The sequence below is a fragment of the Pan paniscus genome, chromosome 11 (assembly GCF_029289425.2).
Source record: "Pan paniscus chromosome 11, NHGRI_mPanPan1-v2.0_pri, whole genome shotgun sequence".
NCBI classification, from domain to species: domain Eukaryota; kingdom Metazoa; phylum Chordata; class Mammalia; order Primates; family Hominidae; genus Pan; species Pan paniscus.
The window spans coordinates 117926379-118503094 of NC_073260.2; the positions used below are offsets into that span (position 1 = coordinate 117926379).

At 40.8% G+C, this 576716-nt stretch overlaps 5 protein-coding genes, 1 long non-coding RNA gene and 1 pseudogene across 12 annotated transcripts; 2 read left to right on the forward strand and 5 right to left on the reverse strand.

Moving 5' to 3' along the window:
* Positions 1 to 9334: 9334 nt before the first annotated feature.
* Positions 9335 to 118919, forward strand: GLDC (glycine decarboxylase). 2 transcript variants are annotated; one of them, XM_055092174.2, is made up of 26 exons: positions 9361 to 9820; positions 10373 to 10451; positions 35032 to 35167; positions 45076 to 45240; positions 48778 to 48855; positions 50159 to 50306; positions 50653 to 50849; positions 53246 to 53342; positions 60326 to 60431; positions 62498 to 62637; positions 63265 to 63345; positions 66189 to 66286; positions 66779 to 66863; positions 67039 to 67080; positions 68192 to 68334; positions 85229 to 85304; positions 91949 to 92074; positions 94328 to 94477; positions 95858 to 95970; positions 97143 to 97284; positions 99728 to 99839; positions 110525 to 110620; positions 114437 to 114609; positions 115885 to 115965; positions 116479 to 116591; positions 117504 to 117646. In XM_055092174.2, the coding sequence occupies exons 1-26, from the start codon at positions 9566 to 9568 to the stop codon at positions 117511 to 117513; spliced, it is 3042 nt and encodes a 1013-aa protein (XP_054948149.1). In that variant the 5' UTR covers positions 9361 to 9565; the 3' UTR covers positions 117514 to 117646. The 2 variants fall into 2 exon arrangements, with proteins under 2 accessions (XP_003846146.2, XP_054948149.1); XM_003846098.6 differs by lacking the exon at positions 116479 to 116591 and having other exon boundaries at positions 9335 to 9820; positions 117504 to 118919.
* On the reverse strand, positions 15440 to 19825 carry LOC106635097 (large ribosomal subunit protein uL23). The gene is given in 2 exon segments (XM_024930129.4): positions 15440 to 15854; positions 15856 to 19825. Coding segments are annotated over 2 exon segments (498 nt in total). The 5' UTR covers positions 15988 to 19825; the 3' UTR covers positions 15440 to 15488.
* A 24324-nt stretch (positions 118920 to 143243) lies between the features above and the next one.
* UHRF2 (ubiquitin like with PHD and ring finger domains 2) lies at positions 143244 to 236671 on the reverse strand. 2 transcript variants are annotated; one of them, XM_003823388.5, is made up of 16 exons: positions 236165 to 236671; positions 228958 to 229188; positions 215965 to 216224; positions 189390 to 189608; positions 174661 to 174770; positions 172344 to 172530; positions 168390 to 168513; positions 168057 to 168164; positions 163315 to 163419; positions 156366 to 156472; positions 152941 to 153103; positions 152144 to 152284; positions 150373 to 150469; positions 149595 to 149752; positions 145627 to 145725; positions 143244 to 144268 (listed from the first exon to the last, which is right to left on the reverse strand). In XM_003823388.5, exons 1-16 carry the CDS (start codon positions 236315 to 236317, stop codon positions 144122 to 144124), a joined length of 2409 nt encoding a protein of 802 aa, XP_003823436.3. In that variant the 5' UTR covers positions 236318 to 236671; the 3' UTR covers positions 143244 to 144121. The 2 variants fall into 2 exon arrangements, with proteins under 2 accessions (XP_003823436.3, XP_054948150.1); XM_055092175.2 differs by lacking the exon at positions 189390 to 189608.
* Positions 236672 to 236810: 139 nt separating this feature from the next.
* Positions 236811 to 431201, forward strand: LOC134728586 (uncharacterized). Its single transcript, XR_010109169.1, has 4 exons — positions 236811 to 237953; positions 241057 to 241314; positions 363206 to 363289; positions 425610 to 431201. It is a non-coding gene; the product is annotated as an uncharacterized LOC134728586 (long non-coding RNA).
* On the reverse strand, positions 322717 to 325259 carry TPD52L3 (TPD52 like 3). Its single transcript, XM_057298772.1, has one exon. The coding sequence runs from the start codon at positions 325039 to 325041 to the stop codon at positions 324619 to 324621; it is 423 nt and encodes a 140-aa protein (XP_057154755.1). The 5' UTR covers positions 325042 to 325259; the 3' UTR covers positions 322717 to 324618.
* LOC100977613 (thioredoxin reductase-like selenoprotein T) lies at positions 374915 to 375673 on the reverse strand (annotated as a pseudogene).
* IL33 (interleukin 33) lies at positions 395948 to 437984 on the reverse strand. 5 transcript variants are annotated; one of them, XM_055092176.1, is made up of 10 exons: positions 437837 to 437851; positions 426835 to 426905; positions 426261 to 426332; positions 412115 to 412216; positions 403309 to 403434; positions 402642 to 402767; positions 400941 to 401066; positions 400330 to 400380; positions 399379 to 399470; positions 395948 to 397959 (listed from the first exon to the last, which is right to left on the reverse strand). In XM_055092176.1, the coding sequence occupies exons 4-10, from the start codon at positions 412203 to 412205 to the stop codon at positions 397759 to 397761; spliced, it is 813 nt and encodes a 270-aa protein (XP_054948151.1). In that variant the 5' UTR covers positions 412206 to 412216; positions 426261 to 426332; positions 426835 to 426905; positions 437837 to 437851; the 3' UTR covers positions 395948 to 397758. The 5 variants fall into 5 exon arrangements, with proteins under 5 accessions (XP_054948151.1, XP_034823008.1, XP_034823011.1 ...); XM_034967117.3 differs by lacking the exon at positions 426835 to 426905 and having other exon boundaries at positions 437837 to 437907; XM_034967120.3 differs by lacking the exons at positions 426261 to 426332; positions 426835 to 426905 and having other exon boundaries at positions 400941 to 401048; positions 437837 to 437984.
* Between the last annotated feature and the right edge of the window lie 138732 nt (positions 437985 to 576716).

Consider the following 576716-nt stretch of genomic DNA (forward strand, 5'->3'; position numbering starts at 1 on the left):
CTTCACAATTGTTTTTCCAGTGATACAGTTCCTTTCTCTTCTGTCCTGTATTCTCTGGCTGCAGAGTCGCTGGTTGATTTCCTCTAAGCCCTGACCCCTGTTTATTCTGTTTTCTTTTATTTTTCCTTCATTATGTAAGACAAGAAGACCGGAGGAGGCTAGAGTAGGAGGCATTCCATTCCTCAGCTGGGATAAAGCTCTGGCACAGTCCCTTCCTTTGGAGAGTAAGCTTTTGCTATGAAGCAAGCTCTGGACATCCCCCTCAAACCTGTCCACACTCAGCCTTCCTTAATTTATCAAAAATATTACAATTTACATGTTCCTACCTAATGTGTCAAAAAAATTTATTGATTTTCAATTTGTTCATTTTTTTTTTTTTTTTTGGAGATGGAGTCTTGTTCTGTTGCCCAGGCTGGAGTGCAGTGGTGTGATCTCAGCTCACTGCAACCTCCACCTAGTAGCTTGGAGAGATTCTCGTGCCTCAGCCTCCTGAGTAGCTGGGACTACAGGCACATGCCACCATTCTCGACTAATTTTTGTATTTTTAGTAGAGATGGGGTTTAGCCATATTGGCCAGGCTGGTCTTGAACTCCTGACCTCAAGTGATCCACCCACCTTGGCCTCCCAAAGTGCTGGGATTACATGCGTGAGCCTAGCCTTTATTTTTATTTATTTATTTTTAAGACAGGGTCTTGCTCTGTCACCCAAGCTGGAGTGCATTGTCAAAATCATAGCTCAATGAAGCCTCAAAATCCTGGGCTGAAGTGCTCCTCCTGCCTCAGTTTCCTATGTCCAGCCCAGAGTGGTTTTAGATATGTAGGGTTTACCATTATCTTAGGTTCTAGTAACCTAAGATGCCTGGGTATTTTTGTGTCCTCAGTAAATGGCCACAGGTATCTTTGGGGGAGTTCAGGAGGAAGATTTATAATATATTCTCATAGCCGGGTAAGATCTTTTTTCAAGAGTCCTTTTTCAACCTCCCCTTCATCTGGGTCTGTGAACTCTCTGAAGTCAGGGAATTGGTTGAAAAGCTGGGTCTCTCAATTTTGGAGACTTATATCAAGTTTTTGTTCACCAGATCAAGTTACATCTTTAGTAGTCTGCCCATCAATTTGTGAACACCAAAGATCCCTGTGGATCAACTGACGGGTTACCCCTCTGATCCACTGCCCATTATGACAACGTTGCTCATCTTTCTCCATTGACCAGTGCTGCCACTTGGCTTCTACCACTCCAGGATTCCATCATTAACATTAGAATCAAGGAGCCCATCTCAACAGTTCCATTGTGTACCACCATCTTATACCTGTAGAGGACCGCAGCCACAGGACTTTTCAAAAACACTGGTGCTGCTCTTACCAATGGACTTCTCAATACTCTGGTGAAGGGATTGTCCTCTGGTTTCTTCTGAGGGATACACTGAAAGGGTGGAAGAGTGTGTTACTCATGACAAATCTACTTCAACATTCCTTTCTCACCAAGACTTAGATCCTTCTCTATTATTCCAAGGACGTTCTAGGATTTCTTTTTTTTTTTGAGACAGGTTTTTTTTTTTTTGGAGACATGTCACCGAGGCTGGAGTGCAGTGGCACAATCATGACGCATTGCAGCCTCAACCTCCCAGACTCAAGCAATCCTCCTGCCTCAGCCCCCAGAATAGCTGGGACCACAGAGGCATGCGACCACACCCAGCTAATTTTTATATTTTTTGTAGAGACAGGAGTCTCATCATGTTGCTCAGGCTGGTCTAGAACTCCTGGGTTCAAGTGATCTACCCTCCCCAGCCTCCCAAAGTGCTGGGATTACAGGTGCAAGCCACTGTGCCCGGACAGAAGTCCTAGTATCTTAACCTAATTTAATGAAGGCACTGTTAAGTATGGTTTCATCAATCAACTCAGCAAACTAAAAAGCCACTCCTGGCTGATTGAGCTAACACACTGAATCCAGAATCTCTCGTACTACAAATAAATCAATAATTTCAATTTTATATTCCTTTTTGTCTGGTTTAGAATCCACTCCCATAGAAATCCTGTGGTGATAATATATATTAGCAACATTTTGCAATTCTTTCCTTGTGTAAGCTTCTCCTCTGATGTCAAATGTTCTACTCATCTTCTTGGGGTATGGTAAGATCTGATTCTGGTTGTGGATCTGAAAGCAAAGAAGCATTGACATTCCATTGCAAGGTTAGTGCCTTTAGCGAAGTCATTACAGGATCTTCATGCAAGGTATTGCCAGTTTATGAAAGAGGGCAGGAGGAATGGGTTTACCTATCAAAGGAGACTCAGTGGGATTTGGGGTTTCAAGATAATAAAATTCATTCCAAGCTACAAACATGTTCCCATTCCAAGTTCGAAGATTTCTTTCTTTCTTTCTTTCTTTGTCTTTTTTGTTTGTTTGTTTTTTCCTTTTTGTGGAGAATGGGGTCTCGCTATACTGCCCAGGCAGGTCTGGAACTCCTGGGCTCAAGCTATCCTCCCTCCTCTGCCTCTCTGAGAGCTGGGATCACAGGCGTGAGCCACCGTGCCCAGCCCTTTCTTTTCTTTTTTTGAAACGGAGTCTTGCTCTGTCGCCCAGGCTGGAGTGCAGTGTCTCAATCTTGGCTGACTGCAACCTCCACCTCCTGGGTTCAAGTAATTCTCCCGCCTCAGCCTCCTGAGTAGCTGGGATTACAGGCGCCTGCCACCATGCCTGGCTAATGTTTATATTTTTAGTAGAGATGGGTTTCACCATGCTGCCCAGGCTGGTCTTGAACTCCTGACCTCAAGAGGTCCACCCACCTCGGCCTCCCTAAGTGTTGGGATTACATGCGTGAGCCACTGCACCTGGCGATTTCTTTCTCATTTAAGAGATGGAGTCTTGCTGTTGCCCAAGATGGAATGCAGTGGTGTGATTATAGCTAGGACCACAGGTATGTGTCACAACACCGGCTTTTTTTTTTTTTGAGATGGATTCCCACTCTGTCACCCAGACTGGAGTGCAGTGGCGCAATCTGGGCTCACCGCAACCTCCACCTCCCAAGTTCAAGTGATTCTCCTGCCTCAGCCTCCCGAGTAGCTGGGATTACAGGTGCCCGCCACCACGCCTGGCTAATTTTTGTATTTTTAGTAGAGATGAGGTTTCACCATGTTGGCCAGGCTGGTCTCAAACTCCTGACCTCAGGTGATCCACCCACCTTGGCCTCCCAAAGTGCTGTGATTACAGGCATGAGCCACCATGCCCAGCCCTGGCTAATTTTTAAATTTTTTGTAGAGACAGCCAGGCTATGCTGCCCAGGCTGGTCTCAAACTCCTGGTCTCAAGCAATGCTCCTTCCTCAGCCTCCTGAAGTGCTGAGATTATAGGCCTGAGCCACCATGCCAAGCCTTTTTTTTTTTTTTTTTTAATTTTTAAATAGCTGGGACTCCTGGAGCAGTACCCCCAAGACCTCGTGGATACGAAGGGTTTCCAATTAATTCCAAAATTTCACATATGGTCCAGTTTCATCATAGTGCCTAAGAAGAAGTTCATCTGAATTTATGCCATATTATCCATAGCCAGAATTCAGAGCAATTCTGGAATCAGACAATTTGACACCTATAAACTGTTCAAGTCTAGGGTCTGCATCAACACCCCCCAACTTTTTTGAGATGGGGTCTTTCTGGGCTCCCCAGGCTGATCTAGAACTCCTGGGTCCTGGCTAGGACTACAGGCATGTGCCATCATGCTCAGCCCCATAAACAACTTCTATATGTATAGCTCTGCGTAAAAAGACCATTGTCAACTGCACATATATAAGTTCATTTATTTATTTATTTATTTTTGAGACAGAGTCTCACTCTGTCACCCAGGCTGGAGTGCAGTGGTGAACTCGGCTCACCGCAACCTCCACCTCCCAGGTTCCAGCGATTCTCTGCCTCAGCCTCCCAAGTAGCTGAGACTACAGATGTGTGCCACCGCACCTGGATAATTTTTGTATTTTTTGGTAGAGATGGGGTTTCACCACGTTGGCCAGGTTGGTCTCGAACTCTTGACCTCAGGTGATCCACCCACTTTGGCCTCCCAAAGTGCTAGGATTACAGGTGTGAGCCACCGTGCCTGGCCCCTTTATTCATTTCAAGGGCTATGGTTCCCGAAATGTCACCAAGTTTGTTACATTATTGTCCACCAGATTCTAACAACATCAAATTGGGTTTCTTCATCCTCTTCTCTTTTTTTCTTCTCTTTGCTTTTTTCTTCTTATTTTTAAGTCTTCTTTCTTTTAGACTTTACATAACAATATTCTGATGAATGCCAGTTGTGGTGGCTCATGCCTGTAATCCCAGCACTTTGGGAGGGTGAGGCAGGCCAATCACAAGCTTAGGAGTTCGAGACCAGCCTGGCCAACATGGTGAAACCCCATCTCTACTAAAAATACAAACAGTAGCTGGGAATGGTGGCAGGTGCCTATAATCCCAGCTACTCAGGAGGCTGAGGCAAGAGAATTGTTTGAACCCGGGAGGCGGAGGTTACAGTGAGCTGAGACTGCGCCATTGCACTCCAGCCTGGGCAACAGAGTGGGACTCTGTGTCAAAAAAAAAAAGAAAAGTATTCTGATGAGACTTCTGAATAAGAGGTGGAAGCTGGCTCAGGACAAAATATTTGTGCTAGAGCAGAACGGGCAGGGGAGGAACAAAAGTGGAGGCAGGCCAGGTGCGGTGGCTCACGCCTGTAATCCCAGCACTTTGGGAGGCTGAGACGGGCGGATCACCTGAAGTCAGGAGTTTGAGACCAGCCTGACCAACATGGAGAAACCCCGTCTCTACTAAAAATATGAAAAAATTAGCTGGGCGTGGTGACGCATGCCTGTAATCCCAGCTACTCGGGAGGCTGAGGCAGAAGAATCGCTTGAACCTGGGAGGCGGAGGTTGTAGTCAGCCGAGATCGGGCCATTGCACTCCAGCCTGGGCAACAAGAGCAAAACTCAAAAAAAAAAAAAAAAAAAAAAAGGGGAGGCAAAGGAAAAAACTCCCTGAAAGCTCATACAATGGCAGGGAGTGAATGTGTCTCTCAGGAATCTCTTGCCTTTTTCACTCAAACATTAAGCCCTCCTCAATCTGCTTTTGGCTTCCATTATAGCCTTTGTTTGGGTTTATTCAGGAAAACTAACTGTTTTGAAAAAGCACTATAACTGTGCTTCCTCTGGTCTCACACCACACTACAACAATCAACACAGAAGATTTCCATGGTCTGGCTGGGCGTGGTGGCTCATGCCTGTAATCCCAACACTTTTGGAGGCCAGGGTGGGCGGATCACTTGAGGTCAGGAGTTTGAGACCAGCCTGGCCAACATGGGGAAACTCCATCTCTACTAAAAAAAAAAATACAAAAATTAGTGCGTGTGGTGGCATATGCCTGTAGTCCCTGCTACTCTGGAGGCTGAGGCAGGAGAATTGCTTGAAACTGTGAGGTCAAGGTCACAGTGAGCCGAGATCGCACCACTGCACTCCAGCCTGGGCAACAGACCAAGGCTCTGTCTCAATGGAAAAACAGAAAGAAGATGACTTCCATGATCCCGAAATATATGGGGATTTCTCCCCACCAACAAGCAAGCAGTCGGTTCTGAGGCAGACACCAGCTGGGTGCACTCCACTTCAATTCTGACACTCTATCTAGGGATACCGCCAGATCCCAAGGATTGAGGGCTCAGTCCCCAAGACACCAGTTGCAATTCTAGGCCTCCAGAACTTCTGACGGATCAGCTTCAAGCTGGGGTTTCCATGATCCCTTCTTTGGGTTTGATTAATGTGATAGAATAGCTCACAGAACTCAGGGAAACACTTATGTCTACTGATTTTTTATAAAGGATATTACAAGTAACACAGATGAAGAGATGCGCAGGGCGAGGTAGGTATGGGAGAAGGGGTAAGGACCTTCCATGGCCTCTCCCCATGTGCCACTTTGTGTGTATTCAGCTATCCAGAAGCTCTCTGAAACCTGTCCTCTTGGGTTTTTGTGTGTGTGTTATTTTTGTTTTTTTTTTTGAGACCAAGTCTTCCTCTGTTGCCCAGGCTGGAGTGCAGTGGCATGATCTTGGCTCACTGCAACCTCCACCTCCCAGATTCAAGTGATTCTCCTGACTCAGCCTCTTGAGTAGCTGGGACTACAGGTGCCCGCCACCATGCCCGGCTAATTTTTTGTATTTTTAGTAGAGATGGGGTTTCACGGTGTTAGCCAGGATGGTCTCGATCTCCTGGCCTCGTGATCTGCCTGCCTGGGCCTCCCAAAGTGCTGGGATTACAGGCGTGAGCCACTGCGCCCGGCCAATTTTTGTATTTTTAGTAGAGATGGGATTTCACCCTGTTGGCCAGGGTGGTCTCAAACTCCTGACATCAAGTGATCCGCCAGCCTTGGCCTCCCAAAGTGCTAGGATTACAGGCATGAGCCACCACGTCCGGCTCTTTATTAGGAAGGCATGATTGATTAAGCGTTGATCATTGACCCTCTGTCCTACTGAGAAGTTGAGGGTGGGGCTGAAAGTCTCAACTCCCATTATGTCTTTGTCTTTCCAGTGACCAGCCCTATTCTGAAGCTGTTAGTCACATTAGCATACAAAAAGGCAGGAGTCTGGAGATTCCCAAGACTTTAGGAGTTGCAGGCCAGGAAATGGGATGAATACCAGATATGTATTTCACAACATCACACACACAAATAAACAAAAAACACTCAATGCATTTCAAGCAGAGGAGAATTAAATGTCAGGAATGGGTGCATACAAAACCACTGGAAGAACTGGAAGAGCAAAAACCAGGGAATACCAACGCTATCTTCAGGTCAACCACTGAAGCTCTAGTCTAGTACACAGAAATTCCTGCAGGGGAACTGCAGGACATTCCCATTGGTGGATACAGCTTCCCAGCTACCTCAAGGTGGGGTGCTGGTAAGGAAGCATGTCATGTCCGCAGCGGTCCATGCATCTGTCTGCTGCAGTCAGAAAATAAGAAAACAGTTTTTACCTTTGTTCCATTTCCCAATTCTCTCTCTCTCTCTCTCTTTTTTTTTTTTTTTTTTTAGGCAGAGTCTTGCTCTATCACCCAGGCTGGAGTGCAGTGCTGCGCTCTCCGCTCACTGCAACCTCTGTTTCCCAGGTTCAAGTGATTCTCATGCCTTAGCCTCCTGAGTAGCTAGGACTACAAGCACGCCCACCAAACTTGGCTAAATTTTTTTTCATATTTGTAGTAGAGATTGAGTTTCGCCATCTTGGCCAAGCTGGTCTTGAACTCCTGTCCTCAAGTGACCTGCCCGCCTCGGCCTCCCAAAGTGCTGGGATTACAGGAGTGAGCCACCGCACCCGGCCCCAATTCTCATATACATATATGTGTGTATATATACATTTTTTTTTTTTTTGGCAGAAGGCAAATAACATCCATCACCACGGAGCCAAAGGGATCTGGGAATTATTGTTCCCTGGCTTCCAGTCCCTCTGATACATAGAAACAACACAGACAGGAACTGGAATAAATGCAGATTACCTCCTCCCTCCAATCCTTCCCCACAACCCCCGCCATCTGGCACTGAGGAGATCTCCCAACTTTTATGAAGGTTGTAATTTCAATTTCAAATGGCCGAAAAACTTTTCGGAGACATTCAGCCCAGCCCTCCTAGCTCACCACCCGCCTCCGCCTGCCATACAGACATTTTACCTACTGTTCTTTGTGGTGTATTTTCCTGCCCTCTTTTCCATCTCTACTTTCCTGCCTCTCTGGATAGTCTGTGTCTCCTGGGTACGGAGCCCAGAATCTGTTAAGGGTGATTGGAGGAGGAAACTTAGCGGATAAGCAAGAAAGAGAACAGGTTCTATTTTCCCCTAGTCTAAGTACAAGTAATGTTCTGATTACTTCTGTCCTCTCTTCCCCATATTAGAACAACTGGAATTTTAAAAGTTCATTCTCTTGCTAAAACTGTCATGAGACAGCTGGAGATGGTACATTTACAAAAAATCCAGTTCTAGATGGCTAACTTTCAAAGTAAGACGACAGTGAAAAATGTCTATCTTAATATCCTTTGTACTTTTGCTGGGCGCAGTGGCTCACGCCTGTAATGACGGATCACGAGGTCAGGAGATCGAGACCATCCCGCCTAAAACGGTGAAACCCCGTCTCTACTAAAAATAAAAATAAAAAATGGCCGGCCGTGGTGGCACGTGCCTGTAGTCCCAGCTACTCAGGAGCCTGAGGCAGGACAATCGCTTGAACCCGGGAGGTGGAGGTTGCAGTAAGCCAAGATCGCGCCACTGCACTCCAGCCAGGGCGACAGAGCGAGATTCCGTCTCAAAAACGACAACAAAATATCCTTTGTAGTTTTACACACACACGTATATGTATATACAGTACATATATTTTAAAAAACCATATATACACACACACAGTTCTTTTTTTTTTTTTTTTTCCTGAGTCTCGTTCTGTGGCCCACGCTGGAGTGCAGTGGTGCGATCACATCTCACTGCAGCCTGAAACTCCCTGACTCAAGCAATCCTCCCACCTCAGCCTCCAGAGTAGCTGGGACTTCAGAAGCACGCAACCACGCCCCACTAATTTTTGTATTTTTTGTAGAGACAGGGTTTCACAATGTTGCCCAAGCTGGTCTCGAACTCCTGGGCTCAAGCTATCCTACCGCGTCGGTTTCCGAAAGTGTTGCGATTACAGGCGTGAGCCATAGCGTTACATGTGGTGGGGGGGAAGAGAGAAAGAGAGAGAGTGAGAAGAAGGAGGAGGAGGAGGAGGAGAAGGAGGAGAAAGAAGGAAGAAGAAAGAAAAGAAATATAGAGAGGGTGTTCAAATCTACTGTTCAAGTGCTTTCCATGTACATATAATCTCTTTTTAAAATCCCATCCAGCTCTGTTGAGATGAGAAAACTGAAGCTCTGAGAGGCTGAGTAACTTTATCACGCTCCCGCAAAGATAAAAGAACCGCCATCTGCCCATATTAATTTCCCTGAGATGAAATGTGACAGGGAAAGATACCTCAAAAATTAAGGAAATGGAGAGCTTCGAGAATCATCTTCCATCTCCGCCGAGTCCCCCAGGAACTTGGCCCGGAGTCTTTGGGCTGTCCCACCTGATCTTGCCCCAGTGCGGCTCCACACCCTGGCGGGCGGCGTACGGAGTGTCCCGGCCCCCGGCACCAGCCAGCGTCGGAGTGGGTAGGACTGGAGATGGCAGCCTCCGGTCCAGGGGAAGCGGGACTCTACGGAAGGGCTGGGAAGAGGCTAGGAAGAGGGGGCGGGGGCGGGAACTGTTCCGCCCCCTCCCCCTCTGTCTACTTTCATTGGCCAAGGGCTTCCTGGCCCCAACCCACCTCCCGCCTCCAGGGCGCCGCTTAAAGTGTGCGGAGCAGGTGCCTTGGGTGGAGCCACAACTTTGCGCGAGTGTCTTGGTTGAGCGCAGCGCCCATTCATTGCCCGCGAGCGTCCATCCATCTGTCCGGCCGACTGTCCAGCGAAAGGGGCTCCAGGCCGGGCGCAGCCGCCACCCGGGGGACCGAGGCCAGGAGAGGGGCCAAGAGCGCGGCTGACCCTTGCGGGCCGGGGCAGGGGACGGTGGCCGCGGCCATGCAGTCCTGTGCCAGGGCGTGGGGGCTGCGCCTGGGCCGCGGGGTCGGGGGCGGCCGCCGCCTGGCTGGGGGATCGGGGCCGTGCTGGGCGCCGCGGGGCCGGGACAGCAGCAGTGGCGGCGGGGACAGCGCCGCGGCTGGGGCCTCGCGCCTCCTGGAGCGCCTTCTGCCCAGACACGACGACTTCGCTCGGAGGCACATCGGCCCTGGGGACAAAGACCAGAGACAGATGCTGCAGACCTTGGGGCTGGCGGTAAGGACCTCCACCCGGCCCTCCGCGGCCTCCCCTCCGCCCTGCCCGGGTTCTGCCTGCGCGGCCTCCCGGCTCCTACCCTGAGCTCTGCTGCGCTCCGCGTGGTCCCCGCACCCTGGGTCCCGGGCCGTGGCGTGGAAGCAAATTCGTGCCTTTGGTCCTCTTGCCTTCTTACTTCTTAACTGCTTACTTTCTGCTGCACCCAGTCTTCGTGCCTCAAAAGTGTACATTTTTAAACCGCCCGCAGCCCAAGTGGCCCTGTGGATGGACCCAGACTTTGCAAGAGGAGGAAGACCCCCTGATTAAGAGTGGGCATACCGGTTAGCTCCGGTTGCAACTGAAATCCAACCCCGAGTGGCGGAGTCTCCACCCCACTTCACGATTTTCTTTCCTCCAAATCATTCTGGCTTGCTCAGAGTTTTCCTTTTCTTTTAAAAAGAACCCTAATTAGGCGATTTAAATGAGGTTCCCACAAGGCTTTGTAGTCGCAAAACACAGAGGTGACTCTTTTAACTCAGAGGCACTTTCCTCTGCCTTGCGTTTTAATTTTAGAGCATTGATGAATTGATCGAGAAGACGGTCCCTGCCAACATCCGTTTGAAAAGACCCTTGAAAATGGAAGACCCTGTTTGTAAGTGGCCGGGAGGGCTCCCTTGGACTTAGATTATTCTGGCCTATTTGTCTTTTGTGGTTCCCTGAAAATCGAGCTCTGGGGTTAGGATTGCTCAGGACTGGGAATGTGTGGATTAAAATAAAACAGTGGCGGGTACCTCCGGAGCCGCGGGAAGGTGGGATATTTGGTTCTCGGAGCAGACAGTTTTGTATTAGGAGAGAGTCGATGTTGTGCGGTTCTTGGTCTTTATCCTAGGGCCCCCGCGAGCTTCCCCTGCGTTTTGTAGCAGATTCCCCACTTCCCAGGCACCCTCTCACCGGCCAGGGTGCTCTCATACTTTGGGTTGAGAGGTGTCATTACCTGCGCAGACCCGGATAGACTCAAAGGATCTAGGAATTGCCTAAGGTCGTGCAACTGGGGAAGTGACCAGACATCTCGCCTCCCTCCCCCACGCTTCTTTAGATCGCAGTATTTTCCAATTGTTTTCTTACCTCACGTCCAAATTTTATTATTTACCAACTGAAAGACACCAGTACTTTTCGAGTCCGAATGGTTTTTCTTTTCTTTTTTTTTTTTTTTTTTTTTGAGACAGAGTCTCTGTCGCCCAGGCTGGAGTGCTGTGGCTTGATCTCGGCTCACTGCAACCTCCGCCTCCCTGGTTCAAGCAATTCTCCTGCCTCAGCCTCTTGACTAGCTGGGATTACGGGGGCGCACCACCACACCAGGCTCATTTTTATATTTTTATTAGAGACAGGGTTTCTTCATGTTGGCCAGGCTGGTGTCGAACTCCTGACCTCAGGCAATCCGTCTGCCTCGGCCTCCCAAAATGCTGGGATTACAGGCACGAGTCACTGTGCCCTACCCCGAATGGTTTTTGTAGAAAAACACACAAATAAGATTTACATTTGTTTAAGAAAGGTCAGTTTACTCATAGACTTTCTTAGAATTTTATTTTAGGTTTAAAATATTTTTAATGGTCCAAGATTGCTTTTCAGGGGTATTTCTATGTGGGTATTTGACTTCTATGGGGTGGGGGGACAATCCATAAGTCAAGGGCACTGGCTGAGCTCTTAAAAAAAACTCATCTGGTTATCTCACTTTCAATCATGGAGATACTTATCTCTTTTTCTTCTAGAGTCAAATGGAGAGAGAGCAGCTGTTTTATTTTGTTGCTATGATAGAAAGGATCTAGTGTGCAGATGGCAAGCTTTATTTTGTTTGAAGGTGGACATTTGAGGTATGGAGCCTATCTGCTTCAGGTTGGCTGCTCAGGCTATGCTGAGGGCTGCTGCCTTTGTTGGTTTCAAATCTGATCGTTGTTGAAAACCTGCATGTTTTGCTGAATTGAACTAATTGAGATTTAGGGATGGTTGGAGGGAAGCCTTATCTATTTCCATTTTAGAAAATCAGAATCCTGGCTGGGCACGGTGGCAAATGCCTATAATCTCAGCATTTTGGGAGGTCTAGGCAGGTGGATCGCTCGAGGCCAGCAGTTTGAGACCAGCTTGGGCAATATGGCGAGACCCCATCTCTACAAAAAATACAAAAATTAGCCGGGTTTGGTGGTGTGCGCCTGTAGTCCCAGCTACTCCGGAGGCTAATGTGGCAGAAACACTTGAGCTGGGCAGTGGAGGTTGCAGCGAGCCAAGATGGCTCCACTGCACTTCCGCCTGAGTAACAGAGTGAGACCCTGTCTAAAAAAAAAAAAAGAAAGGAAGAAAAGAAAAGAAAATCAGAATCCTAATTCATTTGATGTGTGAAGAGTGAAGAGTTGTGTATCTTTAAAGCAGGGTATTTTAGGTGAATATTTGAACAAGTGAATCCCTTCCTGAGACTTTCAAAGTCAGGGAATGTTTAGGTTAGCTATTTTTATAATATATATACTCTAAAATAAAGTGTTCTTTTCAGAGCATTAGAGCCTGGGAAACATGGCAAAGTTGTGTAACCTTTTTTAGTTTAGTTCTTGGTTCCAGCTGAATAATTTGAACATTAAGGGATTCTGATTCTTCACTGTGGAAGTGTGCTCCTGAAAAGTAATTTGCAACTTGAATATAAACTTAATTTTTTTATTTTTTATTTTTATTTTTGAAATGGATTCTTGTTCTGTTCCCCAGGCTGGAGTGCAGTGGCATGATCTCTACTCACTACAACCTCTGCCTCCCCAGTTCAAGCCATTCTCCTGCCTCAGCCTCCTGAGTAGCTGGGATTACAGACGTGCACCACCATGCCCGGCTAATTTTTTGTATTTTTAGTAGAGATGGGGTTTCTCCATGTTGGCCAGGCTGGTCTTGAACTCCTGACCTCAGGTGATCCACCCACCTTAGCCTCCCAAAGTGCTGGGATTACAGGCATGAGACACCATGCCCATGCCAGATAAATTTTAAACCTAGCAGCTTCTGTGACATTTTGAGCTTGTTCCATCTAGTTTGGGATGATTCACACAGAAAATATTGCACAATCAGAAGTCCCCCCATTCCCTGAAATGGACCAGTTCTCCAACAAAGCTTGTTTCTTGGAATAGTGAGCTGGGGGTGTTGGGAGAGTGGAGGAGGATGCACCTGCAAAGGATGAATTTTGACTCTGAGGTGTGCACGTGTCATGGTGAATGAATACTCTCCAGGTGGGGAGAGCAAATTGGTGCATGTAAGCTCTGGTAGTAGCATTTCCATTTAATAGTGGAGCACCATTACTCAAACTTGGTTTCATGTGAATGCCTGTGTTCTAGTGTAGTCAGAAAGGAATTCTGGATTAAATATTTGTTTGCCATGTACAGAGAAAACTGTAGTGAGAGCTAGTTATAGGAGTGTTAAATGTCCTCATTGCAGAGTAAAGATTGTGATCAGTTTGGAAATACTTGGGTTACTTATTACACATAACTCAGTAATCTCAGACATTTATGTAGTGCTTACCATGTACTGGACACTCTTTAACGTGCTTTCGTGTATTAATGTATATTACAACCCTATGAGGAAAATACCATTAATACTTCTGTTTTAAAAATGAAGAAACCATGATATTCAGATGATGCATGACTTGCCCAAGGTCATAGCTGGTAAGTGGTGGAGGCAGAATTCAAACCCAGGCAGCCCAGCTCCACTGTCCACACTCCATCCACTACTTTGCTCTCTCTTCATTTTGTCCTTTGCAAGGTCGTGGGTGTACAAAGTGGAAAACTTCTGTCCTGAATCACCTGGAATATCCAGTTTACAGATGTGCACAAACCCAGTTGCACTAGAATCACCCTGCCATATGCCAACTGCTCCAGCGGAAACGCAGCAGCTTCCTGGCAGCACAGACGTGGGAACATTCAGGCCTGCTGCTAGGGCAAGAGAAGGGGTCACGGAAGTGCAATACTGAAGAATGAGCAGTGATGCTCTGCTAGATAAATCTGGGGGAGGCTGCTGGAGGTAGTGGGATTAACATGTATAGGACAGAATGGCCGGACAGAACCAGGGGAGGACGGGTGGTTCATCAGTCACTAAGGATGCTCCCCCTCTTCTTGGACAATTCAGAAAGTGCCTTGAAAAAATACTTTGGTCATGAACTGGCTGCTAAGTAAGTTATTATTCAGAGAAACAAGCAAAGCTATTCAGTTCAAAATCCTGTCCTGTTCAAGTGAATCCTGCATTCCCCATCCACACGCACTCAACAACAACAAAAGGACTAGAAGGATATGTGTCACTGGCAACACTGATTTCTCTGAATGGTGCCCTTATTAGTGGTTTTAGCTTTCCTTTAATTACTTTGCAGTTTTGGAATTTTCTGCAGTGTAGGTATTCATTTTATAATTAATTCAAAGTTAAAAATTATTTTATGACCAAAGCCAGTTACTTTTAGCTATGGTATGCCTCGCTGTGTAGTCTTTTCAGTGAATTCATCTCAAGGCAACTAGACTGAACTAGACTGAACTAATCGTAGATAAACTGCAGGGATTAAAGTTTACACAAAATTGCACATTGCTTGTGGAAGAGAGAGGAGAAACTAAACCCTCCAATGTTCACATTATTCAACTAGAACTGAGGAGATGAGTTGTCAGAATGATGGACTTGTGCCAGCTGAATGTTCCAGAGTGATTTCTACTAAATGGTTAATGGAGGGCAGTGAGCGGAGGGAGGGAGCATTGTGTAATGCAGCTGCAGGTGTTGGCTTTGTCACCCTAGTTGGGTTGCGCGCTCTCCTGAACTGACCCCAGGGGCAACTAGGCCATGGCAGCTGTTCCCCAGGCCGAGGCCACGACTTGTCTTTAGCCAGATGATGCCCATTGCCAGGTCCTGCCTGTAGGCCCCGCAGTCTGTGACAAGGCTTTCCTTTGGCCATTCCCGACTCATTCAATTCCCAGCTTATAGGAATTATTATTTCTTCTTTAGGATGATTCCAATAAATTTCCATTAAATGACTGTAACAGTAAAGATTAGCTAAATGAGAGAAACAAAGGCTGTAATGAGCTTGCTGTAGCAAGGGAGTCAGACTTGCATTTTGACAGAGGAGAGGAAAGCTTTATTGTGGAAAAAAGGGAAGCCTTTAGGTATGTTCTGATTGGAGGTTGTTTACAAGGGAAGCTGTCTGAGGATTTACTAGAAGTCGGGCAACTGATGTGATTGGTTATGGGTACATGTTTGGCTTAGCCTGGTTGGTCCTATGTTGGAAGTGGGACAAAAATTAGGGAAGCTATCAGTTATTAATCAAGTTCTGGCCATTTGGGGCCAATTGTTAGGGAAGTTGTTGTTCGGTTTCCTGGATTGTCACTAGAGATAGCAATCTGGCTTTCTCTGTAAGTCTAACTTGTAGCAGGCTGGCTTCCTTGATTGTTTATTCTAAGTAAGCGGGTTAGTTTCCTGGACAGGTGTGGGTGACAGTTCTATTTTTAAATATGGTCTGGTAATTGTCTATTTGTATATGTAGTCCCTCACAGCAGAATCTGTTTTGTCCATATATATATATATATATATATACACATATATATATATACACATATATATATATATATACACATATATATATTTTTTTATGGTGAAAAGATATATATATATTTAGAATTAGGCAGCTGGACTCAGTTTAGATGATCCCAATTTTGTTGGCAACATCCAAAGCATCATAATCAGGAGCCAGTCGAACATATACCTTCTTCTCTCCATCAGGCCGAATCAGGGTGTTGCCCTTGGCCACATCAATGTCATAGAGCTTCTTCACAGCCTGTTTAATCTGGTGCTTGTTGACTTTAACATCCACAATGAACACAAGTGTGTTGTTGTCTTCCATCTTCTTCATGGCAGACTCATTGGTCAGCGTAAACTTGATGATAGCATAGTGGTCAAGCTTGTTTCTCCTGGGGGCGCTCTTCCGAGGATATTTGGGCTGTCTCTGGAGTCGCAGGGTCTTGGACCGCCGGAAGGTGGGTGATGTGCGGATCTTCTTTTTTTTTGTGGCTGTGGACACCTTTCAACACTGCCTTCTTGGCCTTTAAAGCCTTCGCTTTGGCTTCGGCTTTAGGAGGGGCAGGAGCTTCCTTTTTCGCTTTCGGCGCCATCTTGTGAAAAAGCTCTGTTTTTGTCATTAATCCGCTTTCGGCGCCATCTTGTGAAAAAGCTCTGTTTTTGTCATTAATTCTCAATAGGCAGATTGGACTGTCACCTTGTTGCCTAATTGTTAAATGTTTACTGACTACTATTGAAAGACACTCTGAGGATATACTTTTTTTTTTTTTCTGAGACAGAGTCTCGCTCTGTTGCCCAGGCTAGAGTGCAGTGGCACAGTCTTGGCTCACCACAACCTCTGCCTCCTGGGTTCAAGCGATTCTCCTGCCTGAGCCTCCCGAGTAGCTGAGACTACAGGCACGCACCACCATGCCCAGCTAATTTTTATATTTTTAGTAGAGACGGGGTTTCACTATGTTGGTCAGGCTGGTCTCAAACTCCTGACCTCGTGATCTGCCTGCCTTGGCCTCCCAAAGTGCTGGGATTATAGGCGGGAGCCATCGTGCCCAGTGAGGATATACATTTGAATAAACATAGTCACTATCTCCAAGGGGCTTACATCTTACCTTCTTAATATAAATAGATCAGACAGACACTTAAAAAGTTCTAGGTGCCATGAAAGCTGTGGGTAAAATGTAATGAGCGTTCAGAAATGATGTGAAATGGGATGGAAAGACAGAGTTAAGAGTTGGAATATATCTTCTCAATGTAAAGAAGCAAAGATGAAGCTGGGAGCAGTGACTCACGCCTATAATCCCAGCACTTTGGGAGGGCGAGGCGGGTGGATCATCTGAGGTCCGGAGTTCAAGACCAGCCTGACCAACATGGTGAATCCCCGTCTCTACTGAAAATACAGAAATTACCTGGGCGTGGTGGCGCATGCCTGTAATCCCAGCTACTTGGGACGCTGAGGCCGAGGCAGAAGAATTGCTTGAACCCGGGAGGTGGAGGTTGCAGTGAGCTAAGTCGCGCCATTGCACTCCAGCCTGGGCGACAGTGAGACTCTGTCTCAAAAAAAAAACAACAACAAACAACAAATAAACAAACAAACAAAAACTCAAGCAAAGGCAGTACCTTCACTGAGAAAAAGGAAATGGAAAAATGCAATGTGCAAGACATAATTCGGCAAGCACTTGAATATTGTTGCAGGATCATCCCTGATGGAATCTTAAATAATTATGCTATCAATTATTTGGGGGATATTCAGATAAATGTCGAAGTATATCATGGTAAAAGTGGAGGGGTGAAAATATTTGTTTTAAAAGTGATGAGATTACAGGCTGACACCTGTAAACTCAGCACTTTGGGAGGTTAAGGTGGGTGGATTGCTTGAGCCGAGTAGTTCAAGACCAGCCTGGGCAACATCCTGTCTCTTTAAAAAAAAAAAAAGTAAAAAAAAATTTTTAATGTGTTGAGTCCTAAAATAAATTATGATCAGTTTTTCCTTTCTTATTAAAATTAGAATCCCAAACTAGAAATCTCAGTCTTGGCTGGGCACAGTGGCTCATGCCTGTAATCCTAGCACTTTGGGAGGCTGAGGCGGATGGATCACTTGAGGCCAGGAGTTCAGCATCAGCCTGGGCAACGTGGCAAAACCCTGTCTCTACTAAAAATACAAAAATTAGCTGGCTGTGACTTCATCTCAAAAAACAAGACAAAACAAAATTTAAAAACCCTCAATCTTGATAAAGTATCTTTTTTTTTTTTTTTTTGAGAGAAGTCTCGCTCTTATCCCCCAGGTTTGAGTGCAATGGCTCGATTCTCAGCTCACTGCAACCTCTGCCTCCGGGGTTCAAATGATTCTCCTGCCTCTGCCTCCCAGGTAGCTGGTATTAAGTCACCTGCCACCACGCCTGTCTAATTTTTGTATATTTTAGTAGAGACGGGGTTTCACCATGTTGGCCAGGCTGGTTTCGAACTCCTGACCTCAAGTGATCCGCCTGCCTCGGCCTTCCAAAGTGCTGGGATTTTCCAAACTGCTGGGATTACAGGCGTGAGCCATTGTGCCCGGACTTTTTTTAAAAAAAAAAAACAAAGAAAACCAGTTCTGCTCTGTCACCCAGGCTGGAGAGCAATGGCACGATCTCGGCTCACTGCAACCTCCGCCTCCTGGGTTCAAGCAATTCTTCTGCCTCAGCCTCCCGAGTAGCTGGGATTACAGGCGCCCACCACCACAGCCAGCTAATTTTTGTATTTTTAGTTGAGATGGGCTTTCACCGTGTTGGTCAGGCTGGTCTTGAACTCCTGACCTCAAGTGATCTGCCCGCCTCAGCCTCCCAAAGTGCTGGGATTACAGTCGTGAGCCACTGCGCCCGGCCTATTTTGGGTTTTTTAATTTTATTTTTGAGATGGGGTCTCACTCTGTTGCCCAGGCTGGAGTGCAGTGGTGTGATTACAGCTCACTGCAGCCTCGACCTCCTGGGTTCAAGTGATCTCGCACTTCAGCCTCCTGAGCAGCTGGGACTACAGGCACATGCCACCATGCCCGGCTAATTTTTGTATTTTTTCTAGAGACAATCTTACTGTGTTGCCCATGCTGGTCTCGAATTCCTGGGCTCAGGAAGAAATCCTTCCGACTCTGCCTCCCAAAATACTAGGATCATAGGCGTGAGCCACCTTGCCCGACCAACTTTATTTTTTAGAGCAGTTTTAGGTTCATGGCAAAACTGAGTGAAAGCTACAAAGATTTCCCATTAAACCCACTGCCTCCACACAAGCATAGAGTCTCCCATTATCAGCATTGCCTACCAGAGCATTTGCTACAATTGAACCTACATTAATGCATCATTATCACCCAAAGTGTTTTTTTTTTTTTTTTTTGAGATGGAGTCTCACTATGTCACCCAGGCTGGAGTACAGTGGCACGATCTCAGATCACTGCAACCTCCGCCTCCTGGGTTCAAGCGATTCTCCTGCCTCAGCTTCCTGAGTAGGCGAGACTACAGGCATGAACTACCACGCCTGGCTAATTTTTGTATTTTTAGTAGAGACGGGGGTTTCACCATGTTAGCCAGGCTGGTCTTGAACTCCTGACCTCAGATGATCTACCCACCTTGGCCTCCCATAATGCTGGGATTATAGGTGAGCCCCTGCGCCTGGCCTCACCCAAAGTGAAGATTGTTTACGTTAGGATTCAGTCTTGGTGTTGCACATTCTAGGGGTTTAGACAACTGTAGTATAACATCTGTTCATTATTATCATTTTTATTTTAAAACATTTTATTTTTATTTAATTTTATTTATTTTATTTGAGACAGTATCTTGCTATGTCAGCCAGGCTTGACTACAGTGGAATGATCACAGCTCTGTGCAACCTCGACCTCCCCGGCTCAGGCAATCCTGTCACCTCAGCCTTCCAAGTAGCTTAGACCACAAGGAGGACCACCGCACCTGGCTAATTTTTTTAATTTTTTTGTAGACATGGGGGTCTCAATATGTTGCCCAGGCTGGTCTCAAGCTTCTGGGCTTAAATGATTCTCTCATTTTGGTGTGCCAACATGCTGGGGTTATAAGTGTGAGCCACCACACCCAGATCCTATTATTATTATTATTTAGAGACAGGGTCTTGCGCTGTCACCCAGACTAGAGTGCAGCGGTATGACTATAACTCACTCTAACCTCAAAACATATTCAGTGCTATCAAACTGAAATCAATTATACTGTATTATAAATATAGGGCTATTCTTGAGGGCTATAATGGTACATAGGACCATTTGCCCATACATAAAGTGCCCTAGACTGCTCAGCTTTTGGTTTTTGGATTGGTGTTTGCTATCACCTTTGTTATCAGTGGGTTATTAAGGTACTATTGCCAAATCTCCTTCTACAGCTTCCTCCATCTGCTTCCATTCTGCACTTATTGAGAGTCAGATGTAGAAGATAAGATACTGCTTTAGGCACTTGGTGTACAAAAGTCAGGAGGTAAAAGATGATAAAGATATCCCCAGCTATAGATTATAACTTATAAGGAAATAGATATTGAATAGTTTGATGGGTCTGCAAATAGGATGGAGACTTCGTCTGAAGTTATGGCATGAGCAGAGGCATGGAAGTGTGGAAATACGTGGTTATTTGAGGGATGGTGAATAGACCATGTGGTTAGAATGTTAGATTGCAGAGGGACATGAAAAACAAGGTATGGGGCCACAATATGGAGGGCTCAGAGCCAAAAGGGATTTATTTTCCCCCCTCTAAGTGATGGGTAGACAGGAAAAGTTACTATAGAGGGAAGTGGAAGGATTGATCCTGTGTTTTGCAGAGTGCCTCTGAGATCAGAGGAGAGGGAGGGGGAGAAGCGGGAGAGGGAAGGGGAGCCTCCAAACTATTGCAGGTCTAACTTTGGTGGAAGGGGAGAGAAGCAGAATGAAGACTGGGTAGGAAGAGTCTTACAGTACAGAACAGATCTAAGAGCGTTTCCATCAGGCCCACATGGAGTCCTGGAGCTACAGCTGCCCATGGGAGGAGTCTTATATCTCCAGAGAATGAATAAGTCTGCATTAGTTTTCCGGCAGAGCTTAGTCACTGGCTTCGGGCAGCCCAGGAGAAGCATGGCGGGGTTTTGTTTGTTTGTTTGTTTGTTTTTTTGAGACACGGTCTGGTTATGTCACCTAGGCTCAAGTGCGGTGGTGCGATCTCAGTTCACTGCAACCTCTGCCTCCCAGGCTCAAGCGATCCTCCCTCCTCAGCCTCCCTAGTAGCTGGGACTGCTGGCGTGAGCTACCATGCCCGGCTAAATTTTGTATTTTTTGTAGAGATGGAGTTTCGCCATGTTGCCCAGGCTGGTCTTGAACTCCAAGCTCAAGCAACCTGCCTGCCTTGGCCTCTCAAAGTGCTGGAATTAGAGGCATGAGACTCATGGTTTTGGGTTTGTTTGTTTTTCTCTTTTTGAGACAGAGTCTTACTCTGTTGCCCAGGCTGGAGTACAGTGGTGCAATCCTGGCTTACCACAGCCTCCACCTCCCAGATTCAAGATTCTCCGGCCTCTGCCGGGCGTGGTGGCTCACACCTGTAATCCCAGCACTTTGGGAGGCTGAGGCGGGTGGATCACAAGATCAGGAGATCGAGACCATCCTGGCTAACACGGTGAAACCCCATCTCTACTAAAAATACAAAAAAATTAGCCGGGCGTGGTGGCGGGCGCCTGTAGTCCCAGCTACTCGGGAGGCTGAGGCAGGAGAATGGCGTGAACCCGGAAGGCACAGCTTCCAGTGAGCTGAGATTGTGCCACTGGACTCCAGCCTAGGCGACAGAGTGAGACTCCGTCTCAAAAAAAAAAAAAAAAAACACCATTCTCCTGCCTCAGCCTCCCAAGTAGCTGGGATTACACGCCTAGCTCATTTTTGTATTTTTAGTAGAGATGGAGTTTTGCTGTGTTGGCCAGGCTGGTCTCGAGCTCCTGACCTCAGGTGATCCACCCTCCTCGGCCTTCCAAGTGCTGGGATTATAGTTGTGAGCCACTGTGCCTGGCCAGAAGCATGGTTTTTGTACAGACGTGGTGGTTGATCCAGAGAGGCAGGAGATGAGGCTGTCAGTCAGTTTCTAGATGGGGTAGTGATGTTGATGTCATTGATTAACAGAGGGGGAACAGGGAGAAGTGGAAGAAGAGATTGGGTCTTGCTTGAGCAGAATTGGGTTTGAGGTATTCGTGGAATATGCATTTGGAAAAGTTGAAGCAAAAGTTGCAAAGTAGAGTCTAGAGATCCAGAGAGAGAAGAGATGGAGTTGCAGATTTAGTGAGTTTTCCGAACAAATTCATGAGAATTAGTGAAATTTCCCAGGGATGGAGTGTGGGGAAGAAAGAAAAGTCAGGATATAAGGAAATAAAACATGCAGAAGGAGAGAGGCAGGGCAGTCTGAGATGAAGTCATCAGAGGCAGGAGGATATATTTTCAGTCAGGGAGTTATGGACCCCTGTGTCGTATTCTCAACCTTTCTTAGGCAGAAGAGGGAAGAAAGTCTGCATAAAGACATAAGGATCCTCCGAGGTGGGAGGAGTTGAGGGGCTGCATTTCTGACGATCTCTCTGCATGAGAGACAGGAAGGCTGAGACTGAGTACTAGGGAAAAGTGAATTTCAGAAGAGCTATTGTGTGCATCTGGGTGGCGAGGACCCTTGATCAGCCTGCAGACAGGGTCTGCTGAGAGCATCTGGGTGGCGAGGACCCTCGATCGGCCTGCAGGGAGGGTCTGCTGAGAGCATCTGGGTGGCTAGAACCCTTAATTGGCCTGCAGGCAGGGTCTGCTGAGACAATCTGGGTGGCGAGGACCCTTGATCGGTCTGCAGATAGGGTGTGCTGAGAGCATCTGGGTGGCGAGGACCCTCAATCGGCCTGCAGGGAGGGTCTGCTGAGATTGAATAGCGGGAATTTGTAAGGCCTGTTTGAGTGTCCTCCACCCCACCATCAGTCAGTGACTTGGAAGCAGGAACAGAGAAATGTGGTGACTGAGTTCAGCCGAGGGGAGGACTTCAAGGTCCACTAGTCAGCTCAGTGAGGTTGAGAGAGAGGTGGGGCAGCCCCACCCACATTCTGCCTGCAAGCTCAGTGACCCGCATCAGGAGGCTGGGAGTGAGGGCCCGGGCTGCACCGGGGAGGGTGCTAGAGAATAGGGATGTGAGTCGCTGTGGGCGAATCTGTGTTGTGACTTCTATTCTTCATGTCCTCTTCCCCACTCCATCAAATAGCACTGTGCCTTGCTTAAACAAGTCTCAGTTGTACGATGTATGGATAACTTTGATCTCATTTTGACTCAAGTTTGCTTTACTTTTTGTAAGTCCAGAGTATTCATACAAAAATGCAAACTGAGAATTTTAGTAAGAATTCTCAATGCCTGTATCATCAACATACTAACTGACTGAACAATGAAGAAATAAAATTTTGGGAAGTCTGAAATTATTGTAGACACTGCATTATTTTATACAACTTTCTTAATAGCTGCAGGTTTCCACTGATAAATGTTTCTCTGAGGCTCACACATTTTGGGATGTAGTTGAACCAAATGTGAGAACAATTTATGCATTGATTCATCATCATGAGTCTGTGATGGGTGAGTTCCTGGGCTAGCCATACGTGAAAGTTTAGGTGAATTTTCATTGCAACACATTGATTCACCTGTATTTTCTGAGCATTTACTAAAAGAGATTACAATTTACTTGGTGTGATTCTGGGTTGGACTGCAAATTTCTCCATATGACTTTTTTTTGAGGTAGGGTCTCACTCTGTCACTCAGGTTGGACTGCAGTGGCATGATCATGGCTCACTGCAGCCTCAACCTCCTGGGCCAAACAGATCCTCCCACTACTGCAGCTTCCTGAGTATCTGGACTACAGGCATGTGCTACCACATGGACTAATTTATTTCATTTTGTAGAGACGGGGTCTTGCTGTGTTGCCTAGGCTGGTCTCAAACTCCTGGGTTCAAAACATCCTCCTCCCTTAGCCTCCCAAATTGCTGGGATTACAGGCATGAGCCACTGTGCCCAGCCCATATGCCTTTGATCTATAAAAAATTATCTTTTTCTCAAGCATGATACACTGTTTGAGTTGGACTCTTAGGACACAGTCTTCCCTTCTTGTTCTTGCTCTGTAGGCCATGACAATGTACCTTTGGGGCAGCAAAGAGGGAAAACAAATCCTCTGGGACCTGCACTGATTCTCATTTCAAACTCAGCATTTGGCCTGAATACATAGGTCAGCTGGTATTCCAGATAAATACTATGAATTGCAATGTTTCTCTGTACATTTCTTAACATTTATAGATTAAATGAAAAGGGGCCTCCCACAGGAAGGAGTATGATCCAAGTTCAAGGAGTAAAATAACAAGACATATCATCCCTTGTCCCACTCCCCACAGTGAATGTTGTTTTGGTTTTGCTACAGCTGGTAGGGTCTTGAAGCTATGCATCTCTCGGGTGATCAGGAAGAGCTGCAGAGACTGCTCACTCATACGGAGACAAGGGACCAAGGAGTCATCAGAAACATAGATGGGACATGCCTCAGCTCCTTTTGAGTGGAGGTGTCCTGAGGAGGGCGGTAACCCCTGAGGGTCATGAAGGACTGAATGAGGCGTGGTATTAATTGGCTGAGCAAGAAGACAGGGAAGAGCCTGGCAGGCTTAGAGCAAGGAGACTCAGAGCCCCAGGTTGGGCCTGCGTGCTGCTGCCCTGACCACATCCTTACACATGGCACAGCTCTGCTGGTCTGCAAGGGTTTTAGGTTCAGTTTCCTCTGTACACTGTGCAGAGCGTAGCGTATAGATTGGCTTGGCTTTCTGGAACGATTCAACGCATTCCGTGATTCAGCTGACTTGGCTAGTGAAACCCTCCTCTGCCCAGGGAGGAAACTTGACAAGTAACAGGGAGTTGGGTCTATGGACTGGGTAAGTGGGCTTGATCCAGGTGGCTATAGGGGAGAGAAAGGAGTGCTATAAATGACTGGGTGATGTTGGGGAAAGGATCAGCATGCAGATGGAATTTGCTTCCAAATTCTGACTTCCCTTCAGAAAGATGAGAAAGTCCTGCCATGCTGTCATTCATGGTCTGTTTATCTTGATTGACACCCCAGCCCCACCCCATGGTTCCCTCTCAGCTTCACAGCTGAGGATTAGGATCTTGGCAAGAACAATCTGCCCAGGCAGTCTCTGTCCTCACATTCTGGCCCCAGCTTTCCCCTTACCCTCTAGCAGAGAAAGGCCTGTCTCAAACTGGTGACATTGGGCAAATTCAAATATGAGTGTGTTGGTTTTCAGTCCTGATGATTTCCTTGGAGACCTTTTCCTAGTGTCTTGCCAAGCACATGGAGGGCGAAGAGTGAGGGAGGCTCTGACGCGGTTAGTGGCTGCTGTGTGTGAGGCGCTGCTGGCTGGGCTCCCCAGAACATGGTCTGTGGAAGGCCTACTGATGCCTAGGACCGATGGGATGTACACCCATGTATTTTACAAGGAGGATTTCACTCTACATGCAACATTTTAATTTTATTTATTTATTTTTTTTCTGAGACAGAGTCTCGCTTTGTCACCCAGGCTGGGGTGCAGTGGCGTGATCTCGGCTCACTGCAAGCTCCGCCCCCTGGGTTCACGCCATTCTCCTGCCTCAGCCTCCCAACATTTTAATTACAAATACACAATATAGGCACATTGTTCAAAACTCAAAAGCACAAAAATATATACAGGGAGACCAGGTGGGGTGGCTCATGCCTGTAATCCCAGCACTTTGGGAGGCTGAGACTGGAAGATTGCTTGAGTTCAGGAGTTTGAAACCAGCCTGGGAAACATAGTGAGACCTTGTCTCTCTTAAAAAAAAAAAAAAAAAAAAAAAAAAAAAAATATATATATATATATATATATATATATATAGTGAAAAGCAAGCCTCATCTATTATCTTGCATTTATTATCAATTTCTTGTGAAACATCACAAAGATGTTCTGCTAATATATAAACAGATGCACATATAGTTATTTTTAAAATATAAATGATAACATAATATTGTGGGTATATATATATATATATATATATGGTGTAAAACTTTAGGTATAGCATTTTTAGATTGTCAAAGAAGCAAAAAGCAAAACCTGAATACATTTTCCCTTATAATTGAGGCCAAAAGAAATTGTAGGGTTATGTTTGGGGTAATGGGTTAAGGATGGGAAACAATGTGTGCATGTGTGTGTGTGTGTTTAGTTGTAGCAGGTATCTTGACTCATACAGATTGCCTGTCCATTTTAATGACATTTTTCCAGTTCTTGTGGAAATTCACATAAACAGGATATTAAAACCTAGTCCTAGTAATGTATTGAAAATTTAACAGCTACTTGGGGGCCGAGGCAGGCAGATCACCTGAGGTCAGGAGTTCAAGACCAGCCTGTCCAATATGGTGAAACCCTGTCTCCACCAAAAATACAAAAATTAGCCGGGCATGGTGGCAGGTGCCTCTAATCCCAGCTACTCGGGAGGCTGAGGCAGGAGAATCGCTTGAACCCAGGAGGCGGAGGTTGCAGTGAGCCGAGATCGCACCATTGCACTCCAACCTGGGCAACAGAAGACTCCACCTCAAAAAAAAAAAAAAATGAATATTTAACAGCAAAATCATCTTATTGCTATTGGAAAGTATTTATTTGATGCAGTGGTTAGTGCAAAACTGTTGCTATTTTAGGCGCAGTGGCAAAGGAGTTGCTATAGAAGGGCTCTTATGTGGAATGATGTAAAGAGGAAGCATTCATTCTAAATTCTGAGAAGCAGAATTTAGCAAGCAGAAGCAGCGCAAGTTCTTACCTGCAGATTCTTAGGAAGTGATGCCTAGAGGCCACTGAACTCTGTTCTTGGTACATTAGGACCAGGAGATTATGCAATGCTCTGAGGCAGAAGAATAAACAAGGTCAGAAGCAGGCATTTATTCTGCAAGAAAAGAATTTACTGTGTAGGTTCCTGAAGGATTGCCTGAATTCCTTCATGGCTGAGAGTGCAAAATAATGCACAGCTGCTGGCTGCCCTGCATAGCTGTAGGCAAGGATCCGGAAGATGCCATCTTGTCTCCAAGTGTTTCTTTTTCTTTAGGCAGGGTCTCACTCTGTCACCCAGGTGGGAGTGCATTGGTGCAATCACTGCTCACTGCAGCCTCCACCTCCCGGGCTCAAGCAATCCTCCTGTCTCATTCTTTGACTTTTTTTTTGTAGAGACGAGGTCTCACTATGTTGGTCAGGCTCGAACTCCTGGGCTCAAACAATCCTTCTGCCTCGGCCTCCCAAAGTGCTGGGATTAACAGGCGTGAGCCACTGCCCCCAGCCTTCAAGCGTTTCTTAATGGATTCCCCCTTTTCTCATTTGGTCTCTTTCCCCCTGGTTAGTTTCATTGTAGTTCATGTTCAGGAATTAGGCTTGTGCACAGGAGCAAGCTGGTTTTGTCCAGTTGAAAGGAAAAGTGTGAGGAATGTGCTCTGCTGTGAGCTTTGCTCTGGGGGGAAAATCTAGTTTTCTTTTTCCCTTTTCCCATTTGCTTTCCAAGGTTTGGATGGCACAATCACCTTCTCAGAATGCTTCTTTTACTACTCAGGAGGAAAAGGCTGCCACTTTGGGATTTAAGGACCCCATACTGTTTCCTCTAGAAAGGTAGCTCTTTTCCACGGGAGAAGAGGTGTACAGTGGTAGGAATTGTGTCCTTAGTTAGGATTTGGGGTTTTATTTAGACATCATCATGTCCCTTAACTTGGACTTAGACACTGGATTCTGTGAAGTTCAGTTTCAGGTTGGTTCAGCAGGTAGATCTCTGATCATGGACTTTTCTGTCTTCTCTCCTTTTCTCTGCATCTATTGCTATCTTGACACCAAAGTTACTCAAACTCTGGGCTTCTAGGTACACTGGGTTTGTTCTCCTGCAGATCTGGCCAAAGTGATATTTCATGAGTGGGTCTGAGAAATGGCAACCAGTGAACAAACATTTGTAACAATTCAGACACTCACTGGGCTGTATGTTTGGGGAATTCTTTTTATTATGTGTGGGTGTGGAAGCCTGAGGTCTTAGATTTTATCACAGTAAGAAGCAGCTTACCCCTCTGTTCATCAAGTCACAGACTGTCTTGGCTTCTAGCTGGGAAGTTTTTGTTGGGAAGTTTTATAGTGTTGGGCAATGGATGAGTGAATGGAAAGAAGCGTGACTAGGGACCTACCCTTAATGGCTCAAAAATGTCCATTAACTTGTTGTATAGGGGACAGCTCATTCTATTAACTCACTTTGTTCTCAACAGAAGGTAAAATTGGGCATAACTACCAAGCTATCATGAGAACCAATCCAGGAAAACTCATTAGTCCCAAGCTGGATAGGGGCAGAGTCCACAGGTGCTTGAGAAGTTTGGCTGGTCCTATAGAGACTAGAGTATATATTTATCACCTTAGAAACTTCTTTGTCTCATGTTTGACAGTTTTTATACTTCTGGGTCTTACAGATAATTAATATTTTGTTCTTTATTTAAGCTAGTTTGCCTTTTTTTTTTTGTTTTTTTTTTTTTTGAGATGGAGTCTCGTTCTGTCGCCCAGGCTGGAGTGCAGTGGCGTGATCTCGGCTCACTGCAAGCTCTGCCTCCTGGGTTCACGCCATGCTCCTGCCTCAGCCTCCCAAGTAGGTGGGACTACAGGTGCCCGCCAACACACCTGGCTAATTTTTTTGTATTTTTAGTAGAGACGGGGTTTCACCGTGTTAGCCAGGATGGTCTCGATCTCCTGACCTTGTGATCCACCCGCCTCAGCCTCTCAAAGTGCTGGGATTACAGGCATGAGCCACCACGCCCGGCCCACTAGTTTGCCTTTTAAAAATTTCAGGTATTTGATTAAAGTGTGTAAGACATCAGTGGCTGCTCTGCAGGATGCTGATTAGTATCTGGAGACCCACAACTGATGAATTGGGCCAGTGGGCTCCTGGCTGGTCTAATGTGGCATCTTCTCTTCCTTACTGTTTGAGGACACGGGGCAGGGTATGACCAGTGCCTGAGTGGCAGGTGGTGACTGAAGGGAGGGAGATGGGAACTGGGCTGTAGTCAGGGCTCTCTCGCAAGGGGCTTGACCTTTACCTATTACCTCCTGGACACCTGTGCGGAGAGGTATGAGAGAATGGGTTTTCTTGTGAAAGGAAAATTCAAATCTCTCTTCTACTTGAGAGTCTAGGGACTTCAGACATCACCATCCCCCATAGTAGCTCTGACTTTCACATTTGAATGAAACACTTGAAATTTTTAAAAGGACAATTAGTATAAATGAAGAACAAAATAATTAATTATAAAGACCCATATAAGTGGTCAGTCTTGAAACACAGTGGCAGGCACCATCTTAGTTCTTGTGTTTCTTCTTCTGTCAAGTGAAAAAATAAACTACCATTTTTATCTTCCGCAATACTCCCATTCAATTGAGCTGCTTCTTTTTATTTTTTATCTTTTTATTTCAATCCTGCTCCTTCTGTAGTCAACTGAGCTTCTTGACTGGTCTCCTGGAGCTAATTGTCAGGACTGGGGTGGTGCCCCACCCCCTTCCTGGGATCCTAGCCTCCTCCTTCCTTTGGGTGAGATCCTATCTACTCCTTCCCAGGAGGTGGCCTCTGCTGCAGACCCATAAAACTTTAACCCTACCTTTCCTATCAGTGAGAATTAACATAACAGCTAGGGCTACTATCACAGGAGTGGAAAATAAACCATAGTAAAGAGACCTTCCAAAAGTGCAAGCAAAATCTAAACACATTTGAGCACCTCTCTATGGGGCGAGAGCATAGATTTTTGCTGAAGGCAGGCAGAGGGGTGGCATTTTGTGTTCTCAGAGGGAAGCGATCTGGAGTTTGATTTAGTTCAGGATTCTTCTCAGCTTCTAGCCCCGAGCTCCAGGGCTTCTATCACCTCCATGACTTTCCTGAATCTGAGTCCTTGAAGTGCATTTTTCAGAAAACTTGCGTCCTACTCTTCCCCTTCCTTTGGGTGAGAGCCTATTTACTCCTTCCCAGGAGGTGGCCTCTGCTGCAGACCCATAAAACGTTAACCCCACCTTTCCTATCAGTGGGAATGAACATAACAGCTAGGGCTACTATCATAGGAGTGGAAAATAAAACCATAGTAAAGAGACCTTCCAAAAGTCTACAAGCAAAATCAAAACAACACATTTGAGCACCTCTATATGCAGCGGGAGCTAGATTTTTGCTACAGTATCTAGTGAGGGACTGTAATTGTGGCTCTTGGCACAATAGCCAAATTCCTATCCCTCTAATCCTATTTTGTCTCCTGGGGCTGGGTATGAGGAAGGAGAGTCCTGCACTGGAAGAATTACCTTAGCAGTTTCACTTACTATGAGGACTGTTGGTTTCAGTAATCCTTTTGGCTCCCATCAATGTCCATTTAGCTATTTCTAATTATTTCAACTACTATAATATTATTTTTCTCCAGGCATGCAGCCAAATAAAGTCAGCCATTGAGTTGGTTCTCTCAGCCATGCTGCTTGTGGAACAACGTGACTGCAAGCCCATATTGCTTTCCTTTCCCATGCCAGGCTGTGTGAGTGAGAGAGCAATCAGTGCAAATCTTTGGGCTGGATAACTGGCGGTGCTGGTTTGACCTCCGGCCGGGTCAGTGAGGGATTGTTGGGGAGGCTGCTGTACCCCTCTGCACAGACTTCCAACACATCCCAGAACCATAGCACCAGCTCTCTTAAGCCAGAGGATAATGTTAGTTAGTAAAGAGAATGATGCTATTGGGGTCGATTACTTCCACTAGTAGAATCTTAATGATATGTGGGAAACCATGTCTCTGGCAAAGTGCTGGAGTTCACCTGAGCCTTTTTTTTTTTTCTGGAGACAGTGTCTCGCTCTGTTGCCCCGGTTGGAGTGCAGTGGCGTGATCTCAGCTCACTGCAACCTCCGCCTCCCTGGTTCAAGCGATTCTCCTGTGTCAGCCTCCCAAGTAGCTGGGATTACAGGCACATGCCACCAGGCCCAGCTAATTTTTGTGTTTTTAGTAGAGACAGGGTTTCACCATGTTGGCCAGGCTGGTCTTGAACTCCTGACCTCAAGTGATCCTCCTGCCTCGGCCTCCCAAAGTGCTGGGATTACAGGTGTAAGCCACCGTGCCCCACCAACCTGAGCCTTTTTTAACTGGCCAGCTGGGCCCAAGAGTATTATCGTGTCTCCTAAAAATGACTGATAGAGTTTTTTAAATTAGTTTCCTATGGCTGCCATGTAATATAGTACCACAAACTAGGTGGCTTAAAACAACAGGAACGTGTTCACTCCCAGTTCCGTAGTCAGAAATCAAGATGTTGGCAGGGTTGGCTCATTTCTGGAAGCTCTGAAGGAGGATCAGTTCCCTGCCTCTCTCCCAGGTTCTGGGGGTTGCTAGCAGTCCGTGGCACTCCTTGGCCTGTGGATACATTGCTCCAGTCTCTGCTGCCATCATCACATGGCATTCTTCTTGCATGTGTGTCTGTGTGTCCCAATTTTGCTCTTCTTATAAGGACACCAATCGTTGGATTACGGCTGACCCTAATCCAGCATGATCTCATTTTAACTTGGTTACATCAGTGGAGACCCTATTTTCAAGTAAGGTTATATTCAGAGGTACCATGGGGTTAGGATTTCAAAGCATCATTTTTGGGAACACAATTCAACTTGTAACACTCCTCTTATCCATCTCCCTCCTGAACTATAGTGCTGGCCTCTTACTGTATCTCCCTGGGCTGGGGTCTCCCCTCAGTGACCTTTCCACACCATCAGTAGAATTATCTTACTGTATTGTAAAAAGAATCATATTATCCAGCTTGATTTCCAAAGGCTAAACTCAGTTTGACAGACAGAGCCCTTCACAGGCTGTTGTCATTGGAGAGCTGGACCAATGCAGAACAGGGACCTGTCACCCCTGCACAGGATCATAATTGAAGCCGGACTCGCCTACAAGGCACTGCTAATTAATCTTTCCTCCTACTGGGCGTCTGAATCATTCTGCCCCTAAGAAGATTATTTGGGAGGTGATTAGACTTTTTGCATGATTGTTCCTAGGGATGTTGTCCTTGCCTATCTTCTCAGATGTAGGTTTATTGCATTTTTACTTATTTCCTAAACTTTCAATGGAAGAAGGCAAGATCATCTTCCATAAGGTAGTTAGATTATATTACTCATTAAACTAATACCTTCAAGACTCTCTTTCCTTACTCTACTGTGGCAAAGTACCATATCTCTCTCTCTTTTTTTTTTTTTTTTTAATTGATCATTCTTGGGTGTTTCTCTCAGAGGGGGATTTGGCAGGGTCATAGGACAATAGTGGAGGGAAGGTCAGCAGATAAACAAGTGAACAAAGGTCTCTGGTTTTCCTAGGCAGAGGACCCTGCGGGCCTTCCGCAGTGTTTGTGTCCCTGGGTACTTGAGATTAAGGAGTGGTGATGACTCTCAACGAGCATGCTGCCTTCAAGCATCTGTTTAACAAAGCACATCTTGCACCGCCCTTGATCCATTTAACCCTGAGTGGACACAGCACATGTTTCAGAGAGCACAGGGTTGGGGGTAAGGTCACAGATCAACAGCATCCCAAGGCAGAAGAATTTTTCTTAGTACAGAACAAAATGAAAAGTCTCCCATGTCTACTTCTTTCTACACAGACACGGCAACCATCCGATTTCTCGATCTTTTCCCCACCTTTCCCCCTTTTCTATTCCACAAAACCGCCATTGTCATCATGGCCCGTTCTCAATGAGCTGTTGGGTACACCTCCCAAACGGGGTGGTGGCCGGGCAGAGGGGCTCCTCACATCCCAGTAGGGGCGGCCAGGCAGAGGCGCCCCTCACCTCCCAGACAGCGCGGCTGGCCGGGCGGGGGTGACCCCCCCCACCTCCCTCCCAGACGGGGTGGCTGCCGGGCGGAGACGTTCCTCACCTCCCAGACGGGGTCGCAGCCGGGTAGAGGCGCTCCTCACATCTCAGACGATGGGCGGCCGGGCAGAGACGCTCCTCACTTCCTAGATGGGATGGCGGCCGGAAGGAGGCGCTCCTCACTTCCTAGATGGGATGGCGGCCGGAAAGAGGCGCTCCTCACTTCCTAGATGGGATGGCGGCCGGAAAGAGGCGCTCCTCACTTCCTAGATGGGATGGCGGCCGGAAAGAGGCGCTCCTCACTTCCTAGATGGGATGGCGGCCGGGAAGACGCGCTCCTCACTTCCTAGGTGGGATGGCGGCCGGGCAGAGACGCTCCTCACTTTCCAGACTGGGCAGCCAGGCAGAGGGGCTCCTCACATCCCAGACCATGGGCGGCCAGGCAGAGACGCTCCTCACTTCCCAGACGGGGTGGCGGCGGGGCAGAGGCTGCAATCTCGGCACTTTGGGAGGCCAGGGCAGGTGGCTGGGAGGTGGAGGTTGTAGCGAGCCGAGATCACGCCACTGCCCTCCAGCCTGGGCACCATTGAGCACTGAGTGAACGAGACTCCGTCTGCAATCCCGGCACCTCGGGAGGCCGAGGCTGGCGGATCACTCGCGGTTAGGAGCTGGAGACCAGCCCGGCCAACACAGCGAAACCCCATCTCCACCAAAAAAAAATACGAAAACCAGTCAGGCGTGGCGGCGCGCGCCTGCAATCGCAGGCACTCGGCAGGCTGAGGCAGGAGAATCAGGCAGGGAGGTTGCAGTGAGCCGAGATGGCAGCAGTACCGTCCAGCTTCGGCCCGTGGAAAGAGGGAGAGGGAGACGGTGGGGAGAGGGGGAGGGGGAGGGGGACCATATCTCTTGTGAATTTATTTCCTGGGAAAGCATGTGGAGTGCGGAGTGTGTGTGTGTGTGTGTGTGTGTGTCTGTGTGTGTGTGGTGGAGGGTGAAAGTATTTTACTTGAGGATAAAGATTGATGCAAATAATATTCAGATAGAGTTCAATAGGGTTAAAACAATGTGAAGTGTCTTCCTTGCCAGTTTGCTGTCTTAGGTTTTGCTTTACCTATGTTTTTCTCTGATAGAGGAAAAATAAAATAATCAATTCCCAGGGTTAAGTGACTGAGTCCCCAAGAAGATCTTAAAGAAGACAGCCATTTGCCTAAGTAGTGAAATCCCAGTTAAATTTTAGTAGCATGATCTATCTCTATGCAGAGAGGTAAAGAAAGAACCAAATGATGTCATTTGTATCTAAAAAGTACCCTTCAGTGGCAGGGCGCGGTGGCTCACGCCTGTAATCCCAGCACTTTGGGAGGCTGAGGTGGGCGGATCACGAGGTCAGAAGTTCGAGACCAGCCTAGCCAATATGGTGAAACCCCATCTCTACTAAAAATACAAAAATTAGCCGGGTGTGGTGATGTGCGACTGTAGTCCCAGCTACTCAGGAGGCTGAGGCAGAAGAATCGCTTGAACCTGGGAGGTGGAGGTTGCAGTGAGCCAAGATCGAGCCACTGCACTCCAGCCTGGGTGACAGAGCAAGACTCTCTCTCAAAAAAACAAAAAAGGACCCTTCAGTATAAGAGCTGTCCATGTAGCAGCTCTCAACTTAGTCCAGTGAGTTAAAGTGTGAGACTGGATTAGTAATCCTTTAATTTAAAGTCGTGTGACCTCAGCCAAGTGACCGTCTTCAATCCTCAGTACCCTAGGCTGCGCGAAAAGCATATGGTACAATTCCTGGCGGAATAATGTTCAATAAATATCAAATGCTATTATTATTTTGTGATTATATGAATGACCCGAGAAAGGGTCCCACCTGCATCCAAGTACATTTATACTTCTTAATAACCAAAGTGCCTTCATGAGAATGCTGGTAGAAACTGCATGAGGGTGTGTTTTTTTGCTTTTGTTTTTGTTTGAGATGGGGGTCTCACTCTGTCACTCAGGTTTGAGTGCAGCGGCGCCATCTTAGCTCACTACAATCTCTGCCTTCCAGGCTCATGTGATCCTGCCACCTCAGCCTCCCAAGAATCTGGGACCACAGGTGTGAACCACCATGCCTGGCTAATTTTTTGCCTTTTTTGGTAGAGACGGGGTTTCACCGCCTTGCCCAGGCTTGTCTTGAACTCCTGACCTCAGGTGATCCGCCCACCTCAGCCTCTCAAAGTGCTGGGATTGCAGGTGTGAGCCACTGTTCACAGCCCTGCATGAGGGTCTTTGATTACAACTGATATATTTTCTATTGTTGAGTGATGGCCTTTTTATAAGTTGTCCTTTCAGTGACACAAAGGAGGAATGTGCAACTGAGTAGAACAATTTTAGAGAAAATGTAGATTATGTGTTAATTAGACTGAAGCCGTGCCTACTTCCAGAGAGTATGAGGCAGTTTAGAAGGTAAAACACAGTATTTTACTGGGAGTAAGACAGAATTTTTATTTAGCGTATATACAGCAGAAATACAAAGGGAACAGAAAAAGCCTGGAATGAGGCAAGTGTTAAAATGGGCAGTTCTAGCAAACAGAACCAAATAAGGAACAGTGAAAACAGTGATGGGGCGGCCAACCTTGAGGAGAAATTGAGTGTTGTTTGGGGACTTTTTTTTTTGAGATGTCGCATACAGTACTTAGTGTTGGTTGGATGGATGACTCTTACATTTTCCATATAGTTATTCTGTCATAAATACTCAAACAAAATGAGGGATTTAAACTGTAATTAGAGCTCTTTTCTGAGACATCTGTCTGTAACATTTCTCTTTTTCCCACAATCAGGTGAAAATGAAATCCTTGCAACTCTGCATGCCATTTCAAGCAAAAACCAGATCTGGAGATCGTATATTGGCATGGGCTATTATAACTGCTCAGTGCCACAGACGATTTTGCGGAACTTACTGGAGAACTCAGGATGGTAATGTATTTCTCGGTTCAGGAACAGGATGACTGTGATTTGCATAATTCTTTCCATCCTCCATCTGTCCCCTTGCAGTCTCAGAGCCTCCACACTGACACCCACCTCCTAGTGCTGTCTCCAACGTCCGGGAACCTACCGGGTTTCTCTGGATCGATAAATGTTCTTGCTCAAATGTTGAGGAAATAGAAGTTTCTTCCCACTTCCAGTCCCATAAAATCTACTAGGATGCTAAATTGTGTGTGGATCTGGTCATCTCTTCCTCTTCTGCAGCTTAATTTCTGTGCTGTATTTGAGTAAGATGTGAAACCTGCAGGTGGGCAGATTCAGGCCTTTACTCCTCCTTGGAGACCCTGGGACATAGGCTACTTCTGAGCTATCTCATTGAGTCAGTGGTGTAGTCTGGGAGAGAGTCTTGGTCCACTGTCTTCTCTCAGGATTGCCCCCCGACCACCCTACCCAGACGGAGTCTTGCTGTGTATCCCAGTCTGGAGTGCAGTGGTGTGATCTTGGCTCACTGCAACCTCTGCCTCCCAGGTTGAAGCAATTCTTCTGCCTCAGCCTCCCAAGTAGCTGGGATTACAGGCACCCACAACCACCCCCGGCTAATTTTTGTATTTTTAGTAGAGATGGGGTTTCACCCTGTTGGCCAGGCTGGTCTCGAACTCCTGACCTCAGGTGATCCGCCCACTTCAGCCTCCCAAAGTGCTGGGATTACAGGCATGAGCCACTGCGCCTGGCCCTTCTGTCAGGACTTTTAAGGGGGACAGATAATTGTGTTCCCTTCCCTTCTCACCCCCAAAATTTTTGATTCACAACTGACTGACAAAAAGACATGGTGTTGGAGATCATAATATCAGCTTTATTGCTAGCACTTTCCAGAGAAAGAGAACATGTGCATTCTGTAGACAGGCTCTTCTAGAAAAGATATGAGAGAGGCCTGAGCTATGCATACTCAGTTACTTATTCCAGTCTTACTTCAACAGTTAGATAAGTCACTCCTACTTCTTCTTCTTTTTTTTTTTTTTTTTTTTTTTTTTGCCTGAGACAGAGTCTCACTCTGTTGCCGAGGCTGGAGTGCAGTGGGATGATCTTGGCTCACTGCAACCTCTGCCCTTCGAGTTCAAGTGATTCTCCTGCCTCAGCCTCCCGAGTAGCTGGGATTACAGGTGCCTGCCACTGCGCCTGGCTAATTTTTTGCATTTTTAGTAGAGACGGGGTTTCACCATCTTGGCCAGGCTGGTCTTGAACTCCTGACCTCATGATCCACCCGCCTTGGCCTCCCAGAGGGCTGGGATTACAGGCGTGAGCCACCGCGCCCAGCCAAGTCACTCCTGCTTCTAGGGGGGTGTGTGTGTGTCCATCTGTGTCTGTCTCCTGTCCACTCCGGTCCTCACTGATTGTGTGGTGTGTGTGTGTGTGTGTGTGTGTGTGTGTGTGTGTCTGTCCATCCATGTCTGTGTCTCCTGCCCACTCCGGTCCTCGCTGATAGAACAACACTGAAAGCATTTCTCCTGCATTTGAGAAAATACTTCTAGTCCACTTCCATGCTATTTTGTTGTTTTCCATTGCTGTTTGCTGTATGATGTAAAGAACCAAAAAGGCCAGGCACGGTGGCTCACACCTGTAATCCCAGCACTTTGGGAGGTTGAGGCGGGTGGATCATCTGAGATTGGGAGTTTGAGACCAGCCTGACCAACATGGAAAAACCCTGTCTCTACTAAAAATACAAAATTAGCTGGGCGTGGTGGTGCATGCCTGTAATCGCAGCTAGTTGGGAAGCTGAGGCAGGAGAATTGCTTGAACGTGGGAGGCGGAGGTTGTGGTGAGCCAAGATCGCAGCATTGCACTCCAGCCTGGGCAGTTAAGGACATGTGCCTCTGCTGTTCATTGGGAAATAATGTCTAACTGGAGGAGGAAAGGTGGGGACTCCTAGGCTCTTTTTTCCCATCTTTTTGGATTGGTGCCATTTTATACACCAGAAACACTGAGTTGAAATTTTATTTCAAATGATGAATTAGTCTTAAAAGGAAGACATCTTATTTGAAAATATAGGTGTCCACTTTTCATTTCCAGCATGGAAACAAATCAGACATAGATGGAGTATGGTGATAATTCCTAGGTGATTTTTTAAAAGTTAGTTTGTGGAAGAGGTAACTTTAATTTCTAGCAGGATCATCATGACATGAGGACAGAGTAAGTTGTTGCCTCTGCAATTTAAAGTATTCCTAGCAAGGGGCACAGATTGGCTTTTAGATTAACATATGTAAAAACCAACTTTACTTAAGGGAATGCAGGCTTCACTAAGTGGGAAATCATAAGTTGTACCAACAGGAGCTTTTGAAATACCCAAGTACATGCTCCCAATCAATGAGTGTTAACAATTTGATAAACACTTTGCATCTTTGTCTGCTTTTCCATCATTGCAAATGTAATCCTGGTGGGTGCATGTGCTTTGTCGTAGATGGAATTATTTTTATCATATCATTATAGGAGCCAGATCTCTCAGCACAATCATTCCTGTATTGCTGTCCCTGTACATAACTCTTAGTTTCAATATGCTCCACTTTATTAATAAGGGGACAGGAAAATCAAAGAACTAGTTTCTCTGTAGCGTCTGTGAATGCGTTTGCATTGATGAAGGCTTCTTTTTCATTGTGGTATTGGTAAAAATTTGAATGGTAAACTCCAAGGTTAATTTCAAAAGAAAATGGCCTGTTTCTCTTCCCCCTTAAGAAAAGCCTCAAAAGTACATGAACGGGCTGCAGCGTTCCAGCCGTCTGAATACTGGCCAGCAGCCTTTGCTCTTGGTGGCCATAAAGAATATTCACCATATTGCTTTCTGGCTGTGGGCGGATGTTAATTTACCGTAGGAGCAGCCAGTGTTTTGAGAAGGAGATGATGTTGTCCTGTACTTTTCATTTACTTTTCGGGTGCATTTTAAATACTATTTCTTTCTATTCTCTGAAAGCTGATCTGAACCAGAGAGTGATATTACACCCCACCAGCGCTGATAGGGAGGGCTGTGCACATGTGGGTGGTAGATTTCACATTATCATCCTTCTGAATGGTTTCCATAGAGATGGAACCAACAAATTCCGGAGACGTGAGGGGAAAATAAATGGATGACATAGCCTCGAAAGAAAACAAACATTTGGGCTCTTGAAAGAAAATTTACATCAGGTCTAGAATTTATTTTATGGGTTTCACTATTCCAAATTTTCAACTACTGATAACATCAGAACATTTACATTTTCCTTGTAGCTATTTCTGTTTGGTATATTTTTGTCAGCAGGATTAAAATGAGAGAATCTCAGGAGTGTTTGTCCTGCAAACCCCCATAACCCCCTTTCCCAATTCCAAAAGAATGTCACAGCCAAAATGATAGAGAACACTAATTATTTTGGGTTAAATATTAATGCCATGTTGAATATATCAAGCATCCTATTTGAGCTGAACTAAATGCCTTCTTGGATGTGCAGATACCTTTTTATATGTTAAAATATATTTAGGAACAAACCAGTTGAATTAGTCATTTGGAACATAGACATTATAGATCACAGGCACGTTTTCTTAATCACTATGTTTTACCTAATTGAGTCAAACTCTTGTAAACATGATGGCAGGCCTTTTGATAGCATTTTTCTCCTGAAATGAGGGTTATTTATCATCTCTCAGATCCAAGGCTCACTGTCCTTTAATAGATCATTGTTAAGAGCATTAACACCTGTTTAATTTCAGTAGTGCCAAAAACCTCTAGACTAATACAAGAAGTTTACATGTAAAAGGAGTGAGATTACATATTAGGCATATTTGCAAGACAACAATTTTAAAGGTCTCTACCTTTAGCAATGCTAAATAACATTAACCTCACCTTGGACTTATGAAAGGATTGAGAGAGAAATATTACATAAGGGACAGAAAAGATGTAACTAATTTGAATAAATAGTTTTTAAGTGGAAATATGTCATAATATCTAAACAGAATTCTGCAGAAGTGCTTTTAGGAAAGGTCTATCAGCATATGCTTTAAAAACTTTTTTAAAGATGAAAACGAAAAAAACTCCAACTTTTCAAGAGCCAATGGGTCATTGAAAATACTGATCCTAAGCCAGGCATGGTGGCTTGTGCCTGTGGTCCCAGCTCCTTGGGAGGCTGAGGCAGGAAGATCATGTGAGTCCAGAAGTTTGAGGCTGTTTTAGTGCCCAATAATCGCACAGGTGAACAGCCACTGCACTCCAGCCTGGGTAGCATAGCACAAGCCTGTATACAAACAACAGAAAAGAAAATCCTGATTAGGCCAGGTGCGGTGGCTCACGCCTGTATCCCAGCACTTTGGGAGGCCGAGGTGGGCAGATCACTTGAGGTCAGGTGTTCAAGACCAGCCTGGCCAACATGGCAAAACCCTATCTCTACAAAAAATACAAAAAAAATTAGCCAGGCCTAGTGATAGGCACCTGTAATCTCAGATATTTGGGAGGCTGAAGCAGGAGAATCACTTGAACCCAGGAAGAGAAGACTGCAGTGAGTGGAGATTGCACCACTGCACTCCAGCCTGGGTGACAGTGAGACTCCGTTTCAATAAAAAAGAAAATACTGGTTATATACTAGGTCTTTTTTTTTTTTTTTTTTTAAGACAGGGTCTCCGTCTGTCACCTGGACTAGCGTACAGTGGTGCTCTAATAGCTCACTGTAAACTGGAACTCCTTGGCTCACGTAATCCTCCTGCCTCAGCCTCCTGAGTAGGTGGGACTTACAGGCCCCTCGCCAGGCTAATTTTTTTTTTTTTAATTTTTAGTAGAGACAAGGTTTCTCTGTGTTGCCCAGGCTGATCTTGAACTACTTGCCCCAAGAGATTTTCCTCCCTAAGTGCTGACAGGTGTGAGCCACCACACCTGGCCTGTATACTGAGTCTTAAAACATTCACAGACACATATAGACAGAAAGCTAGGGATTTTAAAAGTTTTTGAATGTCTTATGAATTCAAAATATCTTACAGATGCTTATTTACAGTTGCTATTATTCACTTGAATAACCTTTGGACAGTACATTAGTCTGATTTGAGCATTAAGAAAAATCTCTCATATAGGTGATGTTATTTCCGTTGAGAGGCAAGAGATATTGGCTAGTTTAGTTATTTATCCCAGTTCACAAGTACACTCATGCCCTGCGTAGTGATATTTTGGTCAGTGACAGATTGTGTATATGACAGTGGTCCCATAAAATTGTAATTCTGTATTTTTACTGTACCTTTTCTGTATTTAGAAACACAAATACTTAACCATTGTTTTACAATTGCCTATAGTATTCAGTACAGTAACATGCTGTACATGTTGGTAGCCTGGGAGTGATAGGCTATATCACATAGCCTAGGTGTGTAGTAGGCTATACCTTCTAAGTACATGTAAGTACACTCTATGAGGTTCACACAACAATGACTAAATCACCTAATGATGTATTTCTCAGAGCATATTTCTGTTAAGCCATGCATGACTGTAGAAAATTAATAAGATTAAGGCTTGGCACAGTGGCTCACTCCTGTTATCCCAGCAATTTGTGAAGCTGAGGTGGAAGGATCACTTGAGCCCAGGAATTTGAGACCAGCCTGGACAACATAGTGAAACCCTGTCCCTACAAAAAAAAAAAAAAAAAAAAAAAGATTGAAACCCAGGGCTTCAGCTGGGCATGGTGGCTCACGCCTGTATTCCCAACATTTTGGGAGGCTGAGGTGGGTGGGTCGTTGACCCCAGGAGTTTGAGACCAGCCTGGCCAACATGGTGAAACTCCATCCCTACAAAAAAATATAAAAATTAGCTGGGCGTGGTGGTGCATGCCTGTAGTCCCAGCCACTCGGGAGGTTGAGGTGGGAGGATTGCTTGAGCCCAGGAGGTGGAGGTTGCAGTGAGCCAAGATCAGGCCACTGCACTCCAGTCTGTGTGACAGAGCAAGACTCTGTCTCAAAAAACAAAACAAAAACCAAAACCCAGTGCTTCTTAATACGTAGTAGTTTTGAAGATGCAAGGATATCTGTGAATCACTGTAGTGTTTAAGAGAATGCAGACAGATATGCTCTTTCTGGAGAGGAACATGGTACTATGCGCTGGGAGCCTTAGAACTCATTATCAGGCTGGGCGTGATAATTACACATGACTCACGCCTGTAATCCCAGCACTTTGGGAGGCCAGGGTGGGCAGATCACCTGAGGTCAGGAGTTCGAGACCAGCCTGGCCAACATGGTGAAACCCTATCTCAACTAAAAATACAAAATTTAGCTGGGTGTGGTGTCACGCACCTATAATCCCAGCTACTCAGGAGGCTGAGGCAGGAGAATGGCTTGAACCCAAGAGGTGGAGGTTGCACTGGGCCGAGATCGTGCCACTGCACTCCAGCCTGGGTGACAGAGCAAGACTCTATCTAAAAAAAAATAAAAACCCCAAAAAACGAGTTATCATATATAATTTGGAATTCTACTTCTAAGAATGTATCCTTAGACAAAGATAAAGATCTTAACTATTATGCTATTTCTAATATTTGAAATCAAAAGTATTCAACTGGAAGGAACTCGTTAAATAAATTAAGATTTACATGAAGAAATTATAACTTAAATAATTTATTTCATAAGTTATTTAATACCATAGAGCAGTTAAAATCATGTTTTTGAATAGTATTTAAAGATGTTATGTTAGACATTGTTCATGGAATAATGTTAACTGAAAAAAGTTAAGATACAAAAACTTCTTTTATTTTTAGTAGAGACAGAGTCTCGCTATGTTGCCCAGGCTGGTCTCGAACTCCTGGTGCAAGTGATCCTCCCACCTTGGCCTCCCAAAGTGTTGGTATTACAGATGTAAGCCTCCACGCCTGGCCAGTACTACTTTTAGTATAAATAGATTATGATGTAGAAAAGAGATTGGAAAAAATGCACCTGAATGTTAACTGTAGTTATGTTAAAGTTTGGAAATTAAGTGATTTTATTTTCTCAATAGTTATCTGAATTTTCCAACTTGTTACAAAGAACATGTATAACATAATCATAAAAAAGGTGGTAAATGTGTTCCTGACCCATAAGAGATGGTTAATAAATGGTAGCTGGTTTCTTTAACATTTGGAACATACAATAAAAAGAAAATTTAGTGTTAATCATCTTACCTCCCAGAGAAAACCAGCTTACATTTCGGTTCATCTACTTGTTTTTACAAACTTATAAAAATGAGAACGTTTTGTATTTTATGTATTTATTTTCTGAGACAGAGTCTCACTCCTGTCACCCATGCGGGAGTGCAGAGGCATGATCATGGCTCATTGCAGCCTCAACCTATCCTCCAGCCTCATGGTTATTTTTTGATTTTTGAGATGGAGTCTCGCTCTGTCACCCAGGCTGGAGTGCAGTGGCATGATCTTGGCTCACTGCAACCTCCGCCTTCTGGTTTCAAGCGATTCTTCTGCCTCAGCCTCCCAAGTAGCTGGGACTACAAGCACGTGCCAGCACACCCAGCTAATTTTTGTATTCTTAGTAGAGACGGGGTTTCACCATATTGGCCAGGCTCGTCTCGAACTCCTGACCTCGTGATCCGCCTCCTCAGCCTCCCAGCGTGCTGGGATTACTTACAGGCATGAGCCACTGTGCCTGGCCTGATTTTTTTGTAGAGGTGAGGTCTCATATGTTGCCCAGGCTAGTCTCAAATTCCTGGGCTCGAGTGATTGCCCACCTCAGCCTCCCAGAGTGCAAGGGTTACAGGTGTGAGCCACCATGCCCAGCCTCCATCTACTTTTCTTTCATCTACTTTTCTTTCTTTCTTTTTTGAAAGCTTTGAAACCAACATCTTCTTATCTTTGACCGGGAGTGTGGTGGGGAGGTTGCCTTTCCAAGCAGTACAATATCGAGACTTTGAAATAATTTCCTGAGACTTGTATTGGGGTGTTGGTGTGCGGCTATGTGTATGTGTGTGTGTGTGTATGTGTGTGAGAGAGAGAGAGAGAAAGAGTGTGTGTGAGAGAGAGTGTGTGTTTGTGTGTGTGTGAGAGAGTGAGTGTGTGTGTGTGTAGACAACAGAATGGATTTTTGCTTGAACAGACTGGCTTAGCAACTGTAAATTAGTTTGCCTGATTCTAAGTGGGTGGTGAACTGGAATGAATGAGGCACACAATACATGGTGTAGGCAAATAGAAAGGGAAATCTGAACAGAAATGGGGTCATACAAAAGGCATAGACAACAGGCAGGCAGTTGTGATCTTGAATCATACAAGATCTACACACATGGCTTGACACCGTGAAGACAGATGTGGCACTACTCCAGCCAAGTGCTTAGATTGCTTGGGTAATAAAAAACTTTCATTTTACTCGGAATCATTATTTGTCGTGTAGAAACACATACACATGCAGGAATACACACATACAAGCTAGTCCGTCTGATAAATAGGAAAGACTTAGTATATCCATAAAGACAGACAGAGGATATACAACAGGAAGAGAGAGAATAATGTTCCAAAGAATTCATCACAGCACAGAAAACAACAGAAAAATCAAGCAGTGTCTGCTAAAAAGGAAATGATAATTAGACAATGTGAATATAATACTATGCATTCATTGAAAATGATGCTGTAAAAAATATTTGCTGATGTGGGAGATGTTCATGATGTACTAATTTTTTTTTTTTTTTTTGAGACGGAGTCTTGCTCTGTTGCCCAGGCTGGAGTACAGTGGCGTGATCTCAGCTCACTGCAACCTCCGCCCCACGGGTTTAAGCGATTCTCCTGCCTCAGCCTCCCGAGTAGCTGGGACTACAGGCACGTGCCACCACGCCTGGCTAATTTTTTGTAATTTTAGTAGAGACGGGTTTCACCATGTTAGCCAGGATGGTCTCGATTTCCTGACCTTGTGATCTGCCTGCCTTGACCTCCCAAGTAAAATAGGTGAGGTGTGGTAGCTCTCGCCTGTAAGGATGAAGGAACTAAATTGGCTAACTCACATATCCAAAGCCACATTCTTGGCTAATAATTGAAGGAGATAAAGTTAGAATCCATGTTTACGTTGCCTTCTAAACATTTCCATCCTGGAATTTCAATAGCCATAAGAGTTAACTGCCGTGGACTCTTAGTAACTGGATAATGAGAATTCTTAAGTAGACCTCTATTAATTTCTTAGCATGTAGAACTTCTCCTGGTTAACATAAAACAAATATCCAAATAAATAAATAAAATGTTTGAGTATTACATGTTAGATTCTTGGATGCTTTCCTATTGTAAAATGTGAATGAGGTCTTTTATCTAGGAGAAAGATAATAGCAAATGAAATTTCTGTTTATGATATTATAGGTAGCATCAAGTGCAGTGGCTCATGCCTATAATCCCAGCATGTTGGCAGGCCGAGGCAGGTGGATTGCTTGAGCTCAGGAGTTCAAGACCAGCTTGGGCAACATGACAAAACCCTGGCTGTACAAAGAATACAAAAATTAGCCGAGCGTGATGGCATGTGCTTGTTGTCCCAGCCACTTTGGAGACTTAGGCCAGAGGATCTCTTGAGCCTTGTACATTGAGGCTCAGTGAGTCGTGATCATGCTATTGCACTCCAGCCTGGGTGACAGAGCGAGACCCTGTCTCAAAAACAAACAAACAAACAAACAAGCGAGACCCTGTCTCAAAAACAAACAAACAAAAAACAAAAAAACAAGAACACCAGAGAGATAGAAAAATAAGTACTGCTTATCCCCAAACAAAGAGTAATATTGTTACTATGATTTTATTCTAAGCTTCTTTACAAAGGCCAAAAAGAAGCTTACTGATGTGTTATGTAATTCTCCTCAAGATAGGCAAATTATTTTCAGGTACTGAATTCTGAAATGATAGCATTTTGTGTGCTTCTCTAAACAGCAGAGTCAGTTTGGACAAGACCTTTTGTTTCCCTTGCAGGATCACCCAGTATACTCCATACCAGCCTGAGGTGTCTCAGGGGAGGCTGGAGAGTTTACTCAACTACCAGACCATGGTGTGTGACATCACAGGCCTGGACATGGCCAATGCATCCCTGCTGGATGAGGGGACTGCAGCTGCAGAGGCACTGCAGCTGTGCTACAGGTGAGAGGCCTCTCAAAGTGCTGGAATTCCAGGTGTGGGCCACCTCGCCTGGCCTTGTTTTCTTTCTATAGTATATTGTGAGTATTACTTTAGTCAGCTTTCTAGAGTATGACTTTTCAAAGAAACTGAAAAACTCAAGAGGTTCAAAAACCTAGAGGTTGGATATTCCCTCTCAGGGTCCTTCTTGGTGTCTCCACCCGGATTTTGGTTGCGGTTGGGGAAGATCAGACGGGAGGGCTGAGGTTGGCAGGCAAGGGGTAAAGACATGTGCATATTTGGTGAGGGGACTATTTTTGGGAGGAAGGACAGGGAGCCGGTGCCAGGTCCCCCACTGGGAAGTGCTGGCATGGGGAAGCAGCCAAGCGCAGGCCTGGGGGCTGCGAGGGTGGCTCCAGGGGCCAGCAGGGTTGTTCAGGGGACAGGGTGAGGTCTCTCAAGGCAGGGCAGTGAGGCTAGGGTGGCAACGTGACCTTAAACAGCTGACTCGGCACCTAGCTTTGTGAGGGCAGAGGGCGGGAGCAGGGGAGGGGGAAGCTCAATTAGTAGTGGACTTTGGATAGATGTGGCTGGGGGTGGGGGTGAGGGTGTTTCGAGGGCAGGTGTGGGTCAGACATGAGGATCCCCCCATAACACACACACATGACTGAGCGCCCGGGAGCCTCTCCGTTGTTCCAAACCTTGGCAGCATAGCTGAGTGTAAAGGCATGAGGGTCTCTGTTTGGTGGGGTTGTAAGAGGGTAGTGACAAAGGTCCTGGCACTGTGGTCAAGGGTGGATTCTCAGGCCCATAGAGTAGGACTTCTATTATCTCCACGGCACTTAATGGAAGTGCCATAATTTATTTAATCTCTCGTCTATTACACATATAGTTTATTTCCGTCTCTTACTGTTATTAATAGTACTTCATGTGCATCCTTATAATAAATCTTTGTCAAAACTTCTGATTATTTCCTGAAGAGCCATTTCTAGAAGTGGACTTACTGAATCAGGATGGTTCTCCAGTTCTTCTCCTTCCCTTATTTGCCTTGCCAGTACTTAGGAGTGTACCTTCCTGGTAGAATTCTCATGTTAGATGGTCATCTGGTTGGGAAAGATGCACACATGCTTGCTGTGTCTTAGGTTTTGCGCCCCTAGCCCTGAATGCCCATGTAAGCCTCTTTTTTGGCTTATGCAGAGTTGGGGTGGGGAGTGAGCTCCATACTTGCTCAGCAGGTTTAGAGGCCTCTGATGCATTCCAGCCATAGGCCTTTCTGATTCCTGAGCAGCCGTTGGGGGTGGGTTCAGGTTCTCCCTTCTGTCAGGGACACACAGCAACAAAAGAGTGCCATCCACCCACCTCTCTGGTTATTATTCTCAGCTTTTCGCTAATTTTCACCTTCCCTCTTTTTTAAAAAAGTTGCTTTTTATCTTATTTCATTTATTTATTTATTATTAATTAATTAATTTATTTATTTGAGACGGAGTCTCGCTGTTTCGCCTGGGCTGCAGTACAGTGGCGTGATCTCTGCTCACTGCAAGCTCCGCCTCCCGGGTTCACGCCATTCCCCTGCCTCAGCCTTCCAAGTAGCTGGGACCACAGGTGCCTGCCACCACGCCCGGCTAATTTTTTTTTTTTTTTGTATTTTTAGTAGAGATGGGGTTTCACCGTGTTAGCCAGGAGGGTCTCGATCTCCTGACCTCGTGATCCGCCCACCTCGGCCTCCCAAATTGCTGGGATTATAGGCGTGAGCCACCGCGCCCGGCCGAGTTAATTTATTTGTTTTAATTATTTTTTTTTATGAAACAGAGTATTGCTCTGTCGCCCAGGCTGGAGTGCAGTGGCGCTATCTCGGCTCACTGCAAGCTCCACCTCCTGGGTTCACGTCATTCTCCTGCCTCAGCCTCCCGAGTAGCTGGGACTACAGGTGTCTGCCATCACGCCCGGCTAAGGGTTTTTTTTTTTTTTTTTTTGTATTTTTAGTAGAGATGGGGTTTCACCGTGTTAGCCAGGAGGGTCTCGATCTCCTGACCTCGTGATCTGCCCACCTCGGCCCCCCAAAGTGCTGGGATTACAGGCGTGAAGCACCCCGCCCGGCCCTCAATTGTTTTTTTGAGGCAGGGTTTGACTTTGTCCCCCAGGCTGGTGTGCACGATCTCAGCTCACTGTAGCCTTGACTTCCCCAGTTCAAGTAATCCTCTTGCCTCATCCCCCCAAGCAGCTGGGACTATAGGCCCATGCCACCATGCCCAGCTAATTTTTGTATTTTTTGTAGAGATAGGGTTTTGCCATGTTGCCCAGGCTGGTCTTGAACGCCTGAGCTCGAGCAATCCACCCACCTCAGCCTCCCAAAGTATAAGGATTACAGGCGTGAGCCACCATGACCGGCCAATTTTATTTTTTTAATACAAAAATTGGCTGGGCATGGTGGCACATGCCCGTAGTCCCAACTATGTGTGGGCGGGGTGCTGAGGTGGAAGGAGCACTTGAACCCGGGAGGTCGAGGTTGCAGTGAGCTGTGATGGTGCTACTGCACTCCAGCCTGAGCGATAGACCGAGACCCTGTTCTCCCCCCAACAAAAATAAAATAAAAATAAATAAACTATTTTATTTATTAATTTATGTATGTATGTATGTATGTATTTATTTAAGACAGAATCTCGCTCTGTGGCCTGGACTGGAGTGCAGTGAGGCGATCTTGGCTCACTGCAACCTCTGCCTCCCGGGTTCAAGCAATTCTCCTGCCTCATCCTCCCGAGTAGTGGGATTACAGGCGTGCACCACCATGCCTGGCTAAGTTTTGTAGTTTTAGTAGAGCTGGGGTTTTGCTGTGTTGGCCAGGCTGGTCTTGAACTCCTGACCTCAGGTGATCCACGCACCTCGGACTCCTGTAGTGCTGGGATTACAGGTGTGAGCCACCGCACCTGTCCAGTTTACACTTGTATCTAATCACTGTCCTTTGGTTTATTTTCTTTTTCCTCATGGTATATTGAAACATTTTGAACCATTTTTAAAAAATTGTTATTGAATAAACGTAGAAATTGAACCATCTTAAGACTGACTTTCTAAATGGGGTTAGAATGGGAATTGGATCTATGAGGAATGCTAATCAGTAAATGCCATTAGTTACTGATGACTCAATTTAAAAAAAATTTTTTTTTTTTGAGACAGAGTTTTGCTCTTCTTACGCAGGATGGAGTGCAGCAGTGGTGCAATCTTGGCTCACTGCAACCTCAGCCTCCCTGGTTCAAGCGATTCTTTGGCCTCACCCTCCCAAGTAGCCGGGATTACAGGCATGCACCGGCTAATTTTGTATTTTTAGTAGAGACGAGGTTTTATCACGTTGGCCAGGCTGGTCTTGAACTCCTGACCTCAGGTAATCTGCCCGCCTCGGCCTCCCAAAGTGCTGGGATTATAGGCATGAGCCACTGCACCCGGCCTACTCAGTATTTTTTATACTGTGCTTAGACTTCCCCTCGGTACTATGTTTGCTTTGCATTCTTAGAAGATAGTCCTATTTATTTAATGTTCATGTTGGAATGTGCTTTTTCTTTTCAACAGACACAACAAGAGGAGGAAATTTTTTGTTGACCCCCGTTGCCACCCACAGACAATAGCTGTTGTCCAGACTCGAGCCAAGTAATTAATTTGATTCGTGTTTTAAACTCAGTATAATGTCATGTTCATCTCTGCTGTTTCTTTCTCTTTCTCACTTCCAAACTGATTGGAGGTGAATCTGAAACAGGGTTTTTTGCTGTTTAAATTGGGGTTGCTGAGTTTTGCCTTACCTCTCACTTTCTTCTGGGGATCTCTCTGGTAAGTAAACTGTGTCAGAATTGAGTGGGGAAATACACAATTGCCATTGCTTTATAGTAAGTTGTGTTTTGTTTTCTTCTTCTTTTTTTTTTTTTTTTTGAGACGGAGTCTCGGTCTGTCGTCCAGGCTGGAGTGCAGTTGAGGGAACCTAGGCTCACTGCAAGCTCCGCCTCCCGAGTTCACGCCATTCTCCTGCCTCAGCCTCCCGAGTTGCTGGGACTACAGGTGCCCGCCACCATGCCTGGCTAATTTTTTTTTGTATTTTTAGTAGAGACGGAGTTTCACCGTGTTAGCCAGGATGGTCTTGATCTCCTGACCTCGTGATCCGCCCACCTCTGCCTCCCAAAGTCCTGGGATTACAGGCTTAAGCCACTGCGCCCGGCCCGTTTTGTTTTCTTTTTGTAGAAAGAATAAAAATATTGTTTTGATCAGGTTTTGGAACGTTTGAAAAACAGAGAAAAATGGGACTCACATACAACTGTTAAGATTTTGTGTGTATTCCTTGCAAACGTAGTTTACAGAGGGTGTGCAGAGTCCCTAGGTGAGATGCTATGTAGTTTAAAGTGTAGTACTTTTCTTTCGTGCCGTAATCAGGTAAAACAATCCTCGCAACAACCACTATTGGTAGATATTTGCTTTCCCTTTGTAAAAGTTAAGCATTCTTCCCCCTACGCATACCACTATCCCTTCAGAGGGGGGGTTTCTGACATATAATTGGCATTAGTTCAGGAATCTAAGGAAGTTCTTCCTCCTTGTCTTACTTATGGTTTTCCATTCGCTTAAGGGTAATCCCAGTGAGGTGCTGGCTCTGTTGTTACAAATATTGGCTCATTAGCCCTAGGAAGCAATGCTCTTGGGCCTCTCTCAGGAGTAGATTGTGACAGGAAAGGGCAAAGGGGAGTCAGAGGATAGAAGAGAGGAACAGAAGCAGAGCTGTTGGATGCGCTTGAGTTGCTGTGATGTAGTTACCACTGAAGTGCCTGGTGTGGGATGGGATGTGGGCAGGGGTGGGAGGCCACTGTGGGAGGGCACAGAAAATGAATGCTGTCTTACTGGAAAAGAAATGTTAATTAATTTTCCCTTATAAACCAAAAGCACGATTGTTCTTTGTTGTCTGTCTTTCCAGATATACTGGAGTCCTCACTGAGCTGAAGTTACCCTGTGAAATGGACTTCAGTGGAAAAGATGTCAGCGGAGTGTTGTTCCAGTACCCAGACACGGAGGGGAAGGTGGAAGACTTTACGGAACTCGTGGAGAGAGCTCATCAGAGTGGGGTAGGTATACCTTTCTTGTGGGGGGTCCGTGGAGGCGTATCCCAACTTGTATCTGTCTACCTATCTCTCTCTCTGTCTTTTCATGTGCCTTAATTTCTTTACCATTATCACATGGAATGGTAAAACTCTCCTTCCTGAGTCCTTGCTGCTACTTTTTTCTGTTCCTGGATTCCTGGCACATGGTGGGCACTCAGTATGTATTTACTGAATGAATGAATGAGCAATGGAGTTCACAGGATGTGAACACACTCTGCCCGTCTTCCTGTAGTTAAGATAATTTGCTACTCTCCCACTACTCTCAGGGAAAGGTAGCAACCTTGTTCCTTTTCTCTCACTTCCTTTCTAGAGCCTGGCCTGCTGTGCTACTGACCTTTTAGCTTTGTGCATCTTGAGGCCACCTGGAGAATTTGGGGTAGACATCGCCCTGGGCAGCTCCCAGAGATTTGGAGTGCCACTGGGCTATGGGGGACCCCACGCAGCATTTTTTGCTGTCCGAGAAAGCTTGGTGAGAATGATGCCTGGAAGAATGGTGGGGGTAACAAGGTAAAGGGGCTCATGTTTCTCTACTTTTATTGTGATTATGATTTCCCTGATTTCTTCTGATCACAAATGTTGATTTCTATCTGAATTCAACTGGGCCATGTTGAGTCAGTTAAGGAAATGTACAACATAGATTCAGAAGAACAATTCTGTTTGGGATATGAGCTAGTACTTCTCAAATACTATAAATTTGTAAATTTTTGAAAAATTTTGTGTATAATTTACAAAGTATCGAAGTCATATAACGCATTTGCTTAGACTGATGGACGCCTCGAAAGACTAAATATTTTAGGCATGTTTTGTGTCTCGACAGTTTCGTTCTCAAAAGCATTATGCCACATGGCTCTGTAAAGACAAATGCACTGAGACTGCAAAGCACACACTGACTTTGCTTCGCGTTCCTTCCTAGAGGCTTCCGCCACGTGGCCATTTGAGTAATTTCCAAATTTCCAAATGTACTTTCCTGACTGCTTCTCATTGGTGAAACTTCTCAGATTAAAAACGTAGATGTTCAGAAGTAGTCTTTGTTCCTTAAAAAAAAAAAAAGAAAAGAAAAGAAAAGAAAAAAAAGGGCTTGGTGCGGTGGCTCACATCTGTAATCCCAGCATTCTGGGAGGCTGAGTCAGGCAGATCACAAGGTCAGGAGTCCCAGACCAGCCTGGCCAATATGGTGAAACCCTGTCTTTACTAAAAATACAAAAATTAGGTGGGCGTGGTGGTGGGCGCCTGTAGTCCCAGCTACTTGGGAGGCTGAGGCAGGAGAATCACTTGAACCACGGAGGTGGAGGTTGCAGTGAGCCGAGATCGTGCTGCTGCACTCCAGTTTGGGTGCAGAGCGAGACTCCCTCTCAAAAAAAAAAAAAAGGAAAAAAAAGGAGCGGGGGACCTAGATGCATTCCAGGATTATTACTGGGGAAATTTAGAAAAAAGAAATTATGTTTTTGACCTTTGATGAAAGCTGGACTTTAATATAAGTGAGTAGGCTGAATTAGTGAATGATGTGATGATAATGTGAAGTGTGTTTTTTTTTAATTTTATTTATTTATTTATTTATTTATTTATTTTGAGACCAAGTCTCACTCCATCACCCAGGCTGGAGTGCAGTGGTGTAAACATGGCCACTGTGTCCAACTAATTTTTTAAATTTTTTTGTAAAAACAGGGTTTCACCATATTGCTCAGGCTGGTCTTAGGGCTCAAGTGATCTGCCCACCCCAGCCTCCCAAAATGCTGGGATTACCAGGTGTAAGCCACTGTGCCTGGCCCCTGTATACTTTAAATCATCTTATTAACACCTAATGTTATGCAATAGTTGTTACACTGTATTGTTTTTAAAAATTTGTGTGATTTGTTTTTTTTTTTTTTTTTTTTTTTTTTGAGACGGAGTCTCACTCTGTCACCCAGGTTGGAGTGCAGTGGTACGATCTTGGCTCACTGCAACCTCTGTCTCCCAGGTTCAAGTGATTCTTGAGCCTCAGCCTCCCAAGTAACTGGGATTACAGGTGCCTGTCACCATGTCTGGCTAATTTTTGTGTTTTTAGTAGAGACGGGGTTTCACCATGTTGGCCAGGCTGGTCTCAAACTCTGGACCTCAGGTGATCCGCCCACCTTGGCCCCCCAAAGTGCTGGGATTATAGACATGAGCCACCATGCCCGGCTCATAAAATTTGTGTGATTTTTAATTGTTGTATTATTTTTTATTTTTTTGAATGTTTTCAGTCCGTGATTGGTGGAATCTGTGGTGTAGAATCCACAGAGAGCCAAGTCTTTTCAATTTTGTCAGATATTTCCACTTTTCCTGTGTCTCCTAAGAAGTTCAGAGTGAAACTTAATCCTCCCAGTCACCATTATTGTATTTGTCTGGGAAATTCCTGCAAAATTTTCTTTCAAAATTCCTAGACTTATTGTATATATCTTGGTGTCTCAGAGTACAGTCTAAAAATCAGTAATCCTGCTGGGCACAGTGGCTCATGCCTGTAATCCCAGCACTTTTGGGAGGCCAAGGCAGGCGGATCACCTGAGGCCAGGAGTTCAAGACCAGCCTGGCCAACATGGTGAAATCCCATCTTTACTAAAAATACAAAAATTAGCTGGGCGTGGTGTCAGGAGGCTGATGCAGTAGAATCGTTTGAAACCAGAAGGCAGAGGTTGCAGTGAGCCGAGATTGCGCCATTGCACTCCAGCCTGGGCGAACGAGCGAAAATCCGTCTCAAAAAAAAAAAAAAAAATCAGTAATCATGTTTAGATGAGGAACGTTTAGAAATTGTTTCTTTATGAACTTGCACCCAAGTGCATTTGCTGAATTCACTTCAAGCTGGGAAGGAAAGAAGTAATTCTATTTATAGCATCCCCCAGTGCTGTGATTATCTGTGCTAACTGGATGCCTTATTCTTGGTGTAGAGACGCCACTGGGAAAGAAGTGTATCGTCTTACTCTTCAAACCAGGGAGCAACACATTCGGAGAGACAAGGCTACCAGCAACATCTGTACAGCTCAGGTAAATCACACGTCTGACCTGACTACTGAATGCCTTACGATATACAGAAATGAGCTACTCATTCATTCATTCATTTGTTCATTTATTCACCACCTCCTGAGCAGTGAGCACACCAGAAATGGCAAGATCTTATTGGTGTAGAAGGCTCATTGTCTTATGAGAACCAAAATACAGTATTGGCTGGGTGCGGTGGCTCATGCCTGTAATCCCAGCACCTTGTGAGGCCAAGGCAGGCAGATTGCTGGAGCCCAGGAGTTGGAAACCTGCATGGGCGACATGGCGAAACACCATCTCTATGAAAAATAAAATAAAATAAATTAGCCGGCAGTGGTGGTATGCTCCTGTAGTCCCAGGTGCTAGGGAGGCTCAGGTGGGAGGATCACCAGAATCTGGGAGGTTGAGGCTGCAGTGAGCCATGATTATGCCACTGCACTCCAGCCTGAGTGACAGAGGGAGACTCTGTCCCCAACTCCTGCCCCCACAAAAAAAGTTAAAAAAAAAAGACACTATGTTTTACTGGTGTTCTTTATATGCACACCCTTTGCCTATGCTTTCTCTTCACCATACATGTTTTAATATTAAAAAAAAAAAAGCATTATTTGTTTCATTTTACCCATAATCACATCTTCAGATCCTGAACAGGCAAAGCGTAAGAAAGGACAAAAAAGGCCAGTCTTCACTTTTATATACACACTTAAAATATATGTAAATAGAAAGGTGGATGTCAGGGTCTCTAGTATTCTTGGCATTGGGCCAGGTTTGTTATGGGTGGCAGTTGAGACACCCTCTCTTAGGACTGAGAAGGAGCCTCTCCAGGAATGGGTTGAGGAAGGCAAAGCAAGGGCATTTGAGATGACTGTGCTTGAGGGGATGGTGGTAGTCATGAGGCACTCTTACTGGGAGATTATGACTGGCATTCTTTTTTTTTTTTTTTCGAGACAGAGTCTTACTCTGTCGCCCAGGCTGGAGTGCAGCGGCGCAATCTCAGCTCACTGCAACCTCTGCTGCCCGGTTTCAAGCAATTCTCCTGCCTCAGCCTCCTGAGTAACTGGGATTACAGTCGCCTGCCACAGCGCCAGGCTAGTTTTTGCATTTTTAGTAGAGACGGGGTTTCACCATCTTGGCCAGGTTGATCTTGAACTCCTGACCTCATGATCCACCCACCTCAGCCTCCCAAAGTGTTGGGATTACAAGCATGAGCCACTGCACCTGGCCATGTCTGGCATTCTTTAAAAGGATGGGATAAAACAGGAAGAGCTTCCTGGGTTCTGACCAGGGTTCTGGGTTCTGCTCCTTGAAGTTGCTCCAGGGCTTAGGTCGAAGTGTTTGTGAAACCCAGCCAAACCCTAGGATCAGTTGGAGGCCCACTCCTGAGCACAGGATCCATTCTAAGTGCATCTCTTTTTTTTTTTCTCTTCTTCTTTTTTTTTCTTCTTTGAGATAGAGTCCTGTTCCTGCGTCACCCAGGTTGGAATGGGGTGGCGCAATCTTGGCTCACTGCGACCTCTGCCTCCTGGGTTCAAGTGATTCTTGTGCCTCAGCCTCCTAAAGAGCTGGAATTACAGGCCACCACACCCAGATAATTTTTGTATTTTTAGTAGAGGCAGGTTTCATCATGTTGGCCAGGCTGGTCTCAAACGCCTGACCTCAAGTGATGGTCCTGCCTGGGCCTCCCAAAATTTTGGGATTGTAGGTGTGAGCCATGACACCTGGCTTCTTTTTTTTTTTTTTTCTTGAGACAGATTCTTGCTCTGTTGTCCATTCTGGAGTGCAGTGGCATGGCCATAGCTCACTGCAGCCTCAACCTTCAACCTCCAGGGCTCAAATTATTCTCCGGTCTCAGCCTCCTAAGTAGCTGGGACTATGGGTACATTCCACCACGCCCAGCTAATTTTCAAAAAAATGTTTTGTAGAGACGAGGTCTCACTTTGTTGCTCAGGTTGGTCTCAAACTCCTGAGCTCAAGTGATCCTATCTTGGCCTCCCATAGTGATAGGATTATAGGCATGAGCTACCGTGCCTGGCCATTGTAATTGCATCTCTTCCATGAAGTGTCAGAGAGAGATATCACAGGTGCTTCAGTGGGAGGTAGAGTGCTCTTTCGTCTCAGGGCTTTGGCGTCTAGAACCACCTCTGAAAAGCTTCTCCAGGAAGGCAGTGGGCAATAAGATCTTCTTAGAGTTGGTTCTGCAGGCACGGGTCTTTGGAGCCATTTCCTCAGTTGGTCCTTTTGTATTATGTTTTGCCTCAGGAAGGTGCCACCTCTTTTCAAATATGAGCTCTTCCAGTATGATAGGAAGGAAAGCTGGTTGGCACAGGCTTTTCCTCTGTTGAACAGCAAGCTGATCTTTATTTATTTATTTGTTTGATTTTATTTGTTTGTTTGTTTTTTGAGATGGAGTCTTGCTCTGTCACCCAGGCTGGCGTGCAGCGGCCCAATCTCAGCTCACTGCAACCTCCGCCTTCCAGTTTCCAGCGATTCTCTTGCCTCAGCCTCCTGAGTAGCTGGGATTACAGGCGCCTGCCACCATGCCCAGCTAATTTTTCTATTTTTAGTAGAGACAGGGTTTCACCATGTTGGTCAGGCTGGTCTCGAACTCCTGACCTCATGATCTCCCCACCTCGGCCTCCCAAAGTGCTGGGATTACAGGCATAAGCCGCCGTGCCTGGCCACATGGTGATCTTTATATGATGGCCTCACTTTCTGTAGTTTACCCTCCATTTGTTGAATTCTCTGCTTACGTTTTCCCTTTTGGTGCAGCTGACTGCTCGTCTTGCTGTTTCTCCTCAGGTTCCTCCAGGTTTCCCTCTGATCATAAGTCCATTCAGGGCCTCAGTTTTCTGCCTCTAGGTTCATTTTCCAGGTGAACTTGGGCTGTCTGCAGTGAACCAGTTATATTCCTGTTTCTTTTTTTTTTTTGAGACGGAGTCTTTCTCTTATTGCCCAGGCTGGAGTGCAATGGTGTGATGTCGGCTCACTGCAACCTCCGCCTTCCGGGTTCAAGCGATTCTCCTGCCTCAGCCTCCTGAGTAGCTGGGATTACAGGCACCCACGACCATGCCTGGCTAATATTTTTTGTATTTTTAGTAGAGATGGGGTTTCACCATGCTGGCCAGGCTGGTCTCGAACTCCTGACCTCAGGTGATCCGCCCGCCTTGGCCTCCCAAAGTGCTGGGATTACAGGCATGAGCCATTGTGCCCGGCCTTATGTTCCTGTTGCTTAATTTCTTCCAGTTCATGTATAGCTGATAATTTATTATTTAACTTGGGTTGAAAGGTCTGTATCATTTCCAGCAATTGTTAAAATGTTTGCCCTGGAGATGGCTGTACTCCAGCGTGTCTGATTTTCATCCTCTTATTCTGATGATCTTCTAACTCTTCACTGTCTATTTCACTGCATATGTGCCTTTTCATAGTTGATTGCATAAAAGAATTACTCATAACTCCAGTTTCACTCTTTGTGAGCATGCAAGTCTCCCTGTTTTGTTAGGAGATGACTGCTGTCTTTTGAGTTGTTCCTTTTGTGCTGTAGGTCTTTGACCCCCGCCTTCTGTTGTAGCAGCTGTTCCACATTCTTCTCACTCTTGCTCTTCTCTCTTGTCACTGGGGCGGGTGGGGGAGTCCACTCTTAGTTTCTCATCGTGGATGGGGCATGACTCTTTTTTAATCTCTGAAAGTGTGTTAATGATTCTTTTTTAAATAAATTTTTCTATAGGGAGTCTCTCTGAGCCTATTCTGGCTCAGCAGGCCCCATTCTAAAACAAAACTGAAAAAACAGGGTGCGGTGGCTCACACCTGTAATCTCAACACTTTAGGAGGCCAAGGCAGGAGGATTGCTTGAGTTCAGCAGTTTAAATCCATCCCAGGCAACATAGTGAGACTCCTGTCTGTATAAAAAAGTACAAAAATTAGCCAGGTGTTGTGGTACACACCAGTATCCCAGCTACTCAGGAGACTGAGGTGGTAGGAGTGCTTGAGCCTGGGAGGTCCAGGCTGCAGTGAGCTGCAATCACACCACTGCACTCCAACCTGGGTGACAGAATCAGACCCCACCTCTACAAAACAAAAAGGAAAAGAAACAATTTTTTCTATAAATTTGTGGCATTACTACAGATGTCTGAATTTTCATTATGTTCTGTTCTTTATATTCTCTTATTTCTTTTTTTTTTTGGAGACGAGTCTCGCTCCATCGCCCAGGCTGGAGTGCAGTGGCGCCATCTCGCTCACTGAAGCTCTGCCTCCCAGATTCACGCCATTCTCCTGCCTCAGCCTCCTGTGTAGCTGGCACTACAGGTGTCTGCTACCATGCCTGGCTAATTTATTGTATTTTTAGTAGATACAGGGTTTCACCGTGTTAGCCAGGATGGTCTCGATCTCCTGACCTCGTGATCCACCTGCCTCAGCCTCCCAAAGTGCTGGGATTACAGGCGTGAGCCACCGTGCCCGGCCATATATTCTCTTATTTCTTAGCTTCTACCACAATGAGCAGCTCTTTCATTGGCTTTTCTTATTTTTAATATAAAAATCTTTTTAAAATAGAGATGGGAGTCTTACTTTGTTGCCCAGGCTTGTCTTGATCTCCAGGCCTCAAGCGATGCTCCTGCCTCAGCCTCCCAAAGTGTTGGGATCACTGGTGTGAGCCACTGCATCCAGCCTTGTTGGCTTTTCTAAAGTCAGGTGTAGTAAGGAATAATTTACACTTTATTAGTTTTTTTTATTGAGATGTAACTCACCATAAGTTTCACCAATTGGAAGTATACAGCTCAATGGTTTTTACTCTATTTACAAGGTTGTGCAACTATCACCAGTATTTAATTTCAGAATATTTTTATTACCTCAAAAAGAAATTCTATTCCTATGAAGTAGTCACTCCTCATCCCTCTCCCCTTCCTATAGCCCCTGGCAACTACTATTCTACTTTCTGTCTCCCTGGATTTGCCTATTCTGAATATTTCATATAAATGGGATCATACAATGTGTGGCCTTTTGTACCTGGCTTCTTTGCATAAGGTTTTCAAGGTTCATCCATATTGTAGGATGAATGTGTACTTAATTCTTTTCTATGGCTGGGTAATATCCCATTGTTTGGACATGCTACATTTTGTTTATCCATTCATCAATTGGTAAACATTTGGGGTGTTTCAAATAAGCCTGCTGTGAACACTTCTGTGTAAATTTTTGTGTGGATGTAATGTTTTCAGTTCTTTTGGGTATATTCCTAGCAGTGAAATTGCTGGGTCATATAACTCTACATTTAACATTTTGAGGAACTTCCAGACATTTTTCAAAGTGGCTGCATTATTTTACTTTCCTACCAGCAGCATATGAATATTCTAATTTCTCCGTATTTTCACCAATGCTTGTTACTTCCTATCCTTTGGTTATAGCCATCCTATTGGATGTCAAGTGATAATCTCATTGTGGTTTTGTTTTGTATTTCCCTAATAACTAATGATTTTGAGCATTCATTAGCTTTTGATGCTTTTAAGTACCTTAATTGTGTTATTGTTATTTTATGTATTTATTTTAGAGATGGGGTCTTGTTATGTTCTTCTTGCTGGTCTTTAACTCCTGGGCTAAAGCAATCCTCCCACCTTAGCCTCCCAAAGTCTTGGGATTACAGGCGTGAGCCACCGATTCAAGCCCATTGTATTTTTAAGTTTGTTCAATTTGTGAAATAAATTGTCATTTTCTTGGTCTCTATTTTAATTTTTTGGTTCTTCTTTTGATATTCTAATGCCCTTTGAAGTTTTTGAAAAGTGGTTTTATACTTCTCATCAATTTGTTGTTCAGCCGTGTGATATAGCCTCCTGATTATGGAAGGAATCATCTCTAAATTAAAAAGGGACATGAACCAACCTCTACAATATTGTGGTGGAGGCTGCCAGGGCATTCTGTGAATGTCAGGCCTGGGTTTCTGTTTCCAGCAACACAGCCATGAGCATTTGGGCACAGTGTGTCACAGATTCTTTACCTCAGCCTCGCCTTTTCCACAGCTGTAAAGTGCTGTGGAGTTTCTGTATTTATTTCTGATTGTTGTAAGGAGTCCATAAGAGTGTTTACACTTTGTCTAGGACTTTTAGTACAAGAATCTCTATTTCCATGTTTTCTGATGTCTCTTTCTCCTCATTTACTTCCTTGTTTGCTGACTTCACCTTTGGAAACTGTTTCTTATTTTGCATTGGCTCCATAGAGACTTCCTCTAGTAGTCTAGCAGAAAAAAAGATGTACCTAACAAAATGGACCCAGTATTGAACATCAACTGTATTTTGCAGAGACAGGGTTTTGTATTGTCCACCGGGCTGGAGTCCAGTGGCACAATCCTAGGTCACTGTAACCTCGAAATCCTGGGTTCAAGTGATCCATCTCGGCTTCTGGAGTCACTGGGACTGCAGTTGCACACCACCCCGCTCCCAGCTGAAGTGCGCATTTCCATTTTTGCCAGTCCTTTGCCACAAATTCTCTATTCAACTCTTGGTTGGCAGAAGTTCAGCCTCTAGTGTTTTATTTAAGTTCTTAGGAGAATTTTATTCCTGAAGTTCTTGAATGTTTGAAAATTGCTTGTTTCTTTTTATTCTTGAAGAATTGCCTGGTTGATTGTAAAATTCTCAGATCTCACTTTTTCTCCCTGAGGTCTTTATTGCTTCACTGTCTTCCGACATTAAATATTGCTTCTCAATGTCTGATGGTAGTGTGATCTTTGCCCTTAAGGGTGACATGATTTTGTTGCATGGAAGAAGCCCTTTGTAATGGTCAAATGTGAAGGTTTAGTATAGTAATAACTCCAGGGTGTCTTGGATGATGGTTCCTTTCAGGTAGTCAGGCAGGTTATATATTAATTGTCCCCAACTATCAAAGAATGTAGGAAATCTGATCATTTTGTTTTGTCCCTGTCTTCAGTTTTGACATCCCAAGTCAAGTAGTTACGCCCTCCCACTAATTGTCCTCCATCACTTGATTCTTTAAATGTTCTTATCTTTTAGGCCCTCTTGGCGAATATGGCTGCCATGTTTGCAATCTACCATGGTTCCCATGGGCTGGAGCATATTGCTAGGAGGGTACATAATGCTACTTTGATTTTGTCAGAAGGTGAGTTGGTAATCTGTCTAAAACATTTGGGCATAATAAAATTGGTAAAGTTGAGTAAAATTGAAAATATTGCATGTCCAATACTATATGTAAAATTAAAAGTCAAGTGAGAAACCAGGAAAAATACTTTCAACATCTATGATTATTTTGTTGTTTTGCTTTCTTTCTTTCTCTTTCTTTTTCTTTCTTTCTTTCTTTCTTTTCTTTCCTTTTTCTTGCTTTCTTTCTTTTTTTCTTGCTTGCTTGCTCTCTTGCTTGCTTGCTTGCTTGCTTGCTTGCTTGCTTGCTTTCTTGCTTTCTTGTTTTCTTGCTTTCTTTCTTTCTTGCTTGCTTGCTTGCTTGCTTGATGGAGTCTTGCTCTGTCTGTCTCCCAGGCTGGAGTGCAGTGGCACGATCTCAGCTCACTGTAACCTCCACTTCCCGGATTCATGTGATTGTCCTGCCTCAGCCTCTCAGGTAACTGGTATTAAGGTACACGCCACCACGTCTGGCTAATTTTTGTATTTTTGGTAGAGACAGGGCTTTGCCATGTTTTCCAGGCTGGTCTCGAATTCCTGACCTCAAGTAATCCGTCCACTTCGGCCTCTCAAAGTGCTGGGATTACAGGCATGAGCCACCATGCCTGGCCTAGACTGAGTGTTAATATTTTTTTCTCTTTTACTCCTGGCAAGCTGTGATATTTTTAATATGTAGAACTCTTACTTTCCTACTGGCCCCAAACATAAGAAGGATGAACACCCTAATAGAAAAATAGGCAAAAGACATTAAATGTAATTTTAAAAGAAATAAGTATACAAATAAATGGCCAGTAGACATAGAATTTTAGCCTCATTATTAATGAAAGAGATACAAAATAAAGCAGTAAACTAGTATTTATCCTATTACATTGGCAATCAGAAGAATGCTGCTATGTAGTGAGCTAGACATGGTTACTCGTGTATGTAATGTCAGCTACTCTGGAGGCTGAGCCAGGAGGATTGCTTGAGGCCAGGAGTTCAAGACCAGTGTGGGCAAGAGCGAGACCACATCTCTATAAAAAAATAAAAATAGGCCAAGCACAGTGGCTCATGCCTGTAATCCTAGCACTTTGGGAGGCTGAGGCGGGTGGATCACTTGAGGTCAGGAGTTCAAGACCAGCCTGGCCAACATGGTGAAACCCTGTCTCTACTAAAAATACAAAAATCAGCTGGGAGTGGTGGCATACTCCTGTAGTCCCAGCTACTCGGGAGGCTGAGGCAGGAGAATTGCTTGAACTTAGGAGGCGGAGGTTGCAGTGTGCCAAGATTGCTCCACTGTACTCCATCCTGGGCAACAGAGTGAGACTCCATCTCTCAAAAAAAAAAAAAAAAGTGATTAAATCATGGTTCATCCATATGTTTGACTATTGTACAGCCATTAAATATGATTTAAAATAGTGATCTATAGGAAAGCATAGATGAGACCAGGTGTGGTGGTTCACACCTATAATCCCATTGTTTTGGGAGGCTGAGGTGGGAGAATTGCTTGAGTCCCAGAGTTCAAGGCCAGCCTGGGCAACATGGCAAGATCACTGTCTTCAAAAAATTTAAAAAATTATTAGCCAGGTGTGCTGGCATGAGCCCTTGATCCCAGTTACTTGGGAGGCTGAGGCAAGGGGATTGCATGAGCTTGAGCCCAGGAGTTTGAGGATGCAATCAGCTATGATCATGCCACTGCATTCCAGCCTGGACAACAGAGTGAGACTGTATCTCTTAAAAAAAAAAAGGTATAATTTTATATATATATATATATATACATATATATATATTTCTGATATTACCTACTCCTCCATTTCTTGAGAAATAATACACCAAAATATACGCAGTAATGCAATTGTATGGTGATTTTCCTTACTCTTTTATATGTATTTCATAATTTTCTACAGCATAATAATAAACACGTTTAGTTTTTTAAAAAGCAATCACCAAAGCACTCCCCAGGACCAACAAGAGTCTAGTAGAATTTCTCTCTTTATTATTCTGTGACATGTCAATGGCTGAGAAGCGTGTTTGTATATGAGACTTTCGGGGCTGTCCTATCTTGTGTAGGTCTCAAGCGAGCAGGGCATCAACTCCAGCATGACCTGTTCTTTGATACCTTGAAGATTCAGTGTGGCTGCTCAGTGAAGGAGGTCTTGGGCAGGGCCGCTCAGCGGCAGATCAATTTTCGGCTTTTTGAGGATGGCACAGTAAGTCAAATTTTCAGTATTTTTACCGGTTTTTCAAATTTTCACATCCTTTCTCATTAAAAGTTTTTCTCTTTGTTTTTAAAAAATCAAAAGGAAAACTTTAGGCACAGTCCTATTTTTTCATAAACAAGTGTTATTTACATTATGCAATACTGTGGTCTTTTCAGTAAAGGATCATTCACCCTTTGCTTTCTTTTAGACTTAGTGTTTTCATATGTGGGACTGAAATGCACATATTTTGTTCATAATACTCCTCTCTTCACAGTATGACTGACTTTAAGATAAAGGCTCTGATAACTGATATGCAGGTTAAGGGAAGAAAATCTCCCCAATCTCTGATAAGTGGGTTAAGGGAAGAAAAAGATAAGCATGTCTAGCTTCAAAAGGAGTGTCCTGCAGCCATGGAATGTTAGAGTTCAGAGGTGGCTGGCAAAACTCGAAGCCTTGTGAAACCTGGGACTGGTCTAGCCACCTTCCTCTAAGCCTTAGCGTGGATATAATTGTACCCTGATATTTTGGAATGATGGGATTTTGTTTAGCACCATCTCCCCTTTGACCTCTCTTGGGATTCCTCCAGTGATCTGGAGTTTAGAGTTGATGTTTTCCATTTTGTTTTTGTTTCTGTAGCTTGGTATTTCTCTTGATGAAACAGTCAATGAAAAAGATCTGGACGATTTGTTGTGGATCTTTGGTTGTGAGTCATCTGCAGTAAGTAAAATAAAAACATGCATTCCTCATCATAACTATTGGAGGTGGTAGCAAAAGTAGCTCCTGAGTGTGAGGGAGAAGGGGCCCAAGTGTGACACTGGTAGCTTGTTGTTAAAATCATTCCGCTGACTGTCCTTTGCTAGTCACTGCTGGCAGCTGGAGGTCACTGCTGTAGGGCTCCAGCCAGTATTATGCGCCCAGGCTAGTTGGAAAGATTGTTAATGGTGTTTCATTGAAAGTGCCTCTAGGCTGGGGATGGTGGCTCATGCCTGTAATCCCAGCAGTTTGGGAGGTTGGGGGGGTGGGGGGGCAGATCACCTGAGGTCAGGAGTTCAAGATCAGCCTGACCAACATGGAGAAACCCCGTCTCCACTAAAAATACAAAATTAGCCAGGCATGGTGGCGCATACCTGTAATCCCAGTTACTCAGGAGGCTGAGGTGGGAGAATTGCTTCGACCCGGGAGGCGGCAGTTGCAGCGAGCTGAGATTGCGCCATTGCACTCTAGCCTGGGCAGCAAGAGCAAAACTCCATCTCAAAAAAAGAAAAAAGAAAGAAACTGCCTCTACTACAAAGATGCAAGACATTTGTATCTTGGTTATGTCATTCATTGGAAAATTATGATATTCATTTAATACATATTTATTGAGCACCCAATATGTGTCAGGTGCTATGCTAGGCCCTGAAGACACAGTGGTGAATTAGACATGCTTCTTGTCCTCATGGTGCTTACAGTTTATTAGGGATTCAGATAAACAAGCTTAAGATTAGAATCCAGGTGACTGATGTGTGAAGATGTTCTGGGAGCTCACAGGATGAGCTACTTACCAAGAAGATAAGCAGGAGTTATCTAGACCAAGATGGCACAAGAGGGAAAGGAAGATGGGTCCGAGTATTCTAGACACTGAAGAAAGCAGTCACAAAGGCTGGGAGAGGGAGTACATGAAAGCTATAAGCAGTTCAGTGTAATGAGTTGCTTTCTAAAATAATGAAGTAGTGGGGAAAAGCAAGAGAAAAGTTACCATTCCATGGGATGAGAGTGAAAGAGAGCAGACAGTAGCTACCTAGACCTGTGGCAAGGTGTTAATCACAACAACCTACACTGCCTGGTGTGTATTAATCACTAAGTAAATATTTGTTAAATGGATAGATGAAAGGAAGTAGAAATACCTTCCAGAGTGCTGAGTGGTGCTGTCTTGCTTATCTGTGCCCTCTTTGAGAGAGGACTTCAAAGGGTTATAGCAGATAACATTCATAAATGATCAAAGAAGCATCACAGTATTCTCTTTTAAACCTCAATTAATAAACAGGACTGAGTTAGCTCCTTCTCTGTAGAACTCTGCACTAAATTTAATCACAGATATTTGGTTCATGCATTTGAGAAATGTTTCTGGAGCATCACTAAGGGGTCAAGAGGGCCATTATTTTAGTTCATTTGCATTGGAGTACCTGAGGCTAAATAATTTATAAATAAAAGAGGTTTATTTGGCTCATGTTCCTGCAGGCTGTGCTGTGCAAGAAGCGTTTGCTTCTGGTGAGGGTTTCAGGAAGCTTCCTCTCATGAAGGAAGGGGAAGAGGAGCAGGCATCACATGGCAAAAGAAAAAGGAAGAGAGAGAGAGGAGGGAGGTGCCAGGCTCTTTTTAACAACCACTTCTCATCAGTTCTCTTGGGAACTAGTAGAGTGAGAACTCACTCATTACTGTGAAGACAGCGCCAAGCCCATCTTCAACACTGGGGATCACATTTCACCCTGAGATCTGGAGGGGACAAGTATTCAATCTGTATTAGTCATATTATTAGCCTGGCAAGGAATGAGGATCAAGCCATGTATTGATTATATATTCTGGATATGAAATCCTTATCAGATATATGACTTATATATATTTTCTTCCATTCTGTGGGTAGTCAGTCTCTTAACTTTCTTGATAATGTTCTTTGATGCACACACATTTCAAATTTTATAGAAATTTAATTTATCTAATTTTTCTATATGTTTATTATTTATTCCTTTGGTGTCACATTTAAGAAACCATCGCCAGATCCAAGGTCATGCAGATTAGCCCCTATATTTTCTTTTTTTTTTTTTAAGATGGAGTCTTGCTCTGTCGCCCAGGGTGGCGTGCAGTGGCATGATCTCAGCTCACTGCAAACTCCACCTCCCGGGTTCACGCCATTCTCCTGCCTCAGCCTCCCGAGTAGCTGCAACTACAGGCACCCGCCAACACGACTGGCTAATTTTGTATTTTTTAGTAGAGACGGGGTTTCACCATGTGAGCCAGGATGGTCTCGATCTCCTGACCTTGTGATCCACCCACCTCGGCCTCCCAAAGTGCTGGGATTACAGGTGTGAGCCACCGCGCCTGGCCTATTTTCTTCTAAGCTTTAGTAGTTTTAGCTTTTAAATTTACATCTTTGGCCAGGCACAGTGGCCCATGACTGTAATCCCAGCACTTTGGGAAGCCAAGGCAGGCAGATTGCTTGAGCCCAGGAGTTTGTGACCAGCCTGGGCAGCATGGTGAAACCTCGTCTCTAGAAAAATACAAAAATCAGCCAGGTGTGGTGGCGTGCACCTGTAGCCCCAGCTACTCAGGAGACTGAGGTAGGAGGATTGATCCCAGTAGGGCCAAGGCTACAGTGAGTTGAGATCGTGCCACTGCACTCTAGCCTGGGTGCTAGAGAAAGACCCTGCCTCAAAAAATATTAAATAAATAAATAAATAAATTAGTAAAATTATATATTTGATCCATTTTGAGTGCTTTGTGGCCCAGCCACCCAGAAGCCTGGATGTCCACATGTGGCTCCAGGCACAGTTCTGGCCCTATCATCTCTGTTTCTCCTTCAGGAACTGGTTGCTGAAAGCATGGGAGAGGAGTGCAGAGGTATTCCAGGGTCTGTGTTCAAGAGGACCAGCCCGTTCCTCACCCATCAAGTGTTCAACAGGTTTGTGTGTCTTGTGTGACTTCTGCGTTTTGTGCTTTGGTAATCAGGTAGGGAGCTAGGCAGAGTGCTGCTGCTGATTACGCCTGCTGTGGCCTGGTTATTGTGGCTCAGCCGTGGCTCCCAAGTATTTCATCCTCATAACGATCCCGTTCCTGACTTGGGAAAAGCACACTTTGTTTCCTGGTGGCTCTGCTCCCTTGGCAGTTAGGAAGCAGGGATGAATAATCGCCAGGCTGAAGTTCACTCCCAAGAGCCCTGTATCCTCTTCTTCCCAAACTTCAACTCATACCCACAGTCAGCTTCTTGTCCAAGACATCCTCTGAGGTTTGTGGGGGTCTGTGCCCTTCTCTCTGAGTGTAGTTGACATATTGTCCATGGCCAAAATTGATCTGCATTTTGAAAGTAGATTTCGGTGTGTCTTATATTTCAGGAGGATGTGCATGGACTCATATCTACTTTTGGGGCCCCTAATTCTGTGTTTTGTGTTCACAGCTACCACTCTGAAACAAACATTGTCCGGTACATGAAGAAACTGGAAAATAAAGACATTTCCCTTGTTCACAGCATGATTCCACTGGTAGTTATTTGTGGCCTTTTTTCTCATTTCCAAGCTACCCCAATCCCACCTCTCTTGGTCCTACCTAATATGCTCCAAGAGCATCAAAGGGGTGGCCATGCTGGGAGAATGGAGGGTTGATTGATGGACTATAGAAAATCACTAATGTGATACATTTTGGATGTTCTTCTTAAAGGGATCCTGCACCATGAAACTGAACAGTTCGTCTGAACTCGCAGTAAGTAGCTCACTTCTATAAGTGGATACTCAGCAAGGGGCAGTGTTCTAGCTTCCACCTAAGCCCAGAACTAGTGAAATCTACTGGGACTGTGATTCTGTGATTGAAGAACTATTTTAATAATTCTTTACCTTGCTATTCACCAATCTTGGGAGTAACCCTGTATTTCTCACGACTTCATCATTTAAATGTATGGGTAAACTTATTATTTTTTAATAAAATTAATTAAATGTATATGGTATTTATGCCTTTCTATCCTATCCCTCCCCCACCCCCTTTTAAACCTGTCATATTGAAAGCTTTTTTTAAAAAAATTGTTTATAGTTCTAAATCTCAGATAGAATTACGAACCTTAAGCCTTCTTTCTAGAAATCATTCCTGTATCAGAAAGATAGAGATTCAAGTCAACAGAAGATTTGTGCAACTCGCTGTTGTGGTTGGCAAGTATCTCTACTAGGCCAGGATCCATTTTAGCAAAGCTTTTTTTTTCTTTCTTTCATTTCTTACGTTTATTCTGACGTGACATACCATATCAGACAAAAGAAATCATTTTATATCATGATAAGAAGATTTCCCTCTCTATTTTTTTAAAAAATAGAGTCAAGATCTTGCTGTGTTTGCCAGTCTGATCTCAGACTCCTGGCCTCAAGCAGTCCTCCCACCTCAGCCTCCCAGAGTTCTGGAATTATAGGTGTGAACCACTGTACCTGGCCTTCCCATTTACTTTTGTGTTTGTTTCTTGCTCCACTTAGTGAAGAAAGAGAACAATCTATTGCTATATAAGAGTTTATGCCAAGCATACCTGAAGCAACTCATTGTGTTTCATGGAAAGAAATCTGTTTTGGGGGCTTTTCTTCCCTGAAAAGTTAGCAAAACATTGTATTTTTGTATAAGTTCCCTTTTTGGACAACTATGTCCCACTTTTAAATGAAGACAGTAATGGTACTTACCTTATAAGGTTGTGGTGGAACTTAAATAAATTAACATATGTATAGCGCTTAGAACAGTGCCTGGCACATAGCTTTTCTCATCATCGTCATTATTATTAAAGTTATGATTGCTATTGCTATTATAATATGTATATATGCATTTTTGTTTTCTTTCTTTTCAGCCTATCACATGGAAAGAATTTGCAAACATCCACCCCTTTGTGCCTCTGGATCAAGCTCAAGGATATCAGCAGCTTTTCCGAGAGCTTGAGAAGGATTTGTGTGAACTCACAGGTTATGACCAGGTCTGTTTCCAGCCAAACAGGTAAGGGCATTTCTTTTCTTGTTGTTTCAGCAATCTATTCTTGTATAGCATACACCACAAAACTTAAAGGCTTAGAACAACAACTTATTTGTGTTATTCTGTGACTTGCTAGACAGTTCCACTCCAATGGGGAGAGCATGGCTAGAAGGTGCATCATGTTCTCCCTCACGTAGCTGGTGAGGAGCTGTGGTCTGGGAGTGCATTTGAGGATGTTCACTAGGGCCATAGTTTTTCTCCATATGGGGCTTTCCTTGTAGTTCCTTGAGCTTTCTTGTTCCTTACAGCACAATGTCGGGGTTCAGAATGCGTGTTCCCAAATGAAGCATGGAGAAGCTGCAAATCTCTAATGGCCCAACCTCCTAAGTTACACTGCATCCCTTCCAGATTAGTCTATCTGTTAAAGCAAGTCACGAGGCAGGCCCAGATTGAATCGGGGAGGGGACAACACCTGGGTGTGAATTTTGGTAGATGTCGTTCATTGCGGGCTGTCTTTGGAAGCTAGCTTACTACACCTGTCAGTGACACAGCATAAGAAGGATCAAGCACACATGCTGAATTCCAACAAGTGTCTCAGTTTAGCAGGGCCAGGAGAACCTGGATCCTGCTTTGGTAATGTCACTAACTTTGAAAGGTCCCTTCTCCTCTTCCAGCCTTAATTTCTTTGTAAAGGAAAAACTTTGAAGAAGAACAGTGATTTTCAAAAACAACAGCCTCCAGCAAAATCTCCTGGGCACTTGTTAAAAATACAAACTCCAGGCCCCACTCCAGACGTACTGATCATAACCTCCAGGGGTTGAGACTAAGACTCTTTATTTTTATTTTTATTTATTTATTTATTTTTTTTAGATGGAGTTTTGCTCTTGTTGCCCAGGCTGGAGTGCAATGGCGTGATCTCGGCTCACCGCAACCTCTGCCTCCTGCATTCAAGAGATTCTCCTGCCTCAGCCTCCCGAGTAGCTGGGATTACAGGCATGTGCCACCACACCTGGCTAATTTTGTATTTTTAGTAGAGATGGGGTTTCTCCATGTTGGTCAGGCTGGTCTCTAACTCCTGACCTCAGGTGATCCGCCTGGCTCGGCCTCCTAAAGTGCTGGGATTACAGGTGTGAGCCACCATGCCCGGCCTAGAAACTTTATTTTTAAGACAAAACCAAGTGATTCTAATATACAGTCAATTTGGAATCCCCTGGATTTGTGGTCTCTCTGCCTTCATGATGATAGATGACAGATGGACAGATGATAGATAGATAGATAGATACATACATACATACATACATACATACATACATGAATGATAGATGGGCAGGAATCATGTTATCAGTGTGTGAGTTTACATTTTAGAATATCTTTAGAAAATGAGTTATGGTATCTGCCCCTAGGTTCTCCACCTCCGGCTGCTCAAAGTATAGTTCTCTACCAGCAGCCTCAGAGTTGACCCCTCTGGGAGCTGGTTAGTAATGCAAAATTTCTGTTTCAAGATGCCCTACCTTCTGTTTTGTAACATAGACTACACAGCAAAGCCATTTACTTTGTAAAAACAATACACCCTATAAAATACAAACCCTTTGGGAAGAGGGTATGTGGCAATGGAAGGACACAGTGCTCTCAATTGGGTCTTAAAGTCTCACTTCATAAATAGGTAGGAGCTGATAGCATGAAAGTCAAGCTTTAGTATACCTTCTTTAGAACTTCATTACTTATTTTTGTTTTGTTTTAAGAGACAAACCTCAGTGAATTCTTAACCTTGAGTCTATGATAGTTATTAAATGTTGAAAATTAAGAAATTTCGCCCTCTAGTGACGGAATATAATCACATCTTCACTGTCATATTGGAGAGTGATTTTTCAAGACTATTTTAATTCTGGTTATTAGCTCTTGCGGTAAATTGTATTCCCAGCCAGGATCCCAGAAGACTGACCTAAGAATCAGGAAATTTGTCTTCTTAAAGCAGTGGTTTACAGCCTTGGCTAGGAGTTAGATCCCATGGTGACTTTATAACATTCCTGATGCCCACATCACAATCCCAGATTGAATCATAATCTCAGTGGAGAATGACTGGGGTGAGGGAAGGGACCCAGGCGTGAGTATTTCTTTAAAGTTCCCTACATGATTCCACCTTGCAGCCAAGGTTGAGAACCAGTGTCTTAGACATTTCTCCGCTGCTTTTCCCTACATGCCTGGTGTTCTTTCTTTGTCCTAATTTTTCTCATTCATGTGATGGACAGTGAGACTCCACACCCTATCCCAATCTTGCAGAGGGTAAGAGATCTTCATCACGATGTCGTTCCTGGCAATGATGTCTTCTCCAGTTCCTGAGATTCCCAGCTATACCATCCATTTCCAAGAGCTGATTTGAGCATGGCAGGGGCTTTGCACAATGTTTAGGCTTAGATAAAGGAATGAAGGATGTTTCTGGTCATGAGCAGAAGCTGCTGTGACAGGTGGGAAAATGCCTTATTCTTTGTTGAGAAAGTACAAGGGCCACGCTTCTGGTGAGTGAAGCAATTTGATGTCTTAATTCGCAGAAAAAAGGAAGGGATACACCACATATTCCATATATAAGTGATTTTTTTAACCTTGTTTCAATCCTATTTTGGCTTATTTGTGCTAATCTCAGATTCTCCCAGTCATGCTCCCACTGCCCCCAACAGAGGACTGACAGCTTGCAGACTGGTTCTCCTGCTGAAGATGTTGCAACAACCTGAACTCAGCCCTAAGGGTGAATGGAGCCATAGCCAGCAAAGGGAAAATTTTAGCTGCACACCTCACTGGACCCAGCAACAGAGAGGAAGCATAGGGAGAGTGCTCAGAACAGGTTGCCCGGGCAGCCAGCGTTATAGGCACTGGCGTGAGGCAAAGTCAACTAGTTATAGCAATACAACTTTGTTCTCAGAGCTGGCTGACATTCAGTATTAAGTAAAAAGGACATTCTGCAACTAAAACCATGAGTTTTAATTTTAAACAATCAGGACTGGGCACGGTGGCTCACAGTCCCAGCACTTTGGGAGGCTGAGATAGGATGATCACGTAAGGCCAGGAGTTTGAGAACAGCCTGGGTGACATAGTAAGACCCCATCTACAAAAAAAAAAAAAATAAAATTATCAAATAAATAATCAGGGTGGGATACTCTTGAAAACAAAATTAGTGACTTGGAAAGGTACTTGGAGGAAATATTCCAAAACAAAAACCCAAAATATACAGATTAAGGCTGTGAGGGAAAAGTTAAGCAACTCAGAAGACAGATTCAGAAGACTCAGCATTTGGGGATGAGAACATGGAAGAGTTAATTAATATTCATCTGAGGAAGTGAAAAAAAATTGTATAACCAAAATGATGGTAAAAAATGAAATGATTAAAGATAAAAGCTAGAATGAATGACCTAGAAGATAAAATAGTCACAAGGATTAATAAATACAAAAACTGATTATTTGAAAGATCCAGTGAAATCAGTTAACTTTTTTCTTGCCTAAGGAAAAAAATATATACACAAATAAGAAATGAGAAAGAACATACCCAGATATAGATAAGATCAAAAGAATTATAAAGGAATAGTATATGCTACCCTGTGTCAACAAATTTAAAAACATAGAGAAATAAATGATTTCTTAACAAACATTTAGGAACATAAGGGCATGTTGAAAACAGATTAACAGAGGCTGATCACATGGAGTGAAACTAGAAATAATAGAAAGATGAGCAAAATTCACAAATATGTGGAAATTAAATAACACCCTTATAAATAACCAGTGGAACAAAGAGGAATCGCAAGGAAAACTGGAAAGTACTTTGAAGCCAGGTGCAGTCATGCTTGTAATTGCAGTACTTTGGGAGGCTGAGGCAGGAGGATCACTTGATCCCAGGAGTTCAAGACTAGCCTGGGCAACATAGCAAGACCTCATCTCTCCAAAAAAATTAGCCTAGCATGGTGGCAAGCACCTGTGGTCCCAGCTACTCTGGGGGCTGAGGTGGGAGGATCACTTGAGTCCAGGAGGTTGAGGCTGCAGTGAGCCATGTTCACACCATTGCACCCCAGCCTGTGACAGAGCAAGATCCTGTCTCGAAAAAAAAAGAAGCCTGGACCAGATAGTGAGACTTAGTCTCTACAAAAAATTTAAAAAGTAGCTGGGCACGGTGGCGTGTTTCTGTAGTCCCAGCTACTCGAGAGGCCGAGGCCAGAGGATTGCTTGAGCCCAGGAGGTTGAGACTGCAGTGAACTGTGATGGTGCCGCTGCACTCCAGCCTGGTTGACCCTGTTTTAAAAAAGAAAAAAGAAGAAAGATCTTAAACCAACTTAATCTTCCACCCTAAAACAACAGAGAAAGAAGTACATTAAGCTCAAAGCAAGCAGAAGGAAGGAAAGAATCAGGATTCGAGCAAAAAAAAAAAATCAATAACGTAGAGATGGGGAGCAAGAGAGGAGGGGAATTATAAGAAAATAAAATATAGTGAAATAAAATTTAGAACAACAGATGTTAGCTGCGTAAAACTGCGTGTGTGTGTGTGCACAGGGGCATAGGTGGAAAGATGTATGAAAGGATGGAACTCAAACTGTTGTCTCTAGGTGGTAGAATATCAGGTGATTTTACTTTTTGTCCTTATGTTTTTAGATTATTTAAAATTTTTAAAGCCTTGATCATATGTTATTTAGTCAATTCAAAAAAGATATTTTTATGGTGGAGAACATGCGTATTGTGAAACAACTAAATGCATAGTAAGTTGCTTATAGGTTCATTTGCACCTGGTTCTCCTGATCTCAGAGGGTTCCTCCATCAGCTGATGAATATGGGATAAGGTTGGCTTTGAAGCTTGCCCTGGGGCTGGAGGCAAAACATACCACCTCCATCTGCCTTAGCAGCACCTCCATCCTAATAAATACAGTGAGGTAGTCTCCCAAGGCACCCAGTTCAAACTGTGCAGAATAGGATAATATTTAACATCAAGTGGACTCAGAATACAACTCTCTGGTTCTCAAATGACCAAGTAGCAGAATGAAATGTAACTTTCAGGCCTGCATCTGGATTTCTCTGCGTGTGGCGCTGCTGGCTCAGCCTCATCCTTGCTGCTGTGCCTTTCCGCGCTGTCTTCTCATCCAGGGCATTTCTGTGTTATGCGCACAGAAGGCTTTTGTTCTTTCTGCAGTCATTCCCTGCCCACATATATGCTGCAGCAGGGACCTTTCTCTTTGGTGAATTTTCTTTCTAAGAGAGAATTCATCAGCTCAAGGGAAAGGTTAGGATCTAGAAAATGTGAGGTTTTTAAGGCTCTGTTATGTGGCTTCCTACCAAGTCATGTTGTAGGTTTCTCTAGCAACAGAAAAGTGAATGAGATTTAATTCAGGAATAGATAGTCAATATGGATCATAAAAAGGTTTTATAAGTGCTATAGATTGAATGTTTGCATTCCTTCAAAATTCACCTGTTGAAATCCTAACTCCAGGCCAGACGCGGTGGTTCACGCCTATAATCCCAGCACTTTGGGAGACCGAGGCAGGCGGATCACCTGAGATCAGGAGTTTGAGACCAGCCTGGCCAACGTAGTGAAACTCCATCCCTGCTGCAAATACAAAAATTAGCCAGGTGTGGTGGCAGGGGCCTGTAATCCCAGCTACTCGGGAGGCTGAGGCAGGACAATTGCTTGAACCTGGGAGGCAGAGGTTGCAGTGAGCCAAGATCGCACCACTGCACCCCAGCCTGGGCGACAAGAGTGAAACCCCATCTCAAAAAAAATAATAAGAAGAAAAAAATAAATTATAACTCCAAGGTGACGGCATTAGGAGGTGGGAGCTTTGGCAGGTAATTAGGTCATGAGGGTTGTACAATCCTGAATGGGATTAGTGCCATTGTTTTAAGAAAGACCCCAGAGAGCTCTTTACCCCTTCCACCATGTGAGGACACAGCAAGACCACAGCTATCTATGAACCAGGAAGTGCGCCCTCACTAGACACTAAGTCTGCTGGCTTCTAGGATCTTGGACATGTCAGCCTCTAAAATAATGGGAAATAGCTTTCTGTTGTTTATAAGCCACCCAGTTTTTGGCATTTTGTTATAGCACCTGGATGGATTAAGACAATAACCGTAAATTTTGTCAAGATAACTTTGCTTGATGTAGCCAAGCCTTCACTGGTCTTCCTAGTTCCTTAGGACATTTTGATCCCAAGGGTGTTTGAAGGGCCTGAAAGAAAAAATGTCAAGAAGCTTATCCCTATTTTCTCCTATTTATTTGTTCAACCCATAAACCCCGGGGAGGGTTTCCAGCTTGGTGTAGAAAACAGCCAAATAGTATTTAATTACCTTTTCATTTCCCACTGAGCCCAGCGGGGCTTGCTTCAGCTTTTTCTCCATAACACTTTGCCACTCTTCAAATCATTCAGCAGCTCATAAGTACATTCTAGGAATTGCTAGTTTAGAATTATGATGTGATGTTTAAGGCAGACAGAGTAATTAACACCTCCCATGGATATGTAAAGTGAAAGACAAGTTGGAATTATTATTAGCTCACTTGGCTTAAAAAATTGAGGAAGTTGTTTTTGTCCTTAAAAACTGCAAACTGTGATTGTTAATGTAGACGGAGGTGGCCATTGCTTTTCCCAGAATCTCCTTCATGGGAAGATTCTTAAATTGAGGTGTGAACAGGGCTCTCAATGGCTGTCAGAATTAATTGTGCATGAGAATCACCTGGAGGGCTTGTGCAATTACTAAGCCTCACCCTACAGAGTTTCTGATTCAGTAAGTCTGGAGTAGGGCCCCAGAATTTGCATTTTTAACAAATCCCCAGGTGATGTTGAGGCAGCTCGTTTGGCCACCAGCCTCTGAAAACCACTAGGTTTACCAGAGGTTCTTGGACCTGGCTGCATGTTAGAATTACCTGGGGAGACTTTGAAGAACACAGATGCCCTACGTACTGAACAAACCAGTTACATCAGAATCTTCGCTGGGGGTGGAGCCCATATGGGAGAGTTTTGGGTTTTTTTTTTTTTTTGCTTGTTTTGAGATGGAGTCTCACTCTGTCGCCCAGGCCGGAGTGCAGTGGCATGATCTTGGCTCACTGCAATCTCTGACTCCCGAATTCAAGCGATTTTCCTGCCTCAGCCTCCCAAGTAGTTAACCGATGCTACAGGTGCCTGCCACCACACCTGGCTAAGAAGTGGGAGAGTTTTTAAGCAAAAAACTCTCTAATTCTAATGTGCATCACTGGGTTGGAGAGCAATTTGGCCTGGAGGAACACCAAAGAGAAAGGTTTAGCAAGATGGATGTGGCTATCATATGCATATCACAAATAATTTAGTGCAGGGAGGGTCAAAAGCCCACTATTTGCCGTCTCCCTCCCCTCTCTTCCTGAGCTCATGGTTGACGTCACTGATCATTTCTGGTAAGTTTTCCACCTAGCCTAGTGCAGCTTCAGAAACAGAGTACTCTGGGGGCCAAATATGAGAGACCTGTAAGCCCTCTCTGATTTCCCAAAGAAACAGTCAGAATGCCAGGAAAAAAGCAGGGTGAGGGATGAGGAGAGCCGTCTTTGGGCAAATGTAAAGCAGTGAGAAGGAACTCCTCTTTCCCAATTTCCTTAACTCTCAAGAGTATATTTTGATTTTTGAAGTTTGTTAGACTTTAGGGCAGTGGTTCTAACATTGGACTGCACCCCAGAATTTCTGATTCAGTATTCATGGAGTGGAGCCTATGAATTTGCATTTCTTTTCTTTTTTTTTTTTCTTTTCTTTTTTTTTTTTTTTGAGACGGAGTCTTGCTGTGTCGCCCAGGCTGGAGTGCAGTGGCATAATCTCAGCTCACTGCAACCTCCACCTCCCAGGTTCAAGCCATCCTTCTCCCTTGGCCTCCCAAATAGCTGGAATTACAGGCGCCTGCCACCACGCCCAGCTAATTTTTGAGTTTTAGTAGAGATGGGGTTTCACTTTGTTGGCCAGGCTGGTCTTGAACTCCTGACCTCAGGTGATCTGCCTCCCAAAGTTCTGGCCTGAATTTGCATTTCTAACAAGTTCCCAGGTGATGTTGATGCTTTCTATTGTCTGGGAACTAGACTGAGCGTGAGAACCACTGCTCAGAGGCGCTCTTCTGATACCAGCTGATTTATCTGCGTTTTTTGACTAGATAGCAAAGGTTAATTATGGAACTAAACTTATGTCAAATTGATACAGATTGGTAAGAACATTACAGGGTGTTGTGTTGAGGGGTTTTGATTTTAAATCTATAGAGATAGAGACCTGGCTAACGTTAGGGTACTTGAGACATGCAATACATGGAGTTTCACTGGTTAAAATCATACTGTTTGCAAGGTATTTGTACTGTTAAATTGTTAGTCACCTGTTTTTTCCACCTGGTAGATAGGAATCTGCACCCATTTTTCCCTTCTTTTCTTGAGAGTGGTCCTCTGAAGGTGCCATGAACTGAAGTGGGTCATTTCGACAGTGGTTGTTAGGATCACTTTACTGCCATCATTTTTACCGTATCGGTTTCTTAGCTGATGTTTCACTTGCATCGTTTTTGTTTCTCAGAGTAAAGGAGAGTTTGGATGAGGGGAGTCTGACATCAAAGATATCCAACACCAAACCCTTACGTATCACAAGCAACTGTGAAGTGTTTCCTTCTGGGGGGTGACACTGGGCAGGATGGATGGGGGTTGCTTTTTTCTTCTTCTTCTTTTGCTTTATAACCCTTCTGCACTGATGATGGATTTTTTTTTTTAATCACATAAATGTATTCTTTTATTTATTTATTTTTTAAGATAGAGTCTTGCTCTTTTGCCCAGGCTGGAGTACAGTGGCACGATCTCAGCTCACTGCAATGTCTACCTGCCGGGCTCAAGCGATTCTTGTGTCTCAGCTTCCCAAGTAGCTGGGATTACAGGTGTGTGCCACCACACCTGGCTAGTTTTTGTATTTTTATTAGAGACAGGGTTCCTCCATGTTGGCCAGGCTGATCTTGAACTCCTGACCTCAGGTGATCCACCTGCCTCCACCTGCCTCAGCCTCCCAAAGTGCTGGGATTACAGCAATTCTTGTGTCTCAGCCTCCCTAATAGCTGGGATTACAGGCGTGAGCCACCATGCTTGGCCCACATAAATGTATTCTATCATAAAGATTTTAAGTTCACCTATGAAATAGATAGCATTATGTCCACGTGACAGATGGGATCCAGAGGAATAATTTGCTTGGAGCCAGACAGCTTTGAAAAGGGCAGCAAATAAAAAACAACTTTGATATTAGAGGTGAGAGAAACTCCCGGGTGGCTGCAGGAAATACCTGTTTGTGAGATCTGCCTGGGAATGAGTGACTTTAACATGATCTTGTTGTAGGAAACATTTAACAGTATGTGCCACCTAAGGGCTCCTGTTTGCAAACAACAGAAAATGGCTTGCATTAACTTCAGCAGAAAAATAATTTACAGGGAAGTTATTGGGCAGTTCACAGAGTTGATGGAAAAGCTGGAGAATTAGACTTCAGCAGTGAGTAAGACCCAAGAAAGGCTGGCAGCAGAGAAGAAAATGGAGTCTCACCATGCGAAGAGTCCCCATCTTCACTGTGGGAAATATGGAACTGTCCCATTCCTTTGGTCCGTCCATCCAGATTCATAATGTCCTGGCTGGAGTATTGCGCAGGATGTTTCACACCTCCATGTCTTATTAGTGTTTAGTGACTGGGAATGTCTAATCCTTTTTGCTTTCATAGGGGAGTGTAGGACCCTGTCTCTCCCATAGAGTCACACAGAAGAGGGAATTCCCCCAGATAATAAAGCCACTGAAAGGCTCTGCATTCCCACACACACCTCTAAACTCAGCACCAACGAAAACCCAGTTGATTTTCAACATCCTAATGTAACCCTCCTTCGTACTTTTAAGCACATTGACAGCGTGTCCACATGTCATTTTCCCAGCATCATTTTCTGAATTGCATTTGTCCTTACTGCTCGTTGGCTATGGTAGTTTGCAGATACTTTCTCCCGTTCTGTAGCTTGTCCTTGTATCCCTAATGGGAGCAAAAGTTTTTAATTATGATGGAGTTCAGTTTATCAATTTTTTTCTTTTATGAATTGTGCTTTGGGTTTCAAATCTACCCTAGATCCCAACAATTTTTATTCTGTTTTTTGTTTTTCCCAGAAATTTCATAGTTTTATATTTTACATTTAAGTCCATGATCCATTTACAGGTGATTTTTATATAAGCTGTGAGACTTAGATTGTGCCTATGGATGTCTAAGTGTTTCAGTTCCATTTATTGAAAAGGCGATCTTTTCTCCGTTGAATCACTTTTGCAACTTTGTCAAAAATAGTTGGGTATATTTGTGTGGATCTATTTCTGGATTCTATATTCTATTCCATTGATCTCTGTGTGATCTCTGTGTACATAGGCTTGATTCTTGTAGCTATATATGATAGTCCCCACTTATTTGCAGTTTCAGTTACCCGTGGTCAACTGGCTCAAAAATATTAAATGGAAAATTCGAGAAATAAGCAATTCATCCTAAGTTTTAAATTGTGCACCATTCTGAATAGTGTGATGAAACCCCGCAGCATCTTGTTCCATCCCACCTGGGATGTGAATCAGCCCTTTGTCCATATCCACTGTGTATATGCTACCCACCCATCAGTCACTTAGTAGCTGCCTTGGTTACCAGATCAACTGCCATGTTATCACAGTGCTTTCAAGGAACAGTGAAATCGTACAGTGGCACGATCTCACTGCAATGTCTCATTGCAAGGAACCCTTATTTTATTTAGTAGTGTACCCAAAGCACAAGAGTAGTGATACTGGTATGGTGTTGTAATTGTTCTATTTATTCTTAGTTATTGTTGTTAATCTCTAACTGTGCCTAATGTATAAGTTAGATTTTATCATAGGGATGTATGTATAGGAAAAATCATAGTACACCTGGGGTTGGGTGCCATCCATGGTTTCAGGCACCCACTGGGTGTCCCGGAAGATATTTCCTGCAGATAAGAGGGGGCTACTGTTAATAAGCCTTGCCATCAGATGAACTGATTTGTGCCAGTTTCTTTCTTTCTTTTTTTTTTTAAAAAGTAGCTATTCCAGTTACTGTGCCTTTACATATGCATTTTAGAATAATCTTGCTTATGTCTACAAGAAAATCATTATTTTGGGGGAGGATGATGTATATTTTAGCTTCTAAATGTTACATTTTGTACAAAGGGCTGTAAGCTAGATGCTATAGATATTATAGGTAGTTGAAGGGAACAAATTCACCTCATATTTAAACATAATTTATCACTCATAAAATAAATATTTTTCATGAAAAGGTATCATTTTATATGTAATAAAATATTTTTTTAAAAACATACCCTGAGAAACTTTTTTTTTTTTTTTTTTTTGAGACAGAGTTTTGCTCTTGTTGCGCAGGCTGGAGTGCAGTGGTGCGATCTCAGCTCACTGGAACCTCCACCTGCTGGGTTCAAGTGATTCTCTTGTCTCACCCTCCTGAGTAGCTAGGATTACAGGCACCTGCCACCACGCCCAGCTAATTTTTGTAGTTTTAGTAGAGATGAAGTTTCGCCATGTTGGCCAGGTTGGTCTCGAACTCCTGACCTCAGGTGATCTGCCCGCCTCGGCCTCCCAAAGTGCTGGGATTACAGGCATGAGCCACCATGCCTGGTCAAGAAACTTCTTAAGAAGTTCAAATATAAGAAGTAAAATAGGTCCACTACCTATAAATAACTTCAATGGGAACTTCACTGAAATCACACACTAAAGGTGGCCATCCGTGCACAAACTATAACGGTGTGTTAAAAACTATAAAACGATTTTCAGAATATTTAGGGAAAATTAAAACAAAAATAGATATGGTCAATCTAGATATTTAGTAATTCAAAAATATATAAATCTTAATTTCTTGGTACTATAATTTTTAAAACTTTAGAATCCACAGCGTCGTCTTTTCTTATGGCACATTTTTAACATCTTTTGACTTGTATAAAAATACAACATTCTATTTGAGAACACAAATACTGTTTTCTCCATATAATTACAATGTGATTCAGTGGGAGTTTTGGTGACTGCTGGTGTTCACCATAAATTATTACTTTAGTGCATTCCGCAATCTTGCAAAATGGGTTTCATGTTACTTTTTGCATATATAAAAAGCATGCAGCTACAGTGACCCATCTCCAAATATTCCAAAGCAGTCACCATCTGAGAAATTGCTTATGGTGTCTATAAAGTTAGCCACGATGTTTTTTCTCCCCCCCGCCATGAGACTGAGTCTCAGTCTGTGGCCCAGGCTGGAGTGCAGTGGCGCGATCTTAGATCACTGCAGCCTCCATCTCCTTGCTTTAAGCGGTTCTCCTGCCTCAGCCTCCCAAGTAGCTGGGATTACAGATGCACACCACCACACCTGGCTAATTTTTGTATTTTTAGTAGAGACAGCGTTTTGCCATGTTGGCCAGGCTGGTCTCGATCTTCTAACTGCAGGTAATCCGCTCGCCTCAGCCTCCCAAGTAGCTGGGATTACAGATGCACACCACCACACCTGGCTAATTTTTGTATTTTTAGTAGAGACAGCGTTTTGCCATGTTGGCCAGGCTGGTCTCGATCTTCTAACTGCAGGTAATCCGCTCGCCTCAGCCTCCCAACGTGCTGCGATTACAGGCATGCAGGCATGAGCCACTATGCCTGGCCTGCAACATCCATTTCTTTTTGTTTGTTTTTGTGATGGAGTCTCACTCTGTTGCCCAGCCTAGAGTGCAGTGGTGCGATCTCAGCTCGCTGCAACCTCCGCCTCCCGGGTTCAAGCAATTCTCCCGCCTCAGCTCCCTGAGTAGCTGGGACTACAGGTGCCCACCACCACACCCAGCTAATTTTTGTACTTTTAGTAGAGATGGGGTTTCACCATATTATCCAGGCTGGTCTCGAACTCCTGACCTTGTGATCCACCCACCTCAGCCTCCCAAAGTGCTGGGATTACAGGCATGAGCCACCACGCCCGGCACAACATCCATTTCTAATTCTCAGTATGTTTGGCTAGGGTTCTTAGTAAAGGGAAAGATAAATTAATTTTTAAAATCTTTAAAATTTGTTTTTTCTTTGAACTCCTGTTCTAACCTTGGCAAAAGAACTTTTAGCTCTTCTGAACTATCACCCTCACCCTATCTCTGCCATGTCATCTACAAATTCTTTTTTTTTTTTTTAAGTTTACATTGAGTATTGCTCCTGAACTTGCACACCTGTGATGATACACTGATACTGAAAGGGCCTGGGTTATAGTCATCACAATACTGTTGAATTCCATCAACTCCAACTATTTTCACCTTGTGGGCTCTTATACCTGTTATTCAGTTGTTCTACTTTTTCTAGTCTATTGAATTTCTTGTGGATTCTTTGTAGAATGAATCTGAGTTTTGGAAGAAGTTGTCTGCTCAATTTCCCCATTCTGCATTAAGCAGCAGCTCCTTAATCAGCCTGAGTAAATGCCATACACTGGAGGGTCTTGTTTTTCTTTTCTTCTTTTTTTTCTTGAGGTGGAGTCTCACTCTGTGGCCCAGGCTGGAGTGCAGTGGTGTGATCTCGGATCACTGCAACCTCCACCTCCCAGGTTCAAGTGATTCTCCCACTTCAGCCTCCCAAGTAGTCTGGATTACAGGCATGCACCACCACGCCCGGCTAATTTTTTGTATGTTTAGTAGAAACGGGGTTTCACCATGTTGGCCAGGCTGGTCTCGAACTCCTGATCTCAGGTGATCCGCCCACCTTGGCCTCCCAGTGTTAGGATTACAGGTGTGAGCCACCACGCCCGGCATGGAGGGCCTTGTTTTTCTAAGACAGTTTAAGCTGTGCTCACATAAACTTGGTGTTTCTGAGGCTCCCCATTCACTGGCCAGCCCTGCAGCTCCAGACCATTCACTACCTCATTTTAAACAGATGTCAGAAAAGCACTGACCTAGCCTGTCCTCCATATATAATAGTTTGTTGATGGTTGCTTAGTCTGGGTTATGTGGATAAGCAATTATTTTTCATAAGACTTTTCTACCAACAGGTGGCACTAACAGTTTGTTTTACTAATACCCCAGTAGTAATCCTTGTGTCACATTTGAATATATCATTTGCACTTTTTGAGTTGAAACATAGCTGATTTTATAGATGTTTAAGGCCAGAGAGAGAGACAGAGAGAGAGAAATCCAGCATTTCTGATCAAGTCTTTAGCATGATGTCTTTCTCCTACACTACTGGCTCATAGCCAGTAATCTGCCTCTTCCTTCATTCCTAGTCTACACCTTGATTGGCCTTTCAAGAAAGTCAGATGAATAGAATTCATGAGAAAAACATAGGGGTAAATATAAAATGTTTTTCTTGAGGTTCCTTACTGTAGGGGAAAGGATGACATTCATATTGATTGCCTGTGCTGGAGGAATTCAATTTTTAAAATATTTACTAAATACTTATTGCAGAACTACTACATGCAGAGTACTGTTCTATATATTCCCTGTTGAAGAATATACAGAACTCTGAGAATTAGACCCTACTTTCAGAGCTTATGATCTAATTGAGATAAAACAGGCATACAAAGTAAATGTGAAATCGGTAATAATTTTCTATGTCCAGTACATGTATAGGATATTAATGTCAGATAAGACTGTAGAGTAAAATGCTATGACAATTTGGAGGAGGTAGAGGATTATTTCTTTAATCAATCTATCAAATATTTTTTATGTCAGTGTTCTTGGAATAGAGAATACAATTGTGAACAAGGTTGACAAAATTCTTGCCTTCGGGGAAGGCCTCTCTGAGGAAGTGACAGAGCTGTATTGGTGGCTTTAGGGAAGGCTTTGCAGAGAGTTGTAGCCAGTTGAAGAATGGGCAGGATTTGGCTGAGAAGTATTTGACCTTGATGATCTCACTACTCATCACATCTGCCCTGTGTGATGGGTACTGTTACTGTCCCCATTTTACGCATCTCTCAGGCACATAGGCACAGGGAGATGAAGTTACTTGTGATGTGAGTGGTTTCCTGAAGCACGGCATATTCATTTTCTTGTCCTCAAAATGAAAAAACCTCAAATAGGCTAGGACTTGTTTTTCAGAAGCCAGGAAAACAGAAGAGCAGTCTTTGCCTTTCTTCTTGGAAGAGAGCGGAGATAGCTGCAGCTGACTCAGTGCGGGTGACGAGGAACGGGGTGACTCAGGTCTTGTAAGACAGGCTTTCTTTCTTCTTTTCTTTCTTTTTTTTTTTATTTTTTATTTTAGCTAAACCCCCCAGTTCTATCAATCAGACAAGACTTCTGCTATGAAAGAAAATCAGCATTTGCTCCCACAACTCTCCGTCCTTGGAGAGCACAGTGTGCTCAGAAGAGCAGCACTGCTTGCAAAGGGAGCCCATAGCTCTGGGAGGCAGGCTGACTCCACACCCAAGTCTTCATCTGTCACTGTTGGCCATTTGGCATGTAGCACTCAGACCTCAGTTTCTTTGTGTGCAAAGTGGGGGTGATGGCATGGAGAACATACACATTTTTTGAAATTCTTACCTATTTTCTGTGGGTAACATTAAAAAAAGTTATTTTATTTTTAAATTTTCATTTGTTTAAAGTTTAAATTTTTGTTTTTTTTTTAGTATTTAATTTTTGCCTTCAGCTTCTGCAGACATACACATTTTGAATGGGACTGATACATCTATTACTCATTTCCCTTCCCTTCCTGCACGGGGTACTGGGAACATGAAAGAACAGTCTACGATTGAGTCAGCATTGCTCACCGGAATGTTAGTCATTGCATATACCCTGAAAGTGGCGCCTTCCAGGACCGTTGAGATGAGGATGGCCAGCCCCTAACAGCCATCTGCATCCGGGGCCTGGGAGAGCCGAACCTGAGACTGCCAGGAATGGTGTCACATTAAAAGTGCCTCATTCTTTTGGGGCTGATCAGGCCCTTGACTCGATATTTGGTGATACTAAGAAATTATAGAGTGATGATTTGTTTTCACCTCATAGGTGTGCCTTCCTTAAACCTTGTTAAGATGTTGACACATTACCCATTTGAAGGGGGAAAGAAAAGGGAAAAAAAAGGAAAAAACTGAAGTTCATTGTTCTAGGTGTGACAATTGTGTTTGTAGTTATTTATTTATTTTTTGAGACGGGATCTCACTCTGTCACCCAGGTTGGAGTGCAGTGGCACCATCTCGGCTTACTGCAGTCTCCGCCTCACAGACTCAAGTGATCCTTCCATGTCAGCCTGCCCAGTAGCTGGTACTACAGATGCATGTTATCACAGGCTAAGTTTTTGTACTTTTAGTGGAGACACTGTTCCGCCATGTTGCCCAGGCTGATCTCGAACTTCTGAGCTCGGATGATCTGCCCACATCGGCCTCCCAAAGTGCTAGGATTACAGGCATGAGCCATCGCACCCGGCCTGTAGTTATATTTTTAAAAACAATACTTATCTTTGAAGGCTGCATATTGACATTTGAACTGATGATAGGATGTTTGAAGTTTGCTTCAAAATATATAGTTCAGCATGAAAGTGGTTAGTGAGAAATATAATAGGAAATAAGATTGACCGTAAACCATGTTGTTACAGCTGGCTGACACACACGTGGTAGTTCCTTTTGTTCTTCACTGTATTTTGGTATAGTTTTGAAATTTTTCATAATAACAAAAGGCTATTTTCAATGCGTGGTCCTGAGCAAGTGTATAGAAAGCTCCATCTTTGGGTAGGAGTGGTTGAGCTGTAGTGCACAAACTGGATGCTGTTGCTTTGATTGTTTTGATTGTTCAAGACCTTTTGACTCCAGCGGAGCTCCTTGATGAGCTTCTCTCAGCATCTGGACAGTGACTATGTGTCACGTGCTGGTGAACCCCTGGCCAGGGCCCAATAAATATTGAATGAGTAAATGAAAGCCAGAAGACCTAACCGTGATCCTTTTCTTCTTGTCTTTGCAAGCGGAGCCCAGGGAGAATATGCTGGACTGGCCACTATCCGAGCCTACTTAAACCAGAAAGGAGAGGGGCACAGAACGGTGAGTATGGCAGGAGGTGGCGCTTGCTCACCATGGGGCACAGAGGTCCTGGCTCTCAGGGTCCCTTCTGTGGGACACTCCCTCCAAGCCTTCTTGGAAGCAGATGAGGGAACATATAGTCAAGAAACAAATTTCTGTGAACTAGCCATTATGATCCTTGCTTCCAAGACATCCCACTTGACCATTTTGAGGAAAAACATTCAGAGATAAAAGACTTGCTCAAACCCAGAATGCAAACGTCAGCCAGTTGGCTGTGGAACTGCTCTCTAGGGAGCAGAGGGAGGAAGAGGGCAGGAATGTTGCCATTGCAAGCATCCTCTCCTTGGCTCAGCCCCGGCCCTGGGCCTGGATGAAGGGCAGAGACCATGCTTTAATTCTTCAGTAACCCCTGTTGTGCTGAAGCCCAGTTCTGGTCATAGTATGCTCAAAAAATATTTGTTGAATAAATAAATTCTCCATTAGATGATTCTCAACTTCAAGCACCAAAAAAGGCATAAAGCAGAGTTCACGGTCCTGCTTCATTGTTTGCTTTGGATATGAGAACCTGGTCTCCAGGATCCCAATCGCCTCTTGGGGACCACTGTGGGGACCAGCAGGTACTAATGGACACCACTCGCCCCCCCCAGGGGCAGTGCCTGTAGCAGTGACCTAACTCAGGCCTCAGCTTGTGCCAGAGGAGGCCTGTGTTCCTGGTTCCTTCATTTTGATGGCCAGTGCTATGCTAGAGTTTGTACTGAGCTGTGGAGCGGAAGTCCTTAATAGGAGCATCGCCTAGGAGCCGAGAGCAGGGCAAAAGCATCTGCTGATACCAGAGAGTTGCAGACAAAGGGGATAGGGTGGTGCTGGCTGGCTAAGTAAGTAGGGTGGAGTGGTAGTGGCCCGATCTTAGTCCATTTCTGGTTTTATTACCACTGGAAGGTTACTTATGGCTAGTTGCCTGGAATTTGCAATAAAAAAAGCTGAAAGTGTTTCACTTCCCTTTCATAACAGGGGAAACGAAGGAACATTTTTTTCCCTCCTTCCCTTGCGTAGGTCATCCTGATTCCACAGGTGTGTCTTTCCAGGCTTTCATCTTGGTTGGGGAATAGAATTTTTTTTTTTTTTTTGAGATGGAGTCTCGCCCTGTTCCCCAGGCTGGAGTGCAATGGCCCAATCTCGGCTCACTGCAACCTCTGCCTCCTGGGTTTAAGCGATTCTCGTGCCTCAGCCTCCTGAGTAGCTGGGATTACAGGCATGCGCCACCACGCCCGGCTAATTTTTGTATTTTTAGTAGAAACAGAGTTTCACCATGTTGATCAGGCTAGTCTCGAACTCCTGACCTCAGGTGATCCACCCGCCCCTCGATCTCTCAAAGTGCTGGGATTATAGGTGTGAGCCACTGCGCCCGGCCCTTTTTTTTTTTTTTTCTCTCTTCATTGCCCACTGCAGCCTTGAACTCCTGGGCTCAAGGAAGCCTCCCAAAGTGCTAGGGAGACCAGGATTACAGGCATGACCCTCTGCACCTGGCCCTAGAATTCATGTCTAAAGATCTTTGAAAAACAGGCCATTCGTGAATTGAATAAATGATTAAACCCTGGTCAAGGACTGCTTGCCAGTCCAGAGAGAAGTGAAGTGGTCAACCAGACAGACACAGACCCTGAAATTCCCCCACAGTTTGTTCATTCGTGGTTCTGAATTCTCAGCTTTCTAAGGAATGATTAGTTTAGAACTATAATTGCTCTTGGGACCTGAGAGTCTTGGCACTTTCACAGAATCAGAAAGGAAACTTTGGAGCTCCAGGTGTCCAGCCAGTAAAACAATGCCAGATTCTCTCCTGTCTGTTTTTCCCTCATGGCTTCCATGTTCTGAGGTCGTCTCTGGAGTTCCTCTTCATTAGTATCTTTCCCCACGAGGTGCCCAGGAGCCTGGGGATGCTGGAAAGGGGCAGGCTGTCCTGTGTGACATCTCCACCCCACTCCTCCACTGCTTGGCGGAGAGGCCGCAGAAAGCAGTGTTTGCAGAAAGCAGGTGACTAGCAAATGGCAAAGGGCCAGCTAAAATCCAGATTCTTTCCACGCAGTAATGCTTCCCACCCCTCGCCATTTCCCAAATTCCCCAATCTGATACCAGGAAGTAGCTGTGAATGTCCAGCAGCTGGGGACCAAACTGGAAAGGCCGAGGAGAAAGAATGAAAGGCCTTTGGGTTTGGCCTGGGCAGGGTTCTTCCGTGACTCGTGGATTCTTTCTGGTTCCTGTCCCCTCTCTTTGTGTTTTCCTGTCCTCCTTCCCTTCTTCACCCACTGTGTGTGATGTTTCTCTTGGCCCCATTGCCCATCCTGCCGTCACTGAAGTGTCATGAGAGGCCATTTCACTCTGCAGGAGGGAGAGGGGCTGGGTGCTGCGCTTCAGGGAGAGGGGGAAAGGGAGAGGCAGGGAAGCCCTCCAGCCACTGAGCTGGTAGAAATACACAGCTCATTAGCCTGGAAATGTTGGCATCCTTCTGGATCAGAAATTTTAATTAGCTTGGGCATGGTGGCTCATGCCTGTAATCCCAGCACATTGGGAGGCTGAGGCAGGCAGATCACCTAAGGTCAGGAGTTCAAGACCAGCCTGGCCAACATAGCAAAACCCTGTCTCTACTAAAAACACAAAAATTAGCCAGGCATGGTGGTGCACGCCTGTAATCCCAGCTACTGAGGGAGGCTGAGGCAGGAGAATCACTTGAATCCAGGAGGCAGAGGTTGCAGTGAGCTGAGATCGCACCACTGCACTCCAGCCTGGGCAACAGAGCGAGACTCCCTCTCAAAAAAAAATTTTTTTTAATTAAAGCCAACTTTCTTAGTTAGAGAAGAAAATGATTTAGTATTCACTAATCAGGGAAGATTTTTTCACATCACTGATGTCTGAGGCAGCTGCTCCCACACAATAGATTCTAATGGAATCCAGCAAAATATATCCTTCTTTTTTGAAAGGGAGTGTGGGGAAATCATGTGCTACAGAAGTGCCTGGGCTCCTGATGGGTCTTTTCTTTCAAGCTGCTTTTTGAAGTTATTTTCACATTTTCTCTTAGGTTAAATTTCAGAGGTTCCTAAAATGGAATGCCTAACTTCTTGATTTATGAGTTTACTTTGGGAGAATACGAATTTATTTAACAAACACTTATATGGCAATTACCATGTACCAGGCATGGCCTTTAACACTTTATAATTAATATTTCAATTTGTTAGTCAAATCCTGACTTACTCAGCAGACCTCCAGATCTTACGAAAAAATTAAAACTCTAAAGAAAAACAATTAAGTTTGCTGTTCAGAGTCTGAGTTTCCTATACAAAGGGAAAACATTGACCAAAGGAAACAAATTATGTTATATGTAAATCAACAAAGAAAGCTCAAAACCTGTATGGGAATATTTTTTTCTTCCCAACTGCCTGAGACAAAGTAGTGGCCTTTGGTTGTTAGATTTTACCAGTGGTAAGACATTAGTTTCCGTTCACAGGAGATCTCCTTAACCCTTCACTCATTCAGGAAGTCTAAAGATGACCTTATGCTATTCTATGCCACGCGGCACCCTGGGGAGTTTAGAAAACATAGTACCCCCCTAAATGGGCATCAATGCACCAAATGCTGGATTTGCTTTGGATAAACCAAAACTTCAAATCTGGGTCCTGTTACTTCCATATCCCTCACAACAATACAATTTTTTTCCCCCAAGAGAGACTCTCACTCTGTCACCCAGGCTGGAGTGCAATGGCATGATCTTGGCTTATGGCAACCTCCGCCTCCCGGGTTCAAGTGATTCTCATGCCTCAGCCTCCCAAGTAGCTGGGACTGTAGGCGGGCACCACCATGCCTGGCTATTTTTTGTATTTTTATTAGAGACAGGGTTTCACCATGTTGGCCAGGCTGATCTTGAACTCCTGGCCTTAAGTGAACCGCCTGCCTCAGCCTCCCAAAGTGCTGGGATTACAGGCATGAGCAACCTCGCCCGGCTAACACTACAATTTTAAACTGAGGAAAAACTTAACATTATAAAGAATAATTAAAGTCCTCTAAATCCTCATAGAAAACCAGCAATGTCTGACAGCAACATATAAATGAGTGCTTCACAAAGCCACTGTGACTTCTCTTTCCATCGCTCCTTGTACCAGGATGTGTATTAGTTTCCTATGGCTGCTATGATAAATTTCTACAGGCTTAGTAGCTTAAAACAACACACATTAATTTTCTTATAGTTGCAGAGGCCAGGTGTCAGAAATTGGTTTCACTGGGCTAAAGTCAAAGTGTTGGTAGAGCTGATTCCTTCTGGGGGAGACGGGAGAATCTGTTTCCTTACCTTTCTTGGCATCTGCAGGCCTCCTGCGTTCCTTGGCTCGAGCTTCCTGCTTCAGTCAGCACATCTCCCGCTCCCTCTATGGTCCCATCTCCCTCTGCTTCCCTCTGATGAGGACACTTAAGAATATATTTAGGGCCCAGCCCAAAATCCAGAATAACTTTTCCGTCTCAAGATCTTTCTTTACCTTAATCCCATCTGCAAGTCCCCCTTGCCATATAAAGAAACACCCACAGGTTCCGAGGATTAGGACAGGGATGTCTTTGGGAGCCGGTTATTCAGTGTACCACAGGGTGGTTGACGTTTTTACATGTTTGTGTTTTAACAGAACTCACCTGGTATGAATTCTTCATTTTGGCGTTCTATGAATATTTTATATTTATTTTTAATATTCCCCTTTCTCCTTCTTATCAATATTCTGCTCTGAAGGGATCCTTTCATCCAACGATCCTTTTGTAGACTAGCAATACCTGTGAGAGAGGACAGTGCCTCCAGCTTGGGTCCTGAGAAAATAAAGAAAAAAATTAACTACAAAAGGGAAGCATTCAAACAAGAAAACGGATTTGAGGACAACGTGACATAACCAGTATGAGACCAACAGCCGTTCTAAAGGGACACAAACCTTCTGACAGTAGAAGAGTGCAAAGTAGTTCATGTTTGCCTTTGGCTAATGTTTTCTTTTTGTACACGTTTATTTTTCTTAAGTAGACTCCTTTGCTGTTTTTGAGGAAAGAGCTGTAAGCTAAGATTTAACTTCATAGCCTATTTTCAGTAATGCCCATCCATCTCTCTGTGGGATAAAAAATAGGAGGATGATTTTCAGGGTAATCATGGCTTCTCCTTGATGCTTTTTGTTGGGGAAAACCTTGTGACTTACTTTCCCACTGGGACACATCATCAGTTCTACAAGAGCCTGTGTCCACATGGTTGTTTGGAGGAAGTGAAGGATGATTTGAGTCTGAGAATTTTAGCATTGCACCTACTGTCCAGCTTCCATAAAAATTCAGTGCAGCTGTAAGCTCTAACTTAGGCTCAGCTCTTGAGGCACTTTCCCTTGATTTCCTTAACCTGAAGCTACATCCCCTTCTCCATGTTTCTGCTGCATCTCTGGACTCTAGACAGTCATTCACAGGCCACCACTGTTAGTGAGTGAGTTGTGTGAACCCGGGGTAGGGGTTGATCATTTTTATTTTTATCTTTTTTTTTTTTTTTTGAGACGGAGTCTTGCTCTGTTGCCTAGGCTGGAGTGCAATGGCGCGATCTCGGCTTGCTGCAACATCCACCTCCCGGATTCAAGCGAATCTTCTGTCTCAGCCTCCTGAGTAGCTGGGACTGCAGGCGTGCGTCACCACGCCTGACTAATTTTTGTATTTTTAATAGAGACAGCGTTTCGCCATGTTGGCCAGGCTGGTCTTGAACTCCTGACCTCCACCTCCCGAAGTGTTGGGATTACAGGCGTGAGCCACCATGCCTGGCCAGGTTGATCTTTTTTTTTTTTTTTTTAAATACGGAGTTTCACTCTTGTCGCCCAGGCTGGAGTGCAATAGCGCAATCTCGGCTCACTGCAACCTACACCTCCTGGTTTCAACCAATTCTCCTGCCTCAGCCTCTCGAGTAGCTGGGATTACAGACGCCTACCACCACACCCAGCTATTTTTTGTATTTTTACTAGAGACGGGGTTTCACCATGTTGGCCAGGCTGGTCTCGAACTCCTGACCTCAGGTGATCCACCCGCCTCGGCCTCCCAAAGTGCTGGGATTACACGCGTGAGCCACTGCACCTGGCCTGGTTGATCATTATTAATGCTTAGTTTATGGTTCTTATAGAAACAAATAATTTATTACAGAGTAAACATCCGATAAATATTGATATAATTGGTGTATTGGTACTGGGAGGCCTTGGAATTAACATCTGTCATTATCATCTGTCCTGGATAAGCCAAGCAGAGCACTGAAGCTGTGATGTGGGCCCTGAGTCCTTGAGTTTAACTTCCAGTCTCATGTTCTTCTAAGGTGCTTTCTGTGTATCCTAACTGAGACAAGGTTAGAATAAGTCCAGGCCTATTTTTATTGTACTGGGATAAGGGAAGATTGTATTGATTTCCTGAGCATCTTTAGGGAACAATATTTAGGGATTCATATGGAAACTTTTTTTGGACATTGTTTTGCAATGACAAATAATTAAATTGTAGCAGATTTTAAAGCACTAGTGTTCAGCCTAAATAAAAACAGGTGGTGTCTAATTTGTGCTACAAGCATGTTGTAGTACTTTTCTGTCATTATTCATAGTCTGATGATGATTTTGCTCTTTCTTTGCTTCCTTTCTATTCCGCAGGTTTGCCTCATTCCGAAATCAGCACATGGGACCAACCCAGCAAGTGCCCACATGGCAGGCATGAAGATTCAGCCTGTGGAGGTGGATAAATATGGGAATATCGATGCAGTTCACCTCAAGGCCATGGTACTTGTCTTCTCCTTAGCAGATGGGAGGGGCCGGGATGGGGAGTGCTGGTGGGGATCAGGGACTTGATGGATTATGTAAATGTCTTCTCTTGCATTCTAATGAAAAGTCTGCAGTTCTTCCTTTGACCAGAGTCTCCTCTACCCCTCCCATCACCAACAGGGAGAAATCCCCGTTTTCTAATTCCAGCTTGTGTAAAAAACTGAATGAATTATTCATGGTGGTAGTAAGAGTACTCCTTGCAGAACTGCCTGCCTCTTTCTGCCCAATCTTCCCTCTCCTTCTCGCCTTCCCCACTTAATAATCAAAATGGCAGTCACACTTACACATCTTCGTGTCAGCAATTGTAACACAAATGTCAGCTTTGCAAATATCCATGACTGTGCCAGCCCCATCATGCTGAATTCCTGGCATCATGCAGCTTGGTTTCCACCAACCCCCACTCTCAACCTCCCAACCTCCAGGAAGAAGTTGCTTAGCAACCGTATCTGCTTCCCACCAGCGGACTGGCAGCTGCATCTTAAGCGGGAAGGAAACCAGTGGAATAGCAATGTGATTTTGATGGTGGTGTTATTAGGCATGGAGACTGCGAACTCTGTGCAGTTGCCTTCTAAAGGAAGCTGAAAATCCACAATGCTGCACCTCTCTTCGATCCACCCCTACCCTTCCATTGCTCCACAAAGGTTTTTTCCAACAAGTGTTCCAGGCCAGTAGTTGAAATTATTAAGTCCCTCCATTATAGTAATATAGGACATGACTTCCCTGGCCACCCCCATGTTCTCAAACATGCCTGCTCTGATATGCTGGCCAGGAAAACAAACAGGGACGTGACTTTTATATATGCTTGCCTTCTGTGAAAGGAAAGAATAAAGAAGACTTTTATTTACAGAAACACTCCTTGTGGGAATTCTTTTTTTCTTTTTTTCAATTCCTGTTCTTTATCTTTTTGTTTGTTTGTTTTGAAATGGAGTCTCACCCTGTCGCCCAGGCTGGAGTGCAGTGGCACGATCTCGGCTCACTGCAACCTCCGCCTCCCGGGTTCAAGCAATTCTCCTGCCTCAGCCTCCTGATTAGCTGGGACTACAGGCGTGTGCCACCATGCCCAGCTACTTTTTGTATTTTTAGTAGAGACAGGGTTTCACCGTGTTGGCCAGGATAGTCTCGATCTCCTGACCTCATGATCTGCCTGCCTCAGCCTCCCAAAGTGCTGAGATTACAGGCGTGAGCTACCACACCTGGCCTCTGTTCTTTATCTTTTTAAATGACAATAGTTGTACATAGTCATGGGGTATATAGTGATGTTTCTATACATAAAATGTATAGAGATCAGATCAGGGTAATCAGCATATCCAACATCTCAAGCATGTATCATTTCTTTGTGTTGAGGGAACGTTCAATATCCTCCTTCTAACTATTCAAAATTATATATTGTTAAATATAGTCATCCTGCAGTGGTATAGAACTCTACAACTTACTCCTCCTATCTAGCTGTAATTTGGGAATTTTAACTTCAGCAGAAGGCAAGGGAAAGGAATGGATATGAGAAGATGAGCAGAGAGATTAACTATGAGAATGGACGCACCTAGAACCACAAACGTCTGAAATCATTATTGAGATGACTTGAACCAAGGGAAAACCACCTTAGAGAGTTGGGTCCAAAATATCCAAAAATCTTGTGAATAGTCCTTTTGGTCTGGACCATAGAGACCTAGCCTGAAAGGATCTTATTATTTCTTTTTTTCTTTTTTCTTTTTTTTTTTTTTGACGCGAAGTCTCTCTCTGTTGTCCGAGCTGGAGTGCAGTGGTGTGATCTTGGCTCACTACAACCTCCACCTCACCGGTTCAAGCAATTGTCCCTGCCTCAGCCTCCTAAGTAGCTGGGATTACAGGCACCTGCCACCATGCTTGGCTAATCTTTGTATTTTTAGTAGAGACGGGGTTTCACCATGTTGGCCAGGCTGGTCTCGAATTCTTGACCTTAGGTGATCTGCCCGCCTCGGCCTCCCAGAGTGCCGGGATTACGGGCATGAGCCACCACACCCAGCCAGGATCTTATTATTTCTTTGGAATGATTTGTGAAGGGAGTAATGGCTGTGGTTTTTTTTATTGCTGTCATTGTACTTTGAGACAGTTCCAGGAAAGTAAAGACTGAGACTTCATCTTTCTTCATCCTTTAAAATGAAAGGTGAGGATTTGGCCAAGAAAGAAACATATCCTCCCTCCATGTCCTTCTCTACCCCTTTTCTTTCACAGGTGGATAAGCACAAGGAGAACCTAGCAGCTATCATGATTACATACCCGTCCACCAATGGGGTGTTTGAAGAGAACATCAGTGACGTGTGTGACCTCATCCATCAACATGGAGGACAGGTCTACCTAGACGGGGCAAATATGAATGCTCAGGTGGGAACTGAAGAGGCCCGCCCTTAGTTCCCACTGAGAAAATGGATATGTGAAAAAAAAAAAAAAAAATTCTGACTTCTTGAGAGGCTTCCTGCCTGAGGGAACTCAGACCCACGACCTGACCACTGGTGGTTGTTGATCTCTCATGGCCTTGGAAAGCCACTTATCCTGGCATTAGCTTTATCAGCTGTGAAATGGGGGCTCAAAGGGCCCAATCCTGATTACTTGGGGGACAGAGGATCTATGTACTGTGAACCTCTGAAGAAATGCTGTTGGGAGCCCCTGCAGGAGAGGAGTGACACAATCTTTTTGAGACTCTTATTGGTGTTTGCTTTTTTCCTTTTTCTTTCTTTCTTTTTTTCTTTCTTTTTTTAGACGGAGTCTCACTCTGTCGCCAAGGCTGGAGTGCAGTGGTGCGATGTCTGCTCACTGCAACCTCCACCTCCTGGGTTCAAGCAATTCTTCTGCCTCAGCCTCCTGAGTAGCTGGGACTACAGGTGCATGCTGCCACACCCAGCTAATTTTTTTAAATTTTTTTATTTTTTATTTTGTATTTTAGTAGAGATGGGGTTTCACTGTGTTGCCCAGGCTGGTCTTGAACTCTTGAGCTCAGGCAATCCACCTGCCTCAGCTTCACAAAGTGCTAGGATTACAGGTGTGATCCACCACGCCCGACCTCTTTTTTTTTTCCTACCATTTTAGAGCCTTTCTTTGGTTCTTATTCATTTCACAAGTGTAATCCAGAGATTGTCTATTGGTTCTGTAGCATAAATGAATTCTGTACCTTTGGTCACCATCAAAGTTAGTCCTAACACCCAAGTGGTGGGAAGGCTAGTGGGATATCATGCCTGGTATCTGGATCATCTCAGGAAAACTGCAAGCCTTGCTTTCCCTCTCTCAGTTCAGCCTCCTCCCTGGTGCCCTTGCAGCCCCTTCCATCATTGTGCCCAACGGGGCCATTCGGTAACGTGCATCATACTAAAGCCGACCATGCAGGGGAAGGTAGCGCTGCTCAGGGAAGAGTTGCCTATTTCAACAACATGGAGGTTCTGCCCTTTCTTGTGTTAGAGACACTTCTCTCCCGTTGTGGTGTGGATAATTAGGAAGAGACTGTGTATTCAAATCCATATTTTTAAATCTAAATTGGACTAAATGGTCAGTTGCTATTTCCATAGCAACCACAAGCACTCTGCCTATAGGATGCCAGTTTGTGACTACGGAACTGGGCCAGTATAGAGGACATTTCTGTGAACACCATGGATGTGGCTCTGCCTGCTTTTGCTCTGAGGGGAGAAGGCAGCACTGGCCAGCCATGGCCTTCACACTGGAGGGTGCTTCCAAGCTCTTGACTTTTGCTTTTGGCCCTTGCCTTTGTGGTAGGTGGGAATCTGTCGCCCTGGAGACTTTGGGTCTGATGTCTCGCACCTAAATCTTCACAAGACCTTCTGCATTCCCCACGGAGGAGGTGGTCCTGGCATGGGGCCCATCGGAGTGTAAGTTCTGGGCTGCTGGTTTCAGGATGGCTTTGGAGACAGAATGAAGGAGTGGCCCTAAATAGACTACTCATCCCATCAAAGTCTTCATGTGTTGAGGATACCCTCTTTGGTGTAGTGCACTTGTAGGGGCTGGGGGAGGAGCAGCAAAATGGGTGCTTTTAGGAGATTTCCAAAGAAAAGCATAATTAGATTTTATTAACCATAGCATCTGGCCTCACTGAGCTTCCAGTTGCACATAGACAGCAGGCTTATTAACAGAATAATGAATAGAGAACTTTACCTGAGCATACGTATTGTAACTGGAATATTGGCACTAGAAAGTGCCTTTCGGACTTTTGCATTTCCAAGCATTTTTTTTTTCTTTTTTAAAATCAGCTAATGATTCCATTGAAAGTGAATTAGATGTAAGGTGTTGAGATAAGTAACATATAAGTAAGGAAGAAACAAACCTGGTTACTAGAAATAATTGGATGAAGCCAGAGTAGGACTGAAGGAATATTTCTTAGCTGTGGATAACTTTTTACACTGAAATCAAATCATCTTGGGAAAATGATGATGAGAGCAGCTGTTTTCCTGAGCTGCTTCAGTCTCCCAAAAATATGCTAAAGAAGCCAGTTTTCAGAGTTGCTGGAAGCTTGGCCTTCTTACTTTTTTCTTCTTTCTTGTTTTTTTTTTTTTTTTTTTTTTTTGGACTACTGTTAAAGTGAGATTCATTTTGATGATGATTATTTCTAGTAAATGTGTGAGCTCCAGTGCTTCAGCTGTCAGGGAGGTGGGGAGAGTGATGTTCATGTCAGTCCATGGGGCATCTTCTCATCAGCCCCTCCCATGTCCATCTTGGGAAAGTGTATAGGGGTGAGGGAGTGGGGCTGGGAGTGGGAGGGAGGGACATGGAACTCCACTGTTCTATGGCTGCCTGCCTCTATCAAGCCTTCCACCACAGTTCTTGGGTGAGCCCTGGGACACTGATGGCTGGTGGACCTCCACCAGAGGAGGAAGGAAGGAAGGATCGCTTCCCGAGCATCTGCCTCCCAGCAGGTGGAGAGTCCCTTCCACTTCCAGAGCTCCTCTGCTGGGAACAAGGCTTTCTGGGAGGGCCCGGAACCTTCCCATTAGATTAAACTGAATCGTTTACGTTTTCTGAATTTGCCCTTAAAAAAAAAATACAGGAAGAAACATCTCGCCCCGTTTTTGCCCAATCATCCCGTCATTTCACTAAAGCGGAATGAGGATGCCTGTCCTGTGGGAACCGTCAGTGCGGCCCCATGGGGCTCCAGTTCCATCTTGCCCATTTCCTGGGCTTATATCAAGGTGAGGCCTGGGAGTGTGTGCAGGTGGGTGGGGGCGTCAGGTATGCGTGGGGACCGGATACTGCAGACTTCTTGGCTTAAAAACAAATAAATTCATGATCTGAGATGTGGTTCAAAGAATATTGCTGATGGCCTGGGTGGAAGAAACCTTCCTGAAGAGATGAGCTAAAAATCATTTCATCTCTCCTCCATTACACTACTTCTTTTGGGTTCTCAGAGTGGGTTTAACATCAGAGAAACTGAAACATCAGATATATTTTTCCAGACACAGCTAAGTTCCATGAGTCATATGGATGTTCTGGCCGCGTCCTTTGGTTTCCTGCAGGATTTATATAGCCCCTTCCGAGTGAAAAGCAGTGCATGTACTAATTATTCCACTTTGCTGAGATCCTGCTATATATCTCACTTTGCTGTATATTTCTTGGGGGGGCCAGAGGAGAAGATGAAAAATAGCAGAAATTTGCTTCTTTGGTTTTTTCCCGGAGCTCTTTGGCCTTTAGGGTTTGTGGCGCTGTGCTCTCTGCGTAATTAGTCAGAGTACAGGCTTCCTTCCTTTGTCTTATTCCAAATAACACCAGGGCCAGAGTTGATTTTCTACAGTTCTTGTTCACACTGCCCTGCCCACCTCCTGGACTGACAAGACTGTGAATAAGAACACTTGTTTGGCTGCTAATTAGAGCAGTCTCCCCAAAGCAGTGCCCCTCTTTAAAGGAAGGCGAGCTCCCACTGAAACAAAACCCCCAAAACGCAGCTAGGCCAATCATCCCAGAGGACTCTGTGGAGCTGACTGTTTATTTCTGGAACAGCATGGCATTTATGATTCTTCACGAAAAGTTTCTTGGAAGCCGGAACAATTCTGTACCTCAGACACTAACACTTGCTTTTAAAAATGATACTCAAGTTGTTTTGCAAACAACACAAGCAATCAGAATAAAGGTCTGCTTCTTTGTAAGCAGAATTAAATTCCACTTCCCTTTTTATCTCTGGGTTCTGTAAATCTGGGTTATTTGTATGAACATATTTGGGTTGGAGATGACTTCCCACATATAGGAAATAAATGCCCCAAGGTTGGTTTGGCTACATGCCTGGAACACCAGCTGGTGCCTCAGTTTAAAAACTAAATAAATAAAGTAGGTTTTAAGCTGCCCCCTCTGGCCTTGGGCCTTCTCTTATTTCAGGCTGTTATTACTTATCCCCTGGACTCTAGCTTTAGCTGCTTCTCTCCCTGCTGCAATTCCACAGGCGCACCTACAGGACTGCTAGACTCACCCTAGGCACCCACGTATGTCTCGTGGCTTCCTGTTGCTTTACCTGGTTCTCACTAGCCTGCACGAAATCCTTAGGGGATTCTTTCAGAATGCACATGCCTAGGCCCCATTCCAAGGAGAACCAAACTGAGCACATGTAGGGTTGGACTTAAGCTGTCTGCATTTTTAAAAAATCCCCCCATGAGACATAGGTTGAGAGCCAGTGGTTGGCTGGACAAAGTCGAAGTCCTTCCTAGAGAAGTTTTGGGCTTAAAAATGGAGTCACAACTCACCTTGCCCTACATCCACTCCCAGATGACAGTCATGTGCCCTCCCCTTCCATGCCTTCATTTCTGCCATTCTTCTCACCTGGTATACCTTCTCCTTTCTCTTTCCCTATCCAAATTCTACTTATTTCTAAGTTTCTAGCCAAGTTCTGGCTCTTAATCTAGGAAGCCTTCTTTGACCAGCCTGGAGCAATGTGGCCCCTTTTTACTTTGGACCCCTTAATGATACCAAAGTACTACTGTTGTTTTATTTGGTGCTCTCTCATTCTCTTTACATTAGTTATATATTTAATATATATGCCAACTCCATCACATGTGAGGTACTCTGGGAAGAAAGTAGGCCATAAGAATTGGTGCAGTGTTGATTTGAAGCTCTTTGCAGTGATGATGTGTATCCCTTATGATCACAGGGACTCTTAACTACCAGGACAAGATTGAGCAGTTTTTAAACATAAGCAGCCTCTACTAGGGACAATGGGAAAATAAACCAGACAAAATTGCTTCCGTGGAGATATTGGCCCAGATCCCATCGGATTCCTGGCAATTATCAAGACCTCTCAAATTCATAGTTAACAAACAAAAAAATCACAAAACACATGTAATTTAAGAACAATTCTTTTCTCTCTTTAGATAACACAGTAGTCAGTAGTCAGCTTGCCCTGTTGTAGGCTTTGCTACTACAATAAAGAGCGTAAAACTACTATTAAAAGAAGAAAACAAAAATGCGTTACAGGCTTAGAGGGATCTGACAGATATCCTTGTTGGAATTTTCCACTCATCTTTACTCCAGAGTCATGGTGGGCTGCCTTCCTTTGTGGGTGGAGTTTATCTGGGGGTGTCTTTTGGTTGGTTTCTTCACATTCGTGTTTGCCTGTTCAATGGCTAATGGCTCTTTTTCCCTTTGTTGCAGATGATGGGAGGCAAGGGTCTTAAACAAGCCACGGAAACTGCTATATTAAATGCCAACTACATGGCCAAGCGATTAGAAAAACACTACAGAATTCTTTTCAGGGGTGCAAGAGGCAAGTATCAACTTTAATCTATCATTACTTTGGTTTTTTTCTTGGCCAAACTAAGTTTGACCCAGATGCGCTTTTCTGACATGGGCAACAGACTTCTATTTCTTAGCACATATCAGAAAATAGCATAGAGTTCTTGGAAATAACTCGGGTTTATTTTATTTTATTTTATTTTGTTATTTTTGAGATAGAGTCTTGCTCTGTCACCCAGGCTGGAGTCCAGTGGCAGGATCTTGGCTCACTGCAATTTCTGCCTCCCGGGTTCAAGCGATTCTTCTGCCTCACCCTCCTGAGTAGCTGGGACTACACGTGTGTACCACCACGCCCGGCTAATTTTTATATTTTTAGTAGAGACAGGGTTTCACCATATTGGCCAGGCTGGTCTCGAACTCCTGACCTCAGGTAATCCACCTGTCTCAGCCTCCCAAAGTGCTGGGATTACAGGCGTGAGCCACCACGCCCAGCCATAACACCACTTTAGTTAACTGTTTAGGGGCATTACTATATGCAGGTTTCTCTTAGGCTCCTAGTCTACACAGCAGCCCAGGTCAATAAAGATTCCACAACACTGAAATGTGTACATAAATACCATGAGCTAATTATTTACAAAGTGCTATGATATGCCTTGAAAGAGTAGAGTAACTCAGACTGGGTAGAGGCAGGATAGAATGGTTGACAGCGCCTTCTTGCTGGAGCCATTTGAGATGGGCCAGGAAGCCAGCGTAGCCGATGAGAGCCTGAGTAAGCAGAGACACAGGAGCAAACCAGAGAAAAGAAAGCTGTCTGGTCTGGAGTGAAGGATGGGATAGGAGAGAGGGAGCAAATGACAATGAGGCTGGAAATGTAGCGTGGGGCCTTGAAGGCCTTGGAAGGCTCTGGACTTCACCCTTGAGCTGGACAATAGCCATTAAAGGTTTTTGAGCAGGGGAGGGTAGGGATTCATGAAGAGACTGTTACAATCATTAAGACAGCGGCAAGGGGGAAACATGCCTTAGAGGTAGCAAGGGGCTGGGGTGGTGGCTCACACCTGCAATCCTGTAATCACACCTGTGATTGAAGGTTAGCTAGCCTCTAGGGCTTACAATAGAGGGAATAATAGGCAGGGGAGCAAAGTCACCCTGGAAGTGATGGGAGGGAACAAAAAACCAGGCATCCTTTTACACATTGGGCTGTGGGCTCAGGACCTAATAGCTGAGTCTTGGAAGTGGTGAGGCCCCAGGAAAGAGTATTGAAGGTGAGAAGCCAGAACAAAACGCCTCAAGTAGATGGCTACATTAAGAGGGAGGCAGAAGTTGGGTGCCTGGTGAGGGGCACTCCACACCTGAGGCAGCTTTAGAACCCTGGCAGTGCTTGGCACAGTGCCCCTCCCTCAACACCCCTGCCTGACCCTCCTGCTGCCGTGTGGCTCCACCTCCTCCCTGCAGCCTCCACTCCCTCCTCTTGCCCACCCCCGACCCCACCCGGGAGCAGCTGCTCTCCCACTTGGTGTTGTCTGGCTCTGTCCATCTGACTCCAGGGTCCAGGAGAGGGTGGAGGCTGCGCCTGCTTTGTTTCTCTGGCAGTCAACAGACAAATGCACGTGATGACGCATAATAAGGAGAGACCCTGTAAAGAGCGGGTGGCTGATTTAATCTTACTTAAGTTTATTTAGATTTTTTCTACTTTTACTGAGGTATGATTGACATCTGATTTTAAATTATGAGTCTTAAAAGGAACCTTTGTCTATAACAATTAGGAAGCCTTTGGTAGCCTTTGAAAGTAGTTTGGGCACAATGGTGAGGCAGACGCTGGGTGTTTGAAATGGGCTGAGATGTGGATGGAGGTCGGGAAGGAGAGGGGAGAAGGATTCCATGTTTGCAGGTAGTGAAGGAGGAGGGGGCTGCTTCAGTAGGATGTAGTTATATTTTCTTTTTAACTATGAAAACAACATGATTTTAAGCTGTGAGAAGGGAGAGCAAAGATACCTTTGAGAGAAAAACAGATGGGGGAACAAAGTCACCCTGGAAGGGAAAGGCTGGAACTGAGAACCAGGTACAAGTCCTTGCTATGGGCCCAGAGTAAGAGCAGGACAGAGACCAGGACCTGGAGCTTAGATCAGAGAGACAGACGTCAGGAACCAGCCCACCCGCCTGCACCTGGGCAACAGCAACAAAGCGCTTATGGGATCTTGGTTTCTCTGGTCCAGGTGGAATGTACCTCTATAGCTGTGATCTTTAATTTAATGGCTGGTCTTCCCTTATAAATCAGTATCCAAAGGGGTGGTTCCACAGTTTGAAAAAGAATAGGACCAAATAACCAGAAGTGCTGGTTAAAATGCTCCCCAGAGAGCAGAAAACACAGTTGTGGGCAACATGTCTCTAAGCAACACAATAAAATGCTTCTGTGAAGTGGGTACTGAAGAAGTGACAAGAGCTACTAATTAATTCAAATCTAGCTTAGCTCCTGCTCTGTGAAATGTATCCTGCTTGTGTATTGGCTTTAAGGAATAGCTTCAATATTTATTTTGTCAGATTACATAAATAATGTATATATGCTCAACATGGACATTTTGGAAAATAATAAAGCATGACAAAGAAAATGTAAATGGTCCATGGTTCCATCAATCAGTTATAGCCATTACTAATATTTTCTGTATTTCTTCTCCTCTTTGTTTGTACAATTGATCATACTACAGATAGTTTTATTAGTTTGTTGTCCAGGCTGAAGTGCAGTGGTGCCATGGCAGCTCATTGCAATCTTCAGCTCCTGGGCTCAAGTGATCCTCCTAACTCATCCTCCCAAGTAGCTGGGAGCACAGGCATACACCGGCCACACCTGGCTAATTTATTTATATATATATTTTTGTAGAGACGGGGTCTTGCTCTGTTGCCCAGGTTGGTCTTGAATTCCTCTGCTCTAGTGATCCTCCCACCTTGGCCTCCCAAAGTGCTGGGGTTATGGGTGTAAGCCACTGCACCCGGCCTACAAATACAGTTTTTAGCCTATTTTTTAACTGTATATTATGAGCATTTTCCCCTGTCACTAAATATTCTTTGAAAGTGGCACTGTCAATTCCATTGTGTAGATGTGCCATGATTTAACCAATTGTATAGTTTTTCTTCCCTTTGTTTGCATTTATTACAATGTGGCAGTGAGTATCCTTTGCTTGAAATTTTAAAGAATTTTGCCTGATAATTTCCTTAGGAGAGAGTCATAGAAAAAAATTATTATCTCAGAGGATATAAATGCACTGAAGCTTTTGACATGTATGGCTTCAATTTTTTTCCCAGAAACTTTGTGCCAATTTATCTCACAGTGATAACATATGAGAGTGGCCATCACACGGGGGCCTAGTGAGGACTGAGAACTAGACAGAAGAACAAGAAAACAATATATCATGGCCAATTTGATAGGTGAAAATGACCTTATTGTTTTAGTATATGTAGCCAATGCGCTCACTGTTTCCCTAGTTCTTAGTGCCAGCCTTGTCCATCCAGGGTAACTGTGTTCCCCCATCTGTTCTGCCTACTTCATTCTGCTTCACAGCTGACCCTCTGATTTCACAGCTTCAAATCATGTTGTTTCCATATCTTAAAAAGATATATAACTGCATCCTATTGGTTTTTTCCCTAATTGCTTATTTGTTCATATTTTAAACTTCCTCACGTTTAATTTTATTTAGTAGCAGCCGGGTGTGTTGGTTCACACCTGTAATCCAAGCACTTTGGAAGGATGAGGCAGGTTGTCTAAAAGTATGACACTTACATTTAATATATAGTACCTAATAATAATGATAAAGACTATGCCTGCTGGTTTATGTATTTACTACATAATGCTTTTTATCATTATTATTATTATTATTATTATTATTATTATTATTATTATTATTTTTGAGACAGAGTCTCGCTTGGTCGCCCAGGTGGGAGTGCAGTGGTGTGATGTTGGCTCACTGCAACCTCCGCCTCCCAGGTTCAAGCGATTCTCCTGCCTCAGCTTCCCCAGTAGCTGGGACTACAGGTGTTCATCACCACGCTTGGCTGATTTTTGTATTTTTAGTAGAGACAGGGTTTCACCATGTTGCCCGGGCTGGTCTCAAACTCCTGACCTCAGGTGATCCTCCCACCTTGGCCTCCCCAAATGCTGGGATTACAGGCGTGAGCCACTGTGTCTGGCCCCCATCATTATTTTAGAGTGTATTCCTTCTACTGTAAAAAAAAAATGTTAACTGTAAAACAGCTTCAGGGCGGTCCTTCAGGAGGTATTCCAGAAGAAGGCATTGTCATCACAGGAGATAGCAGCTCCGTGTGTGTTACTGTCCCTGAACACCTTCCAGAGGACAAGATGTCGGAGGTGGGGCTGGGTGCTGTGGCTCATGCCTGCAATCCCAGCAGTTTGGGAGGCCAAGCCGGGAGGGTTGCTTGAGCCCAGGAGTCTGAGACCAGCCTGGGAAATATCATGAGACCTGTCTCTTCCAAAAAAAAAAAAAAGAAAAAATTAACCACCATGGTGGTGCACACCTGTAGTCCCAGCTACTTGGAAGGTTGAGGCAGGAGGACTGCTTGAGCCTGGGAAGTTCAGGCTGCAGTGAGTTGTAATGGTGCCACTGCACTCCAGCCTGGGTGACAGAGTGAGACACTGTCTCAAAAAAAAAAGATGAGGTGGTGGAAGACAGTGATATTGAGCATCCTGAATCTGTAGGCCTAGACAAAGGTGTGTGTTTGTGTCTTAGTTTTTAACAAAAAAGTTTAAAAAGTAAAAAGAAATTAAATATAGAAGAAAGCATATAGAATAAGGATATTGAGAAAGAAAATATTTTTGTACAGCTGTACAATGTATTTGTGTTTAAAGTGTTATTACAAAAGAGTCAGAAAGTTTTAAAAAATTTAGTTTATAAAGTAAAAAAGTTACAGTACGCCGGGCATGGTGGCTCACGCCTATAATCCCAGCACTTTGGGAGGCTGAGGCGGGCAGATCACTTGAACTCAGGAGTTCGAGACCAGCCAGGCCAACATGGTGAAACCCCGTCTCTACTAAAAATACAAAAATTAGCCAGGCATGGTGGCGCGCATCTGTAATCCCAGCTACTCGGAAGGCTGAGGCATAATAATCGCTTGAACCCAGGAATAGGAGGCTGCAGTGAGCCGAGATTGCGCCACTGCACTCCAGCCTGGGCAACAGATTGAGACTCTGTCTCAAAAATAAAAAAGTTACAGTAAGCTAAGGTTAATTTATTATTGAAGAAAAAAGTTTTTTAAAATAAATTAATATAGCCTAAGTGTACAGCGTTCACAAAGTCTATGGTAGTATACAGGAATGTCCTAGACCTTCCCGTTCACTCACCACTCACTCACTGACTCATCCAGAGCAACTTCAGTCCTGCAGGCTCCATTCATGGTAAGTGCCCTACACAGATGTACCATTTTTTATGTTTTATGTTGTATTTTTGCTCTGTCTTTTCTATGTTGAGATATGTTTAGATACACAGATTCGGACCATTGTGGTACAATTGCCTACAGTATTCAGTACAGTAGGAGCAAGAGGCTGTACCATGTAGCCTAGGTATATATAGTAGACTTTACCAACTAGTTTATGTAAGTACACCATGCTGTTTGCACAGTGACAAAGTCATCTCACAATGCACTTCTCAGAACGTATTCCCTTCATTAAGTGATGCATGACTGTATTCTGCTAGAATGAGGAAAGAAAGGAATTACCTCAGGTAAGATGATACTTTTTTTTTTCTTTTTTTTGAGACAGAGTTTCGCTCTTGTTGCCCAGACTGGATTGCAATGGCGCAGTCTCAGCTCACCTCAACCTCTGCCTCCTGGGTTCAAGCGATTCTCCCACCTCAGCCTCCTGAGTAGCTGGGATTACAGGCATGCACCACCATGCCTGGCTAACTTTGTATTTTTAGTAGAGACAGTGTTTCTCCTTGTTGGTCAGGCTGGTCTCAAACTACCGACCTCAGGTGATCCGCCCACCTTGGCCTCCCAAAGTGCTGGGATTACAGGTGTGAGCCATTGCCCCGGCAAGTTGATACATTTTAAAGGAAGAATTGCAAAAATCCACAGCTGTCTACTTTTGTAGGAGGCAAAGGTTTGATCTGAATGGAGTTCCCATTAGTAGGAGGAGTTGACTTTGTTAGTATCCCAATGTTTTCTTTATGTTTTAATTTCTTATATGCCTGTCCTTTTTTTTTTTTTTTTTTTTTGAGACAGTCTTGCTGTGTCACCCAGGCTAGAGTCCAGTGGTGCAATCTCGGCTCACTGCAACCCCCACCTCCCCGGCTCAAGCAATTCTCCTGCCTCAGCCTCCCACTATGATTACAGGTGCCCGCCACTGCACTCGGCTGATTTTTGTATTTTCAGTATAGACGAGGTTTCGCCATGTTGGCCAGGCTTATCTTGAAATCTTGACCTCAGGTCATCTGCCTTTTTTTTTTTTTTTTTTTTCCATCAGACAAACAGCAACTTTGCCTGCAAATACCTGTCCCTGCGGAGGTTTCCAGGTGGCCCTTGCTGTATGGGTGGGCAGGGGCCTCGGGCTGGGCCCTCACATCCTTGGCTCACAAGTGACCCTGCTCAGTCCCACTTACCTGACCTCATTCTCAGGGAAACCTCATTCTCGCTTGAACTACAGGGAAACAGCCAGGAGGTTTGATTCTGTTAGTCATGTTCTGTGGATTTCAGCTAAAAGGCTTGACCAAGCATTGATTGCCCAGCAGAGCTTTCCAGAGTAGTTACCCAGTGAGTTCATTTATTCCTCGGCAGCCACCTTGAGGATGGGGGATAAGTAAGGTCTGGTCCCTTCTCTCAAGGAGGGTTTTGAGAAGCCCTATTTTTTCACAGCACACTCCCATATTGTTCTTACCCTCAGAAGACAATGAACATATGGGGGCGGTGGTTCCCACTTAGATAGCCACCCAACGTTTACCTTGCTTTTCCTTCATCCCACCCCCTCCTGTCCTCCTTGCCCCTTTCACGTGGTACCTTCTCAGCTATAGTCACTGTTAGGTCCAGCAGAAACACCTACTCTGTTAACACGAAAAGCTGGTGCTGAGTGGTTTATTCAGTTTCCACTTGATATCGCCCCAACATTGCCCTATAGCAGGTTTGTGTGCCCTAAAAGCTGCAAAGAACATCTTAGGATCTGGCTTCTGACAGCCACCAAGTTGAAATTTCATCCCTTTCAGGGCTCACGTAGAGATGGAGAGAGATGCTGGAATTCCACTGCAGTTTCTATTTGAACGCAACAGAGTATGGATTTAGAAACTGACATCTGAACCTCATTTAGAAAATGGAGCTCTTCGTAAACCTCTTGGCTATGGTGGCGGCCTCTTCAGATGGCACTGTAGTACTAGCAGTGCTGCGCTGGGCTTGGCTTGCTGGTGCCTTTCAGCTGTTACTGAGCCTCTGCTTGGAAGACTCTCCTCTTGCGCTGCCAGCAAGAGTGCCTCCTCCCCCACTGTGTCCCTCCCCTCCTCCCCTCCCTGCTGTCTGGTGTCATTCCGGGCAGTGAGCTTCCATTAGCCTATTAGCCTTCGTCCTCCAATCACTGTCACAATCAGGGCATTTTGTTTTGTTTAAGAGACGGTCTTGCTTTATTACCCAGGCTGGAGTACAGTCACATTATCATAGCTCACTGCAGCCTCAACCTCCTGGGATCAAGCGATTCTCCCACCTCAGCCTCCCAAGTAGCTGGAACTACAGATGTCTGCCACACACCTGGCTAATTTTTAAATATTTTGTAGGATAGGGTCTTGCTTTGTTGCCCAGGCTGGTCTCCAACTCCCAAGCTCCAGCAATCCTCAGCTGAACATTTAAGAGTCCTGGTATTAATAGTTGATAAAAACTTAGTCTAATGATTTTCCCCTTGAACATTCCACTTACTATTCTGTTTCAGCATTTTTTTCCTATGTTTACCTACCCATGAATAGGATTTTCTACCTCTTTTTTTTTTTTTTTTTTTTTTTGAGAAAAGGTCTCACTCCGTCACCCAGGCTGGAATGCAGTGATGTGATCTCGGCTCACTGCAGCCTTGACCTCCTGGGCTCAAATGATTCTCCCACCTCAGCCTTACACGTAGCTGGTGCTACAGGCAGGCACAACTGCACCTAGCTAATTTTTTGGTTTTTTTGTAGAAACAAGCTCTCACTATGCTGCCCAGGCTGGTCTCAAACTCCTGAGCTCAAGCGATCTTCCTGCCTCGGTCTCCTGAAATGCTGGGATTACAAGTGTGAGCTACCATGCCCTGCTGAATTTTCTGCTTTTGAATCATACTCCTTACAATTTATTCCCCATCATTGTTAGAAAGCATGTTTTGGCTGGGCGCACTGCCTCATGGCCTGTAATCCCAGCACTTTGGGAGGCTGAGGTAGGGGGATCACTTGAGCCCAGGAGTTTGAGACCAGCCTAGCCATAGTGAGACCCCATCTCTACAAAAAATACAAAAATTAGCTGGGCATGTGGTGCACACCTGTAGTCCCAGCTACTCTCAGGAGGCTGAACTGAGAGGATTGCTTGGGCCCAGGAGGTCAAGGCTGCAGTGAGCTGTGATGGCACTACTGCACTCCAGCCTGAGTGACGGAGCACTCAACCGTGTCTCAGTTTCTTTTTTCCTGGAGACAGAGTCTTGCTCTGTCGCCAGGCTGGAGTGCAGTGGCATGATCTTGGCTCACTGCAACCTCCGACTCCTGGGTTCAAGCAATTCTCCTGTCTAAGCCTCCCAAGTAGCTGGGACTACAGGCATGCGCCACCAGGCCCAGCTAATTTTTGTATTTTTAGTAGAGATGGGGTTTCACCACGTTGGCCAGGATGGTCTTGATCTCTGGACCTCGTGATCCGCCCGCCTCGGCCTCGCAAAGTGCTGGGATTACAGGCTTGAGCCACCGCGCCTGGCCCCTATTTCAATGTTTTTGAAGTTTTTTTTTTTTTCTTCAAGCGTGGTTTAAAAATATGCAGTTTCAGTATATTCAGAGTCTTACGCTCTTTATAGTTTTATTTTCAAACAAAACCACTTCTTTTTTTTGAGATGAAATCTCGCTTTGTCTCCCAGGCTGGAGTGCAGTGGTGCCATCTCGGCTCACTGCAACCACCACCTTCCAGGTTCAAGCAATTCTCTCACTCAGTCTCCCGAGTAGCTGGAACTACAGGCACCTGCCCCTACACCTGGCTAATTTTTGTAATTTTTTTTTTCGTAGAGACAGGGTTTCACCATGTCGGCCAGGCTGGTTTTGAACTCCTGACCTCAAGTGATTTGCCTGCCTCAGCCTCCCAACGTGCTGGGATTACAGGTGTGAGCCAATGAGCCCAGCTCCACCTCTTTCATGTTTATTCATTCTATAAGAAGCACAGCAGTTCGTAGACTGTCTTCAGGGGCTATTAATTACTGGAGCTATTCTTCACAGGCTTGAGAAGTTATGCTTGCTCTGAGTCTCTGTAAGTGGATTCATTTTTGCTGAGAGTGAGGAAAGTGGGTTAAGAAGAAGGAGTACATCATTATCTCATGAGTAGATACTTTCCTGGAAGGAAATTCATCAGTTGGTGGACCGTGGAATTTGGGAAGCCCCGGAGGAATATTGGTCTATTTATTAAAACGCTGACTTAATGGTTTATTCCTGATGATGGTTGTGTGGTCAGTAGCTCATTCTGGGGAGCTACTGGCAGCCTGGACCTAGAGAAGAAGCCTGTTTATGAACTACAGGTCGAATATCCCTAATCTGAAAATCTAAAACTTTTTCTAAAAATTTGTATTTATTTTTCTGAGACAGGGTCTTGCCCCTATTACCCAGGCTGGAGTGCGGTCGTGTGATCGCGGCTCACTGCAGCCTCGACTTCCCAGGCTCAGCTGATTCTATTTTTAGTAGGGATAGGGTTTTGCCATGTTGCCCTGGCTGGTCTGGAACTCCTGATCTAAAACGATCTGCCCACCTCAGCCTCCCAAAGTGCTGGGATTACCAGCATGAGTCACTGTGCCTGGCCTGAAAATCCAAAACTTTTGGGTGCCCACATGAGGCTCAAATAAAGATCTGTAATTTCAAATAAGGGATATGTCATTGGTAGAACCAAGTGAACTGGGTCGCACAGACTTTGGCCTCATTAACTCCTTGTTACTTACGGTATATTGTTTGACGTCGCGTATTTCTAATTCTTTGTTTGCTGCCTGAAACCAAAACATCAAAAGGTCCTTCAAAGAAACATAAAATTCTATATGTGTCTTATGGATATATGTTTAATATATCCATACCTATATATACGGAAAAGTAATTATTTGATGTTAAGGTTAAGTTGCTGAAAAGTGTCAATGGCTCTAGAAATATTTTGTATAAAAGGATCAGGACTATACAACACATTTAACTGTTGCAAGTAGATTTTATGTCCGCAGAATAGAAATAATCTCATCCCCAGACACCTCCGGTCATATGTTCAGTAATGCCCCCCACCTGCCATTAGCCATAATCAGGTTCACAGGTGTGTAGTGAGCTGAAGATAAGACACATCGGCACAGTGTGCTAAACATTTTTATTTGTAATAAGACTAAATGAAACCTTTACTGCCAATAATAAACTTACCCAGTGCCCATGGCTTCTTGGTCCTTGCTGATCAACACATAAAAAGCTGATGCACTTATTCATTAAATTACTTATTCATTTGTTTGGGTAAAACAATAAGCTGATGCTAATCTTGGGCTGAAACAACTTTCCTGAACAGGTTATGTGGGTCATGAATTTATTTTGGACACGAGACCCTTCAAAAAGTCTGCAAATATTGAGGCTGTGGATGTGGCCAAGAGACTCCAGGATTATGGTAAGTGGCTTTTGACATTCATGCCGCCGCCCATGCTGGCTGTGGACCACTTCCTAAAGCACAAATGGAAAATGCAGGCACCACAGTAAACTGATCTGGGGGATAAATGGGGAGCTCAGGGTTCTTGGCAACCTCCAAAATAATAGAGAAAAAAGTTTCCTTATGACTGCACTGGTCCTGCCCTTCCGAAGATATTAAAATATGCATCTTGAATCCATTAACAGCCAAGAAAAGTGTTTAAGATTAAAATTAAAACCCCTTTGAGTTGCAGTGAGTGTAGTGGTAAAGGAGACAGAGCAAGTAACCCATCGAAGTGGTAGAGACAAATGGCATTGGAGTTTTATAGCCACCTCTGTCATGGCATAGCTGTTTCAGCTGCTTCTAGAAATGAAGAAATAAGTGTAGTAGTTTTCACAAAGAAAATGCAACTTTCTTTGAAGCATTTTGAAAGACACGGACACTTTACCTGTGCATTAGTGGGTGTTCATTCAGCTCAGCTCACTACATTTTCCTAGTGAACAATGTTATTAATATTATAATATTAAGACCATATTACTTTTTTGGGGGTTGGGGAGACAGAGTCTCACTTTGTCACCCAGGCTGGAGTGCAGTGATGTGATCTCAGCTCACTGCAACCTCCACCTCCTGGGTTCAAGTGATTCTCATGCCTCAGCCTCCCACATAGCTGGGACTACAGGTGCACACCACCATACCCAGCTATTTTTTTATATTTTTAGTAGAGATGGGGTTTCACCATGTTGGCCAGGCTGGTCTCAGTCTCCTGAGCTCAGGCAATCCACCCACCTCGGCCTCCGAAAGTGCTGGGATTACAGGTGTGAGCCAGCACGCCCAGCCAATATTACTATTATAATAATGTGAAAATGATAATAATATCAAGGATCTTTCGATTCTCAGAAAGGCTAAGTTGGGGAGAACATTGCCATTCAATGGATATGGAGTCCTATCTGAGTTTTAATGACTTGTTTTGGGAAAAAAAGAAAAAATCTTTTAAATTTAATAGTTTCACTACTGCATCATAATGGGAATCCCATGTGTGTGACTCACTCCTCTCTTGAATGAATGATCTTATTATGCAGTTACACTGATAATAGATGGGAAAGCCAGAGAAAGGCTTCATTAATGAAATTACCAATCCCATCCTCAAGATCTCTGCTTGGCAACTCTTGTAACCTGACAGTAGAACTCCTTTCCCCTGACAGCCTCCCGGCTAGCGACTGGGTAATGGCCGACTCAGGAAAACACACTCACTTTGTGGATGCCTTGCCTACTTCACACATCTAACTGCAACAGCATTTGCAAGGAGAGAGAGGAGGGGCTCACAGGGAGGTGGTAACTGAAGTTACCACCCAGTGTTTCTGCATCATGTTGTCTCCTGACCTCAATGTTGTTTTGAAGATTGATAGAACCGTTTCCACACTTGTCCAAAAGCCCAGAATTGTCCAGGTGCCTGGCACATAGTAGGCACTCAACACATAGTGTTAATAAATGAGAGACCAAATGAATAGCTAAGTCAAAAAACAATGAACATGACAACACAGTTTCCAGGTCTTAAGCATAACTGCTGAATGTGATTTTTTAAGGAAGAGTAATCTGTGTATTTAACACGCAGCTTCTGTATGAGTCTTTTCAGGCAATTTTGGGGCATACTGCCTTACCCAGCAGTTCCAGGCTAATTATCAGACCAATTATCAGAATCACCTGGCATGTTTTATGACTCATAGATTTTTGGACCCTACCTTGGACTTCCTGAATCAGGGTCCAGATGCAGGAATTTTTTTTGCAAGAACTTCTCAGGTAGTTCAAAATATGGGGACCACTACAGCAGGATATGTTGGAGTGAATTTGCTCACACATGGAATTAAGGGCAGACGTGATAGGTAATCAGCTTGTTCTCTTAAAAAAAAAATCCCTGTCTGGTTTGAGTGACAAAGGTGTATACATTTACCAAAACTCATTAAATGGTACAGTTAGGATTTGTGCATTTCACTGTAAGTTTTATCACAAAAATATGTGAACAGATACTGAATTCTAGTCATGATATATATGCTGAAGGGTTTAAGAGTGAAGTGTACTAATGACTGCAGTGTACTTTGAAATGCATCAGAAAGTAAGAGGGATGGCTGGATGAGTAGATGTGATAAAGCAAACAACAGCATTGTAGAATCTAGGTGGTGGGTATATGGGTGCTCACCTACAGTCCTTTCAACTCATCTGGATGTTAGTGGTTTTTTTTTAATGGAGACAAGGTCTTACTCTGTCACCCAGGCTGGAGTGCAGTGTTGTGATCTTGACTTACTGCAGGCTCACCTCCTGGATTCAAGTGATCCTCCCACCTCAGCTTTCTAAGTAGCTGGGACTACAGGCACATACCACCACACCCAGCTAATTTTTGTATTTTTTGTAGAGACGGGGTTTTGCCATGTTGCCCAGGCAGGTCTCAAACTCCTGGGCTTAAGCAATCCACTGGCCTTGGCCTCCCAAAGTGCTGGGATTATAGGTGTGTGAGCCACAGCGCCTGGCCTGAACATTTTTAAATAAAATGTTGGTAGAGAAATGTTTGAAATCATGCAGATGTGACTTTAAAGTACTCCATGTAATAATGATGCTCATCAGAATTTGAGAACCACTGCACATTGGGGCAAGATTAGTTCAGAGGTGTATCAACCTGGAAGTTGTTCTTCAGCTTTTAAAAGTTTCATAGGCCTGGTGTGGTGACTCATGCCTGTTATTTCTGCATATTGGGAGGCAGAGACAGGCAGATCGCTTGAGCTCGGTAGCCTGGACAACATGGTGAAACTCTGTCTATGCAACAACAACAAAATTAGCTGGGCATGGTGGCGTGCACCTGTAGTCTCAGCTACTTGGAAGGCTTAGGTGGGAGGATCACCTGAGCCCAGGAGGTTGAGGCTGCAGTGAGCCGTGAGTGTGCCAGTGCACTCTAGCCTGAGCGATACAGCAAGACCCTGTCTCCAAAAAAAAAAAAAAAAAAAAAAAACTTTATAGAAAAAATACAAGAAATGGAAAATGTTGTTTTTGATTTTTGTCCTGGAAATCTCTCTCTTGACTACGTATCTTGTTGCACTGCCTTACATGTGAAAACTTTTGGAAACAGAAACACACTGAGCCTGTGTTCAATGTAAAGGCAAAGGCTTTCCACATACTGGCCAAACTTCAGTTTCCTTATCATACAAAATGGGGACGATAAGATTTGCTCCAGAGTCTTTAACACTTGTTATCTCATTATTTAACTTTTGATAAGCTATAATATTTTTATTTCTCTTAATTGCACATAATACATGATAATTACTGAAAGATTCTAAAATACAATCGAAGTGAAATAAAAATCCCAGTCTCATTTTCTGGCCATATTTAGAGTTAACATTTTATGTTTTCTTCAAGGCATCTTCCCTCATAAAATACACATATGCTATATAAGTACTTTGTCCTTTTATTTATATATAGAAATGGGATATCATTATGTGGCTTGCTTTTTTCACTTAATATTTTTGCATGTTTAGCCAGTTTAACACATTTACGTACTTTTGAATGGTTGTCTATTTACTGTATAGGTGCTCTGTAAAATTTGCTTATCTGATCCCCCGTTGTTGGATATTAGGTTGTTTCCTAAATTTTTCTTCTATAAACAGCACTGAGATGAGTCCCCAAATACATACATTTGCAAATGTATCTGATGATTTTCTTAGGATAAAATATAAGAAGGGATACGAACTTTTCTTCCAAACTGGGTAGGCCACTGACCTTCAGTGAGGCAAGTTCTCCTGTCTCCCTTTGCAGGATTTCACGCCCCTACCATGTCCTGGCCTGTGGCAGGGACCCTCATGGTGGAGCCCACTGAGTCGGAGGACAAGGCAGAGCTGGACAGATTCTGTGATGCCATGATCAGCATTCGGCAGGAAATTGCTGACATTGAGGAGGGCCGTGTCGACCCCAGGGTCAATCCGCTGAAGGTGCGTAGGCCCTGGAACATTGCTTGAAATGTTCCTTAAACTAGAAAATGATGTCTGGACAGTGTACCAGCAACTCCCGAACTCTCAGCTGAGGATGATACTCTTCCCTAGAATAAGGTAATTCTTCTGGGAAGATGCAGTTGTTACTTTGAAGTTTCCATCGTCTTGAACAGCATAGCAGTTACTCAAGGATGATGTAGTTGTGGAAGCTGTCCACAGCTGTCTAGTTGGAGAATTTGTAACATTCTGCATCTGTGTTTGATGTACTGTAGTGAGATTATGGCATAAATAAAATTTACACATTCACATCACAAAGTCTGTACAAGCACACATTCTTATATTAGAGCAGTTATCTCTGAGAAAACTGGATTGACATTTGGACTGGATGTTACAATGTTTATGCCCCATGTTGGGGAAAAGTTGGTTGGGCATTACTCTGCCGCTTCCAAAACATGTTAATTTTACATCTGGTCAGAGTCCTAAGTTTCTTGTTAGTCCAGATATTAAGCTGGAAGATCAGGAGTGGAGAATACCATGAAGGCTGTGGTTGTGTCTTCATGGCTATAAGCCAGAGAACAAGTCTGATATGACTGCAGCAGCTGGGGCAGGTTCCCAAACTGCCTACCTGTAGGAGAGGGCAGGGACCAGTGACTTGCAGAAGGCAGGCACCTCTCTAGAGGTGAGTTCACAGAGTCATGGAGGCATACAAGATGATTATGCTTACCACCGTTTATTACTCTTTTCTCTCTGAAGACACCTGCTTCTTTCAGGATTTAGGCTATTTTTTTAAATGGCAATAAACATTTCAAAGAGCATAATAGTGAGTTATAATACAAGTGGATAATACCACTCATATGATGATATCAGATTTTAAAATGAGCCAAATTATGCTATATGCAGTTTATTAACATATGCAGTAATAGTATAAAAGCATGATGAGAATGGTAAACACCAAATTCAGAAGAGTGGTTAGCACTGGGACGGGGATATACAGGCAGCACCAAACGTGTAGGTAATTTTTTCTAAAAGATGAAGCAAATATGACAGAATGCTCATTAGACTTTGCTGGGTGGTAGATGTGATGATTATTACCATAACGTTCTGATATTTAAAATATTTCACAATTACAAATCACATTGTACCCCCCTAAATTGAAAGAAAACAACAGCTTTCTCTGCCTGGGCTCCTGTCAGAAGATTGACGGTTGAGGTGCAGGGTGGGAGGAGAAGAGAGTGTATTGCTCTGACCCCTCCTCTGTCCGTGTCTCTGTCTCAGATGTCTCCACACTCCCTGACCTGCGTTACATCTTCCCACTGGGACCGGCCTTATTCCAGAGAGGTGGCAGCATTCCCACTCGTAAGTTCTCTGAATCTGAATGTGCCAGCTGGGAAGGCACGGGCCAGCTCCTATCCTGAGGGGTGTACGCTCTTAGCCTCATGATTACAGAAACCATATGTGGGGCACCTTGTGAAATAAGGGTCTTGAAGAGGAATGAGGAGCAAAGAAATTGGCTTTCAGAGGCGAGGTCACACAGTATCAACCACAGATCTGGGAACCCATAGGGAACAGAGTGGGGGAAAACTGAATACGAGTCCTGCCCAGTGGACCAATGTGTTTCCCTCCACTGTGGGACAGGGAGATGGCGCCCAATGCAACCTTCCTTTCCTTTCTGATTCTTCTATGGAGAAGGTTCTGTGTAGTCTGTTTGAGTGAGGTAGGGAGAAGGCTAAAAATGTGCCAAATTATGCTATGTGCTGTTTATGGATCTGTGCAGTAATAGTATAAAAACATAATGAGAATGGTAAATCCTGTATTCATTGGAGAGGAGAGGAAACAAAATGATGCTTTTTTTTTCTTTTTTTTTTTGAGACGGAGTCTCGCTCTGTTGCCCAGGCTGGAGTGCAGTGGCATGATCCTGGGTTCACGCCATTCTCCTACCTCAGCCTCCTGCTGGGACTACAGGCGCCTGCCACCATGCCCGGGTAATTTTTTGTATTTTTAGTAGAGACGGGGTTTCACTGTGTTAGCCAGGAAGGTCTTGATCTCCTGAACTCGTGATCCACCCACCCCGGCCTCCCAAAGTGCTGGGATTACAGGCGTGAGCCATCGCGCCCAGCTGATGCTTTTTTTTTAATCATTCAAATTTTTATTTTAATACACAGTATGAGAAATTAACTTTTTTTTTTTTTCTTTTTTGAGATAGAGTTTTACTCTTGTTGTCCAGGCTGGAGTGCAATGGCACAATCTCGGCTCACCACAACCTCTGCCTCCCAGGTTAAAGCGATTCTCCTACCTTAGCCTCCCAAGTAACTGGGATTACAGGCATGTGCCACCATGCCTGGCTAATTTTGCATTTTTAGTAGAGATGGGGTTTCTCCATGTCGATCAGGCTGGTCTCGAACCTCTGACCTCAGCTGATCTGCCTGCCTTGGCCTCCCAAAGTGCTGGGATTAAAGGCTCGAGCCACTGCGTCCAGCCGAGAAATTAACTTTTAAATCAACTGAATTGTATGGAAAATGACGTGGCAAATAAATTAGACCTATGTTAAAAGAGAAGGTCAGCTAAATATCCAAACTTAAGGATATAATGGGCAGATAAACATAGATTCCAAAGTCTTCTTTAAGCAGTTGAAGTCTTTCAAACACAACTTTGCTATAAACTGGTCCAGATATCAACAGCACATAGGGATGCTTAACAGGGGTGGTGATCAGGGACACGCCTCCTGGGAAGTGCCTCTTTTTTTTAAATGGTAATGTAGGGTTGGATTTTAGGTTCTCAGAATATTTGCTGGGCTGATGGTGTCATAGGTTGTGGGACTAGCATTGCCACCTCCTTTTCTCTAAGAGAAACCTCTCAGAACATCTCACAGCATTTCCATCTTCTGTCCTTTGCAGCCCTTCGTGAAACCAGAGAACAAATTCTGGCCAACGATTGCCCGGATTGATGACATATATGGAGATCAGCACCTGGTTTGTACCTGCCCACCCATGGAAGTTTATGAGTCTCCATTTTCTGAACAAAAGAGGGCGTCCTCTTAGTCCTGTCTCCCTAAGTTTAAAGGACTGATTTGATGCCTCTCCCTAGAGCATTTGATAAGCAAGAAAGATTTCATCTCCCACCCCAGCCTCAAGTAGGAGTTTTATATACTGTGTATATCTCTGTAATCTCTGTCAAGGTAAATGTAAATACAGTAGCTGGAAGGAGTCGAAGCTGATGGTTGGAAGACGGATTTGCTTTGGTATTCTGCTTCCACATGTGCCAGATGCCTGGATTGGGAGCCATTTTGTGTTTTGCGTAGAAAGTTTTAGGAACTTTAACTTTTAATGTGGCAAGTTTGCAGATGTCATAGAGACTATCCTGGAGACTTAATAGACATTTTTTTGTTCCAAAAGAGTCCATGTGGACTGTGCCATCTGTGGGAAATCCCAGGGCAAATGTTTACATTTTGTATACCCTGAAGAACTCACTTTTCCTCTAATATGCCTAATCTGTAATCACATTTCTGAGTGTTTTCCTCTTTTTCTGTGTGAGGTTTTTTTTTAAATCTGCATTAGTATTCTAATAAAAGTATTTTGATTGGAAGAATGCCTTTCTCTTGGTGTACTTTATAGTTTTACCACCATTACACCCTAGATTCAGTGGGAGCTGAAGGGCAATGAGAACACCCAACCCAGTAGCCATTGTTACATCATCAGTTTTGCCTTCGACTGGCTGAAGAAACAGTTGTCTTGGTCAACAGTGAAAACCACTTTGACCCTTTTTGTTGGAACTGAGTTAGAGTGCATGTAACTGTACTCCAGCTATGGAAGTTCAATCAAATAGCAATTTATCTTTTCTCATTTAAGTCCAGAGGTAATAAGCCAAGCACTGGTGCTCCTTCAGTTTTCCCGCTCTGCCTTCCTTTGCATAAAGTTTTCATCCGCATGGTCTCAAGAAGGCTGTTGCATTTCCAGGCATCACATACCCATTCTAGTTAGGATTAAAAGGGAAGAGCAAAGGCCAGGCGCGGTGGCTCATGCCTGTAATCCCAGCACTTTGGGAGGCTGAGGCGGGAGGATCACCTGAGGTCAGGAGTTGGAGACCAGCCTGGCCGACATGGTGAAACCCCATCTCTACTAAAAATACAAAAAATTAGCCGGGCATGGTGGTGCATACCTGTAGTCCCAGCTACTTGGGAGGCTGAGGTGGGAGAATTGCTTGAACCTGGGAGGCAGAGGTTGCAGTGAGCTGAGATTGCACCACTGCACTCCAGCCTGGGCAACAGAGTGAGACCTTGTCTCAAAAAAAAAAAAAAAAAAAAAAAAGAAGAAGAGCAAAAGGCAGCTTCCACCCATATCTGCTTCTTTTGAAATGTTTTCGAATATGTTCCACTCAGTAATTGCTGCAGCTGGCCAAAATTGGTTCAAATCTCACTCCCAGCTACAAGGAAGTGTGGGGAAGTCTGTTACCTGGGCATGTGACTGCCCCAAACAAAATCAGGAGTATGTTAATTTTTTAAAAGGTGGGGAGAATGGGTTTTAGGTTGGCAACTAGCATGCCTGCCACAAATGACTTTGCCTTAGCAGTAGCAGATGCTCTAATCATGACTGCTTGGTTCCTTGCATGGCGGCTTCCTCCAACATTACTTAGTATCCCTAGGCTTTAATGCTAGTGATCTGGGTGCTCTATTGAATTATCTGCAAGCATTCCACTTATTTTTATATTTAAAAAGTTTATACAACAATTTACTTTAGCCTAACAAAGCAGTAGAGAAGTGATGGGATTCACAGTTCCTTTTTTACACAATAATTAAATGATATCTATTAAATAGTGCATCTCAGGTATCAGGCATTTTTTTTTTTTTTTTTTTTTGAGACAGAGTCTTATTCTTGTCACCCAGGCTGGAGTGCATTGATGCAATCTCGGCTCACTGCAACCTCTACCTCCCAGGTTCAAGTGATTCTCCTGCCTCAGTCTCCTGAGTAGCTGGGATTACAGGTGCCTACCACGAGGCCCAGCTAATTTGTGTACTTTTAGTAGAGACGGGGTTTTGCCATGTTGGCCAGGCTGGTCTCAAACTCCTAACCTCAGGCCTCCAACTCCTGACCTCAGCCTCTCAAAGTGCTGGGATTACAGGCGTGAGTCACCATGCCCGGCTTGGTATTAAGTGTTTGAAATATACTACCTCATTTGACCCTCACAATGTTCCACTCTTACACATGTGGGGAAGGGTATGAAGAGATGCCTAAAGTCCCACTACCAGCCAGTAAGAGGGAGGGGCAGAATTTGGACCCAGCCTTACTGGCTCCAGTACCTATCAGCCAAAACAGGATACCCTGCTGCCATGGCAACTGCAGACCTGGGGACTCTGCCCTTCCTGAGTTGGAAACACTGCTTAGTGCAAGCTAGCCATCAGGGCCTGGGACGGCCCCTTGTTAGGAAGGACAAGTGTATGACAGTAAATAATGGAAGCGAACAGCAATTCTTTTCTACTTACTTTACACAGTGTTTGTAGTTGAGTGCCAAGGTTGTTTCCATGGCTATTATCCATTACTTGCCCCCAGAACATAGCAGAGCCAAACATAGGCGATTAAGAGTCAGGTGAATCACTTGTCCTTCACTATTAATTGCTCATGTGTTACCTAACACTTGTGCCAGTCTTTCCCTGCCCCAGATCTCATCCTGAAAGGCACTGCCCCTTGGAGCCCTGTCCCCAGTCACCTTGCTTTGCTAGTCGTTCTCTGTATTTCATCCTAGCCATTCTCTGTATTTCATCATTTCAAAAATACCTTCTTCATATCCCCATGAAATAGGCTTTCTCTGTTATCTTCTATCTTGGCCCTTGGTTTGTTTCCTCCTGTACCCTGGGCACAATTGGTAATTTTTTTTTTTTTTTTTTTTAAACACTCTTGCTCTTTTGCCCAGGCTGGAGTGCAGTGGCGCGATCTCGGCTCACTGCAAGCTCCACCTCCCAGGTTCACACCATTCTCCTGCCTCAGCCTCCCGAGTTGCTGGGACTACAGGTGCCCGCCACCATGCCTGGCTAATTTTTTGTATTTTTAGTAAAGGCGGGTTTCACCTTGTTAGCCAGGATGGTCTCGATCTCCTGACCTCGTGATTCACCCGCCTCGGCCTCCCAAAGTGCTGGGATTACAGGCATGAGCCACCGTGCCTGGCCCACAGTTAGTTTTTTAATGTTCACTCAGTTTTTGTCTCTTTGTTTTGGTCTCTCTAGCAGAGACCGTATTTTACCCATTGTTGGATTCTCAGGGCTGAGCCAGGGCCTTCCAAGTAGTATGTGTTCAACAAATAAAAAGAAATATGGGCCGGGCGTGGTGATTCATGCCTGTAATCCCAGCACTTTGGGAGGCCGAGGCCCATGGATTGCCTGGGCTCAGGAGTTCAAGACCAACCTGGCCAACATGGTGAAACCTCGTCTCTACTAAAAACACAAAAAACTAGCCGGACATGGTGGTGTGTGCCTGTAATCCCAGCTACTCAGGAGGCTGAGGCACAAGAATCACTTGAACCCAGGAGGCAGAGTTTGCAGTGAGCCGAGATCACTCCACTGCACTCCAGCCTGGGTGACAGAGCAAGACTCTGTCTCAAAAAAAAAAAAAAAAAAGAAAAAAGAAAAGAAATATGGTGGGCTGGGCACAGTGGCTCACCCCTATCATCTCAGCACTTTGAGAGGCTGAGGTGGGTGGATCACTTGAGGTCAGGAGTTCAAGACCAGCCTGGCCAACATGGAGAAACCCTGTCTCTACTAAAAATATAAAAATTAGCTGGGTGTGGCAGCACGTGCCTGTAATCCCAGCTACTCAGGAGGCTGAGGCAGGAGAATCACTTGAACCTGGGAGGCCGAGGCTGCAGCGAGCTGAGATCGGCCAATGCACTCCAGCCTGGCAACACAGCCAGACTCCATCTCAAAAAAAAAAAAAAAAAAAAATTGAATGATCTCAAAGAGGCACATTGCCATGGAAACCCGTATTTCCAATGTCTGCTGTGAGCAGTTCTGTTAAAGATATGTACAAAATGCCAGAGCTTGAAGATGGGGCCTCTGAAATGGCTTTGTGTAGAGTGTGTCCCCTAAAATTTTTCTGTTTATCATGGAAAAATATACATAATATGTATTTGTATGTATATATACGTAATATATGTATATATACATAATATATATCATATATACATAATATATACATATACGTAATATATATCATGGAAAATATACATAATATACATAATATACAAAATATACATATATACAAAATATACATAATATATATCATGGAAAAATATACATAATACAAAATGTAGCACTTTAACCATTCTCAGGTACAATGTATAAGTTAAGTACATTCACAATGTTGTGCATGTTTGAGCAGAGGTGGTTTTTTTTAGTCAAGCGAAGCAGCGGGAGTGGAGAGGAGCAGTTTTAAGACTGGGAGCCTGAGGCCATCATGCGCACCCATCCTATGAACTGGGTATCCCCTCTGCATCCTCACAGCCCTGGGCCCTAGCCACTTCCACCTGGGACCCACCACAGGCCACTGAGAGCAATCCTCACCTGGTAGCCTGGTGTGATAAAGAGCAAGAGCCCTGGCCCCATCTGAAAACCCATGAGACCTACATGCTCCAGGAAACAGCCCAAACCCTGGCCAACGTCTGACCAACAATTCTGTCCCAGAGCCCTGCGAATCACTAAAAGGGCTCACGTTTCAGCTTCTAAATTGTTTGTCTCAGATGGATTCATGCACCCCGCAGTGGCACCTAAATCCTTTTTCTAAATGGGGGACAATAGTTTTGTCACTGGAAACCTGATGCCCCTTATCCAGATAAAGGGTTGCCTCTCAACTTGCATTGTTCCCATTTCAGGGAACTTTCCATAACTCTAGGCCTTTAAGGGATAAGGCTGGTCTTAGTTAACCTTGCATCTTTTATGCAAGTCTTACCATTTTAAGAGAAAGCCCCCTTTTCCCTGGCTTTGGCCAGGGATCCTACAGTTAGTCCCAGACTGGCGCTTTGGCCTTGAGCTCTGATCTGCTTGGCTCCTTGCTCCTGCCAGCACCGAGTCAAAGAAGTCTCTCCCTGACCCTCCACTCTTCCCCAACCAACTAGGCAGCAAGATTGCTGAACTGAGTGGACCACATGGGAGCCCAGATCTGAGACAAGATATAGGGAAGGGAGTGAACATCCCAGGGATTAAAATGTCTGAGAGGTTGAAAATTGTGTTCAGAAGGCCAGGTGTGGTGGCTCACACCTGTAATCCCAGCACTTTGGGAGGCTGAGGTGGGTGGATCACCTGAGATCAGGAGTTTCCGACCAGCCTGGCCAACATGGTGAAATCCTATTTCTACTAAAAATACAAAAATTAGCTGGGTGTGGTGATGGGCACCTGTAATCCCAGCTACTTGGGAGGCTGAGGCAGGAGAATTGCTTGAACTTGGGAGGCAGAGGTTGCAGTGAGCCGAGATCACACCACTATACTCCAGCCTGGACGAGAGAGTGAGACTCCAACTCAATAAATAAATAAGGAAAACTGTGTTCAGAGAGCAGCAGCCCCTGAGAGTAGGGCTGGTGGCAACATCCCTGGATCATTACAGTATCCCAGGATGGCAGGCTGAGGGGCTGGAAGACCACCTTTTATGGATGCGGGTCACTATCCCTCTATGTAAGATTAATGCAGAGCATGTTTGTATGTGTGAATATTATTTTCTTTTCCTTACTGTGGCCTTTTTCTTCCTTCTCTTCTGTTCATAACATGTCATTCTCATCCTCTGCTGCTCTGAGCGCTTCATCATACCCTCTCCCTGCTTCTCCTCTAGTCCTGGTTTGAGCCTGCCTCCCAGCTGTTGCTTTTCACCTTGCCAAGCTCTCACTCCCCAGCCTTCGGACACGTTCCTTTGGTCTGGAGCTTTTCCCACCACTCCCCACCTCCCATACATACAACTCCCTGGGGATGGAGATAAGTCTCTGACATCTCTGTTACAATTCTGCTGTCAAATCATCCACACCAACATTTGTTTGAATATGTTGTGAATTTGGGGCAGGAGGTGATCTCTCATGCCTAGAACTGGAAAGGGTTTTCCATAAAAGCAGTACTGCTAAGTTATGGTTTAATAGGCTTTTGTAGGGTAATCTAGTATCCTACCCTTTTCCTCCATATCAAGCTTGTCCAGCCCACAGCCCATGGTCTGCATGTGGCCCAGATGCTTTGAATGTGGCCCAAGATAAATTTGTAAACTTTCTTAAAACATTATAAGATTTTGACCGGGTGTAGTGGCTCATGCCTGTAATCCCAACACTTTCGGAGGCCAAGGCGGGCGGATCACCTGAAGTCAGAAGTTGGAGACAAGCCTGGCCAACATGGTGAGACCCTGTCTCTACTAAAAATACAAAAATTAGCCGGGTGTGGTGGCATGTGCCTATAATCCCAACTACCAGGGAGGCTGAGGGGGGAGGATCGCTTGAACCCAGGAGGTGGAGGCTGCAGTGAGCCAATATCGCACCATTGCCCTCCAGCCTGGGTGACACAGTGAGACTGTATCTCAAAAAAAAAAAAAATTATAAGGTTTTGCTTTTTTTTTTTTTCTTTTAAGCTCATCAGCTATCATTAGTGTATGTTATGTGTGCCCAAGACAATTCTTCCAATGTGGCCCAGGGAAGCCAAAAGATTGGACAACCCTGCATATCACTGTTCCTATGGGAAGTATTTGTACAAATTCATACACACAAAAGATTATTTCATTTTCAACCTACATCAAGAAAAAGATCATGGCTTTCATTCTTTCACAAATTAACTTCTGAAACAAAGCTAGGGATTGCATGCAATTTCTTCTGAATTCAGCAGAATCCATGGAGGACTGAAAAAAACCCTACAAATTCCTTTTTAAGTGGAACTGCATGAAAGGAAACAACTTGGTTGCAGTAAGAGGTCTAGGGTTTTCAGAACTGACACAAGTGAAATCTTAGTGTGCTTTTCATCTGTTTGTTCCATTGTTGCATTTAGTTTAACCTCACTAGTAAAATATTTGTACAGTTCTGGGTGTAACATTTTAAATTTCCTACAAAAGAGTTGTGAAGAACATTTGAAAAATCAAAACAAAAAACTCAGTGAGACTCAGAAGATTTAAGTGCATTAAATAACAACCAAAGTCATAAACTCCCAAAAACAGGGTGGAATCCAACAGCTCCAGGAGTGAGGTCAGTCATCCTAAAAAAATGCAGACTTCCCCCACCGGTGCTGCCACTGGGAACTTGATCTAAAACTGCTACTTGCAGCAGAAGCAGCAAGCAGCCGAAGTTGAACTAGATGCAGATTCTTTCTTTAAAAGTCTGGCATAAAGAATGGGGAGGAAAAAAAAAGATAACTTGTTTGTGTTCAAGACATTTCATCCAATATGAACTACAAAGGAATATCAATGTTATGCAAAATACAAAATCTAGATGTTTTTATTGGTTAAAAGAAGCTTACTTCATTGCATTCCAAGAAACAATGAAGAAAATTCTATCCATGGACAAGGCAGTTGGGGTAGCCTATTAAATAAACTTGCAAATAGCAAAGGAGTGAGTATAGTCTCTGGTATCAGACATGTTGGAGGGTGGGAATGGAGGGTTAGCTAGCAACACTTTTTTTTTTTTTTTTTAAATAAAGACTCTATCAGCCAGGTTGGAGTACAGTGGCTCAATAAGGGCTCACTGCAACCTTGACCTTCCTGGCTCAAGCAATCCTCCTGCCTCACCCTCACAAGTAGCTGAGACTACAGGCACATGCCACCACGCCCAGCTAATTTTTTTGAATTTTAGAAGAGGTGAGGTCGTACTACGTTGCCCAGGCTGGTCTCAAATTCCTGAGCTCAAGCAGTCCTCCTGCCTTGGCCTCCCAAATTGCTGGGTTTACAAGTGTAAGCTACTGCATCAGTACAGCAACACTATTTCTGTATTTTGTCAAAAAGACAGCTCTTAGCTTGGGACAGTGCCTGCCATTCATAGAAGTGCTGTCAATCTCAAGCCTAATGCTACTAAGCATGAGGCTATTTCGGGAGAAGAGGCTGAAGGAAGGTGCTATAGTTAAGCAGGCTCAATATAGTCCTTAAGCAATTATTTCCCAGAAGTAAGCTGCATTTAAGAATAAAGCTCGGGGCTGGGTGCGGTGGCTCACGCCTGTAATCCCAGCACTTTGGGAGGCTGAGGTGGGAGGATCAAGAAGTCAGGAGATCGAGACCATCCTGGCTAACATGGTGAAACCTGTCTCTACTAAAAAAAAAAAAAAAAATACAAAAAATTAGCTCGGCGTGGTGGCGGGCACCTGTAGTCCCAGCTACTCAGGAGGCTGAGGCAGGAGAGAACAGTGTGAACCTGGGAGGCAGAGGGTGCCATGAGCCAAGATTGTGCCACTGCACTCCAGCCTGGGCAACAGAGTGAGACTCCGTCTCAAAAAAAAAAAAAAGACTGAAGCTCGGCCAGGCACAGTGGCTCACACCTGTAATCCCAGCACTTTGGGAGGCCGAGGTGGGTGGGTCACTTGAGGTCAGGAGTTTGAGACCAGCATGGCCAACATGGTGAAACCCCATCTCTACTAAAAATACCACACACACACATAAAGTAGCTGGGCATGGTGGTGCATGCCTGTAGTCCCAGCTACTCAGGTGTCTGAGGCAGGAGACTCATCTGAACCTGGGAGGTGGAGATTGCAGTGAGCCAAGATTGCACTACTGCACTCCAGCCTGGGCGACAAGAGCGAGACTCAGTCCCCCACAAAAAAATAAATAAATAAATAAATAAAGAAAAAGAAAAAAGCCCATGGTAATTATAGTATGAAAATAAGGGGAGTCTCTAAAAGAAATATGCATCATGCAACAATCATTGTCAGGTATTTTTAGATGAAATTTAGTCAGGTTGCATATTAGTTCTTTGTTTCTTTTGTAGCAAGGAGGTCTCCCTATCTTGCCTAGGCTGGTCTCAACTCCTGGCCTCAAGCAGGTCTTCCCACCTTGGCCTCCCAGAGTGCTGGGATTATAGGCGTGAGCCACCATGCCTGGCCAGGTCTCTTTGGAATACTGTCCAAACCTGATGTCAAGGGCAAAAGGACATAAGATAAAGTAAAAGTAAACTCTTGAGTAAATAAACGAAAAACAGTGAGGCAGAAAAAATAGTGAAAACTAACATATAGCTTTGAATTTAAATTCTAGACCCACTAATGACTAGCTGTGACTTAGGGAAAGTAACTAACTCTCTGAAACTGCTTCCTTCTCTGTAAAATGGTGATAATGACATTTACGTGAGTACTGTTGGTATTGTTCAGACATTATTTCACTTACGGAAGTGAATAATACCAACATCACTCACTTCTCTTTTTGGATACAGACTGAACATGTATGGAAATATTCCCATCCCTAATTCAAAGACATGTACATGCTGGTGAAATATTCCTGCTTTCCTCACTTAAATTTCCTCAGTAAATATTCCTCTTTACCTATTTCCCATAGAAAAAATAGGTTCTAAAAGAAGAAAAGGAAGTCTGCAGGTGGTAGAAATAAAGAGGGAACCCACAGAACTTGAAACCACATGGCCCATTGAGGTTCCTACACTGGATACGTTGTGCCTTAGGAATCAGGGGGTTTCAATAATGCTGGGGAAGTCTGGGCACGATGGCTCACGCCTGTAATCCCAGCACTTTGGGAGGATGAGGCGGGAGGATCATGAGGTCAGGAGTTCGAGACCAGCTTGGCCAACATGGTGAAACCCCATCCCTACTAAAAATACAAAAATTAGCCAGGTGTGGTGGCACATGCCTGTAGTCCCAGCTACTCGGGAGGCTGAGGCAGAAGAATTGCTTGATGTGGGAGGGAGAGGTTGCAGTGAGCCAAGACTGCATCACTGAACTCCAGCCTGGGCGACAGACCGAGACTCCATCTCAAAACAAAACAAAACAAAACAAAACAAAACAAAACAGTGGGAAATAGATATTAGGAATTGAGGCTGCAGTCATATTGGATAGTAAGGGGCAGAAATGGGCACATTTAGAATTAGGAAAGCCCTGTTCCAATATGAGGAATGAAAAATCAGTATCTACCAGTCCAGCGTCATTGCAAGAAACAAGTTCCCCATCTCAGGTCATGGGTTGAAACAAAGTCATCCAACAAGAGTCTTGGCTGCATGTGAATACAGAGCCAATTCATACTATCTGCATGGTGAAGGAGTCCCATTTAACAAAACATAATATTTGGTTCAGTTTCAGAAAACCATATAAGGCCCCAGCAGAAATAATCTAAAAATTTCTCCAAAGGAAGCAGTTGCATCCATAACGAAGCCATGAACAAAACCCTCTCAGAAGAAAAGTCCTATAGAAGATAAGCTTGCAGATACAAATTTATTTATTTTTAAATGAAATTCAATGTTAAGGACCAACAAATGGCAAAATTCTCACTTAAAGAATCAGAAATGAGAGAAAGATTAAAAGAACTCTGAAAGAAGTATGTTTTAATGCTCGAAGAGACTAAAATCAATAAATAAGAACAGGAGGTTATGAAACAAGAACAGATAAACTTGAAAACAAGCTTAAAATAGTTCTCCAAAAAAAATTATTTAGATCTTATTTAGACAGGTTAAACTGCGGACTAGACACAATTAATGAGAAAATTTAAGGAATTGGAAGAAAGAAAACTAACGAAGTGGGGAAATCACCTAGAACACAGCACGGAGGGAGGATTTAATAGGATTTAATAGATGTTAACTTGTGTAGGGTAGAAGAAAAACTTGTAAGACATCGAAAAGGAGATAGAATGGGAAAGGAGAAATATATTTAAAAGATAATAAAAATGTCCAGAACTAAAGATATGCACTTTCAATTTAAAGGGGCACAATGAGTCCAAAACAGAACAAATAGATATTAATACACATCTAGATACATTTTAGTGAAACTCAGAAGCTACTAGAAAACACATAGCCTTCAAAGAAAAGACAATCAAACTGACATTCAACTTTTTCAGCAACAATAGATGCCAAAACAGTGGTATATCTACAAGATGCTGAAGAAAGGTAATTAGCAACCTAGAATTCTAAACCCAGACAATTTAACTTTCTAAAACCAGTGTAAAAAAATGAAGACATTTTCAGACCTGCTAAGATTGAGAATATTTACTGTTCAAACACTGTCACTGCGAGGCTGGGCATAGAGGCTCCTGCCTGTAATCCCAGCATTTTGGTAGGCCGAAGCAGATGGATCACCTGAGGTAAAGAGTTCGAGACCAGGCTGGCCAACACGATGAAACCGCATCTCTACTAAAAACACAAAACATTGGCCGGGCACAGTGGCTCACGCCTGTAATCTCAGCACTTTGGGAGGCCAAGGTGGGCGGATCACGAGGTCAGGAGATCGAGACCATCCTGGCTAACATGGTGAAACCCCGTCTCTATTAAAAATACAAAAAAATTAGCCGGGAGTGGTGGCGGGCACCTGTGGTCCCAGCTACTCGGGAGGCTGAGGCAGAATGGCATGAACCTGGGAGGCGGAGCTTGCAGTGAGCTGAGATCGTGCCACTGCACTCCAGCCTGGGCGACAGAGGGAGACTCCATCTCAAAACAACAACAACAACAACAACAACAACAAAAAAACAAACACACACACAGACACACAAAATTAGCCAGGCGTGGTGGCACACGTCTGTAATCCCAGCTACTTGGGAGTTTGAGGCAGGAGAATTGCTTGAACCAAGGAGGCGGAGGTTGCAGTGAGCTGAGATCGTGCCACATTGCACTCCTGCCTGGGCAACAGAGCAAGAATCCGTCTCAAAAAAAAAAAAAAGACTGTCACTGAAAGGTCTAATGGCACAAAAACATCTTGAAGTATTCAACAAGAAATAGTGAGCAAAGAAATAGATAAAATGTGTCAGTAAATCAGTAAGTCAGATATTTTAAAAATAACTTGGGATTTTAAAAATAAGCTATAACTAAAATTCTAAACACTGACATGGAAAATAGATCAGAAAAGATAATTTGGAGGGAAGTCCAAATTATCTTTTCTGATCTATTGTCCCTGTTTGCAGATGACATGATTGTATATTTAGAAAACCCCATAGTCTCAGCCCGAAATCTCCTTAAGAGATTTTGAAGTTGCTGATAAGCAACTTCAGCAAAGTCTCAGGATACAAAATCAACGTGCAAAAATCACAAGCATTCTTATACACCAGTAACAGACAAACAGCCAAATCATGAGTGAAGTCCCATTCACAATTGCTTTAAAGAGAATAAAATACCTAGGAATCCATCTTACAAGGGATGTGAAGGACCTCTTCAAGGAGAACTACAAACCACTGCTCAACAAAATAAAAGAGGACACAAACAAATGGAAGAACATTCCATGCTCATGGACAGGAAGAATCAATATTGTGCAAATGACCATACTGTCCAAGGTAATTTATAGATCCAATGCCATCCCCACCAAGCTACCAATGACTTTCTTCACAGAATTGGAAAAAACTACTTTCAAGTTCATATGGAACCAAAAAAGAGCCTACATTGCCAAGACAATCCTAAGCCAAAAGAACAAGGCTGGAGGCATCACGCTACCTGACTTCAAACTATACTACAAGGCTACAGTAACCAAAACAGCACGGTACTGGTACCAAAACAGAGATATAGACCAATGGAACAGAACAGAGCCCTCAGAAATAACACCACACATCTACAACCATCTGATCTTTGACAAACCTGACAAAAACAAGAAATGGGGAAAGGATTCTCTATTTAATAAGTGGTGCTGGGAAAACTGGCTAGACATATGTAGAAAGCTGAAACTGGATCCCTTCCTTACACCTTATACAAAAATTAATTCAAGATGGATTAAAGACTTAAATGTTGGACCTAAAACCATAAAAACCCTAGAAGAAAACCTAGGCAATACCATTCAGGACATAGGCATGGGCAAGGACTTCATGACTAAAACACCAAACGCAATGACAACAAAAGCCAAAATTGACAAATGGGATCTCATTAAACTAAAGAGCTTCTGCACAGCAAAAGAGACCATCAGAGTGAACAGGCAACTTACAAAATGGGAGAAAATTTTTGCAATCTACTCATCTGACAAACGGCTAATATCCAGAATCTACAAAGAACTCAAACAAACTTACAAGAAAAAAACAAACAACCCCATCAAAAAGTGGGCAAAGGATGTGAACAGACACTTCTCAAAAGAAGACATTTATGCAGCCAATAGACACATGAAAAAATGTTCATCATCACTGGCCATCAGAGAAATGCAAATCAAAACCACAATGACATACCATCTCATACTGGGTAGAATGGTGAACATTAAAAAGTCAGGAAACAACAGGTGCTGCAGAGGCTGTGGAGAAATAGGAATGCTTTTACACTGTTGGTGGGACTGTAAACTAGTGCAACCATTGTGGAAGACAGTGTGGTGATTCCTCAAGGATCTAGAACTAGAAATACCATTTGACCCAGCCATCCCATTACTGGGTATATACCCAAAGGATTATAAATCATGCTGCTATAAAGACACATGCACATGTATGTTTATTGTGGCACTATTCACAATAGCAAAGACTTGGAACTAACCCAAATGTCCAACAATGATAGACTGGATTAAGAAAATGTGGCACATATGCACCATGGAATACTATGCAGCCATAAAAAAGTATGAGTTCATGTCCTTTGTAGGGACATGGATGAAGCTGGAAACCATCATTCTCAGCAAACTATCACAAGGACAAAAAACCAAACACCGTATGTTCTCACTCATAGGTGGGAAATGAACAATGAGAACACGTGGACACAGGAAGGGGAACATCACACACCCGGGCCTGTCATGGGGTCGGGGGGAGGGGAGAGGGATAGCATTAGGAGATATACCTAATGTAAATGATGAGTTAATGGGTGCAGCACAACATGGCACATGTATACATATGTAACAAACCTGCATGTTGTGCACATGTACCCTAGAACTTAAAGTATAATAAAAAATAAAAATAAATTTAAAAAAAGATAATTTGGAGGGAAGTAAAACTAGTGTGAGCTACTTGTCTTAAACATAAAGAGACAAAGCTTATCCATTAAAAGAGAAGACTATGCTAAAGGATAAAGGTGAATGAAAAAAGAAGTTTAGAATACACGCAATATATCATTTGTATGTTTTCATTATAACACTTGAAATACCTACGTTTTGTTTATTGAGACCTGTACATAGGTGCATTAAGTAGAAAAAAAGACTGAAAAGGTATCAAGAATTTTGCAGTAATGTCTTGGGTATGGAGGGAATGGGAAGTGTGACTGAAAGTATGTCAGCTTCATTTGTATTATTTTCTTTCTTTCTTTCTTTCTTTTTTTTTTGGAGATGGAGTTTTGCTCTTGTCGCCCAAGCTGGAGTGCAGTGACATGACCTTAGCTCACTGCAACCTCCTCCTCCTGAGTTCAAGTGATTCTCCTGCCTTGGTCTCTTGGATGCCTGCCACGATGCCCGGCTAATTTTTGTACTGTTAGTAGAGACAGGGTTTCACCATGTTAGTCAGGCTGGTCTTGAACTCCTGACCTCAGGTGATCCACCCACTTCGGCCTCCCAAAGTGCTGGGATTACAGGTGTGAGCCACCGCGCCTGGTCTTATTCTTTTATTTAAGAAATAAGTACTTAACAACGACCAATACTGAATAATCTGCATGCTACAGTAGTTGTCGTTTCCTTATTTTAAAAACAAAAACCTCAATAAGCATAGAGCATAGCATAGATGTTACTTTCCTTCTGCTGGAAGTGTTTAGCTATAATAACAAAAGAAATAGCTTCTTTGTCACGTTGTTGGGAAGTCTGTCATATACTATAGACACATAGGTGTTTAAAAAATATTATTTTTCTTAGGCCAGGTGCAGTGGCTCACACCTGTAATCCCAGCACTTTGGGAGGCCAAGGCGGGTGGATCACGAGGTCAGGAGATGAAGACCATTCTGACCAACACGGTGAAACCCTGGCTCTACTAAAAAATACAATAAAACAGCTGGATATGGTGGTGTGCACCTGTAGTCCCAGCTACTTGGGAGGCTGAGGCAGGATAATCACTTGAACCCCGGAGGCGAAGGTTGCAATGAGCCAAGATTGCACCACTGCACTCCAACCTCGGCGACAGAGTGAGGCTCCGTCTCAAAAATAAATAAATAAATAAATAAATAAATAAAATGAAATATCAGTTTTCTCTGAAATAGAGTTCATTTGTGGTACAGTGTTATGGTTTCTTAGATTAAAAATCTGTCTTTGAAAGGCTGCTTTGGGCACTTCAAATTCCACACAAGATGGAGCCAAGTATATTCCAGTCTATTCCTCTTGCTAATTTATAAATAAAATCTAGGCACTCTCGGATATGTGGAATATCCTGGGAGTAAGCTTCCTGGGGTCTTTCCTATACTTACTTTTTGCCTTCTTTTGCTTTCTTTTGGCTTGGGTGCAATGGTCTACAACCAGAAAACATCAATGGATACAGACAAAGAAAAAAAGCCAAATGAATGGGAAAAGGGGTAACGCTGCAGGAGAAAAAAACCTGCCTACTCCACATGAACACCATGGGAGAAAACCACACCCATTCTTCCTGGTCACTGGGTCTGGCCAAGACTGTGGAGTGGACCCTTGTAGACTATGCCTGCCCTGCACTGAGTGATTGGCTGCAAAAAGGCAGCACCCCATCCACCCCAAGTAGAGATTGAAGTAGGACTGAAGAGGAAAGGGAGCCACAGAAATGGATTCTTTAAATCTCTGCAGGAAGTCCTGGGCAGACCCTCTAGTAGACCATGCATCACACCGACCATAATTCAACACAGCAAAATGAACTGTGAATGGCTATAGTTCAGGTTTCAGATTGGCTTCTAGGTAACACCCAAGCGAGGCCGACTAGAAAAGCACTGCAAAGGCTCTGAAAACTAAATTTACATTGAAATGCAGCCCATAAAAGCGGGCCAGAACATGCACTCTGAACCTAAACTGCTTGATTTCCTTATAAAATAGATTTAAATAGAAATCAGAGTCTCATAGTACTCACAATGTCCAGTACACAATGCAAAATTACTGATCTTATCAAGAAACAGGACAGTTTCAACTTGAAAGAACATTACAAAGACCCAAATGGAAATTTCAGAATAGAAAAATATACCATCACAAATAAAACACTTACTGGATGGGCTCAACAGAAGAAATGTAGATGACAGATAAAAGAATCAGTGAACTCAATCACTAGAAATTACCCAATCTGAACAAAAGAATATAAACCAAATAAAAATGAACAGACTCTCAGAGGCTTTTGGGATAGTAATTAAATATTTAATATTCATGTCACTAGAGTTCCAGCAGAAGAGGAGAAGGAGTGGAGGGTTGAAACCACATTTAAAGAAGTAATGGCTAGAAACTCCCCAAATTTGACAGAAGATAAACATCTAGATTCAAGAAGCTGGTTGAACTCAAAACAGGATAAACCTGAAGAAACTCATTCTCAAACACATCATAATCAAATTTCTGAAAACTAAAGACAAAAATTCTTGAAAGAAGCCAGAGAAGAGCAATGCATTATCCATAGGGGAAAAACAATATGAGTAACAGCAGATTTCTTGTCAGAAATCATGGAAGCCAGAAAGAAGTGGAAAGATATTTTCAAGTGCTAAACAAAATGCCAACCCAGGAAAGTGAAAATATCCCTTAGGAATGAAGGTGAAATGATGACATTCTTGTAAGAAGGAAAACTAAGACAAGTTGTCACTAGCCGACCTGATCTAAAAGAATTACTAGAGTAAATTCTTCAGGCAGAAAGGAAATAATTGAAAAAAACTTAGAAAATTAAGTTTGGAAAGAGCAATGGCAAGGGGAACCATCTGGGTATTAAACGATTCTTGTGCTTCACAGTTTAAAAAATTATGTTTGGGCCAGGCGCTGTGGCTTATGCCTATAATCCCAGCACTTTGGGAGGCCAAGCTGGGTGGATCACCTGAGGGCAGGAGTTCAAGACCAGCCTGGGCAACATGATGAAACCCTATCTCTACTAAAAATACAAAAAAACTTAGCTGTGTGCGGTGGTGGTGGGCACCTGTAATCCCAGCTACTTGGGAAGCTGCGGCAGGAGAATCACTTGAACCCGGGAGGCAGAGTTTGTGGTGAGCCGAGATTGTGCCATTGCATTCCAGCCTGGGCGACAAGAGCAAAACTCAGTCTCAAAAAAATAACATAAATTATGTTTGACACCAAAGGCATGATGCATATAAAATAAGAAACTGATGAATCAGACTTCATCAAAATTAAAAGCTTTCTTCTGAAACACCCTGCTAAGAGGATGAAAATGCAACTAACATAACAAAAAATGCAACTAACAGACTGGAAACAATATCTGTAAATCAAATATCTAACAAAAATATATGCTGGGGAAAAGACAGTCTCTTCAATAAATGGTCCTGGGAAAACTGGATACCCATATGCAGAAGAATGAAACTAGACCCCTACCTCTCACCATATACAAAAATAAAATAAAAATGGATGAAAGACCTAAATATAAGACCTCAAACTATAAAACTACTACAAGGAAACATTGGGGAACGCTCTAGGGCGTTGGTCTGGGCAAAAATTTATCGAGCAATACTCCACACAAGCACAAACGACCAAAGCAAAAATGGACAGATGGGATCACATCAAGTTAAAAAGCTTCTGCACAGCAAAGAGAACAATCAACAAAGTGAAGAGACAATCCACAGAATAGGAGAAAATATTTGCAAACTACCCATCTGACAAGGGATTAATTATCATAATATATAAGGAGCTCAAACAACTTTATAGAAAAAAAATCTAATAATCCAATTAAAAATGGGTAAAAAATTTGAATAGACATTTCTTAAAAGAAGATATACAAATGGCAAATAGGTATATGAAAAGGTGCTCAGCATCACTGATCATCAGAGAACTGCAAATCAAAACTACTATGAGATATTATCTTACTGCAGTTAAAATGACTTTTATCCAAAAGACAGGCAATACAAATGCTGGTGAGGATGTGGAGAAAAAAGAACCCTTGTATATTGTTGGTGGGAATGTAAATTAGTACAAAAATTACGGAGAACAGTTTTGAGGTCCCTCAAAAAACTAAAAATATAACTACCATATGATCCAGCCATCCCACTGCTGGGTATATACCTGAAAGAAAATCAGTATATCAGAGATATGTGCACTCCTATGTTTGTTGCAGCACTGTTTACAATAGCTAAGATTTGGAAGCAACCTAAGTGTCCATCAACAGCTGAATAGAAAAGAAAATGTGGTACATATACACAATGGAGTACTATTCTGCCATAAAAAAGAATGATATCCAGTCATTTGAAACAACACAGATGAAACTGGAGATCATTATGTTAAATGAAATAAACCAGGCACAGAAAGACAAACATCCCTTGTTGTCACTTATTTGTGAGATCTAAAAATCAAAATAATTGAACCCATGGACAAAGAGAGTACAAGGATGATTACCAGAGTCTGGGAAGGGTAGTGGGGTCTGGTAGTGGGGAGGTGGAGATAGTTAATGGGTACAAAAAATTAGTTAGAAAGAATAAGGCCTTCTATTTGATAGAACAACATGGCAACTCTATAGTCAATAATAATTGTATATTTTAAAATAACTTAAATAGTATAATTGGATTGTTTATAAGTTGAAGAACAAATGCCTTGAGGGGATGGGTAACCCATTCCCTGTGATGTGCTTATTTCACATTGCATGCCTGTATCAAAACATCTCATGTACCCCATAAATATATACACCTACTATGTACCCACAAAAATTGAAAATTAAAAAAAAAAATTAAATCTAACAAAAGACCAGTATTCAGAATATATAAGAAATTTAAAACCCAACAGTAAAAATCAATCCAATAAAACGCAGGCAAAAGATTTGAAGAGACACTTCATGGATACGTAGGATGGCAAGTAAACACATGAAGTGATGACTAAGTCATCAGCCATCAGGAGAATACAAAATAAAGCCATGATGGGATACTACTATACATCTATTAGAATGTCTAAAATAAAAATACTGACTATACTTAGTGTGGGCAAAAATACATGGCACTGGAATTCACACATTACTGATGGGAATGTAAAATGGTACAGCCACGCTGGGAAATGATTTATTATAAAGCTAATAATACACTTATCATGCCACCTAGAATTATGTCGACACAAAAGTCTGCACAGCAATATTTATCAGCTTTATTTATAACAGACAAAAACTAGAAACATCCCAAAAGTCCTTCAAGGCATGAGCAGATGAATAAACTGGAATACTACTCAACAATAAGAAAGAAAGAAACTATTTGATATATGCAATAACTTAGATGGATGTCAAGGTTATCATGCTGTGGGGGAAAAAATCCAGTCTCAAAAAGTCACACTCTATGAAATTCCACTTATATTTCATTCTTGAGATGATGAAATTATAGTGATGGTGAGCAGAACAATGGTTGTCATGAGTTAGGGTTGGGGAAAGTTGTGACTCTAAAGGATAATAGGAGAGAATTAATTTTTTGATGATGAAACAGTCCATCTTCTATTATGGTGGTGGTTTATACCACTACCACCCTATGTATATATGTAAAAAATGAATGTATATATGTGATAAAATTCTATAAAACTATACGTACATACACCCAAAAATGAGTTTACATAAAAACTGGTGAAATTCAAGTAAGCTCTTACTTACTATTATTGTACCAGTGTCAATCTCCTGGTCTGGACAACCTACTATGATTACGTAAGATGCTATCCCTGAGGGAAACTGGGTGAAAAATACATAGAAATTCTCTGTACTATTTTTGCAGCTTTTTGTGAGTCTATAATTACTTCAAAATTTAAAAAGAAAGGCCTGGTGCGGTGGCTCATGCCTGTAATCCCAGCGCTTTGTGAGGCCAAGGCAGGTGGATCACCTGAGGTCAGGAGTTCGAGACGAGCCTGGTCAACATGGTGGAACCCTGTCTCTACTAAAAATATAAAACTTTAGCTCAGTGTGGTGCCACATGCCTGTAATCCCAGCTACTCGGGAGGCTGAGGCAGGAGAATCGCTTGAACCCGGGAGGTGGAGGTTGCAGTGAGCTGAGACCGCGCTATTGCACTCTAGCCTGAGCAACAGAGCAAGACTCTGTCTCAAAAAAAAAAAAAAAAAAATTTTTTTTTAACATGAATTGGGATTGTTCTTTATAGAAATGGAGTATTCTATAATAACTTATGGATTTGGTAAGATCACATTTGTGACACTTTGTTAAGTATCTGTGACCCAAATAGAAACATTTTATGTTGGGGGTGGGGGGTAATTTAGTATTGGGTGGATATAAGCCCAAAAGGTCATCTAAGATTTACTGATTTCTTAAGTAGACATCAACTAGCTAAATTCAAACGATAAAGTATTTGAACAATCTAGTTCACAATCTTCCACACAAATAGATAAAGGATAAATTTATGTTGGAAGTGAGGAGCACCTCAAAAATTTCTCTTGGCATCTAGAAACTGGCAAAGATCTATTTAGAAGCTCCTTAGAGTCAAAGAATTTCCAGGCAAAATGCCCATGGGATTACTGTACTTTCTACAGTTACCATTTTCATCTATTAACTGGAGACTTCACTAGAGACTTACTTTAAATGCCTGTATTTTCTCCTAAAGAAAATCAATGAGTTAAAAAATTCTTGGCTGTGGTTAAGGAAACAGTATTTCAGAAATAAAAGTGAATTCACGGTTATGTCATAAAAGATCTCAATTGAGTAAAGAGGGTGATGTTATCCAATCTGGGGCACTTTAAGGAGGAAAAGCAAACGGTATTATTCATAATAATTTTGGAGCAGCAAGTGCAAATTGGATCTTTCCTGGGCAAACTGGCACTCAGGGCCACCCTATCTGTATTAGTAATCTTTTACTGCATAATAATTACCCCACGGCTTAATGGATTAAGACATCAACATTCATCATCTTTCTGTGTCTGGAATCCAGGAATGATTTAGTTGGGTACCTGTGGCTGAGGGTCTCTCACAGGGTTGCAATAAAGGGCTGAAGTCATCTCAAGGACCCTCTGGAGGCAAATCCACTTCCAAGCTCACTTCTGTGGTTTTTGGTAGGCTTCAGGACTGTTGGTGGGAGACCTCTGTTCTTTGCCACATGTGCCTTTCCATTTGGCAGCTCACAGCATGGCAGCTGGCTTCCCCTAGATTGAGAGAGAGGGTGGTCCAAGTAGGAAGCCACAGTATTTTTGTGACCTAACCTCGTAAGTGACATCTGATCACTTCTGCTGTATTTTGTTGTTTACAATACAATTTAAGTCCAGCCCACACTCAACGGGAGATTATACCAGGGCATGAAGAGCAAAAGGTAGGAAATCACTGGGGTCCATCTTAGAGGGTGCCTACTGTATTACCAACCAATTTATAAATCGCTTAAGTCAACTGAGTTGGGTATTAAAGAATTAGCTCTAAAACACTGAAAATTTTAGATTCAATATTAAAAGGCCAATTAAATTCAATTCCAGGCCAGGCATGGTGGCACATGTCTGTAATCCTAGCACTTCTGGAGGCTGAGGCAGGTGGATTGCTTGAGCTCAGGAGTTTGAGACAAGCCTGGGCAACATGGTGAAACCTCATCTCTATAAAAAATACAAAAACTGTCCAAACTACAGGTTTCACATGCCTGTAGTCCCAGCTACTTGGGAGGTTGAGGCAGGAGGATAGCTTGAGCCCAGTAGGTAGAGACTGCAGTGAGCCATGATCACGTCACTGTGACAGAGACCGTGTCAAGATAAAATATAGAATGAATTCAATTCCATACCTGCTGTTAGGCTGAGGAAGTTAGGAATGTTTTTATCAGTCAGGATAGGCTAGGTCATGCTCTGCGAACAACTCAAAAACTTTAGGGTCTTGCATTTACATCTCTCTCATGTTGCATGTTCACCACAAGTTAGCTGGGTGCTCTGTACCATTCTTATTCTGAGATCTAAGCTGACAGAAAAGTCCCATCTGGAGGGTTACTAGTCTCCATGGAAGAAGAAAGAAAACTCTGACGGGCAAGGAAATGCCCTGCCTAGAAGTGGTATACAGCATATCTGCTCACGACTAACTGGCCGACTCGTCACATGGCCCTATCCAAACACAAGGAAGCTTGGAAGAACAATCCTAGCACGTGCACTTCTGAGCCAAAGATACCTGGCGAACAGTACAAATGGCTACCACAGTCCACTCCCCTGTCACCAAGTATGCAACCCATTCTTGTCTCTCACAGGAGTTATACACCCTCTAGAGTGGTTTATAATTTTAAAAAACTGACAAAACCAAGTATTAGAGAGGATGTGGGGCAACCATAAATCTCACGCACTGCTGGCAGGAAGGTAAAATGGTATAAACCACTTTGAAATGTCATTTTTGTTAACAATTAGTGACACTGATGGGTTGTATGGTAAGTACATAATTTTGTAAGAGTTTTCCAAAGACTGACAATGGCTCACAGCAGCTCTGTAACAGCAAAACCCTGTAAACAATCCAAATATCCAACAGATGAATAAACCATGGCATATCCATAAATATTACTCAGCAATACATTCAAATTTTGGCAGTATCTAATTGTTTCATCTGTTGCATCTTGTCTTCACAATCATGTTTACTTTCAAGAATTTTAATCTCAAATTACTCTTCACATGGCAGCCTGCTTTATTCTGTCACACAATGCTATTTCATACTTGCGAATCTAGTCATGAAAGAGTAAGAAAGATCATCTTCATCTTTTTCAACAGCAGTCACTTGGTCTGCCTGCATGGTCCCTCTAAGAAGCTTCCGATTTTCTTATATCCAGTGAAGGTATATCATCTTTTTTCTGTGTAGGATTAGATTAAGCCAGGTTACTAAATATCACTTCCTTCAGGAACTGTGACAGTCTAGTTGTAGGGACCAGACAGAGTGGGCAAGCAAGGGTAATTCTTTCCAGTGTAAGCTCATGGTGAATGGGCCACCAAGCTCAATTCTTGCAATCAGGGCTGTCCTGAAAAATAGGGAAAGGTTTGGTTCTTAATAGGCAAATGGCAGATATTGGGCATCAGAGCAGATCTCTACTCAGCTCTTCCAAGCAGGATCTATACTGAAATCCAAAGCTTTAAGTATATAGGTAGGGCCCCTTTCTGTTAGCTGTTAGTTATGAGAGAGTTATGGATGTTTAGATTGCCAGCTTCTGAAACTTTGCCAGCTTCCAAAAGTTTACCAATATACTCAAACACTAGCATGCACATATTTGTTGAGTGAACCATATTACTTAGAAGTGAGTAAAACCAGAAAAAAAGTTTAAATCCTATCCAAATTAAAGTGATTGATTACTTCATAGTAATCACTGTAACCTACCAAATGTAATAAATTCCAGTGAAAAAAGCTTCTTTCAAACTTAGGACTAAGAGACAACCAGGTATTATGTACCTCCTGAAGGACAACCACATCACCTATGACAAAGTCTTACCCATCCCCTGCCCCCAAAAGTCAAGTCTGAATCTGGTCATGCTTTAATTCTAAACTACCAATTAACTGAAAATAAAGAGAAACATGTTAAACTACACCACAGGGTTCCATTATCTATGTTCTGTCAGAAATGCTTCAGAACAAACAATCCAATTTCAACACACTAATTGCAAAGGGGAAGAGGGGGAAGAAAGATTGAGGGGATGTGAGGGGATGTATACAGATTAAAATATTCTTAAGAGATAGCAATTACTCACAATGTGAGGTCTTTATTTGGATCCTGATTCAGACAAACCAACTGAAAACAAAACAGCAATTTATGACATTTGAGACTATGGAAATTGGAACATTTACTAGGTATTTGATGATGTAAAGAAACTGTTTAGTATTGTGGTTATGTGTCCTAAAAGTCCCCATTTTCTAGATACCAACTGAAATATTATGTAAAAGAACCTTGATGATTCAAAGGTTCAATAATAATTGCTTAGCTTTGGGCCATTCTTCACATCTGTGAATATGCTAAGCCACCATCAGCCTTCTTTCCTAGTCTATCATGTTATAGCTAGAGTTCAGACAATACAAAGCGGAACTGTCGGAATCAGCTATTTTGCTAATCAAAGTGGTAGAAATAAACCAGTTCAAGTAGCTGAAACTGGAAGATATTTCCCACTCTTCATGCAGAAATGCGGCCAATACGAGGGGATATAGTATGAATGATGCAATTTAACGATTCATTTTCAATTTAAGAAGATCCTATTTAAATGCAATGCTTCAAAATAAAAATGATTCCAATGTTTAGCTCTAAGAGACATAGTTCCAGGTATTTCCCACAACCTGATTTGGAATTTAGTTACATTCAGGAAAAGCACTGAAACTAGCTGGCCATATATCCAAGAGTGAGGGCCTGCCTATATAGCAAACATCACCAGCTCTGGACACAAGACTGCCTAAGTTTATGGCACAGATCCACCTTTTGATTGTTGTATCACCTTTGGTCAAGTTATTTAACCTTTTTGTGCCACTGATATTCACCCATAAGACAGGGATAGCATTTGTTGTTGGTAGAATTCAATGAATACACATAATACATACAAATGACTAGTACAAAGTAAGTATTCAATGAATGATATTTATATGGCTGTGAACTTAGCGATGCAAGGACTGACTGGATCACATTAAAACTTTTCTCTGATGAAAACAATGTAGTTTTTTTGGGGGTGTGTGGTGGTCAACAGGGTCTTGCTCTGTCACCCAGGCTAAAGTGCAGTGGTGTGATCATGGCTCACTACAGCCTCAATTTCCTGGGCTCAAGCAATCCTCCCACGTCAGCCTCCCAAGTAGCTGGGACTACAGGCACAAACCGCCACACCCTGCTGATTTTATTTTTTGAGAGACAGGGTCTTGTAATGCTGCCCAGGCTGGTCTTGAATTCCTATGCTCAAGTAATCCTCCCACCTTGGCGTCCCACAGGGATTACAGGTATAAGCCGCCGTACCTGGCCTAGCAGTATAGTTTAGAGAATAGAACGTTTTAAAACATTCTTATGTCTGTGAAATAAGTAGCACTGATTAGACTAAAACTGAACACAGGACAGAAACTACAGAAAACGGTCACTAGATTACCATTTTAAATTTTTTTCCTATTAGAATAAACTTAAAAACAAAAAACAAACTGAGGGCCGAGTGCGGTGGCTCATGCCTATAATCCCAGCACCTTGGGAGGCCGAGGCAGGCGTATCACGAGGTCAGGAGATCAAGACCAATCTGGCTAACACGGTGAAACCCCGTCTCTACTAAAAATAGAAAAACAAAATTAGCTGGGCTTGGTGGCAGGCGCCTGTAGTCCCAGCTACTTGGGAGGCTGAGGTGGGAGAATGGCGCTAACCCAGGAGACAGAGCTTGCAGTGAGCCGAGATTGTGCCACTGCACTCCAGCCTGGGCAACAGAGCAAGACTCCATCTCAAAAAACCAACCAACCAAACAAAAACTGAGGAAGAAATTTGTTCTGAGTGCTTAAGATTTCATTCTGGTTCTCATTACCAGTACAAAGTAAAAAAAATGTTTCAATAGAGATGCACAATGAAAAACTCCAGAAATATAGGATCCTTTAAAACAGATAACATAAGCCAGACAAGTGTAAAAAAGTAAAGCAAAATGAGCTGTTCTTCTGATCATAAAATATTTATTAAGGTATACTTTAGGGAATATAAGTGAATATAAAATTTAGGATCACAATATGAAGCAATTTCAAATCCTCTCAAAGGTCAGCACAGCCCTCAAAACTCTGCAGATGTAAAACCACTGGTGAGACACTAAAAGCAGTTCGACTAGTACAGAAGTGGATTTTCATGAACATTTACAACTAGAGCATATGAATACCTCTTTTAAGTGCAAAACCACACCACATTACACTAATGCAGCAACAATGCATTCATTATTGTTCTCATTAGTCATTAGTAGTCAACTTGCATAAAACACCAGAAAAAAGCACAATGGAGTTCACAAAGTGGGCTAAAAAAAATGAACCTGTCCTTGCAAAACACACATTGTAATGGAAGAAGAGACGTTTAAAAAGTATATGCACACTTTAGAAGCTGTGTTCATTCCAAGGATCTCAAGTGTCATTTCCTTTTCTGTAAAATCAAATTACAAGAACCAGGCACAACTAATATTTGGGAGGCAGTGTGTAGCTAAAATTTCATTTAACTAGTTATTCAATGATTTTTAAAATCCCCATAAATCTTTTCTGTCCTGAGGTAGTTGCAAAATAAATCATAACTTGGATATCAACTAGAGCTGAGGCTTTGACTTTTTACTCATTAAAACTAGTTGTTACAGGAACTACCTTTAGATATTTAAAAGACAGTTGAGAAATGGGCCTCTTACTACACACACAAGATGATGGCTATGTGGGAAAGAGGATTAGCTGCTTCAGAACGTGAGAGATACAGTCCACCATTTCTTCCACCCTCCCCACCCATTTTAGATTCTTTATTGTCCAAAAAGCCACCATGAACAACACAGTGAAAGCAGGCAGATCATCGTCCTTTGCTGTAGCCAGGGAAGAAAAGGTCAAGTAGAGTCTGCAGAATCTCATTGGGAATCATGATGTAATTCTGGCCAAGATCATGCCGGCAAGCAGGGCAGGAGAAAACCTGTGCCTTAAAAGAGCGCTGTAGGCAATCCTATGGTAGAAACAAAAACATCCAATTTAATCTGAGCATAAAGCATGTAAGTACTCAGCAACTTATGCTTTTAAATAGGAACCAGAAACTGGTAATGAGAGAAATGTACAGAATGAACAAACATAAAGGCTTGAATCTGCACTATGGAAAAGGCTACAGTCACGGCTTTAGTTTCATCTCTGGCAGATATTGGGAGCCTTCAGGTAAATTATTTATGTAATTTGTGCATCAGTTTCCTCATCTACTAAAATGGTGGAGTTAGAGATTACATATGGTTGCCACTAGCCTAATCTTCTGGGTTAGATTTTAACCCTGTCCTTTCTAAACAGAGCCCTAGAGGGGAAAAAAAAATCAGGATTCCCTTGCTTAGAAATGAATTTTATATTTTACCAAATCACTTAACACATATGGTGAGTCTTCCAAAAATATACTTAGCAGCCAGGTATGGTGGCTCACGCCTGTTATCCCAGTACTCTGGGAGGCTGAGGCAGGTGGATCACCTTAGGTCAGGCATTCAAGACTAACCTGGCCAACATGGTGAAACCCTGTCTCTACTAAAAAATACAAAAATTAGCTGGGCAGGGTGGTGCATGCTTGTACTCCCAGCTACTCCGCAGGCTGAGACAGGAGACTTGCTTGAAATGGGGAGGCAGAGGTTACAGTGAGCCCAGATTGCACCACTACACTCTACCCTGAACGACAGAGTGAGATTCCGTCAAAAAAAAAAAAAAACAATTATATACACACACACACACGCATATATATATATATATATATATTTAGCAGTACTAAATACATTAAACATACAGTTAACTCAAGATCAGGCACAAACTCCTATGTAGATTTGTTTCCATTTTATAAAAGAAACTGAAGTTCTGAAGTTAGGGCACATAATCACCACTGGGTAGAGCAAGATTCAAACCTTGGCTTGACTAAAACACAAACTTTCCTTTTACACCACACACTGAAAACACAATATTCAATTCATCTGGGCATGATGCTAGGTATAAACTGTTTTATATTATTTATTAATGAAAACACTCCAGTTTGCGCTATAATATATAAAACGTAGAAGCTATTACAGACAAGAGCAATGACCTCTTACCTTCTTTCCCATTTCAGCCCCTCCTCAAAATTCCAAACATGATAGAATATCTCAAATGACACATATTTGAATTATTATCACTATCTAATTAAAACATGCATTTACCACCAAGACGTAACTAAATGCTTCTTAACTAGAAGGTTCCACAACTATCCTGCTTCATGGAAAATGCTTCTTAGCATGCTAAAAACAGGTATAGAAATTAGTGTGCCTTCATGCCTAACAGGGAAAGTGAGGAAGGAATTCTACTTACTTTACAGACATTGTGGAAGCACTCAGTTGTCACAGGCTGGTAAACTAGCTCCTGACAGCAAACGCACATAAAAGATTGTTCCAATTTTTTCAGAAAATTCTAGAACAGTATCCAAGGATAAGGAAAGTTAGCAGTTCATAATATGCTAATAAAATTCATCTACTGTGTATTTCAAAACAGCTAGTAGAGAATAATTCAAATGTTCCCAGCATATAAGATAAATGTTTATAGTGATGAACATTCCAATTACCCTGATTTATTATATGTTATATGAACATATCAAAATTTCACATGTATCCCAAAATATATCCATCTATTATTTAGCAATAAAAATGTTTCAGTCACATTTAATGTCTTCTATTTAGAGGCCGGGCGCGGTGGCTCACGCCTGTAATCCCAGCACTTTGGGAGGCCGAGGCAGGCGGATCACAAGGTCAGGAGATCGACACCATCCTGGCTAACACAGTGAAACCCCGTCTCTACTAAAAATACAAAAAAATAGCTGGGCGTGGCGGCGTGCGCCTGTAGTCCCAGCTGCTGGGGAGGCTGAGGCAGGAGAATGGAGTGAACCAAGAAGGCGGAGCTTGCAGTGAGCTGAGATCATGCCACTGCACTCCAGCCTGGGTGACAGAGCGAGACTCCGTCTTAAAAAAAAAAAAAGTCTTCTATTTAAAAAAATCAAGTAGTCTTGATTTTTAACTACCTGAGAAGAGCAAAGTTATATAAAGAAATCCCATTCCATACACATTACTTTTAAATCAGAGTATTGGGTAGGAAAAGTTGCAAAGTCAATATATGATGTTAAAAAGTCAATGTCCCCCTAAATGTCACATTCCAGGGACAAACTATTTTTCACTTAAAAAATAAAAAAATCATGGGCAACCTGTCTCAAGGTCATTACATACTGACTGCCTTTTTTCAAAAAGCTGTTTTGCACAGTATTCCAAATGTATGAACATCTATTATCTATTCAATCTTCTGCTGTTATAAAACTTGAATATTTGTCTTTAGGAGCTTAAAAAAAACACTAGGAAACAATACTCTGTAGTATCTAATACCATAAACAAAACATTTATTTTCCTAGGATTATTCTGTCATATTTTACCTCAGTCCTAAAATCCCATACCTTCCTGATGCTAATGTTTATTTACAGTAGGACAAAATTATAAAAAGTAGAGCCACCTAATGTAAACATGATCAAATGGATACCCTGTATTCTTCAAAAGCCATTACTGGCTCCATTTCATCTTGGCTGTTTTTTTTTTTTAAGCTAGAAGGAAAACTAGTTTCTTTCCTAAATAGTCATAAAGATAATCCTTCGGTTATTTTAGGTAGTAAGGGAGTGTATTTCATATTTATTTTTTATATTAATAGAAAAAGTTAAGGCCAAGCATGGTGGTTCACACATGTAATCCCAGTACTCTGGGAGGCTAAGGCGGGTGGATCATTTGAGGTCAGGAGTGCTAGACCAACCTGGCCAACATGGCCAAAACCGTCTCTAGAAAAAAATACAAGAAATTAGCCGGGCGTGGTGGCGGGTGCCTGCAATCCCAGCTACTTGGGAGGCTGAGGCAGGAGAATCACTTGAACCCAGGAGGTGGAGGTTGCAGTGAGCTGAGATCATGCTACTGTACTTTGGCCTGGGAGACAGACCACAACTCTGTCTCAAAAACAAACAAACAAACAAACCAAAAAACCTTACAAGTTTCAAATTTAAAAATTGAATGTCACATTTCAAAAGATGTCTCATATTAACTGATTCATGAACATGGATCATTAAAGTCAAATACATTACAAAGTATTATAAACACATTTTTAAAATATGGCAATTATGTGGAGATGCTGAAAACTTTATAACAGGTACTCTCTCCCTAACAAACACCTTTGTTAATGACCAATATTTAACCTGGTACTGCCATAGTTCCTATAATACGGGTATATCTAATACAGGTATTTTGAGTTACAGGTAGCTACAATGTGCTAGGCACTCATCTACAGTGGTAATGAAAAGGCAGTCTGTGCTCTCCTGGAACTTACGTTCCTACAGGAGAATAAACAAACAAAAACAGTTTCAGATAGTAATAACTGATGAAACAGAGCAAATTGACTCATGCCTATAAACCCAGCTACTTAGGAGGCCGAAGCGGGAGGATTGCCTGAGCCCAGGTGTTTGAGATCAGTCTGGGCAACATAGTAACCCCATCTGTTTGGACTTTTTAAACTAAATTTTAAAGAGTTGCCATTTTAGAAAGGGTAGTTTGGGAAGATCTCTCTGAGGAATCTATTTATACAGACTTAAAGGATATGAAAGAGTGAGACACATGAAAAGAGAATTCCAGTCAGAGAAACAGTATGTATGTAAAGGCCCAGGGGTATCAAGACGTCGAGCGTGTTTAAATAAAACAGTGACCACTGCAGTCAAGCAATCTGGGCACAAGAGTACTAGTTTAAGAAGAGACTACAGATGTAGGTAGGGCTGCTGATCACAAGGCCTTTGGAAGGAGTTTGGACATAAATATATATACACATATGTATTTATTTAAAGTCACTGTTGGCTAACACCTGTTTTTTTCTGGCTTAATAAATGTGTTCCTGGCCTATCTGAAGAGAATGGGCATGAAACTTGTCCAGGGCAATAGTACATAACATCCAGAGTAATCACTAGCAGCAAGGTCACAATAATATGACCTAGGAAGGTCAGATTCTGTCCCAGTGGGACACTACCCATAGGGAAGACAACTTTCACATCACTCAGGTGGCTTTTTCCTCCATCTGTAATTGCTTCTCTCCCACCTACAGTGGAAACTCACCTCAGTTATCACTAACAAGCCCTATCTTTCCCAATCAGAGAATAATTAGGCTGATTAACAACTGTTTCCTGTATCTTAATTTCCTATAAGTGAAAATGAGTGTGACCTAACAAAGTCAGACTCTGCTTACGCCTGGGTGTCTTGGCTAAAATACAAGTAAACACTTCTCAAAGTGTAATCACTTTCCCCTGTCCTCTAAACATGTAAGCTTCATTTTGCCAAAGATAACTCAATGTATCACATTTATAGACAAAGGAAGTAACGATTCCAATATAAATCCAAATATCTGATAAATTTCAGCATTTCTAAAAGTTTAAAAATCATATTTAAAAAATTCTTCCTTAATAATAATGACTATCTCTCACAAAGGAAACTCTGTAGAGTTTTTGTGTTGCTGCTTTCAGTCTAGATAGAAAAGACATACAGACATAGGGGCACATCAACACTTTGGAGAGAAAGAAAACAGAAAAGTAATTGTATTATAAATGACAAGGGGTCAATATTTAATAGAAGATTCAAATTTATAAGTAAAATTAAAGACACAATAAGTGAGAAAAGAATGAAGAGATAGTTCATATTTGAAGACTCCAACTTTAGGGATTTGATAAGAAAGGCTTGTTTGCAAAACACAGCTTAACACAAAGCCCACACATTAATTAACTGTGATTCCTTTTTACTTTAAAATTATGTGATTAATTTAAAGATTAAGAAAAGATGAAAATTTAAAAACATAAAATACTTAATAGATAATCTGGTTAATTTTACCAGTTAGTTTAACATGTAGGTTTTGAAAATTGTGCTGAACTGCTTAAGACTTCTGCTGTTAGGTAACTTTGAACTGTAACAAAAACTTTCGTGGTGATTTTTAGATTAAAATGACGATGTTTCACAAACTGAAAATTCTTCTGAGGAACAGTACCTCAAAGTAAAGTAACTTTGGGCATAGAAATCAAAATCCAGCATCTAAGAGGTTTAAAGTAAATTTAGGCGCATGTATATGTGTTGCCTCAGATTATTTCTGAAAGGTAGTGGCACTGGATTAGAAAACCGGGTAGAAGGATGAAGTTTTGACTGATGTGTGAAAAACAGACTTCATGAGACAATTATTTATCATTTGTTAATATCAGAATGTTATTATTTAAAAAAATCTTCACATACTGGTCCTTCCACAAGATGTGCAAGCACTTCATCCCACAGCTTCTGGTTTTGACAATCTTCTCTGATGAGATGCTGCTGTTGAGGAGTTAGTTGAAAAGCCTCAATTGCTTCTGCTGAATCTGATGCTTTGTACACTTTGGAGGCACTTGGACAGTCATCTAGATTTATTTTAAAAATGTATCAGCAGACTTACAAGTGGTTCTAAGCAGAACTATGAAACAAAAGAGTTAACTGGCACAAGTAATGTTTAGCAGAAAGATAACCAACATAAAACAGCATCTAATTTCCCCTAAAATTTAGGATACTGTTATTTCCTGCTATTTGGCTCTGACACTATTAAACAAAAGATCCATCTTCTACCATGCCCCCCCAGCCAAATCCTTTGCTTTCATTTAAGTCTCAATTTATTTTCTTAATATTTCTCTTTATTAAAAAGTATGTTGGCTGGATGCAGTGGCTTCTGCCTGTAATCCCAGCACTTTAGGAAGCTGAGGCGGGAGGATCCCTTCAGCCCAGGAGTTCAAGACCAGCTTGGGCAACATGGAGAAACCCCATCTTCACAAAAAATACAAAAATTAGCCAGGTGTGGTGGTGTACAGCCGTGGGCTACTTCGGAGGTTGAGGTAGGTGGATCGCTTGAGCCCAGGAGGTCAAGGCTACAGTGAGCCAAGATCTTTCCACTGCACTCCAGCCTGGGTGACAAGAGTGAGACCCTGTCTCAACAACAACAACAACAAAAGTATGTTATTATTATTTATATTTTGCAATCATTACCTACCATCTGAAATTGGCCTTTTTGTGGTTCCACTGGGCTGCTTCTTTGACTGTCCTTTAGGCTTCTTCCCTTCTTTATCTGAAGGGTAACCTGCTGGATACTGATGGGGGGAGGAGGGAGAGTACAATGCAGATTTAAGCTTCACAGAGAAGGGGGGTTTAGATCCTGGTGAGAAATTAAAAGGGAGGGGAAGACTACACGTTCCCCAAACTGAAAAACTTTACATAAAAGAAACAGACATTTAAAGGAAAAGAATTCAAAGCACAGAGAACTATTAAAATCCCAATTTATGTAGCTGTGACTGCTAAGAGATTCCATTTTATAATACACTGATCTTAAGTTTCAGATCTAAGAAAGATAAGTCTTCAGGAGTTGTGATTAGATTTCCTTAAAGTTTAAGGAAAGTAGAATACAGAAATGAAGGTAAATGAGAACCAATCATAGAGCACAACAGATAGAAAGCAGATAGATTGGATCACAATAAATTGTGGAGTTGATCTAAAAAAATATCAAGAACATTAAGGGTCAAACTTCTCATCTCCTAAAGTTAGGGGCAGGAGCTTTTACAAGACCTAAAGCAACTAAATTACTAAATCCTCCACCAGCTAAGAGTTAGATTTGAAGTAATACATTCTATCTATCATCCTTATGTTTCAATGGCTACCTTCTTTGAGGGGGTGGGTGGGGTGGGAGAAGCATGCTTTGTAATAACAGTCATGCTTAAAGCACTGTATGTTTCAGGCCTCAATGACTATTACTCATCATAGCAGATGGGCTCACATGCTTCTGCTCACAGTTTCAAATATAACCTATCTAGAACAATGCTCTCAACAGGGACATCTGAAAAATCTTCTGAAAGTGAATTTGACAAAGTTATTTTTATATTAAAAAGAATTATTTTAGTAGTTGTTTTAGCAGTTGATGGTCTTATTTTCAACAATCAATTCTATGAGTTTAAAAAGACAACAAAAACAGAAACAGACTTGCATTAGAAGACACACACTCACCTGCCTGGGTGGTCAGACACTTGCCCATAGTTCAGCCCCTACACATGCAGTGTGGGCAGAGCCAGGGGAAATGATAAAGCTGGCAGTTTTTACGGGAAGCACAACAATGGGGAATGATGGGAGATGAACTCAAACCATGCTCTGAAGTCAGTGTCAGGGACAAATTCTAGGGTATACAGGCAGTGAAGGGATTAATGCAGCCATACCATCCACTATGCACACAAAATCAACGAAGTCTTTATGGGTGAACAGCTGAGCATGGGCAAAGGGGAAAAAAGACAAAGCACTAAAGGTGGTGGCAGGGCAGGGAAGCAGCTTTGCGGGGGAAGAGAGAAAAGGGGTGAGGAAAAGTGAGAAAGGGAGAAGGCAGACCACTCTTATAAAGCCACCTCCCCACCGTTCCCCTACCAGAGAGACACCCCCTGTGCCCTCTAGGATAAATGTCCTTTTCCAGGGCCTCCTATACCTAAATTTTATGAATCCCTTTCCCTCACACTTCAAGTCATTTCCAAATTGATTTGGAAATATTTTACTTCTAATTAACAGGTCCAACTTTTCCCAAGCACAACCCTTGGTCCCAGGGCAGTCTGACATCTAGGATACTACCTTTTCTCTTCTTCTCTTCTGTCTATTTGCATGATCTTATTCCTCACCCCTTATAGTCCACCAGTCAATTGCTGTGGGTTATATCCAGTGTTAAGGCATGTAGATAGAAGAGGTGTATATTTTTATGAACACACAGGCAGCCTAGACAAATGTAATCTAACCTGTAAACGTAGACATAATCTCCTTGACCGTTCTATTCCTTCAGAGGTCCAAGGAGCAGGTTCAACATCATCTCTTCTTAAAAGATAGCGCCAAACCAAGAATCCATGGCTTGATGAAATCTCTGGCCAGTATTTCACCACCTAAATCACAACATTTCAGTGCCAGTTTGAGATTTAAAATTTAGACTTATTCATCACATTAGTGGTATCAAAATAATCTTTGCCAGAACTAAATGCAACTTCTGAATATTCTGCTTTGCCGTAAGGATAGTAAGTCAAGAATATTCACTAAAACAGTTTTGACCTTAATTCCTATTACAGTACTTCCCATGAGGACAGACTGCTATAAATTTAATAGAGTAACAAGATTATGCTAATTAACAGAATTTTGTATCGTAAAGATGGCAGCAAATGCCTCTTTTTAAACAAAGAATGAAAATCTATTACTATGATGTGCTGCTTTGAAAATCTATTACAACTAAAATCATTCAAAAAGATATATAAAAATCAAGTTATACAACAGCCAGTTACTTAAATGGCTTTATTATAGAGAACATACACTTACATTTTTTTAAAAAAATCTTAACCCAACTCTGCCCCTAGGAACTCGAAATAAGCCTTAAAAGTAAAGTGCTGAAGTTAAGAGTTTGCTTTATGCATCTGTTCAATTTCCAGAAAAAGTAGCAATATAAGATGGCTACTGTTTCCTCGAGCCCACCCACAGTAGTTCCTTGCAACAACCCTGCCTTGAAAGCCCAGGAAGAATGACAAACAAGATGTCATGCCAGATAGAGCACCTTATAAATGCCATCATATCTGTTGCCTTCTTCAGGAGCATATTTGCTGATCTTCCTCCCTTTAAAACTGCGTATCACTCTGACTGGCTTACCAGCTCTCCAATTCCGAGACTCTGCTCCAATTTTATCATCCAATGGAGCATCACAGTTTAGGGCCAATGCCCTAAAAAACAACAAAGAAGTCTTTATACCATGTAATTTTTCTTCAAGTACACAATCGAGTCATTAGCTCAATTAAAAGGTGAATTATACCTTACCTGATGGTTAAGATTCTATGATTCTTTCCATATTATTCCAGATAATAGGATTATGCTTTCCCCCACCAGCAGAGAAGACAAATCAGTTTTCTGATGTCACCCCCAAGCCAGGGGATTGGTTCTCAGATAGCCTGTAGGGTTCTTCTGAAAGTAACAACATCTGTGCCACGTATAATAGAAAACAACTAGAAATACATGGAATTTTTCTTTAAATAACGTTTGTTGGGGGAAGGGAGAACGTTGGAAAACTAAAGCAAATGATTTTTTCAGTAGTGATCTTTGGTAAGGGTGTGAGGTGAATTGCTGGAATAATGTAGAAAGAAATCCAGAAATATAAATTTGTCAGCAAGGTACAAATGACCTTCCCAGGTCTACTTTCCACATTCCAGACAATAGAGAATCCTTAAAGTTTAAAAGATATTAAGAATAAGTGGTGTATGAGAATGTTCTTTAAAGGTCTCCATAAAAAGATAAATTTCAATAAGCCTGAAGCATCCAAATGCCTGTGCTAATGACAATGAAGACTTCTGGCTGCTTGAGATCACTACATTTTACTGATAATGCATTAATGCATGGTCAAAGAAGAACACTGAATTGGAAGTAGTACCTGACTTAGCTGGAACTTATTTAGTATATGCATTCACCTAATAGTAGTAAATCAATGAGCTTATTAGATGTTAGAAGACCTTACTCTTGGGAGAACCCAGTTGTACCAAAATCTGTATTTAAGTTATTTTTACTATTTTAAAATAACAATTTTAGAATCAGTTTAAAATTAGCATTTTCCTCTAGGACACCTACGTCTTAAGTGAAAAGAAAACACTGAGAACACTTAAGGTTTAAAAAACAAACAAAAAACAGAACTATACCCAATCTGGTGAAAGCAGATATGACATAAAATACTTCTTCAAGGTTTAATTCTTTTTATGCAGGCTCAAGTTAAAAAAAATAGACGTCAAGAAAATGACTAACCTATTGAAAAGAAATGTCTTGACCATAGTTATATTTTTAGTGACTAAATAAACTTGAAAGTATTTTGTTTTAAAAAATAACTTATATAGCTGTGGTCAAAGAGTTGAAGCTTCCCAAGTTACCTTTTTTTTTTAATCTAAAAGGAAGATGCATTAAAATTCTGAGAGGTAGAAAAAAACACAGCCATCAACTCTAGGGCTAGTATTACGTCTTACAGAATACCTATTGAGATATTACACCTATTTTATCTTAAAGAGCTAGGGTAAGTTTCATTCATGTCACTGAATGGAATGCTTTAATGCTCACAGATACCTTCAGTCATAATTACTGCCACCACTAACTGGCACTGTCAACTCACTTCTGGCTTCAGGATAATTAGGCTATTCAAGTATATGAAAAGAGTCCAAGAGGATGAAACTAGGCAATACAGTAACAAAGCTCCTCCATTAATCTATCTGCCACTCAACCAGTCAGGTGCCTCTGACTGCCCTGATAAAAGATGGCCAGGTTACTTTGCTGCCCTCTTCAGTTTCTTAAAGTTTGAAGAGCGGGGAAGAAATAGGAATAAACTCAGAAGCAAGAAGGTGTCGAACTACCTCTTAGCAAAGATGCAAAAATGAATTCAACCATACACTACTGGGCAAAGAGTATACTATGGGTCAGAGCAAAGTGCCTTTCACCTCAGTTTTCATGTTTGTAAGACATACAGGTAACCTTTGCCCAAGCACTTTTACAATCACAAGGCGTATTCACAACTTAACGTATAAACTGACCAGATGTTAAAGTCTCTCTGATAATTCAATCCTAAATTGTTTTCAGTTGATATTTCATTTTCACTATCTCCTGTTTATAGCAAACATGTTTACTGCTTGTCAATTATTTTCTAATGAGATTGTAGCGGTACTTATCAGATTGTCCAAAAGTGTGAAAGGAATCTTAACATGTACATTACAATGGTGGGTAGTTATGAAGGAAGTTCCTTTCAAGCAAAATTATCGATTATTAAAGGGAAAAATAATTTTCAGATTTGACAACTTGAAAGAGTCCTTTTGCAAATTTGAGATACATTTTCATTGACAAAAACACATCAAAATATTTATTTTAAGACATTCTTCTTGAAGGACTGCTTTCTTACTAGAAAAGAACAGCTAAGCTCCTGTCTCAAGAATGTTTTCACCAGCAAATCTGACCTGTCTCCTCTGCTGGTTCAGTAAAAATAATCCTACTATCAGAAATAATATAGAACACATAAAAACAGAGATTCTATGTAAATTGATACGCATGAAAGTCTTGAAATCATACTGGTATATTCTTTACATCACACAGTAATCAGAAATTAAGGGGACACTACTTAAAACTGAGTGATTTAGACTCAAAGTGAAAAACACTCACTTTTACTCAATCGACAAAATACCCTTAATAACAGGATATAAAAACTGTTTATGAAATGTTCACAAAAATTTCAGCAGGACAAACTATAATGTGATTTTTGCTATCTGGTGGTCTGGGTTACTTATTAATATTGGTATTAGCATGCATTTATAAAATAAAACATTTTGAAATTAATAAATTTTCTGTACCCATGGGAGCTGAGATGTCATTAGTATTTCTATAGAATAAAGATCAGCACACGGTGGCTCTTTTGTAATGTCTTAAGGGGATTTAGTTAGAAAAGACCACTTTTGTAACTAAATGAACATTCCCTTTAACAACTCTTAGAAGATATCTGATTAGCAGACATTCTAAAAGTACATTCAGTACAGATCTGATTAAGTTACCTTATGTTTCATTTATGTACATAAATGTGGCTCCCAAACATAACTTTATTTCAAATTACTGAGTTTACTCTAAAAAGGAGTTTGTCACTTTTAGCTTTGACCAATGGAGCAGTAGACAAGCCACCTTATTCTCAATTTCACTTAAATTACACAGACTCCTTTCCTTCAAAGTTGTTAACATTTTCAAATGCATATCACATGTATTCAGTAAGACTAGAAATTATGGCATTTAAAAAATAACAGTATAAAGATATGTTAGGATGCTGATAAACAATTACATAATCAGGCACTGGAATTTTAATTTCAGATCTTTAACTCCCAGTTTGAAATTCTCCTCTGCAATGTAAGTTACAATTTACAGTCCTATAATGAAACTTTTATTCAATGTTCAAATTCTAAACAGTGTCTATAGTAGTACCTGTTCATGTTTGTTAATGTTTGATCAGCTGAAGGTGCGCCAATTCTTTTGTTACCAGCAAGATTTTTACCACCGCTTCCAGTGTATGTGAACTCATCACCTCGGTCCTGTCAGAGAAGATTTTCTTTATTAAGAAAGCTAAACCCAAGTATAATTTCATCAATTCTTATTTCAGAGTCAAAACATTTCATTAGGATGTTATGAGTTGACGTTTTCTCTTGAGGCATCTCCCAAAATAATGCAAAATTTAAATGCAATCTTGTGTGTACTATACTTTCAAGTCATATAACTTGACCTAACACTTTCACTTTAAATTATACTTTTCAACATCTCCAAATATGGTTAGTCTCATGCTATATATGTAGTAAAATAATCAATAGAATGTTACAAACAAGGTAAGGTCTTATGGATTTAAATATTATATTTTATTCAATTCAATGTTAAAACTTATCAATACTAGCTTGTAGGTTCTTTATAGATAATACCACTTCAACAAACACTCCATAACCAAATTTCCAACTGACATCTACACCATACCTAAGTGTGCTGCCTCAAATTTCAAATTCTGGCATTGACAATAAATAAGTACTACAAAAGCAAATTTACCTAAAAACTTCACATTAACTTTTTTTTTGAGACAGAGTCTTGCTCTGTCACCCAGGCTGGAGTGCGGTGGCACGATCTCGGCTCGCTGTAGCCTCTGCCTCCCAGGTTCAATCGATTCTCCTGCCTCAGCCTCCCAAGCAGCTGGGATTACAGGAATGTGCCACTACGCCTGTCTAGCTTTTGTATTTTTAGTAGAGATGGGGTTTTGTCATGTTGGCCATGTTGGTCTCCAACTCCCGGTCTCAAGTGATCCATCCGCCTTGGCCTCCCAAAGTGCTGGGATTACAGGCATGACCCACTGCGCTCTGGCTTTCATATTAAAATTCTAACAGCATAGTTAAGTTCCCTTTATTTCACATTCTGTGGGTTCACCCATATCACACATTCAGGTAAAATAATAGCCTCCCATTAAGAAGAAATTTGGAAAAAATTTGAAAAATCTAAAAGTAGTATAAAGTATCTACTAAATGTAAAAAAAAAAAAAAAAGGCCAAAAGCTCTCCAATTACTTCTATAGCAGCTACAAATTTATATGGATATTATTGTCTCTATCTGATTCAGCACTTGAAACAAATTAAGAAAAGTAACTATCAGTGCACAATTAATTCTACTAACACTAGCAAAATAGTGATTCTTTAATGCAAGATCATTTTAATTAGTTTAGACAACTTAGACAATGATGTTTTGTGTCTACTAAATTCTTATTATAGAAGTCAATTATTTATACTTTGTTTTTCCCTTGGATTAAAAGCCACAAATAAACATCTCATGGTCTTAAAGTGTTATTGGTCCAAAACCCTTAAATTTACTTTCACCTTTTGTTAATCCAATATTAAGGTCTACATATTTTTTAAACAAGGTATTACGAAACTTAATCTTTAGTATGTATTCTATGAGAAGGAATTCTAATAAATACGTACATCTAGAACAGTTTAGAATACTTCTTAAACTGATCAAAACCAGTCTTCCACCCGGTATCTGGACAGACTCCACAATATTCATATTCATAACTCTGTCAACTTTTCAAGTTATTATGGGAGTGCCATAAAGAAAAAGTAATGGAAAGTAAGAGAGCATAATAAGACAAATGTCAGCTAAATAGTATTTAAAACATTTCTGATTATTCTTCAAGCAGCAAATCAAGGAAACATGGCTAAAATTCTGTACCATTAACTCATTTGTACTTTAATCATTACAGCAACAAAAACATTACATTATCACGAGGGAAAAAACTGTCAAGACTGTAAGAGCTCAAACCATATTATTTCAGGCTATTTTTCCTATGAAAAGGCCAGGCGCGATGATTCATGCCTGTAATCCCAGCACTGTGGGAGGCCAAAGCAGTTGGCCTGCTTGAGCCCAGGAGTTCAAGACCAGCCTGGGTGACATAGCGAGACCTTGTCTCTATTAAAAAATAAAAATAAAATATTTTTCCTATGGAAGAATAATCAACCTAAATTTGTTGCATCTTCTAGTCAATGATCCATTAAATTGTGCCTGGCAGGCAGTAGCCTAAACAAGTTCTGCTGCCTGGGAAGAGCTCACATAAAGCAGTTCTATCTACACAAGGGACACAGCACTGCCCCAAAGTAACTCAGTTCTTCAGTTATTCCCAACCTCTATTCTTCTCCCAAGCTGCTAAAGCAACTGCCTAAGACAACAAGCTGGATGCTCACATTCTTGCTATCCATCAAGATCAGGTGGAAGACCTTTATCCCAAACTTCTCAGCCTCCTCCCTATAGACTATCAGATAAATAATTCCAAAGCACAATGAAGACAAACATTCCCCAAACTCCTTTAATGACTTAATTCAAGGTTGTCTAGACCATAGCCTCAAATGTTACCAACTTCTCTCATAATACCCTTTACATCCCTGCAAAACTGTACCACTGCTAGTGTAACACACATCTACTACTGGGGGGTTATAGGTGGTGTTAGGAGAAGCATTTTACATATAATTAATTCATTTAAACCTCACAGCAAGCCTTTAAGTACTATAAATCTTATTTTACAGATGTGGCAGAGGTTCAGTAAATTGCCTAAAATCACACAACTAGGAAAAGAGATGGCTCCACAGCCAGGACACAAAACCAAACAGACTCTGGCTTCCGAGTCTTCTCCTGAACACTGAGCAAACTACTTCTCAAGACAACTGAGAGGATGCAGGTCATCTTTGTGGGTCCTCACTTCTCAGAAGAGGTCACCAAAATACAAGGCACTAAAACTGGCATTTGATTAATTCTTAAGTTACTAGGCTAAAATATTAACTCAGTTATCAGCAGGTACGCAAGAGTATTACATCCATTCACCCAGACAGAACAAAGATCACTGGCTTCATGAAATTTATACCAAATTCAAGAATTCAGGAAACTTTTTTTCTTAAATGTGAAAAGCTTATTCTGGTTTCCTTTTCCTAATCCTATAGATATACTTGCCTACAACAGAAAGATCAAAAAGTTGAAAATGCTTATAAAATATATAAACATTTCCAGACACATTTTAGCTGTCAATCAAGGCCTATATGTCATCTTAGTCCTAAAATTTTTCTTCACATTATGTAACAGACTTAACTAAGACAATTAGCGGTTCATCAGTACTTATCTCCACAAATGTTTTAACGTTTGACCAGTAAGTATATTCAAAAACATGGAAACAAGAAAATAAACTTCATATATTTAAGATAATATTCTTTTCTTTTTTTTAAAGACAGAGTCTCACTTTGTCATCCAGGCTGGAGTACAGTGATGTGATCTTGGCTCACCGCAACCTCTGCTTCCTGGGTTCAAGTGATTCTCCTGCCTCAGCCTCCCAAGTAGCTGGGATTACAGGCATGCATCACCACGCCTGGGTAATTTTTGTACTTTTAGTAGAGACGGAGTTTCATCATGTTGGCCAGGCTGGTTTCGAAGTCCTGACCTCAAGTGATCAGCCCACCTCGGACTCCGAAAGTGCTGAGATTACAGGCATGAGCCACTGTGACTGGCCTTATTTAATATTCTGCTACAGAGAATATAACTAACATTTGAGTCCGTGCTATGTGCAAAGGGCCACATAAATTATCTCAGTTAATGTAATCGTCTTCCCGACATAAAATACTATTTCTTCTTTTTACAGATGGGGAAACTGAGTTACCAGAGTTAAATAATTTGGCCCAAGTCTCAAATACAACAAATGTCAGAGACCAGATCAAATACAATTGCTCAGACACTAAAAACAAATGTTAAAGAGACTACATTTCTAGTTGGTTTATTTATAAAGCCTTCAAAAAATTCCAAGAGCTGACTGTAATAAACTATATAACATCTTTTGTATTTCTGACAAATACATAAAGATATAGCTTCAAAATATGGATGCTAAAGAAGAATGCAAAGGATGAACCTAAATATTTCCATTTCCATTTACTTTGCCATGTTAATGTAAATGCACTGCTAAATCCGCCTTTCAGAAAGCCAGCACGCTTTTCTATTTGTCTGAAAACATACTATATTTTGTGTTCTCTCTCCATAACTACTCAAATTGATTCATCTTTGTAACAATCCATGAAAGCAAGTAAATACCTGAAGACCACATATCTGATGAACGGTAAAAAACAAACAAACAAAAAAACAACCCAATTAGAAAATGGCCAAAAAACCTGAAGTGCTATACTACTAAAGAGGCTATACAGATGGCAAATAAGCAAACGAATCACGTCCAACAATAAGATATCACTACACACCTATCAGAATGGCTGAAACAAAAAACAGCAACAACAGCGAATGCTGGTGAGATGCAGAGAAACTGGATCACTCATATACTGCCGATAGGAACATAAAATGGTAGTCACTGGAGAAAACAGTTTGGCAGTTTCTTTAAACAACTAAACATGCAACTGCCACATGTGACCCAGGAATTGCACTTCTGGGGCATTTATTCCAAAGAAATAAAGACTTATGTTTACAAAAAACCTGTTCACAAATATTTACTGTAGCTTTATCTGTAATAGCTAAAAACTCAAAAGAACCCAGCTGTTCTTCCAAGAGTAAATGATTAAATGAACTGTGGTACATCCACACCATGGACTAGTACTCATCAATAAAAAGAAATGAACTATTGATACATGCCACAATCTCCAGAGAATCATGCTGAGTGGAAAAAGCCAATCCTAAAGGTTAATATATAATATGCTACATACTTCCATTTATAAAAATTCTTGAAGTGAGAAAATTACAGGAAGAAATGAGGCTGGGAGCAGTGGCTCACGCCTGTAATCCCAGTACTTTGGGAGGCTGAGGTAGGCGGGTCACTTGAGGTCAGGAGTTTGAGACCAGCCTGGCCAACATGGTGAAACCCCACCTATACCAAAAATACAAAAATTAGTCAGACATGGCGATGCATGCCTGTAGTCCCAGCTACTCGGAAAGCTGCGCCAGGAGAATCACTTGAACCTGGGAGGCAGAGGTTGCAGTGAGCCGAAATCGCATCACTGCCCTGTAGCCTGGAAGACAGACTGAGACTCTATCTCAAAAAAAAAAAAAAAAAAAAAAAGACTCGGCACGGTAGCTCATGCCTGTAATCCCAGCACTTTGGGAAGCCGAGGTGGGCAGATCACCTGAGGCCAGGAGTTCCAGACTAGTCTGGCCAATATGGAGAAACCCCATCTCTAGTAAAAACACAAAAATTAACCGGCCGCCTGTAATCCCAGCTATTCAGGAGGCTGCTTGCGGCGAACTGAGATGGCGCCATTGCACTCCAAGCTGGGTGACAAGGGCAAGATTCCATCTCAAAAAAAAAAAAAAAAAGAAAGAAAAAGAGAAAAGATTAGTGGTTGTCAGAGGTTAAGAAGCAGTGGGGGGGCTACGTCTGATAGGTGCAGCTATAAAAGGGCAACACAATAATGGAAACTGTGGTAATATAAATGTTCAGCCCGACTGTATAGTGTCAATATCCTGGTTCTGATATTGTACTATATAGTTTTGCAAGATGTCACCACTGGGAGAAACTGGGTAGAGGGCACAGGATCCCCTTCCCGCTTTTTTTTTTTTTTTAAGGAGACAGGGTCTTGCTCTCTGTCACCCAGGCTGGAGTGCTGCGCTGGCATGATCATGGCTCACTACAGCCTCGACCTCCTGAGCTCAAGCAATCCTCCTGCCTCATCCTCCTGGGTAGCCGGGACTACAGGCACATGCCACCACACCCAGCTAATTTCTCTGTTTTTTTGGTAGGGACAGGGCTTTGCCACGTTGCCCAGGCTGGTCTTGAACTCCTGAGCTCAAGAGATTCACCCACTTCAGCCTCTCAAAAGTGCTGGGATTACAGGCATGAACCACTGGATTCGGCCCTCTGTATTGTTTCTAATGCTACATGTGAATCTACAACTATCTCAAAATAGTAAGTTTAATTTAAAAAAAAAAACTCTATAGATTTAACACTGGAACGAGTTTTTATTTTTTAAAAGAGAAAACTTAAAGAAGAATGACAAAAAAAAGCTCTATAGAGGATGGGCACCGTGGCTCACGCCTATAATCCCAGCAGTTTGGGAAGCCAAGGTGCGCAGATCATCTGAGGTCAGGAGTTCGAGACCAACCTGGCCAACATGGCGAAACCCCAGCTCTACTAAAAATACAAAAATTGACCGGGTGTGGTGGCTCACGCCTGTAATCCCAACACTTTGGGAGGCCAAGGCGGGAGGATCACCTGAGGTCAGGAGTTCGAGACCAGCCTGGCCATCGTGGTGAAACCCCATTTCTACTAAAAATACAAGAATTAGCCAGGCACAGTGGTGCATACTTGTAATCCCAGCTACTCAGGAAGTGGAGGCAGGAGAATCGCTTGAACCTGGGAGGAGGAGATTGCAGTAAGCCGAGACTGAGCCACCGCACTCCAGTCTAGGTGACAAGAGTAAAACTCCGCCTCAAAAAATAAATACATAAAAATACAAAAATTAGCCAGGTGTGATGGCAGGCGCCTGAAATCTCACATACTTGGGAGGATGAGGCAGGAAAATCACTTGAACCCAAAGGCACAGGTTGCAGGGAGCTGAGATCACACCACTGCACTCCAGCCCAGGTGATATAGCGAGACTCCATCTCAAAAAAAAAAAAAGGAAAAAAAAAAATAAAAGCTCTATAGAGAATGTGTTTTCCTTATAATAATCACTTAACAAACACATATAAGTCAAACCAGTACATGTAAAGAATAAACACTGTCAAATGATTTACTTTCTAACTTGTATAAAACTGATTACTTCAACAAAAACTGTGCTAAAAAGACACAACAGTATTTGATGTATCCTAGGCAAAGCTATTGTATTTTACAAATGGTCAAGGCAGGTACTAATAAGTAAGGTTGTATAATGACTTACGACTTCATCCGCAAATCCACCAGCCAGTACAAGAGAATAAGCCCCATCATTACTTCGACCATGAATTCCACCAACATGGGGTCTGTGAACACCTGCTTCGCTCACCTATAAAACAATTAAAGAGAGTCTCAAAATACCTCTGAACAGTTAAGATACATTTACAAAATGCTTTCATATATATTCTTGGTACCTAAAGACCCAAGAAGTGAGTCTCACAGAGTTCTATCTTTTGCTCTCTCATTTTAAATCTCCTCAAACATATCCTTTAGGTTCTGAGAATTCTAAAACTGATTGAGTAGAATTCTGAGTTGCATAATAACTAGTAAATAATCATCTTATGTCTATTGGAACTTCCAGCTCAACTCAGCTAAAAGAGGACTACCAGCAGTCCATACCGTTTCTCTCTTATTTCCAGTCTTGGATAGTGGCCCTGTTGCCTACCTAGTTTGTGAAGTCAAAAATGCAGGAGTTATTTTAGCCCCATTCTTCTCCCTTATTCCTCAAACCCTTTTGGTTACAAGGATTGCTGATTTTACCTCCTAAATTTCTCAAATCCATCTTCTTGTACTTCCACTGTTCAATCGTAGTTTGAGTCACGAATGCTCACAACAGATCCTTTTTTTTCTGCCTCTAGTTTTGCTCCTTCAAACCCATCCTATCTATCACAAACCGGATGATTCTTTTAAAAATAATTCTGCTTTTGACTTGCAACTTCTTAAAATATATTAAGTGGTCACACAGTATCAAACCCAAATCAACATGATTTATTACCCTCTCTAAATATGGCTCCTATCTATTTCTCCTAGCCTTATCTGCAGCTTCTCCTTCAAGGAACATATATGCCTGAGCCAAAACTCCTCAATATTACCCAAACATGCTATCCATTTCTACTTCAATGGATGACGGCTTTTCCCCTCATATCTTCATTCCTGCCTCAGTGAAACAAGTGTCACTTCTTTGTGAACTTCAAACTCCCTGAAAAACGACTGCAATTCATCTGTTGGTCATACAATTGGTTTTGGTTTTTTTTTTTTTTGGTAGAGACAGGGGTCTCACCATGTTGCCCAGGCTGGTCTTGAACTCCTGGGCTCAAGCAATCCTCCTGCCTCAGCCCCCAAGGGTGTTGGGATTACGGTGTGAGCCACCACGCCTGGCCAATACAATTGTTCTTAGCAGAGTAAAGGAAACTGAATTCAAGCTTGCACAATAATTTGGGGCGGGGGGCGGGGGTGGAAAGGCACTTTAGAAGCTTTTAGAAGCCAACAAGAAGGTGACAGCAACAGAACCTGGAAAGGTTTTGGCTTTTGAAACACCTCAGCAGAAGGTACCATTTGATCTCCCCACCTCATCAACCCTGGCCAAAATAATCTGTTTTTCCTAAATCTTCCCCACTTTCTAAATAGCAAATCCATCTCACTAGATGCTCAGGAAAACAACCTCATAGTCATCTTAGACTATATAAGGAGGCTTTCAGAATTTAGAAAATAAATACGTGACAGACAGGTATACGAAAAAAAGATGCAAAAAAATAAGGCAATTAGAAATACACAAAGTGTATTTTTACTATATTTATAGTAGTATATTCAATTTATATACAGTATTTTATTGTATTTATAGATCCAAAGTCATAATAACCTAAACTTTGAATACTGGTTCTACCAAAATTATAATACAACTATTGCAAAGATAAAAGAACACAGAGTATTAAACTAAATGTTTCATCTTCCACAGAAAGAAGTTAATATGGCCGGGCACGGTGGCTCACGCCTGTAATCCCAGCACTTTGGGAGGCCAAGGCGGGTGGATCACCTGAGGTCAGGAGTTTGAGACCAGCCTGACCAACATGGAGAAACCCCATCTCTACTAAAAATACAAAATTAGCTGGGCATGGTGACGTATACCTGTAATACCAGCTACTTGGGAGGCTGAGGCAGGAGAATTGCTTGAAACCAGGAGGCGGAGGTTGCGGTGAGCCGAGATTGTGCCACTGCACTCCAGCCTGGGCGACAACAGCAAAACTCCGCCTCAAAAAAAAAAAAAAAAGAAAGAAAGAAAGAAAGAAAGAAAGAAGTGAATACAACTAAAAGATGAATTAAAAACCGTATAAATACATTATTTATTAATAGAAATAAGAAGGTAGGGCAAGGCACAGTGGCTCACACCTGTAATCCCAGTACTTTGGGAAACTAAGGCAGGAGAAATTGAACCCAGGGATTCAAGATCAGTCTGGGCAACATGGTGAAACCCAGACTCTACAAAAAAAAAAAACACAAAAATCAGCTGGGTGTGGTGGTGTGTGCCTGTAGTTTCAGCCACTCTGGTGGCTCAGAGTAAAGGACAGCTTGAGCCCAGGAGGGGACTGTGATTATGGCACTGCATCCAGGAGGAGGGAGGAGGAGGGAGGAGGGAAGAGACAGGAGGGAGGAGAGAGGAGGGAGGAGGAGGAGGAGAAGCTGCTGCCACATCTGCACACCGCCGCCACTAAGCCTATAATCCCAGTGCTTTGGGAGGCCAAGGCTGGAGCACTGCTTTAGGCCAGGAGTCTGAGACTAGCCTGGGTAACATAGCATGACCCTGTCTCTACCAAAAAACAAAACAAAACAAAACAAAAACACAGCCAGGCATGGTGGAATACATCTTTACATCTTTAGTCCTAGCTAGGTGGAATGATCACTTGAGCCCAGAAGTCTGAAGTTACAGTGAACTGTCATTGCTACTGCACTCCAGCCTGGGTGATAGAGCAAGACCCTGTCTCTTAAAAAAAAAAAAAAAGAAAGAAAGAAATAAGAAGGTAAATGCATAGGAGACAACTAAAATTTTAAAGTGGCTGCCTCTGAGAAACAGAAAATGATGATGAAGCTGGGCGCAGTGGCTCACGCCTGTAATCCCAGCACTTTGGGAGGCTGAGACAGGCAGATCACCTGAGGTTGGGAGTTCGAGACCAGCCTGACCAACATGGAGAAACCCTGTCTCTACTAAAAATACAAAATTAGCCAGGCGTGGTGGTGCATGCCTGTAATCCCAGCTACTTGCGAGGCTGAGGCAGGAGAATTGCTTGAACCCGGGAGGTAGAGGTTGTGGTGAGCCAAGATCGTGCCACTGCACTCCAGCCTGGGCAACAAGAGTGAAACTCTGTCTCCAAACAAACAAACAAAAAAGATAAAAGTAGGGCGCGTTTTTAAAATATAAATTATTTACCAGTATTTAATATATACATAGCTTTTTAAGCCATTTTTATGTATTACAGTTGGCCCACTGGTTCCACATCTGCCAAGTCAAGAGAGTAAAAAATATTTGGGAAGAATAAACAGACGGCTGTGTCTGTACTGAATCTGTCCAGAGTTTTTCTTGTCATGATTCTGCAAACAATACAGTGTTAACAACTATTTACATAGCATTTACACTCTATTAGATATTATAGGTAATCTAGAGGTGATTTAACGTATAAAGGAGGATGTGCATAGGTTATATGAAAATACTGCACCATTGTATAAAGGATTTTTTTTTTTTTTTTTTGAGACAGAGTCTCGCTCTGTCACCCAGGCTGGAGTGCAGTGGCACAATCTCGGCTCACTGCAACCTCTGCCTCCTGGGTTCAAGCAATTCCCCTGCCTCAGCCTCCTGAGTAGCTGGGATTATAGGCGCTTGCCACCACACCTGTCTGATTTTTGTATTTTTAGTAGAGATGGGTCTCACCATGTTGGCGAGGCTGGTTTTGAACTCCTGGCCTCAAGCGATCTGGCTGCTGCGGCCTTCCAAAGTGCTGAGATTACAGGTGTGAGCCACCACACAAGCCTGAGCTTGTGTGCAATTTGAGCATCCACAGACTTTGGTGTCTATAGGGGATCTTGGAACCAATCCCCCACAGATACCAAGGGATAAGTGTATGTTATCTAAATGTTATATTGTATTAAAGGTCTAAGTACCAGGGCCATTCAATATAAAAATTAAAGCCAGGCCGGGCGCGGTGGCTCATGCCTGTAATGGGAGGCCAAGGCAGGTGGATCATGAGGTTAGGAGATCGAGACCATCCTGGCTAACACGGTGAAACCTCGTCTCTACTACAAATACAAAAAATTAGCCAGGCGTGGTGGCAGGCGCCTGTAGTCCCAGCTACTTGGGAGGCTGAGGCAGGAGAATGGCGTGAACCCACGAGGCGGAGCTTGCAGTGAACGGAGATCGCACCACTGCACTCCAGCCTAGGCAACAGAGCAAGACTCCGTCTCAAAAAAAAAAAAAAAAAAGGCCCCTCTTATTTAATATTCAGAATCCTGGGTGTCTATAATTGGAAACGGGAAATTATTTTATTCTCGGATTAGCTGGCACTTCCTCTGCCCAACGTCTTAGCATTTGTTCAGGAGGATAAATCCCAAAAACAACACCTGAAACAAGCTTAGAGTTCCACGACATTCAACGAGAATTTGCCACATGATTCAAGTTTAATATTTCAAATGCTAAATTTTTGGCAGGAAAGGCTGTTTAGAAAGCTTAACAATAATGGTTACTACCACAACTATAACAGAACAGTAAAAACAAAGTGATGAAAATGCATAGCTAATGCCCAATTCTGTGATGTATGTTCCTTTGTTAACCTCCAGGAAGAGTACACCCATCCTAAAAAATACATTTCATTCAACAAGTGAATGTCATGTGTTAGGTTCACTTACAATCAACAGACATTAACATTGCTATAATCTGATAGTCAATTCTCCCCTTTCAACTAAGCCAATGTTAAAACATACCTGAACTCTAAATCTCCAAGTTGATCCAACAGGAATACCAGGAATGGGTCCATAATGATTAGAAGGGACAATAGTACATTCTCTCGTACGACCAACACAAGCCATTCCCTACAAGACGCAAAACAAACGTTGAGAAATCAGTTATGTTAAATTTTAATGAAAGCCCTTAATTCTGAGATGTGAATAGGAACCCAACTGTTTATGTAATTTAAGTACCATTGATATTAACAAATAATGATACTGTTTAATCTTTTATACCATTACTACTATTGGTATTAAAACATTATATATTATAACTTGCTATTAGGAAGAAAAGGGGAATTTCTTCTTTACCCTGCCCCAGTCTCTTCGGCTTTCAGTACTAGCTGATGGCATCTTTGCTTTCTTTTTACTCATCTTGAGTCTTTCACCAGCCTTTACAACTTCATTGGAATCAGTTTTACAAGAAGGACAATACCTTTAAAAGAAAAAAAAGAACGAAAGCATTTTCACAATACCATATTAAAGCTAGTAACAGAATATTAGCCTTCCTAGTAAGAGCAAGTTTTAAGATGTATTATTTGGTATACATCACAGAGCTTTAACTAGCATTAAAATACTAAACTTTTCAAAATATTTACATGGTTAGGCTGGCTTTAAAAATATCCTTGTCATTCCTTTAGATAACTTATAAATCCTCAAATTCAGTTCAAAACTCAAAACTATGAGATTCAAAAAGATACCAAGAACTCTAAACTTATCACTAACCCTGAGAATAGAAATTTGAAGTTCCTGTCATTAAAACAAAAGTAGCTAGATCTTCCTAGAACATTCAACTGTGTAACAGATACAACTCCCCATCTAAATTGGTTATTAGAATTCCCAGAGAAAAATGGTAGTTTATATAACAAGTACACAGGACTTCAAGGATGTTTGTTTATATTAACCTTATCGCTAGCTTCATTTTAATTGCTTATGCTTGTTTGTCCTTTAGCCTATTTGTAATTGATTACCCTACTGTAACTTGTATTTCATAAACTGCCTTGAATCTTTTCTAAAAAGCAAGGTATATGTCTACAGAATGAGAGGAGGCTATTCTTATGTCACCAAGCAAAGGAAACTCTGGGAATACTCTAACAAAGATCTAATGGCTACTGCCCAATTAATCTTAAATTTCTTTGCCCATACTTTCTATTTCACAATTATCTATTCTACGTAGCTTTTAGAGCAAAGAAGACTATGCCCACAAGTCAATCCAATTATGAGATACTTTGCTGAGCACTACAGGAGAGAAAAATTTAAATAATTCAGTCCCTGATCTTGAGCAAATTATGTTTGAGAAGGCACTAAATACTATGAAGTAAAGTCCTTTCTAGTTGGGAAATCAGGAAGGCTTCCAAAAATAAACGGTCCTAAAGAAAAGCTGTATTTTATCTGATGGGCTCATCTTTATAACTAACTTTATTAAAGATTCTGTGATTTAAAGCAAGTATTATCTCTCTGATGAGAAAATTAGTGCACAGGTTAAATATCCAGACAACATGATTTGCAGAAGCAGAAAAGATTTAAGGTTAAGGAGTTTCAGGTGAAGCGAAAGACCTTGATACGAATGTAGAGATATATTCCAGAGTAATACAAAACACTCTTCTAATTATACCATCCTAAAGTCATCTTTGGGATTGATTCACTCCTTCAACAGGTTTGTTCAGAACCTCCTATGTGCAAGGCACTATTTTCGTGCTGGGGATAAATGTTTGTGATAAAAATGTTTGTGCATAGTAGTGAAGGAAAGCCAGAACATACACGGAAAGAATTTCAGAAAGTGTTAAGTGGAAATACATCAGGGTTATATGTGACAAGAGTGACTAGAAGTGGTATGCTTCTTACAGTAGATAACCTAAGAAAAGCATTCCTGGCAAAGAAACAGTTAAGTGCAAAGGTCCTGAGGCATAAAAAGAAATGGTATGCTTTGCGGAAGATAAAGGTGGGTGGAGACCAAGGTTAGTAAGTAAACAGGTTAGTGATAAGCAACCGAAGTTAGAGAGTAGATATGGACCAGGTCATAAATGGTAAGGGCTTAGATTTTTTTTATTCTAAGTGAAATAGGAAGACATTAGAGGGTTTCAAAAAGATGAATGATCTAATTCAGGCCTTTTTAAGCTCATTCTGCTGCTATGGGAGAACGGATAGTACATGGAAGCAAAGAGTCTAGTTAGACATCTGTTATAGAAGTTCAAGGAAGAGATGGTAGTTTGGGCTGGGAGGTGAGAATGGAGAAATATTAAGAACTGTCAAAATCTATTGAGGTAGAGTATGTGAAAGAACAAAAGAAGAATTGGGATGAAGTTTAGCTTTTTGGCATGAACAAGTAGATAAAATGATTAGTACTATTTAATGAAGACTGGGGGAGGAGTAGGATTTTAGGGAGTTTGTGGAAATCAAGAACTCCATCTGGACTAATTTTGTGATCCCAGTCAACTAACCAACTGCATATAGGAATATAAAGCCCAGGGGAAATTAGATATGAAGACATAAATTCAAAACTATTAGCTTGGTATTTAACATCTCATAATTGGACGAGATCATCTAGGGAACAAGCATAGTTCCCTAGCATAGAAAAGAAGTGGATGGTGCTTTGGCAGGGTTGGGGGTGGGGGTGGATGGGGTGCTCTGAAATCTGGTAGGTGACGGGAACCCAGCAAGAGACTAAGAAGGAAAGGCCAGTGAAGTAGGTAGAAAATCGGGATTACCTGATCTCAAATCTATAAAACAGAGTAACCAGCTAAGCAGTTGAGTAAGGAATGAGAACTGACCCTTAGGTTTAGACATAAAAAGTGTCTGTGAACCTGACATAAGCAGATACAGTGGAAGGAAAGCTAGACTGGAGTGCTGAAGTATGAATAGGAGAGGAAATGGAAACAATTAGTAGAGATAGCTCTTGAGAATCTTTGCATGAAAGAAGCAGAGAACGGGTTAGGCAGCCAGTGGGAGAAATGGGATCAAGGAAGGTTTGTGTGTATTTTGAAAATTCAAGAGATTCTAGAATGCTAATGAGAATGATCTAGTAATGGCAACGTGGGAGAGGAATTAACTGAAGAAGTGAAGTTTCTGGAAAGACTATGGAACTGTGAGAGCAGGTGAAAGAGCGTATTTTAGAGAAGCAGGAATATGTCATCCATTGAACAAGAAAGAAGGAAAATATGAGACGTCAGAGGAAATAGTTATTAGCGATGGTAAAATTCAGAGTGTGATCATATGAGGTAGTAGTAGGAGGTAAAAGGAAGAAGATATATCCTTTCCCCCTTTCTCTCACCTCTACAGCCTGTCATAATACAGCAATTGCCTTCCCAACAGGTTAGGGAGAGATCAAAGGAACAATCTGTTTTTCACAGATACCAATTACCCACCTGTGACATCAGTTATTTCTGACTCAGTCGTCCGTCTTACTTAAAAACGCTCACCAGTAGCCATATGGCACATAGTTTAAAAAGAAAAAACCTCCTTAACATGGTATTAAAAGGTTCAACTTTGGACACATTTTTCCCAGTCTCTTTTCTAATAACTTCTTTTTGTAGTTATCACCACGCCATAGGAGAAAAATAGATTTTGGCAAGTATAATTGGAGCCTTCTTCAATGTATCAACGTCACAGGATTAAATACAGTAATCCATATAAACCATTTTGTTAGTGTTTAGTAAATATTAAGTACTATTATAGAACATAACAAGGATATCTAACATGCTTAGGGGTAGAGGACCATCCATAAAGGATTACCAGAGGAAGCCACATTTAACTGAAAAGCTGAAGGATTAGTATCATCTTGAAGTTAACCAAAGAGGGTAATGTTTCCAGGATAAAAATATGTCAAGTGTGACAACCTGAAAAAGAACATGGCTTACTTAAGGGGTTGAAAGATATTTAATCTGGCTACAGTGTAGCGTATTTGGGGAAATGAAAGAGGAAAGTGGTAAGAGATACTGCTGGAGAAGCAACTAAATATCACATAGGGTCCTCCTGTAAGGCAACATAAACCATCTGAAGCAACAAAGCAACACAATCAGATTTGCATTTTTGAATGAACACAGAGTCTATTATCAGAGAAGAAACGTAAGGGATTAAAAAATGGAGCAAGAGATGGTTCAGAGGTTGTTACAGTAATTGAATAGAGCTATGAATGCTAAGTAACCACTGGCCATAACATTTTAAGCACTTTTATATTATGTATCTTTAGAAATCTACTTTCGGTGGTTCAAATACATATTTCATGTTTACACAGCAAGAACAACAACAAAAACCTGATAATCATACCAGTATTCCTCTTCTGGGACTTTATCCAAAGGTGGATTCAGACAGTAAATATGATAAGCCACATTACATTCATCACATAGAAGCTGCATGTTGGGTTCATGTTTCCCACCACATACACGACAGGAGCAAGAATGACATTTCTTTTCTGGGTCTCCACCACACAGGTCACATTCAGGGTCATTTCGCCCTATTAAGAACAAAATTATAGCAAGTCTAGTCTTAAAACATTTTTTATATCTATGAATCTCATAAAGAAAAGCCCATGGAAACAGCATTTTTTTTTTTTTTTTTGAAATGGAGTTTTGCTCTTGTTACCCAGGCTGGAGTGCAATGGCGTGATCTTGGCTCACTGCAACCTCTGCCTCCTGGGTTCAAGCGATTCTCCCGCCTCAGCCTCTCGAGTAGCTGCGATTACAGGCATGTGCCACCACGCCTGTCTAATTTTTTTGTTTTTTAGTAGAGATGGGGTTTCTCCATGTTGGTCAGACTGGTCTCAAACTTCCAACCTCAGGTGATCTGCCCGCCTCAGCCTCCCAAAGTGCTGGGATTACAGATGTGAGCCACTGCACCCGGTCTTTTTTTTTGAGAGGGAGTCTCACTCTGTCACCCAGGCTGGAGGGCAATGGTGCCAATCTTAGCTCACTGCAGCCCCTGCCTCCTGGGTTCAAGTAATTCTCCTGCCTCAGCCTCCGGAATAGCTGGGATTACAGGCGCCTGCCACCACACCCAGCTAATTTTTGTATTTTTAGTAGAGACAGGGTTTCACCAGGTTGGCCAGACTGGTCTCAAACTCCTGACCCCTCAGGTGATTCACCAACCTTGGCCTCCCAAACTGCTGTCACCCAGCCAGCATACAGCTTTTCTAATGAAAAGAAAGGAACTAAAAAGAATAATCAAGTGTGAGGTTTTTAAGAACAAATGCCTGAGGCCAGGCATGGTGACTCATGCCTGTAATACCAGCACTTTAGGAGGCTGGGTTGGGCGGATCACGAGCTCAGGAGTTCGAGACCAACCTGGCCAACACAGTGAAACCCTGTCCCTGCTAAAAATACAAAAGTTAGCCAGGCATGGTCGTGGGTGCCTGTAATCCAAGCTACTCGAGAGGCTAAGGCAGGAGAATCGCCTGAACCCGGGAGGCAGAGGTTGCAGTGAGCCGAGATTGCGCCACTGCACTCCAGCCTGGGCAACAAGAGCGAAACTGTCTCAAAACAAAAAACAAAAAACAAACAAAAAAAGCCCCACCATGAATTAAAAGACCTAGAATCTAATCCTAACTCTGTTACCAAATATTTGATATCAAGTAAGAAAAATCCGTAAAATGAAGAGGTACAGCTGCATTCTAACCTTCAAATGTTTATATAAGCCTCATTTATTACCTCCCAGAAATTCAAGGCTCAATCAGCACTATAATTCTAAGGCTTTACTCGTGTAAAAATAAATCTCATTATTAAAAACTAAACTTGGGTGGCTAACAAAATTACAGAAACAGGCTTTTTCTTTGGACAGAATCTATAACAAAAGAAACAGCAAGAAACGCATCAACAGATAAAAAGACAATATGGTATATACATATACAATAAAATATTATTCTGCCATAAAAAATAATAGAATCCTTTTGCTTACAACATGGATGAAACTGGAGAACATTATGTTAAGTGAAAGAAGCCAAGTACAGAAGGACAAATGTGACATGTTCTCTTCCATATGTGGGAGCCAAAAAAAATTGATCTTGTGCAGCTGGAGAATAGAATGATGATGATTATCAGAGTCTGGGAGGGGAAGTGGGACAGCGGATAAAGAAGGGTTGGCTATAGGGTGCAAAGATACAGTTAGACAGAAGGAATAAAATCTAGTATTCAGAAGCACGATGGGGGACTACAGTTAACATTTACAGTATGTTTCAAAATCGCTAAAAGAATAGATTTGGAATGTTCCCAACACACACAAAAAATGATAAATGTTTGAGGTGATGAATATCCCAATTTCCCAGATTTGATCATTTACACACTGTATGCCTGTATCAAAATATCACATATACTCCTTAAATATCTACAACTATTATATATCCACAAATATTTTTAAAATAAAATAATAGCAATAAAATACCAAGATAATATATTTCTTCAAAAATAACACTTTATCATTTAGGAAAAATTCATTAAAACAAAATGAATCTTAGATCAAAACTGTTGTCTTGAAAATAAATTTGTATGGTCTACAGTTTTATACTTCCTTTCAAGTTATTCACTGACCAGTAAAAATAAAGTTCAATCATGTACAACACATGTAGTCTAAGCCCAAAAACAAAAATCCATACTTAAAAACTTTCCATCTGCAAATGAAAGAGGATGGGCTCCAGGTCTCTCAATCTTGAAGATTTCATCTACAGATATTATCTTGCAGTCATTTAATGTTCCTTCAGAACCCCTGTTTAAAAAAGGAAGAAAGGTTAACTTCTGCCAGCAAAATCTAAGGTATATACAAATAATAATTAAAAGTCACTTTGGAATCTCACTGAAATCTGTCTATTTATAAATTGAGATTAGAGCTATTCCAATCATTCTGAACTATTGTTTTCAATAGTAGGAAAAGTCCATAGTGATTAGTTAACATTCATAGTGTAATATGAGAAAAAAAATACAGACTTCATTAGATAATCTGGTGAGAAGTAGCTATCTTGTAAATTTAAAGACTAGATAAAATGGCACTCTGTCAATTAAAATGAAAGATTTAAATAACTTCCTGTTAAATCTGTGCAATATTAAACCTTTCTATCAAGAAATAAGGTATGTTTTCTGTTTGTTTTGTCCTTTGGTAGAATTTTAACATTTCTTTTATGTAAGCAATATACTTTTATATACTTTTGTGAAAATGTAATTACATGGGATAATTCTGTAACAGTTTATTTTAAAAATCTACAAAAAATAAATTTCCAATAAATATAATTTCTAGGCAAAAATAAGATGCCCTTTTCATAAAGTCTTTCAAATACTAAACCATACTTGTCAGACTCAATTCATATTTGTTTGTATATACTTCTTCAAAGTTTCCTACTATGGGTGTGGATTTGTACATTTCTCCATTTATTTATTTGTTTGTTTATATTATTTATTGAGATGGAGTCTCGCTCTGTCACCAGGCTGGAGTGCAGTGGTGCAACCTCGGCTCACTGTAGTCTCCACCTCCTGTATTCAGGCAATTCTCCTGCCTCAGCCTTCCAAGTAGCTGGGATTACAGGCCTGCGCCACCATACCCGGCTAATTTTTGTATTTTTAGTAGAGACAGGGTTTCACCATGTTGGCTGGGCTCATCTCGAACTCCTGAACTCAGGTGACCTGCCCGCCTCAGCCTCCCAAAGTGCTAGGATTACAGGCATGAGTTACCACACCCAGCCCATTTCTCCTTTTAATCTGTTGGCTTTTGCTTTATTAGCTACAGATTTAAGAAGCCTAAATCTTACTGAGTATCTTATCTCTAGTAATGCATTCTGAATCAGAAGTTTACTTTCTTTTGGTTAGCACTTGCTTGAAGACTTTTTCCATCCTTCCACCTTTTCTTTAAAACCTTTCAATGTCAAATATACACAAATGCAAAAAACTGCATAAATGCATAGCTTAACCAATTATCAACATGCACATCCGTTGTGACCACCAATGACAGAAGACATAGGAATATCAACTACCTCAGAAACCCTCACCTTGTCCCCTCACAATGACAACTTCATGTCCTCCCAAGAGTTATATTTACGTAATTTTTTTCATCATGTCACTTGTCTACCTCCCTAAAACAGTTTTGCCTGTGTTTGAAAAGTCTCTAATCTATAAATTCACATGCCATCTCTTTCCTCCTTGAAATCTGTTAACAAGTCCAACCATTTGTCCTATAGTGTTTCTCACAGTGTTGATTTTTGATATTTGCATTCCCAAAGTATGGGTTAAACAGTTTTTTCTGTCATTCGTATTTCTTGTACATTGGTAGCTGATCTGGAGCGAAGGTCAAAAAACTTTAAAAATAAAGTTTTATTAGAACTTAGTTATGCCATCTGATTTTTGTATTATCTATGGCTGGTTTCATGCTGTTAACAGGGGAGTTAAGTAGTTGTGACAGACCATCTGGCCCCCAAGTTAAACTATTTACTATCTGGCTCTTTACAGAAGAAAAATATTGCCAACTCCTGGGCTAAAGTCTCAATCTCAATCAGATTTAGGTTCATTTTCTTGGTAAGATAATTTCATAGGTCTATTTCCATCAGGAAGCACCTATTTATTTATCTCTTTTCCTCTCCTGACGGCAGCTACTTATGCTCAATGCCTACATTAATTCTTTGGGGATTAGAAAATGTTGATATTCCCATTCTATCATTCCCTTCTCATCTCATTTACTTGGCACAATTTTACAGAGAAATGACCTCATTAAACTGGTTGGTGACCCAGTAGTATAGCTCATACAACAAAGATAAAATGCTGACTTAGCAGTTTTAAAAATAAATCATTCTCTAACAACTTCCATACTGACTGTGTTACTATGGACTCATGGACTTAAATATACGTGGTATGTCTCGACCCACTTTATTTTTCTTATCGATGTTCAAATTGTCTCATCTTTGACCAGCTGGAGCTTCCAGTTGACTCCCAAATCCTTCTGACGAGAACTTAGCAGACTTTGTGGGATTCCTTATTTGCATGACAAGATATTCCAGGTTGATCTTGCCCATTTTCTGCCTCCAGCCAGGAGTTTCTTTCAGTGGGAAAGGTATTTCGAGACCATAGTTAGGCACTAGGAAAGCTTACTGCAACTAGGTTGATTACTGTTTGTACCCTATACATTTTAAACATACACATTAATATACACACTCAAACACAAAACATCTCATGAGTTCATGCTAGTATTTTATATTCAAATTCAGGGCTAAAGGATATTTACTTTTTAAAAAAATTATGTGTCTTTTTTCCTTTTTCCCCCAACCAGAAAAATCCTAGTTCTTAAGGATACCAAAATTAGAATATTACAAATACTCCTTTGCTTTATCCCACATTACACACAAGACATTGTTGCCAGCTGTCAATTACTGAAAACACTTTAAATTTTTTGCATATTTCCCTTCTACTTTTTAGTTATAATATAGCTAACTGTGTCAGGTCATAGAGCCAGTACATACTATACTTTCTCCTTTATGTTCAGTTAGTTCTGTTTCTAAATGTAAAAATATTTTAAATGTTTAGCGCAACTCTTTATTTCAAATTATCTTCAGTCATCTTGATTGTTTGAACCTAGTTCTCCTGAAGATTCCTTAGGAAGGGTTCATGAGAATAATATTCCCCCAGTTTTGGAAGTTAATGACAATTTGTCTATAGCTGTTATACTAAAGGCTAGTTTGGCTTGACTTAAAATCCTTGGCTCTCCTTTACTTGACTAATGCTTTTCTGGAATGTTTTCCTTGTAAGCATGTTATACTGTTCCTTATTTTGTCACTCTCTTCTAACTTCATACAGAATTTAACATCGATCCTTTCGCTTATTTTCATAAGATAAATTTCCTAAACCCTTTAAAGGGTCTAATTTCACTTTTTGCTAGCAGCTATAGAGTACACATTTCTTGGAGAAAGAGTCAAAATTCTGGAGACTAAAATCTAATCTGATAGAAGGCCAATCAGTGGCGGACTGGGACCAATGCTACAGATGGTAGCGGTAACTGTAATGGGACCCAAGGGAACTTCTGGGAGTGATGAAAACATTGTCTTTTGATTAGTGGTGACATGCGTATATCCATTTGTCAATGTTCACTGTATTTAAGATACACTTAAGGGTAACTACATATTACTGAATGTAAGTTATACCTCAAAAACAATTTTAAAAAGACAGCATGGAAGCTTCCTTACTGAAATCTTTTGGCTATATTCTCCTCCCCTATTTCTAACTGGACCCCTTTTTCCTTTGTCTCTATTCTCCTGGTCCTACTTAGTTTGGAACCTATTCCCACCAGTTTCTTCTCAATATAGAGCTTTAGTCCTGGAATGGAGCTTTAACCGACCAATTTAAAGAGTTTAAAGAGTACTCTAGCCCCTTCAGATCTTACTGCAAACTGCTTGTACTTACTCATATGGGGGTGGGTCAGGAATCTGGGAGTAGCTTAGCTGGGTAGTTCTGGCTTAAGATCTTTCATGAGATTGCAGTTAAGCCATTGGTCAGGGGTGCAGTCTCATTTAAAGGCTCTACTCAGGGAAAATAAAAAAGCTGCCTGGATAGCCTCATCACATGCAGCTGGCTTCCCTCAGAGGGAGTGATCCAAGAGGGCACACCCAAAATGGAAGCTGGTATCTTTTTAAAACCTCATCTTGAAGTCGTACAGCATCACTTACACCATATTCTATTGGTCACAAAGGGCCACCCTAGTGAAGTATGGCTGAAAACCACATGAGGGTGAGTATTAGTAAGCAGGAATCACTGGGGGTTACCTTAAAAGATGGCTACCATAGCTGCTATTTTCAAATTAGTTTGCTGAGCTAATTCATTATTTGGAATTCTTGGGCCCAACACATATTTCTCTTGCATAGCCACTGATACTACACAGGTCTTGAAGCTTTCCACTGTTTATCCCACCAGCTATTTGGGGGTTATGATACCATACCACCCTGTTTCATTGTAGATGCTGTCCATGAGTTTGTGAATTAGATAATTTAGTAATATTTTGCTCTATATTCCCAGGACATTTAAGGGGATTTGAAAAGTCTTTGCTGTTGTCATCTTCTTACAATCCCAACCATTCACCTCTTTTCAACTTCTGTGATTTTATATTTAAGGAGTCTTTCTTAAGAGTAGCATGTGGATTTTTTTTATTTTAATCTAGTTTGTTGATCGTTGTCTTGAAATGCTTGACTCACAGTTAATATAAAGGCTGATAAAGCTGTGTTTGTTTCTGCCATTTTACTGTATGTTTTCTACTTTATCTGCTTCTTTTAGTCACAATTGCCTTATTTTGGATTAGACTAATATTTATTTTTTCACTTTCAGTGTGTTAATTTGTTAAAAATCCTTTATTTTTAGTAGTTGCATTAGAGATTGGACTGTGCAAACCTGATATAATCTACTTTAAATTTTACTTTCACTACTTCCCCAATGATGCCAGAATCTCACAACTTCATTTACCAACCCCATCTTCTGCATTATTGTTGTCACGCATTTTTTTCTATGAATATTTTAAAGTTCACTATTTAAAAAAAAATTATTTATACTTACTCATACATTTACCCTTTCCCTGCTCTTAATTCTGTCCCATATTTCCATGTTCCGTCGGGAATCTCATTTCTCCCACTTAAATAACTCCCTTTATTATTTCTCCTGGTGCCTGTCTGTTGATGGTGAATTCTTTCAGGTTTTGTTTGATAATATTTTTATTTTGGCTTTATTTTTGACAGGTATCTTCATGAAAAATATATTTTAAGTTGGGAAATTTTTTTTTTTTTTTTTTTGAGATGGAGTCTTGCTCTGTCACCCAGGCACGATCTCAGCTCACTGCAACCTCCACCTCCCAGGATCAAGCAGTTCTCCTGCTTCAGTCTCACAAATAGCTGGGGTTACAGGTGTGCACTACCACGCATGGCTAATTTTTTTATTTTTAGTAGAGACACGGTTTTGCCATGTTGGCCAGGCTGGTCTTGAATTCCTGACCTCAAGTGATCTGCCCGCCTTGGCCTTCCAAAATGCTGCGATTATATAGGCGTGACCCACCACGCCCAGCTGGGAATGTTTTTAAATTAGTATTTTCACATGCCATTCCACTGTCTCCTAGCTTAAATTGCTTCTAATGAAAACTTGGTCATCTTCACTGTGTTATCTGTAGTTTTTAGCATTCTTGTTTGTGATATACCACTGTGCATTTTCTTTATATTTATCCTGCTTAGAGTTTACAGAACTTCTTTGACCTGAACTGGTATCTTTAATCAGTTTTGGAAATTTTGGGCTACTATATTTTCAAATACTGTTTTCACTCTACTCTCTTCTTTAGGAATTCCAAATATAAATATATATATACACATATATACACACATATATGTGTATATATACATACACGTGTATATATACGTGTATATATATACATATACGTGTATATATATACATACACGTATATATACGTGTATATATATACATACACACACACATACACACCTTTCACCAAGTCCTATGTGTCTAACACTCTTGTACTCTTGTGTTTTCCATGTTTCAGTATGGGTAGTTTTTATTGACTTATCTTCTGGTTTCCTAATCCTATCTTCTGCTGTGTCTTGTTTTTTTTTTATGTTTTTTAATTTTTTTTTTTGAGACAGAGTCTCGCTCTGTCGCCAGGCTGGAGTGCAGTGGCGCAATCTTGGCTCACTGCAACCTCTGCCTCCCAGGTTCAAGTGATTCTCCTGCCTCAGCCTCCCGAGTAGCTGGGACTACAGGCACCTGCCACCATGCCCAGCTAATTTTTGTATTTTCAGTAGAGACGGGGTTTCACTATGTTGGCCAGGATAGTCTTGATCACCTGACCTCATGATCCACCTGCCTCGGCCTCCCAAAGTGCTGGGATTACAGGCGTGTGCCACGGTGCCTGGACCTTATTTGTTATTAAATCAATTTGACAAGGTCTTAGGAAACTATAATTCTCAGTTCTAGAATCTCCATATAATTATTTTGTGAATTCCAATTCTCAGCTGAAATTCACCATGTTTTCAGCATATTAATCACAGTTACTTGAAAGTTTCTCTGATAACTTGAATTATCAAGATCACCTATGGTTCTATTCCCATAATTGGTATTCCTTCTGTTTTCTGATTATGTGGCACCGTCTTTTGGCAGAATGGCATTTTTGGCTCCATCATGGAGCCAAAAGCTTCAGTTATTATCTTATATAAAGGAAAGTTCAACCTTCCTACTGCTGGAGAGATACTGTGGTGGTTTAACATTTAATCAGCATCTATGCTGAGTCAAGGTTGGTTTACAGTCTTTAAGTAAGATTTAGTCTACCTGTATGCCTTAGCCATCCAATTTTCAAACTAAAAGACCTACATATTCTGTGGAGCCATTACACCAGTTACCCTAAAATCTAGTGTATGCCTTCTAAGACTGCTGAAAATGCCACTTTTTACTACATTTCCAGCCTCTTGTCCAGCACAAGTCCAGTATTCAACCAAAGCCCAAAGGTGAAAGCAGGCCATATGCTTGAGGCATCCCAAATATCTGCCAAAAGCTCTGCTGACTTTTCTTTCCATCCTACTCCTAGCTGCTCTGAACTAGATTTTACACTGCATCCAGAATTAGCAGATTCCCTAGGGCCAAAACACAACTACAAAGCTACCTGCCTTATGAGATTCTTACCTCTCCAGAGACATACCCGCAGTGGTTCTCTTTGATTCTCTGGTGCATTCAAAGAGATGACTATTTGATCGGGCTATTTAGTTGTTTTAGCTAAAAGCACTAATCTACTGCCAGCTGTCCCACCCTACCTGCAAACAGGTGCTTTCCATGTACTACTTTAAGTGATTCAATAAATGTCACAAATTCAAGGCCAAAGCCACTTTTTCACTTATGTACCATTTTTGTTAAAGGCTTATCAAGACACTCTTTATACACAAAACTAAATGCCATTGATCATAATAAAAACATGCATATAATCAATTCATTCCCCAAGAAATATCCTATTTCACTGAATCTAATAGGCCGATACTTGTAAAACAATTTATGTACCAATAAAAAAGAAACTAGACTGAAATCAGGCAGTCTAAGAATTCGCAAATAAAGCTGGGACACCAAATGGTAATCAGCAACTATAAGACACATTATGTAATTTCAAGTAAGAAAAAAAGACTGTGATGAGGTGTCTAAGGAACACCTTCAAATAAAGCTTAGATACCAACCCATTCTCACAGTTAAAATGAGAAATAAACCACACCTTGCAGATAAAAAAAAATTCTTGTTTCAATACTGCCACTGGGTATAAGGAAAAAAAAGCATCCTCCAAGAATTAAATGATAAGCTAGGATTCAGTCCGGTTCAGAGGCCTGAATTCATGCTACCTATGTGGTCTAAAAAGGCTCAAGCAGAGTATTAAACTTAAATGGCACTCCCAAGTGACTAGTAAACAAGCAAATTCAAATCTTTGAAAGAATTCAACTTCTGTCAGCCCAACAGCAAATTTAAGATACATTTTTATTTCAGAGATGTTAAAATACCAAAAAAAAAAAACTATTCTCTCGGAATCTATGAAATACCGTACTGAAAATCTATTGTAACTACTGCCTAGAACAAGGCCTGGCACACAACAGCAAACAAAACAAACAAAACATTAACATTCCAGTGGTATGACAGGCAGAACAATGGGCCCCAAAGAGGTTCATGTCCTAATTCCAGGAACCTATAAATACGTTTACCTCATATGGCAAAAAAGACTTTGCACATAAAAAACCTTGAAATGGGAAGATTATCCACGCAGAACCAATATAATCACAGGGGAAGGGGAGGCAGAGGAGAGAATATGAAGGGGATGTAGCCACAAAAAGAACTGTCAAAGAGATGCAACATCGTTGGCTTTGAAGGTGGAGAAAGCAGGTAACAAGCTAAGGCATGTGGGAGGCCTCTGAAACATGGTAAAGGCAAGAAAATGGGTTCTCCCTTAAGAGTCTACAAAACTGAATCATATCCCTGCTAACAATGATTTTTGCCTAGTGAAATCCAAATCCATTTAAGATTTCTAACCTCCAAACTGTACTATGCTCTATTGTTTAGGCTACTATGTTTGTGGTAATTTGTTGTAGCAGCAATAGGAAACTAAATACAAATGGGGTGATAATAAATAAAATAAAGAATTCAGAATTCAGAAAAAGTCAGAGTAAGGGAGAATTTAAGTAGCTTATGTCTGGTATGTATGTGATTTTAAAAAGGGTGATTAAGAAAGGTAACTCTGAAGATACTTTTGAGCAGAGAACTGAAATAAGAGACAGAGTAAGTCAAATGAGTATCTGTGTAGGAGGGAACATCAAGTACAAAGGCCCCAAGGCAGGAGCATGTTTGCGTGATCAAGCAACACAAGGAGGCCAGCATGGCCGAAGCACAGTGACCAGTGACTTACAACTTGATACGCATATTAAGTATATATTCTGTAAGAAGCCATGTTCAATAAGAAGTATATCACTATAGAAATTTCTTAAGTATGAAAAAAATTTAGTAAATACATAAAACTCTGTAAAAATGACACTGAACCTAAAATGTATCTGTAGCTTTTTTTTTTTTATTCTTTTTTTTTTTGAGATAGAGTCTCACTCTGTCACCCAGGCTGGAGTACAGTGGCGTGATCTCTGCTCACTACAACCTGAGCCTCCTGGGTTAAAGTGATTCTCCTGCCTCAGCCTCCCAAGGACTTGGAATTACAGGCGTGCACCAGCATGCCCAGCTAACGTTTTTATATTTTTAGTAGAGACGGCGTTTCACCACGTTGCCCAGGTTGGTCTAGAACTCCTGACTTCAGGTGATCCGTCCGCCTCAGCCTCCCAAAGTGCTGGGATAACAGGCGTGAGCCACCACACCTGGCCATAATTTTTATATTTTTAGTAGAGATGAGGTTTCACCCTGCTGGCCAGGCTGGTCTCGAACTCCTGACCTCAACTGATCCGCCCACCTTGGCCTCCCAAAGTGCTAGGATTACAGGCACAAGCCACCATGCTCGGCCTTTATCTGTAGTTTTAATAAGGTAAATTAATTTTCTTCCAATAGGATTCAAATACTACTTTACTTATAAATATCTAAATCAGCATAACTTCACATGGTAGTAAATATTATATTACAATAGTAAGTGAACAAATTATTTTTAAAAATGTTTTTGAATCCCAAACTTGTTTTCAATTTTTTTCAAAGCTAAAATAAATAGAAAATGACAACATGAAAATAGAATTTGATAACTAGAATTAGACAGTTCAAGCATATGTACTTTTTGGTACTCACAAATTAAAAACAGAAACAAGCATGAACTTTAACTCCAAGTTCCCTTATCAAATCTCCAAGGCAGATTAAAAATCATGTCCTCTATTTGCTTCTTCCTTTGCACCTTCAATACAATAGAGAGGATCAAAGCTGAAGGTTAGTTCTTTGTAAAAGTCTAATAAAACTGATAAACCTCTGATGAGAATGGTCAAAAAGTCACAAACTAAATTCAGAAATAAAAAACATCGTAACAGATTAACACATTAAAAAGATGTAGGTACCAAAAAAATTTATGACAACAGATTTTAAAATTTAGATGCAATGGATAAATTCCTAGAAAATTAAATTTTAGTTCAAGAAATAGAAAACATGAATAGTCCTCTGATCATTACAGAAACCGAATTGACCATAAAAGAACTTTCCCACAAAGAAAACTCAGCCCCAGATGACTTTACTGAGAAGTTCTACCAAACAATCAAGACAAGGACACAAAACTCTACCGTAAGAAAGAAAAAGAAGATTCCAAATTACTTTGTGAAACTAGCATAAATCCGTGAAGGACACTGAGATAGGAAAATTAACATGTAAATTTCACACATTAATACAAATGTAAAAATCCTACACAAAACACTGTCGAACCAAATCTAGGAAAGCATATCTACAAAATTCCTATATCAAACATTGTAGTTATTGATGAAATTTTGTATGTTTTCTCTTGGAAAGCAGGGGAAAAAGATGCCTGTTATCACTACTTATTTTCAACAATGTAATTCAGGGCTCAACTGGTGAATAAGGACAAGAAGAAGAAATCAAAAGTAAAGAAAAAGACAAAACAAAAATGTAATAATTCACAGATGATTATAATTCCAAACATTTTGAAACAATCTACATGTAAATTAAAATTAGTAAATCTAGTAAAGCTACTGAATCCAAGATCAAAGGATACTTGTATTCCTATATACCAGAAAGAGAAAAGAAGACTGCAAAATTCAAATGGAAGTACACAGAGCTAAGAACATATAAACCCTACTTGAAGAACAAGGCAGGATCATGTGCTCTGTTGTATTATGAAAGTGTGGAACTGATACAAAGATACACAAAAAACAGACCCATGGTACAGAATAGAGAAGTCAGAAGGATTCACCAAATATAAGATTCTTGATATGACAGAGGTGATACTGAAGATCAATGGGAGGGAAATGGGCTTTTCAATAAACAGTGCTAGGAAAAATGTTTATTCATATGTATTGAGTTAAATTAGACCCTTACCTCACTCACACTGTACACAAAAATCTACTCCAAGTCAATTAAAGACCTAAAGAAAGGCAAAACCACAAAGCTTTTAGAAGGTAATACAAGAGTATCTTTAAGAAAGACATAGAAAGTACAAGCATAAAGGAAAAAAAACTTTCTTGAACTTTGATAACCTCAACTGCATTAAAATTAAGAAAACTACTATTCAAACATCGTAAGGAGAAAAAGACAAGCCACAGAATTAGAAAAAGTATTTTTGCCACATATAACTGAAATAGTCTAGTCTCCGTAATTAGAACTCCTAAAAATGAATCGGACACATTATTTAGCAACAAAAAAAGTCACCAAATTGGAACCAGGTCCTCACAAAAGATATATCCAACTTGTCAATAAAAATACGAAAAGATTCTCAACCCCACTAGGAGTCAGAGAATTGCAAATCAAAGCCAAAATGAAATACTATTACATACCCACCTGATTAGTGGAAACTGAAGTCTGAAAAAACTAAGCATGGATGAGAAAACTAACAACAGGAACTCTCATACTGTTGCAGAACTGTAACCTGGTACAGACACTTGGTTCTATCTACTCAAGTTGAAGATGCACAGGTTCTACAACCTAGTAATTTTAATCCTAGGCATGATACATCCTACAGAAACTAATGCACATAAGTGCCAGGATACAGGTATAGGTACAAGAACCTGATGGCAGCACTGTTTCTAACAGCCCCAAAATGCCTATCAACAGCAGAATGCATTTGTTCTTTCAACCTGTTATTTATCCATTCTTACCAGTGAGGATGAAAGATTTCTAATCATTAAAAAAAAAAATTTTTTTTTCTCCAAACACGGTGGCTCATACCTATAATCCTACCACTTTGGGAGACTGAGGCAGGCAGATAGCCTGAGCTCAGGGGTTCGAAACCAGCCTGGACAACAAGGTGAAACCCTGTCTCTACTAAAATACAAAAAATGAGATGGGCGTGGTGGCATGCGCCCGTAGTTCCAGCTACTCCGGTGGCTGCAGCAGGAGAACTGCTTGAATCCAGGAGGCGGAGGTTGCAGTGAGCCGGGATTGTGCCACTGCTATGCAGCCTGGGCAACAGAGCGAGACCCCATCTCCCAAAAAAAAAAATTCTATCCATAAGCCACACTGGTTCCTTTTTAGCTATTGTGTTCCTAATGTTTCTAGTAAAAACTTTAATGACAAAGAATAATACTTTACATTTTATTGTACTGTTGGGATAGCTATCACATAACCATTCTCTTCATCAAGCCGGTATTTGCCTATCCATAATTTCCACTCAAGTCTTTTTTTTTATTGAGACGAAGTTTCACTCTTGTTGCCCAGGCTGGAGTGCAATGGCATGACCTCAGCTCACGGCAATCTGCGCCTCCCAGGTTCAAGTGATTCTCCTGCCTCAGCCTTTCGAGTAGCTGGCATTACAGGCATGCAACACCGCACCCAGCTAATTTTGTATTTTTTAGTGGAGACAGGGTTTCACTAGTTGGTCAGACTGGTCTCGATCTCCTGACCTCAGGTGATCCACCCACCCTGGCCTCCCAAAGTGCTGGGATTACAGGTGTGAGCCACGGCACCTGGCCCACTCAGTCTTAGTTCCACTTCTAAAGCCAGTGTATTCCCACTCTTAACTATACCTCAGGATCACTTGGGAAAACTTTTTTTTTTAGACAGTCTCGCTCTGTAGCCTAGGCTGGAGTACAATGGCATGATCTCGGCTCACTGCAACCTCTGCCTCCTGGGTTCAAGTGATTCCTCTGCCTCAGCCTCCCATGTAGCTGGGACTACAGGCACGTGCCAGCACACCCAGCTAATTTTTGTATTTTTAGTAGAGATGGGGTTTCACCATATTGGCCAGGCTGCTCTCCAACTCCTGACCTCATGATCCGCCCACCTTGGTCTCCCAAAGTGTTGGGATTACAGGCATGAGCCACTGCACCCAGCCAGGAAATCTTTTTTTAATAGCAAGCTTTTTTAGCTCAATGCTATGTGTGCTGTTATCCTACTGTGTACACATGCTTTCTACTTCCAACACTCAAGTAGGTTATAAGGCTCCTAACATAGCCAGTTTATTTAGGGGCTTTCTCCTTCTTCATGATTTGCATCCATATCAGGGTTTCAAGGTGTTTAGAAGTCTGTGACTGAGCTATACCCTTAGTCTAGCAATAGAATCACACTTTTGTTTGTAAGAAGTTCTGAAATCTGTTCTCTAAAATGTTAAGTTTTCAACACCTCGCATCATTTTTTTTTTTTTTTTTTTTTTTTTTTAAATCTCAGGAGTCAGCAAACTTTTCCCACGAAGAGCCAGAAAGTAAGTAGTTTTGGCTTTGCAGGCTAGATGGTCTCAGTTGCAATTATTCAACAATACTGTGGAGCACAAAAATAGCCACAGATAATACATAAATTAATGGCCACTGTTGTGTTCCAATGATACTTTATTTACAAAAATAGGCAGCTAGTGGGCTATAAGCTTGCCTATCCTCGCTTTAGATTTTTAATCATTGTTCTAAGATTGGTCACCTTGTATCACTAATCCAGTTAATCAGAACTTGACACAAATATTCGTTTAGCTGTTTCTCTTATTTTTTTTTTTTTAAAAACAAAAATTGTCAGGGTTATTCTAAAACCCTCGGCATTCAATAAAACAAATCTAACAATTTATTCTAAAGAAAAGAAATGCACAAAAATGCATATAGAAGGATGTTTATGTAATTACTGATAATAAAGAACTGGAAATGATTAACAGATTTTATTTATTAAAAAGGAAATTAGTGACTATTCAGCAAATTATTCAGAAGCAGCAGACACAGAAAAAGAGTGACAATGTTTTCCAAAGTGTAAAAAAGTAACTCAAATAACGCCTAGTACTTTTATCACTTTGGGAAACATCTGAAAGTATTTCTTAAAAAATTAATGATAGAAAGCTGGGCGCAGTGGCTCATACCTGTAATCCCAACACTTTGGGAGGCAGAGGCGGGTACATCACTTGAGGGCAGGAGTCGAGACCAGCCTGGCCAACATGGTGAAACCCCATCTCTACTAAAAATATAAAAGTTAGGTGGGCGTGGTGTCATACGCCTGTAGTCCCAGCTACTTGGGAGGCTGAGGCAGGAGAACTGCATGAACCCAAGAGGCAGAGGTTACAGTGAGCCAAGATCATGCCGCTGCACTCCAGCCTGGGTGACAGAACAAGGGGGGGGGGGCGGGGGAGAGAAGGAGAGGGGGGAGAGAAGGAGGGGGGGAGGGGGAGAGGGGGAGGGAGAGAGAGACAGAGAGAGAGAGACAGAAAGAAAAAAGAAAAGAAAGAAATGATAGAAATATCTGAAGGATTTGATTCAGGTGACATTTTGCATTCTGAATTCTCTTCATTAAGTTTAAATTCTGTAAGTTGAAAAATCAGAATGAAGGAAAATTTCAGCTAGTCTTAGAAGTCCAGCAGACAGCTGGTTAAGTAGTCATCCACTGCTATTACATCAACACAGATCCTCATAGCAATTATAGTTATTAAAATGCTTTTATATATTGTTTTGTTCCATCTATAAGAATCCTACGAGGAAGTAAGAATTTCTGTAATAAAACACTCAGTTATTTCCAACATTCTTCCAAACAGTATGTCCAACCTTAAAGTTGAAGATCTAAGCCATTCTTAACTTTTAAAAATTCTTAAGAATTTATAAAAATATTCTCCTTCAGTATGGAAATTTCCATCTTTTACAGACTCCATCTTTTTTTTACTAAGGTACACGTGCTTAATACCTAAAAATACATTCCTTGATCAATTCAGTTAATTAAATGGCACCAGTGAAGACAATCTTACCCCAGGAAAATTTTCACACGAAGTTCTTTTTTGGTCCTTGAGATTGTCTTCAATGTGGTAATTTCTGCATCAAACCAGAATCCTCTTTGTCCAGGACTTTCTACATTATAATTAACCATTACCACATCACCAACATTTAGTTCATTCCATTTCAAAATGGTTCTAGCTCGTGGTCTAAGATCCTTGACATTCATTTCTAGAGTACCGCTTTCTGGGTATCTGAGGAGAGAGAAAACCATATGGCTTATGATTACCAAAGACAACTAAAGTTTTATGCAATGTACAGAAAAACCTAATTTGCTGAGTTAATCATCTAAGAGAAAGAGTAAAATAGGTTGAAGTGTCCTTAAATAGCAGGTGTTATTACTTCATGTTGGTTTCTCACCTGTACTGCGATACCTACAGGGTAGTTTCTATATCGGCATGAACTGTCTCCCCATTCCCACTAGGCCTTGGAGATGTGGATCTCTTCATGGCTTGCAGGTTGTCAGGCAAGTAAGTGTTCAGCCCACATTCAAGAAACACAATCATCTACTATGAGGGAGCTATATACAATTTTTCTAGAATAAACTATATGTTATGTATCTATTCAGTCACGTATTACTGTTATAATCTAGATATTCGCAATGAGAGCCTGAATATTTGTAATGGCACTTAAATGATATACACTCATGATTTGACTTCCCAGAGCAAAACTATTCTTGTTAAAGTCTTATTAAGACATTCATTGCTAGCTGGGAAAGTAGGGGACTGGGGAGGGTGATAAAAACATAAGCTCTTGCTCTACATTTTTTATCCCAAGTTTTGTTTTGGTTTCTGAGACAAGGTCTCACTCTGCCACCTAGGCTGCAGTACAGTGACACGATAATAGCTCACTGTAGCCTCAAACTCCTGGGCTCAAGAAATCCCCGAGCCTGAGCTGCCTGAGTAGCTGGTACTACAGACACGTGCCACCACACCCAGCTAATATGTTTTTCTTTTGTAGAAACAGGGTCTTACTATGTTCATGAGGCTGGTTTAGAACTCCTGGCCTCAAGCAACCCCCTGCCTTGGCCTCCCAAAGTACTGCGACTACCGGCATGAGCCACCATGTCAGGCCTCAAGTTTTTTGTTTTGTTTTGTGAGATGGAGTCTTACTCTGTCAGCCAGGCTGGAGTGCAGTGGTGTGATCTCAGCTCACTGCCACCTCCACCTCCTGGGTTCAAGTGATTCTCCTGCCTCAGCCTCCTAAGTAGCTGGGATTACAGGCATGTGCCACCATTCCTGGTTAATTTTTGAATTTTTAGTAGAGACGGGGTTTTGCCATGTTGGCCAGGCTGGTCTCGAACTCCTGACCTCAGGTGATCCACCCGCCTCAGTCTCACAAAGTGCTGGGATTAAAGGCATGAGCCACTGCACCCGGCCCCAAGTTTAAGTTTTAACAGGACTAGATGATGGCCTCTTTCTGATCTTTGTACAAGTTCATCAAGTTCTGCCATTTGCAGTACTTATAAGAACATGAACCTAGCATATTCCAATAGTCTCCATTTTCCCTGAAAGAGAAAGGAAAGATTGCAGTTTCTTTCTTTCTTTTTTTTTTTTTTAAATTTAAGTTCTTGGATACCTGTGCAGAATGTGCAGGTTTGTTACTTAGGTATACAGGTGCCATGGTGGTTTGCTGCACCCATCAATCTGTCATCTACATTAGGTATTTCTCCTAATGCTATCCTTCCCCTAGCCCCCTACCCTCCGACAGGCCCCTCTGTGTTATGTTCCCCTCCCTGCGTCCATGGGTTCTCATTGTTCAACTTCCACTTATGAGTGAGAACACGTGGTGTTTGGTTTTCTGTTCCACTGTTATGTTTGCTGAGAATGATGGTTTCCAGCTTCATCTATGTCCCTGCAAAGGACAGGAACTCATCCTTTTTTACGGCTGCATAGTATTCCATGGTGTATATGTGCCACATTTTCTTTATCCAGTCTATCATCGACGGGCATTTGGGTTGGTTCCAAGTCTTTGCTATTGTGAACAGTGCTTCAATAAACATACATGTGCACGTGTCTTTATAGTCGAATGATTTATAATCCTTTGGGTATACACCACCCAGTAATGGGACTGCTGGGTCAAATGGTATTTCTGGTTCTAGGTCCTTGAGGAATTGTCTTCCACAATGGTTGAACTAATTTACACTCCCACCAACAGTATAAAAGCGTTCCTATTTCTTCACATCCTCTCCAGCATTAAAAGAACTAGAGAAGCAAGAGCAAACACATTTAGAAGCTAGCAGAAGACAAGAAATAACTAAGATGAGAGCAGAACTGAAGGAGATAGAGAGATGAAAAACCCTTCAAAAAAAAAAAAAATCAACAATCCAGGAGCTGGTTTTTTGAAAAGATCAGCAAAATAGACTGCCAGCCAGACTAACATAGAAGAAAAGAGAGAAGAACCAAATAGACACAATAAAAAATGATAAAGGGGATATCACCAATGATCCCACAGAAATACAAACTACCATCAGAGAATACTATAAACACCTCTACACAAATAAACTAGAAAATCTAGAAGAAATGTATAAATTCCTGGACACATACACCCTCCCAAGACGAAACCAGGAAGAAGTCGAATCCCTAAATAGACCAATAACAAGTTCCAACCAAAAAAAGCCTAGGACTAGATGGATTCACAGCTGAATTCTACCAGAGGTACAAAGAGGAGGTGGGTACCATTTCTTCTGAAACTATTCCAAACAATAGGAAAAGAAAGAATCCTCCCTAACTCATTTTATGAGGCCAACATCATCCTGATACCAAAACCTGGCAGAGACACAACAAAAAAAGAAAATTTCAGGCCAATATCCCTATGAACATTGATGCGAAAATCCTCAATAAAATACTGGCAAACCGAATCCAGCAGCATATATCAAAAAGCTTATCCACCACGATCAAAGTCGGCTTCATCCCTGGGATGCAAGGCTGGTTCAACATATGCAAATCAATAAACATAATCCATCACATAAACAGAACCAACGACAAAAACCACATGATTATCTTAACAGACGCAGAAAAGGCCTTCTACAAAATTCAACCCCTTCATGCTAAAAACTCTCAATTAACTAGGTTTTGATGGAATGTATCTCAAAATAATAAGAGCTATTTATGACAAACCCATAGCCAGTATCATACTGAATGGGCAAAAACTGGAAGCATTCCCTTTGAAAACTGGCACAAGACAGGGATGGCCTCTCTCACCATTCCTGTTCAACATAGTGTTGGAAGTTCTGGCCAGGGCAATCAAGCAGGAGAAAGAAATAAAGGGTATTCAATTAGGAAAAGAGGAGGTCAAATTGTCCCTGTTTGTAGATGACATGATTGTATATTTAGAAAACCCCATCGTCTCAGCCCAAAATCTCCTTAAGCTGATAAGCAACTTCAGCAAAGTCTCAGGATATAAAATCAATGTGCAAAAATCACAAGCATTCTTATACACCAATAACAGACAAACAGAGAGCCAAATCATGAGTGAACTCCCATTCACAATTGCTACAAAGAGAATAAAATACCTAGGAATACAACTTACAAGGGATGTGAAGGACCTCACCAAGAAGAACTACAAACCACTGCTTAACGAAATAAAAGAGGACACAAACAAATGGAACAACATTCCATGCTCATGGATAGGAAGAATCAGTATTGTGAAAATGCCCATACTGCCCAAAGTAATTTATAGATTCAATGCTGTCCCCAAACTGCCACTGACTTTCTTCACAGAATCAGAAAAAACTACTTTAAATTTCATATGGAACTAAAAAAGAGCCCATATAGCCAAGACTATCCTAAGCAAAAAGAACAAAGCTGGTGGCATCATGCTACCTGACTTCAAACTATACAAGGCTACAGTAACCAAAACAGACATGTAGACCAATGGAACTGAACAGAGGTCTCAGAAATAACGCCACATATCTTCAACTATCTGATCTTTGACAATCCTGACAAAAACAAGAAATGGGGAAAGGATTCCCTATTTAATAAATGGTGTTGGGAAAACTGGCTAGCCACATGTAGAAAACTGAAACTGGACCCTTTCCTTACACCTTATATAAAAATTAACTCAAGATGGATTAAAGACTCAAACGTTAAGACCTAAAACCATAAAAACCCTAGAATAAAACCTAAGCAATACCATGCTGGACAAAGGCATGGGCAAAGACTCCATGTCCAAAACACCAAAAGCAACGGCAACAGAAGCCAAAATTGACAAATGGGATCTCATTCAACTAAAGAGCTGCTGCACAGCAAAAGAAACTATCATCAGAGTGAACAGGCAACCTACAGAACGGGAGAACATTTTTGCAATCTATCCATCTGACAAAGGGCTAATATCCAGAATCTACAAAGAACTTAAAACAAATTCACAAGAAAAAAACAAACCACCCCATCAAAAAGTGGGCAAAGGATATGAACAGACAGTTCTCAAAAGGAGACATTTATGCGGCCAACAAACATATGAAAAAAAGCTCATCATCACTGGTCATTAGAGAAACGCAAATCAAAACCACACTGAGATAACCATATCACGCCAGTTAGAATGGCGATCATTAAAAAGTCAGGAAAACACAGATTCTAGTTTTTATATGTAGCCAGCTCTCTAGAAACATTTTAAAAAGAAAAAAGCCAAGAAATTTCATAAGAAAGTAAAACCATGTAAAAATTCTATCAGTGACTTGGCTGTACGTATATTTCCTAATAGTAAGTATTACAAACCTAACCTGACCTGAACCTAAAGCTTTATAAGGTTCTTCAATTTTACATATTTTTATTTATTGTTTTTAGAGACAGGGTTTCACTCTGTCACCCAGGCTGGAGTGCAGTGGTGTGATCATGCCCGCTGCAGCCTTGGCCTCCCAGGCTCAAGCAATCCTCTTACCTCAGCCTCCCAAGAAGCGGGGGCTACAGACGCATGCCACTACGCCTGGCTAGTTTAAAAACTTTTTGTGGAGACAGGGTCTCACCATGTTGCCCAGGCTGGTCTCAGACTCCAGGGCTGAAGCAATTCTCCCATCTTGGCCTCCCAAAGTGCTTGGATTACAGGCATAAGCAATCATGCTGAGCCAGGTTCTTCACTTTTAGGCCTAACTTCCTGATATCATCAGACCAAAGAAATCAGTAACAGTCCACACTGGCTTCTATAAAATTAAGACCTGCTGCTCCTCAAGTATGCTCACTGCAGCACTATTCACAACAGCAAAGACTTGGAACCAACCCAAATGTCCATCAATGATAGACTGGATTAAGAAAATGTGGCATATATACACCATGGAATACTATGCAGCCATAAAAAAGGATAAGTTCATGTCCTTTGTAGGGACATGGATGAAGCTGGAAACCATCATTCTCAGCAAACTATCGCAAGTACAAAAAACCAAACACCGCATGCTCTCACTCATAGGTGGGAACTGAACAATGACAACACTTGGACACAGGAAGGGGAACATCGCACACCCGGGCCTGTTGTGGGGTGGAGAGAGGAGGGAGGGATAGCATTAGGCGATATACCTAATGTAAATGACAAGTTAATGGGTGCAGCACACCAACATGGCACACGTATGCATATGTAACAAACGAGCTCGTTGTGCACATGCACCCTAGAACTTAAAAGTATAAGCAAACAAACAAACAAAAAAGCTGCTGCTCCTATGTATTGCTAGGTAGTAGAGGGACAAAGAAATGAGTAACATCTGGTTCTTACTCTTAAAAAGCTCAATCTATCAAAGGTAGGCCAGGCTACTACAGCAGTGGTTCTCAAAGTATGGTCCCAAGATCAGCAGCATCAACATCATCTGGAAATCCAAATTCTTGGGCTCCATCTCAGACCCTTAGTCAGAAACTCTGGAAATGAGGTCCAGCAATCTACATTTACAAATCCCCTCAGTGATTCCGATGCATGCTCAAGTTTAAAAACCCACTGTGCCATAGAAATACAGGAATTAGTATTTATGATATTAAATATCATATCCTAGTGAGGCAGCATTAAAAAGGTAGAAACTAAGGGAAGAAATCTTGAACCGTTACCCAACTAAGAGTGGCCTGCTCAAAACCAAAGTGGGCCTGAAGTTAGAAGGAGCTAGCTCTGGCTCTTCCAAATCAAACAAGGACTACGTAAGCTCAGGACTCTAATAGTGTACCTAACTCATTTAGATTAAATAGATATTAATCCTGTGTGGGATCTTACGTAGGTGATGGGGGCTGGGGGGCAGTTTTAACTCCAAGAAAAGCCACTCTGTGTTCACGTAGTTCTGACATAGGAAAGAGAAGGTACTTGATACTGAATCAAAGATAAGCTTTTGGAACTCATTCTATGCTTTAAGTCCATGAAGAAATCGACACACTCTTGCCACAACAGATCTAACACTTAGCCTAAATGTCCCTGCCAGCCTCAATCATCATCTTTCCTAATTCAAACCATTTTTAATCAATTTCCTTCAACTCACGTGACAAGGTTTTGGATCCTTGTATCAATCCTGGTGTCTTCACTCAAAAGATGTTCTATTTTCAGTCTGCCTAGGTTTAGATTCCCAATTTAGCTTCTCCCTCAACTTCCCACCAACCCCTCAACTTAGCTTCTGGCCACTGTGTATACTTGGGAAAGTTACCAAATCTTTTGGACTATATTCCTAACCCGTAAAACGTACCTAATGGTAACTGTATCTCATATGGTGGTTTTGAGGACTAAAATGAGAAGTCTTTTAAATCACTTAGAACAGTACATAATGGGGGTAAGTAAATGTCAATTAGTATTTTTTTATTATGCAGAAATAATCTTAAAGAAGGAACCTGACAAGTACAAAATTATGTCTATAGTTCTACTCTTCTCCATTTCAATCCCTACCTTTTTTTTTTTTTTTTTTTGAGACGGAGCCTTACTCTGTTGCCCAGGTTGGAGTGCAATGGCATGATCTCAGCTCAGTGTAACCTCCGCCTCCCGGGTCCAAGCGATTCTCCTGCCTCAGCCTCCCGAGTAGCTGGGACTACAAGTGCCTGCCACCACTCCTGGTTGGTTTTTTGTATTTTTAGTAGAGATGGGGTTTCACCATGTTAGCCAGGATGGTCTCAATCTCCTGACCCCATGATCTGCCCACCTCGGCCAATCCCATTTTTTAATGGTCAAACCTAAATTTAAAGTCTGTAGCCCAACATCTGGTATTTATACACTCATGTTGTTTCACAACGGTTTGGTCAGAAAAATAACAAACATTTTTCTCAATCTATAAAATGAGGTTAAACTAGATCTTTTAATGCTTTTCTAATTCCACAGTTGTAAATTCATTTCCTGCCTCAATATTCTTAAGTCCATGTAAGACAGAAACCTGTTCTATTTCAGATAATACTCCTTTCTCAGCTGTAAAGTGAAAATTACTTGGACAACACATTATCATCATTCTGTATGTTTTTAAATAACACTGTAAAAAGCATATTTCAGTGGCAAAAGAACCACCTCCATTAACCTAACTCTGTCAAAATTAAATACCCAGAATGGAAAGATTTTGAACTAAGTAGAGAACCTCAACAAAGTTTTAAAATTGTATATACAGTTATGTTTATATGGAGACAGGGCACCACAGCAAGGGAATTTAAGCTATTCCTGCACCAAAACTAAATTTGTACAAACTCAGGAGAGAATTATATAGTGGATTACATATATTCTATCTGTACTCATACACATACATAGTTAAGTCTGTAAAAGATAAGTCATGAAAATGAAGCATACATGTTTAAATTCTAACCAAGGAGACAGTAAGTCAATTGCTAGGGGGAAATAAAAAACAAAAAAACAGAAAAGGAACATAAAACTACTCTTAAAGTTGGGAACCTATTATGCGCTCAAATGTTACCTAATATTTTCCTGGGCATCTTCAGCTGCACATATTTTAAAATATACAGTGATAACTCTAAAGCTCCACTCTCGCCTAAACTTTTCAGATTCATATAACCATCTACACCCCAAACTGAAATGTCCCAGAAGCACCTCAAATGCAAAGCATCCAAAATGGAATCCCCCTACCCCATAACCTGCTGGTGCTCAGTATTCTCTGAGAAAAACCCTTCATGCTCTTAGAAGTGTAAGAGTTATCTCCAATTTATCTTATGTTGCCTTTATCCAGTTACTTAGTCCCACTTACGATAACCTGTTAATGATTGTTTAATGTAACTCTATATCCTTAGTTAAAATCTACCTTTCTCAGACTAGGCCCAACACATTTCCCCATCTTTAGGATCACACCTTTCAATCCATATCATATTTCTGCCAAAATGAAGATTCTAAGACACAGACCTACTTAAAATATTTTATGAAGTGTGATTACAATTTGTTGACAGGCTATGGGAAAAAAAGTACTCTCATATATTGCTGACAAATACAAAGTGGTATTTTCCCCTCTTAGAGGGGAATCTGTTAATTACCAGAAACACTGTCTATACATTTACTTTCTGACCCAGGAATTCCACCTCTAGGACTGTATCCTGGACATAAATGAAATCCTGATGAAAAGATACACAAGGCTATTTATAGCTGCACTATTTGTAACAGGTCTAAAAACAATCAAACGTCCATAACAGAAACCCTTAAGATAACATAATACAGGTACATAATAGAATATTGTGCTCCTATAAAAAAGAAATGAGAAACATACTATGAAGTGATCTCCAGGATATACGAACTTAAAAAAAATAAGGTGCAAATGGTATGTGTAGTTTCTATTTTCTATCTAGTGTATATATGTATAAATACACATATATACACTAGATATGGGTATATGGCATATATACAAACGCATATATACACAATACACTTTTATTAAAACAGAAGCATAAACCAAACTAACATTGTTACTTGAAAAACTAGGTGGGAGGTTGAGGCAGGAGAATCGCTTGAACCCAGGGAGGCAGAGACTGCAGTGAGCCCAGATCGTGCCACTGCACTCCAGCCTGGTGACAGACTGAGACTCTGTCTCAAAAACAACAACAACAACAACAACAAAACAGGCTGGGCGCAGTGGCTCACACCTGTAATCCCAGCACTTTGGGAGGCCGAGAAAGGCGGATCACGAGGTCAGGAGATCGAGACCATGCTGGCTAACATGGTGAAACCCCGTCTGAACTAAAAATTAGCCGAGTGAGGTGGCGGGCGCCTGTAGTCCCAGCTACTACTCGGGAGGCTGAGGCAGGAGAATGGCGTGAACCCCGGGGGGCGGAGCCTGCAGTGAGCCGAGATCGCGCCACTGCACTCCAACCTGGGCGACAGCGAGACTCCGTCTCAAAAACAAACAAAAAAACAAACAAACAAAAAAAACAAAAAAAAACCTAGGTAAGAAACAGGATAGAAGGAATCAGGATGGAAGCTCAATTTCTCTTAGTATTATTTTGTTTTGGACATTTAACTACAGAAGTATGTAATGTGTGACATAATTATAAACACAATTAACAAAATGTGAGAAATCCCTAAAAACCAAAAGCAAAATGAACGTAACTACACAACTGGTAGCCTAACACCACCAGGATAAACCATTACAAGTTATGTGAAAGCACACCAAGTTCACTAGACAGCCCAAATGATATATTTCCTAAAGACAAAAAAAAACACATAACTTTTCAGTAGTCCTATTGTTTGCAATATGAAAGTATTGTTAGTCTGAAACTACCATGAGTAGGATAAAGCAAATCAGTGATATCATTAGGAACTGTGATTTTCAGGTTAAGAGAAAATAAACATAAAACCACAGAGGTTAAGTTATAACCCTTTCCTCCTCTAAATTTAATTGGAACTATCAATATTCACCCATGTTATATTTAAGTATTATTTCCTAGTTCTTTCCCAACGAAAAGACCTAGAAACATGACTAAACACATATCACTAAGCAGCACAGACTATGTGCTCTAAATACCATTTCCAATTCGAAATAACTGGGATTCCTAGACATGGCTGAACCCAGGGCTGGAACATTCTGTTATACCTGAACACAAAGAAACATTCAAAAACTATTATGTCACTTTAAACTTGAAGGATCTTCCAAAGGCTAAAGATGAGACAATGTAAGCATCAAAGTAACAACTGGGATAGGTTAAAAATAGGTGTTAAAAGGCACTGGAAGTTCATAATAATACTTAAAAGTATCTATCTCACCGGTCAACCTTTGAAGGATTCTAGGGAATTACAATACAAGCTGGTAACAAATTTTGAGTGTATCAGGCTGACAACACCTGAATCTTACCACAGAAAAGTATTATGTGTCTCCTGATAGGATACCATGCCATAGGTAAACAAACACTATCTCTCAAGTAGTCTTATCTAACAGAGTTTAAATCATATCAAACTTTAGATGTAATTATTAGCTTCTCAGGAAACTAACACATAACAGAAGAATGTGTCAAATATCACTACAGGAATGTGATCAGTAAAATCCAGACTGAGAAAATTGTACAAGACAAATGACACAGTTTATTTAAATAAATGGAGGGGGCGGGAAGGGGAAGAAATCTGTAGATCGAGACTTACCAACTAAATGTAATGGGTGGGGTTTGTTTTTGATCCTTATTTGAACAACCTAAGTACATTTTTAAATAGATAATTAATGCACTATGAACATTGATTGGTTATTTGATGTTAAGGAATCATTGGGAATTTTATGTGACATTTGTTGTTACACTTTGTATGTCAGTGTTTCCAAGTCCGTTCCCAGGTTCAATGATGTAGCAGAACTCACAGGACTCCTCTACACATTATAGCATGAAGCTATACCCATGGCTGAGTTAATACAGTCAAAAAACAAACAAAAAACAAACAACAATGAAAAGCAAAATCAGCAAAGGGAAAAGGCACATGAGGTAACCAGAGGAAACCAGACACAAGCTCTCTAAGAGTCATCTCCTAGTAGTCACACAGGGCATGCTTAATGCCTCCAACAACCAACTGTGACAACACATGGGAAATATTGTCTGCTAGGGCAGATTAGAGCGTTCAAGATAATTAGGGGCTGATAACAGGTACTGCCTAGCACATACCATAATTCCAGACTCCCAGAAGCAAGTGTTCAGCATAAACCATACTGTTTGCAAGAACAGTTTAGGCACAGAGAACTATTTTTAATCAGAAAATAATGGGAATGTTCCTGAAATCTAAGGTTTCCAAACAGCAGGCCAGGGCCAACCCATATAAGCTCACCATTTTAGGGATACCAGTCTCGGATCTGATGTTAACTCTTTTCTGCAAACTCTAAAAAGAATCCTTTTAAAGCCATTTTGTCCGTTGGATACTCTGGGAAACAGACGACAAGATGAAGGTAACACCTATGAAAGACAGGGAAAGAAAGGAGAACTAGGCAGTAAAAGCCCTTAGACCATGATGCTGGTCTATCATTTTGAAAGAAGGAAGGGGCAGGAAAAGCCTGAGTGTTGTTCAACTCTGACAACATCTTGGCCAGTCTAATGGTAAGCTCAGGTGTGAAATTAACATTGGGCAGAAATTGCCAAATCTAGAAGCACTGTCACACTTGGTCACTGGCTGAGGGAGGCCAAGAAAGAGCATAGCTTTGCTTCAAACACTGTGGCAGAGTTAGAAAGTGCTGTAGTTGGAGACCATCAGCTAACTGCGCTACTTGCAGCTGGTCAGTAAAGGACTTTCTTAAGACCTTTACTTCTTAGGATCCAGTTTCTAGGGCCACATATGAGGCCATTTGCAATGGAAATCATATAAGGTTCAGGACTTGCTTCAAAAGTATACAGTGGTGCTCAAAGGTGCTGGTAAAGGTAAGACAAAATTGGCTATGAGTTGATGATGGTTAAAGCAACGTGATGGGCTCATCATATTGCTGTTCTGCAATGTTTAAAGATTTCCGTAATAAACACAAATGCTACGCAATTGAAAATCCAAACACTGGCTAAACACAAAAGGCTCTTCCTATTTTTTGAAGTTTTTCCTCATGTGTACAAACTTTAAAAGGTGACATTCAAGGCTTACAATGAAGACAAGTAGTCTGTCTACTGCCACAACCTACCACATTCCTAACTCTTGTTACTCAAGAGGCGAAAACTTTCCATTCTTATCTTATTTACTTCCACATTTTCAAACAGCATGCTTTGTATTTTTTGTTGTTAAACTGTTACTCTTAACATCCACCAAATACAGTTCACTTGCCTCCATCCTCCTCTTATAATTACTAACACAGAGCACTCCATTAAGTGTTCACATATACTTATAACAACTCTTAGGACAGTTTGGCATTATTCTATCCCCATTTTACAGATGAAGCATAGAAGTTATTTATTTGGACGGTAATAAAAACAGAGACGTTTTTCAAACTGATCACCTGGCTCTAGAATCCATACACTTAACACAGACAAACTTTTTCTTCTTCTTAAACATATTATAGAAACTATGTAGTTTGTAAAATCAATATTTTTTACATGTTAACTAAATAGTATTCACAGATAAGTAATGAAGTATGCTTTAATTACATTTCCTTCCTTCCACAACTGTGTTTTCCTTTGAGTATTTGGTTGCTCTTTTTGGTTCTTACTATGTACCTATCATTAATTTATCTACATTCCTACACAGTTGTAAAACTGTTCAGCCATCTTAGGTACTCTGTCTTTTTGCAACTTTGAAACATTTCTTCTAGAGCCTCTGTCAAATTCCAATTTGGACACCTTGCTTTGTCCAGATTGTAGGCTTTGTAGGCTTTACGCCTGGTCCACAGCTTTCATGCTAGCATCTCCTTCCATTACCTCCTATATTGAATCCTATTTCCTGGAGAGCGTGTCTTCTTTCCTGTTTTAAACACTAGGTAGGGTTAAAAGTGGTTAAAATGTTAATACAAATTAACCAATCCTCTTGTTTTTAGTTCTATTCCACATGCCTTCCTCCAAAGTACCTAGTGAATTCAAGGCCTGAGCCTTCCCCAAGGCTCTCCAACACCAATTTGCTTGCTTCGTTTGTTGGCTTCTCGTCCATAGGTTTCAGTTTTCTCTGGCCTGCTAAACTAGGCAATGTTAATTAGTGTTGTGCCTTCCAAAATTTTGTTGCTTTCTCTTGTGTTTTGATTTCTGTGCCTTTTTTTTGTCCTCGGGGGTTTATGGATTTATTATTTTACTGTCTTCTAGGATGGTTTAGGAAGGAGTGAAAAGAAACATGTATCTTAACCTGCCATGTTTAACTGGAAATCTTTATTTACCTTTAGTTTCATTTCTTCTTGCTCACTATATGCTTTCTACACTCCAGCCGTATTAATCTACTCTCAGGTAGCCCCATATTTTCTGCTTCTTTATCCTTGTAAACTGCTGTTCTCCTTCAGGAACTAAAATATTTCCTCTACCTTTATACTCTCAAAGCTAGGTATGCATATTTCCATCATACTGTAAAACAGCAATTTTTCATTGAGGAGCAAGTACCATGTTCAAAATATAGAGTGTTTGGGAGAGACCAGGCCTACAAATGTCTGGAAACATGTCCAACTTACTAAACAGAAAACTGTGCTTTTATATAAAAAGCTCTTAATCAAATATATAATAAAGTATGACCGCCTGACATCTATTTTGCTAATAGTAGAAACAACATAATTAGGTTAAAAAGTATGTATGCTGGCTGGGCGCGGTGGCTCATGCCTGTAATCCCAGCACTTTGGGAGGCAGAAGCGGGCAGATCATGAGGTCAGGAGATCAAGACCATCCTGGCTAACATGGTGAAACCCCATCTCTACTAAAAATACAAAAAAATTAGCCAGGTGTGGTAGCAGGCACCTGTGGTCCCAGCTACTTGGGAGGCTGAGGCAAGAGAATGGTGTGAACCCGGGAGGCGGAGCTTGCAGTGAGCCGAGATTGCGCTACTGCACTCCAGACTGGGTGACAGAGCAAGACTCTGTCTCAAAACAAAAAGTATGCCAAAAATAAAACTTATAAGTATTATTTGTCTGTTTATTTATTTTTTGAGACAGAGTCTCACTCTGTCACCCAGGCTGGAGTGCAGTGGCGCGATTTCGGCTCACTGTAATCCCCACTTCTTGGGTTCAAGTGATTCTCCTGCCTCAGTCTCCCAAGTAGCTGGGACTACAGGCGTGCACCACCACGCCAAGCAAATTTTCATATAGAGACGGGGTTTCACCACGTTGGCCAGGCTGGTCTCAAACGCCTGTCGTCCCCAAGTGATCCACCCGCCTTGGCCTCCCAAACTGCTGGGATTACAGGAATAAGCCACTGTGCCCAGATCTAAGTATTATTTAAGAGTATGTAGACCGGGGCTGAGGCAGACGAATCACTTCAGCCCAGGAGTTTGAGACCAGCCTGGGCAACATGGCGAAACCCTGCTTCTACTAAAAATTAAAAAAAATTAGGCCAGGCATGGTGGCTCACGCCTGTAAACCCAGCACTTTGGGAGGCTGAAGCAGGTGGATCACTTGAGGCCATGAGTTCGAGACCAGCCTGGCCAACATGCTAAAACCCTGTCTCTACTAAACATTAGCCAAGTGTGGTTGCACACGCCTGTAATTCCATCTACCTGGGAGGCTGAGGTATGAGAATCACTTGAACCTGGGAGGCAGAGGTTGCAGTGAGGCAAGATTGAGCCACTGCACTTCAGCCTGGTGACAGAGCAAGACTGTATTAAAAAAAAAAAAATTATCCAGGTGAGTCCCAGTTACTTAGGAGGCTAAGGCAGGAGGATCACCTGAGCCAGGGAAGTCAAGGCAGCAGTGAGCCGAGATCATGCCACTGCATTCCTGCCTGGATGACGGGAGTGAGACTCTATCTCAAAAACAGGGGGGAAAAAAAAAAAAGGGTGGCGGGGGGGAAGAGTATTTACCAAAACAACCTGTCTTTATTAATTAGTAAATGAAAAGCAAAAAGTTTTATCCCATTATCACCAGGTTATTTTCAATATTATTAGAAGAAAGAGATAGGACCAGTGGCTAATGCCTGTAAGCCCAGCACCTTGGGAGGCCACGGGGGAAGGATTGCTTGAGCCCAGGAGTTTGAGATCAGTCTAGGCAACACAGGGAGACCCTGTCTCTACAAAAAGAAAAAATTTTTAAATTAGCCAGTTATGGTGGCATGCACCTGTGATCCCAGCTACTTAGGAGGCTGAGGTAGGAGGATCACTTGAACCCAGGAGGTCAAGGTTGCAGTGAGCTGTGGTTGTGCCACTGCACTCCAACCTGTGTGACACAGTAAGACCCTGTCTCAAAAATAAATAAAGAGACTAGGCGTGGTGGCTCACCTCTGTAATTCCAGAACTTTGGGAGGCCAAGGCAGGCGGATCACTTGAGGTCAGGAGTTCTAGACCAGCCTGGCCAACATGGTGAGATCCCATCTCTACTAAAAGTAGAGAATTAGCCGAATGTGGTGGAACGCCCCTGTAATCCATTACTCAGGAGGCTGAAGCAGGAGAATCGCTTGAACCTGGGAGGTGGAGGTTGCAGTAGGTCAAGATGATACCACTGCACTCCAGCCTGGGAGACAGAGCAAGACTCCATCAATCAATCAATCAATACATAAATAACACAGGTCAAATAGTTATTGACAGATGAGGAAATTAAAAGCTGAAAAATTTGAGAAAACAAAAACCTTAATAATAAACTAAAGACCTGGAATTCAAACCAAATTCTTTTTTTTTTTTTTTTAATAGAGATAGGGTTTTGCTATGTAGTCCAAGCTGGCCTCAAACTCCTGAGCTCAAATGATCCTCCCACCTTGGTCTCCCAAAGTGCTAGGATTACAGGTGTGAGCCACCATGACCGGCCTCAACCCAAATTCTAAATCTAGTGCCTAAACTATGTAGCCTGTGACAGAACCACTGCTCCGTATACTTAATGGCCAGCGTGGTATCTCTTTGAAAAGCAGATTCCTAGGCTGGACTTGGTGGCTCATGCCTGTAATCCCAGCACTTTGGGAGGCCGGGGCAGGTCAATCACCTAAGGTCAGGAGTTCAAGACCAGCCTGGCCAACATGGTGAACTCCTGTCTCTACTAAAAATACAAAAATTAGGCAGGCGTGGTAGTGGGTGCTTGTAATCCCAGCTACTTGGGAGGCAGAGGCAGGAGAAATCACTTGAACCCTGGAGGGGGAGGTTGCAGTGAGCTGAGATTATGCCATTGTACTCCAGCCTAAGCAACAAGATCAAGACTCAGTCTAAACAAAAAAAAAAGCGGATTCTTAGGCCCTATCCAAGGCCCACACAATGAGGAAGCAGGGAGAGAGGGTCCCCTCAGGAATCTGTTTCTTAAACACCTTACATGGGTGAAAATGCAGTGTTTCTGACCATCTTTGAGAAGCATAAATGTAAAGGGACGATATATAAGTTTGAAGAGGTGAAATCAACTGGTATCTGTAAAGTTCTTTTTCTAAGTACTAAGTGATCTTGTAACACATGAGCAATGAGAAAATCAAATGCATATCTAACTTCTTCCTTCCTCCTTTTGATTACCATCCACTCAGGAGCCTACAAGTCATAGACAGTTAGAGGAAATACTCTAAGTCTTTGGTAAAGACACCAATAACAACCAAGAAGCAATAGAGCAGACAGGTTATTTTACCAGGGTTCTGAAATTAAACAACTCATTCTAGTTCCCTCCTGTACTCAAGACTGACATGACACTTAATTCAAGAAAAATCTACTCTGTCTCCCATCAAAACCTAGAAATAATTACATTTGACACTATTAAAAACATTTTTGGAACTCTTAGAAAAAAGATCACTACATCAATATACTCAAGAAAATCAGTTTTGTTACTTTTTGGAAAAACTTTCATCTAAAAATACCACTTGATTTTATTCAGAATTGGCTCACCGACTTCTATTTGCAGTAGCCATAATTAAGGCTACTCAAAATCATGTACCACAGACTGAGAATAGCTCCAGAAATCTTAAAGAATGCTGGGAGCAAAGACAACATATTTTAAGACGTTTGCCAGATGAGTTTTTAATTATAGCCTAGCCTAAGTTACCCACAAAATTCTAAGTGATGCTGTAACATTTCATTTGATTTCAATCCCATGGTAAAGCCTTGACACTGTATTAAAAGTAACAGTTGAACCTATTTGGTTTAAGCAACCCTTTTAATACTAAAGAGTATGTGTTCTCCCCCACAGAGAAGTACATACACGTGTTTATGGACAAGAAAAAGAACTTCTCTGGTTTATAGTATCTGTTCTGTGAAAGCATTCTGACTAGAGAGATAAACACACATTTTTAAGTTATTTAAACAAACTGATATGCTATAGATAGATGGTGTTTTACAATAGTTTTTTAAAAGCATGCTTCTCTTAAAATGAGAGGTAGTATGGTAGAGTAGTTACAAGCATGCGCTTTTTGGAATCTGCCTACTACTTACTAGCTCTCTAACACTGAGCAAGTTACTTCTTTAAACCTCAGTTATTCCCACTTTACACATAAGAAAACATCTACACTTCACTGAGTTTCTATGAAGATTACATGAGATAATCCAGGTAAAGTATTTGTATACTGCTTGGCACACTGTGTTATTTTAATAAGAAAATTATTGGATTAAGCTACTTTAATTTGGGCTTCACTATGAAAAGGCTCTTGGCGATCATTTGCCCACAGTTAAAGACTGCAACTTGCCTAGCCAAAGGTAACTTCATTCTTAAGATCAGATACAGACATATTAACTTTCATAAGAATTTTCCTTCTTTACATAGACACTTCCTTGTTCAAACTACTAGGTGTTTTCTAGCTTACTTTTATTCTTATAGAAATCAGCTAAAAGTTATAACCCGAGACCTCTAAATTAGACCACTAAGTTAAATAAAGCAATAAAGGAAAAGCAAGTCACTAACAATAATAGTTTCCTTACACTTACCTTTTTAACTGAACTGTAAGACTGACTGACAGTACATGTTAAATCCTTGGTTTTAAGAGGATAAAGAGAACAGGTGGTAGTGTGGTAACTATGGCCTAAAAATTAAAGCCTAGACCATATCATCATGAACTTCGTGCCATGCCAGGCACAGTGGCTCAGGCCTGTACTTCCAGGACTTTAGGAGGCCGAGGTGAAAGGATTGCTTGAGCCTGGAGTTCGAGACCAGCCCGGGCAACAAAGTGAGACCCCATCTCTACCCCCCCCCCCAAAAAAATCAAAAATTAACTGGTCACAGTGGTGTGCACCTGTGGTCCCAGCTACATGAGAGGCGGAGGCAGGAGGATCACTTCAGCCCAGGAAGTCGAGGCTGCAGTGAGCCATGTTTGTGCCACTGCATTTCAACCAGGGTGATGGAACAAGACCCTGTCTCAAAAACAAAACAAAACAAAACAAACCTTATGCCAATGTTTAGAGAACTTTTGAACTGATTGAAAATTTATGGATTGATTATTCTGTAATGACCAGAGACTGAGCTGCTTCATCCACTGGAAACATTTCAAGGAAAAGCATTTTACAATCAGGGAAGAATCTGACATCCAGTTCAATCCCATCTCCCGTTCAGGAGGCTTGTCTTAGAAGGACTGACTGGAGGTGGTGGCTCACACCTGTAATCCCAGCACTTTGGGAGGCTGAGGCTGGTGATCACTTGAGGTCAGGAGTTTGACACCAGCCTGGACAACATGGTGAAACCTTGTCTCTATTAAAAACACCAAAACTAGCCAGACGTGGTGCCAGGCAGCTGTAATCTCAGCTACTCGACAGGCTAAGGCATGAGAATTGTTGAACCTAGGAGGCAGAGGTTGCAGTGAGCCAAGATCGTACCACTGCACTCCAGCCTGGGCAACAGAGCAAGAAAAACCTTAGGTCTCGGAACAGTCAACTATTACACAGTATTTTCCCCACTCAAGAATTTAACAGACAAATTTCCCCATAAATACATTATGGACATTAATTTCTATGAAAAATTAATATGGGTAAAGACTGTATAGTGGAGAAATGGTCCCTCATTTAAAGTCAACTACAGATCATTTAGCTTGAATGAAATATAATTTTAGAAAAGAATTAGTTCCAATAATTTTGTCTATAAGGAAACAAAATGGAAAAAAAAAAAAAAACCGGCCACAAACCACCTAGACATACTAAAATAAGAATGAATGCTCAGATTCTTCAGGTATTGCATATCATCTTTGGTCTTTAAAATATATTTAGTTAAACTGTCATATATCAACTCCTTTCCCCCATACTGCTGTTTGGCAGCAGTTGCCTGATAGTAATGGATAAGGCTGGGTCAAAAGGAATTTATCAATGATTTGTTCTCAAACTTGAGTATGCATCAGAGCCACTCAAAGGACTTATTAGAACACATATTGCTCAGCCAACTCCAGGACTGATTCATCATATGCCTGGAGTGAGCCCAGGAATTTGCATTTCTTTTGTTTTTAATTCTGCTTTTTTTTTTTCTTTTTGGGGGTGGGAGTAGAGACAGGTTTTCACCATGTCACCCAAGCTGGAGTGCAATAGCACAATCTTCACTCACTGCAACCTCCACCTCCTGGGCTCAAGCCATCCTCCCACTTCAGCCTCCCGAGTAGCTGGGACTACAGGTGCACACCACCATAGGTGGCTGAGTTTTTTTTGTAGAGACCGGGTTTTGCCATGTTGCCTAGGCTGGTCTCGAACTCCTGGGCTCAAGTGATCCACCTGCCTTGGCCTCCCAAAGTGCTAGGTTTACAGGTATGAGTCACTGCACAGGCCAAGAATTTGCATTTCTTACACATGGTGCTGATGCTCCTGGCCAAGGACCATTATTTTGAGAATCAATGAACTAAGGCAGTGGTTCTCAACCATGGCTAGACATTAGAATCATAGGGAATTATTATCACAGGGAATCACAGGGAATGAAATAGAATCAGGGAATGATTAGAATCATTACAACTTTTGAAGACATCAATGCCAGGGAGAGGGAAGGGGGCTCCCTCAGAAGGATTATACTAGAAATTCTATGCGGAGAGGTCTCATGCACCGATTATTTTGAAAACTTCCTAGACAATGTGTAGCCAGGGTTGAGGAACACTAGTCTAAGTAACTAAAATGAATCTAAATAAAATCCACTGAAAGCAGATGCTTCTTATATACAAAAGCAGGATAAAGATTTTAGCAGCCAAATGATGAGTACAGATAAAATTTGGCAGGATACCCTAAGTTGTTGACATACCTACGGTTTAGCTCAATAGAAGTTGCGCGTGTGCTTTTTGCTTTAAATCCCAGGCAAAGTCTAAAGCAAGTCTTCAGCTCATACTTGCAATTAAATATTTATATAAAATGTTGACCTCTGAAAGCAATATAGAAAAGTTGGCTACTATCAATTATATGTACCATGTCTGTGCTGAATCACAATACTGCATATTGGTTAACTCTTGGGCTCTTGAGTCAGACAGTTTAATAGATGTGACCCTTGGCTAATTATATAATTAATCCTTGGTTTCCTCATATGAGATTTAATGTAGCTAACATTATAGTCATGCTAAATATTACATAGCATCTGTGTAAGAAGTTATGCTCAGAGTCCGGCACATAAGACAACATTCTCTAAAATATCATAAGCTATGCCACAGATATTATTAAAAACACTAATGAAATGACTGCCCTTCAAGACCACTACTTCCCTCAGTCAACATCCTGACTCTTCAACAATAGCTTCAGGGTCTCTACTTGCAAGACTGCTGTCAGTTTTGTGAATTTAGATGTTTAGGGCCCTTAAAAATGTTAATCTTAACTTTTAATATCTTAACTACAGAAAGGATAATTGACGGGAATACACAACATTGAGGAAGATATAAAACTGAACAGTACACACTTACTAAAATAAAACAAGAAAATTTGATGTTTTCTCCCTTTTTTCTTTTATATTAACCACTTAATGATTTATAATTGCCTCTATTACCTTAACATTTTGCTTAAGTCCTCCTCCCTTTTCTGTTCAAAATACCACTAGAAACAAGAGTTTTCATTCAAGTATAGCCTCTCTCCAGTAACCAGGGTTTGGGTAAGGGGAGGTAGTTCTCACAGCCAAGTTGTATGTGCCCACTAAAGGAGTGGTTTTAAAAATGACTTAAGAATTCCTTGAAATCTAAATCTCTAGAGTTTAAATTTAATAATTCTGCTGTCAAAGTTCTCCCTGAGTACTGATTAGGTTGAGTTCTACTAAAACAAGGTTAAGGACAGATAAGTGACATAGAACAGCAATCCAGAAAAAAAACTTATAAATATCTATCTACTTTGTACATGATGTGAACCCAATGTTTGCTTTGCACTATCTGCATAAAGGTGTGAACCACAAAGGTGACAGCTTAATGTAGGCCTTAAGGCTGACAATCGAATATTCACAAGAAACCTTCAACAATTCAGGAAGGCTCACGCCTGTAATCCCAAAACTGAGGCTTGAGGTCAGGAGTTCAAGACCAACCTGGCCAACATGGCGAAACTCCATCTCTACTAAACACAAAAATTAGTCGGGCGTGGTGGTGCACATCTGTGTCTCAGGAGGCTGAGACAGGAGAATCGTTTCAACCCGGGAGACAGAAGTTGCAGTGAGTCAAGATCACACCACGGCACTCCAGCCCAAGCCATAGAGCAGGGCTGTCTCAAAGAAACAAACAAAAAACAATTCAGCCTATGTTCACCAAGAAATCTATAGAAAAGGACCATTTACAAGCAACTAGTAAAACTCAAATTTTAAAACATTTCAAATCTCTTAACATAACCTGTTTTTCATGACCTTAGTGTTTGTATCTGTAATTTTTGAAGGAAAAGTGAAGATAAATTAGGAAACAAATTATTTCAGTTATATTTTAGAATTACATCTTCTACTATAACTTAAATTTTTTTGGTTTGGTGTTTGAAACTCCTCTACCTAAGAAGAAACATCATAAATCTATAATGGCTATCATTCCTCATAGACTAAAAATTGTTTTTAACTCTGCTCTGACTGGAGTAGAAGTTGAAGATGCAAGAGAATATCTATTTATCTTGGCCTAATTCAGCAACGAATTCTGTTTTAATGAAGCTTCATCTCAAAGACTGATAATCTGGTCTAGTAATCTATTAGATATGTAGATTACTATAAAAAACAGCTTTTAAACAGCTCCATTTTAACTGACAAACATTGCATACCCCAGAATAATTCCAGAGGCAGGTTTCTTTCATCTCATGTACAATACATCTCCCTGCTTTTGCTAAATGACAGCTTGTTCAAACTACACTGCTACACTCAAGAGGTTTGCAGACACAATTGTGCACAGGTTTGCCAAATAATGCTTATCACTCTAGGAGCAAAATGAAAAAGTAGTTCTTTGAGAGAAATACCATAAAGCCATAAATGCAATGGGATGGTAACCTATAAGTACTTAAAGCCTATTTAGTTAAAGTACAAAAATGTGACTTTGAGAGACACTGGCTTAGAGGTAAAAATGACATGCTGTCATTACAGGTCATCTAATACAATTACTAACTTCATAGATTCTCTTTGCAGTGCATCATCTCCAATAAGTCTTCCCAACTATGGTTGAAAATGGCCAATGCTAGTTTACTGGCTACTTCTCAAGGCAGACCATTCTCCATCTTCAGAGAGATTTGACTGGTAGGAAGTTTAGGTTATCCTGAAACTTCCCTTCTGTGTTACACAGAAATCTCTTCTAAGAGCTTTTACAATACGGGAACTATCATAATCCAGGTCTTTCAAGCTAAGTATTTAGTTTTTTTGGCTACTCTTCACTGTAGTTTTACATTTTGACTCCTACTCTGAACATGCACCAGGTCCTGATGGTATTGTTTTTAAGGCATGGGAGTTGGAGGACAATATTCCTAGTAGGGAATAGCCAGTCCAGTACAACAGCAGCATCATCTGGTTTGTACTAGGTATCTTACTTCTAATGAAACTAGCCGGGTGTGGTGGCTCACACCTGTAATCTCGCACTTTGGGAGGCTAAGGTGGGTGTGTGAGATCAGGAATTCAAGACCACCTTGGCCAACGTGGTGAAACCCAGCCTCAACTAAAAATACAAACATTAGCCAGGTGTGGTGGTGCATGCCTATAATCCTAGCTTCTTGTGAGGCTGAGGCACGAGAGTTGCTTGAAACCAGGAAGTGGAGCTTGCAGTGAGCTGAGATCGCACCACTGCACTCCAGCCTGGGCCACAGTGCAAGACTCTGTCTCAAAAATAAATAAATAAAATAAAGCAAAACAGGTTTACAGCATAACTATATGACAACCACATTCTATCGACTCACTTGGAGCTTACTACTCAATAAAAAAATCTGGCCAGGTGCAGTGGCTCATACCTGTAATCCCAGCACTTTGGGAGGTTGAGGTAGGTGGATCACCTGAGGTCCAGAGTTCAAGACCAGCCTGACCAACATGGTGAAACCCCGTATCTACTAAAGATACAAAAGTTAGCCAGGCGTGGTGGCAGGCACCTGTCATCCCAGGTACTCATGAGGCTGAGGCAGGAGAATCGCTTGAACCTGCAAGGCAGAGGTTGCAGCGAGCCGAGATCGTGCCACTGCACTCCAGCCTGAGCAACAGAACGAGACTCTGTCTAAAAAATAATAATAATAAAATTAAAAATCTGCTTATTACTACTGTTAGGCTATATCAGCTTTCTTCAATGCATCCTCCATTCAAAGAAGAACTTGTTTGATAACTTACTGAAATCAACATGTACTTCATTATATTTTATAATTCATTTTTCTAATGATCACGAAGAATGAAACTTTAACATGCTTTCTATCACAACCATATCGGGCTCATAATGATTCTTTTATCCAGGAGCTTATTTATGTTATACATCTCATATTTTATATAGTCCTTTCCTCTTTTTAAAGAGGTGACATTTACCTGTTACTAAGCTTCTGTTATCTTTCATTTTTCAAAGAAAGTTCAGCTATCGTTATGTTTAAGTTGCCAGCATTGAAACATTTAATTCCATCACGTAAAATTATTTAGGGCAGGTAATTTTAGTCTTTTCACACATGTTGGATTTAGATTCCCCTTTACTTAACATTCATTCTAACTGACAAAAAAAGCTGCCAAATATATGCTAAGGTACTGTGTTTTGTGCTCTAAGATACACCAAACTGAAGGGTAGGTCCTATCCACTGGATAGTCTTACTTCAAAAGCAACTTTAAGAGCCCCTAAAACTGTAAAATTTAATAAGCCTTAGTTCACTATTTAAAGTTCCTTATTCTATGTCTATGTTGTGCCATTCTGCATAATATTATTTGCCAAACAATAACTCTTATTGGCCAGAATCAGATTCAAGGTAGTAGTTTTCCTAATTGTTTCTCCCCTTTCCACAATAAATCTCAAGAACTTAAAACATTCTACTTATTTACCTCTTTTGACACAGCATTATAAACCCAGAGACCACTTATTATTAATACAACAACTTCAACCCCTTTCTACCCCAGCCTCAGTTCAGTTCTGGCCAATCCCAGATCTAAATACTCAGATAATCGTTGGTACTATTACCATCTACCATGTCAAGTAAGCAGTGTTGGCCGCTTAGCCACAACCACAATAAGTACCAGAAAAGTAAAGATTAAAGGGATCTACTTTTGATTTATTTCCAGATATCCTGGAAATCTGAATACTGAAGTGTTGTTATACTGTTTTGTGGTATGAAAAATAATAAGCGTTCTAGGATTTCGAACTCGTACTTGTTAAGAATTTGGTAGCATAATATTTTCCATACATATTAATGTATTACTTGATTAGTGACTTAAGGTCATTTAGTGTGTTTAATATACTAAATCTGTCCCAACAGTAACTTTCGTACTACAATTTTTTAAATGGATAAAGACAATAGTTTACTGTCAGAATCTAAACCCTCAAGACAAGTTCTTAATACCACTTCCATCCTAACAGTTTAAAACCTATTTTGGGCCGGTCGTGGTGGCTCAGGCCTGTAATCCCAGCATTTTGGGAGGCCAAGGTGGGTGGATCACTTGAGGTCAGGAGTTCGAGACCACCCTGGCCAACACAGTGAAACCCTGCCTCTACTAAAAAATAGAAGAATTAGCCCGGTGTGGTACCAAGCACCTGTAGCCCCCAGCTACTCAGGAGGCTGAGGTAGCAGAATCGCTTCAACCTGAAAGGCAGAGGTTGCAGTGAGCCAAGATCGCACCACTGAACTCCAGCCTGGGTGACAGAGCAAGACTCTGTCTCTAAATAAATAAATAAATAAATCCTATTATCTTGGGGAAGTGGGATTGGGGAGTGACTGATAATCAATATGAGATTTCTTTTTGGGGGGTTGTTCTAAAATTAGTTTGTGGTAGTACGTCAAAGACAACGAATTATACTCTTTAAACAGGTAAATTGTATGTGAACTATCTCAATAAAAAGCTGTTTAAAAAAAATCTTGCACTGGGCACAGTGGCTCACGCCTTTAATCCCAACACTCAGGAAGGCTGAGGAGGGAGGATCACTTGAGCCCAGGAGTTCAACACCAGCCTGGACAATACAGTGAGACCACATCTCTACAAAAAAATTAGCCGGCCAGGTGTGGTGGCTTACGCCTGTAATCCCAGCACTTTGGAAGGCTGAGGCCGGCAGATCACCTGAGATCAGGAGTTTGCGACCAGCCTGGCCAACATGGTGAAACCCCATGTCTAGTAAAAATACAAAAATTAGCCAGGCATGGTGGTGCGCGCCTCTAATGCTAGCTACTCGGGAGGCTGAGGCAGGAGACTAGCTTGAACCTGGGGAGGTGGAGGTTGCATCACTGTACTCCCAGCCTGAGTGACAGAGTGAGAATCTGTCTCAAAACTAAAATTAAAAAAAAAAAAACTAGTCAAACATGGTAATACATATGCCTATATTCTCAGCTACTTGGGAGGCTAAGGTGGGAAGATCGCTTGAGCCCAGGAGGCGGAGATTGCAGCGAGCCAGGATCAAATTGCTGTACTCCAGTATGTGCAACAAAGTGAGACCCGGTCCCCACGCCCCACAACATACACATATAGATGTCACTCTAATGCTATTACACTACATATTATAAAATACAGTTTCCAAAATACTGTTAAAATACATATCAAAATACCTAATAGAGGCCAGGCACAGTGGCTCACCCCTGTAATCCCAGCACTTTGGGAGGCCAAGGGGGGCAGATCACTTGAGGTCAGCTGTTTGAGACCAGTCTGGCCAACATGATGAAACCCCATCTCTACTAAAAATACAAGAATTAATCAGGCGTGGTGATATGCACCTGTAATCCCAGCTACTTGGGAGGCTGAGGCAGGAGAATCACTTGAACCCAGGAGGCTGAGGTTGCAGTGAGGCGAGATCGTGCCATTCAGCACTCCAACTTGGGCGACAGAGAGAGACCATCTCAAAAAAAGCCCACCTAATAGAGAAAAAGACAAACAGAAACCCATACACCCTAAATTAAGCCAGTATTGTGATACTAAAAAATAAACCACTTAAGAACCAGAGATAATCGAGAGCTAAAAGGACCTTTAAATTAGAGTACAACCACCAAAACCAAAAAGTAACAAATGAACATAACCTCTAAAGGATTTCTTCAGAAAGACTATTTAAAATAATCTTGAAATAGAAGGCTTTGGTTTCTACAAATGAAAATATGAATAAAGTCCTCAATAGCTTGAGCACTTACTCATCATACTGGATATGGTAAATAACGTCTTCATCAGCAGCAACACAGTCTGAATTAGACGTAGAGGGTACACTGTCCAATTTATTTGTGTTCTCTTTGGATTTATGCTTTATATTTCCATTAGTCCTTTTACAAGAACTGCCATTCTTCAGTGGAGTTTTGCCACGTGACTGTCCATCAGAAGCTCTAGTAACACTATGTATGTGTGCTTCAAACCAAGCACCAAGGCCGACATCTCTGGCATCCACCAATTCATTTACCTAAAAAAAGTTTAAAATCAGTTAATGAAGCTTAATTTTGTCTACTGCTTCAAAAACCTTAATGTAACTCAAGTTATTTGTGGGTTATCATGGTAAACAATATTTGCAGTTACTCATGTTTAAAGTGGTTCATAAGATTAGATCAAAACTATTCTTTCTGATTTGGGCTATCTTAAATCTATTGACTAAGATGAAAACTAACTTTCTTCCTGATTTCCTTCAATGAAATAGGTGTTTTCTTTACGCCTTACTGACGTATACACTAGACTTTTGAAAATATAATTCTTTTGTACCTAAGGGTCATTCTTGCAAGTCATCCAGTAAGAATGACACTAATAATGAAAAGCCAGGACTTTAAGCTAATATGACTAATCTGTTCCATTAATTTCTTCATAATCCTGAAGATAACTTACACAGTCCAACCAGAAAACAGTAAAGTATTAAAAAGAAAACAAAACTTGAAAATGAGAGAATTATGCACAATAAAAAAAAGAGTCTAATGAACCCATCTATACAAAATGGTGAAGTTCGATCACTAGTTAGTAACTCACCAGGCAAATACATTTATCTACCACCTCAAAGAACAAAGATAAAATATAAAAATGAACAGCGCTGTAAGACACAAAATGGATGTAGTCAATTCCAGTGGCTGATCCACAACTAACCCATGCAATCTGACAAAAGGAAGGAGTATTAAAAAACAGGTGTATCAGAGAATTAAGAGTTATGAAATGAAAAGTTTAAAAAACAAATCTTCTCCTTTTAAACGCTGTTTAAAAGATCAGGCCAGGCATGGTGGCTCACACTGTAATCCCAGCACTTTGGGAGGCCAAGGCACGGGCAGATCACTTGAGGTCAAGACCAGCCTGGCCAACATAGTGAAACCCCGTCTCTACTAAAAATACAAAAATTAGCCAGGCGTGGTGGAGCATGCTTGTAATCCCAGCTATTCAGGAGGCTAAGGCAGGAGAATCACTTGAACCCGGGAGGTGGAGGTTGCAGTGAACGGAGATCGTGCCAGTGCACTCCAGTTTGGGCAATATAGCAAGACTCTGCCTCAAAAAGAAAAAAAAAAAATGGCCAGAGCCCTTTCAGGACAATAACCAAGAGAAATTCCTTCAACTTTCTTTGTAAGCCCTTAAAAAGGAAAAAATGAAATCAACACAAGATCACTATTTCATCAAGTTATCTTTTCCTTGAAGGGAGAAGACACCACTCTTAAAGTGTCTAATAGATGGCATACCTCGTGGGAGAAGTAAGTTAAATATGAGTATGCCAGATATTATGCAAGGTTCTTTACTTAGATATGTCTAACCATAACAAGTTTAATTCCTATTTTACAAAATACGGAAACAAAGGCTCTGAGAAATTAACTTCCTCGAGGTTAAAGCTAATGAAATGTAAGGTTAGGATTTGAAGACATCTTGACTTTGAAGCTTATGTTCTTGCCATCATACCATGAACCTTGATATAAATGACAAGACAGGTATACAGGAACTTCAAAGGTAAGTGAGGAACTTAGAAATAAGTTACTGAAAATATAAAAAGGTTTCAAACCACAAACTGACAGAAGGTAGAAAGAATACAGACTAAACAAAAACCATCAACTGTCACTACCGGAAGAGGTACATTTGACCAAAGGCAGTGTATGTAATGAACATGGTAGCAATGAAATAGCTTGAAAGACATAAAGCTTAATATTACACAAGAACGAACAGTTTAGGAAAAAATAAAAACCTAAGAGCCAACCATGCTGGGTATGACAAACAATCAGAGATGGAGCATGTTATACATTACATAAATGAATTCATGTATTAAATAAACATAGGCTCATTTCTCCCATACTAGTCACTGACAAATTTGAAGACATTTAGTCTCTTGTAGACAACACAGTAAAAATGAAAATAATCAATGTTAAGGTCCATCATACTTGGGAGAATAAACTGAGGTTACCACTCTGTCGCAGCAAATCAAAATCTAAGTTTCATATATTACTATAAAAATGTTGCATAGCAGAGAATGCAGCATATAGTTGATACTAAAATGGTAACAGCAAAAACACATTAAGCTATATCAACCTTACTAAGGAACACGAGGCGGCACAAATGAAGTACTGAATTTGCCTATCAAATGTAAGATACTAGCAGGCAGATCTAATACCTGGCTACCTTAACATCTAACAATAAACTAAAGTTAACAGACACATAAATCAACCTCAAAATGCTGCCATTGCTTGAACATCAACACATAGAACATATCAGCTCACAAAGGTAGGGCATTCTTTGAATATAGTAAACCTAGATTTACAACTGGACATAAGAATTTTTTTTTTTTTTTTAAGACAGGCTATCTGCTGCCCAGGCTGGATGCAGTGGTGTGATCACAGCTCACCGCAGCCTCCTACTCCTGAACTCAAACTCCTGAGCAGCTAGGACTACAGGTATATGCCACCACACCTAGCTAATGTTACTTCTTGTAGAGACAGAGTTTGCTATGTTGCCCAGGCTGGTTTTGAACTCCTGGCCTGAAACAATCCTCTTTCCTTGGTCTCTCATAGTGCTGAGATTACATGCACAAGGCACCCTGCCTGGCCAAAAAAAAAGAATTATCCTACTAAATATAGTAAGTACCCTACTAAGTATTGATTGCTGTGAGTAAGCACTCACAGAAATGCACATAAACTGGGTGGGGACAGAAATGCTCTTAAATTCAAAACTTTCTGCACATTGGATAGACATACTAAGTCAAGCAAAATTTGAATAGGCCAAGATGCATGCAAGATGTTAAAGCTGTGTTGTAAAGCCTGGATTTTAAAGGCAGTTCAGAGGAAAAATACTTAGGCCTGTATGATTAATATGAACACAGAAGACCCTGCCATGGTAACTAAGTAATCTAGTACAAATTAAGAACTGAAGTAATTAGCTAAAGGAGTAGCAAAATAGCAGACAAAAGAGGAAAACAGAATTTGCCTATGTGGGAGCATCTGAATTATACTCATGAGATTTTAATTTATTGATGTAACTAAGTGACAACATGGAGAAGCCAATGCCACTGAAAGAAGAATTACTCATTCCCCAAGAGAAGGGGAAATATAGGAAAGCACTAGGTTTGGTCAGGAGGCAGAGGGAACAGGGGAAAATTAGGGCCCAGAGCCTTTATTGTGTTTTCCATGGGAAAGGCAAGGCAGGGGAAACAAGATGGCTAGTTTGAATAATGTCAGTGGGCTTTGGATTGTAGGGGTGGCCTCTAGTTGTTTGGTACCTGGCTGTGGGTGATCAGGGCGGAATATTGGCTTGGTGTTTAAGAGTTAGATAAGGGAGGTAGTTAAGTGCATGGATTCGGGATTAGATGTTTTTGTATATAAAAGGCAGGCTCACTGATCAGCTGTTTACTATCTCTAGGAATAAGCTAGCCCTAGGAAGAAAGGCAGTCTCTCCTCAGCCAGTAAGGCCCCCAAAGATGTCAAAACATCATAAAATATACAATTATTTTTAAAAGATTAATATGGGGAGGAGAGGAGTTGAACTAAAAAGCTAAAAAAAAGTTTAAGCCAACCACATAATTCTACACTTAAGAGCTGCATTCATTCACATCAAAGATATAGCCACATTAAGGGCCAGGCACAGGGGCTCACGCCTGTAATCCCAGCAGTTTAGGGGGCCAGGGTGGGTGGATCACCTGAGGTCAGGAGTTCAAGACCAGCCTGGCAAACATGGCGAAACCCTGTCTCTACTAAAAGTACAAAATTAGCCAGGCATGGTGGCATGCACCTGTAATCCCAGCTACTTGGGAGGCTGAGGCAGGACAATCACTTGAACCAGGAGGTGGAGGTTGTAATGGGCCAAGATTGTGCCATTGCACTTCAGGGCAAAAAGAGTAAAACTCCATTTCAAAAAAAGAAAAGCCACATTTAGACAAAAAGTTTCCCCTGTCCAAATATCTAATATTTTTAAAACCTGAAGTATGGGAGGCAAGGGGCAATCATTAAAAAAAGAAAATACCGACAGCAAATATCTGATGGTTTTACTATATGCTAGGTACCATTTGTTTTGCAGAAAACACTCCAGCTCTGCAGGTAAACCTAGGTTCAAGTTCTTCATCTATCACCCACTAAGTGTAACCATGAACAAGTTACTTAATTTGTCCCAGCATCTTGCAGTGTATTTGAAATAAAGTGAGAAAATTCATGTAACGTGCCAACCCAGCAAGCATATAGTACACACAAATGAAAGAACTGTCTCCTTACTAAGTATATACGTTCAATGTTAAGACTCATTAAAACTCAGAGTATAGCCCGGGTGCAGTGGCTCATGCCTGTAATTCCAGCACTTCGGGAGGCCGAGGCAGGTGGAGCACCTGAGGTCTGGAGTTCGAGACCAGTCTGGCCAACATGGCAAAAACCCCCATCTCTACTAAAAAACACAAAAACTAGACAGGCGTGGATCCTGCCACTATACTCCAGCCTGCATGACAGTGCAAGACTCTGTCTAAAAGAAACAGAAACAAAAAAAAAAAAACACAAAACCTCAGAGTATAGTCTTATTACCATACTGCTGGTAAACATTAGCTGTTTACCATTACATACTTTACCTCCTTTAATTATAATACAAAATAATTCCCATTTTCTAATGAGGTCCAGACATGAAATACATTTGCTCAAGAGATACACAGGTAAAAAATGTGGGAGTTAAGCTGAGAATACAGGTTCTCCAACTCTGAAAATTGTTCTCTCATTGTACCATCTTCCTTTTTTTTTTTTCCTGAGACAGAGTCTTGCTCTGTTGCCCAGGCTGGAGTGCAGTGGTGTGATGTTGGCTCACTGCAACCTCTGCCTCCCAGGTACAAGCAATTCTCCTGCTTCAGCCTCCTGAGTAGCTGGGATTACAGGTATCCACCACCATAGTGGCTAACCTTTTATATTTTTAGCAGAGATGGGGTTTCACCATGTTGGCCAGGCTGGTCTCGAATTCCTGACCTCAAGTGATCCACTTGTCCTCCACCTCCCAAAGTGCTGGGATTACAGGCATGAGCCACCACACTCGGCCCCATCTTTCTTTAATCACAAATTTTAAAATGCAGGGCTGGGTGTGATGGCTCACACTGTAATCCCAGCACTTTGGGAGGAAGTGGCAGGAGGACTGTTTGAACCCAGGAGTTCAAGACCAGCCTGGACAACATAGTGAAACTCTGTCTCTACGAAAAACTGAAAATTAGCTGGGTATGGTGGCACAGACCTGTAGTCCCGGTTACTCAGGAAGCTGAGGCAGCAGGATCGCTTAAGCCCAGAAGGTTGGGGCTGCACTCCAGCCAAGTGACAGAATGAGATCGTTCAAAAAAAAAAAAAAAAAAAAAAAAAAGCAAAAGCAATATGGTTCCATTTACATGAAGTTCAGAAACCAGAAAATTAGGGATTAGGGTTGCATAAATAAGTTAAAGATTATTAATAGGTTGTTAAAGGTTAATATTAATAAGAAAGTAAGTAAAGAACAAAGAAATGATTACCATAGAAGTCTGGGTAGCAGTTACAACTAGGGAAGAGGGAGTTATAATCAGGAAGGAGGCACCTGGTAAGTTCCTGGGAGTATTGTTATTCTATTTCATAACTTGGATGGTGTTTATAGACAGTGATCGTGCTCTTTGTATTGTCTAATACATTTCATAATCAAAAACGTTAAACATCAAGAACTGTACTGTGGACAAAAGAAATAAGAAGATATCAATGATAATTCTCCTCTTTCCAGTACTTTCTATTATACAATGAGCATAAGAAAACATGTAAGAAGTTTAACAGTGCCACATGCTCAGCTAAACTGTAAAGGCTTACCATCATCATTCTAAACAGTCATTATTTAGGCCAGGATGACAGCCATTTGAAAGTACGATCTTTCTGGCATCATAAAAAGCTTCCATACACAAAAACCAAAATTAAAACGAACTTAGGTTCGAATGTCCATCTTGCTTCAGAAAATTAGTTCCCAATCTAGACCCAGTGTGATTCAATTTATGTTAAATGCACATATAATGTGAATGGATGGACCCAGCCTCTGTACAATCTTTCATAGGCTCTCCATATGCAGTAGTGGTATCTAGTTTCTTGCAATAACATATGAAAATATCTGAAACTGGTTAAATATTGCTCAGTTATCAAATAGAGCAAAATAATGATATTGGGCAATAAATAAGTTCAGATTAAAATTTCTTTTTTTTGAGATGTGGTCTTGCTCTGTTGCCCAGGCAGGAGTGCAGTGGCGCGGTCTAAGCTCACTGAAACCTCCGCCTCCTGGGTTCAAGTGATTCTCTCGTCTCAGCCTCCCAAGTAGCTGGGATTAGTCGTACGCCACCACAGCCAGCTAATTTTTGTATTTTCAGTAGAGACGGAGTTTCGCCATGTTGGCCAGGATGGTTGCAAATGCCTGACCTCAGGTGCTCTGCCTGCCTCAACCTCCCAAAGTGCTAGGATTACAGGTGTGAGCCACTGTGCCTGGCCTAAAATTTCATCTTAACATACTGTTTAAATGTTTACCTATGCCAGTTTCGAATAAAGTTAATTTGAAAATTCATCCTTTGTACCTGCTTATCATGATGTTCAAAGAATATTTCAGTCAGAAGGAAAAGTCCAAAAATGTTTGCTCATCCATAAAGCAATTTCAACTATAGAAAGCTCTACATGTAGAAAAAAAATATATTTACCAAGTGGCATAACCAAGAATTCAAGACAAAAGCAATACAATGCCCAATTTTTAAGTGACTTATAATCAACTTAAAAGTTTTTATATATTAACTACTCAGACTTGCACTATGGGAAATACAAGAAACCCAATGCAAATATAAAACAAACCAATTCAAGCCAGGCACAATGGCTCATGCCTATAATCCCAGCACTTTGGGAGGCCGAGGCAGGTGATCACCTGAGGTCAGGAGTTCAACACCAGCCTAGCCAACATGGTGAAATCTCGTCTCTACTGAAAGTACAAAAATTAGCTGGGCATGGTGGCGGGTGCCTGTAATCCCAACTACTCAAGAGACTGAAGCAGTAGAATCGCTTGAACCCAGGAGGCAGAGGTGGCAGTGCGCTGAGATGGCTCACTGCACTCCAGCCTGGGCAACAGAGTGAGATTCCATCTCAAAAATAAAATAAAATAAAAATAAAGCAAATCATTTCAAAAGTAGCAGCTTCTAAATGGTTTTCAGTTTAGTCAACAAGTCAGTATGTGATAAAAATTCTGTGAAGGCAGAATACCGATTACAAACATATGCTAGATATCCACCTATTTATGGAATGAGCTATCCAGAAATATGTACTTCTATCTGAAAAATATAAAGGCACCAGTCAAAATTTCAAATACCTATGACAATTACTAAGGTTCATCCCCCAGAAAGTAAATAAATCTACAGTAGCTTCAACTAAGATTAAACACAGCTCTAAATTTATTATTGTATGAACAGCAACCTTCTGAGAATTTTATTACTAGATTCCAATGTGCTCCTAAATGGGGAAAGGGAACCTTAATGTAAAATTTACTTGCCAATTTGTATAACCAAGCAGCAGCTGAACTGAAATTTGAAACCAGGTCTCCTGGCAAAGCTCAAGTCTTTAACATCTATACGACATAGTAATAGGAAATAGAAGAGATGTCAAATAGAGTTTAAATTCTGTAGTTCACAGCCAAAGCACTAACACTGAAAATAAAAAGCAAAGACCTCCTGAGAGAAGTAATTTCTCCTGATGCTCTTCCGAATTAGATTGGGGAGGGAAGAGGAAGGAATAGTGGAGTATTGAGAAGTTTGCTAAACAGAAATTGAAGTTGACCCGCACTGCTGAACTTTGATTAATCTCAGATGTGCAGATACACAAACTGGCCCTCCTTTGAAAGCAAATCCATCCTGTCACTGCCCAAACAATCGATTCAAAAGCAGCAGCTTCTAAACTCTGGTCAAAGATGAAAAGTAATAATGTAAGCTTAATATACAGATAGTTACATAAATATTCATAGATGTATATATACACAGGTTAGTACAAATATGTATTATTTCCTTGCTGTCTGTTGAAGGCTCTAAAAGCAATGACACACCAACAGTAAGAAGCATACCTAGAGCCGAGATCTTGATTTTTTTTTTTTTTTTAATTTATTTACTTTGAGACGAAGTCTCACTCACCCAGGCTTGGAGTGCAGTAGCGCGATCTCGGCTCCCCGTAACCTCTGCTTCCTGGGTTCAAGTGATACTCCTGCCTCAGCCTCCCGAGTAGCTGGGATTACAGGCATGTGCCACAACGCCCAGCTAATTTTTTTTTTTTTTTTAATTTTCAGCAGAGATGGGGTTTCACCATGTTCACCAGGCTGATCTCAAACTCCTGACCTGTAGTGATCCACCCTCCTCAGCCTCCCAAAGTGCTGGGATTACAGGCATGAGCCACCGCGCCCGGCCTCTATCATTTGACAATTAAAGGAAACAGGGAACCTTGGAGAAATGGTTGATTCTAGGACTGAAGCAGGAAATATACAAGATGTACCTGAAGCATGTTGTAGTGCCAGAAAGTAAGATAATGCTTAAGAAAAACAAAACACCCACAATAATGGGGGTATGTCAAAGGGACATAGCCATCAAATAAACGAGTTTCTAAAGGCCAAAACTGGAACAATTTGATCATGAGTTCATACTGATGTAAATGTCTGAATAAATACACCTCCCATGTTGAGTAATTTTAACTAATTTTTTGTAGATACTCTGCCCTCAAGGCAGTGAAGTACATTAACTTCCCACTCCTTAAGTGTGGACTGTACAGTGACTTCCTCTCAAACAGTACAGTATGGAAAGACAGGAAGGAGGTGTGGGAGTAGTTTAATAGTGGAGAAACTTGACAAACACTACCCCAGCCAGATGATTAAGGTTCACATCAGTGTTAATGTTATTATTGATGTAAAACCTAAGTTATACTTAGCAAATAGAATACTGATAGTATGTGCCCTATATACGTGATGAAAATACCTCTGCGGTCTTCCTCCCCAAAACAAACCCAGACAAATAAGGAAAACAAATGAATCCTAATAGGGGGAGATTTTACAAAATATCTGACCAGAGCTCCTCAAAATGGTCACGGTAATTGAAAAAAAAAAAATCCTAAGAAATTGTCACAGTCAATGTCAAAGGAGATTTAAAAACTACACACAGTATAGTATCCTAGTGGGATTCTGGAACAAAAAGAGGACATGAGGTAAAAGCTAAGAAAATATGGGTCATTAATTTCAACAAATACACCATACTAAGATCTTAAGAGGGAAAACTAGGTGTGGGATATATGGGAACTCTGTCTACTATCTTCAATTTTGCTATAAATCTAAAACTGTTCTAAAATAAGTTTATTTTAAAAGTAATGACGGAGGTGGTAACACAAATAAAAAAGTAATAATGTAAAAAATGTATTAAGTATTGGTATTTAAAAGGTGGATGAAATCAGAGTAATATAGAAAAAAATGGCAAGTTGGCTTTCAGTGCTAAAAATTCTCTCTTAATTGTGACCACTATATAGCACTGTTTTAATTTACGTAAGTCTTAACTTATTCCCAGATTCTACCTTTTGTTATTGCAAATTTTTTTCCTGTTCTAATTCACGTATTAATTCCTTGAGCTATCAGTAGCTCAATGTTAACTTTGAAGATAGCCACTTTAGTGACTGCTCATAACTTTCTAAAACATTTTCTCAGCTCTCCCAGGTATCCATAGGCTGCAACTTTGCCTTCTCTAATATTTACACTTTATTTTGTTCTCTTGCCTAATTGCATTATCTAGTACTTCCAGAAAGATGTCAAGTAAGGAAGCATGAATTGGCTTCCTTGTCTAGCTCGTCTTTAAAGGGAATACCGGTATAGAATGTGGTTTAAAATATTAACCTATTCTGTCTATTCCTCTTATCAAGAGTTCCTTTTTTTTTTGATACTGAGTCTCACTGTGTCGCCCAGGCTGGAGTGCAGTGGCACGGTCTTGGCTCACTGCAACCTCTGCCCTCCAAGTTCAAGCAATTCTCCTGCCTCAGCCTCCGGAGTAGCTGGGATTACAGGCACCTGCCATCACGTCCAGCTAATTTTTTGTATTTTTAGTAGAGACGGGGTTTCACCACCTTGGCCAGGCTGGTCTTGAACTCCTGACCTCATGATCCACCCGCCTTGGCCTCCCAAAGTGTTGGGATTACAGGTGTGAGCCACCACGCCCGGCCAAGACTTTTCTTTAAAAAAAAAAAAAATCACGAATGACTCAAATTTGTATTTAAATGCAGAAAACATTTTACATTAATATGTTTTCTTTGGCTTATTAGTACAATGAATTATATTGAAACATTTTATAATAATGAACTGTCCCCACATCCTGACAAGCCATATTTGCTTAAAGTAATATATTTTTAATAAGCAGCCATAATTTTTTAAAAGCAAGTTAAATCAGCGAATACAGCCATAATTCTATTTGCTGACTAGAACTTAGGTTTTATGTCAATGTTAGTGAAGCTGATGTGCTTTTTGTCATGTTTTAGTATCAGTATTAAACTCAATTTATAAAGCAATAGGAAGCTTTCCTTCTTTATGTTGTAGGTCAACTTAGGTAACATTATAATGATCTACTCCTCATAGGTTTAAAACAATTCAGCCATCCAAGCCTGGTACTTTCTTTGGAAACATGGTTCTATCTCTTCTTAATCTTTCTATATACATATGTAGATCTGTTGGCATTTTTCCATATATCTAAAATTATCTCCATTTGAATAATCTTGAATAATTTACTTCATCTACCAATTTTTTGGTCTTAAATGCTTTGAAAAACAGTATAGGTGCCCATTTATCCCAACTGATAAGAATTAAGAAGTTACAAAGATAGGAAAGGATAAAGCAAAACTGCCATTCGATTATTTCTACACAATTTATTAGATTTGAAAAGGTTGCTGGTTACAAAAGCCAAATAAATCAATTTCATTTCTCTATATCAGCAAACAGATTACTATTTTAGAAGATAACCATATATAATAATTGCATCAAAAACAAAGCTACCAGAAATAAAGCAAAATATTAAATATGTAAAGAAAGAACTAATTAAGATATCAAAGATCTAAGTTAGCCGGGCACGGTGGCTCACGCCTGTATCCCAGCACTTTGGGAGGCCGAGCAGGAAGATCACTTGACCCCAGCAGGTCAAGGCTACAGCGAGCCGTGTTCACGTCACTGCACTACAGCCTGGGTGACAGAGCGAGACCCTGTCTCAAAAAAAGAAAAGATCTAAGTTAATGGAGAAGTCAAGTCTTTTAATGTTCATGAATTAAAAGACTCAACATTGTAAAGATGTCGATTCTCCAAGCTGATCTATAGATGCAATCTCCATAGAATCCCATCAGATTTGTAGAGCTTTATATGCCATTTCTACGGTTTTTGTATGCAAATATTAAAAGCCAAGAGACCCTGAAAGAGAAAAGAAATTGGGGAGATAGGAGAAAGGGAGATCCAAACAGTCTATAAGGCTACAGTACTCAGAACTGTAATCCCAGCACTTTGGGAGACCGAGGAGGGCAGACGAGGAGGTCAGGAGTTCGAGACCAGCCTGACCAAAATGGTAAAATCCCGTCTCTACTGGAAATACAAAAATTAGCAGGGCATGGTGGTACGCGCCTGTAACCCCACTACTTAGGAGGCAGAGGCAAGAGAATAGGAACACACATAGACAAACAGACCAATGGAACGAAGTACAGTAGTTTGGCAGTACCCTGTGGGTGAACAACTAGCACTTCTATTCCTAGGTAGAAATTCTTGAACATATGCACTAGGTTAACAGAAGGTTCAAAACAGCACTGTTTAAAACAGATGAAACTGGAAACAGCCCAGATATCTATGAATTATGGATTAAATATACCGTGGTATGTTAATAAAATGGAATGACATAATAGTGAAAAGGAATAAAACACAGCCATATGCAGAGAATCTTTCAATGCTGAGAAAAAGTAGAATTCCATTACATAAAATTCAAATACAGACAAAACATACTGCCTAGAGAAATATACATAAGTAGCAAAAATAAAAAACAAAAAGTATAAAAAAATAAGCAGTTTACCTCTTAGGGAGACAGAGAGAAGTGTTCTGATAGGGACACACACGAGGCTTTAAACAGGTATTTAAGGCTGGGCGAGGTGGCTCACCCCCGTAATTCCAGCACTTTGGGAGGCTGAGGTGGGCGGATCACCTGAGGTCAGGAGTTCGAGACTAGCCTAGCCTACATGGTGAAACCCTGTTTCTACTAAAAATACAAAAATTAGCCGGGTGTGGTGGTGCACGTCTGTGATCCCAGCTAATCAGGAGACTAAGGCAGGAGATTTGCTTGAACCTGGGAGGCAGAGGTCATAGCGAGCCAAGATTGCGTGCGCCACTGCACTCCAGCCTGGGTGACAGAGCAAGCCTCCCTCCGTTATCAAAACAAACAAACAAACAAACAAAAAGTATTTTAAATCAATCTACTTCTTAACCTTGGTGCAATTACCCAAGTATTTCCTTTATTGCTCTTTAAACTGTACATATACATCTTGTACATTTGTCTACGTATTTCATATCAATTTTTAAAAGACTACTTTTAAAAGTTATGATATTAACATCCCAATCTTTACTTTCAAATGGCAATCAATGTTTACTTATTCAAAACATCCTGAACAGAAAATAAATTTATTTGTATTCTCACAACAGTAAGTCTGAAGAAAACAACATACCTTATATATTCCAAAGCCAGGATCAATAAGACGGGCACGAGCTGATGTAGATGGCTGATTGGAAGGTCCTACCCTCGGAGCTTTCTTTACTTTAGGTGGACTATTAGAACAGGGTTTAGCCTCAATCTGTGTAGATGTGCCAGGAAGATGATCAGGGTCTGGGCGAACTAGCAGCTGAATTATATCATTCAGTCCAACATCATAATCAAATAAGGTATATCCATTTTCCAACTAGAAAATAAAGAAAGAATAGTGAAATGCTTCTCTAAAATGTATCTTACTACATTTTTAGTTGCTCAAATGTCCTAGCCAAACTTAAAATCCATAGCACTACAATTTAGAGATTTTAAAACCATTCTTAATACTTAATGGCCTCTGATGTCAGTGTCTTCTCTGGACCCCAATACATTCTCTCTCTCTTTTTTTTTTTTTTTGAGACGGTGTCTCACTCTGTCGCCCAGGCTGGAGGGCAGTGGCACGATCTTGGCTCACTGCAAGCGCCTCCTCCCGGGTTCACACCATTCTCCTGCCTCAGCCCCCCTGAAGTAGCTGGGACTACAGGTGCCCATCATCATGCCCGGCTAATTTTTTTTTTGTATTTTTAGTAGAGACGGGGTTTCACCGTGTTTGCCAGGATGGTCTCCATCTCCTGACCTCGTGATCCACCCACCTCAACCTCCCAAAGTGCTGGGATTACAGCGTGAGCCACCGCACCCGGCCATAAATTCTTAATAATTACTCCATATTCACTATAGAGAACACTGCTAGCCATTAAAACAAACAAAAAAAATGGGCCGGGCGCGGTGGCTTACGCCTGTAATCTCAGTACTTTGGGAGGCCGAAAAGAGCAGATGACGAGGTCAGGAGTTCGAGACCAGCCTGACCAACATGGTGAAACCCCGTCTCTAACTAGAAATACAAAATATTAGCTGGGCGTGGTGGTACGCACCTGTAATCCCACTACTCAGGAGGCAGAGGCAAGAGAATCTCTTGAACTCCAGAGGTGGAGGTTGCAGTGAGCCGAGATTGCGCCACTGCACTCCAACCTGGGCAACAGAGGGAGACTGTCAAAAAAGAAAAAAAAAAAAAGCTGGGGGGGGAGGCTGGGCTCCGTGCCTCACATCTGTAATCCCAACATTTTGGGAAGTCAAGGTGGGAGGATCACTTGAGCCCAGGAGCTCCAGACCAGTATGGGTAACCCCATCTCTACAAAAAATAAAAATAAATAATAAAATAAAAAACGTAGCCAGGTGTGATTGTACATGCCTGTGGTCCCAGCTACTCAGGAGGCTGAGGTGGCAGATCACTTTAGCCCAGGAGGTCATGGCTACAGTAAGCCATGATCATGCTATTGCACTCAAGTCTGGGCAACAGAGTGAGACCCTGTCTCAAAATAAACAAATAAATAAATAAATCCCAAAATGTTTCATTGTGGCTGTGACCTTATGACCTACACAGAAAAACTCTAAACTAGATTTAATTTCTCATCAAGTTTTATTTTTAATCAGTGCTTGAATCAACTTCAAGAAATGTGAATTTTCAAAGTTGTTTTATGACCTTATTTTTCAATAAAGACATTAAGTCATCAGCTCAGTGTTTCACTTTTTTAAAAAACACATTAAGTCAAATATGTTATCTTTCTAAAGCATTATCAGTAGGTTTTTGTTTTTTAAGTCAAGCAGAAAAAAAACCAAGAAGGGATAATTCTAATTCTTGCTCATGTTACTTCACTTGCCTGAAGTTCTCTAATTCTATCCATCTGCAAGAATTATCAAGTTTTATCAAGAAGTCTTCCAGGAAGAATAGTGAATAAATTATTTGCAACCCACCGATATTTTGGTAAGGGTTATGGGTTGAAATCCTAATCCATGGTACTTGAGAATGTGACCTGATTTGGAAACAGTCTTTTAAAGAGGTAATCAGGAAATAAATTTAACAAAAGAAATGTAAAACCTACTGTTATGAGCTAAGTTGCGTCCCTGCCAAAATTTTTTTGTTAAAGTCCTAACCCCCAGTACCTCAGAATGTGACTTCATTTTGAGATAGGGTCTTTAGAGAGGTAATTAAGTTAAAACAAAGTCATTAGGGCCCTAATCCAATATGGCTAGTGTCCTCATAATAAGGGGACATTTGGAAAGATGCAGCCGGAAGACAATGTGAAGACACAGGAAAAAGGCAGCCATGTGACTGGAGTGATGTACCTAATATAAGCCAAGAAAGAAAATTTCCGGCAAAGTGTCAAGGGTTCTCCCCCTAGCGCTATCAGAGAACGGCCCTGCTGACACCTTGCTAGACCTCTAGAACTGTGAGACAGTAAATTTCTATTGTTTTAAGCCACCCAGGTTTTGATACATTAGTACAACAGCCCTAGGAAATTAAGTCTCCATTTTGTTTCTTTATAAAGTTCAGTTGGCAATTTCACTATGATACAGTGAAACAAGAAAACTAAACTCCTTTCAGGCCACAACTATCACTTTCCCAGAAACATAATCAATTTTTAAATTGCTCATTTTCTACTCTTCATATGTATTACTTTTCAACACTCACAACTCTAACACAGTAACATCGTATTTGAGAAGTCAACCAAATGGAAATTAAAGTATGTCCTGAATTTAAAACTTTTAATCTACTAGATCAGTAATTTGAACTCAGGTGGTCCAAGAACCCAACAAGCACAATCTCAAACACTACAGGTATTCACATTTGTCAAGTAGAACAAGGGATCAAGAATTTCACAAGTTTCCCAGTCAGGGAATTAAATTATGTACTACCTCACAAGTTACCATGCTTACTCTAAATAAGCCAAAGTAGTATTCCAAGTCAGTAAGCAAGTAAGCCCTGATAAGGATAGGGATGGGGATATTGCTTCCTTGATTAAAAAAAAAAAAAAAAAAAAAGGAACACCCTCTAGTCTTGAACTCCCGTGGAGGGAAAAAAACCCCAAAAAACTCAAGGAGCAAACACTGCATTCACACCATCATTTTGACATTTTCCAACACCCCCACAAAAAAACCCAAACAAAATACCTTACTAATTCTGGAGGAGCTGAAAAAGCATAACATACAACTGACAAACATTATGACTATTTTTAAATGAAAGTGCTTAAAGATAATTAAAAAAAAAACTCTAACAGTATAAAACATGCAAATTAACTAGTAGGATATTTCCAAAAATGAAGATAGCAGTTAAAGTGATAAAACTGCTGGAAATTGAAAGAACATTTTTCCACTTAGGTTTGAGGGACCAGAGTCAGAGGGACGTCGAGGGTATTTCTACAGTCAACTCCTGGTTAGTTTCTACTAAATGACGGTCAGGAGTAAATACAAACTGTTTCAAGTGGTGCTTTTTAAAATTTGATTTGACAGGAAAAAATGTCGTAAGAGCACCATGTCTAAGCATATCACGGCATGAGGCCCTATAAGTTACATCCACAGTAACATATAACCACCTTTCCTCATGCTTGCTATGACAGGCTTTTTAAACCCAGATTATCCACTCCTTCCCTAATTCATAGGTACTCCTCCAGTCTTCCTACAATAGTGACCATTTATCTACCGCAATAACAAGTTCCACACAACTTTATTCCACAAAGCTTCACATATTATGAAGAGCTGTGAAGTGTTGAGATGATTTACTTGAAAAGTACCGAAGTTCTTCCACATTTAATGAAAGTGAAGATTGAAAGTTATCTCTGACACTCAAATTAAGCTCTAAGTAGGGAAAAAAGGAAGCGGTCATTTAGAAATCACAAACATCTGTGAGTCAGAAGCATGTAACTTAGGTCCATCAATGTCTCAAAAGCAAATGTTTGAGAACTGCCATACTCGAAGATGGAGATGCAGTATTTACAATACTTAAGAAGCAAAAATGGTTAGGATTTTTTGTCAGACCACTCTTGAAATTTTACTGAGTTGAAAGAAGAAACTCCAGGTAACAAGAGGAACTGCAACAATGATGCAAGGGAATACTAGAAAGCAAATGCCAAGTGGAAGTGGCTGAGAGGGCAGTGGGAAGTCATTCCCAAGCAACTACTGACTAGGGATGCCAGTGAAGGGCAAAACAACTTTCACGTATCCATCACATATTATATATGTTATATACATCATATATAATATATACATAGATATTCCTTTAAATAGGCAAGTACTTTTATATTCTGTGTGAAAACCAAGTGGGAGAGGCAACTTTTTTCTTCAACTATAGTTCATGCCCCACATTGTTATCTATTTTAAGACCACCTCTATAGTGGTAAGGAGTGAAAGAATGACGAGAGAGAATCCTTTAAAATAGGAAAAGCTCTGGATTCTCAAAAGATTTAGAGAGCCACCAACATAATCTCTTCCTTAAAAAGACCCAATCCCCCGCGTGCCTCAAACTCAACTTCCCAGATAAGAATGTTCACAGCATGTTATCCTACTCTAACCAAAACTTATAGCCCTGAATTGCAGGTCTCCATTTTGACCCTCAAATATGGAGTCAAGGCTGGGCACGGCAGCTTACGCCTGTAATCCCAGCACTTTGGGAAGCCGAGGTGGGCGGATCACCTGAGGTCCTGTCCTAGATAGAGACCATCGTGTCCAAAATGGTGAAACCCCGTCTCTACTAAAATACAAAAAATTTGCCGGGAGTGGTGGCGCACGCCTGTAGTCCCAGCTACTTGGGAGACTGCGGCAGGGGAATCGCTTGAACCCGGGAGGCAGAGGTTGTAGTAAGCCGAGATCGCGCCACTCCAGCCTGGCGACAGGGCAAGACTCCGGCTTAAAAAAAAAAAAAAAAACAACAACAAAAAAAGTGGAGTCAATTAACACTGCCTGCTCCAACTTCACCTACATACAGATCACCTGGAGATCTTGTTAAAATACAGATTCTGCTTCAGTAGGTCAGCTTCAGTAGGTCTGGCGTGAGGATTTCAGGTAAAGCTAATGCTGCTGGTCCTGAGAATCCAGGGACCATACTTTGAATAGTAAGAGACCAGTGGGAGACTATCTTTCAACATTCATTTTCTAAACTGTAGTGTTATCAGAATCTCCCGTGGGGTCTTGTTAAATTCAACTACTTGCAGTTCTGGGGTGAGCTGAACATCTATAATAAATATCCACAAGCGATTCTGATACATACCAAAGATTAAAAGCTGGAGCCTAACATACGAATGGAGTATGGGGGGTGGGTACCACTTAAATAAAAATAAACGTATTGTCTACAATTTATGACATTTTTCACTACGTGGCAGTAAAGTATTTTGAAGTAGGGGTACCTTTTTCCAGTGAGGACATGGTATTTTACAGGACGGGGACTTTCTGTGATGCCATTCCAGTAGCTACCTGCTACAGGCTGGCTACCTCATCTGTGGAGCTCCAAAGACCACGAAAGATAACACTGCTTGCCATAGCTACTCGTCAGCGCATAAGAAAGTGAACACACAGCTGGTACCAATGACCTTCCTTTTCTGTTTCCAAGTTAATGGCTGGCACCAAAGGTCTATTCCTCTTCCCTACTGGTTTATTACTGGGCTGAAGAAACCCAAGTAGTGAATTACCCACTAGGACCCTGGAAGAGGAAGTGCAACGGTTATCCTCAGTTTTCCCTGGAATCTGGAATGAGCTTCCTGGTTTACTGAAAGTCTACTTTGTTGCCTTGAATTTAACCCAATCCCATATGTGATAATTATTTTAGCATATTTGATAATAAAGATTTTAAGAGTGTTGCCCAGGAACATCCTTCATTTCTATCTCTGGTGCTGAAATCACCAGTGTCCTAGGAATTCACGTACTATTTGTCCCCAGCTAGAAAATAAAATGCATCAAACGATTACATGCTTTTTCACTTATGATCAAAAGGAAACGGTATCAGCCACTTGAGGCACAGCAAAGCAAATCTATGTAGTATTTAACAAGTGTACAATTATTTCAAAAGCAAAGCTTACAACTAAATACCTGTTTTTACAAGTCAAACACTAAGGAGTCAATACAAAACTGGCTGCAAACACAAATCAAAGGTGCTATAACATTATTTTAAAGAGAGAAAGAAAGGGGAAAAAAAAAGCTCTCTCCTTCCCAAAGTGTAATTTGTTACTATGAAATTTCTGGACAGTCTTCGAAAACTAAGCCTGTGAAGGGGAGGAAAATATTCCTTTTAAGTAGTTTGCAACTGTAGGCTACTTCTACCAAATCAAAGAGCTACACTTACTTTAAACCACAGGATTGGAGCCAAACTGTGGTCTATCAACTCAGGATGCCAACTTTTTAGTGTATTAACAACAACATGAAGACAAAGAAAAATACGATGGGTCTGAGTGGCTAGGGATATAGATTATAAGAGACTTGTGGAATAGGAAAAAAACTTAGACTGGCCAGACCATAAAAATACCAGAGTTGCCCACAGACAGCCTTCAAGTATGCACCGCTGGCAATGCTGCAGTGCTATGCTTAAAGCGTGAACGAGATGAGTATTAGAAGGCGAGAAGTAAGAAAAGCAAAACAGTCTTATACTCCTTTTCACTTCGGGAATAAAACCCTTGGCTTATATAGGGCATTCGTAAACCCGGCCCCCGGTTAAACCGACAGTTTCTTCATGCCCAGGTCTCTAACCTCCCTCGAGACATTCCAAACCTAGGAAAGGCGGCGAGGGAGAGGGACCAGAAGTTCTGGAAACCCTTCGAATCTTCAGTTTGCGCGAATCCTACCCCAGTCAGGAAGCAGAGCTAGGGTTCTTATTCTTGAGAGCTCAATGCCCGAGTTTCCCCTGTTTGAGAGCCGAAGACGCGGAAGAGCCGCGGAAGCCAGGCGGACGCTCAGCCGGGTGAGCCAGCTCTCCGGGTCTCCCGCGCGGTGGCATGGCCGCCAGAGCCCTCTGCCCTCCCCGCCCTCTGGGGGCCCCAGGCCCCGCCGAGCGCGGGAAGCGAGGGACCTGGGCACCCAGTGCCTACGGCCGCTGTCCTACCAAATACAAACGGCGAGATATTTGCGCTCCGGACGCCCTCACTTCTGACCCCGCGCGGCGCACCTCCAGTTGGGGCTGGCAGGGACCCACTCCCCACCATTCGGCGGGACTGGGCCCCGCACCCCGCGCCTCGCGGGGGCTGCCCACCCGCAGCGGAGCCAGGTGAGCCCTGCGCGCGCGGCGCACAGAGCCCTCGGACCGGTGCGTCCAGAGGAGCCCAGCTGTTCCGGCCCCCAGCCTCGCTAGGGGCGCGGCGGGCGCGCCTCACCTGCTTGCCCCGGTAGAAGAGGCGCTGGCATTCGGGCCGCACGTCGAACAGCGCCCACACCCGCTCGCGCAGCTCCTCAATCGTGGCTTTGCGAGACACGTCCTCAATGGTGCACGTCTTGGAGCCATCAATGGTGCGAACCTGTATCCACATCTTGGCGCCTAGAGAGGAACCGGTCCCCTTTGTCTCCCCCTGAGCTCTGGGCGCCGCGCCCCGCCCGGCCCGCGCCGCTTTCCCTGCGGCTCGGGCCCTCAGCGGCAGGCGGGCGAGCGCGCCCACTGGACCGACCGGACGCCGGGCCCGACAGGCGGCGACGACTCTCAGCCCGCGCGCCCGACTAGCCGACTTGAGGAGAGACGACCGGAACCACTCTGAGGCGCTGCCGCAGACACCGCCTCAAAGATAGGAAGAGGCCATGTCTGCGCCGCGCAGAGTGTTTACTTATAGAGCTGGAGCTCCCACATGGAGGTCACGGCGCCAAGCCGGATCTCGCGAGATCCACGCCGGGCTCCGCCTTAAAGAGGAAGCGGCCCGGGAGACGGTTACAGACCCGAGGGAACGAAAATGGGCAGGCGCGGAGAGGGCGGGTCGGAGGGGCGGGGCTACCCAAAGCCGTTAGTTGCCCCACCGCCTGCACCTGGCCACTGGGCACGCCCTCTAGCCTTTGGGTTTCGGAAGATTGCGCGGCTACCCACATCGGGTGCCGTTTTGAGGCCTCGTTTCAGAGCTGAGGGGGCGGGTGCCTCCTCAGGCTTAGCGGATATGGTTCTTTGGTCTCAAAAACACACCAAAAATAAGAAACCCTGGCGTGCACTTGTATAATCGTGGAAAGGGGGCGCGGGCGGGTGCGGCCTAAACTTCTGAGAAAGAACTGAAGGAAATGTGTGCGCTCCACCGCGCTCAACAGGAAAGCTCCCGCCACGCGGCCTGGCGGGTCGGGTCGCCCGGGAAAGGCCCCGGGGGCCCTCCTGCTTCGCGAACACGTTTCCCGCCTGGCCGCAATGCTACTTTCGCGCGGAAACCCACTTCCGAGGGTTTCCCCGTCGCCTGGCGGAGGCGGCAGCTCCAGGCCTATCCTCAGGCCGCGGGTCCCGCTGGGATCGCCCTCTCTGGCTTGCAGCGCTCCCAGCCGGCCCTCCGGCCTTGGAGAAGCCGGGGCAGCTGCCCGAAAGTCCGCTCTCTTAAACTCCGGACATTTCCGTTCGTAGACCTTCCGCGTTAGGGGTGCCTTTGGCCTAAGGGATTGCGGGTTTGCGGGAAACAGTTTTAAATAATGCAGAGCTACGCGCCTCCGAAGAAAGAACTCCAAAGACCCTACTAGGATTAAACCCTCAGAAGTGGGCCCAACGCAGCACTACCTAACAGGGCTTCCCCCATCCCCCCACCCCGCCTTCTTAATCCTTCCCTGCTACAGCTGGGGAGTCGGGGTGGGGGTGAGTGGGTTTATTTTATTTTATTTATTATTTATTTATTTATTTATTTATTTATTTATTTAGAGACGGAATCTCTCTCTGTCGCCCAGGCTGGAGTGCAGTGGCGCGATCTCGGCTCACTGCAAGCTCCGCCTCCCGGGTTCACGCCATTCTCCTGCCTCAGCCTCCCTGGGGTAGCTGGGACTACAGGCGCCCGCCACCGCGCCCGGCTAATAGTCTCGATCTCCTGACCTCGTGATCCACCCGCCTCGGCCTTCCAAAGTGCTGGGATTACAGGCGTGAGCCACTGCGCCCGGCCAAGTGGGTTTATTTTAAATGAAAATATGTCTTCTCAAGAAGGGAGAGAGGATATAAAGGTAAACAAAACAAGACAACTTGGACTTCATATTTGCCAAAATCGGTAACTTAAATATTCAGATAGGTGCTAATTATTCCCATAAAGGTACAGTACCATTTTTTTGTAATAAACTAATAAACAGCTAAAATAATTACAAGTACAGACAAATCCAGTAGTATATCATGAAAAAGAAGAGAAAGGCCGGGCGCAGTGGCTCAGGCCTGTAATCTCAGCGCTTTGGGAGGCCGAGGTAGGCGGATCACTTGAGGTCAGGAGTTCCAGACCAGCCTGGCCAACATGGTGAAACCCCATCTCTACTAAAAATATTTAAAAACTAGCTGAGCATGGTGGCAGTTGCCTGTAGTCCCAGCTACTCGGGAGGCTGAGGCAGGAGAATTGCTTGAACCCGGGAGGCGGAGGCTGCAGTGAGCTGAGATCACGCCACTGCACTACAGCCTGGGCGATAGAGTGAGACTCCATCTCAAAAAAAAAAGAGAAAAAAAAGATGGCCCAACACAGGAGAGACAGAAAAAGTTAACTGCACATACATATTTTGGGTTTCTGCCCTTGTGAAAATTTCAGTCACCTAGAACCTCTAAATATAATTCACTTGTCTACCCCTACTTTAATTAAAGCAAATATTGAGTATTTATTACATATGTAAATGAGATGATATTTAGGTTGGTGCAAAAGTCATTGGGGTTTTGCCATTACTTTCGATGGCAAAAAGCACAATTACATTTGCAACAACCAAATCTACCTAAAGCACACTTACTACCTACCTCAATAAGGCGAAGCTATTTATTATAAGGTTATGCTATTTACTATTATAACGTTATTCTATGGCTTTGTGGAGTTACGTTAGGATTTTTTTTTAGTTACCTCTCACAAAACAAATTACAATCTAGTTGAGATAAGATTTAACAAAAATAAAATATTAAAGAATAACTTAGTACTAAACACTGATGTTGGCGCAAACCATGATTAGAGATGAGAGGAGAACTAGAATGATTAAGAAAAGGGGAACTAGAATGATCTGGAAGCTTAAAGATAACTGTATAACTTGACACGAGTTATGTGATACATTGTAGTAGGAGGCAGCATTTAAATGTTCAGTTCATGGATTGAGATAGACTGGAATTATAATCCCAGTTTTACTGCTTGCTTAAAAATGTGATCTTGTACAAATTACATCCTCAATTTCCTCAATGTAAAATAGTGCTTGAAATAACCTAATGATTGTAAAGTGGTTTGCATACTATCCCTTAGTAGTACACAATAAATTATTTTAGTACTGTTGTTATGGAGAAGATTTAGATAAACAGAGTATGCCCAAAGAGGAAAGAGTGCTTAAACAAAGACAAAAAAGTGTGCATTTTTTACAGGTCAGAAGAGACTGCAAATCAGAGAATGGTTGACTAAATAGAAAAGGGTAGTGTGTGAAAATTAGCATTCAAAGCAGATGATTTTTGTGGGCCCCAGGGAAAAACTAAGACTTTTAAGGAGTAGATGGATGTAATTAAATATGCATTTGAAATAATAGCAAAAGGAATCTGGACAGATGCCTTAGGGAAAAAGTAAGGAAGAGGGACATGAGGGGAGAACTTATTGTCAGAAAGTTTACAGAGGAGGCAATTGTGTCCGTTTTGGTGAAATTAGTGGCGGTAAGTAGGAGAGGAGAGGATGTATTCCAGAGTATTCTAGAAAATTGAGCCTATAAAACTTGTAGGACTCTGGATATAAAGGATGAGGAAAATGGAATGTTGAGAACAGTTCCCAAGTTTCTAGCTTAGGAGACTTAAATTGATGGCTCAAGCAGATGGTGATGCTCTGAACTTGTAGAGGAGGCAAGTCGGGAAAATCCAATGAGTTCCAAATGAGCTGTGTTGCATTTGAAATGCATCCAAAATATAGCATCTGTCTAGCTGGAGATGTCTAACTGACCACTGGAAATAGAAGTTTGACGTATTGAAGAGAAATAGGAAAGTTCTTAAAGAGGGACTTTTTAAGACCTCCTGTACACACTCTTATGAGATTTATCTTTCTTAATGTGATGGGGCTTTAATGGAGAACTGCAGGGGTGGGGAGGGGATAAGACGACTGTCTCAAAATTAGGTATCTACTGAGACTGTATAGGATTTGTGTATAGATCCCAAACAATCTATATTGTTAAGCACAGAGTTTAGAGATGTAAGACTCAAAAATGATGTATTTGTCCTGCAGACCAAATGAATTACATCTGGAAACATAAATTTACATATGCAGTAGGCGACTTAGGGTATACACAAATAACTGCAAGTAATGATTGTATATGTAACAAAATACACCCTTCCTGTGTTTCTCCATGTAGTACTGTGTACTGTTTTCTCTCTTTGCCTGCAGTACTGTTGTTGTGTGCTTAGGCATCTGCCCAGTTGTAAAAACAAAATAGTTCTCTGACAAAAACAGCAATATTAGACAGTTGGGTTTTTTTTTGTTTGTTTGTTTGGTTTTGAGATGGAATCTCACTCTGTTGCCCAGGCTGGAGTGCAGTGGTGCAATCTCGGCTCACTGCAACCTGTGCCTCCCAGGTTCAAGTGATTCTTGTGCCTCAGTATCCCACGTAGCTGGATTATAAGCACACACTACCATGCCTGGCAAATTTTTGTATTTTTAGTAGAGACAGGGTTTCAACATGTTGGCCAGGCTGGTCTGGAACTCCTGGCCCCCAAGGATCCACTTGGTTCAGCCTCTCAAAGTGTTGGGATTACAGGAGTGAGCCACAGTGCTCAGCCAAGACAGTTTTGGCATATCATACCTTACTACCAAGGGTGTAGCTGAAACCATTTGGATATGAACAGGGAAAATAAAGAGAAATTATTTACATGGATGAAAAGCAAATACTAAAGTTTGTACCATCAGTCATGATCCAATATTTGTTCAAGTCAAGAGGCAAAACAGAAAAAGGTTGATTGTAGAACAAATTCCAGAATCTTATACTTCAGAATGTCTTGTTTCTTAACTACTGTCTCAAAGCCAGTAACTTATTTTTAAAGAATGAATTACAACCTATCCTCTGAAGCTATGATTAATACCTTTTCATCTGCCCTTTTATGTTGGATGTCTTCCTTTTTCTCCTCCAGGGCCACTCTCTACCTGTTTACAGTCCTAGAGTCCAAGAGTAGGAAGAATATAGAGGCAGTACCCTCAAGCTTCCAAGTGAGGTTGACCAACGGGGAGGGAGCACAGACAAAAACCTGCAGGATACGAAGAGAACGAGATCAGGATATTCCCGTGGCTTTCTCCCTGCAAGACCGAGTCAGGCTGTCTCTTGCCTTCGCATGATGTCACTTGTCCTCTTCAGGTGACCTGCTCCACGTGACTCGCTCTTCCATGTTCTGGTAACCTATCTTTCCCTCCCCTGTTGCTTTGGGTTCAGAGGTTGTTACATATTTGCAGTCGCTAGTCCTAGATGCATGCATATTCTTTCCATTCCCTGTATCGTGTTCCATACTCTTATCATTGGTCCCATGGGGCGGGGAAACCATTAAATTCTCTTAACTGGAGGATTTGGATTATAATCTCTAATGCTATTTTAGAAAGGACTACATGTTACAAGAAATGCACTAGAATTTCCATTGGCTAAAAAGCACTTAATATGGTTGCTCATTACTTAAATTAGTCATATTTTAAAAAGTGTGCTCTTTCTTTTTAATAGAATCACATATTTTTACTATGAAAATCTACTTTAGAGCTCATTCTGGTCTAACCTTCTCTTTAGCAAATGGTGAAATGATTTGCACAAGGACATGTAACCAATGAAAGAGTGTTAAAGTTTAAACCTCTGGTCTCCTTCCTCCCTGGCCAGTGTTCTTTAGCTTTCAATTGACCCTCTTGTTTCTCTGGAGGCTTCCCCTTGAACTTTGTCCAAATAACTTTGAACTTTGTCCAAAGAATAAACTTCTTTTCTGCAGTGAGTGACCCTGGTTCTTTGGACAATCCGATAGCTCAGGTAGGAGTGGGGACCTGGGATTCTCACTAAAGACTTGCAATGTATCCCCATTTTCAATCTTATGCCTTCCTCTGCCTTCTGCAATTTGTCATTCCTATTGCCGAACATTTCTGAGGGTCTTTGAATCAATTAGCTCATTTCTTATACTGATGACAGTGTTTAACAAAATTTAGGAGGGCTGGGCGCCAGTGGCTTACACCTGTAATCCTGGCACTTTGGGAGGCCAAGGTGGGAGGACCACTTGAGGTCAGGAGTTCAAGACCAGCCTGGCTAACATGGTGAAACCTCCTCTCCACTAAAAATACAAAAATTAGCCAGACATGATGGTGCTTGCCTGTAATCCCAGCTACTCATGCCTGTAATCCCAGCTGAGGCAGGAGAATCACTTGAACCCAGGAGACAGAGGTTGCAGTGAACTGAGATCCTGCCACTGCACTGCAGCCTGAGCAACAGAGCGAGACTCTGTTTAAAAAAAAAAAATTATTAGACTGATCCTCTACTAACCCCCAGCAGACCAGACCAAACCAGCATGGAGTCACCTGTGCTAAGTGCCACATAATAAAACTGAACTTTGAAAGGGGCTAGTTTTCAAATAAATAAACCAGGAAATTCATAGCAACACAGCCACCAATCAGAGGGACCCCAGTTTACCTGAGCCTGCATGATAAGAGAGTTCACTCTAGGCCAGGTATGGTGGCTCACATCTGTAATCTCAGCACTTTGGGAGGCCAAGGCAAGCGGGATCACCTGAGGTCAGGCGTTCGAGAACAGCCTGGCCAACATGGTGAAACTCTTGTCTCTAGTAAAAATACAAAAATTAGCTGGGTGTGGTGGCACACGCTTGTTGTCCCAGCTACTTAGGAGGCTAAGGCAAGAGAATCGCTTGAAACTAGGAGGTGGAGGTTGCAGTGAGCTGAAATCGTGCCACTGCACTCCAGCCTGGGCAACAGAGCCAGACTCTGTCTCAAAAAAAAAAAAAAAAGTTCACTCTGTTTTAACCCTATGAGGAAAGTAACTTTGAAATGGTCAGTCTGCTTTCTGCTTTCTTCAGCCCTTTGCCTATAAAGCCAACCCCCTCTGCTCAGCTTGGAAGAACACCCATTCTGTTTTATAGAATGAGATGTTACCCAATTCCAGAATCACAAAAGAAAGACAATTAGATCTTTAAATTTGTTGTAATTTTGTGTGTGACATCATTTAGGGTTCAACATCCTAATGATGGGGTTAACTTAAGGTTCAACTTCCAGTTAGGTTGTCACATGCAACTTACTTTGCAAAAAAAATTTAGAGATTTATAATAAAAGTACTTTACTATCTCTAACAGTTTCTGTGGAGCAGGAGTTCAGAAACGGCTCAGTTTAAAAGCCTGAATCTGGCTCAAGGTCTCTCATGCCAGTATCATCAGATGGGGCCAGAACTGGAAGAACAAGGACACGGTTAGTTAGGAACTAGCTAGGTCTCTCTCTCTGTCTCTCTCTCTCTCTCTCGCCCCCCGACCCCCATCTCTCTCTCTGTCTCTCTCTCTCTGTCTCTCCTCTTTCCTGTCTCCTCTCTCTCTTCCTTTCCTTAAGAAGTCTCAGGATCTCTCCATGTGGTCTCTCTCTGTGGGCTAGTTTGGACACTCTCACAGAATTGCTACCTCAGGGGCAGTCAGACTGCTTACATGGTGGTTGAAGACATCAAAGACGGGTGAGAATTCCAGTGAGCAAAGTGGAAGTCGTATGACTTTGTGTGGCTTAGCTTTGAAAGTCATATAGTGTCATTTCTTTTTTTTTTTTTTTTTGGTTGGTGTTGTTTGTCTCACTCTGATGCCCAGGCTGGAGTGCAGTGGCGTGATCTCAGCTCACTGCAACTCTGCCTCCTAGGTTCAAGCGATTCTCCTGCCTCAGCCTCCCGAGTAGCTGGGATTACAGGCACACCACCATGTCTGGCTAATTTTTGTATTTTTAGTAGAGACGGGGCTTCACCATGTTGGCCAGGAGGGTCTTGAACTCCTGACCTCAAGTGATCCGCCTGCCTTGCCCTCCCAAAGTGCTGGGATTACAGGCATGAGCCACCACACCTGGCCACAGTGTCATTTCTATCATATTCTTTTGATCAAAACATTCACAAAAGCACACTCAGTTTCAAGGGGAGTAAATAGAGACCCCACATCTCAGTGGGAGGAGTGTCAAAGTCACTTTGTAAGAAGAGCACATGGGATGGAAGATATTATTGCAGCCAATTTTGGAAAATAGAATCTGTTGCACAACTCTTCTATCTAATTTTTCAATCCCTTTTTAGTACAACCACAGAGTTTTAAAATTATGAAATATGGGCCAGGCATGGTGGCTCATGTCTATAATCCCAGCACTTTGGGAGATAGAGGTGGGAGGATTGCTTGAGCCCAGGAGTTTGAGACCAGTATGTGCAACCTACAGAGACCATGTGTCTACAAAAATTTTTTTAAAATTATTCAGATGTGGTAGTGCACATCTATAGTCCCAGCTACTTGGGAGATTGAAGCAGGAGGATCGTTTGAGCTCAGGAGCTTGTGGCTGCACTAAGCCGTGATTGTGCCACTGCATTCCAGCCTGGGTAACAGAGCAAGACTCCATCTCTGAAAAAAAATTATGAAATATATTAGCCATATTTTAAAAGGTAGAGAGGATAATATAGTAAACACTCTTGTATTCACCACCTTGCTTTAGAAATGTTTCAAATAGTTAAAACCCCTCTCTGCTTACATTCCCTTTTCTCTCTCTTTTCCAAAGAGATAAACATTGTCTTGAATTGGGGATTTATTATTGTCATGTGCATCTTTATACTTTTAATATGTATATGTGTATTTCTAAACAATAATAAATTTGGGTGTCTTTTTAAACTTAACATGATTTTTTTATAACTTTAAAACTTGCTTTTTTAAAATCAGTATTGGTTTTCTGGGATCTGTTCGTGTTGACGTGTAGCTCTAGTACAAACTTTTTCTTAAAGGGTCAGAGGGTAAATATGTCAGATCTTGAAGGCAGATGATCTGTATTGCAACTACTTCATTCTACAGTTCTACAAAAGCAGCTCCACTCAGTATATAAATGAATGAATAAAACTTTGTTCTGACAAAACTTTTTTTACAAAAATAGGTATCAGAGTATAGGATGTGGCCTGTGGGCCACAGTTTGCTGACCCTAGTTCCATGGCATTCATTTTTACTAATCTATCATATTCCATTGTTTAAGTATACCATAATGTAATCATTCTCTCTTCTCTCTCTCTCTCTCTCTTTAAAGATGAAGTCTTGCTCTGTGGCCAGGGTGGAGTGCAGTGGCACGTTTCTAGCTCATTGCAACCTCAAACTCCTGGGCTCCAGTGATACTCCCACCTTAGCCTCCGAAGTAGCTAGGACTACAGGCACATGCCATCCTGCCTAATTGTTTTTGGTTTTTTTTTTTGGTAGAGATGAAATCTGGCTATGTTGCCCAGGCTGGTCTGGAACTTTTGGGCTGAAGCCGTCCTCCCGCTCCAGCCTCCCAAAGTGCTGGGATTATAGGCATGAGCCACCATGCCCAGCCAATAATTCTCTTTTTGATGTATATTCAGGTTGTTTCTATTTTTTACTCTTACAAACAATGTTCTAAACATTCTTGTACATTCCACTGTGTGCAGAGTTTCTCTGGGGTAGAGATCAACAAGTAATCCATAGGCTTTTCATCTTCTAAGGATGTGTTAGTATCTTGTTTCTGTTCTTTTGAATTACATTAAAAATTCCTTTACTATCATTTAAATGAGGTTTTTGAGCAAGAGTTGAGTTAATCTAGCATATTTCTCATATTCTTTAATTTTGTTATTTCCCTTAATTATTGAGTACACAGTAGATCATCTTTAGTCCCATAAACATTAGGTTGAAACTAACGACTATTGCTTTTGGGTTTTGTTTGGTTGGCTGTTTTGTTTTGTTTGAGATATGATTTCGCTATGTGGCCCAGGCTGGAGTGCAGTGGTGTGATTAGGACTTACTGCAGCCTCAACCTCCTGGATTCAAGTGATTCTCCTGCCTCAGCCTCTCAATTAACTGAGACTACAAGTGCACACATCACACCCAGCTAATTTTTTTGATTTTTGTTAGAGATGAGTTCTCTCCATGTTGCCCAGGCTGATCTCCATCTCCTGAGCTCAAGCAATCCTTCCGCCTCAGTCTCCCGAAGTGTTGGGATTACAAGCATGAGCCACTGTGCCAGCTGACTATTGCTTTTGGCAAACTTAATGAGTCCTTCTTGCTCCCAATTGCACTGTCATTATAAGCAGTACTTTCACTTTTTCTATTTTCTACTAAGTGGTATAAAGTAATATATACAAAATGCAACAAATTATCTAAGTAATTATCCAAATAAATCCCATTATAATACAATAAAATGATGATATTAGTAAAGCTAAACTGTTTGGCAGGCAGGCAAGGATTTCAGGGCTTCGAAAAAATGCATTTTTAAAAAGGTGGGCAGAATTTTCCTTGCTCTTGTTGATACTCAAATGCTTTCTCAAACTCCTGACCTCAAGTTTTTTTTGTTTTTTTTTTGTTTTTTGTGAGATGGAGTCTTGCTATTTCACCTAGGCTGAAGTGCAGTGGCACAATCTTGCATCACTGCAGCCTCTGCCTCCCAGGTTCAAGCGATTCTCCTGCCTCAGCATCCTGAGTAGCTGGGACTACAGGTGTGTGCCACTGCTCCCTGGTAATTTTTGTATTTTTAGTGGAGATGGGGTTTCGCCGTGTTGGCCAGGGTGGTGTCAAACTCCTGACCTCAAGTGATTCACCTGCCTCGGCCTCCCAAAGTGCTGGAATTACATGTGTGAGCCACCAAACCCAGCCTCAAGTGCTTTCCTTTGTAAATTGCAATACAATTTATAACCCGTCAAACTTGTCTCCATGCACATCTCAGGATCTTCTGGCAGAGTATTTCTTACCCGAGATAATCTGTCAGTGTACTATGTGGGTCTAGCCTCGACTTATTCACACAGTGACTGGATAGCCAGTGGAAGCCTCCAAGGCCTCTTGAGGTCCAAGACTGGAATTGGCACAGGATCACCTCAACAGATTTTATTGGCTAAAGCAAGTCACAAGGCCAGCCCAGATTCAAGGAGAGGGAAAATTGATTCTTCCTCTTGATAGGAGGAGCTGCAAAGTCTCATTGCAAAGGAGTGTGTATATTGGGAGGGGAATAATTATGGTCATCTTTTTTTTTTTCTTTTTTGAGACAGAGTCTTGCTCTGTTGCCCAGGCTGGAGTGCAATGGCGTGATCTTGGCTCACTGCAGCCTCCTCCTCCAGGGTTCAAGCGATTCTTCTGCCTCTGCCTCCTGAGTAGCTGGTATTACAGGCACGCACCACTACATTTGGTTAATTTTGCATTTTTTTTCTTTTCTGAGACAGTGTCTTGCTCTGTCGCCCAGGTTGGAGTGCAGTGGCGCGATCTCAGCTCACTGCAAGCTCCGCCTCCCAGGTTCATGCCAATCTCCTGCCTCAGCCTCCTGAGTAGCTGGAACTACAGACAGGCGCCCACCACCACGCCTGGCTAATTCTTTGTATTTTTAGTAGAGACCAGGTTTCACTGTGTTAGCCAGGATGGTCTCGATCTCCTGACCTCATGATCTGCCCGCCTCGGCCTTCCAAAGTGCTGGGATTACAGGTGTGAGCCACTGTGCCCAGCCTGGTCATCTTTATAATTAATCTAAAACACCATCTCTTCCTAACCCTAATTATAATAGATTAATAGATTACTCATTGATAACCTTTTATAGCTTTGGTAACATCTTGTCCTCTATTTTTCATAATCTTTCAATCCCTCAGTCTACCACAAATTATTGTTGTGAGTATGTTTCATACATTGCTGGTTCAGGCTGAATTTTGCAAAAGAAATCTGAATTTTGAAAAAGAAATCTATTGAAAAAGAAATCTGCATATAAGTGAACCAATACAATTCAAACCTGTGTTGTTCAAGGATCAACTGTATTGTGATTTTTTAAAAGCAATTTTTATGAATTGCTATTCATAGCAATTACTATTAATTTTAAACAATCAAAACAATAATCCTTAATGTGTTTCACTATGATATATTCTGAGGAGTCACTCAAGAAAGTATATAATTTTCCCTTAGTTAGGCTTAGAAAAAATTACACTGAGTCACAAAGGTTAAGGTAGATCAAAGTTTACCAGCATTAACTGGTCATCGGTATCTTTTTGGCTGATAAGTATTAGTTCACTCATATGCAGATTTCTTTTTCAATATAACACAGATAAAAAATACAGTATTGGAGGGACTCGAAATCCACTTATATGGAGGACTGACTTCAAATATGCACAGGGCCTACAGTGGGATTTGAGCATGTGTAGATTTTGGTATACATGGGAGTCCTGGAACCAATACCCTGTAAACCCAGGGATGACTGTATTTAGTTTCTTAAAATGTGTCACAAATAAGTACAATTTTAATAATATGGGTGAACAACAACCTAATTAAAAATAGGCTCAGTGGGAGAGGGGCAGAGAAAACATAGGCACAGGCCCTTCACAAAAGAGGACATCTAAATGGCCTCCACACCTATGAAAAGATCCTAAATATCACTATCAAGGAAATGTATGTCCCGCTAGCATGTGCTAATGATTAGAAGGCTGATAATATTGAGTATTAGCAAGAATATAGAGCATCTGGGACTTTCATATATTTCTGGTGGAGTGTGAGTTGATTAAACCAAGTTGGAAACCTGCTGGGTAGTTTCTATATACCTATTCTAGGAACAATTCTACTCGTAGCTATGTATGCAATAGAAATTAGTGCATATGTCCAATAAAATAGGTACAAGAATGTTTGTAATAGATTTAGTTGTAATTGGCCCAAATTGAAAACCACCTAAATGTCTACAAATAAGAGAATGGATGAGCAAATTATAGTATATTTACATAATGGAATACTACATAGCAACAAAAAAGAATGAACTACTGATACACACCACAACATGAATTGATCTCTAAATCATTACACTGAGTAAAAAAAGCATATTCTGTATGACTAACTTCATGTAAAGTTCAGAAATATGCAAACTTAATTCATAGTGTTAGAAGTAAAAGCTTTGGGGAGTGGAGAAATTGGTCGTATTAACTGGGAAAGGTGCAAAGGAACCTTCTAGGTGATCATAATATTCTATATTATGACCTGGGTAGTGACCACAGGGTGGTTTATATATATAAACATTTATTGAACTATACACCTGTGATTTGTTCACTTTAATGTATGTATATTAAATGTTTATGCATGCCTATATTCACATAATTATATAGATGTTCTTGTTAGAAAAATGGGACTTTTTATTTTTATCTATTGGTGGTATAAATGAAAGTATAAATTCTATCCCTGGCCTCAAGATTGACCTGTATAGAGATATTAAAAAGGAAAAGATTTCTTCCTCCTCTTTCACAGTTTAATTAGGGTGAAAACCCAGCATAAGAATTTGATGTGGAGTCTGGGGGCGGTGGCTCACGCCTGTAATCCCAGCACTTCAGGAGGCCTAGGCAGGTGGATTACTGAGGTCAGGAGTTCGAGACCAGCCTCGCCAACATAGAGAAACCCATCTCTACTAAAAATACAAAAATTACCTGGGAGTGGTGGCACACACCTGTAGTCCCAGCTACTCGGGAGGCTGAGGTGGGAGAATGGCTTGAACCTGGGAGACGGAGGTTGCAGTGAGCCAAAATCATGCCTCTGCACTCCAGCCTGGGGACAGAGCGAGACTATGCCTCAAAAACAACAACAACAACAACAAAAAAAAAACGTTAATGTGGCCAAAGGTAAAGAAAAGCTACATTTATAATCTTCTATAGGTTCTGCAGCTAAGGGTATTGATGAGAGATTGTTTAGTTCTTCTGATTTTTGAAAGGTATGGTACTGTGCATGCATGCACATGCAGGCATGTATGTATGTATACATGTATGTATGCTGTGTATATGCACACATATATGGGTATGTCTCAGTGTGTGAACATGTGTGCTATGCGTGCATGTGTGATGCATGTGCATGCATGCACATGTGTTTTCTACTAGATTTACACAGGAATAAGGAGGCATAACTTCACTCTAAACTAGCAAATATTTTGTGAAAGTGTGCATACTTTGAGTCTCCCAAAATCGAACAATTCTGCTGAAGCTTCTGTGTACTATCTTTCCAGACACAATGAAAATTTAGGGAAATATTTAGCTTCAGGTGAATTGCCCTAGGGTGTGGTGGGGCACAGGGCACAGGGTCTAGGACAAGTACATCACTTCTGTGTTAGGGAATAGGATATTCCTAAAGTGGCAAAGTGTAGAATCTCACTGAAAAGGGTAAAGAAGAAGCTCTCTGTGCAGAGTGAACTTTGAAACAATGTGGGAGCATGTCTAGGAACTGTGGTGCTCACCCTAGGAGACCCATATGAAAGGCTAATTTCTTTTCCTTTGGACCCATAGCACCAGTTCTGTGCTTTTCTGTAATTTTTTTTTTCTCAGCTGGGCTTTTTTTTTTTTTTTTCCCAAGACAGGGTCTTGCTATGTTGCCTAGGCTACTCTTGAACTCCTGGGCTCAAGCCAGGAATTTAGCCTCAGCCTCCCCAGTAGCTGGAATTATAGGCACATGCCACCACACCTAGTTCTGTGCTTTTCTTACACTGTAATTCACTCTAGCTTTTTCCCAATTCTTCAGAAAACTGTTAGCCATTCTTCAGCCTCATGTTAGTCCTGTTACGAGTGCAGTGGGCAGAGAATTAAAGAGACAGGCTGTAAACAGCAGAGCAGCCTGACCTGCTTCACCTCTCTCCCAAAACCAATATAACTGGAACCACATGATTCAGAGAGGGAAGCTGGTGATTCTAAAATTTACAAGGCCCCCTAGGAGTGAAATAAGCTGAACTCCATTGCAAAGAGGTGATTAGGAGCTATGTGAACACAGACTGCTGCAGCATTGACAAATGCAGGACTGGATGGAGATGAACCCCTTGACGTGAGACAAGGGTAGGGAAAGTAGAGGACAGTGAGCTTGACTTACAATGTGGTTTAGGTTCTTCAATGAAGAGTCTAAAGGGGCTTGTGAAAGAGAAGATAGAAAATAATGAGACCTACTGGAGTGTGTGTGTGTGTGTATTGAAAATATCTGATGTGTACAATTTTTAAAAGCCAAAACAAAGAGCCAGAATATGTTTTCATTTAGCTTTCTGAGACTGAGATTGGCGGGTATAAACTGAAACAAGATACAACTTTTTTTAAAAGAGGGGATTATACCTAACATATATTCCTTGAGGATTTCAATTATTCTGAAATTCATAGAGCAGTGGAAGAAAAGTCATAGGTTAGGAAATGAATGTGGTTGAAATTGGCACATATCAATAACTTTATACAAAAATCAGCAAATATGCTAAATGAATTTTAATTATCAAAATGTCAAAAGACAAAGAGAGTGAATGTAATTGAGGCAGTGAATGTGCCATTGTCAGATTTTGTATTCAAGAACTTCAGAAAAATGACTTTCACCACAACTATGAAAATATTGATAAACAATTTTTGTATGTCCCATTGTTTTTTTCATTGTTTTTTGTTTTGGACAGGGTCTTGCTGTGTCACCCAGGCTGGAGTGCAGTGGTGCAATCACAGCTAACTGCAGCCTTGATTGCTCAGGCTCAAGCGATTCTCCTACCTCAGCCTCCTGAGAAGCTGCAACTACAGGTGTGCACCACCATGTCCAGCTAATTTTTTTTTTATTTTTAGTAGAGATGAGGTCTTGCTATGTTGCCCAAGCTGGTCTTGAACTCTTGGGCGCAAGCAATCCTCCTGCCTTGGCCTCCCAAAGTGCTGGTATTACAGGTGTGAGCCACTGCACTTGACGGTTCCATAGTTTTAGAAAGTTAGTAGACATAGAAAAGAGACTCCTGACTGTCTCCATCGAAGAAGAAAGTCTAGTTAGGCCAATACTAGACATAATAACAGTACATAGAGGAAATAGAATTCCTCTGATTTTCTTGTATCTTTTCTGGATCAGTTCCAGTCCATAGTGACTAGGATGATGGCTCTGAAGAGGGCTCAGTTCTGGAGCAGTCAACTCAACCATGGTGTTGTCATTAAAACATCCAGACCCATGGTCATTCTACTTTCTATTATGCATAGAACCAGTTTATTATAGTCTTCAGTTAATTACTTTCTGTTGTATCACTTCTAAGAAGTTCGTTTGTTTTCTTCTCTCTCTCTTTCTTTCTCTCTCTCTCTTTTCTTTTCTTTCTTTCTTTCTTTTTCTTTCTTTCCTTCTTTCATCTTTCCCTCCCTCCCTTCCTTCCCTTCTTCCCTTCCCTCCCTCCCTTCCTTTCTTTTGTTTTTGACATGGAGTCTCACTCTGTCACCTAGGCTGGAATGCAGTGGCACGATCTCAGCTCACTGGAGTCTCCACCTCCTGGGTTCAAGCAATTCTCCCGCCTCAGCCTCTTGAGTAGCTGGGACTACAGGCATGTGCCACCATGCCTGGATAATTTTTGTATTTTTAGCAGAGATGGGGTTTTGCCATGTTGGCCAGGCTGGTCTCAAACTCCTGACCTCAGATGATCCACCCGTCTCAGCCTCCCAAAGTGCTGGGATTACAGGTGTGAGCCACCGTGCCCAGCCAGAAGTGTTTCTTTCTATTCTCATTGGCAGGCATTTATCTATGGCTTTAAAATATTGGTGATTTAAATGCTTCAGACATTGTATTGGCTTGCTAGGGTTGCCACAACAAAATACCACAAACTGAAGGTGGTTAATGAGAGAATTTCAAGTTCACGAGTGTAGCATTATCTCATTGACCTTTCTAGCTGCCTACTTCATGGACAAAAATTAGATCCCTCTTTGTGGATAGGAAATAAAGGAGAAAAATAGGGAAGTTCAGGAGAGTCTTCAAGACTGAAGAAATCCTTTAAGAATGAAGCCAGGCAGTCCTGAAATGGAGTAGCTTAACAGCAGAAATGTATTTTCTTATAGTTCTGGAGGCTGAAAGTCCAAGATCAAGGCATCAGCAGGTTGGTTGTCTCCTGAGGCCTCTCTCCTTGGCTTGCAGATAGATGGCTGCTTGCTTTCTGTGTCCTCACATGGCCTTTTCTCTGTATGTGCATCCTCAGTGTCTCTCCCTCTTCTTCTAACAACACCAGTCAAATTGGATTAGGGCCACACCCCTATGTTCTCACTTAACCTTGTTACCTCATTAAAGACCCTCTCTCCAAATATAGTCACATTGCGGGTTAGGACTTCAACATAATGAATTTGGGTTTGAGGGCACGATTCAGTCCACAATTGATGTCTAACTCCATTTCAGGACTGCCTGGCTTCATTCTTAAAGGCTTTCTTCAGTCTTGAAGACTCCTGAACTTCCCTATTTTTCTCCTTTATTTCCTATCCACAAAGAGGGATCTAATTTTTGTCCATGAAATAGGCAGCTAGAAAGGCCAATGAGGTAATGCTACACTTGTGAACTTGAAATTCTCTGATTAACCACCTTCCTTTTAAGATTACAACTTACTCCCAATTATAAAGAGCAAAATACCTTAAATAAAGGATGAATTACTATTAGAAAAACCCCTGGAACAAATTTAGGGATTTAAAAATTACTTCAGCCAGATAGATATTCAGATGGCTAAAAACTGAATGAATTGTAGCCAAATGTTGAATATTGAGCTTAGAAAATTCGGTCAACTTATCTAAAATAGAAATAAGATCATTGGCAAATACCAAAAAAAGAACTGAATAGAAAGCTGACACTGTGAGAAAGAAAACTGATCTTTTTACTTTACAAATTAAAAAATCTAGATGTGATTATTTTCAAAGCTCCTTTTTTTAATGGTTCATATTAAATCCTAAATTGGTAAAAAATTTTGCTTTTTGGAAGGCCAAAGAGGGAGGATCACTTGAGCCCAGGAGTTCAAGACCAGTCCTGGCACCATAGTGAGATTGCCCTCTTCTTTACAAAAATTTTTTTTAAATTAGCTGGGCAAGGTGGCACATGCCTGTAGTCCCACCTACTTGAGAGTCTGAGGTCATGATTGCTTGAGCCTGGGAGGTCAAGACTGTAGTGAGCAGTGGTCATGCCACTGCACCCCAGCCTGAGTGCCTGAGTGACAGAGTGAGACCTTGTCTCCAAAAAGAAAAGCAAGAGAGATTTTGCTTTCTAAAGCTAGGTAGTTAAGATTAAATCTTTTCCTTGAAAAAACAAAGGACCCAATAATTCAAATGAATACATTCTAAAACTGTGCAGTGAGAAAACAAATATGTAGTGCACACAAAACTCAAAGACAAACACTGTGCTGAGATAAATTGTTTTGAAAGATGATTGTTGTTCTGACTTGGCTTTCCTGCTTTATAAATAAACACAGTATAGAGGCAAGAGAAGAACCTGTGGCTGTTCACTCTGCAGATCTGAAGTGCTTCTTGTGTGCTGGCAGGTTTTGGTGTGCTTGCTCTCAGATAATTATTCTTCTTTTTAAAAAGTCCAAACCCGTCATCAGAGTTTCAAATATGATATTATGATCACTTAAAGTTATAGACATAGAAGGCATTCTTAATTTAATTTTCAACATTCAAGTCAGAAAAATTTACGATCTGTTCTTTTTCACCAGCAACTATAACCGCAGAGTTTATCCACTGTAAATATCTTAATTTTATTTGAAAATCCAGGTAACATATCTTTATTGCTTTTGCTCTATAATGTATTCTGAGGAAAATAAATCTTTATATACATGTATGCCTCACCCTAATATTCTCCAGAACAAAGAATATTTCTCCCCTTTTCCCCCTGCCCAACTCTTTCTCCCCTCCCCACCCTTTCTCAGACATTTTTCTATGTGTGTATAGCTTTCGCTCAACACTTAACAAAATACATTTCCTTCTCATTATATGTAAACCTATTTTAATATTTTTGATGGTTCTGCATAATATTCCATTATAACACACCTCAACTGATGGACATTTTAGGAAGCTTTTAGAGTTTTGCTACTATAATCAATGCCAACGTGGGCACACACATACACATCTATATTTCTGAACATAAATGATTATTTTCTTAGAATAAATTCCTAGATGTACATGTTTTTTTGTTTTGTTTTTTGAAACAGAGTCTCACTCTGTTGCCCAGACTGGAATGCAGTGGTGTGATCTCAGCTCACTGCAACCTCTGCCTTCTAGGCTCAAGCGATTCTCCTGCCTCAGCCTCACAAGTAGCTGGGATTACAGACGCCTGCCACCATGCCCAGCTAATTTTTGTATTTTCAGTAGAGACAGGGTTTCACCATGTTGGCCAGGCTTGTCTTGAACTCCTGTCCTCAAACGATCCACCAGCCTCAGCCTCCCAAAGTGCCAGGATTACAGGTGTGAGCCACCATGCCTGGCCTAGATGTACATCTAATTATTGAATTAAATAACATGAATATTTTGACACAAAGAATTGAAGCTCACTTAACCAAAGAGACAGAAGCTGGTAAACGGCCTGTTAATCAAAACAGCTGGTTAAATAGAGAAATATAATATAATATAATATATTTTATAAATATATATATAAAACATTCTATTTTAACTTAAAAATACATTAAAAATATAAATATACGGTGGCTCATCTTTATAATCTCAACACTTTGGGAGGCTGAGGTGGGAGGCTAGCTTGAGCCCAGGAGTTCAAGACCAGCCTGAGCAACATAATGAAACTCAGTCTTTACTACATAAATAAATAAATAAATAAATAGATAAAATTAGCCTGGCATGGTGGCATGCACCTGTAGACCCAGCTACCTAAGAGGCTAAGATGGGAGGATCTCTTGATTTTGGGAGGTCGAGGCCACAGTGAGCAATGGTTGAGCCACTCCCTGGGTGACAGAGCAAGACCCTCTTTTTCTCCCTGTCTCTCTCTCTCTGTACACACACACACACACACACACACACACACACACACGCACATTCACTCACTAAAATTAGATGAAATTTAAAAATAGTGTTTAATTTTTGTGGGGACATAGTAGGTGTATATATTTATGGGGTACCTGAGATATTTTGACACAGGCATACAATGCATAATAATCACATCAGGGTAAATGGGGTATCCATCACCTCAAGCATTAATCCTTTCTTTGTGTTACAAACAATCCAATTGTACACTTTAGTTTTTGTTGTTGTTGTTGCTTTGTTTTGTTTTGAGATGAAATCTCACTCTGTCACCCAGGCTGGAAGGCAATGGTGCGATCTTGGCTCACTGCAACCTCCGCCTCCTGGGTTCAGGCAGTTTTTGTGCCTCAGCCTCCTGAGTAGCTGGGATTACAGGTGTGCACCAGCATGCTTGGCTAATTTTTGAATTTTTAGTGGTGATAGGGTTTCACCATGTTGGCCAGGCTGGTCTCAAACTCCTTCACTCAAGTGATCTGCCCGCCCCAGCCTCCCAAACTGCTGGGATTATAGGTGTTTGCCACTGCACCTGGCCACTTTAGTTATTTTTAAATGATCAACAAATTATTGTTGACTGTAGTCATCCTGTTGTGCTATCACATACTTGATCTTATTCATTCTATTGAACTATGTTGTTATACCCATTAACTGTCCCCTCTTCTCCCCCCCACTACCCTTCCCAGCTTCTGGTAACCATCATTCTATTCTCTATCTCCATGTGTTCAATTGTCTTAGCTTTTAGCCCCACGAATAAGTGATAACATGCAAAGTTTGTCTTTCTGTGGTTGGTTTATTTCACTTAAAATAATGACCTCCAGCTCCATCCATGTTGTTGCAAATGGCAGGATCTTGTTCTTTTCCGTGGCTGAATTGAATAGTACTCCAGTATGTATACGTACTACATTTCCTTTATGCATTCATATGTTGGTGGACACTTAGATTGCTTCCAAATCTTAGCTATTGTGAATAGTGCTTCAAGAAACATGACAATGCAGACATTTCTTCCATATACTAATCTTCTTTCTTTTGGGTATATACCTAGAAATGGAATTGCTGGATCATATGGTAGCTCTATTTTTAGTTTTATGAGGAATTTCCAAACTGTTCTTCAAAGTGGTTTTACTAATTCACATCCCCACCAACAGTGTACAAGCGTTCCCTATTTTCCACATCCTTGCCAGCCTTTGTTATTTCCTGTCTTTTGGATAAAAGCTATTTTAACGGGTGAGATGATATCTCATTGTAGTTTTGAATTACATTTCTCTGAGGAACAATGACGTTGAGCACCTTTTCATATACTGGTTTCCCATTTATATGTCTTCTTTTGAGAAATGTCTATTCAGATCTTTTGCCCATTTTAATTGGATTATTAGATTTTTACCTACAGAGTTGTTTGAGCTCCTTTGATATTCTGGTTATTAATCCTTTGTCAGATGGATAGTTTGCAAATATTTTCTCCCATTCTGTGGGTTGTCTCTTCACTTTGCTGATTGTTTCCTTGCTGTGCAGAAACTTTTTAACTTCATGTGATCCTATTTGTCCATTTTTGCTTTGGTTGCCTGTGGTTGTAGGGTATTACTCAAGAAATCTTTGCTCACTCCAATGTCCTGTAGGGTTTCTCCAATATTTTGTTTTCATAGTTTTATAGTTTGAGGTCTTAGATTTATGTCTTTAATCCAGTTTTATTTGACTTTTTGTATCCAATGTGAGATAGGAGTCTAGTTTCATGCTTTTGCATACGGGTATCTAGTTTTCCTAGCACCATCTATTAAAGAGACTATCATTTCCCCTATGTATGTTCTTGGCACCTTCGTCAAAAATGAGTTTACTGTAGATGTATGAATTTGTTTCTGGGTTCGCTATTCTGTTCCATTGGCCTATGTGGCTGTTTTTATGCCTGTACCATGCTGTTTTGGTTACTACAGCTTTGTAGTATAATTTGAAGTCAGGCAATGTAATCCTTTCAGTTTTGTTCTTTTTGCTCAGGATAGTCTTGCCTATTCTGGGTGTTTTGTGGTTCCATATAAAATTTAGGATTGTTTTTTCTATTTCTGTGAAGAATGTCATTGATATTTTCATGGGGAGTGTACTGAATCTGTAGATTGCTTTAGGTAGTATAGACATTTTAACAATATTGATTCTTCCAACCCATGAACATGGAATATCTTTCCATTTTTTTGGGTCCTCTTCAATTTCTTTAATCAATGTTTGATAGTTTTTATTGTAGAGAACTTTCACTTCTTTGGTTAATTCCTAGGTATTTAATTTTATTCGTAGCTATTGTAAATGATATTACTTTCTTGATTTCTTTCTTAGATTGTTCACTGTTGTCATATAGAAATGCTACTGATTTTTGTATGTTGATTTTGTATCCTGCAACTTTACTGAATTTATTTATCACTTCTAATAGGTTTTTGGTAGAGGCTTTAGGTTTTTCCAAATATAGTATCATATCATCTGCAAACAAGGATAATTTGACTTCTTCCTTTGCAATTTGAATGCCCTTTATTTATTTCTCTTGTTTGATTGCTCTAGGTAGGACTTCCAGTAGTATGTCAATTAATAGTGGTGAAAGTGGGCATCCTTGTCATGTTCTAGATCTTAGAGGAAAGGCTTTCAGTTTTTCCCCATTCAGTATAATACTCACTGTGAGTCTGTCATATATGGCTTTTATTATGCTGAGGTAGGTTCATTCTAGGCCCAGCTTTTTGAAAGTTTTTATCATGAAGGGATGTTGAATTTTATCAAGTGCTTTTTCAGCATTGATTTAAATGATCATATAGGTTTTCTCCTTCATTCTGTTGCTATGCTGTATCACATTGATTGATTTACATATGTCAAGCTATCTTTGCATTCCTGGGATTAAATCCCACTTGGTGGTGATGAATGTTTTTTATATTTATTTATTTATTTATTTACATATTTTTTTGAGACAGGGTCTCACTCTTTTGTCCAGGCTGAAGTGCCATGGTGCAAACATAGCTCATTTCAGCCTTGACCTCCCAAGCATAAGCAGTCCTCCCACCTCAGCCTGCCAAGTAGCTGAGAACAGGAATGCACCACCATGCCTAGATGATTTTTTATTTTCTGTAAAGACAGGATCTCTACAAAACTAGGCTGGTCTCAAACACCTAGACTAAAGCAATCCTCCCATCTTGGCCTCCCAAAGGTGGGATTACAGGCAGGAGCCACCACATCTGGCTTGAATATTCTTTTTAATGTGTTGTTGAATTTGGTTTCTTAGTATTTTATTGAGGATTTTTGCATCAGTGTTCATCAGGGATCTTGGCCTGTAGTTATCTTAATGAGAACAAAGACAAAACATACCAGAATCTCTGGGACACATTCAAAGCAGTGTGTAGAGGGAAATTTATAGCACTAAATGCCCACAAGAGAAAGCAGGAAAGATCCAAAATTGACACCCTAACATCATAATTAAAAGAGCTAGAAAAGCAAGAGCAAACACATTCAAAAGCTAGCAGAAGGCAAGAAATAACTAAAATCAGAGCAGAACTGAAGGAAATAGAGACACAAAAAACCCTTCAAAAAATTAATGAATCCAGGAGCTGGTTTTTTGAAAGGATCAACAAAATTGATAGACCTCTAGCAAGATTAATAAAGAAAAAAGGAGAGAAGAATCAAATAGATGCAATAAAAAATGATAAAGGGGATATCACCACCAATCCCACAGAAATACAAACTACCATCAGAGAAAACTATAAACATCTCTACGCAAATAAACTAGAAAATCTAGAAGAAATGGATAAATTCCTTGACACATACACTCTCCCAAGACTAAACCAGGAAGAAGTTGAATCTCTGAATAGACCAATAACAGGCTCTGAAATTGAGGCAATAATCAATACCTTACCAACCAAAAAAAGTCCAGGACCAGATGGATTCACAGCCGAATTCTACCAGAGGTAGAAAGAGGAGCTGGTACCATTCCTTCTGAAACTATCCCAATCAATAGAAAAAGAGGGAATCCTCCCTAACTCATTTTATGAGGCCAGCATCATCCTGATACCAAAGCCGGGCAGAGACACAACCAAAAAAGAGAATTTTAGACCAATATCCTTGATGAACATTGATGCAAAAATCCTCAATAAAATACTGGCAAACCGAATCCAGCAGCACATCAAAAAGCTTATCCACCATGATCAAGTGGGCTTCATCCCTGGGATGCAGGGCTGGTTCAATATACGCAAATCAATAAATGTAATCCAGCATATAAACAGAACCAAAGACAAAAACCACATGATTATCTCAATAGATGCAGAAAAGGCCTTCAACAAAATTCAAGAACTCTTCATGCTAAAAACTCTCAATAAATTAGGTATTGATGGGACGTATCTCAAAATAATAAGAGCTATCTATGACAAACCCACAGCCAATATCATACTGAATGGGCAAAAACTGGAAGCATTCCCTTTGAAAACTGGCACAAGACAGGGATGCCCTCTCTCACCACTCCTAATCAACATAGTGTTGGAAGTTCTAGCCAAGGCAATTAGGCAGGAGAAGGAAATAAAGGGCATTCAATTAGGAAAAGAGGAAGTCAAATTGTCCCTGTTTGCAGACGACATGATTGTATATCTAGAAAACCCCATCGTCTCAGCCCAAAATCTCCTTAAGCTGATAAGCGACTGCAGCAAAGTCTCAGGATACAAAATCAATGTACAAAAATCACAAGCATTCTTATACACCAATAACAGAGAGCCACATCATGAGTGAACTCCCATTCACAATTGCTTCAAAGAGAATAAAATACCTAGGAATCCAACTTACAAGGGATGTGAAGGACCTCTTCAAGGAGAACTACAAACCACTGCTCAATGAAATGAAAGAGGATACAAACAAATGGAAGAACATTCCATGCTCATGGGTAGGAAGAATCAATATCGTGAAAATGGCCATACTGCCCAAGGTCATTTATAGATTCAATGCCATCCCCATCAAGCTACCAATGACTTTCTTCACAGAATTGGAAAAAACTACTTTAAAGTTCATATGGAACCAAAAAAGAGCCCACATCGCCAAGTCAATCCTAAGCCAAAAGAACAAAGCTGGAGGCATCACGCTACCTGACTTCAAACTATACAACAAGGCTACAGTAATCAAAACAGCATGGTACTGGTACCAAAATACAGATATAGATCAATAGAACAGAACAGAGCCCTCAGAAATAACGCTGCATATCTACAACTATCTGATCTTTGACAAACCTGAGAAAAACAAGCAATGGGGAAAGGATTTCCTATTTAATAAATGGTGCTGGGAAAACTGGCTAGCCATATGTAGAAAGCTGAAACTGGATCCCTTCCTTACACCTTATACAAAAATTAATTCAAGATGGATTAAAGACTTAAATATTAGACCTAAAACCATAAAAACCCTAGAAGACAACCTAGGCATTACCATTCAGGACATAGACATGGGCAAGGACTTCATGTCTAAAACACCAAAAGCAATGGCAACAAAAGCCAAAATTGACAAATGGGATCCAATTAAACTAAAGAGCTTCTGCACAACAAAAGAAACTACCATCAGAGTGAACAGGCAACCTACAAAATGGGAGAAAATTTTCGCAACCTACTTATCTGACAAAGGGCTAATATCCAGAATCCACAATGAACTCAAACAAATTTACAATAAAAAAACAAACAACCCCATCAACAAGTGGGCAAAGGATATGAACAGACACTTCTCAAAAGAAGACATTTATGCAGCCGAAAGACACAGGAAAAAATGCTCATCATCACTGGCCATCAGAGAAATGCAAATCAAAACCACAATGAGATACCATCTCACACCAGTTAGAATGGCGATCATTAAAAAGTCAGGAAACAACAGGTGCTGGAGAGGATGTGGAGAAATAGGAACACTTTTACACTGTTGGTGGGACTGTAAACTAGTTCAACCATTGTGGAAGTCAGTGTGGTGATTCCTCAGGGATCTAGAACTAGAAATACCATTTGACCCAGCCATCCCATTACTGGGTATATACCCAAAGGACTATAAATTATAGTGCTATAAAGACACATGCACACGTATGTTTATTGCGGCACTATTCACGATAGCAAAGACTTGGAACCAACCCAGATGTCCAACAGTGATAGACTGGATTAAGAAAATGTGGCACATATACACCATGGAATACTATGCACCATAAAAAATGATGAGTTCATGTCCTTTGTAGGGACGTGGATGAAACTGGAAATCATCATTCTCAGTAAACTATTGCAAGGACAAAAAAGCAAACACTGTATGTTCTCACTCATAGATGGGAATTAAACAGTGAGAACACATGGACACAGGAAGGGGAACATCACACACTGGGGACTGTTGTGGGGTGGGGGGAGGGGGGAGGGATAGCATTAGGAGATATACCTAATGCTAAATGACGAGTTAATGGGTGCAGCGCACCAGCATGGCACATGTATACATACGTAACTAACCTGCACATTGTGCATATATACCCTAAAACGTAAAGTATAATAATAATTTAAAAAAATGTGTCTTTGTCTAGTTATGGTATCAGGGTAATACTGGCCTCATAGAATGAGTTTGGAAGTAGTCCCTCCTCCTCTATTTTTTAAAAGTAGTTTGAGTAGGATTGGTACTTACCAAACATCTTTAAATGTTTGGTAAAATTCAGCAGTGAAGCTATTGGATCCTGGGCTGTACTTTGCTGGGAGAATTTTCAGTACAGCTTTGATGTCATTTCTTGTTATGGGTCTATTCAGATTTTGGATTTCTTCATGGTTCAATTTTGGTAGGTTGTACATGTCTAGATATTTATCCATTTCTTCTAGATTTTCCACTGTATTGATATATTGTTGTTCATAGTAGCCACTAAGGATCCTTTCAATTTCTGTGGCATCAGTGGGAGAAAAGCATGTCTTCTTTTTCATCTGTGATTTTATTTATTTGAGTCTTCTCTCTTTTTTTTCAGTTAGCCTGGCTAAGGTTTTGTTGATTTTGTTCACTTTTTCAGAAAACTAACTTTTCAATTTATTGATTTTTATATTGTTTTCTTCATTTCAGTTTCATTCATTTCTGCTCTGATCCTTATTCTTTTCTTTCTTCTAGTAATTTTGGGTTTGGTTTGCTATTGCTTTTTTTTTTCTTTAAGATGCACCATTAGATTGTTTATTTGAAGTTTTTCTTCTTTTTTGATGTTGGCACTTCTTATAAAGTTTTCTATTTGTACTGTTTTGGCTGTTTCCCATAGGTTTGGTATATTTTGTTTTCATTATCGTTTGTTTCAAGAAATGCTTAAATTTTCTTCTTAATTTCTTCATTGACCCACTGCTCATTCAGGAGCATATTGTTTCATTTGCATATGTTTGTATAGTTTCCAAAATTCCTTGTTATTGATTTCTAGTTTTATTTTATTGTTGTTGGAGAGGATTCTTAATTTCTTTTTTTTTAATTTTTAAGACTTGTTTTGTGGCATAACATATGGCCTATCCTTGACAATATTCCATGTGCTGAACAGAAGAATGTATATTTTGCAGCCATTGGATGAAATGCTCTGGAAATATCTGTTAGGTCCATTTGGTCTACAGCACAGATTAAATCTGATGTTTCTTTGTTGATTTTCTTTCAGGATGATCTATCCAATGTTGTAAGTTAGGTGTTGAGGTCTCCAGCTATTATCATATTGGGGTCTATCTATCTCTCTCTCTTTTTTTTTTGAGATGGAGTTTTGCTCTTTTTGCCCAGGCTGGAGTGCAATGTTGCGATCTCGGCTCACCGCAAACTCCGCCTCCCAGGTTCAAGTGATTCTCCTGCCTCAGACTCCCAAGTAGCTGGGATTACAGGCATGCACCACCATGCCTGGCTAATTTTGTATTTTTTAGTACAGACAGGGTTCCTCCATGTTGGCCAGGCTGGTCTCGAACTCTTGACCTCAGGTGATCCGCCCGCCTCGGCTTCCCAAAGTGCTGGGATTACAGGCATGAGCCACCATGCCCAGCCTGGGTCTATCTGTCTCTTTAGCTCTAATAATATTTGCTTTATATATCTGGGTGCTCCAGTATTGGGTGCATGTATATTTACAACTGTTATACCTCTTGCTGAGTTGACCCCTTTACTATTATATAATGACCTTCTTTGTCTCTTTTTATAGTTTTTGTCTTGAAATTTAATTTGTCTGATATAAGTATAGCTACTTCTGCTTTTTTTTTTTTTTGGTTTCCATTTGCATGTCACAGAATATTATAACATTGTAATTGTGTGTAAACTACTTATATCTTTCTTGAGTAGAAAGACTAAAAGATGAACCAGTCTATGTGTGTCTTTAGGCAACAGACTGTTGGGTCTTTTTTTTCTCTCTCTCTCTTTTCCTTTTTGAGACAGGGTCTCACTTTGTCACTCAGGCTGGAGTGCAGTGGTGTGAACATGGCTCACTGCAGCCATGACCTCCTGTGCTCAAGAGATCCTCTCACCTCAGCTTCCCAAGTAGCTGGGACTACAAGCACTTGCCACCATGCCCAGCTAAGTTTTAGTTTGTTTTTTTTTTGCAAAAACAGGGTTTTGTCATGTTGCACAGGCTGGTCTTGAATTCCTGAGCTTAAGCAATCCATCCACCTTGGCCTCCCAAAGTGCTGGAATTATAGGCATGAGCCTCTGAGCCCAGCCTCTGTGTCTTTTTATTGGAGAGTTTAGTCCATTTACATTCAATGTTATTGATAAGTAAGGACTTACTCCTGCCATTTTTTTCTAGTTGTTTTATAGTCTTCTCTTTCTTCTTTTCTTCCTTTCTGTCTTCCTTTTAGTGAAGGTGATTTTCTCTGGTTGTATGCTTTAATTTCTTGCGTTAATTTTTTTTGTGTATGTTATGTGTTTCTTGATTTAAGGTTATCATGAGACTTACACATAATGAGACAGCCAGGTGGGAGGGACAACTTGGAGAAACTCCAACCAGCCTGTCTGCTGGGGTGGAGCCTCTGGAGGTTCATGCCATTTTCAGCGAGAAGGAGGCTGACCCCTCCTCTTCCTGTGTGGAACCTGAGATTCAAACAGCAGGTGCGAAGCACTCTAACAGGGACTCTGTTTTAGCAAGAGTCCCTGTTTCCTCCTTTTCTTCCTTTTCACCCAATAAAACCCTGCTTTACTCACCCCTCAGTCTGTGAGCCTAAATTTTTGTGGCTGTGGGACAAACAAGGACCCCATCCTTAGCTGAACTAAGGAAAAGTCCTGCAATAATTTGGCGCCCAATGTGGGGCTCAAGAAGTGGTGAGTGAAATGGGAACTCAAAACCTGTCCTGTTGCTTCTAAGCCTTTTCATCCTCAGACTTTTGAGGGTGGGGGAAACCATGCCTCCACCCCTCATCACTCCCAGGTCTTTTCATGGCCTTTTCCCTCCTTTTTCGGGACTGACTGGTGAGCAGCAGCTACCCTCCACCCCCCAACTCGCTGCCAGGCTTGAACATATGGCCCAAGGCACTGGGGGTAGCTGGCTGGCGTTTTCTGCCATGAACCATTGGAGCCTTCCCCTTCCCTGGCCAAGAGATTCAGCAACATCAGAAAATAATTAAACTTTTCTCCCTGGTGGAGAAACCAGTTCCATAAGAATAAGAGGTTTTTCCCCAGGCAGTTTTAAACTATTTTTTTTCTTTCCCCTTCTCTATCCCATCCACAAGTTAACTTTTAAAGTTTATTTTTTTCTTTTAGAATATATTTTGCTAGGCCAGTCCATCCAACTATCATTGTTTATATTTTCTGCAAAGTTTTGTTTATGAAATCAAGCCTCTATCTTGTTTTACATTCTGACTCTTATAACTTTGGTGGCAAGGCTTTGTTTAGCATTCCTGTCTTAGGGAATAAGTTTCTTTCTGGTTTGATATCTGCATGTTTTCCTAGTGCTGCCTCTTAAAGGGCCCCACCCAGTGCCTGGGTTTTCTTCTGCCTGTCTGTGTGTGTACTGTGTGTGATGTCTGTAAAAAGAGCTCTAATTAATTTGGCCTAAAGAAAGACAAGCACTTAGATCTAATCTTGTTTAAAGGGAAGTTAAAAGCTGTGGTACCTTTCAGTTCACATGAGTTTAATCTTTTTTTTTTTTCCTTCTTTCTTTCTTTTTTGATGGAGTCTTGATCTGTCATCCAGGCTGGAGTGCAGTCGCATGATCTCAGCTCACTGCAAGCTCCACCTTCATGCCATTCTCCTGCCTCAGCCTCCCAAGCAGCTGGGACTACAGGTGCCCACCACCACGCTTGGCTAATTTTTTGTATTTTTAGTTGAGACAGGGTTTCACAGTGTTAGCCAGGATGGTCTGGATCTCGTGATCTTCCCACCTCAGCCTCCCAAAGTGCTGGAATTACAGGCGTGAGCCAGACTTTAATCTTTAAGAAAAAGTTCACATGACTTTAAGAAATAAAAATAGCACTAAAGACTATTGGTAAAATGCAGGTCAGATGCAAGGTTTGCTGAGTGTTTGAGATTACAAATTGCCTTTTGGGTTTTGAGAACTATTTGACTTGCTAGCTTCACAACTGGTAAGGCCTGGGGACATGTGGAACTAACCATGTCCTTAACTAAGAAGGCTAACCTTGGCTATAGTTAGCACACAATTAAGGCAACTTACCAAGTTTTACCTTAAAGTTAAAAATTGCTAGGAGTTAATTGGAGCTACTGGAAATAGATTTACATTTAAGGTGTGTAAGAACAGTAAAATGTGTTTTTTAGTAAACGGTTATAAGAAGGCATGGAAATATAAACTTTTGCCTAGGGTTAAAGGATTGTTTTGAGTTAAATTAGGAAAAAGTTGAAGGTTCAGAGAAGTGGTGGGAGAACTGTGGAAATCTTGCAGAAGAGGTTCTTTGTGTGAACATATTGTCTAAATTCCAAAAAGGGCATTATCTGGTTTTTCTGTAAATTGAGCATTGAAATAAAAGCATAACAAGGCTTTCCTAAGGCACTAATCTGCTCTATGGCAAAATTTATAAAGGGTTATAAAAGGTTTATGCTTCTTTAAAATTTCTGAGTCATAATTTTGGCAAAATAAATAACTTATGGTAGTCTGGAATTCTATTTCATAATACCAAGTGTTTTAAACCTCGAACATTTAACAGCCTTCCCAAAATAAAACTTTAGTTACAAAATTGTCTTCCCTGGCACCTGGCTTTTTGAATACATCAGAAGGCCCTTGAAGTGTCCAGAAAAGAGACATAAAAAGGATTATTCAACATGTCTAGGTACATGGGATTGCCAAAATGATGCTCAATCTTCTTTAGGTTATATCTTGCTGAATAATGCTAATATATGTTCCAAAATTGTATGGGATTTCTAAAATTCTAATGTCTGAGTATATGCTATTGATCATAATTAAGGTTTTTATGTTAAGTTATTGTAAGCCATGGAGACAACCAAACTTCTTAGTCAATTTTTTTTCTCACTGTAACTATGCTGGATATTTTCCTATTCACAGACAATTTTTGTCTTGTTTTAATCCTTTTTTTCTTTATATATATATGTTTTTTATTATACTTCAAGTTCTAGGGTACATGTGCACAATGTGCAGGTTAGTTACATATGTATACATGTGCCATGTTGGTGTGCTGCACCCATTAACTCGTCATTTACATTAGGTATATCTCCTAATGCTATCCCTCCCTCCTCCCCCGACCCCACAACAGGCCCTGGTGTGTGATTTTCCCCTTCCTGTGTCCAAATGTTCTCATTGTTCAATTTCCACCTATGAGTGAAAACGTGTGGTGTGTGATTTTTGTCCTTGCAATAGTTTCCTGAGAATGATGGTTTCCAGCTTCATCCATGTCCCTACAAAGGACATGAACTCATCATTTTTTATGGCTGCATAGTATTCCATGGTGCATATGTGCCACATTTTCTTAATCCAGTCTATCATTGTTGGACATTTAGGTTGGTTCCAAGTCTTTGCTATCGTGAATAGTGCCGCAATAAACATACGTGTGCATGTATCTTCATAGCAGCATGATTTATAATCCTTTGGGTATATACCCAGTAATGGGATGGCTGGGTCAAATGGTATTTCTACTTCAGGATCCCTGAGGAATCACCACACTGACTTCCACAATGGTTGAACAAGTTTACACTCCCACCAAGAGTGTAAAAGCATTCCTATTTCTCCACAGCCTCTACAGCACCTGTTGTTTCCTGACTTTTTAGTGATCACCATTCTAATTGGGGTAAGATGATATCTCACTGTGGTTTTGATTTGCATTTCTCTGATGGCCAGTGATGATGAGCATTTTTTCATGTGTCTTTTGGCTGCATAAATGTCTTCTTTTGAGAAGTGTCTGTTCATATCCTTCACCCACTTGTTGATGGGGTTCTTTGTTTTTTTCTTGTAAGTTTGTTTGAGTTCTTTGTAGATTCTGGATATTAGCCCTTTGTCGGATGAGTAGGTTGCAAAAATTTTCTCCCATTCTATAGGTTGCCTGTTCACTCTGATGGTAGTTTCTTTTGCTGTGCAGAAGCTCTTTAGTTTAGTTAGATCCCGTTTCTCAATTTTGGCTTTTGTTGCCATTGCTTTTGTTGTTTTTAGACATGAAGTCCTTGCCCATGCTTGTGTCCTGAATGGTATTGCCTAGGTTTTCTTCTGGGGCTTTTATGGTTTTAGGTCTAACATTTAAGCCTTTAATCCATCTTGAATTAATTTTTGTATAAGGTGTAAGGAAGGGATCCAGTTTCAGCTTTCTACATATGGCTAGCCAGTTTTCCCAGCACCATTTGTTAAATAGGGAATCCTTTACCCATTTCTTGTTTTTGTCAGGTTTGACAAAGATCAGATGGTTGTAGGAGTGTGGTATTATTTCTGAGGGCTTTGTTCTGTTCTACTGGTCTATATCTCTGTTTTGGTACCAGTACCATGCTGTTTTGGTTACTGTAGCCTTGTAGTATAGTTTGAAGTCAGGTAGCGTGATGCCTCCAGCTTTATTCTTTTGGCTTAAGATTGACTTGGCAATGCGGGCTCTTTTTTGGTTCCATATGAACTTTAAAGTAGTTTTTTCGAATTCTGTGAAGAAAGTCATTGGTAGCTTGATGGGGATGGCATTGAATCTATAAATGACCTTGGGCAGTATGGCCATTTTCACGATATTGATTCTTCCTATCCATGAGCATGGAATGTTCTTCCATTTGTTTGTATCCTCTTTTATTTCATTGAGCAGTGTTTTCTAGTTCTCCTTGAAGAGGTCCTTCACATCCCTTGTAAGTTGCATTCCTAGGTATTTTATTTTCTTAGAAGCAATTGTGAATGGGAGTTCAGTCATAATGTGGCTCTCTGTTTGTCTATTATTGATGTATAGGAATGCTTGTGATTTTTGCACAGTGATTTTGCATCCTGAGACTTTGCTGAAGTTGCTTATCAGCTTAAGGAGATTTTGGGCTGAGACAATGGGGTTTTCTAGATATACAATCATGTCATCTACAAACAGGGACAATTTGACTTCCTCTTTTCCTAATTGAATACCGTTTATTTCTTTCTCCTGCCTGATTGCCTTGGCCAGAACTTCCAACACTATGTTGAATAGGAGTGGTGAGAGAGGGCATCCCTGTCTTGTGCCAGTTTTCAAAGGGAATGCTTCCAATTTTTGCCCATTCAGTATGATAATGGCTGTGGGTTTGTCATAAATAGCTCTTATTAATTTGAGATACGTCCCATCAATACCTAATTTATTGAGCATTTTTAGCATGAAGAGTTGCTGAATTTTGTTGAAGGCCTTTTCTGCATCTGTTGAGATAATCATGTGTTTTTTGTCTTTGGTTCTGTTTCTATGATGGATTACGTTTATTGATTTTCATATGTTGAACCAGCCACGCATCCCAGGGATGAAGCCCACTTGATCATGGTGGATAAGGTTTTTGATGTGCTGCTGGATTCAGTTTGCCAGTATTTTATTGAGGATTTTCGCATTGATGTTCATCAGGGATATTGGTCTAAAATTCTCTTTTTTGTGTGTACGTCTCTGCCAGGCTTTGTTATCAGGATGATGCTGGCCCCATAAAATGAGTTAGGGAGGATTCCCTATTTTTCTACTGATTGAAATAGTTTCAGAAGGAATGTTACCAGCTCCTCCTTGTACCTCTGGTAGAATTTGCCTGTGAATCCGTCTGGTCCTGGACTTTTTTTGGTTGGTAGGCTATTAATTATTGCCTCAATTTCAGAGACTGTTGTTGGTCTATTCAGGGATTCAACTTCTTCCTGGTTTAGTCTTGGAAGGGTGTATGTGTCAAGGAATTTATCCGTTTCTTCTAGATTTTCCAGTTTATTTGCCTAGAGATGTTCATAGTATTCTCTGATGGTAGTTTGTATTTTGTGGGTTGAGTGGTGATATCCCCTTTATCATTTTTTATTGCATCTATTTGATTCTTCTCTCTTTTCTTCTTTATTAGTCTTGCTAGCAGTCTATCAATTTTGTTGATCTCTTCAAAAAACCAGCTCCTGGATTCATTGATTTTTTGAAGGATTTTTTGTGTCTCTATTTCCTTCAGTTCTGCTCTGATCTTAGTTATTTCTTGCCTTCTGCTAGCTTTTGAATGTGTTTGCTCTTGATTCTCTAGTTCTTTTAATTGTGATGTTAGGGTGTCAATTTTAGATCTTTCCTGCTTTCTCTTGTGGGCATTTAGTACTATAAATTTCCCTCTGCACACTGCTTTAAATGTGTCCCAGAGATTCTGGTATGTTGTGTCTTTGTTCTCATTGCTTTCAAAGAACATCTTTATTTCTGCCTTCATTTTGTTATGTACCCAGTAGTCATTCAGGAGCCGGTTGTTCAGTGTCCATGTAGTTGAGCAGTTTTGAGTGAGTTTCTTAATCCTGAGTTCTAGTTTGATTGTACTATGGTCTGAGAGACAGTATGTTATAATTTCTGTTCTTTTACATTTGCTGAGGAGTGCTTTACTTCCAACTATGTGATCAGTTTTGGAATAGGTGCTTTGTGGTGCTGAGAAGAATGTATATTCTTTTGATTTGGGGTGGAGAGTTCTGTAGATGTCTATGAAGTCCGCTTGGTGCAGAGCCGAGTTCAATTCCTGGATATCCTTGTTAACTTTCTGTTTCATTGATCTGTTTAATGTTGACAGTGGGGTTTTAAAGTCTCCCATTATTGTTGTGTGGGAGTGTAAGTCTCTTTGTAGGTCTGTAAGGACTTGCTTTATGAATCTGGGTGCTCCCGTATTGGGTGCGTATATATTTAGGATAGCTTCTCTTATTGAATTGATCCCTTTACCACTACGTAATGGCCTTCTTTGTCTCTTGATCTTTGTTGGTTTAAAGTCTGTTTTATCTGAGACTAGGATTGCAACCCCTGCCTTTTTTTGTTTTCCATTTGCTTGGTAGATCTTCCTCCATCCCTTTATTTTGAGCCTATGTGTGTCTCTGCACATGAGGTGGGTCTCCTAATACAGCACACTGATGGGTCTTGAGTCTTTAATCAATTTGCCAGTCTGTGTCTTTTAATTGGAGCATTTAGCCCATTTACATTTAAGGTTAATATTTTTATGTGTGAATTTGATCCTGTCATTATGATGTTAGCTGGTTATCTTGCTCGTTAGTTGATGCAGTTTCTTTTGTTTTTTTTTTTCAATTTTATTATTATTATGCTTTAAGTTTTAGGGTACATGTGCACAATGTGCAGGTTTGTTACATATGTATACATGTGCCATGCTGGTGTGCTGCACCCATTAACTCGTCATTTAGCATTACGTATATCTCCTAATGCTATCCCTCCCCCTCCCCACACCCCACAACAGTCCCCGGTGTGTGATGTTCCCCTTCCTGTGTCCATGTGTTCTCATTGTTCAATTCCCACCTAAGAGTGAGAACATGCGGTGTTTGGTTTTTTGTCCTTGCGATAGTTTGCTGAGAATGATGATTTCCACTTTCATCCATGTCCCTACAAAGGACATGAACTCATCATTTTTTATGGTGCATAGTATTCCATGGTGTATATGTGCCACATTTTCTTAATCCAGTCTATCATTGTTGGACATTTGGGTTGGTTCCAAGTCTTTGCTATTGTGAATAGTGCCGCTATAAACATACGTGTACATGTGTCTTTATAGCACCATGATTTATAATCCTTTGGGTATATACCCAGTAATGGGATGGCTGGGTCAAATGGTATTTCTAGTTCTAGATCCCTGAGGAATCGCCACACTGACTTCCACAATGGTTGAACTAGTTTACAGTCCCACCAACAGTGTAAAAGTGTTCCTATTTCTCCACATCCTCTCCAGCACCTGTTGTTTCCTGACTTTTTAATGATCGCCATTCTAACTGGTGTGAGATGGTATCTCATTGTGGTTTTGATTTGCATTTCTCTGATGGCCAGTGATGATGAGCATTTTTTCCTGTGTCTTTTGGCTGCATAAATGTCTTCTTTTGGGAAGTGTCTGTTCATCTCCTTCACCCACTTTTTGATGGGGTTGTTTTTTTCCTGTAAATTTGTTTGAGTTCATTATAGATTCTGGATATTAGCCCTTTGTCAGATGAGTACGTTGCAAAAATTTTCTCCCATTTTGTAGGTTGCCTGTTCACTCTGATGGTAGTTTCTTTTGCTGTGCAGAAGCTCTTTAGTTTAATTGGATCCCATTTGTCAATTTTGGCTTTTGTTGCCATTGCGTTTGGTGTTTTAGACATGAAGTCCTTGCCCATGTCTATGTCCTGAATGGTATTGCCTAGGTTTTCTTCTAGGGTTTTTATGGTTTTAGGTCCAACATTTAAGTCTTTAATCCATCTTGAATTAATTTTTGTATAAGGTATAAGGAAGGGATCCAGTTTCAGCTTTCTGCTTATGGCTAGCCAGTTTTCCCAGCACCATTTATTAAATAGGAAATCCTTTCCCCATTGCTTGCTTTTCTCAGGTTTGTCAAAGATCAGATAGTTGTAGATATGTGGCATTATTTCTGAGGGCTCTGTTCTGTTCCATTGGTCTATATCTCTGTTTTGGTACCAGTACCATGCTGTTTTGGTTACTGTAGCCTTGTTGCATAGTTTGAAGTCAGGTAGCGTGATGCCTCCAGCTTTGTTCTTTTGGTTTAGGATTGACTTGGCGATGCGGGCTCTTTTTTGGTTCCATATGAACTTTAAAGTAGTTTTTTCGAATTCTGTGAAGAATGTCATTGGTAGCTTGATAGGAATGGCATTGAATCTATAAATGACCTTGGGCAGTATGGCCATTTTCACGATATTGATTCTTCCTACCCATGAGCATGGAATGTTCTTCATTTGTTTGTATCCTCTTTTATTTCATTGAGCAGTGGTTTGTAGTTTTCCTTGAAGAGGTCCTTCACATCCCTTGTAAGTTGGATTCCCAGGTATTTTATTCTTACTGAAGCAATTGTGAATGAGAGTTCACTCATGATTTGGCTGTCTGTCTTTTATTGGTGTATAAGAATGCTTGTGATTTTTGTACATTGATTTTGTATCCTGAGACTTTGCTGCAGTCGCTTATCAGCTTGAGGATATTTTGGGCTGAGATGATGGGGTTTTCTAGATATACAATCATGTCATCTGCAAATAGGGAGAATTTGACTTCCTCTTTTCCTAATTGAATACCCTTTATTTCCTTCTCCTGCCTGATTGCCCTGGCCAGAACTTCCAACACTATGTTGAATAGGAGTGGTGAGAGAGGGCATCCCTGTCTTGTGCCTGTTTTCAAAGGGAAATGCTTCCAGTTTTTGCCCATTCAGAATGATATTGTCTGTGGGTTTGTCATAGATAGCTCTTATTATTTTGAGATACGTCCCATCAATACTTAATTTATTGAGAGTTTTTAGCATGAAGAGTTGTTGAATTTTGTCAAAGGCCTTTGCTGCATCTATTGAGATAATCATGTGTTTTTTGTCTTTGGTTCTGTTTATCTGCTGGATTACGTTTATTGATTTGGGTATGTTGAACCAGCCTTGCATCCCAGGGATGAAGCCCACTTGATCATGGTGGATAAGCTTTTTGATGTGCTGCTGGATTCGGTTTGCCAGTATTTTACTGAGGATTTTTGCATCAATGTTCATCAAGGATATTGGTCTAAAATTCTCTTTTTTGGTTGTGTCTCTGCCCGGCTTTGGTATCAGGATGATGCTGGCCTCATAAAATGAGTTAGGGAGGATTCCCTCTTTTTCTATTGATTGGGATAGTTTCAGAAGGAATGGTACCAGCTCCTCTTTCTACCTCTGGTAGAATTCGGCTGTGAATCCATCTGGTCCTGGACTTTTTTTGGTTGGTAAGGTATTGATTATTGCCTCAATTTCAGAGCCTGTTATTGGTCTATTCAGAGATTCAGCTTCTTCCTGGTTTAGTCTTGGGAGGATGGATGTGTCGAGGAATTTATCCATTTCTTCTAGATTTTCTAGTTTATTTGCATAGAGGTGTTTATAGTATTCTCTGATGGTAGTTTGTATTTCTGTGGGATTGGTTGTGATATCCCCTTTATCATTTTTTATTGCATCTATTTGATTCTTCTCTCTTTTCTTCTTTATTAATCTTGCTAGTGGTCTATCAATTTTGTTGATCTCTTCAAAAAACCAGCTCCTGGATTCACTGATTTTTTTGAAGGTTTTTTTGCGTCTTTATTTCCTTCGGTTCTGCTCTGATCTTAGTTATTTCTTGCCTTCTGCTAGCTTTTGAATGTGTTTGGTCTTGCTTTTCTAGCTCTTTTAATTGTGATATTAGGGCGTCAGTTTTGGATCTTTCCTGCTTTCTCTTGTGGGCATTTAGTACTATAAATTTCCCTCTCTACAGTGCTTTGAATGTGTCCAAGCGATTCTGGTATGTTGTGTCTTTGTTCTCATTGGTTTCAAAGAACATCTTTATTATTGCCTTCATTTTGTTATGTACCCAATAGTCATTCAGGAGCAGGTTGTTCAGTGTCCATGTAGTTGAGCGGTTTTGAGTGAGTTTCTTAATCCTGAGTTCGAATTTGATTGTACTATGGTCTGAGAGACAGTTTGTTATAATTTCTGTTCTTTTACATTTGCTGAGTTGTGCTTTACTTCCAACTATGTGATCAGTTTTGGAATAGGTGCTTTGTGGTGCTGAGAAGAATGTATATTCTGTTGATTTGGGGTGGAGAGTTCTGTAGATGTCTATTAGGTCCACTTGGTGCAGGGCTGAGTTCACTTCCTGGATATCCTTGTTAACTTTCTGTCTCGTTGATCTGTCTAATGTTGACAGTGGGGTGTTAAAGTCTCCCATTATTATTGTGTGGGAGTCTAAGTCTCTTTGTAAGTTTCTAAGGAGTTGCTTTATGAATCTGGGTGCTCCTGTATTGGGTGCATATATATTTAGGATAGTTAGCTCTTCTTGTTGAATTGATCCCTTTACCATTATGTAATAGCCTTCTTTGTCTCTTTTGATCTTTGTTGGTTTAAAGTCTGTTTTATCAGAGACTAGGAATGCAACCCCTGCCTTTTTTTGTTTTCCATTTGCTTGGTAGATCTTCCCTGCATCCCTTTATTTTGAGCCTATGTGTGTCTCTGCATGTGAGATGGGTTTCTGAATACAGCACAGTGATGCGTCTTGACTCTATCCAATTTGCCAGTCTGTGTCTTTTAATTGTAGCATTTGGTCCATTTACATTTAAAGGTAATATTGTTATGTGTGAATTTGATCCTGTCATTATGATATTAGCTGGTTATTTTGCTCATTAGTTGATGCAGTTTCTTCCTAGCATCAGTGGTCTTTACAATTTGGCATGTTTTTGCAATGGCTCGTACCGGTTGTTCCTTTCCACGTTTAGTGCTTCCTTCAGGAGCTCTTTTAGGGCAGGCCTGGTGGCGACAAATTCTCTCAGCATTTGCTTGTCTGTAAAGGATTTTATTTCTCCTTCACTTACGAAGCTTAGTTTGGCTGGATATGAAATTCTGGGTTGAAAATTCCTTTCTTTAAGAATGTTGAATATTGGTCCCCACTCTCTTCTGGCTTGTAGAGTTTCTGCCGAGAGATCAGTTGTTAGTCTGATGGGCTTCCCTTTGTGGGTAACCCAACCTTTCTCTCCGGCCGCCCTTAACATTTTTTCCTTCATTTCAACTTTGGTGAATCTGACAATTCTGTGTCTTGGAGTTGCTCTTCTCGAGGAGTATCTTTGTGGCGTTCTCTGTATTTCCTGAATTTGAATGTTGGCCTGCCTTGCTAGATTGGGGAAGTTCTCCTGGATAATATCCTGCAGAGTGTTTTCCAACTTGGTTCCATTCTCCCCGTCACTTTCAGGTACACGAATCAGATGTAGAATTGGTGTTTTCACATAGTCCTATATTTCTTGGAGGCTTTGTTCGTTTCTTTTTATCCTTTTTTCTCTAAACTTCTTTTCTCACTTCATTTCATTCATTTCGTCTTCCATCACTGATACCCTTTCTTCTAGTTGATCGCATCGGGTACTGAGGCTTCTGCATTCCTCACGTAGCTCTCGTGCCTTGGTTTTCAGCTCCATCAGGTCCTTTAAGGACTTCTCTGCATTAGTTATTCTACTTATCCATTCGTCTAATTTTTTTTTCAAAGCTTTTAACTTCTTTGCCATTGGTTCGAATTTCCTCCTTTAGCTCAGAGTAGTTTGATCATCTGAAGCCTTCTTCTCTCAACTCGTCAAAGTCATTCTCCATTCAGCTTTGTTCCATTGCTGGTGAGGAGCTGCGTTCCTCTGGAGGAGGAGAGGCACTCTGATTTTTAGAGTTTCCAGTGTTTCTGCTCTTTTTTTCCCCCATCTTTGTGGTTTTATCTACCTTTGGTCTTTGATGATGGTGATGTACAGATGGGTTTTTGGTGTGGATGTCCTTTCTATTTGTTAGTTTTCCTTCTAACAGACAGGACTCTCAGCTGCAGGTCTGTTGCAGTTTGCTAGAGGTCCACTCCAGACCCTGTTTTCCTGGGTATCAGCAGCAGTGGCTGCAGAACAGTGGATATTGATGAACCACAGATGCTGCTACCTGATCGTTCCTCTGGAAGTTCTGTCTCAGAGGAGTACCCAGCTGTGTGAGGTGTCAGTCCACCCCCTTCTGGGGGGTGCTTCCCAGTTAGGCTACTTGGGGGTCAGGGACCCACTTGAGAAGGCAGTCTGCCTGTTCTCAGATCTCAAGCTGCATGCTGGGACAACTACTACTCTCTTCAAAGCTGTCAGACAGGGACATTTAAGTCTGCAGAGGTTACCGCTGTCTTTTTGTTTGTCTGTGCCCTGCCCCCAGAGGTGGAGCCTACAGATACAGGCAGGCCTCCTTGAGCTGTGGTGGGCTCCACCCAGTTGGAGCTTCCTGGCAGCTTTGTTTACCTAATCAAACAACTAACTGGGCAGTGGTGGGCGCCCCCCCACAGCCTTGCAGCCGCCTTGCAGTTTGATCTTGGACTGCTGTGTTAGCAATGAGTGATACTCCGTGGGTGTAGGACCCTCCGAGCCATGTGCGGGATATAATCTCCTGGTGTGCTGTTTTTTAAGCCAGGTTGGAAAAGCGCAGTATTAGGGTGGGAGTGACCCGATTTTCCAGGTGCCGTCTGTCACCCCTTTCTTTGACTAGGAAAGGGAATTCCCTGACCCCTTGCACTTCCCGGGTGAGGTGATGCCTCGCCCTGCTTTGGCTCGCGCACAGTGCGCTGCACCCACTGTCCTGCACCTACTGTCTGGCACTCCCCAGTGAGATGAACCTGGTACCTCAGTTGGAAATGCAGAAATCACCCGTCTTCTGTGTCGCTCACGCTGGGAGCTGTAGACCGGAGCTGTTCCTATTCGGCCTTCTTGGCTCCTCCCCTGATGCAGTTTCTTCCTAGCATTGATGGTCTTTACAATTTGGCACGTTTTTGCAGTGGCTCATACCGGTTGTTCCTTTCCATGTTTAGTGCTTCCTTTAGGAGCTCTTTTAGGGCAGGCCTGATGGTGACAAAATCTCTCAGCATTTGCTTGTCTGTAGAGGATTTTATTTCTCCTTCATTTATGAAGTTTAGTTTGGCTGGATATGAAATTCTGGGTTGAAAATTCTTTTCTTTAAGAATGTTGAATTTTGGCCCCCACTCTCTTCTGGCTTGTAGAGTTTCTGCAGAGAGATCAGTTGTTAGTCTGATGGGCTTCCCTTTGTGGGTAACTCAACCTTTCTCTCTGGCTGCCCTTAACATTTTTTCCTTCATTTCAACTTTGGTGAATCTGACAATTATGTGTCTTGGAGTTGCTCTTCTCAAGGAGTATCCTTGTGGCGTTCTCTGTATTTCCTGAATTTGAATGTTGGCCTGCCTTGCTAGATTGGGGAAGTTCTCCTGGATAATATCCTGCAGAATGTTTACCAGCTTGGTTCCATTCTCCCCCTCACTTTCAGGTACAGCAATCAGACGTGGATTTGGTCTTTTCACATAGTCCCATATTTCTTGGAGGTTTTGTTCATTTCTTTTTATTCTTTTTTCTCTAAACTTCTCACTTCATTTCATTCATTTGATCTTCCATCACTGATACCCTTTCTTCCAGTTGATCGAATCGGCTACTGAAGCTTGTGCATTCGTCACGTATTCTTGTGCCGTGGTTTTCAGCTCCATCAGGTCTTTTAAGGACTTCTCTGCATTGGTTATTCTAGTTAGCCATTAGTCTAATCTTTTTTCAAGGTTTTTAACTTCTCTGTGATGGGTTCAAACTTCCTCCTTTAGCTCGGAGAAGTTTGATCATCTGAAGCCTTCTTCTCTCAACTCGTCAAAGTCATTCTCCGTCCAGCTTTGTTCCATTGCTGGTGAGGAGCTGCATTCCTTTGGAGGAGGAGAGGCGCTCTGATTTTTAGAATTTTGTTTTTCTGTTCTGTTTTTTTCCCTCTTTGTGGCTTTATCTACCTTTGGTCTTTGATGATGGTGACGTACAGATGGGATTTTGGTGTGGATATCCTTTCTGTTTGTTAGTTTACCTTCTAACAGTCAGGAACCTCAGCTGCAGGTGTGTTGGAGTTTGCTGGAGGTCCACTCCAGACCCTGTTTGCCTGGTTATCAGCAGCAGAGGCTGCAGAACAGCAAATATTGCTGAACAGCAAATGTTGCTGTCTGATTGTTCCTCTGGAGGTTTCGTCTCAGAGGGGTACCCGGCCATGTGAGGTGTCAGTCTGCCCCTACTGGGAGGTGCCTCCCAGATAGGATACTCGGGGGTCAGAGACCCACCTGAGGAAGCAGTCTGTCCATTCTCAGAACTCAAGCTGCGCGCTGGGAGAACCACTACTCTCTTCAAAGCTGTCAGACAGGGAAGTTTAAGTCTGCAGAAGTTTCTGCTGCCTTTTGTTCAGCTGTGCCCTGCCCCCAGAGGTAGAGTCTACAGAGGCAGGCAGGCCTCCTTGAGCTGTGGTGGGCTCCACCCAGTTCGAGCTTCCCAGATGCTTTGTTTACCTACTCAAGCCTCAGCAATGGCCGACGCCCCTCCCCCAGCCTCGCTGCTGCCTTGCAGTTCGATCTCAGACTGCTGTGCTAGCAATGAGTGAGGCTCCGTGGGCGTGGGACCCTCCAAGCCAAGTGTGGGATATAATCTCCTGGTGTGCCATTTGCTAAGACCATTGGAGAAGTGCAGTATTAGGGTGGGAGTGACCTGATTTTCCAGGCGCCGTCTGTCACAGCTTTGCTTGGCTATGAAAGGGAATTCCCTGACCCCTTGTGCTTCCTGGGTGAGGCGATGCTTTGCCCTGCTTCAGCTCATGCTCAGTGTGCTGCACTCACTGTCCTGCACCCACTGTCCAACAAGCCCCAGTGAGATGAACCCGGTACCTCAGTTGGAAATGCAGGAATCACCTGTCTTCTGCGTCACTCACGCTGGGAGCTGTAGACTGGAGCTGTTCCTATTCAGCCATCTTGGAGAAAAACCTTTTAATCCTTTTCAAAGATGGTTTATAATAAGCTATAGAACTTTAACAGGTGCTCTCACATGCAGGCTTCTGGTAACTTTAGAGATTGTAACATTGGAATAAAGGAAAATGTACAGGACTCATAAAGAGCAGAAATGTTCATGAATATCGGGAAAACAAGATTTATCTAAATGGACTAACTCAGGAAGCTGAAGCAAACCTTTTTTTTTTTTTTTTTGAGACGGAGTCTTGCTCTGTCACTGAGGCTGGAGTGCAGTGGTGGGTCTCGGCTCACTGCAACCTCCACCTCCTGGTTTCAAGTGATTCTCCTCCCTCAGCCTCCTGAGTAGCTGAGAGTACAGACTTGTGCCACCAGGCCTGGCTAAATTTTGTATTTTTAATAGAGATGAGGTTCTCCATGTTGGCCTGGCTGGTCTCAAATTCCTGACTTCAAGTGATCTGCCTGCCTGGGCCTCCCAAAATGCTGGGATTGCACGTGTGAGCCACTGCGCCCAGCCTTAAGCAAATTTTTTTTTTTTTACTTTTGCTTGGAATATTACTGATCCTTGTTTTGTTTTTCAGAGTCAAGGAAACTTATTTTGAACTATTTATGGCCTTTAATAATTAAGTAAGGTATACACTCCTGTGATCAAAATTTGGAGCATGTTTGTTTCTCTCTGCCCGGTTCCTCTAGAATTTGGAAACTATCTGTGAGTATTCTTATGGCAATATAGTTGTTTGCATCAGTGCAATAAGAATTCATTTTTCTTTTGCAAGAGAACACAATTGGAGAAAGTGGTTATTTTACCAAGGCTTTGACTGGAAGGATTTGCTTCTCTTTAAGGAGTCAATCTCAACTTGCAGAGCCAATAAAAGCTCAGTGGGGAAACTGGCCTCATACCTTTGTCTATCCATTCCCTATACAGGGTTCCTGACCTGTGGTCAGTAAAGAATGTCACTTTCTAACAGGTTCAGGAGCTCCAAGTTTATTTTGGGACCTTAACAGGAAAGGATCACCGAATTCACAGATGTTTGAGGATACAAACCCATGGTTGGGCTCAACTTTAAAAGGTATTATCTGAGATTACTTGTAGAAGAAACTTCCATCAAAGCCACTCCAAAAGGCCTATGTAGAAATAATTATTCTTGCCACACTTTATGCATATAATCAGACCAAGTATAAGACTAAGGTCTGTTCTGAAAACCATTCAGTCCTATGATGACTTTTTAACAAAAATGAGGACTGGAGAGAGAGAAATCATTTTTCAAAACTTATCATACATTTATCATTAAATTCTAAACTCATTACCTGTTTTTAAACCCTGCTTGCCCCTGTGAACCAACCAGCAATCCCTGGCTGCAGCTCAAAAAGAACAAAAGGGATGGGTAATGTTAAAATCTGAATCAGTATTCTAGTTGAGCAATTATCCTGCAAATCCTGCAAGGTGATGGGAATAAATAGGATACCCAACACTCGGAGGTTTCCTTTTTGGGAAAGTAAGACCAAGGGAGCTAACCAAAGTGAAACACCATGCACCCAAATCTTAGCAAGCATAACTATAGCCACCAGTTATCTGGTTGTGTCACAAGACATTCTTTCCTGTCTGTTGTTGGAGGCGGACTTAGTTCCACAATTTCATCTTAGCATTTGGTTTATGACAAGGAGTCCATGCAACCCCCCGAGACATATTTTTGTCCCAAACTCAATTCCAAGCTTTGGGTCAAAGCCCTACGAAAGAAAACTGGATCTAATGGATCCAGAGCCAAATGACAACAGAGGTTAAAAGGCACAGTGCAGGTAAGCATGGCTGATTCTTGCCAATTAAGCCAAGCCCAAGCTTCCTGTTTCATGGATAAAGGCCACGTTAATATCCATGGCATAAATGAGATCTAGGGAACTCCAAGGCTACTGATAGTAGAGTGAATAGAGGCATACATGAGATTGGATAATTCCTATTCTCTAGGAACCCCCTGCTTCATGGGTGCAAGCTGCTTTGGCAATCATGGTGGGACCTGCCAAGGTCACTGGGATTCAGGGATGCAAGGATGGAAGAGGGAAAGAGGACGCTCTTCCTTCCCTCCCTCATGTACCTTGGGTATCTGCTAGGAGGAGAAGGAAACCAGGGATACCTGCTTCCCTCTTTCTAGATGGGTAGCCATTCATCTTCAGTCTGTACCTCTTTTGAATGCATCCTGAACCCTGAGACTCCTTTGAAAAAAAAAGCCTTCTTTTTTTCCTTTCTTCTCCTCTGTCCTCTTTTCACAGATAGGCAATTGTGCCTCCGGGACACTCACCTCAGATGTGTCCTCCAAACTGGAAAAAGTTAATTTCCCAAACCTTAAACTGGTTGGCTTAGGATTGGACTCAGGGGAAGTGAACCCAGAAGCCCAACATGCCAGCGAAAGGGTAAAGTTTCTCTGCCAGTCAGGCTTTTGGCCTCCCTCTCTCTGCAAGCTGGTAAAAGGCCATGGAATCCTTACCCCTCCCCTTGTTTCATTTTATACATGTTTTCTAATAACCCGGTTTGTCTGTTCTTGCCTTCAGGCCATCAAACTCCAAGCAATCATGCAACCGGAGCCTCTGACGATGGCCCCTTCTACTGGGAACCCTTAAATAGGCCTCTGAGGGAACTTTGATTGCTGTTTCCCAAAACAGTGCCCTCTGTCACAGGAAGAAGTTAAGATCAGTCTTTGTCCTATCCTTAATCTAACAGCAGTTAGATGTACTTCTTTAGAGAGGGTAATGAGACAGCCAGGTGGAGGGGTTCCCTGGAGAAACTCCAACTAACCTGTCCACTGGGTGGAGGCTTCAGACCTCATGCAAGTCCGAAATCCAATAGGGCAGTCATAAAACCTTAAAGTTCCAAAATGATCTCCTCTGACTCCATGTCTCACATCTAGGGCATGCTGATGCAAGAAGTGGGCTCTCACAGCCTTGGGTGGGTCCACCCCTGTGGCTTTGCAGGGCACAGCCCCCTTCCCAGCTGCTTCCACAAGCTGGTATTGAGTGTTGGTGGCTTTTCCAGGCACACAATGCAAGCTGTTGGTGGACCTACCATTCTGGGATCTGGAGGATGGTGGCCCTCTTCTGATAGCTCCACCAGGCAGTGCCCCACTGGGGACTCTGTGTGGGGGCTCTGACCCCACATTTCCCTTCTGTACTGCCCTGGCAGAGGTTGTCCACGAGGGCCCCACCCTTGCAGCAAACTTCTGCCTGGACATCCAGGTGTTTTCATACATCCTCTGAAATCCAGGTGTAGGTTCCCAAAGCTCAATTTTTGACTTCTGTGCAACTGCAGAGTCAACACCATGTTGAGGCTGCCAAGGCTTGGGGCTTGCACCCTCTGAAGCCATGGCCTGAGTGCTGTACCTTGGCCCCTTTTAGCTACAGCTGGAGCAGCTGGGACATAGGGCACCAAGTCTCTAGGCTGCACACAGCAGAGGCCCTGGGCCTAGCCCAGAAAACCATTTTTTTCTTCTAGGCTAGTGGGCCTCTGTTAAATTTATCCAGTAGGGCTAGGTGCAGTGGCTCACACCTGTAATCCCAGCATTTTGGGAGGCTGAGGCAGTTGAATCACTTGAGCCCAGGAGTTCGAGACCCACCTGGGCAACATGGCAAAACCTCGTCTCTACAAAAAAAATACAAAAATTAGCTGAGAATGGTGGCACCCACTTGTAGTCCCAGCTACTTGGGAGGCTGAGGTGGGAGGATCACTTGAGTCCAGGAGGCAGAGGATACAGTGCGCTGGGATCATGCCACTGGGCACCAGCCTATGACAGGGTGAGACCCTGTCTCAAAATAAATAAAGAAAGAAATTTATCTGATAGGATTCTGAATTCCTTCTCTGTGTTATCTTGATTTTCACTGAATTTCTTTAACACAGCTATTTTGAATTCTCTCTCTGAAAGGTCACATATCTCTGTCTCTCCATAATTGGTCCCTGGTGACTTATTTAATTGATTTGGTGAGGTCATGTTTTCCTACATGGTCTTGATTCTTGTGGATGTTTGTCAGTGTCTGGGCATTAAGGAGTTAAGTATTCATTGTAGTCTTCACAGTCTGGGCTTGTTGTACCCACCCTTCTTGGGAAGACTTTGCAGGTGTTCAAAGGGACTCGGGTGTTGTGATTTAAACTTTTGCCTATGGCAGCCATATCTGCATTAGGGGGCACCCCAAGCGCAGTATTGCTGTTGCTTTTGTAAGCTCATAGAAGTACCATATTGGTGGACTTGGATAAGATCCAGAAGAATTCTCTGGATTACCAGGCATAAGACTCTTGTTGTCTTCACTTACTTTCTCCCACATAAACAGAGTCTCTTTCTTTGCTGAGCTGCCTAGAGCTAGGGGAGGGGTGACACAAGCACCATTGTGGCCTGCAGCATTCAGATTGTGCTGGGTTAGACCTGAAGCCAGCATAGCACTGGGTCTTGCTCAAGGCCTTTGGTAACCACTGCCTAGCTATACTGCCTATATTCACTCATGGCACTAGGGCTCTTCAATCAGCAGGTAGTAAAGCCAGCCAGGACTTTGTCTTCCCTTCAGGGCAGCAAGATCCTCCCCAGCCCCAGGCAGGTCCAGAAATGCCATCTGGGAGACAGGGCCTGGAGTTTGAAACCCAAGAAATCCACCTGGTGCTCTATCCCATGGTGGCTAAGCTGGCACTGAAACAACAAGACAAAGTCCTTCCCACTCTTCCCTCCCCTTTCTGCAGGCATAGGAGCCTCTCCTTGCATCCTTCATCACCCCAGGCCCATGGGAAGTAGTGCCAGGGTGCTACTGATGTCCACTTAAGGCCCAAGGGCTCTTCAGTCAGCTTGTAGTGAATGCTGCCAAGCCTGGGACTCACCCTTTAGGGCAGCAGGCTCCCCTTTGGCTCAAGGTAAGTCCAGAAATGCCATCCAAAAACCAAGGCCTGGAATCAGGGACCCTAAGAGCCTGCTTGGTGCTCTACCCCATGGAGGCCAAGTTAGTACCTAAGCTACAAGACAAAGTCCTCTTTACTCTTCACTTCACCTTTCTCAGGCAGGAACCTCTCCCCATAGCCACCACAGCTAGGAATGTGCTGCATCACACCTGAAGCCAGCACATCTCTGAGTCTTACCCAAGGCCCATGGAGAGTACTGCCTGGATATTGCTGCTGATTATTCAGGGATCAAGGGCTCTTTGGTCAGCAAGTGATGAATCCTGCCAGAACTGGGCCCTTCCCTTCAAGTCACTGAGTTCCCTTCTGGCCCAGGGTGTGTCTAGAAATACCATCTGGTAGCTAGAGCCTGAAATAGGGGTATCAGGACTCTGCCCTGGTATCCAAGATGTACGACAAAGTCTTCTTTACCCTTCCCTCTTCTCTCCTCAAATGGAGGAAGGAATATCTCCTGAAGCTGCAAGCTGTGCTGCCTGAGGTTGAGGGAGGGGTGGTGCAAGCACTCCCTTGGACACCCTGGCTGGTGTCTTACCAGGTTGCTTGTCCCCCAAATCCAGTGGTTCCGAGCCCAGCATAGCACCAAGACTTGCCCAGTAATTGTAATCCTTGTGGCCTAATTAACTTGAAACTGCCTTTCTAGTTTGTTTAGGATGCTGGAGTACTTTAGCCTGTGGTGGCAAGGCTTGCCATAACTTAGGTTCCAACTACTGGGATAGGTGATTCCCCTCTGGGTATGTCTGGTCTAAATGCTCCTCTGCAGATGTCAGCTAAGTTCTGCCAAGTGTTGCTTTCCACTGTGACAGGGCAGCACTGAGTTCCAGTGCAAAACTGCACTCCCCCTCCCTCAAGTGCACAGATTCTCTCCATGCCACATAGCTGCTGCCCTGGGATGAGGGAGTGGTGGCCCTGGAAATTCAAGACTGTCTTTCCTAACCTCCTCAGTGCCTCTTTCAGTGATACTAAGTTAAAACCAGGTATTGTGATCACTCATGTGATTTTGGCTCTTATGAAGATGCTTTTTTGTATGGATAGTTGTTTGATTTGGTGTTCCTGTGGGGAGGATGATTGGTGGAGGCTTCTATCCAGCTGTCTTGCTCTGCCTCCTCCTCAGGTAAATGAAATTTTAGTGCCAAGGAATTTATTATTGTTGACAATGGGTTCCCTGATTACAATGGTCTATGTCATCACTCCTGGATAAATGACATCTACAATAAATTGTCTAAGATTTTTACTTTTTCTGTTTTTAAGGCAGAGCAAGAACCGAAAAAATTTATAAAGCAATCTGAGTATAGAGTTATTCAAAGTTGCTACCCCTCCCCCAATCTTTTACTCCTGATTTGACATCATTTCTATGTGTGTAATTTGCCTTTAGAATCTGTCCAAAGTATTCAAATTTCTTTTCCCTGAAACAACTCTTTTTCTTTTATTTTACATAATATTATAAATCAATCAGCATAAAAGTTTTTAAAAGACACACAAAACTGACCCTTAGTTAGCAGATGATTCACAATTTCAAGAGCAGATGAAAGAGTAGCCTATTGCCATTAAGAACTTGATGGGCCATGGCCAGCAGTGGGTTTTATAGAGGGAAAAGAGTGTCAGTTTATCTGGTGACTCGGGTAACTTAGAGTTGCTTGAGAGTGTCTACTAAACTGCCTTCCAGGAGAGTTTTATTGATTTGCCCTGTTAGCAGCAGTGTATGAGGGTGCTCGTCTCCTTTTACCCTGGTTCTCAAACTCTAGTGTTTACAAGAATCACTTAGAGAGCTTTGTTAAAAATATGTAGATTCTTGACACGCCATACTAACAGATTCTGATTTGGGGCAAGTCCAAAATGTCTGCAAAAAAGCGCACCAGGCATTTCTTAAGTAGATGTTAGTAAAAATGTTTAACTCAAGGATGAGATACTATGATTCTTATTTGTCCACAGTCTTCTAATCATTTGGTTATAATAACAAAGTAACCCATCTAGCTAATTCCGTTTCTTTATCCAACCTATTATTCCCAATCTCTTGTTTCTAGATAAATGACTCTCAGGAAAAGAATTCTCTTGGCCCATGTTTTCTGGTGATAGTGATTTTGACAATCTCATGTTTAGATTTCTTAAAACAATTGAAGCTAGGGGTTTGAAAAGTCTAAATGCATCTTAGCAGTAGAGGTATATCCTCTGAGGCACACCATGTAGGTTTTTCACAAAGTTGGATTAGAATTTGGAGGTAACTCAGCTAATTTAGATTCTTGACTATAATATTAAACAATTTCTGAGTAGCAAGCTCCTCTTAGTTTTAACACAAAGTCACTTTGCCATTAAACTGAATTTAAATAAACCTAAAGCAGGTAGACTGAGGTTCTCCCTCCCTCCTTCCCTCCCTCCCTCCCTTACTCCCTCCCTCCCTTCCTTCCTTCCTTCTCTCTTTCTCTTTCTCTTTCTCTTTATGATGGGGTCTCACTTTGTCACCCAGCCTGAAGTGCAGTGGCATGATCTTGGCTCACTGCAACCTCCACCTTCCAGGGTCAGGTGATCCTCCCACCTCAGCCTCCCAAGTAGCTGGGATTAGAGGCACATGCCACCACATCTGGCTAATTTTTCTGTTTTTTGTAGGACAGGGTTTTGCCATGTTGCCCAGACTGGTCTCAAACTCCTGGGCTCAAGGGATCTGCTTGTCTCAGCCTCTGAAAGTGCTGGGATTACAAGCGTCAGCTACCACACCTGGCCCAGGAGTTTGTTTTCTAAAAGTCACATATCTAATAAGTCAATAATGCTAAAACCTGAATTTGTAATAAGTAGGAGGTAATGCCTGTTATCCCCTAAATAACAACAACAATAACAACAAACACCCATTTCTCTTTGGACAGTGGAAAACCAGAGCTAATTTACTAACTCCTTTAGAGGTTCAGCAGCTTCATCCATCTTGACTAAATTGTAGTGTAGCTATCCAGTGCTTTGCAGAGAAGAGTGGGAGATATTTATCAGGTTTTCTTGCTATTTTGTAAAGGTTGAGGGAATGGTACCCAGCTGCAAAGGAAGACGCTTTTCTTACTGAGGTGAAGGTTTTTTGAACTTTCCTTTCCAAACCAGGGCCCTAGGACACTGAGTCGGCCTGAAGAGCCAGGGCTGGCCTGCTAGAGTCAGTGAATGTTAGCAAGAGAATGCCCAGGGGTCTGGGCAGAGTTGAAATCTGAAGAGAGCATCTGTGGCTCTAGAAGGCCAAAGTAGGAGTCACAGAAGGCCTGACTCCATCTGTGAATCAGGCAGGGAACTGTTAAATGCCCTAGCCTACTCAAAGAAGTGTGAGACAAAATACATGAACACGAGTCAGAAAATCCAGGGCTCCACTAAACAGGAAATTTGTTGAGAGAATCACCTGGGAAAACAAAGAGTTGTTATCAGAGGATCTCTTAGTGAAGTTTGACAGAAAAGAGAACTAATGTTTATTGATGCTATCTTATATATATCTCATTGAACATAATCATCATTTCTCCAGAAGTTAAAAAATGCTTGAAATAAAAGGCCAAAGAAAGTTAGTAAGTAATAAGTAAGTAAATGAATGAATGAATGAATAAATGAGTGAAAGGCAGTAAAGGTACTAGCTTTAGAAGGCTCACTTTTGCATCTATGGTATTGTATGATGGTATGGAATATTCTAGACAAGAGAATTGGCTGATGCCAAATAGTGATATGTATCAGACGCTATACAGCCCTTAGTTCGTGGATGTCCTGACAAAGACTCTATTTGACCAAACTCGGGCTCTTTTTGACTAAGCCTCAACCTTGGCCTATAAGAGTTGCAGACACTCAGTATAAATGATTTCATTCATCTCCCTTCCCACCTCCCCCCACAGCCTCCTGCCACCCAAACACACAATAGGAGAACCGAACAAACCCTAGCATAGTTTGTAGCTCAAGGTCTTATCCTGGGATGACCTGCAGCCCTCTCCTTCCTTTTAAGTTTCTACTTGGGAAAGCTCAAGGCTGCCAAAAGAATTTATTTCAGTCAACACCTGAAGATAGGGGAACAATCTCCTAGTCTCTGTGGGAGGGTAGGAGCCTAACTTAGATAAGCACCAGTTAGCAAACCCACATGGCTTAATCACATTGACCAACCCACCAACCCACTTTTTGTAATTTCTCACTTCCCTGACTGCTCAAGCCCCAGCTCATTTCTCCTCCTTACTCCCTCATTCTCTGTTTAAAACACCAGTGACTTCTACATGGACTGAAGTTGAGCTCTGATTACACTGGACTGTCTTCCCTACTGCAGTAATTACTGAGTAGAATCTGACTTTAGTTTCTTTAACTAGTGTGTCCAGGTTGGTTTCTCTTTGACAGTTTTTATAAGTTTGTATGGCTCTAGTTGTGAGATGTCATTTTCCCCTCACTTGTGCTAGGTTATGTGCCTTTACAGATCCGTCTAACCCTATGGGTTCCATGGTTCTTGGCTGCTAATGGCAGGAACTTTAGACCCCTGTCTGATCCATCTGGAACTAAGGGATGCCTAGAGAGAACACGGAAGTACTGAGGCATTATGCCCTGTGGGGCAAACTTGGCTAAAAAGAGACAGGAGTCAGAAAGGAGAAGCAGATAAATTGTCCACCTTCTTCTCCCTGACAGATGATTTCAAGACACGGGACTCATGTGGTCTTTCTTGAAAGATCCCATGACACTGAGCGATTAGTTGCGTGCCTTGTAAAGCTGTGGTCAGCTTAGTAATACACTCCTTTGTGTTTGCCCTTTCTCCTTCCCTGCCTTACTGTTTAATTAATTAACTAATTTATTTATTTATTTTTGAGACAGAGTCTCACTCTGTCGCCCAGGCTGGAGTGCAGTGGCGCGATCTGTGCTCACTGCAACCCCTGTCTCCCAGGTTCAGGTGATTCTCCTGCCTTAGCCTCCCAAGTAGCTGGGAGGTGACTGCCACTGCGCCCAGCTAATTTCTGTATTTTTAGTAGAGACAGGGTTTCACCATGTTGACCAGGCTGGTCTTGAACCTCTGATCTTAGGTGATCCACCTGCCTCAGCCTCCCAAAGTGCTGGGATTACAGGCGTGAGCCACCATGCCTGGCCTATTTTTTATTTTTATTTTTTTTTGAGACAGAGTCTTTCTCTGTTGCCCAGGCTGGAGTGCAGTGGTGGGATCTCAGCTCACTGCAACCTCTATCTCCTGGGATCAAGTGATTCTCCTGCCTCAGCCTCCCGAGCAGCTGGGACTACAGATATGCACCACCATGCCCAGCTAGTTTTTGTATTTTTAGTAGAGACAGGGTCTCATCATGTTGGGCAGGCTGGTCTAAAACTCCTGGCCTCAAGTGATCCACCCACCTCAGCCTCCCAAAGTGTGGGGATTACAGGCGTGAGCCATCACACCCAGCCTTTTTTTTTTTTTTTTAAAGATGGCGTCTCTGTCTGTCACCTAGGCTGGAGCATAGTGGCATGAGCACAGCTCACTGCAGCCTCAAACTTATGGGCTCAGGCAATCCTCTCACCTCAGTCTCCTGAGTACCTAGGACCACAGGTGCATGCTACCATATCCAGCTAATTTTTTTTTTTGAGACGGTGTCTTGCACTGTCACCCAGGCTGGAGTGCAGTAGTGTGATCTCTGCTCACTTCAACCTCTCCCTCTTGGGTTCAAGTGATTCTCCTGCCTCAGCCTTCCGAGTAGCTGGGATTACAGGCACCCACCACCATGCCCGGCTAATTTTTTGTATTTTTAGTAGAGACAGGGTTTCACTATGTTGGCCAGGCTGGTCTCGAAACTCCTGACATTGTGATCTGCCTGCCTCGGCCTCCCAAAGTGCTGGGATTACAGGCATGAGCCACTGCGCCTGGCCAATTTTTAAATTTTCTATATAGACAGGGTCTCACTATGTTGCCAAGGCTGGGCTCAAGTGATCCTCCTGCCTTGGCCTCCCAAAGTGCTGGTATTACAGGCATGAGCTGCCACGCTCAGCGCTATTCCTCTTTTTCCCTCACTCTTTCTTCCCTGCACCCTCTAATAAAATATTAGCATAAAAGCTTTCCCTCAGGCTTTTTTTTTTTTTTTTTTAGGGAACTAAGGCTAAGCAAATGAATTCTAGTGTTTGCCCAAAAAAGCAAACTCTCAGGATGGAATTTCAATTGCCTGTTGACTAAAGGCAATGGAGACCCCATTGGTAGTGGCAAGTGGAGCCATAATAACCTCTTGCAGTGGGATCACAATTTATGCAGCTTTTGCTTGTGGTTTATTGGGAGGAGATACAAGGCAGAAGGAGAGGCATTGGGAGATCAGCATGTGGAAAATTGTAAGGCTGTATGGGTGGCTAATTTTGGTGTCAGTGCCAGTCTTATAAAAAGAGAATGGTAGGCTCAGGAAAGCTAATTGTGAACTTAAGGGATCCTCTAAAAACCAGAGGTCTCAATAGCAGTAGGGCCTCAGGGTAGAACAAATAGAAAATCAGATCCAGATTCTAATTATAAGGACAGTAGAGATGTAAAGGAAATTAAATTTGCAGCTTCAATGAATATACTATATTATAGTCTGGTCCCAGATGGTGAAGAGGGCACAAAGACTTGGGATAAGGCTATCTGAATGGATAAACCTAAGAATCCTGAACTGAAAATTCACCTGAAGTTTCTGGGCCAATGCAATCCATCTGCTCCCCTTTGCTAAAGGATAACTGCTTCCCCCTGCCTAGAGACTATGCAAGAATCTCACCTAAAGCAGGTGCCTAACAAGATGATATTTGCTCGCCTCACAAGCTGCCTCCACCACACCCGACTGCTTCCAGGCCAATAACCAGGATTGTACTTCAGCATAGCCTGAGAGGGAAGGTACAGTCCTTGCTCAGGGAAGAAATAGCTTACTTATCAAACAAATGGCTGAATTTGACCGTTATATACAAGCAGGAAACCCAGCAACATGTGTAGGAGTTGATTTTGAGGATATCACGTTGGGGGAAAAATATAAAGATGAATAGGAGAGAATTCACTGGTTATGGGATCTTCTCCCATGACTCGGGATTCAATGTTCTGGGACCTAGGGCTGGTCTAAATATACTATTAGGTTGGCTCCTTGAAGCTTGGACATGATAATGCCCTAGAGTATGTGAGTAAAGTTGTCAGACATCTTGGCATTATATTGAGTAAAGGGGACATATGAATAAAAGATGTAGGAACTTTAGAATGGATATATCTGAGAATCCATTACTAACTGTCTTCTCTGGAAGGAGCCAGAGAAAATTCATATTTCCAAAACAATGGGAGATATACTAATATTGGGTATATTCCTTTCTTTAGGAAGCTTGCTGGTACCTGTTCTCTGCAGTTCATGGAATCAGGCTGCCTAATATCAATGGGGATAATGGGATTCCAGAATGATAGAGACCAGTGGCAGGACTTAATTCTCAGAGGTGGGATGGACATAATTATTGTAATGGGCATCAAAGTCAGGGTGGTAATTAGAGTGTTTTGACCTACATGAATATGTGGCAATTTTAGGGGCAAGATAAATGGATAACTGACCAGGTTGTTGCCTGATTTGTATGACAAAAGAGAATTGAAAGCTGGAAAATAGAAAGCTGACATCAGTACTGCTATGGAAAAATCACCCAGTCCCAAGAACTAAATTGATTTATAGACCTAGAGGCCATTGACTCAAGAGGAAATCCTCCCCTTGGAGAAGAACCTGGTAATGCCACCAAATATTTTTGTGATCCTTCCCTAAAAGGACCAGTGGCCATTTATCAGAGTAACTGTAACAGAGGGAAGGGGAATATCCAGGCTTTTAAAATCTGTGAGATATAAAGCCTAAGCTGGTACTTACATTAGGAGATCTTGAATGCCATTCTGGTCCTCTAGTTACAATAGGAGTTATGGTGGTCAGATGATAAATGGAGTCTTAGCCCCAATTCACTTCACAGTAGAATTAGTGAGTAGTTATTTTCCTAGTCCTTGAATATATAAATGGAAAGAGTATCAAGTGGAACAGATATCAGACCCCTCACATGAGTTCCCTGCACTGTGTAGATGAACAACTGTTATTTTCATAAAAGCCAAGTAGAAGTGTCAGAAACTGACTATACCCTCACCCTCAGACAAGAATGTAAATTAAAACCATATCTTAACCCAGAAAATATTGCAGAAATTAGCACCACTATCAGACTTGAAGAATGTATGCCTGTAGGAGAGGGGTAAGGTGGTCCTCATCCCATTCCCTTTCAATTCTTGCCACTTCTCTTAAAACCAGATGGAACATAGCAGATGATGGTGAGCCCCCATATGCCCAGTCTGGTGGTGGTTCCACTCATGTCAGGGGATAGGATATGATTATGATTATTATTATTATTATTATTGTTTTTTGAGATGGAGTTTTGCTCTTGTTGCCCGGGCTGGAGTGCAATGGTGCAATCTTGGCTTACTGCAACCTCCACCTCCCGGGTTCAAGTGATTCTCCTGCTTCAGCCTCCCCAGTAGCTGGGATTACAGGGCCCACCACCACGCCTGGCTAATTTTTGTATTTTTAGTAGAGATGGGGTTTCACCATGTTGGCCAGGCTGGTCTCGAACTGCTGACTTCAAGTGATCCACCCACCTCAGCTTCCCAAAGTGCTGGGATTACAAGCATGAGCTACTGCGCCCGGCAGATATGATCATCTTTACAGAAGCACATCAATTTATCCTCTAGGATTTATGCAGGATCAGTTTATTAATGCTTTTTTTTCTAATTTCCATTAGTAGGAGGAATCAAATCAATTTGCCTTTACAGGACAGGCAGGCACAGCATGAATTTAATGTCTCTTGGGGCAAATTTTGCCAACGGGAGAAAGGAGATGGGAAAAAGCTGGTAGATAAATTCCTTGCCCTTCAAAGATTCCAAGAGGCCTGGGTACGGTGGCTCACGCCTGTAATCCCAGCACTTTGGGAGGCTGAGGCGGGTGGATCACTTGAGGTCAGGAGTTCGAGACCAGCCTGGCTAACATGATGAAAACCTGTCTCCACTAAAAATACAAAAATTAGCCAGGCGTGGTGGCTCGCGCCTGTAATCCCAACTACTTGGGAGGCTGAGGCAGGAGAATCGCTTCAATCCGAGAGGCAGAGGTGGAGGTTGCAGTGAGCTGAGATCACACCACCGCACTCCAGCATGGGCAACACAGTGAGACTCCATCTCAATAAAAAACATAGCAAAACAAACAAAACAAAACCAAAAAAACCCACAAAGATTCCAAGGGGCAGGGATTCCAACTAGCCTCTCTGGTGATATCCCACGTTACCAAGAAACTTGTTAGATCTCTTTCATAGGTGTGGCCAGCTCAGTAAACACACAATCAATCTTGTGTTACTGTTTTCTCCTTTCCTGCCTCACCTGCCTTTTCCCCTCACTCTTACCTCCCTGGGACTGAATCGCTAACAAAGAATTAGCACAAAGTTTGCTTCATGTTCTGTTTTCTAAGAAATCTGAGCTAAGAAAATGGCCATCACTCTCGCCTTACCCAACCAGGTGGTTGACTTTAGAAAGGAAAACAACTATGTAGATAAGCAGAAGTGAGTTTTTGAAATACAGTTTCTCTCTGCTATTTCTATAAAAATTAATAGAGACAATGAAGTAAAAATCAAAGATTGCTTTTAAAAGTTAACAGCAGGTGGCATTTAGAAATACTTGCACAACAGAAATATGAACTCTATTTTCCTCTGGAATAACTAGCCAGATGTCTTAGCTTATAAATTGACTTACTATTCCTTAATAAAATTAACATTAATTGGAGGTATAGAAGCTTTGAATAGCCATGTAGCATCTGATAACTTTTATTTACATTTATCATGTAATATGTATCAGCAAGCCAGTGTCCATGAGCAGTTCTTTTTAAGATAGCAAGTACTAAATATTTAAAATCTCTGTGCCAGAATCCAAATATGATTGGCATTCTGATTTGGAAAATATTTTAAGGAGACAGTTTCTACCATTAATGATAAAAGTTGGGTTGTAGCATTAGTTTAGCAGCCAACCTGTGAAATGCTGAGTTTAATCCTCATACCTCTGAGGTGCTGGGCATATTTGGAAGACCTGGAGCAAGTTCCTGCATTTTCAGTGAAAAAGGCAAGAATTAAAGGCCTCTTGGGGGAGACAAGCTCTGAGGTTCCCAGGCTTTCTGGTTTAACAAAGCTTTGGTGTACCTTCAGGGCACAGCTGAAGGTACAGCTTTTAATTTAACTCTATTTTTCTGAGCTGAACTAACTAAACATGTTGAGTAATTTTATTTCTTTGTTTAATTGTCATTTTCCATTTCACTGTATTCCATGATATGCTGTGTAACAGAGTCTAGAGATGTACATACCAGTGAGCGTGGTCTCTGCAGGGGGTTGGACTTAGGGAAGAGGGTTTGCAGGCCCTAGGAGCATTTTTGAGGCTACTTGGGCAGAGCATTCTGTGGTCCCAGGAATCCCAAGTGTGATCTGGAAGTGTGGGAGGTATTGGGTCCTGCTAGGCGTATCCCTTGGCATGTAGACCTCACCGTACAGTGAAGGAGTTTGCAGAAAGAAATTCAGCAAGATGGGACCCTATAAAGTTCGGGACTCAGGGCAGGTCCTGGATCTTGAAGTGGTACCAGAGCTTGGCATAATCAGGGAACAAAAAGACTGTTGAGGCTGGATAAAAGTAAGCATAGGAAGCTTGGTAATAAGATAAAATTGATGAGCCAAACCTTGAAGACCATGAGAAGGTGTTTGGATTTTTGTTTTGTTGGGATGGTTGTCTGCCAGTCAGATGGCACTTACAGCTGCAGACCCTTAAGTGGGAGCTGACTGGGGATCTTGTATGAGTTTATCTGCAAAGCTTTGAGACAAGACCTTCTGCAAAAAGAGCTTGAGATTTTAGCTAGTCTGTGGTCAAGTAGAGGTTAAAGTAGGCCATAATATAAGGACGTAGCCAAGGTGATATCACAGCCCTGAGGAAGGAGCTTTTCTATTATATGACTCACTGATGCACACACTTGGGCCTAGAACTGGAAACAGTACCTGTTCCAGCTAACCCAAGAGCTGGGCAGGAGGTAGAAGGCTGCACACTTTGCTATGAGGCTGACAAATCTGGCTGAGTATCCTTTTGTGTTTCATGATGGCTTCGCCTTTACTTACAAACACCCTGAGATTTTTTACAGCAATACCCTTGGATGCCCTCATTTGCCTCTTACCTTTTTATAAACTGAATCCAGTTTGTCTGACATTTCAATCTCTGGCATTTGGGTTACATATTAGTTCTCTGTCTTGCCAGCTTTCAAATGTAGCCTTCTCTAATGGATTCTGACTTACTTGGCCTTTCTGACCTCCTGATGCCACATAGCAAATACTGTTCCATTTTTGTCCCCTTGGAAAGTAACTTCTACCCTAGCTAGAACAACCTCTGCCTCTCAGCAAGGCGAAATTGAATATTTTGTTATGGGCTACTGAATTCAGAGAAATCTGCTTGATTGCCCTGGCAACAAGGCAATGGTCTGCTTTTTTTTTTTTTTTTTTAATCTTTTTTTTTTTTTTTTTTTACCTTTTTTTTTGTCCCTGAACCTAGGGAATAAGTTATTACAGGAGGAAAATTCAGACCCCTGAGGACAGGCTTCTGCTGTGTTCACCCAATCAGTTGAGGTTGGGATGGAGATACAGCTGGGGCTAGCAGCTGCTGTGGGAAGCCAAGTCTACCTCTATTCAACAATCCAGAGGGATTCAGAAACAATTCAGCAAAAACTCTCTGAAATCAAACAGTCATAATGATTTATGAATATCCAGAGCTTTGGTTGGGAACAGGCAAGGGCATTGGTGGGTGCAAACTGATTATGTTTCCAACACATTGTATTTTAGGAGACATGGAGGGTGACGGTCCTGCTCCTGAAGCCCCACAGTCATTTTTAGAGGGGGTAAATGAAGGTCCACCCACAAGAACTGATAGGCATTGCTCATCTACCAGGAGGAAGGGTTAAGACCTCCACAGCTTTTTCAGATATCCTGGGGGAAGTGAGAAGGACTAATACAAACTTTCACAGTTCAGCCACAGCCTAAAGAAAGGATTATGCAATGAGCTGGCTCAGGTCACCAGGTTTGAGCCTCCCAGTATTAACAAGCTTCTGTGCAAGGCTAGAGGTGAGACTGGCAGACAACCATACCTCTTCTTTTTCTTGGGTGGTAGCAGAGTAGTGTGTATGTACATGTCCATTTGTTTCTGCCTGTCTCCCTATCCTAAAGCAGGTCATCTATATTCCTACAAGATGTAATTCCTGTTCTTGATGCAGACTGCATTATTCATACTCTACTTCTAAAAGATGCTTGCTTAAAGAATATCTATTGCACAAAAAGTGTATATTATTTTAATTTTAGAGGTTTTTTTAAACTGGTGATAATATTCAAGAATGCCTTCCTTTAGCAAATGGCCTCTTCCTTATAGAGAAAACCTTTAAAAATGCTTTGCATGTGATGTTGCATTATACAGAAGCCCCTGGGCAATCTTTGGTAATAATGGCTAATGTTTAATAGTGGCAGCAGAACTTCTGCCATTTGGGAGGCAACAGAGTAGCTAAGAATTTGGCTCTGAGTCAGGTGGACCTGGATTCAAATGTCTGCGGTGCCATTTATAAGTTATGAAGACTTAGGCAAGTTCCTTAACATCTGCCTTGATTTTCTCATTTGTAAAATGGGAGTATTAATTCCTTTCTCAAAGGGCTTTACTGAGAATTAGAGAGAAGATAATATATGTGAAGTCCTTGGCACATAGCAAGTACTCAAATGCATGATATGGACATTTACTGGACTCTATCACTGTCCCCACACTTATTCATAATCTTTAAATATTTGCAGAACATAGGTGCAGTGGCTGTAAGCCGAGCTACTTGAGAGGCTGAGGTGGGAGGATAGCTTAAGCCCAGGAGTTCAAGTCCAGCCTGAGCAACACAGTGAGACCTTGATTTCTAAAAAAAAAAAAAAAAAAAAGTGCAGGACATTTCTTACATGTGAAAATGTTTGTTACTGAAGTGTCATATGAAAAAGCCTGTTTTCAAATCATGATGTAGTTTCTTTTTTTCAGAAAAACTTGCAGTGTGGAAATATTCTCATGTACTAGAAGTTGATTCCATTGTTTTGCTAAGGGCCTCCCAAAAAGGATAAATATGATTTGGTGGCCTAGCTTGCATATAAACAATGAGCTAGAGCTCACTTAGTAATGGCGTCTTTTCAGGGTTAACTAGACTTTCAGCTTCACTGAGAAGACTGCATGAGTCATTTTCTCTCTGTTTCACATGCTCTTTCACACAGTTATGCTAAAGCAGCTAAAATGCAGTTTAATAATTTGAATTTAGACAAACTTAACTCTCTGAACTTCAGTAAAGAAGTGTATTTGTATCAGATATGCTTTAGTTTTCATGATCAAAAAGCCCAAAGAAGCTAAAATTAAACTTCCTTCCGACTTTTACTCATTCCTTTACATTTCTAAGCAAGTGAGACTCAAAATCATGGCTTTGATTCTATAGGAATCAGTGAATGTGCCAGCCAGAGACCTCAGAATTCTTTGAAACCTGACCAGAAGGAAGGGAACATATTTCTTGATCTCCAGAATGATCAAAAGGCAATATGAAAAGCTCTCATGCAAAAAGGATACAAAATTATTCCTTGTCTTATGAATCTAACAGGTCCAAAAGATGTCAATACATCTTCCTCCCTCATTTGAGGGTTACACAAGCAGTCCCCATATCAGAATGGCAGAATTCCAGTGGTTCGTTTGCAGAAGTAAGTTATGTGGGACTCAGGATGTGTTCTCCATAGTAACCATGTTATGTCTGCCTGGTGGTTAGCTAGGTTTAATCCATAATCCTCTGAAGTAGAGTTCCAGAATTACAGGACTTGACCACCTCATTTTTTTTTTTTTTTTTTGAGATGGAGTCTTGCTCTGTCACCAAGGCTGGAGTGCAGTGGCACGATCTTGGCTCACTGCAACCTCCATCTCCTGGGTTCAAGCAATTCTCCTGCCTCAGCCTCCCCAGTAGCTGAGATTACAGGTGTGTACCACCATGCCTAGCTAATTTTTGTATTTTTAGAAGAGACAGGGTTTCACCATGTTGGCCAGGCTGGTCTTGAACTCCTGACCTTGTGATCCGCCCGCCTTGGCCTCCCAAACTGCTGGGATTACAGGCTTGAGCCACTGCGCCTGGCCCATGAAGAGTATTTTTATAGGAAGATGTGTGGGACCAGCTAAGGATGCCAGGCATGGGGGAATCTTCCTTTCCCCAACTTCCCTCACTTCTGAGCCTCTGTAGCCTAGGGCAGAAAATTCTCCCTACAAGATGATTGGGAGGAAGGTAATGAGATGTGGAGCTGGAGGTCTTCAGAGTTTGGGAGTTGGAGGATGCCACCTCGTGAGAAGCTGTGAGTCTTTCTTGATCAGCTTCGGCAGCTCCTGGCTTACTTCCTTTCTTTTCATCTGCTGACCCTCAACATTGATCCTCTTGCTTCTCCCTTCACTGCCACAAACAACCTCTTCCTTGAGAGAAGCATTTTTCTCTTCTCATTTTAGATCAGAATAGAGTCCCCTCTACTTGCCTGGCTTGGAAGTAAATACATGGATTTAGTCCCATACTCTATGGAGTTAAAAAATTTCCCTGACCCTTTTCTTGTATTGCAAATTATTTCTACAGGTAAGGTTTAAGCCCTCATTAATGGCAAATATTTTTCAACTTAAGGAACTGGTGTAAAATTCATCCACATTTCAGGGGGAATCCTAGATTTAGGCTTTCATAAACATTTCTTCAAGAGTTGTGGCTGATGGAGGTATGGGGGTGAAGAACATCACAGTGAAGTTTGTGTAGTGCAGAATAGTGTAAAATGACCATGTGAGTAGCACCCCCTAGTGTTGAAGAAGAGGTGTGAGTGTGGGAGGTTGCTGGAAGAAGGGGTGTATTACAGATATTCTTTTTATTCCTTTTCGCTAAATCCCTTCCTGCAGGGGCAGGAGCCCGGGATGCAGGGTTGGGCTGCTCAGAGACTGCTGAGTAAAGTAATTCAAGAGACAGTACCTCGGAGTAAAAACCACAACTAAGATGCCATCAAAAGGGACCATGGAGAGAGGTGAAATTCAAGTGGCAAAGGGATGGACAGTAGGGGAAGGTTGGCCCAAGCAAGAGATTTCCAGTGGAGTCTGAAGAGACTCCTTGAGCTGTCAACTGGAAGAGCACACTAAGGATTTTCTTTTCTAAAACTCTGAAGTTCTAGAAGGGAAGGAAACTTTTTTTTTTTTCTTTTAGAGATGGGGTGTCACTCTGTCACCCAGGCTGGAATGCAGTGGTGCAATCATAACCCACTGAAGCCTCGAACTTGAACTGAGGCTCAAGCAATCCTCCCACCTCAGCCTCCCTGGTAGCTGGGACCACAGGCATGTGCCACCATACCCAGCTAATTTTTGTTTTTTATAGAGACAGGGTCTTGCTATGTTGCCCAGGCTGGTTTTCAGCTCCTGGGCTTAAGCGGTTGTTCTGCCTCAGCTTCCCAAAGCACTGGAATTATAGGCATGAGCCACTATGCTCAGGCAGAAGGAAACTTTTGAAGGAGCTGAGTAGACTTGCGTATCTTTCCTTAGATCACCATCAATCCTGCCTGGGCTAAGGTCAAAAGAGTGTCAGAACAGAATACTTTAAAGCATTCTGGAGGCAACACCTGAGCAGGTGAGGTGAGCAGAGGATTAAGAGCCAGGAGGCTGGCCGGGCGTGGTGGCTCACGCCTGTAATCCCAGCACTTTGGGAGGCCGAGGTGGATGGATCACGAGGTCAGGAGATCGAGACCATCCTGGCTAACACGGTGAAACCCCGTCTCTACTAAAAATACAAAAAATTAGCCGGGCGTGGTGGCGGGCGCCTGTAGTCCTAGCTACTTGGGAGGCTGAGGTAAGATGGCGTGAACCCGGGAGGTGGAGGTTGCAGTGAGCCGAGACCGCCACTGCACTCCAGCCTGGGTGACAGAGCGAGACTCCATCTCAAAAAAAGAAAGAAAAAAAAAAGAGCCACGAGGCTTAACAACCAGATCTATGGCAGAATTAGTCTTTGGCTTCCTTCATGCTCTTCAGTTTTTAGCATCTTAAGATGCCTTCTTGGTTTGGATGAATTTGCCTTTCTGACTCCAGCTACCCTGATCTTTTGTTGAAGCTGTAATTTGTCATCATGCTTACCCCATTTCCAAGCATAAGCCAGGTCCCGCTTCTTGGCTCAGCCCTGCCTCCTTCCTGTCCCATGGAGTTTGGTCTGAGGAAGACTCAGTCAATTCCTGAGCTTTCTTTCTTCTTGTCATTTATTTATTGATCACTTGCTGTGTGTCGGATACTGCACTGAATGCTGGGGATTAGGGATTCAACATACAAATTTGGGGAGGGACATAATTTATTCCATACAGATGTGAGGGAATTAGCTATATGGATATCCGAAGGAAGAACATTTATTTTAATCACATACAAAAATAATTAGAACCTCCATTGCCTTTCAGACAAGGCCCAGGTCAATTAGTTGGTTGGAGGGTCAGGTGTTATAAATATGCCATATAATGGATAAGGAGGGTGGTGGTCTATATTCAGAATCCTTGTTCAAACCCCATTTCTGCCACTTATTAGCAGTGTGTTTTTGGGAAAGTTACTTTACCTCATAGGGAAGGAAAAATATCTTTCCTTCTACCTATTTTAGGTTCATGGCTAAGGTCCCTGTAACAACAGGTAGATTAATAAGAGAAAAGCCCGCAAATTTATTTAATGTAAGTTTTACATGACTTGGAGACTTCATACAGAAATAAAAATCTGAAGAAACCATTAAACCTGAGGGTTGTGTGTGGGTTCTTTTTAATGCTAGGTTTGATGAAGAATGGGTAGTTGTGGAGAAATATGACAGGAAAAAGGGTGTGATCTAATGGTAATAAACTGGGAGAAACTTAGCAAGTCCTTGGAATCTTAACAAGTCAGATTCTTCTCTGTGATCCTTTATCTTCAGAGATAAAGATGTTCCTCTCTCCCAGGCACAGGAAGATACTTCTCACATGAGGGTCTTATAACCTGCTTCAGGGAAAGGTCAGAAAATCCTTCCTAGGTTTTATGACCTGCTTAATGGGAGAAGGGAGGGAGGTGAGGAAAGTGAGACTTGCCTTCCTGCTTCTTCTGTTTTCTCAAATTTCTTTTCTTTCCTTTTTTTTTTTTTTTTTTTTAAAGGGATAGGGTTTCACTCTCTTGCCCAGGTTGGAATGCAGTGGTGTGATCATAGCTCACTGCACCCTTGAAACCCTGGGCTCAAGCAACCTTCTTCCTGCCTCAGCCTCCTGAGTACCTGGGATTACAGGTGCCCAGATTGTTTTCTCAAATTTCTTTAGCTTAAAATGTTCACAATGCTGAGGTGCCATATTTTCGGGATAGCATGTCCTGAGCCCCATCAATTTCTTTGAGTCTTGGTTTCTTAATCTGTAAAATAGGAATAATTAAAAACCTATCTTAAAGAGCTATAATAAGGATTAAATGAATTAAGGCATGAAAAACATTAGAATAGTTCCTTGTCCACAGTAAGTGGCATATAAATGCTAGCTTTTATTTTTATAAATATGTTTGCCTCCTTGACAAATGTACATATTGCAAATTGGCCAATCTTTGGTGACCCCAAACATGTGAGTTGCCTATCTTCTTCTATAAGATTCTGATGTGCTTATTAGGCTTTCTTAGCGAGCAAGAAGGTCAGAGATCAAGGGGCAAACTAAGTCAGAAAAAATCTGTTAGGAAAAGATAAGAGGCATTTGATGGGAATACCTGGTTTAAATACCAAGTTTTAAGGGCCACAGGTAGGCTCAAAATTTGGGCTGCAGAGAGCCAAAGGTTTGGAGTCAGACAGAAGCAAGGACTTTAGAGGGAGAAAAAAGGTTCAGCGTGACAGCAGGCCAGGAATAAATGAGAAGGTGTCCACAATGACTGCTGCGAAGGTGCACCCCTTTCTCAGCTCCTCAACCAACCCCATCAGGAGGCTACGTGAAAGGCTCTGGTGAGAGTCGAGGGTATGTAAATAGGCTGGTAAATAGTTATGCTGGGTCTTAAGCTTGCAATGGATATATGGATGTTTATTATGTTATAATTTAATTTACTTCCCCCCCAAAGTGAACATAAACTCCATGAAGACAGTTGTTTTTTTTTTTTAAGAGACAGGGTCTTGCTCTGACCCTGTCTGGAGTGCAGTGGTGTGACTGTAACTAACTCACTGTAAGCTCAAACTCCTGGGTTTAAGCCATCCTTCTGCCTCAACCACCTAATTAACTAGGACTCGAGGCATGCGACACAGCACCTGGCTAATTAAAAAAATTTTTTTGGCCGGGTGCAGTGGCTCACACCTGCGGCCAAGGTGGGTGGATCACCTGACGTCAGGAGTTCCAGACCAGCCTGGCCAACATGGTGAAAGCCCCATCTCTGCTAAAAACACAAAAATTAGCCAGGTGGGGTAGCTCGTGCCTGTAATCCCAGCTACTCTAGAGGCTGAGCCAGGAGAATTACTTGAACCCAGGAGGAAGAGGTTGCAGTGAGCCGAGATTGTGCCACTGCACTCCAGGCTGGGCGACAGAGTGAGACAGGGTCTTGCTATGTTGCTGAGGCTAGTCTTGAACTCCTGGCCTCAAGTCATCCTCCTGCCTTAGCCTCCCAAAGTGCTGGGATTATAGGCATGAGCCACCACACTGCCTAAAACAGAATTTTGGTCTGTTTTGCTCCCTGTTGTATCCCTAGCACCTAAACAGTACCTGACACATGGTAAAAATGCAACAAATATTTGTTGGGTGAACAAATAAACTTTTTCATAAATCAACAACAATATGCTATGAACATAGGCTCTTCCTCCTATTTAGGGTGGTAGTGTTTCCCTAGCTTTCCCACTGGTTCCCAAGACTGCCCTTCTGATCCATAACTTTCTAGTGAGAACAGTTACCAGAGTTTTGACAACAGTGACCCTAAATCCAGAACCCAGTTAATGAGATTCTCAGGTTCCCCTCACAGGGTTGTTAAGGGAGATTGAAGTGGCATAGGGTTAATAATATGGTCTGGGTGAGCTGAGGGCACCAGAAAACTGAGAGAGTAGATATACATGAAGACGTGCAGGGAGAATCAGAAGACAAGAATTGGTGATTTCTATTACCTTAACCTTGGTGACTTCTCTCATTTCTGGCAGGGGTATGAGATTTAACAAGTAGAGAGGGTTTCTGTGGTAGATAAGTTCATGACCTGATTCATACTCACTTATTTGGAATTGTATCCTGTCCCTAATCCTGGCTAAGGTGTGAGTCTAGGTGGTCACACAACTCTCTGCACCTTTCTTAAAGGAAATGCTTCCAGTCTTTCATCATTGAGTGTTTGCTGTGAGTTTGTCATATGTGCCTTTTATTATGTCGAAGTAGTTTCCTTTTGTTCCTAATTTGTTGAGTGTTTTTTATCATGAAAGGGTACTGAATTTTGTCAAATGCTTTTTTTTGCTTCAATTGAGATGATCATGTTTTTTTTTTTTTTGCCTCCATTCTGTTAATGTGAGGCAAAACGATCAATTATATTGATCGTTTCTATGTTGAACCATCCTTGCATTTCAAGATTAAACCCCACTTGATCATGATACAAAATCTTTTCTACTATCCTGCTAAATTCAGTTTGCTAACATTTTATTGAGGATTTTTGCATCAATATTTATAAGGGATATTGGTCTGCAGTTTTCTTTTCTTGTAGTGATTTCTTGCTTTGATATTAGGGCAATGCTAGCCTCATAGAATGAGTTGCAAAGTATTCCCTCCTGTTCAATTTTTTTGTGAAAAGTTTGAGATGGGTTGGTATTAATTCTGTAAATGTTTGGCAGAATTCACCAGTGAAGCCATCGATCGGTCTTGGGCTTTTCTTTGTTGGGAAATTGTTTTCATTACTGATTCAATCTCAACATTAGTTGTAGATCTATCCAGATTTTTTATTTATTAATGACCCAGTCTTGGTAGATTTTGTGTTTCTAGGAATTTGTCCATTTCATCCACTTTCTCCAATTTGCTTATGTAGTCTGTTATAATCATTTTTACTTTTGTAAAATCTATAGAAATGTCTCCATTTTCATTTCTAATTTCAATAACTTGAGTCTTCTGTGTTTTTTTTACCCATCTAGCTAACGCCTTGTCAGTTTTGTTGATCTTTCAAAAAAATCAGTTTTGATTTCATTAATTTTCGCTATTCTTGTTTTTATTCTCTGCCATTTATCTCTGCTCTAGTCTCTATTATTTCCTTCCATTAGCTTCGTGTTGAGTTTGTATTTCTTTTTTCTAGTTTCTTAAGTTGTGAAGTTGTATAAAAAATTTGATATCTTTTTCATTTTTTTGTTGTAGGCATTTATAGCTATAAATTCCAACTGAGGACTGCTTTTGTGGCATCCCATAAGTTTTGGTATATTGTGTTTTGGTTTTCATTTGTTGATAAGTATTTTCTAATATACTTTGTGATATCATTTTAGCTCATTGATTATTTAAGAGTATGTTGTTTAAATTCTACAAATTTAAGAATTTTATAGTTTTACTTCTGTTATTAATGTCTAAGCTTATTCTGTTGTGGTCGGAGAAGATATTTTTTATGACCTCTATTTTTTTTGAAATGGAGTCTTGCTCTGTTGCCCAGGCTGAAGTGCAGTGGCGTGATCTCAGCTCACTGCAAGCTCTACCTCCCGGGTTCACACCATTCTCCTGCCTCATCCTACTGAATAGCTGGGACTACAGGCACCCGCCACTAGGTCCAGCTAATTTTTTGTGTTTTTAGTAGAGATGGGGTTTCACCGTGTTAGCCAAGATGGCCTTCATCTCCTGACCTCGTGATCCGCCCACCTTGGCCTCCCAAAGTGCTGGGATTACAGGTGTGAGCCACTGCACCTAGCCTATGACCTCTATCTTTTAAAATCGATTGAGACTTAACTTGTGGCCCAATATATGATCCATCCTGGGAAATGTCCCATGTGCATTTGGGAAGAATGTATATGCTGCTGTTGTTGGGTAGAGTGTTCTGTATATGTCTGTTAGATCTAGTTGGTTTATTTTGTTAAGTCCTCTCCTTCCTTGCTTATCTTCTGTCTGGTTGTTCTTTTATTTACAGTGGGATATTTAAGTCTCCAACTATTATTGTAGAACTCTCTATTTCTCCCTTTCATGCTGTCAGTTTTTGCTTCATGTATTTTGGTGGTCTGTCGTTAGGTGAGTAAATGTTTATGATTTTATACTTTCTTTCTATATTGACTCTTTTATTAATGTATAATGTCCTTTCTCTCTTATGAGCTTTTTTGATTTACAGTCTATTTTGTCTGATATTAGTATAGCAACCCCTGCTCTCTTTTTGTTACTATTTGCATGGAATTTCTTTTTCCATCTTTTCACTTTCAATCTGTTTTTGAATCTAAATTGAGTCTCTTACAGATGGCGTATAGTTAGGTTACATATGTTTTACTTTTATTGTTATTTTTAACTGATACCTGATAATTGTACATACTTATGGGCTACATTGTGATATTTTGATACATGTATACAACATGTAATGCTCAAACCAGGGTAATTAGCATATCTACAATCATAAACATTTATCATTTCTTTGTGTTGAAAACATTTGAAATCAATTCTTCTAGCTATTTAAAAATATACAGTAGGCCAGGCGTGGTGGCTCACGCCTGTAATCCCAGCACTTTGGGAGGCCGAGGAGGGCGGATCATGAGGTCAGGAGATCGAGACCATCCTGGCTAACACAGTGAAACCCCATCTCTACTGAAAATACAAAAAAATTATCCAGGTGTGGTGGCGGGCGCCTATAGTCCCAGCTACTCGGGAGGCTGAGGCAGGAGAATGGCATGAACCTGGAAGGCGGAGCTTACAGTGAGCCGAGATCGTGCCACTGCACTCCAGCCTGGGTGACACAGTGGACTCTGTCTCAAAAAAAAAAAAAAAATATATATATATATATATATACACACAATAAATCATATATATATATACAATAAATTGTTATAGTCATTGTATAATGCTATAGAACATTAGAATTTATTATTATTTTCTGGCTGTACTTTTTTATCTGTTAACCAAACTTTGTCTATCCTTCCCTCCCACCTGTCCTTCTCTGCCTCCAGTAACCAATATTCTACTCTCTACTTCTATAAGATCAACTTTTTTAGCTTCCACATATGAGTGATAACATGTCATATTTACATTTCTGGGCTTAGCTTATTTTATTTAACAGAATGCTATCCCATCCATACTCATTCATATTGCCATGAAAGAAAGAATTTGGTTCTTATTTTCTGGCTAAATAGTGTCTCATTGTGTATATATACCATATTTTCATTATCCATTCATCTGTTGGTAGACACCTATGTTGATACAATAACTTGGCTATTGTGAATAGTGCTGCAGTAAACCTGGAAGTGCAGATGTCTCTTCAACATACTAATTTTGTTTCCTTTGGATATGTACCCATTAGTGGGATTGCTGGATCATATGGTAGTTCTATTTTTAGTTTTTTGATGATAATTTATACTGTTTTCCATATAACTATACTAATCTACATTCCCACCAACAGTGTAAAAGAGTTCTCCTTACTCTGAATCCTCACCAGCATTTTAAAAAATTAATAGTCATTCAAATTGGGACGAGATGATATTTCATTGTGGTTTTATTTGTATTTACCTGATGATTAGTGATGTTGAGCACGTTTTTCACATACCTGTGGGCAATTCGTATGTCTCCTTTTGATAAATGTCTATTTGGTTCATTTTACCAGTTAAAAATTGGTTTATTTGGTATTTTTGCTGCTGACTTGTTTTAGTTCCTTGTATTTTCTGGATATTAATCCCTTGTCAGATGACTAGTTTGTAAATATTTTCTCCAAGTTTTCTGTATGTTTTCTTCACTCTGTTGATTGTTTCTCTTGCTATGTTAGTTTGATATAATGTGATTTGTCTATTTTCTCTTCATTACCTGTACTTTTGAGGTCTTCAACATGAAATATTTGCTCAGACCAATGTCTTAAGTATTTCCCCTATATTTTATTCTAATAGTTTCGTAGTTTCAGGTCATAAGTCTTTAATCCATTTTGAGTTGATTTTTGTACATGGTGGGAGATAGGGGTCTGGTTTTCTTTTTCTTTTTTCTTTTTCATTTTTTTGAGACAGGTTCTCACTATGTCACTCAGGCTGGAGTGCAGTGGTATGATCTCAGCTCACTGCAACCTCTGCCTCCCAGGCTCAGGCGATCTTCCCACCTCAGCCTCCTGAGTAGCTGGGATTACAGGCTTGCACCACCACACCTGACTAATTTTTTATGTTTTTTGTAGAGAAAGGGTTTCACCATGTTGCCCAGGCTGGTCATGAACTTCTGGTCTCAAGTGATCTGCTTGCCTTGGCCTCCCAAAGTGCTGGGACTACAGGTGCGAGCCATCAATGCCTGGCCTGGTTTTATTGTTCTCTTTATGGATATCCAGTTTTCCCAGCACGATTTATTGACAAGACTGTTCCTTTCTCTATCAGTGTTTTTGGTTTCTTTGTCAAAAATCAATAGGCAGGCTGGGCATGGTGGCTTACACCTGTAATCCCAGCACTTTGGGAGGCCAACACAAGAGGATTGCTTGAGGTCAGGAGTTGGAGACCAGCTTGGTCCACATAGCAAAACCTTATCTCTCTAAAAGAAAAAAAAAAGCCAAAAACAAATTAGCTAGCTATGGTGGCCTGTGCCTGTAATCCAGCTGCTCAGGAGGTTGGGGTGGGAGGATCATTTGAGCCCAGGAGTTCAAGTCTGCATTGAGCTGTGATCCTGCCACTGCACTCCAGCCTGGGTAATAGAGTGAGACCTTGACTCGAAAAGAAAAGAAAAAGAAAAAGAAAAAAAATTAGTTGGCTTTAAATATATGGATTGATTTCTGGGTTTTCTATTCTGTTCCATTGGTCTATATGTCTGTTCTTATGTCAGTACCATCCTATTTTGGTTATTATAGCTTTATAGTATATTTTGAAGTCTGGTTGTGTGATGCCTCCAGGTTTGTTCATTTTTTCTTTTTCATACAAATGGGGTCTTGCTATATTGCCCAGGCTGGTCTCGAACTCCTGGCCTCAAGCAATCCTCCTACCTCAGCTTCCCAAAGCACTGGGATTACAGGTTTGAGCCACTATGCCTGGTTCCAACTTTATTCTTTTTGCTCAGGATTGCTTTGGCTATTCAGGATCTTCTGTGGTTCCATGCATATTTTAGTTTGTTTTTTTCTATTTTTAAAAAGAAGGAGTGTCTCTTCACTTTTGGTGTCCTCTTCAATTTCTTTCATTGTGCTTTATAGTTCTTTTTGTAAAGATTTTTACCTCCTCAGTTAATTTTCTTTAGGTATTTTTTGGTAGTGATTGTAATTGGGATTGCTTTTTTGATTTCTTTTTCTGATAGTTCTCTGTTGGTGTATAGAGACATTACTGATTTTTTAATGTTGATTCTGTATCTTGCAAATTTACTGAATTTGTTGATCAGTTCTAAGAGTTTTTTTGGTGGTGCTTTTAGGTTTCTTTACACATAAGTTCATGTTGTCTGCAAACAAGAACAATTTGACTTCTTCCTTTCCAATTTGGATGTGCTTTATTTCTTTATTTTGCCTAATTGCTCTGACTCAGACTTCCAGTATTATGTCTAGTAAAAGTGGTGAAAATAGGAACCCTTGTGTTGTTCCTGATCTTAGGGGAAAGGCTTTTAATTTTTCCCAATTAGATGTGATGTTAGCTTTGGGTTTGCCATATATGGCCTTTATTATCTTGAGGTATGTTTCTCCTATACCAAGTTTGTTGCGGGTTTTTATCATAAAGTGATGTTGAATTTTATCAAATGCTTTTTCAGCATCTATTGAAATGATTATATGGTTTTTGTTCTTGGTTCTGTTAATCAGATGTATCGTGTTTATTGATTTCCATATGTTGAATTATCCTTGCATCAATTGGCTAAATCTCACTTGATCATAGTGAATTATCTTTTTAATGTGCTGCTAGATTTGGTTTGCTAGTATTTTGTTGAGGATTTTTACATCTATCTTCATCAGGGATATTGGCCTATAGTTTTCTTTTTTTAAAGTTATTGTCTAGTTATGGTATCAAGGCAATGCTGGCCTCATAGAATAAGTTTGGAAGAATTCTATCGTCCTCAATTTTCTGGAAGACTTTGAGAAGAATTGTTAATTAGTTCTTCGTTAAATGTTTGGTAGAGTTCAGCAGTGAAGCCACTGGGTCCTGGGCTTTTCTTTGATAGGAAACTTTTTATTTCTGTGGTATGAGTTGTAATGTCTCCTTTTTTTGTTTCTGATTTTTATTATTTGGATCTTTTCTCTTTTCTTGATTAGTCTAACTTGTGGAACTTTACTGATTTTATCTTTTTTAAAAAACCAGCTTTTTGTTTCATTGATACTTTTTTTTGTCTCAGTTTTATTTGTGCTTTGATCTTATTTCTTTCCTTCTAATTTTAGGTTTAGTTTGTTCTCACTTTTCTAGTTTGTTGAAATGCACTGCTATGTTGCTTATTTGCAAGCTTTCTATTTTTTCATGTAGGCATTTATTGCTATAAATTTGCTTCTTAATACTGCTTTTTCTGCATCTCATAGGTCTTGGTATGTTGTTTCTATTTTCATTTGTTTCAAAAAATTTTTAAATTTCCTTCTTAATTTCTTTATTGACCCATTAATTATTCAGGAACATGCTGCTTAATTTCCATGTATTGGTACAATTTCAAAAGTTTCTCTTTTTATTAATTTCTATTTATACTCCATTATGATCAGAAAAGATACTTAATATGATTTAAATTCTTTTAACTATATTGAGACTTGTTTTATAGTCTAACATGTAATCTCTCCTGGAGAATGGTCTATATGCTGATGAAAATAATTTGTATTCTGCAGCTGTTGGTTTAAATGTTCTGTAAATGTCTGTTAGACATTGGTCTACAGTACAGCTTAAATTCAATGTTTCTTTGCTGATTTTCTAGATGATCTGTTCAATGCTGAAAGTGGGGTGTTGAAGTCTCCAATTATTATTGTGTTGGAGTCTATCTCTCCCCTTAGATCTTATAATACTGCTTTATATATCTAGGTGCTCCAGTATTCAGTGCAGGTACATTTAGAATTGTTATATACTCCTCTTGCTGGATCGATCCCATTATCATTATATAATGACCCTCTTTATTATATCAGCTCAGCCCTAACACAACTGATCAACTTGATCCAGGGTATTGATTCTTCAGGGGGCAATATGCCACTTCAGCTCAGGCCTGGTTGTGTGTGATTGTTCTGGGAAGCCCAGGTGCTATTTCCCTGGAATGCAAGGTACCACTTCAGGTTAGGTATAGGGTCATGACTACTCTGGGCAGCCAAGGCACCATTTCCTGGAATGCAGAGGACTGATTCAACTTAGGCACTGGGGAGGTATGACTGACATGCCTTGCCAAGGTATCATTTTCCCAGGAAGCAGAGTACTACTTTAGCTCCAGCCCAAAGGGGCAGTGGTAGGGGTAGGTAGAGTGGCTCCACATCTGCTTGGTTCTGTGGAGAAGGGTATAACAGCAGCTTGCATCTTGGCTTGAGTGTGTCAGGCCACTGGGATGGGGTGGTTTAGTGGTGGCTTAGCCTCAGACATGAAAGGGAGCCTTGGCTACTCAACCCCAGAGCAAGACACACTCCAGCCATGGTACCAACACTAAGATGGTATAGTGCAGTAGCTGTGTGAGCCACAGTGTCTGCTCCTTCTCTGGGAAGAACACAGCTATGTGGACTCCAGGAAGCTCCCTTAGCTGGGTTTAGTGTCTGTGAGGACTCCAGAGGACTCCAGTGGTGAGGTCTGTAGGTGTCCAAGGAGTTGATGGGAGCTGCTGGGAACTTCTTGCTTTATTTCCTCACTATAGGAAGAAGTTCCTCCTTGTTCCCAGCTGATTCCAGTTGGGGAATGAGATGGTTCAGTCCTGGCATTTTCTTGTATTCTTTATATGGCCATCCCAAGTTTCTGTTATTCCTCTGGTGTACTTCTGCTCTCTCTCTCCACTATTTTTGTAAAAATATAGCTTATTTGTTGTTCTGGCTGTCTTTGTGAGGAGGACAAGCACTAGGGCTTCTACTGAGCCATCTTGTTTAGACCATGTATTTTTTTATTATTATTATACTTTAAGTTCTAGGGAACATGTGCACAACGTGCAGGTTTATTATGTATACATGTGCCATGTTGGTGTGCTGCACTTGTTAACTCGTCATTTACATTGGGTATATCTCCTAATGCTATCCCTCCACCTTCAGCCCACCCTACGACAGGCCCCGGTGTGTGATGTTCCCTACCCTGTGTCCAAGTGTTCTCATTGTTCAATTCCCACCTATAAATGAGAACATGCAGTGTTTGGTTTTCTGTCCTTGCGATAGTTTCCTCAGAATGATGGTTTCCAGCTTCAACCATGTCCCTACAAAGGACATGAACTGATCCTTTTTTATGGCTGCATAGTATTCCATGGTGTATATTTGCCACATTTTCTTAATTAGGTCTATCATTGATGGACATTTGGGTTGGTTCCAAGTCTTTGCTATTTTGAATAGTGCTGCAATAAACATACATGTGCATGTGTCTTTATAGCAGCATGATTTATAATCCTTTGGGTATATGTCCAGTAATGGGATGGCTGGGTCAAATGGTATTTCTAGTTCTAGATCCCTGAGGAATCGCCACGCTGTCTTCCACAATGGTTGAACTAGTTTACAGTCCCACCAACAGTGTAAAAGTGCTCCTGTTTCTCCACAGCCTCTACAGCATCTGTTGTTTCCTGACTTTTTAATGTTCACCATTCTAACTGGTGTGAGATGGTATCTCATTGTGGCTTTGATTTGCATTTCTCTGATGGCCAGTGATGATGAGCATTTTTTCATGTGTCTTTTGGCTGCATAAATGTCTTCTTTTGAGAAGTGTCTGTTCATATACTTTGCCCACTTTTTGATGGGGTTGTTTGATTTTTTCTTGTAAATTTGTTTAAGTTCTTTGTAGATTCTGGATATTAGCCCTTTGTCAGATGGATAAATTGTAAAAATTTTCTCCCATTCTGTAGGTTGCATGTTCACTCTGATGGTAGTTTCTTTTGCTATGCAGAAGTTCTTTGGTATAATTAGATCCCATTTGTCAATTTTGGCTTTTGTTGCCATTGCTTTTGGTGTTTTAGTCATGAAGTCCTTGCCCATGCCTATGTCCTGAATGGTATTGCCTAGGTTTTCTTCTAGGGTTTTTATGGTTTTAGGTCTAACATTTAACTCTTTAATCCATCTTGAATTAATTTTTGTATAAGGTGTAAGGAAGGGATCCAGTTTCAGCTTTCTACATATGGCTAGCCAGTTTCCCCAGCACCATTTATTAAATAGGCCATCCTTTCCCCATTTCTTGTTTTTGTCAGGTTTGTCAAAGATCAGGTGGTTGTAGATGTGTGGTATTATTTCTGAGGGCTCTATTCTGTTCCATTGGCCTATATCTCTGTTTTGGTACCAGTACCATGCTGTTTTGCTTACTATAGCCTTGTAGTATAGTTTGAAGTCTGGTAGCGTGATGCCTCCAGCTTTGTTCTTTGGCTTAGGATTGTGGCAATGCAGGCTCTTTTTTGGTTCCATATGAACTTTAAAGTAGTTTTTTCCAATTCTTTGAAGAAAGTCATTGGTAACTTGATGAGGATGGCATTGAATCTATAAATTACCTTTGGCAGTATGGCCATTTTCATGATATTAATTCTTCCTATCCATGAGCGTGGAATGTTCTTCCATTTGTTTGTGTCCTCTTTTATTTCATTGAGCAGTGGTTTGTAGTTCTCCTTGAAGAGGTCCTTCACATCCCTTGTAAGTTGGATTCCTACGTATTTTATTTTCTTTGAAGCAATTGTGAATGGGAGTTCGCTCATGATTTGGCTCTCTTGTTTGTCTGTTATTGATGTATAGGAATGCTTGTTATTTTTGCACATTGATTTTGTATCCTGAGACTTTGCCGAAGTTGCTTATCAGCTTAAGGAGATTTTGGGCTGAGACGATGGGGTTTTCTAAATAAACAATCATGTCATCTGCAAACAGGGACAATTTGACTTCCTCTTTTCCTAATTGAATACCCTTTATTTCTTTCTCCTGCCTGATTGCCCTGGCCAAAACTTCCAACACCATGTTGAATAGGAGTGGTGAGGGAGGGCATCCCTGTCTTGTGCCAGTTTTGTTTTCAAAGGGAATGCTTCCAGTTTTTGCCCACTCAATATGATATTGGCTGTCAGTTTGTCATAAATAGCTCTTATTATTTTGAGATACGTCCCATCAATACCTAGTTTATTGAAAGTTTTTAGCATGAAGGGCTGTTGAATTTTGTCAAAGGCCTTTTCTGCATCTGTTGAGATAATCGTGTGGTTTTTGTCTTTGGTTCTGTTTATATGATGGATTAAATTTATGGATTTGCATATGTTGAACCAGCCTTGCAACCCAGGGATGAAGCCAACTGGATCATGGTGGATAAGCTTTTTGATGTGCTGCTGGATTCGGTTTGCCAGTATTTTATTGAGGATTTTTGCATCGATGTTCATCAAGGATATTGGTCTAAAATTCTCTTTTTTTGTTATGTCTCTGCCCGGCTTTGGTATCAGGATGATGTTGGCCTCACAAAATGAATTAGGGAGGATTCCCTCTTTTTCTATTGATTGGAATAGTTTCAGAAGAAATGGTGCCAGCTCCTCTTTGTACCTCTGGTAGAATTCGGCTGTGAATCCATCTGGTCCTGGACTTTTTTTGGTTGGTAGGCTATTAATTATTGCCTCAATTTCACAACCTGTTATTGGTCTAATCAGGGATTCAACTTCTTCCTGGTTTAGTCTTAGGAGGTTTTATGTGTCCAGGAATTTATCCATTTCTTCTACATTTTCTAGTTTATTTGCATAGAGGTGTTTATAGTATTCTCTGATGGTAGTTTGTATTTCTGTGGGATCAGTGGTGATATCACCTTTATCATTTTTTATTACATCTATTTGATTCATCTCTCTTTTCTTCTTTATTAGTCTTGCTAGCAGTCTATCAATTTTGTTGATCTCTCAAAAAATCAGCTCCTGGATTCATTGATTTTTTGAAGGGTTTTTTGTGTCTCTATTTCCTTCAGTTCTGCTCTGATTTTAGTTATTTCTTGCCTTCTGCTAGCTTTTGAATGTGTTTGCTCTTGCTTCTCTAGTTCTTTTAATTGTGATGTTTGGGTGTCAGTTTTAGATCTTTCCTGCTTTCTCTTGTGGGCATTTAGTGCTATAAATTTCCCTCTAGACACTGCTTTGAATGTGTCCCAGAGATTCTGGTATGTTGTGTCTTTGTTCTCATTGGTTTCAAAGAACATCTTTATTTCTGCCTTCATTTTATTATGTACCCAGTAGTCATTCAGGAGCAGGTTGTTCAGTTTCCATGTAGTTGAGTGGTTTTGAGTGAGTTTCTTAATCCTGAGTTCTAGTTTGATTGCATTGTGGTCTGAGAGACAGTTTGTTTTAATTTCTGTTCTTTAAAATTTGCTGAGGAGTGCTTTACTTCCAACTATGTGGTCAGCTTTGGAATACATGTGATGTGGTGCTGAGAAGAATGTGTAGTCTGTAGATTTGGGATGGAGAGTTCTGTAGATATCTATTAGGTTCGCTTGGTGCAGAGCTGAGTTCAATTCCTGGATATCCTTGTTAACTTTCTGTCTCGTTGATCTGTCTAATGTTGACAGTGGGGTGTTAAAGTCTCCCATTATTGTTGTGTGGGAGTGTAAGTCTCTTTGTAGGTCTCTAAGGACTTGCTTTATGAATCTGGGTGCTCCCGTATTCAGTGCGTATATATTTAGGATAGTTAGCTCTTCTTGTTGAATTGATCCCTTTACCATTATGTAATGGCCTTCTTTGTGTCTTTTGATCTTTGTTGGTTTAAAGTCTGTTATATCAGAGACTAGGATTGCAACCCTTGCTTTTTTCTGTTTTCCATTTGCTTGGTAGATCTTCCACCATCCCTTTATTTTGAGCCTATGTGTGTCTCTGCACGTGAGATGGGTCTCCTGAATACAGCACACTGATGGGTCTTGACTCTTTACCCCATTTGCCAGTCTGTGTCTTTTAATTGGAGCATTTAGCCCATTTACATTAAGGTTAATATTGTTATGTGTCAATCTGATCCTGTCATTATGATGTTAGCTGGTTATTTTGCACATTAGTTGATGCAGTTTCTTCCTAGCATCAATGGTCTTTACAATTTGGCATGTTTTTGCAGTGGCTTTTACCAGTTGTTCCTTTCCCTGTTTAGTGCTTCCTCCAGGAACTCTTGTAAGGCAAGGCTTGTGGTGACAAAATCTCTCAGCATTTGCTTGTCTGTAAAGGATTTTATTTCTCCTTCACTTATGAAGCTCAGTTTGGCTGGATATGAAATTCTGGGTTGAAAATTCTTTTCTTTAAGAATGTTGAATATTGGCCCCCACTCTTTTCTGGCTTGTAGAGTTTCTGCCAAGAGATCCGCTGTTAGTCTTATGGGCTTCCCTTTGGGGGTAACCTGACCTTTCTCTCTGGCCGCCCTTAACATTTTTTCCTTCATTTCAACTTTGGTGAATCTGACAATTATGTGTCTTGGAGTTGCTCTTCTTGAGGAGTATCTTTGTGGTGTTCTCTGTATTTTGTGAATTTGAATGTTGGCCTCCCTTGCTAGGTTGAGGAAGTTCTCCTGGATAATATCCTGAAGAGTATTTTCCATCTTGTTTCCATTCTCCCCATCACTTTCAGGTGCAGCAATCACACATAGATTTGGTCTTTTCACATAGTCCCATATTTCTCAGAGGCTTTGTTTGTTTCTTTTTACTCTTTTTTCTCTAAACTTCTCTTCTCCCTTCATTTCATTTATTTGATCTTCAATCACTGATACCCTTTCTTCTACTTGATCAAATCAGCTTCTGAAGCTTGTGCATGCGTCAGGTAGTTCTTGTGCCGTGGTTTTCAGCTCCATCAGGTCATTTAAGGACTTCTCTACACTGTTTATTCTAGTTAGCCATTCGTCCAATCTTTTTTCAAGGTTTTTAGCTTCTTTGCAATGGGTTCAAACATGCTCCTTTAGCTCAGAGAAGTTTGTTATTACCAATCTTCTGAAGCCTTCTTCTCTCAACTCATCAGAGTCATTCTCCGTCCAGCTTTGTTCCGTTCCTGGCAAGCGGCTGCATTCCTTTGGAGGAGAAGAGGGGCTGTGATGTTTAGAATTTTCAGCTTTTCTGCTCTGGTTTCTCCCCATCTTTGTGGTTTTATATACCTTTGGTCTTTGATGATGGTGACGTACAGATAGGGTTTTGGTGTGGATGTGCTTTCTGTTTGTTAGTTTTCCTTCTAACAGTCAGGACCCTCAGCTGCAGGTCTGTTGGAATTTGCTGCTGGTCCACTCCAGACCCTGTTTGCCTGGGTATCACCAGTGGAGGCTGCAGAACTGCAAATACTGCAGAACAGCAGACGTTGCTGCCTGATCCTTCCTCTGGAAGCTTTGTCTCAGAGGGACACTGGACTGTATGAGGTGTCAGTCAGCCCCTACTGGGAGGTGTCTCCTAGTTAGGCTACTCGGGGGTCAGGGACCCACTTGAGGAGGCAGTCTGTCAGTTCTCAGATCTCAGACTTGGTGCTGGGAGAACCACTACTCTCTTCAAAGCTGTTAGACAGGGACGTTTAAGTCTGCAGAAGTTTCTTCTGCCTTTTGTTCAGCTATGTCCTGCCCCCAGAGGTGGAGTCTACTGAGGCAGGCAGGCCTCCTTGAGCTGCGGTGGGCTCCACCCAGTTGGAGCTTCCTGGCCTCTTTGTTTACCTACTCAGGCCTCAGCAATAGCGGACACCCCTCCCCCAGCCTCGCTGCTGCCTTGCAATTTGATCTCAGACTGCTGTGCTAGCAGTGATTGAGGCTCTGTGGGCGAGTGACCCTTACAGCCATGTGTGGGATATAATCTCCTGGTGTGCCATTTGCTAAGACCGTTGGAAAAGTGCAGTATTAGGGTGGGAGTGTCCCGATTTTCCAGATACAGTCTGTCATGACTTCCCTTAGGTAGGAAAGGGAATTCCTGGACCCTTGGGCTTCCCGGGTGAGGCAGTGCCCCGCCCTGCTTTGTGGGCTGCACTCACTGTCTGACAAGCCCCAGTGAGATGAACCTGGTACCTCAGTTGGAAATGCAGAAATCACCTGTCTTCGGCGTTGGTCACGCTAGGAGCTGCAGACTGGAGCTGTTCCTATTTGGCCATCTTGGAACCTCTCTAGATCATGTATTTTTATGCATTCTGGCAATCTGTGTCTTTTGATTAGAGAGTTTACTCCATTTACATTTAAAGTAATTACTGATAAGGAGGAATTTAATTTTGTCATTTTGCTGCATGTTTTTTATATGCCATGCATCTTATTTACCTTTTGTTTCCTACATTATTGTCTTCTTTTGTGTTTAATTTTTATAGTGAAATATTTAAATTCCTTTGTCATTTTCTTTTGTGTACATTCTACAAATATTTTCTTTAAGGTTGCCATGGGGATTATATTTGATATTTAAAGTTGTAACACTCTAGGCTGGGCGCAGTGGTTCACGCCTGTAATCCTAGCACTTTGGGAGGCCGAGGTGGGTGGATTGCAAGGTCAGGAGATTGAGACCATCCTGGCTAACATGGTGAAACCCCGTCTCTACTAAAAATACAAAAACAAAATTAGCCAGGCGTGATGGTGGGCACCTGTAGTCCCAGCTACTCAGGATGCTGAGGCGAGAGAATGGCATGAACCTGGGAGGCGGAGCTTGCAGTGAGCCGAGATCATGCCACTGTACTCCAGCTTGGGCAACAGAGCGAGACTCCATCTCAAAAAACAAAAAAACAAAACAAAAAGTTATAACACTCTAATTTGAATTTATACCATCTTAACTTCAGTAACACACAAAATCTTTGCTCCTTTATAGCTCTGCCCTCACCTCTTTTGATTGTTATTTTCACAAGATTACATTATTATACACTGTGAGTCCAAAAATGTAAATGAATACTTTCTTTAAATGTATTCATTTACATTTTGTATTTAAATGAGTTTATTTACATGAATATATGTATTTAAATGAAAATTTCTTTAAATGTGAATTTTCATTTGAACTTTGGTGAATCTGACAATTATGTGTCTTGGAGTTGCTCTTCTCAAGGAGTATTCTCTCAAATTTTGTAGAAAATAAAATATGGAGTTACAAAGCAAAGTTACAATAATGCTAACTTTTAGATTATGTTTTTAAATGTATTAATCTCTTAAATTGTATAGAAAACAAAAAGTGGAGTTACAAACCATTGTTCCAGCTTTTATACTTGCCTCTGTATTTACCTTTATTAACATCTTTATTTCTTTGTGTGGCTATGAGTTACAGCCACAGGTCTAGTGGTAATGAGCTAACTCAGCTTTTGTTTATCTGGAAATGTCTTAATTTCTCCCTCACTTTTAAAGGACAATTTTGCCAAATATAGGATTCTTGGATAACAGTTTTGCTTTTTGTACTTTTAGCACTTTGAATATATTGATCCACTGCCTTCTGGCCTCACAGTTTTTGTTGAAAAATCTGCTGATTATCTCATTGAGTATTTCTTGTGTGTGATGAATTGCTTTTCTCTTTCTGATTTCAAGATTCTTTCTTTGTCTTTGTCTTTCAAAGTTTGATTATAATGTGTTTTTGTGTGAGTCTCTGTCAGTGCATTTTTCTTGGAGTTTGTTAAGCTTTTTAGATGTGTATATTTACATCTTTCCTCAAATTTGTAAAGTTTTCTAACATTACTTATTTAAATATACTCTCTGCTCATTTCTCTCTGTCTCTCTCTTTTCCTTCTGGAATTCTCACATTGTTTTGTTCATCCGCTTGATGGTGTCCTGTAAGTCCCTTAGGCTCTATTTACTTTTCTTCAATGTTTTTTTCCTTCTGTTCTTTAGACTCAATAATTTTCATTTTCTTTTCTCAGATTCACTAGTTCTTTCTTTTGTCTGTTCAAACTGCTTTTGAATCCCTCCAGTGAATTTTTCATTTCAGTTATTGTTCTTCTTAACTCCAGAATTTCTTTTTCTTCCCTTAGTTTTCTATATCTTTATTTATATTTCCATTTTGTTCATGCATAATTTTCTTTTCTCCACATCTCCCTTTAGTTCTATGAGCATCTTTAAGATAGTTTTAAGGTATTTGTCTACTATATCTGCCATGTGTTCTTTTTCAGAACAAGTGGTTTATTTTTATTCTTTGAATGTGCCATACTTTCCTGTTCTTTGTATGCCTTCTGATTTTTTTTTGAAAACTGGACATTCAAATCTAGTAACATGGTAACTCTGGTAATTAGATTCCCCCCATTTCCCAGAATTTAATGTTTTTTGTTATTGTTTTTGTTTATTATTATTATTTTTTATTCTTGTAGGCTATCTCTGTTCCAAGGATTAACCTGAAATATAAATTTAAGGTCTTCTCAGGTATTTTCTGAGTTTTTCCCTGGGCATGCACAATCACTTTCTAATTTTTCCCATATATGCAGTTGTTTTTGAATGTCTGGCTCCCAAAAGAGGAAAAAGAGAAAAATGAAGGGGAGAAAAAAGAGCACTGGCCCTTTAAGTCCCTTAGAAGTCACTTCAGCTAGTGGGGAGGGGCTTGCCACAGTGGGGATAGGTACAACAACAATGGCTGCCCACCTCTTTGTCTGCACCTCTGTGAGCAGAAGCAGCAATCAATGATCGATCAGAGCACAGATCTCTAGTATCTGGAAGACATGGTCCTTTTTGCCAACCCTGGCTCTCACAAGCTATGTACAGGTTGTTCCAGAAACATATGCACATTTGCCAGTTACAAGGCTGGGACTGGGGATGTGTAGATGGTACTGTGTTCAGAGTACTGAAATTAACTACAATTTATTGTTCAAGCCTTCCCCTGGAAGTTGCAAGCCTTCAGTACATTCTAGTGTTCCAAAATTGTTACATCACATTGATTCACCAGCTCAATTGTTATCTAAGTAGAGAGACAGATTTCTTGTGCCTCCCACTCTATCATCTTTATGAGATCCTCTTTCCACAGTTGTTTCAGTAGAGTGATGCTCATCCTTTTTCCTTACATTACAGTCCGCAGGCAAGAAAGTGAAATTCTGTGCCCAGATGCAAATCCTTAGCGGAATCAACCTGTGCCATCATTGTCCCCTTGATAGGTGGAGCCATCAAGCACATTGCCTGGCACTATCAGGAAACCTGCACAGTTCTGGGTCAGTGGTTGCTAATCACCTCTCTTTAGTCCACGCAAGCCTTGACAGTAGAGCATGTAATAAAAGTACTTCTTTCAAATCTGGAACTTGGCATTTTGATGGATCAGAAAGCAGAGGAGCCTCTAGAAAATGCTGGTGAATTTCTTTGGGAGTGATGCTAGTATTTTTCTGGGGCATGTATGATACTAATGAACAAAGGGATTGGTATTCTATCATCATCCTTGCCAGCAGCATGGAAAGTGTTATCTGTGGGAAGTATAACTTTCAATTCTTGTATCTTAGTCATCTGGGCTGCTATAAACTGGGTATCTTAACAGAAATTTATCTCTTATTGTTCTGGAGGTGGATCAAGATATCTGTAGATTCAGTGTTTGGTGAAGGCCTATTTCCTGGGTTATGAATGGTGCCTTCTCACTGTGTCCTCCCATGGTGAAAAGGGCAAACAAGCTCCCTTTGGCTTGTTGATAAGCCACTTATGAGGGCTGATCACTTCCTGAAAGGCCCCATCTCCCAATACCATCACCCTGTGGTTAGGATTTCGACCTACGAATTTGGGGTGGGAAGACATAAACATCAAGGCCATGTCATCTTGTCTCGATTTTCTATCCTAATCCCTTCACTCACATGGACAATTAAAGTCCCAGAAAACTGAGAGCCTCAGGAAATTTTGTTTCAGTATCATTCCCATCTAGTAGTTCTCAGGTACTGAGCGAAACCTAAGGATGTGAATCTTTGGGTATCCACATATTCTACGAACTATTGAAAACAGCATCCTGAATTGGCCAAGTTAAATAGACTTAAGCTAGGCTACAAAATCCAAATAGGCCTAGATGAGTGGAGATGATCAAGTTATGTGGGTAGACAGGGAAGAAGATGAAGAAAGCCAATGCATAGGAAGGGTAGAAGCTGGTGGAAAAAGGAAATCTCAAGGAAACTTTAGAGCCAGAATCCAAATGTTCATGGAAGCATTTTATTTGGTGCCCATGACCACTGATACAAAAAAGCCAAAGCAAAATGAATGTGCAACTCCAGCTTCAATAATATCAGGCCTTTTCAATTCTACATCCTTATTATCTTGCAAATTTATCCCCCCAAGCCCCACCTCATGCAGTTGGTTCCTAAGTCTGAGAGATTCTACCTCTTAAATACTTAATCTATTTCTCTGATGACCAGAGTAATCTAAAACAAAAATTTGATAGTTACTTTTTTACTTAAGTGCTTCAATGCCTCCCATTTCCTACAGGCTTAAATATTAATATCTAATGTGGTATGTAAGACTACTTATGATTTTGCCCCCTGCTTATTTTTTCTTACTCATGTAACACCATTTCCCCTCCCTCACTCATGTAACACCATTTCCCCTTCCTCTCTAGCCACAGTGTTAGTTCCTAGAATATGCCATTCTTATACATTCCTTTGTGACGCAGTTCCTCTGCATGTTGTCTGGAATGTTCTATTCTTGTCTGTCTGGCAAACTTCTCCTAGTCCTCTAAGACTTTCTGTCTCTCCAAAGTCTTTACTGACCTACCAAGACAGAGTTGAACACCCCTTCCTCAGGACTTCTTTTATCTCTGGCACACAGCTCTATTTTAGCACTCATTGAATTATAATGATTTGAAAGTCTAAGTGTTTCTAGAGGGCACATACGATGTCTAATTCTATGCTTTCAGAACCTGGGACAGTTCTTGATACATAGTAGGGTCTCAGATTGGCTTTGAATAAACACAATATTTTTGTTTAAAAGCAGAAGGAACTTGTGAACAAGTTCATGTTGTTGATAGTCTCTTAGATTCCATATTTGATGTCTGAAGTATATGATGTTAATTCCTTCCTTGATTTAACGTGTATTTATTAAAGATCAATCCTAAGCCAGAAATGGGAAAACAATGATCAACAAAAATAAATATGTACTTTACTACTTTTACGGAGTTGAGAATTTATTGGGGAAACTTACTACTGTTGTAGAAATTATTAAATAAAATATAACATCTCTCAGGTTTGGCCCATGATAATAGTCTGAGATTGTCCCTAACACAAGCCTTCCTGAAATATGTCAAAGCCTTTGCCTGTTGGACTACTTTCATTTCTTGTATGCTGCAGGCTCACCTCTTGTTCTCCAGCATACAAAGCCATTTTGGTTGATAAACACAACAAACTAAAAATTGAACACGCAAAATAGTAAAACATCTTGTTTTAATCCAAGCAAAACTTTGTCTTCAGAAACCTGTGGAGGGTTGGGATACATGAGTAACTTTACAGTTTACCAGATGCTTTTGTATTTATAGTGGTATTTGGTTTTGCTTATAGGAAAACCAAAGGAATGTTGGGGGAGCATTCAAGAGTCAACAAAACAGAATCATCCTCTTAGGCTGGAGGGATTACCATTTTAGGCAGTGAGAGGTTACTGAAATGTACCCATAAGGGTCCTAGTCTCTGCCCACAGCCAATAAGATGCAAACTTCTATCTCAGGCAGTGTGTCTAGAGGAGTGAAAGAGGCTCCCAGATCTTGGCATTTTGAAAATGGAAAAGGAAAACAAACAAAAAGTATATTCGTGTGAAAATCAGATATCAGAAAATTCAAACAAGCACCGTCCAGGTTCCTACTGTCTTGAGCTCTCCAGAGGGTTATATTCTGCTTCCTTCTCATTTAGGGTTTCCTAAAAAGAAGGGCAGACTTGGAGTTAAGAGCAAAGATGTATAGTTAGGTCCATTCAAAGGCATAACAGCCAGCATCACAGGGGACAGACATTCTTTTTAAAATGTTCCTTGAGACAGGGGTTTATCTTTCTTGAATTTGGCTATACCTGTTTTCCTCCAGCCCCTCAGCTGGAGGTGGTAACTAACTAGGAATTGCTGCCAGAGAGGCAATTTCTTCCTTTTAAGTGAAGTGCTGCTATGGCAAAGATATGCTGCTTCAAGGGTTAAACTTTAAAACACTCATTTTGATATATAAAGAAATTATAAACAAAGCACAAGGCAAAGTTTCAATTTCAGTTTGTGTTCAAAGTAGTAATAATTTCCTAAACTGACACTGTTGTTTTGCTTAGTCCAGACCTTTGAAAACAAACGAGTTTTACAAAAGCTATATTAGTAATGTAACAATTAGTGCACTACCACTATTTTCCCCTCTTTTTCTGAGTCTCAGAGAAGATGAAGTTTTCTTGATCATCTTTTTAAAATAAAAGTTGTAGGCCAGGTGAAGCTTTCAAGGTGACTTTGAGACTGAGGGAAGGAAGGAAATGGGGAAGGGAAAACAAACAAACAAACCAAAAAAACACTACAGATTACTTCATACCTCTTTCAAGCTTAAACAGAACTCTACTTTGGCTTTCTAATAAGCTAGTTTTCCAAAAGAGAGTTTGGGCTTTGGCCTAAGACCCCTCTGGAGCCACTGACTTGCCCATTAGATACAGTCTCAGGAAAGCTAATATAATGGCACATTTCGTCTACAAACTTAAGTGAAAAATAACCAGGTACAAAACTTTGGGTTCTCTATCTTAAAAGCAGCAAATATCTGTGTTCTTTTCTCAGAACTGGATTCTGTCAATTTCCTGAATTAACCACTTTACCATTGTGGTTTGCTTGCTTGTTTTTGTTGGGCAGAGTTGCAAATGTAATAAGGGAAGGGGGTCCTTGCACTGGTTTAGTACCAGGCAAGGTTACCAAGGGGGCTCATTCTGGTTCCAGAAAGTGGAGATGGTCATCCTCACTCTCCAGAACTGGGAGTGGCTCATTCCCACTCCCCGGAATCTGGAGTGGGTCTTCCCCACTCCCCAAAACTGAGAGCAGATCAACCCCACCCTCCGCAGAAGAAAGACAGTCAGGGCCAAGCTCTTTTGCCCCCTGAGACTTTGGACTTGATTGTCCCCATCAGACCTTCAAAAGATCTGAATGTGGCTGACTTCTTCACGCCTCCAAGCTTCCTGCAGATGAGAGTGCCCACGGTGGACAGAGCAGCTGATGTCTTCTGTTTCACATAGGTGTTGGAGACCTGAACATCAAGCCAGCTCTTGGACAGATTCTGTCTCAGCCCTACCAAGGCGGTGAGGCCTAACTTCCTCTTGAGTTCCCCACAGCGTCTCTCTTTGGCTGCTAGTACGTGGCGTAGGGTTACAATTTCAGCCTCCAATTTAGTGAGTTTGGTTTTGAGCTCTCTTTGCTCGGGCTCTGTCAGATCCTCCAGTTCAGAAGTCGAGTGGGATTCATATGTGCCCACAGAGGTCTCTGTCCTGGCATGTGGCATGGACTGGGAAAGATCTTCGTTAAGAGAGTCCAGGTCCAATTCTTGGTAGAAAGAGTCGAATTATTGGGCTGCAGAGAAATAATCTTGGCCAGCAGAGTCGAAATCTAGGCCTGCAGGCTCAGACTCTTGGCGGGTGGAGTCAGATTTCAGGCGGGAGGGATCCATGGCCCAGCTGATACAATGGACACCTTGGCAGTTGAGTTGACGACCTGGCCTGTGAAGTAGACACGCTAGCTCGTGGTGTTCACTTCCGGGTGGTGGGGATGGGGAGCCGGGCTGGTCAAGGTTGCGGAGGTGGGACTTCCCGCCCAAACCGCGAGGCTGTAGAATCAGTGCTCAGCTGAGGCGCAACCCACACTGGCGGCATTTTGGCATCGCGAGGACATCCTGAGGTAGGCAGTGCAGAGATTATTGTCGAAAAGAGAGGAATTTCTCCTGACATGGTAAATGACAAGCCCTGGCCTTCAAACCAAAGCGTCAGGCAACTCTTTTCCACCACACCAGCTCCAACACTTGAAAATCATTTAAACATCATTGTGCTAGTATGAATTTTCAATTTTGCAGTTGCATTTTCTTTATTCCGCCCTACCTCCACTCACATTTCTGGAAGCATGTCTGCCTACATTCAAGGTTACCTGTTGTGGGAGGTAGTCTGCACAGTAAAGTAAAACTAGTTAAATAGGATCTATCAGAGTGTGGATCCACTCTCCCCCGCCAACCTCCCACCCCAACCTCCCCCCAACCGTAATTCTGCCGAGAGTAAATTTATGCAATGGAAAAATCAGGACGTTAATCCAGTGAGGTCTTGTGGTCGGGCTTCACTTAGCTCATTCTATGGCTGCCTATTCTCAGAGAATATTCTTGAGCAAGTCTTAGATTCTAGTGATTTTGTTGGATATTCTGGTAATTCTTGCGAGCATGATCTTGTGGAACATAATTTGATCCTCAGCAAATTTCAGCAGTTTGCCCTACTCATGCCTATGTGGCTACAATGAAGCATCCAGTTGTGCATTCAAACCAACTTCAGCCCTCCTATGAGTTTATGTTCTATAACCCTTTCACATAATTTAGTAGTGTTTATTATTGCCTTGTCCTGAGTGGTGTGTTTCCCTAAGTTAAAAAGTGAGAATTGTTCTTGTAAACATGAAGGCTGATGGAGGATTTGGCTATGTGTTTAAAGGCCTGAAAAGGGCAGCAAGGACTCCCTAAAAACCAATTTGTTCCAGAGGGTAGACTTTTCCTCTGTTGCCTGTAGAAACACTAGTGGTTTCAGGAACACTCCCAGACTCTGAATCAGAACTCCTCTTTCAAACCTGAGACTAAAGGGTAAAGAAATCCCTGAATTATGCTACATAATATAGAACACACATTGTCTCTTCAAAGTTGAGACTCCAAATCACCAAATCTGAACTTGCACTTGATTTTACTTCTCTGTATTATTTCAACCACCAACCTTGATGCCTATTTTCTTTATAAGCTTCCTCATCCTTCAATGTATACTATGAAATCTTTTATTAAGCCTTGATTCCTTTTGATAGAGAATGTTTTTTTTTCTCATAGCAAAACTGAGCTTTTCAGACACTTAGTTTCCAGATCCCACATCAAGACATACCCTCTCATTCAAATAGGAAAATAAGAAGTCAAATTATTTCTTTTTCAGATGATATGATTCTATATCTAGAAAACCCGAAAGGCTCCACCAAAAGGCTCCTGGAACTGATAAATGACTTCAGTAAAGTTTCAGGATATAAAGTCAGTATCATTTCTATATATCAATAATGTTAAACCTGAGAACCAAATAAAGAATGCAATCTCATTTACAATAGCCACAAAAAAATAAAATACCTAAGACTACACCTAACCAACGAGATGAAAGATCTCTACAAGGAGAACTACAAAACACTGCCAAAAGAAATCGTAAATGATACAAATGAATGGAAAACATTACATGCTCATGGATTAGAAGAATCAAAATTGTTTAAATGGCCATACTGTGCAAAGCAATCTGTGGATTCAGTGCCATTCCTTTCAAACTATCAATGTTATTTTTCACAGAATTAGAAAAAAAACTATTCTAAAATTCATATGGAACCAAAGAAGAGCCTGAACAGCCAAAGCAACCCTAAGCGAAAAGAACAAAGCTGGAAATATGCTACAGTAATCAAAACAACATGGTACTGGGTACACATAGACCAATGGAACAGACACATAGACCAATGGAACAGAGACTCAGAATAGAGACTCAGAAATAAAGCCACACACCTATAGCCATCTGATATTTGACAAAGTCAACAAAAATAAGCAATGGGGAAAGGATTCCTGATTCAATAAATCATGCTGAGATAGGTGGCTAGCCATATAGAGAATAAAACTGGACTCCTACCTTTCACCATATACAAAAACTAACTCAGGATGGATTAAAGATTTAAATGTAAACCTCACACTATAAGAATCCTAGAAGAAAACCTAGGAAACACCATTCTGGACATCAGTCTTGGGAAATAATTTATGACTAAGTCCCCAAAAGCAATCTCAATAAAAACAAACATTGACAAGTGGGACCTAACTAAAGAGCTTCTCTACAGCAAAAGAAACTATTAATAAAGTAAACATACAACCTACGGAATGGGAGAAAATATTCACAAACTCTGCATCTGACAAAGGTCTAATATCCAGGGTCCATATGGAACTTAAATAATTGAATAAGCAAAAACCAAATAACCCCATTTAAAAATGGACAAAAGACATGAACAGACACTTTTCAGAAGAAGACATACAAGTGGCCAACAAACATATGAAAAAACATATGAAAAAATGTTCCACATCACTAATCATCAGAGAAATTCAAATAAAAACTGTAATGAGATAACATCTCACACCTGTCAGAATGGCTATTCTTAAAAAGTCAAAAAACAACAGATGTTAAGAAGGCTATGGAGAAAAGGAAATGCTGATACACTTATACACTGGTGGTGGGAATGTAAATTCAGCTACTGTGGAAAACAGTTTATAGATTTCTCAAGTAAAACAGAACTACCATTAATCCAGCAATCCCATTACTAGGTGTATATGCAAAAGAAAACAAATCATCCTATTGAAAAGACACATGCACTCATATGTTCATCACAGCACTGTTCACAATAGCAAAGACATGGAATCAACTTAGGTGCCCATCAATAGTGGATTGGATAAAGGAAATGTGGTATATATACAGCATGAAATACTACACAGGAATAAAAAAGAATGAAATCATGTCATTTCTAGCAACATGGATGCAGTTGGAGGCCATTATCCTAGGTGAATTAATGCAGGAACAGAAAACCAAATACCACATGTTCTCACTTATAAATGGGAGCTAAACATTGGATACTCAAGGTCATAAAGATGACAACAATAGACACTGGGAACTACTAGAGGGGGAAGTGGGTGGGTGGGGGAAGGGTTGAAAAACTAACCACTGGGTATTCTGCTCAGTATCTGGGTGATGAAATCATTCGTAACCCAAACCTTGGCATCACACAATATACCCAAGTAACAAGCCTGCACATGTACCTCTGAATCTAAAATAAAAGTAGAAAAAAAAAAGACAATAGCCTCTGGAAAGGATGCTCCTTATTGGCAGAGTTCTGATCTCCTGAGTAAACCTGGCTAAAGAAGTAATACAATGGAACAATCCATTTTGTTAGGCTTATGCATAAGCACATATGAAACAATATTTATGTTTTGAAAACATAGATCTATCAAATGAAATTTTATTTAATTTATAGTGATAGTAACCAATTGTTTGTATAAGCTATCCTTTTAAGGTGTAAAATACCAAACACTCACCCCATAATTGTAAAATTTCACATCTCTACATGAGACAATGGAATCCTCTATATTACACAGAAAGGCTCATAAAACTTTTCATATAAAACTGAAAGCTTTTTGATGCTATTTATTTAAATACTAAAAATAGCCAAAGTATTTGATTCAGGAACTATAAAGAAAAATCTTGAGATTATTTGTAATAATACAGTGGTTTGATATCCTTTGTTTCCAAGGAGGACACCACTGACCCATTTTTGATAAAGAAAGAACTGAGTTATGTCTCTAGTAAGGGTGATGGATTACACTAATCTTTTGTAAAGTAAAGGTAAGTGGTATAATAAAATGATTTTTTCTCTTTATATGTAGAAGCCTGTATATATTATGTTCTATAAATAAATTCCTAAAGCTTGAATATGAAAACAAAGCCATATCCTCCAGCAGGTCTGGGTTATTTGGGAATAGAAGAAGTTAGGTCGTAGTGAGTGATACTCAAGTTTGGAAATGATTAGGAACTTGTATCAGTGCCGGCAGTTTTAACCATTTGACTTATTTTGTTATAAATGATCAGTATAGAGCTTTCTGATTACATTGATGATTCAGATTGCTTCTAAAGAACTGACAACTCACCTTGCAGTCTGGTCATTTGCACTGCTAGATTTAACCTAGTGAGTTCTCTAAGGCTTTATTTCTAATATTTAAACAGTTTTTTTTCTGGTGTTCAACTACTATAATTCTAGCTGAATGCAAGGAAAAATACTTAAATATCTAATTAAGCCTGAAAATAAGGCACATAGCTGAAACCCTACTCCAGTCAGAATGTTTTAAGAGTAAGAGAAAATTGGTAGTTGGGCTTTTCTTGTGGAAAGCCAGAATATTATATTTGATTTCAATTTGCAAGTTATTTTCACTACTATCTCACATCATAGCCCAGCTCCATCAATAATACATGTAGTCGCCTCTCCATAGATATTCTCCAGCATGAACAGGAATATTGACTGCAGTTTACAACAGCAAGCATTACTGCTATCAGTCTTCATATTTCGGTGGTTAAGTTGATCTTCATTTAGGATGAGGATGATATTTTCTTTCAGCAGCTCTCCTATTTGGACTAATTAGCTTAAAAATACTTAGGTGTACTATAGGTTAGGATTTTCCTGTCTGACATCAAAATATACTATTGGTGTATTAAATCAACATTAGAGCTTATTGCTGTTATTCACCGTCTTTGGTGGTATATAATGGTGGTAGGGGTACTGGGGGAATCAAATTAAGATTCAGAGTCCAGTTGTGCCTGAAGAACTGTATTCCCCTCCTCTGTCATGCCCATTTACATGGGTTAATACGTAAGGGAGGAAGGGGCTTTCAAGGAGGAAGTTTTTTTTTTTTTTTTCAGGTCTTAGAGGTAGAAGAGGAATCATAAGGAGAATGAGGGATGGAAAGAAGGGAAAGAAAAATGATCAAATGGTGTAGGAACTTCCCTAGATTAAAAAATGAGGGTTCTTCTTGTTGAAACATAAAAGCTTTGTATATAAAGACCTATGTAGAGTAGCAAGGAATCTGTAAACACTGTATTTTTTTCCAGAGACTGGAGTGCTTGTGGAAACACTGGTGGATCTAGGTATGTTTCTCTAGTGATGATCTAGAAATTTGGAGGATGCCATAAAATGGAGTAGGGGATTGAAAAAGGATAAGACTGCCACTTGCTTCTCACTCTCCTTCACCCACTTCAGCCCAACCAACACTCTGTTTGAATTACATGCAGTTACAGCAAAGGCATAGATTGTTGCTATGGTTTGAAAGTGTCCCCTAAAACCTATGTGTTGGAAAGTTAATCCTCATTGCAACAGTGTTTAGAGATGGGATCTTTAAGAGATGGTTAGGTCATGAGAGCTCTGCCCTCATGAATGAATGAATGCAGTTATCACTGGAATAGGTTAATTATTCTGGGAGTGGGTTGCTAATAAATGGATGAGTTTGACTCTCTCTGTCTGTTCTCTCATGTTCTTTTGCTCTTTTACCTTCTTCCATGGGATGATGCAGCAAGAAGGCCCTCACCAGATGCTGGTGCCTTGATATTGGACTTTCCAGCCTCCAGAATCATGAGAAATAAATTTCTATTGTTTATAAATTATTCAGTCTGTGATGTTCTGTTGTAGTAGCATAAAACTAAGATAACTATGTTGCTAAAAAGTCTGTAGGGGATCCAGATTACTTGAAGGAGCCAGTGGTAGGTTTCTGTATGTATGACCCTTAACTAAGCAGGAAAATTTAGCAAGACATTTATTTGAAAGATGTACAAATTTTGAGTACCAGGAGATATATCTCCTGGATCGGGCATATATATTTTTTCTCTCCTGGGAAGGTAGGGTTCTCAGGGTGCAGGGTTAAGAGTGGCAGCAGGAGATACTTCTGTCAAGTGGCTGGACACAGAATGGACATCTACAGAAAGGACAGAGCAGAAGCACATGGAAGAGCTAGTCCTGAGCATAGAGGACTCCCAGAAGTAACTGGGGATATTCAGAGAAGGGAGTCTTGAAGTCCTGAAGCTTGGCACTGAGGGGTTGGAACTAACAAAATGTGGGGGCCAGAGTAATTAGATTCATTTGTATCTACAGGCTGTAGAAGCCTGAGGACAATCAGGTTATTTTACATTTTTATTTTATTTTATTATATTTTTGAGACAGGGTCTTGCTCCATCACCAAGGCTGGAGTGCTGTGGTGCAGGCTCCTAAGCTCAAGTGATCCTCCCACCGCAGCCCTCAGCCTCCCAAGTAGCCAGGACTATAGGCAAGTGCCACCACATCTGGCTAATTAAAAAATTTTTTTAGTAGAGACGGAGTTTTACCATGTTGCCCAGGCTGGTTTTGAATTCCTGAGCTCAAGCAATCCTCCTGCCTTGGCCTCCAAAGTGCTGTGATTGTACATACAGGAGCCTGGTGGCGATCAGGCTATTAATGGAAAAGTTACAATCTTTTTAAAGGTTATGACCATTGAGGTGAATTTGCTGCAATGCAGTAAACTACAGCCTGTACTCTACTCCCTAGGAGCTTAGCTATTTTTGTCTTAAAACTGTCATGTCTTCTATAGCATAATAACTATTTTATTTCCTTGATTCTGAGGCACAATCTGTTGTAAGACATATCTTTGTTTTAATAAGAGATTTCTAGGAGGAAAAATCTATATTGTACATTAATTTTAAGATACAATCCTGCCTTAGTCTGTTTGTGTTGCTATATGGGAATGTGTGAGGCTGGGCAATTTATAAAGAAAAGAGATTTATTTGGCTCATAGTTCTGCAGGCTGTACAAGAAGCATGGTGTCAGCATCCATCTGCTTGGCTTCTGTTGAGGGCCTCATGTTGCCTCCATTCCTGATGGAAGGTGAGGGAGGAGCTAGCATCACATGGCAAGAGAAGTGCCAGGCTCTTTTCAACAACCAGTTCTCTCGGGAACTAAGGGGGAGAACTCACTCCCTCCTTTGAGAATGGCACCAAACCATTCATGAAGGATCCATCCCCATGATCCAGACACCTCTCACCAGGCCCCACCTCCAACATTGGAGATCAGATTTCAACCTGAGACTTGACAGGGCCAAACAAACCATATCCAGGGCTAAGTGTGGTGGCTCACACCTGTAATCCCAGCCATTTGGGAAGGGTGAGAAGATTGCTTGAAGCCAGTAGTTCAAGCAATGACCAGCCTGAGCGAAACAGCAAGACCCCTCTCTACACAAAATTTTATTATTATTATTACTATTATTTTTATTTTTCCATAAGTTATTGGAGTACAGGTGGTATTTAGTTTCATGAGTAAGTTCTTTAGTGGTGATTTGTGAGATTTTGGTGCACATATCAACTGAGCAGTATACACTGCACCATATTTGTAGTCTTTTAATCCCTTGCCTTCCTCACACTCTTCCCCCCGAGTCCCCAAAGTCCATTGTGTCATTCTTATGCCTTTGCATCCTCATAGCTTAGCTCCCACATATCAGTGAGAACATGTGATGTTTGGTTTTTCATTTCTGAGTTACTTCACTTAGAATAATAGTCTCCAATCTCAGCCAGGTCACTGCATATGCTGTTAATTCACTCCTTTTTATGGCTGCGTAGTATTCTATCACACACACACACATATATATATACACCACAGTTTCTTGATCCACTCATTGGCATTTGGGTTGGTTCCACAATTTTGCAATTGTTAATTGTGCTGCCATAAACATGCTTGTGCAAGTATCTTTTTCAAATAATGACTTCTTTTCCTCTGGGTAGATACCTAGTAATGGGATTGCTGGATCAAATAGTAGTTTTACTTTTAGTTCTTTAAAGAATCTCTATGCTCTTTTCCATAGTGGCTGTACTAGTTTACATTCCCAACAGCAGTGTAGAAATGTTTCCTTTTCACTGTATCCATGCCAACATCTACTGTTTTTTGGTTTTTTGATTATGGCCATTCTTGCAGGAGTATTGCATGGTGGTTTTGATTTGCATTTCCCTGATCATTAGTGTGTGATGTTGAGCATTTTTTCATTTGTTTGTTGGCCATTTGTCTATCTTCTTTTGAAAATTGTCTATTCATGTCCTTTGCCCACTTTTTGATGTGGTTGTTTGTTTTTTTCTTACTGATTTGTTAGAGTTCATTGTAGACTCTGGATATTAGTCCTTTGTCAGATGTATAGATTGTTAAGATTTTCTCCTACTCTGTGGGTTGTCTGTTTACTCTGCTGACTGTTCCTTTTGCCATGCAAAAGCTCTTTAGTTTAATTAGGTCCCAGCTATTTATCTTTGTTTTTATTGCATTTACTTTTGGGTCATGAAATCCTTGCCTAAGCCAATGTCTAGAAGGGGTTTTCCAATGTTATCTTCTAGAATTTTTATAGTTTCACATCTTAGGTTTAAGTCATTAATCCATCTTTAGTTGATTTTTGTATAAGGTGAGAGATGAGGATCCAGTTTCATTCTCCTACAGGTGGCTAGCCAATTATCCCAGCACTATTTGTTGAAAAGGTTATCCTTTCCCCACTTTATGTTTTTTGTTTGCTTTGTTGAAGATCAATTGACTGTAAGCATTTGGGTTTATTTTTGTGTTCTGTATTCTGTTCCATTGATCTATGTGCCTATTTTTATACCAGTACCATGCTGTTTTGGTAACTATGGCCTTATAATATAGTTTGAAATAAAGTGGTGTGATACCTCCAGATTTGTTCTTTTTACTTTATCTTGCTTTGGCTATGTGGGTTATGGGCTCATTTTTGGTTCCATATGAATTTTAGAATTGTTTTTTCTAATTCTGTGAAGAATGATGGTGGTATTTTGATGGGGATTGCGTTGAATTTGTAGATTGCTTTTGGCAGTATGGTCATTTTCACAATACTGAGTCTACCCATCCATGAGCATGGGTTGTGTTAACATTTGTTTGTGTTGTGTTAACATTTGTTTGTGTTGTCTATGATTTATTTCAGCAGTGTTTTATAGTTTTCCTTGTAGAGGTCTTTCGACTCCTTTGTTAGGTATATTCTTAAGTATTTTTTTTGCAGCTATCATAAAAGGGGTTGAGTTCTTGATTTGATTCTTCACTTGGTTGCTGTTGGTGTGCAGAAGAGCTACTGATTTTCGTACATTAATCTTGTATCTGGAAACTTTGCTGAATTCTTTTATCAGTTCTAGGAGCTTTCTGGAGGAGCCCGTAGGGTTTTCAAGGTAAATGATCTTATAGTCAGCAAACAGTGACAGTTCGACTTCCTCTTTACTGATTTGGATGCCCTTTATTTCTTTCTCTTGTCTTATTGCTCTGGCTAGGACTTTCAATACTATGTTGAAGAGGAGTGTTGAGAGTGGGCATCCTTGTCTTGTTCCAGTTCTCAGAGGGAATGCTTGCAACTTTTCCCCATTCAGTATTATGTTGGCTGTGGGTTTGTCGTAGATAGCTTTTATTACATTAAGGTATGTCCCTTGTATGCTGATTTTGCTGAGAGTTTTAATCATAAAGTGATGCTGGATTTTGTCAAACTCTTTTTCTGCATCTACTGAGATGATCATGTGATTTTTGTTTTAAATTCTGTTTATGTGGTGTATCACATTTATTGACTTGCGTATGTTAAACCATCCCTTCATCCCTGGTATGGAACCCACTTGACCATAGTGGATTCACTTTGTGATATGTTGTTGGATTCAGTTAGCTAGTATTTTGTTAAGGATTTTAGCATCTGTGTTCTTCAAGGATATCAGTCTGTAGTTTTCTTTTTTGGTTATGTCTTTTCCTGGTTTTGGTATTAGGGTCATGCTGGCTTCATAGGATGAATTAAGGAGGGTTCCTTCCTTGTTTCTCTATCTTGTGGAATAGTGTCAAAAGGATTAGCACCAATTCTTCTTTGAATGTCTAGTAGAATTCATCTGTGAATCCGTCTGGTCCTGGACTTTCTCTTGTTGGTAATTTTTTAATTAGCATTTCAATCTCACTGCTTGTTAGTGGTCTGTTCAGGGTATCTAATTCTTTCTGATTTAAGCTAGGAGGGTTGTATTTTTCCAGGAATTTATCCATCTCTTCTAGGTTTTCTAGTTTATGTGTGTAAAGGTGTTTATAGTACCCTTGAATAATCTTTTGTATTTCAGTGGTGTCAGTTGTAATATCTCCTGTTTCATTTCTTAGTGAGGTTATTTGGATTTTCTTTCTTCTTGGTTAATCTTGCTAATGGTCTACAATTTTATTGATCTTTTCAAATAACCAGCTTTTTGTTTCATTTATCTTTTGTATTGGTTTCTTCCTTGTTTGTTTTTTGAGATGGAGTTTCACTCTATTGCCCAGGCTAGAGTGCAGTGGTGCGATCTTGGCTCACTCCAACCTCCACCTCCCAGATTCAAGTGATTCTCCTGCCTCAGCCTCCTGAGTAGCTGGGATTACAGGCGTGTGCCACCACTCCTGGCTAATTTTTGTATTTTTAGTAGAGATGGGGTTTCCCCATGTTGGTCAGGCTGTTCTGGAACTCCTGACCTCAGGTGATCCACCTGCCTCGGCCTCCCAAAGTGCTGGGATTACAGGCTTGAGCCACTATGCCCAGCCTGTATTGTTTTTTTTGTTGTTGTTGTTTCAATTTCATTTAGCTCTGGTCCGATCTTGGTTATTTCTTTTATTCTGCTGGGTTAGGGTTTGGTTTGTTCTAGTTTCTCTAGTTCCTTGAGGTGTGACCTTAGATCATCTGCTTGTGCTCTTTCAGACTTTTTGATGTAGGTGTTTAGGGATATGAACTTTCCTCTTAGCACCGCCTTTGCTGTATCCCAGAGGTTTCTTTTTTTTTTTTTTTTTTTGAGATGGAGTCTCACTCTGTCACCAGGCTGGAGTGCAATGGCGCGATCTCGGCTCACTACAACCTCCGCCTCCCGGGTTCAAGTGATTCTCCTGCCTCAGCCTCCCAAGTAGCTGGGACTACAGGTGCCACCACACCCAGCTAGTTTTTGTATTTTTAGCAGAGACGGGGTTTCACCATGTTGGCCGGGATGGTCTCGATCTCTTGTCCTCATGATCCGCCTGACTCGGCATCCCAAAGTGGTGGGATTTCAGGTGTGAGCCACTGCATCCAGGCCCAGAGGTTTTGATAGGTTGTGTTATTATTGTCATTCAGTTTGAAGAATTTTTAAATTTCCATCTTGATTTTGTTTTTGACTCAATGCTCATTCAGGAGCAGGTTATCTAATTTCCATGTATTTGCGTGGTTTTGAGGGTTCCTTTTGGAGTTGATTTCCAGTTTTATTCCACTGTGGTTTGAGAGAGTGCTTGACATAATTTCAATTTTCTAAAATTTATTGAGGCTCGTTTTATGGCCTATCATATTATGGTCTGTCTTGGAGAAAGTTCCATGTGCTGTTGAATAGAATGTATATTCTGTGGTTGTTGGATGAAATATTCTGTATATATCTGTTAAGTCCATTTGTTCCAAGGTATTATTTAAATCCTTTGTTTCCTTGTTGACTTTCTGTCTTGATGGCCTGTCTAGTGTTGTCAGTGGAGTATTGAAGTCCCCCACTATTATTGTGTTGCTATCTCATTTCTTAGGTCTGTTAGTAATTGTTTTATAAATTTGGGAGCTCCAGTGTTAGGTGCATATGTTTAGGATGGTGATATTTTCCTGTTGGACGAGGCCTTTTACCATTATATAATGTACCTCTTTGTCTCTTTTAACCACTGTTGCCTTGAAGTTTATTTTGTCTGACATAAGAATAGCTACCCCTGCTGGCTTTTGGTGTCCATTTTCATGAAATGCCTTTTTTTCCCACCCCTTTACTTTAATTTTATGTGAGTCCTTTTGTGTTAGTTGAGTCTCCTGAAGGCAGCAGATAGTTGGTTGGTGAGTTCTTATCAATTCTGTGGTTCTGCATCTTCTAAGTGGAGCATTTAGGCCATTTACATTCAATGTTAGTATTGAAATGTGAGGTACTGTTGCATTCATCATGTGCTTTGTTGCCTGTGAACTTCGTTTTTTGTTTTGTTTTGTTTTCTTTTGTTTTTGCTTTTTAACTTATATTTTTGTTTTATAGGTCCTGTGTGACTTATGCTTTAAAGAGGTTCTGTTTTGATGTGTTTCCAGGATTTGTTTCAAGATTTAGAGCTCCTTTTAGCAGTTCTTGTAGTGGTGGCTTGGTAATGGTGAATTCTCTCAGCATTGGTTTATCTGAAAATGACTGTATCTTCCCTTCATATATGATGCTTAGTTTCACTGCATACAAAATTCTTGGCTGATAACTGTTTTGTTTGGGGAGGCCGAAGATAGGGCCCCACTCCTAGCTTGTAGGGTTTCTGCTGAGAAATCTACTGTTAATTTGATAGGTTTTCCTTTATAGGTTACCTGGTGCTTCTGTCTCACAGTTCTTAAAATTCTTTCCTTCATCTTAACTTTGGATAACCTGATGACAATGTGCCTAGGCAAAGATCTTTTTGCGATGAATTTCCAGGTGTTCTTTTTGCTTCTTGTATTTGGATATCTAGGTCTCTAGCAAGGCTCTGGAAGTTCTCTTCAATTATTCCCCCAAATATGTTTTCCAAGCTTTTAGAATTCTCTTCTTCCTCAGAAACACTAATTATTCTTAGGTTTGGTTATTTAACATAATCCCAGACTTCTTGGAGGCTTGGTTAATATTTTCTTATTCTTTTTTCTTTATCTTTATTGGATTGGGTTAATTCAGAGACCTTGTCTTCAAGCTTTGAATTTCTTTCTTCTACTTGTTCAATTCTATTGCTGAGACTTTCCAGAGTATTTCACATTTCTACAAGTCTGTCAAAAGTTTCCTGAATTTTTTATTGTTTTTTTCTTTAATCTGTTTCCTTGAATATTTCTCCTTTCACTTCTTGCATCATTTTTTGGATTTCCTTGCATTGGGCTTTGCCTTTCTCTGTTCCCTCCCTGATTAGCTTAATAACTAACCTCCTGAATTCTTTTTCAGGTAAATCAGGGATTTCTTCTTGGCTTGGATCCATTGCTGGTGAACTAGTGTGATTTTTGGGGAGGTGTTGAAGAGCCTTGTTTTGTCATATTACCGGGGTTAGTTTTCTGGTTCCTTCTCATTTGGGTAGCCTCTGTCAGAGGGAAGATCTAGGGCTGAAGGCTGTTGTTCAGATTCTTTTGTTGCATGAGGTGTTCCCTTGATGTATTACTCTCCCCCTTTTTCTATGGATGTGGCTTCCTGTGAGCCGAACTGCAGTAATTGTTGTCTCTCTTCTGGGTCTAGCTGCCCAGCGAGTCTACCTGGCTCTGGGCTGGTGGTGGGGGTTGTCTGCATAGAGTCCTGTGATGTGAACCATCTATGGGTCTCTCAGCCATGCTTACTAGTGCCTATTCCGGTGGAGGTGGTGGTGGGTGCATTGGGCTCTGTGAGGGTTCTTAACTTTGATGATTTAATGTTCTATTTTTGTGTTGGTTGGCCTCCTGCCAGGAGGTAGTGCTTTCCAGAAAGCATCAGCTATAGTAGTGTGGAGAGGGACCAGTGGTGGGCAGGGCCCTAGAACTCCCAAGATTATATGCCCTTTGTCTTCTGCTACCAGGGTAGATAGGGAAGGACCATTGGGTAGGGGTGGGGTTAGGCATGTCTGAGCTCAGACTCTCCTTGGGCAGGTCTTGCTGAGGCTGCTGTGGGGGATAGGGGTGAGATTCCCAGGTCACTGGAGTTATATACCTAGGAGGATTGTGGCTGCCTCTGCTGAGTCTTGCAGGTTATCAGGGAAGTGGGGGAAAGCTGGCAGTCTTAGGCCTCACCCAGCTCCCATGCAAACCGAAGGGCCGGTCTCACTCCCACTGTGTCCTCCCCAACAGCCCCTAGTCTGTTTCCAGGTGGAGGGCAAGATGGGCTTGAAAACTGTCCCAATGCTATCCACCTTCCAGCTGAGAAAGAAAAGGGCTTTAGTTCTTCCCCTGTCTGTGAAGTCTGCACACTGGATTCATGCCCTCCCCTGAGTTCTGGCCAGGAGGCTTCTCACCCCATTCAAATTGTTATAAAGTTAGGCTAGAGAATTCCTTCTCCCTGTGGAGTTTTACGCCCTGCTCCTCTGGCCACCCCCCAATGGATCCCTGTGGTGCCAGGCAGGAACTAGCTGCTTGGGGACCCAGCGAGCCCCCAGGGCCTTTCTGCTGCTTCTTCTACCCCTGTATTTCACTTGGCTCTCTAACTTGACTCAGCTCCAGGAAAAGTCAGAAACTTCTCCTGCAAACAGACCTTCAACTTCTCCAGTGGGGGGTGTGTGTTCAGGAAAGGAGGGTCTCCCTTTCCCACTTCTGCAGTTGGGGCACTCACATTATTTGGGCGTTTCCTGGGTCTTGCAGGGTCAGCCTGCTTTCTTCAGAGGGTCTCTGGGTCCTCTCGGGATTGCTGGTTCGTTCTTGCAGTCAATCTGGAGCTAAAATTCACAATGCAACCCTCTGCATGCTGCTCTGTCTGGAGCTGCAATCTAGTCCTGCCTCCCATCCACCATTATCCCAGGAGCTCTCCCTCAAAAACATTTTTTTTAATTAGTTGGGTGTGGTAAAGCAGGATGATTGCTTGAGCCCAGGAGTTTGAAGCTGCAGCAATGATCATGCCACTGCACTCTAGCCTGGGTGACAGAGTGAGACCCTGACTCTAAAAAAAATTTTAAATAATAAAGATAAAATTAAAAACCAAACCATATACAAACCATAGCAAATCCCAATTTTAAAGACATTAAAATGTCATAAAACATCCATCTTAAAATTGAAGAAATACAGTAGTAATGCAGCAAGCTACAAACACTAGTGGTTTTGCTTGATTATTCTACTGGAATTTACAATGGACCTTCTAAAGAAATGGTACATTTCCAATGTTTTTGAAGCTCTCTGCATGTCCTTCTCATTCTTTTTTGTTTCCTCTAGTTAATCTCTACTCTAAATTTTGGGGCAATCATTTCTTTTTTTTCTTTACAAGATTTTACCACGTATACATATATGTATCAGTAAACAATGTATTATTTGGTTTTGTCTGGTTTTGAATCTTAAAGAAATGGAATCATACCTCATGTATTCTTCTGTGATCTGCCCATTGTTTTTAATATCCATCCATGTTGATAGTTGCAATAGTTTATTCATTTTCACTACCATATAATATTTCATGGAATGCATATATCACAACATATTTATACATTCTATCATCAGTGTAAGTTGTTTAATGAGACACTGAGGGACTCAAAGGTTAGTTTCTCTGGTGTGCCATCCCAGGCTTTTGGCCTATCTGAAGTCTATTTCTGCACATGTACTTAATACTATTTTCTTCATATTTGTTCACAGTAGACTTCCCCTTCTTGAAATATATCCTGAAACATAGTCGAGTAATTACCTGTCTAGCCTCATTTCTCACCATTTCCTGTCATACACTTTATATTTCTGGCATACCAAATTATTATAGTTCTGAAAACTGCAAGTTCACTGATATGATTTGGCTCTGTGTCCCCACCTAAATCTCATCTTGAATTGTACTCCCGTAATTCCCCCATGTTGTGAGAGGGAGTTGGTGGGAGATAATTGAATCATGGGGGGCAGTTTCCCTCATGCTGTTCTCATAGTAGTGAATAAGTTTCATGAGATCTGATGGTTTTATCAGGGGCTTCTGCTTTTGCACCTTCCTCATTCTCTCTTTGCTTGCTGCCATCCATGTAAGATGGGACTTGCTGCTCCTTACCTTCTGCCATGATTGTGAGGCTTCCCCAGCTACATGGAACTGTAAGTCCAATTAAACTCTTTCTTCTGTCAATTGCCCAGTCTCAGGTATGTTTTTATCAGCAGTGTGAAAACAGACTAATACATTCACTGTGCTCTTTTACCTTCAGGCCTTTGTCAGTTTTGCTGTCTTCCTGGAGTGCTCATCTCCTGCCTAATTCTTGCCCTCCTTTCAGGTGTCTCCTAGTTAAGGAAGCCTCCCTCCATGACATTCTAGTTTGGGGCTTTTCCTTAACAGAGATGTCCTACTGTCATCTTAGGGGTTAGTCAGAGTTGCCTTTTGAAAGTGTCAAATACATTACAGAATAAAACCCCACAGTTGCACTTTGGTGCTGGGAAAGACTGTATGAAAGGTCTGCTTTATGTAGTTGTAGTTGAATGAACAGGAAGCATGGAAATACCACTTAGAATTGTCAGTACCAACTTTTCAAATGTCTTTAGGTTAAGGCACAAATTACGTACTTGTTGGTGAAAAAGAGCTGGATAAATTACATGTTATTTTCATTTGTGTTCGAGATTTTTACCTAAATTTCAGAATTTTTCTAAGAGCAACCAGACAAAACCCATCCTCTTTGCCTGGAGTTTGTTCTCTGGCATGGGAAACAAAGTCTCTCATTTGGTTCCCTCTCTGTGTTTATATCACTCTGGCTGCTTATCTGTTGGACATCTCACCAAAAAATACTTCAAGGGATGGGTGGATATGGGAAGTAAAAACCAAATTATTTGGTTACATACTTTTTAAAAAATAAGCTTTTCTTTTTAGAATAGTTTTAGATTTACATAAAAGTTGCAAAAACCCAACCTGAAGCCAAAGGGTGAGGGAAACTGTTTGATGTAATCTCTAAAGATTAGCCTTCTAGGGCACGGAATACGTTGGAAAAGAATGGAGAAAGTACAGTTTGGGTACAGTTTGAAGTTGCAGAAGCAAACTATACAGTTCAATGATATTTAATTGTATAAATATGTAATTGTTTAATCATCTACTTTTGGGCATTTAGATTGATTCCAGATTTTCTTTTTGCTTATTATACACATTCTTTTATTTAAATCTTACATGTCTATTCCAATTTACATATGATACATTCATAGAAGTAGATTGTCTCAGCTCTGATTTTAAGATTTTTGATATATAACATCTCCAGAAAAATTTTTAGCAATTTACCTTCCACCTGCAGAATGTCAGAGAGCTTGTTTTTCTGTGTCCTCATTAATATTAGGTATTATCATTAGTCTTTGCCAGGTTAATAGAAAAATATCTTCCTGTTTTTATTTATATTTCTTTGGTTATAGTTAAATTTAAAAATAAAAAGATCTTTATTGGCCATCTGTGGCTTTGTTAAATTATCTCCTTGTTGTGGTATAAAACACTTGCTTTCATTTGTGCCTGGTGCTCTTCAATCCACAGACCATCTGTTTTGCCCTCACCAGAGAATAAACGTTCAGCATTCTGCAGTGATCTTTACCATGGTTAGTTGACTAAAGTCTGGGGAAAGTTGTAGGGCTGTCTAACTCCTTAACAAGATTTTCAACCAGTGTTTTTAGTCCCACTTTTGCACCACTGCCCTTCTCCCTCTCATTTCTAGAGACACCTGTTGCTGCCAGTTCTTGAGATTTTTGGTGATTATGCAGTGTGATTTGCTTTGATTCTTTACTTTCTCCACTACCAGCTCAAATTTCTTGTATCTTCCATGTAGGTTGCTACTCTTCCATCTACTTTTTAGCTTCCTCATTTTTGTTGTGGTTGTCTCTTCTCCTAATCTCTTTGTCCTTACAGATTATGCCTTAAAAGTATATAATTCCCTCTATTTCATTTTAATGATCTTATTGGAGGATGTGGAGATACATTCTTGTGTTCAATCTTCCATCTTTAACAGGAAGACCTGAGTTGAAACTGTTTTACTGGGGCTTGTTAGGTTGGTAAATACTACAGATGTCTCATAGACCTGGAAAGATATAAAGAATTGCTATGTATCCCAGAGAGCCTCCAGGTTGCCTCAGATTAGTATGAGAAAGACCTCTTTATTGATGAAAATTCTTTCCACGACCTCTTGGAATATCTCTGCACTCATATTTATAAAGGTATTAAATGGTTGGGTTGCTTATGCAAAAATATTTGTGAATTTGTTCATTTGCATGCAATCGAATGACTCAGACAGGCACACATATAGCCACAATGTAGGTTAAGCCTCTCAGGAACATAGCAAAATATGGAATAACTGATGATGCATGAGCATTAGCAACCAGAATGGACAGTGGCTGGAGCAGGGTCCAAGAGGCCTTCTATGCTAGACCATCTCAGGAGGGACTAAGAGGTGGCAGGGTAAGGAAAGGAGGACACTTTGAGGACTTAGTAGAGCTGCTGTTTGCCAACTAGTAAGGAAGTATTTTTATATTTTATAGTAGGTATGGCCATAATGGTATGTATAAGTAATTATCAGTCTTTTCCCTTTTGCTTCAACTATGTTGCCCTTATATGAATTATTTTCCCTTTCTAGCAAGCTCTACATGTTGTCTGTCACTGTCTTATTTCCTCTGCTCAATGTCTTTCCCAACTTTCTATAGATGATGATTCCCATCTACAGACTCGAGCCTTCACCAATTCCTGAGGCAGTCCTGAAGATGGTGGCAGTCCAATCAGTAACACCAGCAACCTGATGCATGCTTTCCAAAAAGAGCTCAGGCTGCATAGGTAATCTCTGAGTTGCAGGTTTCCCTTCCATCCCTCAATCTTGGCTTTATGTGTAGAGTAGCCTTTGGCCTCAGTTTTCCTCCCCAGTATCTGTACCTCTGATATTTTTTGGTGCCTCCTATTTCCTTTGATTCCCCTCTTCCCCAGTCACTTCCTGTAGTATTGCTGCAAGTGGACAGACATAGCCTAGAGTCATGATATAGCTACCTATGTGGCTTTAGTTACACCTGTCATCTCAGCTCTGCTATCCATTCCTGGATTGCATTCCTTTAGCATTGATGCTTCCCCAATCTATGGCAAAGCTTTGCTGTGCCCTTTGGATGCTGTATTATACACTGTTTAGCTGCTTCTGCTTCCTTGGGACTATTGCATACTTTGTATTGGACAAATTATCTAAAAAAGTCAGTGTTCTATTAGCAAAGATAGAAGGCAGAGTGGCTGACAGGTTAGCTACCAAACAGCTTTTGGCATATCACCTACTGATATTGGAAGTTCCCAACTAGAAGGGCCCTGTAGAATATCTAATGACAGAGCTCACAGTGGGAAGTGTTACTCAGATACTCAGAGCTTCCAATTAGCTTTTTAGCCCCTCACTGTTAAATATGAGAAGGCAACCAAAGATTATCAGACATTTGAGGAAGGCTTTATATACAAAAGAAAGAAAACAAAACATACAAACATAAAAAATAATTTGGAAAAGATAAAGACAATGTAGGGAGAAGAATAACAATTTTAAATTATCATTAATATTCTTAGAGACATGAGGGAAGATATAATAATGAAAAAAGAGAACACTATAAAGGAATATTTACAGAATAAAAAGGAGGTCTTGGAAACTAAACATGTGATCACAAAAGCAATAAACTCAATGGAAGGATTAGGCAATAAAGTTGAAGACATCTCCGATGATAGAGCAAAAAATAAAGGAAATGAAATATAAGAGTGAAAAGAAAAAAAATTAAGGCATTCTAGGAGGTCTAACACTTGAGGTTCCAAAAACAACTGGGAAAATAGAGCTGAGAAAACTGTCAGTGTAATAACTCAAGAAAATTCCCTGGAACTAAAAGAATCCATTTCAACCTAAGTTTGTAAGGTACATCACTGTGAAATTTCAGAACTCAGGAGACAAAGAGAAGATTCTATAAATTCCTAGAGAAAAAGAGAGGTTTTCTTTTTTAAAAAGGTCAAATACAACAGGCTAGGAATCAGAATGGCCTCAGATTTTTCAAAAGCAGTAGTAGAATCTAGGAGGCAATGGAGCAATGCCTTTAAAATTTAACCTAGAATTTTGTACCCAGCCAAATTATCAGTCAAATGTGAAGGCAGAATAAAGACATCTTAAGACATGCAAAATTTCATAGTTTACCTACCATGTAGACCTTTTCATACTCAGACAGTTACTGGAGGATATGCTCCACCAAAACAAGGAAGAGGAAGACTTAGGGTACGTGAAATGGGTGATACAGATGGGACCAAAGGAATTCCCAGGATTAATGATGTAGACTCTAGGATGAGGGTAATGCACTAAGGCATCGAAGGCAACTAGTTCAGATTGGAGCATTTCAGAAGACTCTGGAAAAGGCTTCTTTAAGAAGATGTAATTGATAGAATACATGATACATATGAATGTGTTAAACAGAGATTTAGGCTGCTCGCAAAGAGGTTAATTCAAATTCAAGCCAGAGAGAGAGCTGAAAGTGGATACAGACCTGCAGACTAGTTTAAGCAGGGCAGGAGATGTCAGCATAGGAGAGATACCACCTAATAACAGGAAGGAGATTCCTTTGTTCCAAGAGCCAGATGGAATATTTGATCTTAGTGGGCATTTGTTGATATTGATATTTGGTTTCTCTATTCATCCTCATTTAAGAAAGAAGTTACCTCTAATGTCAATGATATTACAATTACGGTTTTATCTTTTTTTTTAGACAGAGTTTCGCTCTTGTTGCCCAGGATGGAGTGCAATGGCACGATTTTGGCTCACTGCAACCTCCGCCTCCCAGGTTCAAGTGATTCTCCTGCCTCAGCTTCCCAAGTAGCTGGGATTACAGGCATGTGCCACCATGCCAGGCTAATTTTGTATTTTTAGTACAGATGGGGTTTTGCCATGTTGGCCAGGATGGTTTCGAACAGTTTTATTTTCAATTTCCATTAGCACCAAAAACATCAATCCCTTAGGCCTCAAATCTTAAAATTGTGTTATTTCTGTCCAGGCAGTTTCCCCCAAACAGACTCAGTTTCCCTGAAATACTGTGACATCAGTGACAGGAGTTATGTAACAGGTGAACATTCAGGAAACAATAATATCTGCCTTGGTGACTGTAGGTAGCTAATGGAATCTTTGCTGCAATTGCCAAGTTAGAGAAGCATTACTATAGTCTTGTTTTAGCATGCTACCAGATTTAAGTTGGTCTTTTTATGTCTCTGTTTATTTTAGGGTTGACTTGCTTGTTTTCTTATATCAGGGACTTCATAGTGATAACAACCATTTCTGTTTCTCCACCTGCAATCACTTCATTTAATTCAGAACCTTCAACAACTATATGGAGATTTGTGGTCTTCTCCCTCCCCCTCTTGACTTCCCCTCCTGTGGTTTGCTCTTAGCTTTCCTACATAGGCAGAAGGGGTGTTAGGGCCCTTACTTTCTTGAAAAGAAAGAGAACAGATTCCAGGTTTTAAAAGACTATTGAGTAGGCGTAGTGGCTCACACCTGTACTCCCAGCACTTTGGAAGGCTGAGGGAGGAGGATTGCTTGAACTTGGGAGGTCCAGATTGCAGTGAGCCAGGATTGCACCACTCCATTCCAGCCTGGACAACAGGCTTTTTCTTTCTTTTTTTTTTTTTTTTTTAAGAAAAAGAAAGCAATCCTGGCTGCAGCTGCTTTGCATTTACTGATTGACTATTTCATGCCCACTATTTATAGAGCAGTGCTTCTTAAAGTTTAAAGTACATACAACTCACCTGTGAGAATTTTGTTGAAATGCAGATGATTCCAATTCTGGGGTAGAATTTGAGAGTCTATTTCTAACAATCTCCCAGGCAATGCTGCTGCTGCTGGTATATGGACCACACTTTGAGTAGCAAGGATAAAGACCACAAATACTCAAAAGTATTAAGAAATTTGGGAGAAAAAGTATTTGGGCTTTGTTTATAAGTATCAAGCGTGATTATGTGGAAAGGAACAATGGCTACCTACTATCTGTTCAGTATAGCTTAATGTGTTAAAAATCATATTTTATTTCAGATAATATATTAGCTACTGTAGATCTTAGACCTGGAAATTACTGGCACTTCACTTGGTGTAATTCTCCTTAGATACTAGAGATCTGTTCTTCTGAGCTAGCAATGTGCAAGTATATTCTTTTAGAAGTAAAGAGTAGAGAAAGGACAGAGATAGCAGAGAGGATGTTAAGATGGAGATGGATCAACAATATTACCTGCCAAGAGCTCAAACTCAAATTTCACAAGGTTTAGGGTACATAAGAATCAGCCAGAGTACTTGAAAACAGTGCAGATCACTAGGCTGTGTGCTTAGAGATCCTAATTTGGTAGGTCTGGTAGTGGGAGAGGGGAGGCAAGGATATGTATTTTAAAGAAGCACCCCAAGTGAATCTGAGGCAGTTGGTCCCTGGACCATGATTTGAGAAACATTGCATTAGAAAGACTGGTGGTAGTCTCTGTAGGAAAAGAAAAAACATATAATCACAGCCAGGAAAATATTTCCATCTATTTTGATTGGAGTCTTTTTCAGTTATAGGAGAGAAATAAAAGATATCACCCCTGGTCAGTGAGCAGACAGTTCTAGGTTATGTGTAACTATAAATTAGGCAGCTATAAACTCCGTATCAGCACTCTGAGGCAGAACTGATGTCCACAATTCATAGGAACATGGAGTTTTAGAGCTGATAGAAACCATAGAGGCTTTCCAACTCTTTTAGCTGTGACCCATAGTAAGGGATGTACTCTGATTTTTTTGTTCTGTTTAAATTAAAAAAAAATCTGGTCATGATCTATTATATTGATTTTAGCTAGTATGTTATAATTTACTACTTCAGAAACACCAGTCTAGTGCAGTCACTTCATTTAACAAATAAGAAACAAGCTTCGAGAGGTAAAACGACGTGTCCAAAAGTCACACAGCTGTGAATAGTAGATCTCAGAGCTAGAAGTCACACCTGAGGCTTTTAGTCCAATAGCCTGTGCACCATGGTCTACTATATATCTAAGTGTTTGTTTTGTTGATCTTAGCCTGTTTTTTCTCAGGACAAAGTGGTTTATTTGTATCTACTAGATTGCCTATCTAGCTGAAACATTTTGAAGAGTACAAATGTCTCTTCACTAAATGAACCACTAGATGGTAGTGTAAACTCTTCGGATGGTGGACTGTTCAGTTGAGCCAAGGTGAATTCTGGTTTGTGTATTGCACATTTATCTTATAATGCTGTAGATTGCTATTCTCTATGTATAAGCTGAGCTTTATGCCCATCTTGAAGAAACTGTTTTACATTATTTTACAAGCAGGATACGTTTTGTTATTTGGTATATCTTTTTTTCATTTGTGTGAAAGAGAGATTTAGAAAAACAAACTTAAGTCTTAGTGCAGTGGCTCACACCTGTAATCCCAGCACTTTAAGAGGCCTAGGCAGGAGGATCACTTGAGTCCAGGAGCTCAAGACCAACTTGGGCAAGAATAGGGAGATCCCTGTCTCTACAAAAAATTAAAAACAAACAGGCTGGGCGCAGTGGCTCACACTTGTAATCCCAGCACTTTGGGAGGCCAAGACAGGTGGGTCACCTGAGGTCAGGAGTTCGAGACTAGCCTGGCCAACATGATGAAACCCTGTCTCTACTAAAAATACAAAAATGAGCTGGGCATGGTGGCAAGTGCCTGTAATCCTAGCTACTTGGGAGGCTGAGGCAGGAGAATCTCTTTAACCCAGGAGGCGGAGGTTGCAGTGAGCCAAGATTGCACCACTGCACTCCAGCCTGGGTGACAGAGCAAGACTCTGTCTCAAAATAAAAAATAACTAAATAAATAAAAATAAAAACAAACAAACACATATGTTCCCAATATCCACCAAAGAGCCCTCTTGTTTTGTATTCAACAAATTTTTCTTTTCCAGATTCTGATTTTATACGACTTTAAATAATTAGTTTCTATTATTTCTATTATTCCAGGTTGAAAACTAAATTCCTTTTAGTATAGAAAATCTATGTGGGCCCTTTCAGATTTGAAATCAGCAAACAAAAACTCCAAACAACTTTATATTTATCATCTCCTAAGAAACACTCTACTTTATAAGATTTGTTTTCTTTAGTTATAGCAAGGTTGGCAGCATAAACTATGCATGTACTAGGAGCTTTTGAGGGAGGTGAATATGAACACAATGCTACTTGCAGGGGCTTCAGCGTCAGTCAGGTAGGCTAAAGAGTTGAACCCTTCTTCACAGCTTAAACCTGAAGAAAAAGAAGGAATCAGATGGGTTGTCCTTGACACATACTCCTTTTATCCCTTTTTCCTTCCTCCCACTCAAGTTCTCCTTTTGTACAAGAAAGAAAAGTGGATTCAAGGACATAGGAAAGAGGAAAGGATAAAACATGTGATAGTTTGGCCAGGCACAGTGGCTCATGCCTGTAATCCCAGCACTTTGGGAAGCCAAGGCAGGTGGATCCCTTGAGCTCAGGAGTTCAAGACCAGCCTCGGCAACATAGTGAAACCCTGTCTCTACAAAAAATACAAAAATTAGCCAGGCATGGTGGTGCATGTCTGTAGTCCCAGCTACTAGGGAGACTGAGGAGGGAGGATTGCTTGAGCCTGGGAGGTCAAGGCTGCAGTGAGTCATGAGTGTGCTACTGCTCTCCAGGCTAGGAACAGAGCAAGACTTTGTCTAAAAAAAAAAAAAAAAAAAAGATGGTTAAATTTATGTGCCAATTTGGCTGGGCCACAAAGCCCAGATATTTGGTCAAATATTATTCTAGATGTTTCTGTGAGGGTGTTTTTGAATAAGATTAACATTTAAATTGGTGGAGTTTGAGTTAAGCAAATTGCCCTCCATAATGGGGGTGGGCCTCATCCAATCAGTTGAAGGCTCTAATAGAACAAAGACTGATTGAGCAAGAAGGAACTCTGCCAGCAGACTGCCTTTGGTCTCTAATTGCAATTCTTACCTAAGTCTCCAGCCTGCTAGTCTATCTCATCCAATTTTGGACTCACTAAGCCTCCATAATCACATGAGCCAATTTCTTAAAATAACCCTCCCTTTCTCTCTATCACATCTTGTTGGTTCTGTTTCTCTGGAGACCCCTGACTAATACACAAAGTAAAAGGCTAGGTAAGCTAGGGGACTTCAAAATGATTAACCTACCTTACAAATGAAAAATGGAATGAAAACAAATGGAAAAATAATTAGTACACTACTATTCTTCCCTCTGTCCCTCTCCCACAACTTCCACTTCTCTGAAGCCTTGACAAATGCAGGGACTAATTCTGTTTTCTGCACCGTTGTATCCATGTTGTTCACTATAATTTTTGCCATATCCTAGGCTCTTGTAAGTATTTTTTTGGCTGGATAAATGAATTGTTAGGAGTCTTAATTGTAGAACTGGGGGAAGGACTCATGCTAGTGTCACAGGAGCATGAAATTCAATGCAGTTCTGATCAAAGTCTCAATTGTGTATTTAAGCCCGAAGAGCTAATTTTAAAATTCATATGTAAATGCAAAATATCAAGAATGGACAAGCCATTTTTGAAGAAATACAGGTTGGGAGGCTTACTGTACTGGAATCCTGGGTATTAGGATTTATAAAGCTACGTGTTCAAAGATAGACAAATAGATTAATGGAATGGAATAGAGAGTAAGAAATAGATCTTTGCATATATGGAAACTTAAAGCAAATCAGTGGAGAAAGAGTAGATGTTTGAATAAATGATGCCAAGGAAGTTGACTATCCATCCATGTGACAAAAATGAATTCTAGGTGCATTGATTTATTTTTTTAATTAAAAAACATTTTTTGAGACTGAGTCTTGTTCTGTTGCCCAGGCTAGAGTGAAGTGGAGCACTCTCAGCTCACTGTAACCTCCGCCTCCTGGGTTCAAGCGATTCTCCTGCCTCAGCCTCCCGAGTAGCTGGAATTACAGGCACCTGCCACCACGCCTGGCTAACTTTTGTATTTTTAGTAGAGATGGGGTTTCACCATGTTGGCCAGGCTGGTCTCAAACTCCTGACCTCAAGTGATCCACCTGCCTCAGCCTCCTGAAGTGATGGTATTACAGGCGTGAGCCACTGCACCCCTTGTAGGTACATTAAGATTTAAATGTGAAAGACAAAATTATGAAATTGTTAGCAATGATATAGAAAAATGTCTTAATGACTTGAAGTAGGAGAGAATTTCTTAAATAAGAGAAAAAAGGACAAACCATAAAGGAAAAGATTCATAAATTCAACTCTATTAAGAATTTTTATTTACCAAAATACAGCAAAGAGAATGAAAACACATGCACAAACTGGGAAAAGACATTTACAGTTGATGTAACTGACAAAAGGTCAGTACCCAGGATATACACATAACTTTTATATATCTTTTTCTAAGAGTCAATAGAAAATGGGCAAAACCTTGAATAGGCATTTCATAGTAGAGGAAAGCAGAATAGCCAATTAACCTATTAAAATATTCTACCTCATTAGTAATTAAGGAAATGCAAATTAAAACCATAATATAATACCATGTTACCCCACCCACGAGACTGGCAAAAATTAAATCTAACAATAAATAGTGTTGGTGAGAAGATGAAGCAAGAGGAACACATATACTTTGAGTGAGCATATAAACTGGTATAACCACTTTGAAAAAAATGTGGCATAAAAATGCTTATACCAACCATGATTCAGCAGTCCCACCCCCTAGAGAAACACTTGCACATTTGCACTGAGAGACATGTGAAGGAAGTGCAGGAATGTTCATAGCAGTGCAGTTTGTAATAGCAAGAAATGGAAACCAACTCAAATGTTTATTGACAGGTATAAGCCTCCCTGTTCATGAACAAGGAGGAAGGATGTTATGACTATCCCAACTGTTATATAGTTCATGAACAGTGTCTGCCATTTCATCTAACAGGAAAATTCGAAATAAATTGTTTCTTAAACTCAAGAAATGTTAACATTGTTTATTATGTTTCTTCTTTTTCCTTCCACTTTAAAAATAATTCACAAGCCTTTAGGGATAAAGAGTACAGCGTCAACAACTGGCTATAAAAGAGGAATAATTTGCTGAATTGAATCTCTGCATTTTGGCAAGTCTAGAGTGGGAGTATACATGAAAATATTTTTAAAGGCAATTTCAAGACTGACTTTGAAATCAGTTTGTCAGTCTCTAACTTGCATACCTACTCCATCTTCCTTTTGAAGCTGACTTACACCCTGGTAAAATGAGAACACAAAGGCCACGTGGAGGGTGTGGTCAGTTGTTTCTGCAATGGTAACAGGCTAATGCCTGAGAGGACTACCTTTCTCTCATAGCTGAGCCTACTTCAGTAATTAATGAATAGAGCAGCAGTTGTAGGACTTGTTCATTTACCATCCATCAAATCATAACAGCTTTTCTAGTGAAGGCAGCAGTGTCAGGGTGAATATTTTCTCCATGTAGCTCACATATTTAAGAGTGCCCTTAAGAAAACCTAATTTTATCCACATCGTTTAAAGAATTGAATCTTACTCGTCTTTATTTATGCTCCAGATAGAAGCTATATTTCTATGTTTTTTAAAAGAAAGAAAGAAAACTCTAGGGGGAAACAGGGAGACGGGGAAGGGGAGGAGAGTCATGTTTCATATTCTAAAGAAAGAAAATACTGGAGACATTTTAGGTTGTTGTATTATGCAAAACAATAAACCCCAAGCAAACAGTCAAATATTGGAGGGGTCAGACACACTTGGCTTCTAAACCATTGTGCTTTGGGATGCCGAGCAGCAGATTCTTTTTTTCTTTTTTTAATTTTATTATTATTATACTTTAAGTTTTAGTGTACATGTGCACAACGTGCAGGTTTGTTACATATGTATACATGTGCCATGTTGGTGTGCTGCACCCATCAACTCGTCATTTAGCATTAGGTATATCTCCTAATGCTATCCCTCCCCCATCCCCTCACCCCACACCAGTCCCCGGTGTGTGATGTTCCCCTTCCTGTGTTCATGTGTTCTCATTGTTCAATTCCCACCTATGAGTGAGAACATGCGGTGTTTAGTTTTTTGTCCTTGTGATAGTTTGCTGAGAATGATGGTTTCCAGCTTCATCCATGTCCCTACAAAGGACATGAACTCATCATTTTTTATGGCTGCATATTCATGGTATACATGTATTCCATGGTGTATATGTGCCACATTTTCTTAATCCAGTCTATCATTGCTGGACATTTGGGTTGGTTCCAAGTCTTTGCTATTGTGAATAGTGCCGCAATAAACATACATGTGCATGTGTCTTTATAGCAGCATGATTTATAATCCTTTGGGTATATACCCAGTAATGGGATGGCTGGGTCAAATGGTATTTCTAGTTCTAGATCCCTGAGGAATCGCCACACTGACTTCCACAATGGTTGAACTAGTTTACAGTCCCACCAACAGTGTAAAAGTGTTCCTATTTCTCCACATCCTCTCCAGCACCTGTTGTTTCCTAACTTTTTAATAATCACCATTCTCACTGGTGTGAGATGGTATCTCATTGTGGTTTTGATTTGCATTTCTCTGATGGCCAGTGATGATGAGCATTTTTTCATGTGTTTTTTTGGCTGCATAAATGTCTTCTTTTGAGAAGTGTCTGTTCATGTCCTTTGCCCACTTTTTGATGTGGTTGTTTTTTTTTTTCTTGTAAATTTGTTAGAGTTCATTGTAGATTCTGGATATTAGCCCTTTGTCAGATGAGTAGGTTGCAAAAATTTTCTCCCATTCTGTAGGTTGCCTATTCACTCTGATGGTAGTTTCTTTTGCTGTGCAGAAGCTTTAGTTTAATTAGATCCCCTTTGTCAATTTTGGCTTTTGTTCCCATTGCTTTTGGTGTTTTAGACATGAAGTCCTTGCCCATGCCTACGTCCTGAATGGTATTGCCTAGGTTTTCTTCTAGGGTTTTTATGGTTTTAGGTCTAACATGTAAGTCTTTAATCCATCTTGAATTAATTTTTGTATAAGGTGTAAGGAAGGGATCCAGTTTCAGCTTTCTACATATGGCTAGCCAGTTTTCCCAGCACCATTTATGAAGTAGGGAATCCTTTCCTCATTTCTTGTTTTTGTCAGGTTTGTCAAAGATCAGATAGTTGTAGATATGCAGCATTATTTCTGAGGGCTCTGTTGTGTTCCATTGGTCTATATCTTTCTTTTGGTACCAGTACCATGCTGTTTTGGTTACTGTAGCCTTGTAGTATAGTTTGAAGTCAGGTAGCGTGATGCCTCCAGCTTTGTTCTTTTGGCTTAGTATTGACTTGGCAATGTGGGATCTTTTTTGGTCCCATATGAACTTTAAAGAAGTTTTTTCCAATTCTGTGAAGAAAGTCATTGGTAGCTTGATGGAGATGGCATTGAATCAATAAATTACCTTGGGCAGTATGGCCATTTTCATGATATTGATTCTTCCTACCCATGAGCATGGAATGTTGTTCCATTTGTTTGTATCCTCTTTTATTTCATTGAGTAGTGGTTTGTAGTTCTCCTTGAAGAGGTCCTTCACATCCCTTATAAGTTGTATTCCTAGGTATTTTATTCTCTTTGAAGCAATTGTGAATGGGAGTTCACTCATGATTTGGCTCTGTGTTTGTCTGTTATTGGTGTATAAGAATGCTTGTGATTTTTGAACATTGATTTTGTATCCTGAGACTTTGCTGAAGTTGCTTATCAGCTTAAGGAGATTTTGGGCTGAGACAATGGGGTTTTCTAAATGTACAATCATGTCATCTACAAACAGGGACAATTTGACTTCCTCTTTTCCTAATTGAATGCCCTTTATTTCCTTCTCCTGCCTCATTGCCCTGGCCAGAATTTCCAACACTATGTTGAATAGGAGTGGTGAGAGAGGGCATCCCTGTCTTGTGCCAGTTTTCAAAGGGAATGCTTCCAGTTTTTGCCCATTCAGTATGATATTGGTTGTGGGTTTGTCATAGATAGCTCTTATTATTTTGAGATATGTCCCATCAATACCTAATTTATTGAGAGTTTTTAGCATGAAGCGTTGTTGAATTTTGTCAAAGGCCTTTTCTGCATCTATTGAGATAATCGTGTGGTTTTTGTCTTTGGTTCTGTTTATATGCTGGATTATGTTTGTTGACTTTCATATGTTGAACCAGCCTTGCATCCCAGGGATGAAGCCCACTTGATCATGGTGGATAAGCTTTTTGATGTGCTGCTGGATTTGGTTTGCCAGTATTTTACTGAGGATTTTTGCATCAATGTTCATCAAGGATATTGGCCTAAAATTCTCTTTTTTTGTTGTGTCTCTGCCAGGCTTTGGTATCAGGATGATGCTGGCTTCATAAAATGAGTTAGGGAGGATTCCCTCTTTTTCTATTGATTGGAATAGTTTCAGAAGGAATGGTACCAGCTCCTCCTTGTACTTCAGGTAGAATTCGGCTGTGAATCCATCTGGTCCTGGACTTTTTTTGGTTGGTAAACTATTAATTATTGCCTCAATTTCGGAGCCTGTTATTGGTCTATTCAGAGATTCAACTTCTTCCTGGTTTAGTCTTGGGAGGGTGTTTGTGTCAAGGAATTTATCCATTTCTTCTAGATTTTCTAGTTTATTTGCGTAGAGGTGTTTATAGTATTCTCTGATGATAGTTTGTATTTCTGTGCGATCAGTGGTGATATCCCCTTTATCATTTTTTATTGTGTCTATTTGATTCTTCTCTCTGTTCTTCTTTATTAGTCTTGCTAGCAGTCTATCAATTTTGTTGATCCATTCAAAAAACCAGCTCCTGGATTCATAGATTTTTTGAAGGGCTTTTTGTGTCTCTATCTCCTTCAGTTCTGCTCTGATCTTAGTTATTTCTTGCCTTCTGCTAGCTTTTGAATGTGTTTGCTCTTGATTCTGTAGTTCTTTTAATTGTGATGTTAGGGTGTCAATTTTAGATCTTTCCTGCTTTCTCTTGTGGGCATTTAGTGCTGTAAATTTCCCTCTAGACACTGCTTTGAATGTGTCCCAGAGATTCTGGTATGTTGTGTCTTTGTTCTCGTTGGTTTCAAAGAACATCTTTATTTCTGCCTTTATTTTTTTATGTACCCAGTAGTCATTCAGGAGCAGGTTGTTCAGTGTCCATGTAGTTGAGTGGTTTTGAGTGAGTTTCTTAATCCTGAGTTCTAGTTTGATTGCACTGTGGTCTGAGAGACAGTTTGTTATAATTTCTGTTCTTTTACATTTGCTGAGGAGTGCTTTACTTCCAGCTATGTGGTCAGTTTTGGAAAAGGTGTGGTGTGGTGCTGAAAAGAATGTATATTCTGTTGATTTGGGGAGGAGAGTTCTGTAGATGTCTATTAGGTCCACTTGGTGCAGAGCTGAGTTCACTTCCTGGATATCCTTGTTAACTTTCTGTCTCGTTGATCTGTCTAATGTTGACAGTGGGGTGTTAAAGTCTCCCATTATTATTGTGTGGGAGTCTAAGTCTCTTTGTAGGTCACTAAGGACTTGCTCTATGAATCTGGGTGCTCCCATATTGGGTGCATATATATTTAGGATAGTTAGCTCTTCTTGTTGAATTGATCCTTTTACCATTATGTAATGGCCTCCTTTGTCTCTTCTGATCTTTGTCGGTTTAAAATATGTTTTATCAGAGACTAGGATTGCAATCCCTGCCTTTTTTTGTTTTGCATTTGCTTGGTAGATCTTCCACCCTCCCTTTATTTTGAGCCTATGTGTGTCTCTGCATGTGAGATGGGTCTCCTGAATAGAGCACACTGATGGGTCTTGACTCTTTATCCAATTTGCCAGTCTGTGTCTTTTAATTGGAGCATTTAGCCCATTTACATTTAAGGTTAATATTGTTATGTGTGAATCTTATCCTGTCATTATGATGTTAGCTGGTTATTTTGCTCGTTAGTTGATGCAGTTTCTTCCTAGCCTCGACAGTCTTTACAATTTGGTATGTTTTTGCAATGGCTGGTACCAGTTGTTCCTTTCCATATTTAGTGCTTCCTTCAGGAGCTCTTTTAGGGCAGGCCTTGTGGTGACAAAATCTCTCAGCATTTGCTTGTCTGTAAAGGATTTTATTTCTCCTTCACTTATGAAGCTTAGTTTGGCTGGATATGAAATTCTGGGTTGAAAATTCTTTTCTTTAAGAATGTTGAATATTGGCCCCCACTCTCTTCTGGCTTGTAGAGTTTCTGTGGAGAGATCCGCTGTTAGTCTGATGGGCTTCCCTTTGAGGGTAACCCGACCTTTCTCTCTGGCTGCCCTTAACATTTTTTCCTTCATTTCAACTTTGGTGAATCCGACAATTATGTGTCTTGGAGTTGCTCTTCTCGAGGAGTATCTTGGTGGCGTTCTCTGTATTTCCTGAATTTGAATGTTGGCCTGCCTTGCTAGATTGGGGAAGTTCTCCTGGATAATATCCTGCAGAGTGTTTTCCAACTTGGTTCCATTCTCCCTGTCACTTTCATGTACACCAGTTAGACATCGATTTGGTCTTTCCACATAGTCCCATATTTCTTGGAGGCTTTGTTCGTTTCTTTTTATTATTTTTCCTATAATCTTCTCTTGTCACTTCATTTCATTCATTTCATCTTCCATCACTGATACCCTTTCTACCAGTTGATCGCATCGGCTACTGAGGCTTGTGCATTGGTCACGTAGTTCTTGTGCCATGGTTTTCAGCTCCATCAGGTCCTTTAAGGACTTCTCTGCATTGGTTATTCTAGTCAGCCATTCGTCTAATTTTTTTTCAAGGTTTTTAACTTCTTTGCCATTGGTTCGAACTTCCTCCTTTAGCTCGGAGTAGTTTGCTCTCCTGAAGTCTTCTTCTCTCAACTCATCAAAGTCATTCTCCATCCAGCTTTGTTGCATTGCTGGTGAGGAGCTGCGTTCCTTTGGAGGAGGAGAGGCAGTCTGATTTTTAGAGTTTCCAGTTTTTCTGCTCTGTTTTTTCCCCATCTTTGTGGTTTTATCTACCTTTGGTCTTTGATGATGGTGACGTACAGATGGGTTTTTGGTGTGGATGTCCTTTCTGTTTGTTAGTTTTCATTCTAACAGTCAGGACCTTCAGCTGCAGGTGTGTTGGATTTTGCTGGAGGTCCACTCCAGACCCTGTTTGCCTGGGTTTGAGCAGCTGTGGCTGCAGAACAGTGGATATTGGTGAACCTCAAATGCTGCTGCCTGATCGTTGCTCTGGAAGTTTTGTCTCAGAGGAGTACCCGGCCGTGTGAGGTGTCAGTCTGCCCCTACTGGGGGGTGCCTCCCAGTTAGGCTACTCGGGGGTCAGGGACCCACTTGAGGAGGCAGTCTGTCCGTTCTCAGATCTCATGCTGTGTGCTAGGAGAACCACTACTCTCTTCAAATCTGTCAGACAGGGACATTTAAGTCTGCAGAGGTTACTGCTGCCTTTTGTTTGTCTGTTCCCTGCCCCCAGAGGTGGATCCTACAGAGGCAGGCAGGCCTCCTTGAGCTGTGGTGGGCTCCACCCAGTTCAAGCTTCCTGGCCACTTTGTTTACCTACTCAAGCCTGGGTAATGGCAGGCGCCCCTCCCCCAGCCTCATTACCGCCTTGCAGTTTTATATCAGCCTGCTGTGCTAGCAATGAGTGAGGCTCCATGGGCATAGGAACCTGTGAGCCATGTGTGGGATATAATCTCCTGGTGTGCCGTTTGTTAAGCCCTTTGGAAAAGCGCAGTATTAGGGTGGGAGTGACCCGATTTTCCAGGTGATGTCTGTCACCCCTTTCTTTGACTAGGAAAGGGAATTCCCTGACCCCTTGTGCTTCCCAGGTGAGGTGATGCCTCACCCTGCTTCGGCTCATGCATGGTGCACTGCACCCACTGTCCTGCACCCACTTTCCGGCACTCCCCAGTGAGATGAACCCAGTACCTCAGTTGGAAATGCAGAAATCACCCGTCTTCTGTGTCGCTCACGCTGGGAGGTGTAGACTGGAGCTGTTCCTATTCGGCCATCTTGGCTTCACCTCCCAGCAGATTCTCAAGTTATTAAAATTTTTAAAATTATGATTTCATTGTTATTAAAATATTTAAAAGTATGATTTCGTTGTTTCAGAATGGTTAAAATATGAGTAGGAATGGGAGATTTGGCTGGTCTTTGTCCCTGGTTCTTGGAAAGGACCTCCAGATTCTTGGAAATTTCATGAGTGATGGATTGGATTAAGAAGCAAAGGAATGTAATCCCAGCCTTTTGGGAGGCTAAGGCAGGTGGATCACCTGAAGTCAGGAGTTGGAGACCAGCCTGGCCAACATGGCGAAACCCTGTTTCTACTAAAAATACAAAAATTAGCCAGTTGTGGTGGTGTGTACCTGTAATCCCTGCTACTCGGGAGGCTAAGGCAAGAGAATCGCTTGAACCTGGGAGGCAGAGGTTGCAGTGAGCTGAGATCGTGCCACTGCACTCCAGCCTGGGTAACAGAGTGAGACCCTGTCATAAGATAAATAAATATGTAAATAAAATAAATAAGAATGGCAATATCAGAGGGCTACAAATAGCAGGACATATAATGGAAGAGCTTATTGCTAATATAATTGTTTGATCAATTAGCAAAATTGGGTAGAAGTTAGGGTGCTGTAAAATAATTTAAAAATTTTGGGGTTGCTTGCACACAGCTTCTAAAACCTTTAGAATATCTGTAGTCCTAAGAGTATCGGCCAGGCGCGGCGGCTCACACCTGTAATCCCAGCACCTTGGGAGGCGGAGGCGGGCGGATCACGAGGTCAAGAGATCGAGACCATCCTGGCCAACATGGTGAAATTCCGTCTCTACTAAAAATACAAAAATTAGCCAGGTTTGATGGTGGACGCCTGTAATCCCAGCTACTGGGGAGGCTAAGGCGGGAGAATCACTTGGAGGCAGGAGAATCACTTGAACTCAGGAGGCAGAGGTTGCAGTGGGCTAAGATTGCACCACTGTACTCCAGCGTGGTGACAGAGCGAGACTCCATCTCAAAAAATATAAAAATGAAAAGTGTCTTTTAGGCATACAGAGTGGTATAATGGATATTGGAGATTCAGAAAGAGGAAGGATAGGGGAAGTGAGGAATGAAAAATCACCATTTGGGTACAATATACACTATTGGGGTGATGTGTACACTAAAAGCCCAGACTTCACCACTCTACAATTGATCTGTGCAGCCAAAACCAGTTGTACTCCTAAAGCCATTCAAAGAAAAAATTAAAAAAATTAAGGAAATGAGACGTAATATAAACAAAAAACAAGTAAAAACAGTTATCGTATGTTCAAAAAAGGAAGTTCCCCCACTACTTCTGGGGAAGGGAGACGGACTGGAGATTGAGTTAGTCACCAATGGCCAATGATTTCCTCAGTCATGCCTATGTGATGAAATCTCCATAAAACCCCCTAAATGATGGGGTTCTAAGAGCTTCCAGTTTAGTGAACACATCGAAGTGCTGGGAGCGTGGCACTCCCAGAGAGGGTATAGAAGCTCTGCACCCTTTTCCCCATACCTTGCCCTATGCCTTTGATTGTTTCTGAGCTGTATCCTTTATAATAAACTGGTAAGAGCAACTAAAGTGTTTTCCTGAGTTCTTTGAGGCATTCTAGCAAATTATGGAACCTGAAGAGGGGGTTGTATGAACCCCTGAACTCGTGACTTGTGTCTGGAAGTGGGGGTAGTTTTGTGGTACTGAACCCTTAAGCCTGTAGAGTCTGATACTACCTCTGGGTAGTTATTGTCAGAATTGAAGTGAATTGTGGGACACTCATTTGGTATCTGGAGAGTTGGAGAACTGGTTGGTGTGAGAACCCACCGCCCCCCCCCCGCCCCCATATTTGGTGTCAGAAGCATTGTGAGTAAAAATAGTTCAGATGCAGTTTGTGCCCATGGGGTAGAGAGAAGCTGTTTGATCCATCTGAGACTTGTATTTGGAACCTTGGCCTCATTGGTCCCCCTTAACCAGAGCTGTCTGACAGTCTCCTTGTAAGATAAGGGCCCTCAAGAATAATAGGGAAGCAAGAAAAGTCATCTGTGATGTTAATGTGCCATATTGAAAAAAGAGGGGCCGAAAGGTGAACTAAGCATTTATCTGTTTTTTTTTTTTTTTTTTTTTTAAAGAGAGTCTCACTCTGTTGCCCAGGCTGGAGTGCAGTGGCATGATCTTGGAGCCTCCACCTCCCAGGTTCAAGTGATTCTCCTGTCTCAGCCTCCCGAGTAGCCAGACTTACAGGCATGAGCCACCATGCCTGGCTAATTTTTGTATTTTCAGTAGAGATGGGATTTTGCCATGTTGGCCAGACTGCTCTTGAACTCCTGACCTCAAGCGATCCACCTGCCTTGGCCTCCCAAAGTGCTGGGATTACAGGCATGAGCCACTGTGCCTGGCCACGAACTAAGCCTTTATCTGATTTCACTTGAGTGTATTATAGAGTACTGCTTTGCTCAAAGGAAAATATGAAAAGATAATTAATATTCAAACACACATATTTATTAGCCTAGCATGCTAAAAATATGTGAGCTGTGGGTCCTAGGTACCTCAGGACAGCTGATTACAGGGACACTCCTCACAGAAGGAAGGGACAGAAGAAAATGCACAGGGACTTTTAGGAAGATAAGTTGGGCTGGAGGTCAGAGACTGACCCAGGGATCATCCATGAGTGTCAGTCACCTATCCTGGATACATGTGTAAATTTCGGACCTCTACCTGAGTTGGAGGCTGCTTTAAAATTGTCTCAAATGGATTCCTCTCCAGGAGAGATGCCTGCTGAGAACTCAAAAGAACGTTCCTGATAATTTCTAAAAGATTCAATCCTTAAAACTTGTTTCCAAGCAGACTTATAAGGAAGCTGATTTTTGAGTCAGAGGCCTTAAAAGTGTCATATACAAGTGGCATCATTTTAAGTCCAAAGTGAAACACTTGATTTTAATAAGCTAGTTTATTAACTAAAGCTGTTTTCTTATGTTACAGTATTTCAGCACATTTCATTCAACATAAAAAGAATATTAAATATCCCTGGTTGTGGGAGAGTGTTTATTTTTCTCAAAATTATCTAGCATTTTGCTTACAGTGCTTTGAATATTTGACTTAAAATTATTATTGATGTTGAATTGTAGGGTGCTGATTTAGGTCTTGATTCATATACATTTAAAGGAGGTTGGTAACCCCCTCATGGTAGAGTGAAGGGAGAAAAGGGCCAAGAGGACAAAGTACCACTGATAAAGAAGAGATTGTCAAATAGATGCATTCCTAGTCATGAATTATGCTTTTCCAAACATTTTTAAAGCAATGCCTTTGTGTCAACTCAACCCTTCTTCCCCATTTCTTGTCATAGAATGTAGCATGGCCATAGGTGAAAAAGCTTATCATTAAAGTATGAAACCATGAATTATAAGCATTTTGCCATGATGTCCTTTTATACTTATATTTTTAAAAGTACTAACCAACATACAGGAGTTTAGGAATAGTGAAGATATAATTTGATTAAGTTGTAGGTAAACAGAAAGGATAATCTTAGGCTCAGAATTTCTAATATGATTACATGAGTCTACTTTATAAACTGGTATAGCCTATGTTATTAGCCCATAAGTTACTTAAAGGACCAGTGGACCTAATTTTTGTCAGTTTTCAGTCACACTGGTGCCATTCAGGACTCCAGCTGTTTACAGGAAATATGTACTTAACAGAGTAGTATTTTTCCTTGAAAAAAATTTGAATTCAGCCTAAATACAGAATGAATATGAATAGCTTGTGAAAAGGGTTAGAGAACAACAATATTCCTATAGCTTCTGTATTAATGCAGTACAGACAGAGGTTCCTGACGCAGAAAGAAAACCATAAGTAAAAACTGTCAAATTAGAGCTTTAGAATATGACTTGAAAAAGTAGGGATGGGAAAACAGCATAAGAAAATATTTTTTCTTAATGAAGATGGACAGTGTTTACTTGTTTTAAAAATGTTTTGCCTATTTGCCAGCATTGTTTGAAGTAATGCACTGCTACTACCTGGAAGATGTCTAACTTCATTTTCTACAACTCTTAGGTGATTTTGCCATTGTCATCAAGATGCATTGATTTTATTTATGAGGTATATAACTTTAAATATCTAAATGCTGTATTAAGTGACTTGTTTCAAAGGAATAAATAAAGTGAAAACAAAAACAAAAACAAAAAAGAACATTCCAACTATAGTTATATATAGTGTAATGGTTCCTGGTCAGGGTGGATGGGATTCAGAAACTCTTAAAGGTAAAGAAAGAAAATAGCAGTAGTGATCTGAATGTTAAACTGGGGCTCTGTTATACTTTATTCCAGGGGCCAGAGCTGGACCATTTTCACAGATGAAACTCAGCCAAGCTGTTTAATGCTTCCTTCGTATGTTTGGAAAAGTAATAAAAGGTACGATTGACCCACAGGCCACTAGAAAATTAGCTGCTCACTCTGGGGTCAGTCTGACCTTCAGGAAAACTTTTCTAATTGGAACTTGGCTATGTTTTTCCAACATAGACTTAAATCAGACCCTTCCAGAAAAGAATGGTTTGAGGAATTGTTGCTATACAGTCATCAGCTGGAGTGAGGATAGATTTATTTTGTTCACATATTACTGTGTTCATTCAACAGATAATTTTTGAGTACCTACCATATTCTTACATTCTGCTGGAGCTAGGGCTAAAATGGTGAACATGACTGGTGTGATGCCTGTTTTCACAGAGAAGTAAACAATTATAATACCATCTAAGAAGAGTAAAGGAAGCATATTGCCAGGCAGTATACAGGAGAGGTATTCAACCAGAGTAGAGAGGTAGTGAAGATGATCAGGATACTCCTGTGTGTGTGTGTGTGTGTGTGTGTGTGTGTGTATACTTTTTAAAAAAAATTAGTGACTAATCTATTTTTTTTTTTACTGTCTCCATAGTTTTGCCTTTTCCAGAATGTCATATGGTTGGAGTCATATGGTATATAGGCTTTTGAGATTGGCTGCTGCTTTTTTCTTGCTTTCTCTCTCTCTCTTTCGTTCTTTTCTTTTTTCTTTTCTTTTTTTTTCTTTTTTTTTCTTTTTTGAGATGGACTCTCGCTCTGTCACCCAGGCTGAAGTGCAATGGCATGATCTTGGCTCACTGCAACCTCTGCCTCTTGGGTTCAAGCGATTCTCCTGCCTCAGACTCTGTAGTAGCTGGGATTACAGGTGCCTGTTACCATGCCCAGGTAATTTTTTTGTATTTTTAGTAGAGACAGGGTTTCACCATGTTGGCCAGGCTGGTCTTGAACTCCTGACCTCAAGCGATCCACCCGCCTCGGCCTCCCAAAGTGCTGGGATTACAGACGTGAACCACCGCACCCAGCCCAGATTGGCTTTTTACTTAGTAATATGCATTTAAGTTGCTTCCACATCTTTTTGTGGCATGATAGCTGCTTTCCTTTTAGTTCTGAATAATATTCTATTGTCTGGATGTACCAAAGTGTATATACCCGTTCATCTACTGAAGGGCTTCTTGGTTGCTTTCAAGTTTTGGCAATTATGAATAAAGCTGCTGTAAACATTTGTGCAGGTTTTTGTGGGGGCTTAAGTTTCAACTGGCTTTAATATTTTATGTCTAGTTTCCTAATCCATTTGGAGTTTATTCTTGTATGTCATGTGAGATATGAATCTAATTTTATCTTTTTCTAATGGTTACTTAGTTCTCCCAGGATAACTATTAAAAAGCCCATCTTTGCCTTAATGATTTGAGGTGTCAGCTTTATCAGATCTGAATTTCCAAATGCCCTCAAGTCTGTTCTGAGCTTTCTATCGTATTCAATTGGTTTATTTGTATATTCATGTGCCAGAACCACACTATTTTTGTTATAGAGACTTCATAGTATGTTATAGCATCTGCTCTCTTATTATTATTTATTTGCTCTCTTTTGCTTTTTGTTTTTTGCATTCTTCTGGCTAATTTTTTGTATTTGTTTTTCCATATAAGTTGTAGCTTTTTTTTTTTTTTTTTTTTTTTTGAGAAGGAGTCTTGCTCTCTCACCCAGGCTGGAGTGCAGTGGCATGATCTCGGCTTACTGCAACCTCTGTCTCCCGGGTTCAAGAGATTCTCATGCCTCAGCCTTCTGAGTAGCTGGGACTACAGGTGTATGCCACCATGCCTGGCTAATTTTTTTTTTTTTTTTTTTTGAGATGGAGTCTCACTCTGTCACTCAGGCTGGAGTGCAATGGTGCAATCTCGGCTTACTGCAAGCTCTGCCTCCTGGGTTCACGCCATTCTCCTGCCTCAGCCTCCCGAGTAGCTGGGACTACAGGCACCTGCCACCACGCCCAGCTAATTTTTTTTTTTTTGTATTTTTAATAGAGATGGGGTTTCACCAATTTAGCCAGGATGGTCTCGATCTCTGAACCTTGTGATCCACCTGCCTTGGCCTCCCAAAGTGCTGGGATTACAGGCATGAGCCACCACGCCCGGCCCATGTCTGGCTAATTTTTGTATTTTTAGTAGAGACGAGGTTTTACTATGTTGGCCAGGCTGGTCCTGAACTCCTGACCTCAGGTGATCCACCTGCCTTGGCCTCCCAAAATGCTGGGATTACATGTGTGAGCCAACACGCCTGGCTAAGTTGTAGTTTTAACTTGTCTGATACCATAAAAATGCTTATTGTTATTTTTATTGAGATTTTCTTGAACTTTTAAATTAAACTAGGAAGAACTGACAATTTAATATTTAGTTTATTATCCAAGGACAGGCAATGTCTATTTGTTCAAGTCTACTTTGGTGCCTTTTGAAAGTATTTAAAAAATTCTCCTCACATAGTTTTCACACATCTCACGCTAAGCTTATTAAATATTTAGTTTTCTTTGTTGTCGTCACAAGTAGTATTTGTCTAACTGGTTGTTTGTGTATATGAAGGCTGTTGATTTTTGTATGTTAATTTTATATTCTGCTACCTTATTATATTTTTAAATGTTTAAGTTAGTTTTATTATACTTTAGGGTCATCCAGGGATACTGTCTTTCATTGGAATGTAGAAATATTTTTACTTCTTCTTTACCCATTCTTATGCTCCTAAGTAATTTCTCTTGTCTAACTGCATTGACCAGTATCCCTAATTAAGTATTGAATAGTAATCGAGATAGCAGGCATGCTGGTCTCTTTTCTGATCTTAATGGAAATGCTTCTAGTCTTTCCCAATTAAATAAAACATCGGTTCTAGGATAGATAGATATGGATTTTAGGTATATATGATGTACTTCAGGTTTAGGTACCAGTGCCACTTACTTTATAAAGGGAATTGGGATGTTTTGCTTGTTTTTTAATGCTCTGGAACAATTTATAGAGCACTGGGACTATCTGCTCTTTGAAGGCTTACCAAGCCTTCCCTGGAAAACCATGTGGGCTTGATTGTTTTTGCGTAAGGAGCAATTCTTACTTTCTCTATGTTTTTTCTGTGGAAAGTGGTTTGTTTAAGCTAATTGTAATTTGGTAATCTGTATTTCTCTAGGAAATTATCCACTCCATCTAGTTTTTCAAATTTATTTGCATAGAGGTATACAACAAAATAGTATCTTATAATTTTTAAAATTTCTTCTTTCAGTAGTTATTTTCCCTTTGTCATTTCTTATTTTGCAGATTTGTGATTTCTTTTTTTTTTCTGTATCACATTAGTTGGTGGCTTGTATATTTTCTTAGTTCTTTCAAAAACCCAAGATTTTAATTTATTAATTAGGTCTACTGTAATTTTCTATTCCCTTCCTCATTAATTTCTGCTTTTATCTGTATTAGTTACTTCCTTGTGCTTCTTCTTTTTTTTTTTTTTTTTGAGGCAGAGTCTCGCTCTGTTGCCTAGGCTGGAGTGTATGGCGTGACCTCAGCTCACTGCAACCTCCACCTCCCGGGTTCAAGTGATTCTCATGTCTCAGCCTCCCGAATGGGTGGGATTACAGGCACCCACCACCACACCTGGCTAATTTTTGTACTTTTAGTAGGATGGGGTTTTGCCATGTTGGCCAGGCTGGTTTCAAACTCCTGACCTCAAGTGCTCTGCCTGCCTCGGCCTCCCAAAGTGTTGGGATTACAGGTGTGAGCCACTGTGCCCGGGCTCTTCCTTGTGCTTTATCTTGGCTTATTTTATTGTTCTGTTTTTGTTTTTTTTTTTTAACCTGAAATTTTAATTCATTTATCTTCAATCATTTATCTTTACTGATTAAAAGTGTTTACTGTGCAAAGATTCTTTCCTTGATAAAATTCTAGTTAGATTCCTTTCAGCTGTTTTTTCAAGTAAGCACTATCTTTAGGTATGTCCTCAGCAAGAATCCTGCTAACTCAGCTTAGCTAGAATCCCCCACCCTCAATATTTGATTACCCTTAAATATATGATCAAATTCCTCATTCTCCGCCATCTCCCAGGTAATATCTGATTACCTTGGCCTGCTGTTAGCAAGATTCTTTTTAGGTCAGTTTAGCAAGGATTACTCTACTCTCTTAGTAATTTTCTATCTACTGACCTCCCTTACTCCCAACTCTGCTCTTTGACTATAAATTCCCCCTTTTCCTTATTCTTTTTGGAGCTGGGCCCAATCAGTCTCCTGTACTTCAAAACCTCACTGTAGTAGTCCCTGTAACTATTGCAATAGTCCTGAATAAATTCTGCTTTACTGTTTTAACAAATGTCATGGGTAATTTCTTTTTTCTTAACAGCTGCTATGGATTTTCCTCTGGTGGCTGTTATTATGTATCCCATAGATTCTGATATGTAGTTGTTTTCATTGTCATTGTTTGAATATTCTATAGTTTCAGCTGTATTTCTTCTTTCACCCAGAGTTGTTTAATAGTAGAAGATTTTAATATTTCCAGGTGGAAAGACCTTTCTGGTTTTATTTTTGTAAGTATTTTCTAGTTTTATCATATTGTGATCAGGGAGTGTTGTTTGTAATATTTCTACATTATGAAAATTAGTAGTATTTTCTTTGTGATCTAATATATGACCAGTATTTGTGTTACACAGGTTCTTGAAAAGTTGTATTCTCTATTTTCAGGTATAGGGTTCAACATAACTCTAAAAGATATATGTTATTACATATATTGTTTGGATTGGCTATCTCCTTACTTTTTGTGTCTACTTGTTTTGTGCTGAGAGTTAATATATTAAAATATTCTATTATTAACATGTTTCTAAGTCTCCTTGCAGCTCATGTAGATTTTGTTTCATAAAGTTGGTTTCTGTAGTATCTAATGCATACATATTCTTGTTATATCTTTATCATGAATTACAGCATTTAGCATTAAAAATTATAGATTTGTTAATTTTCCTCTTGTTCATTTTTGTGGTATTGAGTGTTTTACAAGATTCTTAATCTAATGCTCTTCAAAGATGCATGCACTGCCCTCACAAATCTATTTCAAAAACTGATGAACAAATTCAGTAAAGTTGCAGGATAAAAAATCAACATACAAAAATCAGTAGCATTTTTATATGCCAAGAGTGAACAATGTAAGAAAAAAACAATGGAGCAATCCCATTTACAATAGCTGCAAATAAAACAAATACCTAGGAATTAATCAAAGAAGTAAGAGGTTTCTACAATGAAAACTATCAAATATTGATGAAAAAATTGAAAAGGACCTTAAAATTGGAAAGAGATTCCATATTCATGGATATGAAGGACAATATTGGTAAAATGTCCATACTATCCAAAGCAATCTACAGATTCAGTGCAATCTCTATCAAAATAACAGTGACATTCTTCACAGAAATAGAAAAAACAATCCTAAAATTTATACAGAACCACAAAAGACCCAGAATAGCCAAAGCTATTCTACACGAAAAGAACAAAACTGGAGGAATCACATTACCTGACTTCAATTTATACTACAGAGCTATAGTAACCAAAACAGCATGGTACTGGCATAAAAACAGACACACAGACCAGCAGAACAGAATAGAGAAGCCAGAAATAAACCCATACATCTACAGTGAACTCATTTTTGATGAAGGTACCAATAACATATTTAATACATTGGGGAAAGGACAGTCTCTTCAATAAATGGTACTGAGAAAACTGGATACCTATGTGCATAAAATGAAGTAGACCCTATCTCTCATTATATACAAAAATAAAAATGGATTAAGACTTAAGTCTAAGACCTCAAACTATGGAACTACTAAAAGAAAACATTGGAGAAACTCTCTGGGACATTGGATTGGGCAGAGATTTCTTGAGTAATACCCCACAAGCACAGGCAACCAAAGCAAAAATGGACAAATAGGATCACATCAAGTTAAGAAGCTTCTGCACAGCAAAGGAAACAATCAACAAAGTGAAGAGACAATTCACAGAATGGGAGAAAATATTAGCAAACTATCCATCTAAAAAGGGATTAATAACTAGAATATCTAAGGAGCTCAAACAACTCTGTAGGTAAATAATCTAATAATCTGACAAAAAAATGGGAAAAATATCTGAATAGACATTTCTCAAAAGAAGATATACAAATGGCAAATAGGTATATGAAAAGGTGTGCAACAGCATTGATCATCAGAGAAATGCAAATCAAAACTGCAATGAGATATCTTACCCCAGTTAAAATGGCTTTTATCCAAAAGTCAGGAAATAACAACTGCTGGTAAGGACATGGAGAAAAAGGGACCCTCATACACTGTTGGTGGAATATACAGTAGTACAACCACTACGAAAAACAGTTTGGAGGTTCCTGAAAAAGCTGAAAATAGAGCTACCATGTGATCCAGCAATCCCACTCCTAGTTACATGCTCAAAAGAAAGGAAATTGATACATTGAAGATATATTTTCACTTCCATGTTTATTGCAGCCCTATTCACAATAGCCAAGATTTGGAAGCAACCTAAGTGTCCATGAACAGATGAATGGATAAATAAAATGTAGCATATATACACTATGGAATATTATTCAACCATAAAAAAGAATGAGATTCTGTCATTTGCAACAACATGGATGGAACTGGAGGTCATTACCTTAAGTGAAATAAGCCAGGCACACAAAGGCAAACTTTGCATGTTCTCACTTATTTGTGGGAGATAAAAATTAAAAACAACTGAACTCATGGAGAAAGAGAGTAGAATAGAATGATGGTTATCAGATGTTGGGAAGAGCAATGGGACAGGGAAAGTTGGGGAGGAGGTAGGGATGGTTAATAGGTACAAGAAAATAGAAAGAATGAATAATACCTAGTATTTGCTAGCACAACAGGGTGACTATCGTAAAAAGTAATTTGATTGTACATTCAAAAATAACTAAAAAGAGTATAATTGGTTTGTAACACAAAAGATAAATGCTTGAGGTGATAGAAACCCCATTTACCCTGATGTGATTATTATTATTGTTATTGCATGCTTGTGTCAAAATGTCTCATGTAATCCATAAATATACATACCTACTATGTACCCATAAAAATTAAAAATATAATTTTTTTAAAAAACAAAGGCATCTGTAAGGAGGAGGGTTGCTTTAGGAAAGAGTTTAGTCTACTGTGGTCTTATTCACTAGAATTTAACTGACACAGTATAAACCTTTGGCACACTATGAAGGAGCCTCTGTTTTTGAGCATGAGAATGGAAGCTGTGATGGCTCTGCCTGGCAGATTGTCAATATCTTCTCAGTTTTGGCAAGTTGCTTTGTTAGAATTTTAGATTGGCCAAGTCCTAGTATTGTCAAAAAAAACCCAACCAAACAAATAAGGGATGAAGAGTAATGGCTGAAGAGGTTTCCTAGTTGAGAGAGTTCTTTTTTTTTTTTTTTTGAGACTGAGTCTCGCTCTGTCTCCCAGGCTGGAGTGCAGTGGCGCAATCTCGGCTCACTGCAAGCTCTGCCTCCCGTGTTCACGCCATTCTCCCGCCTCAGCCTCCTGAGTAGCTGGGACTACAGGCGCCCGCCACCACGCCTGGCTAATTTTTTTTGTATTTTTAGTAGAGATGGAGTTTCACCGTGTTAGCCAGGATGGTCTCGATCTCCTGACCTCGTGATCCGCCTGCCTCGGCCTCCCAAAGTGCTGGGATTACAGGTGTGAGCCACCGCGTCTGGCCAAGAAAGTTCTTTTTTTTTTTTTTTTTTTTTTTTAAATGACCATGTTCAGTAGCTTCACTGGCTAGTTTGATATTTGGGTAAAGTAGCTGTTAACTATTGTGAGGATTGGGGCAGAGAGCAAAGGGACAAAAGAAGATATAAGGCAACGAGAGAGAGGAGGAAGTTAAACTGGTTTGCTGCCTTTCCTGGCTTGCCTCTGCCCCGACTTCTAAGTCCAGGAACAAAAATTCTTGGAAGAAGTAGAGGTTAAAAATCTCTGGGAGGCTAGGATAGAGTTCAATATTGTGCTTTTCTCAGAGGCCCCAAGGTGCATGACTAGGGGAACCATTCACATGAATCAGTGCAATGATGTGTGCCTAAGTAGTCTGTATATCTCGTTAAAATGCTGATTTAGTATGACTGAGATGAGGTGTGAAATTTTCCATTCTTTTCTTTTCTTTCTTTTTCTTTTTCTTTTTTCTTTTTTTTTTTTTTTTTGAGACAGGGTGTTGTTCTGCCACCCAGGCCAGAGTGCGGTGGCACAATCACAGCTCACTGCAGCCTTGACCTCCCCAGGCTTGAGCGATCCTCCCACCTCAGCTGGCACTACCGGCATGGGCCACCACACCCACTAGTTTTTAAAATTTTTTGTAGAGATGGGGTTTCTCCATGTTGTCCAGACTTGTCTTGAACTCCTGGGCTCGAGCGATTTGCCTGCCTCAGCCTCCCAGAGTGCTGGGATTATGGGTGTGAGCCACTGCACCTGGCTGAAATTCTCCATTTCTAACTTGCTCCCAGGTGAATGAGAATGTTGCATGTCTAAGAACCATATTTTAAATAGCAAGTTTCCAAGGAAATTATGCATATCAATCCTCAAAACAATCTTATAATGTAGTAGTCACTGCAGTATTTCTAATTTATACACAAGAAAGTTGAGATTAAATCACTAGCCTAGTTCACCCAACTAAGTAAGGAACAAAGCCAGGATTTAAACTCAGGTAGTCTGCATCTGTCATCTACATTTACAAATATATGTATAAATTAATAAAATTTATTTTTTAGAGCAGTTTTAGGCTTATAGAAAAATTGAGTGGGAAGTAGAGAGAATTCCCACCTATACTGCTTCCTACCTCCCCACAGCTTCTTTTATAATTAGCATCTTGCATTGGTGTGTTACATTTGTTATAGTTGATGAATCAATATTGGTACATTGTTACTAACTAGAGTCCATAGTTATCAATAATGATAACAAACAAACTATTGTACTTGTTTATGTATCTACCATACTCGGCTTTTTATTATTTTAGTGTACTTGTTCTATTTGTTTTTTGTTTGTTTGTTTGTTTGTTTTTCAACTTAATAAAAGTTTATTTTCACAATGCTGCAGAGGTAAGTCCCCAAACTTTACAATCCTCATTTGTTTCTCTCAAAAAGATCTCTTTTTTTAAAAAAAGGCTTTAGAATACGACACCATGTTTAAAATCCTGCAAGCTATTTTTGAAATCTAAATTAAATTCTGACAATGATAAAATGTTTGCCAGCCAATCAAAGTCCCAAACTAATTAACATTCAAAGTAAAAAAGAATCATCATTGGGATCTCATTATATTTTGATAGCTGTAAAGGCTGATTGACTCCTGTCATTCATAGTGTCATAAGCAAATAATATCACTTACATTCTAGAAAAAGAAATAAGCATATTTGTCTTGTACATCTTATACACTGAGGTATAAAACCATGTTTTACCAACTTTTTTTATTAATGTACCAAATAATTTCTTCCACAATGGCAACTGTGGTAAAATCCCCCATAGCATTAGCCAACCTGCTGGCATGTTCTATGGTCTTCTAATTAATATAGTGCACAGACATTTATAAGCTACACAGCCACAGTAATTTACAAGTAACTAATAAATATTGAAATGCTGGGAATATAACAAAACTACATTCTAAATAGTTTACTTTCCCTTTTTCCTTATATTATTACTTTTATATTCATTCTTCCCACTCATTTTTTCACTAGACTCTATTAAATTTAAGATTTAAATATGGCTAAGCATAAGACAAAAGAGATGAGTGTCAACAATATAGCTGAATTTTATCAGTGTCCAAGCCACTTAAAGCTGTTCTCCAAAAGATAAGTTATTCAACCCAAGGCAAACAGAGAAAGTTGGATTTGAATCTTAGGTTCTTTATATTTTTAACTGTCAGGTCCACAGGAACATCCAAGGCTCTAGTTTTGAATGTCTACATGTCATGAAGTTAACTGGAAAAAAACAAAAAGAAGTTAACTGGCACTAGTGGAATGTCGATTACTGAAGATGAACCCCTAGACACATTCAGCAAGACATTCAACTTGCAGAAGGCAGGGAATTTGGAGTGGTACACAATCAGATAACAAGGTTTCAAGCTCTAGTCAAAGACAAGATGATATTATACCTAAATAACAATTTCTAAGGAACTTGAATAACAATCTCTAAGGACTCTTGTCACTATATGAAGAACTTAAGTTAATGGCTCCACACTCAATTAAAAGGACAGCCATTTAATCAATTTTCTGCAGTGAATTATTAGACTAACTTCCTAGCATCTGGAGATTACAGTATGTTCCACCTTGAAGCTATCACAATCAAGACTATTACCTGACATGCATTCAACAAATATTCGATGACAAACAAAGTATAAGGCTAATTAATTATAAGGTTACAGAAAGTTAGGTCTTCTAACACCTAAGTGTTAAGTGGACTCAATGTTGAACCTTTTTGAGTGCCAACATGACACTCAAAGGAAATGCTCATGAACATTTCAGATTTCAGATTTGGGATGCCCAACTGGTAAGTATAATGCAAATATTCCAAACTTTGAAAAAAATTATGAAATCTGAAATACTTCTTGTCCCAAGCATTTTTGGAAAAGGGATACTCAACCTGTACCTTATAACTTCCTTATAACTTTTGGCTCTACCACTTCTATCCCTATATGGAAGCTGAAGTATGTTATTACTGCTGTTACATGACTATTTTTCTACATTGTGGTTCTATTTCTGCTAAATTATTCTTACAGTCTTTATCAATTTAAGTTTTTTAAAAAACTGCCTTTTTAGAACTCTGAAACAGTATTTAAAAATTAAATTAAAAAAATTTTAAGTTTTGTTCATCATATACAATACAATTCTGATATATGATGTTAGACAAATTATTAGCCAGGTAATTTCTGTTCACCTAGTATCCATGCTATAAAGAGGTTCAAGTGAACTTTCTTTAGTGAGATGAGTTTCAATGATCCTAAAGATGTTAAATGAACCATTATTTGTGTGTCTAAAGTGTGTACTCTGAAGAAATTATCCATAAATCAAAAACAAAAATTTAAGCGATTGTTAAATATAATGTTAACAGGAACATTGAGCAATAAATTGAAACTTTTAAATTTAACTCATATCTGCTTAGTTTTTTATTTAGTTAAGTATAAAGGCCCAGTTAATTAATCAATTCATTAGATTGGTCAAGGCATGACACTTGAACTACACAATAGGATTTAAAAAGCAGTTGGTTTTTTTAGTAGTTCTCTGGTAATCACACGCTCATACACACATACACAAAAATTTGTAGAGTACTCTGAATATAGGATTTCCCCCATAATCTTGCATCTGCTATATTTTGTAAACTATATAAACTGGACATGGCCAAATTAGAGATGTCTGATAAACTCTTATAAAGTATTTGGGAACTTCAACTGGATTCCCAAAGGATGAATTTTAAACTATAAAAAACAAATATTCATATAAAAGCACAACAGATTTAACAGACATCTTTGGGAAAAAATCAAATTGTAACTCAATTTTCTACTTTTTCAAATATGACTAAGGAAAAAAGTTACAAGTAGTAATGTCTACCTTAAAAAAAAACACACATTAACTGGGTGATTTTGTGAGGGGTGGGGAAATCTATACAGTATTATTGCACTCCATGAATGTGAAGAATTCCAAATTATGCCAGCACGGAAAAACTATCTTGCATTGAGGTTTTCCAAGAGGTACAACGAGCATGCCAAGAAAGCATCTGGTCTGTACTAACAGCTTGCTATCTTCAGTACAGGCCTTCATAATGTCAGTCAAGCTGCTCTTGGAATGATCCCTTAATGCAAAAGAGTTTTCAGTGCTAATAGGTGGTGCCACGATCGATGGTGTGGGATTGAATCCATATGCACATTGAGCTTCATTTCATTGTCAAGAATTTGAACAAGTTGTTGCATGGATGGAAGGTGACCGGATTCCAGCTTAGACCACACAGGTACATCATTTAAAGTTATCTCAAATGCACCTGTTGACATACACTGGTTCTCAATCATGTTGCTCAAGAAGAAAACCATCATACATGCATAGACCTTATTTTCTTGGCCCCACTGCCAGATGCTAGGAGCTTGCATGCCAAAGAAAGCAAAAGGATCCTTGCCAACAATTATTAAGCTTATTAATACTAGTTTGAAGACTGACAGGAAAGATGCTATGTGTCTGTACATTGGTTGAGGGAGGTAATTCTCTCCTTCAATACGGATGTCTGGGTACCCCTGGCTAATAACCCACATGTACTCCTCAAACACCCGCCTATAACCTCAGGAAACACATATCTGGAACTTGAGCAGCGGCCCCGTGGCATACTGCATCTTTAATCTCTTGCTGGGCACGCCACCCAGATTGGCCGAGGCCTCGCTCCGGACCATCACAGACGCCGCCACTCTCTATGTTTTTTTCAGGGTAACTGTGAAACAGCCTCAGGCAGATTTTTCCAGGTATTCCAGAAAAAGACCTCATTATCATAGAAGGTGACAGTTCTATGTGTGTTATTGCCCCTGAAGAACTTCCAGTGGGACAAGATGTGGGGTGGAAGACAGTAATATTGGCGATCCTGACTCTGTGTAGGCCTAGGCTAAGGTGTGTGTGTCTTAGTTTTTAACAAAAAAGTTTAAAAAGTAAAAAAAAGAATTAAAAAATTTAAAAAATAGAAAAAAGCTTATAGATAAGGATATGAATAAAATATTTTTATACAGTTGTACAATGTTTGTGTATGTAAAAAGTTATGTACATAATTGCATGTGCTATAGTTTTATATGCCTGGCAGTGCAGTAGGTTTGTTTACACCAGGATCATCACAAACATGAGGAATGTGTTGTGCTAGGATGTTATGATGATTATGTCATAAGTTGGTAATAGGAATTTTTCAGCTGTATTATAATCTTATGTGATACAGTGGTATATATGGTCCATCACTGACTGAAATGTCATTGTGTGGTGCATGACTGTAGTTGGGATCAGAGTATATAGCCTTTCAGACTAGCTTCTTTCACTTAGTAAGTTAGGGATCCTCCATATTTTTTTGTGACTTAATAGCTCATTCCTTTTATTGCTGAATAGTATTTCACTGTCTGGATTGCCCATTCATCTATTGAAGGGCATTTTGGTTGCTTTTAATTTGGGGCCATTATGAATAAAGCTGCTATAAATGTTCATGTGCAGGTTTTTATGTGGATTTAATTTTTTTAACTCAAGTATTTGACTAGAATTTAACTAAGTGTTTGAGTAATTATTTAGGAGCGAAACTGCTGGGTTATATGGTAAGACTATATTTAGTTTTGTAAGAAACTGCCAAATTGTCTTCCAAAGTGGCTGTATCATTTTGCTCCCACCCCCAATGGATGAGAATTCCTGTTGTGCAACATCCTTGCCAGCATTTGATATTATTAGTGTTTTGGATTTTGGCCATTTGAATAGGTATGTAGTTGCATCTTATTTTAATCCTGTTTTCTTTTTAACCATTATATTCTACCACTTCTCACTATAAGCAGCAGTTTGTTTTCCTGTTATTCTAGGCAAACCAAATTCCAGTCCCACTGCGGAATTTAGCATTGTACCAGACTTCAAATTGGTTAATAACAAACAAAGAGACCCTATAAAAACCATTGCACTTTCAGTTCTCTCTAAAAATGTCAAAAGGTTTCACTCACAGGTTACTACGTGAATTCCACACTGCATGGCATCAGGCCAACTGCCATTCTACTTTAGTTTTTAGTCAGGTTTATTGAGGGATAGTTTTAATACAGTAAAACTCATCATTTTAAAGTATATAGTTTGATGAGTTTTAGCAGTATACGGATGTATAACCACCACCACAATCAAGATATAGGACATTTCCATCACTGCAAAAGGTTGTCCTTTTGTAATCCATCCCTGCCCTAGGCAACCACTACTGTCTAATATAGTGTTTGGCTTTTTAGAATGCTATATAAATAGAATCATAGAGTGTGTACTCTTTTTAAATAATTTTGTTTCATACTAGTTTTTCTAGGGGTTCCATTTTCACCTCTCAGTATATTTTACATATTTCTCATATGCCTCTGCATTTATCAGTTCATCTAGTTCTGAAGGGTTACTCAGTGTCATCTTGATCAGCCCACCATCTTCATAACAAGATTTACTGACAAGTCCTGGATTTTCTGCAAGAGCTTCATTAATTTTGGTAACTTCTTCTGATAGAGGAGAATAAAGTTCAGTAGCAGCTTTCACACTTTCCAAAGCACTAAACTAGTTTCGTTTGTTCCATTTTGTCCCAATTTCAGGCAGACTACAGTAAACATCTCCCAAAAAGCTTCCTGTGCAAAATTGCTGATTCCCACTGTTCCAATACGATTTTCTCTTATCCATTCATTTTCCTTTTTTTTTGGTGAATTTGTGCAACAAGGGCTGAACCTGGCCGTGGCAGCGTCGGTAGTGCCCACCCTCAGCCCTCAAGGCGGCCATGGGTTCCTAGGCCCTGTGCAAGGTGCAGGCCACGTCGCATGCTCGGCTGCTCAGCGTCAGGTGCCGATTTTTTCCTGCGTTTTCTTAGGGAAGTTTTATAGTTTTAGCTCTTATATTTAGGTCTGTGTCTTTTTAAATTAATTTTTGTGTGTAACGTGAAATAAAGACAGATGTTCATTTTTTCCTTCGCTTCCTTACCTTTTCTTCTTTCCTCTCCTTCTCTTCCTTCCCTTCCCTCCCTCCATGCTTTTTTCCTCCTTCCCTCCCTCTCTCCCTCCCTCTTCTTTCTTATGGATGCCCTTACAGATTCTTACAGATGTCTTCTTTCTTACAGATGTCTTCTTTCTTACAGATTTTTTCCTGCGTTTTCTTAGGGAAGTTTTATAGTTTTAGCTCTTATATTTAGGTCTGTGTCTTTTTAAATTAATTTTTGTGTATAACATGAAATAAAGACAGATGTTCATTTTTTCCCTCGCTTCCTTACCTTTTCTTCTTTCCTCTCCTTCCCTTCCTTGTTTTCCTTCCCTTCCCTCCCTCCCTGCTTTTTACCTCCTTTCCTCCCTTTCTCCCCCCTTTCTTTCTTACAGATGTCCAATTATCCAAGCACCATTTGTTGAAAAAGCATCCTTTCTCCACTGATTTACATCTTTGTTGAAAGGCAATTGACCATATATGGTTGGAGCAATTTCTACACTCTTCTGTTCCACTGACTTATATGTCTATCTTTAGGTCACATTGTCTTCATTACTGTAGCTTTGTAGCTGGTCTCGAAATCAGGTAGTGTGAGACTTCAAGTGCTCTTTTAAACTTTTTTTAGGAGTCTCTTCTAGGTCCTTGAGATTTTCATTTAAATTTTATAATCAGCTTATCAATTTCTATTGAAAAAACTTGCTGTGGCATTGACAGGGATAGCACTAAATCTATAGATAAATTTGGAAGAATTAACATATTAATATTGATTATTTCTATGCATACATGTGGTATAGCTCTTCATTTAGTTACATCTTTAAGAACTTTTCTCAGTAATATTTTATGGTTTTTGTGGTATAGGCCTTGAAATATTTTGTTAAGTGTTTTCCTATGTATTTTTTGTTTTGATTCTGTTGTATATATTTTTTCACATTTTAGTTTATAATTATTTTTTGATAGTATATAAGAAATGTATACTGCATACATTTTTGTATATTGGTCCTATGTCTTGTGACCTTACTAAATTTACTTGTAAGTTCTAATAACTTTTTGTCGTTGCTTCTTTAGAATTTTCAATATATAAGATCATGTCATCTGCAAATAAAGATAGTTTTGCTTTTTTTTAATCTATTGCCTTTTATTTCTTCTTCTTGCCTGATTGTGCTGGTTAGTATCTCCAGTACAATATTAAAATAGACATAGTGAGAACAGACATCCTTGCTGATTGTTATAGAGGGAAAGCATTCAGCCTTTCAGAATTGAAGATGAGGTTAAATTTATGTTTTGTGTAGATGATTTTTATCATGTTGAGGAAGTTCCCTTTTATCTCTAGTTTGCTGATAGTTTTTAATCCCAAAGGGATGTTGAATTTTGCAAGTCCTTTTCTGTATTTATTAAGATATCATTTTGGTTTTGAATTTGTTGATATAATGAATTTGATTATGATTGATTTTTGAATGTGGAACCAACCCTGCATACCTGGAATAAATCACATTTAATAATGTATTATGTTTTATATATTACTGGTTTCAACTTATCAATATTTTGTTAAATATTTTTGAGTTGATATTCAGGAAGGATATTGGTTGTTCTGTTTTAGTTTCTTGAAACATATTTGGTTTTGCTATTGGGGATAATGTTGTCATCATAAAATGAGTTTTTGTTTCCCTCCTTTCTATTTTTCTGGAAAAGTTTGTGTAAAATTGGTATAATTTCTTCCTTAATTGCTGGCTAGAACTCACCTGTGAAGTCATTTAGGCCTGGAGTTCACTTTGTGGCAAAGTTTTAACTATGATTTCAATTTCTTTAATAAACATGGCTATTCAAATTATCTATTTCTTCTTCAGTGAGTGTGAGTAATGATTTCAAGGAATTTGTCCATTTCATCTAAGCTTTCAAATATATTAACAAAAATATTTAAAAAGTATTATCTTATTGTCCTATGGGATTGATAGTGATGCCTCTTCTTTCATTCCTGATATTGATAATTTACATCTTTTTGTTGTTGTTGTTGACCAGTCTAGTGGCAGGTTTATCAGTTTTTCTGAGCTATCTAAAGAACCAGGGCTTATTTATTTGTTTTTTGTTTGTTTGTTTGTTTTCTATTTCACTGATTTCTCCCATTTATTATATCTTTTCTTCTTGGTTTGGGTTTAATTTGCTTTTCTTTTGCTAGTTTTTAATGTGGAGGTTTATAGCACTGATTTGAGACTTTGCTAAAATAAGCATTTAATGTTGTAAATTTCCCTTTAAACATTACTCTAGCTGTGTCCCACTTATTTTGACATATTACATTTATTTTCATTTAAATAAAATATTTTCTAATTTTCGTTGTGTTTTTTTGGGGTATATAGTTATGGAAAAGTATTGTTTAATTTCCAAATACTTGGAGATTTTCCAAATATCTTTCTCTTATTGACTTCTAATTTAATTCTAATGTGGTCAGGTAAGTTTTTTTTTTTTTTTTTTAGAGAGAAACTTACTCTGTTGGCCAGGCTGGAGTGCAGTGGCATGATCTCGGCTCACTGCAACCCCTACCTCCCAAGATCAAGAGATTCTCATGCCTCAGCCTCCGGAGTAGCTAGGACTACAGTCGTGGGGACTACCATGCCCAGCTATTTTTTCTGTATTTTAGTAGAGTTGGAGTTTAGCCATGTTGGCCAGGTTGGTCTTGAACTCCTGGCCTCGAGCGATCCACCCGCTTCAGCCTCCCAAAGTGCTGGGATTGCAGGTGTGAGCCACTGCGCCCAGCCTGAGAACATACTTAATGTGATTTCAGTTGTTTTGTGTTTCTTGGTGAATGTTCTAGGTGCTTTGAAAATAATGTATATTCTGCTGTTGTTAGGTAGAATGTTCTGTAAATGTCCACTAGGTCAATTTAGTTGATAGTGTTGTCAGTCTTCTCTATAATTAATGATTTTTTTTGGTATAATTTTTCTGTCAAATACTGAAAGAACAGTCTTATAAAGTTTCTCAAACTGTTATTGGACCATTCCAGATTCTTTCCTAAACATGCCTTCCCTGGCTCAGTAGTATTTGGGCAGGACCTGTAGTAGAGCAGGCACCAGCCAAGTAATCAAATATTAGTATCCTTTGGCTGGCTCCCCAAATTTAGCCATATTTTTTGATTTTATGGGAAATGTTCACTTTTGGTTTCCAATAAATAAAGGGAAGGGGATTTTTTTCCTCTTTACAAACTTAGTGTTCCTCAAAAAGATGACTTTTTGGCCAGGTGCAGTGGCTCACACCTGTAATCCCAGCAATTTGGGAGGGCAAGGTAGGAGGATCACTTGAGGCCAGAAGTTCAAGACTAGGCTGGGCAACATAGTGAGACCTCATTTCTACAAGAAACAAGAAAAAAATTAACCAGGCATGGTGGCACATGCCTGTAGTGCCAGCAACTCAGGAGGTTGAGGCAGGAGGATCACTTAATAAGGTGGGAGGTTGAGGCTGCAGTGAGCCGTGATTACCTCTTTGCACTCCAGCCTGGGCAACAGAGCGAGACCCTGCTAAAAAAAAAAAAGTAAGATGACTTTTCTATCACCTCTTAGTCCTCTTTTACAAGGAAGGGGAAGGATGTGTCAAGGGAGAGACTGCTGCCCCAAATAGCTGAATTTCAAATATTTCAGCTTTGAAATATTGTACTTTATTGTTTTTGTTTCTAGCAACGGGGTCTTGGTGATAGTTCCAGGGAAAAATAGGAAAAATTATATTAAATAAGTTGTAGTTGCATGAAACTGAATTACTAAATCAGTTCATCCTGTTCTCCTTAAAATGCTTTACCATAATTACTTAAGATTGCTCACTGAATAGGTACTGTTTAGGCCAAACTGGTAGTGTCCCAGCTAAGGCTCATTCCAAAATTCCAAACTGTTTGTTTAATGTCATGGAATAAAATAATTCTTTTAACAGAAGCAAAGGCCACTATTGCACAATATCATATTATCAGCACCAACAAGTAGAAACATAGTTAGCTCTCTTGGCTGTGTTTAACTTACAAAACACTCTGTTTGAGGACTCATACAGCTGCAATGTTCTGACCTAAGGGAGCATCTGGCCAGTTCCTCTGAGCCTAAGCAGCAGGAAACTTAGCCATTTTTGTTTGTTTTCCTTGAGTGTGACTCTTTGACAAGTAGGCCTCTTTTGAGGGGAAAGAAAAAGGCTGGTTGGGTTTTAAATTATAAATGAATGTGGAGGAGGAGAAATAGGATTAACACTGGTTGACCTAATTTATGCTAGGCATTGTGCTAAGTGCTTACGGTCATGTCCTTATCCCATCTTCTCAAAATCCCTGTCTAAGTGATGTATTAGCCCCATTTTATAGGCAAAGAGACTGAGGTTCAGAGTGGAATGAAGTCCCATAGCTGGAAGAAATTGAAATTAGAACCAGGATCTCTCTAGTACCAAAGTTCATGCTCTTTTTTGTCTGTCATGCTTCTATTAATATGGAGGCTCAACACAAAAGTAACCCACAATCCGTGGCTGCTTTATTGATTAGTTCTGTGGTTTCTGGAATGGTCTTACTCAAATGTGATTGGCAGTTGAGTCCGTAAAAATGCCACATTTCTCTTTAGGTTTAGTGTGTTAAGGAAGCTTTGATCATGTCATGTACCTTAAGCAGAACCTGACTATTTTTGTCTTAGATAAATTTGACGTTGTATAATACTGACATCTCTTTGGACTCCAGCCTTTGCAAATATTAGGCTCAATGTCAGGATTGAATAGTGAGCAGCAGCTTAGGGCCTCAGCCTAGGCAAGAAGGGGGGAATAGGAAAGTCCAAAGATTGATAAAGAGAAAGCTTACAGGCAGGCAGGCAACTCCAGGTGTCAGAATTCAGGATAAAACAAGTCTCTTTTTTATCAGTCTCAGATATTACAGACCCAAAAGGTCTTGCTGTGAGAGAGAAGATCATGCAAAGAAGTAACCTAAAGTCCAGGTGATCAGTGACCATGCATCATATCTAAATGGTGCTGTTCCATAGGCAATTGGAAGCACAGCTGGCTTGCAACTCAGGAAGAATATCTGGTCTGGAGAGTTATCAGTCAATAAAGGGGCAGCTAAAACCCTGGGAGCTGATGATCTTGGGCAGGGGAGTGTGGAGGGCAATGTGGAGTGAGGAATGAAGAGGGTCAGGGGTCTGAGAGTCCTTGATGTCTGTTAACTACTCCTTCCTCAACCTGCAGCAGGCTTCCAGCTGTTCTGAACACTTCCTATCCACTCTATTAGTTAGGAAAAGGGAGGACCTTGAGATGGCTGAACACACAACAGCCAATACTGGTCAGATGAGATTGGCAGTGGTTTATTAGTCACATATACACACAGGGTGGGGAAAGAGCAACCCCACATGCCATGAGGGGCCACATAGAGCAGAGTGAACCAGCAGAGGCTTTGGGAGGCTAAACTGAGTTCAGAGGTTTGTCTATTCATGGAATTGGACATTCTAATTATTGAGTTGAGACTGTATTTGCAACTTAATATGACAGTAGGACTGTCTATTACTTAAGAATGAATGGGAAAGTATACGAGGGAGGAGTTGAATAAAGGGATGGTGGAACACAACTAATGTTTTGATTACCAACTGTGCTTCAAGATTTTTGAATGTACCAATTATATTTCCAACTGTATTTCCATTTAATAATCCCATTGTCAGTTGACCCTCAACCTGTCCTAACAAACTCATTATCTTCCTTCGTATTAATTTCTGTTTCCCGCCTCCTCATTTCTGTTTCTGACAGCGTCATTTTCTCAAGTGATACTCCTGCCTCAGCCTCCCAAAGTGCTGGGATAATAGGTGTGAGCCAGCATGCCTGGCTGCTAAAATTTTTATGGAATTCTGTAGAATACTTGTGTCTCTGTTGATGAAAAACATTGGTCTGTAGTTTTCTTGTACTGTTGTTTTTGATATCAGTGTATTTTGCCTCATAGAAAAATTAAATAAAACTTCCTCCTCTTCAGTTTTTCTGAAAGAGTTTGTATATATTTCATATTATTTCTCCTTAAATGTTTGGAAGAATTCACTAATGAAGGTTGAAGTTTTCTTATGAGATTTTGAGCTTTACATTTAATTTCCTTAATAGATAGAGGGCTATTAACGTTTCCTGTTTCTTCTTGAGTGAATCTTGGTAGTCTGTGCCTCTCAAGGAATTTGTCTGTTTTCATTACGGTTGTCAAATTTATTGATGTAGTGATGCCTATAATATTTCCATCTTATTACTTTTAATATCTTTAGAATCTCTACTGATGTCAACTCTCTTATTATGGATAATGGTAATTTGTGTCCTCTTTCTTTTTTTTTTTCCTGATCAGTCTAGACAAAGGTTTATCAATTTTATTGATTTTTTCAATATGCAACTTTTGATTTCTCTATTTTTTTCTGACCTATTTAATATTAATAAATTATTATATAAATTTTTAGTTATCCAATTCCTGTGTCTTGGAACATCTGCACTTTTATGCAATGATCTTTTGAAGGATTTTTACTATTACATTTTTTGTATTTATAATGTAATATTCTATGCATATTGCTGTGGTCCGAATGGTTGTGTTCCCCCATGTGTTGAAATTCTAACCCCCAAGGTGATGGTATTAGGAGGCGAGACCTTTGGGAAGTTATTAGGTCATGAAGGTGGAGCCTTCATGAGTAGAATTTGTGCCTTATAAAAGAGACTCCAGAGAGTTCGGTAGCCATTCTGGCCATGTGAGGTTATGACCAAAAGATGCTGTCTAGGTTGAAAAGGCCCTTGCGAGACAATGAATCTGCCAGTGCCTTGATCTTGGATTTCCCAGCCTACAGAACTGTTAGAAATAAGTTTATGTTGTTTATAAGCTACCCAGTTAATTTAGTTATCGTGGCCTGAATGAACTAAGACATATATGAAAGAATTTATGAAACCTGTTTGTAGGTTGAGAAGTATAAATAAATACCTATTTGTTTCGTAGATTCGTTTTGTAGATTAATACCTGTCAGATTTCATCTTTCTGATTTCTGCTTCGTATTTTATCTCTCAGAAAATAAATTCTCTTAAAGTTGTGGAGTCATTTGATTCTGTTCTAATTGTACCTAAGAAAAAGTGTTCTTCTTATCAGTCAGGTTGGTTGGTTTTTCTAAGCTAACTTTCACTGAGTGCTTGCTATGTGCCGGGCAATTCTTATCAGTGGCCTGAGAAGCAGGTGTTACCATCATGTCTTCTATGGGTTAAGTTTGCTTTAAGGCATATTCAACAGAAAACCCAACACTAGCTTAAGCAAACATGGGTTTATTTTTCTCTCAACATAAAGTTTGCAGTTAGTACTACAAGATTGATATGGCAGCTCTCCAATGTCACATGCGACCTGGTATCTTACATTAGGTTCCCCAGGAGGAGATCCTGAGTTAAGGATTGTGATAATGTGATTTACTAAGGAAGTATTCCCAAGAAATACTGATAAGGCAGTCAGGTCAGGGCAGGGCAAGACAGGGCAGAGACAAGCAAGAATCTTAAGAATGTGATCTCATGCTAAAGTGCAGAACAGGGCAGATTCAGCATGAGCCCCATGGGAGAATTTTTGAGTGAAATTTAAGACAGAGGTATTCCACCCAAGAACTGGGGAGCTGGGCTTTCAAAAGCCTTGTGAGGCTGGTGGGAGTAATGCAAACTGATAGACATTTTCATCTCTCCATGCGAGGGGGCAAAGCAGCATCAATACCACAAAGGCAATCCTTACAAGAGCTGCAAATGCTGGATATTGAAAGAACATGGAAGATAGTGGTGGTATGGGTGTGTGGCACATATGGAAATAGTATCAAATAATCCAATATAAAGAAATCCAAGGGAATTTGGGCAGAGCGCCAATATTGTCTACTACACCAGGATTCCTTCATCTTTCCCTCCTGCCTTTTTTTTTTTTTTTGAGATAGACTCTTGCTTTGTCACCCAGGCTAGAGTACAGTGGCGTGATCTCAGCTAAATGCAGCCTCTGCCTCCCAGGTTGAATCAATTCTCCTGCCTCAGCCTCCCGAGTAGCTGGGATTACAGGAGTGCGCCACCATACTCAGTAATTTTTGTATTTTTAGTAGAGATGGGGTTTCATCATGTTGGCCAGGCTGGTCTTGAACTCCTGATCTCAAGTGATCTGCCCACCTTGGCATCCCAAAGTTCTAGGATTACAGGCGTGAGCCTGGCCGGGCCCCTCCTGCCACTTCTAATGTGTAGGCCTTTGTCCCCATGCTCATCACCTTGTGGTCAGAAGTTAGCTGCTCTGCATTCAGCATCCTATCTATGGCTCAGGCAGGAAGAGAAGAAGGGGTAAAAGACTGAAAAAGGGCATGCCAGTCAAATATGTCTTTTTAAAAGAAGTTTTTCTTAAACCATTATCCTGCTTATATTTTATTGTCCAGAACTATGCCAAATGGTTACCCCATCTAGCTGCATGGGAATCTGGGAAAGAGTGTATTTTTAGTTGTGTGCACTGTTGTCTGGTAAAAAAAAAAAAAAAAAAAAATGAGTGTCTATTGGTAAAGCAGTAGGGATGGTGGTTGTGGATATTAGGGAGACAATTACAATATTTGGTACTCCCTATTTACAGAGGAGAAATAGATATTGAGAGAGGTTACTTACCTTACCAAAGTTGCACAGCCTATAAGCAGCAAACCAACCCTTCTCTTAATACATTGGACACTGATTCACGTGATCTCTTTGTGGGCGCATCCTCTGTGCTAGGGACTGTAATTAAACTTGGACAAGTATTTCATCTTTGTATTAGTCAGGGTTCTCCAGAGGGACAGAACCAGTAGGAGATATATATATATATGATATATATATATATATACATACATACAACGTATATATAATATCTATCTATCTATCTATCTATCTATCTATCTATCTATCTATCTGAGTTTATTAAGGATAATTGGCTCACACGATTAAAAGGTGAAGTCCCAAAATAGGCCATGTACAAGTTGGGGAAAAAGAGAAGCTGGTAGAGCGGTTTAGTCCAAGATAGAAAGCCTCAATTCCAGGGAGGCTGAAAGTGTGGCCTTCAGTCTGAGGCCGAAGGCCCAAGAGCCCCTTGGAGGCCACTAGTGCAAATCTCAGAGTCCAAAGCTGAAGAACCTAGAGTCTGATGTCCGAGGATAGGAGGAAAGGAAGCAAGTGCCCGGCAAGGGAAGAGAGTGAGAAGACTAAGTTAGTAAGTTTATCACCCTTCTTCCACCTGCTTTGTTCTAGTTGTGCTGGTGGCTGATTGAATGGTGCCTACCCACATTGAGGGTGGTTCTTCCTTTTTCAGTCCACTGACTCAAAAGTCAATCTTGGCAGGATGCGGTGGCTCATCCTATAATCCCAGCACTTTGGGAGGCTGACGTAGGTGAATCGCTTGAGCCCGGGAGTTTGAGAGCAGCCTGGACAACATAGTGAAACCCTGGCTCTACACAAAAATGCAAATATTAGGTGGATGTGGTAGCACGTGCCTGTAGTCCCAGTTCCCCAGGAGGCTGAGGTGGGAGGATCACTTGAGCCTGGGAGCCTGAGGTTGCAGTGAGCTGAGATTGCTCCACTGCACTCCAGCCTAGGTGACAGAGTGAGACCCTGTCTCAAAAACAAACAAACAAACAAACAAAAATGTCACTCTCCTTTGGCAACACCTTCACAGACACACCCAGAAATAATACTTTACCAGCCATGTAGGCATCCCTCAATTCAGTCAAGTTGACACCTAATATTAACCATCACAGTCATATTGGCACTTCAACAGGAAATAATTCATCGATCCTCCCTCTACCAACTCACATTCACTTTCATCTCTTGATTTATTTCCTCAGATTCCTAAGTCCGCATATCCAATCCTGACCACTAAAGGGGTTAAAACAACTGAATTTACCCCTTTTACCTAAGACCTACATGAGGAACCTGCTTAACAAGACCTTGAGAATGGATATAAGAATAGATAGGGATGGGTGTTAGGGTATGGGGATAGACAATTCAGTTATATTTCTTTCCCTGATGACAAATCCACACTGAACTTTCTCACCTTTGTACAACTGTACTGCAGAGTTGGAGTTATAATACATATGGTACACATTTTAGGGGGCCGGGAATGGTGGCTCACGCCTGTAATCCCAGAACTTTGGGAGGCCGAGGTAGGCAGATACCAAGGTCTGGAGTTCAAGACCCACCTGGCCAATATGGTGAAACCCTGTCTCTACTAAAAAAATTCAAAAATTAGCTGGGCGTGCTGGCAGGCACCTGTAGTCTCAACTACCAGGGAGGCTGAGGCAGGAGAATTGCTTGAACCTGGGAGGCAGAGGTTGCAGTGAGCTGAGATCATGCCACTGCACTCCAGCTTGGGTGACAGAGTGAGACTCTGTTTAAAAATAATAATGATAATACATATGGTACATGTTTTAATTTCCATGTGAACAAGGAGCATGGCTTAGGTTTCTTTTGTGCTGTCATGGTGCCTATCAAAGTCACAGTACATATGGCACCTATTTGATGTATAACTGCTAGAAGATGAGATTTCAGGGCTGTATAGGCTTATACTTGAAGGGAGAAGGAGTTTTGGGACAAGCCTACTACTCCAACCACCCACTGGCATACCACAGCTGAAGATTTCTGTTTTTAAAACTATTTTTTTTTAAACTTTTGTTATAGGTTAGAGGGTACAAGTGAAGGTTTGTTACATAGGTAAACTCATGTCATGGGAGTTTGTTTTACAGATTATTTCATCACCCAGGAATTAAGCCCAGTACCCAATAGTTAACTTTTCTGTTCATCTCCCTCCTCCCACCCTCCACCCTCAAGTAGACCCCAGTCTACTTGTATTTATAAATTCATAATGACCTCCAGCTCCATCCGTATTCCCACAAAAGACATGATCTCATTCTTTTTCATGACTGCATAGTATTCTAGTGTGTCTATGTACCACACTTTCTTTATCTAGTCTGTCACTGATGGACATTTAGGTTGATTCTGTGTCTTTGCTATTGTGAATAGTGCTGCAATGAACATTTGTGTGCATGTATATTTATGGTAGAATGATTTGTATTCCTATTCCTCTGGGTATATACCCAGTAATGGGATTGCAGCTGAAGATTTCTATCCATCATGAAATTTTTCAGTGTGAGGCACAAGGATTGAAATTATTTTTTGGCTTATTTTGTTCTGCAGAAGTGGGGATTATGAATAAATTGTTTTAGTTTTAAATCAAGCTGCTGTTTTCAAATTAGATTGGCAATTTTCTTTCCAAATTCCCCCTGAATCTCAACTCTTACTTATTTCTTCCCAATTCTAAGTCATTTTACTCGTTCAAATAAAATTTTCTTGACAGTATTTCAAGATAGTCAGTAAATACATAAAGACCTAAAGAAGACAAATAAAATGAGGAAAAAGTAAGTTTTGACACAATTATCCTTACTGATACAATGAAATGAACAAATTCTTTCCAGTAATGTGTATTTGGACCATGAAAACACATACAGGTAAGTGACAAAAATGCCACCCCATATTTGAATATTTTAATCAAATTATACTGACTATAATGATGGTGGAATTTTTTTTTTAAAAAAGGAAAATTAAACACAGAAAATAAGTGAGCTGAGTTGAAAGTTATCTACCTAAGGAGTCAGAATGATCAGATCAAGGTTCTGGTGCAGGTACCTGTTAGATGTTTGATTCTGAGTAAAAGTCATTGAACACCTTTTTGCCACCCACCAGTATGGGCACTGACAGTACAAAGGTGAAAAAGACACAATCTCTTCTCTTGAAAATATTACTTAGTTTTGAATAACCAAAATTATCAGGTAATGACCCACTCCGGATACCAACACTGGTAGATTGGAATATGCTTACTTTCACTTAAGAATTTCAGAATATTGGGGTCTTGGTTCCAAGATGGCTGAATAGGAACGGCTCAAGTCTACAGCTCCCAGCGTGAGCAACATAGAAGACGGTGATTTCTGCACTTCCACCTGAGGTACTGGGTTCATATCACTGGGGCTAGTTGGACAGTAGGTGCAGGACAGTGGGTGCAGCCCATGGATTGTGAGCTGAAGCAGGGTGAGGCATCGCCTCACCCAGGAAGCACAAGCGGCTGGGGAATTCCCTTTCCTAGCTAAGGGAAGCCGTAACAGACGGCACCTGGAAAATCGGGTCACTCCCATCCTAATACTGCACTTTTCCAATGGTCTTAGCAAATGGCACACCAGGAGATTATATCCTGTGCCTTGCTCAGAGGGTCCCATGCCCACGGAGCCTTGCTCACTGCTAGCACAGCAGTCTGAGATCGAACTGCAAGATGGCAGTGAGGCTGGGGGAGGGGCGCCCGCCATTGCTGAGGCTTGAGTAGGTAAACAAAGTGGCCAAGTAGCTCTAACTGGGTGGAGCCCACCGCAGCTCAAGGAGGCCTGCCTGCCTCTGTAGACTCCACCTCTGGGGGCAGGGCATAGCTGAAGAAAAGGCAGCAGAAACTTCTGCAGACTTAAACATTCCTGTCTGACAGCTTTGAAGAGAGTAGTGGTTCTCACACCACCAAGTCTGAGATCTGAGAACTGACAGACTGCCTCCTCAAGTGGGTCCCTGACCCCTGAGTAGCCTAACTGGGAGGCACCTCCCAGTAGGGGCTGACTGACACCTCGTACAGCTGGGTGCCCCTCTGAGACAAAGCTTCCAGAGGAATGATTAGGCAGCAAAATTTGCCATTCTGCAACATTTGTGGTTCTGCAGCCTCCACTGGTGATACCCAGGCAAACAGGGTCTGGAGTGGACCTCCAGCAAACTCCAAGAGACCTGCAGCTGAGGGTCCTGACTGTTAGGAGGAAAACTAACAAACAGAAAGGACATCCACACCAAAACCCTATCTGTACGTCACCATCATCAAAGACCAAAAGTAGATAAAACCACAAAGATGGGGAGAAACCAGAGCAGAAAAGCTGAAAATTCTAAAAATCAGAGTGCCTCTTCTCCTCCAAAGTAACGCAGCTCCTTGCCAGGAATGGAACAAAGCTGGATAGAGAATGACTTTGACGAGTTGAGAGAAGAAGGCTTCAGAAGATCGGTAATAACAAACTTCTCCGAGCTAAAGGAGGATGTTCGAACCCATCGCAAAGAAGCTAAAAACCTTGAAAAAAGATTAGATGAATGGCTAACTAGAATAAACAGCACAGAGAACACTTTAAATGACCTGATGGAGCTGAAAACCATGGCACGAGAACTATGTGACACATGCACAAGCTTCAGTAGCCGATTTGATCAACTGGAAGAAAGGGTATCAGTGATTGAAGACCAAACGAATGAAATGAAGCAAGAAGAGAAGTTTAGAGGAAAAAGAGTAAAAAGAAACAAATAAAGCCTCCAAGAAATATGGGACTATGTGAAAAGACCAAATCTACGTCTGATTCGTGTACCTGAAAGTGATGGGGAGAATGGAACCAAGTTGGAAAACACTCTGCAGGATATTATCCAGGAGAACTTCCTCAACCTAGCAAGGGAGGCCAACATTCAAATCCACAAAATACAGAGAACACCACAAAGATACTCCTCAAGAAGAGCAACTCCAAGACACATAATTGTCAGATTCACCAACGTTGAAATGAAGGAAAAAATGTTAAGGGCGGCCAGAGAGAAAGGTCAGGTTATCCCCAAAGGGAAGCCCATAAGACTAACAGCGGATCTCTCGGCAGAAACTCTACAAGCCAGAAAAGAGTGGGGGCCAATATTCAACATTCTTAAAGAAAAGAATTTTCAACCCAGAATTTCATATCCAGCCAAACTAAGCTTCATAAGTGAAGGAGAAATAAAATCCTTTACAGACAAGCAAATGCTGAGAGATTTTGTCACCACAAGCCTTGCCTTACAAGAGTTCCTGGAGGAAGCACTAAACAGGGAAAGGAACAACTGGTACCAGCCATTGCAAAAACATGCCAAATTGTAAAGACCATTGATGCTAGGAAGAAACTGCATCAACTAACGAGCAAAATAACCAGCTAACATCATAATGACAGGATCAGATTGACACATAACAATATTAACCTTAAAAGTAAATGGGCTAAATGCTCCAATTAAAAGACACAGACTGGCAAATTGGATAAAGAGTCAAGACCCATCAGTGTGCTGTATTCAGGAGACCCATCTCACATGCAGAGACACACATAGGCTCAAAATAAAGGGATGGTGGAAGATCTACCAAGCAAATGGAAAACAAAAAAAAAGCGGGGGTTGCAATCCTAGTCTCTGATAAACCATACTTTAAACCAACAAAGATCAGAAGAGACAAAGAAGGCCATTACATAATGGTAAAGGGATCAAGTCAACAAGAAGAGCTAACTATCCTAAATATATATGCACCCAATACAGGAGCACCCAGATTCATAAAGCAAGTCCTAAGAGACCTACAAAGAGACTTAGACTCCCACACAATAATAATGGGAGACTTTAACACCCCACTGTCAACATTAGACAGATCAACGAGACAGAAAGTTAACAAGAATATCCAGGAATTGAACTCAGCTCTGCACCAAGTGGACCTAATAGACATCTACAGAACTCTCCTCCCCAAATCAACAGATTATGCATTCTTTTCAGCACCACATTGCACTTATTCCAAAATTGACCACATAGTTGGAAGTAAAGCACCCTTCAGCAAATGTAAAAGAACAGAAATTATAACAAACTGTCTCTCAGACCACAGTGCAATCAAACTAGAACTCAGGATTAAGAAACTCACTCAAAACCACTCAACTACATGGACACTGAACAACCTGCTCCTAAATGACTACTGGGTACATAACAAAATAAAGGCAGACATAAAGATGTTCTTTGAAACCAATGAGAACAAAGATACAACATACCAGAATCTCTGGGACACATTCAAAGCAGTGTGTAGAGGGAAATTTATAGCACTAAATGCCCACAAGAGAAAGCAGGAAAGATCTAAAACTGACACCATAACATCACAAGTAAAAGAACTAGAAAAGCAAGAGCTAACACATTCAAAAGCTAGCAGAAGGCAAGAAATAGCTAAGATCAGAGCAGAACTGAAGGAAATAAAGACGCAAAAAAACCTTCAAAAAAATGAATGAATCCAGGAGCTGGTGTTTTGAAAGGATCAACAAAATTGATAGACCTCTAGCAAGATGAATAAAGAAAAAGAGAAGAATCAAATAGACGCAATAAGAAATGATAAAGGTGATATCACCACTGATCCCACAGAAATACAAACTACCATCAGAAAATACTGTAAACACCTCTATGCAAATAAACTAGAAAATCTAGATGAAATGGATAAATTCCTGGACACATACACCCTCCCAAGACTAAACCAGGAAGAAGTTGAATCCCTGAATAGACCAATAACAGGCTCTGAAATTGAGGCTATAATTAATAGCCTACCAACCAAAAAAAGTCCAGGACCAGATGGATTCACAGCTGAATTCTACCAGAGGTACAAAGAGGAGCTGGTAACATTCCTTCTGAAACTATTCCAATCAATAGAAAAAGAGGGAATCCTCCCTAACTCATTTTATGAGGCCAGCATCATCCTGACAACAAAGCCGGGCAGAGACACAACAAAAAAAGAGAATTTTAGACGAATATCCTTGATGAATATCGATACAAAAATCCTCAATAAAATACTGGCAAACTGAATCCAGCAGCACATCAAAAAGCTTATCCTCCATGACCAAGTGGGCTTCATCCCTGGGATGCAAGTCTGGTTCAACATGCGCAAATCCATAAATTTAATCCATCATATAAACAGAACCAAAGACAAAAACCACACGATTATCTCAATAGATGCAGAAAAGGCCTTTGACAAAATTCAACATCCCTTCATACTAAAAACTCTCAATAAATTAGGTATTGATGGGACGTATCTCAAAATAATAAGAGCTATCTATGACAAACCCACAGCCAATATCATACTGAATGGGCAAAAACTGGAAGCATTCCCTTTGAAAACTGGCACAAGACAGGGATGCCCTCTCTCACCACTCCTATTCAACATAGTGTTGGAAGTTCTGGCCAGGGCAATCAGGCAGGACAAAGAAATAAAGGGTATTCAATTAGGAAAAGAGGAAGTCAAATTGTCCCTGTTTGTAGATGACATGATTGTATATTTAGAAAACCCCATTGTCTCAGCCCAAAATCTCCTTAGGCTGATAAGCAACTTCAGCAAAGTCTCAGGATACAAAATCAATGTTCAAAAATCACAAGCATTCTTATACACCAACAACAGACAAACAGAGAGCCAAATCATGAGTGAACTCCCATTCACAAATGCTTCAAAGAGAATAAAATACCTAGGAATCCAACTTACAAGGGATGTGAAGGACCTCTTCAAGGAGAACTACAAACCACTGCTCAATGAAATAAAAGAGGACACAAACAAATGGAAGAACATTCCATGTTCATGGATAGGAAGAATCAATATCAGGAAAATGGCCCTACTGCCCAAGGTAATTTACAGATTCAACGCCTTCCCATCAAGCTACCAATGACTTTCTTCACAGAATTGGAAAAAACTACTTTAAAGTTCATATGGAACCAAAAAAGAGCCCGCATTGCCAAGACAGTCCTAAGCCAAAAGAACAAAGCTGGAGGCATCACGCTACCTGACTTCAAACTATACTACAAGGCTACAGTAACCAAAACAGCATGGTACTGGTACCAAAACAGACATATAGACCAATGGAACAGAACAGAGCCCTCAGAAATAATACCACACATCTACATCCATCTGATCTTTGACAAACCTGACAAAAACAAGAAATGGGGAAAGATTGCCTATTTAATAAATGGTGCTGGGAAAACTGGCTAGCCATATGTAGAAAGCTGAAACTGTATGCCTTCCTTACGCCTTATACAAAAATTAATTCAAGATGGATTAAAGACTTAAATATCAGACCTAAAACCATAAAAACCCTAGAAGAAACCCTAGGCAATACCATTCAGGACATAGGCATGGGCAAGGTCTTCATGTCTAAAACACCAAAAGCAATGGCAACAAAAGCCAAAATAGACAAATGGGATCTAATGAGACCAAAGAGCTTCTGCACAGCAAAAGAAACTACCATCAGAGTGAACAGGCAACCTGCAGAATGGGAGAAAATTTTTGCAATCTACCCATCTGGCAAAGGGCTAATATCCAGAATCTACAAAGAACTTAAACAAATTTAGAAGAAAAACTCAAACAACCCCATCAAAAAGTGGGCAAAGGATATGAACAGACACTTCTCAAAAGAAGACATTTATGCAGCCAACAGACACATGAAAAAATGCTCATCATCTCTGGCCATTAGATGAATGCAAATCAAAACCACAATGAGATACCATCTCACACCGGGTAGAATGGTGAACATGAAAAAGTCAGGAAACAGGTGCTGGATAGGATGTGGAGAAATAGGAACACTTTTACACTGTTGGTGGGACTGTAAGCTAGTTTAGCCATTGTGGAAGACAGTGTGGTGATTCTTCAAGGATCTAGAACTAGAAATACCGTTTGACCCAGCCATCCCATTACTGGGTATATACCCAAAGGATTATAAATCATGCTGCTATAAAGACATATGCACACGTATGTTTATTGCGGCACTATTCACAATAGCAAAGACTTGGAACCAACCCAAATGTCCATCAGTGATAGAGTGGATTAAGAAAATGTGGCACATATACACCATGGAATACTATGCAGCCATAAAAAGGATGAGTTCATGTCCTGTGTAGGGACATGGATGGAGCTGGAAACCATCATTCTGAACAAACTATCGCACGGACTAAAAACCAAACACTGCATGTTCTCACTTATAGGTGGGAATTGAACAATGAAAACACTTGGACACAGAGTGGGGAACACCGCACACCAGGGCCTGTTGTGGGGTGGGGGAAGGGGGAGGGATAGCATTAGGAGATATACCCAATGTAAATGATGAGTTAATGGGTGCAGCATACCAACATGGCACATGTATACATATGTAACAAACCTGCATGTCGTGCACTTGGACCGTAGAACTTAAAGTATAATAAAAAAAGAAATTTCAGAATATTGAGTCATCATATGATAAAATCATTATAGTCTCACATACATTTGGAAAATATACTTTATTCAATAATATAAACAATGTAGTAGATATATTAGATTATTTAATAATCATTTTAAGTTTATTGTACAGATGCACATGTCAATAATTAGTGTTTTTCAGATGGGATGATATACATTCTGCTTTTATTTTTATCTCTTTGGTAACAATTATTGACAGAACAATGAAACAAAGATAAATTGTTTTACAGTTGTAATACCCTTGTATGGTAATTCTCAGCCTCTTTTATCGTATATTCTACCAGCACTTACATCTAATAGGTCTCAATAAAGTAGAAATTTAAAAGTATGTATTTTCAGAAAAGGTCATATTTCATAAAGATTCTGTTACTATGTTAGTCATTTATCATAAGTGTTAAGTCTAAGAAAAGTTGTAATAGAAATTGCTAAGACTTTAAAATAAAAACTATTCCTTTAGTAGTTAAAAAATGTTATTATATGGTTGAGTATAAATTTTATTGCCCTAGTGACAGTAAAAAACAAAAACGTTTAGCAAAAAAATATTGCCATTAATAGCTTTATCTAAAATTCTACAACAGACAAAGCAGAATAAACGTTTTGGCATCCAGAGGTCAGGTGATACACAAATGAAGTTCAGCGGGTGCAAAAGATATATCAAGGGCATGGTAGTTAAAAGAAATGAAAAGAGACAGATGTCAAATGAATATTCCACAGTAAGCAGTGTTATCAGGAAGCTGGAATACAAAAAGACTTGTGCACATGGGAAACAAGGATTAGAAGCAACTTTGCCCAATGTGACAGTGAGTATTAAAAGACACAGGTCCCTGGAAGCCAGGGTCAGAAGGGATGGTAGGCCATGGACATGAGGGACAGTCAGTTACTGAAATTTTAATGTTAATTCGGTGTCTCATCTAGGCTCTGGTAGGTTAGAAGATTTCTGGCCTTACCATGGTAGTTGGATTATATGGTACTTGGATGCTCTAAAACATGTTGTGACTCAGTACTCTTTAAAAAAAAAAAGTTTTAGCATGTTACATATTCCTAATAAGTGAAATTTTATGTCTGAACTAAAATTTACTTCACTTCCTCGTGTAAGAATGCCTTGCTTAAACTCAATATATAAAAATCAGAATTTTAAAAATTAAACAATTAGAAATGAAGTTATTCAGTTTACAAATACTGGATTTATTTTTCTAAATTTTTCAGTTATCTTTACTTTTTCACACATTTATGTTACCTGGCTTGCCATGTGGGCCTTTGAAGTTCCGTATCCCCTGACAGTAAGGGAGATCTGCTCTGAGTGTTGCCTAAGACATCTACAAGCAAACCTGGTGTTTTATTCCAGTTGAAAAAATGATAATTCTGTGAAGCATCTGGTCTTCTTTTTACTAGCAGCTCTAGTGTTTGAGCCTATCGTTTGGAACTGTGGAAAATTATTTCTCTAAGTAGCTCTTTAAAATGGATCCCTGTCTACAGAGAGACTTAAGCTATGGCTCTTTCCTCAGTGGCCTTAGCTCTAAATATGAAGTTCTTTCTGGACTGAAACTAGAGAAAAGTAAAGGTCAGACTATATCTGTTTAGAATGTTGACAGTTTCTTTACCAATACCCTATTTAATATACTGATACTTGTATTGAAGATGCAGTTATACAGAGGGAAATAAAAGAATAACTGGAGGATTAGAAAAAATATTTTTATACATAAGGAAAACATTCCACACATGCTAAGCACTCTTCATTTCCCTTAGATGTCACCTGTCTCTTTCTTTATCTCTCATTTCTTCTCCAGTGGTAGCATTTGGCTACTGAACCCAAGACCCACAGGTTTCCATCAACTAAGTTTCAGAGAGCTTAAACAAGATATTTTCAGTACACAAATTCTCAGAAGAGTCTACTTTAATCAGAGCAAGATGATTATCCTTTACACCTATAAACACTCCAGGATCAGTCTTGCATTCAAATGAAACACAGTTGGAGTGCATATTATGAAGGACAAAGAAGGCCTGGTCTGGCAGTGGTTTTTCACACTTATGGAGCTGAGGAAACAAGAGAGAAAGCAATCCATATGTGAACGGGAAGTTCAGAGTCAACTTTACCTGCCTATATTGGAAACTAAAGGGGAATACTTATTTATGACTTGATATTTCTAGCAAGCTTGCTTAGTGAGTTGTGGAGGGAAGAGGGGGAGAAGTGAGTAGAGGGCCAGAGGGGTAGGGGGTGGATTTGATTTGATTCACTGATAGTCAACATAGAGAGGCAGTATGGATTAGGGTGATTGGATCTGGATGCAACAGTTCTGGATTTGTACCCTTCTTTTGACATGTACTATCTCTGAGATCTTGGGGATGTTGCTTTATCTCTCAAGCCTCATTTTTTTTAGTCTAACCAGTTTTCTAGATCAGTCAATCCTCAAAATATCTACAGACATGAGTAAATTTAAATGATTATTATTCTGAGGCACTAAGTTTTGGGATGGTTTGTTACATAGCAACAGTTGACCAATACAACAACTCCATTGTAGAGTTACTGTGAGTATTAAATAAAATAATATTCGTAAAACATTTAGCCCAGTGCTTGCTATATAATAGAGCTCAGTCTAAGTAGCTCTATTACTGAGTAGTTATACATGCCAAACACTAGATTATATATGTTTAGGAATGTTTTGCTTAGGAAGATTCTGGTTACTATCCACTATTTATGTTAATAAGGCCTTACATGGCTGTGTTAGTTAGCTTTATATTTTTCTGTGTTTGTATAATTTATCTTCTATATTATGCTCTCTTCTATTTTCTTCCATGCCTCTACCTTTGGCTTGTTTGTCAAAATAGTTATAATTACACATCATGACCAATGTAATAATGCCATTTGCTAACTAAAGAAGAATATGCAATTAATTCTATGTTCAGAATGTAGATGTTAGGTTATTTATAAATCTTGGCACATGGAAACGCTTATGACTCTCCCTTAAGCAGGCTCAGAATGGAAATTTTTTTTGTATTTGTTTAAGAAAATGATATTATACAAAGAAATGTTTCCTAGAGGAACATAGTAGTTCCTAAAGCCAAACAGAAAGGATTTGAGATCATTCTATGTAACAGTGCTTCTCAAACTTTAAGGCACATATGAATTTCCTGGAGATTTATTAAAATATGCTGATTCTGATTTATTTCTGGGGGGCTTAGAATCCTGCATTTCTAACAGGCTCCCAGGTGATGCTCTGCTGCTGGCAGAGAGCAGACTTTCAATAGCAAAGACATACATGCCACTTTCCTCCCTTCCTTACTCTAGAAGCAAGTCATTTGTAGTAAGTGATTGTGCTTTATATACAATAGAACACAAAAAAATCCTTCTGCAAAATACCCCAACACCCAAATCTACACAAGTTGGTGGAGTCATTCATGACAGTTCTGTAATCATATATATAGATATAGATATAGATAAAAATTTTTTTTTACCTCCACAGAGTGTTCCTTGTTGTTGGCATGCAACCAGAAGTCTTTTGTAGGACTCAGGGTTACCATTAACATCTTACCATCAACACCGTCACCTTACAATTAAGAAAGTATAAATGATAAAGTTAAGAACTGTAACTCATCTTTATTTAAATGAATTCAACACCCAGGAAAAAAGTCTAAGATGTTACATAAAACAATTACTTCATTCACTAACAGGTATCTTAGAAGTATTTGTACCCAAGTTCAAGAGGCACTGATAAGTAGAGGGTACTTATAAACCGGAGAGAAATTAGTTTTCTTATATGCTTTTTAATTGGAGAGTTGTGACCCTAATGGTTACTTCTCTGGGCATCAGCTTTCCTGTCTGCATGTAAAGCCACTCATAGTGTCACCCAATATTCATTCCTCTTTTGGGATAGTAATAGAACATTCCCCAGCTTGCCTTCTTATGGCTAAGTGTAGTAATACAACTGAGTTCTGACCAATGTGAGATAAGAGGAAGTGTTAGGTGCAACTTCTAGGTTGTACCCTTAAAGGGAAATAGAATGCATATATCTGTTTTTCTGTGTCCTGCTGACCAGGCATTGTCATGCTCCCAAGTACTCTTGAACCATGTAGATGTTGGCAGAACCACAAGATAGAAGGAGATGGGTTCCCTGGACAACTTGTTGAGCCATTGCAGCCCTGGCTAAGACAGAAAGTTTTATCTAGCATAAACCACTCTTGTTTTGGATCTGTATTAAGTGTAGCCAAAACTTTATCCTAACGATTAAGCTGTAAAATGGATGAGAATGCATCCTCTGAGAATCTAAGGTTTTACCATGAGCTTGGGTTGGAGATAACCTTCTGAGACTATCTTTTTTCCTATGGGGCAAAAAGGATTTTTTTGGATTTATCTTTACCCCATACTTAAGAATTCAAGCACTACAGCTACCCAGCCCTCCAAATTACCTGATTCATTTGAGGGGTGTTGAGACTCATAGTAACTCAGTAACACCTTATCTGAAAGAGAATGCATAAAATCCCTCTGGTGAGACACAATTTTGTTAAGTTTTCAGTTCCAACACACACATAACATCAGAAAATATCCTCCCCTTTTATTATATATCAATAAAAACAAATCTTTTGTGGTTTTGAGAAAGGTCTCAAAAATGCACGAATATGCTCTGATGAATTCTCCAATATAGTTGTTATTAAAATATTTAAAATATTTTTCATAGCAGTGGCATAAAGGTTGTACTTTGGTGATACTAATAAGGCTAGAAAGATCTAGTGGATAATTTAGAGATAGCAAATACATGTGGCCCCTCTTTCCATCTTTCACAACAGATACTGCATTTCAATGTCAGCATTCTTCTCTGATGAACCTGACAAAGCTTCTGAATCCATCTTGACATAGAAGTGGATTCAGGCACCCACTGCCAATGCATTAGAGTTAGCACACAGCATGACCTGTTTGCCATGTCTAAGCTAATCCATTGTTTAAAGTTTGGTAGATTTATTAAAATGTTTTACTTTTATTAGTCATTATTACATTATTATAGAAAAAGAAAATAATCTACCTTTCTTTTCATCTTTTTTCAAGTCTTCAACATTTATCTCATAACTTTCATCCTCCAAAGCAAAAGTAATGGATTGATCATTGTATGTGCTTAGAGAAGCAAGATACTCTGTAATAGGTGAAATTCCTGTTGTTAAGAATTCAAAAATTTGTCAGGCACAATTCTTTTGGCAACCTTTTTAAAAAATGCTCCCTCAAAAAACATTTTTGCAATTTGAGTTGCATTTTGTATGTCACTGTTGGCTAGATTAAAGCCTTTGATACAAGTTTTACATAGCTAAAAGGCTGAGATGTGACCCTTGAATGGGATTAAAGGTGCTAGTGTCCTGCATGAAGGCCCTGGGAGGCCATGTGAGTGTGCTTATGGGAGGGTTTGGTGGGGAAAAAGAAAATGGAAAGCAACAGACATTGCTTGAGGAAACCTTCACTTCATGACACCACTTGGTCTGGGGACTGTGGTAAAGAAGGGACTGTATTTTGATAGACATGGATAAATGAATGTTCATCTATAAAGTATGGAGTTACCCAGAAGTTTCTGACAGTCCTGGAGAATGCGGATATAAGCCCTGTTCTCTCCTCTGGCTAAATAACAGGGACACTTAGTGCAGTGCTCCCAACTTTTAAAAAGTGTCAAAATACCCATAGAAAATGATAATATTTTTATAGCCTGCTGAGGTAAACTGGAGCAGATTTAGGGACTACTTAGATGGGGCCTGGAAAAAAATAGTATACAAAATATTAAGGAGAATGTTACATACTGAATTTGTACATGAACTTCTAAAGTAAATGATTTAGAAATACTTAATGAGAAACTTCAGTGTTGCTTCTGGGAATTTAGGACATTTATAGCAGGAATAATGCTTGAAATGGCAAATGCAATTTCCAGGTAAAGTTGTTTTTTTTGTTGTTGTTTTGTTTTTTGTTTTTTTTTTTTCTGAGACAGCCGCTCTTGTTGCCCAGGCGAGAGTGCCCTGACATGATCTCGGCTCACTGCAACCTCTGTCAAGGTTCAAGCAGTTCTTGTGCCTCAGCCTCACAAGTAGCTGGGATTACGGGTGCACATCACCACAACCAACAGATTTTTGTATTTTTAGTAGAGACAGGGTTTCGCCATGTTGGCCAGGCTGGTTGAACTCCTGACCTCAGGTGATCCATCAACCTCAGCCTCCCAAAGTGCTGGGATTACAGGTGTGAGCCACCACACCTGGCCAAGTTTTTTTTTTAATGATGATGTCTTCACTTCTTGAAGTCATCATCAACTTGGAACCTTATACAAGGAAGTGATAACATTTAAAACCATCTTAACTACTACTTAAAATGTATAAAGTGTTAGAATTATATTTAAAAATATAATAGCTCTTTTCTTTCATGGTCAAAATGTTGAAATTTGGGGGGAAAATGTGTTTTCTTCCCAAAAGATAACATATTTTCACCAAAACTAATGACCATGGGATTCCAATCCATTGCAAGTATTTCAAAATAATGATGGAGTGCTAACTAGAGAATGCATGTGCATTATTAGAACAGCTACCTTGCACCTACTTTGGATACTATTAGATGGGTACATCAGCTGCAAATGGGCAGAAGTTTCTGGAACACATTAAAGACACAGACTTGGGACTGCTACCTGGAGTAGCACTTTCTGGGGTCCTGTGTCATACCTCCCTCCTCACTCCCACATCACCCCTGTAACCAGTCATACCTGTGATACTTGAATCATGAAGTGCTCTAGTATATTTCTGGACCCCTGATATACCAAATGCAAAGCACTCCACAGTAGACTGCTGTTGACAGGCAGCGAGTACTAGATGTCTTTTGTGCTTTCTACCTGCAGACCGGATGGGATTAGGGATAGACCATCAATCCCCACTCTGCACAAATGCCCCTTTGAGGATTCCCAGTTAAGGCTGCTTGCTGAGAGTAGTGATTGACTCCAGGGCTTTGGCCACTGCATGGTCCAAAGGGATTGATACCTCTTGGCACACTTATTCCCCAGTAGAAGCACACTCATTAGAGATCAGGAGGAAGAAAACTAGTCACCCACAGTCTCAACACCCAAAAGTCAAGCACTATTAGTGCTTAAACCTATTTCCTTTAAATTAAAAAAATCACTTAAAAATATTGTAAACATATTTACACATAGTTATGTATCTTTTGTTTTCACTTAACATTATAACATAATCATTTCTCTCATGCTATTGAAAATTCTTTATATGCCCTTTTAAAAATAGCTAAAAACCAGTTCATCATTCTTAATATTTTCCAAAAGGAAACTTGGAGTGAGGAAAAATAACTGCATATTTAGATGTGGTAAGTGAAGGCAAACAGATACTTATCACTATTGCCAGAGAATGTACGGTTCCCCTTACCTGTTTTCAGTGAAGGCCTTTTGGTGGTTTCTCTCCTAAAGTAACAGGCCTCCTTTTTTATCATAAGGCCAGAGCGGAGCTTCATAAAGTACATGGGGCAAACTTCTTTGGCCTTCTGTTGGGATTCTAAACAATTGAAAAACTTGTGAGACTGTTTCATTCCATTCATCTTTATCCTTCTACAAATCCTGAGTGTAGCAGACCAAGAAAGCAAGTACAGGTTCACAGTATCTTATCAGAAATCCTTAACTCAGCTGTGTTTCAAAATTCAGAGTTTTTTAGATTTTAGGATTGTAATATAGAGCATATAGTGCACATATGTAGCACCCCAGAAGAGATGGGGGCAGCACCCCATAATCAAAATTAGTTAATTTTATATTGAAACATAGGAAAATTTACACAAAGTGAAATAAAGACCTTATGTTAGTTCACATCAGGAGTTAACCAAGAAATGAGTTTAGGTCATATTTTGCTGTCAAATAAGTTCTGAAAAACTTTAGGTCTTTAGAAAAAAATTTTGGTTTTCAGAATTCCATATGAGGGAGTGTGAACCTGTATCCAACATATATCAACCTTTGCCTAATTGAGGGGTATCTTTTACTTATATGAAATGTGCAATCTTTTCTCCTTGTCTAGAACACTTTTAATAATTTTGGAGGGATTGCTGAAGTCTACAAAGGTTACTGATATTAAAATAACTACCATTTGCTAAGTGTCTACAGTGGGCCAAACACTGTGCTAATGATTTTACATATGTCTCCATTTAATTCTTCATAATAATCTTGCAAGATGGGCATTATTGTCCCCATTTTACAGATGATAATCTGAGGCTCTCAGGAGTCATGACACTTGCCCAAGATTACAGAGCTGGCGAGAAGTTATGACTGAAGTGTGCCTAAAATCAAACCTATTCTTTCCACCACCATCCACTTACCGCCATCTAAGAAAATGCTACACTACAATTTGAGGGACTAACAAAATGCAAATTCAAATTAAATCAGTCAAAGTAAAAAAGTTAATTATTCAGTAATTATTTCATTTTGCTAAAGAAAAATCTAAGTCTCAAAAAGAAAATTAAATTTGCTACTTGGAAAATCATAAAAAGTCTTTCAGAATCAGGTAGAAAAGAAAATTGTAACACATGAGTCATAGGATCTCAATTTTTAACATTATGTAGTAAATGAATTATCAAGCAATTTATACAATGAAGTCAAATTTCAATTAGTCACAGTAATTCAGAAAATAAAATATTATTTGTGACTCTGGGATTCATTTTATGAGTTAAAAAAATTCTCCAGTGGATTTGCCTTCCTAAAATAATGCTTTTTAAAGATAAGTGGAAAAGCTTTTATTAGCTATTATTTTGAATTAATCCACGTCTTGCTTCCAATTCAGATGAGTAGGTACCTTTAACTATCTTCAACTGATTTAATAAGGGAAGACCACTTAATTATATTCACACCCACTCTAGAACTCTCTACCATTGATTCTTAATGCAGAAATATCAACTGTGGTATCTTGTATTTATATTTTAGTGCTTTTACACTTACAAAGATAATTCATAAAGAAAACTAGTGCCAGAGCCAGCATTGTACTTATTCTCCTGACAAGTAATTTAATACAATACTTTACTGACTGTTGTATTAATTCATTTTCTGCTACTATCACAGAATACCATAGACTTGGTAATTTATAAAGCAAAGAAATTTGTTGGCCAGGTGCTGTGGCTCACACTTGTAATCCCAGCACTTTGGGAGGCTGAGGCAAGAAAATCGCTTGAGGCTAGGCATTCAAGACCAGCCTGGGCAACACAGTAAGACCGTCTCTACAAAAAATTAAAAAAAAAAAAGTAGCTGGGCATGGTGGCCTGCTCCTGTAGTCTCAGCAACTTGGGAGGCTGAGACCAAAGGATTGCTTGAGCCTGGGAGTTTGAGGCTGTAGTGAGCTATAATCATGCCACTGCACTCCAGCCTGGGTGACAGAGTGCAACCCTGTCTCTAAAAGAAGAAAAAAAAGATAGAAATTTATTTCTTACACTTCTAGAGGCAGGCAAATCCAAGAATATTATGCTGGCATCTGGTGAGGATCATCTGATGGTGGAAGGCAGCAGTGAGTACTTAAGTCAGAGAGGAAATCCGGAGAACTCACTTTTATAACAAACCCAGTCTCTTGATAACCAAACCACTCCCATGATAACAGCAGTAATCTGTTCATGATGGTGGAGTTCTCATGACCTAATTACATCTTAAAGATCCGACCTCTCCGGAGGTTGCAGTGAGCTGAGATAGTGCCACTGCACTCCAGTCTGGCGACAGAGCGAGACTCTGTCTCAAAAAAAAAAAAAAAAAAAAAGAGAAGAAAAGAAAAGAAAAGAAAAAAAGATCTGACCTCTCAACACTGTTACAATGGTGATTAAATTTTAGCATGAGTTTTGGTGGAAACATTCAAAGCATAGCAACTATATCACATTGTCTTTTCAGAGCTAAAAGGCATAATATGATAACTGAAAGAACACTCACTCCTTATATTCTTTATATTTTAGTCAGCATCACATGGGAACGTGATAGGCATGCCTAATACTGAGTGTGGACTCTGGGGGGAACAGGATATCAGTCTTGGGTAGTTAAAAGTGAGGGTCACAATACTGAGGAAGTACTGAAGATGTGGAAGTCTTTAGGAGATAAGAAAGTTAAAGATGTACGTGTGGGGGCTAGCATCTAGTAGGACAAGCACTGGTTATAGTTCAAGGATGGGGGTTACTACATTTGAAGTATTGAAAACACTTTGCATCAGGAGAATTTTGAAGAACATATGCTTTGGTGTTTTGGGAAGCTGAAAGTGTGAGGGTTGTGTTCTGGAGAGGAAAGTGCAAAGCTGGCGTGGACATGTGGACTTTGCAGGAGAGAGCATTCCACTGGGGTCAAAGAGCCAGCTCAAATGTATATAAGGGCTGTTACCACTTTCCATGTCTCTATCCTGCCTGCTCGCTGAGGGCAGTGGCTTAGTATGAATTTTAAGAAAATTCCCATAGCTAATTTAATCATAACAGCAGCATGAATCCCTCAGGGATTTCTTGTGAGTAAATAGGAAGGGCCCTGGAAATCTTTCTATAATTCTGCCACTCAGAGAACCAGACTATGGCTGATAGAAACCACAGAGGTGAATCACTCCATCTTTCATTTCTTCCCCAAGCACGGATTTTACCAAGGTGTCTTCTTAACTGCTTACTACCCTTGACCTGTCTGTGGCATTGGACTCTCAGGACCACTTCTTTCTTTGAACCCCTCTTTCCTTATGCCATGTCACCAGTTTCCCTAGGTTCTTCTTGTTTCTCTCTGACTACTGCACCTTGTCTCTTTGTTAGTTATCCCTCTACTGTCTGCTCATAAATGTTGGTTCTCCTCAGGGTTTTGACTTTTTTTCTTCTCTCACTCTTAAACTTTCTTCCTGGGCAATCATGCTTGCTCCAATGACTTCAATCACCTTTTTAGAGGCTGATGACTCCCCAAACTGTAACTCTATCTTTGGTCTTTTTCCTGAGCTTTCTATCTGTTTTTCTTTCTCCCCAAGTCATTTTGACCCAGCTACTTTGAAGCATAGCTGTCTGTTTCTGTGTATATCTTCTGAATTCTGGATATCTCTACCTGGCTGACCTGCAGCTACCTTAAACTAAAGTACACTGGTCTTAGTCTCTTTTCTGCTGCCATAACAAAATACCATGGACTGGGTGATTTATAAAGAAAAGAGTTTTATTTGGTGTCTGGTTCTGGAGGTTGAGAAGTCCAAGATTGAGGGGCTGTAGCTGATGAGGGCCTTCTTGCTGTGTCATCACATGGTGGAAGACATCACACATGGTGAGAGTGCACATGAGGCAAAGAAAGGATGGGGACTGAACTTCATCATTTTTATCAGAAACCCAATCCTGTAATAACTAACCCAGTCCCATGACAATGGCATTAATCCATTAATGAGGGCAGACCCTTTATTACTAATCACCACTTAAAGTCCCACCTCTCTTTTTTTTATTTTTATTTTTTTGAGATGGAGACTCGCTCTGTTGTCAGGCTGGAGTGCAGTGGTGCAATCTTGGCTCACTGCAACCTCTGCCTCCTGGGTTCCAGCAATTCTCCTGCCTCAGCTTCCTGAGTAGCTGGGACTACAGGCGTGCGCCACGGTGCCCAGCTAATTTTTGTATTTTTAGTAGAGACGGGGTTTCACCATGTAGGCAAAGATGGTCTCAATCTCTTGACCTCGTGATCCACCCGCCTTGGCCTCCCAAAGTGCTGGGATTACAGGCATAAGCCACCGCACCCAGCCGGTTCCACCTCTTAATACTATCGCAATGGTAATTACATTTCAACATGAGTTTTGGAGGGGACATTCAAACCATGGCAGTACTTATAATAAAAAATGTCTTTATCTTTTTCTGCCCCCAATATATTTCTCCTGAATTGCCTATCTTGAGAAATAGTACGACTATCTATCATTATCCACCCAATTCTTTTTTTTTTTTTTTTTTTGAGACAGAGTCTTGCTCTGTCACCCAGGCTGGAGTGCAGTGGCATGATCTTGGCTCACTGCAAGCTCTGCCTACCGAGTTCATGCAATTCTCCTGCCTCAGCCTCCCGAGTGGCTGGGACTACAGGCGCCCGCCACCATGCCCAGGCAATTTTTTGTATTTTTTAGTAGAGACGGGGTTTCACCGTGTTAACCAGGATGATCTCAATTTCTTGACCTCATGATCCGCCCGCCTCAGCCTCCCAAAGTTCTGTGATTACAGGCGTGAGCCACCACACCTGGCGTCTACCCAATTCTTAAATCAAAAAGCTGAGAATCATTTATTTTTCCTTCTTTCCATTCTTACAATTCATTCAATCTGTCATTAAGTCTTTTTGATTTCACCTTCTGAATATATCTGAAATCTAGTCCGTCCTCTCTATTCTGTTGTCTTAGGTCACACCTTCATCATTAGTCCCTTAGATTAATGCAGTAGACCTCTAACCAGTTTCTGTTTCTACTCTTGCCTCCTCACTTTATCATCACACTACTATCATCACACTTCACCAATGTGATCTCTGTAAAGTAAAAATATTTTATCATTCCTCAGTTCAACATTTTCAATGATTCCCTACTGTCTACAGGATAAAGTCAAATCTCCTTTACTGTAACAGATCTTCTATGGATAGACTCAAACTAAAGGGGTTGATCTGTACTCAGTTCTAGCCAACTATTGCCATGCAAGATATGGACCCAGTGTTTCTAGTTCTTTGGATTTTTTTAGAGAAACTATACACATTTAGATTTTCATTAAAAATATCCTATTTTTAAAAAATTGACTCAATTAGAAAATATCAATAACACCGTTCAATCCTAATAAAATACTCCTGCTGAATGGATCTATCCCAAGGCTCCCATATTGTGACCTCTGGCTAGATCCATGAATGAAGACGGCTGGATTTTTAGGGAAGAGAAAGTGTTGATGGATGTGGGGGAAAGAAAGTAGGAGAAGAGAAAAGCCTGACCCTGGGAAGTAGGGAAGTAGCTTCCTGGAAACTGGGAAGGGAAGGGTTGTGAGAGGCTTTCCTCCAGGTCATGAAGTCCTGTACCCTGCTGGCATTAGAGGCAAAATGCCCTGTGGGTGACCACAATGTGGGACTGACTGTGGGGACACCTGCAGTGGTTGGCTACTAAGTTTTGTAGCATTGTGAACTGTGGCTTGTGTTGGATCCTGGTAGCTCAAGAGAAGAGAAGGAATTGAATGTGCTTTCTTGCCTTGTGTCTTGGCATCTTAGAGCAGCAGCTTATTTAGAAAAACAAGATATGACATATCTTGCATTTTGAGTTGAGAAGCAGTTTACACCTGTCACATACCCCAGAGATATCTGTCAAATTTTTCACCAGGATTGTTTAAATAATCACAGTTTTAGTGCAGTAACTCTATCCTGCTTGCCCCCATCTGTGGGTTTATTTTCCATGATTTCAGTTACCCACAGTGAAATACAATAAGATATTTTGAGAGAGAGAGCAGACATTCACATTATTTTCATTACAGTATGTTGTTCTAATTGCTCAACTTTTTTGTTGGTTATTGTTAATCTCTCATTGTGCCTAACTTATAAATTAAACATTATCATGGGTATGTATCTGTAGGAAAAAACATAGTATATATAGGGTTCATTACTATCCATTGTTTTAGGCATCTGTTGGGTGTCTTGGTACATATTTCCTGCAAATAAGAGCGGAGGACAATATTCAACTGAGCCAATATTATTGGAAAGAAAGATCTGTTAAGGGCCAATTAAAATAATGTGATGTATTTGTAAAGCCATACAAATGAGTTTGAGATTATTTTTATCACTGTCCTCTAAATGGTATAGGTAAGTAGTTAGGGCCACTGTTCCCTTAAAAGAGGGGTTACATTTTAACTTTTGTATCAATACCACCAACTCTGGCATAAACTCTAGCCCACTCCCTCATTCCAGTTTCTATAAAGAGCCCATACTTCCTGAGGTACAAAGAAAATTTACTTTTTATGAGAGGCAATTTAGGGATGCAAAGTCACTGAGTCACTGTTTCTACAGAGAGCATTTTGACTCAGCTACAAGTAAAAGGATTGGTTTAGCTGTGATTTCCTGGTTGTTCAGAAACCACAGTCAAATTAGTGCTTTCCCTGGTCACCAAAGAACAGTGTGGGTGGGCCACAGCCTCAGGGAAGACAGAATGAGACAGAAATGATATTAACTCTGCTTTCTTTTCTAGCCTTAAAGATGTACAGAGAAATGGAAAGGAGCATGAAGGACAAGGTTATGCCAGTCCCCACCATCATTCCTTATCCTCCATTTTCTTTCCTGTTCACCAAGGCTCCATTAACTTACTTTTGTGTTACTGCTCCCATATGAAAAACAGATCCTAAAATTGCATGCTTTCTGGCCAAGTGCGGTGGTTCATGCTTGTGATCCCAGCACTTTGGGAGGCTGAGGCGGGTGGATCACTTGAGGCCAGGAGTTCAAGACCAGCCTGGCCAACCTGGTGAAACCCCATCTCTACTAAAAATACAAAAAATTAGCCAGGTATGGTGGTGTGTGCCTGTAATTCCAGCTACTTGGGAGGCTGAGACAGGAGAATCACTTGAACCAGGAGGCAGAGGTTTTAGTGAGATGAGATGGTGCCACTGCACTTCAGCCTGGGAGACAAAGTGAGACTGTCTCAACAGAAAATAAATAAATAAATAAATTTGCATGCTTCTTTCCTAGGACAGATAATTTTAAGGATCAAAGAGTTATACAGCCCTTTAATCTCAGAGCTATAGCTGCCACCTGACTTTACTTACCTTCTGTCTTACTACAAACTCTGAGTTTGCAGCTAGATAGACTTGAGCATCGTTTGTTGGTTCTGCTTTATTTCTATGGTTTGGCTTTGGTTGGTTTGGTCCCACCAAGTCTCCTGTTGAAATTTGATCCCCATTGTTGGAGGTGGGGCCTTGTGGGAGGTACTTGGATCATGGGGCAGACCACTCATGAACAGCTTGGTGCCATTCTCACAAGAGCGAATTCTCACTCTTAGTTTGCAAGATGGTTGTTGAAAAAAGGTTGGTCCCTCCTCTCCTCTTTCTCCTGCTTCTGTTCTCCCTCTATTCTCCCCCTATGTGACCTCTGCACATACTGGTTTCCCTTCCCTTTCCATCATGAGTGGAAGTAGCCTGAAGCCCTCACCAGAAGCAGATGCTAGCACCATGCTTCTTGTACAGCCTGCAGAACTGTAAACCAAATAAACCTCTTTTGTTTTTAACCCTTTCCAATTTGCCCAGAGAATAATTACTGGCAGCGCTTCTGCAGTGTTTAAGATAACTTTGCCACGAAAGATCTTGCTTTTATTATTATTTTTACATCTCTCTAGTATATCAACTTTGGAAACAAAAGACATCATTCTATTTATAGCATTCTGTTTTTAGTAGTGGTATTTTCATTGATAAAATATAGTAATTCCTGATCGCTGAAAATGTCAAATCCTAGAAAATGTAGCATTCCTACATGTGATGTTAACATTCTTGAACACTTCTTGAACAGTTAGTTGCTTGCTGAAGTTTCATTTGGTGAATCTCATTTTTTCTGAAATAGACAATGCTGATGGTAGTTCTGTTTAGAAATAACTCCCAAGAACAGTTTTTGTATTCTATTTTTGCATTGAAAATCAGATTTGCTTCAGCCTCAAAGAGATGTTTATGTAAAATTAAATAAGTGCTGGCAGCAAGCTGCACTTTTTTTTCTAAATGGAAAAAGGGTTAAATTACCCAGCTTCAGGTATATTTTTATGGCAACACAAATTGACTAAGATGATTATTCAAATATCTTCATCTGTTATTCTCTTCTTCATCAGTAGTAGCAAGTTAAGACCACATGCCTGATACCACCAAAGGTCTTAATGAATATTTGTTGAATAAAAGTGGACCTGCTTAAAATTTTGCTAGTTTATCAGGGAAAAGGTTTTGGGGGTTTGGCAGCAGGAGGTGTGTGGAGCAAAAAGTGGTTGATATAAAAGGCTATAATTAAGTTTATCACTATTCACAGGTTCAGATTATCTCAGCTATTCCTGCCTGGTGATGTATCAAATATGCCAAAGTTGGCTATATATGGTTGGTTCAAAACCAGTCTGCTGTATTATACCCTTATGTGCCATCTCTTTTTATTTTAGTTCTTGTATTCTTAGTAGATTTTGATAAGATAGCATGTATAAACATTGGAGTAGTAAATATTTGATAACAGATAAAAATAGTGCGTAAAACATTCAGAGATACTTAAGTCCTTACTTCCCAGCTTGAAACACAAGGCTTTGCTTGCTGTGTTCTTCCACTTTGCTGTGGAAATTTTGTTGGTTGAATACTTCATTTTAGGCTTCATTTTTCAGTATTCTGTTGGATTAAAATATAATATTAGTTCATTTGTCTCAACTTAAAAACAAACGGAAACAACTGTGGCTAGCTCACTACCAAATTGGTAACATAACCATATAGAGGAAATAATTATTTCAGTAAAGTTTGAACATAGTATTCTAACTATGCATTCATGCTAGGATATGGTACTCTGCACTGCATAATGAGGCTTCGGTCAATGGATTGCACATATATAATGGTGGTCTCACAAGATTATAGTGGAGCTGATAAATTCTTATCACCTAGTGCTGTTGTAGCCATCGTAACATCCTAGAACAATTCATTACTTGCGTGTTTGTGGTGATGGTGGTGTAAACAACCCACTGCACTGCCAGTTGTATAAAAGTATAGCACATACAATCATGCATAGTATATAATACTTGGTAACAAATGACTATGTTACTGGTTTATGTATTTGCTATACTATACTTTTTATCATTATTGTAGATCGTGTTCCTTCTACTTATTAAAAAACAAGTTAATTGTAAAGCAGCCTCAGGCAGTTCTGTCAAAAAGGTATTCCAGAGGAAGACATTGTTATAGGAAATGGCAGCTCCATGCATGTTATTGCCCCTGAAGAACTTCCAGTAGGGCAAGATATGGAAGTGAAAGACAGTGATATTAATGATCCTGACCCTGTGTAGGCCTAGACTAGGGTGTGTGTGTTTGTGTCTTAGATTTTAAGGAAAAAGTGTAAAAAGTAAAAAATTAAAATTAAAAATGTTTAAAATAGAAAAAAGCTTATAGAATAAGGATATAAAGGAAGAAATTTTTGTACAGCTGTATGATGTTTGTATTTTAAGCTAAGTGTTATTACAAGAGTCAAAACATTAAAAAAATTAAAAGTTTATAAAGTAAAAAAGTTATAGTAAGCAAGGTTAATTTATTATGGAAAAAGGAAACAATTTTAAATAAATTTAGTGTAGCCTAAGTGTACAGTGATCATGAAGTCTATAGTCGTGCTCAGTAACGACCTACGCCTTCACATTCACTCACTACTTATTGACTCACCTAGACTCATTTTCCAGTCCTGCAAGCTCCATTCATGGTTAATTGCCCAATACAAGTGTACCATTTTTTAATCTTCATACCATATTTTTACTTTACTTTTTCTGTGTTTAGATATGTTTAGATACACAAATACCACTGTATTAGAATTGACATTTTATAATCTATTCTCTCCGAAGCCTACAACCTGAAGGCTTCCTCTGCAAATAAGAACTTTGGTTTCCACAATCCTTTATTTTAACCCAGACATTCCTTTTTATTGATCCCAGTTGACTGTAGTCTTTTATCCCTTACCCATCTCCCAGCTGAACCCCTCCACCCCACGCTTCAAGTTATCCCACCTTTCTGGACCAAATGAATGTATTTCTTAAATGTATTTGATTGAAGTCTCATGTCTCCCTAAAATGCATAAAACCAAGCTGCACACCAACCACTTTGAGCACATGTTCTCAGTATCTCCTGAGGGCTTTGTCACAGGCCGTGGTCACTCATATTTGGCTCAGAATAAATCTCTTCAACTATTTTACAGAGTTGGACTCTTTTTGTAGATAGTGGAAATACTGGTACTGAAGTTCTGAGACTGTTTTGTTATACTTTAGTATAGAGGAAATAAGTAGATACATTATGTTACATGGTTTTGACTGTAGGGGAAAGGAGACACAAACATAAAAGAAGTCATGAGAAAACCTATGGAATGTTAAATATGAGTCAGCAATATCGGTGTGCCCATATCTTAGTTTCTTAGTACTTTCTCCACTGAAAGGAACAGCTGCTCCAGATCTGGAGCTGGTAAAGTAGTGGTGAACATGGAACATCCTGTTGTGCCAGAAAGCAGAGTCACTAAAAAACTAGTGAGGCTAGTTGAATAGGGAGGGGTCTAGTCATTACAGAAGGAATGATAGCATTGAAATAGGCCTTGTTGTCTGGGATGCCACCCGGAGTTCTTGGTGCCACAACTGAGGAAATCAAGGAAGGTGGACACACCAAGGGTGAGGTTAGAGCAGAAGTTTAATAAATGAAAGAAGGAGAGAAAGCTCTCTGCTGTAGAGAGGGGCCCTGAAAAAGGGTTGCTGTTCTATAGTGGAATACAAGGGTTTTTATAAATGAGCTAGTGGGGAGGGGGTACTTTATTTACATAAGGTGTGAAAAACTTGTTAGGACTAGGTGTGTCATTTGCAGAAGGCATGAATTTCTGACAACCCCCACGCTGTCCTTCCAGTGTGCATGTGGGCTCGTAGCCTAAGTTACTTCATGTTGTTTGACTTCCCTTACTGTGCACGTGTTGGGGATAGAATCCTCCATTGTGGACATGCCTAGCTCAGTGTAACTCCCCTTGTCTGTGTAGCTGTAGGCATGTTTCAAGCATGCCCTCCTGAGCAAGCTTCCTTATTTGAATATAACCAAAAAAGGAAAGGAATGTGTTCACTGAGGCCAACTGAATGTATATGAAATTTGAAATTTGCTGATTACACAGAAGGCACTCTTTTGTGCTGGAGCTTGCTTCCTTATCTATGTTTGCGGCTTGATCTCTCAGGCTGCTCTTTGTTAGAAGAGCAGTTCTGCCGAGGACTTTGCCCTATTTGCCTAGCTGGTTTCTTTCTTCTTTCTCTCTCAGGATCAGACAAATCACCATCTTGCAACCCCCAATTTAATACTTGATTCAAGCAAGGGACATCAATCGATGTGATACCTTGATGATCAAGCTGGGTCACTGTATTGTACTGAAAAAATATGGAGTTCTGTATCATAAATTGCAGAAAATTCCATATTCTCTTAGTATGGTTCTGCAATCTGGCTTCGACATCAGGGTATGACACTGTGCTGTGGTTTGTGGAGGAAGCAGGACTTCTTCTCCAGTCTTAAACTCTCTGACATTGCCTGCAATTCTATCAATAATTATTGCTTCTTCTTTTTAAGTATTGGCCTCCTGTTTTGCCACACTACAAACAAACAAACAAACCAAATTATCCCAGCAGTGGTTACAACTTAAATCTCTTATGAGCTTCATATGAATAATCTCTTCTAGCAGTTAAAAGAAGAGCATTGAGTTCTTGGGTTAGAGGACTCGTTAGAAGGTAAACTTTAGGCACCCTTATTTTGTCCCTGGACAAACCTCTGGAGGCTAAAACTCCAGATGATCTTGTCTAGGTAGAACTGCTATAACATTATGTGCATGCCACCTATTTACATCCAGTCCCATGTGCAAAATCCTCAGTGGTCAGCCAGTTGAAGACTACCTATTCTGTCCCTCAGTCTTGCCATGGGAGTAAATGTGCTCACACAGCTTGAAGACTTCACATGAACTTTTATTTTCTTCCTCTGATTCTCCTACCTTTGTTGGTCAAGAATGCTTAGAAGCAGAGGATCTTACATATCATTTTACTGAGCCCCTAACTTTACAGATGAGTAGACTGAAACTCTGAAGATTAAGTGCCTCGCCCAGGATTATGAAACAGAACCAGGAACAGAATCTAGCCTCCTGACTTCCATCTTGATGCCAGTACTTCCCTATCCTGTCTTCCTCCATTCTTTCTCCCTTTCCGCCTCAAAACAGGAAGAAAATAATCAGAACTGGGAATTTAACTCAAAACACTCAGCCTTTCTTTATACACAAAGCAGTTGTCCAACTTCTTTGAAATAATAAGTTTCTGAATATGGTTGTTAATTTGTAATCACACATTTGGGATAATAACATAGGGAACCCAATTGTAGTTGTATTTGAAGTTGTACATAAAATAGTTTAAATAGTAACCTGCACACAGTAGATAATGAAGTAACACTTTACTAACATAAAAACTGCATTGCCTTGATGTTGTTTGTTTTCTCTTCTACCCAAAGATACTTATATCCTAGAAAAAACAATTCCTGGTCATTAAAAAAAGTTACTTTTTTTATAATCTTAGAATATTTTAATAAAAAGTTACATTTTCAAATGAATATGGGAAATGTTCCAATCTACATTCTATCTCTAGGAGAGTCAGATTCATGTTGGCATAGAAAAGGTGTTGATAGTCCTTTATTGAAGACTCATGGGTACCTTTGTTTAACTATTGTTTTCAGTAGTTATTTGATCTCATAACATTTTTCTCCCCTCTTATCACCCTCATGGACTAGTTTGAGAGAACGCACTTGGAAGAACTTTGCCGTAAACCGGTATTAGCTTGCATAATTGAGCAAGATAGAGAAGCTGAAAATACCACATTTACGGTGGAGTCATTGACACAGAGAAAGTCAACACCCTTTATAGAACCGCATGATAAGTCAAAAGCATAGTCAGGAAATATTTTCAAATCCTATTCTGAAAAAGTATTTTCTTCAAATAACCTGCAAATTCTTTGCCTTGATCACTCTTTTCACCATTTTTTTCAGACTAAAATTGACTCATTACTCTCCTATTTTTATATCAGAAATATTTCAGAATATATGGCAATAGGAACATCACTTGTTCTTTTTTGCTGCTATTCCCAATGATATACAGCATATATCCCTGCACACTGGTTATAATACTCACCTAATTTATAAAGTGCTGATCTCAGATGATGAGGTTTCCTATAGTCAGCAATTGTAGTATTTAAGGCAGTTACATCCCAGTTCTACTTATATAGACACACACACATGGATTAAGCAACATTGGATGACAGTATTTGATGTATGAGGCAATGCAGATGGAGCTACTTAAATGCATTAGAACGTGTGGGAGCTTATCTTTTTCCTCCCGTCAGATCCTAAACAGAGATTATTTTAGCTGTAGCACTTTCATTTTATTTATTTATTTATTTTTTTGAGACAGAGTCTCCCTCTGCTGCCCGGGCTGGAGTGCAGTGGCACGATCTCAGCTCACTGCAGCCTCCACCTCCCAGATTCAAGCAATTCTTCTGTCTCAGCCTCCCAAGTAGCTGGGACTACAAGGTGTGTGCCACCACACCTGGCCAATTTTTCTGTATTTTTAGTAGAGATGGGGTTTCACCATGTTGGCCAGGCTGGTCCTGAACTCCTGACCTCAAGTGATCCTCTTGCCTCAGCCTCCCAAAGTGCTGGGATTACAGGCGTGAGCCACTGCACCCGGCCTAGCTGTAGCACTGTCAAAGAGTTACACTTAGTTAATCATTAACTTTTATAAAATCTTTGCAATATAGGCTCTAGGTAGTGTTTATTGCATAACATATAATATAGAAGGACACAGATTGTTTCCTTTCCTTTCTCTTTTCTACAGAAAGTTGAAAACATTTAAAGTATTTTTTTTCTGATTATAAAAAAGATATATGTGCACTTAGAAAATATGTAAATGACAGGAAAGTGTATGTGTGGTAGATCCTGACATTCTTTTTTCTATGTAAAAAATTATACACATCTCTTTTATTTAAAAAATAGAATCATACTGCAAATATATTTTAAGCTGTTTTTTCCATTTTCCAATTAACACTATATCATAAATATTTTCACATATTAGAAACATTCTTTTACAAGTAACATTATAAATAGCATTCAATCATAGAACTATATCTTAACGAGTCTTTTATTGATTAACACTGGCTGTTTCCAGATTTTATTTTTGTTTTTGTTTTCTAATATTGCCAGTGTTGCAACTGACAGTTGTGTGTGTGTGTGTGTGTGTGTGTGTGTGTGTGTGTGTGTGTGTGTGTATGGGTATATGGGTGTGGGTGGGTGTGGGTGTGTGTTGTGATTCTTTGAAAATATTTATAAGTTTATTGGTAGCATAAACTCCTAGTAGTGGAATTGCTGGATCAGAGGGTACATGTATCTTATAGTTTGACAGATATTAATGAATTGACTTCCAAAAACTTGTATTAATTAACAGTTTTGTGAACAATCCAGGGGAGTACCCTTTTCTCCATCTTTCTAGCAACAATGAGTGTCGTTACCTTTGAAATGTTTGCCTTTCTAAAGAGTGTAAAATATCTGATAGTTTTGAATTTTATTCCTTTATTTCGTGAAATTGAGCATCTTTAAAAAAGTATATTGTTAATTTCTATAAATTATTGATTTTTAAGGACTCTACCTAAACTAAGAAATTAGACCCTTGTCTGTGATTTGTGTTACAACTTTTTCCCCTGTGTCATTTATGTTTAGATTTTGCTAATGGCATTTTTTGGCCATACATAACTTTTCAAATATTATGTGGTAAAATATAATCAGTGTTTTCTTTGAGAACTTCCGGTTTTGTGTTCTGCTTCAAAATACCTTTCCTCTTCCAAGATTATAAATAAATTTACTTATGATATTATCTAAAACTTTAATGTTTAATAGTTTATAGATAAATCTTTGATTGACTCGGTGTTACTTTTGGTATAAAGAATAAGTTAGGGCTGGGTGTGTGTCTCATGCCTGTAATCCCAGTGCATTGGGAGACCTAAGCAGGAGGACCACTTGAGGCCAGGAGTTCAAGACCAGCCTAGGCAACATAAAGAGATCCTGTCTCTACAGAAAAAATTTTTAAAAATTAGCTGGGCTTGGTGGTGTGCACGTGCAGTCTTAGCTACTTGGGAGACTGAGGTGGGAGGATCACCTGAGCCCAGAAGTTTAAAGTTGTAGTAAGCTCTGATAGCACTATACTCCGGTCTGGACCACAGAGTGAGACTCTTGTCACCAAAAATGAAAAAAATAAAGATAGTGAAAAAAGAATACATTTGGGATTTTTTTTTCCTTCCAAATACATACCGCAACTACATTTGAAATTCAGTTCAGACAAAGTAAGTTTCACATGTTATGTTGGGACCAGTATGCAGAGGGCTATGAATGCTACAATAAGGAGTTTGAATTTTATCCTATGGACAACACTAATCTTTTGAAAGTTTCTAAAGCAAATGAGAAACATCATCTAGAGTGTGTTTTGTGAATATAATTTTATGTCTGTGTGAAGCACCATCTGAAGGAAGGAAAGAAGGGAGACGGAGGCAAAAAGAATGAATAGTTAGGAGGCCAGTTAAAATATCCCAGGCAAAAAGCAGTGAGGACCTAGTGAGGGCAATGTTAATGGGACTAACGAGGAGGGGATGGAATGATGAGTGCTACAGGTACTTCATAGAGTCCTTGCAGGTTGGTGTGAGTAAGGGCCCCAGAGATTCCTGTTCTGTACCACTAAGTCATGCAGTTACCAAGTGGCTGAGTCAGGATTAAAACCCAAGTCTCACTCCCAGTTTAGGGGCACGTCTGCCACAATGCCTCCTTGGCTCTTTCTGGATGTGGGTGTACCTGCTCTGGACTGGGGATGAGGGGAAGCAGGGTGCTGAAGGGAAGTGGACATAATTCCAGTGGTTAATAATAGGAAACTCAGGTGGGGAGTTCAGTGACAGGGACAGGGAATTAGTTTGATGTGGGGCAGATGGAGTTTGAGGTACTTGAGGAACAGTTATGTGGACATTTCAGCAGGGAGTTGGAACTAGGTGGCCAGAGGCCAAACTGAGCCATGTGGATTTGCTCTTCATTTGTGAAGGCATGATAGTTTATTGTGTGGGAGTGAATGAGATTGTCTTGGCTGAGTGTGGAGCAGGAAGAAAAAGCTGTGAGAAGATGAAACTCTGGGATATCTAACATGTAAGGGGAAAGAGGAGAAACGAAGTTAATAAGAAGACCAGACAGAGAAGCAGAAAAAAGAAGAGTTCATATTATGAAGGCTAAGAGAGAACACTGTCTCAAAAAGCAGGAACAATTGGTAATGAGTACTATAGAGACCTGGATGAAGATTAAGAGACATTGGAGGAGTCATTTAAGTATGGTGGGAATCTCAAAACAACTGCACTGGACTGCACAGAGTGGAGAAGGAGGAAGTAAGACATTTCCAAGAAGTATAATACAGTAATGAAAGGGAACAAAGAAAGAAAGAATGGTATCTTTACACAGTAGTGTGGAGGAGGGAAGATGCTACTTACTAGCTAGGTGACCTTGGACAAGTTGCTTGATGTCTCTGAAGCCTCAGTTTCTTAATAATAATGAAAATTTTCATAATAATAACTGTTATATTACCCATAATAATTTCATAATTTAACTCATTAGGTTGTTGTGAGAATTAAATGAGAAGATATATTTTCAGCACTTAGCACAGTAGAAACTCAATATATTTGTTATTATTATTGTCATTAATATTGAGGTTTATATTGGGATGTGATAGACTCTTGAGTATGCTTCAATGCAGAAAGAAAGTAGCCAATGAAAAGAGGAAAACTTATATAATATTTCCAGAGGAGACACAGAAGAGAGGGGGAAAGAACACAAGTAGAAGGATCAGCTTTGAAAAGGAGGAGGCACACTTCTTCCTGCAGGAGAGGCGGAACTAGTGAGAGAATGAGAGAACATGTGAAGTTTTAAGGTCTAGGGATGTGAACTTAAGGGTCTTATAAAATGGCTTCAATCTTTGTAATGTAGGTTCTGAAAGAGACAGAGATTAAGAGAAATAAGCATTGGTTTGAAGTTTTAAGGATAAGTGGGAAAAATCTGAAACAGATCCTTAGAGAATATAAAAAGGAATTAACTTTGGAATGTGGTGTTATTGTTCAGTGAGCATAGAGTTTCAGTTTTGGAAGATGAAAAAAATGTTCTGGAGATGGAGAGTGGTTATGGTTGTACAACAATGTGAATGCCACTGAACCGTACACTTAAAAATGGTCAAAATGGTAAATTTTATATTATGTTTTATATTATGTTTTACCACAATTTTAAAAAATGGTTCAAAAAGGAATTTTTTAAATGGGAGTGGAGGAAGTAGAAAGATGGGAGTTTGTTCATAAACAGAAGAATTCCAGTGTTCCTTATCTTAGAGACAAAGATGTTCTGATGATGATGGTGGTCAGAATGAGATTTTTTGGGTGAACTGCTGAGGAGTGTTAAAGAGTCAAAGCAGTCACTAAGGGTGACAACAGCAATGAAATCACCAAGGGTGACAGCAGCAGAGGCAATAGTGAACAGAAAAGGAGGTCAGGGTCCCTAGTGACCAGAAAGGAAAGACATTAGTTTAAGTAGTTGGGCCCGGGGTTGGGGATGGGGTTAGAAAGGCTTTCTCTACTAGCCCTGGGAAATGTGCACACAAGAAAATGGAGTGGGTTTTAAGAATATGGCATCACCAGGGGAAGTCACATTTTAGATAATCATAGGAAATAGTGCTTTTGAAGGAAAAGGAGGGAGAGAGTAAAGAGTGTGCTTGTGTGTGTGTGGGGAACATCCCAGAGGAAATGACATACATTTAAATTAGGGAAACAACCTGAAAGATTTTAATCTGTCAAGAAATAATAATTAAATAAAATAATTTAAATAGAAATTTATTAGTTGGTCATTCACCTCTGAACAACAACAACAGTGAGAAATATATGAGGTATTGTCATTTTCAAAGATGCAAATTTGCGTAGTTTTCTCTTTGGCTGAAGAAATCTTCCAGAAACTTACATCCAACAAATATTGAGCACCCTTTACATGCCAAGGACTATGTATTCCACCATCATTAACTCATGGGGTGCTGCATGAATGTTTTCATTTCACATTGTCATATTATCTACATCTGATCAGCTGGAAAATCATTTATTGAATCACTAACCTCTTATATGTCAGACAATGCTCTTTGATTAGCAATTTCCCACTTTTAAATGCTAATACCTTTAAGAATGTTAAGTTGGCTGTTGGACTTTCTTCTTTTATTGTGAATTTTACTTTCAAAATAAATTCATTTAATCAGATTGATTTGCTGTGATGAGTCTTGTTACAATGCTGAGTTTATGAGAAATTCTTACTAAAAATGCATACTCATTATGGAAAATTTAGATAATACAGAAAAGAGAAAGTTTGACCTTTGATGTCCTAGAGAGTAAATTCTCTGAAAAGAGACACAACTGGGAATGATTGTAAGGAAATCCTAACCTCCTCGAGATCCTGAGGGCACAAATGATGCTGGATTTGCATTTGCTTGTACTACAGCATGGAGTGCTGCCTAAAAACATTAATAAATAAAATACTACTTCTAGTACTGGGCTAGGTGCTGGGGATACAGTACTGAACAAAGCAAACTGTCTTGCCCTCCTGGAGTTTACTTTCTATTGGGGAGATAGAAGTTATTCACATAGTTGTACAAATATGTTATTAATGAACAGTGATAAAAAAGAATTGGATTCGTAAAGAAGATAAAGTAGAATGGTACTAAGGTAGTGTAGTCAGAGAAGGTGACATTTAAACTGCACCCAAAGGGCGTGAGGAACATATGAAAGGGAAGAGACACAGGGAAGAGAAAACCTCAGGGGCAAAGGCCCTGAGATGGACAGAAGCCGCAGTGCTCAATGAACAGAGAGTGCTAGTGTGGCTGGAGCAGAGCGGGCAATGGGGAGAGCATAATGTGAAGGGGCTGGAGACAGAAGGGGACAGAAGCTTGGTTGGGCTGGGCCCTGGAGGCCAAAGGAAGAAGCTTGGATTTCATTCAGAGTGCATTGAGAAGCCAAAGAAGGGTTTTGAGTAACATAGGATGTGATTTGATTTTTATTTTTAAACTAGTGCTGTGACTATCATGTGAGAAACAGATAGAGGGCAATAAGAGGGAAGGGATGAGACCAGCCAGGAGTCTGCATTAATTCAGATGCTTAATAATGGTGGTTGTGGTGATGATGATAATGATGATAGTAGTAGCTGCAATGTTTGGCGTCTTCTGTAAGACTGATGCCCTACATATATTATCTCTAATGTCACTGTGATTCTGGAGTTTGGATATGATTGTCTCCCTTTTAGAAGTGAAGAAATAGTGGCTCTTGCAAAACGTCACATAGGTAAGAAGTAGCAAAGCCAGAATCTGATATTAGGGCTATCTGGCTCTTTCTCTTAGTTCATGGAGAACATTGGTAGAATGGGGCATAATTGAATCCCAGGACCTTATATTTGATTAATCTCCTTGTCAAGCTTGGTTTCTCTTGAATGGGAAGAGGATCTATGAGGATATAGTGGGATGAATGAACATATTGCTGGGTACTGGAAGCAATACCAGTGGAATCAGTGGAAGAAGACAGGTCCTGGCTGATAAGGAGAGGAAATGGGGATTATGACTAAGTTTGCCAACACAATATGACTTCATTCTGGGAGATTTTGCAAAGGGGCAGAAGTGGAGGAGAAGCGGGGGATGGGAGCACAGGGGAGGGCGTCACACCAATCCTCTACTCCCTTGGGTGTAGCAGTTTCACTTCTTTCTTAAGGGAGATTAGAATACATGATATAGAAAAAGGTAAGATAGAAGTTTGGTGAGTAATGAGACAGCACCTTCCTCACCCAATCTGGATCACTTCCTGTCCCCTACCCTCCACCACTCTGAAAGTTTCCATCTGCCACTTTCCTGGACCCTGGGGAGAACACTTCTCCTAGGGAAAGGAAATACTCTATAAAGATACCTAGTAGATCAATCTATGACTCAAGCCAAACCCCTCGTGAGAAGAGGGAGGGATAGTGTGAGATTTTAGGGAAGCTTTCTTTTATGTCTTTAAGGTAAACAGTACTTATCATTTGTAAAGTACTTCTGTGCTTTGCCATGGTTTTCCTGGATGTGGTCTTATCCAGTCATTTCTATACATTGGCACTACCTGCCCCATCAACTTTTCCAACCTTACTTACCCCTCCCTCCATACTCTCTACGTTTAGACCAATTAGACTGTTTACCATTCCTCAATTCACCATGCACTTGCACACCTCCATGGCTTTGCTCAAACTATTCCTCTCGCTAGTGCTACCTCATCCCTTTGTCTGGGAAACTCTGTTTAACCATTGGAGGCCAATTCAAATGTTTTGATCTCCCTGACAACCCACAATCAAGCCGACTTTATTGTTTCCTCTCTCCCTTCCTTATCTATTATATATATAATAATATATCCAACTCTGTTTGTTTTCCTACCTCCTCCACTGCTAGGTCCTTGGGAACAAGGGTTGTGCTTTAGTCATCTTTATTTCCCCAGAAATTATCCACAGCAGGCACTCAGTAAATGTTGTGTAATTTGGATCAGTGCTTACAGAAACCCTATAAACTAAGTAAGGCAGGCATCATCCACTAGACAGATGTGGGGACCCTACCCAAATCCCAAAGATCTGCAGAGCAGTGGAGGTAGAGCTGTTATGAAGCTGGCACTACTTCACCATTTTGACTTACAGAAATGACAGTCTTAAATACCTCAGTCTAATAGAACGCACGTCTTCTTGTTCTTGGGTCAGTGCTCTTTGTAAAGCATTTTTAAAAGCTGACTTTCCAGCTGGCCTGTGGCTCTGCAGTTTTAGTGCTACTGAACATTTCAAATTATTCAGTACAAGTTGTTTTATTCCCCTCCTGGGCCCCCTCCCATGCCTCACATACTTTGAGGGCCCCAGTGGATCAAGTCTGTAGTAATCTTTGAAGAAGCAAAGGTAGATTGGCATCCCCTTCCCAAGCTTAGACCTAGGATTTTCTCCTTTCCCTCAAGTCCCTACAGCTCTCCAGGTCTCAGTTTCCTTGTCTTCAAAACAAGGAGGGTATGTGAAAGCCAGCATTTTCCTCCTTGACTCTTTCCTGTGCTCCTGTACAGGTTCTTCATTTAGCCCATTTATTTCCTTCTCCCAGGGCCCCTTCTATACTGGCAGCTGCACTAGCCCCTTATTCACACAAAGGGTACCATCCTCAGAAAACACACAAATTCTGCCTCAGCCTTGTGATCTCCTCTTCTCCTTTCTACTAACCTTACAGCAGGACAAAATTATAGTGAAAAGAAAAGTCCACAGAGTCTGCAGCATTTTTTGGTTTTTTGTTTTTACTTGTTTTTTTCTTTAGTACCCAAATATCTGAAAGCTGATTTTTTTTTTTTTTTTTGAGTCAGTGTTTTGCTCTGTCACCTAGGCTGGAGGGCAGTGGCATGATCATTGCCTCACTGAACTCCTAGGTTCAAGGGATCTTCCTGCCTCAGTCTTCAAGTAGCTAGGAATACAGGTGTGTGCCACCACACTCGGCTAATTTTTTATTTTTGTAGAGACAGGGTCTCGCTTTGTTGCCCAGGCTGGTCTTGAACTCCTGGCCTCAAGTGATCCTTCCACCTTGGCTTCCCAGAGCACTGGGATTACAGGTGTGAGCCACCATGCTTGGCTGTTGTTTAATGGATTCAGAAAGTTCTCACTGCTAGAAGAAAGCAATGTATGGAAAAAAAAAAAAAAACAAACAACATGGAACATAGAGACCTTTGGTTTTAGTTTAACTCTAAAGTTGAGATCATTTTCTTCTTTTACTTTTTAAATGCATTTTACATAAAATTGGACAAGTAATGTAAAAATTCTGAATCTTGTAAAAATTCAAAGGAGTATGAAATACTTAGCAAAAGCATGTAGAGTTAAACAAAAATTCTCCTTTTTTTGTTTTTGTTTTTTATTTTAGGGACAGAGTCTTGGTCTGTAACCAGGACTGAAGTGCACAGCTGATTGCAACCTTGAACTCCTGGCCTCAAGTGATCCTCCTGCCTTGGTCACCCAAAATGCTTGGATTAGAGGTATGAGCCACCATGCCTAGCTCTCCTGTATTTTTTACAATTAGCCCTTATATAGTGTTTACTATGTGCCAAGAACTGTACTAAGTGCTTCACATATTTAACTTATTCAATTATTACAGCAATCTTGTTAGGGTAGCATTATTATTATCCCTCTTTTATATATGAGGAAACTGAGGTACAGAGGGATCAAGTAAATGCCCAAGGCCTCATAGCTGAAACCCCAAGCGAACATTTTCAGAGTTCATGAGGTACTTCAGGAAAGGGGTGGAGGAATCCAAATCCGTTGCATTCCAGATCTTCCTCCCTAGCCCCTGCATCCAGAGCTGAAAACCCCTACCTAGAAAGTTTTCTAGGTAGAAGAGGTTTTACTGGTAAGAAAACAAAATTAAAAGTTTGAAAATATGTCATTAGGCCCATTCCACCTGAATTATTTGACCCTGTAAGGAGGGTGATAGACTGAGGCTCAGTTCATGTGCCATCAGTGGTAGTCAAGCTAGAGAAGATTTAGTAGCATTATAAGGAGAAAGCATTACACTTACTGGTTGGAAGAAGTTTTCAAAACTTTGTAAAGAGTAGAATCCTTTTCTGAAAAAAGAATATTGCATGGAAGCCTAATAGATAACAGAAGATAAAATCATTAACTTATTAATATAAATATGCTTCATAAGTTTACATTTATATTTACTCATTATAGTTATTTAATGAAATATGCTGTTTCCAGCATAATAATGGATTAGTTACCATGAACAACCCTCCTGATAAAAACAACTAAAATGCTGCAAGATGTATTTTTAAATATCTTTTCAAACAACATTGAGGGGGCATGAATGGGAGGCTAGCAAACTTGGCTTTTTTCTAAAGTTGTCTACTATATCCTAGAGACAAAGAGCTAGAATTACATAAAGAATCAGGACCAGGAGACAAAGCTCAGGATATGTCTAAGATGGAGAGTCTAACAGTAAACTGCTGCATAAACCTGGACTCTCAAAGGGCTACATTCACAATAGAAGGGTGATCAAGATAAATAAACTCGGCAGAAGGGAATACCCAGAAACCTTGTCTGTCTCAACTCCAGCCCTTGCTGGAAGGAAACACATATCTCTAAGAATTTACCTTCTCAGGACAAGTCAGCCCCTACATGGGTTTGTAGTCTGAAATCAAACTACTTGTGTGCTTCCGAAAGCCTGAAATAGAGAATTAAGTATAAAGTAGTTTTAGGTTAGCAGTGCCCCAAGGCAAATACAAGTCTTATCTTGAAGAATTCAGCTGCTATACAAACCACCAAACATTCCCACAGAAAAGCCTTCAGGACAAATGAGTAGTCTGCAGTCAAAATTTGCAAAGCAAATGAGAATACTAGACACCATGGTGAGAACCCACAAAAGGAACAGGTAGCAGAAAGCCACAAAGCCTTTGTGTATTAGAACAAGCAGAAATAACTGATTTTAATATTGTTAGATAGTATTCTAAAAGATTGAAAATATGAACAGTGAACATGTATATTTGAAAAAGATCCAAATAGAATATCTAGACATAAAAGATATGTTACTGAAATTAAAACTCAATGGTTCAATTAAACAGAAGATTAAACACAAGTGAAAAGAGTCAGTGACCTAGAGAACATGTCTGAAGTATTCCTTAGAATACAATCCAGAGATACTTGGAGGTGGAAAATATGAAAAGTGGGTAAAAGACTTGGAAGAAAAATGAGACAGTTTTATAACTATTTGGAATGGTAGAAGGAGACGCTAGAACAGAGATGGAACAACATTTAAAGAAATAATGGCTGACAACATTCCAGAATTGTTGAAAGATCCTAATCCTTAGATCCAAGAGTTTCAATGAATTTCAAGCAGATAGAAAGAAAGAAAGGGCTGGGGGTGGTGGCTCAAGCCTTATAGTCCCAGCACTTTTGGAAGCTGAGGTGGGATGATCTCTTAAGACCAGGAGTTTTAAGACTAGCCTGGGCAACATAGCGAGACCCCATCCCTACAAAAAAAAATAATTAAAAAAATTAGCTGGGTGTGGTGGCACACACCTGTAGTCCCAGCTGGTGGGGAGGCTGAGGTGGGAGGATTGCTTGAGCCCAGGAGTTTGAGGCCACAATGAGTTAGGATTATGTCACTGCACTCTAGCCTGGGTTACAGAGCAAGACTTTGTCTCTAAAAAGAGAGAGAGAGAAGAAAAATCCACATCTTGATATATTAGTTATGAAATTGCAGAATATTAAAGAAAAAAAGTGAGATCAGCCAGGGCACCATAATGAGCTTTCATCTCTACAAAACGTAAAAAAGAAAAATTAGCTGTGCATGGTGGTATGTGCCTATGGTCCCAGTTACTCAGGTGGATGAGGTAGGAGGGTCGCTTGAGCTAGGGAGGTCCAGGCTATAGTTAGCTGTGGTCACATCACTGCACTCTAGCCCCTGGGTGACAGAGTGAGACCTTGTTTCAAAAGGAAAGAGAAAAGAGAAGATTGTAACGTCAGTCACTGAGGACAATAAAACTATTTGGAGGAGGAAAAAAATCACCCATCCAATATGGATGGAAGTTTACAGTCTTAGAGTAGCCCTAGAACTTGTGAAATAAACATTTGATATTTGCAGAACCAAGATGCTTCTTGCAGTCAACTGAGCATTATTAAAAACTGCAGAGGTGGCCTAAAACTCCTTATTTTACAGATGAGGAAAGTGCCACTCAGAGCAGGCGAAGGGTCTTCCCCAAGGTCACACAGCTAGTAAATGGGTATGTGGTGGAGCCAGGACCAGAACTCAGGTCTCTCAACTCACAGAGCAATAGTTGTGACTGCTCTTCCCTCTATCCTGCTGCCATTTCTTTATTCAGCAACAACAAAGAAAAATAAAATGTGAAGAAAAGTAGAGTTTCAGTTTATCATGGAACTTTTTGGTGATTCCTTGTTTCATGTATAGAATTTAATAATTGTTTGAATACATTCTTACACAGGGCAATATCCCATCACCAGGAACCAATGAAACTGCTCACATTTTTTGGGTGGGGGTAAGAGGATGCAGTCTTGATTTGTTTCCTTCTAGCTTATAACACAGTGTGAGGGTAGTGTGAGAAAGTTTTAGAAAATGTGATTAAATCTCAGTCATGGAAATCAGTTCTGGCACAGCATTCTGTAGAAGGTGGTGAGGGTGACAAGAGATGGGTGCAAATCTCAGCATATACAAAGGCTTTGCTGAGAAATACACAGGGGAAAGGCAGGTGCCAAGCCACAGCATGTATTATATATACCTGAGTCAGTAGATCAAATAAATTCACAAAACTGTAAAAAAAAAAAAATCTATTCTGCCTGAGTTCACTGCTTTGGACCTGGCTTGGATTGTTTTCTGAAAAGTTCATACCTTAGATCCACAAAGGAAAACAATTTGCAAGGGTAGGTAATGCCGATATATCAAAATGTATCACCCTGTTTGTTCATGAAAAGATACTATTGCATGTATGTGCATGTATGCATGAAAAATTATTTGTATGCATAATTCACCACAAATACATGCCAAAAAGTAGGAGAGCATTTGAAATTGGCAACAATACAATCAAACAGATTGCTTAACCAAGGATGAGAACTTGCCTATTAAGTCACTTTTGATTCTGGGAATAGTACCCAGATTCTAAAGCCTAAAGTGGTTTGCATGACTTAATTACAAATGCTAACAAGAATAGTTCTTTGGGCAGTACTCTAAATCCTATCAGCTGATTTGTTGTTTGTTTTGAAAGAGAAGCATGAGATTTTCAGATGGCAAAGCTTCGGATTTTGATACCCATCTTCAAAACAGGATGCAATATATATCTTTAAATTAGTTCCTTTGTAGAAAAGCAGGCTAATTTGGGTATGGCACATTTCTCAAACACATAAAACATTAATAAGATATTTATTCCAGATTTTACAGTTATATAGTTAGAGCCAGTGAAAGTGTGCCTAAGTTCTATTCCCACTACATAGATATGCCACTAGATGCTACTGGAAATGATTCTAGGAGCCTTCATCTGAAGGCAGCTTTAGGAAATAGCAAGGAATAACAGGAGGAGTTTCTGAAAGGATGAATTAAGTGCTTATATAAATAGGGAAAGAAGGACTTTAGTCTCTAAAATTTAGGACCAAGAGAAGGGCTTGGCCTGGGACTTCTGGGAACATTTTTCTCCTTGAAATAAGGGGCATGTGAGGAGTAAGCGCTTCTTGGCTTCTACTCCTTTGGCTCTTCTGCATATCTGATGCTCAGAGCTGGGTAAACCATTTTTTCCCATGAAGAGAGATCATAGATGCTCTGAGGATGGTAGAGTAGAAGGGTGGGAAGACCCTGAGTCCTTGATGATATCCTTGGTTTTTGACACCAACTCTGAAACTGCCCGACTAAACTTCTGATTAAGCGAGCAAAAAGTGTCCTTAAGTTTTAAGCCTTGTTCAGTTCTGTGTTCCCCAGTTGCAGCTAAAAGTATATCAAGTGATATAAATTATCTTTATTTTTCATGTAAGTATAATCTGCACTGACTTTTTCTAAATCCTTTAAAGAAATGGCAAACAACTAATGTATTCTGGACATTGCCTTAATAATATCTTTATGGTTGAATTGTTTAAACATTTTAATGTTTAAATAATGTTATGTCTTAAAGAAAATTTTAGTATAACATGGATATGTAAATTCCTGTGCTAAAAATCAAGAAAATAATATTATATATGATAGAAAAACATGATATATCAAAAAATAGAAAAAATAAACTGAAAATCTTTTGTATCAGAACAAGATTTTAAAAACTTATAAGTAACTCTTTGAGGTACTCTTTTTTTAAAAAAAAGTGCAGATTACCAGCAATAGTACTGTTATTACTATTCCATTTTTGCAAAACAGTAAAACATCAGTTACGTTCATTTACAAAAAATTTTTGTGTATATAAATTTGTCTATAAAATGATTACGAATATCATATACATGTAAATCATGCCTTAAGTCATTGTGGGACAAATAGTGACAAAATGAAATGAATTGCCAAGACTTTGAAAATCAAACTTCATAAAATCCTAAAGTAAAGGAAGGAAAAATAGACACAAATTCTTGGTTGTTACCTCTGGGGGAAACCAAAGGAGATGCAATTAGGTAGTGACACAGAGGAGCCTTCAAAGGTATAAGGAATATTCTATTTTTTAAACTGGATGATAAATACACAGGTATTTGTTTTATTATTTTTCTCCAGAACTTACACTTACATATGCATTCTATATATTAGTTTATGTGTATGATATATTTCTGAATTAAAAAGCTTGAAAGAAAGAAAATCAATCTTCAGTTAACATTCTACTCATAAAGTCAACTGTTACCTATCCTCCAGGAACAAATGTAGCTACCAAGTAAAAAAAAAAAATCAGTTAATACAACATCGACACTTTCAAAATTAAAAAGAAATTGCTGCCTGAAAGCAGGAATGCATTATTTAAAATTCTGTGGTTATATTTTAAAAGAACAAGCGGGCTAGTATAAAGGGGATTCCATGTGCTAAATTGTGACAATTTGACTAAAACAAAAAATATGTGAAAGTTTTTCCTTGTGCCAAGACTAAAGTTACAGACAGCATAACTTTTGCAGGCTTTTTTTCTCATGTTTGAGATATGCTTATTGAATAGTGACAGAAGTAACTGATATTATAGAACAGGTTATTAAAAGTTTTGTAAAGCATGTAATATATTCCACAACACTTTCACTGCCACACCATTCAACTTAGCTGGCATAGTCAAAAGCCAAAATGAGAGTCCCTCTCAGTGCTGGTATTTAGCTGGTATGCTGCAAGGCTGGTTCCTTTCTTATTTCTCTTTGCTAATGCCATGCCAGCTATTAAATATTTTGAATATCACCTGGGTAGAAAGCATGAGATTTTCTTGTACAACGAAAATGGCTGCCTGCTAACACACAACATTGTTAGATGAAATTAAATTTGATTATTACAAGCCATTTAAAACTGAAGAGTACAGAGGCTTTCTTCTCATAGATATGAAACTTCCTGGTCATTTATCTGAATAAAATAAGCCACAATCTGCACAGTGGATATTTCATTTCCATAAAGTTTTAACAGAACTGCCTTGTGCGGTGATCTGAAAATGCAACTCAAAGGTCTGGAAGCTTGACCACCATGGTATGACAAGCTTTTCACTTTGCCTCCTTCATGGGCTACTCCAGCTATTTCCCAAATTGCTGACTTCATTATTTCTCTGTGGAATTCTTAGTTGGCTCAGCCTTACTTACCTGGTAGCTGGGCTTAGTGTGAAAGCTACTAAAATGAAAAGACTCTGTTAAACACCTCTCTTCTACCCAAAGATAAGGCTAAATTATTTTCCCACTCTGGAGAGATATGACTTCTTCTTGAGTGTACCCACTGATGCACAGAGAAATAAATATAACTGGTAGCCTTTCCTTTGCCAAGACACTTTTCATAAAATATGTACAGCGAACTGCCATTCTAGAGGTTACTAGTTGCTGCATGGTTCCACCTAGATAGTAGGGAGAACCAGCGGGTCTAAACCCAGATGCTCTTTTTCCAGCTTTTGCCATAAATGCCTAGAAAAAAACTGGATGCTGACAAAATAATAGACTTCTAAGTTTTATACCTTTATGAATTAAGAAATATAGAGACTTAAAAATATTTTTTTCTGTCACATCACTATGCAAATGACCTTAATGCTTCTAAATGTTGAGTCTGCTTTCATGGGCCTTATAGCACTGAGCAGAAATTCTTCCACTTGACATAATGGAAAGTAATAATAATTGGACAGCCAGATGTAAGCATTACCTGTCAGGTCCTAGGCACGGTATCCTCCAAACATTTTTTGTAAAACAGCTTATACTCCTTTGAGTTAATAGCATCTAATTTTTTATATTAAATGACCACCACATACTGACAATTGTGATTAAGGTTCCACAAACCATATGGCTCTTGAATAAGTCAGTGAAGAAAAAATAATGCCACCATACATGCAGGTAATATGGACCTTTTTTCTTATGGGGGAAAAAACAGGAAGCTGGAGATAGTCACTAAATTACATCAGAATGAATATTGGTACTTATTTCTGTGCCTGAAACTTGTTCAAAAGTTTAGAATGAAATATTACTAAAGGAAACTTAACAATTATGGGTCAGATACATTGGCTCACACCTGTAATCCCAGCACTTTGAGAGGCTGAGGCAGGAGGATTACTTAAGCCCAGGAGTTTGAGATCATCCTGGGCAACACAGTGAGACCTCATTTCTACAAAACATAAAAAAATTAGCCAGGTGAGGCAGCACATGCCTGTGGTTTCAGCTACTTAGGAGGCTGAGGTGGGAGGATAGCCTGAGCCCAGGATGTCAAGGCTGCAGTGAGTTGTGATCGAGCTACTGCTCTCCAGCTTGGGTGACAGACTCTGTCTCAAAAATAAATAATAATAATAACAACAATAACAATAATTTACAAATATGAAGCAGTTATGCTGACTACTGATCAAGTATTGTTAAACAGGATTGCTAAAGAATGTGGACAAATACTATATATGTATAAGAGATAATGGAAAAATAAAATTTAGGGAGGAAAAACTTTGGAACTAATAAATTCAGATTTGAGGAAGTTCATGTTTGGGTCTAATAATTCTCCAAAGAAAAGAACAAGTGGAGAAAAGCATATAGTCCCCTAAAAAGAAATTACAAACAGCTTAAATAGCATTTCTTAAACAATTGCCAGTAATAAGCCAGCAGGCTAAGAAGTTAGAGTGGCTGAGATTTGAGCACAGCAGACACACAAAACTATGAAGTTCTGTTAAACTCTAAGGAAATATTGAATCTTTGCTAGGAACTATGTCGGAAATAATGAGCAAAACATTCTTACCATTGCAAAAGGTCTCAGATGCACTAATATGGCTAGAGAAAATTATGACAATCATTTAATTTATGGAATGTTCAAAGTGGAGGGGAATTAGATGTAAACTGGGTGCTGATTAAAAGTAAAGAACTCAGCCAAGTTTGTGGGTGAACTTCTCCTTAGTTCTGGAAATAGCAATGGGAATGGCAAAAAAAAGTTACAGAAGAGAACAATGGCTGGCAGGAACTCTTTCCCTAGGGCAAAAGGTGAATGTAGCCCTGAAGGAAATAGACAGAAGGTTTTAATGTCACTTCATCAATATTTTCATATTTGAAAATGATGGAAACTTTGAATAAGAAAATAGCTTCACAAAGAGGATTAGAGATGCACTAAATGAAGTAGTTTGGAATTCTTCTTTAGTTCTTTTTTCTTAATGGGACCTGACCCTGGACTTTAATCTCTGATCTGAAATTTACCGACTTTATGATTTTGGGTTAGTACTACAATCTTTTCAAATCCCACTGTCTCAATTTCATAAATGGAGCTAATATTTACCTCACAGAGGTGCTGTGAGGGATAATGTGGAAGATAAATGTCTCACTTTTAGTAAATGGTCAGTGATTAATAAATTACCTTTGATGACTGCTTCTAACTTGTTTTACCCATCACAACACCTGTCTTGAGTGGGATTTTGTTGCTTGTTTGTTTCACATTTTACACAAGAGAAAAAAATTCAGGCTCAGGAAAGTTAAGTAAGATCCAAAATTACACAGCTGGTCAATGATGGATGATGGACTGGAGGCCTGACTGCCTCTAAAAATTTGTGTCTTTACTATTATGCTATATTGCACTCTTCACTTAAAAAATACAAAATAAAAATAAATACCTTCGTAGGTATACTGTAATCTACCGATAATAACATGAGCAGCATGTGCCAGGAGTCCACTATAGGGAGGAAGCGCCCCCAATTCCTCACTCCCCCTTACCACTCCCTGCATACTGAACTTTGCCTGAACTTTTTGAGGCCCACTAAGGTTGTGTCCCCTTAAAAGTTACTTTTGCTTGCAGACATCAGCACCAGAGAATCTACAGGAAACCGAAGAGATTAGAGGTTCTACCATGATTTCCTGAAGTTCTTGAACCCAACCCAATCATTTTGTTGTTGATAGAATTAAGGTCCATTTCTTTCTGCTGTTCCAGGAGTTTATATTTGGTCTTAATGTTTCTAAATGTTCCTGCTACAAACTGAGATACAAAGAAGGTGAATTCCAATGAACCTCTTGATTTCCACCATGTTTGCCAAAATTTCAACTTGAATGAAAGATACATTGATTTTGGCACAGTCTGACTGACATCTCCAGAAAAACCCTTATGGTATCAGATTTACTGATATATATATTTTCTGATGTAGACATATATATATATATATATATATGGAGAACATATATATATGGAGAACATATATATATGGGGATATATATATGGGGACATATATATAGGGAGAAAAAATATATATAGGGAGAATATATATGTGTGTATATATATGCATATATATATTCTCTCAATGCTGACCCTTATTAAGTATTTCCCTGTAATGATTTAATTCCCTGATGGAGCTTAACTTTTCACAATTGAATTTCATGCCTGTTTCCCCGAAGTTAGTTGTAAGCTCTATTTCCTTAATCACTGGGAAACCCTGGCCAAGAGTGACATTTCCTGTTTCTCAATCTCTTCCATTATTTTCAGTTCTGGCTATTTCAACCCCTAAGTGAAAGTTTGCCTCAGGATTCTTTTCTCTCTATAAATGGGAAAGGGAAAGAGGTGCTTTCTGGCTGTAGATACTGTAAGCTAAACAATGATGTGAAAGAGATAAACATCTAGATTGCTTAAGAAATCAATTATGAAGTAACCAATCAAAGATTGGTAGAAGGTCCAGGATCCTTTCAGAGAAGAATGGAGAAAATGTGAAATATGCGCTGAGGAAAGTGCGATGCTTGTGCTAGAAGTTCTTAACTGTTTCAGACGATACCGAGCTGTGTGATTCAGTTCAATCACCCTAAACTTTGGGAAATAGAGGATTCTGAAGTTTTCTGAACTCAGAGAGGTACATTTTCTGGGTGGAAATCAAAAGAGGAGCATTAAGTATTCAAAAGACAAATTTGAGAAGCAATAAGTAAGAATGTTGGAAACAGTATAGGACCCCAGTGTGGCACAGAAGGATGCTTCAGCGGGAGAAGCACAGTGCAGAGGAGGAAATACGGGTCTTTGCCCTAGACACTTCACTCTCAAGTCTCTGACTTGTATGCAGCCACAGGACATACTTTTGGATTTGTGCTATTTTCTTAATTAAAATAGTCTGGAGGCATATATTCATGTGCGGAAAGAAAAGGTAGAGAAAATTGTGAGGAGGCAGAAAGCAAGGAATAAAGAAAAGAAAACAATCTTCAAAGGAAAGTCTGTAAATGAAGAATAGTAGCAAAACTGATGAGCTTTTGAATTTCTCCACTTAGGGTATCAATTCCTTGTTTTTCCACAAAAGTTTATTTTTGAGGGGGTGGTACCTCTCAATTCTTGTATTTGAAACTGACAGTGAGAAATAACAGTGAGAAAATTATGACAGTGAAGGAGATCTGAAATAACCAACCCCCATCATGCTTTTAACCTCCATATTGCCTTTGGTCATTCCTGGGCTTGGGCCAAGCTAACTTTGGGAGACATTTAGGGTAGGGTTTAAATGATAATAACCCTTCACCAAAAGTAAACCACCTTGGTAAAAATAATGAAAGACCACCAAGTTAGGAGTTTGAGAGGGGCCTGAATTCTGCTAAGATGTAGGCATAGTAAAATGATTACTAGCCATTATTCTGGAGGTCACAAGATTTGCAACTTCCCCAGTGACTACTGTAAATAACATCACTATTGTATAAGCTAAGATTGACCTTCAGAGATGTCTGTTCAGGCTTTTGCATTTCTGATGACCAGTGACTATGTGGCTCCCACCCAGAAATAGACTCAGTGCATACACGAGGACCATTTTTCACATTCCTGTGATTTTATTCCCAACCAATCAGCAGCACCTATTCCCCTAAGCCCTTTGCCCGTCAAACTAACCTTGAAAAACCCTAGCCTCCAAATTTTTGGGGAGATTTGAATAATAACTTTGAATCGTCTGTGGCATGGCTGGCCGGCCCTGTGTCAATTAAACTCTTCACTGCCATGCCATGGTTTCAGTGAATTGGTTTTGTCTGTGCAGATCAGAGATTAAAGTCCAGGGTCAGGTCCCATTAAGAAAAAAGAACAAAAGAACAATTCCAAACTACTTCATTTAGTGCATCTCTAATCCTCTTTGTGAAGCTAATTTTTATTCAAAGTTTCCATCATTTTTTTTGGAGATGAAATTTAGCTCTTGTTACCCAGGCTGGAGTGTAATGGCATGATCTTGCCTCACTGCAACCTCCACCTCCTGGGTTCAAGCGATTCTCCTGCCTTAGCCTCCCGAGTAACTAGGATTACAGGTGCCCACCACCACACCCAGCTAATTTTGTTTGTTTGTTTTTGTATTTTTAGTAGAGACAGGGTTTCATCCTCTTGGCCAGGCTGGCTGCAAACTCCTGACCTCAGGCGATTCACCCACCTCGGCCTCCCAAAGTGTTGGGATTACAGGCTTGAACCACCACACTTAGCGATGTCCCCCTTTTACTGAAAACCACTTGTAAACAATTGCAAGCATGTTTGTCTTGAGTAAGCATTAGGAGTTAGAAGTAGAATTATCAACTTGCTTTATAAAGTTTCCAGCCTGGCAACAAAGCAAAGACCCTATCTCTACATAAACTAAAAAAATTACCCAGGCATAGTAGCGTGTGCCTGTAGTTCCAGCTGCTTGGGAAGCTGAGATGGGATGATTGCTTGAGCCCAGGAGGCTGCAGTGAGCTAGGATCACGCCACTGTGCTGCAGCCTGCGCTACAGAGCAAGATCCCATCTCTTAAAAAACATAAAATAAAATAAAATAAAGTTTCATGGAGGGGGCAGAATTTACTATAAAAACTATTACAATCTCTTTCAGCAATGTATTAATTTTACAAATCACCCAAAGGAAAGCAAATGGAATTATAAGTTAGTAACAGCTATTGTCATTGACTTTTACTGCTATTAGCAATAATAACAAATTGGCCTTATCATTTATTTTTCAGGAAAAAAAAAAACACAGTTCTCCATGGTTCCCAAGGTTTAACTTTGCAAAATCTGACTAAAAATCTCCCAGAATATTCAGTCTTACCTTGTGATCTTGTTTTGATTTCTTCCCTGAACAGCTGCAGCTCTGTGTTTGGAGGAGTCTGTAGACTCTTTTTATTAACCAAAGTTTGGCAGAGACCCAAATTGCCTTAGAAGGGAGATCTGGGCGGGTGAGATTTTAGCAGGCTTGAAATCTCATGTAAAGAGCCAACAGAGTTACAATTCTGTCAACATCTAAGGCTCATTACTTTCTGCATCCTCCCTCCATCTGAATATTTTAAACCAGCAATTATGATTCTTCTTCTGCCCCTAAACTTTATGTTTTGGCTCTCTTTGGAGTTGAACTCCTAAACTTCAACTTCAGCACTGTTCATTTTGAAATTCTTTGGCCATTTATATATTCACTTTTGGCCATTGGCTTCTTAATTTACAAACTTCATTAAGAGATCAGTGTATTCTTCCAAATTCCTTTATAATAGAAATTTGCGACCCCCTTTGGCCTATCAGTAATAAGCAGCTCGTCTGCAAATAAAAGCTCTGAAATACTCTGTATTCCAACATATCTGACAGGCTTTCCTGCTCCCCACTGTTCATCTTTTCTTTCTATTCATCTCAAAAATCTCACAGAAGATAATACTTTATCACAAAAGCAAATCCTGTACTATAGATCCCATGAGAAGTTGTTCTTCTTACCTCATGAGAAATTTTGCTCCTACTCACCCTCTCTCCATCTCGTTTGGCATCTGTAGCAGAAAATAAAGGGATGAAGTAATGCTCTTTTAAGACTTGGACTGTTTCCACATCCTAAGATCACACATTGGAAGGAAGACTGCTGCTGTACTTAGAAGGATATTGTGATGGACTGTTACCCTAGCAAGCCCCTACATCCATTCAATCTACAAGATTAGAAGGGTGAACTTGAAACAAAGGGGCAGCAGAAAAAAGTTTACTGTAAAATGAAATAGGAATTTTTTAGTTTTTCTCATGGCATGTTGAAGGATAGAATGTTAGGGTTCTGGAATCCAGGGGAAAGAGAAAATAAGACAGCAACAGATGGCTGACCAGGCTTGGGAAAATGTGACTATGATGGAGTCCCCTTTGGAAAAAACAACTAAGGAACTCTGTTATCTTGTTTAAAGTTGTTTCATTTTCTGTGCAGTAATCCCCTTTAATCATCCCCAAACCTGAGCAATCATCTGCTACAAGCCATAGTGTTGCATTTGTGAGTAATGAAGAAAGATGGCTATGTCTGCCCTTTGGATAAAGCAGTGAAGCAAGCGGACAGGATGCCAACATGACAAGAATGAATCAGGAATTGAGCTGTGTGCAATAAATAGGAGGGAGGGGTGACAAGTAACAGCCAAGGGAATATTAGCATACTCTACTCTGGGAATTCTTGCAAATACTGAGGAAATTACAAAGGATGAATAATGTATCTTTATTATGTATATTGAACCCTCCTTCATTATTTCAAAAATTTCTCTTTTTATCTCTAATTATGCTTCATGCCTTAAAGTCTGCTTTGTCCATTTGTCTGCTTTCTCCATTAGCAGAGCTTTGCAAACATTCTTTTGGTTAGTATTCACATAGTGTATCTCTTTTCATCTTTTTTCTTTCAAACTTTCTGTGTCCTTACATTAAAGATGTGTCACATATAAGTAGTATACAGTTTTTTTTTCCCAGTTTGACAATAATTTGTCTTTGAACTGGAACATCTATTGTAATTATTGATATATTTGAATTTGCTTCTACTATCTTGCTTTTTTTCTCTGCTATTTTGTCCCCCTGGCTTATGTTCTTTTTTGGATAAAACAATTATTATTATTATTATTTTTTTTTTGAGATGGAGTCTCGCTTCGTCGCCCAGGCTGGAGTGCAGTGGCGTGATCTCAGCTCACTGCAAGCTCCGCCTCCCAGGTTCACACCATTTTCCTGCCTCAGCCTCCTGAGTAGCTGGGACTACAGGCGCCCGCCACCATGCCCGGCTAATTTTTTGTATTTTGTAGTAGAGACGGGGTTTCACCGTGTTAGCCAGGATGGTCTCAATCTCCTGACCTCGTGATCTGCCCCCCTTGGCCTCCCAAAGTGCTGGGATTACAGGCGTGAGCCACTGTGTCTGGCCTGGATGAAACAATTTCTAAAAATTATTCAATTTTCTCCCAGCAGTCATGAACTATAACTCTTGACTCTTTATGAAACAAGAACAAAACCAAAAAGGCTGCTAAAACCACAGCTCTGCTTTTAAGAGGCTGATTTTTTTTTTTTTTTTTTTTTTTTTTGCCTTTGCCCCCATGCAGCTGCATAATTCGGCAAGTGTTTTGAAGAGGAAACTCATTATATGTAGGTTCAGTTCTCCAGCCCTCTCTTCTTGCTGGGGGCTTGGCCCTTCCAATTTCCAATTTTGCCTCTTCATTCCCACAACACCAATCAACAGTGATTTCTCTGTCTCCTGGCAGTGACCTCCTACCTTGGTAAAATACAGATTCCCTGCCTTGGCCAATGCTCTTGTAACTATTAAAAAGTAGCTAACTACTGTTAGCTAATCTCTCCATGGAATCTTAGCCCCTCATCCTTCGTGCTTCAGCAGCTCTCTCCTGATCTGCCTTTCTGGTTGTTCTCAATGGTAATATTGGACTGCCACAAGTTACTCCATGCTATTCAAGTAGCTAGTTGAATGAAGATGAAAGCATGGCTCTAGAAGGCAGGACGACTAAGGGTTAGGTCGTACAGACTTTATTCTAGTAACCATATAATTTGTTATCTGAATCATAAATTTTTGAGAATGAAAAGAATGTTATTAATCATTTGACCAGAATAATAGGAAAACACTGAGATATGGTTACCCCAGGTTTTATGACTTTTATAGTTCTTCATCCCTAACCCCACTACTTCCCAAATCCCAAATCTGCCTTATTAACTTCCTCCTTTCAGGGTAGATGCAAGGTATATGGGTGACTGTCTAAAATTTTGCTGACTCATAGACATATACTTGATCTGGTTGCAGAATTTTATTCCCAAAGGAAGAAAGTTCAAATTGATGTTTTGCTACCAACAGACCTTAAAAAATGAAAATTTAAAGGATATACTTCACATGGAGGAAGGTGAACCCAAATGGTAGGCCTGAGATATAAGCAGAATTGAAGAATAAAAAGTATGATAGATATTGAGGTAATGCTAAGACATATTAACGGTAAATACTGACAATAATATCTTGTAAGGTTAAGAAAAACAAACTAGAACTAAATACATTACAAAAATAGCCTGTATGTCTGGAGAGATGATGATAGGAATGAGAGTTCTCAAGTATACTGTATTGCTCAGGAAGAGGGTAAAAATATTGCTGAATTTTGAGCTCTGTATTCATTTTTAAATTTCTAGAAAAAATTCAGAATAATAGAAATTGGACATATAACTAACTTCCAAATGATTAGAGGAGAAAAACATAATGAGAAAAAAATAGCAGTCTATCCAGCAGAAATCAAGAAAGGAGAGACAAAAAAGCATAGTAAAGGTAATACCAAGAGAAAAAACAAAGCATGATAGATTTAACACAAATATGTCAATAATCTCATTACATGGACTAAAGGTGCCAGTCGAAGAAGCTAAGATATTTAGACTTGAAAAGAAAAGATCCATGTAATGCTGTTTTAAAGAGACATATACTAAAGATACAAAGAAGTTACTGGTCAGGTGTGATGGTTAATACTGAGTGTCAACTTGATTGGATTGAAGGATGCAAAATATTAATCCTGGGTGTGTCTGTGTGGGTGTTACCAAAAGGGATGAACATTTGAGTCAGTGGACTGGGGAAGGCAGATCCACCCTTAGTTATGGCAGGCACAATCTAATAAGCTTCCAGCGAATATAAAGCTGGCAGAAAAATGTAAAAAGAGAGACTAGCCTAACCTCCCAGCCTACATCTTTCTCCTGTCCTGGATGCTTCCTGCCCTCGAACATCAGACTCCAAGTTCTTCAGTTTTGAGACCCAGACTGGCTCTCCTGCTCCTCAAGCTTGCAGACAGCCTATTGTGGGAACTTGTGATTCTGTAAGTTAATACCTAATAAACTCCTTTATATATCTATTCTATTAGTTCTGTCTCTCTAGAGAACCCTGACCAATATATCGGGCATGATGGTTCCTTCCTGTAATCTCAGTGTTTTGGGTGCTGGGGTGGGCGGATTGCTTGAGCCCAGGAATTTGAGACCAGCCTGGACAATATAGTCTTTGTCTCTACAAAAGAAAATTAAAAATTAGCTAGGCATGGTGGCACATGCCTGTAGTCCCAGCTACTTGGGAGGCTGAGGCAGGAGGAGTGCTTGAGACCAGGAGTTTAAGGCTACAATGAGCTTTAAACATACCACTGCACTCTAGCCTAGGCATAGACCAAGAGTGAAACACTATCTCAAAAACAAAACAAAACAAAACAAAACAGAGGCTACTGAATAATGATAAAATTAAATTCATTGGGAAGAAATAAATCCCCATCCACAAACACCTGTTAACACAGTCTTAACTACATAAAATGAAAATTAAAGTAATTACAGAGAGAGATACAAATATCTATTATCCTAGTGGGAAATTTGTTATGTCTTAGCAATGTTGTCAAGCAGGAAAAGCATTAGGAAGAATATAGAAATTTTGGTTGACACAATGAGCTGGGACACATGGATATATAAATAACACAATACAACAGGTAGAGAATACATACTCCCTTCAAGCACACATGGAACACTTGCAAAATTAAACATATTCTTATCTATCAAGTCAGTTGTAGAATTATTTCAATTGATGTCACCAAAAATGGCAGAATAAGGAACTTCAAGGTCTATCTCTCCACAAAAACAACTAATAAGCTGGCGAAAACTGTCAAAATCAACTTTCACAGAACTCTGCATATAGTCGAAAGCTTATGACAGCCATGGAAAAGTTAATGAAGAAAGAAGAAGTTGATGCATTGCAGAAGAGAGTGCTGTGGCATTTTAAGTTGCCTACTTGCTATCCCTCATCTGCCATCCCCCAGATCAATGGCAGTTATCAAGATGGTCGCCCATATTCCAGGTGCATGCTGCTAGTGCCAGAGGGACTAAATGGACCTTTTTCTCAAATAATTGTGATTGTGTGTTTCAGCCTGTCTGGGGGCTCCCTTAAGGACTAGTGTGATGAGTTGCCTTTGTTTCATCTGATTCAAAGTGTTTCCAGGGCTGGCATGGCTTCTCAGGTGGCATTTGCCAAAAGCATTAAAAGGTAAAAGTATTGGCTGCAGCAGCCTGGGGCAAGGGATAACAGTCAGAACAAGCAATAGACATATCAAAAAAGCCAGGGAAGAAAGAGGTTAGAAAAGGAGATACACGAGGGGAATAAGGACTTTGAAAAGTTCCCACATATACTGGGGAATCAAGAAGACAACGCTCATTGCTAGGAAGGTAGACATGTTCAGAAAAGTCCTGAGAAGACCCCAGGCTTTCACCTCTGGCTGACTTTCAAGTTCCATGCAAGCAGGAAGTGAAGACCAAAGCAGAATTGTAAATGGCTTTGCTATGCGTTGAAGGCGTGTCCCAACACAGAGCCAATCTGAAAACACTAGGGGAATAATTTTTCTTTGTCTTTCTTCAGCTTCTATTTTTGGCTCTAGTTGTTTAAGGAAATCATTGTCATAACACTAGCTGCCCACTAAGCTAATGGAACACCGACTTCAGTGACCACACATAACAAAGAATACAGACTGTAGAAAAATGCTTTAGAAAAGTCACTAAACAGACAGATAACAACAACCCACTACAAGCAGCAACAACAAACCATGGGGATGTGGAGAACTGAATTTCCTGAGTTACTGTATTATAATGTGCAAAATATCCACCTTTCAACACAAAATTATGAGACACTCAAACAATGAAGTATGGACTTTAAAAAGTGACAGTAATCATTCTTGAGAAAGACCAGATATATGACTTATTAGGCAAAGCCTTTAAATCAGCTGTCTTAAATATATTTAAAGAGCTAAAGGAAACCATGAAAATTATGTCTTTGCAAATAGAGAATATCAATAATAGAAATAATAGATATAAATTATAAAAAGGAACCAAATAGAAATTCTGAAGTTGAAAAGTAGAATAACTGAAATAAAAAATTCACTAGAGGGATTCAGTAGCAGATTTGAGCAGTCAGAAGCAAGAACCAGTGATAGGTCAATTGAAATGGTCCAGTCCGAGGAAAAGAAAGCAAAAAGAATGGGAAAAAAATGAGCAGAGTCTAAAAGGCCTGTAGGACATTGTCAAGCATGCCAACATGTGGACAATGAGAGTCCTATAGGGAAAGGAGAGAGAATGGAACAGAGAGAATATTTGGCAAAATGATGGTAAAAATGTCCCAAATTTGATTAGTAACCAAGATTCTAAACATTCAAAATACTCAATGAACTCCAAGCAGGATAACTCAAAAGATTCACACTGAGATACACTATAACCAAACAGTTAAAAGCCAAAGACAAAAAGAAAATCTTGAAAGCAGCAACTGAGATGTTTCTCACTATGTATAAGGGATACTCATGTGTAAGATTACCAGCCAGTTTCTCTTCAGAAACCATGGAGGCCAGAAGACAGTGGGACAACATATTTAAAAGGCTGAAAGAAAAACATTGTCAACCAAAAATTCTATATCTGGAAAAACTATTCTTTAAAAATGAGAGAGAAAGTAAGACATTAAGAAATTAAGATGTTATCAGATAAAGAAAAACAGGGCAACATAGGGAGTTCATCACTAGTAGACCTGCCCTATAAGAACTGCTGCATAAATCCAGCAACATTTTAAGAAGGTTCTATGTCATAACTAAGTGAGGTTTATACCAAAAATGCAAGAGTGGTTCAACATATAAAAACCAATCAATGTAATAAATCACACCCATAGAATGAAGAAAAAAAACCCCACCCATATAATTATCTCAATAGATGCAGAAAAAGCTTTTGACAAAATCTGTCACCCTTTAATGACAAAAACACTCAATGAACTAGAAAAAGAAGGGAACTTTCTCAATTGATAAAGGACATTTATGAAAAATTCACAGTGGCATTATTCTCAATGATGAAAGACTGAAAGCTTTCCTCCTAAGATGAGAAACTAGACAAGAGTGCCCATTTTCTTTTTTTGGTTTGTTTTTTGTTTGTTTGTTTGTTTTTAGCCCAACATTTTATTTTATTAAATTTTTTATATACTTTAAGTTCTGGGGTACATGTGCAGAACGTGCAGTTTTGTTTCATAGGTATACATGTGCCATGGTGGTTTGCTGCACCCATCAACTCATCATCTACTTTAGGTATTTCTCCTAATGCTATCCCTCCCCTAGCCCCTCACCCTCTGACAGGCCCCGGTGTGTGATGTTCCCCTCCCTGTGTCCATGTGTTCTCATTGCTCAACTCCCACTTATGAGTGAGAACATGGGGTGTTTGATTTTCTGTGATTTTCTGTTCTTGTGTTAGTTTGCTGAGAATGATGGTTCCTAGCTTCATCCATGTCCCTGCAAAGGATATGAACTCATCCTTTTTTATGGCTGCATAGTATTCCATGGTGTATATGTGCCACATTGTCTTTATCCAGTCTATCATTGATGGACATTTGGGTTGGTTCCAAATCTTTGCTATTGTGAATAGTGCTGCAGTAAACATATGTGTGCATGTGCCTTTATAGTAGAATGATTTATAATCCTTTGGGTATATACCCAATAATGGGATTGCTGGGTCAAATAGTATTTTTAGTTCCAGATCATTGAGGAATCACCACACTGTCTTCCACAATGGTTGAACTAATTTACACTCCCACCAACAGTGTAAAAGTGTTCCTATTTCTCCACATCCTCTCCAGCATCTGTGGTTTCCTGACATTTTAATGACCACCATTCTAACTGGCATGAGATGGTATCTCATTGTGGTTTTGATTTGCATTTCTCTAATGACCAGTGATGATGAGCATTTTTTCATATGTCTGTTGGCTGCATAGATGTCTTCTTTTGAGAAGTATCTGTTCATATCCTTCGCCCGCTTTTTGATGGGGTTGTGCATTTTTTCTTGTAAATTTAAGTTCTTTGTAGATTCTGGATATTAGCCCTTTGTCAGGTGGATAGATTGCAAAAGTGTTCTCCCATTCTGTAGGTTGCCTGTTTACTCTGATGATAGTTTCTTTTGCTGTGCAGAAGCTCTTTAGTTTAATTAGATCCCATTTGTCATTTTTGGCTTTTGTTGCTATTACTTTTGGTGTTTTGGACATGAAGTCTTTGCCCATGCCTATGTCCTCAATGGTATTGCCTAGGTTTTCTTCTAGGATTTTTATGGTTTTAGGTCTTACATTTAAGTCTTTAATCCATCTTGAGTTAATTTTTGTATAAGGTATAAGGAAGGGGTCCGGGTTCAGTTTTCTGCATATGACTAGCCAGTTTTCCCAACACCATTTATTAAATAGGGGATCCTTTCCCCATTTCTTGTTTTTGTCAGGTTTGTCAAAGACCAGATGGTTGTAGATGTGTGGTGTTATTTCTGAGGCCTCTATTCTGTTCCATTGGTCTATATATCTGTTTTGGTACCAGTACCATGCTGTTTTGGTTACTGTAGCCTTGTAGTATAGTTTGAAGTCAGGTAGCGTGTTGCCTAAAGCTTTGTTCTTTTTACTTAGGATTGTTGTGGTTATGCAGGGTCTTTTTTGGTCCCATATGAAGAGTAAAGTAGTTTTTTCCAATTCTGTGAGGAAAGTCAATGGTAGCTTTATGGGGACAGCATTGAATCTATAAATTACTTTGGGCAGTATGGCCATTTTCACGATGTTGATTCTTCCTATCCATGAGCATGGAATGTTTTCCCATTCGTTTGTGTCCTCCCTTATTTCCTTGATCAGTGTTTTGTAGTTCTCCTTGAAGAGGTTCTTCACATCCCTTGTAAATTGTATTCCTAGGTATTTTATTCTCTTTGTAGCAATTGTGACTGGGAGTTCACTCATTACTTGGCTCTCTGTTTGTCTGTTATTGGTGTATAGGAATGCTTGTGATTTTTGCACATTGATTTTGTATCCTGAGACTTTGCTGAAGTTGCTTATCAGCTTAAGGAGATTTTGGGCTGAGATGATGGGGTTTTCTAAATATACAATCATGTCATCTGCAAACAGAGACAATTTGACTTCCTCTTTTCCTAATTGACTACGCTTTATTTCTTTCTCTTGCCTGATTGCCTTGGCCAGAGCTTCCAATACTATGTTGAATAGGAGTGGTGAGACAGGGCATCCTTGTCTTGTGCCAGTTTTCAAAGGGAATGCTTCCAGTTTTTGCCCATTCAGTACGATATTGGCTGTGGGTTTGTCATAAATAGCTCTTATTATTTTGATATATGTTCCATCAATACCTAGTTTATTGAAAGTTTTTAGTATGAAGGGCTGTTGAATTTTGTCAAAGGCCTTTTCTACATCTATTGAGATAATCATGTGGTTTTTGTCATTGGTTCTGTTTATGTGATGGATTACATTTATTGATTTGCGTATGTTGAACCAGGCTTGCATCCCAGATATGAAGCCGACATGATCATGGTGGATAAGCTTTTCGATGTGCTGCTGTATTTGGTTTACCAGTATTTTATTGAGGATTTTCACATCAATGTTCACCAGGGATATTGGCCTGAAATTTTCCTTTTGTTGTTGTTGTGTGTCTGCCAGGTTTTGGTATCAGGATGATGCTGGCCTCAAAAAATGAGTTAGGGAGGATTCCCTCTTTTTCTATTGATTGGAATAGTTTCAGAAGGAATGGTACCAGCTTCTCTTTGTACCTCTTGTAGAATTCGGCTGTGAATCTGTCTGGTCCTGGACTTTTTTCGTTGGTAGGCTATTAATTACTGCCTCAATTTCAGAACTTGTTATTGGTCTATTCAGGGATTCGACTTCTTCCTGGTTTAGTCTTGGGAGGGTGTATGTGTCCAGGAATTTATCCATTTCTTCTAGATTTTCTAGTTTATTTGTGTAGAGGTATTTATAGTATTTTCTGATGTTAGTTTGTATTTCTGTGGGATCAGTAGTGATATCCCCTATATCTATTTTTATTGCATCTATTTTATTCTTCTCTCTTTTCTTCTTTGTTAGTCTGGCTAGCAGTCTATCTATTTTGTTGATCTTCTAAAAAAAAACCAGCTCCTGGATTCATTGATTTTTTTGAAGGGTTTTTCATGGCTCTATCTCCTTCAGTCCTGCTCTGATCTTAGTTATTTCTTGCCTTCTGCTAGCTTTTGGATTTGTTTCCTCTTGCTTCTCTAGTTCTTTTACTTTTGATGCCAGTTTGTTGATTTTAGGTCTTTCCTGCTTTCTCTTGTGGGCATTTAGTACTATAAATTTCCCTCTATACACTGCTTTAAATGTGTCCCAGAGATTCTGGTACATTGTGTCTTTGTTCTCATTGGTTTCAAAGAGCATCTTTATTTCTGCCTTCATTTCGTTATTTACTCAGTAGTCATTCAGGAGCAGGTTGTTCAGTTTCCATGTAGTTGTGCGGCTTTGAGTGAGTTTCTTAATCCTGATTTCTAATTTGATTGCTCTGTGGTCTGATAGATTCTTATGATTTCCATTCTTCTGCATTTGCTGAAGAGGGTTTTACTTCCAATTATGTGGTCAATTTTAGAATAAGTGTGATGTGGTGCTGAGAAGAATGTATATTCTGTTAATTTGGGGTGGAGAGTTCTGTAGATGTCTATTAGGTCCACTTGGTCTAGAGCTGAGTTCAAGTCCTGAATATCCTTGTTAATTTTCTGTCTTGTTGATCTGTCTAATATTGACAGTCGGGTGTTAAAGTCTCCCACTATTACTGTGTGTGAGTCCAAGTCTCTTTGTAGGTCTCTAAGAACTTGCTTTATGAATCCAGGTGCTCCTGTATTGGGTGCATCCTAAATATAGTTAGCTCTTCTTGTTGCATTGATCCCTTTACCATTATGTAATGCTTTTCTTTGTCTCTTTTGATCTTTGTTGGTTTAAAGTCTGTTTTATCGGAGACTAGGGTTGCAACCCCTGCTTTTTTTTGTTTTCCATTTGTTTGGTAAATGTTCCTCTATCCCTTTATTTTGAGCCTGTGTGTGTTTTGCACGTGAGATGGGTCTCCTGAATACAGCACACTGATGGGTCTTGACTCTTTATCCAATTTTCCAGTTTGTGTCTTTTAATTGGGGCATTTAGTCCATTTATATTTAAGGTTAATATTGTAATATGTGAATTTGATCCTGTCATTATGATGCTAGTGGGTTATTTTACCCGTTAGTTGATGCAGTTTCTTCATACTGTCGATGGCCTTTACAATTTGGTATGTTTTTGCAGTGGCTGGTACCGATTGTTCCTTTCCATGTTTAGTGCTTCCTTCAGGAGCTCTTGTAAGGCAGGCCTAGAGGTGACAAAATCGCTCAGCATCTGCATGTCTGTAAAGGATTTCATTTCTGCTTTACTTATGAAGCTTAGTTTGGCAGGATGTGAAATTCTGGGTTGAAAATTCTTCTCTTTAAGAATGTTGAATATTGCCCCCCACTCTCTTCTGGCTTGTCAGGTTTCTGGAGAGAGATCCACTGTTAGTCTGATGGGCTTCCCTTTGTGAGTAACCCGACCTTTCTCTCCGGCTGCCCTTAACATTTTTTCCTCATTTCAACCTTGGTGAATCTGACGATTATATTTCTTGGGGTTGTTCTTCTCGAGGAGTATCTTTGAGGTGTTCTCTGTATTTCCTGAATTTGAATGTTGGCCTGTCTTGCTAGGTTGGGGAAGTTCTCCTGGATAACCTCCTGAAGAGTGTTTTCCAACTTGGTTCCATTCTCCCCATCACTTTCAGGTACACCAATCTAACGCAGGTTTGGTCTTTTCACATATTCTCATATTTCTTAGAGACTATGTGAGTCTTAGAGACTTCGTTCCTTTTCATTCTTTCTTCTCTGATCTTGTCTTCACAGTTAATTTCATTAAGGTGATCTTCAACCTCTGATATCCTTTCTTCTGCCTGATCAATTCAGCTATTGATACTTGTTTATGCTTCACGAAGTTCTCACGGTGAGTTTTTCAGCTCCATCAGGTCATTTATGTTCTTCTCTAAACTAGTTATTCTAGTTAGCAATTCATCTAACCTGTTTTCAAGGTTCTTAGCTCCCTTGCATTGGATTAGCTTTAGCTCAGAGGAGCTTGTTATTACCCACCTTCTGAAGCCTACTTCTGACAATTCATCACTCACTCTCCATCCAGTTTTGTTCCCCTGCTGGTGAGGAGTTGTGATCCTTTGGAGGAGAAGAGGCATTCTGGTTTTTAGAATTTGCAGCCTTTTTGCTTTGGTTTCTTCCATCTTTTTGGATTTATCTACCTTTTGTCTTTAATGTTGGTGTCCTTCAGATGCGGTCTCTAAGTGGAGGTGCTCTTCATTTCTGTTTGTTAGTTTTCCTTCTAACAGGCCCCTCTGCTGCAGATCTGCTGGAGTTTGCTGTAGGTCCACTTCAGACCCTGTTTGCCTGGGTATCACCAGCGGAGGCTGCAGAACAGCAAAGATTGCTGCCTGTTCTTTCCTCTGGAAGCTTTGTCTCAGAGGGACACCTGCCAGATGCCAGCCAGGGCTTTCCTGTATGAGGTGTCTTCTGAAGAATGCCCATTTTCAAAACTTTTGTTCAACATCGTACCAGAAATTTTATCCAGAACAATTAGGCAAAAAAAAAAAAAAAAAAGAAAAAAGAAATAAAAGACAGACAAATTGGAAGAGGAAGAAATAAAATTATCTTTATTTGCAGATGACATAATTGTATGTATAGAAAATCCCAAAGAACCCACAAAAAACTATTAGAGTTAATAAATGAATTTAGCAAAGCTACAGATACAGGAGCAGCACTTAAGAATCAATTGTATTTTTACACAGTATCAATATCTCAGAAAAGAAAATTAAGAAATCAATTTTATTTACAATTGTGTCAAAAATGAAATACTTACGAATAAATTTAACTAAGGACGTGAAATAATTGAATACTGAGAACTACAAAATGTTGTTGAAATAAATTTAAAAAGATTTAAATGAATGGAAAGACATCCTATGTTTATCACTAAGAAGGCTTAATATTATTAAATAGCAACATGCTTCACATTGATCTAAATATTCTACACATTCTCTAGGCCAAATTCCAGCTAGATTCTTTGTAGAAATTGAGAAGCTGATTCTAAAATTGATACAGAATTTTAGACCCAGAAAAGCCAAAACAATCTTGAAAAAGAATAAAGTTGGAGTACTCATGTTTTCCAATTTCAAACCTTACCATAAAGTAACAGTAATAAAGTATGATACTGACAGAGGATATACATATAAATAAGTGAAATAAATTTGAGAGTCCAGAAATAAACCTTCACATCTATGATCAATTGGTTCTTGACAAGGGAGTAAAAATCAATGAGGAAAGGAATTGTCTTGGGGAATAGTCTTTTTGACAGATAGTGTTGAGACAACTGAATATCAACATTCATAAGAATGAAGTTGGACCTCTGTTTCACACCATATACAAAATACATCAAAATGGATTAAAAATCTAAATGTAAGAGTTAAAGCTATAGAACTCTTAGAAGAAAATATAGGAGTAAATCTTCATGACTTTAGATTTGGTAATAGATTTTTTAGATATGACAACAAAAGCAGAAGTAAAAACAAAATAGGTAAATTGAATTTCATTACAATTATTTATTTATTAATTTGAGACAGAGTCTTGCTCTGTTGTGTAGGCTGGAGTGCAGTGGCATGATCATGGCCCACTGCAGCCTTGACCTCCTGGGCCCAAGCAATCCGCCCACCTAAGCCTCCCAAGTAGCTGGGATGATAGGTGCATGCCACTACACACAGCTAATTTTTGTATGTTTTATAGAGACAGGGTTTTGCAATGTTTCCTAAGCTAATTGTCTCAAGTGATCTTCCTGCCTTGTACTCCTAAAGTGTTGGGATTATGGGCATGAGCCACCACCTCTAGGCTTCAATACAATTAAAATATTTGTGATTCAATGACACTATCAAGATAGTGAAAATACAACGTACAGGATGGAAGGAAATATTTGCAAATCATATATCTAATAAGGATCTAATATGCAGAATATGTAAAGAACTCTTATAACTCAAAACCAAAAAGGTAACCGAATTTTAAAATGGGCAAAAGCTTTCAATGGGGATTTCTCCAAAGAAGATATACAAATGGCTAACAAGCACATGAAAACATGTTCAGTGTCATCAGTCATTGGGGAAATGCCGATCAAAACCACAGTGAAATGCTACTTTTCACCCACTAGGATGCATGTAATTTTTTTTTAAAAAAAGGAAAAATAACTATTGTTGAGTATGTGGAGAATATGAAACAGCTTTTACAAAAATGTCCACTTAAAAGTAATTTTTTAAAATTGAGGTAAAATTCACATGATATAAAATTAACCAATTTAAAATGTACAATTCAGTAGCATTTAGTACATTCACAATATTGTGTAACATTACCTGTGTCTAGTTCCAAACAGTTTCATCACTCCAAAAGGAAATCTTGTATGCATAAAGCATCCATTCCCCATTTTCCCTTACCTCTAGCCCCTGGCAACCATCAATTTGCTTTTTATTTCTGAGGACTGTCTTTTCTGGATATTTCATATAAATGGAATCATACATTATGTGATATTTTGTGTCTGGCTTCTTTCACTTAGCATAATGTTTTTATTCATGTTGTAGCAAGTATCAGTACCTTATTCCTTTTTATGTCTGAACAATATTCTGTTATGTCGATATACCACATTCTATTTATTTATTCATAAGTTGGTGAACATTTTAATTGATTCCACCATCTGGCTATTGTGAATGGCATTACTGTAAACATTTAGGTACAAGTTTTCATTTAAATACCTGATTTCAATTCTTCGAGTATATACTTTGGGATGGAATTGCTGGGCCATATGGTAATACCATGTGTAACTTTTTGAGGAACCGCCAAACTGTTTCATGTAGTGGCTGCACCATTTTACACTCCCAACAGAATATATGAGGGTTGCTGTTTCAAACAAACCATGTTCTCTGGTCACAAGGCAATTAAGCTAGTCCTTACAATAAAAAGATTATGATAAAACACCATTAATTTGAAAAATCCAGGTCAGGAAAGAAGTCTAGTATTTTAGGACCATTACACCAGGGTGATTATTTCATAAGAAGTCAGGTCACAATCGAGATGATAAAGATCTATGTTCTTCACATAGACCAGACCAGCTAGTAGGAAGAAAAGAGACATTCTTTCATTAATAAGTTGTGTTTGCCTTCTTGTGAAGAAACTTTCATGGAAAGAGACTGAGCTGAAATCGAAGCACCACCATTTCCTTCCTCCCCCTTTGAAAGGGACCAGAGTTTCCTCGTGGAGGACACTGAGCAGAAGCCAGAGCAGATCCCCTAGTGACAGGCATACGAAGTCTCAGGTGACGACAGGTTGCAAGATTCTGGATGACTTAGGGCTGAAATCTACATTGTATTGTGGAGAGGTAAGGATGGTATGTCTTGAGGAAGGCAACAGGGACACCAGGAAGTGATACATAGTGAGAGTTCTGTGAGGGGAAGATGATTGGATTGAGAAGAAGGGGGAGAGAGAGAGGAGCTGAGGGATAGAAGGAAGACATTCTAGAATGCCTACCATCCCCACATGGTATGAAGAGTGAGTTACGTGCTCCACAGCCAATTCTGAAAAATTTTACTTAACACTTTTTTTTTTAAACACGTATTTAACCCTTTAGAAAAATAATCAGTGGGTCCTCCATTAGAGGTTTTCTCATTAGCATCCAGTATATAAAAATGAAAATCTCTGGAAAATGTAGTCTACCTGTGCTCCTCATGCCCCTTATTCAGTGATCACTGGACAGATCCCAACGCGCTGTATTGTGGATTTATGGGTGAAGAGAAGTGCTGGGCAGCAGACAACTGCCCTTCCTGGGAGATCATCAAGCCAATGTTTGATTTTACTCTCAACCTGTTTGCTAGTTCATTCTTTCTTTGATAAGAGATGTAGCTAGAAAGGAAAGTGCTGCCTGTCAATTGAATGGTGCCAGGATTTAGAACTGTCTAGTCTGCTATACACCAATAAGCCTCATTTTTGTTTGTTTTGTGGAAATCACAGAGGTCAAGTTCCCTCCCTGTTTCCATCCCTGGTGCCTAGAAAAGTAATCCATAAGCTGCACTAATTGAGAAATAGCAGGTACAGTACTCCCTGCTTATTTGCAGTTTCACTTTCTGCAGTTAACAGTGGTCTGAAAATATTACAGTATTTTGAGAATGAGAGAGAGACCACATTCATATAAATCTGATTACAGTATTTTGTTATAACTGTTCTATTAGTTATTATTAATCTCTTACTGTGCCTAATTTATAAACTAAACTTTATCAAAGGTATGTATGTATGGGGGGAAACAGTATAATATAGAGGGTTTGGTACTATCCATGGTTTCAGGCATCCACTGGGGGTCTTGGAATGTATCCCCCATGGATAAGGGGGGCTACTATACTTGGCATCAAATGCCCAATCTTTTCTACAGTGAGCTCTCAGGCAAGTCTGGGACAGAAAATATTCTCTCCATGCACTACTACACTTGATTTTGCTCAGTAGTTTTCAGATTTTTCTTAAAAGCACAAACTTTCATCAAATAAAATCTCAACACAGAATTCATACATGTCAACATATAGATGCAGAGCTTCTGTAGTCAAAGGAGAAGTAAGGGGAATAAGATCACTATTGCTTAAACTATCCCACTTGTGGGAGGCCTCGAGATTCTAGGATTCTGCAGAAGAGATTTGAAAACCACCAATCTATAGGAATGTCCTGCATTGGTTCATACCTGAGAAAATTCTAAGAGAAACAGCATGTTCTAAGAGAAACAGCCTTCAGTCTTCCCCTCCCAGGAAGTTATGACAGGTGCATATCACAAGCCAGGAGAGAAGATATGTGGGAGCTACACCAAAGAAGTGTTCTTCCTTGGAGTATTGCTGGACTGAGCGTGGTGAGAAATGAAGTGGGAGAAGATAAGTCGAGGATTTGTAGTCTGACTTTGGGTACAGCTTCTGTACCAGTCTATGGTCCTTTCTTCCAGATCATCTATTGTTAGGGTGGTTACTTTGGGCAACTTCATCCCCACCATGGAACACCCCCTACTCCTTTCCACTAGTGTCGTTTTCTCATGCCACTCCCCTATGCAGAGGCATTTCCCACTTGGGCTGCCCCAACTCACATTATTTTTCCTTTCACACAAGGCCTTATTGTTTAACTGATTCAGCAGTGAGTTTTACCCACTGTAAGGGATGTTTTATAGAGTCTGCATATTTCCTTATTTCTAAGGTAAATAGCCTTGAGCAATGTTTACAATCTCAGGAAGAGTGGTTTAGATCAGGAAGAGTGGTTTACAATCTCGGGAAGAGCTAAGCGGATGCTAAGCTACTTCGCACACTCAGTGGTTGCATTCTTTTCATCATCCCAGGAGTGTGCTTTTCAAGGCTCAAGATTTCCTTTACTACCTGAAAACAGGAGAGAGATTTTATTACTTTTCTATTGCTTCCATAATAAATAACCACAAACCTAGTGGCTCAAACCAATACAAACGTATAATCTTACAGGTCAGAGAAGTCCAACACCAGGCTCACCAGACAAAGATCACGGTACTGGCAGGGTTGCATTTCTTTCAAGGATGGTGCTACTTTCTGTAGCCAAGAGTCAAGGAGGAGCAGAGACTGGGCCCATAGAACACAGCTCTAGGAAGGGGTTGTTAGGCAGCAGCTAAGGATTCAGTACAGGGAATCTGCCAACCACAAAATCCTGGTAACGAGGAAGCTCAGGAAAGAAAAGCTCTAACCTCAGTGTATGCCCCAAGAATGATTGATCCTTCAGTAGGGGTCCCTGGATGAGAAGACAGACATATGCAGCAGACCTGTGGTGTCACCACACCTGCAGCTGAGCCACACAGCCACAGATGTACCACCTACCCCGAGCCCTTATGTAACGTGAAATAGGAAGTGATATTTATCGTAATAATCTGAGGTTGTTGGCCATGAAGCATCACTTAGTGAAAGCTCACTAAATCCCACCACCTTGACTGAGAGAAAGTTTGCCCAGTGGAGCAGCCTAGAAAGTCAGCCTCTGTGGTCATAAAGCAGGGTTGTGGGAGGTGGAGAGTGGGCCTGGAGGGGTGCACAGAGGCATCCAGCCAAAAGGCCAGGGGTTTCCTTTTTTAGGCTACTGCCCTCAGCAGTCATGTCTCCCTGAGGGCCAGGAATCTAGACTGAATTGAAGCTGGCGACATAATCCCTGGGTCACTCGTGTCTTTCTAGAGTGACACTGCCTCCTGGAGGAAATCCCTGATGGTGCCTCATTTTTATTTCTTTTTTTTTTTTACATCCTCTGTGTCCAGTACCTGCTCATAGGAGACACAGTAAAGATATAGGTGTTGACCAAGTGCACGTGGAAAACACATTGTTGTTCTGCATCAGTGATTTTAATTAAAAAATACGCCTCTGAAAGAAAGAAAGCCCACTGGTTTGTAGTCCTTTAAACAAAGTAATGTGATATTTAGTTGAGGTTTAAGTTATTGCACCATGTCTCTAGTACAGTTCAGTGTCTTTCTATTTTTAGACAAAGGTAAACCTTATTTTTGTTTCCTTTCAGAAGGGGTATATCCACTGAGACCAGAGGCCAAACTCCCTTTGTACTTTTCTTTTTATTTTTTTTGAGATGGAGTCTCGCTTCATCACCCAGGCTGGAGTGCAATGGCGTGACTGGAATCACTGCAACCTCTGCCTCCCAGATTCAAGCAATTCTCCTGCCTCAGCCTCCCGAGTAGCTGGGACTACAGGCGCACGCCACCATGCCCAGCTAATTTTTCTATTTTTAGTAGAGACGGGGTTTTGCCATATTGCCCAGGCTGGTCTCAAACTCTTAACCTTAATGATCTGCCTGCCTCAGCCTTCCAAAGTGGCATGAGCCATTACACCCCACCGAACTCCGTTTTTCATGAGTTGGTTTTACTCTGAGTTTAATTTTCTTCTTGTTGCAATGGTATGTCTATGTGAGACTTTCATTGCAGACCTTTTGCCACAGCCAGGATGGTCACACACAAATAGGTGCCTTTCCTCATGAAAAGAGAGGATACAGCTCTGTAGATTAAATACAGTCATGTGGGTTCTACCACAGCCTTCTCTTGAACATTGGCAAATATTTCTCTCTGGAGCAAGAGTTTTCATATATTGCTTAAGATAATCTTTGTGTTTAAAAATTTTCTGCCATATTCACATGTTATTTCCTCTATATGGGTTTTTTTTTCCTCACATATTTCAGAAGTTCAACCCATGTTTTTGCCACAAAGGAACATCTCTTTTGACATCTAGCCCTCCTGAACCTCCATGTGTCGTTTCAGCCTGCTGGGTCAGGCAGTATTTCCCACATCCTTTCTGGGTTCATTGGTATGCTGGCACTGATGGATTTTCAGCTACTGATCCTTAAAGATCTTTTTACAGCCTTCAAAATTGCATATATGTTGTTTGCTGAATCTCATCTTTGTGTTCAAAATATTTCTTCAAGTTTGATTTTGTGTTGAATTTTCTGTCACAGCCACTAGTGCATAAACAGCTTTTCTCCCATATGAATCAGGATGTTGTGACTCAGGTGGTAGACCCTGAGGAAAGTCTTGCCACACCCTTCATAGTCACAAATGAATGGTCTCTTCCTCGTGTGCTTGCATAGGTGCTCTTCAAGCATCTGGACCTTATTGTAATTGGTGCTACATACAGTCCTGGAAGGAGCAGATGAACTTCTTAGAGAGTGCAGGGGAAGGAGGGGACAAGGGAGTGGGACTGGTCTCTAGCAGGCCACGAGAAATGCCTAGGCAATGCTCAGGGGTGACAACGCCTCAGGCTCCCTAGCCTCGGCACCCACCCAGATCAGGTATGCAGCCACATGGGTGCACCAGCATATGGACCCAACACACAAAGCCAGCTACTTCCAAGAGCTCATTCTGGTGCCACCAGGCCCTGGCCTGTAAACACTTATTTCTGACCCACTAGTTTCACAGAATCATCATATTATATAATTTTCCTATTGCTTTTCCACCCCACACAAGACCTTGTGGGGTTATCTCTTTTAAAAATTAATTTGAAAAGTCCCTTTTTCCCATTTTCAAAATATTTGTTGATCTAACTGTGGTATCGAAACTGCCTTTGCAAAAATTGTAACAGTGAGAAAATTATGATGTGAAAGAGATCTCACCTAACTGACTCCATCTTATTTCCAACCTCCAAACTGCCCTTGTTCATTCCTGGGCAAAGGCCAAACTAACTTTTGGGAGGACTTCAGTTTGTAGTTTAACTTTGAAACAAAGATGATAACAGCCCTTTCCAGAAATGAATGTCCTTCTTGCCTGGGGACCAGATTGCCTTTGTAAGACTAACAAATTGGCAACAAGATTAGAAATTTTGGTTTAGGAGTCACTCAGCCAAGGGCCACATGATTCCAAACCTCCCCAATTGCTCCTAGGGATAACATCGCTATTGTAAAACCAAAGATTAGTGCTTGAAATATTTTTCAGACCCTAAAATTCTGATGCACCAGCTAGCACCATCCAGGCCAGTAATCTGGCTAAACCAGTTCTGCAATCATGTCCAAAAACCGAAGACAGCAAGAAGAACCCACTTTGACCCCCTGTGATTTCATCTCCAACCCAACTAATCAGCACTCCTCATTCTCTGGCCCCCTACCTGCCAAATTGCCCTTAAAAAACTCCAATCTCTGAATTTTCTGTCTTCTGTTTAGCTGGCTGTGCATGAATTAAACTCTTTGTCTATTACAATTCCTCTGTCTTAATAAATTGAGTTTATCTGGGCAGCAGGCAAAATGAACCCACTGGGCAGTTACAGTGTGACTTGAGTAATATACCTACTCAAATGTATCTACTGTAAATACTTTGAGTCTCTAGCTCTTGGTTTATTTTCAGCTAATTCCACAGAAGCCGGGATTGTTGAAAGACCTATCTTTATTTAGTGAAAAACAATAGAAACCAAATACCCTGGATCGGGTCAGGATAGAAAAATCTAAAACTTAGCCCTTATATCCTGTATCAGGTATCTACTAATTCTCTCCTCCTCCAATTTTGTCTTGGCTTACAGCTATTGTTAGGTAATCTGACCCTATGTAAGTGCTCAAAGATGAAGTTGTGTAAGTGGGCAAAATGCAGAGACTTACAGGTATGCCCTCTTGAAAGACATTTTAGTAAATACATGTGTGGTTTCTGGCTCCTATTGTTATTGAGGCCAGGCATTCCTGCTCCCATTGGTACTGCCATGAAGTACAATGTTTGGTTTCCATTTCATCTATAAGCTATAAACTCCCTGGTGAACCTCATTATACTCAAACTTGTATTTCTGTGCCTAAGGTGGGCCCTGGCACATAGGAAGGCTTATTTCCTTTTGGACTAGAAGAATTTATTTCAGTTTTGTTGTTTGTTTGTTTGTTTTGTTTCACCACAGATATGGTGGTTATAAATTCTCTTATTTTTCTTTCGCTGATACTCTTATTTCACCTTCAATAATGAAAGACATTTTTGCTGAATGCAGAATTCCAAGTGGACAAGCTTTTCACTTGTACTTTATTTATTTATTTATTTTTTAGTTTGATTATGCTTTTTAATATTTTTTCTAGGTTATTTAATTTATTGGTGTACATTTTTTCTTTTCTTTTTTTTCATTATTTATACTTTAAGTTTTAGGGTACATGTGCACAATGTGCAGGTTAGTTACATATGTATACATGTGCCATGCTGGTGCGCTGCACCCACTAACTCATCATCTAGCATTAGGTATATCTCCCAATGCTATCCCTCCCCCCACCACTCCACAACAGTCCCCAGAGTGTGATGTTCCCCTTCCTGTGTCCATGTGTTCTCATTGTTCAATTCCCACCTATGAGTGAGAATATGCTGTGTTTGGTTTTTTTGTTCTTGCGATAGTTTACTGAGAATGATGATTTCCAATTTCATCCATGTCCCTACAAAGGACATGAACTCTGTTTCACTGTCTTGTGACTCCCCTTCTATTGCTTCTTATGAGAAAGCAGCCATCATTTTAATTGTTTCCCTGTATTCAATGTGTCATTTTTCTTTGTCTTCAAATATTTTTCTTCCATAGTTTGATTATGATGTAAATAGGAGTGTTTTTTCTACTAATTCTTTCTAAGCTTCATAAATTTGTAACTATATGTTTTATGCCACGTTTAGGGAATTTGGGCCATGATTTTCCTCTCAATTCTCTCTCTCGTCTTCTTTCAGGTCTTCAGTTTTGAATTGTCTCACAGATCCATAGGCTCTGTTAATTAAAATTTATTTCTCTGCCTTCTTCAAATCAGATAATTTCTATTGACTTTTAAGTCCATTGTTTCTTTCCTCCATCATTCCATTTGGTTCTTAAGCTTACCCAGTTAATTTTATATTTCAGCTGTTTTGTTTTTCAGTTCTAGAATTTCTATTTGGGCTTTAAAAAAATAATCTCTTTTCTTCTGCTGAAATTTCCCACTTTTTATTAGCTGTGAGCATATTTTCCTTTTTACTACTGAGCATCATTTTAATATACAGTTTTAAATAATTGTTGGCCAACATCTGGGTCATCCTAGCTTGTTTTCTATTAATCTTTCTCCTATGAATTGGTCATGTTTTCCTGCTTCTTTGAATGTTGTATAATTTTTTTTTTTGAGATGGAGTCTCGCTGTGTTGCCCAGGCTGGAGTGCAATAATGCAATCTCAGCTCACTGCACCCTCCGCCTCCCAGGTTCAAATGATTCTCCCTCCTCAGCCTCCTGAGTAGCTGGGATTACAGGAACCCGCCATCATGCCCAGCTAATTTTTGTATTTTTGTAGAGATGAGGTTTCACTGTGTTGGGCAGGTTGGTCTTGAAGTCCTGACCTCAGGTGATCTGCCTGCCTTAGCCTTCTAAAGTGCTGGGATTACAGGTGTGAGGCACTGCACCCGGCCTGAATGTTGCATAATTTTGGATTGCATCCTCAATATTGTGAATGATGTGTTGTAGAAATTCCAGAATCTGAATGTTCCTCTGAATAGTACTGATTTTAAGCATATATTTAACTTTTATAGAATGAAACTGTAACACTGTATTTCCACTGTGATGAGTGTAGCTGAAATTTTACTTCAATTCCTTTAACTTTAACTAATTTGCTTTGAGTCTTTCCCCAATAGTCATGTTCAAGGATCACTCAGAGATTTGGGAAAATTTTGTACCTAGAATATGAGACCCATTGTTTGGCTCTCTCCTTTCTGGGAGTTTCTTCTTCACTTTCCAGTGGATCTAGTTCCCCAAACACAAGTCCTTTTCTCTGATTCTTAAGCCAGTAAAACTAGGATTTTCTATAAGAGTTTTAGCCATCCCACATGGTGAAAACACACACACGCAAAATGGGAGTTGATGTCTGTTCTTTTCTGCCCAGCATTGACTTCCCTCAGTATCTGTCTGTTTTTATTCTCTATTTGGTACCTTCAGTTGTTGGTTTTGGAGGAAGAAAAACATGGGTACTTGAAGAGAGACTGAGAGAGATTAAGCTATCTCAAGAACAGAGAGAAAAATAATGGGAAAAAAGTGTCAGAGCACCATTAACCATGCAGACATAAGTGTAATTGGTGTACTATAAGGAGAGGAGACAGAAAATAGAGCAGAAAGTATTCAAAGAATTCATGGTCGAAGAGTCCCCAGATTTCATACAAATTATTACTCTGCGTATCTAAGAAACTCAATGAATTCTAAGTGAGATAGATGCAAAGAAATCCACACACAACACATTACTGTAAAAATGTTCAAAGCCAAAGCAAAAATATTGAAAGCATAAGAGAAAAAGGACTGATCATGTATAGTGGAATGCCAATGATGCTTACAGCTGAATTCTCATCAGAACCAATGGATGCCAGAAGGCAAGAAGGTAACATTTTGAAGGTACTGAAAGACAAAAAGTTGTCAATCAACAAGTTTATGTCCAGCAAAACTATCTTTCAAAAAAAGGCAATTTCTCAAAGAAAATATGCAAATAGCCAACAATAAATGAAAAGAGTCAATATCATTATCTATCAGGAAATGCAAATCAAAACCACAGTGAGATATCACTTCATACATGATAGGATGGTTAAAATATAAAAGAGACATAATAACAAGTATTGAAAAAGATGTGGAGAGTTGGAACCTTCAGATCTTGCTTGTAGGGATGTGAAATGGTGCAGCCACTTTGGAAAATAATCTGGAAGTTCCTCAAAAGATTAAACGTAGAGTTCTTATATGACCCAGTTATTCACTCCTCAGTATACGCTCTACACAATGGAATATTATTCGACAGTATAAAGCAATGAAGTACTGGTACATACTGCAACATGAAGGAGCCTGTACATTATGTTAAGTGAAAGAAGCAAGATACGAAAGACTACATATCAGTGAGTTTTTTGTGTGAGTCCATTTATATGCAAGGTCCAGAATAGGCAAATCCAAAGAGATAGAAAGTAGATTAGTGGTTGCCAGGGTCTGGGGTGGGAAGAAGGGAGAGAAAGGGAGGAACTGCTAATGGGTATGGGGTTTCATCTGAGGTCATGAAAATATTCCAATATTCTGGCTGAAGTTACACAACTCTGTGAATATAGTATAAACACCATCGATCTGTTCACTTTTAAGTGGGTGAATTGTGTGTATGTGAATTATTAATATATTTCAATAAAGCTGTTTTTTTTTTAACTAGTCGTTAAAAGCAACCACAACAGCCACCCACACAGCTGATTTATTAAGTTAAATGCTGGTGTGATGTCTCCTCTTCATTCTCCTTGGCCTAGCCTAGGTCTTGTGAGAATGACCTCTCTGTATCATTTGTCATCACATTCAGTGGCAACAGCAGGAGCTAAATTTATTTTTTGGTTATCTTTTCATCCCTCAAATTGTCACACCTATTTTTCAAGTTCCCCCAAAATGGTAATTCTATGATAATCCTTAGTAACCATTAGCATAAAATTAAAACATTTACCTTAGGTTCTTCTACTATGCCTGCTAGAAATTTAGACTATTTATTACAGCTCTCTTTTCAAGCAAGAACAAAATCTGCCTTTTGGACCCATGTAAGGCACTATATTTTAATACCTTTGAATGCTACTATTATTTTGGGGAAACTGGAAAAAACATCGGACTGGATATCAAGAGACCTGCTTTCTAGGCCAATCTTTGTCCCTTGCTAGGACAGAGGAGAGCCATCATTCTTCATTTTATGTACATTTTTCAAAAGTAGGGAATTTTTGATAATTTGTAGTTATGACAGTTAATATTATGATGAAATATATTGAAGGAGATAAGTAAAATCAAGTGTCCATTTACTCGATACTACATTGTAACATCCGTGGCTGCACTCAAAGGGTGTCATATTTTTATGTGGGAGCTCTCCACTAGTCAATGGCACAGACCCACCACTGACCTGGCTCCATCGTCCAGTCCCACTCTTAGAGGAGAAAGGCTCTGGCCAAGACTGTTCCAGAAGGATAATACCTTTTTTTTGGTCTCTTTCCCAGATATAAGAAACCTGGTGACATTTCTGCCTCCAAATTTTTGTGTAATTTAAGAACAGTTTCCTCCTCTGAGCTTAGGAACCTAAGCTGATCTAAAATATGAGAGGTGAGAGTCTTTAAAGCATCATCCACTACTAGTATCTTATAATTCTATTTCAGCATAAACATCTTTAATTCCCAATCTTTTCTCATGAAGACACCATCATGACCTCTTACTCTTATTTATATCTTTTGGACTCCAAATACTTCATTTTAGAGATCTAGTGCTCTGAAGGGTCAAAGGGGCACCTTGTGAAAAGCCATATTTGTCTCTTTACATTCACCATGACTTATACTAAATTATAATAAGTGTGAAATGTCTCCACAGACAGATACAAAATAATTTTGTATCTTCTGGCCAGGGTGCGGTGGCTCAATGCCTGTAATCCCAGCACTATGAGAGGGCAAGGCAGGCAGACTGCTTGAGCTCAGGAGTTTTAAGACAAGCCTGGGCAACATGGTGAAATGCTGTCTGTATCAAAAATACAAAAAACAAAAAACAAAAAATTAGCTGAGTGTGGTGACGTGCCTGTAGTCCCAGCTACTTGGAAGGCTGAGATGGGAGGATCACTTGAGTCTGGGAGGTGGAGGTTGCAGTGAGCCTAGATTGTGCCACTGCACTCCAGCCTGGGTGACAGAGTAAGACCCTGTCTCAAATAATAATAATAATAATAACAATAATAATAATAATCTGTTCCATCTTCCAAGTGAATTATGAAGGTATCCACAATAAGACCAGCAGCCAGGGTTTCTCTCTTCCAAAGAGTGTGTAGGAACATAATTTTTCTGAGTATAGACCTATGTTTGTGATTTGAATTAGGCTGTCACTAAGTAAGGGTTTAAAATTTGTTTTGCATCATGTTTCTCTTCTGAGAAGTGTCCTTTCTAGAAATCTCATTTAACACTCCCTGTCAGCAACTACTTAATTTTTCCTCCATATCTGACTTCCTCATGTAATCCATTTCTATTGTACCCTAGTTCCTGATAGAAGCTTGACTGAGACAAACATCTCTGGAATGTGTCTGTGTTCATGCACCTAAGCCATAACCAAGCAAGTGCTGGGTGAAAGAGATGTAGGAAACCAAAATTTGTTGAACGCCTTTGTGCCAGGTACTTTTTACATACATTATATCATTACATATAAAATGTTATGTCATAATTTATGTAACATTACTATGAGGGATTCTATCATCCCTATTTTACAGATAAGGAAAACTGAGGTTTGGTTAAGTTATTTGCCTAAGATAACACTGCTAATAGGTGGGGGAGCCTGGTTTAAACACAAGTCTGTTCAATTGTACTGCATCTTACTGATTGTACTCATGTGTTAACATTCCCACCAAAAGTGTAATAGTAAATCACTCTCAGTTATTAATTGGTGTTCAATTAGAAAGGCAGAATTTCTCTAGGCATTCAAACAGAGAGAATAAAATCCAAGGAGGGGCAAAAAGGGCCAGTGATGGTACCCAGAATTCAAAAGAGCTATGTTGCTGAGGTTGCCAGCATCCTTTTGTGAATGCTGCTGCTGCTGCTATTGAAACCACTGCTGCTGTTACCTTTCAAGAGGCTGAGAATTTGCACATTTACAGAAGCTGCAAGAACTTGGGAGCCCATAGTCCCCTTGATGTTACTGGACTCACTGCCAAGACGTCTGGATCCTGTGGCTGCCTGTGGCTACTGCCAGATCCAGAAACAGAAAATGGAGGATAAAATAGCTTCTCTCTTCCTTTTGCCTTCTGGTGTTTCTCTGAGACCTGCCTTTGGGAAAATCTAACTGGAAACCACCTAGTTAGGAAACTTGGGAATCTAGTTTGTAAATTTTTAGCACCTTACAATATAGAGAATATTGAAGGGCAGGAATTAAGCTAAAAGTCAGCTTTCCCAGGGAGTTGTTATTTGTTTTGTTATTTAGTTATTTGTTTTGTTATGTTTTGTGACAAAGTCTCACTCTGTCACCCAGGCTGGAGTGCAGTGGTGTAATCATGGCTCACTGCAGCCCCGACCTCCTGGCCTCAAGTTATCCTCTGGCTTCAGCCTCCCGAGTAGCTGGGACTACAGGTGTGTGCCACCAAGCCTGACTAATTTTTAGAATTTTTTTTTTGTAGAGACAGAGTCCCACTATGTTTCTCAGACTGGTCTTGAACTTCAGGGGATGATGAGCATCCCCTCTTTTCATATAAACTGTGTTGTGAGTCAGTGTCCCAGGGATGAGTGCTGCAAAGCACTCCTGCTCAGAGGAATTCATACTAACTATTTTTCATTTTTAAATATCTACTGAAGATTCAACATTCAAAGGAAGAAAATGAATTGGTAACCTTGGGAAGACCTGCACCTTCACTAGGAGAGGTAATTTTGGCAAAGTAAAATAGGGATCTGTCACCCAAAGATATGGAAATTATTCCTGGGCAGAAAACACACAAACAAAACCAGCTACCCCTGCAGTCCCTGTTACCAGGTACTGTTCTCTACTTTCCTCCCTCCACCCTATAGAATATAGCCTATTCTATATTCCTCTGGGATAATGGCTTCCATTCTTCCTTCCTGGGAATTGCAGCCTAACTCTTGTCACTAGTCTGGTGGCCTGGAGCTTGGTGACCCACCCTGGACAGTCCTTCTGAGCCTCAGACCTGGTATCTATATATTTATTGAATCATCTAGTTACTTTAGCTTGCAACTTTTGAGAGTAATTATTAAGAGGAGGTTTTGCTCAAATGTAAACAGAAGTTTTAATGAACTTTCAATTCTCTTCTTCAATCAGATAAATATTTCTTGGCATCCTCTGCACCCTGGACAGCTCCCCAAGTGACCTTCTGTTACTCACAATCTCTTCTAATTTCCATGAAAAGTGAATTAAAGCCATGACATTATCTTCCCATTTGGTCTATATCTTTCTTTACCTTCTTTCTTCCTCCCAAAGTCTGGCCCACTTCATAATAAATATCACTGTGGTTACCACTTATTGAGCACTTACTATGTTGAGCACCTACTATGTGCCTGGGGCTTTATACACAATGTTTTGTTTAATCCAGATCAGAACCCCAAAGAAGTTCTCATTACAAAGACAGAAGAATTAAGGCTCACATATCTAGTTAGTGATGAAGTTCATATTTGAGCCCAAGTCAGCCTGATTCCAAGACCTGCATTCTTTTCATAGAAGTATGGGATCTGTATTACCTCCAATATGGGTACAGGAGATGCAAGAGAGGTCAGAGTCTACTTGGACTTCTTTCCAGGTCTTTGTTTCAAAAGAACACTTTAGACAAAACAGGATGTAAAAATATAAACAGAATGAGAAAAGCAGGAAATCCCCATCTTTATGATAGCTTTATTCTCAGCCTTTCAGGATGAACTTACTGATATGAATTGGCTGTGTCTCCACCCAAATTTCATCTTGAGTTGTAGTTCTCATAATCCCCACTTGTCATTAGAGGGACCCAGTGGGAGGTAATTGAATCGTGGGGGCAGGTTTTTCCCATGCTGTTTTTATGATAGTGAATAAGTCTCACAAGATCTGATGATTTTATAAAGGGCAGTTCCCCTGCACACGCTCTCTTGCCTACTGCCATGCAAGATATGCCTTTGCTCCTCCTTCGCCTTCCACCGTGGTTGTGAGGCCACCCCAGCCATGTTGAACTGTGAGTCCATTAAACCTCTTGTTCCTTTTCTTATTCCTTCCCCTTCCCCTTCCCCTTCCCGTTCCCCTTCCCCTTCCCCTTCTCCCTCCCTCCCTTCCTTCCTTCCCTTTTTGTTTTTGTTTTGTTTTGTTTTTTTGGGGATGGAGTCTCGCCCTGCCACCCAGGCTGGAGTACAGTGGCGCCATCTCGGCTCACTGCAACCTCCACCTCCCAGGTTCAAGCAATTTCCCTGCTTCAGCCTCCCAAGTAGCTGGGATTACAGGCATAAGCCACCGTGCCTGGCTCCTAAACCTCTTTTCTTTATAAATCACCCAGTCTTGGGCAGTATGAAAATGGACTAATACACTTACATATAGCGATCCCCATATTTCTGGAGACTATGAAATTTAGCCTCTGCTTTGTTTTAGCTTGCTAATAGAAAATTAAAATGTTAAAGTTTCAAAAAAATTATTCTACAACTTCACTCAGAGGCATGATTTGGTTTGGTTTGGTTTAAAGGTGGTATCCTTTGCTGTTTAGGTGAAATAATATGTGAACTAAAAGAATCCTTTACAGTAAATATATAAAACTCATTATTTAAAGAAATATAGCACCTGCAAGTATGATAACAGCTGCCTTCATTTAGACATAGCTTTGTCTTTAGCCAGGAACCTTAATTAACTCAGGATTCTTAACACAATCCTGAGAGATACAGAGTTAGAAAGGAAGGTTGTGCACATTTACTGAGTATCTATAATGTTCCAAGCTCTGTCATTATAACCTGCTGTCTCTATTTTATTTAGTAAGTTTAAGAAAGGTTTTGAGAGGGTCATAGAAAAACATATCATTGGAGAATTATCTAGAGAACCAAAAGAGGACACGTCTAAAAAGAGACCATGGTGAGCCTCAGTTTCAGGCCATCTTTTCTTCTCATTCTATGTATTCTCCCAGCTTCATTTTATTCATGCCAATATCTATACTTACCATTTATTAATGAATGATTCTCAAATCTACATAACAATTCAGACCTCTCCGCTAAATTCCTTTTTATATATCCAGCTGTTTTCTGAATATCTGCCTTGGATGACCCACAGGCTTCTCTGAAGTGTCATGCCCCAGATGAAAGTATTTTCCTGCCACTCAGCTCCTGTTCCTTGTTTCATGGTCCAGTGAATGGCACCACCATCCACTCTATTGCCCAAATCACCTATGCAGTTTCCTTGGCTTTTTATTTTCCCTCACTGTTCTCTATCCTACCCCATCCCCCAATCTAATCAATGGCCAAATCCTGTCAACTCTATCGTCCAAATATCTCTGGAATCTACATGCTTCTTTCCATCAGCCACTCAGCTAAGCTTTCAGGCGTTAGAGTAGCTGATTAAAAATAGCCAAAATGAAAGTAACAGTCAAACCTTGACTCCCCTTTGTTTCATTTCCCCCAATGGAACAGTGTGTTGGTGGAGTCAACTCACTGTTTAGGGATCTCCAACCAAAAGGCACCTGCAGTTTTATGGACCCTGGAGCCAGAAGTGAGGAAGAATGGGAGGGCTGCAAGTAGAAAATATCGAGTACTGAGTCAGAGTGGGTAAAGTGTCTTCAAGCTTCCCTGAAAAGAAGAAGACTTCCAAATGGAGGTGCCTGGGCCATGAATGCAGATATGTATAAGAGCATAGCTGGCCAGGAGGCCTGAATCTTTGACTGCAACTCTCCTCAGACACTGCAGTGCATTGACTCTGTACCAAGTCTGGTGTGGGAAAGGCAGCTTTTCCTATGAGGCCTTCCAGGCAAAGCCTTTGCAATTGCCTGTGGCTGGGCCTGAAATATCACACATAGGGTTTTGGCCAGGAGTTAAACTCCTCACTCCTGAACCCCATTTCTGCTACCTGAGCCCAGGCCACCATCCTCTCTTACCTCTAGAATTACAGCAGCCTCCTTAATGGTCTCCTTGAAGCCGGTCTTTGCCATCTTCCAATCTGTTTTCCATAAAGCAGCCAGAGGGATTGTTATAAAACACAAATCTGACCTAATCATGCCTGTATCAGTCAGGGTCCCAAAAGGAAATAGACTTTAATTCGGATGGTTCAAATGAAAAGCTTTGATGAAAGGGCTACTTACAGAGGTGTGGGCAGAATTAAAGAGACTAGAAACAGGGGAAGCCATATTTATCTGTAGGTCTCAAGAGACAAGAAATAGTTACTCAGTGAAAGCTGGAGCCACAAAAGGGCTGCCTGGCAGCACCTGTGTTCAAGGAGGGATACATTTACTATCGGGTGTAGCACTGAAGCAAGGGGACCCAGGGAAAAGGCACCGCATTGGCTGAACCCATCTGGAAGCCAGTAGGCAAGGGAGAGTGGGTGACAGACCCTATGGGGATCTGATTTCCAGGGCAGAGAATGGATCTGGAGGTATGGGAAACAAAAGAACCAGTGCAACTCTTCTACTTAACACCCAGCCATGTCTTCACATTGCATGTAGGGTAAAGTCCAAGCTCCTAGATTTGGCTTCCAAAGCCTTCCTGATCTGGGCTGAGCCTTTCTTCGCAGTTTGTATTACACACTTCATCCTGAGCTCTTGCTCTGTACTTTCGCCATACTCAACTTACTTTCGTTCTCTCCTATCCAGGCCTTTGTAAGGGTTATTCTCTATCCCAGAAATATTTTCTCCAACCAACCTCTCTTTAATCTGTATACATCTTTCTCACTTTTCAGATCTCAATTTAATTGTCACTGTCTGCAGAAATTCTATTGTCACATGGCCCTGACTAAGCATAGTGTTTTCTCATGGGTTTCCATATCCTTCTTCCACATCAAAGCCTCCAATAAATTTCCAGTCACTCCCACTGTAGTGTAAGCCTTGCAGAGCACAGATTGTATCTATCATGTTCACTGTTGTATCACCAGAGTGTGCCTGGTACTAGGAACTACTTAAATATATATTAAATGAATGAGAGCTTATTATATTTCATGTACTTGCCATTCATTTTTTTTCATTGATTTCCTTCTATTTCTATGTTATGTTGAGGTTTTATTAGGGGAGATGGATGAATTTTATCAATACCTTTTCAGTAAGTGTTGATATGATTATGTAGTTTATCTTCCTTAATTTGTTGTTGTAATGAGTAATAAGTGATTGATTTTAGATCATACATTTGCATTCCTAAAATATACACAACTTAGTAATATTCATTTTATTAGAGGCTAGATTTTGTTTACTAATAATTTATTTAGAATTTTTGTATGTAGATTCGTTTGTAAGAGTTTTACATTTTTATATTCTCCATCTGGCTTTGGAATTAGGATTATGCTGACTTCATAAAATAAATGAAGGAGCTTAAATAGGATTAGAACTATCTGTTATTTAAGAGTTAGAGAGAGCACTGTTATGAAACATCTGGTCCTGGCACCTTGTTTTAATGGTAGATCAAAATTAACCTGAGAGGAGCCAAGATGGCCGAATAGGAACAGCTCCGGTCTCCAGCTCCCAGCGTGAGCAACGCAGAAGACGGGTGATTTCTGCATTTCCATCTGAGGTAGCCGGTTCATCTCACTAGGGAGTGCCAGACAGTGGGCGCAGGCCAGTGGGTGCGCGCACCGTGCGCCAGCGGAAGCAGGGCGAGGCACTGCCTCACTCGGAAGCGCAGAGGGTCAGGGAGTTCCCTTTCCTAGTCAAAGAAAGGGGTGACAGACAGCACCTGGAAGATCAGGTCACTCGCACCCGAATACCGACGGGCTTAAAAAACAGCGCACCAGGAGATTGTGTCCCACACCTGGCTCGGAGGGTCCTACGCCCACGGAGTCTCGCTGATTGCTAGCACAGCAGTCTGAGATCAAACTGCAAGGCGGCAGCGAGGCTGGGGGAGGGGCGCCCGCCATTGCCCAGGCTTGCTTAGGTAAACAAAGCAGCCAGGAAGCTCGAACTGGGTGGAGCCCACCACAGCTCAAGAAGGCCTGCCTACTTCTGTAGGCTCCACCTCTGGGGGCAGGGCACAGACAAACAAAAAAGACAGCAGTAACCACTGCAGACTTAAGTGTCCCTGTCTGACAGCTTTGAAGAGAGGAGTGGTTCTCCCGGCATGCAGCTGGAGATCTGAGAACGGGCAGACTGCCTCCTCAAGTGGGTCCCTGACCCCTGACCCCCGAGCAGCCTAACTGGGAGGCACCCCCCAGCAGGGGCACACTGACACCTCATACGGCAGGGTACTCCAACAGACCTGCAGCTGAGGGTCCTGTCTGTTAGAAGGAAAACTAACAAACAGAAAGGACATCCACACCAAAAACCCATCTGTACATCACCATCATCAAAGACCAAAAGTAGATAAAACCACAAAGATGGGGAAAAAACAGAACAGAAAAACTGGAAACTCTAAAAGGCAGAGCGCCTCTCCTCCTCCAAAGGAACACAGTTCCTCACCAGCAAGGGAACAAAGCTGGATGGAGAATGACTTTGACGAGCTGAGAGAAGAAGACTTCAGATGATCAAATTACTCCGAGCTACGGGAGGACATTCAAACCAAAGGCAAAGAAGTTGAAAACTTTGAAAAAAATTTAGAAGAATGTGTAACTAGAATAACCAATACAGAGAAGTGCTTAAAGGAGCTGATGGAGCTGAAAACCAAAGCTCGAGAACTACGTGAAGAACGCAGAAACCTCAGGAGCCGATGCGATCAACTGGAAGAAAGGGTATCAGTGATGGAAGATCAAATGAATGAAATGAAGTGAGAAGGGAAGTTTAGAGAAAAAAGAATCAAAAGAAACGAGCAAAGCCTACAAGAAATATGGGACTATGTGAAAAGACCAAATCTACGTCTGATTGTTGTACCTGAAAGTGACGGGGAGAATGGAACCAAGTTGGAAAACACTCTGCAGGATATTGTCCAGGAGAACTTGCCCAATCTAGCAAAACAGGCCAACATTCAGATTCAGGAAATACAGAGAATGCCACAAAGATACTCCTCGAGAAGAGCAACTCCAAGACACATAATTGTCAGATTCACCAAAGTTGAAATGAAGGAAAAAATGTTAAGGGCAGCCAGAGAGAAAGGTTGGGTTACCCTCAAAGGGAAGCCCATCAGACTAACAGCGGATCTCTTGGCAGAAACTCTACAAGCCAGAAGAGAGTGGGGGCCAATATTCAACATTCTTAAAGAAAAGAATTTTCAACCCAGAATTTCATATCCAGCCAAACTAAGCTTTATAAGTGAAGGAGAAATAAAATCCTTTACAGACAAGCAAATGCTGAGAGATTTTGTCACCACCAGGCCTGCCCTAAAAGAGCTCCTGAAGGAAGCTCTAAACATAGAAAGGAACAACCGGTACCAGCCGCTGCAAAATCATGCCAAATTGTAAAGACCATCGAGACTAGGAAGAAACTGCATCAACTAACGAGCAAAATAACCAGCTAACATCATAATGACAGGACCAAATTCACACATAACAATATTAACTTTAAATGTAAATGGACTAAATGCTCCAATTAAAAGACACAGACTGGCAAATTGGATAAAGAGTCAAGACCCATCAGTGTGCTGTATTCAGGAAACCCATCTCATGTGCAGAGACACATATAGGCTCAAAATAAAGGGATGGAGGAAGATCTACCAAGCAAATGGAAAACAAAAAAAGGCAGAGGTTGCAATCCTAGTCTCTGATAAAACAGACTTTAAACCCACAAAGATCAAAAGAGACAAAGAAGGCCATTACATAATGGTAAAGGGATCAAGTCAACAAGAAGAGCTAACTATCCTAAATATATATGCACCCAATACAGGAGCACCCAGATTCATAAAGCAAGTCCTGAGTGACCTACAAAGAGACTTAGACTCCCACACATTAATAATGGGAGACTTTAACACCCCACTGTCAATATTAGACAGATCAACAAGACAGAAAGTCAACAAGGATACCCAGGAATTGAACTCAGCTCTGCACCAAGCAGACCTAATAGACATCTACAGAACTCTCCACCCCATATCAACAGAATATACATTTTTTCAGCACCACACTACACCTATTCCAAAATTGACCGCATAGTTGGAAGTAAAGCAATCCTCAGCAAATGTAAAAGAACAAAAATTATAACAAACTATCTCTCAGACCACAGTGCAATCAAACTAGAACTCAGGATTAAGAATCTCACTCAAAACCGCTCAACTACATGGAAACTGAACAACTTGCTCCTGAATGACTACTGGGTACATAACGAAATGAGGGCAGAAATAAAGATGTTCTTTGAAACCAAGGAGAACAGACACAACATACCAGAATCTCTGGGATGCATTCAAAGCAGTGTGTAGAGGGAAATTTATAGCACTAAATGCCCACAGGAGAAAGCAGGAAAGATCCAAAATTGACACCCTAACATCACAATTAAAAGAACTAGAAAAGCAAGAGCAAACACATTCAAAAGCTAGCAGAAGGCAAGAAATAACTAAAATCAGAGCAGAACTGAAGGAAATAGAGACACAAAAAACCCTTCAAAAAATTAATGAATCCAGGAGCTGGTTTTTTGAAAGGATCAACAAAATTGATAGACCGCTAGCAAGACTAATAAAGAAAAAAAGAGAGAAGAATCAAATAGATGCAATAAAAAATGATAAAGGGGATATCACCACCGATCCCACAGAAATACAAACTACCATCAGAGAATACTACAAATACCTCTATGCAAATAAACTAGAAAATCTAGAAGAAATGGATAAATTCCTCGACACATACACTCTCCCAAGACTAAACCAGGAAGAAGTTGAATCTCTGAATAGACCAATAACAGGAGCTGAAATTGTGGCAATTATCAATAGCTTACCAACTAAAAAGAGTCCAGGACCAGATGGATTCACAGCTGAATTCTACCAGAGGTACAAGGAGGAACTGGTACCATTCCTTCTGAAACTATTCCAATCAATAGAAAAAGAGAGAATCCTCCCTAACTCATTTTATGAGGCCATCATCATCCTGATACCAAAGCCGGACAGAGACACAACCAAAAAAGAGAATTTTAGACCAATATCGTTGATGAACATTGATGCAAAAATCCTCAATAAAATACTGGCAAACGGAATCTAGCAGCACATCAAAAAGCTTATCCACCATGATCAAGTGGGCTTCATCCCTGGGATGCAAGGCTGGTTCAATATATGCAAATCAATACATGTAATCCAGCATATAAACAGAACCAAAGACAAAAACCACATGATTATCTCAATAGATGCAGAAAAGGCCTTTGACAAAATTCAACAACCCTTCATGCTAAAAACTCTCAATAAATTAGGTATTGATGGGATGTATTTCAAAATAATAAGAGCTATCTATGACAAACCCACAACCAATATCATACTGAATGGGCAAAAACTGGAAGCATTCCCTTTGAAAACTGGCACAAGACAGGGATGCCCTCTCTCACCATTCCTATTCAACATAGTGTTGGAAGTTCTGGCCAGGGCAATCAGGCAGGAGAAGGAAATAAATGGTATTCAGTTAGGAAAAGAGGAAGTCAAATTGTCCCTGTTTGTAGACGACATGATTGTATATCTAGAAAACCCCATTGTCTCAGCCCAAAATCTCCTTAAGCTGATAAGCAACTTCAGCAAAATCTCAGGATACAAAATCAATGTACAAAAATCACAAGCATTCTTATACACCTGCAACAGATAAACAGAGAACCAAATCATGAGTGAACTCCCATTCCAATTGCTTCAAAGAAAATAAAATACCTAGGAATCCAACTTACAAGGGATGTGAAGGACCTCTTCAAGGAGAACTGCAAACCACTCCTCAATGAAATAAAAGAGGATACAAACAAATGGAAGAACATTCCATGCTCATGGGTAGGAAGAATCAATATCGTGAAAATGGCCATACTGCCCAAGGTAATGTACAGATTCAATGCCATCCCCATCAAGCTACCAATGACTTTCTTCACAGAATTGGAAAAAACTTCTTTAAAGTTCATATGGAACCAAAAAAGAGCCCGCATCGCCAAGTCAATCCTAAGCCAAAAGAACAAAGCTGGAGGCATCACACTACCTGACTTCAAACTATACTACAAGGCTACAGTAACCAAAACAGCATGGTACTTGTACCAAAACAGAGGTATGGATCAATGGAACAGAACAGAGCCCTCAGAAATAATGCCGCATATCTACAACTATCTGATCTTTGACAAACCTGAGAAAAACAAGCAATGGGGAAAGGATTCCCTATTTAATAAATGGTGCTGGGAAAACTGGCTAGCCATAGGTAGAAAGCTGAAACTGGATCCCTTCCTTACACCTTATACAAAAATCAATTCAAGATGGATTAAAGACTTAAATGTTTGACCTAAAACCATAAAAACCCTAGAAGAAAACCTAGGCATTAGCATTCAGGACATAGGCATGGGCAAGGACTTCATGTCTAAAACACCAAAAGCAATGGCAACAAAAGCCAAAATTGACAAATGAGATCTAATTCAACTAAAGAGCTTCTGCACAGCAAAAGAAACTACCATCAGAGTGAACAGGCAACCCACAAAATGGGAGAAAATTTTCACAACCTATTCATCTGACAAAGGGCTAATATCCAGAATCTACAATGAACTCCAACAAATTTACAAGAAAAAAACAAACAACCCCATCAAAAAGTGGGTGAAGGACATGAACAGACACTTCTCAAAAGAAGACATTTATGCAGCCAAAAAACACATGAGAAAATGCTCACCATCACTGGCCATCAGAGAAATGCAAATCAAAACCACAATGAGATACCATCTCACACCAGTTAGAATGGCAATCATTAAAAAGTCAGGAAACAACAGGTGCTGGAGAGGATGTGGAGAAATAGGTACACTTTTACACTGTTGGTGGGACTGTAAACTAGTTCAACCATTGTGGAAGTCAGTGTGGCAATTCCTCAGGGATCTAGAACTAGAAATACCATTTGACCCAGCCATCCCATTACTGGGTATATACCCAAAGGACTATAAATCATGCTGCTATAAAGACACGTGCACACGTACGTTTATTGCGGCATTATTCACAATAGCAAAGACTTGGAATCAACCCAAATGTGCAACAATGATAGACTGGATTAAGAAAATGTGGCACATATACACAATGGAATACTATGCAGCCATAAAAAATAATGAGTTCATGTCCTTTGTAGGGACATGGATGAAATTGGAAATCATCATTATCAGTAAACTATGGCAAGAACAAAAAACCAAACACCGCATATTCTCACTCATAGGTGGGAATTGAACAATGAGAACACATGGACACAGGAAGGGGAATATCACACTCTGGGGACTGTTGTGGGTTGGGGGGAGGGGGGAGGGTTAGCATTGGGAGATATACCTAATGCTAGATGACGAGTTAGTGGGTGCAGCGCACCAGCATGGCACATGTATACATATGTAACTAACCTGCACATTGTGCACATGTACCCTCAAACTTAAAGTATAATAATAATAAATTAAAAATTAAAAAATTTAAAAAAATTCACCTGTGTTAGTTTCCTATTTCTACTGTAGCAAATTACCACAAATTTAGGGGCTTAAGACAACACAAATTTATTCTCTTATAGTTATAGAGGTCATAAGTACAAAATCAGCTTCACTGGGCTAAAGTCAAGGTGTCAGCAGGACTGCACTCCCTCTGAAGGCTCTGGAGGAGAATCCGTTTCCTTGCCTTTTCCAGCTTTTAGGGTCATTTGCATTACATGGCTCATTGCACTTTCCTTCATTTTCAAAGGTAGCAGTATAGCGTCTTCAAATCTCTCTCTGCTTCCATGATGGCGTCGCCTTCTACTGTGGTCAAATCTCCCTCTCTCTCCTTCTTACAAGCACACTTGTGATTATATTTATGGCCCACCCAGCTAATACAGGATAATCTCTTCATCTAAAAAAAATTCCTAATTTAATCACGCCTGCAAAATCCCTTTGCCATATAAGGTAATATTCATAGGATCCAAGGATCAAGACTTCGATATATTTGGGGGCCATTATTCAGCCTACCACACTCCCTCTTATAAAGATCCTTGTGATTACATCATTGGGGCCACCTGGAATTAATGCAAGATACTTTCCCTATGTCTAGATCCTTAACATAATCACAACTGTAAAGTTCCTTTTGCCATATAAAATAACATACTTTATTCACATATTCAGGGGTTAGAACACAGACATCTTTGGACAGCTGTGGTTTATCACCTTTCAAATCTATTCTATGGAAATTGGTCTTTTAATGTTTTCTATTTCTTTGGTCAATTTTAGATATTTGTATTTTGCTAGGAAATCAGCAATTTCCTCCTGGTTTTCATATTTGTTTTGACAGATGTGCATATAATATTCATATACATATATATATATATATATTTTTTTTTTTTTTCTGTGACAGGGTCTCACTCTACTACCCAGGCTAGAGTACAGTGGCACAATTATAGCTCACTGCATCTTCAACCTCCTGGGCTCAAGCAATTATCCTGCCTCAGGCTCCTGAGTAGCTAGGTCTACAGGTATGAGCCACCATGCCTGGCTAGTTTTTTAGTTTTTTTGTGGGAGACAGGGTCTCACTATGGTGCACAGGCTATTTGAACTCCTGGCCCCAAGCCATCCTCCTGCCTTGGCCTCCCAAAGTGCTGGGATTACAGGCATGAGCCATCATACCTGGCTCTTACAATTTTTAAAAAAATCTCTTTCTTTGATAGTTATCATTTTTCATTCCTAATCATGTATATTTTTTCTTGTGGGCATATTTTATTTTTGCCATAATCAGGCTCATGAAGCTTGTTGTTTTTATTGGTCCTCTCAAAGGAATAGTTTTTCAGTTGATGCATTCTTCTTGCATGTAAAAAAATTTCTATTTCATCAATTTTAGCTTTTATTTTCTTAGTTTGGGTTTTTGATTGCTTTTTCTAATTTTTAAGATCATATTTATTTATATTATGTATTTCTTTTATCCAAATAGAAATTTATTTTTCTTTCATGTGTACTTTCATTTTTCTTTCTTTCTATACTCTTATAGGCAGTATAGGAGTGTTATGGTTACTCCACCATCATTAGGACTTACAGGTTTCTTTTTGAAAAGTGTTTTTGATTTTTAAATTTTTAAAAAATTGATATTTAATAGTTGTACATGCAATATTTTGATACCTGCATATAATGTGTAATGAGAAAATCAGGGTAATCAGGATGGCCATCACTTCAAACATTTATCTTTTCTTTCTGTTGGGAGCATTACAAATCTTCTCTTCCAGCTACTTTGAAATATACAATAAGTTATTGTTAACTATAATTTCCCTACTATACATCAAATACTAGAAGCTATTCCTTCTATGTTTTTGTATCCTTTAACCAACTTCTCTTCATCCCTACCTCCCTCGCCTTTCTTTTACATCCTCTGGTAAACACCATTTTAATCTCTATCTCCATGAGATCCACTTTTTCAGCTCCCACATATGAATGAGAACATGCGATATTTGTCTTTCTGTGCCTGGCTTACCAATGGCCTCCAGTTCCATCCTTTCTCACTGTCTTCCTTTGTGGTTAAGTGATTTTCTCTGGTAGTATGTTTTAATTCATTGCTTTTTATTTTCAGTATATCTATCATAAGTTTTTGTTTGGTGGTTAACATGAAGATTACAAAAAATTCTATAGTTATAACAAGTTACTTAAAACTGATTCCAACTTAGCTTTGATCACAAAAAAACAAAAAAAACAAACAAAATAAAACCTTGTACATATTAATTCCCCTCTCCTCACACATTTTGAAATTTTGATACTGCAATTTACATTTTTATATTGCTAATCTCTTAATAAATTGTTGTAGTTATTATTTTTAGTAGTTTTATCTTTTAGTCTTCTTAGTAAAGATTTAATTGATTTACACACCACAATTACAATATTAGTGTAACAATCACATTGGTATCCTTTTCTTTTGGCCTAAAGAACTCTCGTTAGCATTTCTTGTAGGACAGGTCTGGTAGCAACAAATTCCCTCAGCTTTTGTTTGTCTAGGAAAGCCTTTATCTCTCCTTCATTTCTGAAGAATAGCTTTACTGGAAACAGTATTCTTGCTTTGCAGTTTACTTCTTTCAGCACTCTGAATATATCATCTCACCTCTCCTGGCCTGTACAGTTTCTACTGAGAAGTCTGCTGCCAGGCATTTCAGATCTACCTTATCTGTTATTTGCTTCTTTTTTCTCATTGCTTTCATAATCACTTCTTTGTCTTTGATCTTTGAGAGTTTGATTGTAATACCTAAGGGTATTCTTATATGGGTTGAAAGTGATTGGTGACCCTTGACCTTCCTGTACCTGGATATTTATATCTTTCTCCAGGTTTGGAAGGTTTATGTTATTATTTCTTTGAAAAAGCTTTCTACCTTCTTGTCTTTCTCATTTCCCTCTTTAACTAAGTAACATGAATGATTGCTCTTTTATTGTTGTCCTGTCATTCCTGTAAGCTTTCTTTATACTTTTCATTCTTTTTTCTCCTCTGACTGTATATTTTCAAATATTCTGTTTTCAAGCTCACTGATTCTTCAGCTTGATCAGTTCTGCTGATCTATTGCATTTTTCCTTTCATTCATTGTATTTTTCAGCTCCAGGATTTCTGGGTTTTTTTTTTTTTAATTATTTTAATCTCTGTTAAATTTCTCTGATACATTTCTGAATTGATTATGTGTATTTTGTAGAAGTCAATCAAGCTTCTTAAAACAGCTATTTTGTATTATTTGTCTAAGAAAGTGCATATCTCTATCACTTTAGCGTCAGCCTCTGGCACCTTATTTTTTCCATATGAAGAGTCATATTTCCGTGTGTGTTTTTAATGCTATGAACATGAAATGATGTCTGTGTATTGATAGGATAGGTATTTATTTAATATTTTAGTCTTTGTAGTCTAGCTTTCTTTGTGCTTATCCTTGTAGGGATTCTATACAGTCTGACTATTGTTTTCTCTGAGCCTCTGACCTCTGCAGCCATCTCAGCAGTAGAAGATGCTCTAAGTACAGGCTTGCTGCAAGTCTCATGAGGACTATGAGATTGGCACAGCTTTCCAGCCCAGAAGGATCAGGGGAAGACTCAAGGAGGGTACTTGGGCTGTGTGGGTATGCTGGACAGGGACCTGAATCCAGAAGACTGTCCTGGTGGCCAAGATGGATGGCTATCCCCAGGTGGGGACCCATCCTACCTGTGCATGCCTCTCAGCAGGTTTCTGCACATGTGGGATGGGTCCCCAACTGCAGCAAGGGAGGCTGGAGTTGAAATTGGTCCCTCTCAGGATCTGTTATGGGAAGGAAGCTGATGGGCCTATTTTGTTGGCTCAGACAGATATATGTCACCCAGCAGTACCCTGCACAAGCAGGGTAGTTCTTCGACTGCAGCAGGAAAGACCAAAGCTGAGGCTGGACCTCCAAGGGACCTGCTGTGAGACAGACACTGGCATGCTTATCCCAGTGGTTTATATGGGTATGCATCTTCTAGTAGGTCTCTGGATAGATGGGATAGTTCTGTGCAGCAGGAGGAGTCAGAGCGGTTACTAGGGCCCCTCAGGATCTGCTGTGGGACAAGCTGAAGAGCCCTTCTCATTGGCTTAAACAGGTATACATCTCCAAGCAGGTCTCAGCATAGATGGGATAGTTCCCCAACTGCAGCAGGATGGAGTGGAGCTGAGATGGGGCCCCCTTGACATCCTCTGTGGGGCAGAACCTGGAGAGCCCTGTCTCATTGGCTCAGAGAGACACATTCTCCCAGAAAGTTTCTGTAAAGATGGAATAGTTCCTTGGTTGCAGTGTGAGAGGCCAGAGCTGAGACTGGGCCTCCTTGGTATCTGTTGTGGAACAGAGGTTTACAAGCTCTAGCCTGTCTGAGAGGCTCAGACTACTGGGCTGCAAGTTATGGGCAAGTCTCCCTCTGGATCCTTATGTAAGCAGCTCTGAGCTGGGACCTCACCTGAGGGGGCTGGAGCAGAACCAGAGAGCAATGTTCAGATTGACTGCCAACACGACTGTTAGTGGGTAGATGAGCCTTGCTATTAGTGTGCACAATTCCTTCTTGACTCCTTGGCAGATGGCTTTGGTTGCAGGATCAAGGCCAAGTGGGGTTGTAGCCAAACCCCTTGGGAGACTGGGTCATTTTCTGGCTTGAACCCAGGAACAAGCTTGGTGGATCAGCCACCTATGTGTAGGTCTTCCCTCTGCAAATGATCCTCTGATGTCTTGGACTTCACTAGGGTTTCACAAACTCCTACCTCAATCCTGAGGCTCCTGCAGAGTGACTTTTTACCATGGATGGATGCAGAATTCTTATAGGGAGATATGAGCGGGTTACCTGCTATTCTGCCCTCTTGTCACTTCATTTTTATATGATATATTTCTGATTTTATTGGATGAGGATCAGAGTTTGTGGTTTTAAAAATCTTTACTGTTTTATATTTTAATGTTTTTTGCAGCAAATACAATTTTTGTACAAATCATGGTCATATAAAATATATATTGTCAATTCTAAGGATATATGCATTTATTATAACAAGTTTTGTTTGTGTTATTGTGAAAATAAGTAATTCAAAATCAAAGCTGTTGGAACTCTAAATTATTGTGAGCCTTAAAAAATGTGAATTATGAGGCTTGAGTCACATCACAGGCTGCTGTAACCTAGGCAGCTAGAACCTTTTTTCCTCTAGTTATGGGTGAAAGCTTTTCCCTTACCTGCATTGTTTTGTAAAATGTTGTAAATGGCTGAAGGATGCCAGGGAAGACCCTCTTTCCTCTACACTATCGACTTTCATTAAAAATTAACCTCCCTCTTTCCTTTCTCACACAAAGAATTCATGGTTATCACATTGCCTTAAGATGGAATGTTAAATACACTCTTTTAAATTTGAAAGGAAATGAAAACCAGCTGTAAAGAAAAGAAAACAAGCCACACAGAAAAGAAAACAAACTGTAACTAATTAATTTGTTGTTAGAATGCTTTCATTTCCCATAATCTGTTTTCCACCCACTACTATCAAATCCTAGAGTTTTTTAAATCATATTTTAAGATCCAAGTATTGAAATATTTAATACTCTAAGACCCAAAGATTCTTATATTTTTCCTTGCAATATGTAGTTTTTGTTTTAAAAATCCTTATTTAGAATTAAAATTATAATTTCTTGGTCACTCTGCCACTATTCACTTATATTTTTCTGCATATAGAGCCAGATGTATTGCTTATTACTTCTCCTCTCCCCTCATTTTGAAATCTCTGTCCTAACATTTGTAGTTTAGCAGTGTTTTTCTCACATGAAGTATGTGATTAATGTTCTCTGAATTCCTGAGTTTCTGCAAATATATATTTTTATCCTGACAGGGCTAGACAGTGAATTTTTGGGTTTCAGCTCACTTTTGGAGGTAGCCTATAGAAATAATGTAATTCATTTTTAGATTTTAGTATGTATTCAGGAAGTTTGATGCCAATCTGATTCTTTTTCCTTTGTAAGTGTGGCAGACACACTTGGTTACCCACTCAACATCTACTGGCTTCCTAACATCAGCACTGATTTTCTCAGGTATTATCCTATTCTCTATCCTATTCTCTATCTGTTAGGAAATGTGGAGATTACACACACACACGCGTGTGTGCACACACACACACACACAGTTGAGGCCCTCAGATGTGTGCTGAGCCCTGAACTGGGGCCCTTCCTGGAATTTGATTATTCAAATGCCATTTTACCTAGTGGGCTGGAATTTAAGCTCTCCTCACTTAGCTTTAGTTCAGTGACACCTATGTTGAAGGTTTTAAATTATTTTAGATTGAAAATGCCACTGGTTCTCTATTTGGCTTGGGGTCTTTCCTTGAGAGCTTTAGAAAACTTAATTTCTAGTCCACTCACAGATATCCTCCATGGTCAGAGGGAATTAACATTGGCAATTTGAAAAAGATACAATATGTATATTTCTAGAAAAAATTTAGAGGTGGCATTCTATGTTAGCTCTTTCTTTCAGAATATGAGTCCAAGGGCTACGAGATCCTTTGATTTGAAACATCCACAGAAGCACAGGAAGAAGGAATTATTCATCTATTCAACAAGCATTTCTTTGAACACTGTATGTACCAGGTTCTGTGTTAGGAAATGGAAATATGAAGATAATAAGACACAGTTCCTACCTTAAAAATGCTAATAGTTCAATGACGACTGGAGCAGGCAGGCAAACAAATCACTGGGTTAGAGTGTGAAAGGTACTGTATGGCTTATAAGAATGGGGATGATGGCTGGGTGCAGTGGCTCATGTCTGTAATCCTAGCACTTTGGGAGGCTGAGGCGGGTGGATCACCTGAGGTCAGGAGTTTGAGACCAGCCTGGCCAACATGGTAAAACCCTGTCTCTACTAAAAATACAAAAAAATTACCGGGCATGGTGGCAGGCACCTGTAATCTCAGCTATTTGGGAGGTTAAGGCAGGAGAATTGCTTGAATGCGGGAGGTGGAGGTTGCAGTGAGCCAAGATCATGCCGTTGCACTCCAGCCTTGTTGACAGAGTGAGACTCTGTCTAAAGAAAAAATAAAAAATAAAAAAGAATAGGGATGACACAAAAAATGTGGTCAATTCCCAATAGATAATTGGATTTAGGAAAAAAGCCTCCCAGAAGAAGCAAGTTGTTTCTTCATAGATGGATAGATATTTGCCAAGCTGGCAAGGGGAAGAAGGGCCCTGCGGGTAGATGGAGCAGCATGAGTGAAAGCAGAGAGGAATGAGAGACTCAGGAAATTTTGGGAAGCAAAATATTGTTTGGAATGTCTGGAGTTAGGGTGGAAGGATTATGGTAAAGGAAAAGATTAGGCGTTAGGACTCAAATTAGTAAATTACTTCTTCCAGCCAACCTAAGAAGTCTGGAATTTGTCATAGAGGTTATAGAGAATTCTTGAAGGGTTTTCATTAGGAAAGTAACATGATGCGATTTTCAGTGTACAAAGATCACTCTGGTAGAGAGTGGATTGAGAAGAAAAGGCTGGAAGAAAGGCAAGTTGTCAGGAAATGTTTGCAGCCATTCATAGTGAAATGATGAATGAAGGCAGAAACAACAACAGGGATTTAGAGGACAGGGTGTTTGGAAGACATATTTTTGCTCAATTATTCCTGTCTGAGAATTGGTCCTCTCTTCCTCAGGGCTGGGAAGTCCACAGCCATCTTTGTGCTATGTGTTCCTGACCTGTAGTTACAGCTGATTGGATCAGGGGGTACATTTGCCTGAGATGGATCAGTCAGGTTCTTTTTCTCAGTCAGTTAGTCCCCGTGTGTGACTGAAACTGAGGATTATATAAACTGTGGGACAGCCATCTTCTATAAAACGTAAAAAGAAGTAGAGAACTGCATGGCCTCAAAAAAGGAAAGAGAATGTAAATGACATAGAGAGAGAAACAGAGATGAGAGAACCTGTGAACTGAGAAGAGGTCGAGGGGAGAGAAAAAGACAGACAGGAAGACAGAGAGACAGATACAGAAACAAAGACAGAAATAGAATGGGAGCACTCCTTTAATTTCCAAATATTCTACCAGGGCTTTGTTTCTTCTTATAAGTTAATGGGAAAGAGATGGTCAAGAGAATCAAAGGTCACTAGGCATGCATGGAGGTAAGCCACCATGAGGAAGAGTCAGCAGCAGCAACAAATGATAGATTTAGAGCTTTAAGAACTACAGATATGGGCATTTTCAAATACATAATGTAAGAAAGTTATGTATAAATGTTTAAAGAAATAAAGCATACTTCACAAAAGATGAGTATGTAGACTATAATAAGTGACCATTTTTAATACAAACAATGAAAACTTCTAGAAATGAAAGTATAATTGTAGAAATTTCTTAAATTAATGGACAAGTTAACAGTGGTTTAGGTGATTAGAGAACTGATTAACTGGAAGCAGAACAGGATAAAATGCCTAGAATTCAGGAAAGGGCAAGTGGAGGAAAAGAGAGGAGAGGAGAAGAGAAGAGATAAAAATATGAAAAAGAAGTTTATAATTTAGAAGATAGTATGAGAAGAGCTAATATATGTATAATTGGAGTCCTAGAAGAAAGGACTAAAGAAAAGGAGGGACAAATTTAATGAGATAATGGCTGAGAACTTTTAGAATTGATGAAATACATGAGTCCACATGCTGAGGAAGCATATTGTATACCATTTAGGGTGTTTTTTTTTTTAAAAGCAACTCATGATTAGATACATCAGAATAAAGCAATTCATGACTAGACACTGCATAATACCAAAGATAAAGATATATTTAAAGCATTGATAATGAAAAGAGAGATTACATAGAAATAAATAAGGCAGATTATGTATTTTTTCCAGTTTTTTATGATGATAAAATATACATAACATTTATCACCTTACCCTTTGTTTTTTTTTTTTTTTGAGACAGAGTCTCACTCTTTTGCCCAGGCTGGGAGTGCAGTGGCATGATCTCGGCTCACTGCAACCTCCGCCTCCCAGGTTCAAGTAATTCTCCTGCCTCAGCCTCCCAAGTAGCTGGGATTACAGGCAGGTGCCACCATGCCTGGCTAATTTTTTTGTATTTTTAGTACAGATGGGGTTTCACCATGTTGGCCAGGCTGGTCTGGAACTTCTGACCTCAGGTGATTCGCCCGCCTCAGTCTCCCAAAGTGCTGGGATTACAGGCATCAGCCACCGCACCAGGCCTCATCTTACCATTTTTAAGTATACAGTTCAGTGGTATTAAATACATTCATAATTTTGTGCAGTCATCACCACCATCCATCTCCATAACTCTTTTCATCTTGTAAAATAAAAACTCTATACCCATTAAACAAACAATAACTCCCTATTTTCTCTTGCCCCCAGCTCCTGGAAACCACTATTCTACTTTGTTTCTATGATTTTGACTGCTCTTAAGTACCTCATATAAGTGGAATCATTCAGTGTTTGTCTTTTTTTGTGACTGGCTTGTTTCACTTAGTATAATGTCCTTAAAGTTCATCCATTTTGTTGCATATTGCAGAATTTCCTTCTTTTTTAAGGCTGAAATAATATTCCGTTGTATGGATATGCCACATTTTACTTATCCAGTCATTTGTCGATGGATATTGGATTGCTTCTGTGTTTTAGCTATTGTAAATAATGCTTCTATGAACACAAGTGTACAAATAAATCTTTGAGATACAACTTTCAATTCATTTGGGTGTAAACCCAAAAGTGAAATTGATGGTTCATATGGTAATTCTATTTTTTATTCTATTTTTAACTTTGAAAAACTGCATGCTGTTTTCCACAGTGGTTGTATAATTTTACATTTCCACCAACAGTGTACAAGTGTTCCAATTTCTGCACATCTTTGCCAACCTTTACTTTTGTTTAGTTTTGTTTTGGATAGTAACCATCCTAATGAGTGTAAAGTGGTATTTCATTGGAGTTTTGATGTGTATTTTTCTAATGATTAGTTATGTTTAGCACCTTTTCATTTATATTTCTTTTGGGAAAATGTCTATTGAACTCCTTTGCCCATTTTTGAATTGTGTTTTTTATTCATTTGTTTGTTTTTGAGTTTTAGGAGTTTGCCATGTATTCTGGATATTAATCTCTTATCAGATATATAATTTGCAGGTTATTTGCTCTCATGCTGTTGCCTTTTTTTTTTTTTAACTTACTGTTTAACTTGTTTCTATACAACCTGTTAAAAGGTGTGATGGCAAAAAAATATTCCAGCCACAATAGCAATTAAAAAACCCACCGAATACCCCTAAAAATAAATGTGTGAGATGTATACAAAATATAAAAGAAGATTTGAGTAAATATATAAAAATATGTGTTCTTGAATGGAAAGCTCTTTTTAAAAACTTCAATTCCTCTCTGAGTAATTGAGTAATTCATAGTTTACCACACTTCCAGATGAAATTCTAGAAGAATTTAACACAATCAGAATTTAGAAATGGACAAAATTTTCCTGGTTATATTTCACCTGGGAAATTAACAAGTAAGATTACTATAAAATATTTGGAAAAAATAAGATGAAAAACAGACACTTTCTCAGCTGGGTATAAATGGATTGTAACCTAAGGAAGTAAAAAGACTGTATGAACAAGAATCAATGAACAAATTAATGAGAAAAAAAAAAGGCCAAATACGGTGCCTCATGCCTGTAATCTCAGCACTTTGGGAGGCCAAGGCGGGAGGATTGCTTGAGACCAGGAATTTGAGACCAGTCTGGGCAACAGAGCAAGAAACTGTCTCTACAAAAAAAAATTAAAAAATAAAAAAAAGGAAGGAAGGAAGGAAGGAAGGAAGCTAGCTGTGCATGGAAGTATGAGCCTGTCGTCTTAGCTACTCAGGAGGCTGAGGCAGGAGGATCACTTGAGCCCAAGAATTTTAGGCTGTAGCAAGCCATGATTGTACCACTACACTCCAGCCTGAGGGACAGAGTGAGACCCTGTCTCTAAGGAAAGGGCGGGGGGCAGGAGGGTGGGATACGTGCTGAATAAATTGCTCTGAAACCATTTCAAATAATGCAAGAATTTCATGTGTAAGAAAAGAAACTCACAAACCAATTAGAGGTGGATTATGCAGCAGATGGTGATAGTAGTTTTTCATGCACAAATTTTTATGAAGACCAATCTATTTTTTTGTTGTTATTGCCTGTGTTTTTGCTGTCATAGCCAAGAAATCATTGCCAAGTCCAATGTTGTGAAATTTTTCCCTATGTTTTCTTCTAAGGGTTTTATTGTTTTAAGTTTTACATTTAGGTCTTTAATCCATTTTGAGTTAATTTTTGTATATAATTAGGTAAGGTTTCAACTTTATTCTTTGATATGTGGATATCTAGTTTTTCCACCACCATTTGTTGAAAAGGCTGTTCTTTCCCCCATTGAATGGTCTTGGCTTCCTTTTCAAAAATTATTTGACCACACATGCGAGGGTTTATTTTTGGGCTCCCAATCCTATTTATTTGATTTGTATGTCTGACTTTATGCCTTTATGGCACTGCCTTTATGCCAGTACCATACTGTTTCAATGACTGTCGCTTTGTAGTAAATTTTGAAATTAGGAAGTGTGAGTCTTCTAGCTTTCTTCTTTCTTGAGATTGTTTTTGGTTATTCAGGATCCCTTGAAATTTCATATGAATTTTCGGATGGGTTTTTCTGCAAAATAAAAAATAAAAATCATTGAGATTTTGCTAGGGGTTGCGCTGAATCTGAAGATCTCTTTCTGTAGTATTGACATTTTAACAATATTTTCTTCTAATGCACAAACATGAAATTTGTTTCGATTTCTTTATGTCTTAATTTCTTTCAGCAATGTTTTGTAGGTTTTATTGTTCAAGTCTTTTACTTATTTAGTTAATTCCTAAGTATTTTATTCATTTTGATGCTATTACAAACAGAATTTTAATAATTTCTTTTTCATATTGTTCATTTTTAGTGTATAGAAATAAAACTAATTTTTGTGTGTCGATTTTGTATCCTGCTACTTCGTTGAATTTATTTATTAGTTCCAACAGTTTTTTGTAGAATCTTTAGGGTTTTCTACATATAAAATTATATCATCTACAAACAGAGACAATTTTACTTCTTTCTTTCCGATTTGGATACCTTTTACCTCTTCTACTTTCCTTATTTCTCTGGCTAGAACTTCTAGTACTATGTTGAATAGAAGCAGACAAAGCAGACATCTTTCCTTGTTCCTGATCTTGGAAGAAAAGCTTTCAGTCTTTCACCATTGAGTGGAATGCTGCCATGAAAATTTTATAAATGCCCTTTATCATGTTGAGGAACTTCCCTTCTATTCCTAGTTTGTTGAGTGTTTTTATCATAAAAGGGTATAGAATTTTATCATATGCTTTTTCTGTATCAATTGAGATGATCATGTGGTTGTTTCTATTCACTGTGTAATGTGGTATATTTTGTTAATCCGTTTTCATATGTTGAATCATCCTTGCATTACAGGAATAAATACCACTTGGTAATGGTGTATATGGTATTTAGTCCTGTTAATATGGTGCTGAATCAGTTTTGTTAATATTTTGTCAAGGATTTTTACATTAATAGTCATAATGTTAAAAGGGTTAACATTGACATTAAATAGTCAAAATATTAAAAGGGTTTTTTAAATCCTTGACAAAATATCAGCAAAATGAATTTTATGACATAATGTTCTTTTCTTGTAGTGTCTTTGTCTGGCTTTGGTATCAGAGTAATGCTGGCCTTATAGAATGAGTTAGGAAGGGTTCCCTCCACAATTTTTGGGGGATAGTTTGAGAAGGATTGGTATTCTTCTCTAAATGTTTGGTGGAATTCATCAGCAAAGTCATCAGGTTCAGGGCTTTCCCTTGTCAGAAGATTTTTCATTACTAATTAAATCTTTTTACTAGTCATAGTTCTATTCAGATTATTTATTTCTCCTTGATTTAGTCTTGGTAGGCTTTCTGTTTCAAGGAATTTGTCCATTTCATCTAGGTTATCCAATTTGTCAATACCCAATTGTTCATAGTACTCTCTTATAATCCTTCCTATTTCTGTAGAATTAGCAGTAATATCTCCACTTTTGTTTCTGATTTTAGTAATTTGAGTGTTCTCTTTTTCTTAATACAACTAACTAAACATTTGTCAATTTTCTTAATCTCGTCACAGAACTAACTCTTGGTTTTATTGATTTTTCTCTTGATTTCTATTCTTTATTTTGTTACCTCTGCTCTAATATTTATTATTTCCTTCTTTCTGCTACCTTTGAGTTTAGTTTGTTCTTCTTTTTCTTTTCTTTCTTTTCTTTTCTTTTTTTTTTTTTTTTTCAACAAGATCTCACTCTGTCACCCAGGCTGGAGTGCAGTGGTGCAATCATAGCTCACTGCAGCCTTGACCTCCCAGGCTCAAGCAATTCCCCAACCTCAGCCCCCTGAGTACTGAGACCACAGGCATGTGCCGCCATGCCTAGATAATATTTGTATTTTCTGTAGAGATTGGATTTCACTATGTTGCTCAGGCTGGTCTTGAACTCCTGGGCTCAAGTGATCTGCTTGCCTTAGCCTCCCAAAATGCTGGGACTACAGGCAGGAGCCACCACACCCAGCCTGTTCTTCTTATTCTAAACTTGTAAAGTTAGGATGTTGATTTGACATTTTTCTTGTTTTTTAATGTAAACAGGTATAGCTATAAATTTCCACCCACAGACTACTTTTGCTTTGTCCCATAAGATTTAGCATGTTGTGTTTTCATTTTTATTTGTCTATAAGTATTTTCTAATTTCCCCTGTGATTTTTACTTTGGTTGTTTAAGAGTTTGTTGTTTAATTTCCACAAATTTATACGTTCTCCATTTCACTTCGGTTATTGATTTCTAACTTTATGTCATTTGGTCAGAGAAGATACTTTGTATGATATCCATCTTTTAAAAATCAATTGAGACTTAATTTGTGGCCTAACATATGATGTATCCTGCAAAATGTCCCATGTGCACTTGAGAAAAGTTTGTATACTGTGGTTGTTGGAGAGAGAATTGTGTATATACCTGTTAGTCTGGTTGGTTTATTGCATTGTTTAAGTCTTCTGTTTCCTTGCTTATTTTCTGTCTGGTTGTTCTAACCATTATTGAGAGTTGGGTATTGAAGTCTCCAACTATTGTTATAGAACTATCTCTTTTTCCCTTTCATTCTGTAAGCTTTTGCTTTATATGTTTCGATGGTCTGTCCTTAGATGGGTAAATGTTTATAATTGAATATCTTCTTGCTGTGTTGGGTCTTTTATTAATATATAATGTCCTTCTTTGTCCACTATAGCCCTGTAAGTTTATTTCGCCTGGGAGCAGTGGCTCATGCCTGTGCTCCTAGCATTTTGGGAGGCCAAAGCAGGTGGAACACTTGAGCCCAGGAGTTCTAGACTAGCCTGGACAACATGGTGAAATGCCATCTTTACAAAAAAATACAAAAGTTAGCGGGGCATGGTGACGCTTACCTGTAGTCTCAGCTACTTGGGAGGCTGAGGTAGGAGGATTGCTTGAGCCTAGGAGGTCAAGGCTACAGTGAGCCAAGATTGTGCCACTGCACTCCAACCTGGGTGACAGGGTGAGACCCTGTTAAAAAAAAAAAGTCTATTTTGTCTGATATTATTATACCCACTCCTACTGTGTTTTGGTTACTATTGGCATGGAATATTTTTTCCATGCTTCCACTTTTAATCTGTTTATATCTTTGGATCTAAAGTAAGTCTTTTGTAAACAGTAAATAGTCAGACCATGTATGTATCCATTCTGCTAATCCCTGTCTTTTGATGGTAGAATTTAATCCATTTGCATTTAAAGTATATACTGATAAGGAGAAACTTAATTTTTTTCATTTTGCTATTTGTTTTTTATGGCTTATAGCTTATTTGCCTCTCATTTCCTGCATTTATTGACTGTCTTCTTTCATGTTTAGTTGATTTTTTGCAGTGAAATTTTAAAATTTCTTTCCATTTCCTTTTGTGTACATTCTTTAGCTATTTCCTTTATGGTTTAATGGGGATTGCACTTAACATCCTAAAGTTATAATACTCTAATTTGAATTTATACCAGTTTAACTTCAATAACATACAAAACTCTGCTTCTTTACAATTCTGTCCCCACCTCTTTCAGTTGTTAATGTCATAAAATTACATCTTTTTATATTTCATGCCCCAAAACATAAAGTAATAATTTATTTACATACATTAGTCTCTTAAATTATCTAGAAGATTGGCCAGACATGGTGGCTTATGCCTGTAATCCCAGCACTTTGGGAGCCCAAGGTGGTTGGATCACCTGAGGTCGTGAGTTTGAGACCAGCCTGGCCAACATGGTGAAACCCCGTCTCTACTAAAAATACAAAAATTAGCTGGGCATGGTGACGGGCACCTGTAATCCCAACTACTGGGGAGGCAGAGGCATGAGAATCTCTTGAACCCAGGAGACAGAGGTTGCAGTGAGCCGAGATTGCACCACTGCACTCCAGCCTGGGCAACAGCGCAAGATGCGATCTCAAAAAAAAAAAAAAAAAAAAGTAGAAAATAAAATGTGAGGTGATAACCTACAGTTCATATTTGGCAGTTTACTTTAAAAGTAAACAGGGCTTCTTAAATTAACCTATCTTGGGGCAGTCTTGTGATTCATGGCAACATCCTGTTCATGAGTAAAGAATCTTATCTGAGTTTCTCAAATTATTGACGTATAATGATTAATTTATAACCTACTGACATCAAAAAGGCTGCTGATTTGTTTCTGAATCATAAAGTTTTGGTGATTTGTTTCTGAATCATGAAGTTTCACTGATTGTCTTGTGCATAGACATTTTAACCTGTGTGTTGCCCTGTATGTCGTACTTTGCAGCCAAACTTTGTATTGTACCCTCCAATGAAAAAGGACAACTTCACTATGAGGAGCCCCTCTCCCTTCTCCTAAACTTACTTATAAAAGCCTTCCAACTTGTAACAGATTCTGGAACACTCCCAACTTTCTGATGTGTCTTCCCAGGTTGATCCTCACATTTGGCTTCCAATAAACCTTTATCAAATTATTTCTGCCTCAACAGCCTTAATTTCTGTCAGTAGGAGTTACAAGCCAAAGTTAACAATAATACTAGCTTTTAGACTAATAGTTTTTAATGTATGAATCTCAAACCATGCAAAAAACAAAAAATGGAGTTACAAACCATTGTTACAATAATACTAGCTTCTATAATTGTCCATGTATTTACCTTCATTGAGATTTTTATTTCTTCATATAGCTTTGAGTTACTGTCTAGTGTTCTTACATTTCACCTTGCAAGACGTAAGCATTTCTTGCACGGCAGGTTTAGTAGTGAACTCACTCAGCTTTTGTTTATCTGGGAATATTTTAATTGCTTCCTCACTTTTGAAGGAGAGTTTTGCAAGATAAAAGATTCTTGATTGACAGGTTTTTTTTTCTTTTAGCACTTTGAATTTATTAACCCACTGGCTTCTGTTTTCCAAAGTTTCTGATGAGAAATCTGATGATACTCTAATTGAGGATCTCTTGTAAGTGACAAATTGCTTCTCTCTTGCCACTTTCAAGATTCTGTTTTTGTCTTTGGTTTTCAAAAGTTTGATTATAATGTGTTTTTGGGTGAGTCTCTTTAAATTCTTCTTATTTGGAGTTTGTTGAGTTCTGGTATGTTTATGTTCAAGTCTGTCATCACATTTGTGAAGCTTTCAGCCATTATTTCTTAAAATATTCTCTCTACCCGCCTCTCTCTCTAATCTTCAGAGACTCCCAAAATGTATATGATGGTGTCCTACAGCTTATCTAGGTTTTATTTATTTTTCTTCGGCCTTTTTTCTATTCCTCAGACTCAGTGATTTCCATTGTTCTATCTTCACCTTTCACTATTTTTATCTTCTGGATGCTCAAGTATGTCTTTTAGTCCTTGTAGTGAATTTTTTATTTTGGTTTTATTTTTCCACTCCTTGCTTTCTTTTTGGTTTATTTTTAGGGTTTTCTGTATCATCATTGATTTTTCCATTTTGTTCATGTATCATATATTTCTTCTGGTCTTTCTTCACATCTTTCTTTAGAATATTGAGCATCTTTAAGACGTCTGTTTAAAAGTCTTCATCTAGTATATCTGACATCATATCTTTTTCAGGGATGGTTTCTGTTGATTTATTTTTTTCTTTGAATAGACCATACTTTCCTGGTTTTTTTTTTTTTTTTGTATGTCTTGTGATTTTTTTTGGTTGACATTGAAAACTGGACATTTGAATCTAAAAATGTGGTAAATCTGGAAATCAAGTTCTTCTCCTTTTCCAGAGTTTGCTAGATTTAGTCATTGTTTTTGTTTACTCTTTTTTATTGTTGTATGTCTGATATATATAAACTTAAGGTCCTTTCAGGTCTTTTCTGAGCCTGAGCCTTTCCCTGGGTATGCCTGGTCACTTTCTAATTTCCCCCTCTATGAAGTTGTTTCTGAAAGTCCTAGTCTTTAACGTCTGGTTCCCAAAAGGGAATCAAAAATATTAAGGGGGAAAAATGGCCCTGGTCCTTTGAATCCCCTGGAAGTCATCTCAGATGGACGGGAGGGGCTTGCAAAAAGGGTAGAGGTGAAACAATAGCTGTTCACTTCTTTGTCTGTACCACTGTGATCAGAAGCAGTGATTGGCAATCCAAATACAGATCCGCAATATTTGGAGGACAGGATCCTTTTTGTTCATTCTGGCTGCTTCAAGCTGCTACAGGAACTCCCAAAAATGACCCCAGAAGCAAGATCTAAGATTTAAAAGAAAACAGAGCTATTGGAGACTGTGAAGGGAGATACTTTGAGGGACAAAGCTGACCAAAGGAGGGTGGTAGAATAAAAACATGGAAGGAATATGGATGACATTATTAAACCAATGAATTATGTATACATGGGGAAACCCTATATTGGAACTTCTTGTGTAAAACAACTTTTCCCATTCTGAGAGAGAGAGAGAGAGCATGTGTGCATGATTCAAGAAAGAATAAAGTGTATCAAATTCTGTGGGGTGGTCAAGTAGGATAAGAATGGAAAAGAGTCCTTTAGTTTTGACTATAGGAAGTTCATTGATGATCATAGTAAGAGCAGGTCAGTCTTTCATGAGACTCGGCTGCACTCTCTTACCCTTGGAATTTAGGAAGAGACACACCTCAGGAGTTGCTACTAAAAGGATATCTGTGTAAGTTGGTCTGAGTAAATTTCCTTTGCTCACAACCAAATGAATTTTGAATATGAAGTGATATTTTTTGGAAATGTTAAAACAGGTTGAATTGAGAAGACTTAGTGAATGATTGCCAAGGATGATAGAGAAAGATAGAGATTGTGACTGGCTTCTTTCACTTAGCATTGTTTCAAGGTTTGTTCATGTTGTAGCATATATCAGTACTCTATTCCTTTTAATAGCTGAATAACATTCCATTGTATGGATAGGCTACATTTCATTTATCCATTTATCAGTTGGTGGACATTTGAGTTGTGGTTAATTTTATGCATCACCTTGACCAGGCTAAGTGTTGCCCAGATAGCTGGCAAAACATTATTTTTGTGTGTGCCCGTCAGAATATTCCCAGAAGAAATTAGCAGTTGAATCGGTTGAGTAAACAAGATCACCCTCTTCCATGTAGGCAGACATCATCCACTCATTGAGGGCCCACATAGAACAAAAAGGCAGATGAAGGGCAAATTTGTTTTGTTTCTGTTTGAAATGGGACACCTTTTTCTTCCTGCCAACATTAGCAATCCTGGTTCTTGGACTGTTAGACAGACTGAATTACACCATCAGCTTCCCTGGTTCTCCAGCTTGCAGATATAAAATCGTGGGATGTATTGATCTCCATAAATCCAGTTTCTATAATAAATTATTCTTATTATTGTTTAATTATATTTTATTTTATATATATATATATCTCCTATTGTTTCTGTCTCTCTGGAAAACCCTAACTTCTATAGATTTTGGCATCAAGAGTGGTTCTAGAGGAATAGAATTTTACAGATGAATTTTCTGAATTGGCTCTATGATTTCTGGAATTGGGTCCCTAATTTGATTAGATTTAAAGACATTAGTGACTCTATTTCCAGTAGTAAAGAAAGTTCATGACATAACCTGCTTATAGAGATACACAAAATATCTACATTGGATATACCTAATCAACAACTTATAGAATGTAATGGGCTAAGTAACTTTATATGTTATATACTTTTAGACTTTTTTTTTTTAAATTAGGGAACATAATGACATTTGTTTATTGCTCCTAATGTTGCTGGATAAAGCAGTGAAAGAAAAGGATGAGCTCAGAGATTTGAATTCCTAGTTTAAGCACTGCACAAATGACCTAAGAATCTATAGATATAACCTCAAAGACAGCCTTATCTCCTATAGCCACAGGGCTGAAATTGCTGAAAAATCAAATGCAGAACCTTATCCTATGATTGGCTGAATTACAATGCAAGTTGAACTCCCATCCTCACAGGGTATCTACTATTAAAGTAAGGGCATTGATTGGGAAAGAATAGCATCCTATAAGTTGGGATTGGGACATACTGGAAGATCTTGATGAAGCTGGGTGCAAGGCTCCTGTATTGGTTCGAACCCCAAGAGCGTGCCAGCAGACAACACGAGGTGGCATGGAGCAACACGCTGTTTTAATGAGCTCCTGGGTGCAGGCGGGCAGAGGCCTAAAATGGCATCAGCACCAAATGAGGATGGGGCAGAGGGTTTTATAGTCTCCTGTAAACAGGAAGTGCCCCAGTCCGATGTGACTGCTACATAGCACCCAGACCGCCTCTGTCTCAGTCTTCAGGGGGTACGTGTCTTCCGGCCAACTCTCTTCCTCCTTCTGCTATCCCGCTCACACACACTGCTGGTGCAAGTGGCCTTGCGCCTTGGCACTGAGCCTGAGGAGGAAGGAGTTATTCATTTCCTTAAGCTTTCAGGTCCCAGGGAGAATTTTTCACTGGGAACTTAGACTCCTAAATTGTGATCAGTCTTTTTTGCCAATGAAAGAGGCCTCCTCACCCCCAGAAGACGTGGCCTCTCCAACTCCAGTAGTATCTGCCTTTCCACCAATTTTTCCACCTCCATCTAAGGGCATTAACCCAGCATTTCCTGAGAAAATAGTAATGGCCTGTCCTGAGGCAGTTGCCATGCAAGACAACACTGTTTCTCCTCAGAATCCACCCCATTATCCCTCTTTGCTTCTAGAACTGTAATTAGACTCAAGTCTCAGCAGGCCCCTAAGGGTGAAGTAGAAAGTGTGACCCATGAGGAGTTGTACTACACTCCAAAAAAAAAAAAAAAAAGGTATTAATACTTGAGTTTTCTAATTTATACAAGCAGAAATCTTGGCAACATATGCAGGAGTGGATATTAACAGTGTGGGGTAATGGTGAAAGGAACGTAAACTTGGATCATACAGAATTTATTGATATGAACTCACTAAGTAGAGATTTTTCATGTAATGTTGCAGTTTGGGGAGTCAGAAAGGGCTCTAATTGTTTGGTTACGTGGTTGGCTAAACCATGGGCAAATTGGAAATGCCTGACCCCCACTTGTTTTAATGTAGTGGAAGGATTCAATGGCTTAGGGTCTCTTAGTCTGTTTTCTGTTGCTATAACAGAATGCCACAGACTAGGTAATTTATAAAGAAACTAAGTTTATTTAGCTCAAAGTTCTGGAGGCAGGAAGTTCAACAGCATGGCTCTAGCATCTGTGGGCTCTAGCATCTGTTGGGGGTTTTCTTGCTGTATCATAACATGGTGGAGTGCATCACATGGCAAAAGGGCAAGAACGTGCCAGGTCAGGTCTTTCTTTTTCTTGTATAAAGCCACCAGTCTTGTCATGGAAGTTCCACTCTAAAGATATTAACTAATCCTAATTAATGACCTTAACTAATCCTACAGGCCCCACCTCCAAAAGTCATCAATATATGAATTTGGGGATTGAGTTTCCAACACATGAGATTTGAGGGATGCATTCAAACCACAGCATGGGAATATTGAAATGTTAGAGTAGATTTGTGTTTAAGACCTACTCACTCACACTGGGAGGATACAGAAGACCTATCTTTCACCATGAATGTGAGAAATACATTTGCGAGGGTAGCCCCAGCATCTGTGGAGGGCTTTGTGATAGCTCTCCTTTGTAGGCCAGACTTCAGAGTGGTAACCGTAGCCATTCAATAAGAAAACCTAAATGAATTAGGAGTGATTGGATTCCAGGATGACAGGGGCCAAATTGTGGCACTCACCTGCCAAAAGCAAGGTGGGTGTAGTTACCACAATGGACAGCAGAGTCAAAGCAACAATTGTAATAGTCTGACTCATGCAGGCCTATAACATTGGTTACTTGATCATGGTGTTCCTAGAAGTGAAATAGGATGCCTACTAAATTCTCACTTTATCTATACAAGCAAAAAACTATGTCAAGTGAACAAACATCTAACCCCAATCATAAAAACATGGCCCTTTGATCGATTTCCAGACTTGAGTCAGTTTATAGGCTCAGAACCCCTCGAATGAAGTAGAGGCTGGATTCCCTTTAGGAAGAACCCAAGTAAATTACCAAAAATGTATACTGCTAATCTTTATCCCAGCTTTCCCCAAAGGTACCTACTGCCTTTCACCAGGGTAACTGTGCGTTGGGGAAAAGAAAATAATCAGAGCTTTAGAGAACTACTTAGACACTGGCTCTGAACTGACTGATTCCAGGTGATCCAAAACATCATTGTGGCCTTCCATTCAGTCCAGGAGGTTGTAATGTTATGCACAGATGTGTAAATCTGCATATCTTTTCATTCACAGTTTCTGGCTCATAACTCCCATAGTCCTTGTTACAGTCTTCTGTTATAATGTTAGGGTGTTTTAGGCCTCAGAAGCAAAAGTTTCTCTCTGACCTTCTCTGGCCCTATTTCTGACTCTCATTCTCCCTCAAGGCCATCCCTAGAAACTAGAGTCTTTCTTACCCAGATTGAATCATAGAAACCAGAACTCTGTTTCCTGAAAGCCAGCCATAAGCCCCCACCTTTCTGTCCATAAAGAAATTATCTGAACTACCTTGTTTGATAGTAAGTCATAAGGCCTGCATTCTAGAGAGGGTCCTGTCCCATACCCTGGAGGAAGAAATGCTACACATAGAGGCCAAGAATCTAAATATAGAGGTCTTTCTGGGTTTTCCCACTCAGACTGTTACTATTAGATCATATCCTTTTTGTCCAATCACATTTCTACATGGTTTTTCATGCTTCAATCATGTCTATCCAATGAAGTCTCCATAAAAGGACAAAGAAGACGGAGTTTGGGGAGCTTCCAGATAGCTGAACACCTGGAGGTTCCTGGAGGGTGGCACACCAAACGAGTGCATGGAAGCTGTATGCCCCTTCCCCAACACCTTGCCTCTGAGCAGCTCACTGAACTCAAGTGTTTCCTTGAGGAAATTTTTAGGGGTCCTGTGGTTTCAGTGCTTCAGAACTCAAGTATTTCCTTGAGTTCTGTGAGCTCCTCTAGCAAAATAATCAAACCCCAAAAAGAGGTTGTGGGAACTCCAACTTGAAGCCAGTTGATCAGAAGTTCCAGAGGCCTGGGCTTATAACTGGTGTCTGAAGGAAGAACAGTCTTAGAGACTGAGCCCTCAACTTGTGGTTTCTGAGGTTATCTCTAGGTAGAAAGCATCAAAATTAATTGAATTGGAGGACACCTAGTTGGTACAGAATTGCTTGCTTGCTTTTTGGTGGGGAGAAATCCCCACACATTTAGTCACGGATCTTCTGTGGTGATTGTTGCTGCAATGTGAGAGCAGAGGAAAAAACAGTTTGTGGGTTTTTTATTTTTTATTTCCTAACAGAGATCTTTGGAGATAAGGTGATTAATGGAATTTTAGCTCAGGTTCATTTCACAGTGGGTTCAGTGGGTCCCTGAGACCATCCAGGTTATTTCCCCAGTTCTAGATGCATAATTGGAATAGACATATTTAGCAGCTGGAAGAATCCTCATATTGGTTCCATGACCTACAGAGTGAGAGCTATTTTGGTGGAAAGGCCAATTGGAGGCCATGAGAGCTCTACTTAGGAAAATAGTAAACCAAAAGCAATATTTCATCCTGGATAAATTGCAGAGATTAGTGTGAAGCCTTGAAGCATGGACAGACAGTAGTTCCAACCACATCCCCATTCACCTCTCCTATTTGGCCTGTGCAGAAGACAGAGAGATCTTGAAGAATGTCAATGGATATCATAATCTCAGCCAGGTGATGACTCCAATTGCAGCTGCTGTACCAGATGTGGTTTCATTGCTTCAGCAAATTAACGCATCTCCTGCTTCTTCATATATAGTTATTGATCTTGCAGACAGCTTTTTCTTCATACCTGTCCATAAGGCCTACTAGAGCAATTTGCCCTCAGCTGGCAAGGCCAGCGATGTGCCTTCAGTGTGCTATCTCGGGGGAATATCAACTCTCCAGCTCTATGTCATAATTTAGTTCTCAGGGAACCTGATCACCTTTCCCTTCTACAAGGGTTAATACTGGTGCATTCCATTGATGACATTATGCTGATTGGCCCCAGTTAGCAAATATAGCAACTACTCTAGACTAGTAAGACATGTGTATGCCAAAGAGTGGGAAATAAATCCAACTAGAACTCAGGGGCCTTCTTTAGTGAAATTTCTAGGGGTCCTGTGGTATGGGACATGTTTAGATAGCCCTTTTAAGGTGAAGAAAATGTTGTTGCATATGGTCCTTCGTACAGCCAAGAAAAAGGCACAATGCCTCGTGGATCTATCTGGATCTTGGAGGCAATATATTCCTCTTTTGGGTGTGTTACCCAGCCTCTTTTTCAAGTGACCAAAAAGTTACTAGTTTGATTAGGGCCCAGAACAAGAGAAGGCTCCACAACAGGTCCAGGCTGCTGTACAGGCTGCTCTGCCACTTGGGACATATGATCCAGCAGATCTAATGGTGCTTGAAGTGTTGGTAGCAGATAGGGATGCTGTTTGGAGTCTTTGCCAGGCACCTATAAGTGAATGACAGCACAAGCCTTTAGGATTTTTGAGACAGGGCCCTGCCATCACCACAGATGATGAGAGAGGCAGCTCTTTGCCTGCTGCTGGGCCTTAGTAAAAATCAACACTTGACCACAGACTACCAAGTTACCATGTGACTATAGTGGTTCATCATAACTGGGTATTATCTGATTCACCGAGACATAAAGTTGGGCATGGCATGCACAGCAACACTTCATTATCAAGTGGAAGTGGTATATACATGACTGGACCTGAGTAGGCCCTGAAAGCACAAGTAAATTACATGAAGAAGTGGGCATGGGGGTATAGATAAAACAATACTGACCATGAACTGAAAACTATTGAAGATGGGTAATAGGTTCATTATATTTTTCTGTCTGCTTTTGTATATGTTTGACACTTTTCATAAGAGGTTAAGAAAGATAAAATTATCTTTGCTATTCTTTTTTTCTTATAAAAGTATTTTAAAAATAAATCAGTATATTTCAGTGTTGTAACATAATAGCCCAATGCTATATCTACGTAGCAAAAGTGAAGATTTCTGGTATTTTTATATCAACACTATGAATGACAGTACCCTTGCATTCAGCTTTGCAAGAAATTATCCTCAGGTCCACAACGATTCTTCGACAGCTGTAACACCTTTCAAATAGTAAAGATATGCGTGTATTGAAAGACTAGACAATGCCAGCCTAATAACTGAGCTGTGCATGTTTGCTATTCTTGACCCTTTGTATCCTTATATACATTTTAGAATTAGTTATTACATTCTCATTGTCCACCCCCACAAAAAATATTATTGATTTTTAAAATCAGGATTGTATTTATTGTACGGGTCAATTTTGGGAGAAAGTAATGACCTTAGAATATTTAAATCCACTTGCCCTTCTACCATTTATGACAATTACTGACACATATAAATTTTATATATATTAAATTCTCTGTTTACATTTACACAGTGTGTATGCCCTAAAACTTTACTGGGGCTGTTTTATACAGTCAAAATTCATTTAGATTAATTTATTTACCTTCTAAGTTGTTTTTTATTCTTTTTCATGTGTCTGCATCCATCTGTATTCATTTTTTTCTGTCTGAAGAATTCTATTATTTTCTTTGGCAGTGACAAATTCTCACAGTTTTTATTTGTCTGAAAATGTTTATTTGGCCTTCCTTTTGGAAGGCTGTGTTCTCTGAACATAGAATTTTTAGAGCTTGGCTATGTGACTTGCTTTGGCCAATGGGATGTTAGCAGATTTGAAACTGGGCTTGCCCTTTTGCATTTCTGCCATTGCCGTGAGGGAAAAAGAAATGTCCTGTATAGCCTACTGCAGAGGTTCCCAAATCCCAGTACCCAGTCCATGGCCTGTTAGGATAAGGCCGCACAGCAGTAGGTGAGCAGTGGGTTAGTGAGCATTACCGCCTGAGCTCTGCCTCCCGTCAGAGCAGTGGCAGCATTAGATTCTCATAAGAGTGTGAACCCTATTGTGAACTGCGCATGCGAGGGATCTAGGTTGCATGCTTCTTATGAGAAGCTAATGCCTGATGATTCTTATGAGGTGGAACAGTTTTATCCCCAAATCATCTCCCACTCCCCAACCGGTCTGTGGAAAAATTGTCTTCCATGAAACTGGTCCCTGATGCCAAAAAGGAGACCGCTGGCCTATTGGAGACCACTGGCCTATTGGACCAACCTGCAGCTTGGAATCAAGCCCAGCAAGGCCCACCTAAGTATAAAGCATAGAAGATGGTTCATGTCTGTTGAACGAATAAATGAATGAGTGAAAAAATTAATTAGAGAGATTAGAAAAGTCAAAAGAAGATTCTGGACCTGTATCTGTTTTCCTTCTCTCTGTCCATGAGTGAGCATTTGGGAATAGTGGGAAAACAATATGATGAATTATAAAGTTTATTTTTTTCTATGGATTAGTATGGCTTTAACATGACCAAATTCTTGAGCTGAATATGGAAAGACTTGTCTTCTTTACCTGCCAAAGGGATTAAAGTTCATATTTGTTCCTGAATCACATATTGATTTAATAATTCCCAAGTATAGCCACAAGCTGTGAAAGCAGAAAATGCCTTGCCTTCCATAGAGCACACAATTTGTACATAATTTAGGCAGGGTGGAGAAGTGACTGGAGGAAGCTATGGAATGAAGGATTTCCTCTGCCCTAGATATGACCATAATACAAAAGGTTTAAATTCACTTGTTAAAAGGATTAAAGTTTCATATTTGTTCCTGAAACATATACCAATGGATTAACTGCCAAGGACAGTAGACAACTGAGAAAGGAGGAAATACTCCATCCACAGTCCAGCAAAGAGCCCCAGCTTGAAACCCCTGTTCCCTGAAGTCATGGCAGCTATGCCTGGCTTGCACAAGACAGGCCTAAAGTGTCACTGTCCCTTCTCCCCTTCCCACACCCTCTTCCAAGTCTCCCAGACAGCACTGAAATAATAATTGAGATACTTGCACTTGGCAGGATAACTGACCAATTGGAAGAATTTCTCCCAGGTCTTATGAACATTCTTAATGGAGGAAAGAGAACTATGACAGCAATGGAGTAGTCAAATTGAAAGGGCCATGGGGCAACAGTAGGCAAAGTGGACTTTTTAAGGCATCAGAGTCAAGTAAGCCCTCGGTTTACCTCATCATGCTTCTAAGAAGCTGAGTTGAGGGTTTGCCAAGTCCTAGCTGTGGCCACAGCCCAGTGTGTGAGAGAAGGGAATCCTTTGACCTGGCACTTCCATTCGGTACTTTGATTGGTTTGCCTAACTCTTATTGTTTTAAGTGGAAAATAAATGTGGAGAAAATTTTAGGGTCATTTCAAACTGCTACCATCATCACACGTATTCCTTTACTCATTCATTTATTTTTTATTTCATTTTTCTTACAAAGTACAGGGCATTGTGCTAACACTGGGGAGTTATAAATGACTAATATATAGCACCAAGAAACCAAAATCCAGTTCACATTCAAAATAAGCAGACTGGGTTGTCAGACTTAAGGAAAAGCAGGTTCTCTGTGACTTACAAATGGCAGATAATTGGGCAAGTTACTAACCTCTCTGTCCTTCAGTTAACCCATCTAGAAAATGGGCATAACAATAATCACCTACGACATAAAGGTGTTCTAGAAATCAAATGAGTTTAAATTAATGCTTGCAGAGCATTTAAATGATGCCTGACAGGTCTTATCCACCCAAAAGATGTTAGTTATTACCCACTCTCTGAATCATCCAAGCCAGTTTCTTAAAGCCCAGTGCCTCAATGGGTTTCACTGTTTGGTTTATTATGTGTCAATTTGTATTACTAATAAGATCAATGGGCATTAACATTTCAGTTGCTTTTGTTGAAAACATTTTGGGGGTACTTGAGCCTCCTTTGTGACTCATTCTCATTATGTTTTTCTTATATACTATTATTTATGTAATAGTTCTCTTTAAACTCATCTTTTTCTTACTTAAAGAGATTAGCCCATTTTCTTTTTTTTAAATTTTTTTATTATACTTTAAGTTTTAGGGTACATGTACACATTGTGCAGCTTAGTTACATATGTAAACATGTGCCATGCTGGTGCACTGCACCCACTAACTCATCATCTAGCATTAGGTATATCTCCCAATGCTATCCCTCTCCCCTCCCCCCACCCCACAACAGTCCCCAGAGTGTGATATTCCCCTTCCTGTGTCCATGTGATCTCATTGTTCAATTCCCACCTATGAGTGAGAATATGCGGTGTTTGGTTTTTTGTTCTTGCGATAGTTTACTGAGAATGATGTTTTCCAATTTCATCCATGTCCCTACAAAGGACATGAACTCATCATTTTTTATGGCTGCATAGTATTCCATGGTGTATATGTGCCACATTTTCTTAATCCAGTCTATCATTGTTGGACATTTGGGTTGGTTCCAAGTCTTTGCTATTGTGAATAATGCCGCAATAAACATATGTGTGCATGTGTCTTTATAGCAGCATGATTTATAGTCCTTTGGGTATATACCCAGTAATGGGATGGATGGGTCAAATGGTATTTCCAGTTCTAGATCCCTGAGGAATCGCCACACTGACTTCCACAATGGTTGAACTAGTTTACAGTCCCACCAACAGTGTAAAAGTGTTCCTATTTCTCCACATCCTCTCCAGCACCTGTTGTTTCCTGACTTTTTAATGATTGCCACTCTAACTGGTGTGAGATGGTATCTCATTGTGGTTTTGATTTGCATTTCTCTGATGGCCAGTGATGGTGAGCATTTTTTCATGTGTTTTTTGGCTGCATAAATGTCTTCTTTTGAGAAGTGTCTGTTCATGTCCTTCGCCCACTTTTTGATGGGGTTGTTTGTTTTTTTCTTGTAAATTTGTTGGAGTTCATTGTAGATTCTGGATATTAGCCCTTTGTCAGATGAGTAGGTTGCGAAAATTGTCTCCCATTTTGTAGGCTGCCTGTTCGCTCTGATGGTAGTTTCTTTTGCTGTGCAGAAGCTCTTTAGTTGAATTAGATCCCATTTGTCAATTCTGGCTTTTGTTGCCATTGCTTTTGGTGTTTTAGACATGAAGTCTTTGCCCATGCGTATGTCCTGAATGGTAATGCCTAGGTTTTCTTCTAGGGTTTTTATGGTTTTAGGTCTAACGTTTAAGTCTTTAATCCATCTTGAATTGATTTTTGTATAAGGTGTAAGGAAGAGATCCAGTTTCAGCTTTCTACATATGGCTAGCCAGTTTTCCCAGCACCATTTATTAAATAGGGAATCCTTTCCCCATTGCTTGTTTTTCTCAGGTTTGTCAAAGATCAGATAGTTGTAGATATGCGGCGTTATTTCTGAGGGCTCTGTTCTGTTCCATGGATCTATATCTCTGTTTTGGTACCAGTACCATGCTGTTTTGGTTACTGTAGCCTTGTAGTATAGTTTGAAGTCAGGTAGTGTGATGCCTCCAGCTTTGTTCTTTTGGCTTAGGATTGACTTGGCGATGCGGGCTCTTTTTTGGTTCCATATGAACTTTAAAGTAGTTTTTTCCAATTCTGTGAAGAAAGGCATTGGTAGCTTGATGGGGATGGCATTGAATCTGTACATTACCTTGGGCAGTATGGCCATTTTCACGATATTGATTCTTCCTACCCATGAGCATGGAATGTTCTTCCATTTGTTTGTATCCTCTTTCATTTCATTGAGCAGTGGTTTGTAGTTCTCCTTAAAGAAGTCCTTCACATCCCTTGTAAGTTGGATTCCTAGGTATTTTATTCTCTTTGAAGCAATTGTGAATGGGAGTTCACTCATGATTTGGTTCTCTGTTTATCTGTTGCTGGTGTATAAGAATGCTTGTGATTTTTGTACATTGATTTTGTATCCTGAGACTTTGCTGAAGTTGCTTATCAGCTTAAGGAGATTTTGGGCTGAGACAATGGGGTTTTCTAGATATACAATCATGTCATCTGCAAACAGGGACAATTTGACTTCCTCTTTTTCTAACTGAATACCCTTTATTTCCTTCTCCTGCCTGATTGCCCTGGCCAGAACTTCCAACACTATGTTGAATAGGAGTGGTGAGAGCGGGCATCCCTGTCTTGTGCCAGTTTTCAAAGGGAATGCTTCCAGTTTTTGCCCATTCAGTATGATATTGGTTGTGGGTTTGTCATAGATAGCTCTTATTATTTTGAAATACATCCCATCAATACCTAATTTATTGAGAGTTTTTAGCATGAAGAGTGGTTGAATTTTGTCAAAGGCTTTTTCTGCATCTATTGAGATAATCATGTGGTTTTTGTCTTTGGCTCTGTTTATATGCTGGATTACATGTATTGATTTGCATATATTGAACCAGCCTTGCATCCCAGGGATGAAGCCCACTTGATCATGGTGGATAAGCTTTTTGATGTGCTGCTGGATTCGTTTTGCCAGTATTTTATTGAGGATTTTTGCATCAATGTTCATCAAGGGTATTGGTCTAAAATTCTCTTTTTTTGTTGTGTCTCTGCCTGGCTTTGGTATCAGAATGATGCTGGCCTCATAAAATGAGTTAGGGAGGATTCCCTCTTTTTCTATTTATTTGAATAGTTTCAGAAGGAATGGTACCAGTTCCTCCTTGTACCTCTGGTAGAATTCAGCTGTGAATCCATCTGGTCCTGGACTCTTTTTGGTTGGTAAGCTATTGATTATTGCCACAATTTCAGCTCCTGTTATTGGTCTATTCAGAGATTCAACTTCTTCCTGGTTTAGTCTTGGGAGAGTGTATGTGTTGAGGAATTTATCCATTTCTTCTAGATTTTCTAGTTTATTTGCGTAGAGGTGTTTGTAGTATTCTCTGATGGTAGTTTGTATTTCTGTGGGATCGGTGGTGATATCCCCTTTATCATTTTTTATTGCGTCTATTAGATTCTTCTCTCTTTTTTTCTTTATTAGTCTTGCTAGCAGTCTATCAATTTTGTTGATCCTTTCAAGAAACCAGCTCCTGGATTCATGGATTTTTTGAAGGGTTTTTTGTGTCTCTATTTCCTTCAGTTCTGCTCTGATTTTAGTTATTTCTTGCCTTCTGCTAGCTTTTGAATGTGTTTGCTCTTGCTTTTCTAGTTCTTTTAATTGTGATGTTAGGGTGTCAATTTTGGATCTTTCCTGCTTTCTCTTGTGGGCATTTAGTGCTATAAATTTCCTTCTACACACTGCTTTGAATGCGTCCCAGAGATGCTGGTATGTTGTGTCTTTGTTCTCGTTGGTTTCAAAGAACATCTTTATTTCTGCCTTCATTTCGTTATGTACCCAGTAGTCATTCAGGAGCAGGTTGTTCAGTTTCCATGTAGTTGAGCGGTTTTGAGTGAGATTCTTAATCCTGAGTTCTAGTTTGATTGCACTGTGGTCTGAGAGATAGTTTGTTATAATTTCTGTTCTTTTACATTTGCTGAGGAGTGCTTTACTTCCAACTATGTGGTCAGTTTTGGAATAAGTGCGATGTGGTACTGAGAAGAATGTATATTCTGTTGATATGGGGTGGCGAGTTCTGTAGATGTCTATTAGGTGCACTTGGTGCAGAGCTGAGTTCAATTCCTGTGTATCCTTGTTGACTTTCTGTCTTGTTGATCTGTCTAATGTTGACAGTGGGGTAGGACTCTAAGTCTCTTTGTAGGTCACTCAGGACTTGCTTTATGAATCTGGGTGCTCCTGTATTGGGTGCATATATATTTAGGATAGTTAGCTCTTCTTGTTGAATTGATCCGTTTACCATTATGTAATGGCCTTCTTTGTCTCTTTTGATCTTTGTTGGTTTAAAGTCTGTTTTATCAGAGACTAGGATTGCAACCCCTGCCTTTTTTGTTTTCCATTTGCTTGGTAGATCTTCCTCCATCCTTCTATTTTGAGCTTATGTGTGTCTCTGTACGTGAGATGGGTTTCCTGAGTACAGCACACTGATGGGTCTTGACTCTTTATCCAATTTGCCGGTCTGTGTCTTTTAATTGGAGCATTTAGTCCATTTACATTTAAAGTTAATATTGTTATGTGTGAATTTGATCCTGTCATTATGATGTTAGCTGGTTATTTTGCTCGTTAGTTGATGCAGTTTCTTCCTAGTCTTGATGGTCTTTACATTTTGGCATGATTTTGCAGCGGCTGGTACCGGTTGTTCCTTTCCATGTTTAGCGCTTCCTTCAGGAGCTCTTTTAGGGCAGGCCTGGTGGTGACAAAATCTCTCAGCATTTACTTGTCTGTAAAGTATTTTATTTCGCCTTCGCTTATGAAGCTTAGTTTGGCTGGATATGAAATTCTGGTTGAAAATTCTTTTCTTTAAGAATGTTGAATATTGGCCCCCACTCTCTTCTGGCTTGTAGGGTTTCTGCCGAGAGATCTGCTGCTAGTCTGATGGGCTTCCCTTTGAGGGTAACCCGACCTTTCTCTCTGGCTGCCCTTAACATTTTTTCCTTCATTTCAACTTTGGTGAATCTGACAATTATGTGTCTTGGAGTTGCTCTTCTCAAGGAGTATCTTTGTGGCATTCTCTGTATTTCCTGAATCTGAATGTTGGCCTGCTTTGCTAGATTGGGCAAGTTCTCCTGGACAATATCCTGCAGAGTGTTTTCCAACTTGGTTCCATTCTCCCCGTCACTTTCAGGTACAACAATCAGACGTAGATTTGGTCTTTTCACATAGTCCCATATTTCTTGGAGGCTTTGCTCGTTTCTTTTGATTCTTTTTTCTCTAAACTTCCCTTCTCACTTCATTTCATTCATTTCATCTTCCATCGCTGATACCCTTTCTTCCAGTTGATCGCATCGGCTCCTGAGGCTTCTGCGTTCTTCACGTAGTTCTCGAGCTTTGGTTTTCAGCTCCATCATCTCCTTTAAGCACTTCTGTGTATTGGTTATTCTAGTTATACATTCTTCTAAATTTTTTTCAAAGTTTTCAACTTCTTTGCCTTTGGTTTGACTGTCCTCCCGTAGCTCGGAGTAATTTGATCGTCTGAAGCCTTCTTCTCTCAGCTCGTCAAAGTCATTCTCCATCCAGCTTTGTTCCCTTGCTGGTGAGGAACTGTGTTCCTTTGGAGGAGGAGAGGCGCTCTGCTTTTTAGAGTTTCCAGTTTTTCTGTTCTGTTTTTTCCCCATCTTTGTGGTTTTATCTACTTTTGGTCTTTGATGATGGTGATGTACAGATGGGTTTTTGGTGTGGATGTCCTTTCTGTTTGTTAGTTTCCCTTCTAACAGACAGGACCCTCAGCTGCAGGTCTGTTGGAGTACCCTGCCGTGTGAGGTGTCAGTGTCCCCCTGCTGGGGGGTGCCTCCCAGTTAGGCTGCTCGGGGGTCAGGGGTCAGGGACCCACTTGAGGAGGCAGTCTGCCCGTTCTCAGATCTCCAGCTGCGTGCTGGGAGAACCACTGCTCTCTTCAAAGCTGTCAGACAGGGACATTTAAGTCTGCAGAGGTTACTGCTGTCTTTTTGTTTGTCTGTGCCCTGCCCCCAGAGGTGGAGCCTACAGAGGCAGGCAGGCCTCCTTGAGCTGTGGTGGGCTCCGCCCAGTTCGAGCTTCCTGGCTGCTTTGTTTACCTAATCAAGCCTGGGCAATGGCGGGCGCCCCTCCCCCAGCCTCGCTGCCGCCTTGCAGTTTGATCTCAGACTGCTGTGCTAGCAATCAGCGAGACTCCGTGGGCGTAGGACCCTCCGAGCCAGGTGCGGGATATAATCTCATGGTGCGCCGTTTTTTAAGCCCGTCGGAAAAGCGCAGTATTCGGGTGGGAGTGACCCGATTTTCCAGGTGCGTCCGTCACCCCTTTCTTTGACTCGGAAAGGGAACTCCCTGACCCCTTGCGCTTCCCAAGTGAGGCAATGCCTCGCCCTGCTTCGGCTCCCGCACGGTGCGCGCACCCACTGACCTGCGCCCACTGTCTGGCACTCCCTAGTGAGATGAACCCGCTACCTCAGATGGAAATGCAGAAATCACCGTCTTCTGTGTCGCTCTCGCTGGGAGCTGTAGACCGGAGCTGTTCCTATTCGGCCTTCTTGGCTCCTCCGATTAGCCCTTTTTCTAAACAATATTCATTAATTCATGAGCTTGATGTCCTAGAAGTATTTTTTTTTCTTTTACTGAAATACATGAAAATAAACTAATCAATATAAGCATTAAAGTAAAAGAATCCATCCATGGAATCACCTGACATCATCTTGTACTACAGCCTCTCAGAGTTTGTAGGTTCTTTAACGGTTTTATCTGATTGAAATAATTTTCTGATATGTGAATCCCTCAGATCAAGAACCTTGGCAAATGGCTGCCAGCTTTCTCTACTTAGGAGGAGGAGAGGGAGAGGAGAGATTTGATTCAGGTAAGGGACACATACTTGCTCTCTGAGAAGGCTTTTTGATTTTGAAGACCTCTTTCTATAAGTTCTTCTTGACACTCCCTTAGCCAAACACCAACTCAAACTATCTAAGTCCCAATTCCAAACTCTGGGAGACAATCAGCTGGCCTAGGTTTGGTCAACCATGGCTCGAGGAGCAAGGTCATAGTTTGGTTGGTGGGGAAAAGTGGGCCTCTGAGGCCCTCTGAGGAAGGTTCCTGGGTAAGTCATTGGCTTGTACACTGGGCAGACCATTCAAAAGTTATACCCTTTAATCACTATTCCCTTCATTCCTGCAAATATACCCACACGTTCTCTCAGCTCATAAGTTAGTTCATTGTATAATATGGTTGCAAATCCTCCCATCACCTTGAGGGTTAATTTCGGGGCACACTCAGGTTTGGCAAAGAATTCTTTATCAAAATACTTTAGGTGTGGTTCGATAGCTCCAGGACAACAGAAAAGACACTGCATTTTCTATAGAAGCAATAAATTTTGGGGCGAGTGGTTAACTCCAGGCCGTTAATGTCATATTTCTCTGGTGATTCATTGTTATAGTCCATTAAAGTGCAAGCTTTGTTATTGCTGCCTACTAAACAATTTTCTATTCTTCATTCTAGCAGTTTTAGACCAATAGACTGGTATGGACCCAAGACAATGCTCTCACTGGGCTAGGACAAAAATGAGAAAAATAAGGACAATGCAATATACATGTATGAGTGAAAGGTGGCCAACTATTCCCTTTTGGTAAATGCTGATGTTTATTATGATATTATTCCATTCCTACTTGATTGTTAAAAGAGATGTTTGCAACCCTATGTCAGTCCTCCAAACCCAACTACAGTAACAACAAATTATAGTTCTGTGAAATCCAGAAATATGGCAACAAAAATTAACCTTAATTAACAAAATTATATCTCAGTTATTCAAGGGGCCATTAGCAATTTTTGTTTACCATATTAATGAGAACATTTGGCTGGGCATGGTGGCTCATGCCTGTGATCCCAGCACCTTGGGAGGTGGAGGTGGGCAGATCGCTTGAGCCAAGGAGTTCGAGACCAGCCTGGGCAATACAGCGAAACCCTGCCTCTACAAAAAAACCTAAAAATTAGCCCGGCATGGTGGTGCATGCCTGTGGTCCCAGATACTCTGGAGTCTGAGGTAGGAGGATCACCTGAGCTCAAGGAGGTCAAGGCTGCAGTGAGCCATGATTGTGCCACTGCACTACAGCATGGGAGACAGAGCAAGACCCTGTCACACGTGCATGCACACACACACACACGCACACACACACACAGAGGACCTTCATGATGTTCAGGGAGAATGCCAATAGGCCTCAAGATTTCTTCCTTTTTTGTAGCAGAGAGTACATACTATAGCTAAGGATAAGATTCCTTCAGGATAAGGAGGGCTCTGCCCTTGAAAGAGCTGTAAGAAAAGGAAGATCAAAGCAATTAATACATGGGCCCCTTCAAAGCAGCAAGTTTCTCAGGCAAAAAAAAAAAAAAAAAAAAAAAATTCTAGTTTTCATCCCTGACCTCAAAGTATCCTGGTTCTCTGCCTCATTACCCCAGATTTCCTGTATTTTAACCAGTACTCTCTGATTAAGCAATTACCAGTTCCACATCTTTCATAGCATCTGCATCTGACACCATTAGCCAGGCCCTATTGACTATTCTTGACCACATCCTGCCTTACCAGTTTCTCCTCCCCGCTAGAAATTCCAGTTTCCTTTGTGAGCCAGTCTTAACATTTGCAGTCTCTGATTGCCACACTCTCGTCTACCTACCATTTCTCAGATTTGAATGTCTTGACACTCCTGATCTATTTATTATTTAATTCATATACTGAATATTTTCTCTGGACCAGGCATTTTTCTGGGTTCTGAGGACACAGATGAATGGTCTTGGTCCTTGAAGAGTGGCTGGTCTACTGCGGAAAGAGAAACAACAGTAGATGATTTTAACAGTCATATTCAAACTAGGGTCTGGGATTCCAGTGCCCACGTTGGTATTTCTGGTGAAACCAAGCAATACCTTTTTACTTGTCTCAGACCAAAGAGAAAAGAACAGAAGTGAATTGTTATGGTCCCAAGGCTTTAAGGAAAGGCTGACAATGTTTTGCAATATTTGAAATGGGTAAGTTGAGTCTTTGCTCTCCGCTCACAGCACAAAAGTAGTTCCTAGGTTCCTATACCCCTGCCCTAAGGTGGGGTGTTCTTATCTCTCAACTCTGTCTTTTAAGGGATTTTTGCCAGAGTACTGATGTAGGTGAGCTTTAAAAACAGATACAGTCCCCAAACCAGGAACCTTTTAAGAAACTGAGAGTTCACAGTTGGAGCACTTATCTCTTGCCACAATAGTGCTGTATAACAAACCGTTCCCAAACTCAGTGGCTCAAAACAACCATTTATTTCAAGTCTGTGGATTCTGCTGATCTTGTCAGTGGTTCTATCATAGCTGGGACTCACCTGTTGGTGGTTGACTGGCCTCTGGTTGATGAAGACAGCCTCGGCTGGGAAGAATGGCTTTGCTACGTTGTCCTGTGGTGCAGGCAGAGGAGCAAGGGAGAGTAGACTGGGCAAGGGCTTTGAGGCCTTTGGCTTAGGGAAAGAGCACAGACACTTCTGCCACTTAGACAAGTCATAGGCCAGCCGTGATTCAAGAAATAGGGAAGTAGACTTCACTTTCTGATGAGAGTAGTTTCAAAGTCTTATCACAATGGGCATCAGTATAAGAAAGTAGAATAGAGAGGCCATTGTGTAATCAATCTACCAAACTAGACTCCCAGCTTTTTGAAAAACAGCGCCCTTTTCCTACCTCAATGCTGTGGCAGAGAAAGAATGACTAAAGCCACACTACATCAGTGATGAGACGGTAGTCCAGGATACTAAAAAGTATACATCCAGTGACTCCAGGGAACAGAACAAAGCATTGTTGATGATTGGTTGAGTACACTTATGAAATGTCTTTAGGGACACCCTGAGAAAACTAGCAGTACTCAGAAAGACAATAAACGTGGTAGTCAAATCGACTCACTTTAACCAGAGGCCACTCTGGCAGAATGTTTTACCTAGCTTCATTTTTCTTTTTGATATTTCCCTCTGTCTTCTTCCCTAACTTCCTACCATTCCCCTTTCTTTTACACAGATACTTTCAGGAGACTATTTCTTGTTTTGCCTTCTAAAAACTCAAAGTCTGAAAACAAAACAAATTGTTTAAAGAAAACAGCAATATTAATAGAGAGAATGCTTTCCCCCTAGAGACTAGAATAGGATTCCCCAGGGAAGGTCAGAGAAAAAGAAAAGGAGGTAGATGAGAGTTGAAAGGCAAGTGGTCCTCTGCCCAGTTTCTGGGTGGCGTGCCTGACCAGCAAACAGAGCATACCCAAAACAGGGTTCCAGAGATAGAAGCAGCAGAAAAATTCTTGAGACCTCAAGTGTGTCAGGGAAACAGCAGTGATTGCTGACCTCTTGAAGGGAGTCTCACAGACAAGCCTGAGGAATAGTATGATGGACTTGTTAAACATGCAGACTCTGGAGCCAGACTCCATGGGTTCCTGTACTAGCTCTGCCATTCACCAGCCTTTGTGACCTTGTACAAATCAGGCAACTTATGTGTCATTTGACTTCATTTGTTAAGAGAGTGCCACCTTGAATGTTGCTGTTTAAATTAAATTAATTAATGAATGTATGCAAAGTGTTTAGTTAATTCCTGGCACATGGTAAGCACTATGAAAAGATAATCTGTCATTATTACTATATTATCTCAGCACCAGTGTTTTCAGTCCAGTAGCCAGTTCAGCCTCTGGATGATTCCAGGGCTATCAGGGAGGCAGAGACAGATCCTAATGTACCACTGCATTCTCCAGGTCTTCACACTTTATAAGCCTCAGGGATTTAGATACAGCTCTGGAAAAAGGAGAGGAGAATCCAGATTTGTATTAGGATGACTCCTATTTTGAGGTATGTTCTTTCAAAACCTAGTTTACAGAGAGTTTTTAGTATGAATGGATGCTGAATTTTATTGAAAGCCTTTTCTGCATCGATGGAGATAATCCTGGAGGTTTTCATCTTTAGTTCTGTTTATGTGATGAATCACATTTATTGATTTAGATATGTTGAACCAACCTTACATCCCTGGGATAAAGCCTACTTGATTATGGTGGATAAGCTTTTTGATATGCTGCTGGATTCAGTGTGTTAGTATTTTGTTGAGGATTTTTGCATGGATCTTCATCAAGGATATTGGCCTGAAGTTTTCTTTTTTTGTTGTATCTCTGCCAGATTTTGGTATCAGGATGATGCTGACCTCATAGAATGAGTTATGGAGGAGCCCCCCTCCACCTCAAATTTTGAATGGTTTCATTAGGAATGATAAAAATTCTTTTTTGTACATCTGGTAGAATTCAGCTGTGAACCTGTCTGGTCCTGGTCCTGGGCTTTGTTGTTGTTGTTGTTGTTGTTGTTGTTGTTAGTAGGCTGTTTATTACTGCCTCAATTTCAGTACTCTTTATTGGTCTGTTCATGGATTCAGTTTCTTCCTGGTTCAGTGTTGGGAGGGTGTATGTGTCCAGGAATTTATCCATTTCTTCTAGATTTTCTAGTTTATGTGCATAGAGGTAGTCATAATATTCTCTGATGGCTGTTTGTATTTCTGTGGGGTCAGTGGTGTATCCCCCTTGTTATTTCTGATTGTGTTTATTTGAATCTTCTCTTTTCTTCTTTACTAGTCTAGCTAATGGTCTATCTATTTTATTAATTTTTTCAAAAAACCAGCTTCTGGACTTGTTTATCTTTTGAATGGTTGTTTTGTTTCTCTAGCTCCCTCAGTTCAGCTCTGATTTGGGTTATTTCTTGTCTTCTGCTAGCATTGTGATTTGTTCGCTCTTGGTTTTCTAGTTCTTTTAGTTGTGATGTTAGGTTGTTAAACTTGAGATTTTTCTAATTGTAGTAAATGTGTTCAAATACACATAACATGAAGATAACTATTATAGTCTTCTTAAGCTTATAGTTTGGTGATATTAAGTATATTCACATTGTTGTGCAACCACCACCTCTATCTAGCCCCAAAACACCACCCCAAAAGGAAGCTTCATACTCATTAAACAGTTATTTTTCATTCTCCTATCCCCTGACAACCACCAATCTGCCTTCTGTCTCTATAGATTTTACCTGTTCTGGATATTTCATATAAATGGAATCATACAACATGTGACCCTTTGTATCTGGTTTCTTTCATTTACTGTGATGTTTTCAAAGTTCAGCCATGTTGTAGCAAGTATTACTACTTCATTTCTTCATATGACCAAATAATATTTATAGTTACGTGTATATCACAATTTGTTTATCCTTTCATCCTTTGATGAACATTTGGGTTGCTTTTACCTTTTGGCTACTGTGAATAGTGCTGCTTTGAACATGTATGTGCATTTATTTGTTTAAGTAAATTTATTTAGGAGAATTGCTAGAGAATGCGGTGATTCTATGTTTAAGTTTTTGAGGCACTGTCAAACCATGTTTGTTTGTTTGTTTGTTTGTTTGTTTGTTTGTTTGTTTGTTTCGATGGAGTCTCACTCTGTCACCCAGGCTGGAGTGCAGTGGCGCGATCTCTGCTCACTGCCACCTCCGCCACCCAGGTTCAAGTGATTCTCCTGCCTCAGCCTCCCGAGTAGCTGAGATTTAAGGCATGTACCACCATGCCCAGCTAATTTTTGTATTTTTAGTAGAGGTGGGGTTTTGCCATGTTGGCCAGGCTGATGTCGAACTCCTGATTACAGGTGTGAGCCACTTCACCCAGCCTGCCAAACTGTTTTCACAGCAGGAATAGGTTTTGATGGAATCCAAAGCCATATCATATTGTCCTTCTTAACATTTTATGAGTCTAGGCACCTTCTCTACCAATTTCCCTCTAGCCAACAGTTCCCAGAATTCCTCCATTCTCCTCTAGTCCCCAGAGCCTGAGCTACAGCTCATGGCTGTTATTTCCCAGCAGGCAGCTGGGGCTTCCCTTTGCTTTCTGGAAGAACCCTTGGAACATGATGCCTCTGTCCACCCTGCTCTCTTGGAACTGATTCTTGACTCTGCTCCCTATATATCACTGCAAATCTAAATCTGCCAAAATTGTCTTCAGACTTAACTTACTTTTAGGAGTGTTTTATTGTTAAAAATAATACATACACAGAAAAAAGCATAAAACAAATGTGCCACTTAATGAATCATTAGAGGGCAAACGTTCTTTTAACCAGCACCCATGAAAGGAGATAGAACCTTACCAGCCATCCCAGAAGTTCTCTATGAGGCCCCTCCCAAATACAGGCCCCTTCACCTCACTAAGAGTAATCACGGTCCTAACCTTTTGGGGAATTGCTTCCTTATTTTTATTTATAGCTTTATCACCCAAATGTGCATCTCTGTCCTCTATACTTTCTACACATCAGTAGTTGGATCTAAAGGATAATCAGAATGAAGGTTGATTTTTTAGAATGAAGAGTGCTTCAAAGTTGATGTTGGGCTGTTCGCCAAGAGGCACATACTGTCTGGTTTGCATTGTCAGCAGCCCTGGAGCTCAATGTTTATATCCTTAATTCATTAGATATTGCAAAATGGTATTCCAATTCTATCATTTTGTCTTTATTTACTTTTTTGCATATTATATCAAAAGACACGTCTTCTCATCTGGTATTTAGCTATCCAATAGTACAGTTTGTATTGTTAAGTCAGGATAAATGTTTGAGCCTTGCAGTTTACTTACTACTACTTTTCAAAATAGATAGTTGGTTCCTTAGCATCTTCCACAGGTCAACAATTAGGGTTGTTGTTGTTTTTTCCATCATTATACTTGATCTTAGCCAAAAGGTCAAGAAGTGATTGGCATCATTATGAACTCAGAGTTATAAACATATTTAATATGTTTCAATCCACAACAATTATTACCGTTGTTGATGCTCAGTTTGTCAGTTTTAGTTTTGACCTGTTGACCAAGTGAAGCTTGCGTAGTTACTGGGTTATATTGTAGGAGTCACCTAACTAAGTCTGACGTGAGAAGCTTTTAAACCAGATTTTGTGCTTTAAGAATCTGTTGACAAAGCATAGGCTTCTAGCTTGGCAAAAGCATCCTGGACCACTGAAGCTCTTTCTAAGGTGGGAGTAGCTAGGGAGGGTGATTCCCTGATCCAATAGGTCTCCGCTGCCAGCTCTGCCTCTCTGCAGCCTGTGTGGTGTATTAGCTGAGCAGCACCTGCAACCCAGTCCAGAAGTGAAAGCAAGATCATTTGAGCAGGAATGTGTGGGTCTTGTGTCTTGGGAGGCCTTTTCCTCTCTGCTTTTCCACCCTTCCACAGACCCTTGCATCCTCAAAGGAGATGTCTTAGCTTACCAAACCCCCTTCTCCTGATTAAAGGAAAAATAAGGAGAGAAATATTTCGATTCATAAAGATGGAAACCAAAGCGAGGTCTCCCTGAGACCTTGAACTGTGACACAGCTATTCAAAATAAGGTATCTGGTAGTTAAAAATATAAGGTAAAATTTTATGTACTGACTTAGAAATACAGGTATGTCAAAAATCTTAGTGAACTTTTAAGATTTATCTCAGAGTTACAAATGCTAAAAACTTAAAAGTTTACTTATATTTCTTTTATACTTAGCTTTGTAAACTTTGAATGTGTGACTTTTAAATTTTTTGTTTCAGTAGTGGTTGCTAATTTCAACCAGAGGGACTGAAACAGAAATTATAATTATTATTTTTTAATTTGCAAAACTATATAAATTGGCATGAATTTAAAATGATCAAATTTTCACATGATGGTTTGGAGGATTATCTCTGGGGCTTAAGATTATGAGGACATTTTTACTTGCCTGGACTTTTAAAATATTTTAAAAATCAACGCGTATTTTATTTTTGATAAAAACAGATTTATATTTTGAAATAAAAAGAAGATATAAAAGGAGAAATAATCAAATTTTGGATATAAAATGGTGAATTATATGTAATTTACATACTTAAAAGTGTCTGAGTATTTGAAATTTCCAGTAGGAATAATAAATTGTCTTAACATTTTCAGTCAAGAGTGCTATGTGCTATTGGATGTGATTAGAAGTCAAGGGAGGGATATTATAAAACCAGAGAAAGTATAGTAATCATAGCCTTTAGGAGTTTACAACCTAATTAAAAAAAATAATATAGTGGAAAAGCCATGGGTTTTAGAAATATGGGGGCCTAGGTTTAAATCACTGTTTACCCGCTTACTGGGTCTTTGACCTTAGGCAAGTCTGTCTTTCAAGTCTTTGTTTCCTCAACTATACAATAGAGATTATATCTTCTTTATAGATCTATTAGAATTAAGTAAAACAATACAAATAAAGCTTCAAGCATAATGCCTAATAAATTCTCAAAGCTTTCATATATCTGAAGATGTTTATTTCATCTTTAAAAAAAACTTTTTTACAGAACATGAAATCTACCATCATTAAATGCATTTACAGTGTTGTGCAATTATCATCACTACCCATTTCCAGAGCTTTCAGTCATCACAAAGAACTTTTTCATTATCCCATTAAATAATAACTCCCCATTTTCCCCTTCTCCCAGCCCCTGGTAACCTCTGTTATACCCTCTGTCTCTGCAAATTTAACTATTCCAGGTACCTCATTGATATGGTTTGGAGATTTGTCCCACCCAAATCTCATATTGAAATGTGATCCCCGATGTTGGAGATGGGATCTGGTGCGAGATGTTTGGGTCATGGGGGTAGTAGATATTTCAGGAATGGCTTGGTGCCCTCCACATGTTAATGAGTGAGTTCTTGTTCTATTTGTTCACATGAGAGATGGTTGTTTCAAGAGCCTGGCACCTCCTCCCATGCTCTCTTGCTCCCTCTGTTGCTGTCTGATGCACTGGTTCCCCCTTCACCTTCTGCCATGATTGTAAGCTGTCTGAGGCCCTCACTAGAAGCTGAGAAGATGCCAGTGCCATGCTTCCTTTACAGCCTGCAGAACAGTGAGCCAACCAAACCTCTTTTCTTTATAAATTACCCAGTCTCCGGTATTCTTTTATAGAAATGCACATGGACTAACACACTCATATAAGTGGAATCATAAAATATTTGTCCTTTTGTGTTTGGCTTATTTCACTTAGCATAATGTTTTCAAGTTTCATTCATCTTATAGTATACATCCAGAAAGTCATTCCTATTTAAGGCTGAATGACATTCCATTGTATATCTACACCATATTTTGTTTATCCATTCATCTGTTGATGAACATTTGGGTTGTTTCTACCTTTCGGCTATTGTGAATAATGTGCTATTAACATGGGTGTGAAAGTATCTGAGTCCCTATGTTCAATATTTCACATGTGTATCTAGAAGTAAAATTGCTGGATCGTGTGGTATTTCTATGTTGAACTTTTTTTTTTTTTGAGACCGAGTCTTGCTCTGTCACCAGGCTGGAGTGCAGTGGCACGATCTCGGTTCACTGCAACCTCTGCCTCCCAGGTTCAAGCGATTCCCCTGCCTCAGCCTCCTGAGTAGCTGGAACTACAGGCACGCTCCACCATGCCTGGCTGATTTTTTTGTATTTTAGTAGAGACGGGGTTTCACCATGTTGGCCAGGATGGTCTCAAACTCTTGACCTTGTGATCTGCCTGCCTTGGCCTCCCAAAGTGTTGGATTTACAGGTGTGAGCCACTGCGCCCAGCCTCTATGTTGAACTTTTTGAGGAACTGACATTGCTGTTTTCCACAGTGACTGCACCACTTTACATTCCCACTAGCAATACACCAGGATTCCCATTTCTCCACATCCTTGCCAACACTTGACTTTTCATTTCTCTGCTAATAGCCATCCTAACCAGTATGAAGTGGTTTGGATTTGCTAATCATACCCCTAATGATTAGTGATGTTGAGCATCTTTCCATATGCTCATTGGCCATTTGTGTATTTTCTTTGGAGAAATGTTTATTCGAGTCATTACCCATTTTTTAATTCAGTTGTTTGTTTTTGTTAAACCTTATTTTTATATTTTGGGTATTAATCTCTTAGATATGATTTGGAAATACTTTATTTTCTTTGGGTTGTCTTTTCACTCTATCGCTGGTATCCTTTGACACATTCCATGAATGAATAAATGAATGAATGACAACAAGATAAAGCCCAGATAGAAGCTCAGATATGACTAACAAAGTCAGTACTCTCAAATACTAGCATCTGCTGCCCTAGAGCATGTAGCATGGTGTGTTTGGACCACCTGTCACCATGAACTGTTTCCTGTTCCATCCACCATCCTAGTCCTCTTGAGCTTTCCACCACGTGTGGTGTGGAAGAGTTATAGATATAAGGACATATGATCCCCTCAGGCTCTTCTTGAACCAGAATCCCCAGGTCAGTTTAGATTGGAGATGCCTCTCCTGGTTATCCCAGGTGGCTGTACAAATGTTGTAATTTGCTATGTGTGCTATTCAGTGAAGTTTGGCAAGCACTGCTTTAAGCAATCAGGCAGACAATTTAGCTTCTCTGGCTTCTTACTGTTAAGTAAGCCAAGAAGGGTAAATAAAAGGGGCGTTAAAAACAAAAAAGATGTTTTTAAAGTCTTAGAGAGATCGATATTCTTAGGCTTGAATGGATTGAATATTTAGTTACATCCATAACGGCAACAACAAAAAAGGATCCTGTGCCATTAACACAAGGACCATGCGTAGGTTAAAACAGTAACATTTCCTGTAAATCTAAAACTTTAAAAATAAAGTCTTTTAAAAAGCAACAACCACAATTACAACTACTAATAAGAAGCCTCAAGTTTTTGACCTCATGAGTACTACAGCTAAATTTGTTAGCTGATGAATATATGTTAAAGTTGACAAAGAGAAAAATTGTGAATGTGCATTAACATAATATACTAATAAGAATCCAGAAAGTTCAGCCCTTAAGATCCATATCTATAGCATTCTTCTTCAGCTATTTTTTGACAAAGAATCTTGGGCCTTAGGAGGCACATCCCAGGTGTACTTCTAATAGAAGGAAATCATGAATCGTTCCAGGTAGCTTAGCACTTACTAAATCAGAAGTTCCCAAATAAATGATTCTCCTATACATGGTAAGCTATCCTGAACCTGACTAATATTTATCCAGTTCTTAGAAATAAGAAAACTCATAGACTTTCTGTAAAGCATGACATATGCTGGGGTTGGACTCATTGGTAAATCAGTGACACAATAAATCCTCATGTACAGGGAAAAATGAAAGTGTCTGTGAGTAGGGGCAGCCTGAATGCAAAATGCCTTTGCATATCAAGGTAGGATGGGCAAACTACCATAGTGGGCAAGAATAGGGCAGGTCTCACAGTGAGGATGAAGTTTCCCAAGGCTGGCTCCATAATAGCAGATCTGGAGGAAAAACATGACCATAGACTGGCGCAGAAGCTGTGCCCAAAGTCAGATTACAGACCCTTGACTGTATCTTCTCCTGCCTCATTTCTCATCATGCTCAGTCCAGCCACGCTCCAAGGAGGAGCGCTTCTTTGGTATAGCCCCACATCTATCATCCCTCCCAGCTGGTCTTAGAACATGCACTTTCTTGGACATGAACTAGCACACAGATGTGTGGTTTTCACATTCTCTTTTGCAGAACCCTTGAGTACTGAGGCAGAGGCACAGGTCTGGAGAGGGCTGAGCAGTGTCCATGAAAGTGGCTCAACTTTCATATGTTCATATACAGAAATTTTATGTATGATTTTATTTTGAGAACAGGTTTCTGCCCATGAGAAAAGTTTGAATGACACCTAGCTAAATTAAGCCTGTCGGATGCATGGAGAGTATTATTTCTGTGCTGCAGAGAGTAACCTGAGCTGTCAGATGTAATTATAGAAGAGATGGGACATCTGGCTCCAAGTTCCTGCTACTTCTGAATTAGTAACTGAGGTAGTTACCAGCAGGAGCTGAAGTTGAAAGGATGCAAGGTGTAGCCAGGAGGTGGGGAGAGTCAGGGCCTCGAGGCGAAGTGGGACATGAGAGGTCATGGCCAGCCTAACAGCCACATGAGCCAGTCTTGTTTAGTCCACTTTCTACCCACCCACTCCCACCACCTCTCCGGATCATTTGAAGCAAATCCCAGACATTGTCTCAAATTATCTGTCAATAATTTATTATGTTTCCATAAAAGATAAGGACTCTCTTTTTTGAAAGAGAAAAACTCCATTATCACACCTTAAAAATTACACTAATTCTTTATTTTAAATTTTTAAAAATTTTTTTAGGGATAGGGTCTTGCCCTGTCACCCAGGCTGGAGTGTGGTGGTGTGATCATAGCTCAATGTCAAATCCTGGGCTCAAGAGATCCTCCCACCTCATCCTCCAGAGTGGCTGGGACTACAGGTGCATACCACCATGCCTGGCTAATTGTTTTAATTTTTGTAGAGATAGGGTCTTGCTATGTTGCCCAGGCTGGTCTCAAACTCCTGGGCTTAAGCGATCCTTCTGCCTCGGCTTTGTGCAAAGTGTTGAGATTACAAGCATGAGCCACTGTGCCTGGCCTCATTAATTCTTTAATGTTATAAAATTTCCTTCCAGAGTTCAGATTTTCTTGTCTCTCTCACATATTTTTTAACCTTCTATTTGTTTACATCAGGATCCAAACAAAAGCCTCTTCTGCATTTGGTTGTCTTTTAAGCCTCTTTCGTTCTCTAAAGATTGACCTTCCTCGCCTTTTCTGTTTGTTTTTTATTTGTTAAAGAAACCAGATCGGGATATTTTTTAAATATTATTATTTTAAACATGGCAAAAAAGCAGCTCTGCCAATTTGAATAATTGTCTTTGGCCAGAACAAAAAAAAAAAAAAAGGGAAAAAGAAAGTTGCTGGTGATTGTGAACATAGTGTGAAAACCAGACCAGTTCTATTAAACTCTTCCTATGTGCCAGTTAAACTCTTCCTATGTGCCAGATGCAAACAATCCACAGTAAACTGTGATTGGTCAGAATTGTTTTAATAGATGCTTAATCTAAATGGAAGAGTCTAGTACTAAATAGTCTGCTACTACAGCTTTCCATTTTCTACACACAGAAAAGCCTTTATTTAGTCATCCACTTATTCACTAATTCCTTTGACCATTTGACAATATTTGGTCATGGAGTAGATTGTCTGTTTACAGAAGTGTTCCTCTGTAAAGTAAGTACGAAATACTTGGTCAGAAGCATCAAGACCTTTTTTTCATTGTAATGGGTTTGAGGAGCTGAGGAAGCTGACAGTGTCACACGGACATCCAGGCATGGGATTTGGCTGATGGGGTAGACAGTGGGCCCTGCACTAAATCAGGGAACCAGGTGGAAGAGCTGAACTCAAGCAGATTTAGAGAAGAGATACATTGGCTTCAGAAAATGACAGTCACCAGCTCTGCTCCTGCCAGTGCTACTGAATCCAATGACTGCCCTGAGGGCCATGGTGCTCCTTTCCCAGTGGAGAGAGCTTGCTCCCTGCAGATGGGCCAGCTCTTCCACCAACCCTCAGGAAGAATGACCTGTACCTGATGTAACCAACAAGCAGCCATCTGGTCAACCTAAGTTTGTGGCTGCTCCTAGGGAGGAGTCAACAGGAAATTCTTTGGGAAGTGGATGACGGAAGAGGAGTGATCTTGTGTGCACTCTCCTCTAATGCAGTGCCAGGAGCTGAGGAGGACCTCAAATCTCTTCCCTCTAACATCAGCAAGAGGTTCTGGCCAGGACCTTCTGTCCTACTACCTCCAGGCTCTAAACTTATAATCTTCCTTTATTGTATAGAGTTTTAAAAACAGTCTCTGGGGCCCTGCCCATGCCCAAAGTCTCCTTCATTTCTTCCCCGAGGTAGACTCAGCATGCCCCTTACCCAAATTATGTTTCAGAAAAATTTGAAACCACCATATTACACAACAGTTGGAGAATTTGTAAGTAAAATATTATGTAAAATATAGAATAATCTGTTGTGAAATTTTAAAAGTCATTCTGTAGTATATGGGATAAATTAATTGGGTTAAATGGAACAAGAACAACACACAAATGAATGCAAGCTGTGTTATAGTTATAAAAAAAATGGTGTATGTAGAAAAGCAGAAAGGGAGCGTATTCTCTTTGGCTCGTGCTCTCTTGCCCTCTTGCTTGCATGCTCTAATGAAGCCAGCTGGCATGCTTAGGAGAAATTCTATGGAAAGGTCCACATGGAAATAAACTTCTAAAATTATAGTAATCATGTAACATAGGATTTATCTGATTCCAGTGTTTGCAGGCACAAACTTATAAGAAACTTAGAAACAGCAAATGCATCTTTTCTAGCTGGTATATGAAAGAAACTTGATGTGTGGGGGTTCCCCACATTTTTCTACAAAAATATAGAAGAAAATGTATTATCGAGGCATTTAAGGCAATTAATTATAAAAGTTTTCTGGAAATCAAAGAAAAAAATGAATAGGGAAATAGCAACAATTTTCCTAGCATTATGAGGATTATAGATGAATTTTTTCTTTAAAAATTTGCTTTTATACCATCATAATTTTAAAATAGAAACAAAATAAAAACTAGTGTGTTGGATTAAAAAGGAATAAGCATGATCCTTAAATAATACTTGTTGTAGCTGAAGAAAATGATAATATAAATAGCAGAAAATTAAAAAGTCATTTCTAAGTAATTGGATGGGTGATTTTCAATTTATTTTTATAATTTCTTTTACTTTTTAGTTTTGTCAGTTTATTAGTTATCTGATATTATTAATAACCTTTGTGGAATGTTTTACTCATTTGGCAAAGCAGGAATGTGTATATAATAGTGTTAAACCCATCAACCAAACTATAAGGATCTGTTTTGAAAACTGGCCTGAAAATAATGTAATCTGCCACAGAGAGCTTTCTTTAGCAACTGTAATTCCAAATAATTTTTATGTACCATTTATTACTATATTAATTATAATTAATATAATTATATACAATTATATTAATTATATATAATTAATGTAATTATAATTATATATAATTAATATTAATATATTAATATTAAATGGAGAACCACAGGAAGTAGCACATAGAAGCCTTCTCATGACCTTTCTGAGCACAGCTGGTGGAACTGCGATCTGATTGGGATTTTTCTCTGTAGGGTCACATCAGTCATGTTGGGCCCAGACTGGAAATATCAGCAGTACAGCCCACAGAGAAATGCTGGGAGGACTCAGAGTTGACATGGATGATTGAAGCACAGGGTGTAGAAATTTATTAAAAAACAGAGAGTTCAAAAGTTCCTGGGCACAACAGGAACATCTTGTAAAGCTTTGTCTAGAAGATGAATGCAAAAGAGAAATAGTTCCAAACCAGATACAAAAAGCCACACATTGTATTATTTGACTTATTAAAAAATGTCTAGAAAAGGGAAATCGGGACAAACAGAAAGTATGTTAGTGGTTACCAGTGTCTGAGGGGAGGTGAGAATGGGGAATGACTGCTCATGAGTATAGGTTTCTTTTGAGATGAGGAAAATTTTCAGGAATTAGACAGTGGTGATGGATGCACAACTGAACACTAAAAACCACTGAATTGTACTCTTTAAAAGGATAATTTTATGTTATATGAATTATACCCTAATACAACTGTTACTAAAAACAACAGAGGGAAAATGGTTATTCTGATACTAAGTTTGGATAATAAATCCCTTTTAAATTGAGGCAGCATCCAAAAAGGACTCTCTTGGTTTTAAAATTTTATACATACTGCTGTCTTCCCAATGTCCAAGACCTTTTCCCCACCATGTCACAGTTAATCGATAATCTGACTTTTTTTTTCTTATTTTATTTATTTATTTATTTATTTATTTATTTATTTATTTATTTATTTTGAGACGAAATCTCTCTCTGTCGCCCAGGCTGGAGTGCAGTGGTGAGATCTCAGCTCATTGCAAGCTCTGCCTCCCAGGTTCAAGCAATTTTCCTGCCTTGGCCTCCCTAATAGGGTTACAGGCCACCATGCCCACCTAATTTTTGTATTTTTAGTAGAGACAGTTTCACCTTGTTAGCCAGGCTGGTCTCGGACTCCTGACCTCAAGTGATCTGCCCGCCTTGGCCTCCCAAAGTGCTGGGATTACAGGCGTGAGCCACCACGCCCCACAATCTGTGACTTCTGAGCTAACTTGCACCTTCCTGTAGAGAACCAGCTTGTCTCAATTAGGTGGACACAGATTTCTATTTCTCTGGAGCTGAAATAATGAGATATAAAGAAGCTAGTTCAAATGTAAAGAATAATGTCTGACATAAAAATATGATTATAACTAATACCATATATCCATTTAAATATTCATTGACTCTAGAAAAATATGTCAACTTATTTAGATTTTATGCATGAGGACGTGAGGTTTCTATAGCTCTTTGGAGTTTTAGGTTCTTGTGGAATTGCCACTTCTTTGTTTTTTTAAGAGGAAGGTTGGCCCTCCCTGAGGATACATTTTTGGATACATTTCTGTCTTCCCAAGATAAGGCAGGTTCTTCTGGACACTAGATTAATTATCTGATTTTCATCTTATTTCACAGTGGACCAATGACTAGTTTTATTTTCTTATCTCTTAGAAAGTTTTTAAATCCATCTTCCTCTAGTGCTTCAGAGGAATGGTAACTACATTGTCTGAAAGGAAGTAGTTATTTCTTATGAGATAATAGTTTGGTGTGGTTTTTTTTCCCCAGTCCACTGTTTGGGTAAACTCAGCCATCTTTAATAGTTCTAACTCATGTTCCCAGTGCATTCACAGTGATTGACTTGTTACAGTGGTTCCCAAACTCTTCCTGTATTTCAAAGATAGCCTATACCTCCAGTCTCACAGAAGCCTTGATAGGTAGAAAAACTGATGGAGGATCCTATAGGTGACACTTTCTTTTTTTTTTTTTTTTTTTTTTTTTTTTTACTTTTAGAATTTTATTGACTTTTTTCTTCATAACTTTAAAACAAAAACAGCGCATGAAAACCAGTGTCTTATTCCAAAGTCTCAACTCAGCTGATTGCCAGATGAACATCACCATCTTACTCCTCTGAATAACTAGACACAAATTACATAGCAAGTTCGAGTTTCTGCCCACCCAAGACACAGCCAGTAATCAGTCACAAACACAGACACAGCCAACTCCAGGGTCTCCAGCTCTCTGCCTATCTTCTCTCAGCAGTTCCTCCCATCTGCTAAGATACGCCTTCCTGGTGGCTCTCTCTCAAGATGGGTCAAGGCTGAACAAGACAGAAAAGCACAGTCTAGGTCCACCATCACCTGCCACTGGCCACCAGTTGGCCAGCCAGGAAATCATTTCTGTACATGTTTTGTCTCCCCCTTTTATCTCCCTCTCTCTTCTCCAAAACTTGTTGCTATCTATCACTTTCATGTAACAATGGACTTAGTGTCCATTAAACTGCCTGAGAAGTGGTTTGAGCCTGACATATTTTCCTGAGCTAAAAAAGGAAAAGTACCTCTGTGGCCTTCTTGCCATTAAGATCAAGTAAAAAAGGGACTACCACTACTGAAAAGGGTCACGCTAGAAAAGCCTTAGAATCCTCTCTCCACCCCGTGAAGGTTTCTCTAGCTGTAGCTCTTAAGGGTACAAGACGGCAAATATTCTGGGGTGAAGGAGGTATAATGGGGAAACACATTTATTTTCCCCTTTTAAACTTCCCTGCTGCCCCAGTCTTTGCCTTCTTCTTAGTGGATCCCTTGGGTTCTGGCTCCTTGCGCTTAGCTGAAGAGAGTGAGCCAGAGGTGACACTTTCTTGATCCTTGCATTTGTGACTGCCTTCTTTACCCCTATGAAGTCTTACACCTGAAAATCTATTTAAATGGAGCAATGAGAGAGGTTTTATACAGATATAAAAAACACTAATTCTGAAGACTTCAAATGAAGAGATCTTGAAATATAAATTTCTTAGCTGAATGAAAAAAAATAATAAACAGAAAATTACACAGAATTATTCACAATGTTAACAGACCCCTAAAAATGGCCACAGCTCTAGAAATAGAAAAGATATACTGAGAAGAAGCCCAGAAAGATTTGGAACAGAATTCTAGCTTCCTGCTAATCTAGCTCTATGGCATTGAGCACATTATATAACTCCTCTGTGCCTCTGTTTCCTTTTCTTTGATTTGAGCATAATACTAGCTGTCTTCCAAGATTAGACTAATATCTGGTATATAATAGGACTCAACAAATTGCAGGTGGTAGTGGGAGCAGTCATTTTTGTCTGTTTTGGAGCTAATAGTAATAATATTGACAAACATTTTTGTATATAGTGTTAAATAATCCCATGTTTTAGGGAGCACAACAACCAGCTGACTAGCTTGGACACTACCATTGAAGATTCTGTAATGAGAAAGTCTTCAAAAGGTTTTTAACATTTTTCCAAAGTTCCGTAATAGAAGGAAAAGCTTTTTAAAGAGATAGCACATTATACTTATCTCTAGCCAGGCACTCATTGGCCTTTTATAATCTTATTTATAAAATAGAACAAAACAATTGAAGAACTTCAATCCCCACCTATAAGAACTACAAATAAGGCCGGGCGCGGTGGCTCACGCCTGTAATCCCAACACCTTGGAAAGGCAACGCGGGCAGATCACGAGGTCAGTAGTTCAAAACCAGCCTGACCAATATGGTGAAACCCTATCTCTACTAAAAATACAAAAATTAGCCGGGCATGGTGGTGCACACCTGTAGTCCCAGCTACTTGGGAGGCTGAGGCAGGAGAATCGCTTGAACCCAGGAGGTGGAGGTTGCAGAGATCTGAGATTGCGCCACTGCCCTCCAGCCTGGGTGACAAAGCAAGACTCCATCTAAAAAAAAAAAAAATTAGCAAGAGATTTTATAGATATTGACCAGCCAATTCGTGAATTTGTCTAGAAATGTAAAAGTCCTAGAATAGCTAGTACAATATTGGTGAAGAAAAAACATATTGGAAGACTCACATTACCTAATATCAAGATTTACTGTAAAGCTTCAGTAATCAAGACAGGATGGTAGTGATGAAGGAATAGACACACAGATCAATGGGACAAGCTGAGAGTTCAGAAATAGTCAAATATATAGTTAAATGATTTTTGACAGAGTAAAGACATTCAACAAATAAAGAATAGTCTTCAATAAATGGTGCTGGACCAACTTGACGTTCATATGCTGAAAAATGAACACAGGCACGGATCTTATACCTTTCACAAATATTAACTTAAAATGGATCTAAGACCCAAATGCAAGACTACAAGACTTCTGGAGGAAAGTGTAGGAAAAAATTTTATGTGGCCTTTGGCTTGCTGATGAGTTTTTAGACACAATAACAAAAGCATAAACCATGAAAGAAAGTGGAAATATTTTAATATGCACACTGGTTTGGCTGTGTCCCTGCCCAAATCTCATCTTGAATTGTAGCTTCCATAATTCCCACATGTTGTGGGAGGGACCTGGTGGGAGGTAATTGAATTATGGAGGACAGGTATTTCCCATGCTGTTCTCATTATAGTGAATAAGTCTCACAAGATCTGATGGTTTTATAAAGAGGTGTTCCCCTACACAAGCTCTCTCTTCCCTGCCTCCATGTAAGATGTGACTTGCTCCTCCTTGTTTTCCCCCATGATTGTGAGGCCTTCGCAACATGTAGAACTGTGAGTCAATTAAATCTCTTTTCTAAAATTAATTACCTCATCTTGGATATGTCTTTATTAGCACCATGAGTACAGACTAATACACACTTTATTAAAATTAAAAACTTCTGGCTGAGCACGGTGGCTCATGCCTGTAATCCCAACACTTCGGGAGGCCAAGGTGGGTGGATCACGAGGTCAGGAGATCAAGACCATCCTGGCTAACATGGGTGAAACCCCATCTCTACTAAAAATACAAAAAATTAGCTGGGTGTGGTGGCAGGCACCTGTAGTCCCAGCTACTCAGGAGGCTGAGGCAGGGGAATGGCATGAACCCAGGAGGCAGAGCTTGCAGTGAGCTGAGATGGCACCACTGCACTCCAGCCTGGGTGACAGAGCGAGACTCTGTCTCAAAAAAAAAAAAAAAAAAAAAAAGGAATGAAACAATGGCATTCATGGTAACCTGGATGGGATTAAAGATTATTATTATTATTATTATTATTATTATTATTATTTGAGATGGAGTTTTGCTCTTGTTGCCCAGGCTGGAGTGTAGTGATGCGATCTCAGCTCACTGTAACCTCTGTCTCCTGGGTTCAAGGGATTCTCCTGCCTCAGCCTCTCAAGTAACTGGGATTACAGACACCTACCACCACACCCAGCTAGTTTTTTGTATTTTTAGTAGAGACAGGGTTTCACCATGTTGGCCAGGCTGGTCTTGAACTCCTGACCTCAGGTGATCCTCCTGCCTCAGCCTCCCAAGGTGCTGGGATTACAGGCATGAGCCACCATGCCCGGCCTGGAGACTATTATTTTAAGTGAAGTAACTCAGGAATGGAAAACCAAACATCATATGTTCTCACTTATATGTGGGAGCTAAGCTATAAGGATGCAAAGGCATAAGAATGACACTCTGGGAACTCAGAGGAAAGGGTGAGGGGTGGTGAGGGATAAAAGACTACACCTTGGGTATGGAGTACAGTGCTCAGGTGATGAGTGCACCAAAATCTCAGAAATAACCTCTAAAGAACTTATTCATGTACCCACATACCACCTGTTCCCCAAAAACCTATTGAAATAAAAAATTTTAAAAATTAGAAATTCATAATGGAGGAAAGGGAAAGTAAAGGAGGTGAAGCAGAGTAGAGGGATGGGAAAGAGTCAAGTCTTTTTCCAAGGAAAGAATTGGTACAGATGCAATTAGGTATATAGGTTGGGAGACAAGAAGTTTGTGATTGTACTTTTCCTGTTAAATAGTGTTACAGGATCTTTAGAGTGTCGCTTTTCTGGTCAGAAACCTGTGGCTGGTGGCACCTTTGCCTGAGTTTTGCTTGGGCCCATGGGGCTCATTCTGCCCACTTTGCCTGACAGACTGCACTCAGCTCACACTACTGGTCTGGATCCCACACCTGCCAAGGGAGACTGCATGGAGCAGTAAGGTGTGTGTGAGCAAGCATGGGGTCCAGCCACTGCACAGTCAGACATGCTAGCTGCTGCAGTGGGGCAGGCAGCTCCAGGTGCCAGCCCAGGTGCCAGCTCTCTGTGAGGCTGCAGCTGGACCAGGCATACTGCAAACAGCTTCCACAGCTAGCACTGGGAGCACAGTGGCACCCAGAAGCTTGGAGATGCCAGAAACCACAGGGCCCCAAAGAGGGAGTCACAGCCCTGGCTCAGGGAGCTCCCAAGTCTAAGCTCCCCAAAGAGCTTCAGCTCTTCTTTTCTTCTCTTCACCCACAATGTGGCAAGCAAGGGACATGTCTTAGCCCTGATTGTGTTATAGCTCTTTTAGCCTCATTCAGTGGGTCCCAAGTTCTTGTCCTGCACCCAGGAAGAATGAGGTACACAGACAAATGGAGGGCAAGCAAGATGAAGAGGAGCTTTATTGAGCAATAGTAGCTCAGAGGATGCCCTGGAGTGAGTAGTTCCTCTCTGCAGGTAGGTTGTCCTGTTGTCTCTGCAGCTCTCAGCAGAGAAGAGGCCCTGGAGTGGGTAGCTCCTCTCTGCAACCAGTCATCCTGACATCTGCTCAGTTCTGGCTGAGCCTGGGGCTGTGCACCTCAGAGGGGAGGAAGTGCACACACTAGTTGGTCCATGGACAGCCATGGGTGGGCCCAGAAAAGGCATCGCAAGTTCCCACGCCAGTTCATGGGACTGGCAGCCTGGCCCCCAGCCTTCAGGCCACCCCCTTCCTCCAAGGAACGTGTCTGGCTCCTGCTGCCATTCATGGTGTCCAGGCTGTAGGTGCCAAGGGACGCCTGCAGACAAGCACTGAGCTGCCCTCAGCCCTCCATCAGCTTCTCTCCTATGCTTGTCAGTGCCCAAAGTCCAGAGGGGGCCAAGGTGGCAGGGGGCTGGCATGTCAGCACTTGCCCAAGCGTGTGCACACCCAGCTGGGCTGTGACAGTGGCCAGGCTTGGCCCTGACTTTGCTCTAAGATCAGAGTGGGTGCCAACAGCAAGGAGAAGCCAGTCAGTGGGAGCAGGCATTTCTGAGTCTGCGATGGTAGAGGGGGCCTTCCCAGGCCCCCAAAAGTGCAGGGATGCCTGGGTCCACAGCCTCTGCAGTTTGGGTGGCTGCAACTGTGACTGGGGGATGGGGGGACGGGGCTTCTGCCTGCTCTGTGGAGCAGGAGGCCCAGGTCTGCAGCTGAAGTTTGGGCAGCTGCAGCGGCACCCAGGGAGCTCCCGCCCCAACTCGAAAGAGGTGGGGCTCCCGGTTGTCCCCAGCTCCCACTGGCTCCATGGAGTGTGCAGGCCTGGCCACGCCTCCCTACTGCAGCCAGCATGATGGTGGTGGCCACTCCAGATGGCCTGCTGCTGCCATCATTATGGGTAGTTGATAAAGGAGACAGGAGTAGAGATTTGAAGAGAATGGAAAATATTTAAAATAGCCACTGTAGAAAAGTGGGAAAATATGCTATATGGGGCTGTGTTGAGGGCCTGTTCTTAGTAACATTTAATCTAATAGAATATATATATTTTGCAAAAGCATTCCTGGTGCTCCTGATAGATCCCCTGCTTCTCCATCATGACCTGCTGCTCCTCTAATTTCTTCTGAAACCCACCAAACAAAATAAACACTGTTTGATTTAAAATTTTTAATAAGGTAACTCATTCCATTCTTGGTTCCAGTTAGACCACTGAGTGACTTTTGTGACAAAAACGGTGAGATTCTCACAAAATGCCTGTTCCAAAAATGTTTGCTAGAGACTTCCCAGAACAAATCCCTGACATCAGTGAGGAGACAGGAGCGCACGGGCAGTGCGATTGACGTGTCCTTTCCCTCCCAGTGAGATCATGTCTCATTTGGGATTGAATGACTAACTTTGTATCTGTGATCACATTAACAAAAATGCACATAAAATGCCCCGGGATTTTTCCTTTGTTCAATTTTGAAATTAAAACATATGGCATGTCTGCAAAATGAGCATTTCACCATAAAGATTTCTTTGATTATAATAGAGTTCAAAAGAGAATAGAGAAAATATTTTAGGACATGCTACCTCTTCAGTTGGCTGTGTCATGTACTTTCCTGTGCCTCTGGAGTATCACATTTTAAACGTACATTGGTTTAAACTCTAAAAAGTAAAGTTCATATCCAAAAACCTTGACCAAGTTACTAGCTGTAACTTGCGCTACGAGTAAAAGCCATTGACAATGCTGAGGTCAAAAAGCCTAATAGGCAATCATGAAGGTTCTGAGATGCTTGATTTCTAATAAAGAAGAAAGTTGCTATCACGTAATTATGAAGACAATGCCTTAATTCTTTGTACCACTTAATGCACATATTGTCACATCAAAAGTACAAAAGATTGTTAATTTGGAAATATAAGCACTTATTTTGATTAATAATAGTAATAATGATAGCTATTACTTGTTGAATAACTATTACATGTTAGGACTTTGGTAATTGTCTTACAGAAATTATGCTTTAATTCTCAAACAACCCTATAAGGTAGGTGCTAATGTCACTATCACAATTTTTAAATAAGCAATTTAAGACTTAAATAAGCCCATATACTTTTCCAGACTCACAAGATGAATACAAGATATTGGTGGAATTCGAATTGAAACAATCTAATATCAGAGACCATACATTTCTCAGTGAATAGGGCAAAATAGACCTAAGGAAATAGAGTCAATTTGAACTATCCAGAGGTAAATGTCATATGACCTCTGATTAGTTCCACAAAGAAAACAACCACCCAAATCAGACTGTATGCAGGACACTCACAAGCAGTGAGACTTTTGCTGAGATGAGCTGGAAAGAGGATTGAGTAATATCAAATTATCACAGATTTGAGCTAGATCAAACGACTCTTCACCCGAGTCTGAACCAGTGTCAACACTTTTTCTGGGACCATATTTGATATTCAGTGGCCCTAAATGATTTCCTAAACATGGGCAGGGTTAATCTTGCCATTGAAGAAATTCTGTATAGAGATCCTAGTAAACACTGTGGAAATAGACAAAGACAATCTGAATTAGAACAGGTAGAGGTTATTCATCCAGAGCTTGCGAGGAAGTCAGGTACCATCACTTTTGTTTGACAGAGACTCACAGAGGAGTGGGAAAGCTTAATAGGAGAAAAAAAAAGGAAAAGCTTCAAGTGTGCCCTGATCAAAAGATGTTGGCCTGGGAAGCTGGATGTGGGCTATGTAGAAGCTGGCATCCTCTATGATTGGTTTGGGGAGCATATTTTCTTGCTCTGGTTGGTTCTGGGTTAGAAGTGAGGGCAAACATTAGGAAAGCTGGGAGTCACTGACCAGGTTCTGACCAATTTGGGCCAATGGCTACAAAGGTTGTGGTTGGACTTCCTGGACTGGTTGCTGCAGAGACTATGGTCAGAATTGTTTTGTCATATATGGTCTGGCCAGTGTTTATTTGTATATTCAGCCTCTCAAGATAAACAACATAGTATGGTGGTAAATGCTATGTGGGTCAGCAACTTTACACAAATATGTTTCTTAAACCTATAGCCTCCAATACTTATAAATTGAGCTATGTGAGAATTGAACAAACGAAAGTAAATTACTCACACTTGCATGATAAATTGAATTTAAAAAATATTTAGTTGTTCTTTTTTTTTCAGGGAAGCTTGGTTTTCTTAGAAGTCTATTAGCCAGTATATTAGAGCTTGATTGATTTGATTGCAATTGAATCTCTCTGATCTTAATAAAACCTACTGTGACACTAAAGAAAAAAATCAAGTCCCTGTCTTCCAGGAACTTGCAATGTAACAGATATAATATAAACACATAGGAAATTGCTAGTGATAGACAATTGTGAGGCAAGATTCGTTTATTTTAGCTAGATCGTGTTCCTCCATGCTCCTCAATCAGAAGAACTTTGCTTCTTACACCTCCTGTGAGAAAATCGATTGTCCCCTAGAGGACATGAACATTACCCAGGCTAGGGTTAAAGAGACCTGAGCAGGCAGAGGGATCAGCAAACACATCCAAGTCCTAAAACAGCTAGGGTCAGGATAAGAGTTGCCAGATAAAATATAAGATGCCCAACTATAATAAATCTTAATTGCAGTCAAGCAGTGAATAATTTTTAGTATAAATATGTCCCTAAAATGTAACCAGGTGTCCTATATTTTTATTTGCTAAATCTAGCCACACTGATAAAGACAAATTGTGTATAAAAGGGCCAAACTTGGAAGCCCAAATTTACTCATGAAGTTTCAGGCTAAGGGGTGCTGAACAGTAAATAAGAGACCAAGAGAAAGGCTAAAGAAGTTGAATAGACCTGGAACAGAGCAGAAAGAGTGAGTAAGGGTACCGCTGTGCACATTGTACACTGCACAACTCAAGACTACCACATGTCAAAGTGGTGGCTCTGGAGGTCTAAGACAATTATACCAACAGTGATGGAATGCTCAAGTCTTTTTCACGTTGACAGAGACCATAAAGTGTAATACAGAGTAAAAGCAAGATTAAAACCCATTGCCTCCCCTCTCTCCTCACCCCTGCACCCCACAATCCACTGTAACTGGGGTTTTCAGTTGATCTGCTTTGTCTAAAAGCCTGAAAGAACCAGAAAGGTTAGGTTGGGGGCAATTATTTTATGAAATATCTTTTTAAAGCAAAAGGAAATGTAGGAGTCTATAATTCCATTCTTTCTCAATTTTGAAAAACAAAGAGAAACAATAGGAACTTGATAACAATGAGTGGTGACATCTCACATTTCTATGTTTTTTATAGGAAACCTGTATTACTTTTGTAAAGAGAGAAACATAAAATGTTACCTAGCACTTCATCTGCATGAAGCCTACAAAGGAAACAGGCTGCTAGATGAATATGTAGACTTCTAGGACTTGGGGGGGAGACAGCAAAGCAACTTTCCAGAAGTGAAAAGGCCAGAGGGGCTGTGTCCTATGTGGAAGAGATGGTTGGAGGGCTCATAGGCCTGTGTCTTCATGTCTTTTAACTTCCACTGAGTCTAGGCCCAGCTAAAGGGCAAGGAAAAGAGAAGGTTTTCTTACTCTAACCATGGGGAGTAATCCAAGTAGACTTGCCTGGTGACAAGAGAGGAAAATTTCTCTGCTAAAAGAAACCAGAATAAGCAATTTATTTTTAAAAATTTGTGTTCCTAAGTATCAAGTTTAACCACAAGCTCTGCAGCCCGAAGGAGCTAGCAGCTGTTAGCAATCTAGCCTCTAATCAGATCAGCTGTGATCTGATTGGTGGCATCACAGATGAAAAAGATATGATTTTCTTCAAACACCGACACATCTAAGATTTCTTTTTAAATTTGTATGAATTTAAGGAGTACAAATGCAGTTTTGTTACATGGATATATCGTGTAGTGGTGATTTCTTGATCATTGATGATTTCAGAAAAGAAACTTTTTTTTTGCTTGGTGTTTATTTAAATTCTTGCTTTTTAAATATGATTAACCCATCTTACATGAATTCCTACTAACCTCATTTTTGTCATCTGTTCTCTTGGGGCTACCTATCACTCCCTTACTTCTAAACAAAGTTAATGTTTTTATTTATATGATTATCTGACTCATGTCTGATCTGACACAGAACTGTATTCACCATGACATCAGTGATCATATTCTGCTCCCTTTGGAATTCCCCAAAACCTAGCACAGAAAAAGTATTAGAAAAATATGTGCTGAATAAATGAAGAATGAATGAATGCTTTTATTTTTGCCAAGAGGTAGTGTAGTCTTGGAACAGGAATCAAAATCCTTCCATTGTAATCATGATTCCGACAGTGGCTAGCTAGTTATGATACCTGTGGCAAATGCATCTGAATCTGTTTTTTCACGAGTAAAGGGATAAAATAAAAGCTACCTGACAGTACTGAGTAAAGAAATGCCATATGTTGACATTGGAGACTTTCTAATGAATTTCTGTGTACGAGGTCGCATTCACTGCCCCGACTTTGGGTCAGAACTCATAAATCCCCTCCCTGTGCATGCTATGTGCTATGTGTCTTTCCATCACAAGTGTCTACGTTCATTAAAGAGGAATAAAATACTGCATTATTTGCATTAAGCAGATGGTACAGAACCACTACTCAGAACAGTGAGAGAAGGAGCAGGAAACAAGGAGTCAGGGAAACTAGTATTCCAACCTTAGGGCTTGAGCCCCAGCCGAAAACTCCATCTGCAAACAGCCACTGAGCCACTGAACCAGACCAAGCTGGAAGGCTATGAGCACCATTTCCATCTCCCCTTCTCCAGCCTCAACAGCATGAGTAGATATTGGACTGCACAGCAGCAGCTCAGGCTTTCTGAGTCTACCAGGGGTGCCCATCTTGGGGGAGATTTTGAACACTTCAAGCAAGGATTATTTGCAAAGAATATAAAAACAGAAAGAATGCAAGGAATGGTAACATAAATATCTCAAGCCAAGAGAAGTTTGTTCATTTTAAGAAAACAACTCAAATAATACAAGGTCAGGGAACAACATGTAGCCAGGCTGTAGCTGAAAGTTATATAATCTTTATCTTGAAAGTTAGAACAAGCTTTGTCCAGGAGGGCAGGGCCATATGATAAAGTCAGTGGTGCCTGGGCCCATGGCCCATACCTTCAGTAGGAATCCATGTAGGGAATATGTAAAAGGGATTCCAGACAGAGAGGTATGGGTAGCCAGGCAGCCCAGCCAGACTTTGTTGTCAGAAGATCTGGCTTCTAGGCATAGCTCTGCCACTTAGCTGTGTAACCTTAGGCTCACATCTTCACCAATTCTCATTTTCCTTAATGTGTAATGGGGATGATAATGGGACCCACTTGGGAGACTTACGAGGAAGATTAAATCATATATATAGTGCTCATCATAATCCTAGTTCATAGTAAGCTCTTAATAATTACAGATTATTACAATTACTGTAACTGTAAAACCCATGCAAATTTATGAATATCAAGATTGTTCAGCTGGGCATGGAGGCCCATGCCTGCAATCCTAGCACTTTTGCAGGAGGATTGCTTGAGCCCAGGATTTCAAGGCCAGCCTAGGGAACTTGGCAAGACCCCATCTCTACAAAACATTTTTAAAAATTAGCCAGGTGTGGTGGCTGTAGTCCCAGCTACTCAAGAGGCTGAAGTGGGAGGATCACTTAAGCCCAGGTGATTTGAGTCTGCCGTGAGCTGTATTTACACCACTGCACTCCAGCCTGGGTGCCAGAGCAAGACCGTGTCTCAAAAGAGGCCGAGCATGGTGGCTCACGCCTGTAATCCCAGCACTTTGGGAGGCCGAGGTGGGCAGATCACGAGGTCAGGAGATCGAGACCATCCTGGCTAACATGGTGAAATCCCGTCTCTACTAAAAGTACAAAAAAAATTAGCTGGGCATGGTGGCGGGCTCCCGTAGTCCCAGCTACTTGGGAGGCTGAGGAAGGAAAATGGCGTGAACCCGGGAGGCAAAGCTTGCAGTAAACCGAGATCACGCCACTGCACTCCAGCCTGGGTGACAGAGCGACACTCTGTCTCAAAAATAAATAAATAAAAACAAATAAATAAGAAAGTTTTTTTAAAAACAAAAATAAGAAATATTAATTTATTTCTGTCCCTCAGTATTTGCATTTTAACAATGGGTTTCTCAAAAAAGCAAAATCATCCATGTAAGAACTACTCGTTACTCTGAGATTATGTTCTTCCTGAGTTTTGGTGGTTGAAATATTCTTTCTTTAATGAAATGCTACTGGGTACTTAATGCTATCACTAGACAAAATAAAAAGCAATCAACTCTAAGTCAGTTGCCACAAATAGAAAATTTTACCAGTCTGTGGAATACAAATGTCTTGGAGCCACTGGAGTCATGGCAAGGTGGAAAAGAAATGTTGGGTCACATTTCATCTTGTATCATCCTCCAAATACCATTACAATTTGGAACATTCTCTTAGCCTTGAATTAGGAGTTGGGAAGAAAAAGGAATGAGAGGATATCAATTCCTCAACGTGTCTTTCCTTTGCATTAGAGGTCTATTTTCAAACAAGTTTTACATTAAGTTATTGTCTCTCAGCTACCCTTCTCTATACACTTATGCAATGCAGGCCTGGGACTCAAAACATCATTTTTAGCTTTGCCAGCTGCTCCAGTTAGGCTCTGTCACTAGAGGGTGTTACAGAGGGAGACAGCCAGGCTGGAGGAGAGAGAAAGGACAGGTTCCTTTCAGTTTGTTCCCTATAGGCTTGTCAGCTTGTGGTTTCTGTAAGATCACTCCAGCATTGCTTCTTCACCCATGCCGTTCCATAGCAGCAGCTGATTCCAATTTGCAGTTTTTGCAACTTTCGCAAAAACAGCTTCATCATGCCCCCAACTCATAGACACAAGTGAGCTATAAATAGTGCCCTGTCCTCAAAGGTTTCAGTGGCAGGCCCACGGGGCTGCTTATCCCAGCTCACAGCCAGCACAAGTTGTGGGGCCCTTTCTCAAAGTTTCTAACTTCTAATAAATCCAAGCACTTCCCTCTGCTATCCCCAGCCCCAGGAGTGGTAGCTGCTTCCTGCAGTTGCTATCTCCATGTTACTTTCATTGTTGTTTTTTTGTTTGTTTGTTTTTTAATTTAATCCTTTCATTTACCTAGTTACCAACCATTCCTTAAAGTCTCTATGTTCCAGTAACTGGTGTAGCTTCTGTTTCCTGCTTGCACTCTGATAGAGTATATATAAATCTATTTTCAAGAAAGCTTTAATTTTTTCAAATTTGTATACTAAAGGGTTTATTTTAAGGCTTAAACAATAATTGTAGGGAAGTCTTCTGGACTACTCCAAAATAACCAATTAAAAAAATACAGCAACTTCCAGGGAACACTCAATTTATTTTGAAAATAACATTTTCAAAGTTATTCTTTGGGTGTTGAAAAGCAAATAAGTCCTATCCAACCCAAAAGAAACCTACTAGTTATTTTCCTCCAGGAAGAGAGAGAGAGAGAGAAGTTAATTTTTATTTGTATAAATTTAGGGAGTACAGGTACAATTTTGTTACATGGATATATTGAGTGGTGGTAAAGCCTGAATTTTTAGTGTATTCACTGCTAGAATAATATACATTTTACTCACTAAGTAATTTCTTACCCTATGCTTTCTTCCCACGTTCGGAATCTCCATTGTCTATCATTCCACACTGTATGTCCATGTGTACACGTTATTTATCTATTACTTAAAATTGTCTTTCTGCTTATCAGGAAGTATATTTTAAGCTGAAACATATAGGCACCAGCCTGATAAAATTTGGAGGGATGTTCATGTATGCTAAAGTGTGTTTAGTCCAGAGAATTTTCTCTGCCCCAGAATTTACACACTTCATTCTCTGCTATGTTCTTATCATCACAAAGCATTTCTCTATTATTCAGTAGGCAGAAAAGTTCACACCAATGATGATCAAAGGCAGGAAATGGAGGCATAAAGGGCTAGGGCTAAAAACCAACTTTTATGAAGTACTTGCTCTGTTCCAGGTGCTATCTCATGTATCTTTTCTAGCAACCCAACATTGTAGGGATTGATATTCCCATCTCACAGATGAGCACAGTGGGACTTACAGGGATTAAATAACTTGTTCTGGGGTGTGGAATAAGCGTCAGAGCAGAGCCAGGATTCAAAACCAGCCCTGATACCTTCAAATTTTCTTATCTTTTTGATTTTTTATTTATTTATTTTTTTTAGAAAACACTACCTTGCATCCATAGGACCCATGAGCATAAAGGAAGGACATATGACTGCTTGCCTGTCAATTCTGGGAATGAACTGAAATGCTGTGAACAGTTACATATTTGCTGCCTGTATTAGTCAGGGTTCTCTAGAGGGACAGAACTAATGGAATAGGTATATATATATAAAGGGGAGTTTATTAAGTATTAACTCATGCAGTCACAAGGTCCAACAATAGGCCATCTGTAGGCTGAGGAGAAAGGAGAGCCAGTCCCAGTTCCAAATCTGAAGAACTTGGAGTCTGATGTTTGAGGGCAGGAAGCATCCAGCATGGGAGAAAGATATAGCCTTGGGGGAGCTAGGTCAGTTTCTCTTTCCATATTTTTCTGCCTGCTTATATTCTAGCCACGCTGGCAGCTGATTAGATGGTGCCCACCCAGATTAAGGGTGGGTCTGCCTTTCCCAGCCCACCGACACAAACGTTAATCTCCTTTGGCAAAACCCTCACAGACACACCCAGGATCAATACTTTGTATCCTTCAATCCATTCAAGTTGACAATCAGTATTAACTACAACAGGTCCACACCTTGTCAACTTGAACCCTTACACATCTCCTGAGATCATACATAATCTTCAAATAAAGACAATAATAAAGTCATAATTATGCCTAACATAATACAACTATCCTTCATACAACTGGAAACACCCCAATCCCCAAACCAAATACTATTACATAAAGTTAATACTTAAATGCTGATGTGAAGTCAATAAATCTATGTCACATGATAAAGGAGAAAGGAAATAAAATGAATTTTTTTTTAGTACAAATGTATACTTGCACAAACATGTTTTTAACAAAAGAAGGAGGAAATACTCATGACAATTACAGTCCTCGTTTCTGCAGCTGGTCACGTGGTCATAGCTGATATTGATGACTACCTTCTTCTACTACCCATTCTGTATTCCCTTTGCCTTCAGCAAGCACCTCAACAGGTTGTGTTTTTTTTACCTGGTGGAGTGACTCAAACCTTCATTCCTGAAGCGTCTGGATCATTTGTAGTCCTGCCTGGATTAGGCTGTTGTAATTTCCCATGCTGTGTGGAATACCATGACAGTGGATAAGGCATTCCGTGAGTTCACAGATGGTAGTCTTGGCAGAAGCATTGCATGCAGAATAGGCAAACCCATATCTAGAGTAAGTGTCTATTCCAGTGATGACAAACCTCTGCCCTTTCCATGATGGAAGACCTTAATCACAGGGAATGGTAATACTAAGAGATGCCCTAATGATCTCCTGTATTTCATGCATACTCTTCCTTACCTCCATTGTGAAGTAGGAGACTGATTTCATCTTGATAGCCTGGGTCAATCACCCCAGCCAACACTATAACTCCCTTCTTAGCCTGTTGACTTAAAGGTAGGAGGAGTCCAAAGTGTCCAGGTGGCAATCTTAACTTCCAGTTTAATGGAATCATTGTTTTGTCTCCTGGTGGCAGAGTTTCTCCCTCTGGAACTAAGACCTCTAGGCCAGCAGAACGTAATGTTGTGGGAACAGAAAGCTAAAATGTTGCTAGTGACTCACTAAGGGTGATCGTGAGCGGTGTCACTTACACTTCCACACCTTGATTCCTGGACCCGTGAATCCTGGCTATGGGAGAAACAGTACCATATATTGGGCATTGATTCAGAGGATACACAGCCTTTTGGAGAACTTTGCCCTAGCCCTGCCAAGTATTGTCACCTAGTTGGCCTTGTAATTGTGACTTCAAAAGGCTTTCCCACCGTTCTATCAGTCCAGCTGCTTCAGGATGATGGGGAACATGGTAGGATTAGTGACTTCCATGAGCATGAGATCACTGCTGCACTTCTTTAGCCAAAAAGTGAGTGCCTTGGTCAGAGGCAATGCTATGTGGAATACAATGATGGTGGATAAGGCATTCCATGAGTCCACGGATGGTAGTCTCAGCAGAAGCATTGCATGCAAGATAGGAAATCCTATATCCAGAGTAAGTGTCTATTTCAGTGAGGACAAACCTTTGTCCTTTCCATGATGTAAGAGATCCAATATAATCAACCTGCCACCAGGTAGCTGGCTGCTCACCCCAAGGAATGGTGCCATATCGAGGGCTCGGTGTTGGTCTCTGCTGCTGGCAAATTGGGCACTCAATAGTGGCCATAGCCAGGGCAGCCTTAGGGAGTGGAATGTTGCTGAGCCCATGCATAATCTCCTTCCCTGCCACCACGGCCACTTTTTTCATGGGCCCATTGGGCGATGGTGGAGTGGCTAGGGAAAGAGGCTGAGTGGTGTCCACAGAATGGGTCATCTTATCCTCTTGATTATTAAAATCCTCCTTTGCTGAGGTCACCTGTTGGTAAGCACTTAGATGGGATACAAATATCTTCACAGTTTTTGACCACTCAAAGAGGTCCATCCACATACCTCTTCCCCAAATTTCTTTGTCACCAATTTTCCAATCATGCTGCTTCCAAGTCCCTGACCATCCAGCCAAACCATTGGCTATGGCCCATGAATCAGTATATAATCACATACCTGGCCATTTCTTCTTCCATGCAAAGTGCAAAACCAGGTGCACTGCTGGAAATTCTGCCCACTGGGAAGATTTCCCTTCACTGCTGTCCTTCAGAGATGTCCTAGAAAGGGGCTGTAATGCTGCAGCTGTCCACTTTTGGGTGGTGCCTGCATATTGTGCAGAACCATGTGTGAACCAGGCCCTAGTCTTCTCTTCCTCTGTCAACTGATCATAGGCAACTCCCCCGAGGCTATTGGCACAGGCTCGGGGAGAGAAGGTAGGGTGGCAGGAAAGGAGACCGTGGGCATTTGAGTCACTTCCTCATGTAACTTATTTGTGCCTTTAGGACATGCTCAAGCCTGATCATGTATTTACCACTTTCTTTTTTTTTTTTTTAATTTATTTATTTTTATTGATCATTCTTGGGTGTTTCTCACAGAGGGGGATCTGGCAGGGTCATAGGACAATAGTGGAGGGAGGGTCAGCAGATAAACAAGTGAACAAAGGTCTCTGGTTTTCCTATGCAGAGGACCCTGCGGCCTTCCGTAGTGTTTGTGTCCCTGGGTACTTGAGATTAGGGAGTGGTGATGACTCTTAACGAGCATGCTGCCTTCAAGCATCTGTTTAACAAAGCACATCTTGCACCACCCTTAATCCATTTAACCCTGAGTGGACACAGCACATGTTTCAGAGAGCACAGAGTTGGGGGTAAGGTCACCGATCAACAGGATCACAAGGCAGAAGAATTTTTCCTAGTACAGAACAAAATGAAAAGTCTCCCGTGTCTACCTCCCTCTACACAGACATGGCAACCATCCGATCTCTCAATCCCTTCCCCGCCTTTCCCCCGCTTCTATTCCACAAAACCGCCATTGTCATCATGGCCCATTCCCAATGAGCTGCCGGGTACACCTCCCAGATGGGGCGGTGGCCGGGCAGAGGGGCTCCTCACTTCCCAGTAGGGGCAGCCGGGCAGAGGCGCCCCTCATCTCCCGGACCGGGCGGCTGGCTGGGCGGGGGGCTGACCCCCCCACCTCCCTCCCAGACGGGGCGGCTGGCCAGGCAGAGGGGCTCCTCACTTCCCAGTAGGGGCGGCCGGGCAGAGGTGCCCCTCACCTCCCGGACGGGGCGGCTGGCCGGGCAGGGGGCTGACCCCCCCACCTCCCTCCCAGACAGGGCGGCTGGCCAGGCGGGGGGCTGACCCCCCCACCTCCCTCCCAGATGGGGCGGCTGGCCGGGTGGGGGGCTGACCCCACCACCTCCCTCCCGGATGGGGCGGCTGGCCGGGTGGGGGGCTGACCCCCCCACCTCCTTCCCGGACCGGGCGGCTGGCCGGGCAGAGGGGCTCCTCACTTCCCAGTAGGGGTGGCCGGGCAGAGGCGCCCCTCACCTCCCGGACGGGGCGGCTGGCCGGGCAGGGGGACTGACCCCCCCACCTCCCTCCCGGATGGGGCGGCTGGCCGGGCAGAGGGGCTCCTCACTTCCCAGTAGGGGTGGCCGGGCAGAGGCACCCCTCACCTCCTGGACGGGGCGGCCGGCCGGGCGGGGGGCTGACCCCCCCACCTCCCTCCCGGACGGGGCGGCGGGCCGGGCGGGGGGCTGACTCCCCCACCTCCCTCCCGGATGGGGCGGCTGGCCGGGCGGGGGGCTGACCCCTCCACCTCCTTCCCGGACGGGGCGGCTGGCCGGGCAGAGGGGCTCCTCACTTCCCAGTAGGGGCGGCCGGGCAGAGGCGCCCCTCACCTCCCGGATGGGGCGGCTGGCCGGGCGGGGGGCTGACCCCCCCACCTCCCTCCCAGATGGGGCGGCTGGCCAGGCGGGGGGCTGACGCCCCCACCTCCCTTCCGGACGGGGCGGCTGGCCTGGTGGGGGCTGACCCCCACCTCCCTCCTGGATGGGGTGGCTGCCGGGCAGAGACGCTCCTCACTTCCCAGACGGGGTGGCTGCCGGGCGGAGGGTCTCCTCACTTCTCAGACGGGGCGGCTGGGCAGAGACGCTACTCACCTCCCAGACGGGGTCGCGGCCGGGTAGAGGCGCTCCTCACTTCCCAGACGGGGTGGCGGGGCAGAGGCGCTCCCCACATCTCAGACGATGGGCGGCTGGGCAGAGACGCTCCTCACTTCCTAGATGGGATGGCGGCCGGGCAGAGAGGCTCCTCACTTTCCAGACTGGGTAGCCAGGCAGAGGGGCTCCTCACGTCCCAGATGATGGGCGGCCAGGCAGAGACGCTCCTCACTTCCCAGACGGGGTGGCGGCCGGGCAGAAGCTGCAATCTCAGCACTTTGGGAGGCCAAGGCAGGCGGCATGCTTCGCCGGGTGGTCAGAGCTATTTGCCCATAGTCCGTAGCCCAGAGCCGGGGCTGCTCGGCTCTCCGTCCCGGGGGGCCGGGGCCGGGCTGGAGGCGTGCGAGCCTCTCACCGCCGCCTCCCAGCGCAGCCACCCGAGCCGCCGCCGCCGCCGCCTCCCTCCATGGCTGCCAGTTTTTTTGAATTGTTAATAGGATCATGTCATTATGGTAGGATTACAGATGATTTTTAATATTTCAATGTTTTCATGATTTTCTAAAATGAGCATGTACTACTTTTATAATTTTATAAGTTATTTTTAATTACCTAGTTTCAAGCTTGAATTCTGAAAGCTTAGCTCTGAGTTCTTCCTTACTCATTCTATTAATACAGCCATTCGTAATGGCAATCTCTTTGTAAACCGGGTCACTGAAGTCACTCGCACTGGAGGTAATGAACTTGGATCCTTTTTTCTCCTGGCCATCAAATTTACACTGTTGAGTTTCCTCGGGACTGGGACGCGGCGGCTCCTCCCCGCCCTCCGGCCGTGGCGACTCCAGCAGCGCGGGAGCCACGGCCTCGCCGGCAGGCTCTTTACTCTGTGGATCCTCCATGCCGGCTGTCACGCCAGAGGAGAGTTGCTGGAGCCGGACACTTGCTAACTCTCACTCTGCAGAGCCCGAAAGCCTCGCCTTTCTCCATTGAAAAATTACCGGGCTCGCGTTCCCGCGGCGGCGGCCACACAAACACCGTATTTACCACTTTCATTTGATGATGGAATGCTGCTGTGCATGACCCACTTTATGACTAGATGAGTCAGAAAGCACCCAGTTCATGAGGCAGTTTAGGATGCATGGTAACTTGATGAGCCATAGTCTAACGTTCGGTTTCCACCAAAGCCCAGTAATAGGCCAAGAGCTGTCTCTCAAAAGGAGAGTAGTTATCTGCAGAAGATGGCAGGGCCTTGCTCCAAAATCCTAGAGGCCTCCACTGTGACTCACCTATGGGAGCCTGCCAAAGGCTCCAAACAACATCCCTATCTGCGACTGACACCTCAAGTACCATCTGATCTGCTGGGTCATATGGCCCAAGTGGCAGAGCAGCTTGCACAGCAGACAGGACCTGTTGCGGAGCCTTCTCCTGGACCCCACTCAAAACTGGCAGCCTTTCAGGTCACTTGATAAATGGCCTGGAGTAACACACCCAAAGGAGGAATGTGTTGCCTCCAAAATCCAATGAGACCCACTAGGCTTTGTACCTCTTTCTTGGTTGTAGGAGGGGCCAAATGCAGCAACTTATCCTTCACCTTAGAAGGAATATCTCAACAGGCCCCACACCACTGGACCCCTAGAAATTTTGCCGAGGTAGAAGGTCCCTGAAAGTCAGATTTATTTCCCATCCTCTGGCACGCAAATGTCTCACCAATGATTCCAGTGTGTTTGCTACTTCTTACTCACTGGATCTAGTCAGCATGTCATCAATGTAATGGACCAGTGTGATATCTTGTGGAAGCAAAAAGCGATCAAGATCTCTCCAGGTAAGATTATGACACAAAGCCAGAGAGTTGATACACCCCTGAGGTAGGACAGTAAAGGTATATTGCTGACCTTGCCAGCTGAAGGCAAACTGGCCTTATGAACAGGAATGGAGAAAAAGGCATTTGCCACATCAATGGCTGCATACCAGGTACCAGGAGATGTGTTAATTTGCTTAAGCAATGAAACCACATCTGGTACAACAGCTGCAATTGGAGTCACCACTTGGTTAAGCTTAAGATAATCCACTGTCATTCTCCAAGATCTATCTGTCTTCTGTACAGGCCAAATGGGAGAGTTGAACAGGGATGTGGTGGGAATCACCACCTCTGCATCTTTCAAGTCCGTGATGGTGGCACTAATCTCCACAATCCCTCCAGGGATGTGATATTGTTTTTGATTTACTATTTTTCTAGGTAGAGGTAGGTCTAATGGCTTCCATTTGACCTTTTTCCCTATAATAGCTCTCACCCTACTAGTCAGGGAGCCAATGTGGGGGTTCTGCCAGCTGCTAAGTATGTCTGTGCCAATTATGCATTCTGGCACTAGGGAAATGACCACAGGAAGAGTCCAGGAGCCCACTGGACCCACTACAAGTCAGACCTGAGCTAAAACTTCATTAATTACCTGACCTCTATTAGCCCCTACTTTAACTGGAGGATCACAATGACGTTTTGGGTCCCCTGGAATCAACGTCAGCTCAGAGCCAGTGTCCAGTAGTCCATGAAATATCTGATTATTTCCCTTTCCCCAGTGCACAGTTACCCTGGAAAAAGGCCAGAGGTCTCCTTGGGGAAGGATGGGAGAAAGATTTACTGCATAAATTGTCAGTAATGTAGTGGGGTCCTTCCTCAAGGGGACATGGCCTCCCCTTCATTCAAGGGGTTATGGGTCTGTAAACTGACTTAAGTCTGGAAATTGATTGAGGGGCCATGATTCTCTGTTTTTATAATTCAAATTCAAATAAGTCTTTTGTCCATTTGACCTCGAAGTTTTCTGCTTATATAAATTAAGTATGAATGCAGTAGGCTTCCTATCAATTTCACTTCCAGGAACACCGTGATTTATTAGCCAACGCCAGAGCTCTACACCAGTCAGACTATTCTGATTGCCCCTTTGTTTCTGCTGTCCATTATGGTAGCTACGCCCAACTTGCTTTTGACAGTTGGGTGCTGCCACTTGGCCCCTGCCACCTTGGGATCCAATTATTCCCATTGTATTTAAATTTTGTAGTTGAGCGACTATGGTTCCCACTGTTAGATCTGACATACAGAGAAGAGCAATTACAGGGTTCTTTAAAGATGTAGGTGCTGCCCTCACAAATCTATTTCACAAGGCATCAGTCAAGGGTATATCTTCTGGACCCTCCCAGCTGGGATGAGTAGCTCTAAAGTGACTAATCCACTCCACCATCCCAATGCCCCTAAGCCTTTGGATCCCTTCCTCTACATTAAACCCAGGGAGATCAGGCTTTTCCAGCTTATTCACAGTGGGCCATCTTTTTATCCATATTTCAGCTAACCAAGCAAAGAAATTATTAGAACCTTTTTTAACTCCCTGAGCTGCAACATTAAATGCAGAGTCCCTACTTAGTGGGCCCAAATCAATAAATTCATCCTGATCCAACACTATGTTCTTTCCACCATTATTTCACACCCTTAATATCCATTCCTATGCCTGTTCTCCAAATTTCTGTTTATGTAAATTAGAAAACTCAAGCAGTTCTTTTTGAGTGTAGGGCACCTCCTCATGGGTCACAATCTCAACCTCACCTTTAGGGGCCCCCCAGGAATTTAGTCTAGTTATAGGTCTAGAAGCAAAACAGGGGCGTTAGTAGTGACTACTGAGGAGAATCAACATTATCTTGCCAGGCAACTGCCCATCAGGGGAGGCCATCACTGTTGCCTCAGGCAAGGTAGGGTTTATCTCCTCAGACAACGGTGTAAAGGCTTATGGCAGCATAGGATAGGGAGGGGATGTTGCCACTACTGGGGATGGGGAAGCTGTTTCTTCTGGCAAAAAAGGTTCATCAGAGTTTACTAACTCAGTGTCCCCAGCTTCATCAGAGTCCTCCCAACATCCCCATTCCAAGTTGCAGGCTCCCATTCTTTTCCAATGAATGCCCTCATTTTAACAATAGACACATGGTGAGGCTGTGCATGCACCTTTCATTGCAGGTCAGCCGCTTGCATGATAAGAGCTTGTCTCTGTTTTTCCACAATTTCAACTCTTTCTCTACAGGAGATAAGACTCTCACTCAGGGCAATCTTAGCAGATTTGAGGCTCAGTATCAGCTTCTGAAGCCAGAAGACAGAATCCCTGAGTTCATAATTTTCTTTCATCACTTTGTCCACTGAACTTAGGAGCAACCAACCAGCTTCATTATGTTCCTTGGTTCTCCACATATGGTCAAAGGTATTACTTATAGAGTCACTAAACTCCTTGCCTCTCATGAGTAATGAATCAGGAGTGCCAAATGCATTTATTTTGCATAACTCTCTACAGTCCACATCAAGGACTATCAGTGTTCTCTATACTATTAGAAGTAGAGTCCTTAGCATTTTGGGGTCTAATCATATTAAGCAGCCAACTCCAGAAAACCCCAAAACAATGAAAGAACTCCATTCCTAATATTCAATATTTTCCTGCCTGCTTATATTCTAGCCACGCTGGCAGCTGATTAGATTGTGCCCACCCAAATTAAAGGTGGGTCTGCCTTTCCCAGCCCACTGACTCAAATGTTAATCTCCTTTGGCAACACCCTCACAGACACACCCAGGATCAATACTTTGTAGTCTTCAATCCAATCAAGTTGACACTCAGTGTTAACCCATCACTCTGCCTACGTGAGTGGAAGTCCAATTGTTCTATTTATCACATTAGTTTCCTTTCTCCTCTTTTCCGCTCACAGCCTGCAATCAGGACATCAGGCTCCAGACCATAAAGTCCCTCTGAAAACCTAAGAGCAATCAAATAGCTGTATAGTGAGAGTGATCCATCTTTTTGTAGTTTTTTAGTACTTCTGTAATGCTGCTTAGCATATGAAGAAGGCCTCTGTAAGGGAAGCTGTGCTGAGAAAAAAATAAAGAAATATAGATTTGGACATAGATATTGACATAGATAAACATTTCTCTGACAAATTTTGGAGAGGAAGAGAAAAGTGCAAGGCTGATAAAAAGTGTTAGTGCTGAAAACCTTGTAAGCAGGAATGAAAAAGAGTTGTAAATAACAGAGCCTAAATGAGTAAGTCTTTGTCAGTTTCCCATCCCACAGCTGCTTAAGGGAAACTAGTCTTTCCTAATAAGAGAAGAAATACAATTTCTCAATCTATGGATTATTCCACATCCTGAGTTTGCCTGGGTCAAGGACTCTCAATGAACATGATCTTATGACTAACTTTACACTGATACAGAATGACAGTACAGGAAAGGAAGGCCAGTGCTATGGTGCAAGCAATAATTTCTTATCACAGTTTTCGGAAAAGATTATTTGTTGCCAATTTAATTTCCCTTAAGCAGAATCTCTGCATCAGGGGACCAGTCTGAGACAGGACTTTTGAAGTAAGCAAAGTTTACCCTCAGCACTCCTTCCTGCCATTTCTCTGCTCCTTTCCCTTTTTCAGGTGGCCATGGCTCTGAGACCACCTCCTGGCTGAGAAGTTGCCACACTCTAACATTGCCTCCTGTGCCACACTCCATCTTCTGTTTCATTTTCTCCCACCTCAACTGCCTCATGCTATTGACACATACTCATTCAGAGCATAATGTATACAAGTCACCAAGAAAATCCCAAGGATATAGGAAAACAAGGGCTCATGTTCAAGTTATGAAAACTTACAATGCTCTGTGCTCCTTTTTGCCATTGCTCTGACAGGTGAATAAACAATATGATCTGCTAATCTATGTTATGATATGAATGACACCATACTCTACATGCTGAGGAATATCTCTGAAACCACCAATGCAAAATTATGTCAGTAAGAGAAATCTGACATAGTTGACATCATCTTGCTTCTAACCTCCAAGCTGTCCTTGGTCATACCTGGACGTAGGCTAAGCTAACTCTGGGAGGAGTTTAATTTATAGTTGAACCTTAAAGCAAGAATAATAATAGCCCTTCCCAAAACTAAACCCCCTTTGTAAAACTAACAAAAGGCCAAGGTTAGGATTATGAGAGCAACACAAAATTTTCTTCTTGGTCACTTTGCAAGCCAGGAACCTCTGGCTGGTGATGCACCACCTGGGCCTCACTCAGCCACACTACCTGCTGCTGGAGATGGCCTTTACCTGCTGCAGGAGATGGCCTGCCTACTCAGCCCACCCAGGCCAAGTCTGGCTTATACACTGGTTCCCAAGTTATTGTCCTGCACCCAAGAAGAATGAGGATGCACGGACATTCAAGGAGTGAGCAAGACAGGGAGTTTTATTGAGTGATGAAACAGCTTTCAGCAGAGAGAGGATGTGGGAGTGGTAAGCCCCCTCAATATGGCTGCATCTGAGGCTCAGAATGGGGAAGGGGCAGGCCTAGGTAGTATTGGAAAAGGCAACATTGATTGGTTAAAAGGCATTATTCAGAAAGAATCAATCAGGAAAGTGCAGGCAAACAGGAACAGAAGTTCTCCCTCTGGGTTGCGGGTTTCATCCAGGACCAGCAGTCTGGGTTTTCAGCCTTCAGACTGTTTTTGGCTTGGAGGTGGGGTTTCACTGGGGACCCACCCCTATCTGCCTAGGCATTTGGCTGCCTCCTGCTGCCATCCAGAGGGTCCTGAATTCTGCTAAGATGTAAGCATAGTTAAACGATTACCAGCCGTTGTTCCAGAGGTCACAAGATTTGTAACTTCCCTGGTTACTTATGTGAATAACATCACTATTGTAGAAACTAAGATTGGCCTTTTGAGGTTTTGTTTCATACTTTTGTATTTCTGATAACTGGCTGACTGGCTGCCTCCAAGTGGGGGCCACAGACTGGTTGAAATATGGGTCATGGATGCAGGTCAGAACACACAACCCATGATTCAACCAGTCTGTGGCCCCTGCTCAGAGGCTGACTCAGTTCAGGAGGACTCTTTTCCACACCCAAATGATTGCATCCCCAACCAGTCAACATTGGTTGATTGCCCCATTCTCTACCTCCTGCCCCCAAGCAATCCTTGAAAAACCCCAACCTTCAAGGCTTCGAGGAGACAGATTTGAGTAATAGCTCCATCTTCCATGTGGCTGGCTTTGCATTAATCAAATTCTTTCTCTACTGCAATACCGTGGTCTCAGTGAGCTTGTTTTGTCTGTGATGCAGGCAGGAAGAGCTCATCAGGTGATTACATCTGCATTTTAAGAGAATCTTCAGAGATAGAAAATTTATCGCAAGAGGATGATCCCGCTAATGGTGGAAGTTTTGGTTCGCAACAGGCAGTGAGGGGGATGTGCTGGGACCAGAGGCATACTTCAAACTATACTCTGAAGATGATTATTTACATCAAGTCAGACTGTCAAGTGGTCTCCACAAAACATAGAAATTTTGGCAGGGCGTGGTGGCTCATGCCTGTAATCCCAGCACTTTGGGAGGCCGAGATGGGCAGATCATGAGGTCAAGAGATTGAGACCATCCTGGCCAACATGGTGAAACCCCATCTCTACTAAAATACAAAAATTAGCTGGGTGTGGTGGCATACGCCTGTAGTCTCAGCTATTTGGGAGGCTGAGGCAGGGGAATCACTTGAACCTGGGATGCAGAGGTTGTAGTGAACTGAGATCGCACCACTGCACTCCAGCCTGGTGACAGAGCAAGCCTCTGTCTCAAAAAAACAAACAAACAGACAAAAAACATGGAAATTTTCTGATAAAAATGCATCGGCTAGATCAATAGAAAGAAAAATAGGTAAACAGAGGAAAAGATAGCTAATTGATAAATGGACAGATGACCTGAAAGTTTACTGATGATTACTTACATGATATCTTATTACCTATTTAATATAAAAAAATTGTTAACAGGCACTGGAGAACTGGCAAGACAAACAGACAACACTAAAGGCATCCTGGATACGGATATTGAAGAAAGAAGCTATCATCACTAGGGCTGGGAGAACAAAGAAACAAACAAACAAAAATCCAGATAAGCACATTCAGAAATGACAAAGATGACATTACAACTTATCCCACAGAAATACAAAATATCCTTAGAGATTTATGAACACCCCTATGCACACAAATTAGAAAATCTGAAGAAATTGATACATTCCTCGAAACATACAATCTCCCACAGTTGAACCAGGAAGAAAGTGAAACCTGAAGAGACCAATAACAAATTCTTTTTTTTTTGAGATGGAGTCTCACTCTGTCACCCAGGGTGGAGTGCAGTGGCGCAATCTCGGCTCACTACAACCTCTGAGTTCATGCCATTCTCCTGCCTCAGCCTCCTGAGTAGCTGGGACTACAGGCGCCCACCACCACACCCGGCTAATTTTTTTTTTTGTATTTTTAGTAGAGACAGGGTTTCACTGTGTTAGCCAGGATGGTCTCGATCTCCTGACCTCGTGATCCTCCCGCCTCAGCCTCCCAAAGTGCTGGGATTACAGGCGTGAGCCACCGCGCCCGGCCAACAAATTCTTAAATTGAATTAGTAATTTAAAAAACCTACCGGCTGGGCGCGGTGGCTCACACCTGTAATCCCAGCACTTTGGGAGGCTGAGGCGGGCGGATCACAAGGTCAGGAGATCGAGACCATCCTGGCTAACATGGTGAAACCCCGTCTCTACTAAAAATACAAAAAAAACTAGCTGGGTGTGGTGGCGGGCGCCTGTAGTCCCAGCTACTCGGGAGGCTGAGGCAGGAGAATGGCGTGAACCTGGGAGGCAGAGCTTGCAGTGAGCCAAGATCGCGCCACTGGACTCCAGCCTGGGCGACAGAGTGAGACTCCATCTCAAAACAAAACAAAACAACAACAACAAAAAAAACCTACCAACCAAAAAAAGCCCTGGACCAGATGGAGTCACAGCTGAATTCTACCACACATACAAAGGAGAATTGGTACCAATCCTACTGAAACCATTCTAAAAAATCAAGAAGGGGCTTCTCCCTTGCTTGTGTTACAAAACAAGCATGATCCTGATACCAAAATCTGGCAGAGACACAATGGAAAAAAAACTTCAGGCCAATATCTGTGATGAATGTAGACACAAAAGTCCTCAACAAAATACTGGCAAATGGAATCCAACAGCACATCAAAAAGTTAATTGACCATGATCAACTAGGCTTTCTTCCTGCAATGCAAGGTTGGTTAAACAAGCAGGAATCAATAAATGTGACTCACCACATAAACAGAAAAAAAAAATAAAAACCATAGAAACCATATGATCATCTCAATAGATGGAGAAAAAGTTTTCATGCAATCTGTATTAGTCAGTTTTCACGTTGCTGATATAAACATACCCAAGACTGGGTAATTTATAAAGAAAAAGAGGTTTAATGGACTCACGGTTCCACCTGGCTGGGGAGGCCTCACAATCATGGCAGAAGGTGAAAGGCACGTCTTACATGGCAGCAGACATGAAAGAATGAGAGCCAAGTAAAAGGGGTTTCCCCTTATAAAATCATCAGATCTCATGAGACTTATTCAGTACCACCAGAACAGTATAGGGAAACTGCCCCCATGATTCAATTATCTCGCACTGGGTCCCTCTCACAACATAAGGGATTATGGGAGCTACAATTCAAAATGAGATTTGTGTAGAAACACAGACAAACCATATCAAAATCCAACATCTTTTCATGATAAAAACCCTCAGTAGGCTAGGTATTGAAGGAATTTACCTCAAAATAATAAGAGCCATCTATAACAAACCCACATCATACTGAACAGGCAATAGCTGGAACCATTCCACTTGTGAACTGGTACAAGACAAGGATGCCCACTCCTATTCAACATAGTGCTAGAAGTCCTAGCCAGAGCAATCAACCAAGAGAAAGAAATAAAAGGCATCCAAATTGGAAAAGAAGTAAAACGATCTCTGTTTGCTGATTTTTTGATTCTATACTTAGAAAACACTAAAGACTCTGCCAAAAGAGTACTAGAACTGATAAATGACTTCAGTAAAGTCTTAGGATAGAAAATCAATGTACAAAAATCAGTAGTATTTCTGTACACCAATAAAATTCTAGCCGAGAGCCAAATCAAGAACACAATGCCGTTCACCATAACCACACAAAAATAATGAAATATCTAGGTATGCATCTAACCCAGGAGGTGAAAGAGCAATACAAGGAGAACTACAAAACACTGCTAAAAGAAATCAGAGACAGCACAGATAAATAGAAAAATATTCCATGCTCATGGATTAGAAGAATCAATATCATTAAAATGGCCATGCTGCCCAAAGCAATTTACAGATTCAATATTATTCCTATCAGAATAGAAAAAAAACCATTCTAAAATGTATATCAAACCAAAAGAGAGCCTGAATAGCAAAAGCAATCCTAAGTAAAAGGAACAAAGTTGGAGGCATCACCTTACCCAACTTCAAACTATACCGTAAGGTTACAGTAACCAAAACAGCATGATACTGGCACAAAAATAGACACATAGGCTAATGAAACAGAATAGAGAACCCAGAAATAAAGCTGCACACCTACAACCATGTGATCTTCAACAAAGTCGACAAAAATAAGCAGTGGGGAAAGAACTCCCTATTCAATAAATGGTGCTAAGATAATTGCTTAGCTATACACAGAAGAATAAAGCTGGACCCTTACCTTTTACCATGTATAAAAATTAACTCAATATCTAAGTGTAAGACTTCAAACTATAAAAACTCTAGAAGAAAACCTAGGAAATACCCTTCTCAACATCAGCTTTGGTAAATAATTTATGGCTAAGTCTCCAAAAGCAATTGTAACAAAACCAAAAATTGATTAAGCGGGACCTAATTAAACTAAAGAGCTTCTGCACAGCAAGAGAAATTATCTCAGACACTTTTCAAGAAAAGAGATACAGGTGGCCAACAAACATATAAAAAAAATGCTCCACATCGCTAACTATCAGAGAAATGCAAATCAAAACAACAATGAGACACCATCTCACACTAGTCCAAATAGCTATTCTATTGTTTAAAAAAAAAAAAAACACAACAACAATAAAAAAAAAAAACAGATGCTGGTGAGGCTGAAGAGAAAAGGAAGTGTTTATATACTTTTTTGTAGGAATGTAAATTAGTTTGGAGATTTCTCAAAAACTTAGAACTACCATTCCACCCAGCAATTCCATTACTGGGTATATTCTAGAGGAATATAGATCATTATACCGAAAGACACATGCACTCACATGTTCATCAATGTGCTATTCACCATAGCAAAGTCATGGAATCAACCTAGATGCCCATCAATTGTGGACTGAATAAACAAAATGTGGTACATGTACACCATAAAATACTACACAGCCACAAAAAAAGAATGAAATCATGTCCTTTGCTGCAACATGGATGCAGCTGGAGGCCATTATCCTAAGTGAACTAATAAAGGATCAGGAAACCAAATACTGCATGTTCTCACTTACAAGTGGGAGCTAAACATCGGGTACACATAGACATAAAGATGGGAACAACAGACACTGGGGACTACTAGAAATGGGAGGGAAGGGAGGGGCATGGGCTGCAAAGCTAACTATTGGGTACTATGCTCACTACCCAAGTGGCAGGATAATCCATACCCCAAATCTCAGTATCACACAATATGCCCACATAACAAACCTGCATATGTACTCTCTGAATCCAAAATAAAAGTTGAAAAAAAATAGAAAAAAAGAATTTGGATATTAAATTTTAGAAGCTTAAAAGAAGAGCCCTTTAGGGCACAGAAATTATATTAAAAGATTTGTACTTAAAAAAAGGCAAGCATTCTTTAATAATAACAAGTATTGGCATATAGTCCTACCACCTAGACAATCTCTGATGGTACACTAGTGATTAAAAATTATATATTCATGGTTTAAAATTGTTTAAAAATTCAAACTATGTAGATTGGCATAAAATGAAAATTAATGCATCCTTATCAAAACTTTAGATTAAAAGAACTTAAGAAACATATCAATAAACAATGAAGTGTATGGATTTAGTTTCAAGCAAAGCAACTATTAAAATTATGACCAATGAGTCATGCCTGTAACCCCAGCACTTTGAGAGGCCAAGGCAGGAGGATCACTTGAGCTCAGGAGTTCAAGACCAGCCTGGGCAACATAGTGACCTCATCTCTACAAAATAAAACAAAACAAAGCCAGGCATGGTGATGTGCACCTGCAGTCCCAGTTACTCAGGACACTGAGGCTGCAATGAGCCATGCTCATACCACTGCACTATAGCCCAGGCAACAGAGCAAGACCCATTTCAAAAACAAAAAAAGCAAACAAAAAATATTTATGATATATCTGAAAATTTTTGAGCACTGCAACTGAAAATTGATGATATTCAGGAAATGGTACTCATTTTTAGATGTGACTTATTTCAGTTGTGTTTTGTTTTGTTTGTTTGTTTGTTTAGACAGAGTCTCTTTCTGTTCCCCAGGCTGGAGTGCAGCATTGCAATCATAGCTCACTGTAAACTTGAACTCCTGACCTCAAGCGATCCTCCCACCTGGGTCTCCCGAAGTTCTAGGATTACAGGTATGAGCCACCCTGGCCTGGTCTATTTTAGTTATAAATTTTTAAAAGAATCCTTATATCTAAGAGCTATACTGTCCAGTTGTGTAGCCCCTAGCCACACGTGACTGTTTACATTTAGATTTAAGTCAATTAAAATAGGAAAAACTTAAAAAGTTTAGTTCCTCAGCCACATCAGTCACATTTCCAGTGCTTGATTAGCCATGTATGGCTCGTAGATAGTATTGGAAAGTACATATATAGGATATTTTCATCATTGCAGAGAATCCTGTTGGACAACATTATCTTAGAGATATATACTGAAGTATTCCACTAATGAAATTCTGTAACACATGAAAATTGCTTTAAAATAATAACAGTAGAACTAGAAGTAGAGTGAGTGAGGACATAAACAAAACAAGATTGACTACAAGTTAATCATTATTGAAGCTGGGTGATCATGAAGAAAGGAATTATCTATTCTCCCTACTTATGTGTATGTTTAGAATTTTTCATAACAGAAGGTCACCACACCCTCTGCCTTTTAAGGAAAGTATCCACATCCTCTGCCTCAACCACTCTAGGCTCTGAGTATTTCTCCCTGTAGACATTTTCTTTGGAATCCTTAGAAAAATAATTAAAATCATCTACATGTGCATATGACAGCTGTCTTCGTCTGTTTGTATTGTGATAACAACACAACAGACTTTATAAATTACCCTGAAGCTGGTAATTTATAAAGAAAAGAGGTTTATTTGGCTCATGGTTCTGCAGGCCATACAAGAACCATGGCACCAGCATCTGCTTCTGATGAGAGCCTCAGGCCCCCTTCATTTGTGGCAGAAGGCAGAGTGAAGCTGGTGTGTGCAGAGGTCACATGGTGAAGAAGAAGCAAGAGAGAGAGCTGGGAGGTGCCAGGCTATTTTTAACAACCAGCACTTGCAGGAACTAGCACAGTGTGAACTCACTCATTACAAAGAGGATGGCACCAAGACATTTATGAGGGATCTGCTCCCATGACCCAAACACCTCCCACTAGACCCCACTCCCAACACTGGGCTTCAACATTCAATATGAGATTTGGAGGGGGGCAAACAAATGAAACTATAGCAACAACATTTCATATACTTTGTAAATTTGCCTAGGAAGATAATACAATACACGCTATTCAGTTATTTGCATTTTTATCAAATATTCAGCACATGCAAATCTGCCTCATTCTTTCTAAAGGCTACTCAGTGTTACATTGTATAGGTGTATCATAATTTACTTAAATAGCCACCTGTGGATGGATGCAGCGTAGTGAATGCATTTGGGAAGATCCTAGATTAGGTGAGAAAGACCTGTGAATTACCTACATGAGAGAGATGGATCAGATTAAAGTAATTCAGTGAAATAGAGAGAAGAGCTCAGATTGAAAAAACATTAAAGAAGCAAAATCAAGAGAACTTGGTGATTTCTTATAAATGAAGAAAGAGGGAGAAGAAAAGGGAGAGGACTCTTGGTTTTTTGGCTTGAACAAATAGTGATGCCAGTCTCTAAAGAGAGAAATGAAATCACCCTCACAGGAAGGGAAAGCTGATGAGCTTTGTTTTAGACATGTTGAGATTCAGGTGCCTATAAGTCCTCCCAGCGGAGATGTGGGGTAAACAGTTGGCTATATGCATCTAAGGTCAGAAGAGGGTGGAGAAATTGAAGTAGAGGTCATCAGCATATACAAGGTGATGGAAGCCAGAGGAGTGAATGAAACTACCTCTAATTTTCTGGTTCTCACCTCCCTACTCAAAGTGTATGATAAGGCTCCTCCAACTCTCAATCTCTCAGGCCTATGCACATACACAGATGGAATGGTTCTACAGCCAACTCCATGATTCACTGTTTTATGACATCCAGTTCTCACATATGCATTATTCATGAACACAGAGAGAGTGACATGATAAGATCTGTGTTATGTGATGGAAAAGTGAAAGCTGGGAAGCTATGAATTATTTTTCTAGTCATCTATATGAATAACAATGAAGGCTTAATCTGGGCAGGGAAATGGGCACGAATATGAGGTAATAGATTTGGGATATATTTGTGCTAATAACTATTAAAAGTTGTAAGGTACATAGGCCCACTAAGATCATCTTAAGTGGTACATTATAAAGGTGAATGAGAAAATAAGAAATGTGAAACTATCTACATATTTTCAGCAGGTTTCAAAGAGATATGGATCATCACGAAGATATCACACAACTCATACCACCTGATATTGTTTCAACTTATTCATTATTTTCTGCTTATTCATGACTTTGCTACCTGATGGCTTTGACTTTTATAGTGTTTTCTGCATTGCTGTCTGTTTCTATGTTTCTCTACCATTTGTGTACTTCTCTGTATGTCTCACATTCAAATTCCGCAAGAGACAACATAATTGGTTGAAGAAATCGTTAGCCAACGTGGGGTAGCCTTGTGAAGAAGAAAGCTTTTACGCCTCCTCATGGGTTGCCTCTAAGTCACATTTTATTTTTTCTTCAGTGGAGCTTTTATGTATTATTAATACAAATATGTAATCCCCTGAAATTCAAAAGAAAAGCTTTATTTTTATATTATGTATTTCATTTATATTTTTATTTTTGTATTTAGATTGTTGCCAGGTGAGGCTGGTAGTGTCTAACTCCTAAAAAGCCTCACAAGCTGTGAAGAATTTCTCATAGTCTTGTCTTCAATCTTGTAGTCTAAGACAACTAATTTGAAAAATATCAAGACTGGGTTTATCTCTCAAGGTAAACTCTAATTAAATAGGTCCATAGAGTGACGTATGCACTAGAATGTCAATTTATCAATTTATGGTGAGAAATTTTAAATTATAGAGAACTAAATTATTAAGTCCATGTGACTTATACATTCTCTCTCAATGGGAAGACTCACATCTTTATTCCCTGCAAGAAGAAAAGGAAGGGTAAAGGACACAATGTGCATGCCAGCTGAGACTGTCCCCTCCCATCTTCTTAAGAGCTTTTTTAGGAAGCCTCACCCAAAACTTCTGCTTATGTTACAGCAACCGGAACCATGTTACAGGGCCATATTTATCTGCAAGGTGGACTGAGAAATATAGGTTTTGGCTGGACACACTACCACCCACAAATAAATTGTGATTCCCCTTAGAAATAGAAAAAATTGAATATTAAGTATATAACCATCAGTCTCTTCACAAAAATAAACCCAAAAAGTAGAAGACATGGGATATAGGAAATGTAGAATCCATTACAGGAGAAAAGTAGAGATTTTCCAGATTGACAGTGAAGAATCAGGGTTATACAGAGAGCCTAGATAGAAACAGATACAGATTGAGTCAGGAATATTAAAGACTCTAGGAGCAAAATGGAACCAATTATTCGAGACATTTTTTCCTGCTGACAGTAGCTATGCTGCTCCATGAAAAATTGGGACTAATTAATAAAGGCACAGCACACTAGGCAAATGAAAATAAAGAATTATTACTACAGAAAAAAAATAACAGTTTTAGAAGTCATGTGTTGGGAGTAACGCTCAAAATCCTAAGGAAATTGAACACTCAAAACAAAGGATTCTTAGCAAAGCAATTTTACTTTTGCACAGAGGGGTGCTTCTCCTTGGCCAGTCACCATGAGAACACACCTGAACAAAGAGTCATGAGAGCTTTTATTCCTGGCGCAAGTCCTGCTGCAGTACCCTTTCCCCATTGGTCGGGGTTGGGCCGTACAATCTAAACTATTCCCGGTTAACTAAACGTTTGACACTTTTTTAGATTAGGTGGGCATGTAAGGGAGAGAGGGAAAAGGTGAAGTGGTGTCTGCAAGGAGCTAGAGAGCTAGTCTTCTTTCCAAATAAGGGAAAGAATGTGAGCTGGTACTGATTATGCCTGGTACTGTGGCATGTCTGGGCATGTAACAAAGGCAGAAAGGAAGAAAAAAGGAGAAAAAGGGAAAAGGGGTGGGGGGGTACTATGAATTAAATAATAAAGGATTGATCAGGCTATTTGAAGAGAAACCTCATCATATCCCACAGATTTCCCCTTCTTCTTTTTATAACTTTTTCTCTTCAAATCTTTTTAGCATAATTTGGCTCTGTTGTTCTACTTGGTCTTCTAGAAGGAAAAGCTCATTTGAATAAGGGGGAGGAGGATCATAAGAGGTTTTAGTGAGAGCTGTTTCAGTAAGTCTTTATATTAGTCCTTGGGCACAGGGTATAATACAGCATCCTACAAGAATAAGCAACCCTATTCCAATGGCCAGAGACGTGAGGATTGAGGACATAAGTCCCTTCCATCTACCGAACAAATTTCCCATTAAATTTGTGAAGGGATCGTTTAGTCCAGAGTTTTTGGCTAGTTCATTTGATAAGGCAGTAAGACCTTGTAATGCTTTAGTTATGGTCCCACTAGGAGCAGTATTATTAGGGATATAAGCACAGCATTGGGTCCCGATCATGACACAAACTCCACCCTCCTTTGCTAATATCATGTCTAATGCTATCCTATTTCCCCAGGCCATTTGACTGGTGGGTCCTAGTTGTTCAGCCATCCCTTTAATAGCATCTCTAGTATAATTAATAAATCATTGTTGATTGTAATAAATGTAATTTATCCAATTCACATTTTTATTTACAGTTAACCACCAGAAGAGCGTAGATTCAAATCCGGCAGTTATTTGATTTTGGGCCTTAAATTCATTTGGCACTCCTCCAGGGACCCCAATGGCATCTATATAAACATGAGAATTGAAGGACCCATGGGGGGGCCTCTTTTGTTTGATGATATTTGGTTCCTGTCCTTTCTGGTTGATGAAATGTCAGGGTGAAAGGGATGGCCAATTGAATTAAAGCACAAATTCTGCTCCAGTTACTTGGCAGAGTGTCCAGTATTGGTCTACCACACTACCACCACACATCCTCTCGAGGATGGCTGAGGGCAGACTGATGGGTAAGCTCTTGGAAGGACTTAAGCTTACTGCATCCTGTTCAGGCTTCCAGGAATGCCAAGTTTTCTCCCTGTCATGAGAGACGTGAAGTAAAATTGGCATTGGGAGATGGACGCTGAAGGCCCTCAGGGGCAGACCCACATGGTGTCGCACTTCAGGGAACAGCAGAGAAAGAGCTTGGCATGATTTATTGCCCCAGGCTGAGGGGTTCTGGAAGAGAGCTACCATGCAGCTCATGCCCGGTCAGCTGGAAGACCATCTAAGCGGAACGGGGACAATCTGGGCTTCTGGTCTTACTGTGCACACAAGCGTAACATTCACTTTTGTTTGAAGTGCGGACGGAATATTTAATCGTTTCCAGCCAAGCATTTGCATCTTGATATCCTGTTTCTAGAGCTATAGTTTGCCTTAAGTTTTCTACCTCCACAACTGTTACCTTGGTTGGGTCATTTTGGAGATGTGAGGAGGACGTTGGACTCGCTATACCTGGGGAGAGCGTTGGGTTCCACATGTCTCCTGGACTCTGGGCCTGAATTCCTTTATTATTGTTAACCAGTGGTTTAACTAACCTTAGGGAGAAGATTCCTATAGGGCCTTATCCTGAAACATCTGCTTCTAACCCATACCGTTCAAATACAGAGGGTTCTTGGGCTATTGTCCAGGGATGATTTATAATCAGTAACAAGGAGTAACAGTGCAACAGCTTACAATTTGGTGGGGTGTGGCCACGGACTAGTTGGAGTTTTTGTCTTAGTCCCCGTAACCTATTTGAAGCAGGCGGCCTGGCTGTCCACCCTTTGTACTTGGTGGTCCACTAAACGTCTGCCCAGTCACTACAGGGACGTTTTGAAGTTCCATACTTATACTTGGTTGACTCTTTGCAGTATGGACATAGATACTTATCACCATGGGATACCTTCCTTTGAGCTTGCTCATCTCCACATGGGATGACTGAACAGACGTCAAACAGAAGGGTTAAAGGTTGGTTAGCCTGAGTTACCATTGATGACAAGATGACCTTCTGTTGAAAAGAAAATAAGTAAGTGATTAGTAATCTCTTTTTAGAGTTAGTTTGGTGGGGGTGAGCCCTGGAGTGACAGTGCATGATTCTGAAGGTGGCAGCGTCTTTTTGACTTGGGTGTGATAAGTCCATCCTCTTTCCACTGTCCGGACTGTAGTCTCAGTAATTAGGAGCACTAGGTAGGGTCCTTCCCAAGCTGGTTCGAGTTTCCCTTCCTTCCACCCTTTGATGAGGACATAGTCTCCAGGCTGATGTTGATGTGCTGGAAACTCCAGGGGTGGCGCCTGTGCTAGGAGGCCTTTAGTCTTAAGGCAGGAGAAGATAGAGGATAGACCAAGTGTATAGATTTTGAGGAAATGATCTTTTGTTTCAAATGTAGGGATGTCAGCAGCAGAGTGTAAGTAGGGCAATCCGTAGAGCATTTCATAAGGGGAAAGGCCAATCTCTCTCCAAGGGGCAGTCTGGATTCTTAACAAAGCAATAGGAAGACATTTAGTCCATGGCAATCGGGTTCTAAAACTAACTTAAGTGGTTTTTTAGAGTCTGATTCATCTGCTTTACCCTTCCTGAGGAGGATGGATGCCAGGGGGTATGATATTCCCAATTTATATATAGTACCTGGGCTAACTTCTTAATGACATGTGCAGTGAAATGGGTTCCATTATCTGAATCAATATTTTCTACTAGTCCAAATCTGGGTACGATGTTTTCAATTAATGCTTAAACTACATTATTGGTGGTTGCACTTGAGAATGGGATAGCCTCTACCCAGTGGGTAAAGTGGTCTATTACTACTAATAAGTATTTTAAACAACCAGCTGGGGGCATTTCAGTATAATCAATCTGAACACTTTGAAATGGTCTCAGCCCTGGATTCCTTCCTCCAAGGGGCAATTTCCTTAGAATCTGCTTATTAGTCTTTTTTACGTATTAAACAACTGTCTATAACTTGTTTGGCCAGGGTGTAAATTCCTATATACCCATAAACCTGGAGAACTGCATCATACATTGCTTGGGGTCCCCAATGGGTCCCCTGATGTAATTGAGACGAGATCTCCCTCGTGAGAGGTATTGACAACATCTCCCTTTGATCTGATAATATCCATTTCCCTTCTGTGTTCTCTTTAGCTCCTATTCTTATTAACTTCTCTTTTTCAATGGAAGCGAAAATGGGGGTTGCAGTAGGAGAAGGAAGGCATGGAGTTAAATAAAAAACAGGCATTTCAGAAGAAACGGCAGCTTGCTTTGCTATCTGATCTGCGAGATTATTTCCCCGACTTGTGAAAGACAAGTCCCTCTGATGCCCTGGGACATGTACAATAGCTATCTCTTCTGGCAATTGGAGATTATAGAGGACACAAGCAGTTAGTTCTCTATGGACTAAATCTTGGCCTCTACTATTGGTAAGACTCCTCTCCATCCAAATTTTTCCAAATGTGTGTGCCACCCCAAAGGCATACTTAGAGTCAGTATAGATAGTTCTTTCTTGGTTTTGTAAATGTTCTAAAGCTTGGCTGAGTGCAAACAGTTCACACGTCTGGGCAGACCAATTATTAGGCAGTCTTCCTGATTCTACTTCTTCAAGCGTTTCTCCATCAATCACTGAATACCCATGATGTCTTTTCCCTTCAATTACGCAGGAGGAGCCATCTATGAATAAGTGCCCCCCTCTCTTGAAGGGAGTTTCTCCTAAGTCTGGTCGAACTTTTGTATGGTAATCAATCAGATCTAAACATGCGTGCTCTCTTTTTAAGTTTGGATCCCCTATCAGAAAGGCCTCTGGATTAAGTGAATTTTCAGTAGTTAATATTAAATCATCTTTTTCCAGTAGGATAGTCTCATATTTTAAAATCCTTGAGTCAGTGATCCACCTTCCTGCTTTCTGATTTAAAATAGTTCTAACTTGGTGGGGTGTGCTTACTGTTAACTTTCCTCCAAAGGTTAAATTCCTACTTTCTTCAACTAATACTGCTGTAGCCGTGATGGATTGGATACATTGGGGCCACTCAAAAGTGACTGGGTCTAAGACCTTTAACAAGAAGGCCACGGGCTGTCGATTGCCTCCATGCCCTTAGGTAAGAACTCCTAGAGCTACCCCATTATTTACGTTAACAAAAACTCTAGGGAGTGTAGAGCTAGAATAGGGGCAGTTATGAGCATCTCTTTTAATTCCTCAATTTGCTGGATTTCCTCAGAAGTCCACAAGAGACAATCAGATTTGCACTGGGCAAGTTTCTCATATAGAAGTTTACTTTTTAATGCATATGTGTCAATCCATAAACAGCAATATCTAATTAGTCCTAAAAATTTCCTGAGTTCTTGTTTATTTTGAGGCAGGGGTAGAGAAACAATTCCCTCCACTCTTTCAAGGCCTATTCTTCATTTACCTGCACTGATTAGGTGACCTAAGCATTTAACTTCAGGTTCTACATACTGAAGTTTCCCTTTTGAGACCCACAACCCCTCACATTGCAAGTGATTGAGAATATGTGTAGAGAAGTCACTTACTTCCTTTATATCTTTACCAGATATAAGAAGATCATCTACGTACTGAAGCAGGCATATTTGCTTAGGGACTGTGACTTTCTCTAGTACTTGTTCTGGGATCTGACCAAAGAGGTTGGGGGAGTCTGTGAACCCCTGGGGCAAGACTGTCCATCAATATTGTTGTCTCAGCCCTGAGTGGGGGTCTTCCCACTCAAAAACAAATATATCTCAGCTATCCTTAGCCAAGGGCATGCCAGATTAAATCCGTCACTGTAAACAACTGATGATTGTATAGAATTTTGCTAAGAATGGTGTAAGGGTTAGGAACAATGGGGTGAGTGGTCTGGACTACTTGATTAATAGCTCTAAGGTCTTGCACTAATCAATAGGACCCATCTGATTTCTTGACAGGCATGATTGGGGTATTGTAAGGAGACATACAGGGTTCAAGAAGCCCGTCTTTAATGAGACCCTTAATTACAGGCTTTAGCCCTACTCTGCCCTCTAAAGGAATGGGGTACTGCTTTCTCCTTACTATTTCCCCAGGAGTTTTTAGTTTGACATGTATTGGAGAGATTTGGAGTTTCCCTCTATTTCCTTCCTTTGACCAGACATCAGGATGAATATATTTCTCATTTACAGCAGTGAGTAAATGTAGTGAAGTGAGGAATCCTTTAGGGCCCACTCGAAGGCCTGTACCTAGCCTTACCATTAAGTCCCTTCCTAATAGATTAGTTCCCACTTCAGGAATTAATAAAAATTGAATATGAGTAAATCGATCTTGATATCTGACTTCTGTGCTTTCTAAAAATTTTTGCCTTAAATCCTTCTCCTTTTACCCCGCTGACTAAAACTTCTTCTGAAGAGCAGGTAAGACCAGGTGGAGGGAAACAAACAGAGGAGTGTGAAGCCCCTGAATCAACTAAAAAGGTGATAAATTCACGTTTAGGTCCTACCTCCAAATTTATCAAGGGCTCCTGGTGGGACTCAAAATAAAAGAGGCAGAGCCCCTGACTCCCCTATTGTTCTTCGGAAGTCATGAGTGTAAAAATTTCTCTCTCTCTCTTTAGTTCAGGACATTCCCTCTTGAAGTGGCCTGTTCTTCCACATCTGTAGCATCTATCTTGTCCTTCTTCCGTCTCAGTCTTAGCATTCTCAGCCCTTGCTCCCCTATACCCCTTAGGGGGCTTATTAAATGAGGACCTTGACCCTCCAGATGGAGGCTTCGGTCCTCTGAAGGAGGGTTTAGGCCCCTTATAATCTCTGGCCCCTTGAAAGCCCTGCTTAGAGATATATCGATTTGGAGCCATCTGTTGGAAGGCAGAAAACATGAGTTTTGTCTTTTGTTTTTGTTTTTGTTTTCCTCATCTCTTCTCACATATACTTTTTGAGCCTCCCTGAGCAGTTCACTCAGAGGCTGGTCCTCCCAACTTTCTATCTTTCGTAATTTTCTTGAAATGTTTGGCCAACTTTTAGTAACAAAGTGAGGTTTTAACATTCCTCGTCCAAGGGGGTTTTCCAAATCAAGGCCTGCATATTGTCTCACTTGCTCCCTCAATCTATTTAAGAATCTAGCAGGTCCCTCATCTTTTTCCTGTTGAATATCAAATGCTTTAGAAAGATTTTGAGTTCGGGGTACTGATTCTCGAATTCCTTTTATTATCATCTTCCTTAGGTCCTGCACGTTTTCCCAGTGATTTGCATTGTTATTGTCCCACTGGGGGTCTCGGGTGGGAAATTTATGGTCTGCAGGAGGAACATTTTGACCAGAAGGGTGCTCACATTCCCAAACCACCATAGCAGCCCTCCGAATCGTACTTTGTTCTTCCCCTGAAAAGAGGACACCCAAAATGGACATCAACTCAGCCCAGTGCATATCTGAGGCCCTAGAAATTGATCAATTTGATCTGCTACTCCGTAAGGGTCATCCAATAATGGCTTAAGCTCCTTTTTAAAATTCTGGACTTCTGAACTGGTCAAGGGAGAGTTTACAAAGCCAATAGCCACCCCCCGTCCTTGTGGTACCACCCTTAGAGGAAAGAAAGTTGGATCTGGCTCTTTGAAGCCCCTTTAAAGAGGGATACTTAATAGTTTTGTTGAGGAGTGGGGCAGGCTCACAAGATGGTAATTCTGCAAAGTGAGGATTATAGGGAGGAGGAGCAATACGAGTATAAGAGTATAGAAACCACAGGTTGGGGAGGGATCTGCAGCAGCAGCTGGGGGAATGGAACACGGGCAAGTGACACAGGTGAGGGAGTGGCCTGAAACAGCTGGGCAGTAACCCGAAACCGCAGCCAGAGGGACGGAATCGGGGACAACTGGAAGAGTGACACAAGCAGGGGAGGGACCTGAAATGGAAACGGGAGCTGGAGGGGCGGGACTGGGGGCAACCAGAAGAATGATGCAAACAGGGGAGGGACCTGAAACGGAAATGGGAACCAGAGGGGCGGGATCAGGGGCGGCCAGAAGAGTGACGCAAGCAGGGGAGGGACCTGAAACAGGAACTGGAGGAGTGGGATGGGGGCACTGAATGGAGGAAGGTGATCTAGAGGGTCCCACGTGTTAGTGGGTGTGGGTTGTCTAGACATGGGAACTCTTTCCCTGCCAGAGGGGTTGGCTTCTGGCTTTCTCCCTCCGGAGTCTAAAGGGTAAAGGAGGACAGGTCCCTGCCACCAATAGAGGGTGTAATCAATTTCTTCCTGGGAAACAGGGCTCTTATCATTAACATGCTCAATTAAGAGCTGACAAATCCGCTCCTCATTTGACCCAAATTTTGGCCAGAAAAGTGAGGGTTTCAGGATGGGTTCTCGAGCCCAAATAAAACAAAAATATTTTATCATCTGCTGTTTTCGTTTATACTTGGTCCTCTCATTATCTTTCCAATACTTTAGCATAAGCCCCAAGGGGCTATCAGAAGGAATTTCATTGCTCTCTTGACTCTTTAGTTTTCCTGTCTTACATGAAACATTCCCCATCTTAGGGGTTATGGGGGGGGGGCTGTAACCTCTCCTGTTAGAGGTGTCTACCCCCCTCTTTCTAGAGGCTCAATGAGGCTTTAAGAGGGGGTTCAACCTGTTGTGTTGGAGGTGTCTTACCTCCGCCCTTTCTGGAGGCTTAGCCTCTCCCGTTAAGGGTTTCCTGCATGTCCTATAGCTCACCCCTCTGGAGGCTCCTTGTACCCTTCTTTCTCTTTGTCTACTGTGACTCTTCCTGCCCCTAGTCGATAGATGGCAACACGAAACCGCAGAGAAGACTCACTCACTCCACACAACCATAATGCTTAGCCCCATTCACACACTGTCAAACTCCAAATTATCCTGACCACCAAGGAAATACTTTGTCACCTTTGTGAAGTCTCCTACCTTTTTCCATGCACAAGAATTACCTGGTCCTCTTATTGCCACGGTCTTGCAAGCCTCTCCTCCCTGCTTTGCTGAGAACCCAGATTTATTCATCACAATGGGTGGGCCCTGATCCCCCTCACCCTCTGGCCACCATAACAAGACAGTGGGACCCCTGGGTGAGGTGACCAAAGACCCCCTTCCCAAAGGAGAGTATTTGAGCCCCAGAATTTGGGCACCAGAATTGTTGAGAATAATGCCCAAAATCCTAAAGAAATTGAACACTCAAACAAAGGATTCTTAGCCAAGCAATTTTACTTTTGCGCAGAAGGGTGCTTCTCCTTGGCCGGTCACCATGAGAGCACACCTGAACAAAGGGGCATGAGAGCCTTTATTCCTAGTGCAAGTCCTGACCCTGTACCCTTTCCCCATTGGCCGGGGTCGGGCCCTACAATCTAAACTAGTCCCAGTTGGCTAAACATTTGAACCTTTTTTAGATAAGGTGGGCATATAAGGGAGACAGGGGAAAGGAGTAGGGGTGTCTGCAATGAGCTAGAGAGCTAGTCTTCTTTCCAAATAAGGAAAGGAATGTGAGCTGGTACTGATAACGCCCGGTACTGTGGTGTTTCTGGGTATGTAACAAAGGCAGAAAGGAAGAAAAAAGAAAAAGAAAAAATGGGTGGGGGGTACCATGAATTAAAGAATAAAGGATTGATCAGGCTATTTGAAAAGAAACCTCATCATATTCCCACACCTAAAAAGCTATAGAGGGCTGGTGGTGTCATTTACTAAAATGGAGGAGACAAGAGACTCTTCTGATTTGGAATCTAGAGAATTTAGTGGTTTAGGGTGAGTGGTGAGTTTAGGTTTGTACACATTGAGTTCACAGTGGATGTGCAGCTTTTGCAGAGATATTTGGTGGGCAGTTGAATTATCAGGACAAGTAGTACAGTTGAAGGAGAGTACAGAGAATGATAAGAGGAACCAGAGTAAGAAGGACTCTTTAGGGATATTACTATGTAAAAAAATACAGAAAGGAAGCTGAGAAAGAGCAGTCTCAAAAGTAGAAGGAAAAATAGTAGGATGGGGTAATGGAAGTTGACAGAGGAAAGAATTCCAAGACAAAAAGACCACAGGGACACAAGTAAGGCAAGCACTGAAAAGTATCCATTGGATTGCACAATTGTGATATAATAAGTAGGTTTGAAACTAATCTTCTTCTCTCTGTCAGAGCCTGGAGGCTCAGACATTTAAAGGTGTTTTTGCCCAATGGCTCCTTCTGAATTTCTTCTGGGCTGCAAAGAAATCCCATCCACATATCTCATTTATTAATTTCCTGTTCTAAAGAAATTTTAGAATATAAAGCCTTTGCAATTGAATACTTGTATCTTAAATTCTGGAAACTAACCTTCCAAACTGCTTTTTTGATTTTCCTCACTGAGGCTAAAAGTATAATAGAATTTATATTTTGTTTAGAATATACAATGAGATAATACTTGAATAATAGGTTGGAGTGCATATTCCCTTAGCAATTCATAATAAGTATCATGTTATAGGCTTTGAAAGTATTTTTTTTTTTTTTTTGAGATGAAGTCTCGTTCTGTCACCCGAGCTGGAGTGCAGTGGCACAATCTTGGCTCACTGCAACCTCTGCCTCCCAGGTTCAAGCGATTCTCCCGCCTCAGCCACCTGAGTAGCTTGGATTACAGGCTTCTGCCAACATGCCCGGCTAAATTTTGTATTTGTAGTGGAGACGGGGTTTCACTATGTTGGCCAGGCTGGTCTCAAACTCCTGACCTCAGGTGATCCTCCCTCCTCAGCTTCCCAAAGTGCTGAGATTACAAGCATGAGCCACCACACCCGGCCCGAAAGTCTTAAGTGAAGAAACCATATCATGTTTGTTTAACTCAATATTCCCCAGTTATTTAAGCCTATAAATTGCTTTTACAAATAATAATTAACAAGCCCGGATGTAACTGTTCCTTGGCACATCCTTTGAAAAATGTTTCTATCGTATTGCTGCTATAACACGCCCTGCCAAAAAAAAAAAGGAAAGAAGAAATATGTCTCTGAAGGTATCACTGAAAAAGCAAGAGCAAAGAAAGGACAGAGGTAATCTTTAGGATGGTATCTTCACCTCTAGTGAGTGATATGAAGACATTGTGTTAACGCCAGGAAGGAGTAATGAGTGTCTGAACTCAAACAGTCTGAGTCTTAGTACAAAGGAGGGGATGAAATGGGATTGATTTGGTTGAGAGAAGAAGTGAAGCTGGGAGAGAAAGAAGATTGGAAGATGACAACAAAGGCTTCAGGTTTGGGCAACTATGCATATGACGGGAAGCTTGGAAGAGGAAGTCTTGAAGATGACTAATGTTTCTGAGAAGAAAAAAATAGAAATAATGCATGGCTTTGTGTAAGTTGAGGAGTCATATTATGTGGGTGGAATCGAGAGGAAATGCAGCATTTTTTGGAAAAGGAAACGTTGAGAATAATTTAACCATAACTAGGATTGCTGGGAAACCATTGTCCTGTTTGATGAGTGTATATTTCTTTTTTTTTTTTTTTTTGAGACGGAGTCTTGCGCTGTCGCCCAGGCTGGAGTGCAGTGGCGTGATCTCGGCTCACTGCAAGCTCTGCCTCTGGGTTCACGCCATTCTCCTGCCTCAGCCTCTGGACTAGCTAGGACTACAGGTGCCCGCCACCACGCCCAGATAATTTTTTGTATTTTTAGTGGAGACAGGGTTTCACCGTGTTAGCCAGAATGGTTTCAGTCTCCTGACCTTGTGATCGGCCCGCCTCATCCTCCCAAAGTGCTGGGATTACAGGTGTGAGCCACCGCGCCCGGCCTGGTGAGTGTATATTTCTAAGGGTAGATTATGGTTCCAGGATGAGGGCCATTAGGGTGAAATTAACAGAATGTGGCTGTAGAAAGTGAGGCAAATAACAGAAAATTTGAGCCACTCTTCTTCTACTTGGAAACTCCTCGCAGCCATCATTGACATTCACATTATTGAGTAACTACTATATAGACTACACTGGATTAGATGACTTTTCTGAGATGGAAAGGAAATGACTACTTTTGTTTGTTTGTTTGTTTTGTTTTGTTTTTTTGAGACAGAGTCTCGCTCTGTCACCAGGCTGGAGTGCAGTGGCACAATCTCAGTTCACTGCAAGCTCCGCCTCCCAGGTTCAAGCAGTTCTCTTGCCTCAGCCTCCCAAGTAGCTGGGACTACAGGTGCATGCCACCACGCCCAGTTAATTTTTTTTTTTTTTTTTTTTTTTGTATTTTAGTAGAGACGGGGTTTCACCATGTCGCCCAGGCTGGTCTCAAACTCCTGACCTCATGATCCGCCTGCCTTGGCCTCCCAAAGTGCTAGGATTACAGGTGTGAGCCACCAAGCCCGGCCGGAAATGACCACTTTCTAATGAAGCCCTGAGTGAGCTGGCAGGAAGCTTTGCCATTGGATGCAGAATAAGAGGGGAAGGATTTTAGGACTAAGATAAATTGTGAAAGTGTTTATTCAAGACAGTTTGAACACAATACATGCAAAGAAGAAAATCATAATTGCTAAGAAAAACTAATAAAGCTAAAAATAAATCATATCTAGCATCAGTCCAAAGTATAGGTCAACATGGCAGTCAAATCATTAGCCAGAAGAATCAGAAAGCAGAAAGCAATAAGAGTAAAAAATAGATTGAGGAGGCCGGGCACAGTGGCTCACGCCTGGAATCCCAACTCTTTGGGGCTGAGGTGGGTGGGGGAATGGCTTGAGACCAGCCTGGGCGACAGAGTAAAAATGCCTCTGAAAGAAAAGATGGAAGAGAGTAGTTCAGGACTATGTCTTTGAATTTGGGTGAGGTGAACACTCCTCTTTTATGCCATGCCAGTGTAATGGTTGAGGTGTTTGGTGGCTTGATGGAATTATTCAGGCTGATCAAGAGTAAGGAGAATAAAAGTAAAAGAATGGAGGCAGGAAAGTGTATGTAAAGAGGTTGTGCCTAATAAGCCTGTTAGCTGAAAGGGAAGCAAAGAGAGCCTGGAGGAGGGAGGTAGAGAGGAAAGGAAAGTATAACCAGGAAGTCAATTAGATTAGAGTAGCATGGTAGACTGGAAAAAATAATGAATTTTCTTATTTCAGCCTGCTTCATTCTGAAATTTCTTTTAGGAACATTCTGAACTCTGAAACACAGGAACAGGAACAGAGGAAGAGAATAGCACTACAATCCAGGATTGGACCTTAGAAAAAAATGAGTGAATCCCTATACTGACACAACTCCATTCCAGGTGCAGTTCTCTGGGGCTGCGCCACTTTGTACTGAAACAAGAAGCAGCTAGCCAAACCTAACAGCCATAATACTCACTTACAAAATGACAAGGTTTATAAATAACCATAGCTGCTCCTTGTATGATGACAGAAGCCCCAAGTTTTGGGGAATGCCACCAGGTGGTAAACCTCTGAAATGCAAAGTGGAGTGGCCAGGTATCCCACATAATGCCCCCAAATCTGAGTTCTTGAGTACATGGCATTTCTCCACTAGCTCAGGGTTCTGGCACCTAATTGGAGTGGAAACGAAGTTCCCAGATTCAAACTGGGACTTGCATTTTGCCATGATTTCTGCTAGGCCCATTTGTGCAAGGAAGACCCTATTGTCACAGTTCCTAAATTTATTTTTTAACTAATGTCTTTAAATTATTGTTAAAAGATGTTTTTTAAAGGCAGAATAATGACTCATACAAAGATAAAATAAACGTTGTCAAAATTTTACTTACTTTTTTATTTTTTTTTTTTGAGACAAGGTCTGACTCTGTTGCTGAGCCTGGAGTGCAGTGGCATAATCAAGGCTCACTGCAGCGGCGACCTCCTGTGCTCAAGCAATCCTCCTGCCTCAGCCTTCCAAGTAGCTAGGACTACAGGTAGGTGCTGCTGCACCCAGCCAAATTTTTTTTTTGTAGGGACGGGGTCTTGCTGTGTTGCCCAGGCTGGTCTTGAACTCCTAGCCTCAAGTGATCCTGGCCTCCCAAAGTGCTGGGATTAGAGGCATGAGCCACTGTGCCCAGCCTTATTTTACTCTTATCCAAGGGACCAGTAAGTCATGACAACCAGTTCAAAGGAGAATTCTAAGAGCCATACACACACACATATATACAGACACTTAAGAATACTGAAATGAATTAACAAATAAAGTAAAACTGGCTTATTCCACATGGGACAGGGGTAGGGAAAACAATTGTCACTCCACTAGACAGAACTCGTTTGCACAACAGGAACAAGAATAATTTGCATTGCTAGTCATTGTCTAAATTTACAGTTATAAAATGGCTCAAAGATAATAAAAAGGCACAAACCTCATAGAATCAGATAACCTGGAGGTTATGTGCTAAATGAGGCCTAATTTTCCACTGAAGACACTCAGACAGTGGAGTCTTTCCCAAATTTTCCCTACATGACCCACCTTTATATGATATCCTACTTTTCCTGCCTTATATTTTTAAAGCTGTCTTTGTTCTCATTGCCCAGATTACATATTTCTGAAATTTGATGCTTTCTGGAAACAATCTATCCTGGTTAGTCAGATTCTCTATAGAATTGCAGTTCTGTTGATTTTTAGTTACTAATTCTTCCCATGTTACCTCCAATGCCATTGGTTTTCTGGTTGTGAAACAGGAAAGTTTCCCTTGTCCCCCTCGCAGGGCATGCAATGGGGGTGCGGCTCACTTCTTCAGTGCCCCATTGCTCAAACCTCTAGGGGAGCATACAGACTGGCAGGCTGTGGGGCTCTGACCCCATGGCAGTGTCTAGGGGTGAATGTTTACAGCTGAAGCCCCAGTGGGCGTGTGTTACAGGACGCTCTCTTAGTTTGCTGTCTATAGGCGGATTGTGTTAACCTTCTCAATTACACCCCTTTCCTTATCACAAGGACAGAGGGATTTCTGTATCACTGGGGTTTTTGCCTTGGTGTACCGGAAGAATCAGATCACATGTGGGCTTGGAGAATGAGTGCAAGGTTTTATTGAGTGAAAGTAGCTCTCAGCAGATCGGGGAGTCAGAAGGGAGACGGTTTTTCCCTGGAGTCCTGCCGCTGGACCCTTTTCCAACCGCTCTGGCCAAACTTCATCTTCTGCTGGTTGATGGCCTGCTGGTGCCTGTCAGCATGCTCTTCTGCGGTGTGCTCTCCATGACCAGCTATTTGTGTCTTCTTCTGTCCAGCCACTTGTGTGTGTGTGCCTGCTAGGGTCTCAGGTTTTTATAGGCACAGGATGGGGCATGGCAGGCCAGGGTGGTCTTGGGAAATGCAACATTTAGGCTCCAAGGCAGGAGTGCCTGTCCTTCGCTAGGTCCTTGGGGGTGGATCCCTAGCCAGGGACCACGCCCTACTCTACCCAGCACTTCCCTTCCCCGCTTCTGCTTCTGTATCATTTGAAGGGACGATGCTCTTCCCTTCTCAGCACTCCCATATCAGTTGTAATATGACAGGTGACAATGTTACAAGGCTGTGTAGCAAAATGTTTTCTGGAAGCTAGCACTGTCAAGGAGGAAACTATAGGAGGAAAGGTAGTTGTGGTAATAGAACAAATCTACTAGAAATAACTAACCATGTGGTCTAGGAGGAAAGGAAGGGGCAAAGGTCTGGGTGGAGTGAATGGGGTTTAGAGACAGTGTATTAATATAAGACTTAGCTACTTAGGAGTAAATAAGGAGGTCTGGTTGAGAGAAGAATAATGCACAAGCATTGTGACAGGGACAGTACAGCCCACTATGTAAAGGTCAAGGACACAGAATGCTATGGAGAAGTTGCAGAGAGATGGCCTTAGTTACAGAATTATGTAATATTTCCCCTGTCCACAGGCCAAATGAAACACAGAAGGTATACACTTTGGCACCCTAGGCTTCTAGGTAAATAATATTTTTTCATAATGCATTGGATACCTACAAAGCTTT

Coding starts and splice junctions, on each gene's coding strand:
- GLDC (XM_003846098.6), top strand. CDS start 9,566: ATGCAGTCCTGTGCCAGGGCGTGGGGGCTGCGCCTGGGCCGCGGGGTC. Junction 62,638..63,264: donor GGCTTTTTGAGGATGGCACA/GTAAGTCAAATT, acceptor TTGTTTCTGTAG/CTTGGTATTTCTCTTGATGA. Junction 92,075..94,327: donor CAGTTCACCTCAAGGCCATG/GTACTTGTCTTC, acceptor TTTCTTTCACAG/GTGGATAAGCACAAGGAGAA.
- UHRF2 (XM_003823388.5), bottom strand. CDS start 236,317: ATGTGGATACAGGTTCGCACCATTGATGGCTCCAAGACGTGCACCATT. Junction 229,189..236,164: donor TCTTCTACCGGGGCAAGCAG/GTGAGGCGCGCC, acceptor TTTATTTTCTAG/TTGGAAAATGGATATACCTT. Junction 168,514..172,343: donor GTCCCAGAAGAGGAATACTG/GTATGATTATCA, acceptor TTTCTTTTAAAG/GTATTGTCCTTCTTGTAAAA.
- TPD52L3 (XM_057298772.1), bottom strand. CDS start 325,041: ATGCCACATGCCAGGACAGAGACCTCTGTGGGCACATATGAATCCCAC.
- IL33 (XM_003823384.5), bottom strand. CDS start 412,205: ATGAAGCCTAAAATGAAGTATTCAACCAACAAAATTTCCACAGCAAAG. Junction 403,435..412,114: donor CTTGTGTTTCAAGCTGGGAA/GTAAGGACTTAA, acceptor TCAATTGTTTAG/AATCCCAACAGAAGGCCAAA. Junction 402,768..403,308: donor AAGGCCTTCACTGAAAACAG/GTAAGGGGAACC, acceptor TCCGGTCTGCAG/GTAGAAAGCACAAAAGACAT.